This window comes from Thamnophis sirtalis, unplaced genomic scaffold, assembly GCF_051295495.1.
Source record: "Thamnophis sirtalis isolate CommonGarterSnake01/CBP01778 unplaced genomic scaffold, rThaSir2_p1.2 scaffold_1, whole genome shotgun sequence".
Classification (NCBI taxonomy): Eukaryota; Metazoa; Chordata; class Lepidosauria; order Squamata; family Natricidae; genus Thamnophis; species Thamnophis sirtalis.
This window is the reverse complement of record NW_028261381.1, coordinates 148450926-148997257: the sequence shown is the minus strand read 5'-3', so window position 1 is coordinate 148997257 and position 546332 is coordinate 148450926. Positions and strand designations below refer to the sequence as shown.

The following is a 546332-nucleotide window of genomic DNA, read 5'->3' as shown; positions in this document are numbered from 1 at the left end:
TCAGATTCCAAGTTATGCAAAATAACACAAAATAAATGTAAAATGTCAATGTGGGATTTAATTTCATCTAAAGATAGCGTAAAAAAATAATATACAGAATAGTAGAATATACTACAGTGCATGTTTTAAAACTTTGGAGACAATGATTTGTTCATTAAAATATATACCCAATGAAATGAACTCTTTCAGCAATTTTAATGCTAATTATAATAGTGCTAAACAACCTGAATAATAAATCCCATCCAAAATCGCAAGTTACTTGCAACAGTCATTCAGATCTTGCTATTTGTATTAATATTTTTTGTTTTGTTTTTTAAAAGCATGGCAATAAATGAGAATGTAACAACAAAGTAATTGTGCTTTCATTAAGATTAACTGCATTTTTAAGAATGTGAAAAAAAAACTTGTTTACCCAATTTCTTAACCTTTTTTTTTTTATGGTAGACATTAAACAAAAAAACTATACTACAGTGGTTTGGGGAGTTAGTAGGTACCTAATCGAAGTAATTCCTAGTGTCAGTATAGAATTGCAGAAGAAAATGTACCAGTACTCAGTCAGGACACTACTTTTTAAATTTTGATAGCGAAAAATAATTATTCACTAATTATAATTCAGACGCCTGTTTATGTTCACGTAACTAGATTTTTTTGGGGGGGGGGGTCTTTAATTAGTAAGTCCTGCTCAATAACAAACTGCCTTTAGCTCTCACGTCAGTTTTAAAAGTAGCCACAGGAATCTCATCAAAACCTGTACAATGGTGGACATAATATCCACCCATCCTGCTTTCCTTTGCCTCCTTGCCCGAGGCCCCTGAACCTTACCATGATGGTAGGAATAATGATGAAGGAGGGGGGGGGGAATCCATCTTCCCAGGATCATGAAAGACTAATTTAAATTCTCCGTGTCCAAACCGAATATTCTGGATTACATTTGCATCAACACATTATTGGAATGCAAATGCCACATGCCAAATCCCCAAATTTCATACAGGAAGATCACTTCTATTTTTGTGATTAATAAACATAAATACTATAAAAAGGCAAAGGATCCAGTGTTGTGGTCTCTTCTACAGATGAATAAGGCCAGAGAAAATGGAACATTCCTCCCCGCCCCCGCCCCCCAAAATGAATTTAGCAACATTTCAAAAATAACACAAAATATTTATGCCTTATTTGAAACTATAGCAGGAAAACAAAGCCAAGCGACTACAACTAGATATGTATACTGGAGAACAATATTTATTCTTTTTAATCTGAGAACCAGTATGTATGGTACAAGAGTAATTTACCGTATTTTTCGGAGTATAAGACGCACCTTAGTTTTTGGGGAGGAAAATAGGGGAGGGGGAATTATGCCTACCAGATATTCATCTGGCTAGTCCTTAGCCATGTTCAGCTTCAGCACATTCGTTTGCTCGCTGGTTTTGAGGTTGGGGATAGTGGGGGCTGTGCTTCTAAAGCACAGCTGCTTGTCGGAGGGAGCAGCAATTAGAAAATCAGGCAAAGCACGAGGAAACCAGCCCACGATTCTGTAGTAGAACCGAACAGTGCAAAGTGAGGGAGCGAAGCCATAGCCAAGTACCAGCGCTGAGGAGAAAGTGTGAGAAGAGAAAAAATTTTTTCCTTCTTCCGTAGATGTTCGAGTGGGTCGTCCCTCAGTATCCCACCTTTGTCACCAGTATTAAAGACTGGGTTGACAGATGAGGCGACAGACTGCTGAGGTGAACTAGAACAGCTGTTTATTGAACTGAACGCTAGCAAGATCAACTATGCACAAGTTCAGCACCCTGCCCTGCTTGACAGCTATTTATACGGGAGCTGTCAAGCAGAGCAGCCAATAGCACAACAGCAAAAAGTCCGCTTCCAGCCCGGCACATCTTAGCCAATAAGTGAGAGCAGGGCCAGATTTTCCTATAGGCTAACTAGGCTTCAGCCTAGGGCCTCAAGATCAAGAGGGGCCTACATTCAAATTGTTAGCAAAATTAAAATTACACTATTCTAAAAACAGTGAACACTAAAACACTGAACCAAAAATAAGGAGAAATTCTATGCATATGATTAATAAACAAACATAAAAATGTATTGGTTAAGATCGTTCCAGCGCCGCGGCAGTTGGGGAGCCCACCCACGTTCCCAGCACAGTAATGATGTATTTTATTGTCTCTCATGTAATTTACAAACTTAAAAATGGGAGGTGAAAGGGCCTCATAAGTAGAATAGCCTAGGGCCTCTTTTCATCTAAATCCGGCCCTGGGTGACAGCCCTTGGTTGCCAGGCTGTCAGTCGTAAGACTGGTCACAAGTTGAGGACATAACACCTTAGATCATGTTTGGGCTGAAAAGCAGCTTCAAAATACAGCTGATCCTCGGAGGGAGCTCCCGTGACTAAAGCAGGCAAAGCACGGAAGGGGTAAGACAAGGCAGCAGCTGTTCCGGGCATCCATTTTGGGCACCGTGCGTCAAGCATTTGGAGGCTGAAAACACAAGGCGCAGAGCCCAAAAACACAAGCCATTGTCAGTGGCCATCTCTGCAGCCAGGAAGAAGACACGCAGAGGCCAAGAGGTAGGGGCCGGTGAGTGGGCAGGGCTGCATTCGGAGTATAACATGCACCCAAATTTTCAGCCTCTTTTAGGAGGGAAAAATTGTGGCATACTCTGAAAAATACGGTAATTGTATACCTTCATAATGTCTCTTGTTCCTGGGCTCTTTTTTATTATAAATTATAGACTCTTGGAAAATCGCAATACACATACTCCTTCTGCAACCCAATATAGAGATATTAATTCCTAAGCGTTCAACCTGTTTAAGAATTCTGGAGATTTGCATTATTTGAATGTTCTGATGTACTATTATTATCAAAATACAAATTCCTGATTAATTTCCACCCTTTTTGATGAGGCTCAAGAAGAGCTGACTAGTAACACTTCTATGAAAAAAGAAACATTGCCTACAATAGGCTACGTACCATATACAGGTGACCATTAGAAATAACAGGGGTGAAAAAAGTAACTTATGACTGTTTCTCACACTTATGACCGTTGCAGCATCCCCACGGTTACGTGATCAAAATTCAGACACTTGGCAACTGACTCATATTTATGACAATTGCAGTGTCCTGCAGTCATGTCGTTGCATATTGCAAAGAGGCCCCAGGAAAACACAAAACAGACTTCTATAATAATCAATACCACCTTTTTCAAAGGCTTAATCGCCTTAATTTACACAATAGGATGTACCGTGAACATATAGTCTATAGAACATATAGAATATGTTCTTACAGATAAGAATATGATAGCAACAGCAATTTTTTGCCTTTAACATACAGGATCATTTGCCTATGTATATTCTCCATGTATACAATGTACTCAGTAGGCACTTTTGGGACAGCTGGGAATAAAGATAAGGTCTGTGCAGCATGACATATTCAAAAAGCAAAATGAGATTTGGAGGCCTGTTCAGAACAGTTCAAGACACTGTGTCTCATTGGGATCACGCAAAATACCTTTTGCAGATGCCATGTAATCCCAGGAAAAGGTGCAATTCATTTAATGGCTTTCCATCATGTGCTCCATGCTTGTCCCATATTAATAAAACATCCTTTGCCCTCTGAATCTGGACTGCTATGTAACCCTAGTAGAAGCATCCATAAATGCAGCTTACAAGTGCATGAGAAGTATGTAAACAACACATAAATTGGAGCACATCAATCCCCCTAATCCATTCATTATGCATTATACACAAAGAGTGTTTTAATTTTGCTGGTATAATACAAAGTCAGACATATGAGAGAACACACTCTTTTTCTACTCTTTCCCCTTCTGTTTACCTTTCTTCTATGTATCCTGCTGATCTCCAAAGATCTCTAGGACAACAAAGATCATGTCATGTGTCATTATGTCACAAGAAAAATAAAGCTTTTCCCTCACTAGTATTTGTTTAGACAGCATGTCACTGATCAGAAATAATAGGCTACATGACCTTAGATGTAATTAGTACCATAATACATTTGATTATTTTGTGGAGGAGTTTCCAAACAAAAAAAGGACAACAGAACCTTTCCCCACAATTTGATCATAACTGATCTAATAGCATGGGAAATACAATGCACAATGTACAAGTTTATATGTTTCTTATTAAAGCCACCATTGTTACAGATGACTTCATTTGAAATCAAGAAAAAATATGTTAAAAATATAATTTAACACTGCATTAATTTCAGATATAGTTAATGCCTAATTAAAAAAATAGGAGAATCAGGAAAATGTATTATTTCCAATAACGTAAGTATATTACACTTTAAAATATCCATTAAGAGTATTAGAATGTGAATTAAAGTGGGTAAGCCCCATTAAAGTTTTTATTTTACATAATAAAAATTATTTTTATTAATCACACTGCAGCCTACATTTTAAAATATTCACCTAATTTAGAATATGTTTATACTACTTTATAGTAGTTGTATATGTGTACCTCACAGTATGTGGTGCATTCCAACAGAAAGGCACAATTATCAAGCATAGAATACAGTACATGGAATAAGTGGTTTGTGGTCACAAATTAAAAATACGGAGTACAGAAAAGGCTCTAAAGCTATCAGGTGCTGTAAGCCAAGTTTCATTAAACTTTAGGTTTATTAGCATAGCGTCTTTTGTGTGTTTAAAAAATAGGTCCGTATATGAGAAGGAAAGAAAGCTTTTTCATTACAATATAGCCATTTGTGGCTAAGGGATATGACATGGCTTTAATTGACCATAGACAGAGCTTCTGGATCAGTTGTAAACATAACTGCTTTAACATATTTAAATAGAGAGAACATTTATAGTCTGATGCGTATTTATGCATACACACAAACCCATTTGCTATTTATAATGTTGTTACAATGGTAAGACTAGACATGGCATTTCTCAAGGACCTGAATCTATAAGGTTTTTAGCCAGTATCAAAGATTTGCCTGCCTGCCACATGTAATTTTTGCAGAAGCAATATCATAGCACTTCTCAAAAGGTTTACCATCTCTCGCATAGATCAACTGTCCATCACGGTTTCCATGTGAAGAAAACATTAACATGAGGACAGTCCAATTAGGCAAAATAAGCAAGGAACCAAGAAAGTCGTTGAGAATCCCACCGTTCCGTAAGTAATGTAGCGATAAGGCAGTTCAACTTCCATGTGCTGTCGGGCTTCTCGAACATCTGCACTAGAAATACCGGAGACTTTACAGGCCAGTGGGATGGTGATCTTCTTCATGATCATTCTGACCAGCAACAGAAAAACTAATCCAATCAATAATCGCAGTGCAGCCTTTCCAAAGAGATTTAAGGTGAGTGAGGGAACTAATGGAAGCATTTCTTGTGAAGGATCTGGCATTAGATTCAGCCCATAGGTAGCATAGGAGCCACAGGCAATTCCAGCACCGCTGCCCAAAATCTGAGCTGTATCTCCTCGGGATGTGCTCCACGTGTCTAGAGTGAAAGAAAACACCCCCAAGGCAAAGTGAAGACTGATAATGATTAGTGGAGCGTATTTGAAAGTTAAGTTGAAATTATCTACTAGATCCACAGTTGGAAGGAAGACGGCCAAGATGAGAAGAGCATAAAGAAAACCAGCAATAACATCCTGTTTCAAGAGATAGAAAAAACAATTAATTATAAGAATTATGACAGTTTTACTGAATATCAATTAGATATTTTCAAAATACATTTCCCAGCAAATTATTTAGAGAGTAAGTAAGTAAAATCTTTATTACAGTCAAAGACCAGCAATACACATTAGTTTTTACTCTATGTTAAAAAATGCTAACATTAAAATATAATTAAAAAGTATTGGCATTAAAAGTGGATAATAACATAATGGTCCAAAGATTGTTAAAGGTATGTCCAGATAATTGGTATAAGATAGTACTATACTTCTGTAGCCAATTTTTTTCTTATGGACATTGCAGCAGCACAGAACTTTGCCACTGCATACGTGGTAACCGGATTAGTGTCCTGGAGGAGAAAGCCTAGATAAAAATGGTCTGCCCTTCCTGGAAATCTCTCTAATAAGGGGAGAATATGTGCAGACCTACAAGCTCTATATAGCTCGCAGTGTAATAGAACATGTGAATTATCTTCCACTTCTCTTTTACCACATATACAAACGCGTTCTGCTATAGGTGTTCTCTTATACCTGCCCTGGAGGAGTGCTGGAGGAAGAATGTTAAATCTGGCTCTGAAGAAAGCTATTCTTTGTTTTGGGGAGATCAGGTCATTTAGATATCTTGCCAATTCCCACACACCCTGTTTAATTCTGTCCCTACTGTGGAGAGGCAACCTATTTAGTTCTTCTTGGAACTCCATGTCCCTCATTCTATTAATTACTACTTGCTTTGCTTGCTCAAAGCCTAGGGACATTAAGAATAATGGTGAGAACCCATAAGAGCCCAGCTTGTGATCAATTGCCTGTTTCCGGGAGGATGAGAAATTGCCAGTCAACACTAGTGGGGACAGTCCCTCTGGAAAAAAATGCATTTTAAGCCAATAAATGATCATCATCTTCCAGGCTTTTACCTGAATTTGAGGCATGCCTGTCTCAATTCTTAATTGGGCATTTGGAGTTCCATTGGGTGCGGCTAAGATGGCTCGCAGGAATTTAGTTTGTATGGTTTCTAGCGAGTCTCTCTTTGCAAGAATTCCTGACTGCGCCCCGTAAAGAATTTGTGTCAATGTTTTGGCCTCAAAATGTTTTAAGGCAGCAGGTACTAACTGACCTCCATCTGTATAAAAGAAATGTTTGATTGCATTTGAGGACCTAATGGCTACTTGCAATGTGTGATCCAGGTGTGCCTTCCATGTCCCTAGCGAGTGGAAAACCACACCAAGGTATCTAAATGTTCTAACCTGTTCCAAACTATATCCTTCTATTTGCCAGGAGTATTGGCTTGGTCTTTTAGCAAAAACTAAAATTTTTGATTTATTGAAGTTAAGGACCAGCTTGTTTTGCCTGCAATAGCCGAGTGTTACCCTAATTAATTATTTAGAGAAGATTGTGAAATTATACATTAAAAACAAAGATTAGATTAGAAATAGATCACAGTGTGCACTCATGTTTGTTATAGGAAAACATGTGTCTTTTCCAACGCAGAACAATTACAGTTAAGTATTCTTTTGGAGGAAGCAGTAAAGCAGTAATGCTATTTATTCAGATAAATGACGCGTTTGTGGAACAAGATTACAGTAGAGCTTCTATATCTCTGAAGGTAATTTCCTGCATAAAACTTAATCTCAACCATGCCATGTCTCTAGTTACTATGAGAAATCTCAAAATGTAAATACCTAGGCAGAAGTTTACTTCCCTAACCACAACATTAGTCAAAATCCAGAGTTTAGGGTGCAGCCCCTGAGTGAATAGCTGTTCATGACAGAAAGGGGGTTATATTTATTTGAGGAAAGAACAGCAAGGGCTCCAGGAGATCCAATGAGAACAAAAAAGCATTAAGAAGAAATTATTTCTCCAGAACTTTAGAAAGTTGCTGCAAAAGAATTAATAGATTAATTTAAAGACAAAAATGAGCTGGACAAACTGTATACATAAAATGAGTGACAGAACATTATGTCCAAAAATGACATCAAGATTTTTAAAAAATCTTAAAAAAAAAAGATGTAATTCTATTGACATTTTACATTTCTCTACTACAGGAAGTTCTCGACTTGCAATGAAGTTACAATGGACAACGCCCCCCCCCCCCCAAGCTGTTTATTCGGTTTCAGAGTTACAGCCACTGCAGTGCCCCTGTGGTCATGTGAATATATTTGAGTGCTTGGCAAGCCGCCTGCCCTTACAAGTTAGTTCAGGGACATTGTATCTCCCTCCATCCTGCCCCACTAAGTCTCTACAGGCCTTGGGCATGGTTCCCATGTAGCATTTATGTCTATGTGCATCTTTCTACTCTTCTCTAACTTTGCACTTGTGAATGTGTGTGCACTGGCAAGAAAAGTGCTATCAGCCTCTTCAAGATAATGCAGATCAAGAAATAGATTCTACAGAATAACGTACGCTATATAGGAAATCCTCAACTTACAACAGTTCATTTAGTGACTGTTTAAAGTTACATCATCATTGAAAAAGAGACATGACAATTTTTCACACCTATGAACGCTGCAGCATCCCCATGGTCACGTGATCAAAATTCAGATACTTGGAAACTCTTATTTATGACCTATTTATGGGATCATGGGATCACTTTTTATGACCTTCTGACAAGCAAAGTCAATGGGGAATGCTAATTCACTTAACAACTGTGCTACTAATTTAATAATTGCAGTGATTCACTTAACTGTGGCAAGAAAAGTCATAAAATGGGACAAAAGACACTTAACAAATGTCTCACTTAACAACATGAATTTTGGGCTCAACTGTGGTGGAAAGTGGAGGATCACCTGATTGAAATAGTTATAACAGAAATGGGTAATTCTCCCTGTGTCTTCCCTTTAATATCCTGGGGAACAATGCAGATTGAGGGAGGAAAGCAGTTTGAATCCTTTTCCAATAATTTTTTGCCTCTGGATTTAACACACATGTCCTCTGCACCTGATATTTCCCTATGACCCTATAATACGGGTCTCCAACCTTGGCGACTTTAAGACTTGTAGACTTCAACTCCCAGAATTCCTCAGCCAGCAAAATGTCTGGGGGTTGAAATCCACAAGTCTTAAAGTTGCCAAGGTTGGATGGAGACCCCTGACCTAGACTTATCCTTCCACCTCCCTGGCGCCCTAAAAGGGCCGGCTGCAGAGGCTCCCCTGAGTCACATGACCAGGAAGGACGAGTGTTTGAAATGAAGCAACCAATGATGCTACAGGCTGGTTTTTTCTTAGAGATACACTGCAGGAATCTTTCATGGATATTTCCCCCCTGCAGCTGCAGCCAAATCTAAACCATTTTTTATTATCATGCTTCATTTAACAACTTATTCTTCTCTGAACGGAAAGAAAATCACTTAGAAAATGGAGTGTGTGGGTGTACTGGGCTAGGAATATGATACCTTGAAATAAAGGCTGTATTTACAAAGGATAACCCAATGACATCCGAAATGACAGAAAGGATTAAACAACATGTTAACACATAAATTATCCCTGTGAGAAAGAGATGGGGTGACTATGACTACTATGACAGTTTAGATCTGCATCTCAAAAGGATCTAGAAAAGGAAACAAACTCCAGATTAAAAACTGCTATATAAATTATACAAAAATTATCCGGTGTTTGAGTGCATATGTATGTTATCCATGCCCACATATTAGGAAAAATGATTAAGTTTGTATTATATGTGCTTGTACTTTTGGCTGTTTTAAACTTCTTTAATTCAGGGAACCAAATAGGTTAGGTAGACTTCTGAAGTCAATGCAATCTCTTTCATTTTTCTGTGATAAAGTGAAGATTCGTTCAAGTTGAGCTCATACAGATAGTCCTCAACTTATAACAGTTTGTTTAGTTACCATTCAAAGTTACAATGTGACTTATGACCGTTTTTCACATTTATGACCATTGCAATGGTCAATGATACTTGGCAACAGATACTTGGCAACTGGCATGTATTTATGATAGTTGCAGTGCCTGGGGGTCACGTGATCCCTTTTGTGACCTTCTGACAAGCAAAACCAATGGGGAAGCCAGATTCACTTAACAACCGTGTTACTAATTTTAAACCTGCAGTGATTAGCTTTTCAACTGTAGCAAGAATGGGACAAAATTCACTTAACAAATGTGTCACTTAGCAACAGAAGTTTTGGGTTCAATTGTGGTTCTATGTCAAGGACTACCTGTGTACCATTTGTAGAAACAACACAGAAATATTTGCTTGGTAGCAACCTTCTTCCTCACTTCTCAATCTTGTCCCAATGCTGGTATATAACTATATAAATGCTAACCAGATCCAACCCTGTCTAGCCTTTTCAAGATCAGCCAAGGAAGTTGCTGCTACCTGATACAAAATCATTCTGGGTTCCATCAGAGGAATAAAGGGGAACCCAAACAGACATTGAAAAGAAGGCCAAAAGAGGAAGGAATATGTACTTCCGTGCTCCAGGCAACATAAATTGTTTGACTGGAGGGAAAATACTCTGCAGGAGTTTCCAGCCTAATTGTGGTCAGCATGATTATTTTCTGCCTATCCATTCTACCAATGGAGCATCAAGAAGCCTCCATCTGGAGTTTTGGATCTTCTGCCTTGAAATGTGGCTAGAGGGGAAAATGCTTCCTTCGCAGCAGAAGAGAGAGCCAGGACTGAGAAGGAATGCTTAGACTCTACAGCGGTATTTTTCAAAGTTTGTAATTTGAATTGGCTGGGGAATTCTGGGAGTTGAAGTCCACACATCTTAAAGTTGCCAAGTTTGAAAAAGACTACAATACATTTAGCTCCGCCTTCTAGTTGGATTAAACTAATCCCCAATTATTAAATGACCAAGTGTAGCCTAAATGTTGCTGTAAGAGATATGATCATCATTGTCTTTTACAGTAGAGCTTAAGCTAACATAATTTTTCAGAAAATATGCATTACAATATGACCATTATTTAATGTTAAGTTGTAGAATTTATGACTTTTTCTTACCAGAATTGTATGCATTCCCATATATACTCGACTGAAACAAACCAGAGAAGACCAGCAAATGGTGAGAATCAGGCCGTACATGAAAGGATACTAGGGAAAGAAAAACAAGACATACAGTTTTGAATCAAATAACTATATAATTTTCCAAGTTATTTGCAACTGAATTTTTACAATACATGGATGTCATCATTCAAAATAGTAACTTACAATACAAGCATAAAATACAATAATCATACACTTTTTTCACTTGTTTGTCCTTGATTTCAAATTTCAGCACATTCAATACACATTTTGGCAATTACATCATCACCATTTGTACATAATTCAGCTTCAAATTCTATCTTCCATGGTCTATCAAATCTCCAGCTATCAACCTTGATTTTTTTTCTCTTAACTCTGCGTACAAAAACTGCTGAAAACTAAATCCCTCTGTAACCATTGTTCCCTTGGTTTCATTTTATAATCTCAATCTCCGCTACTTTGATGTAGTTAGACAACAATCCAGCTTTGCAAAAACTTTGAAAAACTTTAAAGACTGCTCTTTTGGAATTGGTAAAGCTTTCTGCTTACGGAAAGAAACAGAACCAACTCTTGCATTTTATTCTTCTTTTACCAGAGAAGTGTTTCTCAGTTAAAGATAGATTTCTAACTGAAATCCAAATGTATTTGATCATTTCGTGATTTATTTTGTCTTAAAAGTCCTCTTTTATTATCATAAAGGTAAAAGTTCCCCTCGCACATATGTGCTAGTTGATCCAGACTCTAGGTGGTGGTGCTCATCTCCATTTCAAAGCCGAAGGCCTAGCGTTGTCTGAAGACGCTGTCCGAATATTTCTATTATCATAGGTTATCTGAGGGACTGTCTCTTGCTGGTCACATTTACCTGACCCATTAGAACATGGAGGCAGGGAATGTTGTGGGTCCATCCCTGAGGGAGATACATCTGGTGGGACCCAGAAGAAGGGCCTTCTCTGTGGTGGTCCCTCTCACTAGAACATCATTCCCTGAGATTAGAATTGCCCCCATTCTAATTCTCTTCCAGAAGGCACTGAAGACCTGGCTCTGCCAATGGGCCTGGGAAACCCAGTCCATTAAATGGCTCGTGTAATTTGCTGTTGCTGGGCCGGGAGGTGATATATGGTTTTATTATATTAATTTATTGGAGCCTCCAGCAGAACTCTATAAGCCTCCATAAGGCTATGCATGCATTTTTTTTGACAAAAATGGGCCCGTTTTTGCAAAAAAACAGGTAATTTTTTGTTCATTTTTGGTGCCCCCCCAGGAGCACTCTGCAACCATTCCTCCCCAAACTATTCATGGCTTTTTTTAAATAAAAAAAACGGGCCATTTTGGGGAGGTTTGCAGAGTGCAAAAACTTTATTTTTCCCTTTTGGAGAGCTCTTTAACTGATTGATGAGAATTACATTGATCAAGTCCTGTGCCAGCAGAAAGAAAGTCTTAGGTGCTGCAGATTGTCAGCGATTTTCTTCTCCAGCACATGGATAAACATCTGGAAACATCTACCTAGCTCCCTTCTCTCTCTACCTATCTACTGTATTTCTCTCCCCCCTCTATCTACCTACGTAACCAACCTTCTCTCTCTCTCTCTGCCTACCTATCTACTATATTTCTCTCTCTCTCTACCTCTCTCTCTCTCTATCCCACTATCTATCTACCAACCTACCTACTCTCTCTCTCCCTACCTATCTACTGTATTTCTCTATCTTTCTATATATCTCTCTCTATCCTACCTACACCCTCTCTCTACCTACCTACCTACACCCTCTCTCTACCTACCTATTGTATTTCTCTATCTCTCTATCTCTCTTTCTCTCTCTCTTTCTCTCTATCCCTTTATCTACCTATCTACCTACCTACTTACCCACCTACCTAATTATTCTCTCTCTGTCCCTACCTACCTACTGTATTTCTCTCTCTTTCTCTCCCTCTCTATCCCTCTAGCTACCTACCTACTTTTTTTAAAAAAATTGCCTCTTCAAAACCTTGGTGCATCTTATACTCTGGTGTGTTTTATACTCCAAAAAATATGGCATTTGGCTGGGATGTAATAAGACTCCTGCTCTGAGCAGGGAGTTGGATTGCAAGACCTCCAAGGACTCTCCCAGTCCTATGATTCAGAAAATAGAGAACAAGAGCCATACAATTCTGATATAGAGAATGATTACAAACATACATGGTATCATTTACAAAGTCCATCCCGTTTGTCTGCAGCTGAAATCATTTTAGGATTTGTTGGAACACTCCAACATCTCTTTAGGACTATTTTGCCTTACAATATTAACTTTACTCAAATATTAACCGACTGTCCTGCTTTCAAAATCTTGGATTTGTACCACATCTCTTCATAAGGAATAAGTAACTATGGCTTATAAGAAACCCAAGTACTAGAGCTAGTTAATACAGAACATGACATGACCTCTGAAGGACTTTTGCACAAAGAGAGCATATTTTCCTTCACCTAACACATAGTTAAATAATGGAACTCGTTATCATAAGACAATTAAAAAGATTCAATTCATGAAGGATAAGATAAGATTATCCGACTAGTGACTGCTCTCAATGCCAATTCCTGGAAAGCCAAAGATGTTGTTATGCTCATATTCTCCTTGTGAGCATCTGATAGACATCTGGTTTATCATTGAAAGACCTTTGGGCTGAGCCAATAATAATGTTCTTATTACCATTAGTGACATTCCAAGGGCAGACAGAAATGCCGGCTCAGTTAGAAAGCAATTACATATTGAGGATTTTCAGGCACACAGTATAGAAAATAGCAAGTGCTGGTAATAATAGTTCGTTTGGATACTGATCTGTCTCAGCTGCTGGTCCCTAATTTCCACCTATTAGATATTAAACTGCAAGTGTGTGTGTGTGTGTGTGTGTGTGTGTGTTATATTTGTGCTGATAAATAAATAAAGGGAGACTAGTATAGATCTATTTCAAGCTATTTAGCTCTCATCAGCTAGCCATACCCTTACTGGGATTCGAATTGGGATTGATGAGAGCTAAATAGCTTGAAATAGATCTATACTAGTCTCCCTTTATTTATTTATCAACACAAATATAACACAAATATAACAAAGGCAACAATATACATATATGTTGTTGTATTTGTGCTGATAAATAAATAAAGGGAGACTAGTATAGATCTATTTCAAGCTATTTAGCTCTCATCAGCTAGCCATACCCTTACTGGGATTCGAACCTGTGCTGTATTGCATCTTAGGCAGGTGTGTTAACCATTAAGCCACAGAGTTCGACTCCTTATCAGCTAAGCCAGGGTGATAGGTATCTATTTAGAGTTACAACCTCCGGTATGCCCAAATATAGGAGGAAGTTCACTACTTCCATTCTCTGTCCATCGGCTCGTCACAAGAGACCATCCAGACAGAAACCATCCAGACAGAATATGAATATATATGAATTTTTATTTTTTAAAAACAGACTTACACAAACAAAACATAAAACATAAAGGCATCTTCCAATTACATCCAGCGTGTCGATTGATTACAAAATTTTTGTGCATCCTCTCCATAGTCTTCACTTACAATTTATATAAAAGCTCATATTATCAAACTAATATATATGTATACATTATTATCATTATTAATCATTTATTTGTCTATAACTATTATTATTCCTTCATTTTATATGAGATATTCTAAGTTTTGAGTTGATTTATATTATAACAATTCATTACATCCTTCTAAATCCATCCAATAATAGTACATCTTTATATTATAAAGTGCAATTCTGTAATAACATATATATTGGCAATTTGTAGCTTTTCTATATAAACTATCCAATCCCCTAGCTAGTATTTTCTTTTATATCCTCTCATACTAATTTGTTCAGATTTTGGCACGGATTGCTTTCTTTTCTTCTTTGAAAAAGTCATATATACGTGTCACGACACAGGCAATTTTAAAAGAAAAAATTAAGGTAAGAGATAATGTGCACAAGTTAATCAAGGAGAGATTGTACCCAGTTTTAAAAATAACTGATCATACGATCATATAGAAGCATTGAGAAAAAATATCTTCTAGACCATATTATTTGTCAAGCAAAAATTATTGGTTTGTAAATTTAATATTTTGATTCTATCATGATTCTGAGCAGCATAAAATATCAATTTAAAATAATTATAAGCAAAAAAATCCAGAAAAATAACAGAGAATTCTGCCAAAACAATCAGTCCAAGATGTTCATTTAAATATAAATTCATTTTCAGAAGACTCTGAAAGTTGTATTTCCATAAAGAAACCAGTGCCCATATAGATTAAACTATATGCTACTTCAGCAAAAAAAATAAAAAATGAAAATCTAAGGCTTGGTTCATTTCCTACATCAAGCTTAACCACAATTCACTGAAGAACACACAATTGACTGAATTTACACAAGCCCCAAATCATGGTTTAGAACAAGTAAACATTAAGCCAAAACTAAACAAGCCACATTCTGGCTTATCTGTGTATTTTATAATACATATTGTTCACATATACCATTTCCCCGAAAATAAGACAGGGTCTTATTTTCTTTTGACCCCCCCCACAATTTTGCTTGGGCCTTATTATCTGGGGGGCTTATTGGTTTGGGGTTGCCAGGTGGCTGCTCTCTTGCGAGCGGGTGCCTGAAGATCCGGGCACAGCCTCAGGGGCAAACAGCTGTGTTGCACTGTCGGAGCAGTGCAACAAAGCCGCCATGAAGTGACCATGCTCATGAGCAGCGCCTGGCAATGGGCAGAGTGCCACTCACCAACCCAGTAATATCCCAAAGGCGCTAAGCCATGTGGCGCTCTTCCTGGCTGGAAAGAGAGGTTGCGTGAGCACTTGTTCTGGCTGCAGCTCGCATGCCTCCCTGCCTCACCATGCCCAACTCTGCCTGCAGGGCTGGGCCAGGGCACCGCCGCTGCTGCCGCCAACCTGCTACCGCCGCCATGCTCTGAGCATAACCGGCTTCCAAACTCCGGAGATCCGCTGCGGAGTCTTCCAGCAGCCGCTCTGGGACTACGCTCTATGGTTGTGGACTGGCTGCCGGAAAGCTTCCAACAGCCAGCCAATAACCATAAGAGCGTAGTCCCAGAGTGGCCACTGCCGAAAGACTCGGCAGCGGATCTCTGGAGTTGAGAAGCCAGTTATGCTTGGAGTATGGTGGCGGCGGCAGCGGGGCAGTGGTGATGGTGGCAGCGGGACGGCGGAGGTGCCCTGGCCCAGCCCTGCAGGGAAAGTTGGATATGGTGAGTCAGGCAGGCACGCGAGCTGGAGGCAGAACAAGTGCTTGCGCAACGTCTCTTTTCAGCCAGGTAGAGCGCCACGTAGCTTAGCACCTTTGGGATATTACTGGGTCAGTGAGTGGTGCTCTGTCTGGCTGGAAAGGGGCGTTGCTGTATGGCTTCTCATGAGAACAGCTGCCCGGCAACCCCACACTCCAGCTGGGCACAGCGCCGCCCACCAACCTAGCGATATCCCAAAGGCGTCAAGCAATGTGAGTGCCTTTGCCCCTCCCCCTGGCACTCTGCCTGGCTGGAGGGGGGGTTGTCCAGGGGGCTTATTATTGGGGAAGGGTGTATATTTTTGCCCACAGGAAAAATATGGCATGGTCTTATTATCAGGACATGTCGTAATTTCGGGGAAACACGGTAACATACAACTGTATGAACAAACTGCTCGTCCTACATATACATTCATATGATTAGACAAATAATATTGGACCGCCGTGAAATAAGTCTTGCTACAAAGCTCAAAGTCTACCGAGTTAGCAGTAGGGCTAACTACCCCGATATATGCCAGTGAGACTTAGACTGTATACAGGAGGCACACTAGGCAATTGAACCATTTCCACATGACCTGCCTCCGTAGAATTCTAAGGATCCAGTGCAGCAGTTGTATTCAGCAGGTTCCAACCAGTTCTGGAGAACTGGTAGCAGAAAGTTTTAGTAGTTCGGAGGAGGAGGGAATGGAAATTTTACAGTATCCTTCCCCTGCCATGCCCACCAAGCCATGCCACGCCCACCGAGCCACACCCACAGAACCGATAGTAAAAACAAATTGAATACCATCACTGATCGAGTGGCAGGACAAGGTGCCAGACACAGAAGTCCTCTCCAGAGCAGGCCTGCCATCAGTTCGCACCCTGCTGATGAAAGCCCAGACACACTGGAAAGGCCATGTTGCAAGGCTGCCAGACCATCACATCCCCAAACAGCTCCTCTAGAGTGAGCTGCCTCAAGGAAAGCGATCACATGGGGGACAAAGGAAGCAATACGAAGACATGTCGAAAGCCTCCTTCAAGTCCCTGGATATCAACACTCCCTCCTGGGAAATCCTGGCACAAGATCGATCAACATGGTGCACCAAGTCTACTTGACATCTGAGGGCAGAAGAACAACCATAGCACAAGAGAAGTGAGCACTCCCCAAAGCCGGAGCTGCAAATGCTGCAATAATGGTGCACACACATGTCTGCCCGACATGTGGCAGAACATTTCATGCTCGTATAGGCCTTACGAGCCACCTGCGGACACATCATGGACAGCCTATAACCTGTTAGATATCAATGTCCTCTTCGAACATGATGAACATCATAATTTGACAAATTGTCATCCTAGGTAATAGACCACATGTCATTCATTACACTTATATCAGCTATTTTCTTAAATTTTCTCCCTTTTAATTATTTTCTTTTTCATTTTTAATATTCATTCTGACAATATGCACCAAGTCAGCTACTGATTGTTTACTATGTTCATTATTTTCCCTATCAAACACAACTAGAATTTAGAATTTAGAATTTTAGAATTTTATTAGAATTTGTAGGCCGCCCTTTTCCCTGAGGGGACTCAGGGCGGCTCACACAAAAACTGGGAAAGGGGAATACAGACAGTAGGACAAAACATGTAATAAAATAGCAAACAACAAACACTCATCATTCGGGCGGGTAACTATCCTATCCCCAGGCCTGACGGGCGAGCCAGTTCTTCAAGGCTATGCGGAAGGCCTGGACGGTGGAGAGGGTACGAATCTCCACGGGGAGCTCGTTCCAAAGGGTCGGGGCTACTGCTGAGAAGGCCCTCCTCCTTGTAGTTGCCAGCCGACACATTAAAAACTACCTTAGTTTTTAATGTAACTTTCTCATCCAGACTCCTCATTTTGTCTGTGGTAGTGAAAGATACACACACACACAAACACACACATACACACACACACAGACAAATTGAGGTGCTCCTCAGACATATGAACTGCTTAAAGTGCCCTTAAGAAAACTCACAGCCAATTGAAGTGACCCTCTGTGTTGACAGGGAGAAAACAAAGTTAGGAGCCCAAGGTCCAGTAAACCAGAATGTTTCTATTCACTGACCATATCACAAAGATAGCTCAGCTAGCATGCTGACCTAGCAGGAAGGGATAAATGAATTTATCTAAAATATTCCTACGTCATGCTTAATTTCCACTGTTTCTGCCTTCTCCTTTGTCCTGCCTTTGAAATATTGTAAGTTCTGGTTCTGCTTTTGCTCATAGCCACTCAGCAAAGTATCAAAGCTGTCCTAGGAGGCTAATACATACATACATACATACATACATACATACATACATACATACATACATACATACATACATCCTATTGTTATATACAGACTTGTGAATTCTATAATGAAGGAATAAGTTTGTTGTATTCATCATGCATGTATGGAGAAGGCTAATGAAAAAACTCTATAAATTAGAGTACAGGTAGAACACAGAAGTAGTTTATTTCATTATCTGTATCTCTCACAACTAATCTCTATTATATTCAATGAGGCTTATTCCTGGGAACTTCTGCAAACAGCCAGTCTTAATTATGTGAAATGTTATTGGTATTTTTTAATGTAAGTATGACTGAAATCAGCAGCAAAACTTGCTGAGTCAAAAATATTTAAACAGAAGTTGTTGCTTGGTAACATTCAGAAATAAATACATAAAAAAGAGATTCCAGCTAGGATTTCATCATTGGCCAGACAGAGACATGACAACCATTATGTTTCTACAAATATTGGCTAATAGACCATTTAAAACTTTCACTATTTCAAAAAATCCATTTCTGTTTTTTTTCTTAATTAATTTTATCTTAGGAGTATCCTGGAGAAAAGCTTGGACAAAAAATCTTCTTCTAAATTATGCATATGTCAATACCTTTTAGAAAAAAAACCCAATACTTTCAGGAAACAATTAATTTCAAATGCTTATGGGGGCAGGGTTTGAAAAGAAACTCATTTCAAATGTGAAGTGTTTAATGCTTTAAATATATTAAACAAATGTTTATGAAGTAGCCATCAACAAAAACACCAACATATAATTAAAAAAAAGGAATAGACCTAGCTAGACAGGACTTCTATGGCAAGAGGTCCTATTTCATGACACCATCAATATCTTGCCTAGTTTAGTCAATGATTTATTACATTACATTTATTACATTTACAGTATAGCCTTCTGAAGCTCATGATAGGGTACATTTTTCACCTGAAGGTAGGCTGTGAGTTGGGCCAACAGAGAATGACTAGCCCAAGTTTTCTAGTGAGCATCCATAACTAATGATAGATTTTAGTTTTAATCATCATACCACATAAATCAATTAGAAAACAATCCAGTGAATCTTATTTTTCAGAGTATAAGACGCACCAAGGTTTTGAAGAGGCAATTTTTTTTAAAAAAGTAGGTAGGTAGAGTGATAGAGAGGGAAAGAAAGAGAGAGAAGGTAGATAGGGAGAGAGAGAGAGTAGTTAGGTAGGAAGGTAGATAAAGGGATAGAGAGAGCAAGAAATAGAGAGAGAGAGAGAGAGAGAGAGAGAGAGAGAGAAATACAATACATAGGCAGGGAGAGAGAGAGAGTAAGTTGGTAGGTAGAGGGATAGAGAGAAATAGAGAGAGAGAGAAAAATACAGTAGATAGGGAGGGAGGGAGTACATAGGTAGGTACGTAGGTAGAGGGGGAGAGAGAGAAATGCAGTAGATAGGCAGGGAGAAAGAGAGGGTAGGTAGGTAGATAGAGGGAGGGAGGGAGGGAGGGAGGGAGGGAGGGAGAGAGAGAGAGAGAGAGAGAGAGAGAGAGAGAGAGAGAGAGAGAGAGAGAGAGAGAGAGAGAGAGAAATACAGTAGGTAGGTAGGGAGTGAGAGTAGGTAGGTAGATGTTTCCAGGTGTATTTATCCATGTTCTGGAGAAGGAAATCGCAGACAATCTGCAGCACCTAAGACTTTGTTTCTGCCTGCACCGCACTTGTTCAATCTAATTCTCATCAATCAGTTAAAGAACTTTCCGAAAGGAAAAAAAAAATCTGCAAACCTCCCCAAAATGGCACATTTTTTGAGAAAACAGGCCCGCTTTTTTAAAAAAAGGTATGAATAGCCTTGGGTGGGCTTGCAGCGTGCTCCTGAGGGGATGGGGGGGGAGGCAAAAACGAGCAAAAACCAGGCCATTTTTCATGCTTTTTGTCAAAAAAATTGCATGCATAGCTTTATGAAGGCTTATCGAGTGCTCCTGGGGGCAGGGGGGGATTTCTGCGCTCCTCAGCCCCCAGCTCTCTGAAAGCTTCCATAAGGCTATGCACAGCCATTTTGGTGAAGAGGGCGGGGCTGTGGAAGGCAAAAAATGCTGCATTCAGTGTTTAAGACGCACCCAGATTTGCAGCCGCTTTTTTGAGGAAAAAGGTGTGCCTTATACTCCGAAAAATATGGTACTTTGCAAATATATGAATTGATTGATCAGTAAATGCATGAAACATTTTATTTAAAGCTAGTTACTTATGGCCTAAAGCCCATGTGTGTTTGTCTGTGTGTTGTTTCAAAGCCAAAGAGCCAGTGCTGCCCGAAGACGTCTCCATGGTCATGTGGCCGGCATGACTAAACACCAAAGACACACAAAACGCTGTTACCTTCCCACCAAAGATGGTCCCTATTTTCCTACTTGCATTTTTACATGCTTTTGAACTGCTAGGCTGGCAGAAATTGGGAGAAGTAACAGGAGCTCACTCCATTACGAGACGCTAGGCATTCGAACTGCTGAACTGCTGACTTTTCTGATCGACAAGCTCAGTATCTTAGCCACTGACTCACTGAGTAATAAATAAAACAGTTGTCAACAATGGAACTTGCATGAAATGAACTCTGTTACTGGATTAGGCTAACAGCCCATCTAGTTCAATGTTTTGCATCTCACAGCAATCAAACAAGCACTTTCAGGGAAGTAAATTCTTCTCGGCACATGTTATTCCCAGAGAGAAAGAGAAATATTTGTACTTACTAACTAAAACGCTCCAACTTAACTACAAGTTCTATATGTTTTATTTGAGTTGGCCAACTCTGTTTCCTTTTGGTTCCCTTCCTAATAATTCCAAAAGAATAATTCTCATAGCTTTTATATTATTTAATTTAAAATGTTCATCAATATTTTAAACTATGTATCAGAGATGAGGTTTCCATCTTAATATGACTTAAAATAATTTTGACTTGCTGATTAAATTGTACATGAAGCACTGAAGAGTTGCCTCTGGCGTTTATGCATTAGAAGTTTCTATAGATACTGCAACCTCAGCAACACTTCATTGTATTATCAAAATGCCTGATATTTTGTTCCTCAGTTAGGAGAATTTCAAATCTTTATAAGATACTCATATGTCCTATAACTCAGCTATTAGGACCCAGAAACAATATTTAAAATGAGCATATTCACATTCTTTGAAGAAGTCTCTTTAAATATTTTTGGAGAGTGGAAAAATGACATGTATGTGGATAGTTTAAATTAAGGAAGGCCAATGATCTCAAGGCTTCATATTTAAAATATATCAAACAACTACATAGTACTATTTATTCTCTCCCAATTGTAGTAATCTAGACATAGATTACAGTATTGTACAGTATTATAAATTTTTGGAACATAGTACAGTCCAACTGTATCTGAACAGGAAAAAAATGAGTTAACTTCAAAGGAATACCAGTGAATGGCTGATCCAATGAAGAAAGTAGGTATTTCTTATAATGAAGATAAATTAACTTCGTGTTTTACAAAGGAAAACTTCCTTAGTCTGTGCTGCATAATAAGGTGTTATTTACTCACTTATTACTAATTTTCCTGGTGTCTTAGATAACAAGGCGTGGCCAGTGATAAAATCATTGAGGGAATCTCAATCTCAAACTTTCTCACGTATGGGTATCTCTATGATGGAAGGAAAAATAGACTTGGTACTAATATCTTCCTCTCCCTGTAACTCCCTTGACCATTTGGAGCAGACTGATAGGAAGGAAATCTCTTCATTTTACTAGACTGGAAACTGCCTGCAAACCAAAAAATTCTTTCAAAGTATAGAAGGAAGGATTTCAATCTTAACCAATACAATCGTTTAGAATTTATGCAATGAAATATAAAAGTTAAACAGAACTTCACCAACAGAATCATGGATACAACTTTTATTAATCTAGTAGTATGCATGTTGTCATAATTATGTCAAAAGTATATGTAAAGTATTATGTCATAATTCCAATCCACCCAAATTCACTTCCAATTTAAGCAACTTCTACTGTAACGTTGTTTCCAGAGACATGCAATAGCTTTATGGAAGGAAAATATCAAAGACAACAGTAGAATGAATACTAAATCTTCTAGAGCAGGCTTGTCCAACCCATAGTCCACAAGCTGCAGGTAATTCTGGACAACTAGTAATGTGGCTCAACATGATAGTAAATTTATAATATTGTTATGTGATTTTTAACAATATTTTTCATGACTTAACTGGTAGAGTGAAGACTGCACAGGTCAGGGGTGTCAAATTCAAGGCCTACAGGCCAGATCTGTCCTGCAGGGTTACCCTGGAAACAGCATAGGACTGCCCCCCCCCTCCGTGCCTCTGCTAGAAAAAATGGAATCTATTTTCGGCTGCAATGGCCTCCTGCAGCCCTCCTGCATGCGCCCCTGCCCCGAGCTCCATTTTTGCTGGCAGAAGACTGTCACAGCCAAGGGCCCACTGGCAGAGGGTTGACATGAGTGATGTTGAGTTGACTACACCTCCCTTTGGCCACGCCCCCACACCACCTCCGGAGGTCAAAAACAACCCTGATGTAGCCCTCAATGAAACTGAGTTTAACAACTCTGGTGTAGGTGACCATGGAACATTGCATATGGGATTGTGCGGCACAGTGCTTGCTAACTTTGCCGCGCGAACTCATCACACAGTCTGATAAATCAAAACTGCACATTTCAGATGTTACATGGGCTTGTATGTCTAGGCAAGTAAAATGCAATGTTTACTAATAATACCTGTGTGATAAATATGATGCATGTTTGCCTGTGAAGTCAAGTGTTTATTATTATTATTAATCCAGCCAAAAATGCATTTTTTTTTGCTGGAAAGCAAATATGCAAGTTTTCTTATTTAATTTTGTACATGGGCTTGATGCATTGCTTTGTAAAATAATTTAATAAGTTAAATAAAAGCTTTTTAGCAGCTATGTTGGAGTAACTACAAAAATGAATGAAAAAGTTTTTTTGCTTATAATATTGATATATTTACATATACAGCATTGCTAATACTTGAAAAAATGGTTGCTTGTTTATTATTTTTTTACCTAAACATGGCTTCAACATCATGTCAAAAGAAAACAGAACTCCCCAAAAATTGTGAATGAAGGAAAAGTGTTCAAAGAAACATAGACAGATGAATACTTTTCTGTTGAGACAAATAATAAGGCAATATGCTTAATTTGTAGGGAAATCGTATCAGTTTTCAAAGATTACAACTTGAAAGGACATTATAGGCAAAAATATGTTGGGCCAAATTTGATGCGTATCAAGGATTGTTTCATAAAAACAAAATAGCAGAACTGAAAAAAGTCTGTCATCTCAACAATTTATTATTATTTTTAATCCAAGCAGACTATTATGCAACCTAATTATGTGGTAGCAAGTCTGATTGCAAAAAAATAAAAACTATTTGATGGTAAGTTTATTAAGCAATGTATGGAAAGTGTGGCACACTCTCCTGTTTTTTTTTTTAGTTGATTTTTCTAAAATCACTTGGTTTTGCCATACTATAGCCAGGCAAATTGATGAAACAGGAAAATCAATTAAAAGAGCTTTGAAGAGTAAAGCTGCTAATTTTAAATTTTATTCTTTGGCAATAGATTAAAGTACTGATGCTACAAATATGGCTCAACTTGCCATTTTTTATTAGGGGTGTTGATAATTGAGTACAATTTCACTGAAGAAATGGCTTCTTTTGTGCCATTCAAAGACATAACTAAATGTCTTGATTTGTATGAAGCAGTAAAAATGACATTAAAGCAATTTTCTTTACTAACATATCTGATATAGCTACTGAGCACCACAGGTATGGTTGGTAAAAAGAAAAAGAAACTTTTAAAACTGATAGAAGATGGTGCAACTGCCATCAGCAACTGATGTTTGATGAAATATCACTGCAGCATATCAAATAAAATTATGTGCAAAAGCTTTGAAAATGGATGTCATGCAAACTGTCATCAAAGTGTGAATTTGATAAGATCCAAGGGCCTGAATTACTGCCAATTCCAGGAGAACCTTAAAAGTATGGGCACTGGTTATGGGGATATAATTGACTGTTCTGAAGTAAGATAGCTAGGTTGGGGTAAAATATTTAAGTTTTTATAATTTGCAAAATAAAATCAAGTCATTTATGGAATCAAACTTTGTGTCAGAATTTGAAACTAAAAAATGGCTCATGGATATAGCATTTATGGTGGATTTGACCACTCGTTTAAATGATTTAAACATGTGTTTTTAAAGTGAAAATCAACTTGCTGTTACAAACAATAAGAGCATTCAAAATGAAAGTTAAATTATGGCTAGCTCAAGTTATGGCAAATAATTTTATACATTTTGATACATTGACAAAACACAATCCTGTGAAAAATATGCAGCCTTGCTTTCTGTTTTGATACAGGAATTTAATACTAGGTTTCAAGATTTTCAAAAAAAAAATCAATGTTTTTGATTTTGGGCCTTATATATATTAGAACATATATTAGTTTACTAGAATTCTTCTAAACTAAAGAAAATTATCTAAGATAGGAGAAATTCTGGAATGCTTTACTGATCTCTGTAAATTGTGACAAATATCTAAACCAATTAAGTAATGTAGAAATTACTTCAAAATTCCAACTAAGAGAACAGAAAATAAATCTACCGTATTTTTTATTTTCAAATTCAGGTGTGGCCTATATCACCTGGCTTCAAGGCTAATTTTCATGCTGCTAAGGCTGAGATTAAAATGTTCCAAAGTTCCTAGCTTTGCATTTACCTGGGAAGAGATACTTTTCATTTTAGAATGGATTAGAAAAGTAAAATTGGTGTTTCATATATTCAGGAAATTGTTTCACCAGCCACAAACAAACATGAAATATCTCAATATTAAACTAAACCGTGTCCTTACCTGCCACCGTCCGTAACTGAGTAGAAATAAGGAGACAGGAATGGCCGTGCCTGCCATGGCATGAGTTGAGGGCATGCTATATTCAGAATTGTAGAAAACCTCCAGCTTCACTACTGGGGGAGAAGCAGGCCTCGGCCAACGAATAACATCTTTGGTGCACTGGCCGAAATACATGATCCAAACCCAAATGATGATGAGTCTCCTGCCCAGCCAAGGATCCACATTCCAGACGCAGAAGGGGAAAAATATGATGTAGAAAAGTTCATTGCCCAGTTCTGTGCCAAAGCTGAAGAGGTAATAAAGGAAAAAATTATGGATTCTGAACTTCTGCAATATGGATTCTCCAGTTAGAGAGTTGCGGCGAGGATGGCTTTTTGAGGCCCATTTCTTCCGCTTCTCCAGGGATGCTGGCTGCGATTCCACTCCACAGGTGTCTTCAGAAACCATCCCATTCTTCAAACCATTTGAGTGGCTCTCGTCATGTTTCTCCTCCGCGTTGGAAGAGCCCGGGGACACGCATCGCCTGTCACTATCACCCTGGGTCTTGGCAGCGGCGCAATTCCCGTTGGCCAAGGGGTGCTCTGCGTCCACCGTCTGAGCAAAGGAGACAGACCTCCAGTCTGGAAGTGCTTCCACGCCACATAGTTTTTGGAAACGGGCAACTTTCTCGGCATCCTGCAGGTAACAAATCAGGCGATGGAGCAGAGACATACCAGTTCTTCTGTCAGAGGGCATCTCAAGGAAGTAAATCCGAAATCCAGGATGGGGGAAGAAAAAATACAAAACAAACCCAAAGCAGTGAAAGTGGAAGTAGTTCAGGGCAATTTTCTCTTTTCAGCACAGCGGAGGTGGTTGTTGTTGTTTTTTAAAGTGAGAAACGGCTTGCAAAAACCAAGTAGATGGCACAGGCACCGGACCTGTGGGCGCGCAGGGAGGGAGCTAGGGCAGGTATGACTTCATAAGGCACGCCGGGAAGGACAGCAACCTTGCTGGCTGGAAGAAGAGAAGAGGGAGGGGGGAGAAACAACGGGAGTTAGTATATGGGGCAGAGAGGAGGAGCTTCGGGATAGGGAGGAGAAAGCGAAGGGGAAGAAAATCACGAACTGAAGCTGAATCGCAGCCCAGAAAGACCCAGGAGAGGAGGAGGAGGCGGAGGGCGGGTTAAGTTAACCCGTTGGGACGCGAAGCTCCTGAGAACGGGTTCACCTCCAGCAAAGAGGGAAGCGGAGCTGACGGAGCGGGCAAAGAATAGCTCCGGATGGGAAATCACGATCCTCCGAAAAAAAGGCGGCGTCAATCGGGCGCCCAGTCAATCGACCCGGCGGCCGTCCCGCCTAACATCCCCACACAGCCTCTCCCTGCTCGTCGCTGCTCCGCGCAGCACCAATTCCATGTTAAGTCCCGCCTGCGCCTGTGGCTGCTGCTCTTACTGAGCTGGGGGAGCGCGCGCACGCGCAATTAATCCCTGTCCGAGGAATCCGCTGCGCGGGCGCGCGCACGCCAGACATAAACCGCAGGGCGTGCGCGAGCTTGCGGAGGGGGGGGAAAGATCGGGGGGATGGTGGCGCCCAGGTGTTCCGTCCTGTAAATATCCCACCTGATGACGCGTCTCTAAGGCGTCTAATAAAAACCCACCAAAGTTGATAATCACAATATTAAAGCGAATACACATCCCATAAATCACACGGTGCAGTTTACAACACCAGCCTATTTCTGGAGCTGACAACTGTGTGCTTCCTTTGGACGGTACAGATTGTGTATATATTATGGAACATTACGATTTACTATAATGTACTAGATATGAATTAGTACAAACCAAAGAACAAGAAGAAAACATAGTACAAAAAAGAAAGAAAAATAATAGAAAAGAAAGGGAAAAATGTAGTAAAGAAAAACAAATAAATCATAACAAGTATAAATTTAGCAATAGCACTTATATACTGCCCCATAGTGCTTTACAGCCCCATAGTGCTTTACTCTCTGGGTGGTTTGCAATATCAGGTTATTATCTCCAACTATCTAGGTCCTCATTTTGCCAACCTTGGAAGGATGGAAGGCTGAGTCAACCATGAGCTACACCAGGATCAAACTCCAGGCTGTGGGCAGAGTTTGTCTCAATATTGCACCTTAACCACTGTGCCACCAGGGTTCGTTTTAATAATTTACTGCTTCTTAAATTACAACAAATGATCTCTTCCACTTCTATTTTCTATAAACAACATTTTGAAAGCCAAACTTTAAAGTTCAGTCATGGTCATTAAGGGCTACCATAGACAATAACATACCTATTTTAACCTTGATCAAATAAACCAACTTTATATTCCTTCCTTTTACTTTTGACAATCCCAAAACTCGATTTCTTGTCATATTTTCTTTGTCTGTTCTCACAAAATTCTTCAAAACTTTAATAAGTATTTTTTAACTCTAATATAAGAAAGTTATCCTGCTCATTCTTCTTCCTTTTTTGGTTAAAATATCAGCCAGTTTCATTTGTAGATGCAGGGTAACTTCTTGTTCCAGATCATTATACTGTAATTTTTAAATTCACTTTCAAATCAGTCTCAGACCTATCTGGTAAAATTTTCTCCTCTTTAATATTTTCTAAACTCAATCTTTTTGTAATGGCATATGGTTCCAAAATTATCTGGTGGATCTTATTCATGACTATCCTTCAATACATTATTTAGCCTCATTCTGTATTAATAAGATTAAATCTTCTTCTCCTTAATTATAACCTTTAGTTTTTTCTGGTTCCTTCTAGTATCAAAGCATCAACATCTTACATGTCTAAAATATTTTAAGTATTCAAAACAGCAGCATGTTCCCACAGGAAGTATTCTTATAATTATTTTCAAAATCTTCTTTCAAAAATAAATAAATTTTAAATCCATTTTAGTCCATTTGTAACTTTCCAAAATTAATGTTTAAGTCACCTTTTTGCTGTTTATTCCACCAAACTATTTATAAGTCCTTAAATTTCTGTTTATTTTGATAAGAATTGAAGGAAGCCTGCCCAATGTAGTATAACATGATGCCCCGAAAAACAGCTAATAAGCAATTTCCCAAAAAATAATTAAGAAAGGAAGTATGTGAATTCCTGTATCTATAAAAGTGCCAATTATGGTTTGGACAAAGATGTCATCCCTTATTTCCTAGACCTCTAACCCACTGCCTGGTGGTCTCTTTATGAGGAACAACTGTCTGGAGCACATGTAGGCAATTCCAAGTTCTCTTTTCATCTGGAGAAGAATACCAAAGTTCTGGTCTATTTTCCAGCTGTTCATTCTGTCATGGTTGTCAACTCTGGTCTGACCAAAGCTGTTTTCAGGTTTGCAATTTCTTCTCCAGAAGTGATCGGCATCTCAGTAATGGGAAACTCATCAAATTTGCAGATGACACCAAGCTGGCAGGAATAGCCAACACTCCAGAAGATAGGCTAAAGATACAGAAGGCTCTTGACAAACTTGAACATTGGGCACTATCTAATAAAATGAAATTCAATGGTGAAAAGAGTAAGGTTCTACATTTAGGCAACAAAAACGAAATGTACAGGTACAGTATAGGTGGTACCTTGCTCAATAGTAGTAACTGAGAAGGATCTTGGGAGTCCTAGTGGACAACCATTTAAATATGAGCCAGCAGTGTGCAAAAGCCAACACAGTTCTAGGCTGCATAAATATAGGGATAGAATCAAGATCACGTGAAGTGCTCATACCACTTTATAATGCCTTGGTAAGGCCACACTTGGAATACTGCATTCAGTTTTGGTCACCATGATGTAGAAAAGATGTGGAGACTCTAGAAAGAGTGCAGAGAAGAGCAATAAAGATGATTAGGGGCAGTGACGTGTGGTGAGCTTTATGGCTGGTGAGGCAGCAATTTTTTTAGACTTGTGGATTTCAACTCCCAGAATTTCACAGCCAGGCATGCTCAGTTCTGATTTAAAGCGACAGCATTTTCCCCACTTGCAAAATAAGTTTTCCTTCATTCTTTTTCTTCTCCTTCCCGCTCCTTCCTCCCTCTCTCCCTCTCTCCCCCCTCTCTCAAACAGACACATGCACACAGAGAAGTTGGATCCCTCTCCCACTCACTCACTCTCAAACACAAACATAGAAGTTGGATTGGATACATTTTCCAATGGCTTGAAAGCAGCTCCTCTGCCATACCCCCATTCCCCTGCTGCCTTCCGATCCCAACCTTTGATTGCAGGTGGAGCCACGTTGCCTTTTCAAACTTGTAATCAGTGAAGCTGGGCTTATATACTTTTATCCAGCTGTGTGTGTGTGTGTGTGTGTGTGTGTGTGTGTGTGTGTGTGTTTGAAAAGGCAACGTGGCTCTGCATGCAATCAAATTTTTTGAATTCCTTCCCCCTCCCCACACACGCACCTTTTCCAGCTGTTTCAGAGAGGATTTCAACTCTGCTCTTGCCTGCCATCATGAAAATAAAAAAATTGTAAAAGGAGAAAGGCAAGAGCTCTGAGGTCAGACTGAGCTAGTTGTTCCCAGAGAACTCAAAAGCTTCTAAAAAATGCCATCTACAGGAGGTGAGAGAACCACATGCCTCCTTTGCATAAGGAATTTTTCGCCTTTTAACCCTTGCTTAACTCTGCTCAAGTGATCATAAAGATAGAGTAATGGAGGCACGTGGTTCTCTCGCCTCCTCCTGCAGTTAAGCACTAAGCAGAGTCATCCACTGTGACTCTGGCAGCAACTACCTCAGCCTTTTTCCTTTTATTTTTTTTTCTTTTCATGATGACAGTGGTGAGGCCTTGCCTCCCCTGCCTGCCCTGACTGCACGTCCCTGATTAGGGGACTGGAGACTAAAACTTCCTCCAGAAGTTTTGAATGCTCCAACACTGGAAGTTTTAAAGAAGCTATTGGATAACCATTTGTCTGAAGTGCTGTAGGGTTTCCTGCCTAAGCAGGGGGTTGGACTATTGGACTAAAACATATGAAGAACATTTGCAGGAACTGGGTATGTCTAGTTTAATAGAAAGAAGGACTGGGGGAGACATGATAGTAGTGTTCCAATATCTCAGGAATTGCCACAAAGAAGAGGGAGTCAAACTATTCTCCAAGGCACCTGAGGGTAGAACAGGAAGCAATGGGTGGAAACTAATTAAGGAGAGAAGCAACCTAGAACTGAGGAGAAATTTCAGGACAGTTAGAACAATTAATCAGTGGAACAGAAGTTGCCTCCAGAAGTTGTGAAAGCCCCAACACCGGAAGTCTTTAAGAAGATGTTGGATAGTTATTTGTCTGAAATGGTATAGGGTTTCCTGCCTAGACTAGAAGACCGCCAAGATCCCTTCCAACTCTGCTTTTGTATTAAGATCTAACTGCTGTTTTCTGTGATAAGCAATTGATAATTTAGTGGACATCAAAAACAAAAAGCAGGTGGATCATTGAACAAAGCAATCCAAGACCCCACATTAGGCACAAATGACCAAATTAAAATGATTCTGCTTTGGATATGTTATTTGAAGACCCAGATCTTTGGAGGAGGTTCTGATGCAGGGAAATTTGGAAGGAAAGATAAGAGGACCAGCATAACAAGGTAGACAGATTCAGTTGCACTGGTTATAGTGTTGGAAGACAGGAAATACCAGATTATGACCAAGCTATTCATGGAGAGAATCTACCCATATATTTTTAAGAGGCAACCTCAACGTGATGACATATAATTGATAAACCAAGTGCAATATGTTTGGAATATTGGTGGAACAGGTTTGATTTAATTATGAAGCTTTGTGCAGTGAGTAGGGGTTGATCTTCCATCTACACACAAAATCGTATTTCAACACGTCCTGATGAATTTGTAGCTCCAATTCATAAGAAAAGTTCTCTTGAAGCAGCAATTCAAGATGAGGTAGTGATTTAATTATGTTATTTATTCCCTCTCAGTGGAAAGGGCAGACATGATAAAAATGGGGCTAATCCCTAAACCTCTTGGCAGGGAACTCTACAGGGCGGGGCATAACCTTTTCCTAGGGGGTCACAGCAACACTTGTAATAACAACACAAATAATTCATACACCATTCGAAAGCCCATCAAAAACTGAGTTTATTGACACAATTTAATAGTCAGTATGACCACCATTAGCCCTTCGAACAGCATTCAAACGAGGTGGATAAGAACACAACAAATCTTCAAACAGTCATTATTTTGCAATTCTAGGGCGGGGCATAACCTTTTCCTAGGGGGTCACAGCAAGATCGACAGCAGTTTACAACTTCCGCGACACCTCATTTTAAAGCCCATAAAAAACTGAATTGAATGAGCTATTAAATGTTAAATTTGCTTTAAGAATGGCTGGAAAATTCGATTCGGAAGAACAAAGGATCATTGACAGAATAAAATGCATTGCCTTTCGAGAGGCACCTCGTTTGAATGCTGTTCGAAGGGCTAATGGTGGTCATACTGACTATTAAATCGTGTCAATAAACTCAGTTTTTGATGGGCTTTCGAATGGTGTATGAATTGTTTGTGTTGTTATTACAAGTGTTGCTGTGACCCCCTAGGAAAAGGTTATGCCCCGCCCTGTACAATGTGGAAACTGCTATCAAAAGACTCTCTCTTGTGGCCCACCAAGATAGGAAAAAAAAGATCTTTATCATTAATCCCTGAAATTTAGCAGTTTTAAGTTAACCAACAAATCAGGGATAACTAATCCACGGCAAATTATTTTGTCGTAAAATACTGCACCTCTGATTTGATGATGCTTTTAATTGCTACGATAGCAAATAATCTTGGACTCTTTTCGCATGGCAGGAGAGAAAGTTGAACATCTTTCATATGTGCTGCCTCCAACGTATTCTCAGCATCACCTGGCATGACAAAGTTCCAAATAGCGCAGTCTTGGAACATGCTGGAATTTCTAGAATGTATAGACTATTGAAACAGCAACGTCTACGCTGACTTGGGCATGTCGTGAGAATGGCTGATGATCGGATTAGTGCAGGGAAAGCGCCCCAGAGGGAGACCACAGCTGTGATATAAGGATATCTGCAAGAGGGATCTAAAAGCCTTGGGAATGGATATTAACAGCCAGGAAACCTTGACCTCTGAGTGTTCAGCTTGGAGGCTAAAGACGCAGCATGACCTTCTCCAATTTGAAGAGACACTTGTTCGGCAGGCTGAGGCAAAGAGGCAATCCTAGAGCCAGCGACATCTGGGGGCTGGGCAGTGTGGAAGGGATTGCCACTCCCAAATTGGCCTTTCTAGCCACTTTTTAGACGCTGCTTTAGGACCTCTTTCCAGAGCACGATACCGTAGTCTTTTGAAACTGAAGCATACCAATAAGCAAATAGAGCTGCAAAAAAGGACAGGATATATTAATGTCAACAAATGGAAAGTTATGGTTGAAAGATTTGTAGGAAGTTATTACTCAGCTCTCTCCCAGAAAAATGAAATATCCTAGGAAATATTGAAAAGGCAGAATATTACATTTCCCTGGATGTGAAAAGGGAGAAACATGTTTTAAAAACAGAGTAGCTCCCTGCAGCTTCCTGCCCACCCCCTTTGTCAATGGGCCATTAAGAAGTCCAAGCCAGTCCCTTTACATAATAAAGAGTTCTCCCCTTCAGCTCCAGGGTGATGGGATTAAGGCATAATTAGCCTTTATGCACTCACCACATGGCATCTGAGAACTCAACTAAACCTGGATTCAAAACATAGCCTAGAGAGTTGCCCCTGCATGGCCCCATGGGAGTCTGACAACCAATCAGAATACATTGCTTACACAGGAACAGGAAACAGATAGGTGGGGCCGAACAGATTATTAAAAACTCTGCAAGCCCCTTTTCTTCTCTTCTTCTTCTCCACCCAACAGTGATCACCTTTTCTGTTCAGGACTCAAGCCATGTGGTCCTGTCACCAGTAAACTATCTTTCCAAGCAGCGTCCATGTCTCCAGTGTCTTTTTCCCCACTTGGAGCGGAACCCAGAAGGAAATTTATCTCAACAGATCAAAGCCACATTTATGATCTTGTAGATTTGAGTAGACCGCCTCTTGCTGTATCATGCTGTGCTCTTTTCTGATTAGTCCCTTACTCTATCTGGCTGTAAGTAAGCTACTGGTACATGCCCCGACCAACAGCTCCTAAACTTTATCCCACTGCATTTCTGGATTTATGGACCTCAAATAAACAAATTGTACTGCTCCAGAACAAACTGCATAGACATAAATCGATAAGGTTCTGTTCTCTTTTGTCTCTTTCTGAAAATGTTTCCTTTCTAGTTTTCTCAAGAAAGCTTTAAGGGTTGAGATTGGAAAGTTTTGCAAGTAACAATGAGTAATAGGAACAAAGATTTTAAAAAATCCCTACCAGTCCAGTTCAGAGGTGGGTTCCTACCAGTTCGCACCTATTTGGTAGAACCGGTTTGTCAAATCTACCGAACCAGTTAGAAGAGGTTCCACCACTGGACCCGGAAAGCAGGCCACACCTACAGAAGAGGTTCCAAAAATTTTTGAAACCCACCACTGGTCCTTGGATATGATTATTCTACACTATCATGCTCATATTTATAAAACTCAGTGCCTCTGTGAAAGGTAAGGATGACTACTGCGTTTGTGGTGCAATCAGAACATTGTGTGTGTTGAAGTTGTTTTAACGCAAACCAAAGATGCCTTTTAAAAAACAAGTTTACATCCTATTCTTATGCATGCCAGTGCTGTGTGTGAGGTAATTTAAAGTGGTTCTGACAAGTGTCGTCGGCATCTTCATATCCGGTCACATGGGCGGCAAGCCACTCCCATCCAGTCACATGGGTGGCAAGCCACTCCCACAAAGGAGGCCACACACACAGAGTAGGTTCGAACAATTTTTGAAACCCACCACTGGTCCAGTTGCACAATCAGTGATTCTTTCATTGTTTTAATGCAGTGGTTCCCAAACTTGGCAACTTTAAGACTTGTGGACTTCAACTCCCAGAATTCTCCAGCCAGCAGAGCAAGTCTTAAAGTTGCCAAGTTTGGGAACCACTGTTTTAATGAAAGGTTTTGGATGGATGCATGGAGACCTCAGGAGAAAAGCTAAGGCATAAAAACACTGCAATCAGAAAACAGTTTAAGCACTGGATATGGTTTCACATAAAAAAATGAAACCTCTTTTTTTGGATGAATTATTATATGCAGTATGGAGATATATACTGTATATATTCAAAATATATATCACTAAAGTGATTGTGTATCAATTACTGGGCAATTTCTGCCTCTGGAGAGAAGCACCTATTATTCACTGTCTCCTACATGCTACCATATCCTTTATAATACAGAAATTTCAGGATTTCTTAACCAAAAGCTGCTTCGAGAACCTTGTTGAAGAGCAAATTACAATTAACAGCATATATGGAATGTTTTTGAATATTCACTAAAGTACCACATGTATCATATTAATTACAAAAATGCTGAAAATCCTGTAACATACTTTGAGCCTTTGAGATTATTGGAAAAGGAAAAAATAACACTAAGAAGCAGCCCAAAATCTCTCCAGAATTAATCCCTTTCAGACTGTGATTGATTTTGATTGAGAGACAAGATGAACGATTTGAGAGTCACCAGGAGCCTCTTCAGAAGCTAGTTTCTAATTGGAGAATGCTTTCATTCCCAATTCCTAATGCATATGAGTCATCTACTTCAAAGTTAAAGGATAAATGCAGCAGCCAATCAAAAAACAGTCCTTTTGTCAGCAGTAGCTATGTTTCCTTAGCCATCAGAATTAAGTTGTAACAGATTTTGCCAAAGTAGTAATCAACAGATCACATGTATTTTTCCAGGCCTGAAAATGATAAACAATAATGATCAAGCTTATGTTTTAAACTGACATAGAGGTACTACGTTTAGATAGCATCTCTCCCTCCCTCCCTCCCTCCCTCCCTCTCTGCAAACATTACAAGGTCTAGGAGTGTAAAAAGATATTTGCCACATCATGTTTGCTACTGGTCTAGTCAGTATCTTATAATTTGATTAAATAGGGCTCTCTGAAGCTTCAGTTACAACACAACATAGTTGCCATACAATTTCTTTCTCTCTTTTCTACCTCAGAGCCCACATATAGGTCAGGTTTGTGTATCCTGCTAAGCCAATATGTGATTATTTTGATTTTGGCTTATTGTCTAATATAAAAATAAGACATTTCAATTGAACTTAATGCCTGGTGAATACCTGGATATAGCAGTATCCGTAGCAAACAATGATGGCATGAAAGTGATAGCCACACTTGGAATACTGCATTCAGTTTTGGTCTCCACGATTGTAAAAAAGATGATGAGACTCTAGAAAAAGTGCAAATAAGAGCAACAAAGATGATTAGAGGACTGGAGACTAAAACATATGAAGAACGGTTGCAGGAACTGGGTTTGTCTAGTTTAATGAAAAGAAAGACTAGGCGAGACATGTTAGTAGTGTTCCAATATCTCAGAGGTTGCCACAAAGAAGAGGAAGTCAAACTTGTCCAAAGCATCTGAAGGCAGGACAAGAAGCAATGGGTGGAAACTAATCAAGGAGAGAAGCCTTAGTCCTTAGAACTAAGGAGAAATTTCCTGACAATTAGAACAATTAATCAGTGGAATACTTTGCCTCCAGAAGTTGGGAATGCTCCAACACTGGAAGTTTTTAAGAAGATGTTGGATAACCATTTGTCTGAAGTGGTGTAGGGTTTCCTGTCTAAGCAGGGGATTGGACTAGAAGACCTCCAAGGTCCCTTCCAACTCTGTTATTCTATTCTATTCTATTCTGTTCTATTCTGTTCTGTTCTAAATAAAAATCCACATGTAGTGATGCCATCACTCAAATGTCACTTTGATGAACTTTTGTCCTGTTGTCATGGCATTTTGTGTGGTAATGTTCCGCCAGGTCAGAAAAGATGAAAATACTCCCAGCCCTTTCCCCTAAATTTTGCCATCTGATGGGAACAAATAAATGGTCCCCTGCCCTATGGAACACTCTGCTAATGAGGTTTGGCAGGTTTCTGCCCTCTTAGACTTCCATAGAGCTATGAAGAATATCTGGCTTTCCCTTCAAGCACTGGGATAAGATTGGATAATTGTACATTAAAAGTATGACTTGGCGCCAGGCCCTTGTTGTGTTTCATGTTTAAATATTTTAGCTTGTTAGTTTTATAGTTTTAATAATTTTTATAGATTGTTTTAACTTTAGATTGAGAGCTGCCCAGTTTTAAGCTTGGATTGGAACATGATATACTGTAAATGCTTTTAAGGAAGCAAATAAATAAAGGATGTCGTCTCACACATGCTTGTTCTTCCTTGTCTAGTCTGGCAAATCCCGTGCACAGAAGTAGCCACTCAGTTTTTATGGTGATGGTAAACACATAGTTTGCCACTCCTTTCTTCAAATACTTTCTTGGCTGAGAGCCTTAGAATTTCCTAATAGTTCCTATTCAAATATTAACCCATTTAGCTTTTGAGTCCAGATAAGATTATCTAGGTGTTGCTAATATATAAATAACTTCTTATAATGTACAGGTAGTCCTTGACTTACAACAGTTTGTTTAGTGACCTTTTGAAGTTACAGTGGCAACGGGAAAAACAACTTATGACTATTTTTCGCACTTATGACCATTGTAGCATCTCCATGGTCACGTGATTTACATTCGGATACTTGGCAAGTGGTTCAGTTTTACGACACCTGCAGTGTCCCAGGATCATGTGATCCCCCTTTGCAACCTGACAAGCGAAGTCAACTGAACCACCATGTTATTAACTTAACATCTGCAATGATTCACTTAAGCGGTGTGGCAAGAAAGGTCATAAAATGGGACAAACTTTAAAAAAATTCTCACTTAACAACATAAATTTTGAGGTCAGTTGTGGTCTATCCATATTCAGCAAACCATGGCTTAATGGCAGGGGTGGGTTCCAGCTGCTGCTACTGCCAGTTCGCTCAGGGATGCACTACATGTACGTTCACATGTGCATTTGATGCCCTCTACGCATGCATGCACAGTACTAAAAAAAATGCTTCTGGGCATGCACAGAAGCAAAAAAGAACGGGGCTCTACCTACGGCACCGCTGAAAGAACCAGTTCGGGGCCTGGCAGGCTGAGTTACTACCTACCGAACTGGTCCGAACCGGTAGGAACCCACCTCTGCTTAATGAAATATGTGAAGGTTGATCAAATTATTATAACATTTAACACCAAACATCCCACAAGTTACCGTTGCTAATTGATTCTAGAAGCTCAGTCACTTTCAAATGTATTAGGTTCCATTCTTGGTTTCTAAAAATGCTCAGTTCCCTTGCCCAAGAGATTAGCCCAGTTGTCATACAGCGTCTATCATTCCTCACAGCTTTGTCTAATTGTTGCTAAAGGTGACATTCAAGGAACGTAAGCATCATGGCCTCAGTTAAAAACCCAGCCTAACACTTGCTGCTTTGTGCATATGACTTCCTCCTTTAGTCAAGGCAAATGTTCAGCATGACTTCCTGTCTGTGGCTTCTTTGCAAATACAAAACTACACTCCGGATATTTTTATCTCAAAAAGCATTTCCCTTTCTCTGATTTTTAAAATGATTTCATTGCTTTACAAATTCTTAAGTAGACTACCATGATTTTGATAGAAGAGAATACTTCTAACCCGGGGTTGAATTGTAAGGTCCTTGGTGCTATGCTCTGAGCTTGGTTGTTTTCTTGCTGACATTTCATTAGCAAACTAGGTAACGTCATCAGTGCTATTAAGATTTCAAAACTCATCTTGATACAGTTCTACTGTCATGCAAAGCCATGATTTACTATAGCCATGTTTTGTTAAATAAATTGCAGCATTTTGAGGAGGCAGGCCCTTCATTAACCTGAAGCCACATTGAGTTCATTGCTTCCCTCCCTCAAGGCAGATTCTCTCAGATACAAGTGGCTCAGTGGTGGGTTCTGGATACTGTCGCAACTGGTATGCTGCGACGGGGTCGGGCGTCCACCACGTGCATGCACGCTGCGCACGACCACTGTGCACACATGCGAATGACTGCCCTGCAATGCTCCAGCTGCTCAGAGGAGCGTCACGCAGGCGCTGTACACTCCATGTCCAAATGCCCCTGGTTGGCTCAAATAGGGGTAAGGAAAGCGGGCGGGTGGGTCTGCAGCACCATACCGGAACGGTGTCTGTGACTCACAGTATGCACCGGTACGCTGCTTAATTATTCCAACAAGTATCATCATAGCATGTTGCTATATGTGTATATGTTGTATGTGTGTTTATAGCCAGAAAGTCAGCAGAGTTCTTCTGGGTTCACAATGCAAACGTAATGCCATACATCAAGGCAGAGTTGTACATTTGAGACAAATATATGACAGGTAGTCCTCAACTAATAACAGTTCATTTAGTGACCATTCAAAGTTACAACGGCACAGCATCATGTGATCAAAATTCAGATGCTTGACAACTGACTCATATTTATGATGTTGCAGTGCGTGGGGGGGGGTCATGTCTTTTGCGATCTTCTGACAGGCCAAGTCAATGGCGAAGCCGGATTCATTTCATAACTGATTTTTATGATTTATGATTTTAAATCATAAATCATAAATCATAAAATCATTTCATAACTAACTTAACAACTGCAGTGATTCATTTTACAACTGGGGCAAGAAAAGTCATGAAATGGGGCAAAATTCACTTAGCAAATCTTTCATTTAGCAACAGAACTTTTGGGCTCAATTGTGATCATGTTGAGGACTACCTACATTAGATCATGGGGATTTGTGCACAACTAAGATGTAGTCAGGACAGAATGCAAGCATCTCTGCCTGTCTTGGCAGCACATATGAAAGGGATCCAAGCATTCTGCAAATTATTCATAGGCCAGCATGTGACACAGCTGCTAAAAAGGCCAACACAATCTTAGGATGCAATAGATTGATTGATTTGATTTTATTATATTTATATGCTGTCCTTTTCCCCCGAAGGGGACTCAGGGCGGCTCACAATTCAAATCAGGGAAGGGGGGTACAGACAAAAAATAAAAGATGAAACATAACAATACATAATTTAAAAACACACAACAGTCATACCATTCGAGACAGGGGCAACAGCTCTTTAGCCCCAGGCCTGTCGGAACAGCCATGTTTTAACGGCTTTGCGGAAGGCCTGGAGGGTGGTGAGGGTTTGAATCTCCACGGGGAGTTCATTCCAGAGGGTCGGAGCAGCCACAGAGAAGGCTCTCCTCCGGGTAGTCGCCAGTCGGCACTGGCCGGCGGATGGAATTCAGAGGAGGCCTAATCTGTGGGATCTAATCGGTCTAGTGGAGGTGATTGGCAGCAGGCGGTCTCTCAAGTACCCAGGTCCAATACCATGAAGGGCTTTATAAGTGACGACTAGCGCCTTGAAGTGTATCCGGAGACCAATAGGCAGCCAGTGCAGCTCGCGGAGGATAGGTGTTACGTGGGTGAACCGAGGTGCACCCACGATCGCTCGCGCAGCTGCATTCTGGACAAGCTGAAGTCTCCGAATGCTCTTCAAGGGCTGCCCCATGTAGAGCACGTTGCAGTAGTCCAGTCTAGAGGTCACAAGGGCACGAGTGACTGTTGTGAGGGCCTCCCGGTTCAGGTAGGGACGCAACTGGTGCACCAGGTGAACCTGGGCAAATGCCCCCCTGGTCACAGCCGACAAGTGGTGTTCAAAAGTCAGCTGTGGGTCCAGGAGGACTCCCAAATTGCGAACCCTGTCTGAGGGGCGTACTGTTTGACCCCCCAGCCTGAGAGATGGAAAACTTGGCCAATTAGTAGGAGGGAAACACACCAGCCACTCGGTCTTATCCGGATTGAGTACAATAGGAACATATACATCATTATTATGTGTAATTATTTCGCTCCCCTTCATTAACCTGAAGCCACAGTGACTTCACAGCCTCCCTCCCTCCCACAAGGCAGAATCTCTCAAATGCAAGTGGTTGCTAAGGGATGGAAATAGTATACTTTAAATACTCTAGAACCATTTATTCAATAGAATTGGCAGTGCTAGAGATGGACTAGTAGACAAGTAAAGAAAGAAATATTTTTTTCTCAATAGGGAAGAAAGCAGTAGTAGAAAGAAAGGTGGGTAGCTACTGGTTCGCACCAGTTCGGGTGAACCAATAGTGGAAATTGCAACTGGGTTGCCGAACCAGTAGGGACGGCAGGCTTGCCATGCTCCTAAACCGGTTCTCCGGCCGCCGTGGCATGTTTTTTTGGCATTTTTAATCTGCACAAATCTATTTATAGGCAATTGCGCATGCGCGCAGAGCACACATCAGGCATGCATGCAAATTGTGCATGCACCGAACGGCAATAATGCCAGCAGCAACCCACCCCTGAGTGGAAAGACACTGCAACAGGGCAAGGTGGTGAGAGACAGAGACCAGAAAGAGATGAAGGAGGAAGGGAAGGAGGAAGAGGAAGGAAAGAGAGAACCAGGTAGAGATACCTCCTCAGTTCTGGCAGCCCGTAGAATAAAACATTTCTAACCTTTGAAGTAGAAAATCATGTGACAGAAATCTATTGTACAAAGATTGCTGGAAATCAAAGATAGGAAATCAAAAAATTGAATTCCTTTTTTTTAAAAAAAATCTACATTTGATTCAATTATGATATGCTGCCTGATTGTGGCAATCAGTAGCTGAGTTTACACATTAAATGAAGGTATTTCTTTCAGCTGAATCGCATTCCCTTGCAATTAGAGTACCTTCAGTGAACTTTGGACATTCTGCATTCAGCTAGCAATTAAGGGTATGCAAACTGAACTTACCTTATTGGCACAAAAAAAGCCACATTATACTAATTGAACAAGGAAGTTATCTTGTGTGTAAGGTAAATCTGTTTATCTTTTTATCCAAACAGGCTGTAATCCAACTTGGACTTTTAAAGCAGATTGTCCTCCTGGGCAAGTTCTCCTGAATGACATTACAATGATATTTGGTTTGCTCCTAAGATTTCCAAATCTTCACTCTCCTCTGTATTCACTCTGAATTGTCACCGTCCACTTTGAACCATGTTGCCCAGAACTAGACATTGGTATTTCATATGGGATCTAAGCAGGGCATAAGGGAGTGAAACAATTACTTCCCATGATATTTATGCTCCTGAGATTGTGTTGTCTGTTTTAGCAGCTGTATCACATGCTGGCCTGTGAATAGTTTGTGATAATCAAAGAAACTTGGATCCCTTTCATATGTACTGCCAAGACAGGTAGGGATGCTTGCATTCCATCTTGAATACATCTAAGTTGTGCACAACCCCCCCTAATCTAATAATATACTTCTCTCAAATGTATAACTCTGCCTTGATGTATGGCATTATGTTTGCATTGCAAATTTTGCTGACTTTCTTGCTATAAGGACACACATACCGCAACATCAGTGGTGGGATTCACATTTTTTTACTACTGGTTCTGTGGGTGTGGCGTGGCTTGGTGGCCATGAAAGGGGAAGGATACTGTAAAATCTCCATGCCCTCCCTATTCCAGGGTTAGTTACTACAAAATCCCCATTTTCTCCCAATCAGCTGGGCAGGCAGAGGATAGATGGGGGTGGGGCTAGTCAGAGATGGTATTTACTGGTTCTCCGAATGACTCAAAATTTCAGCTACTGGTTCTGATGCTGAATACCATCTCTGAGCAACATGCTATGATGCTACTTGTTGGAACAATTAACACCCAAGCAATGTTTTCACAGACAAAAGGGTAGACTTTATCTGGCTTAAGGAATGCACCTACCAGAAAGAGAGAAATCCATCCACCCTAAGGGCAATCAACTTACAACTTGAAACCTTACCCTAGCAACCAAGGCTTTCGGAAGGTAGCCATTTTGGCCTGTGGCAAAGCTGACCTGTCCTTTTGCAACAAGCTATTAGGCAAAAAGATTGGGCAAATCGAGAGGAAAGAGAAAGAAAATAAGATTTCAAAGTGTGTGTGGGGGGGGGGGGAAGCTGTGTACCTTATTGATATATGAACTACTGGTTACTAAATTAACTCAATTGTTAGGATCATATAACACACTAGGCACATACTCTGGGTTCATACAGCATATTGAGCCACAAGTTAGCCAACCATATTTTAATCAAGGGCACTTTCATTCCATTTCAATTTGAAAGCAGTTCTGGACCTCTGTATTCCACAACATCAGCAGTGTTGGAGGGCTGACTTGATTTATTCCTTGCTCAGCTGTAGCAGAGTTGAAACTGCTGTGATGGCAGGGTTAGTCTGTCTTTCTTTGCACTGGCATTTCCCCATCAGAAGAAGCTCTTGCCTCATGCATCCTCCTGGCTCCTGACCTTAAGATCTTATCCACGAAGAGAAATATTCTTGCAGGCTTTGCAGTTCTCCTTCAGCATTAAGAATATTGATAGAAATTTGGTCTTTTCCTCAGGAACAATATGAGGATATCCGGCTAATTCCTTCTTTCCCTCCTTCCCTCCTTCCCTCCTTCCTTCCTTCCTTTGTTGTGGAGATGAAGGGAGATGATTTTTGCCATTGCAGCATCTGTAGACAACTCGAAGGTGTGGCACTGTTTTTTTTTCTTGTTCTCAGCATTTCAAGTCAGCAGAAGTGATCAAGGAATACTTTTAAATTCCATGTGAAAGTTTAGGAAGAGAAAGCAATGAGAGTGGGAAAGTGCTTCTAATGCATTATGTGAAGGAGAGAAGAGACAGTAGCAAACAAGAAGTAAGCTTGTCCATTTGGGTTATAGCTAAAGCTTTTGTTTGCTTCAAATTTCCCCAGCTTTAACAGAGATAATGTCTTAAGGGACACACTCCTCAATATTTAAAAAAAGAATAAGGTAAAGATTCCCCACAAACACATGTGCTAGTTGTTCCTGACTCTAGGGGGCAGTGCTCATCTCCGTTTCAAAGCCGAAGAGCCAGCGCTGTCCGAAGATGTCTCTGTGGTCATCTGGGCGGCATGACTGAACGTTAAAGGTGCACGGAATGGTTACCAAAGATGGTCCCTATTTTTTACTTACTTGCATTTTTTACGTGCTTTCGAACTGTTAGGTTGGCAGAAGCTGGAGAAGTAACGGGGGCTCACGCTGTTACACGGCACTGGGTTCACCGACAAATGCGCGCTCAACAAAAGCGCGACCAATGTAACCGCGGTGAGAAAACCGTGAGTTCAAAATTGCGCCAATGAATGAGCGCAGAAGTGTGCCAACAAAAGCGCACCTTCAACGAACAAGTAATAACCCTAACCCTAACCCTAACCCTAACCCTAACCCTAACCATGAACCTAACCCTAAACCTAACCCTAAACCTAACCCTGAACCTCACCCTAAACCCAACCCTAAACCCAACCCTAAACCTAACCCTTACCTTAACTTAAATCGCACTTCCCTTACTTTACCTTAAATCGCGCTTCCCTTACCTTACCTTATATCACGCTTCCATTACCTTACCTTAAATTGCGCTTTTGTGGGCGCGGTTTTGTCAGCGCGTTGTGGGCGCGTGTATGACGTTGCGGTTTTCTTGCCATGGTTTCGTCGGCGTGCTTTTGTCGTGTGCACATTTGGCAGGTCACGATGAACTGCCGACTTTTCTGGTAAACAAGGTCAGCATCTTAGCCACTGAGCCAGCGCGTCCCCTTTATTTAAAAAGAAAAACCATTCCTTATCTCTATGAATTTAAAAGAGAAGCTCAGCTGCCATCAAAAGTAGACACAGCCTGGATTTGATAAGATCAGAGAATCTTTATTCTCTCTCTCTCTCTCTCTCTCCCTCTCTCTCTCTCTCTCTCTCTCTCTCTCTCTCCCTCCCTCCCTCCCTCCCTCTTTTTACTGTGAGCACACTGGCACACTTTAAAAATGAAATGCTGTTGCCTGTTTTCAAAAGAAAGTATATATATATTTGCAGAATACTTTAAGAGGAAGTAAGTAAGAGGAACCCTAACCCTAACCCTAATGATTTATCTTCTAGGGTGAAGAAGACAAAGATTGCGGCGAGGGTTCTCTTGGATCATAGCCTAGTCTGGACGGAATTGGGAAAGGTAGTGCAGGCAAGAAAGTCTTGGAGGTTGAATGGGAGTTTATTTTGATATGAAAAGTATATTAATGATCGTAAAAAATTGCTATCTGAATACTTTGTTCTGAATATGAATAAGGGTATATTCAGGGAATTTGTAGGACATGTAAGTAAAGCATATATGAGAGGAGTACTGATGAATACAAATATATATATACACACACACACACACACACACACACACACACACACACACATATATATGGACATAAACAAGGGCAAAAACGATAAGAGTTGGAAGAGGATACCAAAAGAAAAATTTGAAATGTATCCAAATTGTGTTATAGAGGAAGGTGGCACAAAGGGGACAAAATTAAGGGTTTAGAAACAGACAGATACTTAGATAAAGAGATAAGGCCCCTAGTTAGAGAAGAGTACAGGCAAAAGCTGAATCAATAAATAACTTCTGGGGAAATCCTGCAGGTAATCAAACAATTAAGATTAGGAACAATGTAAACTGCTTAAAGTTTGTGTAATGGTAAGAAGCTGAGTTCAACGCAGAGATTTTGCTGACTTTTTTTCTTCTCTTTCTTTTTTCTTTTCCCTTTTTCTTTTTCTTTATTATTTTTTCCCTAACTTTCTTGGTTTTAATACATCTTAGACTGTGTTTGATAAAAAGCTATACCGTGTACGGGCTCTGGGAAGTCGGGAGGGGGGAAGGGAGGTGGGGTCATAGGGGGGAGGGGGGAGGGGGGAAATATAGTATGTGCCAGATTTTAAAGTAACATGATTGCACTTGTATACTGTTGCTTTTTTTAATTTTAGTATAAAAATAAGAAGCTGAGTATATCGATAGATAGTAGAAATACACCGAAGGGGGGAGTAGAGGGAAAGAAGAGGGAGGGGTAGAGAGGGTGGGAGAGCGGATCAGAAGGAGGGTGAGATGGAAGGGAGGGGGAGAAAGGAGTGATAGAGGAGGAGGGGAAGTAGGAGAGGGGAATGTTGGAAGGGAGAAAGGAAAGTTGGAGGGGGGAGAAAGAAAGGGTGTATGGAGGGTTGAAGTGGTATATTGGTTTTGTATTTTGGGGAGTACAAGGATGGCTGTGTTTATTGCCCAATGTTATATGGCCCCTATCATGCACAGTATATACGTGACTGTATGAAATGAAAATGAAGAAATGAAAATAAAACATTTGAATGATAAAAAAAAAAGAGGAAGAATTGTTATTTTTAGAATCCCAATAAGGAAGGAAATCAAAACGGTTAAAGTGATTTGGTCAGTCAACTGCTGTTTCTTTCCTTTTTATGTATATTTTAACAAATATTTTATGGCTTGTAAGGCTGATTGCAATGTGCATGGTAAAGTGCCTTAGCATTTCTAAAGCCCTTTTTAAAAATTTACATGCAAAGGAAAACATAAAAAAAACCATCACAGCTATTTTGAAATGTAACAAATACAATGAGTTCCTTTGTCTCACGTACACAATGATATCGGCTTTAATATCCTTCCTGGATTTTTACTAAAATGGGTCATAGAAACACAAATCCTTTACAAATCTAGGCTTACACTGACAAAGCAATGCAAGCAATGCTTCTAATGCAATCAGCTAAAAAGTTAAGGTTCCATTGCTACCTTAAATTTCCTCTCCTTGACAAGGGTAACTTTAAGTGAGGGGAAGGAAGCCTCAGAAATTAATGCTAGTATCCTTGTCAAAGTGCGCACCTTTGAGCTATCTAAGGGACAACTCTTAGAAGTAAAATGATCATGTAACTGTTCTTTGTTCAGAATGCCAATAGAAGTAAATTATTGCTTTTCTTTAGGATTTGGGGACAAATTAAGGTTGAATGATTCCAAGAACAGATTTTTCAGTCATGTGGAAAACATTGACACCCTAGTGGTTGGCTGGTTAAAATGTCGTATTGCAGGCAAACTCTGCCCATAGCCTGGAGTTTGATCAAGATGACTCAGCCTTCCATCCTTCTGACATCAGTAAAATGACCCAGCAGTGGTAGGTTCCAGCCGATATGCCCCGTTATGGGCGTACCGCAGTGGTGGGATTCAGCCAGTTTGCACCTATTCGGGAGAACCGGTTGTTAACTTTCTAAGCAGTTTGGAGAACCAGTTGTTGGAAGAAATCTTATTTTGTTGTTTTCCACTTTACAGGGCTAATCCTGTAAGGAAGGCAGGAAGGAAGCATTCTGGTGTTGTTTCTAGCCTAATCTTTATTGCCCTGCTTACAGAAACAGAGGCAGTTAACCCATATTACATTGTAACAGCTAAGGTGAAGCGCCCATCAACCTGAGTGACATTGAGTTGGCCACGCCCACACGGTTACATGACCACCAAGCCACAACTACCCAGCTGGCCATTAGGGCAGAGAACCGGTTGTTAAATTATTTGAATCCCACCACTGGCGTACCAGTGCCTGCTGGGAGCAGCAGGAACCATTCCAGGATGGTCCTTTGGAGGGCCCACCCGCCTGCCCACATTCTTCACCTGTATTTGACCCAACTGGGCCATTTGCATACACGTATGCAGCATATGGTGCCTGCGTGACACTCTGCCAAGCAACTGGAGTGTCGCAGGGCAGTGGGTGCGCATGTGTGCAGCGCGCATGCACGTGGTGGACGCCTGGCTCCATTGCAGCGTACCGGTTGCGATGGGATCCGGAACCCACCACTGGAACCCAGACTGTTGGGGGGCAATAGGCTGACATTGCCAAACACTCAGAGAGCGTTGTAAAGCATTATGGTGCACTATGTAAGTGCTATTGTTATTCTACCTCCATCCAGAATCTTAACACAGCAATACTGAAATCATAAATCAGTTTCGCTTGCTATTTGCAGAAAACCCTGGGGCTAGGTTTAGGTGTCTCCAGTTCAAAGGATGAAGATAGCAGTATTAATAAAGACTGATGTTGATGAAAAATTATACTGAACTAGCAGGATAAGTAATTAGTCAGAGTGAGCATAAAGTCAATGGGAAACTGGAAAAAGTCAGTCATGATTTTTATCTACAAGTAGTCCTCAACTTACAACAGTTTGTTTAGTGACTGTTTAAAGTTACAATGACATTGAAAAAAGTGACTTAAATCATCTTTCACACTTATGTTCCAGAATCTCCATGGCCACATGATCAAAATTCAGACGCTTGGCAACTGACTCATATTTATGATGGTTGCAGTGTCCTGGAGTCATGTGATCACCTTTTGTAACCTTCCAAGAAGTGAAGTCAATGGGGAAGCCAGATTAGCTTAACAACTGTGTAACTAACTTAACAACTGTAGTGATTCACTTAACAAATGTGTCAAAAAAAGGTCATAAAATGGGCCAAAATTCACTTAATTTATGTCTCACTTAGCAACAAAAATTTTGGGGTCAGTTGTGATCGTAAGTTGAGGACTATTTGTATTTATGTATATACATTCAATTTCTATAGCTGCCCAACTCAACCAAGTGACTCTGGATAGCCTACAATTCTAAAACATAAACCAATTAAAACATTAAAGCACTAAAAACTTCCTCAAAATAAATAAATGCAAAGAATAGCTGTGATGATTAATCAAATAGTAAAGATAAGAAATGTGCCCGTAACATATTCCAAGCCCAGTTATGTAACCATATATACTATTATATATTTTGTATATTATATAGTATTATATAATATATTATATACTGTTATGTAAGATATTAATTATACATAATTATGTATTAGATATTATATAAAACTAACCTATTTTACCACCCTGTAATATTATACAACATAACATGATATAATTATAATGGATATAATACATAATAATAGTAATAGAATTGTACCATGGGGCAATTGTAAAACAACTGGCATTGACAAAATCACCATTAGTCAATTGCAAATTTGCTCAGAAAAGCGTATATTCTGCGGTTATATTTTTTAGACCATCAAGCATCTACATCTATCTATACCAGGTTCTTGGGAAGGAAAAAAAAAGGACAAAACTGGGCAATAATGAAAACATCTCCATACTATCTTCACTTAAGTAATTGTTGAAAACAACAATTGACTTTAAGTGATGTAGTTGTAAAGCATGATGTCACACAACTGTGCTGATTCAGGACAGCAGTTGCAGCAGCTTTAGTTGCTGTTGTTAGGCAAATCCCATATGGCAACTGCATCCTCCATCACAAGGTCACCATTGATGACCTCCTTTTGCCAGTTGACTTTGTTGGAAGCCAGCAGCGAAAATTGCTAATGATGATCACATGACTGCAGAATCTCTGACCATTTGTAATGGCAAGCCATTGTTAACACCCAACTGTGAATGTGTGACCATGGAGGGAATGTGATAGCTGCAACTAAGAGAAATGGTCATAATTCACCTCATATGGCACCATTGTAACCTCTAATGGGTTGTTGGGTCATTGATATCAAGGCTATCTGTACTCAGAAGGGGCTTTAACTACTTAGTCAAAAGCCTGCGCAAAGAACCAGGTCTTCAAGGCTCTGATCTTGGGTGGGTCCTTCGATTAGCCAGGCCCTATGCTATGTAGGGCTTTAGAGACAACAAACCAACAACTTGTGCCCCAAAGCAAAAGGGCAACCAAAGTAACTCGTGGGGAGAGAGCTACATGGGCAAGTAAAGGCATGGTCATCACCACTGCATACTGGACAAACTGAAGCTTCTGGATGGTTTTCATAGGAAACCACACTCACTGCATATTGCAGCATTCAAGCTGTGAGGTGCTCAGGTTATGAGTGACTGTCTCAAGAGCCTCCTGTTTGATCACCCTAAACATAGTTGGCTATCTGTGAATGCAATAAAGGCAGAAAATAACACACACATTTTGCCATTGTTCTCGCCACAAGGCAGTCCCAAATATACTTAGTTTGATTACTACTATTTCAGAGAACCTCACCTCATTAGAACACATTTGCCATATCAAGGCTTCATTACCCTTAAATACCATTCAGAAATTACAAATGTTAGTGAATGTTTATAGGAATTTAGTCATTGAACTCCAACTTTTTGGCTTACTGGTAATCTAATTTTGAGAACATATTGTTCGTTTGCTGGGAAGCACTTATCGGAAACTTCCATGACCTCTCTTCTGTTATCTCCTCCTTTTTTTAAAAAAGAAGATGAACATCTTTCCATATAATGCTTTTGCTGGCCTTTGGGAAATTTAAAGGATTTATTGACTAATTTAAGCTATTGTGAATTTGTTTTGTTTTCTAGTGTTTTATTTATTTTAAAGTACATTATGTTGTAGTCTCATTTGTACTTCACAAAAGCAGTTTATTAATCTGCTGAGTTACTGTGAAGATTATTTAGACTTTCTTAAATGTTTCTCTGTAAGATAGTATAGTCTCTACTATACCTCAAAGTTAAACTGCAAAGCTATTTTTTTTACTGTCAAGAGTGTGCCTGAATTAACAAAAGGCAAAAAGAATTATGTTTTACTGTATTTGCAGGAGTTTGGGGAAATCACATGATAAGTTAAAGCTTACTTCCTTTGATAGCATTTTTCTGGCTGTCAACTCACTCATATATTGATGGCTGTTTCCTTGAGAGTCTTGTACAAATTTTAATTCCATTTCTCAGGTAAGTGGATCTTAGCTTACAATGATGTTTGAACCCCAACATTGCAGTTTGTGAACCATAGTTTATATTTTAACTACTTGGCATAAACCATGGTAAACTAAGGTAACCAGATTTTCAGATTGGTAAAGAGGGACTCCTTTGACCCGGGGGGGGGGGGGCTTGATTAAAATTTTTATATGGAGCAACAAAAATTTTCATACAACGCAAAAATAGTATTATAATATTTTTTTTATTTCAACATAACTACAATTTACAAATCTAAATTGTAACTGTTGCCAAACATCAAAATTTTGATCACGTGACCATGAGGATGCTGCAACGGTCGCTAAGTGTGAAAATGGTCGCTGAGTGTGAAAAATGGTCATCAGTTACTTTTTTCAATGCCATTGTAACTTTGGTCACTATACCACCTTTCTTGCCACAGTTCTTAAGTGAATAACTGCAGCTGATAAGTTAGTAACATAAGTGAATCTGGTTTCCCCATTTGACTTTGTCAAAAGATCACAAAAGGTGATTACATGACCCCAGGACACTGAAACCATCATAAATACGAATTTGTTGCCAAACATCAAAAGTTTATCAGAGACCTTTGTACAGCCATGCTGGTTTCTTTTGAGATCTCTTATTTTTCTTCTTCAGACGAATTGTGCTACACTGGGCTTTTATAATCTCACTTTTCAGTTTTTAAACCCTTCTTGGGTTGTTTTCCCCTTGAGGATTTTCATTCAGGGAATCCTTCCCAGGCTCTCTAAGTTTATTGAAATCATCTCTCTTAAAGTCCAAGACTCCAGTTTGACATTGTTCCCCTGCTTCTGCTTGCACAACGCTGAATTCCAATATTGCATGGTCACTCCCCCTTAAGGTTCCTATTGCTTCAATGCAGTCTTTCATTTTCTCTCTTTGAGAATTAAATCCAGTTTATGAGTGAGAACTAAATCCGAGAGCAGGTTAAGCAAATAGAACCAAACGCATACTGGATTAGTTTTTGTTCCTATGAATGGACCAATTGAATTTGATTTATTCACAGTATGGCAGCTGAAAGAATATGTTTGTGTAACCCTTCACCTCCAAACTATTTCCTCCCTCTGGTGACTTTCAAATACAGTCACAATAGCTAAACATTATGGGGAGCCCTAGTTGGGGCAAAATGACGGAAACTTTGCAGATTTATAACTCCTAAAACTCCTGTACTACTGAACAATGGTGATGATGTAGTGGTTGTGCAATGCATTTGTAATAATGGTTCAATACTAATAATGTGTCAGCAGAGGAATGTTCCTCAAAGCACTGAAGATTTGGCTTAGCTGCCATAAGAGTCTTTTCACATCATGAGTGCATGTTTCTCCAGGTTGGGAAGTCATTCATTTCACTCTAGTGGTAACCCTGGTGAAGATGTTATGCACAAATCATCTGGGATCATCTGGATCCTGAAGTGTCAGGATCCATAATTGCCTCCCTGCTTCAAGAAATGGCACTTTCTTTGCACTGTTGCCACTACTCAAAACAAACTTCTGAACTACTTGCAAGCCCTGGAGCAGTGATGGTGAACCTTTTCGGCACCGAGCACCCAAAATGGAATGCATATGCATGCGCGCCAGAGCTCTGGAAACCCGAAGAGTAGCTAGCCGGTGCACATGCGTGTGCTGGCCAGCTGGTTTTCGAGTTTCTGGCATGCAGCTGGTCTTTGCATGTGCCAGAACACTGGAAACCCAAAGATCAGCTGGCCGGTGAACAGATGCCTAGTTTTTGGACATTTATGGGGCCATTTTCAGGCTGTTTTTCAGTGCTCTGGTGACCGTGAAGACCAGCTGGTGATGGTGTGCATGCCCACAGAGAGGACTCTGCATGCCAACTCTGGCACATGTACCATAAGTTCGCCATCACAGCCCTAGAGGTTCCATTTGTTGGATTGGAACAGAGAAGACGAGATTCAAGGACATATTCCACTATCAAAACTCAATTTTGTGTAGCAGTAAAATTGGAAATGTGTACAAACAGTAGATACGTATATGTACAGTATGTATCCTTGAGTTCCTGGAAAAATATATAAACTTAAATGAAATGATACCCTGAATCTTATAATTTCCTTTCGCTTGGGTGAGGAAGGTAATACATAAGCAATTCCACACATTTCCCGTGTAAGTCTTATTTGTAACAACAAGATGTATGGAAGCTTTAAGTGTGATGGAATATTTACAATATCTGGCTGGTAATATGCCATGGGGTGGAATTCTACCAGTTCGGTAGCTCCGATGATCAGCTGGGAGCAAACTGGTTTGCTCCGATTATCAGGTAGGCCTGCCTGCCCCTGCACTTAACTGACCTATATCTTCTCAGCTGCAGGGCAGAGCAGATTGCCACGCCTCAACTGTGCTACTCCCCAGCAGTAACGCGGAAGGTAAGTTTTCTCAAAACTGCGCACACATGTGCAGCACACATTAGGTGCATGCACGCATGGTGTGCACAATCACCGAACTGATTGTTAAACTGGCAGGATCCTACCACTGAATATGCCTCCCATCTTGTGGTTCAAGGTTGCTTGTTTGGAAACATTAATTAGTCAATAATTTTTCAAATAAGATTCTGACTAATGTGGTGGAGTCATAGCAAAACATTTCTGAACAAAAAAAAAAAAACCTGTGTTGATAAATCTGGAGGATTCTGAACAGTGGTGGGATTCAGCCAGTTGCAGCTATTTGGGAGAACCGGTTGTTAACTTTCTAAGCAGTTTGGAGAACCGGTTGTTGAAAAAAAAACTCATTTTGTTTTTTTCCCCACTTTACAGGGCTAATCCTGTAAGGAAGGCAGGCAGGAAGGAAACATTCTGGTGGTGTTTCTAGCCTAATCTTTATTGCCCTGCTTACAGAAACTGCCTCTCTGGTTAACCTTTATGACATTGTAACAGCTAAGGTGAAGCGCCCTTCGACCTGAATGACATTGAGTTGGCCACGCCCATCCAGTCACATGACTGAGCCACGCCTGCCCAGCTGGTCATTAGGGCAGAGAACCGGTTGTTAAATTATTTGAATCCCACCACTGATTCTGAAGTACTAGTATTTAGTTTTAAGGAACTAGCTTGCCTGCAACTAAGAAAATCTGGAGAATCATGTACAGTATCTGACATCTGAAGTTCACCAGCAGAGCTGTACTGGATTGTAAGAGCAGAAAGATAAGAGTATCAGGTCACAAGGTTCAAGGCACATTAGTTAAGATAAATCCTGCAGTACAAGAGATGATCCTATTTGCATGCAGCTTTATTACCCAAGAGAGGGAATTTAGACTGACAGCCTACAGTTCAAAGATTACCCTGAACACAGAAAACTAAACAAGATGTTAAATTGGGCTTCTGATTTTCCTCCGGAATTTTTGAATGTTCCCATTCCTGAGTTAATGTTTCCCAGTTAAACCCAATGCTGCTATTTGTCCTGCAAATAAAAACTTACAAATATTTATTCTACCCATAATATGTTTTCCTCTATAAATCAGGTAGCAGCTGGGAAGGAGATCTTAATTTATAGTTGCATAACATGTAAAGCTGTAAAGTTCTAATAAATTCTGCCTGCATGCTGCCCTCCCTCCCTCTAAGCAGATTTTAAAGGAAGATTTGCAGTTTACTATGTTGTTGAGATCTGCCATGGACATCATTTGGGAGATCTGAAACTAACAGTGCCTCCAATGTTGTAGGTTACTCAATCCAGTTTCTAGACCTCAATTGGGGACGGCAAGACAGTGGCATGATCATGCTTGTTAACCAACTTTTTAACCAACCAAGTTTTTTTAAAATCAAAGATGCAGAGGGGAGGGAGGAAATACATTACTTCCATATTTCTTGCTTTCAGAATTTCCCCTTCTGGCTTAGTAAGCTCTACTGCTGTGATGGTGAACTTATGACACATGTGTCACAGATGACATACCATGTCATTTTTATCGACACACCAGTGTGTCCTATTTTTGCTCACTTTTCTGAGGCTGCAGAAACCGCATGAGAATGTGGTGTGCTCTTGCATATCCTCTTGGCCTTCTAAGATGTCACGTGAGAAGGGCTGTGCTCTCGCACAGAGATCCCCCAAGAGCCTTTTGGAGTCTTCAAAAATCACAAGAAAATGGGGATGTGATTTAACATATTTCTGGGAGGCTGCAGAGAGTCACGTGAGAACACAGCCCTTTCACATGACTTCCAGAGGGCTCGAGGCCATGCATGTTCTCATGTGGTTTCTGCAGCCTGAGAAAAAAGTAGAAAGTTCTCATGTGATTTTTGGAGGCTCTAAAGGCCTCCCGAGAATGTGGAGTGCTCTCAAAAGGCCTCTGGATCATCCAGAAGTTGCACAAGAAGGCCATGTTCTCGCCTGGCCTTTGTAGCTTCCAGAAAGCATATAAGAATGGGACGTGCTTTCCTGTTGTTTGTGGAGGCTGCAAAGCCATGCAAGAACATTCTCTGAAGTTTCCAAAGTGGAGGGCTTGGGTAGGAAATTAGCACCCAACCTTCCCTCTCCTAGAAAAATGAAATATTTTAGGAAATATTAAAAAGGCAGAATATGATAGTTCCCTAGGTGAGAAAAGGAGAAACATGTTTTTAAAGACAAAGCAGCTCCCTGCAGCTTCCTGCCCTCCCCCCACCCCTTCGTCATGGACCATTAAGGCCTGAGCTAGTTTATTCTACATAACAAAGGTAGGATTAGCCCTCTTCTTCTTCCAATACAATACAACAGCAGAGTTGGAAGGGACCTTGGAGGTCTTTTACTCCAACCCCCTGCCTAGGCAGGACAAATATTCCAGACAAATGGCTATCCAAACATCTTCTGAAAGACTTCCAGTGTTGGGGCATTCACAACTTCTGGAGACAAGCTGTTCCACTGATTAATTGTTCTAACTGTCAGGAAATTTCTCCTCAGTTCTAAGTTGCTTCTCTCCTTGATTAGTTTCCATCCATTGCTTCTTATTCTACCCTCAGGTGCCTTGGAGAATAGCTTGACTCCCTCTTCTTTGTGGCAACCCCTGAGATATTGGAACACTGCTATCATGTCTCCCCTAGCCCTTCCTTGCATTAAACTAGACATACCCAGTTCCTGCAACTGTTCTTCATATGTTTTAGCCTCCAGTCCCCTAATCATCTTTGTTGCTCTTTTCTGCACTCTTTCTAGAGTCTCCACATCTCTTCTACATCATGGCGACCAAAACTGAATGCAGCATTCCAAGTGTGGCCTTACCAAGGCATTATAGTAATATTCTTCACCCAACAACTTGAAGCATGTGATCACCTTTTTCTGCAGGACCTCAAACCATGTGGTCCTGTCCACCATTAATTAAACCATCTTTCCAAGCAGTCTCCATGTTTCCAGTGTCTTTTCCCCCACTTGGAACTGAACCCAGATGGATATTTCTTCCAACAACCTGACACTGCCTCAAATGGGATTTTTTTCCTGAAAGAGACCTGGGGCTCAAGTAGAATATTTATTTGACCTACCCTTTGTATAATTCCTATCTTCTTAAGTATCCTTAGTTTCTGTTGCTGTTTTGCAACACTTGGAGCTGTCTAGCACAGTGTCAGATTTCTTGCAAATTATTTGAATAATGGAAGGAGAGGAAAGCAAGCATGGGAAATGCTACTTGTTTTCTCTCCCACCAGTTTCCCTCTATTCTTCCTCACTCAGAAGTAGATACTTTCGATTTCAGTGTTATGTGTTAGAACACAGCAACAAAGAAGTCATTAATTGATGCCAATCAAATCAAATGCAATCTGTTCCATTTTTTCCCCAGTTCAATGGAAAATTACTGCCGTATTAAAAGTAGGGTCATTTTTACTGCACTATTTTAAGCCCAATAATAATCAGTGTGCATACTGTTTTCTCTGTTGTAAGTCACTGCTTTTTCTTTCACGCTTTCTCACTTTATACTTTTGCATAATTGCAGTTTTCCTCTGGTTTAATTAAAATGTTGCATGAAACCATTTTTAATAATGAAATTGGAGGAATAATGAATATCGATTTTTCTTTATTATTTTACATGTGTCTGAGTTTGTTTTATTCATATTTCCTTTTTTATAATTAATAGACTTTTTAATGTAATGCATAACACCACACATATCAGAATGTTTTTTTTAAAATAAATGGACAGGCAAAGAATTGTTTCTCTTTTGTCTAGGGGCAGGGGTTAACATGCCAACCAAGCCAAGTTTGGCATTTTCTGAATTTTTAACATGCGTAATCAAAAAGGTTTGACATCACTGCCCTATCCTGTTGAAGGCCTACCTGGAACATACATGCATTTGTTTATTGAAACCAAATATTGTTACAGTATTTCTATGCCTATTTTAACATTTTAAGGAACAGCCTGTCTGGTCTTTGTATGTGTTTAATATGCACCATATTTTTCAAAATGTAGTTTGCTTTGTCCTATTTCAATTGTTTTTTGAGATTTTGTTGCAAAGACTTTGGAAGCATAAATATTGTGTTGCAAGGCCCCCTGGTGGAATATGGAAGATTATGTATGTATATATGTACGTATATATGTATGCATGGCTTGATTTACACATTAGATTAAGCCAAGACTTCCCTATCTTTTTGGGTTTAGACACATTTGAAGTTTTGAGAGCATCAAAAAGTACTTGCCATGGAGTTTGGGGCTAATCATAAAATACTCATTTTTAAAAAAATGTATTTAATCTCTTTTCTATAGCTGCCTACCTCCTTTAGTGATTTTTGGTAGTATACATAAAAATAATAAAAACCAGTAAAACAATCCATTTAAAATAAAAACAACACAAAAACCAATAAAAAAGCAAAGTGGCAAAACAACAAGAGTGCATTCTATTAACTATCATAGAACCATCTAACAAGATCCATTCTACTGTGGATTTATACCAAGCTAACTGACAGAACGATGTTTAAGAGCCTTTCAGAAGGCCAATAGGGTTGCAGCCAACCTTACCTTGGGGGAGAAGGGAATGATTTTCCATAGAATGGTGGCTACATCATAAAAGGCCCAATTTCAGTCCTTGGCTGACAGGAACCACAAAATCACAATCTTCTGCTTCAAGGATGAAGTCACCATTGCCAGAATCCACCTCCAGAACCCATTTATGTGACAACAAACTAAACCTTAGACTCTTTGGGATACAAAAGCATCATTGGAAATACAAGCTTGTTTCAACATGATAGCTTTCCATCAGGGACGAAATCCACTTACCTTTGCTATGGGTTTGCTAGCAATATGAGCTCGCTTCGCTTGCACGTGCCACCTCCACTCATGCGCAGGAAATTCCGCGCATGTGCAGAGCATCAAAAACTGACATGACGAGATCCGGGTTTGTTTGTTTGTTTGTTTGTTTATTGGATTTATATGCTGCCCTTCTCCCAAAGGACTCAGGGAGGCGTACAACATTAAAAAAAACACATATTACAAAAGTTTTAAAAAAAATTAGATACTCTAAAATTAGAGTATCCAAAAACTGGTGGGCGGAGCCTGCTACTGAGTGTACCTGGAAGGTAAGCGAACAGCGAGGGCGGGAATCCGCTGTGCCATGTGATTTAGATTAGCTAGAAAGCAAGAAATTCTGCTTTCTAGCTAATATAAATCGTGCGTCACAGCTGATTGTTGGAAAAACTGGTTTGCCCAAACTGGTAGCATTTTTTTTACTACCGGTTTGGGCAAACAGGTAGCATTTTTACTACCAGTCCAAATCGGTAACATTTCACCCCTGCTTTCCATTCATCTTTTAAATCAAAGAATATTTTTTTAAAATAGTGGGGCAAATAGTGGGGTGAGCTCCAAGGACAGTATCAGCAGGGACACTGTCATCTTCTGCGGCCATACTTCTAGATAGGTATTTTCTTTCATCCTACTTGGGTACACCAGAGTCTAAATCTAGTCATTCAACTTTCTATATTGGCAACCTTTGGAGGCAGCAACCTGAGCACTTGTACTTAGTCATGTTCCCAGTTAAGAGTGGAAAAGAACTTTCCTGATTTGGAAGGAATGTTTTCATTGCTATATTTATCTGTATCTGCAGGCTTTAGCAAGAGAACAGAAGGCAGTGTTCAGGCTTCTCTGCATTGAGCAAAGGCATTGAATTGATAAACAAGGAGTACAAAGGACAGATTCAGGGGCTTGCATACATTTACCACACCATGATATAATTTGCACCATGATGTCATCTTGTAAGTGGAAAAAATTATTATTGTGGAAAAAAATTATTATTAAAATTATTAAAAATTATTATTGTGGAAAAAATAAAAAATAAAGTATACCAAGTGAAGAAAATAAAATTCCTTAACAGTGACTGCTGGATCAGAAGCCCATGCTTCAGCAAACAGTCTATTAATTTAAGCACTGATTTATCTTTTCTTTATTCTTGTTTTGTACATGACCCAGTTCTTTCTCTTTCGCATTTATATGACTGCGTAATGACTCCTCCAGATGCCTCTCCAGATGTCAGTTAAGAGGAGGATGAACCACTCCCGACACTTCAGGAGGGGAGTTGGTCAATGGAGCCAAGCAGCTGGCTGAGAGTGAGTTGGCTGAAGCACAGCTGCAGCAGGACAGTCCTGAGGCTTCAGGTGGGGAAAGGATGGAGCTGCAGCCAGTTAGCAATGAGGAGGAGGAACCGCCTTCTGCACTTGATCTGAGAACATGTAATGCAGAGAAAAGGCAGGCACAGTGAAGCCTGATTAATCAAGAGGAGGCAGACTTGGCCCTATTGATGGGCTGTTGACTATTTAGCACAGCAGAAAGATGGAGGGAACATGTTCATTCCCTAGCTGTATGTTTCCTGATCATTTTGATTCCAGTTTTAGATTGACCCCATGCCACGTGAACTCTGGACTTTTTTTGGCATCATGCACCCTCTTATATTGTGGATTTAATTTTGCCTAGTGAATTTATCTGGTTTGGAAAATTTGGCTAATCTAGTGAAGAGAAGGACCAGGGGAGACATGACAGCAGTGTTCCAATATTTGAGGGGCTGCCACAGAGAGGAAGGAGTCAAGCTATTTTCCAAAGCACCTGAAGATCAGACAAGGAATAATGGATGGAAACTGAACAAGGAGAGATTCAACCTAGAAATAAGGAGGAACTTTCTGACAGTGAGAACAATTAACCAATGGAACAGCTTGCCTTCGGAAGTTGTAAATGCTCCAACACTGGAAGCTTTCAAGAAAAGATTGGACTGCCATCTGTCAAAAATGATGTAGGGTCTGCTTGGGTGGGGGGGTTGGACTAGATGACCTGCAAGGTCTCTTCCAACTCTGTTAATTTCTATATCTATAAGTTGCATTGGTACTTTATAGCCTACAAGCTTGGAAACATTAACATTCAATAATACTATCTTTTTTGGTCATCTAATAATACAGTATGCTCAGAGACAGCAAGCTCTTGAGCAGATAGCATTTTCAAGTCCAGATTTATGACTTCAGTCAATTTTCAAGTGCCATGGACTCAGTCACCATTGCTCTGTGGACTGGTCTGCTTTGGGCTAGGCTTAATTGGGACAGTTAATGAAGGGAATTGCTGGGGAATATTAATAAATTCACTAACCCACTGCTGTCTTTGTTTGTGTGTGAGAGGGGGGGGGGAGGAAGGCAGGGAGAGAGAACAGACTGGTTCATTTAAATATAATGCTAGGCTTTTTAAAAAGCAATGCTGTCTTATATTTTTGTACAACATATCATGCATTTGTGCAATGCAGTTATGTTCAGGGTCATCTTGGGGGTAAAAAAAGTCAAGTTAGTTAATGACAGAAGTCTATCCCTTTGGACCCTGAATGCAATATTGACATGTGTACATATAAAGAGTGGGGCTTTGATTGTGCAGATGCTATCATCATCTTGACCTTTTGGATGTGAGCCTCTGTGGGGAACGAGGAGAGACGTGTGCTGCAACTCAAATTCTGCTCTTATGTATTTCTATGTGTTTCTAAGCATTTCTATGTATTTCTATGTGCTATTGTGATGGAAGTAAAAAAAAAGGGACATAGGTTGTGCTATGATATCCATCAAAACAGTATTTCTCAACCTTGGCAAATTTAAGATGTGTGGGTCTCAACTCCTGGAGGAATTCCAGCTGGAGAATTCTGGAAGTTAAAGTCTACACAGGTTGAGGAATACTGCACTAGAACATCAGTGGTGAAGATTTGTGGTGAGACCAACACCATCTGTTATGGTGAATGTGAGTAAGAGCAGCAAAGGAGGCTCACATGTACTGTAGATGTAGGAAACTGTAAAATTCAAGGAAAAAGTCTGATTTTGCAAACTTTAGAATTACCTCCTAGTAAAAGGTGTCAAACTTGCAGCATCACATTGCTGTCATATGCCGTTTTTTCCCCTTTGCAGAGCTGGAGTGGGTGTGGCCTGCACATGATGCATCCGCCCCAGTTTGACTTCCCTGTTAGTATGTTTTCTAATCATCAGTAGGCTGATGGTAAATATATCTTTCATCCCTGGGCTGGCCAAGTGAGGCTTTCAAGATTCTATCAAAGTACCTGAAAATTGCACGGATTTAGATGGGGAAAAACCATCTCCAATTCAATCCTATCAACACTGCCTGTGGGAGTTAGGACCACCCAGATATTTGAATATTCAATCTTTGACCACAGGTGGGATTCTGTTTCCCCTTTCAGTGGTGGTGAACAATCTTCCTGGACTCATAGTTCCTGCTTGATCAGCAGATGGCAGAAATGGCTATGAAGGGCTTTGTTTACCTTCATTGATTCTGTCCAGCAAGGTTGCCATTTTGAGTTCCTAATATCTATTGGGATCCTGAAAATATGCCTTCTCTGTAGCAGCATCTACTCTGTGGAATAAGGTTCCCCCCAGGATCCAGAGGTCTCCCAACCCTGCTGGTGTTTTGAAGGGCCTTGAAGCAGTGGTGAAATTCAAAATCTTTTACTACCGGTTCTGTGGGCATGGCTTGACGGGCGTGGCAGAGGAAGGATAGTGCAAAATCTCCATTCCCACCCCACGCCAGGGGAAGGATAGTGCAAAATCTCCATTCCCACCCCACTCTCTAGCCAGTCAGAGGAGGTATTTGCCGGTTCTCTGAACTACTCAAAATTTCTGCTACCAGTTCTCCAGAACATGTCAGAATCTGCTGAATCTCACCGCTGCCTTGAAGAAAAGAAAGTTGATTCTTTTTTTCCATTCTATTCGATTTTCTATTCTTTTTCTTTTGTGTGTGTGCCTGCTTGTATCCTTTTTTCAAAAAGTAATTTTACTTGTGAGCTGCCCAGAATTAATGGGAGTCAGATGGCATACAAATATTTTTAAAATCTGCATGAGAATAACAATAAAAATGCTGTCTCAGTGTGTTTCTTGCTGAAATAAATTTTCCCCCAAATACTGATTAATTCCAACACATTCTATCAAGCCTTTTACAGTAAGTGTAGTATAATTTAAATGCAATATAATATAATAAGTGTAAATAAAATACACTTTGTGTAATGTTTTAAAGATTACTCACTAGATGTCAGTATTGCTTCTGCAAATCTACAATTTAGTTGGAATCTGAATATAAAATTTAACTTTATCTATCAAATAATCTTTGAAGGAGTTATAAACAGAAGATGACTATATCCACATTTAATAACTCTTTTTATTTTAAAAAGCATGTTATGAGTCATGATTGGATTGTCTCAGTACTCAGGTTTGTTTAGAAATAAGCTAGATATGGCAACATTCGAGCTGGGGAATTCTGGGAGATGAAGTCTGCATACCTTAAAATTGTCAAATTTGGAAAACACTGATCTAACAGGCATTCCTCTGGGAAAAGAACATTGCAGAGAGAAACCTTAAGTTTAACAGTTAACAGTAACAGAGTTGGAAGATGACCTTGGAGGTCATCTAGTCCAACCCCTGCTCACGCAGGAGACCTATACTAGGGATTTGAACCACCAAACTGCTGACCTTTTTGATTGACAAGCTCGGTTTATTAGCCACTGAGCCAAGCATGATTAAGAGACTCAGAATAACCTTAATTATGCTAGGTATAAATTTAGCAGGAGTGCTGCTTTGACAGGGTTTCTGTCACATTATTGTACTAGCAATAAAATCACCTCCAGAAATATGTTTGTTGTTTCCTCAATTCGCCAGCCTCACCAGCCTGAGTACTGCCATTGTCCTCAGCTGTGTGCTTGGTACTTTCAATATTTTTTAATTAACAAGGTGGAAGTCCCACTGAGATTGGCTCATTACACCATCAATCTCAGGCAAAAGCTTGCCCTTCCTGTCACCCATAAAAGATGAAGGGCTCCTCTCACCCCCCTCCCCGCCTTTTCAGGAGAGTGAAGCATTTTGCAGGATTCCCTGGATGGCTCCTAGCATGGACGTCTTGCATTCTGGGGTCCACAATCTAAAGAGGCTTGTATCTTGAGGCCCTTGATCCGCTCTGAGCTTGGTTGTTGAGCCTGCAGGCATTTCATTAGTGCACTGATTATGTTATTTCGTTGGGTAATGAAATGTCCGCGGGAAAACAATCAAGCTCAGAGAGCATCAAGGATTCCAAGGACCCTGATTGTCGGGGGCAATAGGCTGACTCTGTAAACTGCTTATAGAGGCCTGTAAAGCACTGTGAAGTGGTATATAAGTCTAAATGATATTGCTATTCTACAGTTCAACCCTGAGCCACAAATGTTTTATCACAAGCTTGTATCTCCAGGCTTCCAATACTGAGAAGGATAATGGGTTCCATGCTTGCAATACTGAGAAGTTGGTATGCCACTATTTGGGAAACCCAACCCAGGTCGATAGACAGGAACCTTAAAATCTAGCTCCAATTGGGATTATGCTGGGTTAGCAGACATCCAGCAAAAGCAGTATGGGACCTCCTTTTTCCCCTCATAGCCTCTACCCAGCAAGCAGTGCCTGATATTCAAGTACTGTCCAGCTTTTTGGGTATCTAAGAAGGTATCTTTTCTGGAGCAGGTATCTTTTCTCCATTATACAAGACTTCCTCAATAAGTGCTAATCACAAATGGACAAGCTCTGCTCTGTGACCTTAATTAGTTGATTAGTACCCTGCAGCCAACTTTAGCTCCTGCCTAAAATTGACAAGACCTTAACCAATTACAAGCTGAATTGCCTCCTAACCAGCTCCAGCACATTTCTGTGCTGGAGGTGGTTCACCAATCTTTTTGATGCTGGAGAAAGTAATGTCGTATACATGTATATCTAAGTACATTCATTCTCTCTCTCTCTCTCTCTCTCTCTCTCTCTCTCTCTCTCTCTCTCTCTCTCTCTCTCTCTCTCTCTCTCTCTCTCTCTTCTCTCTCTCTCCCTCCCTCCCTCCCTCTCTCCCCCCCCTCTCTCAGTTTTCACTGTAATTTTGTAACAGATGTAAAGAAAATTAAATATTGTATCCTCCTTTCCCTCTGTCCATTTGTCGTCCTTTTCAATTATCCATGATTTTTTTTTGGTCTATTTTGAGGGTTTCTAGTAACCCTTGGATAAATGGATAAACAAAATCCTAGGAATAAGAACATTGAGAAAAGGAGGATATTTTCAAAAGGGTTTTGGGCACATTTATTATTATATTGTATGTTGTAGCTGTCTTAAGTATGTCTGAATAAAGCGATATAGCCATTCAAAATATGGCTTGCAGTAATTTGAAAGGAAAGAATGGCTTTATCTTTATTTTTTATTGATTCTATTGTAATTTATTTATCTGCTGTGAACCTTCAGAGTTATTAATAAATTCTGGCTGTTTGCCCAGTCAGCCAGATGTTTACACTGGATTTTTATCTGTATGTCGAGTTCTTCCCAAAGAAGAATGTTGCTTTTTTGTTGGTGTATAACAGGGGTGTCAAACTTGATTTCATTGAGAGATGCATCAGGGTTGTGTCTGACCTCAGAGGGCTGGGGTGGGCATGGCCAGCTTGATGTCATTCATGTCGGGGGTGCTCTGGCAGCCCGAGCACTCTGCCAGTGAAAACAGGCTCCTGAACTCTGTTTTTGGCTGTGACGGCCTCCTGCAACCCTCTGCCAGTGGAAACAGAGCTCGGGACGGCTTCCTGCGGCCCTCTCAAACTCCATTTTCGGCTGTGACAGCCTCCTGCAATCCTCTGCCAGCGAAAACTGAGTTCAAGCTTCATTTTCAGCTGCAACATCTTCCTGCAACCTTCTACTAGCAAAAACAGACCTCCGTTTTTGCTGACAGAGGCACCGCAGGCCAGTCCTTTGCTATTTCCAGGGAGGCCCTGTGGGCCAGATCTAAGCACCCTTTTAAGTTTTGACGGAGGGACGACACGAAGCCAGGTTTTAACTAACAGAACTGTTTATTCAGGTTGACGGCGATTCAAGGAACGAAAACTCGCGCCAAGGTATTTATATTCTTTTTTAACCAATCACTGGCCGGGGACGAGACAGCAACCGCTGACGTCAGTCCCTCGGCCAATCAACAGTAACATTACGTCGGCAACACCCTCTGGAGCTCTCAGCCAATCAGAGAGCCAGAGGGTGTTACTGACAGCAAGAATAATTAACTAATATTTAACACCCCTTTCCCCCAGTTCTGCGCATGCCCGCAATGGAGCATGCGTAGTCCTTAAGGTATGCTGGGCGGCGCCGGACCCGCCCAGATTTTCTCAGTTCAGGAGAAGTCGTCGGCGGAGGAGGACCTCCTCGTGGTAGCTCCTCCCCGAAGGGAGTGTAGCTCCGAGGCACGCCCTTTCGGGAAGGCCCAGAAGGCGGGCTCAACTGCAACGGTAGGTTTAGCCATGGGGGCGCGTCAATAGTCGTAGGGGGAATCCTCTGGGCAACGTCCTCGGATTGAGCTGTTGGGCTGGCGTCCCTTTGGGTGGCGCTTGGGTAAGCAGGGCCTGGTGTGGCGAAGGCCCTTGTTTGCGGACTGCCGGTTTGAGAACGCTGTTGTTGAAGCAGGAGGGGGCCTGGCGTGGCAAAGGCCCATGGATGTGGTCTCTCGGATTGAGGGCTTTGTGCTTGGTGTAGGTTGAGGCCTGGAGCGGCGAAGGCTTCACATTGCAACCCCGGTGCTGCGGTGTTGTCGCTCAGGGGTTCGCGGCCACCGGCCTGCGACGGGAGACGCCTCCTCAATTGATCCAGGTGGCGTCTCCATTGGGATCCATCAGCCAATTGGACCCTGAAAGAACAGGGGCCGGTCAGGGCAACGATAGCACCAGGCACCCATTTTGGTTCCCCCGTAAACGACCGGGCCCACACTGGATCCCCTAGCTTAAAGGACCGGGGAGGGAGGACCCCCAGATTGCTCGGCTGATCCCCTGAATAGAGCGGATGAAGCCTATCCAGGGGAGTCCGCAGGCGCCTGCCCATCAAGAGCTCCGCGGGGCTTTTGTTGGTAGTTGGGCAGGGGGTGGAATGTTGGCTTAGCAGATAAGCCGCCACCCTTGCCTGCCAGTCGCCCCGGTCCATGCGGCTCAGTGCCTCCTTAGCTGAGCGGACCGCCCGTTCTGCCCGGCCATTGCTGGCCGGGTGGTACGGGGCTATGGCCGCATGCCGGATCCCTTGCTCGGCCAAGAACTCCTGGAAAGCGGTGGATGTGAACTAGGGCCCGTTGTCCGAGACCACCACGTCCGGCAACCCATGGGTTGCGAACATTTTCCGCAGGGCCCTGACCGTACTCTCGGCTGTGGTAGAGCCCATGAGGACTAGCTCCACCCACCGAGAGTAGGCATCCACCACTACCAGGAAGTTCTGGCCGTGGAAGGGACCGGCGAAATCGATGTGGAGGCGAGACCATGGGCCTCTCGGAGCCTCCCACTCACGAGCAGGCCCGGCTGGGGGGTTGGGCCTGGATAATTGACAGGTCGTGCAGCGGCCTACATGGGCCGCTATCTCTGTGTCCAGCAAGGGCCACCAGACATAGCTACGGGCCAATGCCTTCATTCGTGCTATGCCCGGGTGGTCCTTGTGGAGCAGATCCAGAACTAGTGGCCGGAGTGCGGTGGGGATCAGCACCCGATCCCCCCAGATGAGACATCCCCCGTGGAGGGAGATCTCCGCCTGGCGATTTTTAAAGGGCTGGAAGCCCTCTGCCACTTTGTCTGTTGGCCATCCTCTTAGAACCCAGGAAGAGACCTGGGACAAGATTGGATCGGCCTTTGTGTGGGCCGCTACGTCCGCGGCAGAGAGTGGGAACCCGGAGGCGGCAATGGAGAGGACTGAGAGAGAGGGAACGGGGGCGGTGTCCGTCTCCGGGAGTGGGCAACGGCTGAGGGCATCTGCATGCCCTAGCTGTTTGCCCGGACGGTACAGCAACGTATAAGAATACGCTGCGAGGAACTCCGTCCAGCGAGTCATGCGGGGGGATAGAATGGAGGGGGTCGGCTTGTCCCCCGCCAAAAGCCCAAGGAGTGGCTTATGGTCGGTGACAAGGGTAAAGTGCCGACCGTAGAGGTAGTCGTGGAACCTCTTAATCCCGGACACTGCAGCCAGAGCCTCCTTGTCGATCTGACTGTAGTTGCGCTCCGCCGAGGAGAGTGTCCGGGAATAAAAGGCCACAGGGGCTTCTGAGCCATTAGGGAGGATATGGCTCAGGACAGCCCCTACTCCGAATGGGGAGGCGTCACACGCCAACGTCAGAGGCATCCCATCATGATATTGAATGAGGACTGCCGATGACGTCAGTGTCTCTTTGACAGCCGCGAACGCATGCGCTTCGCGGCTTCCCCAGCGCCAGGCCGCGGATCGGTCGAGCAACCGATGCAGCGGCTCGGCTAGTGACGCCTTGTGAGGAATAAAGGGGGCGTAAAAATTAAGCAGCCCTAGGAACGCCTGTAGCTCCGCCCTGGAGGTGGGAGCAGGGGCGTTCTTAATGGCGGCAATTTTGGATGGAGTAGGGTGAATGCCTTGGGCATCTATTAAGAAGCCCAAGAATTCTACCCTAGGGACAGCAAATGAGCATTTGCTGCTTTTTAATTTTAATCCCGCGCCCCTGAAACGACAGAGGACCTTCCTTAATACTTCGATGAGTTCTGAGCGGCTCGTTGCAGCGATCAGAACGTCATCGAAATATGGAACTACCCCCGGACGTCCATGGAGCAGGCGCTCCATGAGACTTTGGAAGATCCCCGGGGCCACGGATACGCCGAATTGTAGGCGGCGACAACGAAAAGCCCCACGATGGGTGACGATGGTCTGGGCAGCCGCCGCATCGTCATCCACCGGGAGCTGTTGATAGGCTTGCGCCATATCCAGTTTGGCGAATATGCAACCCTGCCCCAGGGAATGGAGCAGGTGTTGCACAACAGGGACTGGATAGGGGTTTGCCTGAAGGGCCAAGTTGATCGTCGACTTGTAGTCGGCGCAGATTCTCACCGAGCCATCCGGCTTGACCGGAAGAACTATGGGTGTCTCCCATGGAGCATGATCGACTGGCTCGATGACACCCTGCGCCAATAATTTGTCAAGTTCGGCGTCAACCTTGGCCCTTAAGGCAAAAGGCACCCTGCGGGCTTTCAGCCTAATGGGAGCAATCTGAGGATCTAAGCTAAGGGAGATGGGGGTTCCCTTATAACACCCAAGTTGTCCATCAAACACATCAGAGAACTCCTGTAGGACGTCCTCAATTGTTGAACTTTTTACTTGGTGTACCCCCCCAATGGACAATCCCAGTGCCTTAAACCAGTCAAGGCCAAGAAGAGCCGGCAAATCATTTTTTACAATGATGATTGGCAGCTCTCCCTCAAACTTGCCATACCTAACAGGAATAGGAAAGGATCCCAGAACAGGGATCAACTTTCCTTGGTAGTCCCTTAAGAGTACCCGGGATGGGGCTAACTTATTTTGGGAAACTGTAGGGCAGAGATGGGAGAACATGTCCCATGACAATAACGATCGGGAGGAGCCAGAGTCCACCTCCATCTGGCAAGGCTGACCTGCCAGGTGGACATTGGCTGTGATTTTGCGGTTGCCTGAGGAGGCCTGATTGATGGAAGTCTCCACTTCCTGCGGTTCGGAAACAGTGTGGCAGTCATCTCCTCTGCGAGCTGGTTTCGGTGGCTGCTGGCGGCGCTGCTGCGGCTTGGTTCTCTCATTAGCTTGGAAGAAGGCAGGGGCCGGCAAGGAGGCTCGGCACACTTGGGCGAGGTGCCCCTGCCTCTGACAGCGGCGGCAGATTGCGTTTTTGAATTGGCAGGTTTGGCGGTCGTGGCGGCCTCCGCAGCTAAGGCAAGGCACCCTTGAATTTCGCCATCAAGTTGTCCCAGCCTAATTTGTATGCGGGTCTGGGAGCAGCCATAGCTCTGGCTGAGGCAAACATCGAGGGTTCGCAGCATGATAAGAAGAAGCTGCACTTCTCCTCATCTGTTTGAGCCTGGTTTTTGGTAGCGATTAAATAAGTTTCAAACCGCTCCATGAATCCTTCCCAGGATTCGCCGGCGGAGCCGAAAGGAGCGAAAGGCGGCAATGTATTCATTTTAATTAAGAGTTCAGTAGGCTGACTGAAGAGCGGAATGACGGAGGTCGTGACAGGAAAAATTTTCCTCAGCGTTCGGTGCCGGCGCGGATAGCGACTTACAGCAGCTAGCTGAAATAACCTCTCTGTCTTCTAACCTAGGCTTGCGTGGAATCGCCGGATCCCATCCTCGTCGCCAGTTTTAAGTTTTGACGGAGGGACGACGCGAAGCCAGGTTTTAACTAACAGAACTGTTTATTCAGGTTGACGGCGATTCAAGGAACGAAAACTCGCGCCAAGGTATTTATATTCTTTTTTAACCAATCACTGGCCGGGGACGAGACAGCAACCGCTGACGTCAGTCCCTCGGCCAATCAACAGTAACATTACGTCGGCAACACCCTCTGGAGCTCTCAGCCAATCAGAGAGCCAGAGGGTGTTACTGACAGCAAGAATAATTAACTAATATTTAACACACCCCATGGGCGGGATCCAGCCCCCGGGACTTGAGTTTGACACCCCTGGTGTACAAGGTATCACCACAGGATGTAGGCTCTTCTTAGGATCAGGTCTCAATTTTCACAGAAGAGGATTTGGAATACAGAGAAATTAACAAATCTAAAGGCTGCAATGCAAAGTAGGCCTAAAGCAATACTGTGCCTCTAAGCTGTGGAAATTGAAGCTGCTAGAACACCGGCAGAAATCCATTATTATCAGCCTCCTCCAGTGGTGGGATACAACCGGTACGCCCCGGTACGGGTGTACCAGTGCCTGCTGGGAGCAACAGGCACCGTTCCGGTATGGCGCTCCAGAGGGCCTGTCCTTCTTATCTGTATTTGAGCCGATTGGGGCTTATGCGCATGGAGCGTACGGTGCCTGCGTGACGCTCTGCCGAGCAGCCTGGAGCGTTGTGGAGCCATCGTGGAGCATCGTGGGAGGTAAGTACGCATGCGCGTGCTCCGTGCGTGCATGTGGTGGATGCCCAGCCCCATTGCACTGTACCGGTTGCAACAGGATCTAGAACCCACCACTGGCCTCCTCAATTTTAATAAGAAATTAGTTGAGCAAAAGGAGAAATTGTATAAACAACATCTTAACTGTGTGGTTACAATTGATTCCCACAAGATGTAAATATAAAAAAGGAAAAGAAGATGCTGAGGTGTAATGGTTCTTCTAAAACTATAGTTCTGCCATACTTAGTCTGTCCAATATAAATCAATCTGGTCTTCTCCATGTAAGCCTCTTTTGTATAAAAGCTCCAACCCAAAATAGAGCATCATCTCCAAACAGTAACTCTTGATAGGGAAAGAAAGAATATTGCTGAAATAGTAACCCTTGCTACCAGGGATGTGCAGTCAGGGGAGGCAGGGCCTCACCTCTGTCATCATGAAAAGAAAAAAAATGTAAAAGGAAAAAGGCTGAGGTAGTTGCTGCCAGAGTCACAGTGGATGACTCTCCTTAGTGCTTAACTGTTTAAAAAAGCCTCTAAAAAAAGTGCCCTCTACATGAGGAGGAGGGAGAACTGTGGGCGGGCATCCCACGCCTATGGCGGACACAGCACCGGGGTGTCCAAACGCCCTGCCGTGGTGTCCGACATAGGGCAGCTTTTGCCCACTTGCCTCACCAGCCATAAACCTCACCGCACGTCACTGCTTGCTACGGTACTCAACCCCCAAAATACCTGTGAAAAAAAGGGGGGAAATGGAAATCCAGCTGATGCACTCCAAGTTACTCAGTTCCAAGATCTCTACTCTTTTAATTCTTACTGAAGGAAATGGGGAGAAGAAAGCTACTGGGAAAATAAATAACAAAATCAAAATTGGCATTTTCTTACATTCCTTCTAGGAGGCTGTTATTCCTGTGGGAATATTGAGCACTGGAAATGAGATTGTCCCAAAGACATCAATTACTTTCAAGCATGGATGAACAGCCCTAGAACAGGACAAATGTAAGTAATTGCATCTTAGCATATCTCTTTTCCCTCTACTGATTCATTTGTGCAGTGTAAAATACCTGAAAAACTGCTTTTTAAGCACAGAACCTTCTTTTTTCAGTGTCTAGTGATTGATTCATAGAGCATTCCTTTCTTTTCCTCTTTAGCACATATTGTACAAATTCATTTGTGCAGTGCAAAATATCTGGAAAAACTATGTGCTGCCTTTTAAGTATGTTAGCTCCCCTTTTCACTATCCAATCATTGATTCCCAAGATATCAATTCATTTTCCTCTTTAGTACATAACTGTAGAAATTTCTAATTAATCTATTTCATGCCTGTCTCTTTCTTTTTCTATCAAAGTAGTAAGCCTCACCCTTTTCTCCCAAATACCTCTCCCCTCTTAGCCTTTTGGGAAATGATGTGTTCTGCAAGCTGATAACTGCGATTTCCTTTACCTTGATAGTATCTATATTAATTTATTTTATATCCCGCCTTTACTGCAGAGGCTATATTTCTAATGATTAAGCCTATTCAAGAAGACAACCAGGAACATCTTAATTCCCTTAGATAGGAAACATAACATCTTAGAATATGTTTTGGTTTCACTTATTTATAACCAAAGAAGTACCCCAACAGTAAAAGATGCAGCATCTCAGTCCAGCCTGTAAAGATTTCTGTAGATGCCTCCAAACTTCTGCCTAAGAAAGCCCAATATTCTCTTAACCCAGGAGCAGAGGAGGGCAATGGCTGTGGTTACTCAGGACTCTACATTTAGGCAAGAAAAACAAAATGCACAGGTGCAGTATATGTGGTAGTAGTAAATGTGAGAAGGATCTTGGGTCCTAGTGGACAACTATTTAAATATGAGCCAGTAGTGTGCAGCAGTTGCCAAAAAAGCCAAGACAGTTCTAAACAGAGGGATAGAATCAAGATCACGTGAAGTGTTAATACCACTTTATAATGCCTTGGTAAGGCCACACTTGGAATGCTGCATTCAGTTTTGGTCGCCATGATGTAAAAAAAGATGTGGTGACTCTAGAAAGAGTGCAGAGAAGAGCAATAAAGATGATTAGGGGACTGGAGACTAAAACATTTGAAGAACGGTTGCAGGAACTGGATATGTCTAGTTAAATGAAAAGAAGAACTAGGGGAGACATGATAGCAGTCTTCCAATATCTCAGGAGTTGCCATAAAAAAGAGGGAGTCAAGCTATTCTCCAGAGCACCTGAGGGTAGAACAAGAAACTATGGGTGGAAACTAATCAAGGAGAGAAGCAACTTAGAACTGAGGAGAAATTTCCTGACAGTTAGAACAATTAATCAGTGGAACAGCTTGCTTCCAGAAGTTGTGAATGCTCCAACAGTGGAAGTTTTAAAGAAGACGTTGGATATCCATTTGTCTGAAGTGGTGTAGGGCTTCCTGCCTAAGCATGGGGTTGAACTAGAAGACCTTTAAGGTCCCTTCCAACTCTGTTATTCAATGATGAGAACCTGTATTACCACAATTTTTGATGCATATGTATGTATATATGTATGTATGTATGTATGTGTGTGTATATGTATGTACGTACACACACACACACAAACACACAACACACACACACACACACACACACACACACACACACACACACACACACACACACACACACACACACACATATATATATATATATATATATATATATATATATATGCTGGTTGTGTGTTGTGAAACAACAACGGACACACAGCCAGCATCAATCAGCACCAATCTACCAATCATGATACAACCACACAACCAATCATTCCACTTACTGAAACAAAGCCAGCACTCCACACACACCCCACCAAGATTTATAGAAAGATGTATGTATGTATGTATGTATGTATGTATGTATGTATGTATGTATGTATGTATATAAATTATTGCAAGACCTGCAGGATAATTTATGAGTGGCTAGTTTTCCTATTCTTCTTTTGAAGTCCTGGAATCTGCTCTCTTCTTCTTTCTCATATGATCCCTTTTAAAAAAAAATAGTGGTGGTCTTCTTCATCCTGCTGCTCTATCCATCATTGAACATGTTGCTAATAAAATCTTTTCAAATGCTCATACCTTAGATACATATTGGTAGAGTCTTCTTTCAGATGTATAGCCCATTTGGGAAGTCTTATGTTACAGAGCTGGACCCTGGTCTGAAGGAACCTAAGTTTCGTTCCAGAGCATCTGCCCAAAGAAGCAAAGCAACCTTGCCAGGTCCCAAATCATAGGACTGACCATATAAACATCTAACAAATGAAGAATGCTGTCCAGCTGAGATGGAAGGGACATTTAAAAATGCTGATCATCATCAACAGTGCTATGTATTGAAAAGATCATTCCTTCTTCATTGATGCTTATACTGCAAAGGTACAGTCCCATCAGCAGAGACGTCTCAAGATTGAATCAGATTGATTCTGAACACTGAATCAAGAGAGGTAGATTATTTCTTTTTCTTATTCCTTTGTTATTGTATTTTTTAAATTTATTATTGCTTGGACTTTAAAAAAATTTTTTAACAATGTTCTGGGTTGTGGAATTGTACACAGCCTTAATCAAACCTCAGGGCAATCTTTTAATAAAATATCACTCTGACTGCCAAAGCATGGCAATCTTAATTACTTAGTAAAAGTCTCTTCAATGCTATAATGCCCTCTAATTGAATATCGGTGCCCATCTTTCTCCTTCTGTCCTGGCCACTTTTTACAGAGGCCTGATTGAGACCGTCTTAACAAATTGCATTCCTGTTTGGTTTGATGGCAGCAGTGCCTCAGATAGAAAGTCCATACAGAGAGTAGTAAGGGCAGATGAGAAGATTATAGGAAGCTCACTTCCTGTCATTCAGGTTATTGCTTATAAGCGCTATGTGCTTAGAGCTCAAAGCATTGTAGAGATCCCACTTTACATTTCTGTTGCTCCCCTCTGGGAAGAGGTTTCAAAGTATTTTTAGTAGGACTACCAGATTCTGTAACAGCTTTGCCATCCCTCTGGTAAACTCTCAAGATTTGTTTCTCTCGCCATGTATATGTATACATCCAAACTAGATTGTGTTGTTCTCTGTGTCATATGATATATGTGAATATGTGCATAATTTTGTATTTAATTATTTTGTCATGTTTATGTTATGTATATTGGAGTTGGTGACCCTTTGAGAACTGTATGCAATGAAATTTCATTTTAATGCATGCCAATTAGTGTACATTTAAAGTGACAATAAAGTTGTTCTAAATATAAGTCTTTAACGTGTTTTTGTCTGTCCTAAAAAGCCTAATTTTCCTTTGTTTTTCCCTTTTCCTTGAACTTGGCTTCCTTTTCTTGTTATCAGTGCCTTCAATGTACCTATTGGGCCTCTACTACTCAAGGAAGAAGCATCCATCAAGACTGGATTACTGTAATGTGCTCTACATGGGGCTGCCCTTGAAGAGTGTTCGAAGACTTCAGTTGGTCCAGAATGCAGCCGCGAGAGCGATAGTGGGGGTACCTAGGTATACCCACATTACACCTATCCTCCACGAGCTACACTGGCTTCCCATTGGTTTCCGGACACGTTTCAAGGTGCTAATCGTTACTTTTAAAGCTCTACATGGTTTAGGACCTGGCTACCTGAGAGACCGCCTCCTGCCATTTACTTCCCAGAGACCTATAAAATCACACAGATTAGGCCTCCTCCGGATTCCATCTGCCGGTCAATGTCGGCTGGCGACTCCCCGGGGGAGGGCCTTCTCTGTAGCTGCTCCGGCCCTATGGAACGATCTCCCCGTGGAGATCCGGACCCTTACTAATATTCCGTCCTTCCACAAAGCAATTAAGACCTGACAATTCCGGCAGGCCTGGGGCTGTTGATTTATCCAGCCCCACTCTAAGCTATATGAATGTTGTGCAATTTTAATGTCTGTTCTTTTTAATTTTTATATGTCCCCCCTCCCTGTTTTATCTGTAAGCCGCCCTGAGTCTCTCGAGAGTGGGCGGCATACAAATCCTAATAAACCGTAAACCGTCTTGTGAAAATTTATGTTTTCTGCTTGAAAATGTACACATGACTTCCACTTTATTTTCTGGTTTGCACACACCATTTGTGTCTGTCAAAGAAATTTGGATACTGTGCTATTCTGAGAAAGAGAAGAATTTCTTTTCTTACTTTCTCAGGAGTAAATAAACTGCCCTCTCTTGAAGTTGTGTGCCCTGTGCTTTGAATTTGACCCCCCCACCCCAACAAGTACCTCTGGCTTATGGGACATCCATAATTCTGCTTCCAGAAAGACCCCCTGAAAAAATAATTGGAAGGAAATCTTCCTTTCATTGGCTGAATGCATCACTTGAACAATCAAGCTTTTATAGCAACTCTAGAGAAATGCATCCCACAAGCTCTGGGTAGATATATGCTGTTTTTCTATAACTACAAGAATTAAGAAATAGGTGAATTAAAGCATAGCTTTTTTTCTATGTTAGAACTTAGAAATGTTACAATTTATAGACAAACCTTTATTATTTGCTGTAGATTCAGGTTTATTTCAGAAGTGTTATTTCAGACCATGCTTATTTCAAAAGTGCGGTGGAATATCTATTGACTATGTTCATTTATTTACTTAATAGCGTATATCCAGTCTGATTGCTGAGCATTAGGCAATATCATTTCCCCAGGATTGTTATTAACAGTTTATTGTCTATAAATTATGGAGCAAGGAGGCAGATGAGATTACATACATGGGCTAAATTGTATGAAATAAGAATGAAAAGGCAATAAAAAAATGGATTGCTATTTTCTGTCCTGTACTTTTTTGAATTCAGAAAATGAAACCACACATTGTCAACTTTGCTGCTTGCAATAAGATGCTAAACATGCACACAGTGACATTTGATGTGTTCACAGGGCATTGTTTTTCTACAAACAGCTGTTACATCTTTCCTGGTATGATTCACCGAGACTGTGTTTTCAATAGCATTGAGCTGAAGATGATTAGTTCCTGGAATCAGACCCTCAATCGCTTGTGACCCACATATTTGGGATGACAATCTGTGTGCCAGGGATCAGCCCAGAGACTGGTGTCTCCTGTTTACAGTATATCCACCAGTTCTATATCCTTGCCTGTAGCACAGCTTATATTCATATTTTCCCTTGGGGAATGGCATTTTCATGTTGGCTTCTTCACTTAAAATGTTGTTTTAACATTAGAGCTACTGATGCATTCTGTGTCACTATAAAGTGATGGAATATTTTTATTTTTGTTTGACAAATTATAAACGACTCATCTCTCCTTTTTAAAGTACGCCTAGTTTTTCCAGTTTTTATCAAAAAGCACCAACATTCAAATGGACAATTACAATACTGAAAAAAGAAATGTAAATAATAATGTATTTTAAAATGAAAATTTAAAAGCGTGAGAACCTCCTTTTGGTAGCATGACTACATAGCATAAATGTTTGCAGAGCCTTTCCTACGATATAGACAGTGAGCTCTTCCTAAAATTATCAGTGCTGTGTCTAGGTTGCATGGGGCAGCTGTATCTAAATATATTTACTGGTCTCTTAAAAACAAAACAAATTTCTCTTGCTGTGCTTCTTTACTTGGCTCCCTATCTTTTGTAAAAAGAAATGATATGGAAAGAAAATCCACACTACCAGAACTATGAACAGCTGCAATATACTTCACAAGGAAGGGTGAAATTTAGGGGGGCAAATAAATCAGGAGGCAACCATATATAAGCCCAGTGGAACAGTCTACATGGGGTTCATCTATGTGAAATACTATGAATCAATGCAGAAGCAAGACAGAAACAAGTATGTGGAAAAGAAGAGGATTGACAAGCAACAGGGAGAAAGCAGAACTATTTAACTTATTTTTTTTGCATCTGTCTTTACACAAAGGGATAAAACAGTCCAACCTATCAAAAACAGCACCACAAAAATCAGATTAGGAATGCAAATTGAAATAGGGAAGAAAATGGTAAGTGAGCACCTGTCTACCTTAGATGAGTTCAAATCATCAGGACCGGACAGATTACACCCCAGGGTTCTGAAGGAACTGGCAGACGAGGTCTCAGAACCACTGAATTATATCTTTCAGAGATCCTGGAGCATCGGGGAACTGCCAGAGGACTGGAAAAGAGCTGATGTGGTTCCCATCTTCAAAAAAGGAAAAAAAAATAGATCCAGGAAACTATAGACCTATCAGCCTGACCTCAATATCAGGAAAGATTCTTGCAAAGATAATCAAGCAACGAATTAGCGAACACCTAGATGTAAACAAAGTAATAGCCAAAAGCCAACATGGGTTTGTCAAAAACAGATCATGCCAGACTAATCTTATTGCATTCTTTGACAAAGTGACAAAATTAGTGGACGGAATGCCGTCGATATAGTTTCCTTGGACTTCAGTAAGGCATTTGATAAGGTAGACCTACTACTAGATAAAGTAGAGGAATGTGGGTTGGACAGCATCACCACCAGATGGATTCGTAACTGGCTGACCAACCGCACTCAACATGGAACTACATGGAGGGAAGTATGCAGTGGAGTACCCCAAGGCTCTCTTTTAGGCCCAGTATTCTTCTCAACATCTTCATCAATGATTTGGATGAGGGAATAAATGGAGAACTCATCAACTTTGCAGAAGACACCAAGCTGGCAGGAATAGCCAACACTCCAGAAGATAGGCTTAAGATACAGAAGGATCTTGACAAACTTGAGCATTGGGCACTATCTAATAAAATGAAATTCAATGGTGAAAAGAGTAAGGTTCTACATTTAGGCAAGAAAAATGAAATGCACAGGTACAGTATAGGTGGTACCTTCCTCAATAGTAGTAACTGTGAGAGGGATCTTGGAGTCCTAGTGGACAACCATTTAAATATGAGCCAGCAGTGTGCAGCAGCTGCCAAAAAAGCCAACACAGTTCTAGGCTACATAAACAGAGGGATAGAATCAAGATCACAGGAAGTGTTAATGCCACTTTATAATGCCTTGGTAAGGCCACACTTGGAATACTGTGCTGTTATGGTCACCACGATGTAGAAAAGATGTGGAAACTCTATAAAGAGTGCAGAGAAGAGCAACAAAGATGATTAGGGAACTGGAGACTAAAACATTTAAAGAACAGTTGCAGGAACTGGGTGTGTCTAGTTTAATGAAAAGAAGGACTAGGGGAGACATGATAGCAGTGTTCCAATATCTCGGGGGCTGCCACAAAGAAGAGGGAGTCAAACTATTCTCCAAGGCACCTGAGGGTAGAACAAGAAGCAATGGGTGGAAACTAATCAAGGAGAGAAGCAACTTAGAACTGAGGAGAAATTTCCTGACAGTTAGAACAATTAATCAGTGGAACAGCTTGTTTCCAGAAGTTGTGAATGCTCCAACAGTGGAAGTTTTAAAGAAGATGTTGGATATCTATTTCTCTGAAGTGGTGTAGGGTTTCCTGCCTAAGCAGGGGGTTGGACTAGAAGACCTCCAAGGTCCCTTCCAACTCTGCTATTGTATTGGATTGAGCCTTTTCACAGCACCAGAAAATAAAAGACAGACATATCACCAAAATTAATTAAGAATTTTCAGCAGTAGTTTTATTCCCATGTTAATGTAACACCTGCAGAATCTGGAAATGCATCAAGAATGGAGATGTATAGGAAACTGGTCGTATTTGAGAACAAGGGTCAATGAAGAGTCCTTGAAGAAGAAAAAGAATCACTTGCTAAGAACGAAATATTGCCACCTGCTTGTTCTTTTCCAGGAACAAAAGTCAGGAATTGATATAATTTACTGAATATCTAACAGTGCAATTTTATAAAATTTTATTCTGAAGTCTGAACCATAGAATTCAGAGAATTTTTCCTTAAATGGGTGTGTATAGCACAAATGGAATATTCAAATTCAAAGCTAAAATCAATCCAATTTATGGCTATTACAATTTCTCTGACATAGTTTTTGCACTATAGGCTTTTTTGACCTGAAATCTTTTCCACCATTGAACCAAAATGAAATTTCAGTTGAAGTCCTGCCAATCAAGGAGCCACTCAAGGCATTTTACCAGAATAAAAGACTGATAACCTTTCACAAAAAAGATTAGGTTTTTACAGTTAAGAGATAATACAGATTAATTTTCGCTTAAGGTATTGAGTAAGCCAAGACAATTGAGGATTAATTAATAAATCATGGTTAAGCAAATCAAGGCTTAATGCACTATGGGAACTTCTCACTGTCTGAAGTTGGAGGTTTTTCCTGACTGTTGTAATGTGTATTTTATTCAGCTAAATCACAAATAAGAGGATGAACAAAAATGATAAAGTCAGAAGTGAGCAGAATTCTCCAGTAGATAGCCTCCCAGGAGTGTTTTGCTTTCCCACGAAGTGACAATATAAGGATGGGTGGTTGATTGCCAAAGTGAAACTCAAGTTCTGACCAACCTTACCCCAAATTGAAACATTTTTGGAGTAGTTATACAGGTTTGTGGGAGCAGAAGCAATTATGTAGAAAAGTGTAGAATGCCCAAGGTGATGAGAGAAAAACAATGGGTTATTTTATTCTGTTTATCACCCAGCGTTTCATTGGATAAATGGGCAGACTAGACAGATGCATTTGATGAATAAATAATAAATATGTATGGCTGGATGTCTCACCCAGCAATGAGGGTGACACATTTTGCACCAACTGCAGTTTCTGGATCTAGCATAAGAACAATCCCACATGGAATACATTACTGTACAGTAATTAAATATGAAACAGCCATGTGAACAACTGTAACTAGGTCATCCCTGTCCAGGCAAGGGCATAGTTAGTATACCAACTGAAGATATAGTATACTGTAGCTGCTAATAAAAGTAAAAACAAATAGAGTAATGTTACACTTACATTTAATTAGGGATTGAGGTACATAATCTGAGAAATTCAAATCTTGCTCAAAATGCCATTGATTCCATATAAACTTTTCCTTTAGGAGAAAGTAATCATGGTGGTGGACTGCTTCTCAGCATTTTTTCATCACTCACTCATAATATTGGTCCCATTTACAGCATTGCTATCATTTAGAGCAGTGTTTCTCAACCTTGGTCACCTGAAGATGCATGGACTTCAACTCCCAGAATTCTGGGAGTTGACATCCACAGATCTTCAGGTGACCAAGGTTGAGAAGCACTGATTTAGAGCATTGTGTATATTATTCTTTATATAAGCTAACTTTAAATGTAAGATGTTGCTGATCAGTTGTTCTACAAACACCATACTTGACCACTGCACTATTTTTATATGGGATCCTTCAGACTTAAAAGTTATGCCATTGACACTGGTTCACAGTGTATATTTAGATTCAATTCAAGGTGGATGACAGAATTACTGGTAGTCTAGAATTCAATGGACACGGTGGCTCAGTCGCTGAGCTTATCAATCAGAAAGGTCCGCAGTTTGAATCCCTAGTGCTAAATAACAGAGTGAGCTCCCATTACTTGTCCCAACTTCTGCCAACTTAGCAGTTCCAAAGCTTGTAAAAATGCAAGTAGAAAAATAGGGAACAGCTTTGGTGGGAAGGTAACAGCATTCTGTGGGGATTTGGCATTTAGACATGCCAGCTACATGACCACGGAGATGTCTTCGGATAGCGCTGGCTTTTGGGGCTTTGAAACGGAGATGAGCACCGCCCCCTTGAGTTGGGAATGACTAACACATATGTGCAAGGGGAACCTTTACCTTTACCTCAGAATTCATCTGACTAATGGCCCACACGTAATAAAACCCAATAAAACCTTCTGACAAGTTAGAATTATGATATTTAAAAGCAGGCCTCCTCTATGATGATCCCAAGCTCCAAAATGACTTCTCTTTATGTGTAAGAAACCACAGTCATCTAATTTCATTAAGGAAACAGCATGCTGGTGTCCCTCAAGTGCTGTCTTATTTATTTGGTTGATTTAGCACGGATGCAAGCAATATTTTGTGGCTGATAGATACATTAGGAAGCACTCTTGAGGAAAAAACTATGATAAAGATGTGACAATCACAAAACATCCATTTACTAGTGAGCAAAATAGTGAGGTTCCTCACTTCCTGTTCAGCTCCCAGCATTGGAAAAACTTGGACCCTTTCCAAGTCATTGATTCTGTGATCTCTGTTTTCTAGACAGGTTGACAGATTACTAATGAAGTGCTGGGCTGCCACAGCCAATTATGTTTATTTCCTGAGAATGCATTGCCTCTGTAGTCTATGTGCCATTCTTGGAAATGAAGACTATTTATTATTAGATATGACAGCCAGTCATTAGCTGGATGATTTTGAGCCAGTCACTGTCTCTTGGCTCTGGGAAGAAAGCAATGGCAAACCACATTCACAACGCTGCAAATAAACTGAGAGACTAATTCAGCCAGTCTGCAGGAGTCAATAGACTTGAAGATACAAAAAGAAAAAAAAGAGAAAAAAATAATTATAACCAGCCTTTCATTTAGAAGTTCAAAGCCTGGGTTGGCAGCTAACTTGCCAGTCACTGGTTTTATTTGAATCTTAAAACAAAAAGGAAAACATTACAACTAGGTGGAGAAAGAGACTGATAATTATCATAGAAAATAATCATAGGTACATTCATGCCTGCAATGCAAGTATATTCTTATATAATCCTTAATTTAAATTATCCTTGCTTGTTGCTATTTTAAAATGATGATCTCTTAATAAATTGTTTACATGTTGCATTTTATTATCATTATTATACAAAGAGGAGATAAATATTTTAAAGCAAGCAATTGACTATTTAATCACAGAACTGCCATAATTTGAAATCTCTCACTATACAGTCCTAAGAATGACTCTGATTGATCAAAATTCATTTTGTTATTTGTTATTCTTTTCAGCTTCAAGGGAATGCTGACTTTACATTTCTAAGCCAAGCCCTTGAATAGGAGAAATGTGTAGAAAACCCATTTATCCCAATTTTAGCATATACGCAACAAACCAGAACTGGAAAGGATTCCATGAAATGAAGCAGAGAGCAGCGAAAATGGAAAGTTCCAATTCAAGATCATCCTTAGCTCTGGGATTGACTAATTGCAGTCAGTTTAGACTGCAGCTTCCCTAACATACCATTGGCTTCTATTAAATGTAAAAAACACACACATTCCAAACCCTATCATCACATCAACATCACTTTGGAGTCAAAGTGCTCTTACATGGGTGGAGTGTTACAGACTGTACCATTTTGCCACTGATCAACACCCCAAGGCAATCATTTTTTGAGCATGCCCATTGCAGGCTTTCAAAATTCAAAATAAACTCTCTTAGTAAAAAAAAGGTGGGAATTCTGGATTAATTTCCTGGAAGTTGTTTATCGTTCTAGCCTGTTGGCAGTTGCTTCTGGCAGCTATTTCATTTGTCTCTATTTTACCTGAGGGAAGTTAATTTGCTCAGCTTTTAAAGCACTTAGCAAAGCTTGGGTGTTGATTTCATGAAAAAGATAGGATTTGTGCACACCCACGTGATTTTAAACCCAATTGATTCAGTAAACTGGACAGATCCTTATTCGACTCTCCCAAAGGTGCTTTTTCAAGAGGCAACTGGATTTTCTGGTTTTTCTTTGAAGACGTTTCACTTCTCATCCAAGAAGCCTCTGAAGAAGAGCTGAAGAAGTTTCTTGGATGAGAAGCGAAACGTCTTCAGAGAAAAAACCTCCCAGAAAGTCCGGTCGCCTCTTGAAAAACCACCTTTGGGACAACCACGATCTGGATGACTGAGAATCTCCATAGATCTTATTGGATTCTATGCACTCTAAGAGAATGAATTCTCCATAGTGAATTGAGCATGTAGGTCGACCCCGAGTTAATTTCTACACCCTGTGATGATCACACCTTCTGGCACGCTTCGCAGAAACTTGCTCCTACAGGGTTTGCCACTTGCTGAGAAGCAGAAGGACCCGGTTTAAACTCCAGGCAGGCTAGTCCCGTCAGGCAGCGCCTGTCTTGAGGAAAGTTCAGCGCTCCCACCATCTTCCTTCCTGATCCGAGGTTAACTTGACTAGCCCCCACATAACCTGGTTTCTCTTTGCCCGGGAAGTCCACGGGCTCCCACTCTTCTCCAGCCGCAGCAGGTGCCCTTCGCGTCTTTCCCGGCCAGCCGTTCCCTTCCCAGCCACGTGCTGTTTGTTTGTTTGCCTGGCCAAAGGGGGCGGTGGAAGCGAACTCGCGCTAGGCTGAGAGCGAAAAAGATCCTCCTCCTCCTCCTTATTCCTCCTCTCCCGGGGGCGGCCTGGCGGGCCGTCGGCCAAGGAGAGGGAGGGCGAGGCAGGGAGCCGCAATCTCCGCTTCCGACATCCGAAACGGTCACTGTAACGGCAGGAGCCGGAGACAGATACGCGCCGGGCCCGGCGGCTTTGGGGCGGAGTTTGCGCTCCCGAGGGAACGGCGAGGGCGTCGAAGACCAAAGCCCCATCCTGCGAGGAGGGAGACGGATCCAAGCGGGGCCGCCCAGAGACCTTTCCCCTCTCCGTCTTTTCCTAGCTCCCTCCCCTTTCCAAGCCCATCGTCCATCTCCCGTCCCCGTCCCCCTTCAGCTCATCTGGAGCGTCTGCAGATCGCAGCAGGCGCGCCGAAAAGTGAGTCTTTTCTCTTCGTGTTTTTCTCCAGGGAGAGTCAAAGAGAGCCGCCGCTGCCCCGCGCGGGGATGCCCATTCGTAGCTACGCCATCCGGCAGCATCGGGGGGCTTCTGAGGCGAGGGAAGCGCCGTTGCAGCTGCGGAATGCCCTTCCCGCGTAGACGGCTTGCAGTTGGGGGGGGGGGGGAAGCGAGGAGATCTTGCGCGCCCGCCAAGTTTCTGGTGCCAGGAGAAAGAACCGCTTGAAGCTTTAAAATAAAGGGCGGCGGGGGGGGGGAAGGTTTGTTGTTGGGGTTGCTGGTTTTATTATTGTTGCCGGTCGAGTTGTTCGTAGTTTGTTGAAGCATCCCTGAATGAGGAGGCGGAGAGAAAAAAAAATCCAGTCTTTTCCCACCTACGGGGTATGTTTTTGTGTGTGTGAATGTGTGTGTGTATGCGCGCGCGCCCCGGGCAGCAAAAGAGCCTCTGCTGTAAACTCTCCCGAGAGCGGCGCCAAACATGCCTGGGCGGGAAAGATTAGGTTGTAAAAGAAAGGGGCCATTTGCTCGAGTTGACAGGGGGAGGAAGAAACCGAGTCTTCCCGCGGCGTGCCTTTTTCTCTTGGAAACTTCCCTTCCTTTCCTCCGCCTGGCAGGGACCTGGGATGCCCTGGATCGGGTCCAAGGAGCGACCCGCCCTTTTTTTTTTTTAGCTTGAGTCCCCTTTCTCTCCCTCCTCCCGTCCTGACCGCCCCTCCCTCACTTCGCTGAGCTATTTCCTCGCGCCTGCATTTTATTGGCTGGTTGCTTTACCTGGCGGCCTTTGTTGTCTGAAGCCGCCTTTGTTCTCTCCAAGGTGTCAACTCCACTTTCTCTTCTCTCCCCCCCCTCCCCAACCTATTATTTAACTCGCTTCTCTGCTCCGATAGTGGAACACGGGGCATCTCTACTGATCACGCTTGCTCTGTACTGTTCTTCTAAGTTAAAAAAAAAAAAAGGAAACCAACGTAGTTTTGGACTGGTAGAGGAAAAATAACAAAGACATTTTGAAATTGGGAAAAAAACACCCATACAAATATAGTTGTTAGGGACAGTCAGCTATGGGGAGACTGTATGGTGGCCCAAGCTTCAAGGTGGTGGGGTAGTGGGGGAGGAGCAAAAGAAAGTATTTCTAATTTGTTTTGTTTTGAAATGATCAAAGTAGAGAAATCTTAGGAAAACAAGACAGAAGTGAATTCCATTAATGTTTATTAATAGATTTCTGTTCTATATTTCAAGCAGGATACTTTTTCTTGGCTGTTTACAAAATTCAGATAAAATCAGCAACATGTAATAAATATGAATATTCATAGCAAAAAAAATAGTGTACAAAGTAGGCAGAGGATGAAAGTTTGGCTTAAAGGCACATACAGATTATGGTAGTTCACTACTTGCTGCAAGGTGGAATTTAAGAAATCTCATATTGCTTAGATTTATGCAGATTAGAAATGAGTAAAGATGGTTTAGCATGTAAAAATATTTGGGGACCAAAAATGCAGTCTTGGGGCAAAGTGGATTGCAGATGAATTCTAATACAGGCAATCTTTTCATCAAACACTTCAAGAAACATAACTTCTGAGTGAATGGGATATATAATCTTTAATTATTTAAAACAGTGTCACATTAGATGTAATTTTTTGTGAGGAAGTAATGGAAACAATTAGGATGGAATTTGCTGTGAATGAAAATATAGGCAATGAAAAAATATGGTAGTACAAAGATACTTTATGGCAATTACTGTTACATGGACTGGAGGGAATACTTGTCAACCAAGAATACAATTTCACTGTAGCTGTGACTACAAATCAGATTATAAATGACAACAAATGTCCTTTCAAGATATCTTACAAAAATAAAATTATATGATGATAATAACACAGAACAAATCAATAGTTAATTTTATTGTCCATTGCTTCCAACTCTTCATGACCCCATTGCCATCATTTTGCCAGAATTGTCTGTCAGTAACTGCTTTTTTGAATTAACCCCTATTATGGCATTGGTATTAGTGTCAAACCATTTTGTCTTCTGTCAATCTTTCTTAAAATTGCCTTTAATTTTTCCAAACACCAGAACTGATTCAGTAGAAATCTTGAAATGGTTTTGTAAGACTTCAGTTAACAATGGTTAATGATGGAGCATGAGAAACGACAGGTAGTAATTCATGTTTGTTCTAGTTGAAACCTTACCTATATCCTGAGTGCCATAAATGCTCTCTTTTTCAACCTTATTCCTCCCTCACTCATAAATAGGAATCCTGCCCCACCATTTGGAGCTGTGGTAAGAAATACTGAAGAAAGTAGATGGGAACTTGTGTTTAGTCATGCTTAGAGTAAATCTCTTGAAATCAGTGGGCCTTAATACTGTGAATCATTCTCATCCTGCTCGAGATGTTGCTAAAATGTCAAGAGATGAAACAACTGATTATACTATAAGGCCATGTGAGATGGAACTCATATGGATGGGAACACTAAACCCAAAGAATCTGAAAGCTACTATTCAGAGAAGGTTGTTGTGAAGTATAGCAATTGTAGGGTTGAAAGTCCTTGTGAATAGGTGGCTTCATCGTTTCTTGTATCACCTTTTCATTACTTTGAGGAACTAGAATATTGATGTATCTGTTGCTTACATCAAGTCTACATTGGGACTAATGACAATAAGAGCTAACTTGGGTTGCCCTCAAACCAGAACTTATAATTGTAGGTTGTGAATTGTAGAGGGAATATTCTATTGACTTTCTCCAGAATTTGACTTGACTATATATGTAACATGAAACCATAAAAGTAGGTGAGACTTACAGGTGAATGAGAAATCTCAGAAAGAAAATGATACTGCCAAATCCTACAACTTATTTCTGACTTGGAACCATAATCTGGAAAGCTGTACAGTATTTACGGATTTGATAATGAAAGGATCTTTAAGTAGCAGTATAGTGCAGGGCTGTCAAACTCCCGGCTTGCAGGCTGGATGTGCCATGTGCTGACCATGCCCAAGTCTGCTTTAGCAAAGGGGGGAAAAGTCCAGATATGTCACATGATGCTACTGTGATGATGTGAGTTTGACACTCTGGTATAGTGCAACTGTAGTGCAACTGTTCAAGAAACAATTGGAAAAAGATGAGCTAATGATCTTAACATGCTTTTTCTTCCAGTAGCTGCTCCTTGTCTTTCAGAGTTGAAGGGGACAAAGTTTGCTAATGTTCATCCTCTCCCCCTCCCCTTGCCTGACCTACTCATATTTTGTATTCATAAAGTTGACAAACTTACTTGAATTGGCATATACCTCCATTTACCCTTGTACTTTAGGTGTAAAGGTCCTGCCTGAATGGAGAATGTTGGAACTGGGCTGCTTACCTAGACTTCTGCTGAACTAAAGAAGTAAACTTGGGGAGTTGGGGAAGAATAGAGAAAAATATGTTGATTTAACTTTTTTTAAAGGCAAATCCTAAATTTTCCCTTCCAGTTTGAATTATGAGAGTAACACTTAAATGCCAAAGACTGCATTTTTACATTCCCTGCTTCTGTATCTTTAAGAGCATCCTGACATGCATAAATTTAGCAGAGGAAATGTTTTGGTCATAGCAATTAAGTGATGGGGAAAACCTTCATATTGATGTACAGTTAAAGGTAGAAGATGAAAAGAGACTGTCAATTGTACACTGTTAAGCTTTTAATCAAAATATAACTGTACTCTATAATCAAACTTTGTAAACCTTTGTGCAACATACTTTTCTGTGATTGAAGCTAAGTATGAGCAAGCTTAGCCCAGCAGTTAAATTTCTATAGCCTGTTTTGATTTCCTCTTCACTTGATATACCAGCCATCCTTGGGGAGCTGAGTAACCGGCACTGTCATTAAAAGCCTAATAAGCAAACATGGTAACATGATATAGGCTGATCTATTTAGAATAAAGGACAGTGTTGTTTTTTTTACCCATTCCATATTTATCTTGAGAAATTTTGTATGGAAATTTTGTATGTATTCTATAGGAATATTGTGTATGAATTCTATAGGAAATGCAGGCAGGCTGCACTTGTAGCAAGATCAGTTTGCACTCAGTCCCACTTTTATATCGTACCTCTCCACTCAGTTTGGATAGTATGTGAAGCTGTGACTGTCCCAAGCAACTATACAATAAAACATGATTCTAAACTGTGGTTAAAGTGGTCACAAACTTTGGAAGAGATGAAATATAATTTAGCAGTAAATAGCACTTTATTTTCAGTCATGAAAAGCTTAAGCCGTTTTTTTTTTGTCATTCAGCTTTTTGAAAATATTGAACTGGGTTATGAGATTAGTTGTTCATTCCATTTATCATCAGGATTCATACTTAGCAATGGTGGCAGTAATGTCAGAGAAAAGGAAAACTATGAAATTCTTCAGAGGGCAAGAAATATATCAAGCAATTCTTTTTTTTTATTAGATGTGCCATTGTAGCAATAGCAATAGCACTTATACAGTGCTTTTACAGTCCTCTCTAAGTGGTTTACAGAGTCAGCCTATTTTCCCCAACAATCTGGCTCCTCATTTTACCTACCTTAGGAGGATGGAAGGCTGAGTCAATTTTGGGCCTGGTGAGATTTGAACTGCCAAATTGCAGGCAGCAGAAGTAGCCTGCAGTACTACACTCTAACCACTGTGGCACCTTGGCTCATTGTAGAAAATGAACTTATGAAAAACTACTTTTTAAAAACAAAAGATTAATTCTAACTTGAACTCTTCACATGTGGGTCTGATTGACAATATCTGAGGCTGTCCATTGGTTCAGCTAGCCACTATTAGGGCTGTGTGATAATTTAGAAAAGCTGCTTCAGAAGCCTCCGTCATTTAACAATCAGAGAAAGAAACTTAGGAAGGATCATCCTTTCCATCTGGGAAGTTTGCACCTTTAAACTTGCAAGATACTCTTTATATAACCTTATACCAGGGGTCAGCAACCCACGGCTCTGGAGCTACATGCGGTTCTTTCGCCCTCTGTTACGGCTCCCTGTTGGTTGATCCCACCAGCGGCTGGCCCCTCCACTCCCAGTCACTCCTCATCTGGCCTGAGAAGGTAAGGGTGATGGCGGGGGATGGAGACTTGCTCCATATTCCAGAGACGAAGCGAAACACCCCTGTGCGCCTTGGTGCGGCAACAGTATTCCATCTTCATTTGCACTCAAGGCAGCCCTCACCTCCAGCTGCTTTGGGCTTGGAACTGTTGCCACCTCCATGGCCTGCCTGCTGCTCTCCCAGTGCCTTGTGCAGCACAGTGATATTTAGCATGCTTCACAATAGGGGAGACAGGGGTTTCCTTCTCCTGGAGCCCATTATGACACAGAGCCATAATGCAACCCTGTCCTACTTGCCCCTGGCAACAGCAGTGGTGTCAGAGAGACAGAGAGAGACACAGAGAGAGAGACATAGAGAGAAACACACAAAGATATAGAGAGGGAGAGAGGGAGAAGAGGGAGAAGAGGGAGGGGGGTGAACAATACACCCAAGGCTGGGTGTGGCAAGAGGTGACTGGGAGGGGAGGCGTGAGGCGGGGCTGATCATGGCAAATAATTTAACAACCAGTTCTCTGCCCTAATGGGTAGGCATGGCTGGGGTCATGTGACTGGGTTGGAGTGAGTGATGTCGAGTTGGCCACACCCACCCAGTCACACCAGTTCTTAAATTATTGGCTCCCAGTGTTTTCTTTTCTGTGGGAAATGGGTCCAAATAGCTCTTTGCGTGTTTAAGGTTGCAGGTCCCTGCCTTATACAATAAAGTAGATTTAGCTTATCTAGATGTGTTTCCTGTCTGGTTTACTCAGGGCGACTGACAACAATTTTGTAAGTCTGAAGATACAAACTTCTCACTGCTACTTTGAATAGTCTCTTTATCATTAAGTCCTTGTAGCTCCTCTCTCTCTTGTATGATTGTTTCCTAAGCAGCAACTCTCTCCTTCATCCCCCAAAGTCATCCTCTTACTCTTTTACAGAAGCATCTTTGTAGAATAAGATCTGATGTGTTGTTTGTACACTCCATCTCTCTTTCATCACTTTCAGTCAGCATAGCTGGCAGTTGTATTGCCTGGGATGATAGGAACTGCAGTTGGATGGCACCAGGTATACCTGCCCCTTTTGACTCCAAATTAGAGTCCATCCCAATCTCTCTGGAGGTGTCAACGATTAGGAAATGGACCTTCCACATACACACACTATATCACTGAACTATATTCCTTCTAGAATGCAGATTCTCAGACTTTATTTTTATGACTGACCCAATATTTCCTGATATTATTTCACAAATGTACTTTTTTTCTACAAACCAAAGAGCATCCATAACTCATAATTTAAAAAACAGTTTTGACCTTTCTAGCCTGATAAATCTTGTCAAGTTTGTCATTCATTCACCTTCAGTATTTGAACGAGTATGGCAAATGATGGCTGGTGGTGTTATTTTCTTTTGAAATCATCCTTGATCTCCATCATCAAAAAAATTTAAATTGGTTGTAAAAGCCATGTTATACTACAAATAGCTTATATGAATAAGGCATTTAAATTCTCATTGGTCCATTAATCATCCTGAGAGTCTTCGCCTTCAGCAGAAAATTATCAGTCTGTGACAATGGATTTATTAAACATTCCCATGTCTTCCTTTCTCTACCCACAAGATCCATGGGGATTTACGGTACTGGGTGTAAGAGAAGAAGTCCTTGTGAAGAGTTACAATTTGAAATTCAATGGCCCATTTCAGCAGTCAGAAAGGAAACAAAACATAAATAGTTGCAAATGCATGTTACACTTTCATTATATTCCTTGTGATTTTCTCAAGATAGAATTCTACTAATGAAACAGCCAGGCCAAAGTGAACAATGTGTGTGAAACATTCTCAGTGAAATGATAACATGTGCATTTCTTTCTTTTTTTAAAAAAAAAAACCAAGGTAGCTTTTCCTTGTTTCTCATCTGCTTACCAAGTTAACAGTGCTTTAATTGGCAATCTCTCAATTGCTCCTGCCTTCCTCTTTTTGAACAAAAGAAGCCCAAAGAACTTTTGCTTCAGTATTTCTACGGCAGAAATGTTGGTACCCAGGGGAGGGATGCAAAGGGAAAAAATAAGAAGTAGGTCATCTATGCTGTAATGGTGCATCCCCAACAGATTTTTCTTGATTGGATTTGTTTTACTGTTGTTTTAATAACAACAGGACCTCTGTTTCTCCTCTCTGTCCTTCTGAATGAATCCTATTTTTCATATTTCCCTTGAATGTGCTTTTTTCTCCCGGTTTTTAAAGATTAATCAGTATTAAAAATTAATATGATATTTAATTAATATGATATTTAATTGTTTTTTGTTATTTTTATACTGGTTTCTGAATTCCTTTGGAAGCACAAGTGAATTTTATTGCTTTATTGGTTAAAAAAATCACCCCTCCAATTGCAAAATGAGTTGGCTGCACTCTGTTACTAGGTCTCCTGTGTGTTGGTACCACCTCTAGGAAAAAATCCTTAGTTCCTTCCTTCCTTCCCTCATTCCCCTTTATGTATTAGCATCATCAGAGCTTCATTTCATTTCATTTCAGAGCCGAGGTGGCGCAGTGGTTAGGGTGCAGTACTGCAGGCCACTTCAGCTGACTGTTATCTGCAGATCAGCGGTTCTAATCTCACCGGCTCAAGGTTGACTCAGCTTTCCATCCTTCCGAGGTGGGTGAAATGAGGACCCAGACTGTGGGGGTGATATGCTGACTCTGTAAACCGCTTAGAGAGGGCTGAAAGCCCTATGAAGCGGTATATAAGTCTAACTGCTATTGCTATTGCTATTATTTCCAAAGCTACCCAAGGCTCCCTTGCATTGCTCAGCAAGGGTAGCCTGTTTCACTTAATTTAGGAGCACAAATTACATACAATGTAATGCCTATCCTGGGGCCAGTGACACACCTGCATTTTCTTTCTTCTCTGTTCACACAACTATAGTGGATCCTGTTTTGGGAGGGGATCTATCAATTAGCACAGTGTTCCAAAACATTCCTCTGGATTTCCCATGTTTGGCATCCTGAGCTGATCAATCAGTTCCAGGCTTTATCGAAATGGATTAGAAGTATCACAGGAATATCTCTACCAATTCTAGCCCCAGGAACTTCTCTAGGAGGGTTGATCCCAAGATACTCTGCATTAAAAAAAATCATTAGGAATATATCTACTCAAGGTGTTACAGAAATATCTCTATTAGATTTCACCCCAGGGTAGCTTAAACTCATTACTCATTTAATTGTACATCCCAGAGCATCAGGCATGGCCAATGCACAAACATTTAAGCAAAGAATTTTTAATAAGAGACAGGTTGAATGGAAAACTCTTGTTCTGCCTTGACTGAATTAATCATATACATTAAGAACTGGGTGAGAAGAAGCTTTTTATAGCAGTTTATTGGTACCCAAATAAATCAAGCAAGCAAGCTGCCACTACCCCATACCAATAGGCCCTATTTTGCTTTGGGTTTGCCCTTTACAAAAGGCAGAGAACAGTCCTGCCACAAAGTTTTATAGTATTCAATCTGTTATCAGCTTTCCACAAGGTTTGTCTTTATAGACCTTTTAGGCCAGGGGTTCCCAAACCACGGCCAATGGACCAGTACTGCAAAACAAGCAAATCTCCATTTGCTGGATGCAGGTAGGACACAAGACCATCCCCCATCTGCTCCTCGGAAAAAAACTCTCTCTGCATGGAAGCAGTCCCAGGTGCCCAAAAGGTTGGGGACCACTGTTTTAGGCTACAGTTACTTTTAGTCCAAACCAGTATTTTCTGAAAGAATCCCTATTATAGCATAGCAATAACAATAGCACTTAGACTTATATACTGCTTCACAGTGCTTTACGGCCCTCTCTAGGCAGTTTACAGAGTCAGCCTATTGCCCCCAACAATTTGGTTCCTCATTTTACCCACCTCAGAAGGAGGGAAGGCTGAGTCAACCTTGAACCTGGTGAGATTTGAACTGCCAAATTGCAGGTAGCCGGCAGTCAGCAGAAGTAGCCTGCAGTACTGCACTCTAACCACTGGGCCACGGGGGCTCATACTGAAAAAGATTGTTTTGTTTTTTTTATTTTATATCCTTTTTTATTCCAATACTCAAAATATCTTACAGTAGTAAAAATACAGAGCGCAAACAATAAAACTAATGCAATTAAAATCAAACCAAATTTAAAGTCAGCACTCAAAATAATTAAAAGCATGGCATTTAATGGTGCACTGGTTAAGCTGCTGGCCAGGAAACCAGGAGACTCTGTGTTCTTGTCCTGCATAGGCATGGAAGCTGGCTGGATGACTTTGGGCCAGTCATGCATTTTCATTTCAACCCACCTCACAGCTTTGATGCTGTGGAGAAAATAGGAGAAAGAAGGAATATTGGTACTGTATATACTCGAGTATAAGCCTAGTTTTTCAGCCCACTTTTTGGGCTGAAAAAAGCCGCCTCGGCTTATACTCGAGTCAGTGAAAAATTTGCCCGAAATGGAGGAGAAAAAGGGGCGGGGCTATGCCGCTGGGTGACACTCGTGAATGGCCCAGTGCCCCTGTGAGTTTCCCCTCCCTCTGTGTCAGTTTGCCGCGCAGTGCGCACCGCACCATCCCCCCTCCTCACGTTCTAATGTACTGCAGGGCTGTCTTACGATTCCCCTTCCTCCCCCTCCTGCCGCTCTGCAACGATGTCCCACCTCCTCCTTGTTATGGCAAGCAGCCACATAGCGATGTCCCACCTCCTCTGGTACAGTGATCCAATGATAGGAATCACTGTGCCGTGTGTCATAGGAGGTGGGACATCGCTCCCGCGGCTGCACGGGACATCATCATCACAGCGGGACATCAGCATCATGAGGTGAGTGAAGTATTTCATTGAATACACCGCTAGTTTACTGTTTTTCTTTGAAATAAATATTCAAAAACATTATTGGTATCTATTTTTATTTTTGAAATTTACCGGTAGCTGCTGCATTTCCCACCCTAGGCTTATACTCGAGTCAATAACTTTTCCAGTTTTTTGTGGTAAAATTAGGTGCCTCGGCTTATATTCGGGTCGGCCTATACTCGAGTATATACGGTATGTTTGCTGCCTTGCGTTGTAAATGAAAAAGGCAATTTAAAAATCTTTTAAAAGATTTTAAAAATCTTTAAAAAAATTTAAATTGTCTTCCTCAATTCTAGGAGAATAGAAGATCTCTTGTTGTAAAAGTCATATATATTGGTATGTTTGCTGCCTTGAGTTGTATATGAAAAAAGGCAAGATAAAAATCTTTAAAACCCTTAAACAAAAAGATGCCGCATTTTCCTCAATTTTAGGAGAAAAGGAGATATCATCTGGGGGAGATCATTTGGTAGGCTGAAAGCTACATAGGAACCAGAGTCTTTCCAATATATTTGATAGCGGAAATTCTGGCAGTAGGACATCTTCGAAAAGGACTCTATTTGTTCTAAGTAACTGAGCAAGTTCATTGTAGGTGATCTTCAGACATTAAACACCAAAAATTGTGACCAGTAGGCAATTGTCAGACACTGCAGATTTTTTTTGGACTGGCATTATGTGAATCCTGTACCTTACACCAGGTTTTAAGTCTGGCTTCACAATATGCACCTGTTTCAATTTCCAAACACATTTTTAAGATCAGCTCTGGGGGAAGCTTGTTGATGACACTTCGATAACATTTTTAAATGCCTCAAATGATATCTCTGATTCCTTGGGAAGAGGTTTATAGCATTTCCTCACGTATTCTCTCTTTTATGGTCAAATACTTGTCGATCTGAATTTGAAAGGTAGCTTTCTGCCATTTCACAAGAGGTGTTCTGTACAGTAGCAATCTGCTAAATTGATGCTTTCCTTTAATAAATAGGTGCATAAAGAAAATATAATTCATGCTTTAGAAATAGCATTTGAAATAGTACATACCTTTAGTCTTAAATTCATCTTTGATAAGTTAAAACTATGCAACTAAGTAAAATATTAAAAAGTCCTAAGTTGTACTGCAACAAAGCATCCAACAGTACAGCTTCTCTTACTATATTTGTATGTTTATAAGTGTATGTACATTGTAGGGGCTTTTGTAGAGAACTCTAGATAATCTGTGACCCATTGGGATTTCAGTTCAGAGATATTGCCTTACCAAATTCCTCAATACCTTCAACAATAGTAGGGCTTCTAATGTATTGCCTTCACTGGAAAAGTTCTTAAAAATTCAGGAAGGTATTCGGAGATCTCTCTTCCTTGAAAACAGCCCTTGTTGAATTGCATATGTCAAGCATCAGGAGCTGTCCACAGGAAAAGTTTTATGGCATTTTATCTAATGCCATAAAATATGCACCTGGAGAATCAGTGTGGCCACAGCCTAAAATCTCTCGGGGATAATTATGGCTTTAGTTTAGCAAGATTCTGTCCAATAGGTGTAAGCAAATAAAGGACTGAAGTTGATTGGATTTTGCTGTGTTGTCTCTGGGCTTGAGCCTCACATAAAATTTTATAAAATTGTTATGTTACACCCAAACAAGATTTTTTTTAATAGTATGTAGATGTGCAATAAACCTCCATAGAAGGCATCAAACAGTTGGAAAACACACTTGTTTGATCCAGTGAGATAAGGACAGAGAAATAAACAGACAAACCATAAACACAATATTGTTATTGCTATTTTCCAGTTCTTGCTATGGGAATCTTTCAATGTGTTGGGCCTTTTCTTTTTTTCCTCTATGAGATTTCAGCTGTGGATCTATTTATATAATGATGGCAGGCTTCCAAGCCAAACATAATGGAATATGTGGCTCTCTTACTTTTGGGAATCAACATTTTGTTATTTTGATGTTTGATTTCTAAATTGATTTTTCCTTCCCTGGAATAATCTCAGTTAAGTTGCCCATCAAGAAAAATAGAAATATATTTGCCTCCCTCCTAAGCTCATTTTTTTCCTCTTATCAATAGAGAGGTTTTTTAAATTTTAGACTGGGCTAATACTAAATACTTTCCCAGATTATATTATCTGTGGTGCAATTACTTTTCTTTTCCTTGCAGGCACACTTTATGCAAATAGCTAATCAGGTCATGGTTGCTGTGTTCCTTCCAGACTATGGATGGAAAGTAATCAAGGAGAGAAGAAGCCTGGAATTAAGGAAAAATTTCCTAACAGTGAGAACAATTAACCAGTGGAACAGCTTGCCTTCAGAAATCACGGGTGCTTCATCACTTGAGGTTTTTAAAAAGAGACTGGACAGCCACTTGTCTGAAATGGTATATAGGGTGGCTGGACTAGATGACCGCCAAGATCCCTTCCAGCTCTATTTTATTCTAATTCTATTCTAGTGCAGGCAAAACACAGGCTCAAATCTTCATCCAACCATTAAGCTTACTAAGTTGATTGGGCTGGTCCTCCTCAGTCAGATTTATTGATTTATGTTTTAAATACCCCTTGGAATTTCTATTAATACACGGTGACCATGGGAAGGAAACAATAACAGCAAATGGTATCAGGAAGTATTTGTACAACTGATGCAATTTGTATTGTTTCCACAATGATACATGATGCTTATGGTACTGTTTTGAATCAAATATGTATATAGTGCTTATTTTCTTTTTTCTTAATATGAAATCAGCACTTATTGATTGGGTAAAGGGAAACATCTATCTTAGGGAGACAGAAAAACCAAAATGAAGTGGCTTTGGGGTTTTGGTTTTCAACACCTGGTGGTTTATCATCTTTGACTGTGATGTGTTTGGAGGTTCTCCTGAACTCATGGCTCTTGTTTGATGAGCAGGTGGCTAAGGGGTCCTTTGCACAGATTTGTCTTGTGCACCAATTACATGTTTTCCTGGGCGGGGAGGCCTCATGTCTTAGTCGCCTCTTAGCTGTGTTATTGCAAAGTGCTTTACATGGAGCTGCCCTTGAAGACCACTCAGAAGTCACAACTGATCCACAACTCTAAAGTTACAATAGCTCACACAATATTGGTTCTGCATAGGTTCATCCATATTATAATTTTGTTGCGTGAGCTGCATTGGTTTTATTTTATTTTATTTATAGGTTTCATGCTTGTGTCATCTGCTCAGAGTTATTTAAGATGGGTGGCCAGATAAATTGTTTAAATAAATAAATATTCACCACCATCATTTTTATAAGGCATGTTTCAGATATAAGCACATATTATTAAACCCTTGCATACACTGTTAGTAGTCCTACTATGTGTTTCTCTGTGGTTATTTGAAATGCTAGATGGGGGTGGGGGAGTTAGGCTTTACCATGTGATTTTGTTTTAGTGTGTCCATTAAACTCCAATATACAACTATCAGAATCACATGCTGTTGTTTTCCCTGAACTCTACTAATATGTAGCTAATATGCAACAAGGGATTTAAATGTATTTTCATTAAAATAACTCTTGCATGTAGACAATTATTGTGTTAAGAGGCACGGTTTTGATAATAATCTTTATTGTATGTGAGTGGTTCCACCTTCAGACATCCAGGCCTCCCTTCTCCGGGGACATAATGATGTGGTACAGTCCAGAAAAAAAATTGCTTCTCCTGCATGCAAAGATCAGTTTTAGGAGTGATAATGGAATTTTATGCAGGAATTTTATGTTCCTGATTCCTCCAGTATGTTAATAAAATAATCAAAGTTTCTGTTCAGTACTTAAAAAGGAAACTGAAAGCTAGTTACTGCTCTTATGTATTTCTCAAGGAAGTTTTCTCCCATCTGAACTTTGTTATAAATTAATAGTGTATTGCTGGAAGTATTCATTTGCTTATATAGCAAGCTCTGGCCATATAAGGGAATAAAGTGATTCAGAATTCTTGGCGAGTTCATAAATAAATACTCTCTGGAGAATCAAATGGAACAGACCTAACTGTGTGGAAATTACTGTGTTTCAATAGCATTAAAACAAACATAAGGTAAAACAATGTAATGTAGAGGATGGAGAACTAGCCTCCTGTTGAATCCAATCCAATCCAATTTAACCCAACAAACAAACTTCCATGTTCTGCTTCTTCAAGGGACACAATCCCAGATTATCAAGTTGCAAGTTGTTTCCTTATGGGGACTTTCCATTCTATCACAAAGAAATAATTATGAACATTTTTTTCACTAGATTTATTAGTCCCATCTCTCCCCCTTCCCCCCGCAAGTCTTTAGAACAAAGTATACACTAGATTTAGGTTAAATTTGCACATTGTTTTAAGTTTGGTCTTTTCATAGCACAAAAATAAACCATTAATTGACTGGCTTTACATAACACTTTAAGCCATAAACCAAACAAACCCCATTCTGGCTTACTATTATGACTGAACTGAATCCCAGAGACTTCACTTCTGTTGCACCAAATTACTGCTGACAGATCCCCCTTCCATGTATTCATCTTGCCTTTCTGTTTTTCCATTAGATCATGAAGCAAAGATTCAATCAGTTAAATGTTGATTGTCTGTGTTAGAGAGATTTGTTTTTAAAGTTTTAAACAAATAGAAGTGAAGAGGTGTTTTTCTCAGGACTGAGGAATTTTGATCCAAAACAGTATAGAATGACAACATTGCATGGACTGGACATCTGCTACACCTCAGTAGGAAATAATGTAAATTTACTGCCATTTTTGTGGTGAGTGGAGGGCAGATTTATTTGGCTCCTATACGTGTTCTCAGATTCTTTTTGTTTCTTTTTTAGATTTAGTTTGTTAGATTTAGTGTGTTTCTTTTTTAGAGCTTTCACTAGCTGATCGCACAGATCTATTGCAATCAAGTCCTTGAACTTTTCTTTCATTTAGATGATTTTGCATTGTCTACAGCAGCTTAATCTGGCTTTTTTTTTTAATTAAAAAGTGTTAGCATTCAAAAGTTAGGCAAGTTACCAAGTTCAGGGCTGAAACATGAACTCTGTTGCAAAAGAATTTGTATGGGTACACTGTGGTAGCTAAGATACAGATAGGACAAGAAAGACTTCTTGTGCCAGGCAACTTACTTTCATAGCTACCTTTTAATCTTTTGTTGGTTCAGCTACTTTTGTATCTAACCTGCTGTTCCCATTTTGAAAAAAAAGATTTATTAAGGGTGAAATGAAAGAAACTGCTGTCCTGGACACAATAACTGAAAGTGTCCCAGGAAGCTGTCAGTTTGGCTTTCTAATTTATCATCGCTCTTTCCAATCTATGCTTCACATTTTGGGGGGGGGGGATTTTTCAAGAAATATATCTTCCGTTTTTTGGCAATGACCTTTGCAGAAATGGAGGTGAGCCAAGAGTAGTACAACCTAGAAATCTAACAGATTTATGATTCAGAAAGGAGTAGTCCAGATCCAGATAATGTAAGCAAACACTGTTCTTAGCAAACAGAAGCAGGTAAATTGCCTTTTTAAAAAAAGACTAGAGGCTTTTTCAGAGGCATCAGTTTTACAAGAGAAATCTAGTCAAGTTGACTGCTGTTAATGTTGGTTTCTCTTCTAGGTTTCCATCTTCCAGTTTGAAATGAACTTACAGTGATTGCATGCCCATAAAAGCATGGAACCTCTTAAAACTTCATTGGTATCAGAAGAACAATCTTCTACAGAGATTGATGATCGTCATTATTCATTACAAGGTAAGCTTTGTACCACAAAGTATATTTATTGAAGTTTTTATGCAGGAGATGTTTACAGTCAAAGCCTCATTAGAAAACTATTTCAGATCACAGGATAGACTTAAAATAAAGTAAAATGAATAAGATTAATCTAACTTGGTGTCTTGCTTCTGATCATAATCAGCTGGATTCTTCCAGCAAAGAAATACGTTGTCATTTGAATACTGATGTTGTGCTAAGCTGTATTGCTGTTTGTTTGGTTTGAGATCAGAGCATAGACATTATTTTATTCAAAGCTAAGAGCTACTTGTTTCTCTTAAGGCATGCCAAGTGCATCATTTCAAAAACAGTGGCTAAAGTTATGTTAAATATTAAATGTAATATATTTGAAATGGAAATGAAGTGCTAATATATCAATATGTGTTGAATATTCTCTATGCTCCCTAATATTCTGTATTATACATTTTTAGAAATAAATTTCACAAAATTGTAAACGTGTGAATTTATACTCTGAACCTTCATTGAATAGCATTAGTATCAATTGTTTCCTCTTGTATAGAATGTATTGGTTGTTCTATTTCATTAGTTGAAAAACCTAATTTGCCTTTTGAAGAGGAATGATGTTGAAATGGAGTAAATTGGTGAAACTTTAAAAGAAGTGAACCAATTCCGGTCCATTTGAAGTGGTGTCTCTGATATATCCAAACAGGGGGGCGGGGCAAGAGGGAACCTTTTGCAGGACATGCCTAAACTTTAGAGAAGGATCTTTGCATAAGCCCAATAAAATTGGCAAAATGCTCTTTTCAAAGGTTTTTCACAACCCTAATAGAAATAATTTTGCTTTCATACTCTTGCTCTTGTGAAGATTCATCAAAAAAAAAAAAAAATTCCAATGTTCAGAAATCCTCAGCCCAAGTACTTTCCTGTTTTGTACTTCTTGAATGCATAGAGTGGAGGTGCTCAATATGAAAAAGCAGATTGGAAAATGGGATGTTTCTTTATTTAATTTTATTTTATTTCTGAATGACATTACAAGTAAACATTGTAACCTACTGAGCAGTATGCATACTGAAGGCAGAATGTCACCTACGGCTGAAAAAGATCTCTGACCATAAACCTGGGGAACCTTTGCAAACATTGCCGAGAATATACTATGCTATATGGATGAACAATCTATTCTATTGTAAATCAATTCCATGTTAACTTTAAGAATATGAGATGCAAGTTGGGTATTCCTTTAATCAAAATGCAATTTCATTCCTCCTGCCAAAATCATGGATTTAATATATGAACAAGATCATAACAGGTCGTGGTTACCTTTGTGTATAGTGTCTAAATATAGTTTCCTTAAAGATGATTTAGTGAATTAACTACGATTAATTGGCTTCATAACCAAAATGTATGTGATCAGGGTAAGATAATGATTAAATTTGTTATTTGTATTCAGTGATTAGTTCGGTTTGCTGAATTCTGTCTGTTTCTGAATTGCCAAAAGAAACTGGACTTACACTGGGCTAAAATGACTAGATAAGCAAGATATTTTGAACAGATTGACAGAAATATTATTTAAATCACTCAACATGGCAAATCATTATTTCCAATTTAGTCTTATGTGAAGCCAGTGTAGTGGTATGAAAACCATTTGATGAAGTTTATATGACATGAGGCTCATATGATATATTAAGACAACGAATTGTGCCTTTTGTTGTATTTAAGTTCAAAGACAATAAAGATTATACTTATACTTGATTGATCAACTATGGATAAAACAATGTATTAATCAGTGGTGGGTTCTGGATCCCATCGCAACTGGTATGTTGCGACAAGGCCAGGCATCCACCACTTGCAATGCTCCAGCTACTCGGCAGAATGTCACACAAGTGCCGTATGGTGCTCCCAGCAGGCACCGGTACGCCCGTATTGGGGCGTAGCGGCCGTAACCCACTACTGGTGTTAATCCAGTATACCATATTTTTGGAGTATAAGATGCACCAAGGTTTTGAAGAGGCAAATTTAAAAAAAAAAAGTTTTTGCACTCTGCAAACCTCCCCAAACCGGCCCGTTTTTCATGATAATGGGCCCATTTTTTTCCAAAAAAAGGGCATGAATAGCCTTTAGGAGACTTGTAGAGTGCTCCGGGGGAGGGGGGTAAAAACAAGCAAAAAATGGCCTGGTTTTTGCAAAAATGGGCCCATTTTTTTTTTTTTAAAGGGCATGGATAGCCTTTAGGAGGCTTAGAGTGCTCCTGGAAGCTAGAGGGGCAAAATTAAGCAAAAAATGGGCCATTTTTTGCCCAATTTTGCTCCCCAGCCCCCAGGAGCTCTCTGAAAGCCTCCTAAAAAGCTATGCACAGCCATTTTGGTGAAGGGGACAGGGTTTCGGGAGGCAAAAAATGCTGTATTCAGTGTATAAGATACACCCAGATTTTCAGCCTCTTTTTTGATGGAAAAGGGTGTTTTTTTATACTCCGAAAAATACGGTATATAAATACGCCTACTAAATTTACTCTTCTGAGCTTGTTTTTTTTAGTTCAAAAGCTAGGAATTAAATTTTTTATGCTAGTAATCGCAAAGGAGGGATAGAGCAATCTATAAAATCTTTGACAACTTGCTTGCTCACCTGCATGGAATTCTAGTTGCTTTTGGCTATTAGGAAAGTTGCAAGCCTGTATCTACATGCTAACAATGAAGAAAGAGTAACAGAGCAATTGTTTGTCATCTTGCTTAGTCACCTTCCTGGAATTGTGGTTGGTTAGGAAAGTGGATAAGCCCAAGCCTACTATAAGTGATCTAATAAATCAAAAGGTTTTTTTTGGTATATAACTTGACAGTATCTGTCTTCCTATACACACCTAACATTTGGAAGAGAAGGAAAGTGCAGTTCAAAGAAAAACTTTAATCCTAGTTATAGGATTATAGGTGCAGTGGTTAGAATGCGGTACTGCAGGCTGACTCTGCCCACTGTCAGGAATTTAATCCTGACTGGCTCAAGTTTGACTCAGCCTTCCATTCTTCTGAAGTCAGTAAAATGAGGACAATGTGCTGGCATTTGTAAACTGCTCAGAGGGTGCTGTGGAGTGGCATATAAGTCTAAGTGCTATTGAAGTTATTTGCTGTGGTACAGTAGCACCATCGTTTAATATTTTTCTTTAGAAAGGGAAATCAGTTCAGGTGTGTCTGCTACCACACCCTCCTCCTCCTCAAAAAAAAGTAAAGTCATAAATGCCAAGGATGAAGAAACAGTAAATAAATTCCATGATGACGTACAGCATTTTCCATTTGATTGAGGTACTACGCAACCACACTGGATTGAGAGAAATATTATCTGAAAGACAGATTGTGTGTTTTAATCTGCTTCTCCTTAGTCTGAAAAAGTTTGGATGTCCTTCCTGGAGTCAGAGAGCTAAAATGTGGAAGTCAACAGCCTCATTGATATAGGAAAATATGAGAGGCATCATGGGGAAAGTAAGCCAGGCTACACCTAAACATTATGGGTATGGATAGCCGTTTGTGCAGTGGGACTAAAAAAAGTGCTTTCTTCCTTCTTACATTACCCAGGGGACTTCTCAATTCACCTGGAACACTTTTGTGTAAGCTTGGGATAATACAGAGAGGAAGCGGAATCCGTTCTGCTATCTGGCAACAATGGTTACAATTTGTAGTTGCATGCTCTTGTTTGCAGTGTATGAAGGAATAAATTAATATTTCTGATGTTGTGCCACCTGTACAGTTACTTTATGGATAAGAAGCGATTTTACTTTATGCTGCTTCTTGAGCAATGATTTAGAGTAACCTTCAAATATCAATAATTAGTAAAGGCAACAATATTGCAGTACTTAAAAAACAAATAGAAAAGAAAGAACGTTCACCCATAGCATTCTCACAAGGAAGGCCTGGGTGGAAAAGTAAATCTTCAATAAAGGCATTGTGGGTAGTCCTTAACTTACAACAGTTTGTTTAGTGACCATTCAAAGTTACAATGGCACTTAAAAAGTGACTTATGACAGTATTTCACACTTACAATCACTGCAGCATTCCCAACATTACATGATCAAATTTCAGACACGTAGTGACTGGTGCATATTTATGATGGTTGCAATGTCCCGGAGTCATGTGATCACCTTTTGTGACCTTTGGGCAAGCAGAGCCGAGATGGCGCAGTGGTTAGGGTGCAGTACTGCAGCCACTTCAGCTGACTGCTAGTTCTGCAGCTCGGCGGTTCAAATCTCACCGGCTCAGGGTTGACTCAGCCTTCTATCCTTCCGAGGTGGGTAAAATGAGGACCCAGATTGTGGGGGCAATATGCCGACTCTGTAAACTGCTTAGAGAGGGCTGAAAGCCCTATGAAGCGGTATATAAGTCTAACTGCTATTGCTATTGCTATAGAGTCAATGCGGAAGTCTGATTCACTTAACAACTGTGTCACTAACTTAACAGAGTTAAGTGATTCACTTAATTCTGACAAGTAAGGTTGTAAAATGGATCAATATTCATTTAACAAATGACTCACTTAACAGCAGAAACTTTGGGCTCAATTGGTCGTAAGTCAAGGACTACCTGTACAGTAAGTTCTCATGGATTTCAGGGGAAAGAATATTCCAGAAAGCAGGTAACATTCTAGAAAGATTCCCTATCAGTAACCATAAGAGATCATTTTCAATCACAGCACACATAGAATAAGACCTCTTCTCATAAGCTTATTGATCATTCAGTTCTGCAATGGACAAAACAGTCTGGAAGTTAGACTACTACTACTTATTTTACACTTTATAAATCCAAAGAAGAGCTTTGAACCTGGGTTGGGAATTAATTGGCCACTAATGCAGTTGCTTGAACATAAGCAGTAACATCTGTGTCAATGATCCCCTTTTCAGCAAACGAATAATTGCATTCCGCATCAATTGCAGAATATATCATTCTACTGTAATCTCAGTGTATGGTTACTGGTGTATACCAGCCAAAGCTAGTAATAGGCAGCAGGCAGACTAAGGATAGACATTGTTTTTAGGATGCAACATTGCTTACAAGTTCACTGTCCATTGTTGAATCTGGATGATGGCATTTATCAGCAGTTCTGTTGACATGACTTTACCTTAAAGCAAATTAATTTTGCTTAGCATCTCTTAGACCTATGGACAGAAAGAAGAGCTCTTCAGAGATTTGGTGGCAAGGATTGTAAGTACTGATCTTTTCTCCATCACACCTGTTCTGGCCTCCAGTTCCCATGGATACTAAGCCTGAAAGTGCCAGGAAAGGGAATGAGGTATGCATCTGGGAGAGAAGGAAGAGGTGGGTGTGAACTCCCATTGAACAAGCCTGTGCAGGGTTTACATTCCATGCCTGCTGATCCAATTTGCACACCATCTGCCAAAGCACAATTCCCTTTCTTAACCTATTTAATTCTCATGCATAGGACCCAATTCAACAGACATTTGGACAAATCAATTTGTTGGGGCATAATCTCCTAATTCAATTTTCCTCATGCCACTGTAAACCTCCGAAACATCTTTTGTCTGCTTTTTATTCCCTTTTGTTGGGACACACCCCCACTTTACCATTTTTCTTATACCACTGTCAAGCCCAATGGAGTTTTTTGTCTGCTTTTTATTTCCCACCATTTCTATCCCTTCATTATCTTCATTATCTTTCCCCCACTCTTCTTTAAATTCCTGCTTTTCTGGGTCCAGAATTCTATTTATGCTTAATTTTAATGATTTTAATGGTCTGTGCATATTTTTTTATGATTTCACTTAGTTCTTCAAATTCCCAGCTTTCCATGTTGTCCAGTTCCAAAGTTACAGTTAGTTATATAATTCTTCTTACAGAGTTCTGGTCCACCTTAAATTTATCTACTTCAACTGCTATGGGGAAGAGTGACGGGAGCCACCTGGGTCTTTTCTTCTTCCTTAAATGTCCAGTTCTAAAATTGCAGTTAGTTATGCAGATTTATTTCGAGGTTCTGGACCTTAAATTTAGCTTATTCAGTTTATGTAAAACCAGAAGAGAAGCTGCAGCCATCTTGATCTCTTTGCCTCCTGCTTTTCCAAATTCTGATTTATGGCAGTTGGTTAATTAAAACTTCCCACACAGTCAAGATTAGGGTTATCAGTGAGAAGGTAGTGCTTTTTTCTTGATTTTTTCCCCCTACTTAGAGTTGGAAGAAGTTCAGATGAAACCCCTTGGAATGTTTGATTTCTATTTCCAAAACCAAATTTAGGGTTTATATTAAGTGGGTTTGTCACTTCTCTGCTTTCACTGTTTCTGTCTGAATTATTTCAAAGAAATAGCTTTTTGGGGGGCAGGAAGGGCTGGTGTTTCAATTCTCCATGTTCCTTTTCTTTCTTTCCTTTTGCCAAAATCCAGATCTGTCTATTAATATTACTTGTACTCTCAAGATTCTTTGCCTTTTCCAAGTTTTGATTTATGACTGTGGGTTAAATGAAGCTTTTTACTGGTCTTTCATCTCGTCTCCTGTATGCTTCCGCTCAGTGCTTTGGCTGGAAGCCAGCTTCTGTGCAGCCAAACTGCCGCCCCTGCTCCAATTCAGAGGACAAATCTCCAACCTGCGAGGGACCTGTTGTCTCCCTCTGGGTCTGATGAGATGCTGTCCCTTCTTCGCCTCCCCCTCCCCTCCAGAGAGGCTCTGATCCAAAAATGATCTTGGAACAGGTTTATCAGATAGAATTCATGTGAAGTTCTTGAGAACTCCCCCCCCTCCCACGTCTGTTCAGCTGGAGAATTTCGGGTCCCAGTCATTGTCTTCTTGTCAGGAAAAGTTCTAAGTTATGCAAAAGGCCCATATTCAATTCTCAGTGTTGACATATTACAGTTTCTTAGGAATAGATGATGGAGTAGTGTCTTCAAAGAACCATCTTAATTCAAATATCATTATATATAACCTCTGCAAATCTCATAATTAATTTTTAAAATTAACCATGAGATTTGCAGAGTTATATATAATACTGGGAAAGATGGACTGATGATACAGCTGAACCTAAATTCATACATTCAAATTAGAGTTACATTTTATTTTTAATAATGTATGTACACGGATTACCTTTTTATACGTCTGCTTTAAAATCTCGGTCCATGGCTGTTCGTTTAGTGTTCTTGGAATTTCAAATAATTCTTGAGTACTGAGTAAAACCCATCCCCTTTTTAAAAGCACAAAGGGATCCTTGTCTGCATCCTACTGATCTCAAGTTGTTCGCATATTCAGTGTAGCTTGCCTAATTATTACAATGTGCCATCATTTAGGGCAGTAATGGTGAACCTTTTAGGGCACTGAGTGCCCAAATTATGTGCACATGCATGCCCAAATGGAAGGATGTGCTCGCATGAATGTGCATATGCATAGACATGTGCGATTGTGCGCATGCATGGACATGCACACATGCACAGCAGAGAAGAGAGCTTCCAAATGAGGAAGGCAGTTGGGATGCAATGGGCTATAAGAGCTCTAGGCCAGTGGGGGCTAACCTTTTTGCTGCCAAGTGCCCAAAGCGTGTGTGTGCACGCAGGAATACATGTGAGAGAAATCCTAAAATACAATGGAAGAGCCCCCACCGCATATGCTTCCCTGTGCATGCATGTGCGCCCCATGCGTATATGCCTCCCCTAACCCATTTTTTGCTTCCAGGTTGGTTCAGGAGGTTTTCCAGGCCCAAAATGGGGCGTGGGAGGCGCACCCCAAAATGCAATGTGAGCGCTCCCCGCACATACGCCCTCCCCCATTCATGCACAAACATGTTCCCTGCATGCACCCCCCCACATGTGCTGCAGAGACCCAAAGACCAGCTGGCCGGGGGGAGGCGCGCACATTTGTGATGGAGCTGGTCTGGGGTGACGGCTGGGGTGCGCCCGCAGAGAGGACTCTGCATGCCACCTGTGGCACGTGTGCCATAGGTTTGCCATCATGGCTCTAGACATTAACAAAAGATACATAGTTGTTTAACTATGGGGAAAAAATCGCCTTCCTATGTAGTACTTTTAAAAAGGAAATGCACAGTTTCTAATCCAATATCTTGAGTAAAATGTATTGTAGGTCAGTCAGTTACTCTAAGCAAGCAACTGGAGCAAGATAAATCCAAGATAATTTACAGTCTTATTAAAATCCTCTGACACAAAGAGTCCATTCATCATTCCTTCAGAAGTGAAAAGTCTGTTTTAATGAACCACATGGTAGAAGAATGGGAGCTTTTGCAAAATTATTACATCCTGGAGTTGTCTGGTATGGAAAAAGAATAGCCTCCTGTTGGAAATAGATGAGGGGGAACCGTGGAGGGTGGAAGCAGCAGCTGCAGTGGGGACTGACATGCCATTGGGTACCCTAGATAGATAATTGCTGCCTGCAGAGTTGTAGTGGCAGGCTATATGGTCTTTTGACTTCCACAGACTTCATTGAATTGTGAACAATTTGACTGACTGAGGCTGCAAGGTTTTATGTACAACTTGTCTACGCTAATGCTTCTCGTTGATATCAATTGGATTAGCTTTGAATTTATATAAAAAGATAGCAGAATTGCATTGAATTGTGTTCGGGAAAAAATGCCACTGAACTGACTTGTGGCTAAAATGCTTTTACACTAGGCTTTTACTTGCTTTTTCTAAAAAAGAATTTCACAGGAGCCTGATAATGGCATGATATATATCATGATGTCATTGCACTAAATGCATAAAACACCTAATTTAGTTTATTTGCATAATGGGATCATGATATGCCCCGCTTCCCTAGATACCATTGCTAATTTCCTTGTCTTTCAAACAATAGGACTATAAAAGTAACCCATAATGAAATCTATTTTAACAGTAATGCAATAAAAACAATTTTCTGATTTTAAGTTTTTCTTTTCTTTTCTGCTCTAAAATCCAGAAAACCCAACAAAAAGGAAGCCATAATAGTAGCCAAGGTGGCTGCTCTAGTTTAAATGGGATAGTCTTCTGTCTCTTGCTCTGATGTTGATTCCTCAGCAGGTCAGAAAATATCTGTGCCTCTGTGTAAGGAAAAGCAGTCTGATTATTATTTCCTTGGTTTTAAGGATGGAAAAACTCTGGCACATTGAGTAGTGATTTGTTCTGATCTAGGCTTCCCAAGAGCATGAAGCAAACTCCTTGTCCTGACAAAAAACCCTTTTATTAATTTACTGTGAATTCTGCTCATTCACATCCATTTACAGTCATAGACCTTATCTGGTTTGGAAAGCTGACAGACTGATATCTGCAAAACTTGGCAAGGAGTCTCAGAGAGTCATGAAACATTAAGCAAAGTAATTGTAATCTGCCAATGCCACTCCCCTTTCGTTCCTCTTATTTCCTCTGGGAGGAGCCATTCATCATCCACCTATGGCCTTACTCCCAACTCGACTCCTGTTCTTTAGCTGTCCCCTTCGTCTGGCAACTCTGTGCATGCGTCCACTGGGGAGAGGCTCTAGCTGTTCGTCTGACTCACTGATATGTGCCTCTGAAGGCAGCTGATAACTGGCATACGGCTCTGGCCCCCTCTCTGCCTCTTACACAGAGCCCTCATCAGAGCCTTCCCCAGACTCCAGGACTGGCCCATGTTCTTCCCCAACCTCCTCACTGTCTGAATCTGGTGGGCCAAAAACATGCTTGTCATTTGAAGACTGCATCTGTGCCCTACAACATATACTGCATTAATCTTGTCTGCCTGCCTGTGTGTCTGTCTGTCTATCACATTTTAAAACCACCCATCTCCCATGCAGAGGGCCTCTCAGCAGTGAAATTGTTTTAGCACAGATAGTGAGAGTTTCCCCTCTCTAACTTGACCTGAGCCATTAAAGAAATCCAGCAAGACCTCCTAGGTTTGCCCCTGCATTGTCATCTTTGAAATTTGTTTGCTTTATTCTTCAGTTACATGAAAGTTTGCCCTTCTGTGAGAAAGTAGTTCAACCAAGTCATCCTTCTACTGTAAGATAATAAGCTCTTAGGCTCCTCTGTCAACATCCTGATCACTTCATTAACTTCCTTTGCTTTCCTTTGAGAAAAATACCTCTTTTTGTTGCAGCCATTGTCATTAAAGTATCCCCACACTTTCCTTAAGAAGGAAACCTTGCACTTGCTTTGAAAAGATAGCCTTTATTTTTCCTTTTTCCCCTCTTTTTGCTTGGATCAGATCAGAAATTGTTAATAGTTCTCTGATATGCTAAACTGTAACCAATTACTGGAGGTATATATGCCACCATGTTTAACTTTTACTGTTTCTGCTATTTAATACACTGAAAGCAGTTTCCAAAGTGCCAGTCAGATGTTATGCAAATAATGGCCTCAGCAGAAGTTAGGTACCCATCTCTCTGCAGCCCAACCATAGCAATCATGGAGGGTAATGCATATTCTCAGCAGCGTAAAATGTCTGTAGAAGCATGGCAGATCTCAATACATATGTGTCATTAACTGCTTGTTTGAGGAAGCATCATAAAGCATGTCAGTGGTCAAACCTATATTGGGTGAAGAGAGAAAACAATGCAACTTGAATCTAGCTCATCACTGTGGATGGGTAAGACAAAGCCAATATCAAGAGCCCATGGAATTGAAAAAGAATGTGTGGGACACTGTTAAGCCATTGGGGCAATTCTGCCATGTTTAGAGTAATGTAGGGTATCATTAAGCTCTGAATGTTATGATCAAAGGGATTCAGGCTTGCTCTCCTTGGCTGCTATCATCTTCCCACCATAAAAAACACAAAACACAGTTTGCAACTTGAGTCACATGATGGCTGGGTCATATATGAGCCATGGTGGCGCAATGGTTAGAGTGCAGAACTGCAGGCTACTTATGCTGCCTGCTGGCTGCTTGCAATTTGGCAGATCAAATTTCATCAGGCTCAAGGTTGACTCATCCTTCCATCCTTCCGAGGTGGGTAAAATGACGACCCAAATTGTTGGGGGCAATAGGCTGATTTTGTAAACCACTTAGAGAGGGCTGTAAAGCACTATGAAGTGGTATATAAGTCTAAGTACTATTGCTGTATCATGTTTATTGTTTTGGCAGTAATTTGTTGAATGTGATATAGTGTCTGGGTTTATCTATTGCAAGTCATAAACCATGCGTTTCTATCCTACTAAGAACTGGATTCCCACAATGTGCTAAACATGTACTCTATAGCCTATATACATATAATGGAATGTATGGGCCACCTTGGGGAACAAGGAAAAAAGATGTTCTTAGGAAACAACCAGACAAGAGAGGGAGAAGCCCCCAGTGGCTTAACAGTGAGGGAAAGACATTTAGGAAGAAGCCATCTTAATGACCCAAGCAGTTAAAAGTGACAAAGGGAAAATGGCAGCTTCAGATTTGCAAGACTAATGTAGCTTTACAATAAAATAGAATTAGTTCCTCTAGTCCTGTTTCCTCTCTGGTTTACTTGGGAGGACTGATACAGTGTTAGCACAAGGGGTACACAATGTTTAGAGCTTAAAATATTAGATTTTTGTTGAAAATGCCTATGCTAATGATTTAATCCTTCTTTTGAATGAGGAACAAGATAATCCTTCGTGACTCTTTGCATAACAAATACTGGCAAAATGCAAACTAAATGCAAACTTAATGATGCCCTGAGTCATCCTAGAGTTGTTGAAAAATATCTAGCTAGCAAAGCATTTTAAAAAAGTATTCAAAGCTAAAAAAAACCTTTCTTACTCATGAAGCAGTATGAGTATTTCTCATTGTAAACAAGGATCTTAATATAAATTTGTAATATATGGCATTTTTTCTAAGAGAATTATATTTTTGAAAGTAGAAAGTAGAAGTGTCTATGGATATTATCAGTTATCCAGGTCATGGTTGTCCTAAAAGTGCTTTTTCAAAAGGCAACTGGACTATTTTTTCCCCTTGAGGAAGAAGACATTTTGCTTCTCATCCAAGAAGCTTCATCAGCTGTGACTGGATGGTGGGGGTTTGAAGGATCGTCTTTCTTTGCAATCATCTAGTCACTAACACTGAGTTAGCACAGTCAGAACTGATGAAGCTTCTTGAATGAGAAGCAAAAGGTCTTCTTCCTCAAGAAAAAAACAATAGTCCAGGAATCAAGTATAAAGGCATCATTCAAGTGGAACATCATCATGCTCAAGTCATTTTGCCATCTTCATGGTTTGCTATAGATGCCACTGGCAGAAGGAACAGCAAAATTCTTCTTGGGGTAGCTTGCTTTAGTTTGCCAAAAAGGGTCTAATTTTAATGTTGCTATCACAAATTCAATTTTAATCAAGGAAAGAAGCTCAGTACAGCTTGATGCCACACCAGTTATTTAATTATTTTTGCATGTGAAAAGAAAAAGAAGTTGCCCCTTCTGTAACTTGCTTTTCTCTTGAGGAATTCAAATTGCAACCCTCTGCCCTTGAATTTGGGCAGCCATAATGGTGGGAATCTTCAGCCCCCAACTTCAGACCATATGTACCTCTCCTGCTTACTTGTGGTTCCTAGTATTCACTATCTAGAGATAGATCTCACTATCAAATTCCAAAGAAAATAATTATTACTACCAGTAGTAGGTGAGGTCTAAAGCTGACAAGAGTTCCTTAGAATCTTTCATGCTTTAAAGCAGTGTTTCTCAACGTTGGCAACTTGAAGATGTCCGGACTTCAACTCCCAGAATTCCCCAGCCAGCAAAAGCTGGCTGGGGAATTCTGGGAGTTGAAGTCCGGACATCTTCAAGTTGCCAACGTTGAGAAACACTGCTTTAAAGCAAGCAACAAATGCAAACATGGACTGGCACGAAGAGTTACTTGAACTTGGTGAACTATAATCAACCCTAATTCCAGCCTTAAGCTATTTTTGAGCATACTCATTGATGCAGTGGTGGGATGCAACCGGTTTAACAACTGGTTCGGTGAGTGCATGCATGCTTTGCATGCCTGTGCGCAGCATTCAAAAACCATCCATTTTAAGCTTAAAAACCTACTTTCTATGTTAGAGCCAATGAGTAAAACAGCTGATGCGTGGCAATCCACTGTGCCACATGAGTCAGCTGAACTAAAAAACCAGGGAAATATAGGACAGGAAAGAGTAGGGGTGGGTGGTGGGCAGGGCCAACTGCTCACTGGAACTACCAGTTTGCCCGAGCCAGTCTGAACTGGCTGAATCCCACCCCTGTACTTATGCCAAGTACTTTTCAATGTAACTATGCACTTGATTGCCTTCCTCTCATCTGGCTCAGCAGCAGTGTCACTCTTTGCTGTGTGGATGTGACTTTGATTGAAGGTTTAAATCAGGTGGGTTAGGTGCAGTGGGACTTAACATCATCTTCTCATTATTGTTTGGGCTTTCTGTGCTCCCTCAGCTGAGAATGACTTCTCTGCAAGGGGATGGTATCATCCAAATTCAGTGTCTCTAGCCAACAAATATAATATTGGGGAAAAATGCCTGTGAATGATGACAACATACTCTTCTAGATGTCTCTAGTTTTCCAGTCAAGGTTCTATGGATGCTAAATTCCAGGTTCTTTTTCTATGTCAGCTTCAGTTTACAGCATACACTTGCAAGTCAACAGGTGTTTTGTTTTCTCTGTAATCTTTAGAGCTCCAGAGCATATGTGCTCCAGAGCACATGTGCCTCACTGAGCACAAAGTCAAGGCACTTAGAAAGGGTATAACTCAATTTGATGCAAGGCTAAGACTGTTGTTTAAAAACAATGTACATGGGGAGAGCATCGTTAAGCCAAATATGAAGGAATCTCTCCCTTTCATTTTTCCACTGAACTTGTACACATGCCCCTGTGTATGAATTTGTGTATTTTTAGCTTGGTGAAGAATACGCAGAGGCAGTAGTCACTATCTCCATGCATTTGAAATATTGTCACATTTGTTATATGATACATTTGTTTTTTGGTCTGGAGAATGGGGTTGAAATCATACGGCCACTTAACAAGAAAAAGACACTGAATCTGTATTTGCTATTATAGCCCTAAATATGTCTTTGTGGGTGGGAGGTGATTTCAAGTCAGTTTTTTATTCTTGGAGATTGACAATATTTTGGAAGTGGTTTGCCATTGCCTTCTTCTTAGACTTAAGTGAGAGCAACTGGCTCAAGTTACACAACTGGCTTTGTGCCTTAAGGCAGGATTAGAACTCACAGTCTCCTGTCTGGTGCATTAACCATGACACCAAACTGGTTCTCTATTTAAATAGATAGTATGCTGTGACCAGATGATATGTATGCATGCTGTGCTTACTTTTCAAAGGCTTGAATGGAGAGATGCTATTTGAAGGCCCTTCTTTTTCTTGAGGTTTTTGGTTTTTAAGCTAAACCGCTTAGAGAGGGCTGGAAAGCACCGTGAAGCGGTATATACGTCTAAGTGCTATTGCTAACTGTGGATATTTCAATGAGACCTTTAAATAGGCTTTTCCAAACCTGGAGCTCAAATCCTTGGACAGCATCAGATTGGAGAAGGCTAAAATAGCATACAGCTTTTAAAAAATGGATTGAAGTTGATGTCAAAATAATGTATCTATTTTGTTTTCTCTGACAATTAGATTTTATGGATTGTTTCAAAATACATATAGAGCCATGGGGCATAGATCTGTACCATTGCAAACAATGCCTTCTCAAGAATTGTAATTATTGTCTAACTTCAAAGTCTGCATCTCTCATAGTATTTTTTATAGATTTGCATATTATTCAACACCTATGGGAGCACTTATTCCCCCCCCCCCTAAATTCCACAAATTATAATCTGGCTATCTAAAAGTGTTTTATACATCTTGTTTTCATTCATAAATAAAATAAGCATTAAGAGTTGTAAATATATTTATAACCTCAAGTTTAATTTATAAGTAATTTTATGTTTTTGATTTTATTTTACAAATTAGCTGAGCAAGAGGATATTCAAAAAAGAACTTTCACAAGCTGGGTGAACTCACAGCTAGAAAAGGTAATGAGATACTGGTTTATAGAATATCTTCTAAAATATATGTAAAATACAATAATGTTTTAGTCCCTTTTATCTTATTAAATATTTGAATCTCAGTAGGAAAATTAAATAGAAACAGAAAGTGTTTACAGCAAGTACCAAAGCTTGGTGAAATGTCTGAATTACTTGTAGGGCATAGAGCCTGGATGGAGAACCTATGGCACACGTGCCACAGGTGGCACGCGGAGCCATTTGTCAGGGCACGTGAGGCATTGCCCTGTCAGCTGGCCAGCATTTTTTCCAGAGGCTTTATAGGAGCCTGGGGAGAGTGAAAAGAGCTTCCCCCCTGGAGGCCCTCCGGAGGCTTCAGGAGCTTCCCTGAAGCCTCCTGAACAAAAAAACCCCCACCCCTAAGGGGAAACCGGAAGTTCAATCACTTCTGGTTTTCTCGTAGGGCCAGTTTAAGCCCTCTGGAGGCTTCAGGGAAGCCTCCTGTAGGTCCCTGAAGCCTCCAGAGGGCCTCCGGAGGGGGAGGCTGTTTTCACCCTTCCCAGGCTCTTATGGAGCCTGGGGAGGGCAAAAAAAGGATGCAAACATGGGTGGGAGCACCTCTCATGCGCGCATGTGCACTGTGGGGGTGTCGCATGTTGCATTATGGATGTGGCATGCCCATGCATGACCCCCCTGCATTCCCCCCTTATGGCACATGACCCAAAAAAGGTTCGCCATCGCTGGCATAGAGCATAGAACAATTTTTCCATGTGTGTAAAAAAAAAATAGTCAGGGCTAATAATTAAACCAACATTGTGGGTTTATTGGCTCACTTGGTCATATTTTACCAATTAAACAGCACTGGATTGAAACATGACTCAGCATGTTATAGGGTAGCTGCCCTAGGCGGCACCTCAGCTCAACAGATCCAAGAATGGGCAATCTGTTTTGGCCCATTTGGAACAGTGAACATTTTGCTTGCACTTTCACTAAATTGCTCACATGGTAGATATGTCTAGTCACAAAATGCCCAATGTTCAGGCTGGTTAATATTGATCCCAAACATTCCTTGTGGTCTCCCAGGATGATCCCTATTTCAGCAGTTTACAGTAGCTTTGTCTTTTAAAGGGCAGGGAAAGGACAAGCCCCCACAGTTTTATTTTCTAGGAATGTCTATTTACAAATTGGTTTAGAAATCTATAAATAAAGAGATGATGCTAGAGATTGATGCTTTGTTTTTAAAATTGGCAGATTCTTTTCTATTATTATAAGTACTACTAATAAAGCACACTTTCTTGTTTGCAAGATTTTGTGTTAGTATTATTACTAATACTAGTATTTAATTACTACTAATTAAAACATTTTTTTTAAAAGTACTAAAATCTCATGGAATAGGAAGCCTAGCAAGAAAGTGTCACTTAACCTATAATTGACAGTATGACAGTTGCTAGCGGGTATTTATGATGGCCCAGAGACTAACACACTGAGAACTGGTTGCTAAAATATTTGTACAAGAGCCCCTTCGGTCCAGGAGAAAGACCAAAATATACATTCAATTATGCATATCATCTTGTTGTAATGTATACTGAAACCACTATAGTCTAACCAAATATAAATAATTATTCTGCAGCATCCATCACCTTCTGTTATCTTGGACTTGTATTCAGACATTGGGAAGGGACATGTGCTTTTGGATCTGCTGGAGGTCCTTTCCGGACAACAATTGGTAAGAGTATTATGAATAACTCAACCCCAAGAATTCCTAGAAAGGCTTTGTACATGTAGTTCTTGTTTCTCAGAGTCAGTTAACCAAATAGCCCAGGTTTCTCAACTGAGGAAAGATAGATGCATTTCCTAAATCTTTTGTTTACTATTTATTTAATTTATATCCAGCCTCTTTTATTTTTTAATAAAAAACTGAAGGCAGCCTACATATCCAACACACATTCCTCCTCCTATTTCCCCCATGACAACAATCCTGCTCAGATGAGTTGGGCTGAGAGACAATCACCATTGACAGTCCTTCAGTCACCTAAGGTACCCAATTGGCTTTCATAGGACTTGTATTCAAAGTCTCCTGTTTTCTAACTCCATGCCTTAATCACTAGACCAAACTGGCTCCTGCAAAAATGTACCTCTACTCAACTAGTTGAAATATCTGAATCACAAAAGCAAACTACCCTGTTTCCCTGAAAATAAGACCTCCCCGAATAATAAGCCCAATCAGGCTTTTGAGCACATGCACTAAAATAAGCCTTCCCCCCAAAATAAACCTTCCCCGAAAATATTGCAACATAGCAGCGGCCATGAGGTAACCAAGTTCACCTCCTTCTGCACCTAAAAAAATAATAAGACCGCCCTGAAAATAAGGCCAAGCACTTATTTTGGGGGTCAAAAAAAAATAAGACCCTATCTTATTTTCGGGAAAACATGGTAGGTAAAATGGATAAAATACACTACTCCATTAAATACAGTTTCTTGTTTGCAAGATTTTGTGTTAGTATTATTTTTCAAAATGCAAATTATTTTGTGCCAAAGGGGTTTAGGTTGATAACTATCTCAGAACATGTGTTTGTTTTTCTTCATGTATCAATTTTCCTCTTTTTTCTATAACTCCTTGAAGAGGGTAAGCTCCTTGGGGCAGTGAATTTTACTTTCACTCTTTGTGAAGCATTACACATACATAGATATTCCTGCAATATTTACAAGGACAGTGGTGGCAGAATATAAGAGGACAGAATCAAAGTAGAAAATAACTTCAGATTACAGTCATCTTCAAATACAACCAATTATTACTACATCCTTGAATTGTCCTATTTTTTTATTTTATTGTCACTTTGCCTTGTAAGATTGCAGTCAAGAATATATATTTACAAATAGTGAAACATTGTCACTGCTAAGATTGATCAAACTCTTCTTTTTTGTTTCTTTATATTTTATAGCCACGTGAAAAGGGATCGAACACTTTCCAGCGCAGAAGCAACATTGAAAATGCCTTAACCTTCCTGAAGAATAGATCAGTTAGTATTCCAGCTTTGAAAGGAACCCTAGTTTACATAGTTGCTAAAGCATTAAATGGATTATTAAATGAAATGTTCAATGTTTATTTCCAGCAATTTCACTACAAAATTGTGAATAGTTACAGATGTCAGCTATATAAGAACATTTTCCTACATGTGAAGGACATCCAGATTGATTGCTAGGTCTCTGTGATATTTGCATATCTTGTAGTTTTATTGTATCTGCTTTTTGCAATAAGCACACATGGTAGTCCTTTTTTGGTGTCTGAATCACACTTGAGCAAGTTGTTGTTACTTTTAGTTGTTACTTTTTAAGGAAGAGAAGCAGATATTTGTGCCCATCAAGAGTTGGATTTGGGGCACTATGTTCTCATCTTAAAGCAAGCTTATTTTCTTTCTATAGTATTGCAGTTTATTCCACCTCCAACATTGGATCAAGATTGTTATTGTAAAAATCATACATTAAACATTGCAGGTTTGTAACACAAGCCATTCTTTCCTATAGGTGTCCTCCAAATGTCCTGAGATTGTAACCCCAAGAATTTTTCCTCTTTCAGTTGCCTGGGAACTTTGGGAAACAATCTCAGCACATCTGGAAGCTCTTAGTATCTTCCTGTTCATCCAAACAATAAATCCTCCTTTTTTTCCAGCTCAAACTTATAAACATCCATGTTGCTGATATCATAGAAGGAAAACCATCCATCGTGCTTGGTCTCCTATGGATCATTATATTGCATTTTCATGTATGTATTAATCAACATGAAGAGAAGTTTTTCAAATTTTTCAAAGTTCCAATTAGCAGTTGTCTCACAATTTCAGTACAGTACTGACTTTGCTTCTTCTACCACGGCTAAACTAAGAAACTATTTCAAACATATAACTTGTAATATAAAATTATTATAACATTTGCCATTGTATTATCTCTCCTTAAAATATGGTATTTTGGCTATAGTCAATAATTTTGGAAAGCTATTTATCCTATTTTAGCATGGCTGGTACAAATTTAAGTTCAAACATTATGTTATTTATGATTGTTGTTACTTGTTGGATGTTTTCCTCCATATAGTTGATAAGAAAAATATTGAATATTTAGTGGCATATTTTTTTTCAACTCAGATACATAATGCTGAGATAGAATAGCTCCTAGCAGGCTACTAACCTCAATGTATTGGGTTACTATACTTATTTAATGTGATAGAAAAGCCAAATCCTGCATGCATGAAAACTGTGTCTTGTCAAAATCATGGCTAACTAGATTTTTTTTTTTTGTAGACTTGTTTTCTGCATGGTTTTTCTGGTAGTTATATGAGGAACAGATCATATCAAAATCAGCCATTTGAATTAACTCTTTATTTTAGGTACAGTCAGACATTTTCAAATGTGTTTCTTTCTTTCTTTCTTTCTGATGCCCATGGATAGATTGAAGAATTAGCCAAAGAGCTTTCTTGTGGATACAACCATTCATCTGTGGACACTGTGGATTTATCACCAGCAACAAGCCCAACAGCTAGAACTAACGTCAAAGCAAAGGAACGATGGAAGATATCAGCGAAGAAGGCTGTCCTGCTGTGGGCTAAGGAGCAGTGTGACAAGTATGTCAGGATACGAAAATCAATCTGATACTTTAAAATCTGTTCTGTCCCATTTCCACATTTATTTACTTGTTTTAAACTCTCAGCTGCAGGGTAATTGCAGACAAATGCAGATCTGAGAAGCAGCTACATCTATATCAGCATATTAGTCTTAACTATGGACCAGGCCAGTTTGTGTCAGAACTCACAAAAATTATATTTTTCAAACACCTCTAAATGCGTAACAAAGTATTTAAAAGATGCACCTCAACAAGCACATTGAGATGTGTTTTCCAGCTGCTCTTTCTTCATGGGAAGCTGACAGTATGAAATATAACAGTACCCAAAGGTATTTAACACTTAAAACCATAGTGTAGGACTCAAAATTCTAAATCTATATTAAAAAGGTAGAGGAAAAGAGAGATGGATGGAAATAAGGAATAGCAACAGAGGAAGAGAAAGAGGTGTTTCTTTGTGTTGTGTATTATAAACTGATGTTGGACTGACATTAGAAAGCCGCAATATAGCACGCTCTAGTTCAAAGTTTGCAAGGAATACATGTACTTTACTACAGGTGACTTTAAAGAAAGATTATGTGAGGCTTTCCTAATTCCTTCCAGATATTTTAGACAACAACTCAATAACCTCTGCCCATTACAACTACCTTACTTGGAATTTATGGAGTCAGAATCTGAAAAATCTGCTGTACATTAGTTGAGGAAGACTGGACTGAATAAATTCATTATGAGTGCATAATATAAACAGAGAGTATGCAGCTTGACTTTATAATGAATGCAGGATGAGTTGAGGGGGGTAATTAGAGGTTCATGTTACAGCATTATAAACAAATCTTTTTGGAGAGGTAGGTGGCTGTCCTTCCCAAACTCTTGCATAGTAATCAAACTGGTAATAGCTGTTGAGACTCTGCCCAGGAGCTCAAAAGAGTTGGGTAAGTTATGCTGAAACAAATGGCAAGCTGATTTGCTATTTCCCTCTGTGCACATCTGAAACGCCTCCAAGTAAGTTCAGCAAATGATGTCTGTGTTTGATCAATGACCCATTTCGTCTCTCTGCAACCAGGAAACACCTATTAGTTTGCACCTAAATGCAACTTACTCTCTACCTGTGTGGAGCTTTCTAAGTTTCAAGTCTGTATTCTGCTTGTGATGGAAATTATGTACAGGATTGGGAGAGTTCTTATAACTGAATTTATGGGATTGCTGGGCTAAGTGGGCCTAAGAAGTGAAGGTAGTATTTGCTGAGTCTCTGTCTCTGTGAGTCTTCGTTGTGCAGACAGAACACAGAACTGATTTCCCATTTATCAAGTTGTTAGGTTACTCTTCTTTTATTTAATTTGCTTAGAGTTAATATATGTAATTAGACAAGAAATCTATCTGATACAAGTACATTCCTTCCTTGCTTATTTTCAGTTTAAGTTGTTTAGTCAGCACTCATCTGGCTGAACTACATAGAAAGAACAAATTTAAAGAACAAGTAGTGTGAAGTTTCTTTCAAAATATATTTGAATTATGTCAGCAATCAGTTTATTATGCCATGGAAAAGAACCACCCTTCCTCTAACTTTTAAATTATAATTTCCCAGAGAGTTTATATTGAAAGTCAGGGCAAGCTATACAACCCCCCCCCCCACATTTTTATTTTCTTCTCCAACACAATATTTCTCCCCTCTCTTTAATTTTGTGTGTTTTTAAATGCTTTTGATCATAGGCATGGGTCTATCAGCGTTGCAGATTTCAAATCCAGTTGGAGAAATGGATTGGCTTTCTTAGCCATCATTCATGCATTAAGGCCAGGCTTGGTTGATGTGGAGAAAGCAAAAGAGAGATCAAACAAGGAGAATCTGAGAGAGGCATTTCAAATAGCAGAGAAGGAACTCAGCATACCCCAGCTACTTCAACCTGAAGGTAACTCATAGATTTTACATGCACTTTAGCTTCAATCTTCTTCGTGTTGAGTTTTGAGCATCTCAATCATAGCAGTGCTTACTGTATTGTGCTGGTTTATTCTGCCAATTTTGGTATTGCCTTGCTTTCCCTTGCCTTAATAATATAATTAGATTATTATTAATAATGTTGGATTGGAACAGCTAAAATGATACAACTATTAAGGAAAATCAACATTATGCATATTAAAAGTGGCAGTGACAGAGACATAATCAAACATGTACTTTGCAATTTTATTTAATATCAAGCATACATTTCTATAATCCTTTTGATTGTTTTTAGAGTAAATTATAAATATATGAAAAGAGATGTGGTGGCTCAGTGGCTAAAACACTGAGCTTGTCAATCAGAAAGGTGGGCAGTTCAGCAGTTTGAATCCCTCGTAACAGAGCGAGATCCTGTTACTTGTCCCAGCTTCTGCCAACCTAGCAATTTGAAAGCATGTAAAAATACAAGTAGAAAAATAGGGACCACCTTTGGTGGGAAGGTAACCGTGTTCTGTGTGCCTTCAGCATTTAGTTATGTCAGCCACATGACTACAGAGATGTCTTTGGACAGTGCTGGCTCTTCAGCTTTGAAATGCACCGCCCCCTAGAGTCAGGAATGACTAGCACATATGTATGAAGGGAACCTTTACATATAAATATATGAAGTTATTTTAGGTAAAACCACAGATTCATTTGCCCCAGGATGGTCTAATTCTGGAGTTCTTAGTATAAGATACTTAAGAGGGCATGGGATGAAGGCGAATTCTGCAACCTTCTCAGCCATGTGGGTTCTTCACTGAGTTCTGTTGGATTGGATTTAGAGCTAGGTCTAATACTGTCTTTACAGACTTTCTCAGTGAATAATTTATCCCCACCCCCACCCCCACCCCCAAGAACCTTATTCAGGCTGATAGCTGTGTTTCCAAAAGTAGCAAGCTGGGCTACACTTAAAATGTTCAGAAACTTCTTCTTGGAGATTTTATACTACTTTCACATTGGGAAAGGGAGCTGGCATATTTTGTGTGGCAGAGATTTCATTCAATGATGGGAAAGACTATAGCATTTCATTCTTACTAGGGAACCAGAAGTATTTGCCCCATGATTTCCATCTCTATCTGCTATGTAAAAGGAAGAGCTGATAACATACATGTCTAAGTCTCAGTCATCCAGGTCATGGGGGGCCCAAAGGGTGCTTTTTCAAGAGGCAACTGGACTTTCTGGTGTTTTTTTTTTTTTGAAGAGATTTCGTTTCTCATACAAGAAGTTTTTGGAGCTGATAACATAGTTTCCCAGTAGGAAATATCAGGATGAATCCCTGTAATCTCTCAAATATTTCAAAGAAGATGGCTTACATATGAATTGCCAATACTGTTTCCCAAGGAAATAAGGCAGCAGATAGAAGCACTGTGGTGTTAAACTTGGAAGACCCTCCGTCACATTGAGTCTGTCTCCTACATCTGGACAAATTTGAGGAGGTAGAATAAAAATATTTTGCCTATCCTATTGTCAGGGTTCTAAATAGAATCCAAAAGTAAATCAGAGTACAAGGCAAAGTATTGCTCAAAGTTCCAATTTATTAGGAGAGCCATGTTGGTACATCTGGGAAAACCCGAATCTGAAAGTTTCCCGGTTTTCCCCACCTAGTTGAAAGTTCACGATCTTGCGGGGCCCCACACCCACAAGTCCATCACATGCTCCAATCTCCCACTGCCATGCTGGCAGTTCCACCCATCCAATTCCGGTCAGGTGCAGAGGTACAGAGACAAAGGATGACCTTGGCTTTCTAGATTTTTTTTTTTTTTTTGTGGCTACATAGAATGCGATTCCTTACAATCCCCTCTCCGATTTTCCCACAATAGAAAATACATAATAGAATAATAGAAAGTGTGTCAGGCCAAAGATCCAAAAGAAAAGATGGCTGTAGGCCTGACACATATAATAGTCAATATCCAATTGAACCTGTGGGAATGATTACAGTTAATTGCTATGTTGTCACATAACAATACTTTTTGTTCTATATCAGTCTAATTTATACATAATGTTAAACTAGAATGGATGGTTCATAATTCATGCTGATGAAATCCAGCAAAATTAATTTATGTGTGGTCCCGACAATTTTGAAACCCACCACTAATACAATTATGGGCAATGCAGATATAGTCAGTAATGTACATAGTGAATTGGTTTTCCGGACCGCAGTGCCCTGTATTATTAGAAGTTTGTACTTTGGAATATATTCAAAGCTCTTGGCATTCCACAGATGTTGACGTCACCAGTCCAGATGAAAAATCCATCATGACTTATGTGGCTCAGTTTCTCCAGTATTTTAAAAGTGTACCTGTGGCTGAAGATAGAATGCAGGTACAGTATGTGACATCTAAAGCTTTAGAGCCTGTTTATACTTTTTTTTTTTGCATCCAGCTTTTTTCAATTTTATCAATGAGTGTTCCTTGTAGAAAATCCATGCCATGATAAATTTTATTTTTCAGAATTTTATTAGACCTGCAACTAGTTTAGGTGGAACATTTACTGATAATTAATGCCGCTTAAGATTATGATCTTGTTACATATATAATACTAAATTATTTTTTAATTATTATTATTTTTAAAACATAAATATGCATTAATATGATAACGGTTTGGTTCATACATTACACTAAATTAATACAAAAAGTTCATATGATGGCTTAGGAGTCTGCGTGGTTAGGAACATTGATTAGAATGTAGCATTGCAGGCAAATTCTGCCCACAGTCTGGAGTTTGATCCTTATGGGGCTTGAGGTTCATTCAGTGTTCCATCCTTCTGATGAAGCCCAGATTGTTGGGGACAATATGCTGATTTTGCAAACCACCCATAGAAGTGCTCTGGGTGGTATATAAGTCTAAGTGCTATTGTTATAGTGCAATATGTGAATACAGTGAGATCGATATATTCTAGGCACTGTATCACATGTTAAACAGTAGTTTATTTTAACCATGTTTATTGGTTGAAGCATAGATACCTCAGTCGCAGATTATGCTGAATTATGCTGTAAACATTCAATGTTTGGGGTCAAACAACTTGCTGAGCCAAAACTAAACAAGTCATATAAACTAGAAACAAATATATTTCACAGATATATGTGAAATGTGCGGTTAAAATGCTGAGCTTGTCAATTAAAAAGGTTGGCAGTTCGGCGGTTTGAATCCCTAGCGCCATGTAATGGAGTGAGCTCCCATTACTTGTCCCAGCTTCTGCCAACCTAGCAGTTTGAAAGCATGTAAAAATGCAAGTAGAACAATAGGAATCACCTTTGGTAGGAAGGTAGCAGCATTCAGTGCACCTTCAGCATTTAGTCATGCCGGCCACATGAACATGGAGATGTCTTTGGACAGTACTGGCTCTTCGACTTTGAAATGAGATGAGCACTTCCCCCTAGAGTTGGGAATGACTCGCACATATGTGTCAGGGGAATCTTTACCTTTTACCTTATATTTCACATATATTTGCAAAACAATCTATAAAGGGCAAAAACTCTGGGAATAAGAGTAACAAAGCACTATTTTCTGTAACAATGCAAACTGGAATATCTGTACAAGTATATACATTTTTTCTTCTGTTTTCCAGGGAAAAATCAAAGAGACCTTGAGCTGGCTCAGTGCACAGGAATGCAAATTAACAAAGTTGCTGACTGAGCTAGAGAATGCATCTTTCTACAGGAAATTTGAAGTAAGTAACTTTGTAAAAGTATCCTTTGGAGGATATGTTATGTTATGTTACAAGAAATATGAAATAATAACAAGGGATCCCTGTTTTGTATCTTTTTATAAAATGAAGATTTTGGATTTTGCTTTCTGAGCTCTTTTTAGTCATGGTTGCAATTTATGATAGCAAACTGTGATTCAGGCCACATGAAGAATTCATCACCCTTAGCAATGGCCTGGCTTTGCATGCTTCCATTCCTTCTCTACTTTTTATGTCATAGGACCTAATCAAAATAAAATTTGATTAAGGATCATGTGTTTATGCATATGAAGCACAAAATTATTATTTAAAATGTTAATTTAAAGCATTAACAGCCTTGAGAGTATTACCCATAGTTACTCATTTATTTTAATAGGAACTTTTCAGAGTCATTAAAACTGGATACACCATATGAAGATAGGAACAATTTCTATTTTGTGCCAGTCTTATCTTTGAAGTGGAATGAAAAGCACATAGCTATTGATGAATAGATCATCTAGTGTTAATGTATTTATTTGCCTTTTAAACCCATACAAGTTCATCCTTACCACAGTAAATCCATGAATATGTTAGCTTCTACATGTCTGGTGGTATTGAAGAAGCTAATCAGAATTGCATAAAAATATTAAAATAGAATAAGCCATGGTATAAAGAATTTACTTGTTGCTCAGGAAGTTGATGATAAAGATTCAGACTACTGAGAAGAATCAAACTGAAATGTTGTTGCTTACTTTTCTGTTCCAATAATGACCAAGCAGAACAGATAAACATGGGCTGTGTTTATGCAATGTGATTTATCAGATTAGCTAAAAATCTATGGTCATTTGGTGACCATTCAAAGTTACAATGGCTCTGATAAAAGTGATTTATGACCATTTTTCATACTTATGACCATTGTGGCATCCCATGGTCATATGTTCAAAATTTGTATGCTTGGAAACTGGCATGTATTTATGATGGTGGCAGTGTCCCAGGATCACCTTTTGCAACCTTTCAACAAGCATAGTCAATGGGAAAATCAAACACATGTAAACTACTGCAGTGATTCACGATTCAAACGTAAAATGGAGCAAAACTCACTTAATAACTGTCTTCCTTAGTGATAGAAATTTTGTTCAAAGGATTGTGGTCGCATTGTCAAGGATTATCTGTAGTGGTATTAAAACAACTTGTGAGTGATTTTAAGCTTGATTAGTTTTTGTGGAATAAACTGTTTTTTGAATTGACTTCATTTTGCATATAATTCTAGTATGCAAATTATTACTTATTAAGTGTATAAGCTGACCAACTCCCAGTTGTAGAAAGTGTGTAAATGATGTAATCAGGTTAAGTGAATATTCTGTTGTTCACTTGAGCCTCCATTATTCAGAGATAAGCTACCTTTGTATCCAGTCTCATTTAAATATCATGTTCTATAACCATTGACAATCCTATCCTCTTAATTCTTAATTTCCCTAGTTCTTTTAAGTATCTGACATTGACTATATTGAGTGCACTTACCCTTTTAAATATCAATTTAAATCCTTAGGCAATGCTATCATTTACAGAAGCATTTAATGAAGAAAAAAAAGCCTTCATTCCCATTCTGGAATCTAAAAGAAAAGGGTCAGAGTTGAATGACGATTACTTGGAGATGAAGGAAGCATGGGACAACCTATCGCATCAGGTCATTTTGCAGGAATTTGCATTTACTATGTTGTTGTAAAAGGTTTCTTGTTCATGCATTTGAACATATGGCTTCCATGGGGACACATTTCCTGCTATGCAAATATGAAACAAAGATGGGAGCAATAGAATACTTTGCAAGCCATAGGGGTAACTTATACGCTCAAACAGAACAATGGTTCTAATATGCTGGTACATTTATATGACATAAAGTATGAATAGCTGAAGGAGAAATTTCTTAACAGTGAGAGCAATTAACCAGTTGGACAGCTTGTCTTCGGAAGTTGTGGGTGCTTCATCTCTGGAGGTTTTTAAGAAGAGACTGGATAGTCATTTGTCTGAAATGGTATAAGGTCTCCTGCTTGAGCAGGTGCTTGGATTAGAAGACCTCCAAGGTCCCTTCCAGCTCTATTCTGATTAAGCAATATGCTGGCATAATTTTGTAACAAAGTATGAATAGTTGAAGAACCAATATGAATGGCATTGCTCTGATTTATTTGTCTAGATGAATGAATGGAAAGCAAAGCTGGACAATACGTTACCTCCACCTCTGGATGCCACTGAGGCTTGGCTGAAAGAAACAGAGCAGCATCTGGCACACAATCTACCCGTTTCTCAAGATCCTTTGAAAGCAACAGCTGCCCTTGAAGAAAAATTAAGAGCTGTACAGGTTGGTTAAGCAAAGTAAAATATTTATTTTTAAAATGCATTTATTGATTACATTTATTTATGTTCCATCTCGTGGGCAGCTTACAACATAATAAACATTAAAAGCATCAAATATAAAAGGACAGAACAAACAAAATAAAATCATTAACACAAGATGGAAAGAGAGGGAGCTGGATATGGAGGGAGGGAGAGGGGAAGTGGGACTATCTTTTAATTAATCAACAATCACCTTCAGTATGAGTCTTTCCTATCGGGTCCCCAAGCCACCTGACAGAACCAGATTTTAAGGCTTTTACAAAAAGTCAGGTGGGTGGGAGACAATCTCACCTCAGGGGATAAGAAGAGAGGCTCTTTTCTTGTGGCGTGCCAGTGGAGCTGGTGGCAGACTCAGACAGTGAGGAAGTTGGGGAGGAACATGGGCCAGGGCCGTCCAACAGTTATCAGCTGCTTTCGGAGTTGTATATCAGTGGGCAGAAGAACAGCTGGAGCCAGTTCCCGATGTGCGCATGTGCAGAGCTGCCAGAAGGGAACAGTTAAGGAACAAAGGGCCAACTCGGGAGTAAAGGCACAGATGGACGTTGAATGGCCCCTCCCATAGGGAATAAAGAGGAGTGAAAGGGGAGGGGAGTTTGCAGGAGACAATTTGTTCAATTCATTAGGGTGAAGATCTGTTCCTGACTTCTTGCCAAGTAATTGCTGCTACAGTGTGGCATTTGGAAGATATTGGCCTGGCAACTCTCCAAACCTGATAAAAATCTGTAGTTGTGAAAACTCATGAAAGACAGTTTTCCGGGACTTTGCTGGAGTGGAATTCCCTTTAACCTATATAAAAAGGTTTTACCAGGACAAGGAGTCTGCTTCATGAGGCCTAGGTCAGAACATCTTCTGGACCCCACCAGCAAAATTCCTTTTCTAATATGTGTTAGTAAAATACATCATCCTTGTGTATACCTGCATTGCTTAAAGCAAGCATCATGGTATTTACTGTTGTTTGTAGCCCTGTAATACAATCAGAATTGCCTTTTCCCTATTATTTGGGGCACTGTGAACAATATTGATGAAAAAAGGACCACAAGTTTACGTTTGGTTCACTATATAATAGAACAAGAATCTAAACAATCAAGTAAATCCAACTTACACAAACCATTCTTGTAAGCTGCCCACATTTGCCCCAAAGAATGAGATGAGTGGAATATAAATTTAATAAATGAATAAGACAAATCAGCTAAATGTGGGTAACGTTTGTCTTCTACTGTAGTATATACAAGTTTAGGATGCATTGCACAACATTGATAGATTTGGAATTGCTTTTCAAATGATTAGTTGAAGTCACATATTGAGATAAGCTAAAACTCTTGACATTTCCCACATTCTTTATGTTGGATCAGGCTTTGTAAGACATTTAAACAATGACTTCATTCAGCCTTTTAGTGCTATTGAGTAGAAAATGTAAAGGACAACCAACTTCTCCTGTGTGCTGCTCCGGGAATCCAATCATGGGTTAACTTAGCCTTCTAGCCTTGAGACTGAGTATGCAAATATCAGAGTTACGCCTCCTCTGACTGGACTTCCGTTTCCTCTTCAGTTCTTATTACTCAGTCCAAGCCTACGAGACTTATTTTCAACGCTCTCTTGATTAATTGCTAATATTTCAAGGTTAAGGATGAATTTACTTGGTTTTCACTGTGGATTTCTTGCTGGATTGGAGGTAAAGCGGCAGATTGCTGCCAGCCGATTCCTCCCTCGCTATTTCCCTTAAAGGGATATCGGATCGCTACAGCTGGAGTGGGGCGTTCTCCGCCTGCCCTCCCTTAACATCAGCGCGCAAGGAAGCTGAGTCTCCCAGCGCTGCCCTCCACGCCGGATAGCACCCGCCCGCGAGCGCGGTCAGATCCGAGGCTTTGGCTTGTCGGAGCGGGTCTCCCCCCCTCCCCGCCTCCCTCCTTTGTGCCCTCGCTGGAGCGGCTGCCGGAGGATTACATGAATCGGCTGTTTGGGAATTTCCCCTGCGGTTCCTTTGAATTTCGCGCCTTTGATGCCGGTGACCTTATTTGGAAGCGCTTTTCACGCATGCGCTCTAACGCCTGGGATGAGAAGGCAGATTTTGCTCGCGCGCTTGAGTTTGCGCACTGCTTCCGCCCCTCCCTTTTCCCTCACTCGAGTTTGCTGACTCAGGGAGGAGGTCGCTTCTCTTAGTCTCTGCTTCCACGTGGCGTTCTTGGCGAGTGCTTTCAATTGCATTCCTTTGTTTCGCTGATTGAGCTCTTTCAAATTCATATCATGGCTGATCAATTGCAAGGTACTGTCCGGCCAGTTTCTGAGCCCCGCTCCCCTGGCGAGGGAGGGGCCAGCCCTGGGCCTAGTAGGGCCGCGACCAGGGCCTCTACTAGTAGGCCTCGAGCCTCATCTACTGTTCGGGATAAGTCGCACAAGCGCAAGGACAAGGCCAAAGTTCCCCCCAAGGCATCTGGGGCTCCCATTTCTTCCCCTCCGGTTCTGATTCAGCAGCCTGTGTCTCCGGTGAGGGTCGTTGAGCAGGGTTGGTCTCCTGATATTCAGCTTCCCCAGGGCCCTACTCCTGAGGTAGGGGCTTTCGGGCCTCGATCCCCCCCAATTATTTCGGAGGCTAGTGGGGCTTCTCTTCGTTCACTTCCACGCGCTGGGCCCTCTGCCACGTTCACCCCCACAGCTGCAGGCCTCAGGCCTCTGGAGGGCCAGGATTTGGGCCTTTCTGCTGAATTCTACAGCATGATCTCAGAGGCTATTTCCAGAGGGGTGGATGCGGAATTAGCGCGTAGATCCCAGGTCTCCAGGCCTACTCTGGCCTACTCAGGCCTGGCTTCCCAAGCAGTACAAGGGGATTCTTCCATTCTGCAAACTGATCCTCCTTCCCCTTTACACTCTGTGTTTAGCGCACAATCTCCCTTAGTGGAGGAAGGTGAAATCCAGGATAGGGAACTCTCTGGTGACGAGGGCCTTCCTGTGGACCAGCCTCCGCCCCCTGGGCTTTTCAGGCACACTCTTTTCAAATCCCTGCTATATAAGGCCAAGACTACCACCCACATGGGGGAGGCAATTTCTGCAGAAAGTGCTGCTGTGGGCCTGGATGCCACCGAGCGGCTCTTTGCTGAGCAGGTGGCTCTGCAAGATTTTATTCCATCTCCCAAGCTTTTTCTTGATTTAATCCAAAAGCAGTGGGATGAGCCGACCGCAGTTAAGCCCCCTGGGTCTGGTGATAGGAAGCTTTTCACATCTTCTCCAGAGTTGGAGGCCCTCCTGCAGTTTCCCACAGTGGATGCTCCCATCGCTGCTCTTGCTTCACCGGCGTTAATTCCTTCTGAAATTTCGGAAGGATTGAAGGCCGAGGACCGCAAGGCCGAATCGGTCCTTCGCAAGACTCAGGCAGCAGCGTGGGCCTTGCGATCAGCCACTGCAGCTTCCTTCTTTAATAGGACTTCTTTAGTTTGGCTGAGACAACTACAGGAAAGGCTGGATCCGGAGGAACTGCGCCTCCATCAGGATGTAACCAAACTGATAGCGGCCCTAGAGTTTTCTGCTGATGCCACCCTTAGCGCGGCAAAGTTTGCATCCCGAGCCGTGGTTTCCAATGTGGCTTCTCGCCGTTTGCTCTGGCTCCGCCACTGGCAAGCTGATATCAAATCCAAGTGGCGTCTAGCATCCACGCCCTTTAAGGGCGGGGCCTTGTTTGGTTCAGTGCTGGATCCCATTCTCATTGAGACTCGGGACAGACGTAGGGTGCTTCCCTCCACAAGTGCCCGTGTGGCCAGAAGGCCACAGCCTTATGGTAGACGGCAGCCCTTTCGGTCTGGGGACTCGGGGTTTACCTCTGCCCCCTATGTCCCCAATTATACCAGGGGGTTCTCCCAGGCACAGGACCGTGGCCAGGACCGAGCCGGGGCCAGAGACAGGGGGCGCCAGCAGAGTCAGGCGCAGAGTAGACGGTCATTCCGAGGAGCGGGCAACCGATCCTTTCGCAGATACCGCTGACTCGCAGGAGGTAGGGCCCATAGGAGGACGTCTCTTGGCCTTCGCCCACCGGTGGGCGGAGCTCACGTCAGACGCCTGGGCCCTTCAAGTAGTGAGTTTGGGTCTCACGCTGGAATTTCTATCCATCCCCCCGAGAAGGTTCATCAGGTGCCCTGTGCCCAGGTGCCCGTCAAAGCGGCGCCTTATGGACACCGAGATATCTCATCTTCTCACCATCAGGGCCATAGAGCAAGTTCCCAAAGGGCAGGGAGGCCTAGGGTTTTATTCCATCTTGTTCCTAGTACCAAAGAACTCCGGGGGATGGAGGGCAATCCTAGATTTGAAACAGCTCAATCAGTATATCAAATACCAAAAATTCAAAATGCACTCTCTAAAGAGCATATTGGCTTCCATCCGCCAAGGCGACATGATGACTTCCATAGACATCAAAGAAGCGTACCTCCATGTGCCCATTCATCCGGCACATCGGAAGTTCCTGCGGTTTCACTTCAACGGCCGTCATTATCAATACCGGGCCTTGCCATTCGGCCTCTCCTCGGCCCCGCGCACGTTCACCAAACTTCTGGCAGTATTGGCAGCCTCCCTTCGTTCAATTCCAATACGCATCAATTGTTATTTGGACGACGTGTTGGTGCTGTCGTCCTCTCGAGATCAGGCCCTCCGAGACCTACAGGTCACGATGGACGCATTGCGGGACCATGGATTTGTCCTCAATCTGCCCAAGAGCCACCTGCGCCCAACCACGTCCCTCCTTCATCTGGGAACCACCATCAACTCGATGTCGTGCGAGGTTTTCCTGTCCCCGGAAAGGAGGCAGAGCATATACCACCTGGCGCATCATGCGCTATCCCATCGGCGAGTACCGCTGCTGTCGCTGTCCAAACTGCTAGGGAAGATGATCTCCTGCATCAGCGTGGTGCCCTGGGCCAGGTTCCATGCGCGTCCTCTCCAGTGGTTCCTGCTGCCCTTCCAAAGAGCGCATACCAGTCATTCCCACATCAAGGTGCAGCTCCCGGGCAAGGCCAGGCGGTCCCTGCATTGGTGGATGTCGTCCAGGCTCCTCAGGGGATGTCCATTCAAGGAGCCGGACCGCGTTCAAGTTACAACGGACGCCAGCTTATTCGGATGGGGGGCCCATGCCCTGGACAAGGTGGCCCAAGGTCGATGGTCGGATCAGGAGCTGGCGAACAGCATAAACTGGCTGGAGTTGCGGGCCATCCGTCTGGCTCTCCTGGAGTTTCGGGACATTGTATCTCATCACCATGTGTTAATCTTGACCGACAATGTGGCCTCCAAGGCTCACATCAACCGCCAAGGGGGAACGCAGTCCAGAGCTCTGATGCTGGAAGCGGAAAGGTTGTTCCATTGGGCGGAGCCCAGACTCTCATCGATTCGGGCGGAGCACATCTCGGGTGAAGCCAACACTCAGGCGGACTGGCTGAGCAGAGCGACTGTGGATCAGGGGGAGTGGCAGCTCCACCCCATTCTCTTCCAGGAGCTCTCTCGCCGCTTCGGCCTGCCCGAGGTGGATCTGTTCGCTCACCCGCACAACGCACAACTTCCCCGGTTTTACTCCCGATACCAGACTCCGGGGGCGGAGGGAGTAGACGCTCTACGCAGCCGTTGGCCGGCCGGCCTTCTCTATGCCTTTCCTCCTCTCCCGATCCTTCCGTCGGTCATTCAGAAGATCTTGACAGAACAGGCGGAAGTGCTACTGGTCGCTCCAATGTGGCCCAGACGTCCCTGGTACGCAGACCTCATCCATCTGTCCGTTTCGCGTCCTTGGAGGATCCCGGACGACAAAATTCAGCTCCACCAAGGGGCTCTCCGGCACCCGGGCCCTCAGCTGTTGCAGTTAGCCGTGTGGCACGTGAGCGGGAGATGCTAGCGGCCCTCCACTATTCAGACGAAGTCATTTCTACAATTCAAGCGGCCCGTCGCCCGTCGACTACCCGTATTTACGAGGCTACCTGGCAGGCCTTCTGCCGCTGGTGCCGACGCACCGGGGTCGATCCCATCAAGGCCTCGGTGCCCCAGGTTCTGGATTTCTTGCAGTCCGGCCTCAACAAGGGGTTGGCACCAAACACGCTTCGCCGTCAGGTCACAGCCTTGTCGACGGTGGTCGGGGGTGGCCAAGGCCGCTCCCTATCCCAGCACTCGCGAGTTCGAACCTTCCTTAAGGGTGCTTCCAACTTACGACCGCCGACGGTACATCGTTATCCCACGTGGGATTTGACCTTGGTTCTCAGGGCCCTTACAGCTGCCCCCTTTGAGCCTCTACATTCCATCAGCCTCCGCTTGCTGACACTCAAGACGGCTTTCCTGGTGGCCATAACATCGGCCAGGAGGGTGTCGGAGCTAGCAGCCCTTTCGGTTCGTGCGGATCTTTGCATCTTCCACCCGAACAAGGTAGTGCTTCGTTTGGATCCGACCTTTCTTCCAAAGATAAACTCGTTGTTTCACAGAACTCAAGAACTTGTCCTGCCGGACTTTTGTCCTCACCCGTCTCATCCGCGGGAGCGTCAGTGGCACCATCTGGATGTTCGCAGGGCTCTTCGTCGCTATGTGAAGTGCACGGCGTCGTTCCGAAGATCGGAGGCCCTGTTCGTCTCCTTCCAGCCATCTTCAATGGGACAGAAGGTGTCCTCCCACACCATCGGCCGATGGTTGAAAGCTTGCATTGCGTTGGCGTATGACACCCACTCCAGACCGGTTCCAAGGCGAATCACTCCTCATTCCACCAGGAGTGCGGCCACCACAGCGGCCTGGGCGACGCAAGCGTCTGTGGAAGAGATTTGCAGGGCGGCCACTTGGGCATCCCCCTCGCCTTTTATTCGCCACTACAAGATTGATGTTTTCGCCTCGGCCGAGGCGTCCTTTGGGCGGAGAGTGTTGCAAAGGGTCCTTCCGTCTGCGGAGGAGCCTGACCAGCCTAGCTCCCGCCCTGGGAGTTCATTGCTTTGATATATCCCATGATTGGATTCCCGGAGCAGCACACAGGAGAATGACCGTTGTCTTACCTGAACGGTCCTTCTATGGGTGCTGCGAAGGGAATCCAAACCCGCCCGCAGCTTCGGCTGGTCAGGGCTCCGTTTTGATTGTGACTCTCTGACTTGTTACTGACTGGACTTGACTCTGTAGTGCCGGATGACTTGCGGCTTGTTTGAGGATTGACATAATGCTCCTTCGGTGGACTTCGTAAAGAACTGAAGAGGAAACGGAAGTCCAGTCAGAGGAGGCGTAACTCTGATATTTGCATACTCAGTCTCAAGGCTAGAAGGCTAAGTTAACCCATGATTGGATTCCCTTCGCAGCACCCATAGAAGGACCGTTCAGGTAAGACAACGGTCAATTGCTCTGAATATGATCTCTTTGGGCAAATATAAACCCAGGCATATTCACCAGGCATCATCAGTGGGCTCTGCTGGGTTTTGGTGGTTTTGGCAGATGCCCAGGAATTACAGCAGCTGATAATACAGTATATTCTGGGGTGCAGTTTTATAATATAAAACAAGGTAAAAAAACAACAACAACAATGCAATATTCAGCCATGTAATATTGTATAGTAACAATACTGTCCGCTCTTTAAGTAAAGAAAGATGCAATATTTCAGGAACTGTCTTTATAACCATTTTTATAAACTATTCCATAATTATTCAATGATACTTTTCTTTGAGAAATTTATTAACCTATAATTGCTGTTCTGTCCTGTTGCTAGAAAATTAAATGCACATATAGATGAATAAATGATGTATTAATTGTAAGACATTTGTGAATAGTGCTTCTGTTTTTAGAATTTGATGGAAAGTTTTCAACAACATTTGGAAACCCTTCAGTCCTTTGACAATAGAGATAATGCTGGAATGCTGGTAGTTCCACCTCAGAAGCTGGAAGAAATGAGAAAAAGGTTTGTGATGTCAAATTCCTCCTTCGATTTGCATGCTCCTTTTTTCTGCATTCAGCTAAACATAATTGTATTCTTATCACATTTAATAGCCTAATTGCAGACTTATGGTGAGCATCTCTGCTGCTCTTATTGACACACATACTGTATGCATTTCCCACAACCGATCCTCCAGATGTGATGTATTCACTAGTTTGGGTATTTATTCAATCCCAGGATTCAATTTTCCTTATAGGCAAGTTGTGTGGTCTTATTCTCCCCATGATCAACTCAAGCCTAGCTTGTGGTTTCTCTGAAAGCACTGCCTGGACTAACAAGCAAAATGTAGATGGGCCACAGGCCTGATTCAACACAGCTCTTCCTACATTCTTTGTTTCTGGAAATAATGCCAATTTCCTGACTTTTGTCATTTGTATTTTTGTATCCAGTTTATAAATGTATGAAGCTATTTAATTCTGAATCAGACTGTTGATCCATCTGGTTCAGTGTTGCTTCTGTTAATTGCCAGAGGTCTTTTAAAGTCCTCCAAGCACTGTTCCCTCTAAGGTGCGCGGCTGCGCGGCCGCGCACGTCGCTAGAAAACCCCGCGCAGCAGTTTCTATCTGCCGCGCAGAGTTTTCTGTAAAGGAAACGTGGGGAAGTCCTTTGCAGGCGGCTAGAACTGGCCGCCCGCAAAGGACCTCCCCAGACTTGTTTTGAAGAGCATGGCTCTTCAAGTCCATGTTCGGGGGATCCCTTGGAGAGGAGATTCCTTCCTGCGAGACCCCATCCAGAAAATGCGGGGAGCAGCAGCGGAGACCCGGGGCTGCTTCTGCTGCGACCGCTGGACTGTGGGGCTGGGAAGGGGGCGGGAGGAGCGGTGGGGCTGGCGGTGGCAGGCTGGTTGGCTGCCTTTCCACCGCCGCCCTCTCTGTGCGGCGGCTTTCGACCTGCTCCCCTGACTCGTATCTCCTCCTGTTTTCCCCCTCCCTCTTACATGCCCCCTTGGTACAGCAGGCTACTGCTGGCGAAAGGAGTGGGGCGGGCGACATTGCACAACTGGGTAAATTATAAACCACAGATTTTAATCCTATTTAATTTTTAATGGTATCAAATTTAGCTATAAAGTGGCCTTACGTACTTTTTTCCCCCTGGGCCTGCTAAATTCTGGTCCCTGGTGATACAATGAGTTAAATGCATTCTGGCCTGGATTTCCTATTGTGCAATTTGTGTCATGGACTTAATCATTTTAAATTCCATAAAATGCCAGTACACATTCTTTCTGCCAAGAGATCAGAAAAAACAATGCTCAAATCTTCTGATATTTAAATGATTTATAATGTTGTTTAGATATATAATTTGGATTACATTTGAAAGCTATGCATTGATTAAATACTACGGAATACAAGCAGTTCTTTCTTTTTTGGTTTTAGAAAAGGATAATTCCCTTTTTAACCAGGCTTTTTGAATTAGATTATGGTGATGGTGATCACCAGTTTTTAAGTAGATTTCAATTTTTTTTAAAAAAAATCTTTTAGCTGCTTTGAATACCTTGGAGATGAAAAGATGGGGTACAAACTTAAATAACAAAAAAATTGTACATTCATTTTGAAAAATAAATTCAATACTTGATTAATTTCATATCTTTATTTAAAATAGTTTTGGCATGGCATATGGTTTTATCAATTCAGTTGGAAATGATGTGGATGTTGTATCTGATTCTGAGGTATATATATTCTTAAGTAACATAACATATAGCATATTGTCCAAACTTGCTAGACTATTTAATTGATCTTACTACTTTAAAGGGGGAGAGTTTCATGATAAATTATTTTATTACATTTATGTTGCATTTATATATTATATTTATTACATTTATATTTCACATTATATATTTGTATTGTTATTTTACTGTTTATTGTCAATTTTGATAGATATTATATTGATATATCAATACTGATTTTAATCATACTAAATAACAATAACTGCTATTATTTATCAGCATTAAATATTTACAGTTTTTAATATTGAGTTAGTCGTATTTTAGAATAATAGGATTATCTTTTAATAGGATAATTGGCAAAATCTAATTCAAATGTGATGGGTTGCATTCCAAAGGAATGTGAGAGGACAGGTTGCCTGCAAAATGCCAGGACCCAGGACCCTGTTGGTGCCATGTCTCTCTCTAGCCAGTCTAACAATCTAAAAGCTGAGCAGAGAGCCTTTTTTTTTCAGGGTGAGCGGAAAAGTATAGTGTTTGAGTGGCACTTTTCATGCCTGGGATTCCTCAGGCTGAAACCTCGCTCGCAGTCGGCGCTTGACGCTTGGAAGGTTGCGCAAATGTCCAGCAGACGTGACAGCAGTTCAAACTGTTGCTCTCTTAGGTGCTCAGGCATGAAACTGTGCAGCTCAAACACTGTACTTTTCCGCTCACACTGAAAAAAAAAATAGAGGGAACATTGCCTCCAAGGCTTCATGTAAGTTATTAAAGTCTTGTCTGGGTCCTGTAGACTCTCCAGCAGTTGTAACACTTTTCTTCTGCTCTTCAGATGCATTTACTGTATTTTATCATTCTTGCGCAACCATGATCAGATTGCAGCATTTCCTGTTCCCAGTTCAACCTAACACATCAAATACAATAGAATAGAATTCTTTATTGGCCAAGTGTGATTGAACACACAAGGAATTTGTCTTTGGTGCATTTGCTCTCAGTGTACACAAAGAAAAAATAAAATATATTCCTTAAGAATCATAAAATACAACACTTAGTGATAGTCACAGGTTACTAACAAGCAATCAAATCATACTAGGAAACAAATAAAATAATATAAATTGTAAAAATACAAGCAACATGGTTATAAGTGGGAAGAGATAGGTACTAGGAAGGATGAGAAGAATAATAGTAATACAGTCTGAGTAAATAATTTGACACTGTTGTGAGAATTAGTTGTTAAGCAGAGTGATGGCATTCAGGAAAAAACTGTCCTTGTATCGTGTTCTGGTGTGCAGTGTCCTATAGTGTCGTTTTGAGGGTAGAAGTTGAAACGATTTACGTCCAGGATGTGAGGGGTCTGTAGATATTTTCACAGCCTGTAAATCTGTAAATTGGTTGGTAATAAAGACAGAACAACCTATTTAACCGGTAAAAAAGCTGTGCATTTTTCTAGAGCACAGCATGTTTTATAGAGTGCAGATCAGGTTCATTGGTTTTGTCTTATATTTTATAGACAAGATGTTGGGTTTATTTGCAGGTTCAGCAAAGTTCAACTTGAAAATTTCAGCATTATTGTGGAATACTACTGCTCATCCAGCTCAGCTATCTTCAACGAACTGACATCTAAGTTGAACATCTGGAACATCAAGTTTGGAACCAAGGAGACTGTGGAGTTATTGCTATTGGATTGGCATGTAAGCATTATGGTTGCTTCTTGGATAGCTATGCAGAAGAGACTATAGAGTTGAATCAAAGGCATCCATATAAATTCTGTACATACTATTTATTCATTTATTTATAAAATGTTTTTTTTATTTTTCCCTTCCAAATTCGTTCATAGACATATATTCTTATAATTGCTATTTAACATTTGTCTATTCATCATAGTCTCTATTTTTACACACACACACACACACACACACACACACACACACACACACACACACTACTGTGTGGGTCACTTTCTTGCAACCCCGTGCCTCCATCTTGTTTTGCAACAACCTTACTCCTTCCGTCTTCTCAACCTCCCTTCTCTACCTTCTTCCTTCCTTCTTTCTTCTTCCCCTCTCTTTCCCCTCTCCTCTTCCCTTCTCCTCTTTCTTATCCTCTCTCCCACTCTTAATTCCCCACCCTTACTTTCTCTGCTTTACCCTTTCTTCTTTTCCCTCCTCACCCCCTCTCCTTTCCGCCGTTGCCCTTGTTTATTTACTTTCTTTGATGGGTTCTCAGGGTGGCATTTCATCAATCCCAACTTCCTTTTCATACCAATAATTTTCTCTCTTTACATTTTATTTCTAATATTAGCTCCACTTGTATCATTTTTCCGCTTGTATATTTACATTTTAATATTTTCTTATTTCTTCTCCCCCTAATTTAATAATGTGCCATCTGAGATATTTATTTCATGTTTTGTTCCTTTCTCTTTCTATTTATATCTTTTTTCAAGCCAATCGTAAAATTGTCCCCATGTCCTATCTATCCATTTAAGTTTTAAGTTTTATTAAATAGTTTATCCTGCCTTTATTACTTTTATAATTAACTCAAGGCAGTGAACATAAATGATACTTCTTCCTCCTCCCCTATTTTTCTCTTAAAAAACAATCCTGTGAGGTGGGTTGGGCTGAGAGAATGAATGATTAGCTCAAAGTCACCCAGCTGGTTTTCATGCATAAGGCAGGACCACAACTCACAGTCTCCTGGTTTCTAGGCCAGCACTTTAACCACTATGCCCAACTGGCTGCTCTAAGCAAATAATTGTCATCCGAATATGGATTATGAATTTAGCATGTTAAAAGTGCCATATCTTAGCTTCAGTTGTAAATACATTATATATATATAAAGATAAAGGAGGAGACCCTGTGGCTTAGTGGCTAACACAGCTGCCTAATAAAGCTAGCCAAGGCTTTATCTAGGTATGACAAATTCCTTCTCAGCAAGGCATCCCTCAGCAGACCAAGAAGTTCAGATATATACATTCATTGCAGAGTATTAAGAACCCATTTGCACAAAGCAGTTCAGCATCTAGCAGTGTACAGGAATCCTGCCCTATAGCCGTATGAACTGGTCTCAGGTTGAAATACTGGGCTCCTTCCACCTGCCTTTTTAAGTCAACAGCTCTTGAGCTGCTTGCTTTTTGTCCTTGAAGGTTTCAACTACCTCTTTCCCATTTTAAAAACAGCTTTCTCGCATCAGAAATTCTCATTTTATCTGTCTTAATTCTTCTTCTACGAACATCCAGCAGATGTCAGTGTAAATCTACAAACATTTAATAAGAGGTCTGAGGAAAAAAAACCCACGATTTGTTCTTCCAAGTAGGAAGATTTGCCAAATGTTGTAAGGTCTAAACCTTGACAGTGTTGTTGGTGGTTTGAGAGGCAGAGAACACTATTCACTCTTGAACTGCCAGTATAAAGTCCTGTTGTTTTTAAAAGCTGTTTGTTTAAGCTTTGAATTAATTAATTTCAATTGAGATCATGTGTTCCAGGACTATCACATATTTCAAAGTTTGTGCCTCGGGCAAATTATGCTAGATGAGGGTTTTTGTCTGTGTGTGTGTGACTCTTTCATCATGTTACCCTCATAGACATTTTAATTTTTTATTTTTTTTCTCACCCTCCTCCGCCACAGCTGGTATTCCTTGCTTTTATCCCTTATTTTGTCTCCGTTTCATCTGATCCATATAAACACAGATAATCTGTAAATCTCAAATTGAATTACTTCTAATTCTCTACAGCGGCAAACATTTCTTAAACAAATGTGTCATTTTATTTTGGGGCAGAATTTTATTGAAGAAAAAGGTTTTCTTGGTCAACTAGACACTGCATTACAAGTATGTGAAGCACAGAAGAAAAAATGGATAAAGGCTCCTAATTTGGGTAAGAATTCATAAACATCACAGTGGTTCTGTCCAGGCTTCAACAACCCCTTGATTTTCAGTGCTTGGTCTGTAAGGATTATTGTTACAGAGCCAGAATCACACAATCCATGAATTACTATATTTTTTGGAGTACAAGACACACTTTTTCCCTTTAAAAAGAGGGTGAAAATCTGGGTGCATCTTATACACTGAATACAACATTTTTGGCCTACTGAAACCTCTCTCCCTTTGCAAAAATGGTGCAGAGGGTTTGGGAGGCTTGCACAGTGCTCCTGAGGGCTGTGTGTGTGTGTAAAAAAGAGCAAAAACTGGGCTGTTTTTGCCCCCTAGTGCCCAGGAACACTCTACAAGCCTCCCAAAGCCTCTGCATGCCTCTCCCTTTTTTTTTTTTGCAAAAAATTAGGCTTGCAGATTGCAAAAACATTTTTTAAAATTTACCTCTTCAAAATTATGGTGCATCTTATACTTCGGTGTGTCTTATAGTCCGAAAAATACAGTACTGCAATGCATTTAAAGAAACTTAAGATTTTAGGGCATATATATGTATTTTTAAAAAAGCAGGGGAAGGAACTGTCAGAGGACATCTTTTCCATCTTGAAAACAACCTTAAGAAAATTCAGTGTGTTCATTAGGTATGAAGTAGAGAATATTGGATAGAGACAGAGCAAAGGAAGTATAAAGAACTAATAGAATGGTTAGAATCTTGAACATTCAAGGACATGCATTTGTTACACTGTCATGAGATCTTTGGCATTGTCCTCACTAAGGTAAAGAAAAGTACAAATTTAGCTTTTGAAAAAGATGGCCCCCATCTTCTCCCAAGTGTTCTTGTTTTTAGTATAAAGTGATTTTTACTGTATTAGTAATAAGCTTTTCATGAAAGCTACCTGTGGAGCTCCAAAATAGATTAAGTATCTTCCTGAGAACAACGGACTGTACACCTTGCTTTGGAAATGGGAAGAATTCCTAAATTCTTAAGGATTTTCAGGAAAAATTACTAAATAATGCCACCATGATTTTGTCTGGTGTAAGATAGGGAAGAAAGAAACATCAGGAAGCTTCCTAAATGCCTGTTTCTTACCCTATGACTGATACCCTATGACCCATTAAGCTGTATTAGTAAGATTTCATTCATCTTTAAAGTAGCTATTTAGGACAGAACAAATATATTGTGTACCTATTATTCCCTTGTTAGTAGAGACGTAAGTGTTTTTCATCTTATGGGAGCCTACTAAAGAACAGTGGGCAAGATGAAGTGAGACAATTTCATTAAATGTAGGATGAAGGCTTGATCTTTATGGCAAATTTACTTAATTGCAGTTTGTTCATTCAATATGTATGTATGTATGTATGTGTATATATATATATGTATATGCATATGCATATGCATATGCATATATGTATATATGTTTGTGTTATGAATTATAATTGCATGTTAGATATAGCTTGAGTCTCATCCGAATGACAAATGTATTTACCTTGTACCAGTTGTTCTCTTTCAATATTGATTTTTGATCTGTAAAATCTGCTCATATCTCCTGGTTGTATAAAGTAAACGAGGAAGGTAGAAAGCCTTTGCATACCACTGTGGAAATGGTTAATGATGTTATTATTTAAAAATATTTTAGAAATTGATCCAGAAGAAACAGTCAAATTGTTTAAGATGATAGAAGTTCAGATTTCCAAATGCAGAGAGTACATTAACAGCGTGAACGACACCTTAAAAAAAGTTTTATCGTCTTGGGCCAACTATACGGAGAACATCCAGTTGCTAAAACTTTGGCTGGAAGAGACTCGAAAAGACCATCTTAAGAAGGTATGTTTATTTTTTTCCCAGTCATTGAAATTATTTTGAAAATTATGGATGCACCATAAACATCATATGGATTTTAATATGATCCTTTAGATCTCCCCAGAAACTTTGGCAGCCTGGAATTCACGGCATGGTTCCTTGAATGAAGCTGGAAACTTTTTGATTGAATCCAGCAATGCAGAAGTGGGATCAGCTGTTTCTGGAGAATTGAAAAAATTGAACAGAAAATGGGCTAAGCTTATAAAGAAGACAAAGTTTGTGAGTGGACATAAATATTTTCCTTTCCTAATTTGATCAAATCATACTTTACAGTGCAATGAAGTGTTACAATATTAGTACCTCGCTGTACTGTAAGGCTATAAATTAAAAGAAGGAATAAAAATTTTCATATCATCACTTTGGGTTTAAGCTCAATTGTCAGGGTTCCAAGTAACACCCCCAATGAAAGAAGACTCTGAGGCTTGAGGTTCCTCAAAGTTCCATTTTATTACAGGTGTCATATTGGCACATCTGGGAAAATCCAAATCTGAAAGCTTCCAGGTTTTCTCCACCCAAAAGAAAGTCCAAACACCTGTCCAGCACCCACGTGTCCAATTTATGGTCCAATCAAAGCACCACCCACACTGAAGATGCCTCCCAGTCACACCCCTCCAGGTGCAGTGTCCTTGTCTCTTGGAGAAAGGAATGTTATTATAACTATATATCTCCCCAGCTCCAAAAAATCCCCTCCTCCCAGTTTTCCAGAGATTATGGAATCTGGCAGTCTGAAGATCCAATGCCCAAGATGGCTTCCAGGCCTGACATCAATGCCAGTAGTTCAGTGTTCTGACCCCCCCCTCCAACCTGCAAATCACCCTGATACAGGCTTGGCTGTTTGCCACTCTTTAATCACGGCTTTATCAACTCCTTTGGCTGAAGGCCCAGACGCGACTCACATGCAAGACTATTTGAAAATCCAACAGGCACAGATACATGACAGACAGAGTATTCCAATACTGTTTCAAACGATTGTGTCTTGCAAATGACCCCTCCCCACTTCTATACTCTCTTGGGAGGGGCCAAGCCACAACCACCTGGGCTTAATTTTCATCTCTGAGTCTGGCTCCGCAGCTGCTGCTTCCATTTCTCTGTCCTTCTTTGTCTTGCATCAGGAATAAACTGCCTTGAATCCTCCCCACTGCTTCATGCCTCAGGTGCCTCCTGGTGGCCAACCAGCCTCTCTGGTCCCTGCTCTGAGTCTGAACCCTGCCCAGGGTCCTCCACATCTTCCCTGGTAGACTCATATGGTTCCTCGTATCCGAGTCCAACAGCAGCTCAACCGGATCCTGCTGGTCCACAACAGTTTAGTGTTAAATTTATAAAGCAATAGCACTTAGACTTATATATCATTCCACTATGTTTTATAGCCCTCTCTGAGCAGTTTACAGAGTCAGCATATTTTCCCCAACAATCTGGGTCCTCATTTTATTGACCTTGAAGAATGGAAGACTGAGTCAACTTTTGAGTAGCTCAGAATCGAACTCCTGGATGTGAGCAGTGAGTTAGTCTGCAGTACTGCATTCTAACCACTGTGCCACCACAGCTCCATATTATATACTTATGTATTAAATCTGCAGACTCATCCCTGTTTTTTCCCGAAAGGATTGAAAAAACGTCAAATGAAGTGATAAGCAACCTCCCCCAGATAGATGCTTTATGAGATGTGTTCAATTTTAATCCTATCATTCATAGTCAATTACATGTAATTTTAATACTAAGTATTAATTTTTTAATAACAATATTGCAATGAATATTGTTATTCCTTCTGTATTTATTTTTTCCCTTCTATCAAATTAAAATTAGAATTCAGTGATTGTAGGGACTAATCTCAAGGTTTTCTTAGACTGCAGTTATCAGTTTTACAGGAATGGGATTTGCATATTACCTATTAATTAAAGTCTTCAAAAGTCATGGATGGTTTTGTAATAAATTAATAACACAAGATATTTATTGTGGCATAAGCTTAATAGACCTACTTTCTCATATGCATGAAATATTCCTCATTAGTAGATTCTTTTTTTAAAAAAACATGGCAAAAAGACCTTGATATATGTTGATATTGCCACATTTATAAAACTCCAAATCTATACAAGAACAGTAACCATTCATAATAGTTGTTATTTTATGGCCTAATTGAGAAAATCAATTAAAAGCATCATGTTTGCAGATTCTTGGATGACTTTCATTAATGCAAACACATACATAGAATAAAGCATCAAAGTCCAAGTAGCAAACTTGAGGATTATAACAAATGTTGCTTGATGTTTGTAGGAAATGAAAATGTTGAGGATGCAAGAGGAAGAAATGATGTTGGTAACAGATAACAATGGAAATGTTGAGACTTCTAAGAAATTAAATCCAGATGTATTTAATAATCCAGTGGAACCTTCAAAGGAGTTTCCTAAAGTGTGCTTTGAAAAGTCAGAGGTAAAGAATCTGCTATTTTATATATAAATTGGAATTTTAATACTTATTTGCTGCATTCCAAACTAAATCTCTATTCTTGCCATTCAATATGGGTGATACAGTTTCTGTGCATTTGCAAGGAACTATGCAGGGAAGGGGGTAAATTGCAGTCATAATCTTGCTTCTAGATCTGCAGATGTGTTGGTTAGGACTACCCACCTAAAAGAGCCCATACTTGTATGGGCAGTTACCAGGGGTGAAATCAACTTACCGTTGCTATTGGTTTGCAAATGTGAGCGTGCTATGCGCATGCAAAGAGCGTCAAAAATGGGACATGATGACATCTGGGTGGGTGGGCGGAGCCTCCTGCCACCACCACTTCCGGTTCGCCTGAACCAGATAAACTGGCTGAATTGCACCACTGGCAGTTACTAATGCTCTTATGGGTCCAAGTCACGGTAACTGTTTGCAAATTACCAATAGCTGGGGAACAATGGTAGAAAGAAATTTATTATTATTATGGTTCATTGCAGTCAGCCAGATATGCAGATTGGGTTTGGCATATTTGACTACCTATCAAGTCCTTTCCAAGGACCTGGGATAGGCAGATCTGGATGATTGATGGTATTACGGATATCATCAGAGGATATAAGTTGTTCCCAGTAAAACTGACTTTTGCAATGAACGGATGGCAAATTTGTCGATGCCTATGATGTTCAAGTAGTGCTCCAGTTGTTTTGGGTTGCATCCAAGGCACCTATAACTATTGGTACTACCTTTGCTTGTGTGTGATCTTCTTGCAGCAACTTGGCAGGTTTCTTCAGCTTCTTTGCATAGGTGACATTTATTGTCTGTTGCTGTCTTCTCAATTCTGGCTTTGTATGCATTTGTTCTTAAGGCTTGGTCTTATCCAGAATTAGTCCCACGGTCTCCTCCTCCACCCCCCCCAGGAGACTCTGGTTTACCATTGTGAAAAACAGAATATTGAACTTTGGTCTAGCCCAATATGGCTTGGTTTGTGGTTTTGTAATATCTAAGAAGTATAGTGTGAGTCATATTGATCAATATTTGACTTCAGGTGCATTTATGTCAAAAACATTATGCTGCCAGGTGTGGCCACACAATTGAAGCTCCCACCTATTTTGTTTGTGTCACCCACATAAAAGGGACCAAGGCTTCAGTCTCATAGTTGCAGTTGCCACCTTGACTTTTAAACCTCCTCTGCAGAAGTTTCTGCTAAAGTTTCTAGGCTCTTGTCAGGTTATACCCAAAAACGACAGCAGAGCAATCCAGAGTTCAATTCTTTATTTGCTTACATACAATAGACAGAACACTTATATTTCCTGGCCTATTGCTTATCTCCTGGTAAGTCAGTTGCCCAGAATACAGACTTGCATAGACTTCTAATAGTATCTTATTGGAAAATGGAGCTTTCTTATTAGGCTAAGCCCAAGAACGACATGGAACAATCCAGCTAGAGTTCACGACTTTATTTGCTTACATGAAGTAGATGGAATCTTGCCAAACTAAATCCTTACTTCTCCTACCCTAACAGATATACCCTGGGAGATTTTAGGGAGCGCCTGTCCAAACTCTCTTACTTGTCTCCAATCCATGTCTGGGTTGGGCTGACTCTTTTCTCACCCCCCACACCTTCAGGAATATGTGCCCTCCTGCTGGGAAATTGCTGCCTCACTATAATCTATCACCCTAGCTTCCCTTCCATGGACACCATCTCTCACAGCTTTTTCCAACGTTTGCATAAAGTGTATGGATATTCATGGCTTAATTTTTTTAAAAAAAAATTCAACTGTAATCTCTCTTCCTGTAAATGAAGTCCATTATTTCATATTCTGCAGTGAGTGAGAGTGGAGTGAGAGAGAGAGATGTGGCCTTCACCTTATTCTGAGAGATATCATTTTAAGTATGTGAAGGGTGTCATAATATTCTTTCCCAGTTATCTTTTCTGAAGGATAAGCATACCCGGTTCTTTCAATCCCTCTTCAGAACAGTTTCTATTCTCCTACCATCTTCATTGCCCCTAGTTGAACATTTTCCAATTTTCTCTGAATCCTTCCTAAAGTGTAGTCGCTAGAACTTGACACAGTACTTGATGTGGAGGTCTGATCAAAGCAGAATATAATGGGATTATTTTACCATTTAGAAATAGTATTTCTGTGTATGAAACTTAAAATTGAATTTACCTTTTTTTTGCAGCCACATCTTGTGCTATGTTATCTATGTCTTATATTTATCATTTCCATTTTCTAGTTGTTAGGAGGATCAGATCCACAAAGGAAATGGTTTAATGCAGTCCTAGAAGAGAATGAATTACAGAAATGTACACAACCCTGAAATATATATACATCTTCCCATAATTGTTTGTATTTTGATAACGGTTATTGGAATTATTTCAGCTCTAGAAAAATATTTTTTAGTATGCAATTAATATAAGTTTACAGAAAGTTCAGACAGTAAGTTTTCCATCTTCCATCTAAAGTCTCTAACAATTGAGTAATAGGAAAAGATCACAGGTCTTTTGATGATGGCAGATAACATAGTAAGACTATGTGATGCTTTTTGCTATGATTTTTCTTTGTAGATTGTTCCTATTAGCCTTCAGACAGATCCATGTACACCAGATGAGTTCTTTTCAGAAGACGAGGACAAGCTAAACTTTGAAAAAGCTCACAAGGAACTTGAAACAATCGTTCTAAAAGCTGTGCATCTTGTAGACCAAAAGACAATTTCTGAAGAACCACATTCAAAATATGAAGTGAGTTAATCCATGATACCACTGCATAATTAGACACCCTAAAGGGCAGAGTACTGTGCTTGCAATAGATGAAAAACAAAAATGGTTACTATTTCAGCTTTAAAATACATGTTAAGGATGTCTCCAGGCAGAAGTAAAAAAAAGAAAGGTATGCTCTACCAGTGTTCCTTTTATGATAGCTTGAGCTCTGTCAACATTTTTAGAGGTTTAATGGTTCCTTTAAAGCATGTAAATGCTTAAGGCATCCATTTTACCTGTTAAAACCAACTCCCAGAACAAGCCTGGCCCTGTGTTTTTTTGGAATGAGGTCCTCAAAATGTTATGCAAGATGTGGTGCAGTATTAGAATTGATAGAAATTGTACATCTCTGACATAAATAATCTGGACTGTGAAAAACACCAAAGTGATGTCTCCAAATGAAGTCTGAAAGCACATTTTTCAGTTAACACATTTTATTAAAAGGCATAAGCCTTTGTGAGCTACAACTCCTGCATTGGTTGGAAAAGATATTACCAAACCCCTGATTTTTTGCTGCCATGGATTAACCACCTGCTAACAAAAACAGCAATCTTATGTTTATTAACAGTTACAATTTAGACACCACGGTTAATATTGATATAAAGTCTTTTCCTTTCCTGTAAAATTTTAAGTTGTCTAAATCATCATAGCGTTAATGACCTCTAGTTCATATGTATAGATACCGCTGTATTCAAATAATGTAATCTCACAGTTCAGTAAAACAATATTTCCCTTTTAAAAAAAGGAACAGCAGTGCCTGTCCCTGCCCTATTTTCCTCCTGCTTTTTATTGTAAAGTAATTGAAATATTGTAAAGTAAATGAAATAATTGATTCATTACTTATATCTTTTATGTACACTGAGAGCTTATGCCCGAAGACAAATTCCTTGTGTGTCCAATCACACTTGGCCAATAAAGAATTCAATTCAATTTTATTCAATTCAATTCAATTCTAATCTAATGTAATCCAATCTAACCTAATCAAAATATGATGGCATGTCCTCTAGAGATGCAGCTTCTTGGTAGGAAGCTGCAACTAATATTTGTAAACCAACAAATATACACGAGTGTTTAAATTAGGGATCCAGTAGGCCACACCTGCTGGTCTTATCTAGTGTGGGCTGTGGGGCTGAGATCAGCACAGGGTAGCATGGAAATACTTGTAATTTCCCTATGCAATGCCCCAAAGTTATATCAAAGATCTAATGGGAAGGGATAGTAACAGGGCTTCAAACTAATGAGACCAGAGAATCTAGGAAAGATACACAGACCACGTCTGTGATGGGCCCTATCTTCATGTTACGACTATAGAAGGTATTCAGTGCATTATGTCCTAGGGCAGGACTCACTGTTTCTCAACCTTAGCAACTTTAAAAGGTGTGGACTTCAACTCCCAGAATTCCCCAAGCCAGCATGAATGCACATTAGATGAGCTCTTCTTGTTCTGTTAAGTGGCTTCAAACATGTTATTTCAAAGGCTGTCCTTGTCCAGCAAACCTTGTTTTAATCTGCAATTCTACTGGAATGGGGAGGACCCCTATATCACCCTGGCATGCATCTACCTTGGGGCAAGGGGTTTGCTGTTTTGATTATCATTCCATAATTTTATGTCATTTTTTTCCCCAGGAGGCTTTTAGCATCTTGGATACTAACATTCTTAGCAAGTTTTTGAAAGCAGCAAAACAACTGAAAAGCATTTTATCAGCTCATGAAAAGGCACTGGTGGAGGAAAGGAGCAAAGATGTTTGTGAGAGATGGGAGGTGAGAAAATGTGCTTGGAAATAGATATTTTAATCAAGAAGAAGCCACTTGAGCATTTAATATTTACATGAAATGTTTGCAGGATTTTTTTTTTTTTGCTGTAGCATGAATGATATAATGGTGAGAATTATTAGCTTCATCCAAAGAGACCTAGGCTGAAGACATGGCTCAATAAATTAGTTCCAATAAGTAATGATGGACAAGTTTATTTTATGTGGTTACCAGAACTTTTTCCATATCTACAGCAACTGTATAGAGCAGTTGTCCCCAACTGTGGAGGCCTGGCTGAGAGCGGGGGGAAAAGGTGAACTGGGCGCATAACTGGCATGGTGGCAGCCCGACTTGCATGAATGCTTGCATGCATGCAGCTTGACTTGTAGTGCAAATGCCCACCAGCCTGCTGCTTGCACAAGTTGATTTGTATGCGCACACAAGCTGGTCAGCTAGTAATGCAGCCCAGTTCTGTATAGGCCATGGACTGGTAATGGCCTGAGGCCCAGCGGTTGGGTATCGTCTTTTCTTCACTACCAGTTTGGTAGCAAGAGCGCATGCAGGGCATGTCTGGGCATGCACAAAACCTTCTGCACATGTGCAGAAAGTCTGTGATGACGTCTGGGTGGGTGGGCAAAGCCTTGTGCTGCCGCCACTACTGGTTCACCCGAACTGGTGCAAACCGGCAGCATACCACCTCTGTTGAGGACTCCCGGTATAGAGGATGTGAGTCTATTGTATTAGGCTGTATTTTGTTGGTTGGTTAGGAGGAATCTAGATGCAAATTCTTGTGGCTCCATTACTACTACAACTTCTTCATTTGGGGGATTTTGGCTGGTATCAAGAATAATAATGCATTCTTTTTGCTGATCTTCCCTTCAATGCAAGGATTTTGATGTATATTGCCAGGAGATTCATTGAAAGTATATGCATGTTCATGCATCACGTAAAAATGGGCTGTTATATATGTTTGGCAGAAGTTTAAGACAGCCTTTTTATAGTGACTACATACAAATTTTAATTATTTATTAAATTTTTGTGCCAACCATCTCCCCTGCAAGATGACTCTGGATGGCTTACAGGTTATTAAAAAATTTACAATATTCCATGAGGGATTGTTCCCTTTGTGTTATGAGATAGACAGTGAGCTCTTAGGATCCAGTCTGGGTCACTCACTGGAACCAGAGGTTTAGTCTTCCAAGCTTCTGGACTCATGCTGGAGCCCATTCTCAGGGAACTTCTCTCTACCAGAATGAGCTCTCTCGGCTAATTTATTTTTCTGTTTTATATTTTCATCTGTATTTTTCATGTAATCATGTTTTAACTTGCTTCCATTTTCAACAAAAGTGTAAACAGAGTTGACATATTTAACAGTATATAAATATTGGATAAATATGGCATATGATATGGTTGTATTGGTAGTTTGCTATAGTTCTCGATGTGTTCTATTTGTTCACTTGGTTTTCATCATGGATTTTGTTATTAATCACTATAGACATCTGTAATGAAGAGAAGTGCCTTAATATACCAAACAAATACATAGAGGAGGATTTTGTGAACCTTTCTATATCCCCCCCCCCTCTCAGCTACATATCCTCTGGATGAACGTTAATCTTTTAATTACAACTTCATTCTTTTATGTTTATTTTACTGTTAATTGCTTTGAGTGGAAACTCAGGAAGATTGTAATGAACAGACACATAGTGTGCAGGGTTATTTTTGAAGCTAAAATGTTACTCTGATCTTAGAACAAGATTTGTATGTAAAATACTTCCCTTGCTGCTTAAAGTGAATATTTGGATTTGGCCATCTCTTTCGCAGGCTGCTCGGTGTGAAATCATGTCCTATATTCACCTGAAATTGAAAATTGAAAGGGAGAAGTTCAATAAGACTTTTTCAAATCTCAATAAGCAGATAAATAAAGAGAAGAAACTGCTCAATGCTGGGAAAACCAAAGGACTTATTGAGGAGCACGAGGTACCATATAAAACTGGCTTTCTCTTTTGTTTCTCAAACATTTTTATTTATTTTACAAGCCGCTGTGTAATGAGTCAGAATTACAGTTGTGGTTCTCCGATATCTCAATGACACGAGAGATTTCCTTTAACTCTGTTTCCTAACATCATTGTCACTGGGAGAGGCCAAGAACCCAAACTGGAATTGTTGTGCTGGAAAACTGTAAAATTGAGTGATGTTGTAATATAATGATGCAATGATGTCTTTAGTAACTTGGCTAGCTGCATAAAACTGAAATAATTATAACCTACTACTTCAGTAGAATCAATATACCTGAGCTGAAAGTTTGCATAATCGGCCTGTCTATAGTAAGTAAGGATATTTTTTAAAATCCAAAATGTTACCTGTGAGCTAAATTACTGGTGAACAGTAGCTGGGTAAGTATTCTGATCCTTTTAGTTCTTTCTCTACTATTTGGCTGTCCAGTGCTTTGGATTCCCCCCCCCCCTAAAAATGCCTTGGAGCATGTCTCTTTTTTGAAGTGTGGCAGACAGATATTCTATTTACTCCAAGGTGCTTTTCGATATTGAATTTGAAGCACCATATGGTCTGGTCATTTAATGGAGCAAAGAGCTCAACTTCACATCAACAGTGACAATTGAATATCTTAACAGGTCAGCCCTCTGGCTTCTGAATTTCAGCAGACATTTCTTATCCATAGTGTTACCGTAGCCACAATGCTTCAAGAATATGATTGATTAGGTTAGGTTTAAATGTGTTTTCGGGACTGCCATTAAGAGTTTTATGGGATGAGCGCAGGTGATTTCAATTGTTAGTCAATAAGGACTTGGAGTACTCAAGATGGGTGCATCTGCATTTCTGTATCCATTCAGGCCTTCTTTTCTCAGCAAGGTGGCCTGGGTGAGCTTAACACTTGCTTACAAGCTTTGAAAGCAATGAGTGATAAAATAACCAAAGTGGAAAAAGAGTCCAAAATAAAGCTGCCAATTGCCGAATATGAGCAAAAGAAAAAAGAACTTCAAAAATGCGCAGCCACCATTTACAACGAGCTGGTATCTAGGACTGGCGATGACCATTCACCTGAGAAAGGGTGGGTATTTTCAATAATGAGGGTAGAATCTGTGGCACGGGGGCACTTATAGTTGGTTTAGCATCAAATAAAATTGCTTTTGTGGGAGATTCTTAACTATTTCGCACCTTTGACTGTCCCTCATTTCATGGCTGGAATAATGGATTTCATTATGCTGTGAATTAAAACCAGACATTTTGCAAAAAGTTAGGGTGGTAGTGGTAAGCTATTTTGAGGAAGAAGCTTATAACTCACCATTATGTGCAAATTGGTCCTGAAATTAAAGTACTTTTTCTGAAAGGGGGATATGGGTGGGGAGATGGGGCAAGGGGGCAAAAAATGACTAAGAACAGCATTGGGGTGATTTTATGTCACCACTCCAACCATTTTTTACATGCATTGCAGTATCACATATGCCTCAAAAGTACAGAACTTATAGTAAAATGTTGCAATGTTGTTTTCATCATTACAATGAAAATAGCAAGTCCCCGCAGATGCTACTGTTTGTGACATATGAATAGAACATGTCGAATTTTAATTCCAAGGAAGAGCCTGGAGTGGAGATGAGAGGGAGAGAAGACAAGAAATGAAGTTTGGGAAACTTTGAATTATTCTCAGTAACATTAAGTAGAATTGGGGTGGTGCTTTTCTTTTTTGCAGTGTTAAGATGTATTTTTCATTGCTTTGCTCTGATGTTATTTCATTTTAAAATTCAGAGAGTTTACACCTGTGTTAGTCAATGAAGAGAGGGTATCATCTCAGAATCCTGAAGCTGAAAAGGTAAGACTCACATTTTAATGTTCATGTAGATCAGCCTTTCTTAATCCAAAACTGAGTTTGGGGAGTTGTGTTCTAACAGGTTGATGAAGACTGATGTATATAGATAAAGGTCTCTAGATCAATGCCTATTTGTTATTATGTGACAACCTGAAAAATAGTCTTGCACAGAGCCATATATTAGAAACCTGAAATTCATAAGATGCTGTAGAATTTGCCATTCTTTGCACAAGAATTTTCTCCTTTGGTGATTATAAAGACTGTTTAGCATAGCATAACATTCATGCTATTAATTCATTAATACCTTTGATACCAAGGCTTTTCATACAAATTGTTATCCTATAATAAGCCGCTGCCCTGCATCCTTCTCAGATACAAGCAATCAGTTGCATTGCTTCTACATCATCACCTACTGATTTTTACCTTGAGTTCTAATTCCTTTCTGGGTTTCCAGAATGGAACTGGTTAAGCCATTCTTCCTCAACCTTAGCCGCTTGAAGCCCACACATCTTCAAGTTGCCAAGGTTGAGAAATACTGGGCTTAGTAGTTGCAGGTCTCTTCTGGCTGAAAGAGCCAGAATTACCACACAATAAATCCATGAAAGTAATTTTCCTTGTAGCTTTATAACCTCCAGTCTTTTTAAGCGAAGTCTTTAATTTTGGGGGTGAGATTTCTTTTATATGGAAAATTAAAAAAGGTCTTGTTTCATTGAATCTACATAATTATTTTTATGATATTACATATTACAATTATTTAACTTTTTTGGTTATATTTTTAGGATTCAGAAGATGTTTCTTGTATACATTTGGAACCAGAAAAGGAGTTTCAAAACGGCAGACACCAGGCAGAAAAGTTGGAAAGTGATAGAGACTTGGCTTTAAAAAAATTAAAAGAAAGGTATATTTCAGTGTAAAATATTGAATGACAAGAAATAGGTATTTACCAGAAGTAATGAATTTGCAAACCTCTGAATCTTCAAACTAGTTTACCCTCTTTTAATATGTCAGATCCCAGTCCCAGAATTATTATAAAGAGTAACATAAAATGCATTTTCCTCATTTTTGTACTTTGGACTAGTCTGAATAATTATTTTAGATTTCGTAATCATTTGGTCTTGAAATAGCACTAGCACTTAGACTTATATATTGCTTCACAGTGCTTCACAGCCCTCTCTAAGTGGTTTACAGAGTCAGCATCTTGCCTCCAACAATCTGGGTCCTCATTTTACTGACCTTGGAAGGCTGAGTCAACCTTGAGCCTGGTGAGATTCGATCTGCCAAACTGCTGGCAGCCAGTGATCAGCAGAAGTAGCCTGCAGTACTGTACTTTAACCACTGCATCACTCTAATAGCCTAGGGCTGTTCCAATTGAGTGAAGTCCCTTGCTTTGTCTCCTTTTGGGAAACCTCCAGTGTTCCTTCCTTAGCCTCAGAAATCAGATCTCTCCTGGATGGATTTGCTTACTTGCATGTTGAACATTTAACTTAAGAACTTGCTTCTTTTTTGTGCATAGTTTTTATGGCCTTTGGTACCCGAAAATAAACTTAAACCTAAAAAAAAACCCCATTCATTTAGGATATGCAAGGAAGAAGATTATTATATAAATCAAGATGGCTGATAAAAGAAATGAGAAAGTAAAGCAATAGGAAACAAACAGTTGAATTGTTTCATGGAGATGAGGAGGAGAAGGCAGCATTAGAAGAAATCGGGATCTTGTTTTCATGTCCAACTTTGCATAATATTACTAATAATATCATGCTTTCTCTTAGCTATGACACAGCAAGACATAATCTGAAACTCCACCTAAAGAGCATCAGGGAGACAATAACTCCCTCTTTAACTGATGATGTGAGAAACATTTCTTCCCTTCAGAAGAAATTGCAAACACTGGAAGTAAGTGTTCAGATGCTTTCCTCGTTTGTTTATTAGGTCAGGGTTCCTCAGACATTTAGCAAAAGTGTCTATGTTTGGAATTTTGAGATAATATAATGGATGTGTTCATAAAATGGTTATTAGGTCAGGTGGAGCCAGTTACAAAATACCTGTAAACCACAGGACAAACCACAGCTTCTGATATAACTATACCATTTGAGTTTCTGACAATGACTTAGGGCAAGGGTGGTATACACTTACCTTCCCTACCAGTTCACAAATGTGAGCGTGCGCATGCACTTTTGGCGAAAAAAGGGCCTAAATGGGATGCCATAGAGCTGGGCGTGGGTGTGCCGAACCACCCACGATTTCTGCTACCGGTTTGGGTGATCTGATCCAAACTGGTAGAATACCACCTCTGATCTAGGGGCCACAGAGAGAGCCAGTAGCAATGTTAATATAAGATTCTGCTTGAGGCTGATGTTTTGGTTTATATCCTGTTAACTTCATACTAATTTTTTTTAAAAAAAGTTAAAAAATTAAATTGGTAAGGCAGAAGCTTGGCTGATGCCAAAGAATGTCACAATGCAATTCATTTGGCAGTAAAAAAACAAATGGATTCTAACTGGTCACCCATGGAACAGCTTGCAAAAGAATCATACTGCAGGACATGTTACATAAAACTTCTGGTTATGAAAGTAAAGATAATATTTTGCCATCCTTAACTGCTCCTTGGAATCTAGCAGTGGCTAACACAAGAGTTTGAATAATATATTATATAGGGTTATCTTTTCCATTTTAACAGGGTTAGCATTAGTAATTACTGATCATTCATTAGGTTCCTGTGCAGACAAATTGATGAATTATTTTAACAATTAAATTAATTATTAATTTAAATTGTTTAAATGTATTAATATTCTAATTGGAATGTATTATAACCAATAGATGAACTGGTTGTGCTTTGTCTCAGTTAACACGCTATGGTAAACTGTGGAAAAAGGCATAGTCGAACATTATTTCTGTTTTTGTGTTTATAAATTTGACAATGTTACTTAAAAAAATTATAGCACACCACTAATATTTATACATTTTGTTTCAGGCTTTAGATAGTAAAGGTGATTCTTCCTGGAAACCTTTTGATTCTGTGGCTTCACAGTTAGTGAAGTTCTCATGTGAGATGGACTTGGAGGATTTGCACAAAGAATGGGATGAGCTGCAGTTTGCTTTAGATAAAAGGTACAGTTGGCAAATTAAAATTTGAAGAAGCAGTGGGCTAATTGACTGGACATAAGGGAAGCACACATAGATTTTGTCTTCAAGAAAATCAGTGATGCCCTGTTCTGAACTAATCTGACTTATCAGATGGTGTGAGAGATGGAGAAAGTTAGTTCAGCTTGCAGATTGCCTCTTAAGTATTCAGCTGTTCATGTGAAGAGGGGATGGCTTGTACTCCTTATGGACTGAGACCACAGAAAGCGAGAAGAAGTTATAATGTGCAATCTGGATTGATTTCTAGGAAGGTCTCAATTTTTTTTAAAAGTCATACTTATCTAGCCTTGAAAGGGAACAACAAAGATTCCTAAAAAATGAAGATAACAAAAATGTGCTCAGGTTGCCCCATCATTATGAACTTCTAAGGGAAGTCGTAGTAACTGATATCAAACATTATATCTAATTAGATTTGTCAAGCATAACACATCCATGTGGATGGTCAGTTCTTTGAACAACTTCTGCAGGCAATGAAAGTGATCTTGGGAAGTTTTGCTCTTTTTTTAGACTTTTTTGTTATGCTCACATGGACTAGATATTTTAAACAAAATGGTGAGTTGGGGTGTTGATTATCTTATTCCTGTTAGTCAAAATTTTACAAAGCCTGACTGATCCTCCAAAGCTAAGACCTATTAACTTTGATGAAAAAGAAATCCTCGGGTGTATACCACATTCTATGTTAATTGAGTTGTGTCAAGAACTACTCTCTCTTTATATATTGTACAACATGTGGAGACATTTCCTTAAGCAATGTTCATTTTGTACTTGCTGTCCTACAGGATGGAATCTTTAAAGGCTGCTTTGGCCCTTGTTACGCCAATTGAAAATGAATGGGTCTTACTCTGCAAATCAGAAGAACAGCTTTGTAAAAGAGACATTCCACGCTATGTGATGAGTAAAACTGATCTTCTGTACAAGAAAGTGAAGGTTTGTACTGATTGTGTTGAAATTTTCTTGTGAATTCGAAGCACACCTATTCATCTTCAATAGGTTAGCACCAGATTCTTCTAGAGCATTATCTTTAGTCACAGAAATCCTAAGTGCAAAATTGCAAAAAGAAATTTTCAGAAAATAACTTGGAAGCAGGACTGCTGAAGCCTCTTTTCTCAGTTCAATTTCCCAATCTCAGCCATTTTTCTCTAAGGGAAAGTAGTAGAAAGGTTCTGAATCTTTCTTACTTTGTATTATACTATAATGTTTATCATGGCCAAAAGACCCAAAGACTTCTTTAAGTGCTTTCCTTCAAATCTGTTTATTCCCCTAGAAGAATAAATGGGTCTGCTCATCATTTTTCATCTATAAAAGTAGATATGATGCTTAGAAATATAAGAAACTAGAGTACTTTATCAGGTTGACCTGTTGGTCCATCAACATTGACCAGTAATAGCTTTTTAGACTATTAGGAAGGAGTTTTTCCAGCCTTCCGTAGAGAAGTCAGGTTTTCAACCTGTGCCTTTCTGAATAAAAGTATGCAGCCTAACATTTTTCTATAGAGCCACCTCTCATTTCTCAGATTTAGCATTGTAGTTAATAGTATGCATAAAATATAGTTTCCCAATCCTATCGTTCTTTCTTTCAGAAAATTCAGGCATCTATATCAAATTGTATTGAACAATGCAACAGCCAAGAACAAAAAAGCCCTGTAGGATGGACAATTGACCAAAGAGATCGGCAGGCCATTGGTTTAATGATCAGCGAGTATAAAATACGGTTAGAAAAACTGAGTCAAAAGATACAAGCCATTGAAACAGTTTTACAAGATTTTGAAAGTTTTCTGGCTTCCCTGAGATATAGTCAATGTTCTATGGATGCTTCTACATCGCTGAGCTGGTCTCCACAGTCAATGGAGGAGGTTTCTCACATGGAGAAAGAAGCCAAATCTCTAGATGAGAAATTTAAGCAGCTTCATATCTATTTGGTAGAGGCTGAAAGCGGTAAAAAGATGAGCTGTGAAGAGCTGGTAGCAGATTTACTTGTAAAAGAATGCCCCTCTATTGGTTCTGAAGCAACTCAGAATCAAAAGACTGAAGAATTTTCCTCAAGGAATAATGAGCTACTTAAAAATCTTCAAGATATATATGATTCAATCAGTGGGATAGGCTTGAGGGACCCAACAATTCCTGCTATTTCACAAAGGTAAAAAAAACTTTTTTTCACTAATTCTTAGATCTTATGGTTGAGAATTTTGGAAGTTGAAGCCCTTCTTCAAACTAGAAGCATTTTAAAATAATATAATGATAAAATACAACACAATAAATCTGAAAGGTCTATTTTTCAGGAGGCACTTGACTTTCTTGCTTTTCCTTGAAGATGTCACACTTCTCATCCAAGAAGCTTCTTCAGCTCTAACAAGGAATTCCAGTTGCCTCCTGAAAAAGCACTTTTGGGACAACCATTACCTGGATGACTGAGAATTTCCATAGACATAATAAATCAAAGTATTTTAAAATAAAGAATATCAGAATAGTCACAGTGAAATTATAAGGTATCAGTCTGTTTTTTACTCCTGATAATATAGGTTGAAGTTGCTTGATGAACTGTGGAAGAAGTTGGATCGCTGTGCTCCAGAAATGAAAGCCTTGAATGAGATTAGTCAATTTTCCCAGTTGCCAAAAGCCCAGGAGAATGAAGTCAGTCAGCAGTGGGGATTTACCCAGGGCCTATGGAAGAAGACTAAACTTGCCATTACTGAAAAGTAGGTCACAATTCTATATGTATATGTGCATCCAAGGAAGTCCTACTGGAATTCAATAAAACTTACTTCTCAATAGAGCTGTACCAGAGGTGATATTCAGCAGGTTCTGACCAGTTGTGGAGAGCCAGTAGTAGAAATTTTGAGACTCGGCAAATATCACCTCTGACTGGTCCCGCTCCCATCTATTCTCTGCCTCCTGAGCCCCAGCTGATCGGGAGGAAATGGCTATTTTGCAGTATCCTTCCCCTGGAGTGTGGAGAGAATGGAGATTTTATAGTATCCTTCTCCTGCCACACCCACCAAGCTACGCCCACAGACCCGGTAGTAAAATATTTTGAATCCCACCACTGGACTGTACTATATATACAGTTTATGGTATTCTGCTATATTTCATGCAGCTATAGACTGCGATTTACCCATCTTCACACATTGCAATAAATTAGAGATAAATGATCACTCATGCTGGACTCATAAATGATCACTCATAACTTCCTTTTGATATCTCCTTTAATTGGAAGTTAAAGAACTCATGAAAAAATTGTTTATGTTTATCAAAATTATTAAGTCTGTCAAACAAGTCAGTTATTGGAAGCCAAGAGCAAAATACATTTTCTGCCTGTGGTTGTGGGAAAAATCAACTTGGAACTTTTGGTTTGTTGTTGTTGTTAGTTGTGTCCAACCCATCGTGACCCCATGGACAACATTCCTCCAGGCCTTCCTGTCCTCTACCATGCTCTGGAGTCCATTTAAGTTCATACATACTGCTTCAGTGACTCCATCCAGCCACCTCATTCTCTATCGTTCCCTTCTTCTTTTGCCTTCAATCTTTCCCAGCATTAGGCTTTTCTCCAGTGAGTCCTTCCTTCTCATTACTTGGCCAAAGTATTTGAGCTTCATCTTCAGGATCTGGCCTTCTAAAGAGTAGTCGGGGTTGATCTCCTCTAGGAATGACTGGTTTGATCGCCTTGCAGTCCAAGGGACTCGCAGGAGTCTTCTCCAGCACCAGAGTTCAAAGGCCTCAATATGTGCTCAGCCTTTCTTATGGTCCAATTTTCACAGCCATACATTGCAACTGGGAAAACCACTGCCATAACTATTTGTACTTTTGTTGGCAGGGTGATGTCTCTGCTTTTGGTTTTAACTTTTTTATTTGTTTTTATTTATCTGCTTTTGGTTTTAACCAAAATTTTAACTTTTGGTTAAAATACTATAAAAAGAAAAATGTGCCTGGAAATTGCAAAAAGAAAATTTATTTGGCAAGAAAAATGTATACACAAGCAATATATTTAGCAAGTGATTTGACTTGTTCATAGAAAGCCAGAATTCTCATGAATCCTGGCTGGGTCAGTTCTCTTACTTGGAAATAAGATTTCAACTTTCAAATATTACAACTTTTGTGTGTGTTCATTTAACAACTGCCTTGCATAATGACCAAGTTGCTAGTCCCAATTGTGGGAGACATAGACACTTTTAGTCTCTTTTTCTCTTTACATGATCAGTTATCTTCATAATAAATAGATGCCAATTATAGGCATCTATCATAACTAGAACACCAGCTTAGGAGTGGGCGATGCAAAACTGGAAATAAGTTAAACTCCTCTCCTTATGTAGTATGATTCTAATTTTAATTTTCCTCTAAGATGGTATATGAAACTATGAAAGAATATTCCTGCATTTAATCCCTAGTTTACTCCTAAAGGCTACTAATTCTCTTCCACCTTTTTGTAAAAGCTTAGTTACTTTGAAATTGAATGGGCACACTGGATTCTTTGACGTGTTCATAATCATTCAAAAATAAGATTCTCTAATTTTAGGCAGATGTGTAAATGTCTTCAATTTTCTTTTGGCTTTGTTCCCTTCTATAGGCGTGACTACTGTAAAAGCACAATGGATCTCTTGAAGCAATATCAAAGCTGCAAAACCTATTTGACTAGCATTATTCTGAAGCAAGAGAATGCCCTATCACAGCAAGCCTCTTACATGGGAAAAGAAAACCTGCAGAAGATAATTGCTAAGGTGAAGTTTTAGGGAATTTTTGTACCGAGGAAACCACTTTCTCTGGTTCTTTGCAAATGAACAACACCCTGTAGCATTCAGTGGTGGATACGGGGCACAATGCATTGACAACTGGAAGGCTTTCATTTTAAACAAAGACCTAGCAATTATTCATAAGTATTTTTCCTCCTTTGCTGCTGATCACTGCATTAAAAGACAGCTGTAATGTTTTAAATATATCATCAGTTATATACTGCTTAGGTACAGTATATCATCAGTTGACACAAAGGTCTAATCCAGGGGTGTCAAACACAAGATTTTTGGGCCACATCTGGCCCATGCGGAGTTTAGATGGGGTGTAGGGCTTCCCTGGAAACAGCGAATGACTAGCCTGCAATGCCTCTGCCATTGAAAATAAAGCTCGCAAAGGCCATGTGTGGCCCTCCCGACCACCGTTTTCACTGACAGAGGGCTGCAACCAAACCAAACAAAAATGGAGCTTGCAAGGGCCATTTTATGCCCCACAAGCTCTATTTTGCTAGCAGAGGGTTGCAGGAGGCTGCCCCAGCTGAAAATGGAGCTCACGAGCCCATTTTCGCTGGCAGAGTGCTTGGGCCACCACAGGCTCCCCCGACACGAGTGAGGTCAAACTGGCTATGCCCACCCTAGCCTCGCCCACCCCAGCCCCTGAAGTCAAACGCAGCCCTGATGTGGTCCTCAATGAAATCGAGTTTGACCCCCCCGTCTAATCCCTAGTCATGAAATCCTATAAAGCCCTCAGTTCAGAGTATTATCCTCAATTTGAACAGCCAGTGTCTGGCTCAAGAACACTATGTTTTATGGGCAGAAACGGTGTCTTATTTTTTGGTTTGTTGCTGCCTATCCAGTACAGCTAATAACTTACAGATTCATAGTGAACAAAGATAAAATCCTAATAATCCTACTCTAGGAGTGTGTACAGCATGTTCTAGTGAAATGGGAATTATGAATCTGGGTAGATTATAGTCCAGAGATGCATTGCTTGGTGCCCTTTGGCTAATACCTATTAAGCACCAATTGCATTCCTCCCAGCCTGCCACAGATACAATCTGAAAACAAATTATCTCTGCTATGGAACACGGTCATCTTAGCAGAGATTCATTGGAGAAGCCCCACCTGTGTACCGTGTTGCCATCAACACTCCAAGGGGAGATAGGATACAAGGCTCCCAAGCCAACAAACTTTGGGCTTCTTCCAGGCTTCCTCCTTCAAGTGTTGAGATTTTTCAAATGTTACCATGTCTATAGGCAAAACTTCCTGTTGATTAAGATATAGATACATTTCATGTATCTTACTGTAGGATAGAGGAAGAAATACTCACAGGTACCCAACTTTCCATAAATTATGAAATATATCTCTGAAACAAGATCTTAATACAGGTAGCCCTCGGCTTACGACCTCAATTGAGCCCAAGCTTTCTGCTGCTAAGTGAGACTTTGTTAAGTGGATTTTGCCTCATTTTATGACTTTTCTTGCCACAGTTATTAAGTGAATCACCGTAGTTGTTCAGTTAGTAACACAGTTTTTAAGTGAATCTGGCTTCCCTATTGACTTTGCATGTCAGAAGGTTGCACATGACCCATGGTGATGCTTCAGTGGTCATAAGTGTGAAAAATGGTCATAAGTCACTCTTTTCAGGGCCGTTATAACTTCAAACAATCACTAAATGAACTGTTGTACATTGAGGACTACCTGTTTAGGATATTTGAATATGTCAATATTTCCATGCTTGAATGGGAAACAAAGTTTATCAATAGGCAACACTGTCAACATTAACAAAAAATATAAAGAAAAGAGGTGGATGATTCAGAATTTGATAATAGGTACTTGTTACTTTGCTTGCCTTAAAGATTTAAATTTACCTCAAAGAGGACTTGAAATGGGTCATTCCATTTCAGAAAAAACTTGACATCTCTTCTGTATCTTTGTTACTTAAATAAAGGCTTAAAAATTTCTCATTTCTGATCTTTTAGGATTCTCCCCAGCTTATGCATAATGTAATTACTAATAAGAGTCAGAATCCAAATGCTTATGTGTGATGTATCTTTCATTTCTTCCAAGATTGTTTTAATTGGATTCAACAATGCCATGAGCATTTTCTCACACATCAATTGCTATATTTCCAGTTTATTAATTCACAGGTGCAAAAAGAGGTTTTTTTTTAAGGGTATTGGCCTTTAAAACACAGGTCTGCCCTGTCATTCCTGATCTGGCTCAATTCTGCATTGGCATTTCTAAGGAAAGAAATTGATCTGAATTCTATCCCCCCCCTCCAAAGTATGCAGAGTTTCATGCTTATTTTTTCTGTTAGAAGAATAAGAGGACAAGTTGTCGATCATCTGTTGCTCCAAAACCTTTGCCCTCCTTTCTCATTGTCTAGCTGGATGTACTAAAAACAGAATATTGTCTGACAGGGAACAAAGCTGTCATTAACAAAAGCTTTATAATTGCCAAGTCGTAAAGGTCAGTGCTCCACTGCCTGTGTTTGTGTGTTTTGGGGGCATAAAAGAGCCACTTCAGAAGTCCCAAGTGGAAAATAAAAATGTTATTCTCATCTTTTCATAGGTCAACAAGGCAAAGGAGGAATTTAACAGTTGCTCTGAAGATGTTGATAGATTAAACCAAATGTGCAAAAATCTTCAGTCTCAAGTGAACAAAATGAAGAGTTTTGAGGAGCCCCCATTTGAGAATGAGGCTAATGCTATAGTGGACCGATGGCTGGATGTATGTTATATAAGCTAACTATAAGGATGTTCCAGATTATCGTTCATTGTAATAATTAATTTTGACTTCCAAGTATTATTCAAAGTAAATGAAATTAAATATAGCATGATGAGAAACCCAAAAGGAGGGAAATTTGAGTTATAATTGGAGCATGCTTAAAACAAAGTGGGACTCAAAGAAATGCAAATTCTTGTTGGAGATAATTCTCAAAGATGTAAACAAACAATCAATATTGTCTTGTGCTGTTTATATTGCTTAGCGCTCCCAGGAGTTTTTCCATGAGCGCAGATCTTAAGCATGTGTTACTTCAATGCTTTAAAAAGCCAGAGAAGGATATTGACTGCCTAATGAATATGCTCAGGCAGTTTCTAACTAAAACCAGTTAGAACACATTATTGGGAGAAGATTCCATCTAATAAACCAAGCCACCTTGCCAAACCTGTCTCTAGAGTCTGGAGAGCTATTGTGATCTTTGATATGATAATTGTTAAAACCATATTTGGCAAGAAACTGGCTGTATCCCATGGGAACATTGGATTACTTCCCTCCCCTTATTTCTTTATGTGTCTAGCTTCATTTTACCTTGCCTTTCTCTTCATGTTCTTGCTTGATTAGAACGTTTTATGTTCCGTTTCTTTCTCTTTTTTTGGAAAACATAATTCCCTCTTCCAGATCAATGAGCGGACTGAAAGCTATTGTGAAAACATGGAAAGAGCTCTGGCTTTATGGGACAGGCTTCTTAACATATCCAGTTTGATTGATGAATGGTCAGATACAGTTCAGAAGAACTTAGAAGATGGGAACGTGACTGAAAAGGAATTGGAAGAATTGGAGGTATGGTTGATGGGGATTATTTGTCATTCCGTAAGTGTGGGCAACTTTTTCTAAACTAAATGGAAGAACGGGACAATGCCCTCACGGTGTGACTCAAGATATAAAGTTCTGTTTTTTTCTTCCTCCTTGTTTTCTATAGTGCCATCCTTTCTGCTATTTTTTTCCATTTGCTTATTGATCACCACAAATACTGCCTCCAGGATGATTCATTCATTCATTCATTCATTCATTCATTCATTCATTCATTCATTCATTCATTCATTCATTCATTCATTCATTTATTATTTGTTAAATTTACAGGCAGCCCAATCCCGGAGAATATATACATCCCACTTGGCTTTCTTCTCTGTGCTTGAATGCAATGATAAGATTCATTCATAAAATTCCTTGCATTTCTTTATGAGATGCAGATATGAAAAAGATATGTTTGAAAAGCTATTTTTATCATGAAAAGGGAACTTTAATTCAAAATGATAGTAGGTGTTAACAACAAAATTTAACATGAGGTCTTCAAAACCCTTACCATTCTTATATTAAGATGCAGCCTGTTCTAAAAAAGGAATAGGAATCCAGTGCAAATAATTTTTCTGTCATGAGAAAGTTCTTTTATTTTCAGTCAAATCATTCCCTCATATTGCTCATTACCTACATTAGTGATGGTAGATCTGTGGTGGTAACTCTGTGACAGTTCAAATAACAGTCTTTCTCCATCGTACCTGAAGATGGCAGAAATTGATCTCGGAGCCTTTTGATATGCGAAGTGTGTAATCTATCACTGCAAAAAGCTTGAGACCAATAAATGAAGATTATATTAATATATGGAAACCCTGCTACATTATGTAACCAGATAAATATTACCAATATTATTTTGGCTTCCTTGCTACATGTACTTAAAGGCTTCCTTCAAAGCCTTTAACTACATGTAGCAAGGCCACAATCAGGGATTTTGAAAACTGTAGCCATCTAAAAGCCTTTACTTTGTCTATTTATTAGAACAGTACAAAAATCATGCAAAACATCATGGAAATATCATCACCACAAATATCTCAAAGTGCCTATCAACCACTCTAGTCCAAGCCAGGTTTTAAGGACTTATTTGAATAGGGTCAGAGTGTGGGGCCACACAAGTATGACCAAACTATGAGGGACTATCCTCAGAGCCTTGTTATACAAATAACAATATTTGTCAAGTTCTCTTCAGTCATTGCTTTACCTGTAATTCTTCAAAAATGCCAGGTGGGTATGTTTATAAGGTTGTCCAACTCAACACTGGGTGGTGTACAAAATAAAACCAAAAGTACTTAAAAACAAAAGCAAATTAATGGAAGGGGGACACATACTTTAATAGAAACACTGAACACCACTTGGGTATATCCTGGCCTGTTCCCGAGTCAGAGGAATAAACCCCAGGTTTTCAGAGATGATTTAAAGATTCAAAAGGTCAGGGCAGCCTAAATCTCCAGGGAGATGTTATTCCAAAGAGCAGATGCTATGCGAAAAATGCCTTCTAGTTCTTATCAAATTACATTGCTTAATGGAGTGTTTCTCAATCCCAGCAACTTTAAGACAGTTCCCAGAATTCCTTAGCTGGGCTCTATGGATTTTACAGAAGAGGCAGAAAAGATGGGAAAGAGGCAATCGCTCTGGTATTCAGGCTGTGTGCCTTGAAGGGCTTCCTAGGAGGTAATCATCAGTGATAGTCAGTCTAGTTTAGAGGTGTCAAACTCGATTTCATTGAGGATTGCATCAGGGGTGTGTTTGATCTTGGGAGGTCAGGCCGTGCACGTGGCCAGGGGGCGCGGCCAGCTCGACATAACTTGTTGAGGCTCCATTTTTGACCATGATGTCCTCATGCAGCTCTCTGCTGCTGAAAACGGTTTGTGTGGCCTCCCCGGCCTTCCATTTTAGCTGGCAGAGGGCTGCAGGAGGCCATTGCAGCCAGAAACATAGCCAAGATACGCCTTGCATGGTCTCCCTGAACTCTGTTTTTGCTGGCAGAGGCACCACGGGCAAGCCCTTTGCTGTTTCCAGGGCGGCCCCACAGACCAGATCTAAGCATCCCGCGGGGTGGATCTGACCCCAAGGCCTTGAGTTTGACACCCCTGGACTAGTTTAATAGCAGAGGTGCTACATGGGTATCCTGAGTTGTATTCATAACTGTTTATGCCATTGTATTTTGGCCCAGTTGTTGATTCTAACAACCTTCAAGGGCAGCGGATTATGGTTTCATTCAATAATAACTGGTAAAATAAAATTTACAATTGGATAGTTTGTACATAACCTGTTTTCTGTATCTTCTCAGGCTGATGTCCTATTCCAAGAAAAAAAGTTAGAGGAATTTGATACACAGGTGGATGAAATTCAGAATCTTCTTAACAGCACTGAACCCCCACTTGAACTACAGGTAAAAGAGGAGGATTAACAAAAATTATGATTGCAGTTGACATAATAGGCCTGCACATCTTTGTTGTCCCAAAAAGATTTTCTATGCCTTCGTATTGCCTTGCAATAATGAAAAAACAAATTGTAAAGATCTCTTTTGCCATCAGGTCTAGATGACTATAGGAATAAAACCTCAAGAAGGCCCCCTTCCTTGCTCTTTAACTTCAAGGGAGAAAGGTTGAGTTGGTCAGGAATTAGCTGGGCTCATATCCAGGCTAAAAATGCTCCCATCTAGTGGTTTTCTGGAGTTTTAAAGGTGAGAAGCAATAGCTCTAATTCAGCTATTTTCCCTTCCTAGTCATCTTAGTTGAGATTTAAAAGATTAGGACATAGGTTAATTCTGTGTAATTCTGAGAAACAGAAATCTCTGGAAACTTGCCTTGCCAGAAGTATCTGGCTATTACAATTAGGAAATTTTATAAGTGTGTTTGTGCCTCAGTATGTGCATCTGTGTGTGTATGTGTGGCATGCCTTCCTCGTAAGTATTTGAATATCTGTGTAGAAGGGGATATTTCTCATAATCCTCTCTTTGTTGCATGTCAGGAGAGGGTATAACACTAATAAAGATGCTTAGCACCTAAATTAGACATTTTGGGGAGGGAGGATTGCAACAAAACATTTGCACAACATTTACAACATCCTTGGCAGGCCATGAAATAAAGGAAATATTTTCAGTGATGTTCTCAAAAAAAAATGCTAGAAATATTCTGCCTAAGTTATGGGGAAATTATTTTAACAAGTAGTGCAAAGTAAAAAGGATTTCTCTGAAGAAAGAAATATTCTGTCCTGAATATATTGTTGCTTTTGGTTGACCTGTTGACCTTAATAATTTGTGATGCTGTCGATCAACATCTCCTTTGAATGCTAGGTTATGATAGAACATGGTTGCAAACACATTGTTATGAAAACAAACTTGGCAATTTTAATTAGAGCAGAGTTCCCTGAGGTGCCGGTGATCGACCCAGATTGGATCTGGCAATATTATCCAATATTTGCCTTCATTCGTTAATTAGAACTGATTTTCTTGATTTAAGCCTAGCTCAGTGACTAATACGCTGAGCTTGTCGATCAGAAAGGTTGGCAGTTTGGCAGTTTGAATCCCTAGCGCCATGTAACCGAGTGAGCTCCAGTTACTTGTCCCAGCTTCTGCCAACCTAGCAGTTCAAAATCATGTGAAAACGCAAGTAGAAAAATAAGAACCACCTTTGGTGGGGAAGTAACAGCGTCCCATGTGCCTTCAGCATTTAGTCATGCCGGCCACATGACCACGAGATGTCTTTGGACAGTGCTGGTTCTTTGGTTTTGAAATGGAAATGAGTACCACCCCCTAGAGTTAGCACGCATGTGTGTGCAAGGGGAATCTCTGAAACAAAACTCAGTAGATTATAAAATTTTGTGTTGGTGTGAAAGAAACTTAACACTGTAATGTTATCATGTAGACATTGTAAGGGAAAAACAGAAAACAATTTGAAAATGGAATGCCTTTTTCAGTAACAATTAGTTTCAACCTTTTAAATAAATCTTGGGTATACCTAAAATATGAGATGTATTTATCAATTCTTGCAAAAAAAGGAAATTGTAATTTAAGCAGAAGGCAGATACGTATAGCAATATTTCTCTCCAATTTCTACTAAAATAATCAACGAGAACTCCTAATTTGGCATCTGTTTTGCTCCGTTTCAGGTTATTAAATCTTCTCTTTTGAACAAAATGGAGTTAATAAGAAAGCATTTACCAAATAAGTCAGAACCCACCAAAGTCAATGGCAGTACAACAGAGCTGAAAGGAGACCTTGATCTTGCCAAGACTCAAATTGGAATGACAGAATCTCTTCTGGAAGCTTTATCTCCATCTGATCCTTTGGAGATTTTTACAAAATTGGAGGTACTTCAAACATACATAACACCATAAAGAAGCATCTTTAGTTTGCTTGGCAATGCAAATGACATTCTACCTACAGATAATATTTTGAACTGCTCTTATAACGACATAGACGGAATTTCAATGGTTGAACTTAAAGTGGGATCGGAAAATTGGGAGCTCCATCAATCTCTTCCATATGAATTCCCCATATTCCATTGTCCTGCTACCTTTCATAGTAGTTAAAATTATGTCAATGTCAGTCTCAATCATGATTAATATGAACCAGGATTCAGAGACTTGAGTTTGTACAAAATATTAAACCACAATCGATGGGCATATAAGTAAAAAAACCACAAGTGTACATAGGTTTAGCACAATCTAGTTATACGTGGGCAAGATTCACACATAAATGAGCCATAATGTGATTTTTGAATTATGTTACATCATAGTCAGATTGTTTTAACTTACTCAGCAAGTTTTAGTTTGAAATCTTGCTTAGCAGTATATGTGAACATAATATAGGTTATTAACTAGTTTCAAAAACTTATTAAAAACAAAATCCAATCACATTTACTTATGTCAGCATTGTCAAATTATTACATTTGGACATTGGTAATTGTATATTTATATGATTGCTATTATTTATGACTGTACAGAGTTTTAAATTCAGTAGGTGAAGGAATGATGCAGAGCCTGTGGGAATAAGCACATCATATCTTTTGTCATATCTTTAAATTCAAATGTGTCAGACATTGAGGAAAGAAAGACCATTAACTCCATTTGATTGAAATGATTGAAATTGAGATTGAGATTGAAACTAAAGTTTAGTGGTTGCAGTGAAAGTAAAGCTAGAACTGAATATTCCCATGCAAAGGTTTTACTCCCCCCCCCAGCCTTCCTTTGCCTTCTCCCCCTTGATCAATAGGATGTCTTTTGGGAAAAGCTTGGATGTTTGGCACTTCTCACTACAGTTTCCCATTCAGTTCCTAGGCCAGGTGTCCTTAGAGGCTGATTCATTCTGGTTCCCTTGCAATTTATGGCTGACTGGTTCATTCCCGCTTCCTGGTAATTTGTCACAGGATGCCATTTTTCCCCCTGTGCTTTGTATGATCCCAGGAAAAGATGCAACTTCTTTAAAAAGGTGCTAACAAATGTCATTTGAGCATTCTTAATGTTCCTGATTTCCTTGACTTTCTAGGACCTAGCTTACCAAAATTATTTCCAGATAGGTTTTCTGTCAACATGGCAATGATATTCCCTTTCTTATTTAGGAAATACATCAGAAGATTCTTCATCAAAAACAACACGTGAAATTGCTTCAGAAAGGGACAGGCTATCTGAACCCTGATGTTATTGAATTAAAGAAGCTGCTGACAAGTATCACTGACTTATTTAATTCAAAAAAACAAATATTTCAGGATCACTTTACAAATCTCTTGAACTGTGAGTGAAAAGTTATTTTTATTTTTCTTAAATTGCCAATTTCACGCAGTCCCTGTTTTCCTTAAAAGCAAATTTTAACTGAGGAAAATAGTCTGAATTTACAGTTGTTTTGTATAAAAGTGTTTTGAGCCACATAAAGGAACAGAATATAATACTTAAACTGTTTAGAAACATTCATGAAGTAATTACTTCAAATTTTTAATATACTTACAATATACTTAGTGTAGTAAGTGGATAGTAATATAAATTTGTAATTTAATTTTAAAGATATAATTATGTGCAGGGAAAACTGCCTCCTTTTTCAATTTGCTTTAAAATCTATACCTATGATTCTTTTTCAATGTTAAATAATTATTCAAGGATTTTAAATTGTTTTTCTGATTGATACTTAAATTTTTAAAGGCTTTTCCTCCAAGGCCCAAGAGAATCCCAGCAACGACAGAGCTAATTGGTTTGATTCAAATAATGAAGCCCTCTGTCTCTTCATCCTACTAATCTTTTTTTTTCTTCAAAATTTAAACTGCATCTTCCTGCAGACCAGTGTAAGAATTTTGATGATTGGTTCAGCAATGTCCAGATCTCTCTGGAAGAGTGTTTTGGCTCCTTTGAAACAAAAGAGATGGTGGAAAAGAAAATTCATCAACTAATGGTAAGGCGTAAGACTGCAAATTGCGTTGACTGCTTTCCTTCAGGATTCTTCAAATTTTAAATCAATTAGCCATGTTTTTCTCACATTAAAACTGAGGGTGTGTTTTAGCTTCACATATTCTGTATTGTGTGTTCTTTTAGAATACGAAAGAGCAGAACTAGTTAAATAGATTAAAGTTGTGCTATGTAAATTTCAGAGGATGGTAGAGGACAGGAAGGCCTGGAGGAACGTTGTCCGTGGAGTCTCAATGGGTCAGACACGACTTTGCAGCTAACAACAACAGCAAATGTAAACTTAGTGTGGGGATGGTTCATAGAATTTCTTTCTTGGTAAATGTACCTTGGGGAGCACAGTGTTAATGCCTGGCTGCAAGATCTGGGCTACAAGATCTGAATAACCATAAATGGCAACAAAAATATCTAGAAAAATTGAATTCTTTGCTACTATCTTGAGTTATCCAGATATCCGGCCCTTATCCTGATAAGGCTATGGTTCTAGAAATATTTAACTGGGGCTGCATGCACAGGGGGCCTCATGCATGTTGTATTTTTGGGGTTTCAGGTCCACACGTACATTTTGGGTACTCAGTCTGGAAAAGGTTAGCCATCACTGTCTTAGGTTTTAGGTTCAAGATGTTAGTTGAGCCTAGTTTGTTGAGACTTCTGCTATTTGAGGAATTGATTATTTTTACTTATTATCTTTTATTGCATTTTCTATTGTTTTATATTTGATTAAGATGGGTGACAATAAATATTGACATAGCAAACCAACTACAAGTTTATTGACTAACAGAACAATGATTCGATCAAGAATAGAACCTTTGTACAGGTAGTCCTCGACTTACACACTAGAGCCCAACATTTCTATTCCTAAGTGAAACATTTGTTAAGTGAGTTTGCCTTATTTTGCAACTTTTCTTGCCACAGTTGTTAAGTAAACCGCTGCAGTTGCTAACTTGGTAGCATGGTTGCTAAGTGAATCCCCATTGACTTTGCTTGTCCGAAGGTTGCAAAAGTGATCACATGAACCCAGGGCACCGCAACCAACATAAATATGAGTCAGTTGCCAAGTGCCCAAATTTTGATCAGGTGATTATGGTATGCTGCAATTGTCATAAGTGTGAAAAATGGTCATATGTCACTTTTTTCACTTCTCTTGTAACTTTGAATGGTCACTAAACAAACTGTTGTAAGTTGAGGACTATCTGTACTAGAGATTGTAATTTTGCTTCCTCCCCCCCCCCACCCCTCTTTCTATCTTCAATGAAAAAGGAAGTACTCATTTCAGTCTTGAAGTGTATCAAGATTGGAATAGTAAATCATGAAACAGAGGGATAAATTTCTTCTGTGAAGGATTCTTTTTTTATCAGAAGCATAGAATACTCCAATCATTTCCGGTATATGTGTGTCCAGGGCAGTGTTACCTATTGGGAGGAGGGAAGATCAGAGTAATGAATCATTCACAGCCACATGAAAGCATTGTCTGTGAATGGATGCTTTGAGATAGAAGCCTTTGATTAATTGATTACTCACCATTACATATTAATGGTTTCTTTTGACTATGCCAAGAAAAATGTGAGTGAGAATTGAATTCTATTGAAAAATTGTGCATCAATGTTGAATGAAAAATCAGTTTTGTAGGTGCTGATCTATTAATAATAGGTTATAATCTATTCAGAAATTGTCACTTATTGCAACAATCAAGGAGTGTGTTATGGATGGATGGATGGATGGATGGATAGCTAGACAGACAGATAGACAGACAGAGCAAACTATAAAACATATCAAACAATGACACCAGCAAAAAGATATTGCTGATCTTGGATAAATCTCTCATTATGAGTTTTTTCCCCCAGAGTTTCCTAAATTTTGAAGACAAAGGCAGTGATATTGATGAGGTGAAGACTGTTCTGAACCAGGTGAAAAACTATTTGCCCAAACAAAATGTCCATCAGTTGAGTAACTGGGTGAGGGACCAAGAAGTGGAATTGCAAAGAGTAATTTCCAAATGTCAGGCACGAAAAATTGAGCTTCACTACTTTCTTCAAGAGTTTGCTAGGTAAGAAGCCAAAATGAACTAGGCTTGCCTCATCTCTATTGTGATACAAAATGTTTAGATGGACTTTAAATCTAGTCCCCACAAAATAATTTTTGAGATTGATGTATTCCTCCTCCTCCTCCTACAGCACTAAATAAGTAAATAAGTATTAATAGGTAAACTTGCTGTTCTAGACTCAAAATTAATTTACTGTATAGCATTAAGTGGTACTGTTCATGGGTTGTTTTTTTTTACAGCTTAACAGGATTCTCTTTTAAGTATTTATTCTATTTCTTTGAAGGCTTGAAAAGGACTTTAAGAGTCTGCAGAAGTGGCTAAGAACTCAAGAAGAAAAATGGCAACAAGTTCAAAAAGAGAAGACAGAACTTGAACATTTTTATCAAAATCTACTCAAAAAAAGGTATTTTGTCTTAGCTATAGCAAGTCATTTAACTCTGTTCTTCTCTTGAGAGCTAGTTTTAGTGAAATACTCATGTTTCTACTGAAAATGTTTGTGTCTAAAAATATATTTTCAAAGATTTGGTATTCACAATTGAACACAAAATTATGTATGTTTCCCCACATAGGCAAAAGAGTAAATATAATGATTCTGAGTTCTAGTTATCAATCTCTACCTATTTAAAAATGACTATTGAATGCAGTTGGGAAAAAAGTTGGCATGGTTGCCTTATATGAAGGTTGATAATTGACCCAAGTTGCCCAGTTCTGACAACATTTAATGAATGATGATGTAGGTAAAGCCTGGGGAATAATGATGACAATTAAACTTCACATAATTGTTGTTCTTTTACAGGGAGCGGTTTGATTCTTTTGATTGCCGGGCAAATTATTTGAAAAACTCAGGATTTTTCATTGATGAAGCAGTTCTAGAATCTGCCCAGTTTGTCAGTAAATACAAGAGGTTGGTTAATCATGTACAGAAAACACTTGGAGTTTCTGAGATGTATTGTGTAGAAAGAAAGCACTTTGAAGAACTTGTCAGGAACATGTTTTGCTGGGTGGAAATTATAAAAAAGCCTGTCTTGGAGATGAGTGCTGAAGAATCTGAGATATCAGTGGAAGAAAGATTGCTCAAAATCCAGGTACTTGAACCTCTACATTTTATTAATAAAACAACCACCCAATACTTCTTTGTTTAGTCCTTTCTCATTTCAAAAACCTTTTTAAACAATGCTTGACACTTTTCTTGAATTTTAGTCTTAACCGTTCCGTTCTCTGTTTGCTGCTACTATTTATTTATTTGTCTAAAAAAACCCTCAATATAACATTGAATACATAAGCCAGATGGAAAGTCTGGAGAAAGCAGCAGTCAGTTAATCAATTAAAATATTCCAGAAAAGATCAACCACTTATTCTAACTGAGACCTGGGATAGAGACAGGTAGTAAAAGTCTGCTTAAAAAAGACCAGGTGGAGGTGGGCATATGAATTTCAGATTGAATTGTGTTCTGCAGGCTGCAGTAAGACAAAGAAGCCTACTTCCTTGTTTAATCGATGGAATCCACAGCATGCTAGGTATGTTAGAATCCATAGGACAGGTCAAACCCATGGATAAGAAGCCCTCAAATAATCAAAGTGTATATTTTTATAGGTATAATTAGAATAATTCAAGGTATACCCAAAATCATGAATTGCATCCTGAAGCATATTGACAACTAGTACAGCCACAAAGTAAAGTGTAACGTGAGCATATTTGGTGCATCAGATAAATTTGTGCAAAGGCTGCCTTGGGCTTAGTTGCCACCAGCTCCTGCATGCCAGTCCTAAAAGGGAAGTACAATTATATTCAGGACCAAAGATGAATCCAAGCTCAGAGAATCAAAATAGCCACAGACACTCAGTCTTGTCAAGCTTGAGCCAAAGCCTGTTCTTCTCCATTAAAGGCCAAACATTTTCCAGACATTGACAGAGGATCTTGATGGTCTCACCTGTCCAAGCCATAGTCAAAACGTGTAATTGGGTATCATCAGCATAGTAATAATACTGAATCTGCGACCAATGGATAACTTGTCCCTGCATCTTATGGGACAGCATTTTTGTTCAATATCTATTTTTCTCTGAGAGCTTGTCTTGGCAACAGTGTCAGTTAGTGGTCTTTCCCACATTTAGGACCCTTTATTCTGTCAGTTTTTCATTATGCTCAGTCCATGTTTTAGAACCCTTATCTTTTACTACCACAAATTAAATTAGTGAAATAGCAAAACAGTATTTTGGCAGTTCAGTATCAAAGCTGTAGAAGATGAACAGGGCAAGCACAATGGCGGGGTTGAACATGTCATCAGTAAGGAGTCATTGAGTCCTGCCAAGAGCCCCAAGTTGAGCCCCTTGTGAATTCTGTTGGCGCTTATCTGGCACCAATTTGGCTTGACTGTTAGTCGATCAAATTCTTGTGTATAGGTAGCATGTAATAAATAGTGCTTTGAATTCAGCCCATGTTCCTAATTACTAGTACTTGACAAAAGTACTTTGTAAATTTAATAAACACTCATTTTATTTATTTGACATTTCTTTGTATCCCACCATTATTATTTTTACAAATAATTCAAGGCAGCAGACATATCCTACTTATCTTCCATTCCAATTCTCTCCAATATTAGCAATGTCTTTCAATATTTAGAGAATTAACAAAAGAACTGGAAATATTTTATTAACTTTCATTGTGTGAGATTTAATTAGAATGACAATTAATTAATTTTTTTAAAAAGGGTTGTTTCTCTTGATAATTTTACTATGTTATTTGGCCTGGGTGCTAGGTCAAAACACTGAGTAAAATCAATTACCTTCATGTTATTTCTTACAATACAGGAGATTGCTTTGTTGAAGGTGGAAGGCAGTGCTAAATTGCAAACTATCATAACTGTTGGAAAACATTTGAAATGCGACGATAAGAGCAAGAACTTAGCTCTTGAGCAGATAGTTTCTGATGTCCAAAAGAACTGGGACTCCACTGTTCATCTGGTTATTGGCTGTCTGAGGTATGTAGCCTAGATTACACCATGAAAATGTCTACTGAGTTGAAAATGCAGAAGAGTCACTCTATAATAATATCATCCAGTATAAAACTCCTCCAAAAACTGTCCACTCAGATAATATTGACGAAACCGAAGATTGGAAAACTGAAGATTTTTTTCTGCAAGCTTATGACTAATCACTGTAGAAAAAAAAATTATAAATACACTTTTCTTTATTTATATTAAAATATAGGCCATTCCTTTACTTCATATGGGTTATTATTCAAGGCAAATAATGACAATTAAAATTTGAGAGTGGGCGGCATACAAATTAAATAAATAAATAAATAAATAAATAAAATTTAATTTTAAAAAGAACAAATTTAGTTACAAAAAGATTGGGTAAATAAGGCAGGGACTCCAGAAGTTGATGATTAAATATATTTTAAGGTTATAAGTATGATATATCTATTAATCTATTTAGCATTTTACCCTGTTCTTATGGCAAACATGAAAAAAGTTTGTCACTCTCTTCTCCTATATATTCGGCAGTCCGCTGTTAAACTGATATCATTTTTTCCCTGTCATAGGGATCAGGAACAACTCCAGCATCAAATGGAACAAGTGAAGCAGACAGAAGATGCCATCAAAGCGCTGTTTTATGAAGTGGAGAAGCAGAAACAAGGATTAAATGTTGATATTCATCCCAATTCACAGCAAGTGCAAAGTCAGTTAAACAATTATTCTGCACTTCTGAAAGAAATTGAAGGCCTAACACTTCTCTTAAATGAACTAACAAAGCAACGCAGTTCTTTGGAGACATGCACTAATAGCTTCAGTGCAGAATCATTGATGAGTTTACAGCATCTCTACAAATGTCTTCTTTGCCGATTACAGGTTGGCATCTTAGCAGATTACTGGTTTGGAAGATCCAAAATGAAACACTATTAGTGTATATCTTGCAATATAAATGTTCATTAGGCATGGGATTAGATTTGTTTCAAACAAAGAGATAGGATAGGTTGAAATGGGTCCTAGAGCATGCCGCTTCAATTACCAGCTGGGTAATTTAATTAATTAATTAATTAATTTGTAAACATTTAATTAATTATTGAATTCATAAGGCTGCCTAACTCTAACACAGTGGTTCTAGGCAGCTATATAAAGTTGTTTATTAAATAAATATATATTTCTTTATTTGTATATGGGTCCAGGAAGATAATATGGTATTCCTATGGAGAAGTCTAATAGTCTGCAGTACATACTTTATTATATTGGACAACTATCTATGCATGTTGGTTTTAATCTTGAGTTTCTCCTTAAATCACAGCATGCAACGAAGCTCTTGGAAGGCTGTGTTGAGGGGCACCAGCAGTGTGAAGAGTTGACTACACTTTTGATGACTTCTCTAGAGGAACTGCGGGAGCCTGTGGGTACAGAGCAAAATCAGGTCAGGAGGAATTTTGTTTCCAGTGAATTTGAAAAACCAATGAACTTGAAAGAGTAACAATGCAATAATAATGATAATATATTAAACTTGTATGCCTCTGAATATCAGGACTTGGAATGATTCACAGATAATCAAGGAACTTAAAACCCATAAAACCTAAAGCACAATGAAGGGAGGGGGGTCTCACTCTCCCTTGTCAAAGACCTTAATGAAGAACTAAATTCAATGAAATTGAGGCAACAGTGTTTCCATCCCAGAATAAAAATGATGGTTGACAAAACAAGAAAGAGAAATATTGAAAATTAGAATTTTACGAACAGCAACTTTTTTATTTAAGTCTGATTATTGGTGCAGAGTTTTTATCAATGTCAAATGAGATTGCTTTCAAGATTACCATATGAACAATTAAACTGAACAAGGCTAAAAAGAACTCTTGCTATGTACTCCACAGATGCTTTCTTATACAACTGAGTCATCTTACACAACTTACCTAGTAATCAGATAAGTCAGCTGGGAATCAAGTAACTAATTGATATTCCTTTTAAAGCAATTTAGTGTCAGCACTGCCTCATGTGACTCTGGTGGTGGGTTCTGGATCCCAGTGCAACTGGTATGGTACGGTACGGTGCAACGGGGCCTGGCATCTCCCACATGCACGCGCAAGCAGTGCGTACATGTGTCCTTACCTCTGTGATGCCTCCGCAACGCTCCAGCTGCTCAGCGGAGTGTCACGCAGGCGCCGTATACTCTGTGCACATGCGCAGAAGCTCCAAAGAGCTCAAATACAGACAAGGAGCTCTGGCGGGCGGGTAGGTCCTCCGGAGCACTGTACTGGAATGGTACCCGGTGCTCCCGGCAGGCACCAGTACGCCCGTACCGGGGCATACCACCTGCAACCCACCACTGAAACTCATTCATTTCATTGAACAAGGTAGATCTAAATGTGCATTCCCTTGGAAATTGGTGCTTTTTCTTTTACAGATAGTCCTCAACATACGACCACAATTTAGCCCCAAATTTATGTTGCTAAGGAAGACAGATATTTGAGTTTTGCCCCAGTTTACGACCTTTCTTGGTAGTGCTATTAGGTGAATCACTGCAGTTGTTAAGTTAGAAACACGGTTGTTAAATGAATCTGGTTTCCCCATTGACTTTGCTTGTCAGAAGGTTGCAAAAGGGGATCACATGATCCCAGGACAATACATGCCAGTTGTCAATTGTCCAAATGTTGATTGTGTGACTGTGGGGATGCTGCAATGCTAATAAATGTAAAAAAATGGTCATTAGTCACTTTTTTCAGTGATATTGTAACTTTGAATGGTCACTAAGTGAACTCTTGTAAGTCAAGGACTTTATGTATTTAAATGAATATGGATATCAGTTTCTGTGCAAATCAGAGAACAAGCATGACCCCTGACAAAGACATTGCCCTTTGTTTATTTTTCTTCATCAAGTATCTAATTCTTTATGAAAAATGTCACAAGTGTTTTATCCTAACTATTTTATTCTCTCCTATAGCATATTTATAATATTGCCAACTGCACAGATTCTCTTGTCATTATGATCTTCTTGCTCTTTTTCACTTAAGGTACAGTATAATATTCTTTGTCAAGTTGAAGACAGACTACAGGATGTTGTTGCTCTAATGGACTCCATCAGTTTGGAACAGACTTGTATGAAGGATGAGATAGATGCACCCCAAATTAAGCCGAAGCATCTTAAAACTAAATACAGACTTCAGCATGAGACTGAGGACATCCACACTGATATACTCAAACAGAAAAAAGAGATGGATAATGAAACAACAAACAGAGAGAAACTGGTAATTTCTAGCATCCCCTTTGCTCCCCAAGAGGTTGGTTTTGTGGGAAAAATTTGGTAATATTCTGGGATAAATGTTCAAAGAAGGTGGGGGGGGGGGTAGAAATCAAGAATTGTTTATTTTCTGAGATTTTTTAAATCATGTTATGTTACGTTATTTGGAGGGAGATCCTCCTGGCCACTGAACATGGGATTATATGAAAATATTGAATTTATTTTCACAAGCCCTTCTCTATATGTCTTCACCATGGAAGGCTAAGCAGGAATCAATCAGGTTTTTTTGGTAGCATTGTATATTTGAAAGAATTTGTTGCACAGTGAGACTCCCATGACTATAAGGTTTCCTGCAAATCTGTTATTCCTATTCTATTCTATTCCATTCCATTCCACTCTATTTAACAGATTTAACAGATAAACAGAGTTGGAAAGGACCTTGTAGGTCATCTAGTCCAACTCCATGCCCAAGCAGGAAACCCTACACCATTTCTGACAGAGGGCAGTCCAGTCTCTTCTTGAAAGTCTTAAGTGATGAAGCTCCCGCAACCTCCGAAGGCACCTCCTGTTCCATTGGTTGTAGAAGTATTGTAGAATACTGTAGAAATAAACTCTCTCAGCCCTCATTCCTCCTAGATTTCTCTTCTCTTCTCTTCTCTTCTCTTCTCTTCTCTTCTCTTCTCTTCTCTTCTCTTCTCTTCTCTTCTCTTCTCTTCTCTTCTCTTCTCTTCCCTTCCCTTCCCTTCCCTTCCCTTCCCTTCCCTTCCATTCCATTCCATTCCATTCTATTCCATTCCATTTTATTCTTTCAGTCCAGATTTATTACAACTGTTATTCAGACTATTTCTGGGTTCAAATAATTCAGTTATATCTAGTATTTGCTTCCTGCTAGTAGAATGGTCATTTATAATCCAGGAGAGAATTTCTGCTGCTAGAATAGATGAAAGGAGTTTTCCATTGTTTGTACCCAGAAGCTTCTCCCAACATTTGCTTTGGAGAAAAAGGCTGTTCCTTCCTCTACATGGATTTTAGAGAATGGGTTTTATGGAAGACAGAAGCAAAATTGTTAAGATTTAAATGATTTGAATATTTTTTTATTTTACAACAATAAACGTGCAGTGCAGTTTTTCTTATACTTGGCAGTTTGAAGATGTGTGGACTTCAACTCCCAGAAATCCCCAGCCAGCATTCTGAAGTCTACACATCTCCAAGACACTAAAGTTGGAAAACACTGGTATAAATATATAGTTGTAAACTGTCTAAAGTCATTCAAGTAGGTGACCTACAGATAATTATAGTAAATACATTGAGAGTGATAAATAAATAAAGACTGGCTCCAGTGTGTAAAGGACACACATCCTCTGTAAATTTTAGTGCTGATCAGAAGCCAGCTTTTGTTTAGAAGTTGGGAGTAGTATTAAAAGCAGTGTATGCTTAGGCATTCTCCTGTGCGCTGCTTGGAGAGTCCAAGCGTGGGTTAACACAGCCTATCTGCCCTAGGACTGAGTAGATTTTTCTTTGGTCACGCCTCCTTTGCCTCCTCAAGGCCAGTTTAAAAAACTCAGTCCACCCGATAGAACTAGTTTTGGGGAGCTATTCAGTCCTTGGATAGATAGACTGGACTCTCCAGACAGTTTATATTAGATAATAGTAGCTTTGGAATTTTCTTTTAAAATTGATTTACCTTCTAGTGTAGAGTTAGGTGTAGGGATTTCTGTTGCAAGAATCCTTTTGATTTTCAAGCTGCTGAGGTGATCATCAGGTTCTGACCGGCTGCTGGTCGCCCGCAGCAGTTTGAGTTGTGAAGACCACTTGTCCGGCAGGTGCCGGCGAGTGCCGGTGAGTGCGGGGACAGCAGCAGCATTTCTGTGTGTCCCTGGCCACCTGTCAGAGTGGAAGGCTTCAGAGAGCCCTATTTTCCACGGCGGCGTTTCCAGAGAGTGCTTTTGAAGCAATGAGTTCACATGCTTTCTAATGGCTGTTATTGCAGGCACCTGCAGGTTTTGGAGGGCTCTTTATTGAGCGCCGAAGCTGCGGTGGCCATTTTTGGAGCCCAAATTGGCAGTCAGTTGCCAGAGAGAGCTACGTCACACGCTTCACCACCTCAGCGCAGATCGCCACCGGGGATTATCTGGTCCTGTCTGGGGCGCTGGCAGGGCCTACCTTCCCTCCCAGAAGAATTCCTATCTCAGGAGGCGGCTTTGGAGTGGCCTGGTACTTTAATCAGCCTCCAGCTCCTAAGCGGAACTGCAGACACTCCGGAGCCGGCTGGTCAGTGTCTAGTGTCCTTCCCTACTGTAGCTTCAACCTCCATTCCAGCGATTCATCCTCAGAATGGCTGTTGAAAGTTTGGAGCCATGAGAGGAGCTGGCAGGGGCCTCTGTGAAGCACAGCAGGCCAGATCCCTCATACCAGGGGAGGAAGGGCACTGGGGGGAAATCATCCCATAGTTCCTCTGGGAGCAAGGGCCCCAAGAGCCAGGGTGATAAGAGGCAGGAGACCCCAAGGGAGAGATCCAGTAGGCACCAAGCGCCGCCTCTCCCTCAAGTCTGTGAGTCCCCCTCGGCCTCTCCTCCACCCAGATCTGAGAGAGGGGATTCTCCCTCTAACCAAAGGGATCAGTCGCCATCCCTAAGCAGCAGGGATTCTCAGTTTGGGTCCCCTGCAGCCTCCCTGGGCTACCCAGATTCCCCCAGCTCCTCAGTAAGGGAGGAGTTGGAGCCCTTTCATGGTTGTTTCCATGTGGAGGACTCCTCAGCCCCAGCTAGAGGGGAACGAGGCTTCACTTTCTCCAGGTCCAGACCTGCAGAAGACAAGGGCCCTGTTCTCTTGGCTGAGATGAGGGAAGCAATATCCCAGGACATTTCTCAGGGTGTGGTGGAAGCCATGCACCAAAAGGAGGCCAGGTGTGGCAGAGGTCTTAAGCCCGGCCACCACCACACTGAGGCCAGGGTCCACAGCCCCGATTCTCCGGGTACCTCTGTCACAACAGAGGTTTCTGTCTGGGAGGAGGAGGCTGCGGACGGGTTTGAATTGTTGGAGGACAAGGATATGCCCCCCAATAAACTGGCCTTCACAGGCCTTTTCAAGCCGTTTAAGGCCATTTTGCACAAGGCTGAGGCTTCTACGGAGCTCGGAGCCAAACCCAAAGATAAGGCTGTTCCTGCTTCCTCCCAAGATCCTAAGGAGGGAGTGTTAAAGGAGAATGCTCCAGACCCGGAGCTTATTCCAGTCCCTGACCTGTTCATGGACGTCCTGCAGTGCCAGTGGGCGCAGCCAGGGACGTTAGCCAATCCCAGTGGGAGTGACAAGTCCCTGTATTCCTTGGAATCTAAAACAGAAGATATCTTAAAGTTGCCAGAGGTGGACGCCCTGGTGGTGTCCTTGACCTACAACTCGGTCCTTCCGCCAGATCTTTTAGAAGATCTTAAGGCAGAGGACAAAAAGTCTGAAAAGGCCTGTCATAAGACGCACCAGACGGCTGCCTGGGCCATTAAATCATCCACCTCCGCCTCTTTCTTTACAAGGGCCTCCTTACTCTGGTTGCGTCAGCTGAGATCAAAACCTCCCTCAGAGGTCTCTCGATGGCGTCATGATCTCGATGAGATCATCACAGCTGTGGAGTATTCCATGGATGCTTCCTTGAACACGGCAAAGTTCGCTTTTAGGGCGTTGGCTTCCAATGTGACCTCACGTCGCCTGCTGTGGCTCCGACATTGGCAGGTGGACATGAAGGCCAAGTGGAAGCTGGCTTCAGCCGTGTTCAAAGGAGGTTCTCCTTTTTGGGGATCCCTTAGAGAAATTCTTGATAGAGACAAAGGATAAACGAAAGACTCTTCCCTCTACTTTTAAAAAGAGTGAGAAAAAGGGCTCTGGTTCCTTTTCCTATCAGAGGTCATACAACCAGCCTAGTGATAGGGGCCAGGACAGAAACAGCTTTGGGTCCCGGGGCAGACAGCAGAACCAGGGTTCCTTTCGGAAGCCATTTTGTGGTAGTTCCAACAACTGCCAGTTCAGGCACGGCAAGTGACCACCGGAGTGACCTTCCCATCAGGGGTCATCTGCAACTCTATGCAGACCGATGGGAGGAGATTACCATGGACACGTTGATCCTGAACACCATCAGGAGGGGGCTGACATTTGCATTCTTAATGTTCCCTCCCCTGGCCAGAAATCCTCTAAAAAGATCCCTCATGCAAGCAGAAATTGAACATCTGCTGCAAATAAATGCCATAGAACATGGACCAGGAATGGAAGGGATTTTATTCCATTCGCTTCCTGGTCCCCAAGAGCTCAGGAGGGTGGAGGGCCATCTTAGACTTGAAGTGCCTGAACCAACATCTGGCCTACAAATGCTTCAAGATGCAGTCCCTCCAATCCATCCTGGACTGCATAAGATGAGGGGACCTGCTCACATCCATCGATCTGAAAGAAGCTTATCTGCATATGCCCATACATGCATCGCACAGGAAGTTCCTGCGGTTTTACTACAATGGGAGGCACTATCAATACAGGGCCCTGCCCTTCAGCATCTCATCTGCCCCCAGAATGTTTACCAAGCTTCTTGCAGCGGTGGCGGCTCAACTTCGCACCTGCCCCCATACACCTGGAATGTTACCTAGACAACATCATCATTCATTCAATGATTCGTCACCAGGTGCTAAAAGATGTGCAAATCACCATATGCACCCTACAGAACCACAGGTTCTCGGTGAATCGGACAAAAAGCCACCTTGAACCGGTGACTCGCATCCAACACTTGGGCACCATAATAGACTCTGTTTCATGCCAGATGTTTCTCTCAACAGACCGACTTCGCAACCTCAAGAACAGAATTCGTCAATGCTGCCCGGCCAGCTCCTTGCCAATTGTCCAACTCTCGCAGCTTCTTGGCATCATGCTATCCTGTCTAAATGTGGTTCCCTGGGCTCACCTGCATGCCAGGGAACTGCAGTGGTTCTTATTGCTGATGCAGAGAGCAAAAGCCAGCAACTCCCCCAGGAAGATTCGACTCCTGTTGAAGGTGGTTCATTCCCAGAGGTGGTGGCAGTCGACAGCAGTGGAGAAGGGCTGCCTATTCAAAGAACCCGTCAGGATCGTGGTCACCTCAGATGCCAGTCTCTATGGCTGGGGGGCACATTGCCAGGGTCAATTGGCACAAGGCAGATGGTCATGGACAGAGGCAGTTCGAAGCATCAATTGGCTAGAGCTGAGAGCAGCCAGGCTCGCCCTTAGACAATTCTCAGCCCAACTCGTGGGTCGCCATGTTCTTTTACTCACAGACTACATTGCAACGAAGGCCCATGTGAATTGGCAGGGCGGCACCCACTCCAGGAGATTCATGGCAGAGGCGGAGGCCCTGGGCCGTTGGGCGGAGCAACATCTAACATCAATAAGAGCGGATCACATATCTGGCACCAGCAATGTAAGGGCAGACTGGCTGACCCGACAGACGATTGACAACTCAGAGTGGCGCCTACATCCACCTCTGTTCCAATAGATAGTGCGCCGTTTGGGCAGCCACAAGTCAATCTGTTTGCAACTGCACTCAACATGCAACTCCTGAGATTCTTCTCGCGCTACCACTTGCCACAGGCGGAGGGGACGGATGCGCTGAGGTCTAGGTGGCCCCCAGGTCTCCTGTATGCCTTTCCATCCCTGCTGCTCATCCTGCAGGTAATCAAAAAACTCCTGGCAGAGGGGTCGAAACTCATACTGGTAGCTCCGCATTGGCCCAGGAGGTCCTGGTACGTGGACCTGGTTGATCTATTCGTAAGGAAACTGTGGAGAATTCCTCAGGAACAACTTTCCCTCAGCCAGCGGGTCATCAGTCATCCAGAGCCCCAGTGGCTCCAACTAGCCATATGGCACTTGAAGGGGATCTCCTGAGGAAACAAAACCTATCTGACGAGGTCATCCAGACCATTCAAGCATCCAGGAGGCCATTCACTACACGCATCTACGATGTGACCTGAACCGTGTTCTCCACCTGGTGCAAGCGCCGTAGCATCCATACCCCAACTTCTGGACTTCCTTCAGGAAGGGTTGGACAAAGGCTTGGCGCCCAACACCCTCTGTCTCCAGGTTGCAGCCTTGTCCACTATTCTGGCTAGAGACTCTCATCAGTCCTTGATTCAACACCCTCAGATCAAGAGTTTCTTAAAGGGAGCAACCAATCTTCAACCTCAGACGATCCACAGGTACCTGTCTTGGAACTTACCATATGTTCTGCGAGCCCTAACTACCGCACCATTCGAACCATTGAGAACCGCTTCTCTTCATCGCTTGACTTTTAAGACTGCCTTTTTAGTAGCCATTATCTCTGCTAGGAGGGTGTCAGAGATTGCGGCATTCTCTGTCAGGGCGGAGCTGTGTATCGTCTATCATGATTGCGTTGTCCTTCATCTCGATCCCTCCTTTTTACCAAAGGTGAATTCTCACTTTCACAGATCTCAGGAGGTGATCCTCCTGAATTTTTGTCCCAGGCCTAACCACCCCAAGGAACACACCTGGCACAAGCTGGACGTTCGACGAGCAGTCCGCATATATATGAAAAGAACTAAGGACCTTACACATTCAGAGTCATTCTTTGTGTCTTTTCAACCTGGATCATTGGGCCGTAAGGTTTTGTCCTCAACCATTGGATGTTGGCTGCGGGCCTGCATAAAAATGGTTTATGAACATCAGGGCAGGACTGTGATGGGTCGTGTGATGGCACACTCCACAAGGAGTGCCGCCACCACAGCGGCCTGGGCGACCCAGGCGTCCATCATTGACATTTGCAGAGCTGCTACGTGGGCGTCCCCCACAGCTTTCATCAGAAATTATAAAATTGACACCTTTGCCTCAGCCGAAGCCTTCTTTGGAAGATGTGTTTTGCAGCAAGTTGCCTTGGCTCTGGATGCTCTGAACTCAACATCGACCCTCCCTGGGACACAATAGCTTGGGTATGTCCCACACTTGGACTCTCCAAGCAGTGCACAGGAGAATGACCGTTGGCTTACCTGAACGGTCATTCTCTGGGTGCTGCAGTAGAGTCCAAACCTGCCCAGGGTTTCTTGGAAGATCCAAGATTTGGAGTTATAATTAGATTACCTGATGGGCATCCTATAGCAGACAAGAGTTCATTTTTAAACTGACCTTGAGAAGGCAAAGGAGGTGTGACCAAAGAAAAATCTACTCAGTCCTAGGGCAGATAGGTTATGTTAACCCATACTTGGACTCTCCTGCAGTGCCCAGAGAATGACCGTTCAGATAAGCTAATGGTCATTTTCTTCTTGACATTGAGAAGAAATATGAAAAGAAATAAGGCATTGCTGAAATAAAACACAGGTGTGTAAATAGTTTTCAGTGAAATTATAATTAGCTAGCAAATGTTGGGATTAAGTGAGTCGCCTCTAGAAAATGGGCAGTATTGAAGTCTAATAATAAATAAATTAAATAAAAAAAGATGTAATTTACTGCTCTGAAACATCAGGAGTCAGAACTGGAAAGTTGCCAAATGTAATACAACATTCTTGCAGTCATGTTCTCTTTTTTTTCCATTTAAACATTTTATTAGATTATAGAATAAAATGCAAACTACAAAAGCAAATAGGAAGACATAGTGGGGGGAGCGAAGGGGAAAGAGAAGTGAGAAGGAATGGGTGGGAAGTGTTGATTTCTGACTCCCTCTGTTGCAGTAAAATAAAGCATTAATTTCAAACCACAACTTTTTACTTTTCTATAATAATAACTATATAAACAAATAAATGTAGTCGCTAAACCCATAATCAAAGTTTCATTTATTTTTCCCACCTCAAGCATTCATATTCTTTTGATAGGGTTTTGTACAATAAAACATTACTCAGAGATTAAAAGTTCTAGATCTTTCAAATTTGTATAGACATTCATTTAACAAAACAAGTGACAGTGGACAGCATACAACAGAGCTGTCATTCATAAATAATAACTATTAAAAATATTAAAAATGATAGAACACAATTTTATAAAAGAATAAAAGTATGTTAATAATAATGGAGCTGTCTTACTAGCATGCCAGTTCTCTGGGATTCCCAGGCCTTTATGGTGCATCCAGATCTTGAGGACCTTTGACTATTATTATCATGTCATATTCTGAATATGAATATAATATATAATATGGTTTAAATTCATATAATATGAATGTAAATATGGAGATAACATATAATAATTCTCCAACTTCTTCTGCAATCTTCACTTGACTTAATTATTTCATGTTTCTGTCTTTTGAAGGAAAATTCCTTCAGAGTGAAAAATCAGCTGGATAGAGAAGCTCCAGATTTCTTTCCAGAATGGTTGACACGTAAAGTGCAATTACCAAGCTCCTTAGCACTTGTATCTGAGGAGAGAGCAGCTGCAGTTACTGAGGTAATCTTTTACTCTCCCTGGCAATCTTACTTTCAAACATTTGATAGAATGGTTTTGAAAGGGCTTTTTTGTGTGTGCCATTTCCATAAAATAGTGGTTATGATATGGAATGATGAGGCGTGGATTAGTAAGGGATATGACTTTACAATCACCTGTATATTCCTGTTTCTTTCCTTATAAGTTTGCTGTTTCTCTATTTTGAAATAGAGAAATTTATTTATTCCCAGAATATTGCTGATAGGTAATCAGAGAGCAAGCATCATTAAAGAAAATGTGCAGCACTCAGACACAATTTAACTGTCCTGAATAACTCCTCTGAAAGTAATAGGTAGGATTTTCTAATTCAATGTCCTCCAACCACTTACCTGAACAAAAGTCTGTGGATAATCCTTTCCTGATATCAAATCCTGCACTCTTCCATAAAGTTCTGTAGGATATGGACCACTTGGTTTATTCTCCATAGCACCTTCATGTATTTAAGGACATCTATAAAAGGATGAGTCAATGTGCTTCAAGTCCTTTCTGAAAACATTAGCACATCTCTTCCATAGCAACAAATTTACTATTGCTCTGCTTTGGGAATTAACCTGCTGCTATCACCTTCTCCTCCCACTCTTCCAGCGGGGAGAAAAATGTCCAACAGCTCTTTAGATGAAATAAGATTGTAACCCTCCACTGCATTTTCTTTCCCAGCAGCAGGAGGGAGAGCAGGTAAACAAGTGACATATGGAGTGAGAGACAAACTCATATTCTGGGTTGGTGTCTCCAATGCTGTGATTATTGCCTCTTGCTGTTGCTGAGAAAGGAAGCCTCTCATAGCCATGATTGGTATTATGAGTTTATTATGCCAGCATTTTGTCATCTCCGTTGGCTCTTAGCCCCCTTTGTGGACTTAGTTCAAAGTATTGGCTTGATTTTCATAGTTCTTCATAGCTTTAGACCATTGTACTTGATGGATTCCTTGTCTCAATGTGTGCCTGTCTGTGCTTTTGAGATCATAATGAAAACCATTCATGTGGGCTTTCCTAGGACTACTATACCGCTAGTGCGTTTGGGCAGAGTATGTATGTTCCAGGTCTCTTCTATTAAATGTTGCTGTCTTATGGTATCTGGAAAGTGCGCCATCTCTGTGGCTGACCCTGTCCCTGGAACAAGCATCCTCTCAGAGATACAGATGGTGCCCACTTTCCTGGGTTCTGAAAAGCCCATGAAGGCTGGCTTTGATCCTAGACGGGGGTTAATATGCTGTTGGGTCTGTCTTGCTGAGGGATTATTTTTGTCTATGTTTCTAACTGTTTTAGTTAGTGTTAGATTTTCTACACCACCCAGAGTCTGCTGGAGTGATAAATTTAAACAAACAAACAAACAAACAAACAAACAAACAAACACGGGCTACAAAAACTGGATAACCAACAGAAGGCAACAAAGGGAAGCAGACAACTCTTAACACCAAGTTTTTGCAGTCTAGGTGTAGCTTGTATTCCCCACCAAATACTGTACAATGCCCTCTCCTATTTTGTTATGCTTTCGGCAACAAGTTAACGTCTTATCCATTGGAAGTTACAAAATTTTTGGTAGCAAGCCCATAGTCTTTAGATAAGGAGGAACCTGCAATTTTAATCAGGGAAGCCAAAGCAGAGTGAGAGTTTACAAATGCAAAGCTGTTCATAATCTTCGTGATTCTTCTGGCAGTGGTCAATCTATATAATCCATAATATATCCCATATAAATGGATGAAATAAGGAAGTTACAGGATGGTTGCAGCTGACAAGGCAGTAGAAAAATATTCAGAACTAAGATAAACAGATGCAAGAACCATCAGTATTGGAGAGTGACTTTGCTTATATCTGCCATACTGGATATTTTTCCTCAAGTTCAATTTGTGAAAAGTTGAACAGTCCTGCTCCTTCTCTGGTATCAAATCCATGGGGATGGTGTGTTAAAGGTGCTTCATACCATAGGGCCAATGTCACTTGTACATGTTGCAGACATCAGTTGTATTATACTCTCTGCTGCATTCTCTTTCTCTGCCCCTGTGATACCCAGTAGAGTGTTGAGAGCTGCCACAAGTCCTCTTCCTTCAACTATTGCTTCTTGCTCCAATGGAAGTGGGTGCAACCAGGACCAAAGGAACCTCATGGATTAATGGAATAAATGCAGCTATCTTTTATAGAGTTAGAGCATAGGAACTTAGATGCTCCCTAGTACAATGCCAGGGCACCAACATAACTAATTTACATTATCTATACAAATGTCTATGGAGATTCTCAGTCACCCAGATCACGGTTGTCCAAAAGGTGCTTTTTCAAGAGGCAACTGAACATTCTGGTTGTCCTTTGAAGACATTTCACTTCTCGTCCAAGAAGCTTCTTCAACTCTGACTGGATGGTGGGAAATAGAAGGATTTATACACCTTGCAGACAGATGGTTATTTGCATTCTTTTAATGAGTCGTTAAGATGATCTGGAGGTTTATCTGTGTCATCAGGATCACCTGAGTAGTGCAAATGAGTGTGAAGTTTTCTTGGAACTGTTGAAAGGGTTGTGTTGTAGACTGGAGATAGATGATGTCATATTCCTCCCTTTCTGTTGAGAGATGGCTGTTCAATATTGACATAGATGGCCTCTTTGACCCCTCTTTCAAACCAGCGGTCCTATTTGTCCAAAATGTGAACTTTGCTGTCTTCAAAAGAGTAACCTTTGTCTTTTAAATGAAGATGGACTGCTGAATGTTGTCCCGATACAAACTGTCAGGGATTGCCTGTGGTTTTAAGCATAGGTCTTTCCCAGTCCAATTAGAAGATCCCAGGGACTCAACATGTCCATTCTGTATGCCCATATTTTACATTTTATTACAAAACTAGCCCAGTGTTGCCATTTCTGATAGAAAATAGATTTCCAGACAAAGGTATTTTCTACATGATTGTGTTGAACAGTGTTGCCTTAGGTAACCTGGGGTCTCCTCATGAATACATTCTTCAACTGAAGCAAAAATACTTAAAAGCAGAGGAAGACAAGCCAATAGCCCCTTTGTAAGTCAAGCTGTTTTCTATCATAAATGGCAACATTGGACTAGTTTTGTAATAAAATGGACAAATAGGACCGCTGGTTTGAAAGAAGGGTCAAAGAGGCCATCTATGTCAAAACTGAACAGCCATCTCTCAACAGAAAGGGAGGAATATGACATCATCTATCTCCAGTCTACAACACAGCCCTTTCAACAGTTCCAAGAAAACTCCACACCCATTTGCACTGCTTCACAGTATAGAGAGTAAACAGACTGAATCTGGTTAGAAGGGACCCATCTCCTGTGAATTATAAGATTACAGCCATAGAAGGAGAAAACTTTTAGGCCAATTAACTTTGTCAGAGCTTTGAGCAACCTTCTCCATCCTCATAATATTGTTCCTGGGAGAGGCGTCTGTGCAGATGTGCTTTTCACTGACCTTTACCACCCCTTTATTCTATTATTCTTTCACTATCTTTCCATTAAGAAAGCAATTGACATTTCAGTACCTGCTGTCCCGAGAAGGTTATGATTTTTCTCTCTTTCCCCTCCTTTCTCCTCCATTCTACTTCTACTTAGCAGGAATTGAAAGGCAATTTGATGGAAGCCCACAATTTCCAAAGTTCAGCAAGCCAGTGTGCAAAGCAGCAGCAGAAATCAGAGCAAATACTGGCGGATGATTATCCCAATGAAACTCCGCAACAGCAGCATGGCTATCAAAAGAAATTGCAAGCAACATTTGCCTGGTCAGAAATGCCTCAAACCATTTTGCCATTAATGAATGGAAAGGTAATGGAGGCTGACCCTACTCCTTTGTCCATTATACATCCATCTCCGGAAAGCAAGGTAGTAATCTCTGTTGTTGCACAACTTCATTGAAGGACATGGTTAAGTGCTATTCTTGTGCACTGCTAGCTCTTCAGCCAGGATAGCCATTAATCCATAATTCAATCAATTTCACCCTTTCTCTTTTCAGTTTCCAATAGTGGAGAGGGTGGGCCATTGGCCCAGGAATACTGGTTCATGTGAAGCTGAGTAGGATAAACTTCTCTTTATTGTTAATTCCCTCTAAAATAAGATTTGGCTTTTGAAAGAATGCTTGTTTTTCTCAGTTTCACATGTGAATGTTCAGATCTTTATTTTTGAGAGAGACAGGGAGAGGGGGAGAGAGACAGAGAGATTTAAAAACCACAACTGAGAAAGAGAATCAGAAAAAAGAAAAAATGGGGGGGGGAAGCAACCAATAGGTGAATAGTAGAGAGATCTACAGCATTATAAAACCAAGTGATCGAGCAAAATATCAAAATAATATAATTTTTGTTCCACATATTTATGTATCTTACCAGATTTTAAAACATTCATTCTTTATCAAAATCAAATTAATATGCAGTTATCAAGTGAGAGTCAAGTTTAATAATATTTAACAAGAAAATGGTGCGTTGAAAGGGAAATTCAACTTTTAGACTTTGTTTTTCTATTTTCTAGTTTAAATGTTGCCACCAAACATGGAAAATTGTCTCAGGAGGTGATCCTGAGATTGTCTATTTTGGCCATTAATACTGGTGTAACATACCATTGATGAAGTATTTATTTATTTATTTATTTATTTAATTATTTAATTATTTAATTATTTAATTATTTAATTATTTAATTATTTAATTATTTAATTATTTAATTATTTAATTATTTAATTATTTAATTATTTAATTATTTAATTATTTAATTATTTAATTATTTAATTATTTAATTATTTAATTATTTAATTATTTAATTATTTAATTATTTAATTATTTAATTATTTAATTATTTAATTATTTAATTATTTAATTATTTAATTATTTGATGTAATCATCTCAAAATCTCAACCTTGGATAGTAAACACAAGAGTAAAAGCCAAAGGATCAAGTCCAAATATAATATCCACAAGCATATTACAGTATATGAATTTACTTGAAGAGTAATATTCACCATAAATTTAATATTTTTCTTCCATTGAAATTCCCATTATTGCACTGTTGCGTTTGCAAGCAATGGGAATTTCAAGTGAAGAAAAACAGTCCTTGTTTGCATTTGTTTCTCTCCAGCAAGGTACCGAGATTCCAGGTTCCAAAAATGAATCTTCTTTCTTTTTCTTGATTCTTGACCACTAAGGTGATCTGCTAAACACGGTTAGCTAGCCAGATGTTGTTGTGGGGTAGGAAATGTTTAGGGTACTTTTTATAACCCCTCCGTCATGCAAGGATGGGAAGTAATCATCTTAGCTAGAACAATGAATAAAGTGGACATGATGTAACTTAAATCAGGTGAACAAGCTCCCAGCAAGATATGTACCTGATACCTTTCTCTTCAATAAAAAAAATCTGGATTATAATGATATAGAAGTATTTCCATAGATTGCAAAATAATTTATGTCAAATCAATGCAGTTACCTGTTTGGATTTCCCAACAGGATTATCTTGAAGACCAAACAATTGTTGAGTATGCAGAGCTGGAACAAAAGATCAACAAAGTGAAAATTTGGACTGCAGAGTTAGATATTGTATTAATGAAAGATCAACTGAGAGAGATAGAGGTATGGAAACAATATGTTCATTGGCGTGGCTGTAAGCACTCTGTTAGTCCCTGCTATATTCTTATCCTCCCACTCGTCTGCTCAGGCACATGAGAATCTCATAGCTATTTCTGGGTAGTGCAATCTCATGACATTGGATATGTGAGCATTTCAACAACATGAAGGGAAGGGAATAATAACACAGATTGTTCCCACCAATTGGCATCCTTCTGTCTAAAATAACACAGGGGGGGGGGTTGTATGAGAGACCTCACCTCCAATGGGGCTTAAGTCTGTGAACTCATTTGAACTTTCCACATTTATGCATAAATATGACCCAAAACGTGGTCTGTTCTTCACACAAATCCTAAAAGTAGATAAAGAGAATGCAGTTAAACAAATGAATTGAAAACCTGTACTTGTTCCTTTATTTTTGAGAAAAATGATCCAAAGCTACATATTTATCTGTGGCAGGAGAAATGGGGTGTATGGGGTGTTGGGGTATTCCTCTTACTTTTAACAAGGGGTAGAAAATGTCATGAACAATATGAAGGAGCTCATTATAACAATTTCTTCCCTATTGTCCATGGCATTTTGCCCACGTCCCCTTCACCTTGGCAGCTTCACTGGCCTTAGTGCCCTAAATGTGGACTTTTGGGAAATATTTTGACCATTTGTAGTTAGAAATACAATGCGTAGTAAATAGGTATTTAATCTGATTCAGAAAGACATAAAGATGAAACAATTCCTTTAAAACAAACAAGACAAGACCCACCTCCCCTCTCCGATTTTCTGTCATAGGATTTGTGTCTGCAGCTAGAAAAGAAGAAAGCTCAAGCTTTGTCAGTGTGGCCAGAACACTCAGTGGTGGCAGAAGGAAGTCAGCCAAACCACAAGGACGCCCACAGGGTGACCTCTTCCAGTTGGGACAGACTCCTGCAAGAATTAATGACTGCTAAAGAGGCCAAGCAGAATCAGTTTAATTTAGTCAATCGCTACCATGAATGTCTTGCTACTGTTCAGTCTTCAATGAAACATTTATTAGCAGAAAAAGAAAACATATATACGTAAGTTCCTGGACCAGCTTTCTACATTTGTTGGATGTGATATAATTCACTTAATTTATTGTTAATGTGTACACCATAGAAAGGAAACTTTTATTTCATTTGTTTTGTAATTTGTTACATTCCCAAAGGCTTGGGACAGACATAGAATAATATGATTTATATACAACGCTAAGCCATAAATATTTGAACTTTCCTATTGTGGCTTAGTAAATCAACATAGGATATGAATTAATAATCATTGTATTTGCAACAATTATTGCTATGGTATTATTTATATATAATATCCCTTTGAATGGTTCCAGTTATATTTAAATGTTAAAAACATACATATTCTCCAGTGCGCTGCTTAGAGAATCCAATGGAATGGGTTAATTTTGGTCTGGTTGCCTAGAGACTGAATTGAATAAACTTGGCCATGCCTCCCTTTTTCACTTGGCTCATCAGTTTTTTCAATTCAGTTTGACTAAAGAGACATAATCACATTTTCTCCTGTAACTTTAAGGAGTTTTTTCCTTTGGATTTTCTTAGCAGTCACAGGTATTATTTTTCTTGTTTTACTGTATTGTAAATGTTTATGAATTTTGCGGGTGTGCTGGTTAGCCCGGTCCGTTGGCAAGAACTGCTGCCAAAGTTTTTCCCCTCTGGGGGAGGGTGTGCGCTGTTGGGCGCTTCTGCCTGATTGCTCAGGCTAGCCCGTGATTGTCTTGCTGCCTGGTTCCGAGGGCCATGAATTCGGTGTGCCGTTCTCGAGCGCCTCTTGCTGTACTTGAAGGCTTGGTGCACCATCCTCCCACTGCTAATGCTTTTTGCTGCTTCAGGCTTGCAGAGTCGCCATTTTGATTCCGGAATTCAAATTTTGCAGGTGCAGGCTGCGCCTGGAGCTGCTGAGTGCCGATTGGCTATATCCAAATTGGTGGACCATTGGTTTCGGTGCCAATTTAGCTCCTGAGCAACGTAGGCCATTTTAAAGTGCCAAGAGCCTCATTGCGAGCTGGCTTCCGAAGAGAGCAGCAGTGTGGTTTTGATATCACTGGCTTATCTCCGCAAGCGATCTCAGCTGAGTTTTTCTGTGGCACTTTGTCCTCTGGTGATTGCATATCACCTATTGACCAACCAGGATCGCTGGGTCCCCTGCAGGTTTGCCTTGTATTCCCCCAATAATTCACAGAGTGTGCAATTAAGGAAAATGGCAGACCAGGCTCCTATTCCAGCATTGGGGGAAGGGATTTCCCCTGAAAGCTCACCCTTGAGAGATTTCCCTCCCCCAGCAGGGTGGGGAGGACTACCACCAGGAGCACAGCCAATAGCCATTTCCTTATCAGCGGCTGCTGATAAGGATACCCGTCCGAACACCGGGCTTCCTCCAAAAAGGTCTCTAAAGCTTCTAAATCATCTAGGGCGCCTAATTCTCCTCTGCCCTTGCAACTGGAGGTACTGCCTCCTTTGTCCCTTCAAGGATCTCCTTTGGGCATGGCTAGGGATTGGTCCCAAGATAATATCCAGGTACAGGGCCTCTCTGAGGGAGGATGTATGCCTGGGACCTGGTTCCACGCCAAGTGTGTCAGTCCTCAGTATTACACAGGCCTCTCACCCCAGGCACTCCACACCTGCAGCCAGGCGTTCCCCGCCCAAGGCCACATTCACCCCCATGGCAGGAGGACTGTGTGGTGGACAATCAGGTTGTGGACCTCCCTAGAGAATTCAGGGATCTGATCTCTGCTGTTTTCTCACAGGGGGTTGACTCTGAACCGCAGGAGGTCCAGGCAGTTGAGGGCACCTTCACAGCCTGCTCCCAGTCCTGCAGGGGACCCCCTTCTCCTGCTTAATCTACCATAGCGATGAATCACCTCTGGGTGATGAGGAGCAGGGTGACCAAGAATTATCAGATGATGGGGTGCCCCCCCGGATGTCCCCACTGCCGGGGACATTTTCTGGCCTACTCTGTTCAAATCCCTGCTATTTAAAGCAAGGTCTACTGCTAACATTGGTGGCAAGAGCACCCCAGTAGAACCTTCACTGGGCCTAGATTCCACTGAACGTTTGTTCTCGGAACCAGTTCTAGAACAGGAGGTCATCCCGTCTCCCAAACTTTTTCTGGATGTCATCCAGAGACAGTGGTCCCAGCCTCCTGCAGTTCCACCACCGAGCAACAATGACAAGTGACTCTTTGGGCCCAGTCTGGATCTGGAGGGGCTCCTCCAAATACCATCCGTGGATCCACTGATCGCTGCTTTGATCTCCCCTGCCATTTTCCCGTCAGACTCATCTGAAGGGCTGAAGGCAGAGGACTGCAAGGCAAAATAAACCTTCTGCAAATCACACCAGGCGGCTCCCTGGGCGATTCGTGCAGCCACTGCTGCATCCTTTTTCAATAGGACTTCCTTGGTATGGCTCAGGCAATTGCAGTCCAGGCTAGACGCCTGAGGACATGCGCCTCCACCAAGACATTAACAAGTTGGTGGCAGCTCTGAAATTTTTGGCTGATGCTACCCTAGCAGCAGCTAAATTTGCTTCCAGAGCATTGGCTACTAATGTCACATCCTGCCTCCTCCTCTGGCTCCGCCATTGGCAGGCGGACATGCGCTCTAAGTGGCACCTGGCGGCAGCTCCATTTAAAAAAAGGAAACTTTTTGGCAAAGCTCTGGATTCCATTCTTATCGAAAATAAAGATAAAAAGAAAGTGCTTCCCTGCATGCAAAGACGGGCAGACCGTAGGTCTCAACCTTAGTCCTGCCGGCAGCCCTTTTGAGAGGATTGGAGTCCACTGGACCCCAGTACCAGAGACCCTATTACCAGGGATCAGACCGGCCCCAGGATTGTCCGGATTTAGGGATAGGGGCAGGCAACAGTAGCAGCCCCAGCAGCATCAGCAGTCCCAGCCCAGACATGGAGGCCGAGGCTCCGGCTACCGACTCTTCCATCAGTACCGCTGACTCCCAGGTTGCTATTCCCATTGGTGGTTGACTCACCATCAACTAATGGGAACAGTCAACCTGGGACACTTGGGTTCTCAAGACCGTGCTGATCGGCCTCACTCTAGACTTTCTGTCTACCTCCCTGAGACGATTCGTCTGGTGCTCCATCCCAAGGTGCTGGGTCATGAGGGCTCTCATGGACACCGAGATCCAGCCCTTTCTGGACATTTGTGCCATCGAACTGGTCCCCTCAGGTCAAGAGAGGAAGGGTTACTCTATCCTGTTCTTAGTGCCTAAGAACTCCGGGAGGTGGAGAGCGATCCTGGATCTCAAGAGGCTAAACGTATATCTGACATACAAGCGTTTCAAAATGCAGTCGCGGCAAACCATCTTGGGCTGCATTCGCCAGGGAGACTACCTAACATCGGTAGACATCAAGGAGGCATACCTTCATGTGCCCATTCGTCACTCACACAGGAAGTTCCTACGATTCTCTTACACAGGGCACCATTTTCAATACCAGGCCCTGCCATTCGGCCTCTCATCGGCCGAAGGACATTCATGAAGCTGTTGGCCACAGTGATGGCCCATATCAGTTCTCGTCCCATCAGACCTCAAGCCTATCTTGATGATGTCCTGATACATCTCCAAGGCAGGCCCACCACGACCTTTGAGCAACAATTAGGTTGCTGCAGCTTCACGGATTTATGGTAAATATGGAAAAAAAGCCAATTATTGCCAGCCACATCACTGTTACATCTAGGGGCTGTGATAGACACTGTTCAATGCCAGGTGTCCCTGTCTCACGATCGTTGCTCCAGCATCCGGGCCCTGGTAAACCAGGTTCTGACTCCGAGATCAGTGCATTTTTCCATCCTTTACACATTACTTGGGAAACTGATCTCTTGCATAGGGATCGTTCCCTGGGCCCAACTTCACACACCACAGCGCCAATGGTTCCTCCTGCCCCACCAGAGAAGGAACAAGGGAGTCTCAGACATCACGGTGCGGCTATCTGCCAAGATGATCCGCTCTCTCTACTGGTGGACCTCCTCAGCCTTGCTGAAAGGTTGTTTTTTCAGAGAACCGGATCGGATCACAATCATGATTGCTTCCAGCTTGTACAGTTGGGGGGCTCACACACACTCTTGTGTAGCCCAAGGACATTGAAGCCCCCAGGACTTAATGAACAACACCAATTGGCTAGAACTTTTGGCTGTCCCCCTGGCTGTTCGGGAGTTCACAGACCTGGTGGCGGGGTGGAACTTGTTGATCTTCATGGACAACGTGGCCACCAAAGCACACATCTATTGCCAGGGAGGCACGCATTCCAGGAGTCTGATGTTGGAGGCACAGGCACTCTTCTTGTGGGTGGAGTCTCACCTCCTTTCCATCAGGGCAGACCACATCTCTGGCTCCACGAATGTGCAAGCTGATTGGCTGAGTTGGATGACTGTGAACCAGGCGAAGTGGCGCCTCCATCTGGATCTCTTCTGTGATCTGTCCTGCAGGTTCAGGGTTCCGATAGTAGACCTGTTCGTGTCTCCAGCCAATTCACACCTACCTCGATTCTTCAGCAGGTTCCAGACACTTGGGGCAGAGGGGGTCGACGCTCTCTCTGCCCCTGGCCCTGGGGGCTGTTGTATGCAATTCCGCCTCTGCCACTCATCCCGAGGGTGATTCACAAGATTCTGTCAGAGCAGGAGGAGATGTTGATGGTCACCCCCCACTGGGGTGACCTAACCAGCCTATCTGTACACCCCCCCCAGAGGATCCCGGACGACAGGATAATCCTCACCAAGGGACCCTTCTTCACCCGGACCCTCAGTGGCTCCAGTTGGCTGTTTGGCCATTGAGGGAGACATGCTGAGATGCGACAATTTCTCTGCACGTGTCATTCGTACCATCCAAGTGGCTAGTCCATCCACTACGTTTGTGTACAATGCGACATGGTCAGCCTTCTGCAGGTGGTGTCATCCTCTGGGAATTGCCCCAAGATTGGCTTCACTTCTTCAAGTCCTGGACTTCCTTCAGGACGGCCTGGATAGGGGAGTGGCCCCTAATATCTTATGGAGACAGACAGCGGCACTTTCCACGGTTCTTCATGGTAGTGCGGACTGTTCCCTCGCACACCATCCCAGGGTTCACGCCTTTCTGAGGGGAGCTGCCAACCTCCGTACTCCGACAGTCCATCATTATCTGTCGTGGGAGCTGCCCATCATGCTTGAAGCCTTGACATCAGCTACCTTCGAGCCTATCCAATCCATCAGCCTTCAGTTACTGACCTTGAAAGTGGCCTTTCTCATGGCCATAACTTCGGCTCAGAGGGTCTCAGAGTTGGCGGCCCTTTCAGTCCGCAGTGACCTCTGCATTTTCCATCCCAACAGAGTGTTTCTCCAGCTGTACCCATCCTTCCCCCCAAAGGTCAACTCCTGGTTTCATAGAACCCAGGGGTTGGTGTTACCTGACTTTTGTCCCCATCCGATGCATCCCCGCGAGTGGAAATGGCACCCCCTCAAGGTACGTTGAGCCCTTCAATATTACATCAAGCACATGACGTCCTTCCGATGGTCAGAGGCCCTCTTTGTGGCCTTCCTTCTCAGTTCCATGGGACAAAGAGTCTCGTCCACCACTATTGGCAGGTGGTTGAAAGCCTGTATCACCAAGGTGTATGAGGTGCAGGGCCGTCTGTCGCCCCAGAACATCACAGCCCACTCAACGCACAGTGCAATAGCAATAGCAGTAGACTTATATACCGCTTCATAGGCCTTTCAGGCCTCTCTAAGCGGTTTACAGAGAGTCAGCATATTGCCCCCAACAATCTGGGTCCTCATTTTACCCACCTCGGAAGGATGGAAGGCTGAGTCAACCCTGAGCCGGTGAGATTTGAACCGCTGACCTGCTGATCTAGCAGTAGCCTGCAGTGCTGCATTTAACCACTGCGCCACCTTGGCTCTTTTGCTATTGCTAAGTCTACTGCTATTGCTAAGTCTACTGCTATTGCTATTGCTCCGACTCTGGCTCCCTGGACCGGTCATCTCCCCGATATGCTTAGGCATATCCCATTCCTTTGGATTCTCTAAGCAGCGCACTGGAGAAAGACCATTGTACTTACCTGAACGGTCGTTTTTGTTGCACTGCATGAGAATCCAACCCCGCCCAGTCACAGTTCGGCCCAGGATCATTGATGACAAGTGGGTATCACAGTTAGCAGGGCATCTCATGTGCTTTCATCTGTTGAAACGGCCATGCCTTCCATTGAAAAAACTGATGTCCCGAGTGAAAAAGGGAGGTGTGGCCAAGTTTATTTAATTCAGTCTCTAGGCAACCAGACCAAAATTAACCCATTCCTTTGGATTCTCAAGCAGCACACCAAGAACGACCATTTAGATAAGTGCAACGGTCTTTCATTGTTAGTAATTACATCCAATGTATGGCGGAGCTTCAGTGTAATTTAATATATATGAAATATAGTTCTATATACCTGATTAGTGAATGCATGTTGAGTAAATTGACTTTACCAAAAAAATTATAGCTATACCTGTTTTTCTATTGCAGAAGGGGACCTGTAGAAGACACAGTTCTTCTAGAGAATTTGAACAAATTGTTGGCTTCTCTACAAAAAGAAAATAGTCTTTTAGACAAGCTGAGATCTGAACAAGAAAATCTATCTAGACAACTATCCACTCTGGACAGAGAATTAGTACAAAGCCAGGTGAATCAAGCAGAGCAGTGGTGGAAACAAATGCGGGACTGTCTTCAAAAGAAACAGTTCTGTGTAGCGGCAGAAGTGGGCGAGTTTAAGCTTTTCATGGACAAAGCACAGGAACTCCAAATGTGTTTGCAACAGCAACATGATTTGCAAACAGGCCTGAGTGCTCCTGGTACAGAAGAGTGTCCCGGCCCTATCTCGATTCCTTTAGAACTGCGCATCCTTAAGCGAAACATTTCTTTGTTAAAAAGAAATGCAGATGTACAGATGAAAAGAATGTGGAGCAGTCCAGGAAAAATAGCCTTAGAGAACACAATAAATGATCTTCAGAGCCAGGTAGAAGAATTGGAGCAAATGACCCCTAAAGAGAATGTCCAGATAACTGGCGGTCATCCCCAGACCTATGAAATAACAAAAGAGATAGAAGATGCCATTTTGGGGAACAAAATTTTAATGCACCATCTTGATGAGAGGGCAGCACTCTTTCCAGATGATCTCCTCTCACAAATTAAACGTTGCAAGGCTGTAATCAGTGATGCTAAAGAAAAAGAGCCAACTTTTATAAGGCTAGCAGATGAAGCCCAGCATGTTGCTTCTCACATGCCATCCAAGGAGGATTCTGCACTTAGCATCCTTTCACATGAGTTGCAAACTGGTTACCAATTACTTATTTTGAAATCATCTCAAAAGTTACAGCAGCTGGAATCTCAGCTTGGAAAAAGAGAAAAACTTTTTGCAAATATAGAGAAATTTGAAGCACAACTTCAGAAGATTATGGCAGCATCCAGCTTAGATATTGATAAAACAAATATAAAGTCTGAGTTTGACCACATGCAGAATCTTTTAGAAGAGACTCCCAAGAAGATCCAAGAGATGGAAGCCCTTGTAGATGCAAACCGCAGAGATTCATCTGAAGGACTAAATGCTTTTGAGCAGCTGTTTTTAAATGATTGTTTGAGAAGTCTGAGAAGTAGAGCACAAAGGGTCCATAGGGTAATTCAAATTAAGGGTCGCTTAGTACAACACAAAATGGGTGCCTATAAAAAATTCTCAGAAGAGATACAAGCCTTACAGCAGGATCTTAGCAATCTTCATTTTGATGAGCTGGAACTAAATCCAGAAGAGTCACTGTCTAAGAATCAAATGATAAAAGATAAACTGAATATGTTTAAAGAGAGAACTTCCGCCACCCAGTCACATTTATCATACCTGGACCAATACCAGGAGATCTGGAAATGGCTGGATCCGAAGTGGGATACATCACCACTTGATGAACTGAAAGATCAGTTCTGCAAAGCAAAGGATAACCTTGACAAGAGAGGTCAATGTCTGAAGAATTTTTTTGCAGAATATGATAGGCATCAAATAGTCCTAAGTGAGATTGAGGCTATAGTATCTAGCATTCAGAAAGACTGTGGTGACTTGGAAGATCTTACCAGTTCTACTCCTGAAGTCAATCTGATATCAGGAAAAAAATTGATATGGAGAGTTGAACATGCCAAATATATAACTCAAGAAGCATTCAAGCTCTTCAAGAAAAATAAGTCATTTAGTGCCTCTCTCAAAAAGTCCAGCATGAAGCAGATAAAGACCTTAGAGACAAAAATAGATGGGCTGGAACAAATGATCTGTTCTATCATAGTAGCTAATCAAGAAATATGCAAGCACAAACAAGGTTTCCAGAAGAAGATGGGCCTCAGTTTAAGGACTTTAAAGCAAATTCAGTCTGAGCTCCAGCAGCCTGTCCTACTTGACTTGAAAATTCAAATGATTCCCTATGAAATGATGTATTGCAAAGTCCTTAAAGGTGCTATAGAGGCAGAAATTCATGCTGCAGAAGATATAATAACTAAAGAGAAATCATCTACAAAACAAACATTTCTTCATTCTGAGAGTTTAGATAAAGAAATAGAGGAATTCCAAAATCTGAAAATACAACTGAAAACAGACTTTGCTAAACACACAGTAAGTAGTCTTGGCAGTTTTGTTTCTTTGTAAACAACTTTGCAAACTTTGATTGCTTTCACATAAGAATTGACTTTGAAATACCATGGCTTCTTCATCTATATTTTACATGATATCCATGTAACAGATTATACACCTAGACCTTGTAATTCCCTCCCTCCCTCTCCTCCTCCCTCCCTCGATAGATTAATAATACCACAATTGAAATTTTGTAATACTACTACAATAAGGAGAAAGGTCTTGTAGCTTAATGTAATAAAATGTCCTGGGGAGTCCTTGGAATTCTCTGAGCTTGGCTGGGTTTTTTTTCCAGATGTTTCATTACCCAACTATATAACATCTCCAGTGCTGGGCATTGCATTGCAGAATATTGCACCATATATGTAGTGCAATAAAATGTCCATTATTAAAAGCATATATTTTTGACAGTGCTTGCATTTTTGATATGATTGTAGTGAGTAACCTGGTACTTCTCAATGCTCAGTACAGTAACAAAATATTCAGATATGTGACTGTTAATGGCTTGCCATCCAAAGGACTGATCCTGTCAGTTTATTGAGATGTTTGATGGATTTATAGAATTTGATAGCTGAAGGGACAAGTTCCTTTGCCATCTGGCCCTTGACTTTGGAATGTCCTTCTCACAGCCAGTCTCCAAAAAGTTTGAGACACGTGAACATTTTTATTTAGAATAATATATGATGGCTTTGAATGAATAAAAGCTTCTGGATGCTTCTTTGATAGTAGACATCTGGTTCAAATTTAAATACATTTTGATTAAAAAACAATTCAACTTGTTTTTTATATGAACTAAACTACCTTTCCCCAAATTGATATTTTTTGATATTTTTCTCCTGCCCAAATTTGTCAGCTTTCCATCACTCAAATAATTTCTGCATTTATTAAATGCCAATTTGAAGTGGCCAAAAATTAAAGTGGGTTAAAACATTTAAAAACAATATGGAATCTAATTAAAATATTTACAAACTAAATATAAATGTAATGATAATCATGCAATTTAAAAGCAAACAACAGCTGACCAGTGAAATATGCAGCAGAACGTTTTTTTTCCAAGGTTGTTTTCACGTTGAAAAATTGTTAAAGCAAAAGGTGGCCCTGGGCATCTGTAGGCTCTTTGACCATAAGTTAAAACAGGGGTGTCAAACTCGTTGGCCGCAGGCCGCATGCATCACATGCTGCCCCCCCATCCCTGTTTTAGCAAGGGAATAAAGTTGTGATACGTCACATGACAACAACGTGCTGTCGTAAGTTTGACACCCGAGTTAAAATGTCCACCGGGTAAGAGACATGGAGTTAGATCAGGGTTGCAATGTTTTTCCTTGGAACTGTAATTCAAGGAAACATTTGGGAGAAGAAAATTGTTTCTCGGCTTATATAATAATATTGCTGTTAATTATTTATCTGCACAGGAAGCTTTAGATGAAGCTTTTAAAATGGTGAAGCTTTACAATAAAGCTGTCGAAAAATCTGCAGATCTCCTCAGTCAGTGTGAAGCATTTCTTTCTACTCCACTCCTTGATTTACTTAAACTAGAAGAATCTCATCTTGACTTTGCCAAGAAACAAGAAGAATCCGAGTCTGCAAAGGCTGAAGTAGAAGCATTAACCGGTACTCTGAAAAAGTCAATTAAATCAAAAGCCAAACTGCAGGTGGAGAAAGTACTTGATGATCTAACTGCTAGGAATTTCACAATAAAAGAACAGACCCAAAAGAGAAAATCTTACATACAGAGGTAGGATGAACATTTTCATCATTTCAGGGATATACAAATCAGAGCACTGATCCATCTAGCTTGATATTGTTGGTGATTATTAGAGTGAATGATGAGAATAATTAGTCCAGGGTTTACCATCCTTACCTGGACATGCTAGAAATCAAAGTTTACCATGTTCTGCATGGAAGATGTGTGTTGGTCCTTTGAGCTACAACACTTTCCCCAATTTGTCTCATTTATGTTACAGCTTCCTTTTCCACTGAAATACTGAACATGTCTTGCATTGAAAACACAGATATGCAGTATAACAATGTTAGTTCTCAATGTACAATTTCTACATAGCAGTATCATCTCCTGCCACTGCCCCTTTCATTGCCTCCTATTTTTAAGTGTTATCTTCCCTTTCACCCAGAAGGTGATTGTCCGTTTGGTAGCTGTTTTCTGGACATTACCTCCTTATAAGCTTCTTGGTTAGGATGGTCAGGGGGAAGCAGGTAGAAAAGCTGGCTCAGAACAGTATCTAGGCTGCTTTAGCCTGAAATGCTACTTTCTAGGCAATAACATCTTTCATTCATGAATAACATATAGTATTGATTTTAAAATACACCATATTTTTTGGAGTATAACACACACTTCCCCCCTAAAAGAGGGTGAAAATTTGGGTGCATCTTATACATCAAATGTAGCCCACCCGCCAGCTCTCACCCTTCAGCCTCTGCATGTCCTCTCAAATGGAGCTTTTGTAGGCTGCAGACCATGCCGGTGGATGCAGAGGCAGAATGTTTTTAATTATTATTTTTCTCCCCAAAAACTAAGGTGTGTCTTATACTCCAGAGCATTTTAAAGTCTGAAAAATATGGTAGATTGATTTTTTAATATTATTGAAAACTTTGAGAGCTGCGACAAAGTGCTATAAAACATAGCACTCCTTAGTAAAATTCCTGATAGCCAACCAGCCAGTGGTTCTTTTGCTAAAGAATTAAAGACATGGGTACTCCAAAAAAGCAGGGGTTTACATCATTTTTATTACATTATATTTTGTAATGAGAAGTGAGATGAGATAAAATTAAGAAATCATGACTGAGCTATTAGCTTCAGGGCAAAAAGGAATTCATAGCTGGTCACAGTTTTACTGTGATGCTCACCTGCTCATGATTCAGTAAAACCCACCAGCTTAAAATGGTGTGTTTGGAAATTCTTGTGCATTCTTATGTAAAGTACTATGTAAAACGATTGGCAAGATCTGCCAATTTTTCTCCTTTGTACCAGTTTTATTTCTACCAATAGATGAAAGCTGACAATGCATAATTCTATTATTTTGATCAATTTAAATAGTTTTATTTAAATACTCTTGCATCTATAGGTATATGGAAAAATATCACAGTTTCAAAAACTCCAAAGAGAGGATATGTGTTGAGCTTAACAATGCAGAAAAAGTGCTTTGGAAGTGTTTATACTACATTCCAGTATCTTACAAAGAATCTTTAGAGCATTCAGAACAAAACAAGGTGAGGATTGCGTCATCGTCATATCATCATCATCATCATCATCATCATCATCATCATCATCATCATCATCATCATCATCATAATTTAATGTTTTATGTATTTTTATAGCTTGCACGTATTCAGAACCGTGTTTACAATAGAGAATTCAATGCACTTCATACAGGCTGTAACAATTACAGTAATTTATATTCCGAATAGTTATTAAAGTTAGTCTTCAAAGGTTAGCTGACATTATGATCAAAATGTGAGTAATGGATGCAAATCTGTATTAAACTTGAAACAGATGATTGCAAAGAAGCAGACTTTTTGGTAACTCCTTCCTTGCTGTGAAGTGTACAATTTTAGATATAGATTTGCTGCTTATTATGGGTACTTGAGATACTTTGGCTAGATTGTCACAATTTGTTTTTGTACTCTGCCTTTTTCCCAACTGGATGATTGCAACTCACTGTTTATATTTTACTCTTTCTCCTTTATAGATGCTGTTGTCCCAATTACTATCAACCAAAGAGGAGCTAATGAAGTTAAGGCGAGACTCACAGTCCTTAAGCTTGATGTGCAAAGAAAATGATGGCGTGTTGATTGTACCCATTGTATCAATGTTGTGGCTGAAGTGGCTCTGTTTGTTCAATATCGCAAAAGAACGGGAAGGCAAATGTGAAGAACAGAACCAAGAATGGAAATCTGTCAGTGAAGAAGTGAGTAATAGGGGAACACAAGACTGATGTTTTCAAGCTCAGTTGTATGTGGACTTGTTTGATTGTCTTAAGTACAGGCAGGTTTAAAAAAATAAAACTGTCCAGTTTGTCACATAAAAATGAATAGAGGGCAGAAGGGTAGTAATACAGATAATCCTCACTTAACAATGCAATTGGGACTGAAAACCTCATCATTGTTCCAGTTGCTGTCATTAAATAAATATTGTGCAATTGCAGCACTCTGCAGTCATGTGATTGCCATTTGCAACCTCCTGCTGGCTTCCCCATTGACATTGCTTGTTGAACTTGTAGTGAAAGTCACAGTTGGGGATCACATGACCACAAGATGCCACAAATATTGCAATGAGAGTTGATTGCAAGGATCCAGATCACAATTCACATGACAGCAGGGCCACTGTGAGGGCCACAAGTAGGAGGAATAATCGTAAGTCCCCTTAGACTTAGAGTTATATACTGCTCCATAGTGCTTTACAGCACTCTCTGAGCTGTTTACAAATGTCAGCATATTCCTCCAACAATCTGGGTCCTCATTTTACTAAGGATGAAAGCTGAGTCAACCTTGAGCCAGGCAAGATTGAACTCCTGGCTGTGGGCATAGTTAGCTTGCAACACTACATTCTAACCAGTGCATGAACATGGCTCCTTGTTGAGCACTGTTGTAAGTTTAAATGGTCATGAATAATTGATTGATGAACAAGGACTACCTATACACAAAATCATGCATGGTGTGGAGAAAATATCAAGGTTAATTTCTCTTACTGGAATCTGGGCGTTATCCAATGAAGCTGAATGGTTATAGGTTCAGTGGCTATAAGTAAATAATACACATTGTTGTTGGGGATTTGGAATCAAGTGGCTGAAATGCACAAGCATTTCATTTTGCAGCTTGTAGTTGCAGCTGCCATTTTTATGCTCTCATTTTAAACAAAAGGAATATATTAAAGCCCTTACTATTATATTTCTTACATAAAATGAATACATTGATAAGAACAATCCTGCAGATATTTATAAAAAATAAGTCCCCTGTATTAAGAGGAATTTATTTCCAGATAAGTGTGTATAGAAGTGCAACTTCTATCTACTTAGACGTCTTTTCCATGTATAAGCTCCCTCATCAATGTTTCTCTTATTTGTGTTTTGCTTATTTTCTCTCTAGTTGGAACGAGAAACAATCATTCTAGACAGTCTTCAAGAAGAGCTGCCTGAGAGCCTCCAAGACAAACAGCAAGCAACCAAAGAAGAACTGGAAGAATTTCTGGAATCCACAAACAATTATATAGAAAATGTGGATACTGAGAAATTGTTGCTACGCTTAATACTCTGCCGATTAAGGGACATTCTGAGTGTCCCTGGGAGTTTGTCTGGAAAGGAAAGCCTTCCTATTGTCTGCGAAATTCAAAACATGCAGCAACGAACAGAAGAGTAAGTGTAAAACAGACTATTGCTGAGTGAATTCACACATTTTGTACAAAGTTTAATTCTGATTTCAAAATGCATTCTAATGGTTTGTTTTTTTTACTAATTTGAAGTTTGAGCTCCAGATTATCTGGCAAATATACATAAATTCCAGACAGAGAGTGGTATTTGTAAACAAAACAAAACAAGGATTTACTTCTTTACCCAAGATCAATGCTGGAGAAATATTTTAATATCTGTTTACACCCAAGTTTTAAATGCATAGTTTTATTAACTATTGTATTGTTGTTTCATGTGATGCTAGTACTGATACTTTCTAAACCCCACCACTGCTTTGCATTTCACTTGAATTTTGTTTTTGCTTATTCTATTCAGGTTAATGAAAGGGAATTGATAGAAGTCTTAGAGTTGCTGTAATTTCTGGCCCCTTATTTGGACATAACAGGCCATTCATTCACTTATTAACTCATTTATTAAATTTGTACATCTCTTAATTCCTAACAACTCTGGGCTGTTCACAAGAAAATAGAAAAACTGTAACACAATAAAAATAATAATAAAAAATAAACAAAGGGAGCATGCAAACATAGAAAAACCTAAAAACGGGCTGCATCCTTCCTAGCTGAAAACCTGGGGGAAGATTCAGATCTTTAAGGACCTCCAAAACACCAGAACCTGCAATCTTCTTCTACTTCTTCTTAATAGTATTTCTAATGGAATTTCTTTAGGCTCTGTCAAAAGGCTGAAACAGAAAAAGAGGCTGTGCAGTCCGAGATGATATACCGGACCAAAAGCAGTGAAGAATTGAAAGCTATGAAGACTTCATTTCAGGACATCATATCCCAACTCCGTGACATAGATTTGGAAACCCCCAATGAAAAGGCATTGAAACTTGAGGTTGGTAAGAAGCTGCTTCTGTAGATAGTAGACTAATAAGTTTTAGATAAATGAAATACTTTGTGTCCAATTCTTGAGTTGCAAAGTGGTATATCATTGATCTCTGGTCCTTTCAATACTAAGTCATAATTATTAGAATTACGTTGTTCTTTTTTTTCCTTCTACATTTAACTGCTTAACAAACATGGTATCCAGATGCTGTCATCCATACACATCTAACCAGAAAAGGAATCCTGTAGAGTTTCTTTTCCATTGTATTTGGAAAGCTTTCATGTATGGCTTATTTAGATGACCAAATATGCCATAGATGAAAGAACATTGAAAAGGGTATTTAAAGAGTGAGAGAATGCTAGCTTTGGAACAGATTTTTGAAGGTGGTGTAATCTAAACCTTCACATAGTCCAGAAATCGATAAATGAATCTTTCCCGTTGGCTATTCAGCCAATCAATAGGCAATACTATTTACAGAGGTAATCTGTTCCACAAATACCTTTCCCTATTAAGAAACTTCTTCCAACATTTAACCAAATTTAGTTTCTTTGCCGTTCTTACACATACTCTTTATTTTCACATTTGTTCTCTTGCTGTGAAATAAGAAACAAAATCCAATATTTTGATATCTTGGAATTAAAACAAATAATTGTAAATGAAATGTATCTCTCAGCAAGAGATCCAAGTTATTTGGCATCAAAACATATTTCACGGTTATTCATGCCAGAGGATGTAGACCAGATTGAGTTTCTAGGCCGCAAATATTAACAACTGTCAAGTTTGTTTTATCCTGTGAAAATGATATCCTTCCTGCAGAACTGGAAGGAGCTGTTTTGTTTGGATATTTTCATTAAGATGACACCAAAACAAATGGCCCAGCAAATGTACTTTTGGTCACCTTTTGTTTTTAGGATTGTTTTTCTTTTGGTTCTGAATCTGAAAAGCTCTTTATGGAGCTTAAATCAAACAAGCATTGTGTCTCCATTAGCATTTCATCTGTCAATAAGCCCCGACAATACAATGAAAAATATTGGGTTTAGTGTAGTCTCAGTGAATTGAAAAGTATGATATAAAACAAAATAAGCATCCTTCAGGTTTTGCTCTGCAAAGCTTTCTCATGGAAAAAAATCTATTTGTACCTTAGATATAATGGGAGAAATTATTTTCCCCAACCAATCTTGTAGTACTTTCTAATTCTTTTTTCCTCTTAGGGGATTCAGAGAGTAGTTGACAGCAAGAAGCAAATCGTAGACAACTTACAAATCAAGTTCACTGAAATATATAGAATAGTTCCAGTTGGTATTGAAGAGCATTTGGAAGACTGCAAGAGAATGTTACATGACCTGGAAGAAAAGGTAGCACCATCCTACTTAATTGTAAAACTAGGGAAACTCTTGCTGAAAGTCCAGATTCATTCTAGTTAATTGTTTATTCTCCAGAAAATTATGTTTGGGGTTTTTGTTTCGCATGCTAACAAATTCCATTTAACTTTTATTGCTCACTATCCCTTTCACTAACCTGCTAGGCAGTATTTGAAGAAATCCTCAGATAATTCTGTAAACCATAAGATACTGGACTACTGCAACGTGCTCTACATGGGGCAGCCCTTGAAGAGCATTCAGCGACTTCAGCTTGTCCAGAATGCAGCCGCGCGAGCGATCGTGGGTGCGCCTCGGTACACCCACGTAACACCTATCCTCCGCGAGCTGCACTGGCTGCCTATTGGTCTCCGGATACGCTTCAAGGCGCTAGTCGTCACTTATAAAGCCCTTCATGGTATTGGACCTGGGTACTTGAGAGACCGCCTGCTGCCAATTACCTCCACTAGACCGATTAGATCCCACAGATTAGGCCTCCTCCGAATTCCATCCGCCGGTCAGTGTCGACTGGCGACTACTTCGAGGAGAGCCTTCTCTGTGGCTGCTCCGACCCTCTGGAACGAACTCCCCGTGGAGATTCGAACCCTCACCACCCTCCAGGCCTTCCGCAAAGCCCTTAAAACCTGGCTGTTCCGACAGGCCTGGGGCTAAAAAACTGTTGCCCCCGTCTCGAATTGATATGACTGTTGTGTTTTAATTATGTATTGTTGTTTATGTCATTTTAAATTCTTGTTTGTATCCCCCTTCCCTGGTTGAGTTGTGAGCCGCCCTGAGTCCCCTTCGGGGGAAAAGGGCAGCATATAAATAAAATCAACATCAACATCAACATCAACTGTGGTTGGTTTATTCCAGCACATTTGTAAATCCTGACTTTAGAAGGCTAGACTATCTTCCTAAATCAGGACTAAGCAGACAACTTACAAGCATTTTGAGATAAGAACCTTTATTGTGGATAGGAATGAAGTCAAATCAACCCCTATCAGTGAAAATAAGGTTCTCTTATACCCATAGACACACACATACTTTTTTTTCCCAATCTTTCTCATAAATTACACCCTCTTTTGCCTGGTATTGCTAGCCTTGACATAAGTGGTAGTTGAATGTGTAAATAACTACCAACTCTGGCCTGAGAACCATTGGCTCTTACACTTTTCGTACCACCAAATAATTTTATTACACCCTAGGGCAATGTACAGATCTAAGCTAGATGTTAAAAATTAAAATATAGAAAGGGTAATTAAAGTAGAGTGGGGAGTTATTCATAATCTGAAAGAACTAATAGTTAAGTTTTTAAGTTTATTTTCTGTTTTCCCCATCCAGAGATGAACTTTTCTTTCTTTTCTTTTTACTATGATAGGTCAGCACAGAATTCCTGAAAATTTCCCCTCACTACAGGACAGAGAAAAAAATAGAAGACATTAACAAAGGTTTGCAAGCTGTTGAAAGCATGTTACATCAAAAGAGCGAGAACATTGAAAAAGCAAAAGAGGTTCAGAAGGTAACATCAACTTCTTTGCTCCAGATGAAGCAATGAGCTTTCTTTCCCCAAATGACGTTGATTCTGTCCTCAGAGCTACTTGTTTAAACTAGACTTGTCTTAACCAGGTGTAAACATGGAAGTAGAGTGCTATTTTTTATAATAGAAAAATATATATGCCTATAGTAGGCAACAGCCATCTAGCTGAACCCTTGCTCATTCATTGTTTGCTTCTCTTTCTTGAAGAGAACCTGGGATTTGCTAGATCTTTGGCATTATAAAATGAATGAACTGGATTCAGAGGTTCAAGATATAGTGGAGCAAGATCCCCACCAGGCTCAAGAATTGATGGATCGATGGATGATACCTGTGCAGCAATACCAACATGTTTCGCAGCATGCTGAGCGTAGAACTTCAGACTTGAACAGGGTAAAAAGATGACTGAAAATATCATTTGTGTTTGAAATCTGGATGCTTCCAGTCAGACTGTATTGATCTCAGTTTTATCAATTGCACCACACAAACATATTTTAAGGATGCATCTGTCAGTGTGGCTGACAGGATGAATTTCTCCATGCATATAATTCCATAGGGCCTGACAGAGCTCCACAAAGTTGTGACTGCTTCGCTAAATTCTGAATATATGGCATTATCTACAAAACTATGGTAGTTACACAACTGAGATCCACTCTATTTCTTATTTCTTCCTTTAAAGAAAATAATCCTCATGCACCTGAAAATAATAACAAAAATAGACATCTTATACATAAAAAAGGCAGAAATGTCTGTTCCCTGAATAACTAGTTATTCTCTTTTATTTCCAGACTTTCTCCATATTTTTAATATACTGTATGCCTATTGTTTCTTATTTCTTATATTTTAAACCAGAAATTAAAAATTAATTTTTGAACTGCCGTGCTGTTTCCTGAGAATATTTAATTAACAATTTACAATGAGTATAATCCTATGACCATGATGAGGTGTGCATGCTAAGTGTGTGTGCAGGTGCTCATCTGGACCATGACCATGAAGAGGAGCTGCCCAGGGAGCATACATGCACCAGAAAAAGTACTTCCGGTTTCCGGCATGCACATGCCTGCCGGTCAGCAAGTCTTCAGCTGGCTGACATGCATGCTTGCGCCGGAAAATGGAAGACCAGCTCTTCTGGTTTCTGGCACTGCCGAACGCACAAAGGCCAGCTGATCGTTGCCTGCGCATGCACGGCAGAAATCCGGAAGAGGAAGGGGTGATGCCGCACATGCCAGGCAACATGGCTCCTCATGCCACTTTGGACACGTGCGTCATAGGTTCGCCATCACGGTCCTATGATATTTATCTACTGACAAAAAAGTCATTAGATAAACATTATTTTACACTCCCTCTTCCTGCACAAATTGCTGCAGAGGGACTGATGAGAAGGTTCTGTTGTATGAGTGGAAATCTGCTTGGGAATCTGAATGACCTGCCAATGTTTCAGATACCTGTATATTATTTTGTGTAAAATAATATGTGATATTTTATATTAAAGGCTGCTAGCAAGTTGGAAGAATGCGATGAGCTCTTGAAAAGCATTCAGGTTTGGCTTGAAAATACCAGCCGCCTATTAACAGAGGAAGTGAAAAGTGACTCTGCAAAAACTTTGAATAAACATACCAGTGCACTTGAGGTAAATTGATATGCAACTAAATGATGGGAGCAATTTATTGCTTCTCCTTGAGAGCACCTGTCAATATGTTGCTGCATTGACAATGACCAGTACAGGTACATCTGCTAGGCTAAGTAGTAGCATCCAGCTAGCCTGAACTTAGGAAGCTAAACAGGGTCAATTTAATTAGCGTTTTGGTGAGAGGCCACTAAGGAATAGCAAGACAGTAGGCTAAATAGGAAAAAATTTTAAAAAAATGGAAAAAGATTTAACGAGGGAAAGCCAATATGAGGGGAAATGTTTTACATATGCTGCTATCTTCAATATAAGGTGAGTGTGTACCTGTGCCTGTATAACATATAGAAATATAGATAGTACTGCAGATGACAGCATTTCTATGCATATAAGGTCAGAAGTAAACCTCATTGAATCCATAGGGGGTTTGGTTATATATATATATATATATATATATATATATATATATATATATATATATATATATATATATATATATATATATATATATATATATATAATTATTGATAAATTATTATCTTATTCAAGGTCTTATAGTTGGGAATATAGTATTATACTAATTGATACCAATTCATTTATGCACTAATTTTAAACTAATAAGCTAATTTCCATAGGTTGGAAATTAATTAAATAAGATTAATTAAGAAGAATTCAGAACCAAAATAAGCATCAAACCAGCAAGTATGGTTTGCTTGAAATACATAGGAAATAAGTACATAATTTGTAATTAAATGCCAGGGGAGTTCGGGCAGGAAATTACTTTAAATACCACCACCCAACTGGAAGTTTCCTGCATAAATTTATCAGGATGCCTCTATTTATGTCCATTTTTTTCTTGAATATTAATATATGTTTCACTATATATATATACATATATATATATATATATATATATATATATATATATATATATATATATATATATATATATATATATATATATATATATATATATATCAGTGATGGGCAACCTTTTTGGCGTGGTGTGTCAAAAATCGGCAAAAAATCGAGCATAACTCGCGTTGTGTGTCACTTCGGCAAAAACATAATTTTGCGCAATTTATAGTTGCTGCTAATGGCGCTCACAGTTCCCGTTGGCACTCCGCTGTTCCCTGCTGTGGTGCGGTCATAACCAACAGTCCCAGGAGTAGACTCTCTGTGCCGGCCTGACTGGAGAGAGGCATGCACTGTTCCCGCGCTCCTCTCCTGCGGGTCCTCCCTCGCCGCGCTGATGACGTGTGTGCGCACGGCACGCACGCCTTACCAGCAGCCCCTGCGCTCAGAAAGGGGCGGCGGCGATACAGTAAGTGAGTGTGGGCGGGGGAGATCACACATCCCGCCCCCCCCATTCCTCCAGCACAGATTCTTTCATCCTCGGCGGCCGTGCAGGAGCCGAGGATGAATCGCATGAAATCCTGTGCGTGTCACCCCAAATGGCTACGCGTGTCAGCACTGACACGCGTGTCATAGGTTCGCCATCACTGATATATATATATATATATATATATATATATATATATATATATATATATATATATATATATATATATATATATATATATATATATATATATATATATATATATATATATATATATATATATATATCCTGTTGTCAATGAATTACTGTCATTAAAACACATCTGAAATATTTGGAGGATAAGCTTTAGCCAAACTGTGCGCTTCCTTTATGCATTTTAATGTCTTCGGTTTTTAGAACAGAAAAATAATACTAACTTTTCTTCTCTAGATGGCATTGGAAGATTCAGAACAAAAGCAAAGTATTCTTAGTGCCATTTCCCCAGAACTGAAAGAATTGTCCCCTTTAATTGAAACTGACAGTACGGTGCAGGAATTGACAGAAGTAAATGAGCAAGTTAAAGCCTTACAGCAAAAGATAGTGGAAATTCTTCCATGTATCCAGCACTTGGCTGATGTAAGTGTGGATTATCTATCAATAAAATGATTTCTGTTTTATTTAGAAAGGTTCAGATACTGTTCTCGATGTTGATGATTTAGCCACCTGTTTGCATGACTTTTACTGGAATACAATATAGACAGGCCTTAATCAGACAATTTTGCTATAATGGGGCAAGAGAAAAACCAGAGAAGAATGAGATAAACTGGGGTAGTGGTAGGCAAGAAAGGTTGTGCATTTATTTCAGGTATATTATTGGGAGAGAAAACAGCATAGAATTATTTATATACGATATATACTGTATGTCAGAAACACTTGGGACCAAAGAATAATGAAATACCAGCAAAACAGCAAATAGAGGGTGAAGGTATACTTTTATAAGAGCAAAGCGGTAATTCATTCAGCATCAACTGGTTTGGCTTCATATAATTCTAGTTTGGACCAGAAGCAAATTTGATATTGTCCTTTTGGTTCTCATAACATCCAATATATTAAGACAGTTTTTCAGTATTAAAAAAAGAGAATCACAATGTTTGGCTGTAATGACACCTGATTTAATGAGGGAATTCAAGAACAATGGATACAACCAACTGGCTAATAAGGTATCACTCAAGGGGAGTGTGACTTTTGGGATATAAATAAAAATGTAGGCTTTCTATGTCTCTTGCATTTAAGAGACTTCAGCAGAGAATAAGTACTATGATTGCTTCTGAAAATGCAGGATGTTGAAGCTATTGAATCTGAAGTGAAAACAATGGAGAAGGATATAGAAAAAATAAAGACTATATTGTTCCCCTCTGAAGACACACTTGATTTTTCTCCTAAGGAGCATCTTAAACATTGCAAGGTAAGTACAAAAAAGGAACTGGAAAAATCGACATAGGAGCAATTGTAGTGTAATATATACTGTATAGTGCTGGATTAGAAGCCAGGTATTTCTAAATATTGCTATTCTTGAAGTATTCCCAAACTTTTGAAAATGTAATGATGGAGTTTTCTTTTTCCTTTTTTTGCTGCTCCTTTATGTCAGTGCTATAATATTTTTAAAAACTGCCTTTTAACTCTGAATGGCTCATCACCATAAATTTCTGCCATTAACCTTCCACCTGTAGCTGCCAAATAGCCCCCATCTGCCAAGTGAAAATAGTGGCTCATTAGGTGTTTAGTCAAGAATTGGGACAGTTCAGCAGGCCCAAAGCAAGATGTGCTTTAAGCCAAGACCCAAGTTAGAGATAGCAGCTTTATCTAGCCAGATATGGGGCTCTTTCATTTCAGCAGTCATTTACATTGTGGGCAAGATGGTTTAGTGTTACAGATTTTGAGCCAACAAATTCTCCTGAGAGGAAGAAGAAAGGATTCTGTTACTAATGTTCCTGGTTCAAAGCAACACATGAGGTCACCATTTCCATGACCAGGAAGTTATTTCTGAAATTAATTTTGGAGATGTATATAGTGGGGAGGAAAGTGAAAGATAAATACAAATGGGTGCAATTCTAGATTCCATCTGAGGCATTTTGAAAATCATGCTGTCCCAGATTTTTCTGAGATCAAATATGTGAAGTATTTTGAACATAAATATCTGAATTTCCCAAAGTGCTATAAGCCTGCTGAGTCTTACATATTTCTTTCCCTTCCTTGTTAATACATTCTATTTTAGGTTATATTGGCCCACATCTGCCCCATGAAGAAGGCTTTGGCTGAAATGCAATCCTATAAAGCAAAATTGAGATTGACTGACATGAGAATGCAACCTCTTTCAGTATTCCAAAGAACTAAACAGCTTTTGAAAGAGCTGAAGGTTCTAGAAAGACTCACAGAGAAACAGAACACTCTACTTGAGGTAAAAGCAAATTTGATTGAGTGGTTATTTGTGGATGTTCTTGGAAAATACCTTCTGATTTTTAATTATTATTTGTTTTCTGATTAAGATCATAACACATGGAGAAGCTAGTTCTTGAATCTTATGCATCTGGTTTGGTTGATTATTTAAGGCACAGGACACGGGAAATATCTTGCTTTTTTAATTAACTTGTAGGAACTCAGTCTCATCAACTGCAATAGTTAATCAATTATCATAAAGCACAAACCATAACATCCATGATCTGGAATGCTCTGAATATATTAAAGCAACTTAAAATTTATATCTGATTCCTTTTGCTCACATGCACCGCTATACAAATATTATCGACTGAGTAATCTAGTGATTAAAACCCAGTGATCTTTTAATGACACATGGATGGAAATCATTTTTTGCTTATTATTTATGCATTTGATTGAAATGAGCATATGTTAATATAATATTAACAATGTGCAAGCAGCCTGATTGTTTCTTTCTTACTGCAATTTAGTTAGACTATTCCCAAATAGTTCTCAGAAGCTTCCAAATGATGCAAAAATAAAGTAGAAATAATAATCAAACTCCAATAATAATAAACTTGAATGTATTTACATGCTGTCCCTACAAGCAGAGCAACATCTTTTTACTGCTTGTTTACTACTCAGCATTTTAGGAAAACAAATTTACTGCTTTAGGAAAACAAGGTTACTGTTTTCCTAAGACTGCTCTATGTACCACCCCAAAGTATGGCAAAATGTATCAGTTGTTTAATCAGGTGGTACAGTATTGTGTGAATTCAGCCAGACTGTTTCTTCTACCTAAATACAGGTAGTCCACATTTAGCAATGTGGACTGGCAACTTGGTCATTAAGTAAAGCAGTCACTAAGACAAACCATGGCTGTGTTTCTGACCTTACTTCAGCTTTGCTTTGCTTTGCTTTACAAACCTTCAAAGGTCATAAATATGAGGACTGGTCACAAAACTACATTTTTATTGTGGTCACAACTGCAAACAATCCCCCAAAAGGCAGTTGTTGAGTGAGGAATACCTTATTTTGCTCCATGTTCAAGATAGCAATAGCAAAAATGTGAGAGCAGAAAATTAGGAGTAGATAGCCAAAGAATGAAGAAAATATATTATCTATTAATTTTTATAAAGAAAAACAAATCCTCCTACAAATATCTACTATTTTTATCTTCTGAAAACCAGAGAAACACTATTGAAGTAGTTGGATTAAATGAATCAATGTTCCCACTCACTAGGAAAATATTTTCATATGTACAGTATATGTATATCCAATTGAAATTAGAATCTGAATGTGAGGATTAATACCTTATTAGAATATATGTTCCATTATCCACCTTGAAACAGCTCATAGTAATTGCTGGTATTTTATTTTAGCCAATTGTAAAAGAGATGGAAGAATTCGAGCAACAAATTGAATTCCTAAAGCAAAGCCAATTCCCAAAGAGTACTTTAGATGAATTGTCCACGGAAAATCTGTGGCCTGTTCAAGACTCCACTTTCCTCAAGGTGAGCTTTATAACTTACATCGCATGCCATGGTTTATTTACAATAGACAACTATTATGAAATAGAGGGGGATATCTTTTGTGTGTGTGTGTATATTGAATCATGTTCTTGCTTCCCTAGAACCGTGGGTACAGGATCCAAAATCTCTTCTACATTTGTTCTGAATTTGATTTCCTAGCATGGCACAAGAATAACAATATTAATTATATAAATAATAATCTTTAAATTATTTTTTAATTTAAAAACTAGGAAAATTTGGATTATATAAATTGCCCAGAGTCAGTTGGAGTGGGCGGCTATAATAAATTCCCATGAAATATTTAAATTTAAATGCAATAACTATAATTTATCACTGAGAGCCAGTTTGTTGTAGTGGTTAAGGTGCTGGCCTAGGAACCAGGAGACAGTGAGTTTTAGTCGTGTCTTCCTATTTTAGGTATGAAGCCAGTTACATGACTTTGGGTCAGTCATTCTCTCAGCTAAACTCACCACACAGGTTTGTTGTTATGGGGAAAATGCAAGGAGCATTATGTGTGTTCATTGCATGAAAACTCCCTTTTTATGACCCTAATCTCTTAATTCAAAGTAAAATCAGGGAGACTGGATGGAGCTGAGCATTTACTGGCTGGGTGCCCTTCCTAATGCCATTCAGAGCTCACAGAAGATTTGTGAGCATGTGTGTTCTAGGAGAGAAATATCTGCCACTACCTAGGATTGAATTCTCAACCTTCTGAGTGGCTAAAATTCAATGCTGCTCATGTTCAGTACATTGAATTACTTATAAAGTAATAAAGGCAGAAGAAAAATCTAATAAATAATTACAGGTAGTCCTTAATTTATAACCATTCATCTAGTGACTGTTCTAAGTTACAATGGCACAACATAGTGACTTATGATCAATTTTCACACTTATGACTTGCAGATCCCCATGGCCACATGATCAAAATTTGGACACTTAGCAACTGACATGTATTTATGACAGTTGCCATGGCCATGCCTGGGGTCATGTGATCACCTTTCATGGCCTTCTGAAAAGAAAAGTCAATGGGGAAACCAGATTCACTTAACAACCGTGTTACTAACTTAACAACTGCAGTGATTCGCTTAACAACAGTGGCAAAGAAGGTCATAGAATGGGCCAAATTCACTTAAAGGCTGTTGGCTTAGCAATGGAAATTTTCGCCTCAATAGTGGCTGTAAACTCAAGTACTACCTATAAATGTATTTCTGTACTTCTCTTTCATGGCTCTGTTATTTTTGCAAAGTGGGATTCTAAGTAGTGTACTACTCAGAATATAATTATAGCATTTTTTCTGAACATGATGACATATCCCTGATTCAATATACAGACAGGTAGTGAAGAGCATGCTTGTTTATACATGCACAGGGATGATGTAGCTTGGCCCCACTGCTTCACTCGAGGGATAAGACTTAAGTCCTGCACTCGCAGTCCTTACTATTGCAGCTTGCCACATTCTGGGCTTGGGTTTCCATGTGCTGTCACCACATCACTCTTCTCGGAAATATTTCTTCTCTTCATATTTTCTCAGGAGGAAATAAGCCCAAATTCCTTCTTTCTATCTTCTTGTCTTTTTGTAGGTAGCAGAGTGACTAAGTTGTGTGGCAGGCTAAATTCCTTGCCAGAATGTCTACAGAGTTCAGAAGAAGGTATTATTATGTAATGTAAAGTTAAGGAGCTGAAAGTGGAGGAAAAATTGGAGAAAGGAAGTTTCATACATTTTCTGGACTTTGACTCTCAGATTGACTCCCAGGCAGGAATATTCCATACAAGTAGAACAATGTATAATATAAAGAAATGGGATAGATCATCGACATACATTTTTAAAAGCTCTTATGTCATAACTCTGTCTGAGTTTCATTAAATGGCTGCTTCCTCCAGTTTTTAACTGATAGTGCCATATTAGGAGGCCAGGTGTCTTATTGTGATGAAAGACAAAAGAGAAAAGCAAAGTGGAGCTGCCTCCACCCCTTTTTAAAAGTTTACTTGAGAGAGGGGAAACCTTCCTGATTTTTATTGATCATTGACTTTCTTGGAGTTTTCTGACCTCAGTGTCTACATTGGCAAGGTAAAATTTGATCGGTTAACTTTTTCTGGTCCCGTTGTGATGTTTGTTTCCCCCTTCACTACAAAATGCTAGGTGTTAATGTAATTTTTACTATTCTGTTTATCAAAATACAAATCCTATTACTAGTCTCCTTGATTTCTTATCTATTACTTTCATTTAGAGCTTAAAATCATACATTGCTCCTGTCTGGGGAGATAAAGTTGGACAAGAAACCATACTTGTATCCTCCTGTTTGAATAGACTCTTATTGTTTGTTTCACTTATTTAGTCGCAAGTGAATTTATGCATCCATAATGTCATGCTTTCTTTTTTATGCCTAACCTTTATGGAAAATACATGCTTGTGATTTGCCATAGTATATTCAATGGTTGTTTCAGAATGCTCTTCTAGGTTAGTCATATGAATTAGCTGGCGCCGCCCAAAGTGCTAATTGCTTTAAGATTTTCTTAGCTTGTCAGAGCTTAATTATATTGAGACTGAAAGTATAAACAAAAAGGTGGCTCCAGAAGAGGTGAAAATTTTCTAATCAGAGAAGTCAACTATAGAGAATGTAATGCAAAAATAAATAAAAAATCTGCCAGGTAGCCTTGCGCACTCAGTCACTTTTTTAAAAAAAAGCTAAGAAAAGTGGAATAGATCATTTTTGCTGTGATGGGGCTCAAACTGCTGAAACAGAATATAGAGTTTGGAAAAATAGGAATCCACCAAAACTTATGTTTGGATGAAACCCATAAATATGTTAAATTAAGCCTTTCTGAAGTTTGGGGAGTGCTTACAGAATTGATTAAAAATTTCTACAACTCAAGACGCCCCAGCTCTCAGAAATTCAATTCAGAGTAGCCATTGCTGCAAATTTGGGGAACTGAATTCCTCTTACCTGGAGTGTCCATTTTAGGAAATAACATGGGACTTTTCTAAATAGACCTGATCTTTGCACAATTCTAATATACTCATTCACGTAGGACAGCCATTTGGAACCATACTATTGGAACCCTGCTAAGCTAAACAGATATGAAATTATTATTTAGATTGATTATAGCTGCCCCACTGAATGTCTTACAACATCCAAAACACAATTAAAACATAACAGAGTATAATATCTTAGAGAAAAGCAACCATAATAACCAAAAATATGCAAGGGGCTCCACTAATATGCCAGCCCCAGGCCTGAGAACAGAGACAGATCGTAAGAGCTTTGCAGAATCCTAAATGAGTGAATACCATACATATCTCTTGGAGGATGCTATTCCTCCAAGAAGATATGAGGACCATCACCTTGAAGACTGTCCACCTAAAATTGCTTGGAGTTCTTCCCAGATGGATCCAATTTTACTGCAGGGGTAGAGGAGATGCATGGAGAGGACCCTTGCCAGGTTATCTGGGAATGGTTTGAGCCTGTTGGACCTGAAGAAGTGGACAAGATCCTTAAGACTGTGAGATCAGACACCTGCTTTTTAGATCCATGCCTCTGCTGGACTGTGATGCTGGTCACAATGACTTCCCATGAGATGGGCAGCCATGTAAAATTAATACATGAATAATTAAATTACATCATCAATCTGGGGGGGGGCAAACAATCACAGCCGTAATTACTGAGTCTTATAAGGATTGAGCTGAAGTTTGTTCATCCATATTCTTCACTTAACAGTCTCCAGATACTGAGTTAGTATGGTGACAGTTTCATTTGCATAGCCCACAGTTGAGATGCATATTTGTCTGTCGTCATGTAATAATGAAACCAACCCCAAGTAACAGATGAACTCACTTCATGAGTTAGCTTCATGTAGATGTTAACCAGTAGTATGGGGAAGTGTTGTATCATGTGACACCCTACACATAACCTCAACCAGCAACTTCATGTTGATATTAAACAATAATGGGGGAGAGTGTTGTTGTTGGATTCCTAAAGTGATATGGTAAAGGTTCCCCTGGCACATATGTGCTAGTCGTTCCTGACTCTAGGGGGCAGTGCTCATCTCCGTTTCAAAGTCAAAGAGCCAGTGCTGTCCAAAGACGTCTCTTGTCATGTGTCTGGCATGACTAAATGCCAAAGGCGCATGGAACGCTGTTACCTTCCCACCAAAGTGGTTCCTATTTTTTCTGCTTGCACTTTTACATGCTTTTGAACTGCTAGGTTGGTAGAAGCTGGAACAAGTAATGCGAGCTAACTCTGTTGCGCGGCGCTAGGGATTCGAACCACTGAACTGCCAACCTTTCTGATCGGCAAGCTCAGTGTTTCAGCCACTGAGCCACCACACCCCTAAAGTGATACTGCCATTCAATTCGGGAGTTGAGGGGAGACCCATGAATGTATCCTCTTCCTATTACCTTTGACACCTGCTATTTTATTACCTTTATCCTGGCCATGAGATATTCACAAGCCTGATCTCTTCCCTCCTGTCAACTCTGATTGGAAATGACCACAGAAGAAGGAGGTGATCCACTGCAATATAGTGCCCCACATTCTTGACACCCATGGGTAATGGTTTCAGAAGCCACTGAAAGATCAAGGAGCACAAGGATGGATGTACCATTCCCCATGTGAATCTGCCAACAGTAACTGATAAGCCAACTAAGATTATCTTCATGCTTTACCTTGGTCCAAAATCTTACTGAATCAGGTCTAGATAATTCTTTTCCTTCAAGAGCCTATGTATATACCTGTCATTTGATCAATTTCTCCACAACAATTTCCACAAAGGGAAAACTGGGAACTAAATGATAATTAACCAGGATAGAGGATTCCAGCAATGATCCTTTGAGAAGGAGATGCATCATTGTCTTCTTCAAGGCCAGAGGGACCCCATTTCCTGCTCCTTTGAAGATCCCATCTTCCAATTGCCCCCCAAGCTACCCCCAAGGAGCCAAGGTTTGGCAAACAAGTTGCTGAGCTGGCAGTTGTGGGACTAGGTCTACTTCCTCAGGAGTCACAAGAGTCAATGTAGATAATTGAACAAGACTATGCCTCAGGCAACTCACTTGGGACTGCTAAGTTGAATGCCAACTTCAAGCAAATCCAAGTATCTTTATTCATTAAATAGCATGACTCACAACCCTGTAGATGGTCCTGTTATTTCATACTGACATGTGTAAGAAATGGAAATAATACATTGAAATGAAAAAGAATAGCCCAAACATTTTGAAGCTGAGAGATAGAAACACCAAATTACAACTAGTTCATGTGACCTATGTGCTAAATCTATATCCTGCCAATCCATTAAAATTGTGCTCATTGGGAATTCTTTTCACCCTCAAATTACACTGACACTAGCAAATCTTCCTGTAATATGGATAGCATACAGCCCTAATTAAAGTGGATAATTTAATTACTCCTTTGTTAAGTTGAAGGATATCCACCTTATACAAACAATCTTTGGCAAGGTTGCCAGCACAGAGAAGGAGTGGAAGGGTTACCTGTATTGTATTAGGATATATTTTTGTGGTCTTGTATGAAAACAATTAACTTTTGCTAATTTTCCAGTTTTCCCCACTTGAAATAGGAAAAATGTTATGAGAAAAGAAAAAGCTCTTCTAGAGAGGCAGGAAGTGATGCTTCTGTCTTAATTAACCTACTTTGCATAGTATTATGAGTAAACTCCATGCTATCTGTCACACAAGAACTCCTGACCACTTGCCCTTCAGGAATTCAGCTCCCAAATTCAGGCAGACAGCTATGAACGTTCAGAGTGCTGTTCAGTTTCCAAATGTTCCTCTAAGCTATGGCTGGCTTCATACAGCTCCAGCAGGCTTTACGTTTTGTATTGGGTCGCTTGGCTTGGTTTTCAGCTCTGCTAAGGAAATGCTTTAGTGCAAAAAAGGCACCCAAAGACAATCATGTAAATCATGCTACAGTAAGACGCCTCAAGCTGTTCACAATTTTCCTTCATGTTCCCATTTTTATGAGATACGTCATGTCTCAATATTATTGTTCCGTAGGATGAGGAGGTGGAAAGAGTAAAGCAACAGATTGCCCTATTATGCCAACAGAAAGAGGATATTCTAACAGCTATGAAGAATGCCTTGGTGGAACTTCATCAGAATCAAGAACCACCAGAAGCTGAGGACAGTGACGTAGAATCACCAGAGGAAAATGGAAGTGCTGTTGAGTTGCAGGTAAGCTCCTTCAAATGGTTTCATAGAAATATGATATGTATGTACCATATTTTTCAGAGTATAAGACAGACCAAGGTTTTGAAGAGGCAATTTTTTTTAAAAAGTAGGTAGATAGATAGAGGGATAGAAAAGGAGAGAAAGAGAAATACAGCAGGTAAGTAGGGAGAGAGAGAGTAGTTAGGTAGGTAGGTAGATAAAAGGATAGAGAGAGAGAGAAATAGAGAGAGAGTATGTATGTAGATAGGTAAGTAGGTAGGGGGATAGAGAGAAATAGAAAGAGAGAGAGAAATATAAAGGTAGGGAGAGAGAGAGTAGGTAGGTAGAGAAAAGGAGAGAGAGAGAGAGAGAGAGAGAGAGAGAGAGAGAGAAGTACAGTAGGTAAAGAGGGAGAGATAGAGAGCGTGTGTGTAGGTAGGTGGGTAGAGGGATAGAGAGAGAGAGAGTCATAGAGATGGAGAGAAATACAGTAGATAGGCAGGTCTTTCTGCTGGCACAGCACTTGGTCAATGCAATTCTCATCAATCAGTTAAAGAGCTTTCCAAAAATGGGCCTGTTTTTTTTTCAAAAAAAGGCATGAATAGCATTGGGGAGCTTGCAGAGTGCTCCTGGGGGGATAGAGGGGCCAAAAATGAGCAAAAAATGGCCCATTTTTCACGAAAACAGGTCTGTTTTTGTCAAAAAAAATTGCATGCATAGCCTTATGGAGGCTTATAGAGTGCTGCTGGGGGCTGGTGAGGCAAAAAACGGTCCATTTTTTGCTCATTTCTGCCCTCCCCAGCCCCCACGAGCTCTCTAAAAGCCTCCATAAGGGTATGCATGGCCATTTTGGTGAAGGGGCGGGGTTTCGGGAGGCAAAAAGTCCTGTATTCGGTGTATAACATGCACTCAGATTTTCAGCCTCTTTTTTGAGGAAAAAGGTGTGTCTTATACTCCAAAAAATATGGAATGTATGAGTGTGTGCGTGCGTGCGTGCGTGTGTCTATTCGTGTGCGTGTGTGTGTGTGTGTGTGTGTGTGTGCACACATATGTATGTAGTGTAGAATATTTTTAGCTAGGGGTAATAATGTCCAAAGATACAGGGTGGACACAAAAAACGGTATCCTTTTGTTGATTTTATCCTCAGAAGGTGTGGCAGAAGTTCCTGTCTGTCACGATGTCGTTTCATTGTGCGTTTTCTTTTGTATATACTACATCATTGTCTGAAAGATAGGGATAAATGTATCATCAACACTGTTTCTTGCTGTGGAAAATCAGAAAGAAAAACCCCTAGACATCGGTATTCAGCATTTAGAAGTACATTAATTTTGAATTTAAAAATTATATTCTAATGAACAGTTTCAAAATTATTTTCAGTTTGTTAGAAAATGAAGGCTTTTTTAAAAACTGTAACTCAAAAGAAATGAAAATCTTACTTTACGCAGTGATACTGCCCAAAATCAGTATATATGTATTAGGAGAGATTATAGGGCCCAGATTTTTCAATTGTAAATCAATATATATATCTTCATGTAACAAAGATAACTTTTTTCAGCCACTCCCCATTTGATGTTCTATGACCATTCACAGTTCAGCCTCACTTTTTGTGAAATTTTGCCTATTGCAGAGGCCAACATTAGGCTGCTATCTGCTAGCAGAGTATATGGACAGCTTTTAATCTAGCCAGAAACCATTCACTGCATACTGCTTTATTTTTAATCACTGAAATGAACAAACTAATTAGAAATATTCATAATCATTCATAGGTTGTTTTAGCCAATCCATATTTAAGGACTGAAGTAATAGTTGTTTGGGTTTTCTTTTCTTTTCTTTTTTTTGCAATTATTCAAGTCATTGAAAACTTGATTGGCAATAAGATGATTCAAAATATTAATATCTACATTAACTCATAAACTATAAAATACGTATATGGGGCTGGGTGCATGTATCTGTGAGATGTTATTTCCAAACTGGGATTATTCCAGAGTGTAAATATATTGTGAAAATAGTACTTCAGAATTTTTATTTCATCTCAGCATCTTCCAAATATGTCTTGCAACTTTCTATGCTAGAAATAGGACTACATTTAAATTTTTGAAAAGGAACCAAGCCAGAATATGAGACAGATTATATAATAGTTGTTGTTTTTTTAAAAGAATTCTGTAAAGAAAAGATCAGAATATATATCAAATGACAGTGCTGAAAATCAGAAAAATTAATCCATCATCATTATATAAAAGCTATAACTTAATACTTGGGAGAAGAAAGGTAACTTTCTAATAAAATATGTATTAATAATTCAATATCAGACAATAATTTGAATGCCTTTAAGGCAGTGGCATAGGGATTTTTATAAATTGATATTTTAGCTTTATAGTAGGAATACATTGCCATTACATTTACATTTTGTCAGAAATGCAGTGTGATTTTAAACCATCAGTTTATATCATTGTTATTCTGAGATAACCAATATGAAACATATATATCTACAGATAAATATATATATTCTGGAATAATTATTTCATATTATTTTAAAGAAACTGAAACACCATGTAAACTTATATTTGTTATAGATCTCCATAGATAACACTAAATATTATTAAGACATACATGAGACTAACTTAGCTAATTAAATAACTTAAGAGAAACCTTGCAGGAGTGAATTCCTTCCCTGGGGAGTGGGATTGAAATAGATGACATGCATGGTCCCATCCAACCCTTCCATCCTGTGTTTTTGTCACAATAAAATAGATGCTAAATAAAACGTAGAACAACTTAATATAGCTATAAAACAAACAAGTGCAGGGATATGAAAAATGTGTTGTAACCGAAGGACTAAAAACATTGCACAATAAACAGATTCCTATTACATTATATGAGATATTGTCTACAAAACTACTTAATTTGATTATTTCTTACTATTTCTGAGAAGCATGCATTATTACCTCTCGGGTGGAACATATTTAAGGGCTGCCATAATAACTGGGGGTTTCTTTCTCTGCATGCTACAGTCCAAAAAGCGAGGCTCCCTGGCTTTTCTACCTTCCTTGGTTGAGGAAGCAGAAGACAGTTCATTCCACAATGAAGTAAGTACACCTTGGAGTATAATGGAGCTAGGTCTTTTTAGAGAAATAGAAGGAGGCAGTGAAAGTGAGCAAGTTAGTCATGGCAAAGTTATACTGATAACTTTAGGAAGGATTTGAGTGGCTCCCATCCGTATGTCATTAGGAAATTATTGAGGATCTGTTTTTCTCCCAGACTCTGATGACAGGATGATTGTGGATCATCTTTTTGTTTTACTCTTATTTTATTTTGATCTGATCTGTTTTGGCTTTGTTTTTGGCATTTTGCTCTTCGGGTCGGTTATATGAGTTACGTGTTTTTAGTCATGAGCTGCCCAGAGTTGTCTAAGAGGTGAGCAGCCTATAAATTATTTAATCAAAATAAATGAAATCATCCCATGCAAGACTGAACCTAAGATAGTTTGCAAAAAAGCTTTCAGTAATAGCAAAAAACTCCTGCTTTATTTTCCAACTTTCCATAATATTTGTGGAAAGATGTAAATTGTTTGCCCATCGTCTTCACTTTGACAAATGCATTCAAATCTATTCTGTTTTTAGTGGATGCAAAGGGTGCATCTACCATCAGTGAGGAAGGGAGTTTTAATTTGAGGTTGCAGTGTGATCTGTATCTCATTGCAAAAATGCAATATTGCAGGCTAACTCATTGCTCACTGCGAGGAGTTCAATTCTGACTGGCTCAAGGTTGACTCAGCCTTCTATCCTTCTGAGGTCGGTAAAATGAGGACCCAGATTGTTGGGGGCAATAAGCTGACTCTGTAAACCGCTTAGAGAGGGCTGTAAAGCGCTGTGAAGCAGTATGTAAGTCTATAACTCTTGCTATTGTATCTCTTCTGCAAGTACCTCATATTGCTTTTGAAACAAAATGTGACTGAAATGTTCGATAGGAATCTTCAGTTAAAATCTCCATTGCCACAGAGTGTCTTTTGTATCTAACTCAAAGAAGCAGGCTGCATGAAGCTTTAGAGAAGCCATCTAAAATAAAATCTAGTACCAACTATTTTTGGTGTCTGAACATTAATTTTATATTCAGAATATTTTCCATAATTGTGAATTGTTTTCATTAACTATTTTATTTCCCAGGGGTGTTTTATCCGAACAAGAAGGAATTCATAGGCAAAAATTACATTTTTGCTGACTTTAAATAGGGACAAAAAATGTAATGACAATTCACAATATGGACAATCCATGAACGATATTGCTGCAGTTTTTCTCATCCCTATGAGCTTAAAAATGATCCAGAATCCTTTTTTAGGATTATTCGGTGGTTTTGTTTCCGGCTTTTGCAGTGACATTGGTAGCTGAACATCGAACTTTGAGTGGCTGCAGCTTTCAAGCTAGATACATGGCTGTCAAACTCACCACGTCACGTTGCCGTCACGTGATGTTTCATGACATTTTTCCCATTTGCAGAGCTTGGGTGGGTGTGGCCTGCATGTGATGCAACCAGCCCACCGGCCATCAGTTTGACACCCTTGAGTTAGAATATTACCAGTGGGAAACTTCATAGAAAAAGGAAAAAGCTCTCACTTTCTTTACAGGAGATGGATACAAAGGACATGTCCAGTGGAGATCCTCCCACCAAGGTTGGTGTCATAGTTATTAAACAGTTTAAAAATTAAATTGTTCTTTGAAAATATAATGATTTGCTACTTAATCTTGGAAAACCAAAATGATAAGAAGCAAATATATTGCCCAGCTATTGATATGCATGTTTAATTACATTGTAAGTAAAATCATAAAGAGTTTTTCACAATTTGGAGCTTTCTAGATGTGTTGACTTAAAGCTATGATCCTCTTTTCTTAAGAAAACTTAGGTTAATTATAATTCCTACACAATAATTCAGAGCATTTATATTCAGATCCTTTGTATATTGGTATAATATAATCTGACCCAATAGTACATTCTGGACTAACTAAAACAATGTAATTTATTTTCTTGAGCTATAACAACAACAACAACAACAACAACAACAATTGCAGCTTCCTGCAATAACACCAGTGGAACTGCAAAAAACTGTGCTACTAGGAACATCATATATTTTAAGAAAATACTTGGTTGATACCTAAGACGCTGGCAGCAACCCATATTAACCATTAGCACCAGTCAATGGTATTTGTGACATATCTTTAAATGTTCAGTTGACTGAGTTTCATGTTTAATGAATAAAAGAAATAATAATAGGATTCAGTAGGTAGATAAAAATGCCAAAATCAATCTGAAAATCTGGTTGATTGGGCGATGAACCAAAATAATTACTGTCATTTAAAACCTTACGGTTTTAAAATACTACCAAAAGCCCATGGTCCTGTATTATTAAAAGCATTATAAAATAGAATTATATCATACACAATAGCACTAATTAAAACAAATAGTAGAGGATAAATAAGGGTAAAGTCTAAAGGGACTAAAATAGTTTTTTTAAAAAAAAGCCTGAGTAAAATATCTAGCACTTGAGAAAAAGACTGTGTCCGATGGGGGGAACTTATCTAGGGAGGGAGCCGCAAGGTGTGCCCTTACTAAGAAAGCCTAACTCTAATGAGTGCCAGAGCCCCTCATCTGGCAAGAGAATCTGAAGAAGCACCCCAGGCAGGACTTAAGGTTCAAAGAAGGTTGTATATCCACTTTTCCAGCTACAAATATTTCAGCCGTTGCACCCATGAAACACAAGACACTATTACTGACTTGATAAAATGCCAAAATGCTTTTTTTTAAAGGGGAGAGTAGAATGAAGAGGGGATTAAGCATGCTTGCTCATCACAAAATGCTAAAGGAATCTTGAGGGCAGGAAGGATGGAATGACATTGCTCAAATCTTTGTTGACAAACCTCATTTGACAACCTTCCCTTTTGTGGAGAAGGAAAACTTCCCTTCTCTGCTAGGTTTTTATTTTATTGTTTTTAAGACAATAAAGACCTTTAGAGTAAAGACCTTTTTGAGACCAAAGTTCAAAAGCAATAAGTAAATATTTACTCCGGGGCCTATGCTCCAGCTTTGAAATGCAGTGCTTGGAATCTTATCTGGCAAGCACTACAAAAACACCTTTCCGTAGGTCCTGTGGGATAGCATTTAATAATAAGCTATGAATCAGCCGACTTCCTGTTTCGTCAGCTCTACCTGTGGAAATGCAAATGAGTTGCTAAGAAGCCTGTTGTGCCGGATCACATGTTGTTGCTGGTGGCCGAGATTACTTTTTCTTTCTTTCTATCTATCTATCTTTCCTTTTAAAAAATGTATATCTACCTATTTTTTTTAAAATCCCATTTGGCAAAGTGTGAGAATTCATGCCTGCTTTGGGTCTCAAATATCCTGGAGAATTCGGCTGTTCTTTCTTTCAGGGCAAACCTTCCAGCCAACTCACCAACCCTCCCGAGTGCTTATGGAGATCACTGAGCAACACAAAGGCAACCGAGGACACGGTTAAGTCTGACTCCGAGCCGGCTCAGGTCCTCCATGTGTGCCAGGCTCAGATTGCTGAGTTGGAGCTGTGGCTCGATCAAGTGAAAGAGTCTCTAGGATCAGAAGCCCAGATCTGTCAAATGCAGCAGTCGGTGGAGCAGCATCTAGCTGCATGCCAGGTAAGAGGAAGAACTGGCTAAATGTCACCACTGCTTTCCTGTAAACCGTTGGCTTTATTTTAAGTCACTCTACACAGTACCTAATGTCTCCACTGCTTTTACTCCTAGTGCTCTTTGAAATGCCCCTTTAGTTAGATGGGTTAATTTTAAGGGGTGTAGCTAGAGTGATTTCCCAATGCTCTTGATTCAACCAATCTCTGCTAACTTGGACAAGCACTACAAGATAAACAATCTTAATCCTATCTCCACCTCATTCGTAAACAGGAATGGGCAGAATACAGACTGGGGTCTATTAGCCTGATACTTTATACCTGATCAACAAGTGTTTCCAGTTCCCAATTATTTAGCAGTAGCAGCAACAATATATTTCCCATCTAAAAGGAGCTAGGAGGTAATTAAGTTTTGGAATAATCAGGACTGCGAACTCAGTTCGGTGCTGATTATGAAAACTAACTCCTACACAAATATTCTGAAGGCAGTGTGATAACGTTTTGAAAAAAACAACACATTTTGACTGCTGCCTCTATTATCTCTCAGTGCTAAAACTCCAATACCATGCAGATACAATAAGAGGTTTTGTCCTAATTACAAAATGCTGACCTTGTCCCCTAATTTTGAGTCCTCAATGCAATGTCTACTTGTCAATAATTCAGCAAGGTGGAATTCCAGTTAACACTCTTAAAAAGCACTGCCAAGATTCTAGTCAGCATTGCCATAAAAATGAATTTTAAACTTCATGGATGGTGCCCAATGAAATATAATGGCCTTAATCAAGTTTCTGGCCCTTATTGTGACGAATTTCAAAGAACTAGGTAGAAGGGTATTTGTGCTTAGCTTCTTTTTGTTCAAGATTTTTTTAAAGCACAAAATGAAAGTATAACTTCATTAAGAAATTAAATGAAAATGTCAAACATTGTTACTTCTTTTGTGGGGTTAATGGATGCTGGATTTCCAAGAAATACTAGTTATGAGGATTTTTGTGGATTTTTTAAAGTACAGTTTAAGAAGATGATTAAAAGTATGGCTAAACCTTTGGTGAGGCTTTTGTACTAAGCCTCACCAAAGTGACTTTTGAAATAGATGGGAACTGGAACAAGAACACTTAAACTTTATCATTCATGATATTTGGGAGAGTAGTGATAAAGAATTTGAATTCCAATGTTTTTGTATGGACCCCAGAATAACCTGCACAGGGCTCTTTATCTCATTTTTTATTTGATAAGAAAAATCTGTTGTATGTCTTGTGATGAGTAAGATGCAGTATGGCAAAACCCCACTAAAAGGGAACACTTCTTGCTATAGCCTACCTTCTAAAGATACTCAGTGAAATAATAAAGTCTATTAAAAAAAAGCTAATAATTATGAGCCTGTACTCAATTCATCTCTGCCATTGAAACCTGCTTTTAGATATTCCAAATTATTACAGATTCAGAGACGCTCTCATGCTCCTGAGTCTCTTGCCCCCATGGCTGATCATTGGGCTGACCATGTCAAAAGAAAGTAATGTTTTTCTCTATTGCTTGGTGATTTTCAAAACGTTATCCACGGATCATGAATATTGCCGCTGCCCTTATTTTCCCTCACATTGTGCTTTCCACAGATCTTTGGCTTCAAGGCTTCTTGGTGTCCCATTAGACCATCTGGACATTTTCCAGTGTGTCCTTAACATGGACATTCTTTTCCTGTTAGCCAACCCACTGTGGCCACTCTGGTACCGTTTTTCTCTTTCACACGTGTCCCTATTGTCAACCTTTCAGAAAGCAAGTTTATGAAATGAGGTTAGGGTGATGCTACTTTATGAAGAAGAAACAACTACCACCCAGAAAGTAACAATACAATCAAACAAAGCAGTGAAAATGTTTCAAGTCCATTAATCAGAATGTGTTTTTAGGCTTGGGTCCTGCTCATTTTCAACACAACTCCTCTAGATAGTATTTGCCATGGGCAATGTTTCTCAACCTTAGCAACTTTGGGATATCTGGATTTCAACTCCTGGAATTCACCAGCCAGCCAATCTACCTGGGGAATTCTGGGAGTTGAAGTCCACACATCTTAAATTTGCCAAGGTTGCGAAATACTGGCCTGGAGAATGTGTATGCTGAAAGTCTTCCAGGTGAAGCAGAAGGATGGTGGGAAGGATCAGAGGAGAACATTCTCCCCCAAGGAACCCCTTGAATGAAACATCTGGGTTGAGTAGCAAGATTGGTCCTTTCCTAGTGATTATAGATCACTAGGGCTGCGGTGGTTCAGTGGTTAGAGTGCAGTACTGCAGGCTACTTCTGCTGATCACTGGCAGTCAGCAGTTTGGCAAATCGAATCTCACCAGGCTCAAGGTTGACTCAGCCTTCTATCCATCTGAAGTGGGTAAAATGAGGACCCAGAATATTGGGGGCAATATGCTTACCCTGTAAACCACTTAGAGCTGTAAAGCACTGTGAAGGGATATATACAGTAAGTCTAAGTGATATTGTTATTGCTATATTTCAGAAACTTAAGACCAGGCTTTTCTAAAGAGTTGTTGGAGGTTGAAGGAACAGAATGAAATGTGGGAATGCTTGTCATGGATAGAAAGGGTGTGCTCGGGGTTCACTATGATATTGTAATATGTTCTACCGTGTTACTTGTTGGATCTTTATTGGCTCTTTGGCTTTTTAAGCTGATAAAAATCAACCAGATTAATGCAGTGTAACAGCTGCAATGATTAATAAATATGTGGAAGGGGAAAGTCAGAAGTGGAAGGAAATCATCTCAGGTGAACATTTGCAGAAGAATTATAGGGTGAAATTGGCACACCAATATCACTATATGAGGCCACCCTTTTAGATTTCTGGGACCTGTGGCTCTTTTCCCTTTCTACTAGAAAAAATGAGATCCAGAATATATGTAATAAACACGACAGTTCCTCTGAATGCATGCTTAGCTGAGAATTTTGTGACAAGTACAAGAAATGCATAAATTTCTATTCTTGCCTCCTTCATTCCCCCATATCCTCAGAATCCTGAGGTGTGGGCAGGAAAGAGGGTCACTTTTAGATGGGCCTTTCCAGGCGTTGGAGCTGTCAGCCTTTAAGCTTTAGGAAGTTCAATAAATAAATGTTTTGTGAATGATTAACTGCTTGGCTTCCTCAGGTGATGTTAACAGAAATTGAACAGAAAGTCGTGTGGCTATTGGAGGAGTGCAAAAGCACGTCCACTACCAATAGCTCAGGCCTCGAACAAGAAACAGAGAACCTTTCCTTGAACCTTAAAAACGTGAAGTGCAAGTTGGAAAAAGTCCAGCGCATGCTCCAAGGGAAATACACAGAAGAGCAGGTAAACTGAAACGTCAAGAAACTTAAAGAGTCATTATTATGCTGCCTGACTGCCAACAACTCTTATTGCATTTAGTTAAAGTAGACTTCCTCAACCTGATGCCCTTCATTTATGTGGATTTCAGACTCCTAGAATTCTCAGCATGGGGGAATTCTGGTAATTGAAGCCCACTTATCTGGCAAGCATGCAGCTTGGAGATAACTGGTGGAAAGGGTGTGTATATGTGTATATCCTGCATATTAATTATAATTACATGTAATTCCAGCCTTCTGAAACCAGGGGTCTTTTGTATGCATCTATTCTGGGATCACAATTCTCTGAATTTCCAACACATTTGCAGAGCCCTAGGTTGGGGAAGAGCTACCCTGTGGGAATGTATGTGTGACAATGGCTTGCGTCTTCAGTTCTACTTAATGTTATGTGTATTGATCAGAAAATCATGCATTATTATTTTGCTAAAAAGTGTAGGTCTGCCCTGTAGGTTTGTAGATGGGGGAAACATAACAGTTCCCTTTCTTGAACAACCTCAGGCACATCAATAACAAAATAGCTCATTACCAGTACAATCCCTTCCTGTAATGGGCTTCTTTCTCTGTACTTTGCTTCTAGCATGTAGCAGCCAAAGGTCATAGTTCAGTACAGAGATGGGTTAGACAGCATTCACATGGTTTGCAATGGTGCTAATGATTGCAACATTGTGTAGTTCAGTTATGTATTTGTTTTAACAATTTTAAACAGCAGTTCATCTTAAACCATGATTCTAGGTGGTGAACAGTTATAAAATCAATTAAAACCAGTATACACATTACTCGCAAACACTCACACACACATTCATTCATTCATTCATTTTCTCCAGATGTTGTTCCCCCCTCCCCCAGATCTGCAGACATTTTCCCTTTTCTGCTAATGGCACTGTTTTGTCAACATAAGAATCTACATTCACATAATTATTTTGCTAACCATTAAGAAAAACCACAATAATCCCAGCTGTTTACAAGCAGCTTCAAACTGGTTTATATGTGCGATATGGATATAATCTGACTGCAAAAAAGCTTTTTTTTTAATAAGGAACAAAAACACTGAGTCAGAGAGAGTACAAATGGAACATTAGGTCTCTGCCATTGGGTCTACATCCCTGGTTCCTTATGATTGTGTGTTCATAAGTGCCCATAATTGGATTTAGTCCTCTGCAAAAATAAAAAATCCTTGTGCTTAGAGATGACATGGCCTTGGTGATAATGTATTTGGGGTAAGAATAGCAACAATTATTAAAACTACTTTGAAAACCATTTTTGAAAGGCTGCATGAAAGTGCTCCAGGATTGCTTCATGCAGAGTCTCCTTTGCTCCTGGGGGGGGGGGGATGGGAAAAGAGAAGGAGAGAATTTGGTTGCAGCAGGAGGAATGAATAAATGAGCATCATGGACTGTGATAGTAAAACTGAAGTATCTTCACATGGCCTCCAAGCCACCTCAGAAGAAGAAAGTTGATAATGATGAATAAAAATATTATTTCACTTCTCTGTCATCACTGTAGGATGCCAGAGAGTTACAGATTTGATTTAAAATGGTTCCCTAAGCAGATATCTGTGTACACAATAAGGTCAGGCTCAAGCATAGTGTACAGTGGTGGGCATGTCTGGCAGGAAGAAAGTCCCAAATTCAATTCATGTATTTCCAGCTTGAAACTCTTGAGAAGTCCTGTCAGTCACTGTCAACAGCATTGGACTCGGTAGATCAGTACTCTGACTCAATATATGGCAGCTTCCTGCAATTCTAACATACTGTGTTCAACCAGATTTGGTGGATAACATGAATACAAGGATAGGAATTTAAAGGAGAGAAGCCGTGGGTAGTAAGCAGCATGAAGTCCTTCCCTCAGTAGTTGCTTTTTGCCTGTTATCCTTTCCCTACTATCCATCTGTCTATCTTGGCCAGCCTGCTTGTCTTTCTGAGAGGAAAGTGACAGGAGTAGGAAGGCTACAGGGAGAAGCAGCAAGATGAGGAATGATTAAGAACCTCCTGCTTCTCTCCTCTTATTCTTTTAGCAAAGGAAAGTGTTTCCTAGTCCTTTGCAATCATTCTCTTTCTGTGCACATTTTCATTGGATAAAGGTTCTTACATGTGTATTTTTAGTGATGCTTCTACTTTATTTTTATTTTTAAAGGTAGCATAAGAAAATATAAATTGCATGCATGTTCTGTCTATATTTATAATAAAATATCATTGCAGGTTTGTTCTAAAATGTAGTACTCTTTCTTTTTGAAGGTGAGCACTAATGAAGAGGCCTCGGTCAACTTCCCACAGCCACTTCATTTGGATTCCTCTAGTTCATTTCCACATGGGATCTCAGAGAGACCAAATGGTTTTCAGCATAAACAGGTATATTTTTTCTTTCACTTACTTATTAATTAAATTACATACCATTCATCTCACTGCCCAAGGCTTTTCTTCTTATTTGTTTTTGTTGTTGTTGTTGTTTATGAGAATTTATATGGCTGCCAATTAACTCTCATTGACTGGGCAGCTTGCAAAAAAAAACAAACAATATGCAAACAGAAAAAAACAATGACACCCCCCCCCCCTCAGCCCCCTGGTAACAAATCAGATAGCCCACTTGATGGGCTCTAGGTTTCCAAGGCCCATTGGCAAAAGCAGGTCTTAGGGCTTTGCAAAAGAGTGTCAAAGTGGAGGCTAGTCTAATCTCCTCTGGGATGATGTTCCAAAGAGAAGGAGCCACCATTGAGAAGGCCCTTCTTCTGGGTCCTGCCAGATGTATCTCCTTAGGAGAAGGAATCCACAATATTCCCTTCAGATAACCTGTTCCCAAGCTATGGAGGTCTTTAACAGTAACCACCAGGATCTTGAATTGTACTCAGAAGCAAATCAACAGCCAATGCAGCTCCTACAGGAGGGGAAATACATGTGCATATCTAGGCCTGTACAGAACCATGTGGGGTGCTGCATTTTGAGCCAATTGGAGCTTCCAAATACTTTTCAAGGGCAGCCCCATGTAGAGTGCATTGAAGAACGGGAGGGGATTAGGACATGTCTGACTGTGAGCAGGGATTGTTGGACCAGAAAACTGCATAACTTGTGCACAACCCACTGATGCATAAAGAGCCTCCTGGCCTCAACTGCCACTTGAGCAGAGTAATGAGTCCAGGAGAACCCCCTGATTATGCACTGGGTCTTTCTGGGCCAGTGCCACCCATCCAAGACCAGAGAGGGCAATTCTCCATGGACCAAAGGACAAATTGCATAATGCGGTGGGATTGGTCGCCTGGGCCAACTGCTTTCCTTAGTTCTTCTGGGATGAAATAAAGAAAGCCTCTTGCAGTTCCCTCTTCTGAATGTTGAACTGAGAAAAGTAATTAATAATAAACAAATATCTGAATTTGTGGGTTCCCAATTTGATTCCTACTGCATTTTATAATGAAACAGTATAAGGCATTTGGTTGGCAAACTCCTATTTCTTACATTTCAATTTTCCTAACTTTGTTTTTATTTCTCTTGAAGGAATTGCTGCTAAAACTGTCTGAGCAAGACAATCTCATTGACTTCCTAGAAGTGTACATGGAGAAAATTCAGCCTCAACCTAAATCTAACACAGTTCTGGAATTGCAAACAAGGTACAGTTGGTAACCTCTACTCTCTTTGGGGAGTTTTCGCAAAAACTAAACATGATTGGACCTTGTTAATATTTGAATAGGGGACCATTAGAATCTCAAGTCTGCACACAAGATTAAAAAATGTAAAAATATATTGCAAGAAGACAGTGGTTCAGTTCTTTCCATGCTATTGCCAAGAAAATGTAATGGTCATGTCATGTAATCACCATAGGCAAATTCAACTCAAGAGAACCAAATATAATATAATGCAGAATGGCTTGAAAGGGTAGTTAGTGGGAACTTCTTGTCCTTATTTTTATCTTTTCATCACTACAAAGATAGGCGACCAACTATCCTCCAGATATTAGGATTTCAATTACCATTAGACCTAACCAACATGGCCATTGATAAAGGATTGTGAGAATTTTACTCCAAAATGTCTGAAAGAGCCAAAGTTGTCTATACTACATTTAATGAACTTATAGTAGAATCATAATGGCTTATGCTCAAAGCAGCATCTGCTACTTTCTTTTTTCCAATTGTAGTAATAAACCGAGAACCCATGTGATAGCATAATGTGATGTAACACAGTCTTGGCATATTGCTAGGAAAATGGAGAGAACCTGAAGATGCAGTTTTCAGTGGCAATCATATATGCCCCATTTCTTCATTTCATCTCTATATCTGTATTAGAAGCTGGATGCCGATATAGTTAAGTCTTTGATGTGATCCAGGATTTATGTTCTGCACATTCTTATATTAACCAATGTCTCCTTTTTGTTGCCTTTGCTTCACTCCCTTCGTTTACTCCTAATGGGAATATGATGCTAATCCAGCAATGAGACAGTCAGCTCAGGAAACGAGCCTCTTGGTTTGACTCCAAAGGACCAAACGGGTGATAAGTGGCAATATTTACAAGAAGAACTGCTGCTCAAGAAGAATGCTCCTCATTGTCAATTGGATGAACTTCAGGTTAGTATATCACTTTTATTCTTACTAACTTTTAGGTCTCTCATAAGAAGCATCGCACAAGCACTATCAGATGTTAAAAGCAAATCTGAGGGAGCCATGCAGGTGTTCTCCCATATGGCAACAATATGTGTGGCAACCATAATCCATCAATGTACCACAGCATACTTTTTATGAATGCAACAAATGCCAGAGTTTCCATTGTCAGAAGATTTAAAACCTGCTGCTTGAGTGGATCCACCATTCCAGAATACGACAATGATCTAGCTTTAAATTATACTTGTTTTTTTTAAATAATATCATACAGTAGTCTTGACTTATGACCACAGTTGAGACCACAATTTCTGTTTCTAAGCACTTCTGATTGTTAAGTGAATCATTCTTGATTTTGTGATTTGTTTTGCAATGATTATTAAAAGAACAACTGCAGCTGTTAAATGAATCACATGGTTGCTAAGCAAATCCAGCTTTCCCCATTGATTTTGCTTGTTGGAAGCCAGCTGGGAAAGTTACAAATGGTGATCACCTGACCCCTGGATGCTGCAACTAAATATATGACAAGGGTCCAAAATCTGATCATGTGAGGAAAAGTCATACGTCATATACAGTATGTTAGGTCAGATCATACATCACTTTTTAAAGTGCCATTATGACTTCAAACAGTTGCTAAATAAATGGTTAAAAGTTGAGGACTATCTGGGGGAAGGGGGTTGCCTGAATGTCACCATGAATTTAACCTGGAGCACTTGTCTAAACATGTTTTGTTTTTTCCAAATATTAGATCTCTACCAAAATAAATATTCTGTCCCTTGGTGCTACATCGAGTGTGAGAACTCCGACCGTTGAGGAGCTAAAAACATACACAGCACAGCTTGGCAATCTAAGCCAGGAAGCTTCTACTCAGGTATAGGACTAAAGGCATTTCTCTGAGTTATATAAGTAGCCACCAGGGTGGTGGCTGTCATGAAATATCTACTCTCAATTCAGGTAAAAGTAAAGGTTTCCCTTGTCCAGTCACGTCCAATTCTAGGAGACAGTACTCATCTCTATTTCTTAGCCAAGGGAGCCACTACCTATAAAATGACTGTATCATAAAGCAATTTGGAATAAGTGTTACATCTAATGCCCAATATAGAGGGCCTTTCTTTAAATTTTCACATTTTTGATTATCAGTTAGTGTAGGCAGCATTCAGATAGAAGGACAAATGAACTGACTTACTATAAGCTGTTTTCTTCATAGATAAAAATAACAAGCCACAGATATATCTACTGCAACGCCAGCATGAATATATTTACACTGGTTCATATGCTGCTTCCAAATAAATAGGAAAATCATGAGAGGGAATTGAAAATACGTATCTTCCCATTTTGTAGGAAAATGAAACAGGAGAAAATGCATTAAGTTTGGATGGGAAACTCTTAGAGTTGTTTCTGGCAATCAGCCACTGCCTGAACAACATGGAGCAGATGTTGGGCACCTGTGTACTCTCCAGTGAAGAAGCTCCTGTACAGCAAGTGCTTTATGAGGTCAGTACAAATGGAAGAATCTATGTCACGGGTGTCAAACTCGTGGCGTCATGTTGCCATCACGTTCATGTTTCGTGGTGTTTTTTCTCTTTGCGGAGCAGGGGTGGGCGTGGCCTCCACGTAAACCATGTGGCCTGTGCGCCACAAGTTTGACACCCCTGATCTATGACTTCATGAGATCCAAAGCAGTATGTTTTATACTGCTTTGTATAATTTTTGCATAATTCCAAAAAACATTCACTATAATGGCACTAGAAAATGCTAGCTTTTCTTAAGAATAGGGTTGTCCAAACTTCAGAACTTTAAGATTTGTGGACTTCAACTTCCAGAATTCTCCAGCCAGCATTGTTGGTTAGGAAATTCTGGGAGTTGAAGCCCAAGATTTTAAAACTGCCCAGTTTGGACACACCAATTTAAAAGAAAGAAATGCTCATTTTTAGCCACTAAAATTGTACAGGTATGTTTTAAAAATTGGGGAACATCTCAAAAAGTCTCAGAAGTTTAAAATGGGGATCAGTTTTAATTTTAATACCATCTGATCACATTTGTACTTAACTAAACTAACAGGATTGGATTGAAATATAGTTACTCTTCCAAATATGCACTTCTTTGAATTTGTTGATACAATTCTTGGCTCATGAAGTAGTGGGTGAGGAGCAGCATTTTTATCCTGGTTTCCTCCATTGCCATCTGCTCATATTTACTCCCAAGTATTGGAGTGAATGTCAGGAAATGTAATTTCCTTCCAAGGAAAAGTGGACTATTTTGGTGAGACAGTCACTGACACTTTGGGGGGGGGGGTCTATTCTGCTGCTTTCATGGGACTATGGGGAATATATAAGTAACACAATTGTATTATCAGAAGACATCAAATTCTTCATGTTTTGGCTGGTTGTGATAAGGTTTTCAATTTTATAATAAATTAAGCTAGCAAAGGTTTAATGCATATGGTTTAGGACTTTTATAACCCTGAAGATCAGTTAATTGACCTAGATCAGAGGTTCCCAATGTGCGGCCCAGGCCCCACAGTGGGGCAATTTTATTTTTAATAGGGACAATTTGAACCTCGTTTAAATCAAGTTAATGGCCTTTTAGGCTTTCTCTGTGTGAGTAGAACTCACTTTTTGAGTAAAATAAGAATTATAGGTCAGGATTTTAGAGATGCTTAGGTGGGGCATGGCCAAAAAAAGTTGGGAACCACTGACCTAGATTGTCTACCCCAGCTTCACAACATTCAAAATTATTGTAGTATCTGAACTACAATATGTATACAATTTTAGTTCCATGTTCCTCCTTGTTTTCAAAGGACAAAAAAGTAGGAGAAATCAGGATATTGTACTGAGATAAACACCCAAAAAATGACTATCGTATTTTTCAGAGTGTAAGACGCACCTTTTTTTCCTCAAAAAAGAGGCTGAAAATCTGGGTCCGTCTTATATACTGAATACAGCATTTTTTTGCCTCTCAAAACCCCACCCTCTTCACAAAAATGCCCATGCATAGTTTGTAGGAGACTTTCAGAGAGCTCCTGGGGGCTGGGGAGGGCAGAAATGAGTAAAAAAGGGCCATTTTTTCCTCAATTTTGCCGCCCCAGCCCTCAGGAGCACTCTAAAAGCTTCCTAAAGGCTATCCATGCCTTTTTTTTGCTCATTTTTGCCCACCCCCCCTACAAGCCTCCTAAGGGTTACCCATGCTCTTTTTTTGGGGAAAAAAACCGGGCCCATTTTCATGAAAAATGGGCCATTTTTGGGAGGTTTGCAGAGTGCAAAAACTTTTTTTAAAATTTGCCTCTTTAAAACCTTGGTACGTCTTATACTCCGAAAAATACGGTAGTTGTTTTTTTTTCCTATTTCAAGCAGAAAATGCTCAAGCTAATATAATTTACAAACAAAAAAAAACAAGTATAGAAAGTTAAAAACAAATTAACCCTTAAACTGATAATAATATTTTAGTGTCTTGAAATCCTAGTGAAAGAAATGTATCATTCTAAATGGTAAGGAAATAGGTTAAACACAATTTTGGAAGGAATGTGTTCCATAGCTAAGGAGCAATGTAGGAGAAGGGCATTTTCTGTTTCAGAAAAATGAGTCTCTATTGAGACTATTAAGGTATATTCAAAAGGGCTTTTCTTGTGTATCTTAACAACCATACAGTTTATAACAATTGTTCTTTTAGATATTGAACCCCTCAATTATTGAGAGCTTTAATGTAAATACCACTACCTTAAATTGTACCTGGTAAACAGCTGGAAATCAGTGCAGATCTTTCAGTATAGACATTATATAATCCCTGTAGCCTATTTGCAACTTCAAGAACATGTCAAAGATGTCCAAGGAGAACATCCTGGAGATGCTGAAAGATACAGTATACGAATGCCCAGATCTCATGTGGATATTGAAACAAATGGATGTTGATGGATTCTACAAAAGCCATTTTTACTTGCCTATCTCACCTACAATCTGTTTCAGACTCTCTCTGCAGAACTACAGAAACTTCACACAGATATTGGAGATAAGAAAGATGATCTTCTGAAGGCCATCACCTCTGCCGGTGGGAATTCTGAAAGATTCTCCCAGTGTTTTAGCAACTTGCAGGCATGGCTCCAATTGACACAAACAGCTGCTGCCTCTAGAAGCGAGTCTATGAAAACGGAAATGGACCATTACATCAATTATCAGGTATTGCAGAATTAAGTTTTCATTTCAACCTTTAAAACCTATTAAAATGACTGCTCGCCAAAAAGACAGGCTTCATCCTTTTTCAGTTGAAATGCTAAGTGATCTCATATCAATTCACATGTGATCAAATTTACATAAAGCTCTGCTGGAAGAAATATCCCTATGATTCCGTTCCAAGTGGGGAGAAACACACTGGAAACATGGAGGCTGATTGGAAAGATGGTATATTGATGAACAGGACCACATGGGTTTGAGGTCCTGGGCAGCTGACCAAATGGAGTGGAGAATGAAGGTTATTTATATCCTCTCTTGGGACTTGCCCTTGAGCTTCCTGTTCCTGTGCAAGAAATGTATTCTATTGGTTGCTGTCGGACACCAATGAGGCTATGCAGGGGTCATAGCTGATTTTGTAGGTTATCTGAGTCAAGCTTGGTTGAAGCTTGGGCTGATGTAATGAAGGTGCTTAGTTGTGCAGTTCCTATTGTGGCTGAATGGCTTTGCCCTGAAGGATAATTCCATCATTCTGGAGCTGAAGGTCTTTTGTTTTATAGATAAGGTGGCCCAGTCCTTCTCAATGGGCACCAAATATCTGCTGGGGACAGGGAGCTAAAGCTCTGAATTTCTGTCTTTAGAAACAGGCTTCTCCTTCTGGGAAAATATGATATTCTGCCTTTTTAATATTTCCTAAAATATTTCATTCTTCTAAGAGGGGTGGATGCTAACTTTCTACAACTCTAATCTCTTGTGCCTAATTATTACCTAGAGTTTTGCAACTAGACAGAGTACTCCTATTTTACAGTCATAAGCATTATCTTTTTTATTGTATTCTTGCATGGACATCCTAAAAGAGCACAATTTCCTACATAGTCATTCGGGTATAAGCTTACATAAAACCTCTACACACAAAAAAGCTTATCTGAGATAAGATCCATGCTTGCAAACGTAATGCAAACTCTATCACCTTTACAGATGATTTAATCTTTGATCTCCATAATGAGAAGCAATTTATGATTACAAAACGACTACACTGAGAGTGTAATTCTAATACATTCCATTTATAAAAGGACTCTTTTTCTCCCCCTCTCCAAACCTATACACATAAAGAATGATACTGATTAAACAAGTCATTTGAATTGCAGTTTCATTATCCCTTAATTTTGCATAATGCATTTCTGGATTTATGTTGTATTTTTTTTTGTTCCTTGTCACAGAATGAAATCAGGCACTTGTATGATGCATTGATTGAGAAAAAATCCTCATTGCAACAGTTTTTCAGTGAAATGAGTGGGCATAATATTTCTAAGCAATTCCAGGTAATTAAAAAAAGACATGAAAATCAGGAGTAATTAGGCACCCAGCATTTTAGCTAAATTCTTTTATTTTGCTTTTAATTTCCAAAAAATCAAATATTGTTTCTCACTGTGAATTATTTGTATATTTATTTATTACTAAATGTTTGTCTTACTTCTGTCAGTAATCTTTAATGGTGCTAATTAATGTTATTTACAACTAACTGATTTGCTAGTTTATAACACATTTCTACTATGCTTATGGCATTGCTGAAAACATCTAATAGGATTTTAAATATTCTATTAAGTAATGCATGCCATATTAACTTGGTACTTGGCTTTTTAAGTATTTAAATTTTGATTTAAGATGCTATATCTGTAAAAAAATGTTGACTGAATGCTAAAACTCTGAGCCCTAAAAAGTTGTCTATTGTCCTGTGTTACTGCCAGTGCCTATGGTATTCTTTAATGAAGGTATAATTGCTTGTTTAACTTTCTCAATATTAATGTACGCTAACACATGGAATCAAATCATGCATATAATATCCTCTCTCTTGAGAATCTCCAGTAAAATATATCTAAAACTCAATCTTACATTATTATTTTCTGTCTACCTCCCATCTATGTTATTTACTACATCTGGTGAAATACAGAAACATTATTATCAGATTATAGGCAACTTGTATTTCACGTTACGGAAGAAAAAAAGGAATCTGTCAACTTTTTTCCTATTTTGTAAAATCTAGTTTGCCTTAAATTTTCATTAGAACAATAAAAAGGTCTCAAGTTTTTAAGCTGCAATTGACAGCTTCTGATAAGCAGCCAGTGGTGGGATACTACTGGTACGCTCCAGTACAGGCATACCGGTGCCTGCTGGGAGCACCAGGCACCATTCCGGTACAGTGCTCCGGAGGGCCCACCTGCCCACCGCCCTCTTTACTTGTATTTGAGCCAATTGGGGCTTACACACACAGAGCGTACAGCGCCTGCACGACACTCCAACAAGCAGTTGAAGCATCATGGAGTGGGTGGTAAATATGCATCCGTGGGCTGTGTGCGGGCTGCATGCATGCATGTGGTGGACGCCCGGCCTCGTTGCACCGTACTGGTTGCAATGGGATCCAGAACTCACCACTGTAAGCAGCCCACAATTCTCTCTTTAGAATGAAGCCCTTTCTGAGCACCTTTTCAATATTTCCCATGCAGGTCTTTTGAAGATCAAATGACTAGTATCAATAAGATTATAGTCAGACAAAACTATTAAGAAATTAGAAGGATGATAGAAGCATTCTTGGAGGTCGTGCAAAGCTTGCAGAAGTGCAAAAAAAAACAACCCTGGGGGAATAACCCTAAGTTGCCATTAATTCATCCCCGCCTCACACACACACAAAATTCACAGAAAATGAAGTACATCCGTTGTTCACAAAATGCTGTGATTGTTTGGAAGAATGGGCTTGACTATTTTTGAAGAGAGCCCAATTAGCTAGAATGTCAAATAACTGAATTCCAAAAACACTTATTTGCAGATCTCATTTGTAAATCATTGTTATAATGTTCCTGAGATAAACAAATCCTCAGTCCAATTATGCCAATTTGTTTGGAGTGTCCTTTTTTTTAAGTTACACCAGTCCCTTTTTCTACTTAACGAGTGGTAGTTGTCTGCTATTTGATAGATATAATTCAGAAAATTGTCAGATCTTTCCTCTGCCGCAGAAATATCACTGCTATTAAAAAGACTAGCCTAATTCTGAATCATTTCATATCTCATTCAGCAGATGGATATCTTTGAATTGGAATTGCAAAATTTCGAGGCACAGGCAGCTAAACTAAGAGATCGTGGAGAAAGAGTTCATTTGCCAGTTGCTGTAACCCACGATGTGAATAAACTAGAGGTAAACATGCTGAATAACAAATGGACACAAGAGCTGAACAAAATAAAATGCAATTGATCCGAGCATGTTGAGGTTGAGGTTAATTGGGAGGAAAGGCAAGGGCACAAAATAGAATTGCTAGAAATGAGGGTGAGAAAAGACATGATGGTCAAATATAGGTAGTCCTCAACTTGTGACCACAACTGAGTCCAACGTTTATGTTGCTAAGGGAGAAATTTGTTATGTTAGTTTTGCCCCATTTTATTACTTTTCTTGCCACATTTATTATGTGAATTGCCGCAGTGGTTAAATTAGTTACACTGTTGTTAAGTGAATCTGGCTTTCCTATTGACTTTGCTTGTCAGAAGTGGTCACATGACCCCAGGATACTGCAACCGTCATATATATGAACCAGTTATCAAGCATCTGAACATAAATCACATGACCATGGGGATGCTGCAATGGTCATAAGTGTGAAAAACAATCGCAAGTCCCTTTTTTCAATGCGGTTGTAACTTTGAACAGTCACTAAATGAACTGTTGTAAGTCAAGGACTACCTATACAGAGTATAGCAATAGCACTTAGACCTATATACCGCTTCACAGTGCTTTACAGCCCTCTCTAAGCGGTTTTACAGAGTCAGCCTATGGCCCCCAACAATCTGGGTCCTCATTTTACCTACTCAGAAGGACGGAAGGATGAGTCAACCTTGAACCTGGTGAGATTCGATCTGCAAAACTGCTTGCAGCCGGTGATCAACAGAAGTAGCCTGAAGTCCTGCACTCTAACAACTGCGCCACTGCGGCTCTATAGAACTGGGGTTGGCAACTTCCTTTTACATAGTGTCCAGAGACCATGCCACTGCCACCAGTTCCAAAGAACTGCCTCCATTATGGCGGCTGATGAAGCCCTCCCCAAAACGTTCACCCAAAGAGATAGCATGTGCTTTCTCTCTCTTTCATGTGCTAGCTAAGCATATATTTTGAGGAGAACTTGGACTAAATGTCCCAGAGGTTGCTGCCACTGAACTAGAATGTGAAATATGGCAATTTTTCCTAGAAAGCAAATAACTAAAAAATCTATTTAAATTCTGGAGGTAATCTAATCATTGATGGCTTTAGAGCCGCATCATGAGTTTGGTGAGACCCAGATGGACACTGTAATTTGATGGGGAAAATATAGTATAGAAACATCCTGAACTGCATCCAGAGAAGAATGGATTTGGAAATTCAATGCTTGGCTTAGCCAATTAAAATTTGTAGATTTGTAATGTATATTTGTCAAAATATGCAGTTAAACTCTGATTGTTGGTCAACCTTGTAATGTAAAAAACACACATTCTAGAGGGTAATAATGTTAATACTTTGTGGTATCATGAAGGTTATTGACTTTGAGATACCACTAGTATCTCTGTATTACAACCGCCTCATAAATTATTATAACCAGAATTTCCTTTAATTTCTAGGAGGTGTTGGATGACCTCTGGGAGTTCCTAAGAGTCAAACAGAAGGAACTAAGTTCTTCATTGATTAAGGAACATCAGTGTGAAACTTTGTTACAAGGTTTTGTGGAGCTCATAGATCTTGGGGAAAAGAAACTTGTTTCAAAGCTGAAAATTACTAGTCGGTCTGATTTAGAATTACATTTGGAAAACCATAAGGTATAAACATCTGCTTAAATTAGACTTAAAGATTTTTTTCCATGCCAAGAAATCACTGATGGATTTATATTATATGTTCACACACAATGAATAAACCACATGTTGGATTAATGTGATTTTATTTCTTTAAAACAGTTATATTATAGTCATCCACCTTATAGCAAATTCTGGTTGATTCCCAATCATCTCATCCTGCTAAGACTGTAACAGAATTCCCACCATACATCGAACCACAAACTATAGGTTTAGCCTACTCTAGCCTTGCATAAAGTAGGGATGCAGTGGCTCAATGGCTAAGATGCTGAACTTGTCGAATAGAAAGGTTGGCAGTTCAGTGGGTCAAATCCCTAGCGCTGTGTAACAGAGTGAGCTCCCGTTACTTGTCCCAGCTTCTGCAAACCTAGCAGTTCAAAAGCACGTAAAAATGCAAGTTAAAAAAAATAGAAACCACCTTTGGTGGGAAGGTAACAGCGTTCCATGTGCCTTTGGCATTTAGTCATTCCGGCCACATGACCCCAGACGTCGTTGGACAGTGCTATCTCTTCAGCTTTGAAATGGAGATGAGCACCGGCCCCTAGAGTTGGGAACAACTAGGACATATGTGCGAGGGGAACTTTTACCTTTTCCTTTTAGCCTTGTATGAACCCAGCCAGTGAAATCATGGCAACACTGAGATTCATTGTTTAATTTTATCATATGTTCAGGCATGAATGCATAGATTCATTCATTGGTTAGAAGGAAATGGCCTTACTCCAGAACTCCAAGCAATAATTATCTTAATAAGTGCATTACATTAGCTTTTGCAATATTACCATTGAATGAAAAATAATAACTTGCATTTAACCGGCAAAAAAAGATCTCTTCCTGGAGGAGGGTTGCTAGTTTCTCTTGAGGTGAATGGGGAAACTAAACTGGCACTGCTTAGATGACGTTGCTTGGGGAGAAAAACAGGGAATATTCATTTGTTTTATGTTTATTTTTCATTTAGAGTTTTTAATGTAATCTCATCACAAATGAGTAGAGGTAATTTTATAGGGAGAGGAGGAGTTGTTGCTATTATGTGTAATCATAACATCTATCCTGGGCTATAATTATTTTACTGAAAATAAAATATAGCCTTGGTAATGAAGATGAAAATTTATAGACTGCCCAGGAGAACATTTGAATAAAAAACAAGTTTTTTGTGAATGTAAACTTAGGGGAAATAGTTACCTCTATTTGGCATCAAATTAAGAAGGCTGTAATTGTTTGCATGTTGCATATGGAAATACATCTTATTTAAAATATTACGAAAAGTATAGTTTGATTACTTGACTGAATAATTACTGATAGGAAAGAAACGTTCCACACTTCATTTCGGATTCAGTCGGATAAAGAAATAAAGTCTTTAAACAGATGAGAACTTGCTTTGTTCCAAGCCAGATTATGATTTAAATTCAACTATGTTACCAGAATAACATTATCAGTTCTACCATAAGGTCCAGTTCTTCTACCAATTCTTCCATTCTTATCCAGATGTTCTGCACCAATTTACCCATCAGTTTCTGGGTCTATTTTCTTCCCTTGATTTTTGGGTATATACCAATGACTAGGATAAGGGAAGCAAGGTGTATGAAGCAGGAAGCAGCCATATAAAGATGACTAATAAAATAAATAAACATAATTTTAGCACTGATTCAAATCTCATAAATTTGATTGGGAAATGGAATCTAAAAAGATCCCTTTTAAGGAAATATCATAGGTTTTTCCACTTTCCTGGGATTTGCATCTGCAAGCCCAGAAATTTTCTACTTGTTTAGCAAATGACCAACAACTTACCTATTCTTGTAATGTTTAACATATGAAAAATATTGGTATTCTTGGTTGAGATGTAACAAATACCATTGTTTACCATTTTGCCATTTTTAAAGCTGTTAAAATATAGATCTCTATGTATTTGTTATATTTGCTGTTGGTAAACGTTTGAAGGCATGAAGGAGGATGGGTTTTTTTTGTTTTATTGAAACATCCAGAGCAGGCGCATGTAGCAGAAACATTTTAACTTTATTTATGCTCTTAAAAGAGAAGTGTGTTCTTTTTGAATAATTATTTTGCGAATATAATTATCTGTACTTATGTTCCTTTTCTTTTTTGAACATAGAGCTTTTTCTGTAAACTGAACGGCCATATGCTTCTTGTACAAAAAGTGGCAGCTTCAATATTACAAAACAGGGAGAAATACTGGAAGGATATGGTAGAGAAGATCAAATCATTGGAAGAACAGGCTATTCAACAAGGAACCCATTGGGAAAAGGTTTTACAGGTCAGAGAGTAAAATAAAACAATGTGAAATAGGTTCAGACCAGTCTGTTGCACTCAGCTTCTAACCCAGAAGTTGAGTGAGAGTACATTTATTTAATTTTAATTAATTGTACATACATTTGGAATTTATCCAAACTCAAAACTGGCTTGATACTGCTACAGCACACAACTTTAGATTGATTTAGCTGGGGTTTCTTTATATCTCAATAAATGATAAAATTAAAATATTTTTGTGCTTGCATACCCATTAAATAATGTACCATGGTGAGATTCAAGATCATATTTGTATTGGAAGAATAAAATGCATTTGTTTATGTTGGATACAACAGCCTTCCCAATTTGGTACCTTTATGATGTATCAGGCCATAACTCCCATCGCCACCAGTATAGACTTACATGTTTGGAAGAAACCGATAAAAGAAAATCATTTTATACAACCAGTTTACTACTGGTTTCGGGAGCTACTAACAAGTTCTTCATCTTACAGGACTGGATAGCATTTGATGAGAACTACGTTTCATTCTGCCAAAAGCTGGAGGCTCTTTCACCCACAGTGCCTTTTGTGGCTTTAGTGGAAGAGACAGAAGAAAGAGTAATGGAAAGGACTCAGCTCCTCCAGGTATTGACTTAACCCTAGGTTGTGTAACTTCCATTGTAACTATGGTCATTATTGAACAAAACACTGTATAAAAGCTAATATTTGAATAATGTTTCTTCTATTTGTAATTAAGAATTGAAGGTTAAACACGTCTTTAGAAACTTTACTTTGACATTTCATGTAGTTCCATTTAAGAAGGTCATTGACAAGCTGGAATATGTCTTGTGGACAGCATCAAGATGATTAGGGGCTGGAAGGAATAGTTAGATATGTTTGGCCTGAAGAGGATAAGACTTTTGGGAGACATATTAGTTGTCTTCTAATTTCTGAAGTGCTGTCATGTGACAAATGGTACAGAGTTGTTAACAAAGACAAGACAAAAGGAGTTTAAGCAAAAACAAAGTAGAATTTAGTTGGACATCAGAACAAATTTTGTGACACAGAGAACGATTCAACAGTGGAATATAGTGGCATAGGAAGTTATAGTTTCTGGTGGAGGTTTTTAAACTGAGTCTGGATGGCCAGACATCAAGGTTGATATAATAATGTAATTCTGCACTGGGCCATAGGGTGGAATAGCAGATCTCCAAAGTCACTTTCAACTCTTACATTCTGTGATCCACAGGAAAAATGACAATCTTCCCATCAGTTAGACATTGTGTCAGAAGATGGTAGATGTAAAACAATTATCTTGAGAGAAAGAAACAAGCCAGCAACATATACAGTTTCCTCTTAAGAAAGTGAAAAAAATCTAAATAGAATAAAATAAAGAAATAGAGATGGGAGAAATCATATTTTTCCCAATTAATGCTCATTGAAAAAACTAATTGCAATTATAAAATATGTTGATTGCCCAATTAATGAACACTAATGATAAATAGATTTGCCTTTTTGTGTGAGATTAAAAATAATGTGATCTGTTACTTTTCATTTATATTTTTATATAATTTATGTAATTTCTTTGTTGTTTCTCAGGAAATCCAAAAGAACATTGAAGGGGAACAGGCTAGATATTATCAAATAGTGAAAGAAGGAAAGAATTTGACAGAACTTCTGAGCTGCCCAGAATTGCAATCCAAGATTGAGAAGCTAGAACACCAGTGGGCATCTTTTTCCCAAAGAGTTGACCATGAACTACAAAGACTTGAGACATTGCACAAACTCTTGTCCAGGTAGGAGTTATGTTTGCTTACTTTTGAAGGTCAGCTTTCCCTCACCTGGTACCCTCAAGAGACATAGTTCACATAATTCCCTAGGCAATCATGTTCAAAATATGAAAATGACAAGTTGGGAAAGTAGACCAGTTCTAAAAAGCCCCCACCCACATAATAATTAGCAAAACATGAAATAAATGCTAAATATAAAATGGCTACCAAGTACCTAATAACATCGAGACTCCTACTTAGTTGGCCCCTAATTTGGGGGGGAAGAGCTTTCTAAAGGTGAGATGAATTAAGGCTTGTCATATATCAGGGTGAGATCAATTTGGGCTTATCATATATCGGAGGGGAGATCACTCCAGAGTGTTAGATCAGCGGTAGAAATGACGAAGAGGCGTCTGAGGTAACCTTGAACCGTTTATTCGAGCAAGAACGTAACGAACATCAACTGTGAGTAGACCGGCACCTCTCCTTCGTCTGACAGCCTTTTATACTCGGCTGTCAGATAGTTTAGCCAATGGACTCGCGTATGACAGCCCGGCAACCGGCAGGCGCGTCTGATTGGCTAAGACGCGCCTGGCTGCCGCCGAGCTGTCATTCGTAAGTCTGAGGACTTACGAGGCTACAACACAGAGAACAAGAGCAACCACAGAAAAGGGACAGTTCCTAAGTTCCATAGGATGACAACATTGAAAAGAAAGAACATGGAGCAGGCCCTACCTGTGGGAATATGTTCTTGGCAGAAGGCAATCCTTCAAGTAATCTAATCCTATGCCATGTGAAGCTTTATAAGTAATAAGCAGTAACAAATCATACCCAGAAGCCTATCAGAAGACAATGCAGCTTGTCTTCTGTTATATGGACTTAAAGAGGAAACCACTCATAACTAGTCGTGCTGTTGCATTCTGGGTGAATTGAAGCTTTCAGATTGCAATAGCTCAGTCAGAAGGATATCAAGAAGAATAACCCTAACCAGGATTGGGTACAACTGGCACACAAGAATATCTGAACATCTGTTAACAGATAGCATATGGGAAAAACAGCAAGAGGAGAAATAACTGAGGTTATCTAAAGAGAGAGAGAGAGAGTAGACATTTTATATTTTCATTGCTCTCCTGTAGGACTAGCAAACCTATACTCCTCCAGATATAGACCCAAAATTCCATCTGCCAGGATGCTCATTAATAATCTGTTGATTATTAATTGCCTTATAAGCCTGCTACCAGTCAGAAACATGGTGTTTTCAGGGATCTGTAGTGACTTATTGATTCTAGTTCCTGATTTGTTTTCTTTTGTTTTTCCTAAAGTTACAACAAAGACTCAAAGGAGCTCAATGTCTGGTTGAAATCTGCTCAGCAAAATGTGAACTATTGGAAGGAGCAGTCTCTCAATGCATCTCAGGACCAGAATACTGTCAGGAACCATATTCAGAGTTTGCTTGTAAGTTAGATAGTGTTTATGTAGCAGAGACTGATATAAAAATACAAGGACACTCTTGCCATCTAATCTAATTGCCTCCAATACAGGCCTACCATCTCTCTAAAGAGCTCAATGCCTATTAGTCAAATATGTTTTTTAAACTTTTATTGCTAAGAACCATGAATAACCATACAATATTCTCAATGTATTTATCTAATGCTATTTTGTGAAGTCATCTTCAAGCCATTAGACTTCCTTTTCTAATCTATCTCACAGGATAAAGCTTGGTTCACTGCATGACACTCATGCAAAAAGGCTAGATTTGCACACTAATGTGATTTGTTTAGCTTGATTAGTTAAGGCTGGGTGAATAACTGTTGCATTTTATGGTAATAAATCACAGTTCAAAATCATGGTTTGTTACTGACTGTAGTTGTGACGTGACATGATTTTGGTATGCAGAGATGTAGGAATTATTTATAATTTTCTGGATTATTCCTGATTTGGTATGACAGTTTGTCTCATGCAAAGCTCTAACTAAACCACAAAGATGCAAGGCAAATAAGAGAAAATAAAGGGAAATTGTTTCAAGTCACTCATAATTGTTTACAAGATTGACAGTTCAAAAAATTGAGCTTCAAACAAACATAAAACAAGCTAAGAAGGAAAGCCGATATAGAAAGCTGTAAAAATATTGCATATTGTTATGTATGTTCTGTGTTTTGTTTTGTCTTATTGTGTTTTTTTTCTTTGCTGTGTCTTTCCTATTGTTTTTAAAGATTAAAACATTTAGTAAAAATTATTAAAACAAACAAACAAACAAACATTGACTTAATGTGATATTTGAATGTAGCCTCAAAGCCCTATTTACTGAGTCAATCCTTCTATAGTTTTCTCCAGACCCACCCACCCCCACCTTTACAGATAGCAGCTGGATTCTCTTTTATGTAGCTGGTTGTGTCATTCACAACCAACGTACGGGAGTAAATTATAATCAATCCAGACAAGAATCATTTCTGAATTTAATGTCTAAGTATAATTATTCTTGGAAGATAACAGGTAGAACCAATAGTTATTTTATATAATATTGCAAAAAACAATTTCTCCTCTCATCTTTCATAGCTGTTACATTTTTATATTTTAGCCCTCATTCTTGCAATTATCTTTGACTTTGTCATCTGAATGACTTTCTCATCTCGCTTCCACTTGGTCCCTACTATCATTAGTCACCTATCTATCCAGAGGGCAGACAAAAATATAATATGTAAAAGGCAAATGTCAATACAGAAAGTTTGAACCTGTGTCTAATTGACCTAAGTGTACTTTTCCATCTAAACCTTCAGTACTGTTTTTGGGTGCTCTAAAATGTAAAATATAAAGAGTAAACCATGTTGAGCAAAAGTTTGGACTTTGGCCTCCTCAGTCTATTCCCAGCTCTTTCCAGAATACCTAACTAGTGCTTGGATTATTCTTTAAAAAAGTGAAAAAAAAGAGAACAATATTTTATCTCAGTTTAAAATGGTATCATAATTTAATATAATTAACATGCTTTTTAATGCAACATTTTCATGCATACCATTTTTTTTATTTTGTATGTTTCTTCAGGAATTCTCTAAAGAAGTCGATGATAAATCTTCTTTGAAATCTTCTGTCATAAGTACTGGAAATCAGCTCTTGCTTATTAAGGAATCTGATGATGCAAAGTTCCGCTCAGCTTTGGCAGACTATGAGCAGAGATGGAACGACCTGGTTGTTCAATTACCAGGCATCCAAGAGAAGTTTCACCAGGTAAAAAGCAAAGCTACTAGGCACAAACAACTTGGAGGACTGCCATAGTTATTAATTGCATACTGCAGAACATTACATAGATCTGCCCTTTCTCTGTTTAAATTTTATTTATCTCTTTTTATCTATGATGAATCCATCATTCTGAAGTATTAAATACTACCTGAAAATAAGACAGGGTCTTTTGACTCCTGAAATAAGCGCTTGGCTTTATTTTTGGGCAGGTCTTATTATTTTTGAGGTCAAGAGACAGCAAGTGTGGTCACCTCATGGCTGCTGCTGTGTTGCAATATTTTGGGGGATGGCTTATTTTAGCGCATGTATTCAAAAGCCCAATTGGCCTTATTTTCTAGGGAGGTCTTATTTTCAAGGAAACCATTCTTGCTTGTGATATTGATCACAAGCATTTGTATAAAACTCAAGGATGTTGATTCACAATTGTCCATTAAAACGTTTGACTGAATTTGTTCAATATTGTTCTTTATCTTTGACTTGTAAAATAGCAAATGTCTCAGCACTTTAAAACGTATCAAACAATCCTTAACCCCTTCAATAACCATTTCAGAGATATTTCCTTACCAGATTTCTCGAAGTCTCCAATAACAATAGACTGCCTTCACTGGAAAAGTTCTTAAAAATTCAGGAAAATATTTAGAGATGTATCTGTCTTGAAAATAGCCCATGTTGAATGGTATTGCAAAGTCAAACATCAGCAACCGAACAGTGGGAAATGTTTTATGACACTTTGCATTGTGTCCTAAAGTGTTTTATGGTAATTTTAGGTCATAAAATATTTTACAAAATTTGCCCGATTTCAATTTCATGAGAGTCACAGGTTCTGGGTTTTAGACCCATTATGTAAGTTAGTCCATGACCCTTATTTCAAAAATTGTTGCCCTACTGTGCACTGTTTTGCCCAGTTAAAGATTACAGACAGGAGAGTGTAGCATATGATTCCTGTATAGTTGTTGGAGAAGTAGGTAAGATGATGACATGTGCATCATGATTTTCTCATGTGAATGAGAAAGCTATTGGAATCTATTACCAAGTAGCTTTTATTTGCCTTTTAGAACTTCCTACTTCTTCCACAGTTATGAAAAATGGTCATTACAAAATCACCAAAAATGCATAGCACAGTTCGTCATGTGTTTTCCAAGTAACAAATGAAAAAGATTCCATAGGAAAATACTTCTAACTTGAATATTCTGTCTTTACCTTTAAATATCTTAGAAAATACATTAGATTTTGTTTCTTAAAAAAATAAGTATAATGGTATAATTTTCTAACAGCTCCAGATGGCAAAATTGTCATCTTATGAAGCCATCACAGAACTGAATGCCTGGATGAATTGCATAGATCAGCAAAGAAGAGATGAGGTTGCAATTAATTTGCAAAGTTCTGCCAGCTTGAAAGACCTTCTTAGGAGGTACAAGGTAAGTGAGACCGTATAAGTTCTAGAAATGGTTTCATTTCCTTTGGCCAAAAAATAAAATAATATAAATCCAAATAAGGAATCATCCTATGTGGTCTGTTTAAGTCAACTGAGATCAAAAGAAAGGGAACTAGAATAATATTCTCTATATCCTTAGGAAGTGAGTGCATATTTTTACATCATCGATTTCGTCCGCCAGCTAGCTAGCTAGCTAGCTAGCTAGCTGCCTGCCTGCCTGCCTGCCATCTATCTATCTATCTATCTATCTATCTATCTATCTATCTATCTATCTATCTATCTATCTATCTATCTGTCAGCTATCATTCATCCATCCATCCTAATGTTCTCTGCTACTTCTTATTTCCCCTCTACCTATCATCCTACCCCACTGGGTAGCCAGACAGCAATTAGCAGGTGTCTGTCAAATTTATCTGTATGAGTTTGTGAGAAGGTGAGATATTAATACTCGTATGTCAAATATTTATTAATTCCCAAGATAAATTGATATATACAGTAGGTAAAATCAGGCTTCCAAATATCTGGAATCTCTATGCAATGTTTTCTTCTAGAGTTTTCTTTCCACTTCTAGAGATCTATTATAGAGTTAATCTGTGGTAAGATAGGGGCCAATACAGCTGTCAAAATGTGGTCAGGTTTTTTTTTCCCCACAGAAGGCTTTACAGCCTTTCATTTTGTTTATATGACCAAATGTTTTCCCCCCCTTTGGAGAATTTCTGTATTTAATTCATTAATATTATCATGCAAATAAAGCTAGACAGGTAGTGCTAATACTGTCACACAAGTATTTGTCAATGTCTTTAAATGATATCATTCTTTTATGGATCACACATAGGAGAAAAATGAGTTGGGGGGAAAAAGAGGCAAACTTAAACCTACTTATAAGATCTTTATAGGAATCTTGTCTCTCAAGGAGGAGACTGCAGCCAGCAATATATTGGCAGCAATATAGAAGCCATTTGCCTTTCCTTCTCCCAAGATGTTTTTTCAACTGAACTCACAATCTCTTCCCAATTTGATGACTTCACAGGTGTATTGTACTACAACTTCCATCGCCCCAACTAAAATGATCATTATAGGCTGTTACACTTTTTAAGTGCCCATGATCATTATGCTCTTTAACTATGAACAAGGGACTTGGCCATACAATTAGGAGTTATTATAGCACTGAGCATCTATCCTGTTGTCTCTTACAGCAGAATCGGTTATAAAGGAACAAAATTGTATTTGCTGCATAGAAAACATGTTTCTTTTGACAGAGTTGTATTTTACGTTTCTAGGATTATGTGATGGAAATGAACTTTAAACAATGGATAGTTGATTATGTGAACCAGTCACTACTACAGTTGACACCTTGCGATGTTGAAAGCAAGCGTTACGAGAGGACGTCATTTGCAGAATGTCTCGGGGAATTGAATATGAATTGGCACCATTTGCAAGGGACTCTGAATGAAAAGGTTTGAATGCCCTTTAAAACCTTTTGCAGAGAATGTGAGTCAACCAGATGCACCTAGTGGAAGATCAGCCATCCACCACAGCTTCACTGCTTTGTTCTCTTGTACTGCAGAGAACTCTTAAGAATGGCAGTTGTGGTCTACCTGGAAAGGCTGCAGTTGGAAAAATCAGGCAGAGAGGTCCATGCAAGTTGTCTCCACCCAATTTGTGATTTGCCTACATTCACTGCTGCTCGCCGGACAGAATCCTATCACGGTGGCATTCCTGTCCCATCGGCAAGGTCTGATGCTGTTCAGATCTACATCAAGGATTAGAAATGAACAAGTATTCCCCAGGCAGCTCTAAAGCCAGCAGGAACAAAAGCAAATATGGATTTAGTTCTCATCTACCTACCTTAGGGATGCAGTGGCTCAGTGGCTAAGATATTGAGCTTGTTGATTAGAAAGATTGGCAGTTCAGCAGTTCAAATCCCTAGCTCCGCATAATGGAGTGAGTGCCCGTTACTTGTCCCAGTTTCTGCCAACCTAGAAGTCTGAAAGCAAATAAAAGTAGAAAAACAGGAACCACCTTTGGTAGGAAGGTAATAGCGTTCCATGTGCCTTTAGTCATGCTGGCCACATGACCATGGAGATGTCTTCGGACAGAGCTGGCCCTTCAGCTTTGAAATGGAGATGAGCACTGCCCCCTAGAGTCAGGAACAACTAGCACATATATGCAAGGGGAACCTTTACCTTATCTTCCCTAATCCATAGATTTTAGTAAGCCTACATTATACCCATGTTGGTTTATGCTGTCCAACTGTCACAGCAGCCAGCCAAGGGATAGGAATAATACAATGACAACACAATCATTTCCAATTAAGTACAGTAATTTAAAGTTACTATTTGGAGGTGGTCTAAGGCGTTCTTCTGTTATATCTGAGTCCAGAAACTCTGCTACAATAATAAATTAAAATATAAGGCACTTTGTAGAAAATATTCTTTCCACTGTTCTTATTGCCATAAACTAAAATTTTCAAAACATTCCTAAATTGTGCAAATAATTACAAATTGTCCTCTATTCAGATAAAGGAGTTGGAGCACATTTTGGAATCTGTTGTTAAAAATGAAAACAAAGTACAATCTTTGGGCAGCTGGCTAGAAGCACAAAGCAGAAGGCTAAAACATTTGAAGAGTCCAGCAAGTTCTATTCTTGCACAGGGCACATTAAAAGACTGCAAGGTAAATGTTCATTATTTATATGTATATGTATATGTATATTATCTCATTACATTTGAAATGTCAAGTTCATTTTGTTGATGACCTTCAACATTTTAATCCTATCTTTCTTCCTATATGTTCAGGACAATATATGTGAATTTATTCTTGAAATTCAAAAATAACACAGTAATTGTTGACAACCGGTATGATGAATCAAATCCATTCAAATTTGACCTAATAAAAACAGATCGCAATGGGGAAAAAGGGAAATCAACTAGGATATCTGCTTGTATAGATGGTCCCTCAGAGAGTCAGTTTGGTGAAGAAAAAGCCTAAAAAATAATTGATCCCAGAACTGCTTTTCAAAAGGGTCTGTCCTGTTTTACTCCCTGATGTAGCTGTAAATGCCCTCCTGGATGGCATGTGCCTAGGAGAAAATATGGGAAATGGACTTTTTTCCTCCTGGGGCTCTCAGTTTCCAGTAGAATTAACTGGGCTCTTTTTTTTGACTCAGATGGAACTGGAGGACAGATGGATCTATAGAATTTCTTGTTTCACATGTTCTTTAAGCTCCTGAATTGAGTTACCATATTTTTCGGAGAATAAGATGCACCGGAGTATAAGACGCACCTTAGTTTTTGAGGAGGAAAATAAGGGGGGGGGGAATTCTGCCTACCAGGTGTTCATCTGGCTAGCATCCTTAGTCTGGTCAGCTTCAGCAGATAGGTTTGCTGGTTTTGAGTGCACACACGCTTTTTATCCCCTGATTGGGGATAAAAAGCAGCTTTTAAAGCACAGCTGATTGTCAGTGAAACTGATTGTCAATGAGAAAAGCAAGGGAAGCGTGGAAGATCGCTTCACTCGCTAGCACCTTGTTAGGGCTGAAAAACAGCTTCTAAAGCACAGCTGATCATTGGAGGGAGAAAAGCATTGGAGGGAGAAAAGCAAGCAAAGCACAGAAGATTGCTTCACTTGCTAGCACCTCTTTAGGGCTGAAAAAAAGCTTCGAAAAATCTACATTCAGAATATAAGACGCACCCAAATTTTCAGCCTCTTGTAGGGGGGGGAGTGTGTCTTATACTCCAAAAAATATGGTATATAGGTTTGTAGAATGACTAGTATGCTGCCAATACATTACTTTGTTTATCTTACTTCTGAGAATGTAAGGATACAAAAAGAGTCCCACTGAATCAGACCAAAACCAGTTTTGTGTTTCACACTCTGGCCAATCAGATGTATATACAATTCCCAATTTCCCAGGACTATTGCATGTAATGGATATATTCTAGAATCTTCAAGAATAGTAACTATTGATAGCCATACCCGTAATGAATTGGTTTTATCCTCATTTAGATTGATGGCTGTCACATCGTTCTAGCCCAATAGCTTAACTAGTATATTACATTGGCCTTCTCTGAACAGCACTGAACAATAACTGGCTCATTGATGAAACCACTGAGATTTTCTCATAGCAAAACCTGGAGCAAAATTCCTTTGACCCTAATATATCTAGAGGATACCATGTTGAGGAAGATTGTGTTATTCTCAAAATAATAGTGGCAAATCATATTTGCTGTGTCCTTCTTGACTCCTTCCTCTCACAAGGTGCAACGTTTATTTTTTGCTTTATTGCTATGGTTACCCCATTCCTCTACTATAGTCAAACTGAAAAGTAACAGTAATTTTGCTATTTATTCTCTGCAATGTTTTATTGAGCTCTGGAGCATCTTCATTTTTCTAGCTGAGAGATGCAGATTCATTCCAACTAGCCAGTAAGAGGCTTTGTAAATAAATAAGGGACAGATTGAAACTCTCTTAGTGAGCAGGTACACACACCAGGGGATAGAAGAAGGGAAATCAAGAAGTTAAATAAAACCAGGAAGAATTTTTCAAGATTTTAAAAGAAAACTTTAAAAATGAACAAGAGATATTTCCCCTCATCCAATCTTAGCCACATTTATAAATAAGCATACAGTATATATCACAGTTTATAGTAAAAAAAGATCATGGTCTACGTAAATTACTTAATTTGGGTTTTGTACTTAATTTACATAAAAATACTGTTGTTTCTCATTAGGGGGGAAAGGTATCATGCCAACATACTTCTAATATTATTCTTTGCTAATAAAATTATGCACGTAGCTTCTCTAACTTAGATTTCCTAATTCCAGATGAACTCAGAAGGTATCTAAACTTTGTGGATGCTTGGCTGTTCTTTCCTGATTGTTGTTGTCTTTCCTTCTTACATTTATAGTCCACCTTACATGCAAATAGAAAAAGGCAGTATTTGTATTTTCACCTATTTTGCCTTCATCACTACTCCTGTGTTATCAGTTAGGCTAAGAAAGAGTGACCGGACCTGGTTCAGGAGTAAGCAACTCTTTCAGAGAACAATTATCAAAAGCATAATGGTAAAGATAGTGGATTGGAACTTAGAAGACTCATCTTCAAGTCATAGAAAGCCAGTCTGGAGTGGTAGATTAGGTTTTACACTATAGAAGGGTGGAGCCTTATACACACCACCTTGAATGCTTCAATTACACAGGTTTGTTATTCTCTGCAAAAATTGGAGGAAGTACTATGTGTAATCCCATAAAAGAGAGCTGGTTCTTGTTTAATAGACATTTTTACTAAGGATTTTTTTCCAAGGATGTGGGATTTAAGATAGATTTGTACACAGTGGCGCAGTGGTTAGAATGCAAGCTACTTCTGACTGCTGGCCTCTTGCAATTTGGCAGTTCAAATCTAACAAGGCTCAAGGTTGACTCAGCCTTCTATTTTTCTGAGGTTGGTAAAATAAGGACCCAGATTGTTGGGGGCAATATGCTGACTCTCTAAACCAATTAGAGAGGGCTGTGAAGCACTGTGAAGCGGTATATAAGTGCTATTGCTATTGCTGCACCCATATTGAATTTCTCAGGGCGGGAAACAGAATAATAAAAGCAAACTGAAGTGACAAGAGAAAATATTCTAGGACATATTGAGAGACTATATAGTAAACCCCCCCAGGTTATGATGACATCCACCTGAGAATTTAAAAGAGTTCAAATGTAAAATTACTGATCTAGCCAAAATATGCAACTTGTCTCTCAAATCAGTCTCAGTGACAGAAGACTGAAAGATAGCTAAAGTGATACCTATTTTTAAAAAAGGACTTAGGCGAATTCTTATCAATTATAGACTAGTCAACATCATGTCTATTCCAGGAAAATTTGTAGAAATGGTTGTCACAGGAAAAAAAAAGACTAAATATGTAGCAGAACAAGTCTTGCTGAAGAAAAATCAACATACTGTAGATTCCATAAAGTGTCACTTGCTGGTGAGATGGGCGGAATATGCCTTTAATAAATAGATAAAAGTAAATTGTCTCTCAGCTCTCTTAGAGTGTTTTAAAATGCTAACAGGCATGTAGATGAAAGTGAACCTGCTGACTTTGTGCATTTTGATTTTCAAAAAACCTTTAACCAAGTTTCCCATCAAAGGCTCCTAAGAAATTTAGTGGCATGATTGCTTGTCCTTTTATGAATTGCTAACAGAATTCAAAATGTAAAAATAAATGGGCAACTCTGTCAATCTAAGTACTTATCTGCCATAATTCCCTTAAGGCAACTTTCCCCAACATTTCTGGCTTTGTGGACCAGTGGGGGAGGGGGGGAATGGTTCCGTGTGAGTGGCAATACACGTGTGCTTTCTCCTCCCCCCTCTCCCCACTTCCACAGCCCAGTTTCAAATGGGCCTCAGCCTGGTACTGGATCACTATGGTTTGGGAATCTCCAAACCAAGATTCCCACCTTAAAGATCTGTAATGACACCAGTCATGCAAGTTTGAATATAATAATAAAATACTTGGAATAAAAACTGAGCGTGATTGTGGAGATATGTATAAGGAACTCATTACACTGAATTAGTAGTTACCTAAGTGGCAGTTACGTTGCACTTTGCAGCTAAACTTCACCTTTTCCTGGCTTTTGTATATGCTGAGCTGTCTATATCTGATCTGGGAAAATATTGGGGTCAAAGATCAATAAGATTTTTGAATCAGTGTTCAGTGTGGAAAAGGGAAATTCCATGTTAAGGATCATTAAGAAAAGATTGAAAATAAAATTGGTAATCCTGACATTCCTTTACTCAAATCCACAGCCTGTCTCCCTCTGGAACACTGGATGCATTTGGAAAGAATATAACATAATTGGAAAAAAGTACAGAAAAGGACAACCAAAATTATTGATGGTCTGTCTAATGACAAAAGACTGCCTAGAACTCTTCAGTTTAGATAAAAAGGAGCTGTGATGGGTAGTATAGGATCAAGGTGGACAAAGCCTAAAGAAAATGGATAAGTGAACAAAACTTGTCTTTTTCTCAAAGCAGTGAGACCGGGAGTATCCACTGAAACAGATTGGAAAAGGTTTAGAATGGGGAAAAGAGAGGTTCTCCTGTGTGCTGCTCCGGGAATCCAATCATGGGTTAACTTAGCCTTCTAGCCTTGAGACTGAGTATGCAAATATCAAAGTTACGCCTCCTCTGACTGGACTTCCGCTTCCTCCCCAGTCCTTATTACTCAGTCAAGCCTACGAGACTTATTTTCAACGCTCTCTTGATTAATTGCTAATATTTCTAGGTTAAGGATGAAATTACTTGGTTTTTCACTGTGGATTTCTTGCTGGATTGGAGGTAAAGCGGCAGATTGCTGTCAGCAGATTCCTCCCTCGCTATTTCCCTTAAAGGGATATCGGATCGCTGCAGCTGGAGTGGGGCTTCTCCGCCTGCCCTCCCTTATCATCAGCGCGCAAGGAAGCTGAGTCTCCCAGCGCTGCCACCCCTGCCGGATAGCACCCGCCCGCGGGCGCGGTCAGATCCGAGGCTTTGGCTTGTCGGAGCGGGTCTTCCCCCCCTTCCCCGCCTCCCTCCTTTGTGCCCTCGCTGGAGCGGCTGCCGGAGGATTACACGGATCGGCTGTTGGGAATTTCCCTTGCGGTTCCTTTGAATTTCGCGCCTTTGAAGCCGGTGACCTTATTTGGAAGCGCTTTTCACGCATGCGCTCTAACGCCTGGGATGAGAAGGCAGATTTTGTTCGCGCGCTTGAGTCTGCGCACTGCTTCCGCCCCTCCCTTTTCCCTCACTCGAGTTTGCTGACTCAGGGAGGAGGTCGCTTCTCTTAGTCTCTGCTTCCACGTGGCGTTCTTGGCGAAGTGCTTTCAATTGCATTCCTTTGTCTCGCTGATTGAGCTCTTTCAAACTCATATCATGGCTGATCAATTGCAAGGTACTGTCCGGCCAGTTTCTGAGCCCCGTTCCCCTGGCGAGGGAGGGGCCAGCCCTGGGCCCAGCAGGGCCGCGACCAGGGCCTCTACTAGTAGGCCTCGAGCCTCATCTACTGTTCGGGATAAGTCGCACAAGCGCAAGGACAAGGCCAAAGTTCCCCCCAAGGCATCTGGGGCTCCCATTTCTTCCCCTCCGGTTTTGGTTCAGCAGCCTGTGTCTCCGGTGAGGGTTGTTGAGCAGGGTTGGTCTCCTGATATTCAGCTTCCCCAGGGCCCTATTCCCGAGGTAGGGGCTTTCGGGCCTCGTTCTCCCCCAATTATTTCGGAGGCTAGTGGGGCTTCTCTTCGTTCACCTCCACGCGCTGGGCCCTCTGCCACATTCACCCCCACAGCTGCAGGCCTCAGGCCTCTGGAGGGCCAGGATTTGGGCCTTTCCGCTGAATTCTACAGCATGATCTCAGAGGCTATTTCCAGAGGGGTGGATGCGGAATTAGCGCGTAGATCCCAGGTCTCCAGGCCTACTCTGGCCTACTCAGGCCTGGCTCCCCAAGCAGTACAAGGGGATTCTTCCATTCTGCAAACTGATCCTCCTTCCCCTTTACACTCTGTGTTTAGCGCACAATCTCCCTTAGTGGAAGAAGGTGAAATCCAGGATAGGGAACTCTCTGGCGACGAGGGCCTTCCTGTGGACCAGCCTCCGCCCCCTGGGCTTTTCAGGCACACTCTTTTCAAATCCCTGCTATATAAGGCCAAGACTACCACCCACATGGGGGAGGCAATTTCTGCAGAAAGTGCTGCTGTGGGCCTGGATGCCACCGAGCGGCTCTTTGCTGAGCAGGTGGCTCTGCAGGATTTTATCCCATCTCCCAAGCTTTTTCTTGATTTAATCCAAAAGCAGTGGGATGAGCCGACCGCGGTTAAGCCCCCTGGGTCTGGTGATAGGAAGCTTTTCACATCTTCCCCAGAGTTGGAGGCCCTCCTGCAGTTTCCCACAGTGGATGCTCCCATAGCGGCTCTTGCTTCACCGGCATTAATTCCTTCTGAAATTTCGGAAGGATTGAAGGCCGAGGACCGCAAGGCCGAATCGGTCCTTCGCAAGACTCATCAGGCAGCAGCGTGGGCCTTGCGATCAGCCACTGCAGCTTCCTTCTTTAATAGGACTTCTTTAGTTTGGCTGAGACAGCTACAGGACAGGCTGGATCCGGAGGAACTGCGCCTCCATCAGGATGTCACCAAACTGATAGCGGCCCTAGAGTTTTCTGCTGATGCCACCCTTAGCGCGGCAAAGTTTGCTTCCCGAGCCGTGGCTTCCAATGTGGCCTCTCGCCGTTTGCTCTGGCTCCGCCACTGGCAAGCTGATATCAAATCCAAGTGGCGTCTAGCATCCACGCCCTTTAAGGGCGGGGCCTTGTTTGGTTCAGTGCTGGATCCAATTCTCATTGAGACTCGGGACAGACGTAGGGTGCTTCCCTCCACAAGTGCCCGTGTGGCCAGAAGGCCACAGCCTTATGGTAGACGGCAGCCCTTTCGGTCTGGGGACTCGGGGTTTACCTCTGCCCCCTATGTCCCCAACTATACCAGGGGGTTCTCCCAGGCACAGGACCGTGGCCAGGACCGAGCCGGGGCCAGAGACAGGGGGCGCCAGCAGAGTCAGGCGCAGAGTAGACGGTCATTCCGAGGAGCGGGCAACCGATCCTTTCGCAGATACCGCTGACTCGCAGGAGGTAGGGCCCATAGGAGGACGTCTCTTGGCCTTCGCCCACCGGTGGGCGGAGCTCACGTCAGACGCCTGGGCCCTTCAAGTAGTGAGTTTGGGTCTCACGCTAGAATTTCTATCCATCCCCCCGAGGAGGTTCATCAGGTGCCCTGTGCCCAGGTGCCCGTCAAAGCGGCGCCTTATGGACACCGAGATATCTCATCTTCTCACCATCAGGGCCATAGAGCAAGTTCCCAAAGGGCAGGGAGGCCTAGGGTTTTATTCCATCTTGTTCCTAGTACCAAAGAACTCCGGGGGATGGAGGGCAATCCTAGATTTGAAACAGCTCAATCAGTATATCAAATACCAAAAATTCAAAATGCACTCTCTAAAGAGCATATTGGCTTCCATCCGCCAAGGCGACATGATGACTTCCATAGACATCAAAGAAGCGTACCTCCATGTGCCCATTCATCCGGCACATCGGAAGTTCCTGCGGTTTCACTTCAACGGCCGTCATTATCAATACCGGGCCTTGCCATTCGGCCTCTCCTCGGCCCCGCGCACGTTCACCAAGCTTCTGGCAGTATTGGCAGCCTCCCTTCGCTCAATTCCAATACGCATCAATTGTTATTTGGACGACGTGTTGGTGCTGTCGTCCTCTCGAGATCAGGCCCTCCGAGACCTACAGGTCACGATGGACGCATTGCGGGACCATGGCTTTGTCCTCAATCTGCCCAAGAGCCACCTGCGCCCAACCACGTCCCTCCTTCATCTGGGAACCACCATCAACTCGATGTCGTGCGAGGTTTTCCTGTCCCCGGAAAGGAGGCAGAGCATATACCGCCTAGCGCATCATGCGCTATCCCATCGGCGAGTACCGCTGCTGTCGCTTTCCAAACTGCTAGGGAAGATGATCTCCTGCATCAGCGTGGTGCCCTGGGCCAGGTTCCATGCGCGTCCTCTCCAGTGGTTCCTGCTGCCCTTCCAAAGAGCGCATACCAGTCATTCCCACATCAAGGTGCAGCTCCCGGGCAAGGCCAGGCGGTCCCTGCATTGGTGGATGTCGTCCAGGCTCCTCAGGGGATGTCCATTCAGGGAGCCGGACCGCGTTCAAGTTACAACGGACGCCAGCTTATTCGGATGGGGGGCCCATGCCCTGGACAAGGTGGCCCAAGGTCGATGGTCGGATCAGGAGCTGACGAACAGCATAAACTGGCTGGAGTTGCGGGCCATCCGTCTGGCTCTCCTGGAATTTCGGGACATTGTATCTCATCACCATGTGTTAATCCTGACCGACAATGTGGCCTCCAAGGCTCACATCAACCGCCAAGGGGGAACGCAGTCCAGAGCTCTGATGCTGGAAGCGGAAAGGTTGTTCCATTGGGCGGAGCCCAGACTCTCATCGATTCGGGCGGAGCACATCTCGGGCGAAGCCAACACTCAGGCGGACTGGCTGAGCAGAGCGACTGTGGATCAGGGGGAGTGGCAGCTCCACCCCATTCTCTTCCAGGAGCTCTCTCGCCGCTTCGGCCTGCCCGAGGTGGATCTGTTCGCTCACCCGCGCAACGCACAACTTCCCCGGTTTTACTCCCGATACCAGGCTCCGGGGGCGGAGGGGGTAGACGCTCTACGCAGCCGTTGGCCGGCCGGCCTTCTCTATGCCTTTCCTCCTCTCCCGATCCTTCCGTCGGTCATTCAGAAGATATTGACAGAACAGGCGGAAGTGCTGCTGGTCGCTCCAATGTGGCCCAGACGTCCCTGGTACGCAGACCTCGTCCATCTGTCCGTTTCGCGTCCTTGGAGGATCCCGGACGACAAGATTCAGCTCCACCAAGGGGCTCTCCGGCACCCGGGCCCTCAGCTGTTGCAGTTAGCCGTGTGGCACGTGAGCGGGAGATGCTAGCGGCCCTCCACTATTCAGACGAAGTCATCTCTACAATTCAAGCGGCCCGTCGCCCGTCGACTACCCGTATTTACGAAGCTACCTGGCAGGCCTTCTGCCGCTGGTGCCGACGCACCGGGGTCGATCCCATCAAGGCCTCGGTGCCCCAGGTTCTGGATTTCTTGCAGTCCGGCCTCAACAAGGGGTTGGCACCAAACACACTTCGCCGTCAGGTCACAGCCTTGTCAACGGTGGTCGGGGGTGGCCAAGGCCGCTCCTTATCCCAGCACTTGCGAGTTCGAACCTTCCTTAAGGGTGCTTCCAACTTACGACCGCCGACGGTACATCGTTATCCCACGTGGGATTTGACCTTGGTTCTCAGGGCCCTTACAGCTGCCCCCTTTGAGCCTCTACACTCCATCAGCCTCCGCTTGCTGACACTCAAGACGGCTTTCCTGGTGGCCATAACATCGGCCAGGAGGGTGTCGGAGCTAGCAGCCCTTTCGGTTCGTGCGGATCTTTGCATCTTCCACCCGAACAAGGTAGTGCTTCGTTTGGATCCGACCTTTCTTCCAAAGATAAATTCATTGTTTCACAGAACTCAAGAACTTGTCCTGCCGGACTTTTGTCCTCACCCGTCTCATCCGCGGGAACGTCAGTGGCACCATCTGGATGTGCGCAGGGCTCTTCGTCGCTATGTGAAGCGCACGGCGTCGTTCCGAAGATCGGAGGCCCTGTTCGTCTCCTTCCAGCCATCTTCAATGGGACAGAAGGTGTCCTCCCACACCATCGGCCGATGGTTGAAAGCTTGCATTGCGTTGGCGTATGACACCCACTCCAGACCGGTTCCAAGGCGAATCACTCCTCATTCCACCAGGAGTGCGGCCACCACAGCGGCCTGGGCGACGCAAGCGTCCGTGGAAGAGATTTGCAGGGCGGCCACTTGGGCATCCCCCTCGCCTTTTATTCGCCACTACAAGATTGATGTCTTCGCCTCGGCCGAGGCGTCCTTTGGGCGGAGAGTGTTGCAAAGGGTCCTTCCGTCTGCGGAGGAGCCTGACCAGCCTAGCTCCCGCCCTGGGAGTTCATTGCTTTGATATATCCCATGATTGGATTCCCGGAGCAGCACACAGGAGAATGACCGTTGTCTTACCTGAACGGTCCTTCTATGGGTGCTGCGAAGGGAATCCAAACCCGCCCGCGGCTTCGGCTGGTCAGGGCTCCATTTGACTGTGACTAGTTACTGACTGGACTTGACTCCGTAGTGCCGGATGACTTGCGGCTTGTTGAGGATTGACATAATGCTTCTTCGGTGGACTTCGTAATAAGAACTGGGGAGGAAGCGGAAGTCCAGTCAGAGGAGGCGTAACTTTGATATTTGCATACTCAGTCTCAAGGCTAGAAGGCTAAGTTAACCCATGATTGGATTCCCTTCGCAGCACCCATAGAAGGACCGTTCAGGTAAGACAACGGTCAACTTATTGATTATTATTAACCTGTATGGTTACATGATATTGAACCTGTATATTACATAGTTTTAAGGGTGGATTAGATACATACCTACCTACATACATACCTACATACCTACATACATCTATATCTACTGTATATCTCCCCCTCCCCCCCCCTCTCTCCCAGTTGGGCTAGCTTATGTTGTTCTTATGTTATTTAACAAAAACTTCTGTTCTATTTAATTTAAAATGTTACTTTGGGTTGATCTTTAGAAAATATGCCCCATGTTCTAATGTTAAATGTTGATTTTCCCCCTTCCTAAATTGTACTCAAAGAATAATGTCTTTCCTCTTATGTCTATTTATCAGGTGATCGAAAATCAGCTTGCTGTAAAGTCTAAGGAAGTGGATCTACTTAAAAACAACCTCACAGCTTTAAAGGATTGTGCTGATGCTGCCAAGAAAGTAGGGTTCACAACCACCGATTTGGCTGAAATGAGAACTAGCATTATCAATCAGGTTAATATCTTTATTTTTGGCTATGTATAAAGAATTAGCGACTTGTTAAATGTTATCCAGTGGTTTCTTTCCCAGCTAGGATTTGAAACCATTCTATACAAAGATAGGGTCTTTGAAGACAACATGAGATATCTATATTCTGAAAATATGTATAAAGAAAAGAAAAAACAAATGAGTACAAAATATAGTTTGGTCAGAAGAAGCTCAGGTTTTCATGTGCATTTCAAGCTTCTGAATAGTTGAATAATATGAATAGTTCTGTTGCATGTCTGCAATCATTTGGATTCAAAAGTATTGTCTAATCTTTCTTAATTTTATCACTTCCACTTATATCTTATAATTGAAATGCTGTCATCTACTTAAACTTCTATTTAAGAACAAGTTAATGTATAAATGTTCATAGATGATTGTAGATGCTGTTATGAGCCATGGTGGCACAGTGGTTAGAGTGCAGTACTGCAGGCTACTTCTGCTGACTGCTGGCTAACTGAAATTTGGCATTTCAAATCTCACCAGGCTCAAGGTTGACTCAGCCTTCCATCCTTCTGAGGTGGGTAAAATGAGGACCCAAATTGTTGGAGGCAATATTCTGACTCTGTGAACTGCTTAGAGAGGGCTTGTAAAGCACTGTGAAGCGGTATATAAGTCTAAGTGCTATTGCTATAGTGGGTCTGGACAGAAAAAGGATATTTCCATTGCTAATAATTAAAAGCAGTTTTCCTACCCACTCACATGTCCAGAATTGAAAGGATCTTCTTTTATGATTGTTAGAAATTAAAACTATGATATTTTCTGTGAAATATATGTGTCATCCTACTAGATCTGACAAATTTAAATTAATGAAGAAGTCAACTTAGATGACTTTAGTGACCAGACAGAAATCAAACAACAATAAATGGGAGCCAGGGAAGCTCCATTTGCTCCTTAGAAACTAGGACTTAAATATATTTTCTCTAATAGAGAAAAAACATCAATTATTTTTATTGTGATCAAAGACCAACAGTACAATCTAATACTGAAGTTAATGATACGTCATCATTATGAATAGCTGCTACTGATTGTTTATCCACCTGATTGTTTTGGCATTTCTTAGTTAATGGTTATCTCCACCTCTTAAGGTAATGAATTCCACAAGATTATTATGAGTTGTCTGAAAAAATACTTGAGCTTCCTATTAATCCATTGGATGACCTGAGATTCCAGCAGAACTAGAAGACTGAAGGAGTAAACGCTATGCTTACCTTCTATATAACATATCTGATAGGCCAATCATAGGCCAATAAGTAAATTAAAAAAAATTCTGTGGCTGTTGGATATTTTTGACAGATGGCTAAATTTATAAGTTTTGACACATCCTAAAAGTCAGTCTTTAGTGAGATCTCAGTTACAAGAGAACATAATCCACTACTGACCTTCTATAACTGGAAAAGTCAAAAGATGGCAGATTTTGTCTAGCACATAATGAAATGTGAAATGCATTATGAAATGAGGCTATTTGCACATCTAGTAAAATATTGTCTATTCTGATTGACATTAGCAGCTCAGAATATCATCTTTTACCTTTCCAATTTGAAACCTTAACTATTAATGTTTTGGGGCTATCCTGGCAAAAGTGAAATAGGAAACCCAGATTTTATCTCCCAATTCAGCCATTAATTAATTATGTTTGGTACAATAACTACCAAAGTTCCATAGATGCTGCTTAACTGCAGACAGTTTATAACAAATATTTGAAATAATAGCAACCCAAAACGGTTTAATAGCAATTTTCAGCTTTCATGGAACAAAAACTTACCGCTGAGTTGTCTGTTCCTTCTGCAGTTGAAAACTCTGCAAGCATTTCTGAATTTGTGAGTTTTCCTGCTGAGATGTCAGCATTCAAGACAGTGAAACCAGTGCTTTTATTCCTGTTCGTCTTCCTCTAACTAAGCATGCTGGAATGAACTCTACAAGCACAACAGGACTTTGTCCTCAAATTAAATTGATAATGAAAATTATTCTAATACTGCAGTCTCTTACACAGATTGGTGATTTTTTTTCCCTTTGAACATTTGAAGCATGTACTAGTATTCCTGAAATCATTTATATATTACATTATTAAATAAAGAGGGTTTTTTTATCCAGCATGTATTAGAAAGAAAATGATGTAATAGAAAATCAACAGGGGGTGTCTCTTGAGCAGTTTTCAAATGTCCTAGTAAGTAATCTCATGTACATCCTTTTAAAGCACAGGCTTGTATGTTTGCAGGTTGCCCAGCTGAAGTCTTCTACAGAGTCTGCTTTAGAATGCTGGAAGAGTTATGATGAAGCCTGGGACGATATCAGGCTGTTGCTTGCAAATACTGTGTATTGCCTGGAGCATAGCAAGAACCCTTTCATTACAATGAAGTCACTGAAAAAGCAAGTGGAAGATCTCCAGGTATGCTTCACAAAGACCAATGTGCTGAACTCCATGGTTCCATAATATTCCTTCTTAAAAATAAGGAGCTTCTCTAGATATTCATGCCAAATGAGTATGTGGCGGTGTTGTACGATTGAATCATAACAGATATCCTGGGCCCATATGCTGTTCCTCCCACATACTGTATTTCTCCAGTTTGAAATGAAGTAGCAGAATGATTTATGCAAGACCTAAAAACCAGAGAATGAACATCAAGAACGAACCCTGATGCTTGATCCTACTTGGGGTAGAAAGCATAAGTCATGATTTTACAGATGAAATAAACCAGCAAATTGCAATTTCCTCCAACTTGGAAAAAGAGAAAATGATGTGCAATGAGCAAAATGAGAGGGAGCATGAACCAGCATCCTTTTGGGCAGGGGTCTCCAACCTTGGCAACTTTAAGCCTGGCTGGGGAATTCTGAGAGTTGAATTCCACCAGGCTTAAAGTTGCCAAGTTGGAGACCCCTGCTTTAGGGTTTATCTGTAGAGAGCTCTGGAGAATTAATCTGTAATGAGAATTGAACTTCATTAGTTTCAGGACTCTCACTTTGGGAGTAGCACATATTCTTTGTACAAAGTTGGTGAGTACATTTCTAAGCCCCAAAGGACCAGGGGGTGAAAGATGTTTCTGCTTTCTAAGCATCCTGAAAAGGAGTCTGGAAGACAACTCACCCACACCCACATACCTTTTACCAATCTAGAAAAGCATGCTCACCAATGGCAACCTTGTCACAGCCCACATTCTGCTAAATTGGTGAAAATATGCTGTCTTGGAAAGATGGATGTAAGGTAGTGTACCAATAACCATCTCCTCAAGCATTATCACATTTGTAACTAATTAAGTGGCATTTCTTTCCACAGTCTCTTCAAGATAAAACTGAGGGAAACAAAGAAATCTGGGCTAGACTCCAGACTGCTGTTGATAACCTGAAGAAAGTGTGTGATCCCTCATTCTCAGAGATTATTGAACAAAAACACGAAGAGGCACGCACAAGGTACAATACTTTTTCCCCCCCTTTCACTATTTAGAAGTCCAACTTCAAAAAATTATTTCTGACGAATACAATTGCAGTTATTGCCACCAGACATAAGATACTGCTTAAGTTATGTAGGAGATCAATAGAATAGTTTTAATTTGGTCATCCTTATCTTTTAGGGACAAATTGATTGTATGAATCACTTTAGTTTGCTCTGCACACTGGATACTGTTGTGCTGATTGCCGCTGTTTATCTAAATTTTTGGAATGGTTTTTGCAATTATAGCCTTCCTAGGCAGAAAAATAAGAAAATGTTTTTTTTTAAAGGATCTGGTGGTACCTTAAACTAAGGATTCAGTCTACCACCATTGCTTTAATTTCAAGCAGGAGATACGAAAAGGATTGTATTGTGAAAGTTTTCTTAAAGGCCCTCATGCTCTTCAAACTTTGTGTGCATGAAGCATCAATAAGTTTACAAAAGGATTTTCAGACTCTCCAATCTCACTCATTTTCTGTGGCACAAGAAATTCAGTCCATTCATATCATACCACTCCCAGTATCTGGCATGCACTTAGTTGCTTGCTCCCAGTTCCAACCAATACTTTGAATTGTACCCAGAAATAAATTTGATGCTCTGAGTAGAGATAAATGACAATGAAACTACTCGGAGTTCAAGCAATAGCGGAACAGTCACATTGCTCTTAGCCTTGCCAGAAGTTTATGCCAAAACACAACCAGTGTGTTTTCAGTCCCATAGCCAGGCTTAAAGCCAGACTGAAAATGCCCCCGATAATCCTTTTTCTTCAGGGTTCTATGCAACAATAGCTCTACCAACTTCTCAACAATCTGCTTCAAGAAGAGAAGGTTTCAGACAGGTTGTGTATTGTTCAGGTAAGGAGAAGGCGCACCACTGTCTCCTTCAAGATGGGCAGTACCAACCCTTTCTTGAGGCAAGTTGTTTGTGAGCTGAGAATTGAGAACACCCTCTTTGGAACTATCATTTGGCTCAGGAGGCAGGAGCTATAACCATGTTGGTTGGATTTCCTCTACAATATTACTCACGTGGGAAGAAATCCTGTGCTTGTTCCATCATTGCCTCCAATTTGACCGGAAACATCATATGAGAAATGGGAAGGCATTGGAGGGTGGAAAAAGGTATCTTCCTTGGAAATGAAGTTTCCCTCTGAAAGACATTCTTACTGCAAAGAATCCTTAGAGGCTTATTGGAGTTTAAGTAGAAATATTTTCAGCCTCCAGAACAAATTGCTTAATTCGATTGTTACAAATAAATCAGTGGATTTTGTTTTCTCATGTTGTTTTTTTTTAAAAATAATGCTGAGTAATTTGCTGGGTCTTGTATTCCATTTTTATATCTTTTATAGGTGGATATTGACAAACAAAAATATTGAAGAGAAGCTACAGAAAGCTCATGCGCATTTGCACTTGTGGGAATTCTATACAGAGGTTTCAGCCAAACTAAACAAATATGAAGAACAGTATGATTCCCAGTTGATGCCTGATACACTTTCAAGCTGCACAATGGATTTTCTTAAGGAGAAGGCAGAGAATATAAAAGTAAGGATGGAAAAATGTAAGAAGAAGCCAATGTTTCTTTTTTCCTGACTTGAAAAAGAGCCAAGCAAGGTTGCTACCCTCACATAAGGGCAGGAACGGCAGTGTCTGCTTTTGTTGGAGGAGTGAGTAGCAGGGAAGGGGACTCTTTTTCCCTTCCTCTGCTGCCTCCTCCTTATGTCCCTCCCAAGTATGAGTCCCTTGCTGCCAGCCCACCACAGACATCATGTGATCACCATTGTCATCTCTATAACTTTTGCAGCAGTGCTCTCCAACATGCATGGTGGTAAAGGCAGAGATTGCTGTAGTGGGAAATGGCATAGGTTGTCAGTAGGAATATCTTACTTGTAGATATCTCCCATCAGGTTAATCTTTTACTGGAACCAAAAAAGAGAAAACCTTGGCTCTGTTCTTTCCAGAAGCCACAGGAGGCATCCAGCCCTGCTCTGTAGTGGGCCAGTTGGACTCCTAGAGCTCATTGACCTCACCCAGGTTCCTCTTCCATGAAAATCAAAAGTTTGCATAGGGAAGGGCTTGTACTTTTCCACTGAAAATCTGCTTTCCTGCCAGATCTGTTTGATTCGGTTTCATGCTGCTTCAGCAGCACAATGATCTCAAGTTGATGTTCAGATGTAAATTATAATTGGAAGGCTATCTTAAGGCTAAAGTAAGGGAATTTCTAATCCATCACTTTATATTTCAAAGTGACCAGCTAGTTGCATTTGTAAAGCTAACTGGCTTAGAGGATTTTCCCAGCATATACCAAAACTTGACTGTCCATAGATACCAAATATCTCAATTTGGAATTGATTGGAGTGTTGTTTGTTGCTTTGTTTCAACAACAAAACAACTTGGCCAAAATAGTATTTGATCAAAATTCAAACTTCCATTTGTCCTGTAGACTTCCCTAATGCAATTTAAATTTTTATATGAAGAATTGTGGCCATGAAGATCACAAACTTAACTTATTAAACACAACTTATTATCCTTTTCGGGTCCTATTTTAGACTTCTGTTACTAACTTAGCAAAACTGTAATTTCACTTTTGGGATGCAAAATAGCACTCACCGTCCACCAATGCTCCTCTCAATCAAATACTGATGATATTAAAGGTTGGTGAAGGAAACAAAGTCCATTTTTTATTATTAAAAATATTCACTATAATTTATCTCTACAAAGGTGATTCAAAGAACATTAAAGCACAACAACAGAACCACTGTGTTTTAAATGTCTTGGATCCAATCCTTGAGTCAGCTCATGTTGGTAAAGACTTTTGCCAGATGAATAATTATTCCAATTCACCCTGTGTGTATCAGGGTTATCTGTACTTTCCAAAGAACACATGCTTTCAAAAAAGAAGTGTAAACTATAGGTGGGGGAAAGCAAAAATCAATTATCTTTTCCCACAAAGATGTGGATGGGGAGTAAGAATTCCCAAATCCCTGATAGAGAATAAATCTGAATCTACCATTTATTCCAAGGAATTCAATTTCTTGCCAGAGTATCTAGGGCTTGTGGTCCTAGTCATGATTCCAAGCCAAAAACATTTCAGCTGGTTCTGAGTGCTTACCTTTATTACAACTTTCTTCTATGCCGAGATCTTTGACCTTAGAACTAAAAAAAAGGCGTGTACAGTAGTATTTGCAGGATCAGAGCCAGCCCACCTGCATTTTATATCAATTTAACAGATCTATACTGTAGGGGAAAATATTTCAGAATTTTCCCCAGTAATACAGTAAAAAGTAGAAACACAGCAGTAGAAATGCTTCTGCCGGGTGATAATAATATAGAAGCAGCTTTCTACAATATAATTCCATGACTTTGGACAACAGTTTTTTTTTTTTAAAAAAAGATAATTTTGTCAAACAAGAAGCAATTGGTAAAGCCATCTGGTGTTAATAGTCGTCCGTCCGCCCTACAACCTAACAAAAAATAGCAGTGGAGAGCTAAACAATTCTTCTTTTATAAAGAGTAATTCTAAAGAACCCTAATGGATGGGGATGATTCTTTTTTTTTTTCATTTTCTTTTCAGTTGTGAATGACTATTAAGAATCTGTCGGACCACTTGTTGTGCTTTTAAGCCTAATCTTCTTTTTCCCCATGCTAACAGTTTTAGCTGAGGTTGAGGATTTAGGGTAAAGTTCTCTGCATTTTTGCAAATGGTTAGAAAAGTGTGCGTGGCCTTAATAAATTGCTCAGGAAGCCTAATGTGAAGAAATTAAAATGGACCCCTTCAGAGCAAGGAACTCATTTAGCCTGAAAAGCAGCAGTGAGAAGGGGAAAAAGGCTTAGGAAGCCAGACAAGCATCAATCCTATTGGCAAAATTTGTCGTTAATGGTAGTAAATTAGCATTTTCTACTTATTTGATGCCCATTAACTACAAAGCTGTGATTCTCATTCTCAAAAGCATGATTTTTAGGTAGCTGGTGTTAAATCGAAATGGTATTAAATTATATACTTTGGATGAGGTGCTCCTCAATTGCATTTCCCCCTCCCTTTCCATAAAATAGACCTACCAAGCTACAGTTTTCTTAACTTTCTTTGTATTGCTCAGTCAGAAAGTTAAAGGGAATTAAGCCACCCCAAAAATGTTCAGGATCGAAGCTCTGGGGCCTCATCAGTCTGGTTAATCTAGGTTTTATGTGAAGACCATCTTATTGTCTTTCAGAAGATATAGTGGTTTTGTTCAAATATACCCTCTACCAAAATTTAGGTGCTTATGACTGGAGAGCATGGTTTTCGGTGCCATGGCTAGTTTGCAAATGGTGGCTGTCATAATTTATTGTCTGAATGGTGTTTTAAGGTACTGTGAGCAAATTCATGAATCAGATAAGTAAGAAGCAGCAAAGGTAATAGGACTTCTTGAGTTCTGGGACCTGATTCCACCAATTCAATACCTACAAAGATAACCATGCCAAACTCTCTGCATGTATCAGTGGTGGGATATGACCGGTATGCCCCGGTATGGGTGTACCGGTGCCTGATGGAAGCACCAGGTACCATTCCAGTACAGTGCTCCGGAGGGCCCACCTGCCCTCCTTATCTGTATTTGAGCCGATGGGGCTTATGCACATGCACACAGAGCATATGGAGCCTGTGTGATGCTCCGCCGAGCAGCTGGAGTGTCACGGGCTGTAAGTACACATGCGCGCACTGTGTGCATGCTGCGCGCATGCATGTGGTGGATGCCTGGCCCTGATGCACTGTACCGGTTGCAATGGGATCCAGAACCCACCACTGGCATGTATATACCTCAAATCAGTTGTACTTTATTGAGGTATCTTCTAGTTTGGTTAGCTTGTTGTAATCTCCTCATTACAAGGATATCATATCTAGAAGACGCAAGATAGGAATAAGGTTGGACTGATGTATTTCCCTAATCTGATTTTCTAAGCTCAGACCTTTTCCACTTTTAAAAATTTACATGTGAAGTTGCATAACATTCTCCACACCTCTATTCTATAGACCTACCCAGTTCAATGTGTCTTATTCCTCAATTAGCACATTCTAGAGCAGGGCTGTCAAACTTGTGACCCTTAGGCCAGATGCATCACATGCTGGCCACACCCCCACCCAGTTTAGCGAAGGGGGTAAGTCCTGATATTTCATGTGACAGTGCCATGACAACGCAAGTTTGACACCCCTGCTCTAGAGTATAGTTGAAAAGTTTGTTCTTTTGTGCTTTCCAGTTTAAGTTTATAAAGATTGTTTATATTTGCTATTACTATTGTTATTGTAACATTGTTTTGAATTATAAGATCCTAGGTTAAAGTGGGGCACATTTTTTTCAGCTACATGTAACAGTTTTAGCACTGGATTTATAGCAAGGAACACTGCCCCAGTGGAAGCTGAGATCTAATTTGGGATACCTGTGTAATATTCACAAAGTGCACCTCAGCTGCATTGTATGAACATTCTCGATTTCTTTAGTTCCAATAGCAGTGAAAAATCAGGGCTTGAAAATGAGCATAGACAAAAGACAGTAAGAGTTAGATGAATAGTTTGCTCTTCTAGTATTTCCTTGTAATCCGGCATTTAGAATCTTAGTTTTGGGGTCTTGCATTGCTTCCCTTAAGGCAAAATTCCTTTATTTTTAGAAACTGCAACTTGGCCTTCAAGACATCAAAGAATATTATCTTCAAGCTTCTGAATCAGGGGATAGTATAACTCAGTTGGCTGAACCAGAAACACAGAGACTTCTTCAACAGAAAGCCCAGCCACTTCAAAGGATCTCCTCTCTGGAAAAGATGCTACAGATGAAAGCAGATGTTTATCAAGTACTGCTAATTGTTTGACATAAGCATTTTCAAAAGACAGTGGGAAGTTGTATAGTTTTCTTGAATGCTGTATTTAGAAAATATCTTTCATTTATATATCTGGGTTCCCCACACATTGGGTATAATGGGCCACTCTGGATTTTTGAGAAGGTATTTTGAGCTTTCGCTGCTCATTTATATTTTTTCAAAAAGCCATGCTTTGGAGAGAAATATGAAAGCTGGTGTTTGATATATAGCAAGCTAACTACTAATAATGCTTGGTTTTTTTTTTAAGTTAGTGGGTCAGGAAACAGATACATAGGGAAGATCTGTGGGCATGCTGACATCTTGTTGGAGACAGCAACTTAATTGTCAGAGCAATAGACAATTCAAGGTTGTATATGATGCAACGTTTGGCCTTTTCAATTTTTGTTTACATTTTTAAGTGTTAAATCTCTGGTTTATGGCCTCAGCCCAATTTATTTCTGTTACTTGCCATTTTTTTCCAGGTATAAACTATATTTTTGAAACTATATGCTAAATCAGATAAAATACCAGTTTTTCGCAATTTTTCTTCCCTCAGTATGGTCTTTTACAACTGGAGAATTTTGGGAATTCCTTGGAAAAACTGGAAAATCATGTTAAAGATTCCACAGAAATACTGGACAATTTATGTGAAAACAATACAAATTTGGAGGTCTTCATGGTAAGCTTGTATTTAGAGTAGTATACAAACAATTAAGACAATTAAGGCAATGAAGTATTTCCTGTGTGTTTTGAACTCTAACTCCCATCCACCCAAGGCAGCATGATATAATCAGAAGGTACTTTGGGAGTATGAATATATGAAAGGCATCAGGTTGCAAAACTTTTGAAAGGCACCAATATTCAAGCAAAATGCATTCCTTTTCTTAGTACACAGCCTTCAGTTTCCTTAGCTTTTTCCCCATTCCATTCCCACTCCCAATTGCAACCATATCATTTGTACCTAAATGTGTATTTGTTTCCATGCCTAGATTGGATTGTGCATATTTCACTCTTTAGCTGCACATGGAACATGCCAAACTAGGTGTCCCAGCCATGAAATGATTGAATGTGACACATTTTTACATCTTTACCCAGAAGTCTTTCTGAATTGTTACCTGACAGAGAACAGGATAACTTCACATGCCTATAGTTCCTCATGAGGCATGTTTTCACATGCGCTGTAACTCTGAAAAGGAGTTTACAAAGAAGAGATCCTGCCTGGGAAATGTAATTCAGCAGTCCTGATGTACAAAACTCAATTGTGGCCAGTTGTATTAACTCAATTAACCAAATTAGCTTAAAACAGGGCAACCTGTGACCACCATTCTGAACTATTCTGAAGGAAAGCAAGATATAAATTAGTCTAACAATTGTAATTATATTATTATAATATAACTCTACATTGTGTAGGAATAGTCAGATAGTAGATTTTGGTGTTGAGCAAGGATTTCTGACTTTTGACCTTTTGAAAATAAGTTTTGGATTTCTTTATTTTGTGTGAAAATAGTGCATATTCTGTTGAAATGTTCAAATTCCTGGTTTTCGTTCAGAATTATTTCGTTCCAAATGTATAGCGTTGCTCCTGGTACTATTTAATGAACTTCCAGTAAATAATGAATGTTTATTAGTTCCAAAAAACTGGAAGGGGGGGAGGAGGAGCTCTTGGCCCCCCCATTATATTTACCCTTCTCTGATATTGCAAACTAGTCTGAAAACTTGCCCCATTAATCAATAATTATTAGGGTAATTTCTATGGTATGCAACATTGTATAGAGAGATCTGGAGATCTTTGCTCCTCTTCATACACCAAAGAAGTGATTTGCTCTTTTGGGTAACATTTGCAAGAAATCAAACCAACATGATTTTCTAGTATTTAATTTGTTTGTTCTTTTCAGAGCCAGTTACTGAGTCTCACATCTTTGTCTCCTGAAATGGAGAGATTGAATGAAGTCAGCTTTAAATTGCCACTCTGTGACTTCACTGTAAAGAGATTACAAAACCTTAATCGGCAGTGGACTCAGAAAACCGCTCTAGTTCTGGAGCAATGCAGGTAAAGAGGACTTTTTTCATATTATGATGTAACTTCATCATAGTAGTTTATGTCACTTTATTTGCACCCAAATTGTTTAAAGTCTTGAAAGCTCTGTGACTAAACTATATTGTATATACTGTATGATGTTTTCCTCCAAAGCTATTTTCTATAAGCAGCCTTATTCATTTTTTAGTTTTGGTTATAGTCTAGTAATCTTTCCATGTAGCACTCATGGAATAGTTCCATGAGATAGGATTTTTGGAATCTGCTTTTGAATGTATGAACTGCAGCCCAGTGAGTTGAAAGAAATTTTTAATAATATGCAAGTGCTAGAAAGCACGTAAGACAGCATAAAAAATGAAGGCATTCAAGTTATAAAAAGAGTTTATCAGAGAGTGGGATATTTAATCTGCATCCAAAACTGAGCAACCAGATTCTCCTTCCAAGCTCCCATGCTAAAAGGTAGCAGACTAGACCTTTTCCTTGCTGTGTGTCTCCCACCTTCATGTATTTAGGGAAGCCCAAGCTGTGAAAGTTACACGTAGCTGTCATGATTAACAACCATTGATAAGCCTCATTGTCCATGATGTTAACTAAATTTCTTTAAACTCACCTAAGTCAGGTGTTTTCAGTTAGTTGCCATGGACACTAATCTTTTGAAAAACTCTTCTAACTTCTACTTTTGACCCCCTTTTTTTTTTACAGATTTTGTTTAATTTTAAAACAAAATTAATGGGAAGCTTGCATGTTGCATGCAGAAAATTCTGGACAGAATCTATAAGCCAAATAAATAAATAAAATTCTTAACTCTCAGTCTTTGTTTATGAATGTACATGTGTACATCCCAAAACAAAAGCAAGGTGGAATTTAATAATTATCGAGACCTACAGAGTATAGCACAGAAAAGCAGTTCACTAATTTGCCTTTTAATAACCTATTCTTATGACTGGTCATATCCTTTATAATTGCCATTTTGGTTATAGATCCCTTTCCTCCTTCATAATAGCTATTTCCTTAAAGTGACCATTATATACTATCAATGTTTTAACCCTCAAATATGAGGAACCTCTGATTTAAACTGCAGCCTCCAAGCTGTTCTTCCTCAGTGGTTGCTTTAAGTTTCAGATTAGATTTGCCGCCTTAATCCTCAGGCAATTGTTCACTACTTTGTACCCTGTAAATACGGTGGGCTACAACTGATGGCTGGAAATGAAGAGAATTAGAACCTATGTCTTTGGGAAAGTACCAAGTAAAGGAAGGCTACGGTAGAGATAGGTCTACAGGATCATGGATCATATATTTGAAATACAACAAGTACACACCTCTTGAAACCTATAAGATAGTCATACCTAATTTAACCCCCAACTAAGTCTGTGGTGAAGTCATTTCATTTCTTTTTTTAATTGCAGTAAACTGCAGAGGCATCAATCTGATGACAAGAAATTTCTTCAGAAATGTCAGAATTGGGTGCAGTTTCTAGAGAAAATGAAAGAGAGCCTGAAAGAGAACTTGGCGGATACACTTGAGAAGCTGCAAGAACAGCAGAAAGAATATGAGGTGATGTTTCCAGATGTTTGGCCTTGATCCAAAGAATTAGGTGTTTGGTATTTTCAGTATCAGGCCTGAAGGCATATTATTGCCACTGCTGATATTCTTTCAGTTCATTGAACTATAACAATGATTAAATGTTATTCATTACTTACAGATATTACAAACAGAGATTTCCATTAATCAGCAAATTTTCAGTTGTCTTGGGTCAAAAGCTCTGAATATGTTGGAATTGGGAGAAGCAGAAAACAGGTAAAATACATGAGTTGATGGTGTACACCCTAGTTTTTATGGCATTCAGTAGAAATGATGTGAACTCAAGTGTCAATCATTTTTGGGAAATTAAAGCTGTCATTATAGATAGTTCTCAACATATGACCAGTTGCTCAGCAATCACTCAAATTTTTATCATGGACTTCCCAGGAGCTATTTAGGATCTAGATTTGAAGTTCCAATTCCCCCCCCCCGGGCCAGTCACATGATCGCATTTGGTGCACTTGGCCGCTAGTCCATACTTACAACTGTTTAGAAAGTCCTGCAGTCCTGCGGTTGCAATTTACAACTTCTGTTGCCAGAAACCCGTATTTGCTTCCAGTTTCTGTCAGTGCCCATTGCCCAATGGACTCACTTATTAAGCACATTTGCTTAATGATCACAGTGATTCACTTAACAATCATCACAAAAAAGATCATAAATCGGGACAGTCATATGGTGATCCACTTAATGACTGGCATGACTTATGAGTGTAATTCCAGGCTCAATTAGGAGGGCTATCTGTATAAATTAATAGATTTGGAACAATTGGGAAAGCCAAAGACCTGATCTTAGACTTAAGTAATACCCAGTGCAGCTAACACCCATGGTGGAACACAGGACTGCAGAACAATACCCAGCACCTTCTGTTCATCAGTGTTGTTCTGCACTATTCTATATAACAACTTCTATTGTTTCACATCTGTAATTTCCTATGCTTGCTTATCTGGATGCCAGACCCACTGAATTTAAACTTTTAGGACGAATGTCTCCACTTCTGCATATGCTGCATATTCATATTAAACTTACCGTATTTTTCAGAGTATAAGACAGATCTTTTCCCCTCAAAAAAGGGGGTGAAAATCTGGGTACATCTTATACACTGAATACAGCATTTTTGGCCTCCCAAAACCCTGCCCCCTTCACCAAAATGGCCGTGTACAGCCTTAGGAGGCTTATAAAGAGGGGGCTGGGGGCTGGGGAGGGCAAAAATGAGCAAAAAACAGGCCATTCTTTGCTCGTTCCCCCCCCCCAGGCCCCAGGAGCACTTTATACATCTCCTACAGGCTATGCATGCCCTTTTTTTGACAAAAAAATGGACCAATTTTCATGAAAAATGAGCTCTTTTGGTGAGGTCTGCAGAGTGCAAAACTTTTTGGTGTGTCTTATGTTTTGAAAAATACGGTAATCAACCTTTTCCAAAATAGTTCATTTCCGACTGTAAGAGCTACAATGCCCAGAATTTCCAAATAGCTGACAGACCCTTCCTTTCTGATATTAAATCAGATAAATCAGTATAATAAATACAAATAAATCAGTATAATTGTTACTTAGCTTTCAACAGCTCTTCCTTATCGTAATGAGGTATGAAAGTCAGCTTTTTTATGGGTCACAAATTTCATAAACTCCAGTTTACATATGGGAGCTCAAATCCAAAACATCTGGAGAAAACTTGGCTGCCTATGCCTGAAGTTTTATATTTAAAAATAACACTATCTCCATTCCTGCTGACAAATCATGAAGTCAGTTCAGTTTATTTACAGTCCAAGACCAATAACCAAAAATACATAATTTTGTGTGTGTCTGCATATGTGGGTGAAAACACAAGCCTGAAACTGCTCATGATAAGAGCATAAGACAGCTTCTATAAACCAGAGGTGTTGATAAAAAGTTTGCAACCTTCTTCTGAAAATTAGTTGTAAAGAAGCCGTTTGGTTACCTCATGGCCATAAAAGAACCAGGTTTTCTAAGAATGAGTAGCATAAGTTTTATTTGCTGTTGTGTTTAAGGGGGGCATTTTAATGACACACTTTTATAGTTTCAACCTCCATATCCATGCATACAAAAGTTCAGTGTTCAGCAAACTGAAGCGGATTTGGCACTCTTAGGTGGCCACATCCTATGTGATGGTGAATCTATGGCATGCATGCCTCAGGTGGCATGCAGAGCCCTCTCTGCGGGCACGTGAGCCATCGCCCAGCTCAGCTCCACCACGCATGCATTCTGCATCCCAATGGCCAGCTGATTTTAGAGTCTCTGCCATGCATGCGGGAGGAGTGCACACGTGCATGGGGTGGTGGGGGGTACTGCACACACATGCATGGAGGGAGCGGGGGAGGGTGCAGGGGGTGTACTCCATTTTTGGTTTCAGGAAGCTTCAGGGAGGCCTGCTAGGACCAAATCAGGCTCAGGGGGATTGCACAGAAGCATGGGGGAGCATGGGAGTTAGTGTGCCTGGGGGTGGCGGGGGGAGCATGGGGGTCATGAACGTATACCGTGTGTGTGAGTACACACGTGTGCACTGCCACATTCACATGCATGATTTTGGCACGTGAGGAAAAAAAAAGGTTAGCCATCACTGACCTATAGTGATATAGGATATCTGCTAAATAGCACCCTGGATCCAAAGCCATATGTCTACAGTGTGATGGTAGCATATGATACTGTATTAACATATCACTCTGGTTATTTTAGAACTGAGTTTATCTCCAGGCTCACTCTGCTGAAGGATCAGTGGCAGAGTGCAGTGCGGATGGCTCATCGGAAGAAGAGTGACATTGACAGCCTTGTAAAGCAGTGGCAAAAATTCACAACCTTACTGCAAGATCTCACAAAATTCCTCATGGACACGAACAGCTACATAGCTGCCGTGAAGAGCCAGGAGAAGTATCCCTTGGATCAAATTAGGAACCTGAATCACAAGTTGAAGGTTAGGCCTCACACTAACTATAATCCATAGAAATCAACAATGGACCGCAATAGCGCATTTCTGGAAAATAAAAATGGGGTAAACCTGGATAGATGTTTATTTATTAAATGTATACGCTGCCCACCTCACAATCTGAGGCAACTCTGGTTGGCTTATAATGTAATAAAATAGAGATATTAAAACAATGTAGAAGCAGATTAAAATGACAAAAGATTAAATACAGACTAAAAGACTACAGATTTGGACCAGAGCAGGTAGTAGAAGTACGTTCTCTGTCACTGCAGCAACCACCTCCAGTCTACAGCTTCTCCATCAGGCCAACTGGCAAAACCAGGTTTTAAGGCCATTACTGAAAGTCAGCAGGGTAGAAGTAGATCTCACCTCCAGTGGCAAGATATTCCAAAGAGTGGAGGCTGTAGCAAAAAAGGCTCTTCTCCTGGACCTCACCAGCTGAAACTTCTTGGCTGATGGGGTCCACAGTAGGTCCCTCCTGCCAGAATGAGTGGAGTGGGCCAATTCCATCATGGTGAGATGTTTCTTCAGGTAATCAGGACACAAGTCATACAGGTGATGACCATTTTGAATTCAACCTGGAAGCAAATTGGTAGCTCCAGTAACAGTAGAGTTACATTTACTACCCTAGAGGTCTCCAGAACTGTCTATGCTGCTGCATTCTGGACCAACGATAGCTTCTGAATACTCTTCAAGGATAACCCCATGTAGAGAGCATTGTAATATTCCAAACAAGACATGATCAGAGCATGAGTGACTATACGCGGGGCCTCATGATCCAGAAATTGCATTTCATCCTCATATACATCACTTGCATTTCTTTCTGGTATAAATTAGATTAATAATAATTACAACTTAATGTTGAATTATTATAATTATTTATAATTCCAAATGTTGGAATTATTATTTTTACTGAACTGTCCCTAGAAATTTTTATTTTAACATTGTTGACTGTAGAATGGGCCTGTTTATAGATACATTGTTTTTAAAATAAATTGATTATTTTCTTTTGGGGTTTTAAGCTGCTTCAGTACAATTTTCTCACTTAAAATGGTATAGTAGTTTAAAAAATGTATTTCTTTTTTTTAAATGAAATTGGTGCTTTCCTGAAGCATGCTAGTCATTGCATATATTGAATCTCTTGTCCCCAGGAGCATACATTTTGGGGGCAATACATCTTTAGGCATGGGTTTGAAGACTTGGCTATACCAGTAGAAGAAACTTACATTAGCAGCTGTCATCTCAGCTTCTTTCTCCCTCCTGTGGAATTGTGATAATAATAGATTTCTGGGAGGATCAGTATGTCTTTCATTCAGGCATAATGCTAACCAGAGGTGGCTAAACTTTTTTTTTTTTGGCCAAGGACTGCATTTTAAAAATATTTTTAATTACTTTCACTTCCCAGGACCACAACAGACGTGCCAGTAGTGCTAGAAAATCTATAGTAATATAGAAATGCATATTTCCTACTAAAATTATTCAAGTAATTCTGAAGGAGGTTTTGTTTTCAAATAATTGTGTAGATATTCTTTTGCATCTATTCATGTGTCCTTTCAATACTCTACCTGATGATCTTTTAACCCTAACAAAAATATTATATTTGATGTAATGATAACAGTTTGGGGTTTATTTGTTTTCTTGGTAGTATAAGGAAATACTTCAAAAGAGGTGGCAAACCAGATATTCTTTAATCTTGGATATTGGGGAAAATTTACTTGGCATGGTTGCCCCTGAAGCAAAGGCTGCCATGCAGCTGGAGATGAATAAGTTGCGAACTAATTGGGACAACACACAACTTCAGCTGGAGAAGATTACCAAGCAATTTCAGGGCACCATACAGGTATCTTGCATAAACCAGCTATCTTTATTGTATAATAAATCAATTGGGTCTAGAGTTCATCTTTTTGTGTGAATTTGCAATTTGGGAAAGGTTTTTTTGTTTATTTACTTACTGCAGTTCATATACCAGAAAATCCAGAAAATCTCAATCTCTTTTGCTGCTTAATTCTTGGATTTACTGCTGCTAGAGACTTTTTTGAATATATAGAAAATGCTTTAATATTGAATTGTGTTCTGTAGCTTCTTATAAATTTGCTATTATAGTTGTTATTTGGGGAGTATTTTTCTATAAGATAGGGAGGTAAGTTAGTAGATTTGTTGAGGATATTATTATTATTTATTTAAATGTGACTTTTATTCTGTATAATTTGTGTCTAGGATTTTGCTGTTCTGTTTTAATTTATAACTGCAGTACAGTAAATGCTTAATTAGTTATTCTTTCAAAGATCATCTATGATTGCAGAAAAATACTACTAGACTAGTAACCCAGAGCATTGCTATTGTGTCTAGCTAATGCTAGTCTGGTTGTTTAAATATAATTTGCTTTTGAGGCAAGAAGAAGTTCTGCATCCAAATTGCTCTTGTTGTTTTGCTCATTCTTGAGATCATAGAACTGAAAGGAACCATTGGAGCCCGTGAGTTTGCCACTTGCTGTACATAGATACCCAAATAAAAGCATTTGGATATCTAGCATGTACTTGCACATATCCAACAAAAGGCAGTTGCATAGCTCTCTTGATCATTAGTTCTACCATAAAATTCTCTTTCATTATGAAGATTTTTCTAGCAGAAATCTCAAAGAATAGCACATTTGCAAATCCATGCAAAAATTATGAGAAGGTCAGAATGCATGCATTAGCTATAGGCAAATAATAAAAGGCAAAGAATCTTTGTGGATACCCTGTTTCCCAGAAAATAAGACCTCCACAGATCATAAGCCCAATTGGGCTTTTGAGTGCATACGCTAAAATAAGCTTTTCCTTGCAACACAGCAGCAGCCATGAAGCAACCACACTCGCCACCTCCTGCAGCTCAAAATAATAAGACTCCCCAAAAATAAGGCCAAGCACTTATTTCGGGGATCAAAAGAAAATAAGATCTTGTCTTATTTTTGGGGGAAACACAGTACTATTTTTCTTCCTCTGTGTTATAAGGAGAATCCAAAATGTATTGGAGGTTATCTGATAGCAGCAAAGCTCCTACCTATTAAACAATATTTATTGCTCATCACGAACTCATTTTTCTTCTTTGAAATTTCAGACCTGGGAGAACTGTGAAAGGCAAGTGAAGGACTTGGGCCATGTTTTACTAGAGCTCAAAGGAAGCATAAACAAACCTCTTCCTATAGAACATGATGCATTGCCAGCAACCTTGGAACAAATAAAGGTATTTCTATGAAAGCCAAGCTCTTGAACAGTTTGAGGAACACCCATTTTAATATTTTTCACTGATCTAATTCAAGATATACCTGCACAACAATTCTTGATGTTCTAAAACAAGTTCTAAATTGGATTAGAATCCTGGAATAGTGCAAATGAAACTGTTCTGAAATTAATGGGGGAGTAACAGAGACTTTATCTCCAAATTGAGGAGAAAATACAGTTCTTCAGGTCAGAAACAATGATATATTGAACAAAGAAGTTGGTTGTCTTGCTCCACTGAGATTTCTGGACCCTGCTTACCTGCAATCACTATTATTAATTGAAAAATAATGAATGTGACATAGCATTTTTTTAAAATTTCACAAGAAACCTTCAGAGTTGCTATTCAGTAAAATGGTGCATGTTGTTCATTTTGGTGTTAGTGAATTATGTGAAATGAGACTCAGTCAGCAGCAGTGCAAAAGTAATTGTGCAACTATCTAGGTAGCTAGATTTGTTTGGAAGTTAATCCCTATGAATTCAACTGACTGTATTTCAAATTATTTTACCCTGGCTTTCTTTGACTTAAGTCACTTTTAGTTGAAAATAAGCATTATCCATTCCAGTGAATGTTGTTTCAAATAAACACCCCCCCTCCCTGAGTTTTTAAATTATAGAAAAGTAACTTTTTAAAATTTCTTCTGGAAAATAATAGTGTCATAGATGTCATGCTAATCTTAAGTAATTCTTTATAACACTATACATTTTTAAAAGTTTGAGGCATTCAGGAACTCTTTGTGGGCTTAATATTTGAAAACGACCCATTTCCTCTTCTCTCTGGTTGCCTTAATTTTAAGCAGCAACCAACAACAACAAAACAAAGGCAAGATCCCAACACAAAAGGCCCTGCTCTCTCTCGCTCTCATATGGAAATTGCTATCCTCCTTTCCCTTCCCTCTTGTACAGACCAATCGTAAGATTAACCAAAAGGTTTGCAGAAAAGAGAATCTCAGGCAGGCAGGCAGGCAGGCACAAATGCTCACTCCCACCCACCCCCTTTCCCACCCTCCAGGAACTGGTTCTGAAAGGGCTGTTGATTTCCCCTTGGTGTTTCCATGCAGGTACTGGAGAAATCACTCACCAACTGGAGCCAAAATGCAAAAGAACTTGATGCACAAAAGGTGAAACTGGCTCAATTTATCCTCCCAGAAGATGTGATGCTATTGAGAGACCAAATTGAACGTTTGCACAGCCAGTGGGAAGAACTCTGCCTCGGAGTAAGTAGTTTATTTGGATGTTTGAGATGGGGCATTGCAAGGGAAAGTGAATATTACTCTCCAGTTTTGTGTAAAGGAACACAAGATAAGCTTGCAGGATTTAAAGCCCTATGGTTTTCTAAACAATACTGTAAGCAAATGTAGCCTTTTTGTGGCTGTGAACAAAAAAAACAACCCCACCCTGCTACTTTCTCCATTTGTGGCCACAGTGTTCCCCCAAGTTCTGAAAGTTTTGAGCAACAAGGAGCTTTAGAGAAAATTAAAGATATGGTGTTCTAGAAGTAGATCAGTGACACGGACTATCTTTCAAAGTGATCTGAAATGGCCCATAAGAGAAGGGCCAAATAGATGGTTATTCCTTATATTTTTCACTGCATAGTTTTCTACATTTTTTAAAGGTGCCTCTCTTTGAAATTCCTCAAACCTGAATTTGTTCTGCGTGTTGTAGATGGAGGTTTCAAACCCTGGGAATGATCACACATTTTCTTCCATTACCTCTTACTCTTACATCTTATGTGCCCCACAGCTGTGCATTACATTTCTTGAAGGTCAGGAATGCAATCCGACACAGTAATCTTAAGAAATCAACCCCAAATTCTAATCTGAGGCTGTGAGATCCCATTGATTGAGTTCCCTCCTCAGCAATGTCTATTTGCTGCTAATATTACTATTTTGTTGTCTTATTGCTTTTTAACATTTTAAAAACTTGAAATAAACTGGTGCATTTAAATTGCAGTAGGCCTTACTTTGAATAAGTATGCTGGATTTAACTGCATGGCTACAATCATAATACATGTTTAACTAGTATCAGTTAATTCTTTCTAGGTTCCTTTCTCATACCCAAACCCAACATGAACAATTAACTAGCTTTAATGTTTAAATTTTAACCATTTTGAATCTAACCTTATTTGTTGATATTTATCCTGCTTTACTATTTTTTTGTTTTGGATTCTAGACACTTTGCCCACTATACAAGAAATGGGTTCAGAAGTGAGAAATTATTATTAAGGCCAGATAAGGTCTGATTTTGCAGTTGTAAAACTAAACAATGCCATGATTTGGGTTCATGTTATCCAACACATAGTTTTGCTTAATGTGACTTTTCAAATCATGGGTCTGATTTATAGTTAAGGAGGAAAGATTTTATAATCAGTAACCATGGGATGATACGATTTAGTTTATCTTAATCCTAATCCAGCATGACATTAAACTCTACATGTTGTATAAAGCCATCTGCCAATAGTTAACCCTCTCATCTATGGGATATGGGTAGCTTGCTGATCATACTTAGAACTAATTATAGCTTAGCCTGCTGCATGAATATTCAGTGAATTAATGGCAAAAGTCTGATTCCCAAGTTTATATTGTGATGGGTCTGTTATTCAGAAAACTAAGACATGATTAAAGAGAAAAAAACTGCATCAATCCCTCATCTTAAGTTAACTTTAGCCACACCATGCTTTAGGTGCAAAAAATGGATAATTAGCAGGCCCCATTTTCTTTCCTACCGATATCCCTAACCCTAAAATGAAATCTCGAACAAAAGCATATTGTTTGAAAACAATTAATGGAAAAGCCCAACCCCTGGCTATGTTAAAAGCGAGGCAGTGCAGCTGCCCAAAAGCCCCTCAGAATTAACCAGCCAGATGCTCCTGCTGAAAGAAAGATGAAAACAAACAGCAGATGGACTGTCTGGAGCAAAGAGGCGGGGAATATCAAGGGCAGGGTTTTGGCATACCAACACAGTAGGGAGCAGTACAGAAAAGTGTATAGGTTGCTCCAGACAAAAGACAATTTAAAATGGATGCAAATTTTCCATATGCTTGTTAACTTATAGAGATGCAAATACCAAATCTGTTACTCCAGAAATATAGTGCCCTTCAATTTATCCAGAAAGCTTAAAGGAAGGTAACTTTATCTGTTAATGACAATAATCATTGTTGTTTCTATCATTATTTTATATAGTATTATTCATATTGATTATATTTTATTTTGTACTCAATATTTTAAATTGATTTACATTGCTGAGTTATTGGGCACTTTAGAAAGATAAAGATACAGGCAGTCCTTGACAGTTTGTTTAGTGACCCTTCAAAGTTATAATGGCACTGAAAAAACGACTTATGACCATTTTTCATACTTACGACTGTTTCAGTATCCCTGTGGTCATGTGTTCAAAATCCAGACACTTGGCAACTGACTCATATTTATGATGGTTGCAGTGTCCTGGGATCATGTGATTACCTTTTGGGCCCTTCTGACAAGCAAACTCAAAGGGGAAGCCAAATTTACCTACGCATAGGCATAGTGCTCAATTTTGCCACTTTAATGGACTGACAAGTGAGATGATCTGATATTTTCTGGATAGGCTTTACATTTCTTTGTTATATCAAAGATGTTTCCATCACTATCCAAAAATGGGGAAAATATCATTTGTAAGTGAAGTAATTGTTTGAGAGCATTATTGGATTCTGCAGTGAAATCTGTAGGGGAAAATATTCTTTTTATCTGCTCATGGATTGCATCAGTAAACTTTGGCTCCCCCAGAAATTTAATAAAGATTAAATTTAATTAATTAAATTTAATTAATGTCATCTATATCTTCCTCCATAGGTTTCTCTGCACAAGCAAGATATTGAGGAACGACTCAATTCCTGGATTGTGTTCAATGAAAAAAATAAGGAACTGTGTACTTGGCTGATGCAGATGGAAGAAAAAGTCCCTCAGTCAGCAGATATCAGTATTGAAGACATGATAGAGAAGCTGCAAAAGGTGAATAAACTTTATTGATGTAAACAGAAGTTTATTCTTGCTTAGGCATGCTTGCCATAATGAAGTTTTAGGATAAATCAATAAGAACTAACTTAAAACATTGTGACTTGATCTTCTCCTTTTCTCATAACTGCAAAATGAATAAATCCTTAGTCTTCTGTGGTGATTGTTTTTTGGTTATTTAAATTGATGCTTAACCTTTATTTTAAAAAAGCTTACAAATTATTATAATATGAGAGTCCCAGATCTTAAGTGTACAATTGAAAAGTTGTGATACACAAGGAAAAAGGGAGATGGAGGAAAAAGATAAAATGTAAACTTAAGTATTTTTTCTTCAACTTTCTTCAATTTTGTGTAACAGTCATCTGGGAGAAATTAATGAAAGGGCCAGCTGTTTGTTTACAGTAGCTAGAAGGCCAAAGGCAGTTTATCAACAGAGGTGATATAATGGTTAGACTTCTTTCATTTTTCTGTGCTTAGTAGGCTGATGGTAGAACTAATATTTAAAGGCAATTCTCAAAGTCTGTTTGGCCTTCTTTTAATATTTAAAACAGTGTTTCTCAACCTTGGCTACTTGAAGATGTCTAGACTTCAAGTTGCCAAGGTTGAGAAACACTGATTTAAGACAATGCCTTATTTGATACAAGCTGAGCTCCTGGTCAAGGATCTATCTGTGTAATTTCCTTGGCAAAAGTTTGAAAGTTACTTACAGTTGACTTCTTCCAGGATATTTTTTCAACTTCCTCATCTGTCTAGCAGCTTTATGATTCCAGGGGTTCATTCAGACAGCCTCTTTACCACTGCTCCAAGGGAGCTCACTTAACTTTTGCAGAGGACACAGCCCCACAGAGTTTCCTCCATTTTTCCATCCGGCTGCTGAGACAGGCTGAAAACAGGGGTGGGGATTGTGTCCTGTGGGACTTCAGTTGCTAAGGAGAGCCCCTTCCAGTCCAGTTCTGTATCCCTAGGATCATTTCTGCTTTAGTTGCCAGAGAGAAAGAATCTTATCCTTCAGCTATTCTTTACGGGGTTCAGAAGACTAAATGTGAATCTTCTGCCAACAAAGAAACATGATGAGACTTTTCTTCTATTAAGATTTGGTTCAAGGATAATGACTTGCTTGTCCAGGACCAGGTTGGAAAAGGATCTAGGACTGTTCAACCTCACCCCTCCATCCCTGTGGTAGCTCCTTCTCAGCCGATTAACTCCTCCTTCCCATTTAACTAGCGGAATGTTTTGCTAGATTAGGTTAATAGTAATCATAACCTTTTTAATGAATACTTTATTTTTATCCAATGAAAGGGAAGCATTAATAAAGTAGAAGAAGGAAAATGCAATCCAGGTTTTCTGGCTGAGGCTTAGAGATAAAATAAGAGGGAGCTGGTTACAGTATTTTTAACACAACCAACTATTCTGGTTGTTGTTTTTACTGTGAAAATATTAGATAAACTTCTTTCTATAGAAATCTAACTTTTGTTTCTGCCTTTTCCATTTCATGCAAAATATGTTACTTTAAAAGTTTAAAATTCTCTTGTTTAGGATTACATGGAGGAAATCAATTTGTTTAATGAAAGTCAACTAGTTCACTTCAAGCAAATGGGCAATCAACTGATCAAGTCTAGCAACCAAAGTAGAGGGGCTGAAATTGAAGAGAAACTCAACAAAATTAATGACCGCTGGCAACACCTCCTTGATATCATTGGAGGAAGGTTAGTCTGTGTTCATTAGTTGGCATATAAGCATAGTAGAATTATAAAAGAAATAACAACTTGAGTAGAAGTTTGTCTGAAATGGCATAGAATGTCCTGCTTGAGCAAGGAGTTGGACTAGAAGACCTCAAACTTCCCTTCCAACTCTATTATTCTGTTAGATTGATTTATGCATTACATTTTAGAATAGAATAGAATACAAACAGAGTTGGAAGGGGACCTTGATGGTCTTCTAGTCCAACCCCCTGCTTAGGCAGGAAAAACTACATCACTTCAGACAAATGGTTATCCAACATCTTCTTAAAAACTTCCAGTATTGGAGCATTCGCAACTTCTGGATGCAAGTTGTTTCATCGCTTAATTGTTCTAACTGTCAGGAAATTTCTCCTTAGTTCTAAGTTGCTTCTCTCCGTGATTAGTTTCCACCCATGGCTTCTTGTCTTACACTCAGGTGCTTTGGAGAATAGCTTGACTCCCTCTTCTTTATGGTCAATATTTTACTCAATATGGTTCTACAATGTAACGTGTGATGGTAATTCATCTTTTTTTTTAGTATGTGCTACCCCAACATACGATTTAGAAATATATGATTGGTTGGTTAACTGCTTCTTTATGTTAAACATATGTTAAGTGACAAACTGATGAACACATCATATTTCCTTCAGAATTATGTCTGTAGACTGGCAGTTGCTGTCCAACATTATAGCAGTTGTATTTCCCAAGAAGTTATATGCCTCTGAAGCATACAAGAATTAGTTTTCCATTTCTGCAATAAGACTCAGATATTTGGATTATATAGTAATGTTGGTACCATCTAATAATAATATAAAGTTTGAAGAGTTTTCAGAAATTTAGTAAAGAGACAAAGGATGAAGAAAATAATGAGACCTATGTTTCAGCCTCAGCCCGCCCTTGGAAAGATTAAGACTTATTTAGCTGAACTAAGACATTGCATTTCCCCTATAAAATATCATTGATTTATGCATTGGAAAAAGCATAGTATCATAAAGATCTCTATTTCATTATTAGTGAGGAAGATTGGAGAAATCAGTTATTTTTGGCATTGGATAGGCAGATAAGAATAGCATTCAAATATGGCTTCACTAATCCTGTATTACAGAAGGAAACTTATTTATTGTAAAAGATGGAGGAAGTGAACCTGTGGTGGATTAAGGTGCATTCTATTTTGCCATTAATTAATGTCAGGAAACTATTCCATTTGCACGGATTTATACATCCATCAAATCCAAACAATTTGTGCATATTTAGATGATATAATGAGCTACCACAATCCTTTTCCCCCCAGAAGCAGGCAATCCTACCCTATGACTGTTTCCTAGAACAGCACAGCCAAGGTGTGCTGCTTTTTTAAAAAGCTTGCCACAATGTCTTCAGGATTTTACCCAGCCCAAGTAATACAAGAGCTTCCCAAAATCATAAATCAATAAATGTGTGTGTGTATGCGCACACGTGTGTATATGCATGTGTTATTTACACCTATGCTATGGAAATTCTCAGTCATCCAAGTCATGGTTTTCCCAAATAGGCTTTTTCAAAAGGCAATTGGACTTTGTTTTTCCTTGAGAACATTTTACTTTTCATTCCAGGAAATATTGGTTCAGTTCAGTTCCGTTCAGCTGGAGAAACATCTTTGAGGAAAAACAAAATCCAGTTACCTTTTGAAAAGGCACTTTGGGGATTTACACCTGTGCTCTTCTTTGGGCGAGGAAGAGGGAAAGAATTAACCAAGAATCCAAATTTCTAGTATATCTCATCCAAATATGTCTCTCTTTAAAATAGTATTGCCAAAATTTCACTAAAGAGTGGGTTATAAGATCTATTTTGGGCAAATAATTTTTGATTTTAAATCAATTATAACATGTGTACGCCATACACATCTGGGGAGCATTTTAACAGCAACAAAAACAACTTAGAAACCACTGGTCAAAACAGATCATTGTAGTAAAGATGTGGCTTCACCTTAAAGCAGTGTTTCTCAACCTTGGCAACTTGAAATGTCTGGACTTCAACTCCCAGAATTCCCCATGCTGGCTGGGGAATTCTGGGAGTTGAAGTCCAGACATCTTCAAGTTGCCACGGTTGAGAAACACTGCCTTAAAGCAATAAATAGCTGGAAACATATGGGCAAATTAGACAAGCTTTTCACATGGTTCTTGATGTGCTTCTTCTCCTTTGCTTTGTCATAAGGCTCTAGCTGCATGGGGCCTTGTCATGTTTCCACAGTGACCAAGCACACTCGGCCCTCTGCCATACACAAAAGCTTGCTTTGTGCAGAGAAGCAGCTGGAAAAGGATGTGTATTTAACCAGGAGCAGTTTGGGGAACTTAGTGTATTTTGAAACATACAACAAGAACAAATTAATAACATAGAGACATTTGTTTTAATTTTGATACATGTGTATTTTGTAGAACTTCTTGAGCTGTTTCATGTAGCAACATTGGAGATACTTTGAGACATGGGAAGAAGCCTTAAAAATTAAAAAGCACAATGTGTTCCTCGTTTGGAAGTTGCATTCCCACCCCTCAAAAATATATATATATATATTTCTGTATTATTTAGATCAAAGTGAAGCTTTCCTCTATCAGGGTGCTGAAATGAAATAATAAACGTGGTCCTAATACGTATATAAGAGATGTAAATTTAATTCTCTATCTCTGATAGGACTTTAAAATGCTTTTACTGCTCTGCATTAATTTGCTAATTCTTTTGTCTTTCATTCCTCTTTCTTTGATTCCCCCACTTATGACATTTAGAAGTTCTTGGAGCAGAGAAGTATTTTACGTGTTTGTAATACTGTGTGAAGTATATTATGTGAAGTATATTATATACAGATATTGCTTTATAAAGATACATAGGATATAATGAACCAAATGCCGAATGAGAAGTATTCATTATTCCTGATATTACATTAAATCAAGGACTATATCATGGAAGCATTTTTGCAATTCACACCACTTTATACAACCATTGTGTGTGGTAACATAAATACACAAATGATATAAATTAAGTCATTTGCATAATGATGTAAATTGATGCAAATGATATGTAATGACGTCATTACCCAAACGAATTAAGTCATGGTGGAATTTGGTTCCTTTCCATGTGATCTGTTGCCTCAAGGTCTCTATATTCCTGGTCTTATTTTATAGAACGTTTTTGCTAATAAAAGCAGTTGAAATTCTGTATAAACTGCAGGTGTGCCATTCATTCTAAAAGACAAATTCAAGAATAAATTCTCAAAATAAGATACATGCTGCCAATATATTTTTAGTCAGGAAATTGTAGTTGTGTAATTCTGTCATTGCACAAAGCTTTATGGAATTTTATAGACATTATTAACAAGCTTCTTTGGCTGGTTTGCCATGTAGCAAATCAACGAACTGATTTGTGACACTGTTGAGGGCAGATCTTTTCCATAAAGCAAACCTAACCATCCTAAAAAGGGATGTGCAATACACTGTGTTTCAATGACACAATATTTTGTGTAATTCGAGAATGTAGGATTTGTCCTCCAGATCATATCGGTCCACGCATTCCAGGGATGGCCTCTCAGTTTTTCAGAGCTTAATGCTCTGAACACGAAGCATCTTTTTCTTATGAAAAAGTCTTGTCCAAGAGACGTCTTGTCCCAGTCAGTCTCACACAGCTGTGAGGAATGAAAGTCCAGTCGATGAGTGCCTGTCTGTTCCTCAACAGGTTTGCTTAAAGCAAATTAACAAATAGGCAACAGTATGTTGATTAACATAAGGATGTCTCCTTTTTGGATGGAATGTTTTGGACTATTAGAAACAATATCATGCTGCGTCCTTGCTTTCTTAAATTATGTTGGCTTTTTCCCTTCTCTTTTGTTGTTTATAGGTTATCAGAAATAATAATAATACTTGGAAATGCCTCAAAATAAAATTATCATAGAAATATATAAATTAAACTAAGTTGTATTTTATGATATCCCTCTCATTAGTCTCTTTTAAAATACTAAATTTAAATATAGAGTTTTAACAGCCTCCCACAACATGCTTTCATTTTTTCATCAAAGAAAAAAATAAAAATGATAGATATTAAGAAAATAAATTATGAGTCATGTTTTGCATCACTCGGTTTACCTTTTTGAGCAGAGAAGCAAATCTCATGCCGCAGGCCACACGCAGCCTATTAGCACACCTCCTGCATCCACCAGAATCTTCCAGATTAGGACAAATTAAAAATAACTTTTTTTTAAAAAAAAACTTAAAACTCTGCCATGATATGCTACGGGCAGTGGTGGGATTCAGCCAGTTTGCACCATTTTGGGAGAACTGTTTGTTAACTTACTGAGCAGTTTGGTGAACTGGCTGTTGGAAGAAATCATTAGGGCAGAGAACCGGTTGTTAATTATTTGAATCCAACTACTGACTATGGGGTATAGAGATAAAGTGGTTATTCAGATTTGCAAAGCTCTCCCCCACAATGGGCCGATATCTATCCTTGAGGATTCATACTCAGTCAATGCAAGTAGTCCTCAATTTAAAATTATAACCACAGTCATTGCAGTGGTAAGTCAAGGCATCACATGACTGGATTTGAAATTACAAACCTTTTAATGATGGTCATTAAGCAAACAAGGCATTTGTTAATCCATTGTCCCCAATTGCCAAAAACTGGAAGTAAACACTGTCCGACCCACACCCCAAAAATGTTGCAAATCATGGTCACCTGAATGCAGGATGCTGCAAATGGCCATAAAAGGGAGCTGGTTGCCAAGTACCCAAAATATGATCATGTGAATAGGTTGTAAGTAGCTCTGGGTAGGTTCATTGTAACTTCAAATGATAGTTAAGCAACCATAAGTAACTCTTATTATCAGCACTGCGGTATCATCTATACAGTAACGTATATGATTGCTTTCCAAAGTAGCATAATTCTCTTTCATCAGAGGCTATTTGGAGAAAGGGAAATACTTCCTTTCATATTTACAAAGTAGCATTTACTGTAATTAGCAGTTTACCTGGTTCCCTTCGACAACTAAGTAACATCTGTAGCTGTACATTATCTATCAATAGAGACCTTCAGATCATCTCAGGGATACTAACAAAAGTACCTTTTTGGTGGGGACATCCGGATTCCATTGTTTCCTACATCCCTCTTTCTCAGAAGTGGGTTGCAAATCGTGGTGCTCCTGGTTCGCTCATGCTTGCTCATTTGCTTGCGCATGTGCAGAAGCATCTGGGCGGGTAGGCGGAGCCTCCTGCCGCCGCCGCTACTGGTTTGCCAGTATCCGGGCCAAACCTGGAGCACCTCTGCTCTTCCTGTGCCTTGAGAAGTCCATTTGCACCTATATTATACTATTTTCAATGCAGAGCTGAGTAAAAACCACTTTTCTTTCATCTTAATTTCAATATCCTCATCAATCTTAAAATCTCATTTTGTGTAAAATTATTTACACAATTATTGTACTTGTAATAATGTTGTTTTTCTTCAGTTGTGTTTCTTTTGATTTTATGCAGTTGCTGGTTTTGTTTCCTATGATTCTCATCTTCTCTTTTACCACTTGTAATGTTTTTAAATGTTTTCTTGTACAGCATCCAGACAACGCTTCAAGTAAAATAAATAAATAAACTTAATGTCAAAATCTAATATGCTCCACCCTCATATTTGGTGTCTATGACAGGGAATGGAGCAATATACAGTATGATCATGTGACATTGTAGTCTAGGACCCATAAATTATGCTACATAATAGAGTGGGAAGGGAAGGAGTGTAGCAGATGTTTGCCATTTGAGTAACATTTTCACACTGAGCATTATGGTCCTGCAAGCAAATCACCAGAAAGTAAAAAATGGAATTATTTTTTTTCTCAAGAGAAATAGCTGGTTTCTTTTCTTTCTTTTTTATTTTTTGCACTTTAGCTTTTTCAAGCCAGAGTCTGGTTTGAATCTGGTATTGTTGACCGATACCAAATCAGAAAAAGAAAAATAGCATTTGTTTTCTAGCAGCATTGTTCATCATGGGTGTGTATATGGTCATGTATGTATCACACTCTCTCTAGTTAGGGCTCAAAGGAGGAAAAGAGGAAGGCCTGAGATGACTCCCCCCCCATCCCCCACCCCACTCCTCAACTCTTTTCTTTCCTTCTATGTGGGAGAGATGTTAAGGCAGTGATATTAAATAGGGCATCCAAGGAGGAGGGGTTTCCTTTTCCTCCAGTGCTCGGCTCAGTCAGATGCTGTCCCTGCAGCTTTGGACTGATAAGCTAAGGAATGCTTTTCCCTTATAAACAGTAAGTGCATTTCTGGTTGTCAAGGGTCTGGCGAGAATAAAATTGTACGGTGCGGTAGGAGCCTTGTCTGTGTGCTGCAGCAGTCTTGGGGGATGGGCCCAGCGCTTGTCAGAATGGATGGCGATGTGTGTGTGTGTGGTCCGTAGAGGGAGGATTGGACAAAAGGTGGGGGGGAGGAGGAGAATTGTAAAGCCAATAAGTAACATTCAGGGGCTTCTCCCTCTTTGTTGAAATCAACGCTTTGCTTTCCTCATCATTGTCGAAAGAGATTAGTACCTGCCCGTTATGAGTAAATGAATTGACAGCATGACAGGTCTGCATCCCCCCCCCCCACTCCCACCCGGCCACCCTGAGTGCTGGCTCTGTCCATGAAATCCGGCATGAGTTGAATCCATTTGCATAAAGGCTTGTAGTTGTATGTTGCTCATGATGACTCTGGGAAAACATGGGAAATCTTTCTCCTATTTGGAATATTTATTTATTTCATTTTTTTAAAAATCCTGCCATATACTAGTTTGGCCTTCATCAGATTGGCATCAGATGCTTTGTAATGTTCCCTTGATCTTGTTTTGTATTTTCTCCAATAGCATCACTGGGAAAAAAATGACTTAGGACCCTTTTTGACACTTATGACCTCTGCAGCATCCCCATGGTCATGTGATATACAACCAGATGCTTAACAATCAGTTCATATTTATGAGCATTGCTGTGTCCCAGGGTCATGTGATCACATTTTGCAATCTTCTGATAAGTAAAGTAAATGGGGAAGCCAGATTCACTTAACAATGTGTTACCAACTTAACAATTTCAGTGAGTCACTTAACAAATGTGGCAAGAAAAGTCATAAAATGGGGCAAAACTCAGTTAACTGCAGTGGCATAGTGGTTAGAGTGCAGTACTGCAGGCTACTTCTGCTGACTGCCGGCTGCCTGCAATTTGGCAGTAGAAATCTCACCAGGCTCAAGGTTGACTCAGCCTTCTATCCTTCCGAGGTGGGTAAAATGAGGACCCAAATTGTTGGGGAAAATATACTGACTCTGTAAACTGCTTACGGAGGGCTGTAAAAGCACTGTAAAGCAGAATATAAGTCTAAGTGCTATTGCTAGTGCTATTAACAAATTTCTCACTTAGCAACATAAATGTTGGACTCAATTGTGGTCGTAAGTCGAGGACTATCTATACTCTCTAATTGCTCAGGAGACTTTATCAAATTCAAGTAACATATCAACCCCACTATTCAGAAGGATATTTAGATTGAAATATAAGCATGCATTTTTCCTTGACTGTTAAAACCATATCATTAAAATAAAAAGGTTTTAAAAGCAAAATTCATTCTGTCATGAGCATTCAAGTTGCCTGGTAGAAGTTTTTTGTTTCTCTGGCATTCTCTGTATCTGTCCAGAACCTTCTCAAAAAAATTCCCAATCACTTGGAACAGATTTTGAAAGATACATATAACTGATATAGGGGAGGAAAATAATATTGGAAATATCACTTTTAACAGGTTTAGGGAAATTGGTAAAGTTGCAGAAAAGAACAAGATGATGATCGGGAGACTAATAGGTTGCTCCAACAGCTTAATTATTTAGGGATATCAAGATATGTGATCAGTATCCAGGATCCTATTTCACCCTAGAATTTTCCTGCAAATTGAAGAGTTTTCATCTCACATTGGAGGCAAAGTGGCTGTTTCTGTTAGATGTAAGACAGTACTTCTGAGATAAACACTTCCATGCTAGTGACAGATGATTTAGAAATCAATATATTTGTACAAAATAACTGGTTTTGAACCATATAGGTTGAACCAATCTTTGCTCTAAAAGAGTGTCAGCAGTCAAGTAGTAATTTGATTGTATGGTTACATCTCCCAACCTGATTGGATTGAATTTAAGCTTTCTCCAAATGTTGGTTGGGACGACTGGAGTAATACTCCAAAATAGCTTGAAGGTAGCAGCTTAGGGTAGGTTGCGGCTTTGAATACAAAGTTTGATGTCTATGAAGTTTAATTAAATGAAAAGTGACATGCCACAACTATGCACATATATACAGACACCCTTTCTTACATGCTTCATGCTTTTCTTGATTATCCTTTCCTCATTTCAGAGTGAAGAAGTTGAAAGATACCTTTGCTTTCATACAACAGCTGGACAAAAACATGAGTCATCTTCATACATGGCTGGCACGCATTGAATTTGAGCTTTCTAAACCTATTGTTTATGACATCTGTGATGATCAAGAAATACAGAGGAGACTCGCAGAGCAGCAGGTAGGGTTGAAAAAAAGTAGAACTGAAAGAGTTGGGCCAATGTTTAACTCAATGAGCGTTCCTGAGATCATTCCTTTCTTTATATTTCAATGTTAGATATTCCTCTTCCCAAGTCTTTGGTATTGTTTTTATTATTTGAATTTCATGCATCATCTTCAATAATGGTTCTACTCAATTTTCTTCTACATTGTTATACTATAGAGCAGGGCTGTCAAACTCCTGGGCCATGGGCCGGATGTGTCATGTGTTCGCCATGCCCATGCCCGGTTTAGTGAAGGGGGCGAAGTCCCGATACATCACATGATGCCGCTGTGATGACATGAGTTTGACATCCCTGCTAGAGTGTCATCAGCTCACCTGGGCCTGGTGCTTTATTCATTTTTTATTTCTTGTTTAATCTCTAAAATTGTTATTAATTTCCATAAGATTTCTCTATATTCTTATGTAAAATTTTAGGCTTTGAATTTTAAATATATATTTCTAAGTTTCCTTCATCAATTATTTTTTAATCTAGAATGCAATTCCTTAAATTTTTTGGCACATTCCTTTTTTTTATTCTTGTATAAACTGTAATAATTTTTCTTTCTCTGTTGTTCCAAACATCCTTCTTTCTCTTTTCTAATTTGATAACCCCGTTTCCCCAACTTGTTTGCATTTACAACATAATTTAGTTGGGCATAATTTATATTCTGCTGAAGTTCTACCATTTCCAATAAATCTAACTTTTTATTTAACTTTCTTAATACTTGTCAGTCTGGACTGGTTTTACAAAGCTTTACTAATTCCTTTATTTTCTCTTCAAATTGTGATTTCCATCTATTATGAAAGATTGCATTTTCCAGCTGTGGTGGTCTTTGATTCATCTCTCCTGCCAAAATAATATTTCCAATTATTTATAGCTTCGTTAGCAGCTCAGATTGAGGCACTGGCTTTAGTTGTAGTGAAGTGATATATTTTAGCACCAGGAATTGCCTGCAGACTCAGTATACACCCCAATGTAGACACATACACCAAAATACGGAAACTCAGGAGGGATAGTCTCTATCAGTATATCTAACACAGAATACTAAAGTAGAATCACTAAATTTTAGACACAGTTTATTGAAGAACAAAGGCAGAACAAACAACTAGGAATGCTGCTGGTTTCATGAGCTGCTTGTAAACTTTAGAGGCATGTTTGTCTACTGTACCTAGCACAATGTTCAGTTTGAACATTCTATTAGTTTCATGTAGCAGATCTTTTCATGTAGTTCATAAAACCCATCACTTTACTTGGAATGCCTATTAATAATTTTAAAGTGTCCAAGATTTGCAGTTTTCATTGAATGCTTTAGGTGTCTGAATCATGAATTGCTGTGGTCAGTACCTACCTTGTCTCTATAATATATAGTCAGAAAGAGAGAAAAGGAGAATCCATTGAGAAGTTTTTTTGAACATTAAATGAAAGAAAACTTTGTAGGAATATTTATATTCATGCAATTTGCAGTTTTTTCAATGGATCTTGACCAGCAGAATACCTGGATACATTGTGTTGCATTGGCTATGCCCTCTGCAATTCTAATTTAATTGATAGAATAATGGCTTCAAAGGAAAACCTTACAATCTAGGATAGATGGAGTTCTTACTATGTGAATACAAGCAATTGCAAATCATTTATATATTGTTGTCAAGAAAATTTTATAGGTGGATACATGAATTTACCAAGTGTTCAAGGAGACTAGTTTTTTAAAGATATGCAGGTAAAGAGGATTGATAGTAACAGGTAATACTGAGACTATGAAACTTTTAAGGCATAGGAAGAATAACATTTCCAGAAAGAACTCAATATTTGAAAAAGAATGTCTCTGGTGTCCGTTCAAATAGATTATTTGTATATCAGTGCTTTTAACTACCAAAATGCAAAGGGGGAAGTGCAGTAGCAAAATTTCACTATTCATAGGATGATATAGTTTAATATTTAAATATGCTATGTTTTAATAGAAGTTAAAATTTGTTTAGCTAAAACCGTGAAGCTATGCGTCACAGTCAAGTTTTTTCAAGCTTATCAGTGGAGGAATTACATGTTTAAATGTTCCTCCATAATAATCCTCCCAAAATGTAACATTAAGGAGGAAACATAGAACGGTTGCCCCTATTGGGTTATATGTGAAGCTTCTTATTTGAAGAGTGTATGTACCAATTTGATTTATTACCAACAATCTGTTATATTTAATCACATGGCTAATATATAACAATCATTAGGAAGGTCTTTGGGGATATGGAATGTCTGATCTTTCATGTGACATATCAGTGGCTTCTTCTGTTGTGTTGTATGAAACTACTATAACTGGAGATGACCTTTTGCTCATGGTTGTAGGACCTGCAACGGGATATTGAACAGCACACAGCAGGTGTGGAATCTGTCTTCAATATATGTGAGATCTTACTGCATGATTCTGATGCCTGTGCCAATGAGACCGAATGTGATTCAATCCAGCAGACAACAAGGAGCTTAGAACGGCGGTGGAGAAACATCTGTGCCATGTCTATAGAGAGGCGGATGAAGTGAGCCATTATTACTCTTCTTTCTAAAAAACAAACCAACCCTAAAACATGTTAGGTTTTTAAACAATGTCTATAAAAAGCCCAAATAATCTATTCTTCAAAGAAAGAACAGATAAGTAATTTACTGTGTAGGAAATATTAGCTTAGTGCTACAGTTTATGTTCATTGGTCTCTGCTTCATTCTCCATATAAAAAGAAATAATGTGAAAATCTCTACTCCTAAACTAAAAACTACAACATCTAAGGAGATAGTAGAATACATTTATTGTCTGGGATGAGAGAATGTAAATGTCAATGGTTTATTCATTTCTTTGCTCCTACTTGTGGTAACTAAAGCTAGAATAAATTATTTAAAACATTTTAAAATGCCTACAGTTGATATTATTCCAAAATGACAAATTTAATATTAGATTAATTTACATACTTTACCTAGGCTACAAGGTACAGATTTTCCAGGCACAGAACATGTTGTTCTCATCCAGGCTTCCTTAAAAAGGAAGTCTGGATTTATTTACATGACTGTGAGTTCCTTTCATTCACAGTCAGCAAGGCTTTCAGCGGAATGTTTATCAACACGAACCTTATCTCATTTGGAGAGCTGCCAAATAACTAGTTTCCAAATGCAGGGCAAGGCAAAACTTGGCACAGAGTCTCTTATAGTCACAAACAGAAATTTTCATTCTTGAAACGACCGAATGAATCAATTGTTTCCTGCAAAAGCCCTCTTTTGTTTCCTATGGGAGGGGCCAATCACCTCCAAGGAGTGGCTTTACTCCTAAATCGACCCTGCTTTCTTAGTTATTCCTGTCTTTTGGCAGCTCTGCACATGTGCTCATTGGGAACAGGCTCCAGCTGTTTCTCTGCCTCACTGCTGTCTAACTCCCTCTTTGCCTCCAACGCAGAGCCCTCATCTGAGCTTTTCCTCAGCCTCCAGGATTGGCCCCTGTTCCTCCCCAACCTCCTCACTGTCCAGCTTTGCTGGCTGCCAGCGGGGCACAACACATGTACCATATTATATATTTGGTATATGCATTTTTCTGCCTTTGAAGTGTTGGTATATGTCTCTGAGAAAATGCCAGAATGCAAACCAAGAGATCATAGTTAAGACTGAATACTATGTATACCTGATTGTATATCAGTCTACAAACCTGACACTCCAAGTCTTGGGATTTGGGATTAAAAGAAGAAATAGTCAACTGAGTTATGAGCAAATAGAATGGAATTCATACATCTGCGTGCATTCTATAAAATGTGAAACAACTCTTTAAAATTATATTTTTGAATCATTTTAATTTAGTACTTCAAGTTAAGGTCACATATATCTTTTTCCATCCAGGAGGAAATACATTTTAGTTAAAATTTAGTTTGAATGTTTTTCGTTCAGAATATTTCTGAATGCTAATAGAATATATCCAGGTCAAGATATCCAAGTCTCTGAGCTTGATTGCTTGATGCCAATTTCGTAATATCAGCAATGCCAATGCTAGGAGCATTTCTGAATACACTTTTTTAGTTGAGTTGAGTATAGTTTATTGAATTGGATTTGGATTGGATTATGGGATTGGGTTGGCTTGGGTTCAGTTTAGATTGAAACATAAATGAATTTGGATGCAGGACATGTATGGCAGAAAGGATTCATATTTGCAAATAAACTGTTGCTGCCTGTTTCTGCAATAGGATTGAGGCAACGTGGCGACTATGGCAAAAGTTTTTGGAAGATTACTCTCGTTTTGAAGTTTGGCTGAAAACAGCAGAGAAAACTGCAGCTTATCCTAACTCTTCAGAGATTTTGTATGTAACGGCCAAGGAAGAGTTGAAAAAATTTGAAGTAAGAACTCCTTTTGTAGTTTTTCCGTCTTTGTGTACAGATGTAATTGGGTAAATTTACCAAATTGTGGATATCAAACATATCCTATATTTTAATTCTTCACTTTTCTTGGGTAGCAACTTTCCTTATTATTTTGAACGCATTAATTTTAAACCATTTGGAAAATATATATATATAAAATACATTATTTTTCCTCAGGCATTTCAGCGGCAAATTCATGAGCGATTAACCCAGCTAGAATTAATCAATAAGCAATATCGGCGGTTGGCCCGTGAGAATCGCACTGATTCAGCTAACAAGCTCAAGCAGATGGTTTATGAGGGTAATCACCGATGGGACAATCTTCAGAAACGTGTCACAGCAATTCTCAGGAGACTTAAGGTAGTTGCAAACAGGTTTGGAGACAAATGTCTCTGGAGATACTCAGTCATCCAGGTGATGGTTGTTCCAAAGGTGCTTTTTTCAAGAGGCAACTGGACTTCCTGCAAAACATCTTCAAAGGAAAACCAGAAAGTCCAGTTTCCTCTTGAAAAAAGCACCTTTGGGCTCAGAGACAAAGCAGTTATTAGAGGTCTAGATAATGTGTCCTTAAGGGAACAAGAGGTTGAATTCTGTAGTGCGGAATTGGCAACTTTAAGATACAACTCCCCGAATTGGATTTTAAAGCATCTTAAAGTTACCAAGGTTGAGAAACACTGCTGTTGTGGAACCATCACCTACACATTCTGACTTCCCAGGTGAAATTATTTCAGTTCTATACTTAGTCCAGGGGTGAGCAACCCACGGCTCTGGAGCCGCATGTGGCTCTTTCATCCCTCTGCTGTGGCTCCCTGTCACTCAAAGTTTGTGTCACAACCAGCAATGTGCGACTCCCACCAGGACGTGATTTCTTGAACTTTTCGACCCCCAATAGGCCAACCATGGATAAATCCAAGAAAAGAAAAGTTTCAGAAGAAAACAGAACCTTTAATTCAAATACATATGCCAGTTTTGTGGGCACTCAGGAAATAGTCAGGCACAGAAAGGGTTTTGTGGCTCCCAGTGTTTCCTTTTCTGTGGGAAATGGGACTAAATGGCTCTTGAGTGTTTAAGGTTGCTGACTCCTGACTCAAATTTGCAGAATTAGGGAATTGTAGTATCTGAGAGCAAATTAGTGTAGGGTTGTGGTTAATGTAGCAATACCACTACATAGTACTTTATAGCACTATCTGAGTGATTTACAACATCAGCATATTGCCCCCAACAATCGAGGTATTCATGGTATTGACCTTGAAGGGATGGAAAGTTGAGTCAAGCTTGAGCTGGTCAGAACTGAACTCCAGGCTGTGGGCAGAGTTAGCCTGCAATACGCATTCTAACCACAGTGCTATGAGATCTCTTATAATTTCTATGCAGGCATCATATATTAGAAAAAAATCAAAATGTCTTGGGTTCAAATCCATACTTTGCTATGGAGCTTGTTGAATTATTTTAGTCAGTTAATGTGCTGTGCTTGTTAAATAATGAAAAAGAAACCAGTTTCTACCAAACTTTGACAGTTATAAACTAAAGGTGGTAACCTGATCCCTTCCAAATGTTTTCGATGACATTAAGGACATTCTATAGTCCTTAATCATTGGCCTTGCTGATTGGGTCTGATGGGAACTGAAGTGCAAAATATTGGTTATGCAGTATGTTATCTAACTTTGTTAGATTATTATTATTGTTATTGTTAACTTATTTGAATGAAGCTAATGATGCTAATATTTCCAATGCTTATAGAGAAGTTAACATTTATGGGCATTTATAAGCTTTAATAAAAGACTTAGAAAGATTCATAGGCAATTGAATAATTCTGGGATTCAACAACTATAAACCAATCACAGAAGTGACTGCATCAATTTTCCAACCCTTCTAATGAGACCTTGTTTAATATACCTTAAACTAGACCAGGGGTGTCAAACTCATGTTGTCACATCGTTACATGATGTATCACAACTTTTTTTCCCTTTGCTGAACTGGGCATGGGTGTGGCCAGCTCATGATCCATCTGGCCCATGGGCAGCGATTTTGACAGCCCTGAACTAGAGAGGTTTTTTTTTTCTTATTATACTATTCTTTTAGCTCTTGTTTTATGTAGAGGCATTAGAGATTCACACTACAACCTCCTGCATGCACAAGCTTGGTTTCAGTCCAAAATTTAAATCAAGAGGAGAACTAAATGTGATTAGAATGTCAAACTATGAAGCGTGAGATTCAGCTTCAAATCCTTTTTTTAGTCATTAAATTCATTAGGCCAGCCATATGCAAGTATTCAAGCTTAACTGTCTTGTAGGATAGTTATGAGGCCCTAAACACTTTGGTAGGGAAGAAAGCTAAATCTAATCATTACATTTATATAACTGACTAACAACACTTGAGTGACCTTAATCAGAAAGATTACCAGATATGCTCTGTGAAATTTACAGCTTGAGATACAGGATAGAATGAGTGGATTTTTATTTTTACTTCATTGGTTCCTAATACCATAGCACAGTGATAGTGAAACTCTTCGGCACCAAGTGCCCAAACCGAAACGTGCACGTGCACATGCATGCACGCACACTGGAGCTCCAGTGCACATATGTACACCAGAAACCAGAAAAGCAACTGGTGATGGTGCATGTGCCCACAGAGAGGTCTCTGTGTGCCACCTCTGGCATGCGTGCCATAGGTTCGCCATCACGATCATAGCACATCAACACACTTTAAGATGTTAATAAATAGAAGATTTTTAAGGACACTGTGTCATGACAACTATTGCTTTGAGTATCTCTATTATTTTATTGCCTTTAGCACTTTACCAGTCAATGGGAGGAATTTATGGGAACAAAGGACAACATCATCCTGGTGTGGTTAACAGAAATGGATCTTCAGCTGACAAATGTGGAACATTTCTCAAAGAGTGATTTCGATGACAAAATGCGGCAGCTTAATGTAAATATTGACTTTTTTAAAAAAAAGTTTCATAACAGATATGGGGAGATGGGTTTCAGATGTCCAACTGATTATCTGAACCTGGTGCTTGTTTTTGGTACCTGTATATCTATTAAGTTCATTTAAATAAAGTCCCATAAATTTAGAGAACACTATTTAAACTCCCGTTTCTTGTCCCAGCTTCTGCCAACCTAGCAGTTCGAAAGCATGTAAAAATGCAGGTACAAAAATAGGGACCACCTTTGGTGGGAAGGTAAGAGCATTCTGTGCACCTTTGGCATTTAGTCATGCCAGCCACATAACCACAGAGATGTCTTCGAACAGTGCTGGCTCTTCAGCTTTGAAACAGAGTTGAGCACCACCCCCTAGAATTGGGAATGACTAGCACATATCTTTACCTTTATTTAAGCTGTTTGCTTTCTAAATAAAACAAATGTACATTTAGGATATCTGTAATAATAAGTTTGAGGTCTCTCTTATATCTAGAGTTGATCAATCCTTTCTCTCCGCTATTCTTGACCAGTCCAGCTTAATTCTTTCTTGGTTACTGGTTACTGTACCATATGAGACTAGGAAATCCATGTTTGATATTTGCAAGACCATTTTTGTATCACAGTTTTTTTAAAAAACCAGTTAGCTTCAATTGTATTACATCTATAGGGCAAATTTTCTTTGTCCAGCTGTTGTACCTACCATCAACAAAAATCCTAGGTAATTATAGCTTTCACCTTTGATTTTGGCATTCATGATGAAATACCATTGGCTTAAGAAATTAAATGACCTAGGCACTTCAATTTGTTTATTTGTATACTGCAGGTGATTCCCCCAATAATTTCACCCAATTGAAGGACATCGAAAGGGCTGAAAAGGAGAAATGATTTATTTTATTCAATTTAATTTGGCCGCCCGCTCCAGAAGATTCTGGGTGGTTACAAAATCCATATAAAGAGTAAAACAGTTAAAATCCACAAAAACAGGGAGGGTGGACTAAAACAACTAGAGCAAACAATACACAGAAACAATATGATAGGAGTTCAACCAATAGATTACACCAATATTAATCTCAATATAGGAACATAATACAAAAAACAAAGATTTTTTTAATATGTGCAACCCTTCATCAGCTGTAACTTCAATATAGATTTCATTGGAGAGATTCAATTGGAGATATACATATTTCTATGTGCACAAAGATCTATTTAAATTATTGGGGAAGGATATTTGTATAGAAATGTGTATAGGGACCCTACCAGAGTCAGAGGATATTCTGCTTTAGCATTTGGCCCATTGAACACAAACCAGAAATAGCTCATTGGAAGCAGCCCCAAATTCCAAGAGCTCTGCAGTTCCTAGAAAGCAAAGCTTTGCTCTTGTGTACCTCTGTTAAGTAAGGGAGCATACATATTCCTTATGCATTCGGCTTTCACATGTCTCTTAGCCTTTGTTTTGGGATTCAGGAGACTAGCTTGCCACCACATCTTCTTTCTCTCACAACCAGAAAGATCTATACAGGGGTCCCGAAACTTGGCAACTTTAAGATTTGTGGATGTCAACTCCCAGAATTCTGGGAGTTGAAGTCCACAAGTCTTAAAGTTGCCAAGTTTGAAGACCTCTGATGCTAGAAAGTAATTTGTATCCCATATTTGGTGAGAGCAACTCAGAAGAAGTTTATCATTCCTTGCTAATAGCTTGCAAATCTCATTGATTCTACTATGATGGCACTTCTTCATGCTAAGTTGAAATGTTTCTGTGACATAAAGCCAGATCAACTAAAAAACAAACTGGCAAATTGATCAATAAACTAATATTTCTGTATTCAAGGTTAGAAAAAAGCTACCTAATAACTTTAGAAAAGGCAGAACGTTTCTTGAAGAGTGGACTGATAGTTTTATTTGCTTTATCTGAGTTAACTTCACCAAACATTTCATGCTGATGTCAAGGTTCCAAATAGCATCCAAAAGTAAATCCGAGTCCAAGGCAAAGTATTGCTCAACGTTCCAATTTAATAAGAGAGCCATGTTGGCACATCTGGGAAAACTCGAATCTGAAAGCTTCCTGGTTTTCCCCACCTAGTTGAAAGTTCAAGATCTTGCCCCCACACCTACAAGTCCATTACATGGTCCAATTTTCCACTGCCATGCTGGCAGTTCCAACCATCCAATTCCAGTCAGGTGCAGAGGTGCAAAAACAAAGGATGACCTTGGCTTTCTAGAAAGAATTTTGTTATGGCTACCTCAAATCTCACTTCTACAATCCCCCCTCCCATTTTCCCACAATAGAAAATGCATAGTAGAATAATAGAAAGTGTGACAGGCCAAAGATCCAAAAGAAAAGATGGCTGCAGACAGCTGAAATATTCTGTGCTGCTTATATATTCCCATCCTCCCTTTATGAGATTGATTGATCTGAATTGCACTAATTTAAGTAATCTGTACAGTAACACTTAGGAAGCATAATTATCTGTCTTTTAAACAGGGTTTCCAGAGGGAAATAATGCTAAATACCAGTAAGATTGAACAGTTGATTGCTTCTGGATTACATCTGATTAAAAAAAGTGAACCAGAGGATGCCATTATACTTGAAGAGGAACTAGAAGAATTTTGTAATTATTGCCAGGAAGTGTTTGGCCGAGTAGCCCGATTCCATCAAAGACTGACATCCTGGCATCCAGTAAGAACGAATGAAGTTGTATCTTTGTGAAATCCATGTTGTTTCTTTGCTAATAGATTCATTTTCAAAAGCTATGTAGATAAAGAATAAAAGGCATGGTAGATGTATTCTCCAAACTTCCAATAATTAAAACACTGGGTTTTTTTCCAAGTTAAGGAAGGGGTTGTTATTATTATATCCAAGGGACCCGGTGGCTCAGTGGCTAAGACACTGAGCTGTCAATTGAAAGATTTGAATCCCTAGTATCCCTAGTAACAGAGTGAGCTCCCGTTACTTGTCCCAGCTTCTGCCAACCTATCAGTTCCAAAGCATGTAAAAATGCAAGTAGAAAAAATAGCAACCACCTTTGGTGAGAAGGTACCAGCATTCCGTGAACCATCAACGTTTAGTCATGCCAGCCACATGACCATGGAGACGTCTTCAGACATCGCTGGCTCTCCAGCTTTGAAACAGAGAGGGGCACCGCCCCCTCAAGTCGAGAACAACTAGCACATATGTGTGAGGGGAACCTTTACTTTTTATTATTATATCCAAAGTGTTTTTTCTTTGATTCCAGGGCACCTGGAAACAAAGCAGATAGGGTTTATGATTAATTATGATTAATGATTCGATGTAACTCATCTGGGAGACCTGTCTATATGCTCTGAGTTCTAAAGAGAAGGAATATATATATAGTTCTTTGTAAAGAGAAAGAATATGTCAATATGTTATAAATACATACCTATTTCCCTGGCTCAGCTGATAAGGAGGAGAACCTTGTGGCTTAATGGTTAACACATCTGCCTAAGATGCAATACAGCACAAGTTCTAATCCCAGTAAGGGTATGGCTAGCTGATGAGAGCTAAATAGCTTGAAATAGATCTATACTAGTCTCCCTTTATTTATTTATCAGCACAAATACAACACAAATGTAACAAAGGCAACAGTAAAAATATTGGGTTTCTGTCTGTCTTGTGACAAGCCGATAGACAGAGAATGGAAGCAGTAAACTTCCTCCCATATTTGGGTATACCAGGGGTTGTGACTCTAAATACATACATACATACACACACACACACACACACCACACCACACACACACACACACACACACACACACACACACACACACACACACACACACACACACACACACACACACACACACACATATATATATATATATATATATATATATATATATATATATATATGCATTTATGTATGTGGGTGGATGGGTGTGTATGTGTGTGACAAATAAAACACAACTTTAGAAGATGGAATAAGAAAACTTAGTTCTCATTAAAGGACGGGTTATTTCTTTTCTAAGGTTTTCAGTAGTTCCTGATCTGTCTCCAAATGGCATATGATTGAATGCTTCAATCACAATTGAAATAAAGCTGTAGCATGATCACCTGACCCCCAAGGTATTAAAGATCATGCAGAAGGCAACCCTTGTCACAGCTGGCTGGGGAATTCTGGGAATTGAAGTCCATCCATCTTCAAGTTGCCAAGGTTGAGAAACACAGATTTAGAAGAAAGAAGGGAGTGGGTAACTAAGAATCTGTTATAGTTGGGCAGCTAAAAAATTAAAATAAATAATCCTACTTTGGAGGATTCCCATTTTTTCTCAAACATTGAGATTACAGAGTAGTTCTATAAGTAATTCATGTTAATAACTTGAGTTCAATATCAGTATTTCTGTTGTCTCGTTGAGGGACTGGAAGATGAAAAAGAGTCTTCAGAGAATGAAGCTGATTCAGACCATGCAAGAGGGATGCAAACTGATCCTTGGCCAAAGAAGACAGTTCAGGAGGGGCCACCATCACAGCAGTCTCTCTGTCACCTCATACCTACGTCAGGTGGTCCCGAGAGGTCAGGCTGTGAGACGCCTGTCAGCGTTGATTCCATTCCACTGGAGTGGGACCACACCGGAGATGTGGGAGGCTCTTCCTCCCCTGAGGATGAGGAAGAAGATTCATTCTTCAGCGCACTCTCAGGTAAATTCCAACCCACCATCATATCCAGAAACGTTAGTACTCACAAATACACAAACAGTTACACAATGCAAATACACAAAAGCAATTACCCAGCTTTTAATTTTGAACCCACGGTAATTGAGCTTTGGTGTGCTCCAAATTCAGTCATACCCATTTTATATATTACAGAGAACGAGATGGAAATTTAAAATGGAAGCTATTGAGACCTAAAAATTAAAAATGAATTTGTTTAGGCCGCCTTAGAATGCAACATTGCAATTCAAAATATAATTCCAATAATTTACCCTATGAAAGCCGGTGCAAAAACTGAAATGCAGTCATTTGTCAGTATTCATCCCCTAAAGTTTACACCATAATACTGTTCTCCAATGAAAAAGCTATACATATCTGGATATTAGGGGGGAATATGAATAAAAAGATAGATTGAACATACAGAAATGCATTATAACACATAAATTGCCTACAAAATCACTCAGAAGAACAAAAATTCATATATGAGGGGGGAAAGGGGGATAGAATTAGGATAAGAGTGAAAAAATTAAGAATGGAGAAATGAACATATTTATTGACCATATCTGAATGGAAAAAGTTCACTCTATAACTGTGGACAGTGCAATATTTTTGACGGAGAAGAGAGGTTCTCAGCTTGGCAGTATACTATATCTGACATATTTTTATTTGTGACTCTGGAGAACTACTGTTAGTCATATTGTACTGTGCTTCATAATATTGACAAATAGACCTGCTATAAAATAATGTGCTTATGTTGGTAAAGCATCATTGCATGCTGAAAACTACCACACCAAGTGAAAAATTTAGTATAGTCCTTCCTGATATGCTAGTTACTTAAAGCAGGGAACTTGTTATGCTGATAAACATGTAGGGGGGAAATGAACCTTTTCTCTATCTCAATACCTTTTTGTTCAATTTGTTCTTATTTATTTTCTTTGTTAATCTACACACTGCCCTCTTACTATCAGTGACTTGGAGTAGTTTACAAATTACATTCAGAAAAGCTTTAAATGTGTAGATGGGAAAGCAAGAAGTAATTGGGAGAAAAAAAACAATGCTGTGAACACACACACACAAACACACACACGTAGAGGTTCTAATTTCCTATTTCCCATATGGACTTCCCAGGTACAAAATCAAGTGGAAAATACTGTGATTTGGGTAGGATACACTGTATATATGTACTACTTAAGGAGAAAGTGATCCTTCTCCCTTAATGTATTTGCAGTTGCCGCATATGCTTTTAAAAAATATTTCAGAAGGCATTTTTAAAATATGAATGTGGCTTTCCCTGATCAGAGCTTGGCTGCAATCATTGTTTGAAAGCCTTGTATTTGTGGTCTTTCTGATGTCAGTAAACATTGCAGGAAACAGAAACCATAAACCTAATAAAGAAGAAACCATTGAGGGCCTTTGCCCATTTATTTATCGCTTTTATCTATATACATAGTGGCCTTTTCTTCTTTTGCCTTTTCTTCTTAGAACTATTAGGAAAATTAACAATTTTTTTTAAAAAAAATAGCAAAAAGAGATGAGCGGTGGGTATTTTTATAAGGCCATGTAACTAAATAGTTGCTGCCTTTATACTTCAGGGCATTTTGACCACTAGTTTTATTTGGAAAAAGAATGCTAAATTAACAGTTATTTAATAGGATCCATCTGGGGCTGCTGTAATGCTACATTCTTGTATGGTGGGAAAGGAAGAGTGAACAGACTCTTTTGCAAAGCAAATGGTGACGTTATTCTTTTTTCAGATGTAGAAATCACTGAACATCCTGAGGCATATCTTAAAATGACCACAAAAGCTTTGAAAGCAGCTTCTGGTAGGCACCTGCTACTGCATGTGTCTCAACATGACAGTTTCCCTGTGCCGCACGCTGTGCTCTTCACACCTTCCTCATGTACAGGTTTCTGATTCCCTAGCTTGTATCAACACCATGCACCAATTGGCTCATGGTGGGTTCTCTTTTTTTGTTTTGTTTATTTGACGCTACACCATCCCCACATGTCTCTACCTAAGTTAAGATAATGCATTTTTAGTTCTCCATACCAATACAAAAGCATCAAGGCCTTCCTTGCTTGTTCCTCACAACGTGGCATGCATCAACAGTTTTGACCGGGAGAACATAGCTTTGCTTTAAAGCTCCCTTTGCCATTCAGTTTAGGGTCTGACAGGACAATCTGGATCCTTCTTTATATTTGTAGCCCAAAATGAATGAGCATGCATTACTCTTTAGAAAAACTAAGGTTCAGACCTTCTTGAATGGAACCCGATACAAATGCTAAAATCTTCGTTGACCAATCATATTCTCAGCCCAAGAAGCTGAATATGTATTGAAATTTTCAGACGGAAAAATTGAGTGGCATTTCTCTAAAAGTCTAATGGTAAAAAAAATATAATACACTAAGTAATTACCATTAGCTGACCTATAATGCAATCCCCAAAGCTGCCTCCTGAAATAAGCTACCTCATTCTGCTTACTGCTGGGGCTATACATCAAGCCCAGAAGTGCTTTTCAACCTTTCCCAATCTCTTCTTTTTTGATGGTGGTAAGAACTTATATTTTCTTTGGGCATTTTCAGGAAAAATATATATCCTCATAACTGCATGGCTCTCATTTCACTGCCCATGAAACACTGCTGAAACATGTTTGCAAACAAGCATGCTTTGCAAAACAAATGGCAATATTATCCTTTTTTTTTTGTCATGCCATCCCTCCTTCTCTGTAAATGCTTTTAATTGTTGTTGTTTTTTGCCCCTTCACCCTTACATCTAATTTTCTGTGGCTTTCTTTTACCATGTCGCACAACAGGGAAATCTTTTGAAACTCACTTATGGCATCCCTCAGAGCACCCAGTTTGCCGAAAGCATTCATACAACCAGGAAGAGATGGTTAGAAGTGTCTTATCAAGCAATGAAGATTCCAGCACATCCTACAAACCAGGCAATGTAAGTCCAAGATGCCTATGGAGCATGAAAAAACAGGGTTAAATTAGCTGGCAACAGACAGGCTACCTAAATGTTACACACGTATAAGATAGTGGAGCTTTTTCAAGACAAGACAATTTGGAGAGTGGGATATCACATTATATTCCATTTATAAATTTCTCAATAAAGAATAGATGGCTGTGCATCTGTGCTATAAATGTGAGAAGATGATATATTGCCAGAAGGCTTATTTATTTTCTATTCTGTGTATTTCAGGTGAAACCACTGAACACTAGAAGTATGGATGACATAAAAGACATTTCCAGGACCTTGCCTACTAAAGATTCTCAAGATAGCCAGGACTTCATTAGTGTTTCAGCCATAGAGAAACAGCCAGGTATGTTAGTCATGGTTCCTGTTAATTTTTAAAATATATTTGTTTACCTGTGAAGGTAACGATTATTTAGGATTTAATTTTTCTCCATGTAATAGCATCATTGAAATTAAATTTCTTGTAACTGAAAAATGGGGAATAAATTAAAAATATATATAAATTTAAGATCTTTAAATCTCAACAAAGAGAGGAAAGGAAAGGAAAAGAGGCAACAGTAATATGAGTAGATGCTATTACAAGATTAATTTAAAATACAATAATCAGAATATCTAATATACAACAGAAAGATGATCAAAGAAATTAGTGAGCTGAAATTAAGATTAGAAAAGCAAGGGAATTTGACAGGGGGAAAAATCAAGCAGTGATCAGACCAAAAGACCTCCCAAAACTTTGAGATGTTCAACATGCTAAGACATTGTTACAGAAGGTCTACAATAAATGGATTTCCCAAGTAACAAAAATTTCATAATCTAAGCTTTACAAAGGAGGAAGGTCTATTTATATGTTCTTATTCCTTCTCCTGCGGATTTGGTAAGATAGTGCCTTGAGTAAGTAGTTGGGAAGGAGCACATAAAATAAACTCATTGTTATGGTCCCAAAAGTGTCTCTGCCTTTATTTCTGGCATAATGTTGAGACATAGAAGAATTAGGCTGACAGAATCCAGAGGTGATATAATAAATTTCTAATTTAGAATAATCCTTCCTCTAAATACACTTTTTGGAAGTTAAGCTATAAAAAGCAGTTTTGCAAGTTTTCTCTTTGTAAAAAAGGTAAAGGTTCCCCTTGCACACATGTGTTAGTTGTTCCTGACTCTAGGGTGCGGTGCTCATCTCCGTTTCAAAGCCGAAGAGCCAGTGCTGTCCAAAGACGTCTCCGTGGTCATGTGGCCAGCATGACTAAATGCCGAAGGGGCACAGAACGCTCTTACCTTCCCACCAAAGTGATCCCTATTTTTCTACTTGCATTTTTACATGCTTTCGAACTGCTAGGTTGGCAGAAGCTGGGACAAGTAACGGGAGCTCACTCCATTACGTAGCGTTGGGGATTCGAACTGCCACACTGCCGGCCTTTCTGATTGACAAGCTCAGTGTCTTAACCACTGAACCACCCTGTCTCTCTTTTCTCTTTGTAAAAAAATTTAATTCATGGGAAAAGTCAAAAATAAGATACACCACACTCATGTTCTGAAGGGGTATGACCTTCTCTACCATTTAACAATTCTGCCATCACCTCCTCTCAATTTACCGCACTGTGCACCGCAAATGAGTTGTGAAAATAATACAATTACAAAGAACCCTCTATAGAAGATGTATTTACTGTAGTACTAGTAGAGGCACAGCCCTTAAAATGCTATCCTGGAATTAACTTGATCTGACCCAAAGTTGTTTTTTTTTTTAACTGAATAATCTTGTATTAAACGGCAGGGACTATTGAGAGATGGGAACTCCTTCAAGTTCAAGACCTAAGCCACAAGCTGAGAATGAAGCAAACGTGGCAGCAGTGGCAACAGCTGAACGCTGACCTTACCAACATTGATATTTGGCTGGATAAAATGGAAGAGGAAATGGAGGTGTTGCAGCAGGAAGAACCACAACCGGTCAACAGTATTCAGGCCATAGAGCAGAGAGTCAAGAAACTGAAGGTGATAATAATAATAAAAAAAGCTGAAAAAGAAAAATAATCTCTGTGATCAACACATGCTGTGTATCGCTGATACAGACAGATTGCCTCCTAGCCTTGCAATCTTTTTTCACAAGAGTGGATATTCGGATGTTGCTTGGTACTTCTTTCGCTTTGCCTAGCATAGGTAATCCTTGATATACGACCACAATTGAGCCCCAAGATAGGTAGTCTTCGACTTACGACCACAGTTGAATCCAAAATTTCCATTGCTAAGCAAGACAGTTAAGTGAATTTTGGCCTGGTTTTTTTCCCTCCTTTTCTTGCCACAGTTGTTAAGTTGGCAACACACTTGTTAAATGGCATTTGGCTTCCCTGTTGATCTTGTTTGTTTGTTTGTTTGTTTGTTTGTTTGTTGGATTTATATGCTGCCCTTCTCCCAAGGACTCAGGGCAGCGTACAACATTAAAAAAACACATATTACAAAAGTTAAAAAAAATTAGATAGAGTATCCAAAAAACAAACCCAATTAAGATTAACAATAACATTTAATATTCGATTCTAGTTCTTAATAAGCTCTTTATCTCTTAAGTGCTGACATCTGCTGAGGGCTATTAAGAAAAGTGGGGGTTGCTTTCTGTCTCCAAGAGCATGTTTCTCCATCCGTCAGAAGGTCGCAAAAGGTGATCATATGACCCCCGGGACACTGCAACTGTCATGAGTACATGCCAGTTGCAAAGCACCTAAATGTTGATCACGTGACCATGGGGATACTGCAATGGTCGTATGAAAAACGGTCATAAGTCACTTTTTTTCAATGTCATTGTAACTTCAAACGCTCACTAAATGAATGGTTGTAAGTTAAGGACTACCTGCAGCCCCATGAAAGCGCTGTCTGTGTGTGTGCATGCAAACAATGCCAGTGGCAAATTGTCTCTTTCACATCCTTTGTGCAGTCTTTGTCCCTGGCTCTTGCATTTTCTCCATTCTATACCATGCTGAAGATGGTAGAATTCTTTTGGGTCAGAAATCCACTGGAAAACCATTTGATACGAAAAGGACATCCTGAAGTTCAGTCATTCAAAAGCTCTCGTAGTATAGCAATAGATTCCAATGAAATGAGTGGATCCAATTTTCATATGTTGTGTTTGGAAAGCACCAGTGGTGGGTTTCAAATTTTTTTAGAACCTCTTCTGTAGGTGTGGCCTGCTTTGTGGGAGTGGCTTGCTGGCCATGTGACCAGGTAGGAGTGGCCAACTTGTAAAATGTGGTGAAACTCACTTAACAACACTCTTGCTTAGCAACCAAAATGTTGGCTCAGAAACTCTGGCATTTGAAGCATGCAAGTCTTAAAGCTGTCAAGTTACAAGACCCTTGCACCCCTAACCCTTTAGGAAAAAAAACCCCAGGAGTGTTCAGACTTGACAGCTTTAAGACTTGTGGACTTCAACTCCTGAATTCCTCCTCTCGCTCTTCATCTTGATGATGTGCGGACGGGCGGGGGGAGGGAGCTGGAACCGGTTCTAAATGGCACTGTAGATTTGTGGAACCTCTTTTATAGAAGAGGTTGGAACTGGCAGGAACCCACCCCTGGAAAGCACTTGTGCTTTTGACTAAATACAGGACCTTATCATAATCACGATGTCCTGTACTAACAAAAATAAAATCAGCTTCACTAGTTTGAGTGTAGTTTGTCAGCTTTCCTTTCCAATTTGTAGAATACCCTGTAGAATACTAATAATCTATTTGCAGAACACACTGATAGACAGTGGGGTGAGGGAAGAAATATCCATCTAGCTTAGTTCCAAGCTGGGGAAAAATCACTGGAGAAAAAATAGAGACTGGAGGCTGATTGGAAAGTGGGTTTAATGATGAACAGAACCACCAAGCACATGGTTCTGGGCAGCTGACCACATGGAGTTGAGAGTTGAGGGGTTTTTATGCCTTCTCTTGAGCTTTGCAGTTGAGCTTCCTGTTCCTGTGCTAGAACATGTATTTTGTTGGCCTGTTGTCAGACTCCCATGGGGCCATGTAGGGGTTATGTAGGGGTCATAACTGGCCCTATAAGCATGGTACAAATCCTAGGTGTTTGTCTCAGCTAAGTTTGGTTGAAGTTTGTTCTGCTGAGAGATGATGCAATGAGGAAGCTTGTATTTTGAAAGGGCGTTGGGCCATTCCTATTATGGATTTGCCCGTGTTGGATCTTGAGTGAGGGTATTTCCTTATGAATAGAGCTATCTAGTTCTTAATAAGCTCTTTATCTCTTAAGTGCTGACATCTGCTGAGGGCTATTAAGAAAGGTCTCCAAGAGAATGTTTCTCCATTCCTCCTTTAGGGAAATATAATATTCTACCTTTTTAATATTTCCTAAAACATTTCATTCTTCTAGGAGAGGGTTGGGTGCTAACTTTCTACAGTGGTTTAGCTAAGATGGTGGTCTGGGTCAATCAGAGTCTAATCTTAGTCGTTGGAAAATCACTAGGTGTCTGGGCCAATCACCTCTCAGCCCAGCCTCCATCACTGGATTGCTATGGTGGAGAAAGCGGTGAAGGAGTTAGTCTGTGAACATTACACTGAGCTCCTGCAATAAAGGTATATACGTACATCTAATAAATAGAATGATTTTTTCCCAACCTTATTTTGGTGCTGCTGCTTAAAATCACAGTTGTTGCTTACTTTTTTTTTTTTTTACAAAGAACTCAATTTTGTTTGTTTTTTCTCTTATCAGGATATGTTTAAAGCCTATAATAACTACAAGGCCCTTGTACTGTCTGTTAATCTGACCAGCAAAGATTTCAAGCAAACAGATAGCACTGGATGCAAGGAACTTCAGAACAGACTTCGACGGGTAAATTTACGATGGGATAAGGCAAATATTTCACTGGAAAACTGGAAGAAGGATTTACAAAAAGCTCTGATTCATTGCCAGGTAAATATTACAATAGCACATTGTGTTTGTACCTTATTATTAACAAGTTGAAATTACTAGGTTAGCAAATGCCTATGTACAGGCAGCCTCTATGTTTGCTCAGTGACCATTTAAAATTATGATGAACAAATAGTGGTTACAGCCAGTCCTTGGCGTTCTGGCCATCCCAGCAAACCATTCCCCCCCATAGTCACATGATCGCAATCTAGGCACTTAGCAACCCATTCACACTGAAAGTCTGTTGCAGCGCCCTGCAGCACCATTTGCAACCTTCCCTGCCAGCTTCCCCAGAAAGTCAATGTGGAAACCAGAAGGGAAAATCACAAATCACTGGGGTAATCCTCTCCCATCTTTGTACTCTATCCCACAGCCCCGTTTTGTGCATCCAAACTGTGCCTTCCATGCATTCCCTCACATCGCCTGCTTCCCAATCCACATTACATTCCTTTGCGCTGCATGTACTTTCCTCAACCCACACCATGCATCTTTCACACCCTCCCCAACCCACACTGCACCTTCGCTGCACACCTCCTCGCTTTGTCCACCCCACCTACCCCTCATCCAGCTCTAGCTACTTACCTAAGAATTTCCTGCCCTCGTGACTTTGGCTGTGGGAGGTTGGCAGGAAGTTGCCTCATCTAATAACATGGGATTTGTTTAACGATGGCAATTGGAACTTCACAGTGATGGGTTTCAAAGATTTTTAGAACCTCTTCTGTAGGTGTGGCCTGCCTTGTGGGAGTGGCTTGCTAACCATGTGACCGGGTGGGAGTTGCTTGCCAGCCATGTGACTGAGTGGGAGTGGCTTGGCAGTCATGTGAGTGGGTGGGGGTGGCCAACTTGTAAAATGTGGTGAAACTCACTTAACAATGCTCTTGCTTAGCAACCAAAATGTTGGCTCAGAAACTCTGGCATTTGAAGCAAGCAAGTCTTAAAGCTGTCAAGTTACAAGACCCTTGCACTTCTAACCCTTTAGGGAAAAAACCCCAGGGATGTTCAAATGTGACAGCTTTAAGACTTGTGGACTTCAACTCCCAGAATTCCTCCTCCAGTCTTGTTGGCTCAGGAACTCTGGCATTGAAGTGTGCAAGTCTTAAAGCTGTCAGGTTACAAGACCCTTGCACCCCTAACCCTTTAGAAAAAGAACCCCAGGGGTGTTCAAACTTGACAGCTTTAAGACTTCAATTCCCAGAATTCCTCCTCTCGCTCTTCATCTTGATGATGTGCGGACGGGTGGGGGGAGGGAGCTGGAATCGATTCTCAATGGCACTGTAGATTTGTGGAACCTCTTCTATAGAAGAGGTTAGAACTGTCAGGAGCCCACCCCTGGAACTGCGGGAATTTGCCCTTGCTAAGCAGTACAGTTGGATTTTACAATTGCATTGTTCAATGATGAAAATTCCAGTCCCAATTATAAGTTGCGGGCTACTTGTAGTTTTAATGAATCAGCTGCCATAAAGTTACATCTTGAGGTTACTGTCTCTTTTTATATGATTATTTTCTGAAAAAAACGAGCACTTGTTTCTGCAGGATTTTCATGAACAGAATCAGAAACTGCTGCTGTGGCTGGCTGCTGCGGAGACACGGAGGCACCAAGCACAAGTTAAGGAGCCAAATGCTGATCCTCATAGAATACAGGAAAGTCGAAAGGAATTAATGGTAAATTTGGAGTGCATCTCTATTATATTCAGCATTATGCACTGGGCTGCCCTTTGAACAATGGGGCTTGCTCTACTCCCTACTACAGAGCTCATTAATCTTTTCCATAAATTTTATCAAATCACCAAATCAGATTTGAAAATGTACAGTGGGAAGCAGACTCTAGATCAGGGGTGTCGATTTCATTGAGGGCCACATCAGGGTTGTGTTTGACCTCAGGTGGGCAGTGTATATGTGGCCAAGGTGGGCATGACCAGCTCTGCATCACTCATGTCAGGGGCACTTGTGGTGGCCAGGTGCTAAAGCAGAACTTCCCTCAGACCCTCCCTTACTCTCATTATAATCTCCTTCCTTCCTTCCTTTCATTCATTCCTTCATTCCTTCCTTTTCTTCTTTTTCCTTCCCTCTTCATTCTCATTTCTTCTTACTTCCCCTCTTTCCTTAATTTTCCTTCTTTGCTCTCTTCCCATCTTTCCTTTTTCTTTCCCCTTTTCCTTTCCTGACCCTTCTTGCATGCTCAAATGCAAAAGGGGAAACATTTCTCCTTTTGTTTTATTTTTAGTTTGTTTCGATAGTTCTCTGCCAGTGAAAATGGAGGGCGTCTTTACTGGCAGAGAGATGCAGGAGGTTGTCATGTCCAAAAAATGGGACACACAGCCCTTCTGAGCTCCCATTTTCACTGACAGTGGCACCAGGGCATTTGCTGTTCCAGGGCACCCCTTGGGCCAGATCTAAGCCTTGAGTTTGACACCCCTGCTCTAGATAAACCCAGAAACATATACCATTCACCCATCATGTAATTTATTGTGATTTTGTGTTAGCAAAATATGAACCTAGTGGTTCTGATTTATAAATAATTATGTTTTAAGGCATTTTCCCTTATTTTGCCCCTTTTTTTTGCTTCATGCTACTTACCTTTTGAAGTGCCCATGGCATGTTATACAAACCTATCATTATATCCTAGATCAGGGGTAGTCAACCTTTTTATACCTACCGCCCACTTTTGTATCTCTGTTAGTAGTAAAATTTTCTAACCGCCCACCGATTCCACAGTAATGGTGACTTATAAAGTAGGGAAGTCAATTAAATTTAAAAAAGGAAAGTGCTTCACTATCGGACAAAATCCCTACCGCCCACCATGAAAGCTGGAACGCCCACAAATGGGCGGTAGGGACCAGGTTCACTACCACTGTCCTAGATCATTCATTCTCGATTTAGAATTATATATAAACAAGGGATCCAACCAACCATGGTTATTGCAACCCATGATTTGAACCTATTTCAAATGAAGGGGTCCAAGCATGGTTGACTCACATGTATTTGATAGGATGTTGGAATGCCAAGCATCTAGTTTTGGCTTTGGGGCATTGGAGTTTTGTTTGTTGTCCTAATATATGTTTAATTCACATGAAGCAGGGTTCATTGGAAAGTATTGTTATATTGTTTGCATGTATAAAGTCCAGATGTTCAGCTGTATCTGTAATCCAAGACTCTCTTGGGAATACTACAATCAGCCAGAGTGAAGTGAGTGGATGAAATAGTGGATGATTCTCTAGGCGGCGGCTTCCTGTGGTTGTTAATGTTTCCTCTTATATATTTTAAGCAACTGGAAAAAGAGCTTCTGGAACGGCAACTTCAAGTAAATACTCTGCAAGAAATTGCTGCATTTTTGCTTGTCAAATCTGACGGAGAAAAATATATTGAGGCTAATGAGAAGGTCCATGTTATTGGGAAGAAGCTTAAACGGCTTCTTGAAGGAGTTTCATGTGACTTAAAGGTCTCACAAGGAAGTCAGGTATGTTGGACTGCATGTTCCAAATCTGATTACTACAACTCTAACTTTGGAGAAATAACAGAGGTAAGGCTTTCTTCTTGTCGTTCCTCTAGGACGTAAGTGCATTTCAGGTGAATGGGGAAGAACTGGATTCTGGAACCTATCATCAATTATCAGAGAAATCTCCTGTTTCTAAAAATAAGGCAAGTTGTTTGGTGGTTATTTTGTGAAAGACATTTCCTCCTTAATTTGTTTCTTTTTCTCTGTCATCATTCAGTCTTGATAGGTAGTCCTTGACTTACAAACATTCATTTAGTGACAGATCAAAGTTATAGCAGCATTGAAAAAAGTGACTTGTGATGGTTTTTCACACGGCCGCTGCAGCATCCCCATGGTCATGTGATCAAAATTCAGATGCTTTGCAACTGGCCTGTACTTATGACAGTTGCAGTATCCCAGGGTCATGTGATCACCTTTTGCGATTTGACAAGCAAAATCAATGGGGAAACCAGATTTCACTTAACAAGCGAGTTACTAACTTAACAACTGCAATGATTCTTGCCAACAACTGTGGCAAGAAAAGTAAAGAAAAATGTGGCAAAATTCACTAAACAAATGTCTTGCTTAGCATTGGAAATGTTGGATCAATTGTGGCTGTAACTCGAGGACTATCTGCATATGCTTTCGGGTACTGACTCTCATGGTTTTTCCCACCCAATCAAGTAAATGCCATTGTTTGTGTACATATTAAGGGATACTGTATCTATATTAGTATATTCTTGGGACCCCATGATAACTGGCAATATAGAGGCCATGGCAGAGGGGATGCATTGTACAGCCAAAATACTGATGGACTGACTGTATTTATATGCAATTTAAATGTGTGTGCCTTTTGTACGTGCTATTGCTTTGGAGTTTTAATTTTTTAAGGCCAGCAGTAGTAATCACATTTTAAATACCTACAGGTTGATGAAAAGAAGATCCTGCAGAGAAATACCAGCAGCAATGTTAGGTAATGCTTTTCAGTAAACAGTTTCTTCTGTGAACTAAAAATTAGTATCAAAATCTTCCAATAGATTTAGAGTCCAGTAAGAAACATTGATTATTTGAATGCAAATTTCCTTAGCTGTAGGAGATGCTGAACAACTTAGGGTCATGTAGAAGGAAGGAGAAGTGATGTAATCCTTTGTGCCAGACTCCCTCCCCCCCTCCCCCGAAAACCCCCCAAAGTCCCCAATGGATGAATGAATATTTGTATTTCCCTTAAAAAAGAAATTCATTTGAGTTTGAATTGAATTCATTGGATTCTCCTTCAGTGGCATAAATGGTGTCAGAAATATGGAAGGGAGTGAAAGAGTCAGTCTTCTCTTCCTCTCCATGGTCCAAAGAAGGATATTTGCATGACCACAATGTCATGTTGAATTCAATTATTAAACACTAACTGTATGATTGCTAGTGTTTAAAAATTCATAGTTTTCACAATGTATGACTTGTGAAATATTTATGACACTTCATATTGAAAACCATGGGAATTTGGTGTAGAATTATAAGCATTAATAGTTCAAGCCACAAAAAAATTCATGCTGAAGCAATTCTTAACAATACTTTTTTTTACAATAATTCAATCCAAAAATTGTTTTTGACCATAACATTTGCTATGCCAAGGCTTGAAGAGGTGTTGGCAGTCAAAAAAGGCAATATAGGGCTAGTTGGAATCATAACCTTTCTTGGTACAAGAGAGTTTGTAAATTGTGGATTCTTTGGTGGTCGCTGAACTTGATTACCAACTAGGTAACATCATCAGTGCTAGAAGGGAGAGAGGTCTGCTCTCTGTTTATATACAAGTGGCTTGCCCTGTTTATAGGTTGTCCTCTGTTTGCAGGATGGAAGAGAACGAAGAGACCAATTCATTTGCACCCAAGAAGTATGCTTTCTTCTGTCGTGTCCTACGAGCAGCATTACCTTTACAATTGTTCCTCCTCCTCTTGTTGTTTTTGGCTACCTTGATCCCTGTCTCAGAAGAAGACTACAGCTGCACTCAAACCAATAATTTTGCTCGTTCTTTCTACCCGATGCTACGATATATTAATGGACCTCCACCAACTTAAAGACATTCAATTTTTTAATTAATATCTTCTATGGAGTCTTCTTTTTATGCTGCTAGAGTTTATCCAGAATTTCAGTTTCTTGGTAACTTCAACCAGGGCTTAACAAGCACTGATGAGTAACACTGACAATATTATGTGGAGATCTCTATTGCACTCAACGGGAACCAAACCAAGAGGCTTCAGCTCATCTTCTAAGAACATGCTATTGCTTCTCATCACCGAGATAAAAATCAGTTAGCAATTTCAGGACTTGGATTGGGTGGGTAAGAGCTGTTACTTAGAGCTTTGTACAGGAAAGCTATTTCTATATATTTTCAAACTATAAGCAATGTACTTTCTACTTTTTGCACAGTGTGAGATCAATCAGTGATCTTCATGCCAGAAAGAATCGGTGAACACAGAATTTACAAGACTGTGTCTTGTTAGCATTAAAATAATTCCTCAAATCAAAGATAAATGCATAATCCCCTAGAAAGATCTACTGCATAAGCCCAATAGTAACAGGTAGGAGCTAGAGTTGCACAACAGCATGGCTGCACTATTCTGTCTTTCCCCTTTGTTTTGGTGAGTCTTGCAGAGAACTTCCTGGTGGAGTGAACCCATCATTTTTAATGTTAAAAGAAATGAGAACTCCTTTTTCAGGTGGTACTTTGCATGCAGGGAGATCTCTTTCTGTATTTTGCTATTTTAGTGGAAAGATAACTTCGATTTTTAAAATATTTGTTATACTTTAGAATTTTAGGAATCTTACCTATTCAAGTTCATGAATATGTATGTTTCCAAGACAGATTTTTATAGTACTTAGATTTGTCTACTTTGTCTGATGTCTCCTTTTGTACGGTTTTTATAAAAAGAAATGAAAATGCTATATGTAGGTAGCCTTTATTGTTTTTTTAGATTTTTTTAAAAAGAAAAAAATAGTGTTGATTATCTCACATACAAACAAATACATTTTGTAGAGATGCGGCTTTTTAATCAAATCATTTATGTTCAATTTTCTTTGAATAACGTACAGTAAGTCAGAAATGATTTATGGAAGGGCAAAATCATCCCTATGGCCAAGACAGCTGTATACTCTATATGTGCACAGAGAATATGGGGCCTTTGTCTTCTTTCTCTCTTGGTTCTAAGAATTAGCATATGACATTCCTGGACAATTCTGATAATGAATTGCAGGAAATTGCCGATCTAAATTAATGGGAGTCTAGTAGCACTTTTTCTGACTTACAAAATAAGCTTATGGGAGCCTATTTATGTTAGCCGAAAAGGTGTGACCAAGCTTCTGATTTTTTGACTACCATAGATTAACACAACTCTCCTTCTCTAATGTCTCCAATTGGGAAATTACAGGGAATTAACATAAATAAAAATAAAATCCATGCTGGATCTTGAATGGGAGAGGAGGAGAGAGAACTAAATGGATAAAGGAGAGGCTTGTCTTATGGAGACCTACAATGTGCCTTCCATACATAGACAACTCCTATTAGCTTTAACTGACACGCAACATCTCTTGTTGTCAAATGTATCAATGACTACCAAAGGGATTTTTGAATTGAGGAGGTATCAAGAGAGGGCCATTGTTTTCTTGCCACTGCTTCAGGGCTTTCTGCAAATCTCAGCTCAGTCTTTTTTGAAAATAGAATGCTGGGTTAGATGCCTTCCTAACTTTCAAGCGGGTGCTGCCTCATCAGTGAGAGTAATCACATTTAAAATGAAATGGAATTCATCCGATGGTAAAAAAAAATGATTTTATTTAAATCCAAATTACACTGCTTCCGTGTACAATCCAATCATGTTTTCCTTATTAAAATTCTGCTAATGTTTGTAGTAATTCAGCCTTTGTCTCAGTACTTTATAAAATTATGTTTTCAGAGACAGATTATAGCAAATGCTTGGTCTGTCAGTTCCTAAATTAGATGCTAACTGTTCCTATCTCACTACTAGAACGCACGACCTCGTATTGTCTTACTGTAATTACGGGCTGACCTTACATTGCCATAACAATGGAATCCAGAGACAAGGCAACGTGACATATTTATGGTCTTATATGTGCCTCTTTCTTCTACACAAAACAGATAACCGATCTCAGATATTAAAAAAAAAGCTTGCACAGGTGATGAGTCTTTAGCCCACCAGATGATACTTGGCCATGACGGTCAACGTTTCTGAGCATTGCCAAGGCTGATTGGTAGTTACAGGGCTTAAGATTTTCGCATCAGGAAGCTCCTCAAGGAAGTTTTCATATCTTTAACAAAATAAATTTAAAAATTTGCCACAATTTTGGGGGGGGGGGAAGCCTAAAAGGTAATAGCCAAAAAAGTAGACTAAGACTGTCGCTCTATTGTAGTTTGCCTTAGATCAGGGGTGGGGAACTATGACTCTTTTACAATCTGTAACTTCAACTCCCAAAATTCCTGAGCCAGCATGGAGTTGAAGTTCACAGACTGCAAAGGGGCCATAGTTCCCTACCCTATTTAGATTATAGTAAGCAGCCCTACCGAAAATTAATGTTTGGTTAAGCACTATCCCATTAAAATATATTATTCTTTTTATACTTCCCTTCCAAAGAAGTAACAAATATGATAATTCAAGGCACAGTTAGATGAATTGTCTCTTTCCTGTCTACGTGGCTATTTTTCTCCCACTCATATCGACACAATATAAGATGATGCACAACAACAAAAAGTATTAATTTATAAAAGTCAGTTGCTAATCCACATGATCCTGGAGCAGGTCATAAAGAGATCAATCTGTAACTACCTTGAAAATAATATGGCAATTACCGGATGTCAGCAGAGATTTTTCAAGAACATGTTTTGCCAGAGCAATCTTATCTTATTATTTGATCGGATAACTTACTTAATAAATTGTGGGGTAGCTGTAGATTTCAGTTTGACATTTGATAAAATGCCTGCATTCTGAACAATAAGCTTGTTAAGTTGGTGTGACAAATGACTACGTAGCTGGCTGGGAAATCAGAGTTAATCAGAATCTTCTCGTCTTATAAATGTGATATCAGGTGTGTCTATAAGCTGGTTCTAAAAAGACAACAAGGTGGGTGCAACTACATGATCAAAGCCTGTTTTTTTACTTGCCAATGACCTAGGACTTGGAATATATGGTCACATCTGCCATCTTGACTTTTGTTACCCCCCCTCCCCCCCCCGGCCAACTCCCAGCTCCTGCAAGGATGAGTTAAGGAAAGATAGTTCTCTTCACAAAGTCCTGTAAGATTCAGCCTGTGGTTTGTTTGTTTTTTCTACAGAGGAAAAAGCCAGTTCTTCTCCATGTTCATATGCACCATCCATATATGTGACTGCCTATAACTACAATAAAATAATGGATTAACAGATAGATGGGGGTGGGTGGTGTAGAGAGTCAGTGTTTTACTCCTGCTGACTGCCTGGATGGGCTTCTGCAGTTTTTTTTTGGAAGCGTCATTTGATTTTGCCATTGCCTTCTTGCTAGGGCTGAGAGAGAGGGTGATAACCCCAAGTTCAGCCAGTTGATTTTGTGCCTAAGGTGGAACTAAAGCTCACAGTCTCCTGATTTCTAGCCTGGTGCTTTAACCACCACACTAGACACTCTTAAGAAAGAAAATAAATAGGAATTTTCCCCTTTTATTGCCAGTGCCTTGACTTCCTCATTGGACTTATGCTTCCTCAGATGGATGTTTGCCCAGTCACGTTTTTCATTAGCATGTGAAATGGTATTAACCTGGTTGGTTTAAAAAAAACTGCAAACAAACTAGCAAAATAGTGCAAAATTCAGCTCAGTTGCAGAAACCATTTGCTTCATTTATTCTTTCACCTTTGTGCAGGAAATACAAGAAAACTATATTATCCGTACAGTATTTATGCAGCAATGCCAAGATTGTTTATAAACATGTTCAATCTGTGTTTGTGTGTGAGAGAGAAAGATTAGAGTGATAATATTAAAAGAGAAAATTAGATGTTCAATTAAGGAGCAAAGTCCAGCAGATGGCTAAGTACCAACCCAGATCTCTCTCCCCACCCCCAGCTAATGCACAATTAATGTATGTGAGTTGTTTTAGAGGGTCTAACAAATCTTGAAAAATGTATCAACTACAATTTGATGAGGGAGGGACCATAGAAGAAAAGTGCCTGTTTCAGATGCATTTCAGAGCATCTGAACTTCAAGTGAATGACAGTGACAATCCTTTCCTTCCTTCATTTATCCCAATGCTGCTGGTGCCAAGACATAATTAGTAATCTATGTTCATGGTTAAAGCTTATTTATCTTATTTTTCTACAGCAGAGTCTAGATTATTCTAATGGTGGTTCTTCCTCCTTGGTTCTAATGAGGATTCCCTAAATCAAGATAGTTCACCACCTTTCTCCCCCCACCCCCATTTTTTTTTCATTTTTCTTTTGTGCTACTCAGAAGCCCAACATGATTAGCCAATGTTTTAGCAATTCTCCATCCAAGGATTCATGAGATCTCAATGATGGCTGGGGTCTGGCTTTCCGTTTTGTACCAACACAACCTCATCACCAGGTTCTCTCCAGGAGAACCAGTACCACACCAACTCACTGTGAATTGTAGCCAGTATCATGCCAACTCACTGTAAATTGTAGAAATCTCTTCACTGTCTAATGGCCCACTGTCTGTCATCTGGAGAGTTAATTGGTCCAGGAGATACTATAGAATCCTGCAGGGTCAGGTGTCCATTACCTCCCACCCTCATTTCCTGGGATAACAATAGCCTCCAAGATCAGCTGGCTCTGCTAGGAAGTTTCCCTCCAGCATGCCGCGTCCTAGAAACTAATAGGGAAAGTTCTGGCATTCCAAATGAAGCTGCTATCTACTTAGACTGGCTCAGGAATTCTGAGAATTGAAGTCCACAAGTCATAAAAGGCCATAGTTCCTCACCTCTGACTTAGACCAAACCTCTCAGTGCCTGGATTTAACAAGAGGTCCCTGAAGTTCAAATGCCACAATGCTTATTACTAATTCAAGTCCCATACATTCAGACCTTCATCAAAACCAGGGTATTCATGAATGCTTGAGCCCACTTCATGAGTATATTTCTGCCTAGCTGACTTGCTGATCTAAACCCCATTGACTGATTAATAGATGAAGGATGTCCAGACCATGAAGTAGCCCTTTGAGAACCTTAGTTCTGCTGAATAAGATCCTACATTTTTCAATTATCAAGCAGCTTATGACATACCTAGCATCCTCGACATTGAAAGAGGCCCCATCTCCCTGAAAGGAAGGGAAAGTTTCAATTTGGCCATTGCATGTGTGATGTATGCCTGGTATGTAATGATGAGGAATTAGTTCACAACTTTATTCTATTGTCTAACTCCAAAATGGCAGAACACTATGTGAAAGTTTAGCATCACTATCACTTCAATTGAGTACCTCAATTACTAGTCAATCCTATATTCAATGGGTGTTCTGGAGAATTTTTTTTAACATAATGCCACATTTATTTAATGATTAGCTCTCAAACCAGAAGAAAAAGGCCACTTGAAACAGTCATTAACCACTTGACTGAAGAACTAATTTCACACTTTATGCTAGAAATTATGGACGAGGATTGCCACATAAATATTTCAATTCTCAGTGGGATAAACACAAGTTGATCCACAATGGCATTTTATCTGATGGAAACAATCTAAGTATTCTACCAAAATGTACCTGGAAGGAATCAATTCTAAACATCAGGAGAGAGCAGATCCTTAGCACAGAAGTAATACTGAGTGCTTGAACTGTAACTTAAACTGGAGGTGTTTTTTCAATACTTCTATCTCATGTAAGGTATCATGCTGCAAAAATTACAGCATTGAACATTACAAATATTTTCAGATATTACATACAGGTGAAACTCGAAAAATTAGAATATCGTGCAAAAGTTCATTTATTTCAGTAATGCAACTTAAAAGGTGAAACTACTATATGAGATAAGACTCATTACATGCAAAGCAAGATAGTTCAAGCCGTGATTTGTCATAATTGTGATGATTATGGCGTACCGCTCATGAAAACCCCAAATCCACCATCTCAGAAAATTAGAATATTACATGCAATCAATAAAACAAGGATTGTACATAGAACAATATTGGACCTCTGAAAAGTATAAGCATGCATATGTACTCAGTACTTGGTTTGGGCCTCTTTTGCAGCAATTACTGCTTCAATGCGGTGTGGCATGGAAGCTATCAGCCTGTGGCACTGCTGAGGTGTTGCTTTTCATGTAATGAGTCTTATCTCATATAGTAGTTTCACCTTTTAAGTTGCATTACTGAAATAAATGAACTTTTGCATGGTATTCTAATTTTTCGAGTTTCACCTGTTTGCAAGCAGGTGAGCTTGGCAGGAATAATACTTGGTTTAAGCCATTATTTCTCAACTTCAGCCATTTTAAGATGAATGGATTTCAACTCCAGAATCTCCCAATCAACAATGGCTTAAGAATCAATGTCTTAAGGCATCAGCAAGCACATTTGGGACAATGGGGGACAGGACTTATTGTTATTAGTTTTGTTTTCACCTCCAAAGGCCAGATGGTTCTGATACAGTGATGTCACTAGAGTAGCTTAGAATGGCATTTGATCTAACTGGGAGGAGTGAGGAGCTTTGAGATGCACTTTAAATATAATACGTTCACTTGTTGTTTCTTAATAAATAAAAGAATTTATGCAATGCAACTTTAGTAACAGACTTGCCATCACCAAGAATAACAGAAAAGGAGTGACTCACCCAGGTGTAAAGCTGCCTGTTGAATTCCTGTCTGTGCTGAGGCCTTTTTTTTAAATTGAGATTTCCCCCTTTGAATTTTTTTCTCACCAGAATGGCAAACATTAAAGGTCAACCATCATAACACAGTGAAATAATGAGTCTAAACGATAAACTAAGATGAATGAAAAAGACCAGGACCTTATAGAATACCTTTTTTTATTTATCACTTACATCGTACAAACACATTACTTTGGGGTTGGGGGGGGGGGACAAGCTCTACATTTGTAGAAAGCAGCTGGAAAAAAGTGTTAGATTTCACACCTTACCCCAAATTTGGCTTATGTTCACAAAATACTTGGAAAGGCACCAAAAATAATTCCAGAAACATTTCAGTTTTCAAGCCGCTAACAATGAAAGTACACATTCATATTTAACTTATGGTTTACAAAACACCATAGGCAAGGAATGCTATGCAGGCATGTGGCAGAAGCCACAGAATGCAAAAATCTTTAAACTCCGTTTTGTGCAAACAAGGCTCAGCCATTCAAAGGACCTTATTTTCTAAATAACTGTGACAAGCATTGCAGTGGGAAAAGAGCAGTGAAACAATGCAGATCCACAATGAAATACTTGCCGAAACAGCAAGGTGTGGAAATAGCCAACTGCTCATCATGAAATTAAGGAAATCATCTTGTATTTTGATCAACCAGTAGATTAAGCAGAGGCTCCGGATTGGACCTTATTCCTTCTTCCCAAGGCCAATTTTCAACCATTATTCAAAATGTATGCAATTTGGGACTTTGGTGTCTGTTATTCTTATGCACAAAGACATCATCTGAAGAGCCTTTGTTAGTTAAGAGTGTCAACGCATTGACTGGGTTAGGATTAGGGTTAAATCATTGAGTTGATCTTTCCAGCCCCTAAATCTTTCTGTGCATCCTTTCAAGTCAACCCAATAGGTCCAAAATCATAATTTAATAGGGTGACAGATGGGTGGGATCCTACTGGTTTAACAACCAGTTCGCTGAGCACACACTGCACAGTTTATAGAGAAATCACCTTCAGCATTACTGCTGGGGAGGAAAAAAGCTGATAGGCTCTGCTGCGCCTATCAGCTGGGCTTCAGAAAAGGGAATATAGGTCAGTATAGTGCAGGAGCGGGCAGGTAGGCTCAGCTGAAAGTCAGAGTGAACCAGTTCACTCCCAGCTGATAGTCAGAGCTACCGGTTCACCCGAACTGGTAGAATCCCATCCCTGGTGGCAGAATATTTTTTTTCCACAGGTACAACCATGAGGCTCTTTTAAAAATTATTTCAAAGCTGCACAAGGTTAAACAATGTTTGCACCTGCCCAAAGAAATAAAGTATATTTTGAGAATGCATTTCTGTCACTTTTTTGAATACCTTTACTCTTTCCATCTACCTTTCTTCAGTTAGGTTTATTTCAACTTTATCCTGTTGATTTAAAGGGGAATATATAAGGGATTAAGGTTTAAGAGGAAATAATTGCCTCTGAATGTGTTTGGAAGGCCAATAATTTCAGAAAAGCTGGACTTTTTTATTTATAGAGTTATAATAATGTAATAGGCATTGTGTTTCTATATTAGAAGTCACGGAGGTTTGTTCAGTGACAATTATCACACTCAAGTTGCCTGTTGCAGATTTCTTATGCAAATGTCAATCAAATATATGTACATAAGATACATCAAATGCTTTCATATGTGCTCGCAGGAATTGCTGAAATCAATGTTTGCAAACAATGAACTAATATTCTCTATATCCCATTCAAGCCAATCAAATATAGCAATGTAAATCTTGTAGAATATCTATTGGATCACTGTCATCATAAAGGATTGGCTGGCCAATTAAAATATATATTTTTTTAAACATAAAAATGGAGATGATGTTGGTAGAGAAAATACATGAAGGTCTGCAATGATATAAAATGGCCATGTCAAATGTGAGTCTGATAGTTGTGACATTAATGCATTGGGAACATTCTGTATCTGCACATGGTTTTAAAGGCAACATTAACTCTTTAATAAGACTCTTTAATAAGACATGTACCTGGCATGCAGAAAACTTCCATTTGGTCCATGCCTCTCCAGACAGTTCTTCTGTCTTCTGAGACCCCCAAGGATAGTGCAGAAATTATTGTACTAAATGGATTAAAACCTTGGAACATGCATTCCCCAAAGTTAACATACACTCTACTATTTTTGCATTGTTGAAGAATTACATTTTCTGCACAGCCTTCACACAACCTCTATTCTATCTTGTCCTTTTGTCCCTGAAGCTGAACAATCTTGAATAGGAAGTGAAATGTTGTCAAAGAAAAAAACCAAGAAAATCCAGTTGACTTTGGGGGGGAAAGCCCCTTTGGGACAACCATGATTGAGAAGCTCCATAGATGTCTTGTCCTCTTCATTCTATTCTTTACAAAGCCTTAGTCAACTTACAGACAGTTGGGCTAAAAAATGCCTGGCTGCCTTTTTTTGCATTTCTCTGTTAAATTCCTTCAATCTACTTCATGTTTAACAGATGATTTTTTAAAAATATTATCATATTTTCCTATTACATTAAAAAAAACAATTTTAACATAAACTGCGATAAACTTACATGTCCTCCAAACGTTCCTGAGATAAATTTCAGAAGTATTTCTTTACAATACCTTCACAGATACATCTACACACAAGAAATTGATCAATGGGTGACTGCAAAAACAAATGGCAATGTGTAAATGTGCTACCACAGATCAAACACTAGATACATCAGTAATAACCAAACACAGTACTCTCTAAGAACAAATCTCATAATTGCTCAGTGGTGTCAAATAAAACATTTGGTGTCTATATAATTGTTCCTATAAGAGAAACAAAGTAAAACGAAGAGAAAGACACTATATGGTGAAGTGTAATGAATAGAGGAAGCGATGGGGAAAATGAGAAGGAAAATTACAAAGACCAAGAGAACATGGGGAATCCGATTTCCTTAATAGTTCCTCTCCATTTTACTTAACTGTTTATCACATGGTAAAGCTAGAAAAAAAAAATCAATCAAACTGCCCATCTCCCTCACATAATTATTCTGTCAATTTTTTTTCTGGTTGCAACTTTTCTTTTGTTCCATTCTTAATTAAGTGGAAGAGTTACACATTATTTGGATCCTTTTTTCTTTAAGGAACACATATTTATACATATTTGCCTAGCATCCATACTTTTTGAAAACAAGTTCCCCCTAGGAAAAAAAAATGCATTTTGAGAGTTTAATAAATACATTTTGGGCTATAATTTTCCAAAAGTACATATTCTTGTTGTGATGTTGCTTTGAACTGTGAGCTGTATAACAACATTCTAAAAATAATTCTAACTTCAGCAGCTTCAAAAATTTTGAATTGCTCACATTCAGTGTTTCTTAATTAACCCATCTATTTGGTCTAAGTCAGGGGTGTCAAACTCACATCGTCATGGCAGCATCACAAGATGTATTAGGACTTTTCCCCCTTCACTAAACTGGACATGGGTGTGGCCAGCATGTGACGCATCTGGTCTGCAGGCTGGGAGTTTAACAGCCCTGGTCCAGTGGTGGGATTCAAAAAAAATTACTATCGGTTCTTTGGTGTGGTTTGGTGGGCATGTCATGACTTGGTGGGCATAGCAGGGGAAGGTTACTGCAAAATCCCCATTCCCTCCCGATCAGCTGGGACTCGGGAGGCAGATAATAGATGGGGGTGGGGCCAGTCAGGGGTGGTATTTACCGATTCTCCAAACTCAGAATTTCTGCTACCAGTTCTTCAGAACTGGTCAGAACCTGCTGAATACCACCTCTGCCCTAAGTGAAGATCTATAAGAATGACACAATTGAAGGTATAGAACAACTCCTTTTCATGAAAGTAAGGAGCAAAGCTCAAGCTTTTCAGGTGAAAATTAAACTGTTTCCTTTAATAAGGGAACAAAGAAATGTTTCTTTAGGGCGATGAAAACATATAGCAAAAAAAAAAAAAAATCCAGTAAAGTACTTTGTACAGAGAAAAAAGAGGCTTAGCTAGAATAATCCAGAAATGTAGCCATGTTTCACTGTTGCAAAAACTTCAAAGGAGTCTGATGCCACCTTTGCAGATCGACAGATTTGTTATGGAATCAGCCTCAATGGACAAAGAACTCTATTTTGCAAGGCTGGTTGTGGGTTCTCCTATACTTCTTTTACTCTAGTTGGTTTTTATGTTTTTTTTTTCTCAAGATAAATATGGAAGTAGGAAACAGAGACCACTGGGGAATCAAACTGAATGGCCAAGCTCACCCCCACTCGAGAGCCAGAAAAACAATCCAAAACTCTGTTCTTAAATTCTGCCATTCCTATATGTAGCTGATGTTATCACATGTGCAGCTGGGTGCTGTAGTGAAAGATGTATGAAGTTTAATTCAGGAAAAAAAATGCATTTATCAAACATTGGGGAAACTATGATGTTGTACTTTCTGCTGCACTGTATAAACCCCAAACACTGAATTTTGTTATTGTTTCCATAAGTGCACAGAAAAGTTTCATCCAAAACACCTATTCCCTACTTTAGGTTTTCTAGAGCAGTGTTTCTAAAATTTGGTAGCTTTAAGATGTATGGACTTCTACTTCCAGAATTCTTCAGACAGCATAGGGGCTACTCTGGGAGTTGAGATCCATACATCATAAAGTTGCCAAGGTTGAGAAACACTTTTCTAGAGCAAAAAAAAAAATTCCTATTTTAGTCCCAACCTCCCTGCTATGCCAGCTGAAGAGATGGGAGAAATGCTCTGAACCAAATCTGAAGTGATTGAACACTGGAATCCTGAGAACTTCCATTGTCCTACTCTAGATTTCAACTCTATGCTTTGTTTCATACAGAAAAGAGCAGAGTGAAGGTACTTGTTCAAAATGAAAGTGCAAAAGTCTGTTGATGCGTCAAATCCAGGGGTGGGTTTCTCGCCCCGTTCCAACCGGTTCAGTTGGAACGGGGCCGGCGGCATCCTCGTGCATGCGTGCAGTGCACTCATGCGTACTAGCGTCTGTGCGATGCTCCAGCTGTTCCTGGAGGATCGTGCAGGCGCTGTATGCGTCCTGCGCATGTGTGGAAGTGCAGAACTAGTCAAAACTGGGTAAGAAACGTGGGCGGGCGGGTGGACCCTTCGGCGTTCCCGGAAGTTACTTACTTCCGGGTTCACTGACCAACCGGTTCGCGGGGACCGCTGCGAACCGCCTGAAACCCACCCCTGGTCAAATCGCACCAGGCAGCTGAGCATATCTACATTATTTTATATGCATAGAACTGAATTTGATGTTTCCATAGATTGGTTGTTCTCAGCTTTTATTTTTCATGCTAATCACTAGCATGATCAGTGAGAATCAGATGCTGTGGTTAAGTCACCAGGCTAGAAACTAGGAGATTGTGAGTTGTAGTCTTGGCTTAGGCACAAAGCCAGGTGACCAGTCACTCTCAGCCCTAGCAAGAAGCAGTAAACCACTTCTGAAAAACTTTGCCAAAAAGCTGCAGTGACTTGTCCTGGCAGCCACCAGAAGTCAACACTGTCTCACAAACAACTCCCCATAATAAATAAATAAAAAGCTACATTGAAATCAAAAGCTGTTAAAGAACCATTGAATAAGCCCAAGATCAGCAACATGGCAGCTTCAAGCAGCATCCACAATCTTCTCAAGTGTCCCTAAGACACCCCCCTCCCAATTAATTCTTATTATTCATAATTTTAAATATTTATTTGCTTAAAACTCCAAGATTTGGCAGTCTCATACGATTGTTGTAATTACTTGTATATCATGCCTTACACATGGACTATCTGCAGAACCTTTATCAAATCCCAGTGGTTCCTGGCAGCTGTGGCCACACAGATTCCTGTTGGGAATGAAGAATTAAGGGGGGGGGGAAATGCCTTATCAATGGATATTCCCCACCAAAAGAAAAAAGAAAACTTCTAATCAGTGTTGTCCAATTGAAATCAGGCAGCTTTTCCATGACTTTCCTATTAATGGATAGTTGTTAATTTTTCTCTCTCTGAAGCAGAGGGTTCTCAAATGAACAGTCAAAAAGTAACATAAACAATTAAAATGTGATTTAAACCATTTGAACTAATTATTGACTGTTTCAGACAAAACAGGTCTGATTACAGAGAAAGGTCTGGATTCCTTTCCTAAAAGCTGAAGGAGGAAGAAGTCGAACATGAGACAGCATTCCAACGGTTGGGAGAAACAGCAAGGAAGCCTTTTCTCATGTATCCAACCTTGGAATGGAGGGGCATCTTTAAGAGGGTGTCACCTGCTGAATTTTAATATGACTGACTATAATTAATTTAAAGGATTCATCATGATTGTTTTTTAATTATTCTCAGTACTAATGGTTGTTTAAGTATAAAATATAATGTGGATATTTTAGATGTTGCCTATATTTTACAAACCGCCTTAGAATATATTATATGTAGAAAGAATGAATGAATAGATTTTCATGGCCAGTCAGGATGAAACTGAGATGTTTGATAGCAATAGCACTTAGACTTATATACCACTTTATAGCGCTTTTACAGCCCCCTCTAAGCGGTTTACAGAGTCAGCCAATTGCCCCCAACAATCTGGGTCCTCATTTTACCCACCTCGGAAGGATAGAAGGTTGAGCCAACCTTGAGCCTGGTGAGATTCAATCTGCCAAACTGCTGGCAGCTGGTGATCAGCAGAAGCAGCCTGCAGTACTGCATTCTAACCACTGCACCACCGTATCTTATATCCAAAGACGTTTAAGACTTTAAAACTAAAAAGAAACAATTAATAGTACCCCAAATAGAACTGACAATAAGCAGGGGTGTAAGGTCTTCTCAATATCGTGCCTAACTTAGTAGCTTAGTAGTAGTAGTAGTAGTTATGAACATCTACCAATGAGAGGTCAAGGGACATGATCCATGTAAAGATGTCATGATGTAAATAGTTGCCTTAAATGAATGTAGCTACCTAAAGGCAAAATGTGTGTTTCAATATTTTATGTTGTGGCTTACTGTTACTGATCTTGGTTGCCCTGTTTTGTATCAGTTGAAGTTTCTGGACAGTTCTTAAAGAGACCCCAACATGAAGGGCAGTGCAGTCAGGCACAGTTCACGGTTTCCTGGTCTGGTTCAGGGATACTAAACCTTGCCTCTTTAAGGGTGTTTCCTAGGCTAACTTCTTTATCCCAGATGCTTGCATATAAAACATATGACGCAGATCATTCTGCAAGGTTTAGAATAATGTATGCATTTAGATATTCACACAGAACAATAATGCACACACAATTCCTTCACTGTCCTTAATGATGCCACCAGCTCTGACTAGGTTTTATATATTTGTGTAGAGCTGCTTCCTACAATGAGAAGCTGGTAGGGATACATGAATGTGATTGACAGGGCTGATGGGTTGGCACATGGACATGCATAAGGTGGTTGATCAGACACATTCTATTTGGTCCCCCATTTCCTATTTTGTACTTCCAGGTTTGTCTGTAAACACCTCAATCTCATATAAAATAACCATAATTATTTTTGATCTTCAGTACTTCAAATATTACATCACTATTCACAAATGCTGAATATTCATTGCAATAATTCCTTCACAACAATAGCAGTATATTGTACACATTTCTAAGAGGAAATAAAGCCACAGGTACTTCAACATAGAACTCAAATGCATGGCAAACGCTTCGAAAGCAGTCAAGACCAACTGGGGCTTTAAAACGCTTCCAGTTCATTTCATCAGAATGAATCTAGAAACAAGCTCTCCAAACCAAGGCTTTGCAATTAAATATGAAGACCTTTTCATTATTCCCCTTGGCTAACGTATCTAAAGTACATTTGCACAATGGGAAAACATATTAAATGTCCGTTGCAATTAACAAGCTGAACGCCATGCATTTTTAATGCAAGCAGTTTTTCCTGTTTGCTCTAATGTGCAGCTTGATGCCTCGATGAACAGTGTCATATCAAACTATTCAGTTTCTTATCAGAAGTTGCCTCTCTTTCTGCCCTGACAGATATTCATTGTGAGATCTTGGGTTTTTTGAGTTATCCAGCTCTCCTTTTAAAAAAAAGAAAAGAAAAGAAAAGAAGCTTATATTGGCATCTACCTAGGATACCATGAAGCTTAAGGCTGTTTTGGCAGTTAGACAGTCTCCTCTATGATAGAAGGCACTCCAGAAATGCAACGTTTGATAAAACCACAAATCATCAGCTGGTGGTTCAGTTCCAACCACATGGGGCTTTTCTAAAACTGTCTAAGTTGACAGACAACATTCAGTCTGAAAAAGATTAACAAATGGTCCAGTAAAAATTGTAAAGATGCTGTAGTTTTCTTAACAGCAAATATCCAAAGTTTTGATCTGGATATTTCTTTCATTCTTTTGTTTTTCCTTTGGGTATTTCCTGGATTTGGACTTCTTTGGAATCACTGCTGGACTCCATTTGTGGTCTCTGTTGATTCCAATGGGCTATTCTCAAGATTGGAGACAGGTGTTTTCTTGTGACTGCGGACAGTGTGAGCATTGAGCATCTCCAGCAACAAATCGTAGACTGGTACTACATTCTTGCACTTCATACTAAGAAGATGCTCCATCCCTTTGTTACTGTAAAGAAAACATTGTGATCAGAAAGAAGTGCTGAGATTTAAAATACAGAGGTGCTCTAAGACAAGAGCTACAAGATTTTTAAATAATTCACACAATGTTGCATAACAGAATATAGGGATTGGAAATGTTTTTTTTTTTGACCAGCTAGCCCATGGGTGTCAAACTGTCATGTGATGTTTTGTGACGTTTTCCCCCTTCACAGAGCTAGGGTGGGCTTGGCCTGCGCATGACACATCCGGCCCATGGGCTGCCAGTTTGACACCCCTGATCTAGGCCAATTCCTTGCTCAAAGCAGGAATTCTACAATGGCATCCTCAATAGAGGACCACTTCACTTGAATAATACCAGCAAAGGAGAAACCTGTGAGATCTTGCCAGTAATGCAAAACAAAAATGGATTTAGAATATTAAAATTAATAAAAAGTAAACATTAATATTAAAACTTTAAAAACTAAATCAGAAAACATAAAGTTGAAATTGTTGAAATACTTCACGAGTGCATTCAGGAACACAGTAAATATTATTAAAGATTAGACTATCATTGGTCTTCTAAAAAAAATTATTAGGGCACTCGCAGGAATTTTACTGCAGGTTTCACCTTCTATAGCATTGAAAACTCCTTCTGGGGAGAAGACAGTAATATCCATCACAAACAATTTTATCTCATGAATTATTTTGAAGCTAACTTCTAGCTGACTTGAAAAACTAAAAGTGGGCAAGAAAGACTATGATTCAATTATCCTTTTTCTGGGTGGCCAATATAAAAGTTCAAAAACAGAATTCAAGCAGGAGTTTCTGGTGTTCTCAAAATTGTGGCTCTGGGCAGCACACTTAATATATAATCCCAACCAAACATACATGATAAGAAAATACAGAAATTAACGGCAGCTGAGAACAAACCCAACTCTCATCTTAAAGAAGACAAACTCACAGTGACAGTCTTACCTAACCTCCTGGCCACAACCCTGAAGTTCAATCAGTTTGCCTCTACTCCTTTTCTAGACTTTAGGAGAAACCCTCCCATACTACCACCTCTTACAATACTAGACAACACACTATCAACAGTCGAGACCTTCAAATTTCTAGGTTCTATCATATCTCAAGACCTAAAATGGACACCTAGCATCAAAAACATCGTCAAAAAAGCACATCAAAGAATGTTTTTTCTGCCCCAACTCAGGAAACTCAAACTGCCCAAGGAGCTGCTGATTCAGTTCTACAGAGAAATTATTGAGTCTGCCATCTACACCTCTATAACTGTCTAATTTGGCTCTGCAACCCAACAAGACAGCCACAGACTTTAAAGGATAATCAGAACTGCAGAAAAAACAATTACTGGCAACCTGCCTTCCATTGAGGACCTGTACACTGCATGAGTCAAAAAGCGGGCTGTGAAAATATTTACAGACCCCTCAGATCCTGGACATAAATTGTTTCAACTCCTGCCCCCAAAACAAATAGAGCACTGAACATCAAGACAACTAGACACAAGAACAATTTTTTCCCAAACACCATCACTCTGCTAAACAAATAATTCCTTCACCCCTGTCAAACTATTCACTAAGGCTTCATTATTATTACTATTAGTCTTCTCATCATTCCTATCACCCATCTCCTCCCACTTATGACTTCATGACTGTAGCTTTGTCGCTTATATCCTTACGATTTATATTGATATTGATTGTTTCCTGATTGCTTATTTGTACCCTATGACTATCGTTAAGTGTTGTACCTTATTTTTTTTATGTACACTGACAGCATATGCACTAAAGACAAATTCCTTGTGTGCCCAATCACACTTGGCCAATAAAGAATTCTATTCTATTCTATTTTAGTGTACTTAGATTGCAACAGATATTGAGGAAGAATCTGCTTGTATCGCAGAGCTGGGAGGCAGGGGGAAGCAAGATCAAAGCCAAAATAAAAACAGACCTCCCCCAAGCCCTCACATTATCTGGTTCTGGTTTCAGAGAAGACAGAATCGATCCAGAATGTGACCAGTTCAGTCCTTAAAATGAAGAATATCACAAGGATAGGCAAGCAGGGAGCTGATTTGGAATAGCACATAGAGGGCTGATGGGAAAACTTTTCATTTTCTATAAATCACTGGGTGTGTAGTTTCAAATTTGAAAACCAATGACTGGATAAAGCAAGACTTGATTTGGAGGTGAATAAGCAGGAAAATTAGATGAAGCTCAGATACATTATGGACCCACTGGAAACCCTGGATCTAATTGCTATTTACCCAGTAAAGTAAGTGGAAGAAAAGCATTTAAAATGCAAATTATCATTCTGGCTAATGTAGCTTGTTGGTAGAAGAAGGTCTGCTGCTGGTCAGTTACCAGTCTGAAACAATGTTTTTCTCAGTTTCTGAGCAGACAAAAATTGGGTTAATGGAAAAGTTTCTTTCAAAAAGCAAAATAAGCCAAAAGCCAGCTTGTGCTATTTCTTACATTCACTGATGGTAAAGTCAATAGTCATTAAGCCAATTCCACGTAATGACTCAACCTTTTCAATAAATTTTCCAGTGCCAGGTCAATGTATTAACACAACCACTGAGCAGTCTTTCATTGCCATCACAAAGTAAACAACTTACATGGAAGAACTAGGTAGAAGAGTTTGAAAAGAAAAAAAAAAAAGAGCCAGGTAATCTAATCAAAATTAATCGGCTCTTTCACCAAGAAAAAAATGAGGATTATTAATGGCACTGTCATTCGGCTATTTTGAGAGACTGAGGCTGAAACAAGTTGTGTTAGTTCTGATAAACAACACAAATAAGATTTGCTTGCTGAGGAAGTCTGGAAATTGAAGTCCCCACAACTTAAAAATCACTAAGGTCAAGAAGCATAATAATAATGATGATAAGCCTAATCAGGCTTTTGAGTGCATGTGCTAAAATAAGCCCTCCCCCAAAATATTGCAACACAGCAGCAGTCATGAGGTGAACACGCTCGCCGCCTCCTGCACCTCAAAAATAATAAGACTTACCTAAAAATAAGGCCAAGCGCTTATTTTGGGGATAAAAAGAAAATAAGACCCTGTCTTATTTTCAAGGAAACACGGTAAACTGAAACTAAAGTTCTGTGTCCTAACTCACTATTTTGAAGTAAACAAAGGATGATTTTTCACTTAAGCTGACTATCTTCTTAACCTTCTCTGGGGAGTCTTCAGAGTGAAGCACTGAAAAAGTGGGCACTCCAAAATAGTCACACACTGTTCTAGGCCTTACTGAGCTAAGTAGTAGGTGAAGCCAATCTGGGTTTGGGCTAAGGGGAATGGGGGAAGCAGGGTCCAACCCTTCTCTGTTACCGTTTGCAATCAGATCCACTGAGAAGCAACATTATTCTTTTGAAGGCAGAGCTATCTCTGCTTCTCTGTATTTCTTCTATTAGGATGGATTTCTTCTCTTGGTGGCAGTGACTGACTTATGGAACTATATCACCAAAGAGATGCTCCTAGCAACCATCTGTCATCAATGTTGATTTTTGATCTTTTCAAGGCTCATATGTCTGCCAACCCGAACTACAAGTAGTCCTTGACTTATGACCACAATGAGTCCAAAATTTATGTTGTTAAATGAGACATTTGTTAGGTGCATTTGCTCCACTTTATGACCTTTCCTGCCTCAGTTGTTAAGTGAATCACTGCAGTTGATAAGATAGTAACCCAGTTATTAAGTGAATCTGGCTTCCCCATTCACTTTGCTTGTCAGAAGATCCCAAAAGGTGATCACATGATCATGGGAAGGCTGCAAGAGTTGTAAGAAACAGTCATAGCAGCACTTTTTTCAGTTCTGTTGTGACTTTGAACAGTCACTAAATGAACTGTTGCAACTTGAGGACTACCTGGGTAGAATCCAAAGAGCCCATCCTCTTTGCCAGGGCCAGTTCTGCGCGTCCAAGGACAGCAATAGAACCTACATGCCTTTTTAAAAAAGATTTAGATGTTCATTAAACTGATACTTCCAAGGGCTACAGTCCAAGCCAACTCTAGCCAGTCAAACTGGGCTAATTCTGGCTTCCTTATTGTTTGTCTTTTCTTTAACCTGGGTGGAGCCGGAATATCTGTTCAAATAGATCAGTGGTGGGATTCAAGGGGTGAAACAACTGGTTTGCTGAGCTTGTGCAAAGCGCACACAATGCGTTTGAAAACTTACCTTCTACTGCAGCCCTGGTGCAAAACAGCTGAGGCATGGCAACCCACTCTGCCATACCTATCAGCCAGAAAAGGGAATATAGTGCAGGGGTGGGTGGGCTCACCTGATCGTCAGGGTAAACCAGTTCACTCTCAGCTGATGGTCAGAGCTACCAGTTTGCCCAAACCGGTCCAAACCAGCTGACTCCCACCCCATCATCAAATAGATGATGTTCAAGGAGAGGATCAGCTTCTGACAGGCCTTCAAAGAGAAAGTTGTTCTTTTAAAGAATGGCCTAGGAATGGCAAGCTAATAAAAGCCAGGGATTTGATTCACCAAGATTGCTTATTTGCTTAAATGTATTAGCCACCTAATTCCAATGGATGGTGTCTCCCAAAACATTGGAATCCATTCTGCTCTGTACAATGTGTGCAAGACTAATTTTTATTGAAGTTCCACTGTGTATCCACTGCTATCACAGTCGGTGAAATATACAATTTAGAGGTAACAAACACTTCAATAATATAAACTTGCAATGCAATATGCTAACTCAAATGTTGTTATAAAAATCTTTCTGGGCACAGGGATGTGAAAAGGTCTAAACATTTTCATAATTGAACAATATAATATTTTTGTACAATAAGGTGCATTTTTCTTACAAGTACTGCTACAACATTTAATTATCAGCTTTCGAAGCTGGCTGTATTCCAGCAACTTGAACTTGGCCTTGTGTTTTTAAGCAAAAATTCTGAATGAAGGTTTCTTTGGGAAAAGATAACTATTATCATATAATAGAAAGCATTGCTTTCCATGAATTTAGCATTATACCTATAAAATCTTTGGTACAACTATTTTTAACAGCTTAAAACTGATTAAGTAAAAATGTACTGCTCAGCCCAGCACTCTTAAAACTGCCTAATACATTTAATCCATAGAATTAATGGACATTTACATTAGTTTTAATTTTGACTGATTTCTTAAAAATAAATTTCTTCTTTTTTATTTATATACACGAGTAGTAGTCAACCTGGTCCCTATCACCCATTAGTGGGCATTCCAGCTTTCATGGTGGGCGGTAGGGGTTTGCTGTAACTCTGCTTTATAAATTTTATAAAGTTATTTCCCTACTTTATAAATCAGCATTACTGGGGAACCGTTGGGTGGTTAGAAAAATTTACTACTAACAGAGATACAAAAGTGGGCAGTAGGTATAAAAAGGTTGACCACCCCTGATATACACCCTCCAAATTATGTTTTAATTTAACAATATTTCATTCAATTTGTCCTTTAAATGTACAGAATTACAATTCCTCTATGTAGGATGATAACAACATGTCTGGATGTTCCGTCATTAAAAAATAAAATTCCACAGATAATGTATTAGATTAGATAGAAATTGCGGCAAATTTTTATCATTTAATCTGCTATAGGCAAAAATTACAAGTTGCCAGAAGACATCTCGAACACCATCTAGAATGGTCTTACCTTGCATGCCGAACATGAGAAAGTAACATCAACAAATTTGCCAAGCGAGTTGTTTGTTGGGGTAAAGGGACCCCACTCTTTGCAATGACCCACACCAACGCATCTGTCACTGAGTTTAGCAGATGGTTCAGTTTTTTGTTGCTCTCAGGTTCTTCTGTAGCAGATGACATTGGATACATGCCTACACAAGAGTACCAAAAATCAATGTTATTAGGAATCCACCTTCCCTTTCGATGATTAAATATGCTTTAAACATTAATGCTCTTGGGGGTAGCTTTCCAAGATTTAAGGTAGGAAATGTAAGTTTTCAACTCAGCCTGAAAATTCTGGGAAACAAACCTAGAAATCTTTACATACAGAGCAACTACTCTAGAACTAAGCTATAGCCTTGCTTTCTGATATAATAATAATAATAATAATAATAATAATAATAATAATAATAATAATAATAATAACAACAACAACAACAACAACAACAACAACTTTGAATTGTGAGCCGCCTGAGTCCCCTTAGGGAAAAGGGCGGCATACAAATAAAGACAAAAGTAAAAAAAAAGTAAACAACAACAACAACAGCAGCAGCAGCAACAACAACAACAACAATCGTGGTTGATACATAGGATCCTAACAGCAACCTATATCAACCATTAGCACCAGTTCATGGTATTTGTGACACATTTTTAAATGTTCAGTTAACTGAGTTTCATATTTAATGAATAAAGTAAATAATATAACAGTGATACCCATTGTCATCAGGGCACTTGGTACCATGTCCAAGATTTGTATAAAACACATCAAGAAACTGTAGCTTCCTGCAATAACATCAGCGGAACTGCAAAAAAACTGCACCATTCGGAGCATCATACATCTTAAGAAGGTACTTGGTTGATACCTAGGACAATGGCAGCAACCCGTATCAACTATTAGCACCAGTCAATGGTATTTTTTGGTGCATTTTTGAATGTTCAGTTGATTGAGTTTCATGTTTAATTAATAAATATATAATAATATGGAGAGAACAGAATAGAAGAGAAAGAACTGGAGAAGATAATAAAATACAAAGACCTGCAAATAGAAATAGAATGACTATAGCAAGATAACAAATGCAGTAAAGGTAAAGGTTCCTCTCGCTAGTCGTTCCGGACTCTAGGGGATGGTACTCATTTCCATTTCAAAGCCAAAGAGCTTTGAAGATGTCTTTGTGGTCATGTGGCCAGCATGACTAAACGCCGATGGTGCACTGAACGCTGTTACCTTCCCACCAAAGGTGGTTCCTAATTTTTCTACTTGCATTTTTACATGCTTTCAAACTGCTAGGTTGGCAGAAGCTGGGACAAGTAACAGGAGCTCACTCCATTACATGGCACTAGGGATTCAAACCGCCAAACTGTCGACCTTTCTAATCAACAAGTTCAGCTTCTTAGCCACTGAGCCATGGTGTCCCTCAACAAATGTAGTAGCATAGTATTAATTAATAGTAACAGGCTCCTTGAGTGAATTCCCAAAACAACTTGAACACCACTTAAACACCATCGGCCTTGATAAATTCAATTGCAACTATCAATTGCAAAAGGCAGCTTTATAGGGAGCAGCTTCCATCCTGCAATGCTACTTTTAACACCGTCAAACATCCACATATCCTAGGTCCTTGGGAAGGACTCTATAGGCTGACAAAATTGCCAAAACCAATCTGAACATGTGGCTGACTACTCAATGGACCATAATGATAATAAAGTAATTGACAAACATTATAAGACTTTTTTTAGCAAAGATATAGCAATAGAATTTGGTCTAGAGAAATGTGCTACATTTCTAGCAATAAATTGGGGTAAAAATACAGATAGTAATGAAACTGACATGCCAAATAGCCAAACCATCAGAAGCCATCAGGATGAAGTCTAATAGTTTTCTACAGCTGGATAACATCAAACACGGTCAAGTTAAAAACAAGATTAGTAAAAAAATATATCCAAAGAGTAAGAAAATTGCTAGACAAAACCGAATGGAGGAAACACTATTAAAGCTATCAATACTTGGACAGACTTGTGATATAATACAATGCTTGAATTATTAACTGGACATGAGCCAAACTGACAGTCTGGACTGAAAAACAAGAAAATTGGTGACTATTCACTATGCATTATATCCTCATAGTGATATTGATAGATTAGACCTGCCCCACAAAAATTAAGGCAAACTAACTGTTGAAGAAAAAAAAGTGTGCATTGGCTGATTATGTAAAAGACAGCCAAGAACAAACAACAATGCAAGTTAAAAATCAGAACTTATTAAATGTTCAGGGAACCAAAAATGAATATCAAAATAATATAATAACAAAAATAGAATGCTGACAAGGAAAAGCATTGCAAAGGTCAATGGCTACAACAGGTTTAGGGGGAAATGGATAAAAATGAAGTCTGGCAATGGCTTGTAACTAAAAAAAATTAAAAACTGAAGGGTTGATTTTAGCTGTGCAAGAACAAGCTATTTGAGCTAATGCAATCAAGGCCAGAATTGAAAAATCATCAAATGATTCAAAATGCAGATTGTGCAAAGAAGCAGAAGAAATAGTAGATCATATTTTCAGCTCATGAAAGAAGTTCACAGAAACTGATTATAAACAATGACATAACACAGTCACCAAAATGATTTACTAGGACATCTGTAAAATTATCATGTGCAAGTAATGAAAAACTGGTGGGAACATATAGTTTAAAAAGTAGAGAACATTATTAAACATTGCTGAGAACAGACGCCATATTAGCCTTGAATGAAAAAAATAATAATTTAATGTCTATTCTGAGGCAGTAGCTGTGAAGATGAACTTTCTCATTTGCAAATAATCTTTCTCAAAAATCCACAAAAAACGTGGTGAGGGTGTGGAAGTGGAAAAGAGTAGCAGGAGGGGAAAGTGTTTGTGTTTAACCCACGTTTCCAACCTTATTGCAGTTACAAAGTATATGAAAATTGCAAACACGATTACTGGATCTTATCAAGTACTAAATGTACCTGAACAAAGTTTTCCTAATAAGTAGGAACAGTTCCCTCCCATAGTTTTCCTCAAATATCCTCTTGGCCCATAATACTACACAACTGAGACCAAAGAAGTAGCTGAAAGGTGATGTGAAATGTTATGTACAGAGCTCCTAATTATTTTTTGTCTCTGCACTGTGAGCTATACCTGTGAAAGTAAGCCATAACTTAGTTCAGGAAAATCTCAAGTTAGGAGGCAGGAGTTCTGATATTCCTAATTGTCTACTAAATTCAAAGTACACAGTTTGCATTATAACACAAAATGCATCGTTTGCAACATAATTCCATAAATGCGATTTGTGTTATTTTGTAAAAATGTCATTATGCAAAAAACATTATTTGCCATCACTTAATTTAGCTATCTAATGTAGATAGGTGCAACATTATCTACACGGGGGATGGGGGGATGACTGGACAGAAATCTAATCCACTGCATGTGAAGTCCACTAAATAGGGGTCCATTAAATCAGAGATAAAATTTACAGACTCTTCCAAATCTCCCTGCTCATTCCAGCCAGACCAATTTGTTTCTGGTTAGCTGGCAACCCTAGTTATATGAACGTGCATGAGTTGGAAAGGCTGTTTTTTGATGGGCTGATAGCTGAGAGGGTTGCCCTTTCCAGGGTGAAAAGTGAGACCCAATGAGAAGAAAGAAACAGGCAACAGAATGACCTGAGTCACTGCAATTTATAGGTATCACTTTTGGAGTCGGCTCTACAGGGCTTAGAATGGGAGGGCAGCAGATTGGCAGTTTTCCAGGCAAGTAAAATGAAGTGTTAAATGTTTGGCGTGTTTAGTAGCTGTGAGGTCAGTTAGACCTACACTGGCACTTCAGACACTGTGATGTAAAGGTGGAGAAGTTAAGCTATTCAAAGCTATTCAAAAAAAAGAGTTTGCACACTGCTATGCATTTGCAAGGCAAGTTTGTATTCTTCTGTCTTTATTTCACATACATACAGATCAGTGGTGGGATTCAAATAATTTAACAACCAGTTCTCTGCCCTAATGACCAGCTGGGTAGGAATGGCTTGGTGGTCATGTAACTGGGTGGGGCATGGCCAATTCAACATCACTCAGATTGATGGGCACTTTGCCTTAGCTGTTACAATGTAGCAAGGGTTAACCGGAGAGGCAGTTTCTGTAAGCAGGGCTATAAAGCTTAGGCTAGAAACAACAGAATGTTTCCTTCATGCCTTCCTTACAGGATTAGCCCCCTAAAGTGGAAAAAAACAAAAGGAGATTTCTTCCAACAACCGGTTCTCTGAACTGCTTAGAAAGTTAACAACCAGTTCTCCCGAATAGGTGTGAACTGGCTGAATCCCACCATAATACAGATATAGCAAATCCAGAAGCTATTTATGTTACCAATTGAATTGCTCCATTCAGATTGGTTTAATGCTGATGCCCAAATATCTATAAAGAGGTTTATAGTTCAGTTGGGGGAAATGTACTACCTATATCATCTATCTCTATCTCTATCTCTATATCTCTATCTCTATCTCTATCTCTATCTCTATCTCTATCTCTATCTCTATCTCTATCTCTATCTCTATATCTATATCTATATCTATATCATCTATCTATATCTATATCTATATCTATATCTATATCTATATCTATATCTATATCTATATCTATATCTATATCTATATCTATATCTATATCTATATCTATATCTATATCTATATCTATATCTATATCTATATCTATATCTATATCTATATCTATATCTATATCTATATCTATATCTATATCTATATCTATATCTATATCTATATCTATATCTATATCTATATCTATATCTATATCTATCTATCTATCATCATCTATCTTCAATAGATAGAGTATATATTCAATATATAGATAGTAGGGGTTTGCATAAATGCACCAGCATGCCTAACATCCCTGTCCTACTGTCCCCATTTATTTGTATCCATTTCCTGTGTTCTTATTCATGTTTATTCTTATTCCTGTTATCTTGTACATGAGTGACAAACTAACTAAATAAATAAATAGATATCTTTTATCTATCTATCTATACTTGCACACACTTACACACACATCTACACATTAATTGCTAAGAGACTTCTTAGAGTTTTAATTGTTACAGACTTGGAAACTTAAAGAATGCCCACCTCAGTGACTATCAGGAATGGGATTCTAATCTCAGGTTGCTAAAACAAACAAAAAGTATAATGAGATATCTCTAAGACTAATAAATCCCTCTCCCTCTCACACACACGCGCACACACACATACACATATCACACAACTATTTATGCAAAGGTATCTCAATATTCCACTGACTTTTTAGGGGGTCATATTTATCTAGGAAGTTAAAGGGTAATATTCCAAGGATTTTTTCTATTGGATTTAATATATTTTTAGAATTGTGTGGATGCTATTATGAGAGTGTGTTGTGCATACAATGGCATCTGCAGGCACTGTAAATGACACTGTGCTCAGTCTAGCCAAAAGTCTAGCTGTTTATTTCATGCTAAGAATTAGCAGGATATCACACTTCCAAAGTCCACCAAATTGTTGCTGAATGTCGGCAGTATGTTCTGGGAGACACTGAATCTTTCAAAAAGCTGGTCGTTGGCCACATGTGGCTCCCAAAATACAATCACCTATTTCTCATTTGCAGTTGTATAGGTTTAGGGGAGAGTAGGAAGAGGGTAGGAAGGAGATCCTTAAGCTATTTACACACTTGTTTATTCTTGGTAACAAGATTGGAGAGAAGACATTATCTATTGCTTTTTTAAAAAAAATCCAGTAGAAAAAAATAATCATGAAATATCTATCAAGTAGAAATTCTTAATGTGATATACCTGCTTACCAATAGGCTAAGGTGTACATTTCAGAATGCATGAATATTAAGATGTCGTTATTTTAAACAATTCAATACATATTAATATAATAATTCTATAATTGTATACATCAGGGGTGGGTTTCTCGCTCCGTTCCAACCGAACTGGTTGTGATGCTCCAGCTGCTCCTGGAGGATTGTGCAGGCGCTGTATGCATCCTGCACATGCGTGGAAGCGCAGAACTCGTCAAAACCGGGTAAGGAACGCGGGCGGGCGGGTGGGCCCTTCGCCGTTCCCAGAAATTACTTACTTCTGGATTCGCCAACCAACCGATTCGCGGGGACCGCCGCGAACCAGTTGAAACCCACCCCTGGTATACATTCAAGTCACATTTATGTTGTATTGATTTCTGATCAGTTATTTTCTCTTGTAAAGAACAGTAGACCATTTTTAATAAAACATATTTGATTTATGAGTCACAATGTGTTGTACTACTCTCATTGATAAAAAAATCTAGAAGTTATCATAAGACCAGACGATCATACTGTTAAAGAACACAGAAATCATAAATATTTTATGCAATTATTAGTATTTATTACATGGAAGATTCCAATTACTTGGAAGAAAAAAAGACAAGATTAAAAAGTAAATTGTTCTGTAGCTAATCAATGCAATACAATAGTAGAGTTGGAAGGGACCTTGGAGGTCTTCTAGTCCAACCCCCTGCCTAGGCAGGAAACCCTATACCATTTCAGACAAATGGCTATCCAACATCATCTTAAAGACTTCCAGTGTTGGGGCATTCACAACTTCTGGAGGCAAGATGTTCCACTGATTAATTGTTCTAACTGTCAGGAAATTTCTCCTCAGTTCTAAGTTGCTTATTTCCTTGATTAGTTTCCACCCGTTGCTTCCTGTTCTACCCTCAGGTGCCTTGGATAATAGTTTGACTCCCTCTTCTTTGTGGCAACCCCCTGAGATATTGGAACGCTGCTATCATGTCTCCCATAGTCCTTCTTTTCATTAAACTAGACATACCCAGTTCCTCCAACCGTTCTTCACATGTTTTAGTCTCCAGTCCCCTAATCATCTTTGTTGCTCTTCTCTGCACTTTTTCTCAATCATCACTCAATCAATCATACAACTAACCAACCAACCACATTTTACAGCCTGGCATCCTTTTCAGGATACTGGGCTGTGACTTTAAGTCACACAATTCCTACTATGGTAATCAGTGTAACCAAATATATTGATTACTATGATAAGCAGTATAACCAAAGGTGCTTTTACATCTGTACCATTACATCTTTCTTTAAAGATGTTTCGCTTCTTATCCAAGAAGATTCTTCGGCTTTTATGAATAGGAATTTTGCCTTATTTCTTAATTTCCAACTCTAGTTCATTCAGACCAGTTCAGGGACCTCTTGGAACAGAGTTTTGGTAGTTTGCTGATATGCCATCAAGGTCCATCCCCTCCCACCTTGGCTTCTCTGCATTTGTTAACAGTTTCAAAAAAATATTTAACTAATCTTGCAGCTGCCCCATTAGAAGATATATTTTATAAACTGACCCTCCAATACATATTTTTATTCATTTACATTTCATGTTTCTAGACTATCCATCTCCCTCAAGGATTATATGGATTGTGCATATACAGGGAGAAGGAATGTTAGAAATGGTCATGCTTCTATTCTCTGTGAAGAATGATAGAAGAGCTATTGTTGGAAACGCAGAGCAGTGGCAGGTGGGTAGAGTAATAAGTACAGTGGTTAAGTAGAAGAAATGAGCATTGATTGGTTGCTTTACACCAACACCCATCTTATTTCCTTTTTTTTTAATGGAATCCTTGGAAAACCCAGTTCATCTTGCAAAATATTGTGTGCAATTGGAGAGACAACAGGGAAGCAAACAATCATGAGATAAAAGCCAGGAAGACAAGCAAGCATGAAATCAGCATAGCAGGATTTATTTGCAGTTCATAAATGGCAACACACAGTATGGAAAGGCTTTAAGAATGTGCAACTCTGCTTCCTCTGCAGTTTATATTCATTTTGTCACTCTTTATTTCCTTGTCAATGTAGTTGGTTATTCAATCTTTTCTTTGACCATTACATTGTTCCACATTGAAGTGTCCAAGAGAAAATGCCTTAGAACAAAACAATCATTTACAACAACCTAAAAACACCAATGGTGATTATTTTCAGTTAAATTAGCTTAGCTAATTAGCTAAATTAACTACCGGTAAGTGGTTGTTAAGAAAATGGCTCTTCTCTGAAAATGCCAATACTCTATGTAAGTTTGAAATAGAAAAACAGTGGCTCACATGAATTCAGGATAATGCCATAATTAAATTATAAAAGTAAACCAAAACAAATACCATATTCACAATCCAGACAACATGTAAAAGGTTTTGAAATTCACCTGCTTTCGATGAGAGCTATCTAAAGGTTCCTAAAATAAAATAAAAATAAATCTGACTGCAAATATGTTTTCAAAGCTTTTAGAAGCATTTCCACCAGATAGGCAATTGAGTTTATTATGATGATTAGTCTCTCAAGCACAACTCTAACCATCACTGATCCATGTGTTTGTTGGGTTTGTAAAGAAGGCCCCTTCTCTCCAATACAACTGATAGTGATAAGCGTCCTCTATTGCTTTTGATAAGGGCAGAGACACAGCTTATATGAACATGCATACATATGTGTGTGCATGTATTACAACAGGAGCCATCAATTTGAAAGGGAGACATTTTTTAATGTAAGAAGTAACATTCCTCTGCTCACAACAGAATACCCTATGCTACCAGGCTTGAAATGTTGGGCTTGGAAAACCTAGAGCTACACTGCCTACTGACCTAAATGTAGTTCACAAAATTATTCGCTACAACATCCTATCTGTCAATGACCATTTCAGCTTCAACCACAATAATACACAAGCAAACAATAGGTACAAACTCAAGGTAAACTGCTCCCCAAACTCAATTGTAGAAAATATGACTTCAGCAACAGTGGTTAATGCCTGGAACGCACTGACTCTGTTGTTACATCCCCAACCCCCCATAATTTTAACCTTAAACTATTTACTGTTGACCTCACCCCATTCCTAAGAGGTCTGTAAGGGGTGTGCATAAGCACTCCAGTGCACCTAATGTCCCTGTCCTACTGTACCCATTTATTTGTACCCATTTACTGTGTTCATACTTATCTTTATACTTATACCTGCTATCTTTTCCATGTTTTACAAACTAAATAAATAAAATAAAATAAATAAACTTGCTCAATATCATCAAAAGATCCTGTATTTGGGGGTCAATCAAAGGAATAGCCCCCAGAGGGGGGGTGGAGAAACACTGATCTGGAATATACAAACTTAATTCCATAGAAACAACTAGGAAAACAATTGGACACAGGCACACAATCATGCAGAATGGAACAATATACTGACCTAGGTCTTACGTATAAAACCATTATAATATAAGGAAGGGGAAAGCACTTTGGGTGTTTTTATTTCATTCACCTTAACAGTTCTTGCATTCTTTGAAATTTTTCCCACCACAACCCAACTTTTTGTCTCAATAATAAGCACAGCTTGACATGACTGAAACTTCTACTCACTGGAATTGAGAAGAATCATTGCCTTGACACAGATATATTCTTTGTGCTGCAATTTCAGCTCTCGAAGCCTTGAAGTTGTTGCCAAGAGCATGTCAAAGATTTCCAAAATTCCTTCTACACATTTTCCCTCATCCCTAATTTGAAAATAGTCAGAGGATTACTTGACATACAAAGCATGCTTTCCATCAAAATACTGCATTTTATTCCAACATATAGTCATATTTTGCCTCTACTAAGTGGTTCATATTTTAAGTACACTGTGCATATTTTAAGCATTAAATGTTCAACACAATCTTTGTTCATTTTATAAAAGGTGAAATCATACCTTCATTACAAGCTAACTCATGATCATATCCTTTTAACTTTCTTCTTTCAGCAATTTCTCTTTCTTTCTTGTTGCTCTGATGCTTAAAACGTCCTCCTAAAATAACTATATTTATTTCAACCTAACATCCCACACATATTTCTAGAATGACCAAAAATTCCAGCCTTGTTTTGACTAGTGAAATCACAATTGTACCTCTCTACAGTTTCTTGCTATCCAAAAAAGCAGTAGTTAAAAAATGGTTTGTGGCTATAAAAAAAGATTGTCCAGCCTAGCGCTAGATTGCCACAAAGTACTTTCTATAGCCTTTCCAGTTAACTCCAACTGAGCACTTGTTCAGGAATTGGTGAAGCTTTTTTTAATATCATTGCCAGTAAATCTGCAGGAGGGGATGAACAGACCTGAACTGAATGTTAATCATGATAGTTCATGCAGGAGAAAATATTCGGGCCTTTCTGAATAGAGTAAAAGATTGTGTTTGCTTGTTAATGCATTTTCATTCAAATCTTAACTTCCAAACATACATGCGAGTAAAACAATACTTATTTCTTACCTGTCAAGCACAAGATCTGGTGCAAATATGAGCTTTCCTGGGTGATCAATGGATCTCCACATTAGACCCACCATTAATACTTCCAACCAACAGCTTTCCAAAAGCCTTACTTGATCATATAGACTCAGCTCTATGAAGCCTTTAAAAGAAGGGGGAAAGGAAAGAAGGCATACTTACATCATGAATACCCAAATATATACACCTTTCCTGGCTTCCAGAACAATATAAATTCTTTAAAATTCAAAGTCATTTTCTTGAAATTAGGAAATCCATGACCTAAATTCTTAGAAGTTTGTCAACTGTTGATTCCAAGTGGTAGACCCTTCCTTCCTTCATCCACTATTTATATTGGGTGGCAAAACATATATCCCTTTATAAATGGGATTTATTCATAAATAAATACATCCTGGATGGTTATTGCAAAGGATTCTACCAGACATGTTAAGATTTTGTAAAAACAATAACCTGAAGAACAAAACAGCAAGGATAAACCAACCAGAACTACAATCATCCTGTGCCCAAGGCCTGAAAGGACCACCAAGTCTTTAACAATTTCCTAAATGACATAATTGTACACCAGAGGGTTATAGTTCCAGACAATATGGGTCACGGATCCCAAGAGGCAACATTGTTTAATTGATGGAACATATTTAACATCACTTGTTTTTTATTAAGTCAATCCTCTATATACCTTAAATGCTATGGTATTGATGGGGACAATGCAAGATTTAAATCACAAAACTGTATTTGACCCTACATTTATGACTTGAACAGGGATTTCACTGTTTTGCCTACACTTCTCATTTCTTCTCCTATAACTGAGGACTCAATATTTCATGTTTTTTAGAATCCACATGAATCAGATTAATCAGCCTTTGGGGGAATCTTCAACATTCTCTTCTGCATTTCATTTGTAATTTTGTATGCTCTTCCCGTAATGGAGTGAGCTCCCGTTACTTGTCCCAGCTTCTGCCAACCTAGCAGTTCAAAAGCATGTAAAAATGCAAGTAGAAAAATAGGAACCACCATTGCTGGGAAGGTAAGAGCATTCTGTGAGCCTTCGGCATTTAGTCATGCCAACCACATGACCACAGAGATGTCTTTGGACAGTGCTGGCTCTTCAGTTTTGAAACGGAGATGAGCACTGCCCCCTAGAGTTGGGAACGACTAGCATATATGTGCGAGGGAATCTTTACCTTTACCCTATGCGCTTCCCATTTTACTTCCAGACTAATATACACGTAGCTACCTGATATCTATTATTCACTTAGATAAATGATGAGTGATAAAGAAACCAACTGCTTATCTAAAAGTTCTTTTTTAGGAACATGAAGAGTGAATGCATGTAAAAAATTTAATGGTAGACTATTTTTATACTTTTGACATAGGGTTAAATCAATCTGCAGACAATAACAAAGTCTCCCTTTTGCACGATACCACACATTTTTAGGTTATGAAGAAAGACAAAAATAATAGAAGGAAATACATACAAAAATAAACTACATTTCTGCAGAGTAAGAAAATATCTTTCCCAAATCTCAGCAGAGCAGCACCAAGCTTTGTTAGCTATTTGTTTGTTTGTTTATTAAATTTATATGTCACCCATCTTTCTGTCCAATGTGATTCTTTAAGCCTTTACCATGCATTGCCAAACCTTCATCTGTTACACTGAGGGGTGGGTTGCTGCAGGTTCTCACCAGTTCAGGAGAACCTCTAGCTAAGAATCTGCCCAGTTCAGAGAATCTGCAAATCTCACCCCCTTTTAGGTTTCTTATTCTTAAACTAATTTGTGCTTTTTCTTGCCAATTGTTGTAAGTTAGTTCAAAGTCTTCCAAAACCTTTTGGCGCAGCCCTCAAAATTTCTCAAGACTTGCCACCAAATTATAAATGCTTTTGAGATAAAATATTAAAACTCCTAAATAGTAAAACTCCTAAAAACTCCTAAAACAACTATAAACATAAGTTGAGTTTATTACTTTTATTTTATTTTATTTAAATCCAACACCTTTATCTTGACATCATTGGTGGGATTCAAATTTTTTTACTACTGGTTCTGTGGCCATGGCTTGGTGGGCGTGGCAGGGGAAGGATACTATAAAATCTCCATTCCCTCCCCACTCCAGGGGAAGGTTACTGCAAAATCCCCATTTCCTCTGGATCAGCTGGGGTTCAGGAGGCAGAGAATAGATGAAGACAGGGCCAGTCAAAAGTGGTATTTACCGGTTCTCCAAACTCCTCAAAATTTCCACTACTGGTTCTCCAGAACTGGTCAGAACCTGCTGAATACCACCTCTGCTTGATATTGTATTCAAAGAGGAAATGCATTCTGTAGTCCTAAAAAGGTTATTCATCTCTATTTTGTAAGTGGGATATTGTGTGAACATTTATCCAGATTCCAGACTAAAAAGTTTATGTTAATATCTGCAGTATCAATTTTTTGATCACACTTCTATTCTGCCTTCCAACTTTCTCACACCACAGATGCATCCTACAATATAAATACATAATGCCAATTTGATTATACAGATTGAATTTAGCTAGTATTTCTCCTGATAGTCAGATTAATATGGAAAATAGGCCACTTGTAAAGACACAAAAGACACTGTGGTGGTGCAGTGGTTAGAATGCTGTACTGCAGGCTACTTCTGCTAACTGCCTGCATTTTGGCAGTTCAAATCTCACCGGGCTCAAGGTTGACTAGCCTTCCATCCTTCTGAGGTGGATAAAATAAGGACCCAAATTATTGGGGAAATATGCTGACTCTATAAACCGCTTAGAGAGGGCTGTAAAGCACTGTGAAGCAGTATATAAGTCTAAGTGCTATTGCTATATTGATGAAAACAAATGCTTGTAAAAAAAAAGAGGTTTATAGGCTTAGTCATGGCTGTGGTAGATCTATCAAAATCAGTAGAACTTCAGTTAGTCATGATTACATTAAGCCACATTTATTTCAAAGTGCTCTTCTAAATATGAATATATTTGGATCAAAGTTAGAGGAGGTTTTTTTTCAAAGTGGGAGGAAAAAATAACAACTGCATTTACTACAAAAATGGACTGAATTGGAGGGGCAGCAGAATTACACACATTCTATCTCCATCACTGTGAGTGACAAAATAAGCAGGGAAAGTAATCAAAAGTGAAAATGGATTCATTTCCCAGCTGAGTGCAAATGTCTAGAATTCTCCAATGATCAAAGTAAAATTACTATCATCAGGACCCTCATTTAGGATATCAATACCTCCAAATTTCATTTAAGACTTTTAATGAAAAGCAATAGGCAATTGGCTTTTGTATTGTTTTTGTGCAAACTAAGTCATTCCTTTTTAACTTCCTCACATATATATGTTTTGTTTTTCAGCTGCAAAATCTGTTAAACTTTTAAACTTTTTTATTTAAAAAATATTTAGGAAAGTTTTTAGATATTTTTTTAAAACTGTGCTCAGATTGTTGAAATCAAAATCTATGTATGTAAAGGTCATCAATGTTAGGCATTATTGTAGTAATGTCTGAAGCACTATTTTCTTTGTATCCTAGTTGTAAAGTTGTGTGGCTGTGGTGCCATGCTGAACTGATTATGGTTGAATGTTAGGAGAATCTTCTGACAATAAAAAAAGTTTGTCAGTAGAACCAAAATACAGTTGTTTTAATTGTCTTCATATTGCCTGTCCTTTTAATCATATGGTTGGTTTTTTGTTGACTCCTGCCCATTCTGTATTAGGATTGGAGTAGATTATACTTAAATATCATCAAATATATGTAGAAAACAATACAGATAGTCCCGCAGTTATGACTGCAACTGAGCCCAAAATTTCAGTTGTTCAGTGATACATTTGTTAAGTGAGCTTTGCCCCATTTTATGACCTTTCTTGCCACAGTTCTTAAGTGAATCATTGCACTTGATAAATTAGTACCCCGATTGTTAAGTGAAACTGGCTTCCCCATTGACTTTCCTTGTCTGAAGGTTTCAAAAAGTGATAACATAACAGTGGTGCAATTCAGCAGGTTCTATCTGGTTTGGGTGAAAGGATAGCGGTGATGGCAGGAGGCCCTGCCTACCTGCCCAGATATCATCACGTCCCGTTTTGATGCTCTGCGCATGCGCAAAAGGTCCTGCTCATAGGCGAATGAGGCACATGCGAGCGAAACCAGCACGCACGTACGCCCACAGTTGTGACGGTTAGTGAAGGTAGGTTGATTTCACCCCTGTCACATTGTTGGGACACAATAATGCTCACAAACATAAACCAATTATTAAGCATCTGAGTTTTGATCACATGATCAGGGAGTTGCTGCAAAAGTTGTAACTGTGAGAAATGGTGGTAAGTCACTTTTTTCAGTCACTTATTTCAGTGCCGTTGTAACCTTGAGCAGTCACTAAATGAACTCTTGTAAGTGGAGGACTCCCTGTACATGTAGAAACTTTATAGCCACCTGTCAGGATGCTTTAATGGGAACTTTTTTTTCTGAGAAGGTTGGACTTGATGGCCAAAAAGGCCTTAACTTTTGATTTGATTGATTTACCAGTTGATTTACCAACTGTTCTTTGGTAGAGCTTTTATTTATTCGGTCTGGACTACAGCAGTTCTAGTTATTGACTTCATTACTTTAATGTTAAATTAAACCTTTCTCACAACATTACAGTCAAAATGGTCCAACCTGTATATAAACAGGAGCCATCTGCAGAGTTAAGGTACATGCAGTATTAGCAAATTGAATGAGAATAAGTCTTAAAGAAAAAGAATATGACTTCCACTAAGATAAATGTCTTGTTAACAATTGCTGGTAAATAATAAACTCTTCTTCATCTGTCAATACATAAAGGACTTCAGATGTATGTATCAGTGGTGGGTTTCAATTTATTTCACTACTGGTTCGCTTGTGCATGCGCTCGCATGCACAACGCTTCTGCTCATGTGCAGAAGCATCCAGGTGGGTGGGCAGAGCCTTCCACCACTGCCACTACCAGTTCACCCAATCTGGGGAGAACTGGCAGAAACCCACCTATGGTATGTATCCATATATGATGCCAGCAATAACTAGCATGCAGTTTGTATTTATTAACCAAAGATCTCACGACTTAAAAGTTGTATCTAAATTGGGGGCTTTTTTGTTTCTTCCCCCATCCCTTACTTCTAATGTTGTTACAACAAAAAGGAGTCAAACTATCTTATTTTTAAGGTATTATTTAGCTATAGCTTTTTTTTGTCTCCCAGAGCTGGGATTTCTTCTACTTTAAAAATGTAAAAAACAAACCTCACCAAATTAGCTAACCAGGGCTTTTAAGCAAAGTAAAAGCAGCATCAGTCATAATGGATCAATTGAAAGTAATATTCTTTACAGAGGAGAAGAAAACCTTAAGCGTTGGACTAAGTAGAGGGTCAAAAAACAAGGAGGAAAAATCACATAGATACAAATGATAGAAAAAGCCACTTGTTATCTAGGTAATTTCCTGACTCACACTGGGAAGTCACAACTGTCTAAAGACAGCAATTGAGAAATCCAAGTTTTTAATACAAATGAGTAAAACCTTTTCCAAAACAGGAACCTGGGTTCTAAGTGAAATGCTAAAATTAAAACCAAACCTCAGGGGACCCCAAGTTGTCTACTTGGAACAACAAGAGTCAAATATATCACTGGGTCTTATTCAACAAAATCCAATCCGGTGGTGACAAAAGTAAGATTTTAGACTTAGGCAAGAAGAACCAAATGCACAGGTATAGAATAGTTGGTACCTGGCTCAAGAGTAGCATCTGTTAGAGGGATCTAGGCATCCTAGTGGACAACCATGTATGTATGCTGCAGCTTCCAAAAAAGCCAATGCATCAACAGAGGAATTTAAAGCACTGGGAGCATAAGCAGTATTTCTCTGGTTTACTTGTCAAAAGATACAGCCAGGAAAAGTGAGGAAAATATTTGAAATGAAGGAGTAGATCCGATTATTGACCCAAGCATTCTGACTAGTCCGCATATCTTAAAGTTACTAAGATTGAGAAATACTGCTTTATAAAACAAAATCAGGAGGATCTTGACAAACTGATACTTTGGGCAAAGCCTAGCAAGATTAAATTTCCACAATGATGAATGCAAAATCCTCTATTTGCATTGGGAAAAATCAGAGGTACAATACCTCGGATACAATACAAAAAGTATCTGGGTGACTCATAAGATGGATATTACTCACAATGTGATGCAGTTGCAAAAAAAGCAAATGCAGTTCTATATTGTATTAGCACAAATATAATGTTGAATCAAAAGAAGCTCTTGTTCCTCTCTATTCTGCTTTAATTAGGCTGCAGCTAGACTATTGCATTCAATGCTGGGTGGGCATTGAATGCAATGCCCAGCATTGAATGCACTTTAGGAAGGATAGTGGCAATCACATCATTCCCAGAAGGAGGAACAAATGATAAGGATCCTAGAAAGAAAACCCTCATGCAAATGGAGTCCATACACAGGTGTTTGCCCACTGCTCACGCAAGTGGGGATGCACACATGCTCACCCATCAATTTTGCAGCCTGGTTCTGAACGGTTCAAGGCCCAGTAGTGGGCCTCAGCCTGGGGATTGGGGACCCCAGATATAGAACATGGTCCAGAATTTTTCAGAGTTGGTCCAGAAGACAGAACAAGGCAAGAAACCATGGGTTTCAATTACAAGACAATAAATTTGGTTGAACTTGAGGGCGAAAAGCTGAATAGTAAAAGCTGTCTTGGAAATTGGTCACTCACCTGAGGTGGGAATGTTTAAATATGCTGGACAGCCTTGTCGGGGATATTGTAGTAGCATAGGTATATACTGGGCTGGGGATTAGACTACCATAGATGATCTCTTTGATCCTGTGAAACCTTATATTCTATGTTTTTACTTTTGCTCCAAACAATAGCCTTACCGAAGTTGTATTACCAAATAATAATGTGATCATTGACATGTTTTTCTTGTTGTAGTTTTGTTTAAAAAATATTTATACTTTTTATACATACTTATGTTTCAAATGTCATTTAGCATAAGCTCCACTCTAAACACAGGAGTTTTCAAATTCCTTACCAGGGATTTTTTTCGCCCAACCAATCATATGGACCAATTCTTTGTCTGCAAGTTTCGTCAAGGACATCATCATGGAAGCTTCTGTAAATGGCCTGTTGGGGCGACTCACCAACACATTTGGTGGTTCAGCTTCAAGTAATATGGAGACAAACTGTTCTGGGCTTATTGCATTGCCCAGGGCTTCTTTTGCTTGGATGATACTTTCGTTATTCTTTTTCCCTTTGCCTACACAATGCACCAAATCTTCTGGATTGCGATGACGGCGAACGATACGATACCCACAACGCTCTCTTCTTGAACCTGAAATTTTGAAAAAAATTGACCTAATTTAGTCTTCCAGTAACTCATTCATTAGATTAATTATATATGGGTACCTAAATGGTATAAGAAGAGTTGATTGCCAATTTTCCAAAAGTCTACCAAATCCATGTTGGAAAATTCTGGTGAGCAATTTCCAGTTTAGTTTGCATACACCCAATCCCTATACCCAGATCAGAGCAAGTATGTGTGACATTCAGTTCAACTAGCAAAACTATAGCAAACATTCACTATTTTGCTTACGGTTGTAATGTTCTTATTGTTTATATCATTTTAGAATTGTAAGCTGCCCAGAGTCATTTGGTTGAGTTGAGCAGCTATAGAAATTGAATGAATGAATGAATAATAATTGGGAAATTGAAATGGGAAATAAAACATCGAGCGATCCTCTATTCTGCATCATGAAGTAAACAAGTTAGTGATGGGCATGATGTGTCCATCAATCTAAATAAAGCAACATTTTAACATCAAATATTTTTTTAAAAAAATCAGCTTCCAAGAACTTGTAGTAGCATAGTAGTTAAAAATAAAAACAGTAAAAAATAAAACAGATGTTAATCTTATCGGGGGCTTATGTTGCTTCTTGTTTGGTGGGGAGGCTTTGGAAGCTATTGAAAGAGGACTTGGGGGCCAAATCTGGCTCATCCAGGTCCTTATTGTAGACTCTGATTTTCTGATATGATACATTTATCAGAAAAGAGCCCTGGCGACAAGAGAGGAGATGATTGGAAATCAGGATCCCAGGTAGATGGTAGGAAGCCAAGCAATTAATTTGGCTCTAAATCAACTTTATTTTCTGAATTCTGGACAAATATAACATCCACATAAAAAAAGGTCTGTATGATGCAGAAAGATGCTGCAAATTTGCTAGAATGAAGGCACAATGTAAGCCTAGTTCATCGTAATGAAATCTTGATTTAGTTACACTGTGTCCAGAGAACAAAGTGCTCAATTTCCCAGTTCCATGTCATTCTTCTATAATCAGTATGCCCTAGTCTAGTATAGCAGATCCCACAAAAGGATCATCCTATACATAGACTTCATCTCTTCCCCAGCAGATGATCAACAACTGCATTATTAAAACTTTTCTATTATCTAATTTTCTCTTTTTTCTTGATCCTGAAACTTGTTAACTAGATATACAATTCTATTATCTGTATCTGTGGGTTTGTAGGTTTCCCCCCTCCCTTCTCTCTCTCTCTCTCTCTCTCTCTCTTTCTTTCTCTCTCTCTCTCTATCTATCTATCTCTCTATCTCTATCTCTCTCTCTCTATCACACACACACACACACACAGAAATTGGATCTGATTCTCCAAATACCTGCTTGTATGTTTCTACTGCCATTTATATGTTCAATCCAAAAAGTTGCCAACTGCCAAAGTTTCCATGGCTTAATCAAGCTAAATTTACAGATACCACCACAGTTTCTGTCTTGGCATTTAAAGCTATCCATAAATACAATGGAAATGGAATCAGCTCAAACATAGTTTATCAACCTTTCTAAGAACAGTGACTCACTTCACAAACTACTGTCTGGTGTAGCCAGAAAACTAGCTGCTGATATGACTATGGACAGCAAACAAATATTTCCTGGCATCCACGTGGAACTCAGCAGGAGTTTCTATCCAAGACATTTAATCTGATTCAAACAGCGTGTAGTCATAGACCATTCCTCATATCTTCCTCAGCCTTGTTTGGCACTACATCCATGAGGCAGCTCTTTGTGAAGCCAAGGTAGACTGGAGATGGGGTGTATTTTAGGTATTTTAGGTATTTATTAATACTTATAGGCCGCCCTTTTCCCTGAGGGGACTCAGGACGGCTTACATAAAATAAGGGGAAGGGATATACAAACAATAACACATACAATACATGAAGTAAAATATTAAGCAACATTCATTCATCATTCGGGTGGGGGCAATTATCTTTGTCCCCAGGCCTGATGGGCTAGCCAGGTCTTGAGGGCTGTGCGGAAGGTCTGGACGGTGGTGAGAGTACGAATCTCCACGGGGAGATCGTTCCAAAGGGTCGGAGCTACTACTGAGAAGGCTCTCCTCCTTGTAGTTGCCAGTCGGCACTGACTGGCAGATGGAACTCGGAGGAGGCCTAATCTATGTGATCTAATTGGTCGCAGGGAGGTAATTGGCAGGAGGCGGTCTCTCAAGTACGCAGACCCACTACCATGAAGGGCTTTATGAGTGACAAGTAGCACCTTGAAGCGCACCCGGAGATCAACAGGTAGCCAGCACAGCTCGCGGAGGATAGGTGTTATGTGGGTGAACCGAGGTGCACCCACAATCACTCGCACGGCTGCGTTCTGGACTAGCTGAAGTTGCCGGATGCTCTTCAAGGGCAGCCCCATGTAGAGCACATTGCAGTATTCCAGCCTAGAGGTCACAAGGGCCCGAGTGACTGTTGTGAGAGCCTCCCGGTTCAGGTAGGGTCGCAACTGGCGCACCAGGCGAACCTGGGCAAATGCCCCCCTGGTCACAGCCGTCAGATGATGGTCGAAAGTCAGCTGTGGGTGAGGGTATTAAATGGAAGCTGAAGGGGAATTTCAAACACAACAGCCCTACATTTTTAAGATTCACAGTTAGGGACATGGTTGCTGCTGTGCACACTGGAAAAGATAGGAAAGGCAGTTTTAAAGGCAGAGAAATACGAGCATCATAGTCTATGCTTCTATCCATCACTTGCCTATGGTCCACCATCTTCTGCCCTGCAACTATCTATCACAGCACTTAGAACTGCTACTAAAAGTAAGTTTAAATACCCTCCCTGGCCACTATTTCTCTTCTGCACGTGGAGGAGCATGTGCTACTCTCTTCAAAAGACAATCGGGACTCAGGAATGTATAAAGTATAAATATTTCTGTAAGCAGAACAATAATTGCTTTGCTGATTTACTCCTCAGACAAGCATTGGAGGAAAGAAAGCTACTCCTACTGCAAAGTTGATCCAAGTTGACTTGGATCAGTCTGTGATTCAAATCAACTAATGAAGTAGGAAAGATACATGAAGATCCTAGTTTGAAATAACTAGACTCTTTCTAGAAAAATGGCCCTGCTAGAGAATCCTTATGGACTGGACAAGAAGCAATGTTTCCATACCAGTCAAAAGTTGCCAAGACTTGTCAAATTGATCTCATTTCCCCAAATTCTATGTGAACACACAGCCATAGAATACCTAGTAGACTGTGTCAGGTTGCATCTTCAAGGAAATCTGTGTCAGGATAAGGAGGTGAACTTTTGAATGGCTCTGGGTATGCATATGTTTGTAAGAGAATGGCTTGTACATAGCACATGCATATGTCTTGTATCAGTAATCTGACTGGAACAAAGTATAAAGAGGAAAGAACACAGAATAGATATAGTCACATAAACTTATTTTGTGCGTGCCTTTGTGTCAGTTTTTGACCCCCAACGACTGCCCAGACTAATCCCTGCAAGTGTCTTTATGTCAGTTTTTGTGGCAAGGTTTTGGGAACATCGCTTGTTATTAAGAGCCGTGATGGCACAGTGTGTAGAATGCAGTATTGCAGCTTGACTCTGCTTGCTGCTAGGAGTTCAATCCTGACCGGCTCAAGGTTGACTCAGTCTTCCATCATTCCAAGGCCAGTAAAATCAAGATTCAGATTGTTGAGGGCAATATTCTGACTCTGTAAACTGCTTAGAGAGTGCTGTAAAGCACTATGAAGCAGTATATAAGTCTATGTGCTATAGCTATTCTGTGTGCTGTTGCTCTTGTCTCTTTCCTGGGGCTGAGGGGAAGTGATTGGCATAAAGCCACCTGTCTATTTCCATGCCTAAGGCAGGTCTAGAACTCACCACCTCCCAGTCGATGCCTTAACCATATATATGGATGTATGAGCCAGTTTGGTGTAATGGTTACACCAAATAATATATTCCACAATTATGAAATAAAACTAGTTTCAGTATGTTAACTTCATGCTAAATGTGTACAAAGCTTTTCTGCCCAAAAGTAAATGTAAATGTGGAACTTGTACAGTCTGACCCAAGGGATCAGCTTAACTTCTGAAATGCAAAAAACAACCTGAGCCATGCTGACCCCAACATTCTTATCCCCTCTGCCAACTAGAGCAGAGGTAGCAGAGTTGACCTTTATTTGCTAAGAGATGACAGAGACAGGAGGGAACATCTGCCCATTCCCAGTTACAGGGGGATCAATTGGGATGCTGGGCCACAATTTGGATTTAATGGTGATTCTGGACAGCCAACATGCTTCTTTATATTTTAGTCTTTTCCCAGTACTGGGCCTCTCCTGCAGTACTGGTTTACAGTCCTTAGCTATTCCAGACAGCATAGACCATAGTATCCAGATATTAAGGAAATTATCGTCTGATGCTTCTTGAGGGTATCAGTTTGGCAAAGGCTATTGTGTATGATTCTCCAGATTGTTTAAATGTTCTTTTCTCTTTCATCATACCTTGCCATTTTAAATTTTACAAAGCCGGGGGGGGGGGAGTCTCTTAGTCCAAATCCAACAGAAAACCTAGGAAACCGCACACCCTCAAATAGAAAGAATAATGCAGAAATTATTACTCAGAAATACCAATCAAGCACACCATTACTGAAATCTTATCTACTTAGAAACCGAGAACACTGTGTTTCTGAGAATGGAGGAATTTGCCAATTTTTATTTTTCTTGTTCCAGCCTTGAATTAATTTCATTCCATATCCAGATCAATATGTGCGTGTTGAGGAAATTCACAGGGATTTTTCTGTAAACTGTTCTCTAATACTTCCACTTGTGTATCAGTTTTTTTTACTTGAAAAATATAAAATAATATTGGGGGAAAGGCAAATTTCCACACAGTTCTGCAGTCTGGTTTGCATACAAATTCATGAAAACAGAATTCAGAAGAATGGTTTGCCCACTATGCACTGTCACCATCATGACAAAGATGACACTTCTTATAGATGTTTGCATACCTCAGCCCATATTCCTTCTCTTTCTGGAACATAAACAAAACACATGTCCCATAATTATTAGCTTCAGACTTCCTTCTAGAACAATAATATCCAGAATAATACCTCTTTTAAACTGAAAATGAAAATTAGTAAGATCCTAAGAGCTGCAATAGACAAATATATCACCTTCAGTCCAAACCCTAATTCACACTCACCAAAAGATATTAATGACTAGCAATTTTATTAATCTCTTTTTCATGTATATAATCAAAATATAAGATTTTTTTTAAAAACACTGTTGGTTCTCTGTCCCAAAGGTGTTTTTTTCAGGAGGAAATTGGACTTTCTTGTTTTTTCTTTTGCAGATTGCTAGCTGTCTGCAAGGGATATAAATCTGTCCATTTCCCACTATCCTGTCAGAGCTGAAGAAGCTTCTTGGTTGAGAAGCAAAACATCCTCAAAAGAAAAAAACAAGGAAGTCCAGTTGCCTCCTGAAAAAGCACCTATGGGGAAACCATGACCTGGATAACTGAGAATCTCTACAGACTGTTGGTTCGCTGGAATTATTTTTTCTTTTCATAAATTCTAAACCTAGGTAGTATTTATTTAGCTAAAGAAAGTTGTGGTTGAAACATTCACATGATGACAACATGCAAAAAAAGAAAACCTTTGGCAGTATGTATAAATTGGTTGCTTATTAAATAATTCATAGAACTGAAACTATTTTCCTCTGGAATATAATATGCTGCCAAACCATGATGTGTATTAAATAATATTCCTGCCATTTTGAGAGTCAAATTTCATTTTTAACAATGAAATGCAGTCATGATGAAGAAATGGACACATACCTACACATGTAGATACTAACATATATAAGAAATCAGTGCCTAGTTCATTTGCGCATACTGTATTGCCATCTTCATCAATAAAATAAAACAGAAACACACATTGCGTTGTGCAGAGTGAGCACCAGAAATGATTTCACCAAATTACTGGTGTGTCTTTTCCACTGTCCTAGTAGGTGAATGATTCTTGGGGTCCTTTTATTGTATTTTATTTAATCCAGGCTTCTGCAAATGTTGCCTTCCATATGAAACCAGCTGGCTAATCCTGATTATACTCAATGGAGATTAATTATGAAAAGTGAAGTTTCTCAAATACTAATAGCACAAGATTGGGGGAGGCAGTTGAAAACTGTGTAAAGAGTGAAAATGGGGAGGAAAGCAAATTGACAGGAAGAAAAAGAAATAATCCCAGTCCAACAATAAAACTAAAAAAAGACTTATTTGGATTTAAAATGATTCTTAAACCTAGCGGAGAAACAAGCACACATCCATCTCAAATTAAAGCAACTTTCCATCTCCCCACAGCTTTTCTCTACCTAATCTAGATGCCTTGAAAATGGATATTATATAGGCAAAAAAAGAGGAAGTACCTCCTCTCTTCCTGAATAAATGGTTCTGCCCATCCCAGCTCATTCTGGTGTCAATATCAGAAAGTTGACAAAAGAGATTCAGCAACTGAAGTGCTGGGACTGTGCATCCTCTCAGCCCTTCCAACGATGCAAAAGGAGCACCCAGCCAGCATTGAAAAAAGTAAGACAAGTTGTGGGCAAAAAACACCCGGAGTTTCTGGGAGGACAGATTTGATAGGATGTGTGCCTCAGTTTCTCAAGACCTCTAAATAAATGTATTGTCTCTTCCTTATACCTTATTCTTGAATCTGAGGCACTGGGTTTATTTTCTTTTCTTTGTATTGATTTTGTTCCTCTCCTACCCATATTCAAAATTGTGGATTATTGTCCCACTTTTAATTTTCAGGAATGCACCAGTGTGACAAAAGTTCTCAAGATGAAACTACTTCCTTATTATTTTCCCCAAACTATTCTCAATACAAAACCAAATCACAGAATTTACCCCAATAAAAACATATGTACTTTAGATGATAGCCCGCTCTATCGTCCATTTTGGAGCAGACATTGCAATTTATTACTGCATTTATATCAACAGAAGGATTCCTGGTAGTAACTTTACACCCCCTACACAAGGGGCCATAGGACTGAAAACACATAATCAAAGCATGTATAATTCTGGTGCTCTTAATACGTCCACTGATTCAAGCATTAACCGCCGGAACATATAATCATTTTAGCTGTTGATAGAATATAATTCAGATCTATGAGCAAAGTCATCTCCCAAACCTTAGAGACAGCAATGCAGAGTTGGTTGATGATTGATTTCTTCCATTATGCAAAATCAAGTTTGCTTAACTATGTTTACTGAATAAAGCCCACTTGACTGAGTGGCTATATCTTACTCAATCAGAAAGCATGGTTCCAAACTACAACGACTGCATTCATTTATGGAAGACAAAACCAAATGAATCACATTATCAGAGGTGGGTTGCAAATCCCAGCGTTACCGGTTCGCTCATGCTCACATGTGTGCTTGCGTCCAGGCAGGTGGGTGGAGCCTCCTGCCACTGCCACTACCGGTTCATCCAATCCAGGCCGAACTAGGAGCAACCCACTTCTGCACATTATGGTTATGCAGCAAGATATGTGAACTTAACCTGTATCCTGCATTGTCCTTCTCACTTTCTGGAAAAATGGAACTAGGTCCTGTGAGAAGATTCTTCCCCAGTGCCCCTCTCCAAATTGTCTCACTATCATTCACGATCACAACATTAAATTATGTTTCACGATCACAACATTAGATTGTTGAGGGTTTTTTTTTTCTAACAAGACTCAGGTAAGCCGCAAAAATTTAACAAGCTCCCACCAGTATATTTCTGGAGAAAACAAATAACTGACTACTTAAAAACAATAAATCCTTTGCTCCATATTAAATTTTAGACAGTCTCACCACCACCACAAAAGGCTCAAGGGTTTCAGACTGAGATCCATAACCAGTTTGGCTCATTACCTTTGCAGAAACACAGACAAGGATTTATCAAAGAAAGTAACTAAGCTTCTCATTTCCCTTTTGAAAGCGATAATATTTTTGTGCCAGTCCCATTTGCCATTTTTCACACAACGCTCAAGCCACTGTCATTGGCAGAACCATGGACCTTCTGCCACAGTCCTTTGGCACGCTAGCATTCCACAGCCAATTTCCATTTTCAAGAGCGTAAGGATAATTTCAGCCAGTACAGGGCATATTGGTGATTTGCAACTATTAAGCCTTAAAAGAATACTGTGCATTAGATCTATTAAAGCTTCAATGGAAGCAATCACTGGTCCTGTTTCGCCTGTTCTCAAATCTAAAATTATTCATACCATTTTCTGTTTAAATATTTGATCATAGGTTCTCAGACTATTATATTATTTTTTTCCTTATTACTGACGAGAAAAAAGCAGTGAGAAGTTCTAGGGACATATTACAGAGCTATATTTTCAGATGGATTAATGAACACCACTTTTAAAAAAAATATTACTTTTAGGTATAAACATGCAAGAAAAATACAATATAAGAGTTACTTCATGTTGAGATGGACAGAAAATAAATTTAATAAAGAATAATAAATAAAGAATAAGCAAATAGGCACCAATTGCAGACAGTAAAACTGCTGGAGAATTCTGGTAGCTGAAGTCCACATGTCTTAAAATTTCCAAGGCTGGGAAACCTGATCCAAAGTATGGGATCTTGCAGATTATCAAGAGTCTAGTCCCCCTTACATGTCTAGCCTCTCTTATCTGTCTATCTCCTAATTGTCCACTTCCTAATTCACTTTGGGACAACATTGTGTTCTACATTTTTGCAAATAGAAGAGGATCACCTTCTTAAGTCAGAGGAGATATGTAATTCAAAGATGAACAAGTTTCTTGTTCCCTCAACAATCCTAATACTTGTATTCATATCTAGCCTTTTCTCTAAAGAAGGGTACCTCCTTTTTATTTTATTTATTTATTTGTCCAAGAAAATTTTGAACAAAGAAAACAAGAAAATCAAAATGTGACAAGGATGACAGGCACACTGGCACATTCTCTCTCTCTCTCTCTCTCTCTCTCTCTCTCTCTCTCTCTCTCTCTCTCTCTCTCTCTCTCTCCCTCCCTCCCTCCCTCCCTCCCTCCCTCCCTCCCTCCCTCCCCCCCTCTCACTCACACACACACACACACATACACACACACAAACCACCCTTAGGGACCTCTTAAATATGGAGTGAGGTCCACAGAAGTTAAAATTAAAACTATGAAAGTTTTCCTGTTTTATACTTAACATTTAACTAGATAAAGATAACATTTAAGCTGATAGTAAAGCTTGGATAACATTGCACAGTAATTTCATGACTTGGTCATCATAAATTTCATCATTCCAATTTCATATGCTGGAAGAATTGAAATTGTGCAGAGATCAGCCTTCTCCACGTGGGCCAGCTGAGGATGATAGAAATTGTATTCTAACACATCAGTTGAGCTAATATCCAACTTTCAACTTTCTCTCCATCTTCCATCTCATGCAGGTACTGTTATTTCTCAGTTTTATTATGATTCATGTTTTCCCAAAAGGAACTGCACAGTGTTGTAGAGCTTCTATTTGGTTATTTATAGTTTACTTTGGTTGACTATGGAAAATTTGATATCTCTATAATTTGCAAGATCTCAGAATGAACAGTGAAATTTTAAACTTATTCAATATAATTTTCTTCTTGGTAAATCACTCACTTTATATTTGTTCAACAATGATCAATGCTCAGCCATTGGCTAAATACACAGTCATAAATGTCACATATGGGTTGGTGAATTCCTGTATTGTTTTGATTGAAAGTGTAATGTCACCTAACCAAACCATGTTGAATAAGTATGAGATTCTTACCTTCATAATTGTGAGGGCAGAAAATAGTTCTTACTTCACACCCCAGCTCAGTGTATTGTTAATGCTGATTTATTTTAAATTAACAGATGCATGTTGAACAATAGAAGGTTTTCCTTTTAAGTGATCAGGGTGAGCATTTGGTCCCTTCTGCTGTTGAGATATGCTTATTTTTATCTAAAGAACCTGAAATTAAAGCTTACGTACTACTGTACAGTTGTCCTGTAAATAATCTGCATGGTTAAGATGAGATAATTTAGCTTTTATTTGTATGTATGTATGTATGTATGTATGTATGTATGTATGTATGTATATTCCATTTTCCTCTCCCAGAATCAAGAGATAATGGTTGAACTTATAGGCAAGACTCCTAATAAGTAAGTCGCTGTTTTCTTCATGGAAAACAAATTAAAAGATTGAAAAATTCATCTGCAGTGCACAATGTTAATAATATTTAACTTTTAATCTTACTCGGAAGGTTAGGAAACCATTCTTGTATTTTGAAAAAATACAAACCTTCTCTCTCAAATGATTTATTGTAGACATACAGTATATAAATAAAATAGAAATGAATGAATGTATACTGTATGATCAAAAATGCATATTACAACCAGAATATTTAAAACTTGAGAGATTAATAAAATAAAGTATCAAGAACTGTTTTGATCTGAGTTTAGGTATATTAATTTAATACTTATTCTTCAAAACCTACCAGGGTTTTGCAAGAAACGTCTGGGCAGGTGGGTGGAGCCTCCTGCTGCCGCCACTACTGGGCAAACCGGGAGCAACCCACCTCTGGCTGGTGAATATAGTAGTTAATAGAGTAATTAAACAAAATGAAAATTATGCAAATTTATTGTACCCTTGGCTTGGTTAGCAATAGCAATAGCAGTTAGACTTATATACCGCTTCATAGGGCTTTCAGCCCTCTCTAAGCGGTTTACAGAGTCAGCATATTGCCCCCAACAACAATCCGGGTCCTCATTTTACCCACCTTGGAAGGCTGAGTCAACCCTGAGCCGGTGAGATTTGAACAGCCGAACTGCAGAACTGCAGTCAGCTGAAGTAGCCTGCAGTGCTGCATTTAACCACTGCGCCACCTCGGCTCGGTTACTTGTGCTTGGATTGTTTGTTTGTTTGTTTGTCTATTAACTAAAGAATAAGCATTGGAAAATGCCTTGTCATTCATCACTTAAGTTCTTCATCACTTTATTATCGTTCCAAATATCTATTTATACATTTTTCAATATTTCAAAATTGGGTTTTCACACAAACTTTTTGTGTTAAGTAATAGCAGATCATTGGCTGCTATTGATGCCCTGACCAGAATGTAATCATAAAACATAATTCACAATTGCAAGGAAAAGAAGCAACCATATTTTTAAAAATCATTTAAAAGTTATACTATCTACATGCATATTCTGGAAAGATACAACATGCCCAATCTTATTGCTTTAGGGAGGAATCCTTGGGATATGCTCCTCCTCTCCACCAGCCAAGGAACTCATAGTTCCTAAGTACGTACATTCTGTACACATTTATATATTGGCAACTTCATTATTGTGCCAGGTCATCTGTGACAGTATCAAGTAGCTTCTGGAGAAAAATATAGGACAGGATAGGAACAACATACTATTACTAAAACAGTTGGGGAAGTGCTTCCTAGAAACTATTTAAAGACTCTATTCCCTACAAAGATTTAGCTTGGATACAGAAAATGTAGAAGCGTCAATTCCCCGAAAATACTGTATATGCAGACTCCACTACCAACACCTGGGAAGCATGGCTGTCTCTACAAATCCTGGAAGAAACAGCTGTAAATACATTTAATCAAAATTGTTGACAAGCAGACCTATAGTAGTGCTTTATTAATGGGCCTAATCATTTAATGCTGGTATGCTTTAAAACTCTCTGTAGCAGTCCTTAATGCTCAGCAATAAAATGCTCATTGATGCAGAAGTATTGTTGGATGTTTGGAGATGAAGCTTGTGTGTTAGGCCACTACTGTTCTAATGGGAAAGTAGAAATGAAATCCATGCTATATGGTAGATGCCATAATTTCAAATGAAAATCATCAGGACCCTGGATTAAGTGTATTGTTTTGGGGGTACTGTTGATATGTTTCTTTTTGTTTTGTAACTTTTATTGGCACCTGTATTTACATGCATTGCTAAGCTAAACCTTTTTCATTGATTTTTTTTTCTCGGACTGAATTTTTCACTAAATTTTCTTAGTAATCATGGAACTATGAAGTTAATACTGTAAACTGTTTTCAGAGGCTTCACAGAACCAGAACATAAAATAGAGATCAGAAAGTAAGAAAAGTATTGCTTCATTACATGCCTCATGTGCACATTACAAGTCTCTGAAAAAGTCAGCAGCTAAGGTAAGATGTGTATCAAATCAGGCTTATTACATCAGTTAAAAATTTCACAGATCATAAATTACCATTCACTCTCTACAAACTTCACTTAGATGTTAATTCAGTACAGTAATAAAAATGTGCCCAAGCCACAATCTAGGCAAAAATACTAGCAGGAATAACACAATTTATTGATAGTTGACAAATCAAGGAGTCCTTTTAAGTCTGCACAGTCAGTTATCTCCAAGGGACAAGTGGTTCTTCATGTGGGCAGAAGGCAAAAAGCAATATCACAGTAAATTCATGTCAGTTGGGTACTTACACGAATTCAAATAGCTCAAAAAGGGACACTCAACCCATAGATTATTGCAATATTATTGCATATTTCTGAATGGACTTGTTGAAAAACAGCAGAGAAGAAATCATAAGAATTTGAAACTCAGTATCATCTTCAATTAGCTTCTTTAAAGTCTCACAGGAAACAAGTTTATGGAAGAATTCATGCCTCTGTCATAGCCTAATCTCACTTAATATTTTCCTAGATGTTTTGTTGCAATTAGAACTTCCTGTCTAAATGGTGAACAGCTACATTCTCAGGCAATTCTGGAACCTGGAATCTCACACATCTGGAGGAAAGAAGTTGGGGAAGTTGTTCTAATTGGGAAGTTAGTACAGTAGCTTAAAGTATTGATAAAATTTTGCTAGGATGAGTTCGTCACCAAGTTATTTCTCTTATTCGAAGTAGGATGAATCTGAGCTTCAGTAACCAAACAAAACTTCAGGTCCACCTACTACTGACATTAATGGAATTTACACATGGATAACTGAGGTTCTGAATGACAGTGTGCATCTGCTTTGGAATTCAAGCATCATTTTATATGAGAAACCCTATAAGAGAAAATGCCCAAAGGAGCAAAGAACTTACCACATTTCATCATCCCTACTTCGTAACATTTCCGGAGCCGGCAGGCCTGGCAACTTTTGCGTCGGTTTTTATCTATTGTACATTGGTTTGTCGCCGGACAAATATAATCATTGTGCCCTGGAGGGAGAGATAAAAGAAGGTTACATTTTAAAAAAATTACTGTGATAAAGTCTTAGGTTTCATCCTTGCTTTTGAGAAAAGGTATTTTATTTCTTGAGTTAACTACTAACTGGTTAGATTGTCCTTGTAGAACCCTTAGAAAACAGCCATGTGAAAGGCTTCCAATCCCAAAAGAAGGCTGAGTCCTGCAGGCTAAGATGACTGCGTACTGAACAGAGGAAGAATGACCCAGAAGAGTCACCTGTGTCCTTGAGCTAACAAAGAGCATCTTAGCAACACAGAGCATGGAAAAATATATTCTCTGTATCCTCATTCAGTGTAGATTCATGTTTCATTAGGGCTGTGTGTTCCTTAGGGCTGCCTCCTTGCATTACTTTGCTTAAGCAGAGCACTTAGGATTGAAGCTTACAAATTGAGAAGATCCAGAATGAACATGTCCTCCAACAAACAAGCAGCCAGGGAAAGAAGGATCTTCCTTAGATGCAGGGGTGCTTAAGGAAAAGAATAGAATAATAGAAGTCTTATACACCTTTGAGAACTGATTTCAAAGGCTAGCCGATAGAGAAATACAGCTGTCGGGAAATACATGCTGTTGTCAGGCATGTAAAGGGGCTAAAGAGCAAGACAATCCTGTACGCTTCAGTTCCTAAAATGAAAGCAGCAGATGCATTTTGAAAGACCTTTTAGTAGTAACAGGCAAGCATTGTGGCAAGCATGTCATAGAAAAGAACTGTGATCAGCAAAAGAGGCTTTTGTTTTATTTTTGCAAACTACATGAGAGAATTAAAATATTTCCTTTCATTTTGGTAGGTTTCTTATCCTTGGACTAGAATTAACCTCTCTACAAAGATTCAGTAGAGACCAAGGAGAGTCTGGAAAGACAGTTATTTCCTTCTGTGGAGAAGCAGAGAAATGCCAATTTGTGGGAAAAGTTCATATATTCCCACCATTTCATAGTGAGAATTCCTCAAAGCAGATGGTTTTTCTTAAATTTATTTGACAAGCAGGCTCCTTTTTAAAGGGGAAGTTGATAATACAAATTCTAGCTGAATGATAGTGAAAGCAAATCATAGCTGTTCAAAAATGAAGGCAAATGAAGGCAAGTTTTCTTAGTGACATTTTATCTCAACCTTTGTCTGGAGGTTATACTGTATATGATGTTTGAGGTTCAATGCCTGGACTTAGACCATGATGTTCTGAGTGAAATGTTTGATAAAACATCAAGGTCAACAGGAGGCTATGGCCAAGTTTTGCTCACCTAGATTAGCTTAAGAATGATTGTGAATATGAGGAAAAGGAAAAATATCATGTAAAAATAAGTTTTACCATTCTACCTCTCCTATCTTCTTAAGGATTACAATAAAAATCTTCAGTTTATGTTAAGAATAAAGAGAGCTTCTTATATTAGATTTTTATTATAGACTTTGGCTACAAGAATAAGAACTTAACATGCATTAAAGACCTAGATGTGCATTACAAAAATGATTCTATATCTCTTCTTATACTGTAGATGTGTCTTCCATTACTGAATCTCAGTGTCCTAATAAAATATAGATCTATTTAACAATTAACCAGTGGAATGGCTTGTCTTCAGAAGTTGTGGCTGCTCCATCACTGGAGACTTTTCAGAAGAGACTGGACCGCCACTTGTCTGACATGGTATAGGATTGGTATAGACTAGAAGACCTCCAAGGTCCCTTCCAACTGTGTTTTTCTATTATAATTTTATTTCATCTGTTTTCCTCACCTTCAGGTTTATAAGCTCTAACAAGCACACATATAAAAGTCCAAAGTGATAGAGACAGATTTGATGGTTACTTGGAGGGAAACAAGGGTGGAAAGAGAAGAATACAACTGCAAATCACTCCTTCTCCTTGAAAACCACTCGCCCATTTCAAATCTGCTTCCAAAATGGCCTCTTGTGAGGAAATGCAATAGTTTTCTCACATTATTCAGAGATGTCATTCCAATTAAAAGGAAGCTTGGGCTCTATCAACTTTATCGTGTTTGTGCATTTAATGAAGGGGCTGGTTTATACATCGATGCTGATACCAAAAAGGACACAAACCCCAACCCAATTTATTATTTGTAGAAAAATCTGTTTTGTAAAACTGCTGAACCTTTTTTGGAAAACACAGTCTGCGTAGAACAGATGTGATCTCAGTGTTTGGCAGTGAAGGTTGATTATAATCAAAGTTCCCCTGGAAAAAAGATAAAAAATGTTGCTGTGCCAGGTCTCCAACATATGTCATGGCCTTCAAAAGGTTATCTTGTCCAGTTCTAAAGTGTAGTTTACCAAATCATATGCCAGGTAAACACTTTTGCTTTTTTCAATTACCTTAATTTGTTGCATCCAACGTCATACTGTTCCTACAGATCTGAGACTTAACATTCCTAACTGCAGTTACCCTGGAGTAAGTCCTATTGAAACAATGATATTTTCTTAATTGGAGACATAGATATTAGAATAAATATGGGGAAGGAATTTGTCCTGGGATTGAAAGTACATAAATATTTTTGAAGTGAGCAAAAAACTGAGAAAATGTACATAGAATCAAACTGTGAGATTTTTCATAATTGCCACTGAAAGTAGGTCTTTGATTTTTAATCAGTAGATTCCATCCACTAGCTGATATACTAAAGGGAAGAAATGAATCCAGTTTTAATGGTAAATCTAAAAATGAAGACTTCCTGGTACTTTTACATATTTTGAGTCTACTGTTTTACTATAATTGGGAATGAAAATGAAATCTTAATTGGAATGCACAAGAAAATGCTCTTTGATCACTTTTTTGATGATGTTCCATTCCATGTTCATTTTTTAAATTTATTAAGCTTATAGGCCACCTATCTCACCAAAACAACTCTAGGCAGCTTACAATCATTCAATAAAAATGCCATATAAAACATTAAATAATAAATAGAGATCTTAAATTTAAAATTTAAGTAGTTAGCCGTGCTTCAGTGATTAAAAAACAGAAACTCTATAAGATGTTATTAATAACAAGAAGAAACACAGTGATGGGTAATTAATGCTAAATTATTAGTAACTATACATAATAATTCAGTTTATCATGCACATTACTAAATCTCTTCTAAAGCCTCTCTTAAATGCTGCAACAATCATGCAGATGGTATAATATTTTAGTTGTTTGCTTGGCTGGTGTTAGGGAGTTTCAGCTTGTGTACTGTCCCTTAATTTCAGGTGCAAGATTTCCAACATATTGAGAAAGAAATACCCAAAATTGTAAAATAAAATCCAAACTAAATTTCACACTTTGTTTTGGAAGGGGAAAAAGGAGAGAAACTCCTCCTAAAATAGGGGGGGTTAAAAATCCAGTTCTGCAGTATGTGTAGTTATAGCATAGCCCTCTTCGAAATATTGTGCTAATGTAATTAAGACTGGGGTCTCAAGGAGGTCTGCGGGAGGATTAAGTCAAAAATTTCAAATGTTATTTGTAACTACGTAATTGAAGTGCTGCCTCTTTTTTGATTGCATCATGATCCGCATATGAAAGGGGAGGGGTCTGGATGCTGTCTGTCATCTTGACTCCATTGCCTCTCCTCTACACACCTTCCTGGTTGCTCTGTGCAATTTATCTTCATATTCTTACAAAAATCATTGCATTCAAATGAATTGCTTTCCTGGGGATTTCCTGTTTTCCCTACCTTGGATGCTTCTTTTGAAGAAAGCTTTACAGCCTTCACATGACCAAACCCCATAATGATATCCAGATGCATAATCGCTACATACAGCACAGAAATGTGCATCTCTTTTTGAACCAGGGCTGTTTGTGGTGGGACTGGTACAGTCACTGCTGCTGTTTTTTCTTTTCAAGGTGTCTCTGGTGGCAGAAAAGGAGAAAATCTGTCATCAAATCATACAAAAGAATGTGTATTTTGCCTCAACAATGTTCTTTTTTATTTAAATCATCCACATGAAGTTTTGCAGAGTGTGAATTGCAGGAAAAGAAAGCTTGAAATTACAGAAACTTGCATGGATTAGAGTCATAAAAAATATAATACTTATTCTTCAGTACGCGCCACAATTTTGCAAGCTATTAGAGTATGTAATATATTAAACGGGAGTATTTGACAAGCATTAGGTATGTGAAGTCAGATGTTGTGCTAGATTACAACTATCACATTCTCTTCCCAATCACACTAAGCAGTTTATCTTGGTCTGATGAATATAATAATTAGCACGGTGATTAAGCAGAATGAAGATTGCGCAATGAGAAGTTTATCATTCACATGCAAAGTTACTTGTGCTATATTGTTTGGCCAAGTGAAGCAATTTCTTAGACAGGAAAAATCAATACCACAAAGAGTATTAATTGCAAAGCATTTGTATTAGTTGTTTTATTCATTCATTCATTCACTTTCATTATTTGATTTCTTATTCTATTTTTATTGCCAGGGACAGGAACAGGTGCTTCTGTGATAAAAAAAATTATGTCTGGTCTTGAACAGTATACATTTTATATTGGGATGAAGGGAGGTGATTCCATTTGTTGTCCTTGCTAGAGATCTCTGGTTGTCGCCTGGACACATTCCTCCAAAAAATGTGCAAGAAGTAAGCTTTGATCCACCAAATCAGAAATTTGATAAATACAAGAACTTTTTAAAAGACTAATACACACATTTTGTTCCTTTTTGAGGCCTGAAACATTGCTTTAGCTGCACAGCCATCCATGGGGAAAAAGAAAGTGTGTGTGTGTGTGTGTGTGTGCACACACACAAACACACAGAAAAGAGGATTTCACTTGTAATCAAAGTCTTCAAATGTTTCAATCACACGGTGAATCTTCCCTCTCAGTGTTTCTCAAACTTGGCAACTTTAAAACATGTGAATTTCACCTTCCCCATGCTGGCTGAGAAATTCTGGGAATTGAAGTCCACACATCTTAAAATTGCTAAGTTTGAAAAACATGGCTCTAGCTAGCCAGACTTTAATTCATTCACACATATATCCCAGAATTTCCATGCTTACATTTACACTTCATAGTACATATGTATTACAGTCTTTATTTCAGAGACAAATCAGGTGTCCTCTATTCTTTCTTGAGTAAAAGGAGATTTGATAGCCTTCTACCTTTCTTGTCAGTGATGAATGACAATGTGCAAATCCAAAAGGATTTGAAGAGCAGATGAGCAGAAGAGAAGCCACTACATTCAGAAGGCCGCATATAAGCATCCAGATAAATGTAGGTTTCTGAATTGTAGCAAATGTCTCTGGGTTTCAGAAAGGAGAAGCTTAAGAGAGCATGTATCCTTAAAAAAAATTATCTTCCAACTGAAGCAGAGTTTTATATTTCACATTTGAAAACAAAATCCTTCGTTAGGAAAAAAAAAATAAAAAATAAAAATAAAATGCCCTATGCTCACTTAATCAAGTAAAGGGAGGGGCCAGCTCCATGTAGTTCATATTCTTCCCATCTTTGAACTTTTAATTTAAGTTACAATTCATGAATTTTCAATACCACAATCATTGTTTCCATGGCAATAAATTGATGTCATGAACACAGCATTAAGACGGCACCACAAAAATGAAACAGAAGGGGAAGTGCAACTGTGAAAGAGAATGTGTTCAAAGGCAGAGCATTTTGAAGATGAGAAATCACTCATTACACTTACCCTTCAGAAGGAATGGAGGATTTCATTGCACAATAAAATATATTCTCTGGCTTGTCAAGGAACTAAAAGAGCGTCCCGTGCAGCTTTCTCCAACCTGTTCCTTCCAGATGTGTTAGTTACTATCTCCCATGATATCTGGGGATGACAGCAATAAGACATCTGGAGGACAGCTTGTTGCAGCTGACTGAGACAGACCTGAAACTGTCTGAAGTCCAAACTAGTCCCATCAACAGCACAAAATTTCTACTCTTACTTCATTTTTATCCTATCCCTTTTCAATAAAGAATCCCCAAATCTGTATGCAGATTCTCAATCATCCAGGTCATGGCTGTCCCAAGATGCTTTTCAAAAAGCAAGAAAGCCTAATTGCTCTCTGAAAAACACCTTTGGGAGTCCCAAAAGCAATACATGGTGTTCTTATCCGTTATTTTATAGCTGGCCTCAGTCTTGCATGATAGTGAGAGAGAGTATTTAGTCCAAAGTTCTTGGACTAAATACTTTTTCTTTTCAGGAATGGTCAAAACCATTTTGCTAGCTGAGGCAAACGGTAAACTGATGTCCTTCACCCATCTCATGCTGCTAAGGTGACTGGACTACCAGTCTTATTTTAATCCACATGATGTGCTGGTTTCCTCTCCATATCCAAAGTTAGGCCAGCTAAGAAGGACAGAACATGTTCAGAGTACATACAATATTATCTTCTAATAAAGCAGGTTGACACAAAGAAAGTTCAGAAGGAAGAAGTCAGTCTTCCTCCAGGCAGGGGTGGAGGTGTTTCAATATGCCTAATAATAGACCAGCTTGGCTCCTCATCCTATCTTCATTCAGGTATTTCACCATTTCCTAATTGTTACACAAGGAATCTTCCCATAGTCATTTTATTAGTAAACTGTTCTTGAACAAATAGACTGTATGTTACTTGAAGAAGAAATTCCATATTATCCAGAAAACTTATCATCCTTTGTCCAGTGACTTTAGTTTCTTTCATAGCCACTAACCTAATTAAATTTCTATACTTGACAAGATTTCTACCCCAGAGTTCTCTAAAACCATTTTGATTTCTATGAAAACAAACTTATTTCCAAGCACAGAGTTATACAATAAAGCTGAATGATGGGAAATTCACAATAGATAGGAATTCTTAACATGCCTCTGATTATAGGGGTGGTTTGAAATCAAATTCTGAGTGCTTCCAGAGTTGTTGGAAAATTCCCCTTTAAGCTTAAAACACCTGTTTCAATCTGAAGTAAAGCTATTACAAAGTTGAAACATGTCCAGAATGGCTAGAACACAAAGTTTGGGCATTTAAAACTTCTAACTTCAAAATGCAAAATTAATACAAAATGCTTGGTGCATCTCTAGTAAATTAGATGGAGATTTTTATCATGGGATTAGACAAATTAATGAAGGATAGAAAACCATCAGTGACTACTAGCCCTGATAGTTATATATTTTCTCCAGCATCAGCCCTATGCATGCCAATTTCTGAGGAAAAGAGAAAGGTACAGTGTTCACGTCTTATTTATATACTTTCCCTAGTCTCCAAGTTGACCACTGTAGGATCAAAATGCAGGATTTATTTGAGGTTCCTCTACTCCAATTATACTGAGAGTCTGTCATATGCTAATTCCACCCAATACATATGGGAGAAAACAAATGGTCCAGAAAAATAATTCTTCAAGTACAGGATAAGAAAGTAAATTATTTAATAAATATAGCTCCTTTTTTCCTAAAAGGAAAAAAAAACAGCCTTGAAATGAGAAATAATCAAATTGAACTCTATTGCTAGCATACATCACAAATACTATGTAGATACAATTTTGCATTATCAAAAACTCAGTAGTATTTTTAAAAATAGTCCTCTTCTGAATATATTTATTGCCCTTTCCCAAGATTTCTGTTCTCTTACATCATCCCCTAAATGTCAAGCCAAATGTCTGAAAGTTCAAGTTTCATCTCAGCTCTGACTTCCAATATTTAAACCTGTGACTGAACTGAGTTCCTATAGTCTCATTTAAATAAGATTGACTTAAGAACATGGATAAATATTAAGAAGTTCTATTTTTTAAATTATTTCAAAGCAGAGAGGCAAAATAGATATCCATGAGGTATCTCTGATTGGCTTTCCCAACTTTGAAGGCAAATTGAAGGTAGAGGAAAGAATAATTTGATCAGGAAATAATTCGTGCTATTTTCCTCATTAAAATCCGTGGGCCTTTCAAGCTGCTATCAAACAGATACCAAGGAAAGGAAAAGGCTTATCATCTTTTAGAAATAACTCTGTTTCTTCACCCCATGATCTATATTTAACTACAATTATTCAGATCTTTTGCCTAGGCATTTTGGACCCGGTTTCTACACTGGACTGAATATTTAGCACTAGACAAATAACATTTTTTTTAAAAATTACCTGTGAATAGGCAAGACATGATCCACAGGTCGGGCTTCACACCAAGGGCTTTTTGGTTGCTCCGCGTATAAAACTGATGATTGGCAGTGCACTGTCAGAGGAGAGATGTGGCCAGAATTGGACCACATCATGCTCGGACTCGCCGTCTGCCTTAAAGTGGCATTTTCTGAATCGCTGAAATTGGCCGGAATGTTATAATTCATCATCGAAGGGCTGTAGAAAGCCATGGCTGAGTAGTCGGGTCTGTTCTCCATGTAACAGGATGGAATGTAGATCGGGCTGTGTTCCACAGTCAGAGCAGCCTGGCTGCAGCTGAAAGGGATGGGGGAGCTCTGTTCAGAGATGGCGCTTTTGGCTTCTTTTTTACTACATCCGAGATCTTGAATTGGTGGCAAATGAGAACATTCCTTGTGAGACGATGCACAGAGGGACATGCTGGAGTGAGATGGATGCCAAATGTCGCTTTCTTAATCAGTCATCCCCCAACATTTAATCTGGAAAACAGCAATGCTAAAGATACATAAAATACATTTTTAAAAAGAAACACCCCTGCTTCCTCACTCTCATTTCCTGGCCGTGCACATCTGGGGCAACGATATGAACAGCAAGCAGTTTATCACAGTGGTCTCCAACTTTGGCAACTTTAAGACCTGTGGACTTCAACTCCTAGAGTTCCTCAGCCAGCTTTGCTGGCTGAGGAACTCTGGGAGTTGAAGTCCACAGGTCTTAAAGTTGCCAAGGTTGGAGACCACTGGTTTATCAGACCAATGAATACAGAAACAGTCCTAATCAAACATAAACATGGTGATCCTATGAGAACCAAGAGTTCTGCTGCGTGTGGATGGGAAAGGTGAAATCTTGAAATCTCCCATTCATCTAAAGCAGAGGTGGGTGACTTGAGGCTCCAGAACCAGGTTTTAAAGGGTCTTTAAAGGCAAAGCTTAGACAAAACTCAGCAGTATGGTTTCCCCCTAATTTGAGGCAAGAAGCACACAAAAACGACAGCATCAATAGCAATATTAGATTCAAGAAAGAAATACAGCCCAGGACTTTCCAGCCCAAAACTCATTAACGAAAAATAAGAAAACTTTTGCTCTGCCTACATGTCTGCATGATATGACCCAGCTGAATTTAGATCATGGCTTCACCAACTGTTGACTTTTGCCCTTCTAAAAGGAAGTGAGACTTCCAGACTTCCAATGGTTGTTCATCTCCAATCAAAATAATCTAGTAATAGTGACTAATACTGTTAATCTGAGGAAGGGGACAAGTTTCACTGTGAGCACTGAAACATGTCAGTGCAGATATTATGCCACAAAGAAATGATATATGTTCATCCAAGATTCATCCTACCATTGGTAGAACCATGCTGCAAATTTCCAGGGCAGAAATACCCTACCATGGTCATTCCAGGCGCAAAAAACTGAGGGTTGCATGATTGCAATGCTTGTCCAACCCTTAATCCTTTTTCTACCTGAGGTGAAGGGCAAGCTGCCATTTTCACTTCACATACAAGTTACAAAAGTCAACCCAACTGGCAGTTAAATTATACTCTAATGCCAAAAATGGGACAGTGGCCGTGATTACACTTGAAAGTAGTAGGTTACTACAGTTGAAACAGAGCATATAATCCCCACAGCAATCCCTAACAGCACCTATAGCTTTTGCTTGTGTTACTTACTAGAACTGGTCAGAAAGTATAATTTCCCTGTATTTTTTAAGTATTGATCACAGTTCAAAACAATCATTAACTCCTGCTTTCAAAGCTCCAGACTATATAATGTCATCATCAACAACTTATTTTTGCTCATGGGATTACAAGTAACAAGAGGTCTGACAATAAGGCCATGATGGCACCAAGTGGGTGGGCCAAAATGTTTTACCCCATTTTAAACTTGCTTTCTGGTGAGGTTCTGTTAATATATTGGGTGGGGGGAGGTGCATTTTAAAATCACAAGGCCTGCTAATTTATTGCTATACTTCCTTGGCATGCTGACTAGGGACCTGGGGGAAGGGAACTGCAAAGGAACCCAGCAGGTTGCAGCACTTGATGTGGGTTCTACAGTAAGCAGTGATTGGTTCCGGATCCCGCTGTAACCAGTACGGTGCAACGGGGCCCAGCGTCCACCACATGAACGCGCACAGCACATGCACAATGCGAGCATGCAGCCTTACCTCCTGCAATGCCTCTGTGATGCTCCAGGTGCTTGATGGAGCATTGCGCAGGCACTGTACGCTCTGTGCATATGTGCGGAAGCACCAAAGAGCTCAAATACAGGTAAGGAGAGTGGGCAGGCGGGTGGGCCCTCCAGAGCACCATACCAGAACGGTACCCGGTGCTCCTGGCAGGCACCGGTATGCCCGTGCCAGGGTGTACTGCCTGCAACCCACCAACGGTTCTAAAGGAATATATTATCATAGAAGACAATAAATGTAGTTCAGGGCTACACATACGAAAGACAGAGTCTACCACAGAATATCTTCTGCCTACTACAACATCTTCTGGGTTTTTCCTCCAGTAGATATGAGGGTTACCAGCAGTGGTGGGTTCCTACCGGTACGGTTCAGCCAAACCAGTAGCTTGGCAACATGGGTCACTGGAACTGGCAGTGACTCAGGCCTGCCACACCAAACCAGTTCTCCCAGTGGCACCATAGGTGGTACCATCTTGTTTTTGGCTTCTGCGCATGCACAAAGCAATTTTTATTGTACTGTGCATGTACACACCGCATGCATCAAGCCCGTGCATGCAGCACATCATGAGCGAACCAACAATAGTGGCTGCCGGACCCCACCACTGGTTACCAGAAAGTGTTTACTTTATATGTGTATTGGTTATTTGCACTGTATATAAATAAGTATGCCACCTTGTTATTCTTCAAAGAGGTGTAGTAAATTATATAAATAGAATAGTTTTTATATAATTTGGAGGCTGCCTTGAGACCACCACTTCTGAAGTTCAGAATACAAATCTTCTATCTGAAGTTTGGAATACAAATCTTCTATTGATCAAGGATCAGAAACTAAACTGGGACCCTAATTGAAACTAACTGTCAGACCTGCCTCAATTTTTTCTCCCAGGGAAGTAAAACTCTTGACTCCATTTGGTTGAAGTGAAAAAGCAATTTTATTAAGAGATGTCTGTTGCAGTAAAGTCAAGCGTCATCTAAAGGTTCCATACACCAATACAGAATTAACCCCTGGTTTCTCCTAGCCCTCCCCCCATGGTCCATCAGTGTGTACCCAATCTGACACTGCCAAGAAGTTTTGGAAAACACTGAGGTGTTTGGGCTGGTGAAATTCCACTCTCCTTGATCAGCATGCCAGCATGAACCGGATTCCAAAACACTCTGTTTTTCCTCAACTGTCTGTCCTCCTCCCAATTTCCCATCATAAAGGTATGCAACTTTATTGCCCCTTTGTTCCCCCCTCCCTTCCCCAATTGATGGCAGAATGCCAGCAAGACGCCAAGCTGAAGGTGGTAGACCTGACACTAACACTGGCTTCTTCTCATTCCCACCACTATCACCAACACCCCATTCTATTGTTTAAAAATATTTCAATTCTTACTCTGTCCATCAATATTTGACTTTTTAAATGGCTTTGAGCCCCTTTCCTGCTTATCTCTTGGAGTCAATCCTAGAGGCACAGAGAAGGAAGATAATGCAGTACGTTGCTCAGCCAGAAGTGGAAAGGAGTAAGGGTCATGCCATTAACTGAGATATTCAGGATGGAAGGGAGAATAGAAGTGGCCAGGACTCAGAGTAAACAAGAACTATGGAGATAACGTGCCAACTTACAATATTTAAAGCTTCCTAGTCCCTCAGTCGAAAAGTTAAATGAAATATGTGATAGAGGCTTTGAGTAGCATAGATAATAGTATTTATCCTGCAACATCCTCAGTCATTGAAGCCTACAAAATTCCTTCATGGCAAAGGGCCAGATCTGTAGGACCACATCTCCAGTCATCTCTGCTTATCCACTAATTGTAGCCATATGGATATCTTCCAGATTCCTTCTAGTAAGTCATGACATCTAATGATACCCAGGAAATATGCCTTCTATATCCGGGCACTGATCCTATGGAACAGTATCAGCACAATTCCTGAGATTTGGATGACCCTGACCTTCCTGGCTTTTTGTAAAGCACTGAAGAGCTGGCCCTTCCCCTGGATTGAGTCAAAGTGTTTAGTTAGCCTGTCTGGATATGGGTGTATGTTTTTGAGTTGCTCTGAGTTTGTGGTCTTTTAAATTGTTTTTTAATTGTTGCTTATTTTATTATTGTTAGCCCATCAACATTGTGTGTCAAGTAGATGGCCATCTGTGACAATGTGCCATGGAGAGCCTACAGCCTCCACAAACTAGGAATTGGCTTCAGTCTAAATAATTAGGACAGCTAAAAGAGCGTCCATCTCATAGTTGCTAAAGACAGACTGTCTTGTTGGTACAAAATAATAAAACTCCACTTTGCTAGGAGAAAACACTATTGCAGGCAGCAGAGGCTTATCCTTTTATGTCACCAGTCTTAACATCTCATCTGATCATTCCAACATTAGAGGTGAAACTGTTTCCTTCAGTTTTGAATTCTATCCGTTATTCTGGCAATCTGTTGATTCATAAACATTTGTTGCCAGCATATTTCCCCAATTTTCATTTCATCGTCACTTCTATAAGAGGATGTTGCCTCAGCAGGGAGCTAAATCCAATTGACACTTTAAACAGGCTGGAAAGACCAGAGAGATGATGAGCTCTAAGATGCTGAATGGACTGTTATAAGCCCTTAACCTCATTTTTGCAGTCTTAAACTTTTGCAGAGCTGGGGAGACAGATTGTGGATCCATTGAGGCAGAACAGGCTTCTGTTGCCTTCTGCTGGAAAAGCTCTGAATAAAGCACTGACTACCCAACACTAAGATCATATGCACTAGGGTTTCCTCAACCTTGTGAGCTTTAAGGGGAAATCTGGGTTAAAGTCCACAAATCCTAACATTCTCTGGGATTGGTTGAACATACTTGGAGGGCAATTAGTTAGAAAGGTTAGCCTATACAAGTCTCTTGTAAAACGTGTTAATTTCTGGACTAGAATTTCCAGATTGAGGTTTTTATGCATTGTGAGTACCATAGAAGGTTTTACTTCCTAAACAGAGGGAAAAAATAGAGATATGCAGGTAAACATATCATAGAAATTTCCCAGGTGGTTTTGTAGAATCTAGCCTTTGGTTATTTTCTTTCTAGCTGATTAATTTTTAAATCAATACAGGGGAACCAAGAAATAACAGAATAACCCTTAAACGCAGAGAAATCTCTCCCCATTCCTATTTTCCATTATTTTCCAGGGAAAACACCAAAGCAACACATTTGGTTGACTTGCAACAAATATTTGGTTCTCTTTGTCCAGCAAAAAACATATTCAGTTTTCCTAATAACTTTGGCCTGACATGCCAAAGGAACTAATTACTTTGCAATTTCGTAATATCAAAGACATTGATTTTCTTAGTCAATCAAAAAGAAGAAGCCAACATGTTCTAGTGCAAGGGGCTCTGGAAACTCTAGCATGTGAACTTTTACAGATTACCCTTGTGTTTGCAGAACAACTAGGGCTCCGAATCTTATTTGGCTATCCTATTAGGATAGCCAAAATAAAGTGCCCATAAGCTTAATACACATAATGTTAAATGAGCCGAGGTGGCGCAGCGGTTAAATGCAGCACTGCAGGCTACTTCAGCTGACTGCAGTTCTGCAGTTCGGCTGTTCAAATCTCACCGGCTCAGAGTTGACTCAGCCTTCCATCCTTCCGAGGTGGGTAAAATGAGGACCCGGATTATTGTTGGGGGCAATATGCTGACTCTGTAAACCGCTTAGAGAGGGCTGAAAGCCCTATGAAGCGGTATATAAGTCTAACTGCTATTGCTATTGCTATAAAAAAGTGACCTAGTAGGATATCTAGCAAAAATGTTTTGCTATTATACAAAGGATCATCTAGATGTCTTACTCAAGTAATTTCAATATCAGTTTAGTTTGGAGGTTTGGTTTAGTTTAGTATAGTTTAGTTTAGTTTACTTTGAGATCATTATGGCTGAAGATTTAATCAAGTATTAAAATTGTTTTAATATTATAATATTGTTTCAGCTAAGTTTAGTTCCCAAATGAGGAAAGAAGTACTGTGCACTTATATGTTGGATTTTTCATGGTCAGATTGTAATTGTTCTCAGAAAGGATATGTCTTTTTTCCCCAACTCTACCTCAGATTTATCCCCAGCTTGATTATTGTTTATTATCTCAAATCTCAGCTAATCAGATAGATAAATGTAATATGGTGCTCTATTGTAACATCTGATCATGCTCCAGTAACACTATCATTTGTTGTAAGAAAAAGTTCTCCTGATTTTTTTCAGGATGGTATTTTAAAATAGTATTATTAAATAATGACTCACTTTTTATAAAAGAGAGTCATTCTTTTTATAAAAGAGAGTCTTCTGGCTATGAGTCCAAAAGACTTTGAAAAATGAACCTGTTTTGCACAGGGAGCCCAATTCTGTAAGAGATGGAATATCCCCAGAATTAGCGGGGGATCAAGATTGACCCTGAGCTTGTTCGTATCATCCAACCCTCAGCCGTCTCCAGTTAGGATTACTGTAGCCCAGAGTGAACATTATTTCTAATGTTGGCAATGTTGCTATAAATAGATGATTTAAATTCAAATTCAAATATCTTTATTTTGGTCTTTGCTCAGTCTATAATAGATGATTTAATCCCTATTAAGATAAATGTTGTAGAGATGAATATTACTAATATATGTCCTTAGAAACTTCAAGGTATTTCAAGTGTTTAATTTCTCCTTGTCATCTCTTAAGAACAAATCCCACCCGTAAGGAAAGTCTGTAGAATTAGTTCTTTTGAAGGAACAATTGGAAGAATTTGTCAATTCAGTTTCTACAAATTTAAAAAAGAATTTTGTAAGGCCAACTGTGCCAACCTCTGGTCAAATCATTGCAATTTGTCCAGGACACATAGTATAATTAATCAGCCATTGGGGTACATTTGAGAGAAAATACTGATGTTTCTCCATCTTTCTTGAATCATCCTACGAAAAGATATTTGTTGATCAAGTTGGCAGAACTATAATTCCACTACAGCTGAAGGACTCTAGATAGCAGGAAGCTGTTCAAAAACATAAACCTGGATTGTTCCCAAAATCAGATTCCCGTTAAAAGAGTTTAGCTTACCTAGACAGCATCTTCTGAGAATAAAATACATCTTAAAAGAGGTTTCTAAAACAAAAGAAAATACAATGGTTAATCAACTCATGTGCCTGTAAATTAAGTCTAATTGTATGTTTGTACCACAATGCTTTCCCCCCATTTATCTGTCTTCATTTCTTTCCCCAGCATTTCTCTATATGCCATATTCCATCTTGCATGTTTCTTTGTTTTTCAGTTAAGCACACAGTGGCCTAATCCAGATTAATCACAAAACAGCAAAATTCCACTTTGATTTGAGTCTACAAACAGCAGATAATGATCTTAAACATGCAATGAGATATACCTTTAATAAAATAAATAGTACAAAAGTACATGTTTGGTCTTAATTCAGCTGGACCTCCTATTGATTAATTGATCATGTGCTATCAAGTCAGTGTCACCTTTTAGTGACTTCATAGATTGACCTTTTCCAGAATAATAGATGTTCTCATTGTAGCCCTTCAAATTTAATTTTTTCCAACAATGCACCCACTGCTATTACCAAATCCATGCACTATAGTCTTGGTTCTCATCTACTTTTTCTATAGAATTCTCAAGAGAGTTAGATCTTCATACAAAGTATCCAAAATATGATAATTTGAGCCTAGTTATGGATGCCTCAAATGAGAAGTATGGATTGATTTATTGTATAATCCATTTGTTTGTTTTCAAGATTATCCATGATATTTTCAAGAGTCTTCTCCAGCACCTGAATATGTTTTCCAAAGCTTCATAAGTAACCTACTATGTACTAATGTGCAGCATAATTCCTGACTGCTGGCTTTTAAGCTGATCTTAAAAGCCAGACTGAATTGTAGTCCTGTCTTAGGCATGAAGCCAGCTGGGTGACTTTGAGTAAATCATCCCATCTTTACACAAAGGGAAAAAATAGCCCAGCCTACCAAAAATAGCACTATAAAAGTCAGATTAGGAACACAAGTTGAAATAGGGAAGAAAATGGTAAGTGAGCACCTGTCTATCCTAGACGAGTTCAAATCACCAGGACCGGATGGATTACACCCCAGGATTCTGAAGGAACTGGCAGAAGAGCTCTCAGAAACACTGAACTATATCTTTCAGAGATCCTGGAGCACCGGGGAACTGCCAGAGGACTGGAAAAGAGCTGATGTGGTTCCCATCTTCAAAAAAGGAAAAAAAATAGATCCAGGAAACTATAGACCTGTCAGCCTGACCTCAATACCAGGAAAGATTCTGGAAAAGATAATCAAGCAATGAATTAGCGAACACCTAGAAGTAAACAAAGTAATAGCCAAAAGCCAATATGGATTTGTCAAAAACAGGTCATGCCAGACTAATTTTATTGCATTCTTTGACAAAGTGACAAAATTAGTAAACCAGAGGAATGCCGTCGATATAGTTTACTTGGACTTCAGTAAGGCATTTAATAAGGTTGACCATAACCTACTACTAGATAAAGTAGAAGAATGTGGGTTAGACAGCATCACCACCAGATGGATTTGTAACTGGCTGACCAACCACACTCAACATGTAGTCCTCAATGGAACTACATCTACATGGAGAGAGGTATGCAGTGGAGTACCCCAAAGCTCTGTTTTAGGCCCAGTACTCATCAATATCTTTCTCAATGATCTGGATGAGGGGATAAATGGGGAATTCATCAAATTTTCAGATGACACCAAGATGGCAGGAATAGCCAACACTACGGAAGATAGGCTAAAGATACAGAAGGCTCTTGACAAACTTGAACATTGGGCACTAACAAAATAAAATTCAATGGTGAAAAAAGTAAGACATTTAGGCAAGAAAAACAAAATGCACAGGTACAGTATAGGTGGTACCTTGCTCAATAGTAGTAACTGTGAGAGGGATCTTGGAATCCTAGTGGACAGCCATGTAATATGAGCCAGCAGTGTGCAGCAGCTGCCAAAAAAGCCAACACAGTTCTAGGCTGCATAAACAGAGGGATAGAATCAAGATCATGTTAAGTGTTAATACCACTTTATAATGCCTTGGTAAGGCCACACTTGGAATACTGCATACAGTTTTGGTCGCCATGATGTAAAAAAGATGTGGAGACTCTAGAAAGAGTGCAGAGAAGAGCAACAAAGATGATTAGGGGACTGGAGGCTAAAGCATATGAGGAACAGTAGCAGGAACCGGATATGTCTAGTTTAATGAAAAGAAGGACTAGGGGAGACATGATAGCAGTGTTCCAATATCTCCGGAGTTGCCACAAAGAAGAGGGAATCAAACTATTCTCCAAAGCACCTGAGGGCAGAACAAGAAGCAATGGGTGGAAACTAATCGAGAGAAGCAACTTAGAACTGTTACATTACATTTGCAGCACATGCATTGTTGCAATTCATTCCTTTCCTTAATCTCAGAATAAAACAGCTCAACAATGTTTAATTCAGTTTAATTAATTTTTCATATCAGCCATATTAGCCACATAAGTCCAAAAATTGCAATATATAAAATGAATAGTGACAAAAGTGGATGTTACAGATTATAGAACAACTATGTTTAATTGTAATGTAATTATAGCAATTGTGTATGATATAAATTTACAAGATGAAATTCATATGATTTAGACAATATTACAGCATAAATTTCTGATTGAGTTGGATAATGTTTCTCAGCTTTTACTGACAAATAAAAAACAATATTTTAATTTCTTAACAACAATACTTAATGTTATCAGCTTTATTGATTTACTGATTTGTTATACTTGATATAGTTTTATTATAATTTAAAATTCCCCATTAATTTGAATATATTGTTTCTGTTTATATGGAAATACAGTCAATCCAACTATGAAACGAGAAAAATAATTTTAAATGAAATAGTAAAATAGAATATAGGCTCAGGCTAAACAAAGATATTTTTCAATTGCCTAAATAAGCATTCGTTGATACTTTAAAAAGATAAGCCTTGTTAAAAATTCATATATAAATACAGTTGGATGCAAAAGAAAAGAAGCTGCTAAGAAAAAGAGAGCAAAATCTGTTTAACAGCTAAGAAACAGCAATGAAGGAAAACATCTGGCTGTTTCAGTCAGTTTTTTTAAAAAACAGTTAATTAAAATATCCAAATAAATAGGAACTTGTATGTAGAATGAACATGAAAGCAAACATTAAGGGAGAAATTATCTAAGCAAGATTTTTAGATATAGAATCCATACATTAAGAGAGTTGATGAATATGCTGAATATTATAAGTTGCATTTTAGAGAGCTGCAATAGAAAGAAAAGCCATCAAAATCGGAGTAGATTTTGTCAATTTAATGTGGAGTGGTGTCACCTTTACACTGCAGTTGCTATAAGACACAATATACAGTGTTTGCTAGGCTTCCAATCATTGAAGAGATTTTTTAGTAAGAGAGTAAGATTGCCAGAGGAAGACAGAAAAATATCCGTTCCATGAGCTTGCCCGATACTCGGAGAGCATTTGATTTCGCTCTTTTTGAAAAAAGAAAATGCAATTAATCATATTACTTTTTAAATATGTAACTTATATAATAAAACTGATACTGAATAATAAAACTGTGCCATGGCTAAAATTATATTGACTTCAGTTTTTCTCATAAGAAAAGTAAGGTAAAGGGATGAATTTAATTAAAATAAAAGAACAATAATATCCAATATAAGATTTCATGTAATATCTCCACAAACTTTGAAAGTGGGTTTTTACATGATTTTCATGGTGCTATTCTGTGTTTCTAATTATTCTATTTTGTTCTCCCATTGCCAAGATATGAACTATTTTCAGATCAAATACAGAATCGATGCAGATGTCATGGTCAGAGAGATTGACAGACAAATAATTAAACTGGGATAAATACAAAATACATCCATACACAAACAGGAAATTGATGGTATCTGAATGAATGATCTGGAAAATCTATTTTAAGGCCTCTTACTTTCATAATAATATATTGGTTGTTCCTAAATGAGATAAAAAAATGTTTTAAAAAAACAAGTGATGAAAAATTACATTTGTTACAGTAAGATTGAATCAAGACATTGAGATTTTGCAGATGTTTCACAGATCGTGTGAACACCTTGTAAATCCAAAGCAGCATGAAGGAACATTTGTTTAGTTGCTACTTGTTAGCATTTCAACTAAGCCAAAGCACGTAAAATTGATGTATAATTCACATTTTCTTCCTGATATTTCCTGCTTTTCTTCTGTTGCCTTTGGGTGTAAAATAATTTTATAAAGTCATCATGTTATTTATTTATTTTTATTTATATACTATTCCATGTCCCGAGCCGCAAGTAATTCACAGAAAAAAGACAATATCTATCTCATCAAACTTTCATCAATAAAACAATCTGCATAAAATAATGTAGAACTGTCTGGGGGCCTTATGGTTGGAGAGGGGTACTTTGTGCCAGCAGAATACACCAACAATGGAGATCTCGGTGATACCAATGCACCGAGTGTCAATTTTGTGGTTCTACTGATCCTTAAAGCACGTTTTGATTATTATCTATTCACAAGGAGTTTTTTGCCTTAACACTAACATGTTAAAAACTGCAAAGTAGTGCAAAGAGACAGGAATTCATGACTGATATTATAAGGCAGTGTTATATGAGAAGAAATGTTGACATTAACTTCAAAATATGTTCTTTAAAGGAGATTTGTTTTAAAAGAAACTAACATTGCCAAAATAGATCGATGCCCAAAATGCATCCCATCTGGCATGGATATCTGGGATCTCCACAGACATTTATAGTATTGATCCCCAAAGTCCTTTGCCAATCATCAGAAGTCATTTTTAAGAATAAAAAATGCATTATTTCCCACTGGTTATATTTTCTCCCTCTGTTTTGGTTCATCAGAAAGATGCATTTTCACAAAACTGTGAATTTAAGATGGCCCACATAGTGAAACATTTAAAAAGTAGACAAAAAGGAAAATGATGAACAGAAACAAAACTTGTGTGCGTGGTCCACCAATCCAATACTTCAATTCCATGAACGTGTGCACAGTTACACAGTGTAGGGCTATATGTATGTGAATATACAATATATAAGTGCAAGAAGTCACTAACTGATAAGCTAGCACTGCCTCAATTCAAAACTACTAAGTAAATTGCTTGCAAAATTAATCAATTCCCTCATCTATACATATCTACTAGTCTCTCACACACAAATAACTTTTCCACAAAGAAGCACACACACCACCCTACTTCAACAGAAACAGCAAAACAGAAAGGGAAAAAAAATACCCTAAGATGCCCCAGATGCGGGCAGAGAAACTGGACAATAATTTCACTACATTTCTTCCAGGAGAATAAAAAATCCACAATCCTTCCTTAGGGAAAGATTTCATCATCTATATTTGTCTGTTTGTGGTTTTCTTTTTTTAGCAGGCTGCTTCAACTCTTCTTCTCTGCACCAGTTAAACAGCCTCTTTGGAGTCCCTTCGGAACTCCTGAAGTTGTCAAAAGGCCTATGAATCCCTTCTTGACCTGTCTCTGCTCATTATCCTCTCCTGCAGAACAGGTGTAAAGTTGAATACGTGCGATATGTAGTGAGGAAAAGCTCACTATCTCTCATGGACACTTGCCAAAACAGGAGAGAGCTGTTCTCACCCACTCTCCCTATGCCTCCGTTGACATGCCTGAAGGAAGAAATGGATATTGGCTCCTAAAAGTGGTGGTTAATAGAAAAAGTTTACACTTTCCAATCATTGATTGTGCTGAATTGTCACCATCACAGATATCACAAATTTAAGGAGAGTGAAGCTTTCATCTTGGATTCAAAATAAAGCACATTTTAAAGTAAAGGTTTGACATCTGAAAGTGAGCTATGATTTGTATGGGTGAACATATGCATACCTATTATACTTGTCTTCTGTCATCAAAACCCTCATTGCTGCCACCTGTAGACATACCTTAGATTTGCATACTTGTCTTGACCAGTTCACTGGTTTAATGAAATATTGAAGAAGCAATTGAGCTTCTGGATATTATACCACATAATGCTGCAGTCATAGCCCAATTTGGTTATTAGCGTTCAATCAACTTCATTAGCACCCACAGGCTCTATGAAGTACTAAAATGTCCAGTAGATATATTTTTGTGCCTACAACTATCCCCAAACACTTAACAACACAGGCCCTGGTCACATGGAAGCCAGAAAGAAATTGATTCTGTTTTGGATATTGTTGATATCTGAGAATAAGAGGTCATTGAAGTGATATCACCAGGAGAAGCAAGCAAGAATATCTCAAGCACTAAAATATTCTCTAAATCTTTAATGTCTGAATATGACTCCTGCATTATATGAGTAAGGAATTCCCCGAGAACCTTTTGAAACAGGTATTGAATAGATTAGTATAATCTGATTTAAGCTAGCTTTGTTTTAGAAAGATGTAATACAGGTAGTTCTTGTTATTTGTGATACACCTAGTCCTAGATTTATGACCACAATTGAGCCCAAAAATTCTGTTGCTAAGCAAGTCAATTGTTAAGTGAGTTTTGCCCCATTTTATGATTTTTCTTTCCACAGTTATTAAGTGAATCACTGGAATAACAATTATTAATAACAGCTATTAAGTGAATCTGACTTTACCATTGATTTTGCTTGTCAGAAGGTCCCAAAATATTATCATATAACCTCAAGAGACTGCAATCATCATAAATAAATTGCAGCTGCCAAGCATCTAAGTTTTGATCATGTGATTAGGGAGATGCTGCAGTTATTGTAAATTCAAAGTTATAAAGGCAGTGTAAGTGTGAAAAACAGTCATAAGTTACTTTTTTCAGTGCCTTTTTCAGTAACTTTGAATGATCACTAAAGGAATGGTTGTAAGTCGAGGACAACCTGTTGTTATATTCTGTGAAAATGCTACAAATACAAATATCAAATTAGTGAAAGTTGGGACTATCCCAATGGTTTGTCATTCCACCTGTCCACAAAAATGCATGACAGAACCACAAGTACTAATTTTGAGGTTGCAAAAACATGTTTGTGAATAAACAAATCCACAAATACAGAATAGCAATAGCACTTAGACATATTCCACTTCACACTGCTTTACAGCCTTTTCTAAGCAATTTACAGAGTCAGCCTATTGCCTCAAACAATCTGGGTCCTCATTTTACCAACCTCGGAAGGATGGAAGGCTGAGTCAACCTTTCATCCAGAATCAAACTCCTGGAGTGAGCAGTGAGTTAGCCTGCAATACTGGATTCTAACCACTGCACCACCACGGCTCTAGAACCAGTGAATAATAAGTATTACTTGGATAAATGTTGATATAAGTGAACAGTTTCCAAACTCTTGGAAAAAAATAAGGTATGACATAAATTAAGAACATAAACCATAACTTCGGTGTGGATGAAGTCTTTGACATATTGTGGCTTTATAGATGCCTCAGTTGTAGTTCAGTTTACTACTGCCACTTGCACAGCTGTATCATTTGATATGATTGACACATCTCTTCCTAAATTAAACAAAACTGAGGAGGGGCACCCCATGCTAACCTTCTCTCAACCCAACAACCATAGGATGTGTTACACCTACAATGCCTCACAATTCTCAGCCAGCTAAGAAATCCTGGAACTTGAGGTCAAATAAGTCATCCAAGCCACAGAAAAAAAGGGACAATATATTTTTTACCATGTGATGACACATTCATTCATATATATTTAATTTAGTAACATTTCTAAAAGAATTCCTAAGCTCCTCAACCTTCTGCTGAAGGAAACAAACTGATTGGACAAGCAGAAGTAATTAGTAAGCCCAAATAGTCATTGCTTCTTTTGCTTGCCTATTGAGGAGAAGTTGGAATACAAATGCTGGAAGGAAGTCTACAATAAGGAAGTTCCCAAAATAGCATTTATCCCATGGGGACAAGAACTGTTCTAAACTTCCAGGTGGCTACTAACTTGCTATATGCAAAACATAACAATTTTTGTAATGCAAAAAAATCTGGTAGATGGTTAGCATATCACTGGCCTGTATGTATCCGAATTTACAAACTAAATGCTGGAGATATGATTGTGCTGATGCTACTTACTTTCATATATGGTGGACTTGTAAAATGGTTAAAGCATTTTGGATAAAAATATGGTGGATTATGCCAAATGTTCTTTAAAAAAGGATAAAGTTTACCCCTCAGTTATTTTTGTTAGGTATAATTACTGATTGTACAGTTGTAGAGATTAACCTGATTTTGCATTTAATAACCGCAGCTAGACTGCTGGTGGCGCAATACTGGAAGAAGGAAGACTTGCCTACTATTCAAGAATGGACATTGAAAGTAACAAACCTAGCTGAGATGGCTAAAGTATCTGCATATCTGAAGGACCATTCAAACGAGAGATATAAACTGGAGTGGAGAAGATGGATTGACTATACTCAAAATAAATATGGGACTAAGAAATTTCAGATAGCCTATGACTAAAGAAACAAGGAATGATATAATTTGTTTAGAGCTAGCCTAGCAAGGAGGAGTTAAAGCTCAAATGAAAGATGATATTAACTTTTTTTAAAGTTTATTTTAGAATGTTTTTGTTAAAGATTTATACCCTGTATTGGTTCTGGGGAGTCGGGGGGGAGGTTGGGGGGGCGGGGTTGGGGGAGGAGGGTGGGGGGAGGGAAGTAAATATTTTTTAAAGTTTTTTTTTTCAAAATTCTCATTAAAAAAAAAGAACTGTTCTAAACTTTACCACTTTGGAGGATGGTGGGGAGATATGCAAGCAATCAAAGGCCAAGGATAATAGTCAGCCTTCCTTTTTCTGACCTGTCCTTTGAGCACACTCCTTGTAAAGTGGAATATGGATCTGGTGCCACCTAGTGAGAAGGTGCACTTGCTCTCTTGGGCAGTGCAGAAAATGTTGGTCATGGGAGGAACTTGTTTCTCAGGATTATCTCTCTCTGGATAAAAGCAGTGTACAGCAGATTAAGGACACCCTCCTTGTTGGCCCCTCCAGGGAGAAAAGGTTAACAAGAGAAAGCAGCGTCAGGAGGATCTGACTTCGCAACGACACGACGTGCGATCTTGGAGCTCCAAGATCGCAGTCGATACTTTTGCCACTGGACAGTCCTTTTGGACCTAAACCGTCCCAAAGAGACGATGACAGGGAAGAGTACATCCTGCTGATCTCAGGGACCAGGAGAATCCAGGAGAATCTCTTTTTGCCAGCGACAGAAGCGCAGCCATTGAAGCTGCTGAAGTTGGGACATCGCCGGAATGGGAGGAAAATGGAAAGAGAAAGTGTGTCCATCTGGTGAGGAAATCTTATTATTATAAAAGAGACTACCCCAAAAAAATTAAAGCTAAATTAAATTTGAAAATAGAAGAGAATGTGGCAAAATTAAGCTACATTAGACAGTGGTTCCATTCTTTTTTAAAAAAAATATTTTATGGATGGAACTTTTGCAAATGTGTCCTATTCTTTAAATTGAATGGATTAGTTTTTCTTCTATTACTTTTTATATTCTTTTTTTATACCTATGAATTAAAATATTTTTCCTTATTTTTATAATGCTGGATTGGATGGGGTTTTTTTTGCTCCATTTAAGAATTTTGTTTTCTTTAAGCCTGGAATATAAAGAAGATATAAAAGGAATACAGAGAGGGCTGTAATAACAGAGGGGAAGGAAGTATCACTGCCACTTGGAGGCTGGTGGCTTGGAAGGCTTGGAAATATTGTCTTTTCTTTTTTCTCTTTGATCATTTGATTTTGCATTTCAAGGTTCCTCAGCTTGTTTACAGAGAGTGATAGTGAGAAGAGCATGGGTTGTTTATACATGTGCTCTTTGGGAGCTTTATTGGCAGCTGGAGTGGAGTGAAAACAAAGCCTTGTCTTGAAAGATTATAAATGAACTTGCTTTAAAGTTAATAAAAAGTTTTGAATGCCAGAGTGGCAGTGTTTACAAGTTGGAAGAATGGCGCAACATGAAAAAGAAACCTTAACATTGCAAAAGATTATGTTTGAAATTCAAAAATTATTAGAATTAACAGAGAAAATTGAGAAGAGATTGGAGAACATAGATTGTAGAACAGTAAAATTTGATGGAAAAATGGAGGATGTTCATCAAATGAAGAAAGTGGAGATCAGAGTTCTAAAAACTGAAGGAAAAAATAAACAAAGGACAAGAAAATTGTTGATACTGACAGTGAAATGAGCGTGGTTGGAAATGGAAAGAGTGGTATATGGAAAGGGGAGATAGATGGATTGGAGCTCTACCCCAGATTTCAAGGTATAGAAGAAGAAAAGAGAGAAGAATTGATGGAACTAAGGAGATAATTTTTGTCAGAAGCACTCGTGATAACCAAAGATAAGCTGATCGAAGAAGCAGATGGAGGGTTTCCAGCTTATACAAGATATGCAATAAGCAATAAGTTGTGAAGAGAAATCCATACAAAACTTACTAAGGAAATAACCAGAATACTAATACCACAAATGGCAAAAGACATAAGACTGCACTATTACTGGAAAGACACAGGTAGATGTAATGAAAGCTTATAATAAAAAATTAAATCAAATTTAGTTAAATTTAGGGCATTATGTATAAAATGAAGTGATAATGGATATAGTTAAATAATTGATCGATAATGATAATAATGCATATATATGCATTGGTTTGATAAGAGGAAATTTGATATAAATTGCAAATGGTGACTACAAAAGGAGGTTTAGAAACTCTGTTATTAAATATAACCAGTTTTTATTTAGAACATGTTATAAAGATGTAATGTTACTGGATGATATTGGAAAGAGCTAATGGAATGCCATTATGTAGTTTTACTTTAAATCTGGAATATTTTATATAAAAGGACGTAAAAACAATTATAGTCAAATGAAGGTTGAGGTATGATGATAGTAATATATATAAATATATTTGATTTAAAATATATTATTTGATATGAATTGTAGGTGATGACTGTGGAAGGAATGCACGGAAGTTTTTGTAACCAATTGACACACTTTCTACAATTTGTAATGGAAGATGGTTTTGTGGGTTTTTTGTGGGTTTTGTCTGTTTGTGTTTATTCAAAAATAGAAAAAATCTTTATTTAAAAAAACAAGAGGAAGCAGCATCAGCATTCGCATCAGCACCTTCAAAGGCAGTTGCTATCTCCATGTTGAGGATGTTCGTCTACTGATACCAAAGATTAGGCCAAGTGCTGGATGCCTCTATCTAGGTCTATTCACCTGGACTCCCCCCTCTGCAGTGCTCTCTTTGCTGAAGTACGTGTTTTCTCTTGGGACAACAAAGCAAGGATTAGCGCACCCAGGCACAGAGCAAGGAACCAAATGATAGTCTGTTCATTCATTGCCTCTCATTGGATGACTTGAAGGAGCAAGATAAGGAGCCATCAAACAGTGGTTGCTTCTGAGAGGAACAGGCTGTTCTTCTACTTGCTCATTAACTGTGCATTCTCTCAATGAGTAGTAGGGTTGACTGGCGATTTGGGACCAATTAAGGCTACTCAACTCTCTTGTGGCAGATGGCAACTGAGTCACCTGTGGGCTCCTCTTCAGCTTTCATTAACTGTGGCACAACATGCCCAGGAACCATTTTTGTATGACACTGCATACTCTTAACTCCAACCCACAGCTTGGGGCGGGGGGCGGGGGGGGGGGGAGAAGAGAAAATATAACAATCAAAATATTAACAAATAATAATAATGTCCTTTTTATTTTCTTTCTTTCTAGGATTTATTTATCATCTCAGTCCAATTTGAACTCTAGGCAAGATATATAATCCAGTAATCAGAACACTATAATAAAAATTAATGGTAATAATACAACACAGAGAAGTCCCCCGGATTGGACACGTCTGTCAAAAAGAAGAAAGTACAAAAGGAAGAATAGTAAGCAAAATAATTTATTTGCTTCTTTATTTGCCCATCCTTGATGGTGCCAATAGGAGCTGAGATCTGTCCAACTCCTATTGGCCAATTTAAGCTGTTGTGGGCACATCCCTTCCCTTTCCCTTTGGCACTTTGGCGTGGTTTGGGGGAGAAACTAGATGCCTAGTTTCCAAAGATTTTATCCACATAATGCTGACCTGTGCTTTCCAAACAGATATCAATCTTATGCAAGGTCCTTATCTAAAAAAATCCTACACTTCTGTTCAGCACTGACCTGACTGGTAATCATAGGTGCAGATCACCTCCCACAGCTGTGATCTTTAGCAACTTGGCAGACAGTTAAATGCACCACTTCAATCCACCTATATTCCAATAGCTCTGCCCCACCATACATTAAGGAGAGCAACCGATGGTTGTTTTTTTCCCACTTGCAGATAAGTCTTGGTTAGATGGGAAACATGGCCAGGAGAATGACTCATCATTTCCCTTAATACGTTCGCAGAGTACCATGGGCTGACTTCATTACAAAGTAGTGCAGGCTTAACCATTAGGGCATCACAATTATTCCAAGCATCAAGGATATATAGATTGTACTTAATTCAGTTTCCTGATTTTTATCTCATGAAGGGTCTTCTCCACAGCTCAGTTACAATACCAAGAGTTGCAACTTTTATGCAGAAAATTAAACTGGCACAGATTTTGCTGTCCCCATTGCCAATTCTGAAAGGATCTATTCTGGTTTGGTTCTGGACGCTGATGTACTCATTCCTCCTGCAGAGGAGACTGCTGTCCCCTCTCCACAGGGTTTCTTTTCAACATGCCCCATGACTAGAGATCAACTGCTGAAGCTGGGAAATGTAGCAGGAGAAGGAGGAGAGGAGACTTTGGGCCAAGCTACCTCTGGCCCAAAGACCCAGATCAAGTCAAATTTGCAGCTGATCACTGGTGGCAGCAGAACTGCACAGTGGAATTGAGTATTGAGTGGAATTGAGTATATGATCTCTCCTTCCCTCCCTCCCTGGTATTTCATGGCATAACCCCTCACCAGCTGTCAGGGATTTAACACTAACTCCACAAATGTTGATACAACTGGGTATCAACGTGGATGGGGCGTGTGCAAGCAGAGTGAATGTGCGTGCACACACTCATATTTGTGAACCAGTAGGGAAGGGAAGGGTGTACCATTCCTGCCTTGAATGGTAGTGCCCGAAGACCAGAGCTAAATGTAGCTAATGGGTGCTGGACGGGTCTCATTGCCTTGTATCACCTGAAGCACCACTAACAAAACGACTGATGAGTCTAACCTCCTCAGACTATACTTACAGCAAAACTGCCACAGCCTGTCAGATGCTTTAGGAAGAAATCACTAATACAGAGTAATCATGAGTGACAACAAACTAGGGAAAGACCTTACACCATTCCCTACACCAAAGATAGGTCATCTTTTAGAGGCTTGCATGGCACATTGAACAGTTCTTAAGAAGCTGAGCACTAGATGAAGCAATACAATTATACATAAATAGGGAAGTCGATGGCACACATGTAGATGGGGTTAGGGTTTTTTCCTTAATTTTTTTTTGCGGGGGGAAGTATTTATGTGTCACTTTATATTAGAAAATTATTTCAGTCTTGGAAGGTTTGCATTCATTTTTGCACCTTTTCCATTTTAAAACATGGGAAATTCATATCCAAACTATTACCATAATTAAACTTGCTCTGTTTCACTGAAATAATGTAACCTTCAGTATCTAATGTCCTCAATTAAGTGTTGGCTACATCTTCTGGAAACTAGAAATATAGTTAGTCATAACAAAACTGGGGAGCAGGTTAGGAAAGACTAAGGCAAAATATAATTTAGGAATTGGGAAAATGAAAGCAAACATCCCAATAAATATGGGAGATGCATTTGTTATCCTACCCGAATTACTGTTACACAGTACACACCCATACCTACACCCAATGCCCTTCATTGTCTAAATGTATTTGTTGTAAACAGACTTAGCCATTTTGAAGTACAGGGAAGTACAGAAATGTTTTAGTCATACAAAGAAGCTGGCATAATTTGGCATCTTAACTTGCATACTGAAAACCTACAAATACGTATTTCTGTGCAGTGTTACTGCATTGTCCAGTTCATGTTTACCCAAAATCAAGAAAGCTATCTAAGAATTGAAAGATACAGATGACAATTGTGTTTGCAAAACAAAATTTGAACCTGCATTTGTGTGTATTCTAAGGAGACCAATTGTTCTGGCTCACCCAAACCTTTTTTAGGGGGTGGGGGGATAGCTGAATTGCTACCCAACTCTTTGCCATTTATCATTTCTAATGCTATAATTTGTGCTTCAAAATATGTGAGCGAGCACCCAGTCAGCATTACAATTTTTTAAAAAAAGGCTTAAGCCTGTAATTATTTTTAATTTGGCATATGCTTTATGAATATGAAACTATGGATATACCTTATGAAGTTACATGTATACAATCAGCCAACAAAACTCTGAAGTTTATTGCTTTCTATATAATTTCTGCTTTGAATAGGATTGCATATGTGATCTTCTGTGTTTCTTCTTTGCCCCACTGGGCAAAAGTGAACCAAGCAACAGTCTGAATGTCTGTCATTACTGAGAAACAAATAAGTAAATACTGTGCATATTTTCCATGGGACAGGGTGAGGGGTGGGGGTGGAATGTTGCTTGAGAAAGACTTGAAGAGGATCCAGAATGAAATCTATGACGCTCTGGGGCAGTGTTCCCAAGACAGATCATATGTAGCTATCTTAAGTTGAGCTATTGCTCACTCTAGCCAAAACCTCTATATTCTGATTAGTAGTGGCTCTCCTGGATCTCAAAGGAGATTCAATTTCGGAATTGAAACTGAGACTCCCTTTACAATGGGGATATAATGAATTAGACCCCTACTTATGAAATGATTAATATATCAGAAATACTGAGGCCAAGTTTCCTTTAGCATACAGAAAATTGGATTAAAAACCACAGGTTCAAGAGGCCCTTCCAGCCAGCACAAAAGCACATCATTCAGGCTTTGGGTCCATCTGTTCGGAGTGTTACCTGCCTTGACAACACAATAAAGTGAGTTACAAACCTAAGAAATAACCAAAGATCCCGTTTTAGATATGTTAAGTTTTATGCCAGAAATTCACTTCTCGTGCTAGAATTTTAAATGAGCTATCTCAGGATAAAATCATTCTTCTCAGCACAAAAAAAACTTTTCCATTGTACTGCTCAAATAGCTACAGTAACTCTATACATTTGGACATTAGACATGGGAGTTTCCTGCCCCAAATACATATTTATCAAACATATTTCTATTCAAAATTGCATACTTTGAAGTTGGTTGTTTTTCCCCCCAGTGGAATGATAATGATACTTATTTGTCATATTAATATATAGGTGAAACAAACATTGCAATTGTATACATGTCTCCTTTTTTCAAAGTACTGCCACCCAAATGAACCTGGGATTACAGCTAAAAGTAATAATGGCTGGAATGACCAAGAGATAACAATCCATTTCTATATATGCTGGGAGATCTGTTCTTATATAAACACCCCACTTCAGGAAATTAGAAATTTATGGCTTTTTTTAATGGTGAAATACAAAAAAGCCCCTATATTGCCATCAAAGAAAAAAGATAAACCATGTTTATACAGAGTAGGAGGGGAGCCTAAGTTTATTACAGTGGCTCTCGCTCAACCCTAGGAAGAAAGCAGTGCAACCCACTTCCAAAAATGTTGCCAAGAAATCTGCATGTGACAGAAAGCAAGTTCGAAATTAAGGTAGCATATCCAAAACTAATGAGGAATGCTGGAATCAAAAATCAATTAATTAATTATAAATGCTATTTTATTAAGCTCTTCTATAATATTCCAGAAAGAATGGGTCATAAACACAAAGAAAGAAAATATTCCCCTAAGAGCTCTAGGGCAATAGATTTTATCTGACATTTCAACTGACAGCCCAGTAGGTCTATTTACAACATCACTCAAACCCCATATTTACTGCAATAACTATGAGGTCTTATCCAAAGAAACTTTACTGATATACAGAAAACCTATTGGCACAATTAAGCTTATTTGCTGGGGACTATAGTTTCTTTGTAATTTTCAGTGAAGTACTGACACAAAATTTTGAGCACTTGTGCTACTACTAGATTTTCTTCTCAAGCTTTGGAGTTGGAGAAAGAGGAAAACTTAACACACAAACAGCTCACATCATAAACTTCTACAGCCAGGGAGACCTTTAAATAAATAGATCTGTTTATGTCATTCTCAAGCTGTGGAAAAAAACATCTCAAGCTTGGCAAACTGTCTTTTTTCTAGTATTATTCTCAAACGTATAATGTGCCCCTCTTTTGCACACTGATTTTATGATTAGGTATAGTATTCCTGTATTATTTACCCATATACATGCACACAGAGATGAAATATATAAATACCAGTACATACCTGAGTGCCTTGGAATGAACTGTGCTTGACTTTGTAATCATTGATGAACATTAAGTAAATGTTGAGCAAGGTTTCACTTCCAGCATTTTTGTTGTGGCTGTTTTGTTATCTTCCCTTAATTTCACCAATGCAACAGCTGTATTCGGGAGCAACTCCTTCAATATATCACAGGGCAACCAAGAACCCAAATGCCCGTCTTTATGAAGCAATATCTTGCCAGCTTTGGAGCACAAGATCACACATGTATGCTCAGTGTTTTCTTTCTCTGGGAAAAGCAAGAGCTCTCGGTTTAAGTTCCTCCTCCTTCCTGACATAACAAATTTCAGAAGCTTGTTAGTCACTGCCTGTTCCAGCGCTCACACTAGTAAGCATTTGTTGCAAACTAATGTATTCTCGTCAGAGAAGAGGATTATCTATTAACTGACAACAAAGACCTAATTATCGTAGGATGCATTTGAATCACACTTTCCTACTGTCTCCGTTTACATAGGTAGATACCTGCTCTTGATAAAACCCTCTCTGTCCCTTGATTTGCAGTATAGAGAGAAACTGAAAGGGAGCTTAGATTTTAGATATTATTGTGTGTACACAGATTGTAGTGGAATTCTTCTAGTTTGAGCTCCCCTGGGAGTTTACATCTTGGAAATGGAATTGGGATTATCTCAGTTGAGATGTCTTCTTCTCCATTGATTATTGGGAAGTGTGCTTGAGCTGCACCTATTATATGCCTTAAAAACAACTACAGCTATTCCCCCTTCCAGTAAACTGGACTTGTTTTAAGAAAAAAAAATATTTTTCTCTTTCTTTTTGTAAGGAAGACCTGTCTCTCTATATCACCGGTTTTGTAGAGGTTCATCTGGACATTTGTATTAAAGCAACTCTATTGGGAAAATTGGTAAGATTAGTGATATTATATGATAGTTCACGTGGGGGGAAAGAGCTTGTTGGAGTCATTTTATTACATCATAGTGTGAAAAAGCAAATATGTTTGTTGTTTTTATATTCTACCCTTTTGTAATAAATAGCATAGACAGGCATGATGTAAAAAGAGAAGAAAATGCCTTATTATAATTGCATATAGTAGTTAAATGCCTTAATATAGTAGTCTATATAGTAAGTAGAGAAAATGTAGAGTGATGTGTAATTAAAGGATAGAGCACTAAAACAGTAATATTCAGGTAAGGATTAAAGAGTCATAAATATATCAGAGATATTTCCCTGGACTCGACGATATGGCAATGCCTGTTATGTGACACATTTGTCCATTGTGCTTCCCTGATACAAATTCAATTGCAATGGCTAACATCCTTAAAATGGCTAAGATCCATTTTAAGATCCTATAATGTTACAAATCCAAAATAGAAAACAAAATGAAAAGGATAAGAATAAATTATTTTTAAAAAACCCCAAAAGTATATGTATAAAATATAAATTTATACAAATGAGGTTTCAATTATTCTCCCTTTTTTACTTGGACCTGCCATATTTTAATGGATTGTGAAGATAGACCTCCTAACCAGATAGAGTGGACTGTGCATCTCCAAAAAGCCAAAAGAAGGGTATGTTTTTTAAATGCTCCTATATATAAAATTGTGAGAGTATCCCCTGCAAGTTATATATATATATATATATATATATATATATATATATATATATATATATATATATATATATATATATATATATATATATATATATATATATATATATATATATATATATATATATATATATATATATATATATATATATATATATATATAACTTATAGGAAATTTCATTCACGTTTAGTTGAATCCAGTGGACTATTCTGCTTTTTGCTTTTAAAATTTTAGGCAGCAGCAAGCACAGGGAATATTGATAAGCAGATTCATCCCAGAGGAGAAATACCAAAAGAAGAAAACAGGAATCCTTCAAAAGTAGGAACTGCCATCTATAGGCAGATCCTAGACAGTCCACATTACCATTTCATTATTTTGCTATCAATGTATTCTTCTACATATATAAACCTACTGGGTTTATCTACGGTAATTGGTACTACCCTTGTATTTATTGGTGTAATTTCTAATCTTAAACAACATTAGAATTGTTAAATTTAAATAAATGCAGAATTCATTGGGCTTTATAACACTCTTTTTTGGTATCATCCTTTGCTAGTTTATAAGCTATATCCAAAAGCACACTGTGTATATGTTCTACACAAAACTCAGGCCAGTTATTTTTACACTATGGGGTTATGCCCAATCAATTCAAATCGTTAAGAGAAAATTAAGGAAGACTTAATTTTTTTCTCTAAGTCAACTCTAAACAGGTGACTTTCAAATTTAGTGATTCTCTTCCCACCCTCAACTTTCTAATGCAGAATAATGTCTTTTTTTGTGACTCTACCCATGTTCTCACAATTCTTCTTACTTAATCTGACACAGTTTCATCACACTGAATTTCAGCTAACAGACATGCTGCCTGAAACCCTACGTTTACTGCATCTATGAGAAACAACTTACTTTCTGTCCATTTAATTTTCAAAAAGGCCATGTATGGGTCCTCTTATTTAATTAAACATTTAAACTCTGTTTTTTTCTGTCTTACTGAGAAAACTGGGCTGGGTAGCGACCCCCTGAAAGTCAAGAAAACCCATTAAAAATCTGAAGAAAGCAAGCAAAACTTACATGCAGAATCAATCACAAATCAAAATAGACAAGCAGCAACAACATGCATTGTCAGCCACTAATAAAGAATTCAAAACAGTTGATGTATTTAGTCATTTTGTTCACTGAAATGGTGAGACACATAGCAAGTCATCAGCCAATTATCTTCCTTTAGCTCCTTTCTAATATGTGTAATTAAAGCTTAGTGTGCTAACTTCCCCGTGCATGGTTGCAGATACAATAGGTTCATCATCCATTCTCCCTCAAACACACTGTTCAGTGAGCTAGTTGTTCTCCAAAAGAGGAGTCATCTAAATTATTGACATGAATGACCTATATAGCTTCAGAGTTCTTTCTAGGAACTTTCAAATTACTTATTTCATTTTTGCCATTATTTAACTGGGAATGATATATCTCAGTGATGGCTAACCTTTTCTGGACCGAGTGCCCAAAGCATATGTGTGCCCCCAAACTCCCAAAATGCAATGCACATGCTGCCCCCCACATGCGCCCTGCCCCCTGCCCCCTGTGCATGTGCACATGACCCCCCATGCATGTGCACATGACCCCCCCATGCATGGCCCAACCCCCCGCATGCACACACCCTGCACATGCCCCACCCCGTGCATGCGCAACCCCGCATGTGCCCCGCCCCATGCATTTGGATGCACCCCTCCAACACATGCTCTGACCACGGTACATGTGCTGCAGAGATCTGAAGACCAGCTGGCCAGCGGCATGCACACATGCACAGCAGAGCTGAACTGGGGCGATTGTTCATGTGCCCACAGAGAGGGCGCTGCATGCCACTTCTGGCACGCGTGCCATAGGTTCGCCATCACGGATATATCTGTTCTATTTAAGCACAAGCCTTCAAACCAGAGATCTTATCTATATCCTTTGACTCTAGCTATGCCCCAGGCTCCACTGGTTTCTCCCTACCAGTAAAAGACCAGGATTCTTAATCTGAGTTTTATCACTGGGATTGAAGCCAGCTTTTCTGGAGCGGAAGGGGGGGTGATAGAAGCGGAGCGGATCCTCTTGCTGCTGCGATCCGCTCCGCTTCTATCGCCCCCCCTCCACTCCAGAGAAGCCGGCTGCTAGCGAGTCTCCACGAGCCCCGCTTCCCTCGCTGGACTTTCCGGCAATAGATGACAGCATTCCGCTCCCGCCGCTTTCTCCCAGAGCTCCGGCAGGCCTTGTGGAGTGCCAAAAAGGGGAAGGGGCTTCTTGGAACACCCCCCCACACCCCTATTCGCCGTTTCCTCCTGGGGCTGCTGGCTGGGAGACCGCGGCTCTCACTCCAGCCTGCTATGGGGGGGGAGCCGCTTTCTTTCTTTTTGTCTCACCAGGCAGAAGCTTCACCGCACGTCACTGGCATGAACATACATTTGTGTTAGTTTAAAAGGCTTTAACTCACCAAAAACAACTACGAGAAATAAGATAATTAAGCCTTCTGAATCATGTTGCATACAAAATCAATATTAATCCAGAATCTGTAAGACAAGGGTATTGCTTAAAATACAGAAAATAAATGCTACGTTGCCACTGTACAGACACGAGGACAAAGCATTTGAAAGAAAAATCATAATCATCTCCTACTGTGGACACTTTTTTCATTCATCTGACCTAATATCATGCAGCTTTTCAAAGCTCAGCTCTGTCTGCCACTGATAAATCTACAATCCCCTCAGCAGCAATTTAGTGGAGCTCAGAAATTGTAAAAATAATAAGAATAATAAAGAAAATAATAGGGGCCTGATAAGAACAAATTAGACTCTCTCAGAGTCTAAGAGAGAGCATCTCAGATTTTGATTGATATTCAAAAAGGAAGAGCATCTTTGGGTTTAGCAATAATCATTGCCGGGATTAATATCAGCCTGAAGGCACCTGTCCTCTCTCAAGCCATCCCCTGGCCTTTCTCAGGAACTAGTACAAGCTTAGGTGAAACCTGGCTCCAAAAGAGTAACAGTGAGAGAGACCTTGGAGTCCTAGTGAACAATCACTTAAACGTGAACCAGGTGTGTGCAGCAGCAGCAGCCAAAAAAAGGATAATACAATCCTTGGTTGCATAAACAGAGGCATGGAATCAAAATCATTAGTACCATTTTATAAAGCTTTAGTAAGACCACATCTGGAATACTGCGTCCAGTTTTGGTCACTACCAGAGGTGGGTTCCTACCAGTTCGCACCTATTCGGTAGAACCGGTTTGTCAAATCTACCGAATCGGTTAGAAGAGTGGACCTGGAAAGCAGGCCACACCTACAGAAGAGGTTCCAAAAATTTTTGAAACCCTCCACTGGTCACCACATTACAAAATTGAGACTTTGGAAAAAGGCGAAAGAAGACCAACTAAAATGATTCTCTGTAGCTGCTCCGACCCTATGGAACAATCTACCCCCAGAAATTCGGATTCTTCCCACTCTCATGGCCTTCTGAAAGGCTACCAAAACCTGGCAATTCCGGCGGGCCTGGGGCTGTTGACCTCATGAATGAGGTCCAGCCCCACCTAGATTGAGTGCATGAAGTGATCTTTTAATCTGTTCTTTAAATTCTTTATTTTTAAAAAAATGTATTTCTGTAAGCCGCCCTGAGTCCTTCGGGATTGGGCGGCCTATAAATTTATTAAATACTTAAAAACTTAAATGATTAAGGACCTGGAGGCAAAAATATATGAAGAATGGTTATAGGAATTGAGTATGGCCAGTCGAGAGAAAAGAAGGATTAGTGGGGGTGACATGATAGCAGTGTTCTAATATTTGATGGGCTGCTAAAGTGAAGAGGAGGTCAAATTATTTTCCAAAGCACCAAAAGGCAAGACAAGAAACAATGGATGAAAACTAATCAAGGAGAGAAGCAACCTGGAATTAAGGAGAAACTTCCTAATAGAACAATTAACTGGTGGAACAGCTTGCCTTCAGAAGCTGTAGATACTTTATTACTGGAGGTTTTTAAGTAAAGACTGGACAGCCACCTGTCTGAAATGGCATGGGATCTCCTGAGCAGGGAGTTGGACTAGAAGATCTCAAAGGTCCCTTCCAGCTCTATTCTGGTTGATTGATATTTCAGTCTTTCCCAGGCTTTGGGAACCTTGTTGCCCTACCCTTCAGAATAGGGATAGGATCAAGGACTGTGGCTAGTCTTTCTCCTGGGACCTTCTAAGACAGTGGGTCTCAACCTTCCTAATGCCGCAACCCTTTATTACAGTTCCTCGTGTTGTGGTGACCCCCAACAATAAAATTATTTTATGTTTTCCATATTTTTTTCAAAAATATGTGTTTTCCAATGGTCTTAGGCGATCCCTGTGAAAGGGCATGACCCATCAAACGCGCGCCTGACAAAACTGCAGCAAGAAACCTGTGACGTCGAAAGCGCTCCCACAAAAGAGTGCCGACAAAATCGTGCCCACAAAAGCGTGATTAGGGTTAAGGTAAGGGTTAGGGTTAGGGTTAGGGTTAGGGTTAAGTTTAGGGTTAGTGTTAAATATTCATGAGCCATGTAAATAGGCTCAGTTGGTTAACTTAAGTTTCAGCACCTTTTGGAGGTCAGCAACAGCCTCCTCCGTCCTGATTGGACAGGACGCGGAGGAGGCTGTTGCCGGCCGAACGTTAGCTCGGATTGGACCCGGGACTTGACAGCTGTTGCTGCCCAAGTCCCGGGCTCCTATTGGCTGCCTTGTTTATATAAATAGCTTGGCGCGCACCGCGCTCCCTTGAATCGCTGTCATACTTTACCAGTTAATAAAGAAGTAGTTGTTGTTCACCCTGTGGTCGCATCCCTCCTTTCAGTCCTCAAAACTGGCGACGAGGGTGGGATCTGCGATTCCACGACGCTAGGGTGAAAAGAGAGAGACAAGCAGTTAGCTGCCGCCGTGTAGACCGGCAACGAATACTGCCTGGAAGAAGGAAAAATTTTTTTTTGTGTCTTCTCATCGTCTCTCCCTTCACCACTGTCAACATGACGTCTGCGCTGCCTCCATTTGCCCCCTTTGGTTCTGCCGGAGAATCCTGGGAGGGTTTTATGGAGAGGTTTGAGTGTTATTTAATAGCTTCAAAAAATCAAGCTCAGACCGAGGAAGAAAAGTGCAGTTTCTTCCTCTCCTGCTGCGAACCGTCAATGTTCGCGTCTGCTAGAGCCCTGGCCGCCCCAAGGCCAGCGTACAAGCTGGGGTGGGACGAGCTAATGGCTAGACTAAAAAATCATTACGCTCCCACCCCATCTGTCATCGCACGCCGTTTTGCTTTCCGCCGGCGGGTCCAGAAACTGAACGAATCTATAAGTCAATTTTTGGAGGCTTTGCGCATGGTGGCCGCGCAGTGTGAGTTTTAGAATTTGGAAGAGAACTTAGTGGAACAATTTGTGTGCGGGGTCCGCGATGTCAACCTGCGGAGCCGCATGTTCCGGAACCACCGCATCACCCTGCTTCAGGCTGTGGAGACTGCCAGGGCAGCAGAGCTATCAGAGCAGTCCACGGCCGACATTGAGCGGCTACAGCTATCTGCGCCTGAACGCCCACCTCCAGAACCTTCAACTCAAGCCCATATGGTTGAGGACGAGATGCCTTTTGAAGACCCAGAGGAAGATGTGGTGGCACAAATGAGGACTCAGCCTAAGCGGAAGCCCAAACCACAGCCAGCGGCGCAACCGGCGTCTATGGTGCCCTGCCGGGGATGCGGAGGCCGTCACAAACGCCCGGCCTGCCCATTCCTCAATGCCATTTGCCTCAGATGCAAAGGGGAAGGCCACCTGGCAAAAGTCTGCAGGGCCCTACTGCCGGCACCATCGTTCCTGCAATCTTCAAGCCGATCCCAGGCGCAGCCGCGCCGCCAGCAGCCGCGGCCCGCGCGGCGGGCTGAAGGTTGCTATTCCACCTGTCAACCTAGTAATTCTGACAGTGCGGCGAACCAAGCCGCTGCGGGAGCCCGGAAGGTCTCAGCCTCCGTCCAGCTGGAAGGTCAGCCTTGCCGGATGGAGGTGGACTCTGGCTCTTCACGGTCCCTCCTGCCCTGGTCCCTCTTCTCTAGACTCTGTCCTAAAGTTCCCCAGAGCCACTTAGTGCCGTCTGAGGTTTCCCTGAGGGATTATCAAGGGAGGTTGATTCCCACTTTGGGATCCTTCCCTATCTCGGTGCGCTACGGGCCATTCCAGGGGAAACTGCCCATTCTAATCATTAGGGACGACCTGCCGGCCCTTTTGGGCCTGGATTGGTTTCCAGCCCTGGGATTGTCTATAGGTGGGGTTCACCGGGTTGTCCCCTCTTCCATCGAAGACATATTAAAGGAGTTTGCCGACGTCTTCGATGGCCAGCTGGGTTGTTATAAGGGCACCCCCATCTCTTTAAGTTTAGATCCTCAGGTTGCTCCCATTAGGCTGAAAGCCCGTAGGGTGCCTTTTGCCTTAAGGGCCAAGGTTGACGTCGAACTGGATAAGGGTTGCACATTCGCCAAACTGGATATGGCGCAGGCCTATCAACAGCTCCCGGTGGATGACGATGCGGCGGCTGCCCAAACCATCATCACCCATCGTGGGGCTTTCCGTTGTCGCCGCCTTCAATTCGGCGTTTCCGTGGCCCCGGGGATCTTCCAGAGCCTCATGGAGCGGCTGCTCCATGGGCTACCGGGCGTTGTTCCGTATTTCGATGATGTTCTGTTCGCTGCTTCCAGCCGCTCAGAACTCATCGAAGTACTCCAGAAGGTCCTCAGTCGTTTCAGGGGCGCGGGCCTAAAACTTAAACGCAGCAAATGCTCATTTGCTGTCCCTAAGGTGGAATTCTTGGGCTTCATGATTGACGCCCAAGGCATCCACCCCATGCCTTCAAAGGTTGCAGCCATTAGGAACGCCCCGGCACCCACCTCCAAGGCGGAGCTGCAGGCGTTCCTAGGGCTCCTGAATTTCTACGCCCCCTTCATACCGCACAAGGCGTCACTAGCCGAGCCGCTGCATCGGTTGCTCGACCGATCCGCAGCCTGGCGCTGGGGGAGCCGCGAAGCGCATGCGTTCGCGGCTGTCAAAGAGACTCTGACGTCAGCGGCAGTCCTGATTCAGTACAATGACAGGATGCCACTGACGTTAGCGTGTGACACCTCCCCCTATGGAGTCAGGGCAGTCCTGAGCCATGTCCTCCCGAATGGCTCGGAGGCCCCTGTGGCCTATTATTCCCGGACACTCTCCTCGGTGGAGCGCAATTACAGCCAGATCGACAAGGAGGCGCTGGCTGCAGTGTCCAGGATTAAGAGGTTCCATGACTACCTCTATGGTCGGCCTTTCACTCTTGTCACCGACCACAAGCCACTCCTTGGGCTTCTGGCAGGCGACAAGCCGACCCCCCCCATCCTCTCCCCCCGCATGACAAGATGGACGGAGTTCCTCGCGGCGTACTCGTACACACTGCAGTACCGTCCGGGCAAGCAGCTAGGGCACGCTGATGCCCTAAGCCGCTGCCCCTTGCCGGAGACCGATACCGCCACGGTGCCCAGTCTCTCCATCCTTTCCATCGCGTCTTCCGGTTTTCCCATTTCTGCCGCGGACGTCGCGGCCTGCACTAAGGCCGATCCAATCCTCTCCCAGGTCGCTTCCTGGGTCTTGAGGGGATGGCCCATGGATAAGGTGGCAGAGGGCTTCTGGCCCTTCAAATCTCGACAAGCGGAGCTCTCCCTCCACGGGGGGTGCCTCGTTTGGGGGGATCGAGTCCTATCCCTGCTCCATAAGGATCACCCTGGCATAGCGCGAATGAAGGCATTAGCCCGTAGCTATGTCTGGTGGCCCTTGTTGGATTCAGAGATAGCGGCCTATGTAGGCCGCTGCACCCTGTGTCAACAGTCAAGGCCAAATCCCCCCGCCGGGCCTGCTCGCGAGTGGGAGGCTCCGAGAGGCCCATGGTCACGCCTCCACCTGGATTTCGCTGGTCCCTTCCACGGCCAGAATTTCTTGATTGTGGTAGACGCCTACTCCCGCTGGGTGGAGCTGGTCCTGATGGGCTCCACCACGGCTGAGAGTACGGTCCGGGCCTTGAGGAGGCTATTCACAACACATGGGTTGCCGGACCTAGTAGTTTCGGACAATGGGCCCCAATTCATGTCCACCACATTTCAAGAATTTCTGGCTGAGCAAGGGATCCGGCATGCGCCCATAGCCCCGTACCACCCGGCCAGCAATGGCCGGGCGGAGCGGGCGGTCTGCTCAGCAAAGGAGGCCCTGGGCCGCATGGACCGGGGCGACTGGCAGGAGAAAGTGGCGGCTTACCTGCTAAGCCAACATTCCACTCCCTGCCCTACAACCAACCGAAGCCCCTCGGAGCTCTTGATGGGCCGGCGTCTGCGGACTCCCCTGGACCGGCTACACCCGTTGTATTCAGGGGATCAGCCGAGCAACCTGGGGGTTATCCCTCCCCGTTCGTTTAAACTGGGTGACACAGTATGGGCCTGCGCATTTTCTGGGCCTACGCAATGGGTTCCGGCCACCGTAACCGCCCTGACAGGCCCCTGTTCTTTTAGGGTCGGATTGGCTGATGGATCCCAATGGAGGCGCCACCTGGATCAACTAAGGAGGCGCCTCCCGCCACCAGCCGGCAGCCCGGACCTAGCTGGAGTCAACACCGCCCTTCCGGGGTTGCAGTTTGAGGCCTTTGCCACACCAGGCCTCTCCTATCAGCCACAAGAAGCTCAATCCGGAGAGTCGAATCCGTGGGCCTTCACCACACCAGGCCCAGCCTACCCGAGCGCCCCCTGCAGGGGGCTCCAACAGAAAGCTCAAGCCGCCGCAGAACAGGCCCCACCTTTAGCTTCATCTTTCCCCAGTGACACTCCTCCCAGACCTAACTCTATTGCTCAGGACACGCCACCACGTCCCAGCTTACCAGTGCCGTTGAGCCTGCCTTCTGGGCCTTGTCGAGAAGGCGTGCCTTGGAGCTACACCCAATTCCGGGAGGAGCTACGACAAGGAGGTCCACCTCCGCCGACGACTCCTGTGGAACTGCGAAGGTCGGGGCGGGTCCGGCACCGCCCCGCCTATTTACAGGACTACGCATGCTCCACCCGGGGAGCATGCGCGGAACAGGGGGGAAGGGGTGTTAAATATTCATGAGCCATGTAAATAGGCTCAGTTGGTTAACTTAAGTTTCAGCACCTTTTGGAGGTCAGCAACAGCCTCCTCCGTCCTGATTGGACAGGACGCGGAGGAGGCTGTTGCCGGCCGAACGTTAGCTCGGATTGGACCTGGGACATGACAGCTGTTGCTGCCCAAGTCCCGGGCTCCTATTGGCTGCCTTGTTTATATAAATAGCTTGGCACGCACCGCGCTCCCTTGAATCGCTGTCATACTTTACCAGTTAATAAAGAAGTAGTTGTTGTTCACCCTGTGGTCGCGTCCCTCCTTTCAGTCCTCAAAAGTTAGGGTTAGGGTTAGGGTTAGGGTTATTACATTGTTTTCATTGTTTTTTGATGGCGCGCTTTTGTTGGCGTGCATTTGTCGGCACGCTTCTGTGCGCTTCTGCGTGCATTTGTCGGCGCAATTTCGACATCGCGGTTTTCTCGCCGCACTTTTGTCAAGCGTGCATTTGTCGGTGAACCGTGAAAGGGTCGTTAGACCCCCAAAGGGGTTACGACCCACAGGTTGAGAACCACTGTTCTAAGACCTTCCGAAAATATCTAGAAGGCTTGAAAGCTTACAAAAATCTCCCAAGAAGAAACTGAACATCTAGGCATTCTGAATATCTGCCTATGATCCTCCATCCTTCAGCAATTAATTTATGACAATAAAATAGCAAGGAGAATGAAGTGTGCAGCTGTGTTCAGAAATCAACATGATGACAGTTTGTCCCGGCTTGGTATGCATTTGGTGTTTGCTTAATAGTTATATTAAATAAATAAAAACCAAGTATAATGTATTAATATATCTTTGCATGTTTATATATGTGTAATATTAATACATTGTATCAATATTATAAGGATAAATAAAGGCTCTCTTTTTCATAAATACAAGATACATATTAGTGCTTATTTATATGTAATAGATAAGTGCCAGTAGAAATCTATATTTGAATATACAATATATTATAATTATATTCTGATTGCTCAATAGTTGTATTAAATATAAAGAAATATTAAATATTGTATGTGTGTGTGTCCGTGTGTGCATGTGCCTTTCAAATTCAATATATAGTTGATATATTGTGAAGTAAGACAAATCCCAAAGTCTATTTGACAGCATTTGGCCCAACTCCCAATAACCAAGAAGATGATTGAGCAAAACATTGGAGCCTATTATGTTGGGAAAAGGAGGAAACAGACGATAGATACCATCCTGCTACAGTGTTTGATTAAGTCCTACTCATAAACTTATTTCCAGGATTACTGGCATAAATTGTTGTCATTAGTTGCAAAGTCATGTTCGACCCATCATGACCCCACGGACAACGTTCCTCCAGGCCTTCCTGTCCTCTACCATCCTCTGGAGTCCATTTAAGCTCATGCCTCCTGCTTCAGTGGCTCCATCCAGCCACCTCATTCTATGTTAGTCCCTTTCTTCTTTTGCCCTCAATCTTTCCCAGTATTAGGCTCTTCTCCAGTGAGTCCTTTCTTCTCATTAGGTGGCCAAAGTATTTGAGTTTCATCTTCAGGGTCTGGCCTTCTAAAGAGCAGTCAGGGTTGATCTCCTCTAGGACTGACTTGTTTGTTCACCTTGCATCCAAGGGATAGGTACCTTTTATAAATGAACTTTTTTTTTAGTTTGCTTAACCTCTTTTTTTTTTTTTGCTGACATCCATCTCTATTTTTAAAATATGTCTTAAGTTTATATTCAACCCTTACAAAGATTGGTGTAGTGATAGGCTCAGTTGATTGGGGTTCTTTCCTCTACACAATCTGTTCCTTCATCTGAAAAGAAAAGAAGGGAATAAAGCCATCCTATGGGATTGTTACTTGTTTTTTTCATAATTGAAATTGGATACTACTAAGCTCTTGAATACACTACTTGGCTTGAGTACAAACTGAGCCCAATCCTAAACCTAATTCAGATATTCAATTTTTTAAAATAAATTTCAGAAAAAGAATTCAGCATTGCTCTGTGAATCTTCCTATGAATTTCATTCTTCTTGATCTGACTTCTCAGATGATTTTTTGGACTTTCTTTTTTGTTTGTCCCCATTTTGTTGGACCCCCAAATCCCCCTCACTCTTAAAAATTTACCACACTAGTGAGGTCGCTCTAGTTGCAAAGCAACCGCTAAAGCAGGCATTCATAAAGATAAAATAAAGTGAATCCTAGCAAAACAAGCAGCTGCTGAAATAAAATGAACAGTGCAGCCTGGCAGGAATGCAAGACTGTAAAAAGCTTCAGTACATTTTTAAGATGAAAAAGCCTAAAAAGCTTAAGTGACTAAACATGGCTTCCCCTGGCTTCCCTCTCTCTCTGCTATAAAGGGAGCATTCCATTATGGACTGTTGGTCCAGGTAAGATCTGGGCTAATGTAAAGTAGTCTTTGCTAGGGAAGATTTTTGTGCCAATGCTGGCACAAAATAACAAACTCCCTTGGTTTGTCATTTGTATTTCCATTTTAAGTATTTATTTTTCAATTATTAATTAATTGTAATTATGAAAATATCAGCTGCTTTCTATTGTATATACAGTGTAACATCTTTTTCATCTCATTCTTATAGGCCCGTGGTGGCAAATCTATGGCATGTGTGCCACAGGTGGCATGCAGAGCCCTCTCTGTGGCACGCAAGCCATCGCACCAGCTCAGCGCCGCAGCAAATGCATGTGTGCCTCCCACCAGCCAACTGCACATGCACAGGGAAGCGGGGTCCACGCACGGGGGCATGCACATATACACGGGGGTTGCACACAGGGGTCACATGCACATGCACAAGGGTCATATGCGCAAACATGGGGTGTGCAGGTGTGTGTGCGTGCATGCTCAGCAGCAGGGCACACACAGAGGGGTCACACGTGCATGCTGGGGGGCATGGGGCAGCGCATGCACATTGCATTATGGATGTGCGCACATGCCCTTTTGGCACTCCATGCTGAAAAGGTTAGCCATCACTGTTATAGGCTGTCATTTTTAATTCTACTTTCAGCTCAGTCTTATTTGCTGAAACTTGTCCGTCTTCCATAACATCTCTTAAACACAGACTATCTATAGAATCAGACGCTCTTAAAAGTAACTAAATATTTTGAACCACATAATGAGTCCATTGTTCACAAATAACCTTCAATATGCCCATTGTTAAAATATTTTGCTCCATTCTTTATTAGTAAATCAAAAGTAAATGTTCTCCGTTAATTTTAATTTTTAGTTCCTTCTAGTTCCCTCTAGTGTCCAATCTTCAAAATTCCTTCCTATGATGTTTTGCTGACAGAATGGAATTATTTCTAAAATAATTCAATCCTTCCTTTATGGGAAGGATTCTTATAATTAATTCCAAAACGTTATTTCAAAGTCCTTTGGACCTTTAGTTGTTTTTTAACTTTCCAAAATGAAAATTTTAAACACCCTTTTATTATTTATTCAAAAAAGCTCTTAAAATTGTATTTAGAGCTTCTTTCATTAAGAATTAAAAAAATCAACTGTGTTTTCAGACTTCTTGATCCAAAGATGCCTAATAGCTGAAAAGCAATCAATGAACAATGTCTGAAAGTGATTAGAAAAGAAAGGTTTAGAAATGCAAATCCAGGGTCCTTCTGAAGGCACCAACTGTGGTTTAACAAAATGGCTATTCTCTCATCTCTCAGTCCCTTATTTCCCATTGCCTGAGAAATTACAAAGAGCTGAACTTCCAAGGTCTTCATTCTATTATAACTGTCAGCTAGACTTTTGTTGAGTCATCTTCAGTTCATTTCTTCTTCATAGCTACACAAAAACCTGCTGATGATTTGAAAACAAACAAGGACATATACATATACGTGTACATGTACACAGTTATACATATATACATACACACACACACACACACACACACTATAGGAAGATGAAGCCAATAAAATCAGACTTGAAGTAACCAACGTCCTCTGCTCCAGTAATCCACCCAGAAGCAATTTACAGAAAGAAAAACAAAAAATACTCACCAACTTGAGGAAAGACAACAACATAATCATTCTCCCAGCAGACAAAGGCCATGCCACAGTGGTGATGAACACGTCTGACTACCAAGCCAAACTATCCAACCTACTCCAAGACTCTGCTTACAAACCTCTAAACACAGACCCCACCACCTACCTGGAAAAAACCACCAAATCCAAAATAAAAGCCTCTCCCATCAGTGAAGAGATCCAGCAAAGAATCATCCCCAGAGAGAAATCTTCCAGATGCCCCAAACTCTATGGCCTCCCCAAGATACACAAAGAAGGAACACCACTCAGACCCATAGTCAGCTCCATAGGCTCACCTCCACAGAATCTTTCCAAATTCCTCACCAAACAACTCCAACCCTACACAGAATTCATCACCTCAAACGTACAAAACTCACTCCACTTCATAGAAACAATAAAGAAACCCAGAGACCTCTCATGAACTTCAATGTCATATCCCTCTTCACCCTAGTGCCTATAAAAGAAGCCTTGACAGCTATGCAGAACAAACACAACCCCCCTAAACACATCCTGGACCTGACCAACCACTGCCTCACCAACACATACTTCATCCATAATGGACAAAGATACAAACAGATAGAAGGAGCACCCATGGGATCACCCCTCTCACTTGACATTGCAAACTTATACATGAAACATTTTGAAACTAACCCCTTAGATAAATCTGAACCCAAACCCAAACTCTGGCTTAGATATGTTGGTGACACTTTCGTGATTAGACCACATGGGAAAGAAAAACTGGACAACTTCCTCACACATCTAAACATCTTACACCCCAAAATATAATTCACTATGGAAATAGAAGCAAACAACCAACTTCCATTTCTGGATGTCCTAATCTACAAAAAACCCAATGGCCCCCTAGGACACACCATCTACTGGAAAAAAACACACACCAACTGCTACTTAAACACACAATTCCATCACCACCCTGCACAGTTCAACTCTGTAGCCAAGATCCAGAACCAAACGCCTAGCCGACAAAGACCACCTAAAAACTGAATTACACACTCTCACAAATGTATTAATCTACAACAGATTCCAAAGAAAAACAATTACCAACCTAATCCAAGGGGAGACTCCCCCCAAGAACTGAGACACAGAACAGGACAACAGCAAACCAGAAGTCACCATTCCCAAACTTACAGGTTCCCCATAGGTCCATTTTTTGCCCGCCAGAGCCTTCAGAGAAGCTCCTGAAGCCTCCGAAGGACCTCTGCGGGGCGGGAGGGATTGTTTTTGCCCTTCCCAGGCTCCTAGAAAGCCTCTGGAGCCTGGAGAGGGCGAAAAAACTGTGCCAAAAGCAAGGGGTGTTGGCTGCACATGCATGTGCATGAGGGGGTCACATGCATAGCATTATGTGTGTGGCACACCAATTCATGACACCCCCTCTGCGCTCCTCCCGCTTTTGGCATGGGAGCCAAAAAAGGTTAGCCATCACTGCTCTAGAACAATGTTTCTCAATCTTGGCAACTTGAAAATGTCTGGACTTCAACTCCTAGAACTTAGCTGGGAAATTCTGGGAGCTGAAGTCCAGACATCTTCAAGTTGCCACGGTTGAGAAACACTGCTGTAGAATATCTTGTATCCTATGTTACAGGGGGGAAAACTGATGAGCTGATTGAATCTTCATATATTATCTTTGAGGAATCTTGGAAAGGTGCAAATGTTTTTCAAAAAGCAAGGTAAGGAAGGGCTAAGAACTATGTATCAATCTGACATTTACAGGATTTCTAGAGTAGATCATAATGAGATTAATCTGTAAGTACTTGGAAAACAATTAAGCAATTATCAGAAATCAGCATGAATTTGTCAGGAACAAGGCTTGCCAAACTGGGCTTATCTCTATTCTTTTTTTTAATTGGATAACTTCCTTATTAGATATGTCCCAGTAGTGGGATCCAATTTTTTTTTACTACCAGTTCTGTGGTTTGGTGGATGTGGCATGGTGGGCGTGGCAGGGGAAGAATACTGCAAAATCCCCATTTCCTCCCCACTCCTCGGGGAAGGATATACTGTAAAATCTCCATTCCACGCGACTCCAGGGCAAGGATACTGTAAAATCCACATTCCTTTCCCACCCCACTAACCTGCTTTCCAGTTCTGTTCCCCTGTGCATGGCAACAGAAGAAGACCCAGCCAATCAGTTGGGACTCTGATCAGCTGGGACTTGGGAGGCAGCGAATAGGTGGGGGTGGAGCCAGCCATCTATTTTTTGCCAGTTCTCTGAACTACTCAAAATTTCTGCTACTGGTTCGCCAGAACAGGTCAGAACCAGCTCAATATCACCTCTGTCTCAAATCGGTATATTTTAATATTACACAATAATGCAATGGGCGTGATTCCTCTTCCTTCCTCCTCCCTTAGCCTATAGCTGCAACTATCATATCAAAAACTGAAACTGAGGCTGAATTAGGGAGAACAACTTCTCAGATAGGTCACAAATTCAGTCTTCACAATCTCCTGTGAATTGGAAAAGGTAACCTTCAACACCTGAGAGACCGCCTCCTGCCAGTCACCTCCCAAAGACCTATTAGATCCCACAGACTAGGCCTCCTCAGGATTCCATCTGCCGGCCAATGTAGGCTGGCGACTCCCCGGGGAAGGGCCTTCTCTGTGGCTGCTCCGGCCCTATGGAACGATCTCCCAGTTGAGATCCGGACCCTTACTACCCTTCCGGCCTTCCGCAAAGCAACTAAGACCTGGCTGTTCCCGCAGGCCTGGGGCTGTTGAATTATCCAGCCCCATCCAATGTTATGACTGTTGCTGAATTTTTAATTGTTGTTTTTATTTTTGTACCCCCTTCCCTTCTTACTGTTAGCCGCCCTGAGTCTCCCGGGAGTAGGGCGGCATACAAGCTAAATAAACCTAACCTAAATAAATAAATAAACCTAACAGCCTTTATCAGTCAGGGTTGGCAGTATAGACAGGAACTATCAAAGGTCTGATCTGGTCATCTTTCATTTCATTTCTGTAGAGCTACATACAGTATAATAAAGATATACGCACCCCAAAATTGTTGGTGATGTCCATTTTGCTGTAAAAGTTCAGGGTGAGCGAACCCTAACCCTAAGTGGATTTTTCCCACAATGGGATTTTCCCATGTATTTTACCAGGAAAAGAGGATAAAGCAGGCAGGAAAAGTCTTTGCGCTCCAACGCATACCAACACACCCCAAAATTGTTGGCGATGTCCATTTTGCTGTAAAAGTTCAGGGTGAGCGAACCCTAACCCTAAGTGGGTTTTTCCCCCAATGGGATTTTCACGTGTATTTTACCAGGAAACGAGGATAAAGCAGGCAGGAAAAGACTTTGCGTTCCAACGCATACCGACACACCCCAAAATTGTTGGCGATGTCGATTTTGCTGTAAATGTTCAGGGGGAGCGAAACCCTAACCCTAAGTGAGTTTTTCCCCCAATGGGATTTTCCCATGTATTTTACCAGGAAACGAGGATAAAACAGGCAGGAAAAGTCTTTGCGCTCCAAAGCATACCGACACACCCCAAAATTGTTGGCAATGTCCATTTTGCTGTAAAAGTTCAGGGGGAGCGAACCGTAACCCTAAGTGGGTTTTTCCCCCAATGGGATTTTCACATGTATTTAACCAGGAAACGAGGATAAAGCAGGCAGGAAAAGTAAGCACCCTCCTAAGCATTCCGACGCACCCCGAAATTGTTGGCGATGTCCATTTTGCTGTAAAAGTTCAGGGGGAGTGAACCCTAACCCTAAGTGGGTTTTTCCCCCAATGGGATTTTCCCATGTATTTTACCAGGAAACGAGGATAAAGCAGGCTGGAAAAGTAAGCACCCTCCTAAGCATACCGAGGCACCCCAAAATTGTTGGCGATGTCCATTTTGCTGTAAAAGTTCAGAGGGAGGGAACCCTAACCCTAAGTGGGTTTTTCCCACAATGGGATTTTCCCATGTATTTTACCAGGAAACGAGGATAAAGGAGGCAGGAAAATTCTTTGCGCTCCAAAGCATACCGACACCCCAAAATTGTTGGCGATGTCCATTTTGCTGTAAAATTCAGGGGGAGTGAATCCTAACCCTAAGTGGGTTTTTCCCCCAATGGTATTTTACAATGTATTTTACCAGGAAACGAGGATAAAGCAGGCAGGAAAAGTCTTTGCGCTCCAAAGCATACCGATGCACTCCAAAATTGTTGGCGATGTCCATTTTGCTGTACAAGTTCAGGGGGAGTGAACCCTAACCCTAAGTGGGTTTTTCCGCCAATGGGATTTTCCCATGTATTTTACCAGGAAACGAGGATAAAGCAGGCAGGAAAAGTAAACACCCTCCTAAGCATACCGAAATGCTCCAAATTTGTTGGCGATATCCATTTTGCTGTACAAGTTCAGAGGGAGCGAACCCTAACCCTAAGTGGATTTTCCCACAATGGGATTTTCCCATGTATTTTACCAGGAAATGAGGATAAAGCAGGCCGGAAAAATATTTGCGCTCCAACGCATACCGACACACCCCAAAATTCTTGGCAATGTCCATTTTGCTGTAAAAGTTCAGGGGGAGCGAACCCTAACCCTAAGTGGGTTTTTCCCCCAATGGGATTTTCCCATGTATTTTACCAGGAAACGAGGATAAAGCAGGCAGGAAAAGTAAGCGCCCTCCTAAGCATACCGACGCACCCCAAAATTGTTGGCGATGTCCATTTTGCTGTAAAAGTTCAGAGGGAGGGAACCCTAACCCTAAGTGGGTTTTTCCCAAAATGGGATTTTCCCATGTATTTTACCAGGAAACGAAGATAAAGCAGGCAGGAAAAGTCTTTGCGCTCCAACAAATACCGAAATGCTCCAAATTTGTTGGCGATATCCATTTTGCTGTGCAAGTTCAGAGGGAGCGAACCCTAACCCTAAGTGGATTTTCCCACAATGGGATTTTCCCATGTATTTTACCAGGAAACAAGCATAAAGCAGGCCGGAAAAGTATTTGCGCTCCAACGCATACCGACACACCCCAAAATTGTTGGCAATGTCCATTTTGCTGTACAAGTTCAGGGGGAGTGAACCCTAACCCTAAGTGGGTTTTTCCCCCAATGGGATTTTGCCATGTATTTTACCAGGAAACGAGGATAAAGCAGGCAGGAAAAGTGTTTGCGCTCCAACGCATACCGACTCACCCCAAAATTGTTGGCGATGTCCATTTTGCTGTAAAAGTTCAGGGTGAGCGAACCCTAACCCTAAGTGGTTTTTTCCCCCAATGGGATTTCCCCATGTATTTTACCAGGAAACGAGGATAAAGCAGGCAGGAAAAGTAAGTGCCCTCCTAAGCAAACCGACGCACCCCATAATTGTTGGCGATGTCCATTTTGCTGTAAAATTCAGGGGGAGTGAATCCTAACCCTAAGTGGGTTTTTCCCCCAATGCTATTTTACAATGTATTTTACCAGGAAACGAGGATAAAGCAGGCAGGAAAAGTCTTTGCGCTCCAAAGCATACCGATGCACCCCAAAATTGTTGGCGATGTCCATTTTGCTGTACAAGTTCAGGGGGAGTGAACCCTAACCCTAAGTGGGTTTTTCCGCCAATGGGATTTTCCCATGTATTTTACCAGGAAACGAGGATAAAGCAGGCAGGAAAAGTAAGAACCCTCCTAAGCATACCGAAATGCTCCAAATTTGTTGGCGATATCCATTTTGCTGTACAAGTTCAGAGGGAGCGAACCCTAACCCTAAGTGGATTTTCCCACAATGGGATTTTCCCATGTATTTTACCAGGAAACGAGGATAAAGCAGGCCGGAAAAGTATTTGCACTCCAACGCATACCGACACACCCCAAAATTGTTGGCAATGTCCATTTTGCTGTAAAGGTTCAGGGGGAGCGAACCCTAACCCTAAGTGGGTTTTTCCCCCAATGGGATTTTCCCATGTATTTTACCAGGAAACGAGGATAAAGCAGGCCGGAAAAGTATTTGCGCTCCAACGCATACCGACACACCCCAAAATTGTTGGCGATGTCAATTTTGCTGTAAAGGTTCAGGGGGAGCGAAACCTAACCCTAAGTGGGTTTTTCCCCCAATGGGATTTTCCCATGTATTTTACCAGGAAACGAGCATAAAGCAGGCCGGAAAAGTATTTGCGCTCCAACGCATACCGACACACCCCAAAATTGTTGGCAATGTCCATTTTGCTGTAAAAGTTCAGGGGGAGCGAACCCTAACCCTAAGTAGGTTTTTCCCCCAATGGGATTTTCCCATGAATTTTACGAGGAAACGAGGATAAAGCAGGCAGGAAAAGTAAGCGCCCTCCTAAGCATACCGACGCACCCCAAAATTGTTGGCGATGTCCATTTTGCTGTAAAAGTTCAGGGGGAGCGAACCCTAACCCTAAGTGGGTTTTTACCCCAATGGGATTTTCCCATGTATTTTACCAAGAAAAGAGGATAAAGCAGGCAGGAAAAGTAAGCGCCCTCCTAAGCATACCGACGCACCCCAAAATTGTTGGCGATGTCCATTTTGCTGTAAAGGTTCAGGGGGGGCGAACCCTAACCCTAAGTGGGTTTTTCCCCCAATGGTATTTTACAACGTATTTTACCAGGAAACGAGGATAAAGCAGACAGGAAAAGTCTTTGCGCTCCAAAGCATACCGATGCACCCCAAAATTGTTGGCGATGTCCATTTTGCTGTACAAGTTCAGGGGGAGCGAACCCTAACCCTAATTGGGTTTTTACCCCAATGGAATTTTACCATGTATTTTACCTGTAAATGAGGATAAAGCAGGCTGGAAAAGTCTGTGCGCTCCAAAGCATACCGACACACCCCAAAATTGTTGGCAATGTCCATTTTGCTGTAAAAGTTCAGGGTGAGCGAACCCTAACGCTAAGTGGGTTTTTCCCACAATGGGATTTTCCCATGTATTTTACCAGGAAAGGAGGATAAAGCAGGCAGGAAAAGACTATGCGTTCCAACGCATACCGACACACCCCAAAATTGTTGGCGATGTCCATTTTGCTGTAAAAGTTCACGGGGAGCGAACCCTAACCCTAAGTGGTTTTTTCCCCCAATGGGATTTCCCCATGTATTTTACCAGGAAACGAGGATAAAGCAGGCAGGAAAAGTAAGCGCCCTCCTAAGCATACCAACGCACCCCAAAATTTTTGGCGATGTCCATTTTGCTGTAAAATTCAGGGGGAGTGAATCCTAACCCTAAGTGGGTTTTTTCCCCAATGGTATTTTACAATGTATTTTACCAGGAAACGAGGATAAAGCAGACAGGAAAAGTCTTTGCGCTCCAAAGCATACCGATGCACCCCAAAATTGTTGGCGATGTCCATTTTGCTGTACAAGTTCAGGGGGAGTGAACCCTAACCCTAAGTGGGTTTTTCCGCCAATGGGATTTTCCCATGTATTTTACCAGGAAACGAGGATAAAGCAGGCAGGAAAAGTAAGCACCCTCCTAAGCATACCGAAATGCTCCAAATTTGTTGGCGATATCCATTTTGCTGTACAAGTTCAGAGGGAGCGAACCCTAACCCTAAGTGGATTTTCCCACAATGGGATTTTCCCATGTATTTTACCAGGAAATGAGGATAAAGCAGGCCGGAAAAATATTTGCGCTCCAACGCATACCGACACACCCCAAAATTGTTGGCAATGTCCATTTTGCTGTAAAAGTTCAGGGGGAGCGAACCCTAACCCTAAGTGGGTTTTTCCCCCAATGGGATTTTCACATTTATTTTAACAGGAAAAGAGGATAAAGCAGGCAGGAAAAGACTTTGCGCTCCAACTCATACCGACACACCCCAAAATTGTTGCCGATGTCCATTTTGCTGTAAATGTTCAGGGGGAGCGATCCGTAACCCTAAGTGGGTTTTTCCCCCAATGGGATTTTCCCATGTATTTTACCAGGAAACGAGGATAAAGCAGGCAGGAAAAGTAAGCGCCCTCCTAAGCATACCGACGCACCCCAAAATTGTTGGCGATGTCCATTTTGCTATAAAAGTTCAGAGGGGGGCGAACCCTAACCCTAAGTGGGTTTTTCCGCCAATGGGATTTTCCCATGTATTTTACCAGGAAACGAGGATAAAGCAGGCAGGAAAAGTAAGCACCCTCCTAAGCATACCGAAATGCTCCAAATTTGTTGGCGATATCCATTTTGCTGTACAAGTTCAGAGGGAGCGAACCCTAACCCTAAGTGGATTTTCCCACAATGGGATTTTCCCATGTATTTTACCAGGAAATGAGGATAAAGCAGGCCGGAAAAATATTTGCGCTCCAACGCATACCGACACACCCCAAAATTGTTGGCAATGTCCATTTTGCTGTAAAAGTTCAGGGGGAGGGAACCCTAACCCTAAGTGGGTTTTTCCCACAATGGGATTTTCCCATGTATTTTACCAGGAAACGAGGATAAAGCAGGCAGGAAAAGTAAGCGCCCTCCTAAGCTTACCGACGCACCCCAAAATTGTTGGCGATGTCCATTTTGCTGTAAAAGTTCAGAGGGAGGGAACCCTAACCCTAAGTGGGTTTTTCCCACAATGGGATTTTCCCATGTATTTTACCCGGAAACGAAGATAAAGCAGGCAGGAAAATCTTTGCGCTCCATCAAATACCGACACACCCCAAAATTGTTGGCGATGTCCATTTTGCTGTAAAAGTTCAGGGGGAGCGAACCCTAACCCTAATTGGGTTTTTACCCCAATAGAATTTTCCAATGTATTTTACCAGTAAATGAGGATAAAGCAGGCTGGAAAAGTCTTTGCGCTCCAAAGCATACCGACACACCCCAAAATGGTTGGCGATGTCCATTTTTCTGTATAAGTTCAGGGGGAGTGAACCCTAACCCTAAGTGGGTTTTTCCCCCAATGGGATTTTGCCATGTATTTTACCAGGAAACGAGGATAAAGCAGGCAGGAAAAGTGTTTGCGCTCCAACGCATACCGACACACCCCAAAATTTTTGGCGATGTCCATTTTGCTGTAAAAGTTCAGGGGGAGCGAACCCTAACCCTAAGTGGTTTTTTCCCCCAATGGGATTTCCCCATGTATTTTACCAGGAAACGAGGATAAAGCAGGCAGAAAAGTAAGCGCCCTCCTAAGAATACCAACGCACCCCAAAATTGTTGGCGGTCCATTTTGCTGTAAAATTCAGGGGGAGTGAATCCTAACCCTAAGTGGGTTTTTCCCCCAATGGTATTTTACAATGTATTTTACCAGGAAACGAGGATAAAGCAGGCAGGAAAAGTCTTGCGCTCCAAAGCATACCGACGCACCCCAAAATTGTTGGCGATGTCCATTTTGCTGTACAAGTTCAGGGGGAGTGAACCCTAACCCTAAGTGGGTTTTTCCGCCAATGGGATTTTCCCATGTATTTTACCAGGAAACGAGGATAAAGCAGGCAGGAAAAGACTTTGCGCTCCAACGCATACCGACACACCCCAAAATTGTTGGAGATGTCAATTTTGCTGTAAAAGTTCAGGGGGAGCGAACCCTAACCCTAAGTGGGTTTTTCCCCCAATGGGATTTTCCCATGTATTTTACCAGGAAACGAGGATAAAGCAGGCCGGAAAAGTATTTGCGCTCCAACGCATACCGACACACCCCAAAATTGTTGGCAATGTCCATTTTGCTGTAAAAGTTCAGGGGGAGCGAACCCTAACCCTAAGTAGGTTTTTCCCCCAAAGGGATTTTCCCATGAATTTTACGAGGAAACGAAGATAAAGCAGGCAGGAAAAGTCTTTGCGCTCCAACGCATACCGACACACCCCAAAATTGTTGGCGATGTCCATTTTGCTGTAAAAGTTCAGGGGGAGCAAACCCTAACCCTAAGTGGGTTTTTCCCCCAATGGGATTTTCCCATGTATTTTACCAGGAAAAGAGGATAAAGCAGGCAGGAAAAGTAAGCGCCCTCCTAAGCATACCGACGCACCCCAAAATTGTTGGCAATGTCCATTTTGCTGTAAAAGTTCAGAGGGAGGGAACCCTAACCCTAAGTGGGTTTTTCCCCCAATGGGATTTTCCCATGTATTTTACCAGGAAACGAGGATAAAGCAGGCCGGAAAAGTCTTTGCGCTCCAACGCATACCGGCACACCCCAAAATTGTTGGCAATGTCCATTTTGCTCTAAAAGTTCAGGGGGAGCGAACCCTAACGCTAAGTGGGTTTTTCCCACAATTGGATTTTCCCATGTATTTTACCAGGAAAGGAGGATAAAGCAGGCAGGAAAAGACTTTGCGCTCCAACGCATACCGACACACCCCAAAATTGTTGGCGATGTCCATTTTGCTGTAAAAGTTCAGGGGGAGCAAACCCTAACCCTAAGTGGGTTTTTCCCCCAATGGGATTTTCCCATGTATTTTACCAGGAAACGAGGATAAAGCAGGCAGGAAAAGACTTTGCGCTCCAACGCATACCGACACACCCCAAAATTGTTGGCGATGTCCATTTTGCTGTAAAAGTTCAGGGGGAGCAAACCCTAACCCTAAGTGGGTTTTTCCCCCAATGGGATTTTCCCATGTATTTTACCAGGAAACGAGGATAAAGCAGGCAGGAAAAGACTTTGCGCTCCAACGCATACCGACACACCCCAAAATTGTTGGCGATGTCCATTTTGCTGTAAAAGTTCAGGGGGAGCGAACCCTAACCCTAATTGGGTTTTTACCCCAATGGAATTTTATTTTACCTGTAAATGACGATAAAGCAGGCTGGAAAAGTCTTTGCGCTCCAAAGCATACCGACACACCCCAAAATTGTTGGCAATGTCCATTTTGCTGTAAAAGTTCAGGGTGAGCGAACCCTAACGCTAAGTGGGTTTTTCCCACAATGGGATTTTCCCATGTATTTTACCAGGAAAGGAGGATAAAGCAGGCAGGAAAAGACTTTGCGTTCCAACGCATACCGACACACCCCAAAATTGTTGGCGATGTCCATTTTGCTGTAAAAGTTCACGGGGAGCGAACCCTAACCCTAAGTGGTTTTTCCCCCCAATGGGATTTCCCCATGTATTTTACCAGGAAACGAGGATAAAGCAGGCAGGAAAAGTAAGCCCTCCTAAGCATACCAACGCACCCCAAAATTGTTGGCGATGTCCATTTTGCTGTAAAATTCAGGGGGAGTGAATCCTAACCCTAAGTGGGTTTTTCCCCCAATGGGATTTCCCCATGTATTTTACCAGGAAATGAGGATAAAGCAGGCCGGAAAAATATTTGCGCTCCAACGCATACCGACACACCCCAAAATTGTTGGCAATGTCCATTTTGCTGTAAAAGTTCAGGGGGAGCGAACCCTAACCCTAAGTGGGTTTTTCCCCCAATGGGATTTTCACATGTATTTTACCAGGAAACGAGGATAAAGCAGGCAGGAAAAGACTTTGCGCTCCAACTCATACCGACACACCCCAAAATTTTTGGCGATGTCCATTTTGCTGTAAAAGTTCAGGGGGAGCGAACCCTAACCCTAAGTGGTTTTTTCCCCCAATGGGATTTCCCCATGTATATTACCAGGAAACGAGGATAAAGCAGGCAGAAAAGTAAGCGCCCTCCTAAGCATACCGACGCACCCCAAAATTGTTGGCGATGTCCATTTTGCTGTAAAATTCAGGGGGAGTGAATCCTAACCCTAAGTGGGTTTTTCCCCCAATGGGATTTTCACATGTATTTTACCAGGAAACGAGGATAAAGCAGGCAGGAAAAGACTTTGCGCTCCAACTCATACCGACACACCCCAAAATTGTTGCCGATGTCCATTTTACTGTAAAAGTTCAGAGGGAGGGAACCCTAACCCTAAGTGGGTTTTTCCCACAATGGGATTTTAGAATTTTTTTTAGAATTTTTTTTAGAATTTTTTAGAATTTTATTAGAGTTTGTAGGCCGCCCTTTTCCCTGAGGGGACTCAGGGCGGCTCACACAAAAACTGGGAAAGGGGAATACAGACAGTAGGACAAAACATGTAATAAAATAGCAAGCAACAAACACTCATCATTCGGGCGGGTAACTATCCTATCCCCAGGCCTGACGGGCGAGCCAGTTCTTCAAGGCTATGCGGAAGGCCTGGACGGTGGAGAGGGTACGAATCTCCACGGGGAGCTCGTTCCAAAGGGTCGGGGCTACTGCTGAGAAGGCCCTCCTCCTTGTAGTTGCCAGCCGACACTGGCTGGCCGATGGAATACGGAGGAGGCCTAATCTATGAGATCTTATCGGTCGTAGGGATGTAATTGGCAGAAGGCGGTCTCTCAAGTATCCAGATCCACTGCCATGTAGGGCTTTATGGGTGATTAATAGCACCTTGAAGCGCATCCGGAGATCAACAGGTAGCCAGCGCAGCTCGCGGAGGATAGGTGTTATGCGGGTGAATCGGGGTGCACCCGCAATCACTCGCGCGGCTGCATTCTGCACTAGCTGAAGTCGCCGGATGCTCCTCAAGGGCAGCCCCATGTAGAGCACATTGCAGTATTCCAGCCTAGAGGTCACAAGGGCCCGAGTGACTGTTGTGAGAGCCTCCCGATTCAGGTAGGGTCGCAACTGGCGCACCAGGCGAACCTGGGCGAATGCCCCCCTGGTCACAGCCGTTAAGTGGTGGTCAAATGACAGCTGTGGATCCAGGAGGACTCCCATGTATTTTACCAGGAAACGAGGATAAAGCAGGCAGGAAAAGTAAGCGCCCTCCTAAGCTTACCGACGCACCCCAAAATTGTTGGCGATGTCCATTTTGCTGTAAAAGTTCAGAGGGAGGGAACCCTAACCCTAAGTGGGTTTTTCCCACAATGTGATTTTCCCATGTATTTTACCCGGAAACGAAGATAAAGCAGGCAGGAAAATCTTTGCGCTCCATCAAATACCGACACAACCCAAAATTGTTGGCGATGTCCATTTTGCTGTAAAAGTTCAGGGGGAGCGAACCCTAACCCTAATTGGGTTTTTACCCCAATGGAATTTTGCCATGTATTTTACCAGGAAACGAGGATAAAGCAGGCAGGAAAAGTGTTTGTGCTCCAACGCATACCGACACACCCCAAAATTTTTGGCGATGTCCATTTTGCTGTAAAAGTTCAGGGGGAGCGAACCCTAACCCTAAGTGGTTTTTTCCCCCAATGGGATTTCCCCATGTATTTTACCAGGAAACGAGGATAAAGCAAGCAGAAAAGTAAGCGCCCTCCTAAGCATACCGACGCAACCCAAAATTGTTGGCGATGTCCATTTTGCTGTAAAATTCAAGGGGAGTGAATCCTAACCCTAAGTGGGTTTTCCCCCCAATGGTATTTTACAATGTATTTTACCAGGAAACGAGGATAAAGCAGGCAGGAAAAGTCTTGCGCTCCAAAGCATACCGACGCACCCCAAAATTGTTGGCGATGTCCATTTTGCTGTAAATGTTCAGGGGGAGCGATCCGTAACCCTAAGTGGGTTTTTCCCCCAATGGGATTTTCCCATGTATTTTACCAGGAAACGAGGATAAAGCAGGCAGGAAAAGTAAGCGCCCTCCTAAGCTTACCGACGCACCCCAAAATTGTTGGCGATGTCCATTTTGCTGTAAAAGTTCAGGGGGAGCGAACCCTAACCCTAATTGGGTTTTTACCCCAATGGAATTTTGCCATGTATTTTACCAGGAAACGAGGATAAAGCAGGCAGGAAAAGTAAGCGCCCTCCTAAGCTTACCGACGCACCCCAAAATTGTTGGCGATGTCCATTTTGCTGCAAAAGTTCAGAGGGAGGGAACCCTAACCCTAAGTGGGTTTTTCCCACAATGTGATTTTCCCATGTATTTTACCCGGAAACGAAGATAAAGCAGGCAGGAAAATCTTTGCGCTCCATCAAATACCGACACACCCCAAAATTGTTGGCGATGTCCATTTTGCTGTAAAAGTTCAGGGGGAGCGAACCCTAACCCTAATTGGGTTTTTACCCCAATGGAATTTTGCCATGTATTTTACCAGGAAACGAGGATAAAGCAGGCAGGAAAAGTGTTTGTGCTCCAACGCATACCGACACACCCCAAAATTTTTGGCGATGTCCATTTTGCTGTAAAAGTTCAGGGGGAGCGAACCCTAACCCTAAGTGGTTTTTTCCCCCAATGGGATTTCCCCATGTATTTTACCAGGAAACGAGGATAAAGCAAGCAGAAAAGGAAGCGCCCTCCTAAGCATACCGACGCAACCCAAAATTGTTGGCGATGTCCATTTTGCTGTAAAATTCAGGGGGAGTGAATCCTAACCCTAAGTGGGTTTTTCCCCCAATGCTGTTTTACAATGTATTTTACCAGGAAACGAGGATAAAGCAGGTAGGAAAAGTCTTTGCGCTCCAAAGCATACCGATGCACCCCAAAATTGTTGGCGATGTCCATTTTGCTGTACAAGTTCAGGGTGAGTGAACCCTAACCCTAAGTCGGTTTTTCCCCCAATGGGATTTTCCCATGTATTTTATCAGGAAAGGAGGATAAAGCAGGCAAGAAAAGACTTTGCGTTCCAACGCATACCGACACACCCCAAAATTGTTGGCGATGTCCATTTTGCTGTAAAAGTTCAGGGGGAGCAAACCCTAACACTAAGTGGGTTTTTCCCCCAATGGGATTTTCCCATGTATTTTACCAGGAAACGAGGATTAAGCAGGCAGGAAAAGTATTTGCGCTCCAACGCATACCGACACACCCCAAAATTGTTGGCAATGTCCATTTTGCTGTAAAAGTTCAGGGGGAGCAAACCCTAACCCTAAGTGGGTTTTTCCCCCAATGGGATTTTCCCATGTATTTTACCAGGAAACGAGGATAAAGCAGGCAGGAAAAGACTTTGCATACCGACACACCCCAAAATTGTTGGCGATGTCCTTTTTGCTGTAAAAGTTCAGGGGGAGGGAACCCTAACCCTAAGTGGGTTTTTCCCCCAATGGGATTTTCCCATGAATTTTACGAGGAAACGAGGATAAAGCAGGCAGGAAAAGTAAGCGCTCTCCCAAGCATACCGACACACCCCAAAATTGTTGGCGATGTCCATTTTGCTGTAAAAGTTCAGGGGGAGCGAACCCTAACCCTAAGTGGGTTTTCCCCCCAATGGGATTTTCCCATGTATTTTACCAGGAAACGAGGATAAAGCAGGTAGGAAAAGACTTTGCACTCCAACGCATACCGACACACCCCAAAATTGTTGGCGATGTCCATTTTGCTGTAAAAGTTCAGGGGGAGCGAACCCTAACCCTAAGTGGGTTTTCCCCCCAATGGGATTTTCCCATGTATTTTACCAGGAAACGAGGATAAAGCAGGCAGGAAAAGTAAGCGCCCTCCTAAGCATACCGACGCACCCCAAAATTGTTGGCGATGTCCATTTTGCTGTAAAATTCAGGGGGAGTGAATCCTAACCCTAAGTGGGTATTTCCCCCAATGCTATTTTACAATGTATTTTACCAGGAAACGAGGATAAAGCAGGCAGGAAAAGTCTTTGCGCTCCAAAGCATACCGATGCACCCCAAAATTGTTGGCAATGTCCATTTTGCTGTAAAAGTTCAGGGGGAGCGAACCCTAACCCTAAGTGGGTTTTTCCCCCAATGGGATTTTCCCATGTATTTTACCAGGAAACGAGGATAAAGCAGGCAGGAAAAGACTTTGCGCTCCAACGCATACCGACACACCCCACAATTGTTGGCAATGTCCATTTTGCTGTAAAAGTTCAGCGGGAGCGAACCCTAACCCTAAGTGGGTTTTTTCCCCAATGGGATTTTCCCATGAATTTTACCAGGAAACGAGGATAAAGCAGGCAGGAAAAGTAAGCGCCCTCCTAAGCATACCGACGCACCCCAAAATTGTTGGCGATGTCCATTTTGCTGTAAAAGTTCAGAGGGAGGGAACCCTAACCCTAAGTGGGTTTTTCCCCCAATGGGATTTTCCCATGTATTTTACCAGGAAACGAGGATAAAGCAGGCCGGAAAAGTATTTGCGCTCCAACGCATACCGGCACACCCCAAAATTGTTGGCAATGTCCATTTTGCTCTAAAAGTTCAGGGGGAGCAAACCCTAACCCTAAGTGGGTTTTTCCCCCAATGGGATTTTCCCATGTATTTTACCAGGAAACGAGGATAAAGCAGGCAGGAAAAGACTTTGCGCTCCAACGCATACCGACACACCCCAAAATTGTTGGCGATGTCCATTTTGCTGTAAAAGTTCAGGGGGAGCGAACCCTAACCCTAAGTGGGTTTTCCCCCCAATGGGATTTTCCCATGTATTTTACCAGGAAACGAGGATAAAGCAGGCAGGAAAAGACTTTGCGCTCCAACGCATACTGACACACCCCAAAATTGTTGGCGATGTCCATTTTGCTGTAAAAGTTCAGGGGGAGCAAACCCTAACCCTAAGTGGGTTTTTCCCCCAATGGGATTTTCCCATGTATTTTACCAGGAAACGAGGATAAAGCAGGCAGGAAAAGACTTTGCGCTCCAACGCGTACCGACACACCCCAAAATTGTTGGCGATGTCCATTTTGCTGTAAAATTCAGGGGGAGTGAATCCTAACCCTAAGTGGGTTTTTCCCCCAATGCTGTTTTACAATGTATTTTACCAGGAAACGAGGATAAAGCAGGCAGGAAAAGTCTTTGCGCTCCAAAGCATACCGATGCACCCCAAAATTGTTGGCGATGTCCATTTTGCTGTACAAGTTCAGGGTGAGTGAACCCTAACCCTAAGTGGGTTTTTCCGCCAATGGGATTTTCCCATGTATTTTACCAGGAAACGAGGATAAAGCAAGCAGGAAAAGTAAGCACCCTCCTAAGCATACCAAAATGCTCCAAATTTGTTGGCGATATCCATTTTGCTGTACAAGTTCAGAGGGAGCGAACCCTAACCCTAAGTGGATTTTCCCACAATGGGATTTTAACATGTATTTTACCAGGAAATGAGGATAAAGCAGGCCGGAAAAATATTTGCGCTCCAACGCATACCGACACACCCCAAAATTGTTGGCCATGTCCATTTTGCTGTAAAAGTTCAGGGGGAGCGATCCGTAACCCTAAGTGGGTTTTCCCCCCAATGGGATTTTCCCATGTATTTTACCAGGAAACGAGGATAAAGCAGGCAGGAAAAGTAAGCGCCCTCCTAAGCATACCGACGCACCCCAAAATTGTTGGCGATGTCCATTTTGCTGTAAAAGTTCAGGGTGAGCGAACCCTAACCCTAAGTGGGTTTTTCCCACAATGGGATTTTCCCATGTATTTTATCAGGAAAGGAGGATAAAGCAGGCAAGAAAAGACTTTGCGTTCCAACGCATACCGACACACCCCAAAATTGTTGGCGATGTCCATTTTGCTGTAAAAGTTAAGGGGGAGCAAACACTAACACTAAGTGGGTTTTTCCCCCAATGGGATTTTCCCATGTATTTTACCAGGAAACGAGGATTAAGCAGGCAGGAAAAGTATTTGCGCTCCAACGCATACCGACACACCCCAAAATTGTTGGCAATGTCCATTTTGCTGTAAAAGTTCAGGGGGAGCAAACCCTAACCCTAAGTGGGTTTTTCCCCCAATGGGATTTTCCCATGTATTTTACCAGGAAACGAGGATAAAGCAGGCAGGAAAAGACTTTGCATACCGACACACCCCAAAATTGTTGGCGATGTCCATTTTGCTGTAAAAGTTCAGGGGGAGCGAACCCTAACCCTAAGTGGGTTTTTCCCCCAATGGGATTTTCCCATGAATTTTACGAGGAAACGAGGATAAAGCAGGCAGGAAAAGTAAGCGCCCTCCCAAGCATACCGACACACCCCAAAATTGTTGGCGATGTCCATTTTGCTGTAAAAGTTCAGGGGGAGCGAACCCTAACCCTATGTGGGTTTTCCCCCCAATGGGATTTTCCCATGTATTTTACCAGGAAACGAGGATAAAGCAGGCAGGAAAAGACTTTGCGCTCCAACGCATACCGACACACCCCAAAATTGTTGGTGATGTCCATTTTGCTTTAAAAGTTCAGGGGGAGCAAACCCTAACCCTAAGTGGGTTTTTCCCCCAATGGGATTTTCCCATGAATTTTACGAGGAAACGAGGATAAAGCAGGCAGGAAAAGTAAGCGCTCTCCCAAGCATACCGACACACCCCAAAATTGTTGGCGATGTCCATTTTGCTGTAAAAGTTCAGGGGGAGCGAACCCTAACCCTAAGTGGGTTTTCCCCCCAATGGGATTTTCCCATGTATTTTACCAGGAAACGAGGATAAAGCAGGTAGGAAAAGACTTTGCACTCCAACGCATACTGACACACCCCAAAATTGTTGGCGATGTCCATTTTGCTGTAAAAGTTCAGGGGGAGCGAACCCTAACCCTAAGTGGGTTTTCCCCCCAATGGGATTTTCCCATGTATTTTACCAGGAAACGAGGATAAAGCAGGCAGGAAAAGTAAGCGCCCTCCTAAGCATACCGACGCACCCCAAAATTGTTGGCGATGTCCATTTTGCTGTAAAATTCAGGGGGAGTGAATCCTAACCCTAAGTGGGTATTTCCCCCAATGCTATTTTACAATGTATTTTACCAGGAAACGAGGATAAAGCAGGCAGGAAAAGTCTTTGCGCTCCAAAGCATACCGATGCACCCCAAAATTGTTGGCAATGTCCATTTTGCTGTAAAAGTTCAGGGGGAGCGAACCCTAACCCTAAGTGGGTTTTTCCCCCAATGGGATTTTCCCATGTATTTTACCAGGAAACGAGGATAAAGCAGGCAGGAAAAGACTTTGCGCTCCAACGCATACCGACACACCCCACAATTGTTGGCAATGTCCATTTTGCTGTAAAAGTTCAGCGGGAGCGAACCCTAACCCTAAGTGGGTTTTTTCCCCAATGGGATTTTCCCATGAATTTTACCAGGAAACGAGGATAAAGCAGGCAGGAAAAGTAAGCGCCCTCCTAAGCATACCGACGCACCCCAAAATTGTTGGCGATGTCCATTTTGCTGTAAAAGTTCAGAGGGAGGGAACCCTAACCCTAAGTGGGTTTTTCCCCCAATGGGATTTTCCCATGTATTTTACCAGGAAACGAGGATAAAGCAGGCCGGAAAAGTCTTTGCGCTCCAACGCATACCGACACACCCCAAAATTGTTGGCAATGTCCATTTTGCTGTAAAAGTTCAGGGGGAGCAAACCCTAACCCTAAGTGGGTTTTTCCCCCAATGGGATTTTCCCATGTATTTTACCAGGAAACGAGGATAAAGCAGGCAGGAAAAGACTTTGCGCTCCAACGCAAACCGACACACCCCAAAATTGTTGGCGATGTCCATTTTGCTGTAAAAGTTCAGGGGGAGCGAACCCTAACCCTAAGTTGGTTTTTCCCCCAATGGGATTTTCCCATGTATTTTACCAGGAAACGAGGATAAAGCAGGCAGGAAAAGTAAGCGCCCTCCCAAGCATACCGACACACCCCAAAATTGTTGGCAATGTCCCTTTTGCTGTAAAAGTTCAGGGGGAGCGAACCCTAACCCTAAGTGGGTTTTCCCCCCAATGCGATTTTCCCATGTATTTTACCAGGAAACGAGGATAAAGCAGGCAGGAAAAGACTTTGCGCTCCAACGCATACCGACACACCCCAAAATTGTTGGCGATGTCCATTTTGCTGTAAAAGTTCAGGGGGAGCAAACCCTAACCGTAAGTGGGTTTTTCCCCCAATGGGATTTTCCCATGTATTTTACCAGGAAACGAGGATAAAGCAGGCAGGAAAAGTAAGCGCCCTCCTAAGCATACCGACGCACCCCAAAATTGTTGGCGATGTCCATTTTGCTGTAAAATTCAGGGGGAGTGAATCCTAACCCTAAGTGGGTTTTTCCCCCAATGCTATTTTACAATGTATTTTACCAGGAAACGAGGATAAAGCAGGCAGGAAAAGACTTTGCGCTCCAACGCATACCGACACACCCCAAAATTGTTGGCGATGTCCATTTTGCTGTAAAAGTTCAGGGGGAGCGAACCCTAACCCTAAGTGGGTTTTCCCCCCAATGGGATTTTCCCATGTATTTTACCAGGAAACGAGGATAAAGCAGGCAGGAAAAGTAAGCGCCCTCCTAAGCATACCGACGCACCCCAAAATTGTTGGCGATGTCCATTTTGCTGTAAAATTCAGGGGGGGTGAATCCTAACCCTAAGTGGGTTTTTCCCCCAATGCTATTTTACAATGTATTTTACCAGGAAACGAGGATAAAGCAGGCAGGAAAAGTCTTTGCGCTCCAAAGCATACCGATGCACCCCAAAATTGTTGGCAATGTCCATTTTGCTGTAAAAGTTCAGGGGGAGCGAACCCTAACCCTAAGTGGGTTTTTCCCCCAATGGGATTTTCCCATGTATTTTACCAGGAAACGAGGATAAAGCAGGCAGGAAAAGACTTTGCGCTCCAACGCATACTGACACACCCCAAAATTGTTGGCGATGTCCATTTTGCTGTAAAAGTTCAGGGGGAGCGAACCCTAACCCTAAGTTGTTTTTTCCCCCAATGGGATTTTCCCATGTATTTTACCAGGAAACGAGGATAAAGCAGGCAGGAAAAGTAAGCGCCCTCCCAAGCATACCGACACACCCCAAAATTGTTGGCAATGTCCATTTTGCTGTAAAAGTTCAGGGGGAGCGAACCCTAACCCTAAGTGGGTTTTCCCCCCAATGGGATTTTCCCATGTATTTTACCAGGAAACGAGGATAAAGCAGGCAGGAAAAGACTTTGCGCTCCAACGCATACCGACACACCCCAAAATTGTTGGCGATGTCCATTTTGCTGTAAAAGTTCAGGGGGAGCAAACCCTAACCCTAAGTGGGTTTTTCCCCCAATGGGATTTTCCCATGTATTTTACCAGGAAACGAGGATAAAGCAGGCAGGAAAAGTAAGCGCCCTCCTAAGCATACCGACGCACCCCAAAATTGTTGGCGATGTCCATTTTGCTGTAAAATTCAGGGGGGGGTGAATCCTAACCCTAAGTGGGTTTTTCCCCCAATGCTATTTTACAATGTATTTTACCAGGAAACGAGGATAAAGCAGGCAGGAAAAGTCTTTGCGCTCCAAAGCATACCGATGCACCCCAAAATTGTTGGCAATGTCCATTTTGCTGTAAAAGTTCAGGGGGAGCGAACCCTAACCCTAAGTGGGTTTTTCCCCCAATGGGATTTTCCCATGTATTTTACCAGGAAACGAGGATAAAGCAGGCAGGAAAAGACTTTGCGCTCCAACGCATACCGACACACCCCAAAATTGTTGGCGATGTCCATTTTGCTGTAGAAGTTCAGGGGGAGCGAACCCTAACCCTAAGTGGGTTTTTTCCCAAATGGGATTTTCCCATGAATTTTACCAGGAAACGAGGATAAAGCAGGCAGGAAAAGTAAGCGCCCTCCTAAGCATACCGACGCACCCCAAAATTGTTGGCGATGTCCATTTTGCTGTAAAAGTTCAGGGGGAGCGAACCCTAACCCTAAGTGGGTTTTTCCCCCAATGGGATTTTCCCATGAATTTTACCAGGAAACAAGGATAAAGCAGGCAGGAAAAGTAAGCGCCCTCCTAAGCATACCGATGCACCCCAAAATTGTTGGCGATGTCCATTTTGCTATAAAAGTTCAGAGGGGGGCGAACCCTAACCCTAAGTGGGTTTTTCCCCCAATGGGATTTTGCCATGTATTTTACCAGGAAACGAGGATAAAGCAGGCAGGAAAAGTCTTTGCGCTCCAAAGCATACCGATGCACCCCAAAATTGTTGGTGATGTCCATTTTGCTGTACAAGTTCAGGGGGAGTGAACCCTAACCCTAAGTGGGTTTTTCCGCCAATGGGATTTTCCCATGTATTTTACCAGGAAACGAGGATAAAGCAGGCAGGAAAAGTAAGCACCCTCCTAAGCATACCGACGCACCCCAAAATTGTTGGTGATGTCCATTTTGCTGTAAAAGTTCAGGGGGAGCAAACCCTAACCCTAAGTGGGTTTTTCCCCCAATGGGATTTTCCCATGTATTTTACCAGGAAAAGAGGATAAAGCAGGCAGGAAAAGTAAGCGCCCTCCTAAGCATACCGACGCAACCCAAAATTGTTGGCGATGTCCATTTTGCTGTAAAATTCAGGGGGAGTGAATCCTAACCCTAAGTGGGTTTTTCCCCCAATGCTATTTTACAATGTATTTTACCAGGAAACGAGGATAAAGCAGTCAGGAAAAGACTTTGCGCTCCAACGCATACCGACACACCCCAAAATTGTTGGCGATGTCCATTTTGCTGTAAAAGTTCAGGGGGAGCGAACCCTAACCCTAAGTTGGTTTTTCCCCCAATGGGATTTTCCCATGAATTTTACCAGGAAACAAGGATAAAGCAGGCAGGAAAAGTAAGCGCCCTCCTAAGCATACCGACGCACCCCAAAATTGTTGGCGATGTCCATTTTGCTATAAAAGTTCAGAGGGGGGCGAACCCTAACCCTAAGTGGGTTTTTCCCCCAATTGGATTTTGCCATGTATTTTACCAGGAAACGAGGATAAAGCAGGCAGGAAAAGTCTTTGCGCTCCAACGCATACCGACACACCCCAAAATTGTTGGCAATGTCCATTTTGCTGTAAAAGTTCAGGGGGAGCAAACCCTAACCCTAAGTGGGTTTTTCCCCCAATGGGATTTTCCCATGTATTTTACCAGGAAACGAGGATAAAGCAGGCAGGAAAAGACTTTGCGCTCCAACGCATACCGACACACCCCAAAATTGTTGGCGATGTCCATTTTGCTGTAAAAGTTCAGGGGGAGTGAACCCTAACCCTAAGTGGGTTTTTCCCCCAATGGGATTTTCCCATGTATTTTACCAGGAAACGAGGATAAAGCAGGCAGGAAAAGTAAGCGCCCTCCCAAGCATACCGACACACCCCAAAATTGTTGGCAATGTCCATTTTGCTGTAAAAGTTCAGGGGGAGCGAACCCTAACCCTAAGTGGGTTTTCCCCCCAATGGGATTTTCCCATGTATTTTACCAGGAAACGAGGATAAAGCAGGCAGGAAAAGACTTTGCGCTCCAACGCATACCGACACACCCCAAAATTGTTGGCGATGTCCATTTTGCTGTAAAAGTTCAGGGGGAGCAAACCCTAACACTAAGTGGGTTTTTCCCCCAATGGGATTTTCCCATGTATTTTACCAGGAAACGAGGATAAAGCAGGCAGGAAAAGACTTTGCGCTCCAACGCATACCGACACACCCCAAAATTGTTGGCGATGTCCATTTTGCTGTAAAAGTTCAGGGGGAGCGAACCCTAACCCTAAGTGGGTTTTCCCCCCAATGGGATTTTCCCATGTATTTTACCAGGAAACGAGGATAAAGCAGGCAGGAAAAGTAAGCGCCCTCCTAAGCATACCGACGCACCCCAAAATTGTTGGCGATGTCCATTTTGCTGTAAAATTCAGGGGGAGTGAATCCTAACCCTAAGTGGGTTTTTCCCCCAATGCTATTTTACAATGTATTTTACCAGGAAACGAGGATAAAGCAGGCAGGAAAAGTCTTTGCGCTCCAAAGCATACCGATGCACCCCAAAATTGTTGGCGATGTCCATTTTGCTGTACAAGTTCAGGGTGAGTGAACCCTAACCCTAAGTGGGTTTTTCCGCCAATGGGATTTTCCCATGTATTTTACCAGGAAACGAGGGTAAAGCAAGCAGGAAAAGTAAGCACCCTCCTAAGCATACCAAAATGCTCCAAATTTGTTGGCGATATCCCTTTTGCTGTACAAGTTCAGAGGGAGCGAACCCTAACCCTAAGTGGATTTTCCCACAATGGGATTTTCCCATGTATTTTACCAGGAAACGAGGATAAAGCAGGCCGGAAAAGTATTTGCGCTCCAACGCATACCGGCACACCCCAAAATTGTTGGCAATGTCCATTTTGCTGTAAAAGTTCAGGGGGAGCAAACCCTAACCCTAAGTGGGTTTTTCCCCCAATGGGATTTTCCCATGTATTTTACCAGGAAACGAGGATAAAGCAGGCAGTAAAAGACTTTGCGCTCCAACGCATACCGACACACCCCAAAATTGTTGGCGATGTCCATTTTGCTGTAAAAGTTCAGGGGGAGCGAACCCTAACCCTAAGTGGGTTTTTCCCCCAATGGGATTTTCCCATGAATTTTACCAGGAAACAAGGATAAAGCAGGCAGGAAAAGTAAGCGCCCTCCTAAGCATACCGACGCACCCCAAAATTGTTGGCGATGTCCATTTTGCTATAAAAGTTCAGAGGGGGGCGAACCCTAACCCTAAGTTGGTTTTTCCCCCAATGGGATTTTGCCATGTATTTTACCAGGAAACGAGGATAAAGCAGGCAGGAAAAGTCTTTGCGCTCCAAAGCATACCGATGCACCCCAAAATTGTTGGTGATGTCCATTTTGCTGTACAAGTTCAGGGGGAGTGAACCCTAACCCTAAGTGGGTTTTTCCGCCAATGGGATTTTCCCATGTATTTTACCAGGAAACGAGGATAAAGCAGGCAGGAAAAGTAAGCACCCTCCTAAGCATACCGACGCACCCCAAAATTGTTGGTGATGTCCATTTTGCTGTAAAAGTTCAGGGGGAGCAAACCCTAACCCTAAGTGGGTTTTTCCCCCAATGGGATTTTCCCATGTATTTTACCAGGAAAAGAGGATAAAGCAGGCAGGAAAAGTAAGCGCCCTCCTAAGCATACCGACGCACCCCAAAATTGTTGGCGATGTCCATTTTGCTGTAAAATTCAGGGGGAGTGAATCCTAACCCTAAGTGGGTTTTTCCCCCAATGCTATTTTACAATGTATTTTACCAGGAAACGAGGATAAAGCAGTCAGGAAAAGACTTTGCGCTCCAACGCATACCGACACACCCCAAAATTGTTGGCGATGTCCATTTTGCTGTAAAAGTTCAGGGGGAGCGAACCCTAACCCTAAGTTGGTTTTTCCCCCAATGGGATTTTCCCATGAATTTTACCAGGAAACAAGGATAAAGCAGGCAGGAAAAGTAAGCGCCCTCCTAAGCATACCGACGCACCCCAAAATTGTTGGCGATGTCCATTTTGCTATAAAAGTTCAGAGGGGGGCGAACCCTAACCCTAAGTGGGTTTTTCCCCCAATTGGATTTTGCCATGTATTTTACCAGGAAACGAGGATAAAGCAGGCAGGAAAAGTCTTTGCGCTCCAACGCATACCGACACACCCCAAAATTGTTGGCAATGTCCATTTTGCTGTAAAAGTTCAGGGGGAGCAAACCCTAACCCTAAGTGGGTTTTTCCCCCAATGGGATTTTCCCATGTATTTTACCAGGAAACGAGGATAAAGCAGGCAGGAAAAGACTTTGCGCTCCAACGCATACCGACACACCCCAAAATTGTTGGCGATGTCCATTTTGCTGTAAAAGTTCAGGGGGAGTGAACCCTAACCCTAAGTGGGTTTTTCCCCCAATGGGATTTTCCCATGAATTTTACGAGGAAACGAGGATAAAGCAGGCAGGAAAAGTAAGCGCCCTCCTAAGCATACCGACGCACCCCAAAATTGTTGGCGATGTCCATTTTGCTATAAAAGTTCAGAGGGGGGCGAACCCTAACCCTAAGTGGGTTTTTCCGCCAATGGGATTTTCCCATGTATTTTACCAGGAAACGAGGATAAAGCAAGCAGGAAAAGTAAGCGCCCTCCTAAGCATACCAAAATGCTCCAAATTTGTTGGCGATATCCATTTTGCTGTACAAGGTCAGAGGGAGCGAACCCTAACCCTAAGTGGATTTTCCCACAATGGGATTTTCCCATGTATTTTACCAGGAAATGAGGATAAAGCAGGCCGGAAAAATATTTGCGCTCCAACGCATACCAACACACCCCAAAATTGTTGGCCATGTCCATTTTGCTGTAAAAGTTCAGGGGGAGCGATCCGTAACCCTAAGTGGGTTTTTCCCCCAATGGGATTTTCCCATGTATTTTACCAGGAAACGAGGATAAAGCAGGCAGGAAAAGTCTTTGCGCTCCAAAGCATACCGATGCACCCCAAAATTGTTGGCGATGTCCATATTGCTGTAAAAGTTCAGGGGGAGCGAACCCTAACCCTAAGTGGGTTTTTCCCCCAATGGGATTTTCCCATGTATTTTACCAGGAAACGAGGATAAAGCAGGCAGGAAAAGACTTTGCGCTCCAACGCATACCGACACACCCCAAAATTGTTGGCGATGTCCATTTTGCTGTAAAAGTTCAGGGGGAGCGAACCCTAACCCTAAGTGGGTTTTCCCCCCAATGGGATTTTCCCATGTATTTTACCAGGAAACGAGGATAAAGCAGGCAGGAAAAGTAAGCGCCCTCCCAAGCATACCGACACACCCCAAAATTGTTGGCAATGTCCATTTTGCTGTAAAAGTTCAGGGGGAGCGAACCCTAACCCTAAGTGGGTTTTCCCCCCAATGGGATTTTCCCATGTATTTTACCAGGAAACGAGGATAAAGCAGGCAGGAAAAGACTTTGCGCTCCAACGCATACCGACACACCCCAAAATTGTTGGCGATGTCCATTTTGCTGTAAAAGTTCAGGGGGAGCAAACCCTAACACTAAGTGGGTTTTTCCCCCAATGGGATTTTCCCATGTATTTTACCAGGAAACGAGGATAAAGCAGGCAGGAAAAGACTTTGCGCTCCAACGCATACCGACACACCCCAAAATTGTTGGCGATGTCCATTTTGCTGTAAAAGTTCAGGGGGAGCGAACCCTAACCCTAAGTGGGTTTTCCCCCCAATGGGATTTTCCCATGTATTTTACCAGGAAACGAGGATAAAGCAGGCAGGAAAAGTAAGCGCCCTCCTAAGCATACCGACGCACCCCAAAATTGTTGGCGATGTCCATTTTGCTGTAAAATTCAGGGGGAGTGAATCCTAACCCTAAGTGGGTTTTTCCCCCAATGCTATTTTACAATGTATTTTACCAGGAAACGAGGATAAAGCAGGCAGGAAAAGTCTTTGCGCTCCAAAGCATACCGATGCACCCCAAAATTGTTGGCGATGTCCATTTTGCTGTACAAGTTCAGGGTGAGTGAACCCTAACCCTAAGTGGGTTTTTCCGCCAATGGGATTTTCCCATGTATTTTACCAGGAAACGAGGGTAAAGCAAGCAGGAAAAGTAAGCACCCTCCTAAGCATACCAAAATGCTCCAAATTTGTTGGCGATATCCCTTTTGCTGTACAAGTTCAGAGGGAGCGAACCCTAACCCTAAGTGGATTTTCCCACAATGGGATTTTCCCATGTATTTTACCAGGAAACGAGGATAAAGCAGGCCGGAAAAGTATTTGCGCTCCAACGCATACCGGCACACCCCAAAATTGTTGGCAATGTCCATTTTGCTATAAAAGTTCAGGGGGAGCAAACCCTAACCCTAAGTGGGTTTTTCCCCCAATGGGATTTTCCCATGTATTTTACCAGGAAACGAGGATAAAGCAGGCAGTAAAAGACTTTGCGCTCCAACGCATACCGACACACCCCAAAATTGTTGGCGATGTCCATTTTGCTGTAAAAGTTCAGGGGGAGCGAACCCTAACCCTAAGTGGGTTTTTCCCCCAATGGGATTTTCCCATGAATTTTACCAGGAAACAAGGATAAAGCAGGCAGGAAAAGTAAGCGCCCTCCTAAGCATACCGACGCACCCCAAAATTGTTGGCGATGTCCATTTTGCTATAAAAGTTCAGAGGGGGGCGAACCCTAACCCTAAGTTGGTTTTTCCCCCAATGGGATTTTGCCATGTATTTTACCAGGAAACGAGGATAAAGCAGGCAGGAAAAGTCTTTGCGCTCCAAAGCATACCGATGCACCCCAAAATTGTTGGTGATGTCCATTTTGCTGTACAAGTTCAGGGGGAGTGAACCCTAACCCTAAGTGGGTTTTTCCGCCAATGGGATTTTCCCATGTATTTTACCAGGAAACGAGGATAAAGCAGGCAGGAAAAGTAAGCACCCTCCTAAGCATACCGACGCACCCCAAAATTGTTGGTGATGTCCATTTTGCTGTAAAAGTTCAGGGGGAGCAAACCCTAACCCTAAGTGGGTTTTTCCCCCAATGGGATTTTCCCATGTATTTTACCAGGAAAAGAGGATAAAGCAGGCAGGAAAAGTAAGCGCCCTCCTAAGCATACCGACGCACCCCAAAATTGTTGGCGATGTCCATTTTGCTGTAAAATTCAGGGGGAGTGAATCCTAACCCTAAGTGGGTTTTTCCCCCAATGCTATTTTACAATGTATTTTACCAGGAAACGAGGATAAAGCAGTCAGGAAAAGACTTTGCGCTCCAACGCATACCGACACACCCCAAAATTGTTGGCGATGTCCATTTTGCTGTAAAAGTTCAGGGGGAGCGAACCCTAACCCTAAGTTGGTTTTTCCCCCAATGGGATTTTCCCATGAATTTTACCAGGAAACAAGGATAAAGCAGGCAGGAAAAGTAAGCGCCCTCCTAAGCATACCGACGCACCCCAAAATTGTTGGCGATGTCCATTTTGCTATAAAAGTTCAGAGGGGGGCGAACCCTAACCCTAAGTGGGTTTTTCCCCCAATTGGATTTTGCCATGTATTTTACCAGGAAACGAGGATAAAGCAGGCAGGAAAAGTCTTTGCGCTCCAACGCATACCGACACACCCCAAAATTGTTGGCAATGTCCATTTTGCTGTAAAAGTTCAGGGGGAGCAAACCCTAACCCTAAGTGGGTTTTTCCCCCAATGGGATTTTCCCATGTATTTTACCAGGAAACGAGGATAAAGCAGGCAGGAAAAGACTTTGCGCTCCAACGCATACCGACACACCCCAAAATTGTTGGCGATGTCCATTTTGCTGTAAAAGTTCAGGGGGAGTGAACCCTAACCCTAAGTGGGTTTTTCCCCCAATGGGATTTTCCCATGAATTTTACGAGGAAACGAGGATAAAGCAGGCAGGAAAAGTAAGCGCCCTCCTAAGCATACCGACGCACCCCAAAATTGTTGGCGATGTCCATTTTGCTATAAAAGTTCAGAGGGGGGCGAACCCTAACCCTAAGTGGGTTTTTCCGCCAATGGGATTTTCCCATGTATTTTACCAGGAAACGAGGATAAAGCAAGCAGGAAAAGTAAGCGCCCTCCTAAGCATACCAAAATGCTCCAAATTTGTTGGCGATATCCATTTTGCTGTACAAGGTCAGAGGGAGCGAACCCTAACCCTAAGTGGATTTTCCCACAATGGGATTTTCCCATGTATTTTACCAGGAAATGAGGATAAAGCAGGCCGGAAAAATATTTGCGCTCCAACGCATACCAACACACCCCAAAATTGTTGGCCATGTCCATTTTGCTGTAAAAGTTCAGGGGGAGCGATCCGTAACCCTAAGTGGGTTTTTCCCCCAATGGGATTTTCCCATGTATTTTACCAGGAAACGAGGATAAAGCAGGCAGGAAAAGTCTTTGCGCTCCAAAGCATACCGATGCACCCCAAAATTGTTGGCGATGTCCATATTGCTGTAAAAGTTCAGGGGGAGCGAACCCTAACCCTAAGTGGGTTTTTCCCCCAATGGGATTTTCCCATGTATTTTACCAGGAAACGAGGATAAAGCAGGCAGGAAAAGACTTTGCGCTCCAACGCATACCGACACACCCCAAAATTGTTGGCGATGTCCATTTTGCTGTAAAAGTTCAGGGGGAGCGAACCCTAACCCTAAGTGGGTTTTTCCCCCAATGGGATTTTCCCATGAATTTTACGAGGAAACGAGGATAAAGCAGGCAGGAAAAGTAAGCGCCCTCCTAAGCATACCGATGCACCCCAAAATTGTTGGCGATGTCCATTTTGCTGTAAAAGTTCAGAGGGAGGGAACCCTAACCCTAAGTGGGTTTTTCCCACAATGGGATTTTCCCATGTATTTTACCAGGAAACGAAGATAAAGCAGGCAGGAAAAGTCTTTGGGCTCCAACGCATACCGACACACCCCAAAATTGTTGGCGATGTCCATTTTGCTGTAAAAGTTCAGGGGGAGCGAACCCTAACCCTAAGTTGGTTTTTCCCCCAATGGGATTTTTCCATGTATTTTACCAGGAAACGAGGATAAAGCAGGCAGGAAAAGTAAGCGCCCTCCCAAGCATACCGACACACCCCAAAATTGTTGGCAATGTCCATTTTGCTGTAAAAGTTCAGGGGGGGCGACCCCTAACCCTAAGTGGGTTTTTCCCCCAATGGGATTTTCCCATGTATTTTACCAGGAAACGAGGATAAAGCAGGCAGGAAAAGTCTTTGCGCTCCAAAGCATACCGACACACCCCAAAATTGTTGGCGATGTCCATTTTGCTGTAAAAGTTCAGGGGGAGCGAACCCTAACCCTAAGTGGGTTTTTCCCCCAATGGGATTTTCCCATGTATTTTACCAGGAAACGAGGATAAAGCAGGCCGGAAAAGTATTTGCGCTCCAACGCATACCGACACACCCCAAAATTGTTGGCAATGTCCATTTTGCTGTAAAAGTTCAGGGGGAGCGAACCCTAACCCTAAGTGGGTTTTTCCCCCTATGGGATTTTCCCATGTATTTTACCAGGAAACGAGGATAAAGCAGGCAGGAAAAGACTTTGCGCTCCAACGCATACCGACACACCCCAAAATTGTTGGCGATGTCCATTTTGCTGTAAAAGTTCAGGGGGAGCGAACCCTAACCCTAAGTGGGTTTTTCCGCCAATGGGATTTTCCCATGTATTTTACCAGGAAACGAGGATAAAGCAGGCCGGAAAAATATTTGCGCTCCAACGCATACCGACACACCCCAAAATTGTTGGCGATGTCCATTTTGCTGTAAAAGTTCAGGGGGAGCGAACCCTAACCCTAAGTGGGTTTTTCCCCCAATGGGATTTTCCCATTTATTTTACCAGGAAACGAGGATAAAGCAGGCAGGAAAAGACTTTGCGCTCCAACGCATACCGACACACCCCAAAATTGTTGGCGATGTCCATTTTGCTGTAAAAGTTCAGGGGGAGCGAACCCTAACCCTAAGTGGGTTTTTACCCCAATGGGATTTTCCCATGTATTTTACCAAGAAACGAGGATAAAGCAGGCAGGAAAAGTAAGCGCCCTCCTAAGCATACCAACGCACCCCAAAATTGTTGGCGATGTCCATATTGCTGTAAAAGTTCAGGGGGGGCGACCCCTAACCCTAAGTGGGTTTTTCCCCCAATGGGATTTTCCCATGTATTTTACCAGGAAACGAGGATAAAGCAGGCCGGAAAAATATTTGCGCTCCAACGCATACCGACACACCCCAAAATTGTTGGCCATGTCCATATTGCTGTAAAAGTTCAGGGGGAGCGATCCGTAACCCTAAGTGGGTTTTTCCCCCAATGGGATTTTCCCATGTATTTTACCAGGAAACGAGGATAAAGCAGGCAGGAAAAGTCTTTGCGCTCCAAAGCATACCGATGCACCCCAAAATTGTTGGCGATGTCCATTTTGCTGTAAAAGTTCAGGGGGAGCGAACCCTAACCCTAAGTGGGTTTTTCCCCCAATGGGATTTTCCCATTTATTTTACCAGGAAACGAGGATAAAGCAGGCAGGAAAAGACTTTGCGCTCCAACGCATACCGACACACCCCAAAATTGTTGGCGATGTCCATTTTGCTGTAAAAGTTCAGGGGGAGCGAACCCTAACCCTAAGTGGGTTTTTCCCCCAATGGGATTTTCCCATGAATTTTACGAGGAAACGAGGATTAAGCAGGCAGGAAAAGTAAGCGCCCTCCTAAGCATACCGATGCACCCCAAAATTGTTGGCGATGTCCATTTTGCTGTAAAAGTTCAGAGGGAGGGAACCCTAACCCTAAGTGGGTTTTTCCCACAATGGGATTTTCCCATGTATTTTACCAGGAAACGAAGATAAAGCAGGCAGGAAAAGTCTTTGGGCTCCAACGCATACCGACACACCCCAAAATTGTTGGCGATGTCCATTTTGCTGTAAAAGTTCAGGGGGAGCGAACCCTAACCCTAAGTGGGTTTTTACCCCAATGGGATTTTCCCATGTATTTTACCAAGAAACGAGGATAAAGCAGGCAGGAAAAGTAAGCGCCCTCCTAAGCATACCAACGCACCCCAAAATTGTTGGCGATGTCCATATTGCTGTAAAAGTTCAGGGGGGGCGACCCCTAACCCTAAGTGGGTTTTTCCCCCAATGGGATTTTCCCATGTATTTTACCAGGAAACGAGGATAAAGCAGGCAGGAAAAGTCTTTGCGCTCCAAAGCATACCGACACACCCCAAAATTGTTGGCGATGTCCATTTTGCTGTAAAAGTTCAGGGGGAGCGAACCCTAACCCTAAGTGGGTTTTTCCCCCAATGGGATTTTCCCATGTATTTTACCAGGAAACGAGGATAAAGCAGGCCGGAAAAGTATTTGCGCTCCAACGCATACCGACACACCCCAAAATTGTTGGCAATGTCCATTTTGCTGTAAAAGTTCAGGGGGAGCGAACCCTAACCCTAAGTGGGTTTTTCCCCCAATGGGATTTTCCCATGAATTTTACCAGGAAACGAGGATAAAGCAGGCAGGAAAAGTAAGCGCCCTCCTAAGCATACCGACGCACCCCAAAATTGTTGGCGATGTCCATTTTGCTGTAAAAGTTCAGAGGGAGGGAACCCTAACCCTAAGTGGGTTTTTCCCACAATGGGATTTTCCCATGTATTTTACCAGGAAACGAGGATAAAGCAGGCCGGAAAAGTATTTGCGCTCCAACGCATACCGACACACCCCAAAATTGTTGGCAATGTCCATTTTGCTGTAAAAGTTCAGGGGGAGCGAACCCTAACCCTAAGTGGGTTTTTCCCCCAATGGGATTTTCCCATGTATTTTACCAGGAAACGAGGATAAAGCAGGCAGGAAAAGACTTTGCGCTCCAACGCATACCGACACACCCCAAAATTGTTGGCGATGTCCATTTTGCTGTAAAAGTTCAGGGGGAGCGAACCCTAACCCTAAGTGGGTTTTTCCCCCAATGGGATTTTCCCATGTATTTTACCAGGAAACGAGGATAAAGCAGGCCGGAAAAGTATTTGCGCTCCAACGCATACCGACACACCCCAAAATTGTTGGCAATGTCCATTTTGCTGTAAAAGTTCAGGGGGAGCGAACCCTAACCCTAAGTGGGTTTTTCCCCCAATGGGATTTTCCCATGTATTTTACCAGGAAACGAGGATAAAGCAGGCAGGAAAAGACTTTGCGCTCCAACGCATACCGACACACCCCAAAATTGTTGGCGATGTCCATTTTGCTGTAAAAGTTCAGGGGGAGCGAACCCTAACCCTAAGTGGGTTTTTCCCCCAATGGGATTTTCCCATGTATTTTACCAGGAAACGAGGATAAAGCAGGCCGGAAAAGTATTTGCGCTCCAACGCATACCGACACACCCCAAAATTGTTGGCAATGTCCGTTTTGCTGTAAAAGTTCAGGGGGAGCGAACCCTAACCCTAAGTGGGTTTTTCCCCCAATGGGATTTTCCCATGTATTTTACCAGGAAACGAGGATAAAGCAGGCAGGAAAAGACTTTGCGCTCCAACGCATACCGACACACCCCAAAATTGTTGGCGATGTCCATTTTGTGGAAAAGTTCAGGGGGAGCGAACCCTAACCCTAAGTGGGTTTTTCCCCCAATGGGATTTTGCCATGTATTTTACCAGGAAACGAGGATAAAGCAGGCAGGAAAAGTCTTTGCGCTCCAAAGCATACCGACACACCCCAAAATTGTTGGCAATGTCCATTTTGCTGTAAAAGTTCAGGGGGAGCGAACCCTAACCCTAAGTGGGTTTTACCCACAATGGGATTTTCCCATGTATTTTACCAGGAAACGAGGATAAAGCAGGCAGGAAAAGACTTTGCGCTCCAACGCATACCGACACACCCCAAAATTGTTGGCGATGTCCATTTTGCTGTAAAAGTTCAGGGGGATCGAACCCTAACCCTAAGTGGGTTTTTCCCCCAATGGGATTTTCCCATGTTTTTTACCAGGAAACGAGGATAAAGCAGGCAGGAAAAGACTTTGCGCTCCAACGCATACCGACACACCCCAAAATTGTTGGCGATGTCCATTTTGCTGTAAAAGTTCAGGGGGAGCGAACCCTAACCCTAAGTGGGTTTTTTCCCCAATGGCATTTTCCCATGAATTTTACCAGGAAACGAGGAGAAAGCAGGCAGGAAAAGTAAGCGCCCTCCTAAGCATACCGACGCACCCCAAAATTGTTGGCGATGTCCATTTTGCTGTAAAAGTTCAGGGGGAGCGAACCCTAACCCTAAGTGGGTTTTTCCCCCAATGGGATTTTCCCATGTATTTTACCAGGAAACGAGGATAAAGCAGGCAGGAAAAGACTTTGCGCTCCAACGCATACCGACACACCCCAAAATTGTTGGCGATGTCCATTTTGCTGTAAAAGTTCAGGGGGAGCGAACCCTAACCCTAAGTGGGTTTTTCCCCCAATGGCATTTTCCCATGAATTTTACCAGGAAACGAGGATAAAGCAGGCAGGAAAAGTATTTGCGCTCCAACGCATACCGACACACCCCAAAATTGTTGGCAATGTCCATTTTGCTGTAAAAGTTCAGGGGGAGCGAACCCTAACCCTAAGTGGGTTTTTCCCCCAATGGGATTTTCCCATGTATTTTACCAGGAAACGAGGATAAAGCAGGCAGGAAAAGACTTTGCGCTCCAACGCATACCGACACACCCCAAAATTGTTGGCCATGTCCATATTGCTGTAAAAGTTCAGGGGGAGCGATCCGTAACCCTAAGTGGGTTTTTCCCCCAATGGGATTTTCCCATGTATTTTACCAGGAAACGAGGATAAAGCAGGCAGGAAAAGTCTTTGCGCTCCAAAGCATACCGATGCACCCCAAAATTGTTGGCGATGTCCATTTTGCTGTAAAAGTTCAGGGGGAGCGAACCCTAACCCTAAGTGGGTTTTTCCCCCAATGGGATTTTCCCATTTATTTTACCAGGAAACGAGGATAAAGCAGGCAGGAAAAGACTTTGCGCTCCAACGCATACCGACACACCCCAAAATTGTTGGCGATGTCCATTTTGCTGTAAAAGTTCAGGGGGAGCGAACCCTAACCCTAAGTGGGTTTTTCCCCCAATGGGATTTTCCCATGAATTTTACGAGGAAACGAGGATAAAGCAGGCAGGAAAAGTAAGCGCCCTCCTAAGCGTACCGACACACCCCAAAATTGTTGGCGATGTCCATTTTGCTGTAAAATTCAGGGGGAGTGAATCCTAACCCTAAGTGGGTTTTTCCCCCAATGCTGTTTTACAATGTATTTTACCAGGAAACGAGGATAAAGCAGGCAGGAAAAGTCTTTGGGCTCCAACGCATACCGACACACCCCAAAATTGTTGGCGATGTCCATTTTGCTGTAAAAGTTCAGGGGGAGCAAACCCTAACCCTAAGTGGGTTTTTTCCCCAATGGGATTTTCCCATGAATTTTACCAGAAAACGAGGATAAAGCAGGCAGGAAACGTAAGCGCCCTCCTAAGCATACCGACGCACCCCATAATTGTTGGCGATGTCCATTTTGCTGTAAAAGTTCAGGGGGGGCGAACCCTAACCCTAAGTGGGTTTTTCCCCCAATGGGATTTTGCCATGTATTTTACCAGGAAACGAGGATAAAGCAGGCCGGAAAAGTATTTGCGCTCCAACGCATACCGACACACCCCAAAATTGTTGGCAATGTCCATTTTGCTGTAAAAGTTCAGGGGGAGCGAACCCTAACCCTAAGTGGGTTTTTCCCCCAATGGGATTTTCCCATGTATTTTACCAGGAAACGAGGATAAAGCAGGCAGGAAAAGACTTTGCGCTCCAACGCATACCGACACACCCCAAAATTGTGGGCGATGTCCATTTTGCTGTAAAAGTTCAGGGGGAGCGAACCCTAACCCTAAGTGGGTTTTTCCCCCAATGGGATTTTCCCATGAATTTTACCAGGAAACGAGGATAAAGCAGGCAGGAAAAGTAAGCGCCCTCCTAAGCATACCGACGCACCCCAAAATTGTTGGCGATGTCCATTTTGCTGTAAAAGTTCAGAGGGAGGGAACCCTAACCCTAAGTGGGTTTTTCCCACAATGGGATTTTCCCATGTATTTTACCAGGAAACGAAGATAAAGCAGGCAGGAAAAGTCTTTGGGCTCCAACGCATACCGACACACCCCAAAATTGTTGGCGATGTCCATTTTGCTGTAAAAATTCAGGGGGGGCGAACCCTAACCCTAAGTGGGTTTTTACCCCAATGGGATTTTCCCATGTATTTTACCAAGAAACGAGGATAAAGCAGGCAGGAAAAGTAAGCGCCCTCCTAAGCATACCGACGCAACCCAAAATTGTTGGCGATGTCCATTTTGCTGTAAAAGTTCAGGGGGGGCGAACCCTAACCCTAAGTGGGTTTTTCCCCCAATGGGATTTTCCCATGTATTTTACCAGGAAACGAGGATAAAGCAGGCCGGAAAAGTATTTGCGCTCCAACGCATACCGACACACCCCAAAATTGTTGGCAATGTCCATTTTGCTGTAAAAGTTCAGGGGGAGCGAACCCTAACCCTAAGTGGGTTTTTCCCCCAATGGGATTTTCCCATGTATTTTACCAGGAAACGAGGATAAAGCAGGCAGGAAAAGACTTTGCGCTCCAACGCATACCGACACACCCCAAAATGGTTGGCGATGTCCATTTTGCTGTAAAAGTTCAGGGGGAGCGAACCCTAACCCTAAGTGGGTTTTTCCCCCAATGGGATTTTCCCATGTATTTTACCAGGAAACGAGGATAAAGCAGGCCGGAAAAGTATTTGCGCTCCAACGCATACCGACACACCCCAAAATTGTTGGCAATGTCCATTTTGCTGTAAAAGTTCAGGGGGAGCGAACCCTAACCCTAAGTGGGTTTTTCCCCCAATGGGATTTTCCCATGTATTTTACCAGGAAACGAGGATAAAGCAGGCAGGAAAAGACTTTGCGCTCCAACGCATACCGACACACCCCAAAATTGTTGGCGATGTCCATTTTGCTGTAGAAGTTCAGGGGGAGCGAACCCTAAACCTAAGTGGGTTTTTTCCCCAAAGGGATTTTCCCATGAATTTTACCAGGAAACGAGGATAAAGCAGGCAGGAAAAGTAAGCGCCCTCCTAAGCATACCGACGCACCCCAAAATTGTTGGCGATGTCCATTTTGCTGTAAACGTTCAGAGGGAGGGAACCCTAACCCTAAGTGGGTTTTATCCCCAATGGGATTTTCCCATGTATTTTACCAGGAAACGAGGATAAAGCAGGCAGGAAAAGACTTTGCGCTCCAACGCATACCGACACACCCCAAAATTGTTGGCAATGTCCATTTTGCTGTAAAAGTTCACGGGGAGCGAACCCTAACCCTAAGTGGGTTTTTCCCCCAATGGGATTTTGCCATGTATTTTACCAGGAAACGAGGATAAAGCAGGCAGGAAAAGACTTTGCGCTCCAACGCATACCGACACACCCCAAAATTGTTGGCGATGTCCATTTTGCTGTAAAAGTTCAGGGGGAGCGAACCCTAACCCTAAGTGGGTTTTTCCCCCAATGGGATTTTCCCATGAATTTTACCAGGAAACGAGGATAAAGCAGGCAGGAAAAGTAAGCGCCCTCCTAAGCATACCGACGCACCCCAAAATTGTTGGCGATGTCCATTTTGCTGTAAAAGTTCAGAGGGAGGGAACCCTAACCCTAAGTGGGTTTTTCCCACAATGGGATTTTCCCATGTATTTTACCAGGAAACGAAGATAAAGCAGGCAGGAAAAGTCTTTGGGCTCCAACGCATACCGACACACCCCAAAATTGTTGGCGATGTCCATTTTGCTGTAAAAATTCAGGGGGGGCGAACCCTAACCCTAAGTGGGTTTTTACCCCAATGGGATTTTCCCATGTATTTTACCAAGAAACGAGGATAAAGCAGGCAGGAAAAGTAAGCGCCCTCCTAAGCATACCGACGCAACCCAAAATTGTTGGCGATGTCCATTTTGCTGTAAAAGTTCAGGGGGGGCGAACCCTAACCCTAAGTGGGTTTTTCCCCCAATGGGATTTTCCCATGTATTTTACCAGGAAACGAGGATAAAGCAGGCAGGAAAAGACTTTGCGCTCCAACGCATACCGACACACCCCAAAATGGTTGGCGATGTCCATTTTGCTGTAAAAGTTCAGGGGGAGCGAACCCTAACCCTAAGTGGGTTTTTCCCCCAATGGGATTTTCCCATGTATTTTACCAGGAAACGAGGATAAAGCAGGCCGGAAAAGTATTTGCGCTCCAACGCATACCGACACACCCCAAAATTGTTGGCAATGTCCATTTTGCTGTAAAAGTTCAGGGGGAGCGAACCCTAACCCTAAGTGGGTTTTTCCCCCAATGGGATTTTTCCCATGTATTTTACCAGGAAACGAGGATAAAGCAGGCAGGAAAAGACTTTGCGCTCCAACGCATACCGACACACCCCAAAATTGTTGGCGATGTCCATTTTGCTGTAGAAGTTCAGGGGGGAGCGAACCCTAAACCTAAGTGGGTTTTTTCCCCAAAGGGATTTTCCCATGAATTTTACCAGGAAACGAGGATAAAGCAGGCAGGAAAAGTAAGCGCCCTCCTAAGCATACCGACGCACCCCAAAATTGTTGGCGATGTCCATTTTGCTGTAAACGTTCAGAGGGAGGGAACCCTAACCCTAAGTGGGTTTTATCCCCAATGGGATTTTCCCATGTATTTTACCAGGAAACGAGGATAAAGCAGGCAGGAAAAGACTTTGCGCTCCAACGCATACCGACACACCCCAAAATTGTTGGCAATGTCCATTTTGCTGTAAAAGTTCACGGGGAGCGAACCCTAACCCTAAGTGGGTTTTTCCCCCAATGGGATTTTGCCATGTATTTTACCAGGAAACGAGGATAAAGCAGGCAGGAAAAGACTTTGCGCTCCAACGCATACCGACACACCCCAAAATTGTTGGCGATGTCCATTTTGCTGTAAAAGTTCAGGGGGAGCGAACCCTAACCCTAAGTGGGTTTTTCCCCCAATGGGATTTTCCCATGAATTTTACCAGGAAACGAGGATAAAGCAGGCAGGAAAAGTAAGCGCCCTCCTAAGCATACCGACGCACCCCAAAATTGTTGGCGATGTCCATTTTGCTGTAAAAGTTCAGAGGGAGGGAACCCTAACCCTAAGTGGGTTTTTCCCACAATGGGATTTTCCCATGTATTTTACCAGGAAACGAAGATAAAGCAGGCAGGAAAAGTCTTTGGGCTCCAACGCATACCGACACACCCCAAAATTGTTGGCGATGTCCATTTTGCTGTAAAAATTCAGGGGGGCGAACCCTAAACCCTAAGTGGGTTTTTACCCCAATGGGATTTTCCATGTATTTTACCAAGAAACGAGGATAAAGCAGGCAGGAAAAGTAAGCGCCCTCCTAAGCATACCGACGCAACCCAAAATTGTTGGCGATGTCCATTTTGCTGTAAAAGTTCAGGGGGGGCGAACCCTAACCCTAAGTGGGTTTTTCCCCCAATGGGATTTTCCCATGTATTTTACCAGGAAACGAGGATAAAGCAGGCCGGAAAAGTATTTGCGCTCCAACGCATACCGACACACCCCAAAATTGTTGGCAATGTCCATTTTGCTGTAAAAGTTCAGGGGGAGCGAACCCTAACCCTAAGTGGGTTTTTCCCCCAATGGGATTTTCCCATGTATTTTACCAGGAAACGAGGATAAAGCAGGCAGGAAAAGACTTTGCCCTCCAACGCATACCGACACACCCCAAAATTGTTGGCGATGTCCATTTTGCTGTAAAAGTTCAGGGGGAGCGAACCCTAACCCTAAGTGGGTTTTTCCCCCAAAGGGATTTTCCCATGTATTTTACCAGGAAACGAGGATAAAGCAGGCCGGAAAAGTATTTGCGCTCCAACGCATACCGACACACCCCAAAATTGTTGGCAATGTCCATTTTGCTGTAAAAGTTCAGGGGGAGCGAACCCTAACCCTAAGTGGGTTTTTCCCCCAATGGGATTTTCCCATGTATTTTACCAGGAAACGAGGATAAAGCAGGCAGGAAAAGACTTTGCGCTCCAACGCATACCGACACACCCCAAAATTGTTGGCGATGTCCATTTTGTGGAAAAGTTCAGGGGGAGCGAACCCTAACCCTAAGTGGTTTTTCCCCCAATGGGATTTTGCCATGTATTTTACCAGGAAACGAGGATAAAGCAGGCAGGAAAAGTCTTTGCGCTCCAAAGCATACCGACACACCCCAAAATTGTTGGCAATGTCCATTTTGCTGTAAAAGTTCAGGGGAGCGAACCCTAACCCTAAGTGGGTTTTACCCACAATGGGATTTTCCCATGTATTTTACCAGGAAACGAGGATAAAGCAGGCAGGAAAAGACTTTGCGCTCCAACGCATACCGACACACCCCAAAATTGTTGGCGATGTCCATTTTGCTGTAAAAGTTCAGGGGGATCGAACCCTAACCCTAAGTGGGTTTTTCCCCCAATGGGATTTTCCCATGTATTTTACCAGGAAACGAGGATACAGCTGGCAGGAAAAAGACTTTGCGCTCCAACGCATACCGACACACCCCAAAATTGTTGGCGATGTCCATTTTGCTGTAAAAGTTCAGGGGGAGCGAACCCTAACCCTAAGTGGGTTTTTCCCCCAATGGGATTTTCCCATGTATTTTACCAGGAAACGAGGATAAAGCAGGCAGGAAAAGACTTTGCGCTCCAACGCATACCGACACACCCCAAAATTGTTGGCGATGTCCATTTTGTGGAAAAGTTCAGGGGGAGCGAACCCTAACCCTAAGTGGGTTTTTCCCCCAATGGGATTTTGCCATGTATTTTACCAGGAAACGAGGATAAAGCAGGCAGGAAAAGTCTTTGCGCTCCAAAGCATACCGACACACCCCAAAATTGTTGGCAATGTCCATTTTGCTCTAAAAGTTCAGGGGGAGCGAACCCTAACCCTAAGTGGGTTTTACCCACAATGGGATTTTCCCATGTATTTTACCAGGAAACGAGGATAAAGCAGGCAGGAAAAGACTTTGCGCTCCAACGCATACCGACACACCCCAAAATTGTTGGCGATGTCCATTTTGCTGTAAAAGTTCAGGGGGATCGAACCCTAACCCTAAGTGGGTTTTTCCCCCAATGGGATTTTCCCATGTATTTTACCAGGAAACGAGGATAAAGCTGGCAGGAAAAAGACTTTGCGCTCCAACGCATACCGACACACCCCAAAATTGTTGGCGATGTCCATTTTGCTGTAAAAGTTCAGGGGGAGCGAACCCTAACCCTAAGTGGGTTTTTTCCCCAATGGCATTTTCCCATGAATTTTACCAGGAAACGAGGATAAAGCAGGCAGGAAAAGTAAGCGCCCTCCTAAGCATACCGACGCACCCCACCAAAATTGTTGGCGATGTCCATTGTGCTGTAAAAGTTCAGGAGGAGCGAACCCTAACCCTAAGTGGGTTTTTCCCCCAATGGGATTTTCCCATGTATTTTACCAGGAAACGAGGATAAAGCAGGCAGGAAAAGACTTTGCGCTCCAACGCATACCGACACACCCCAAAATTGTTGGCGATGTCCATTTTGCTGTAAAAGTTCAGGGGGAGCGAACCCTAACCCTAAGTGGGTTTTTTCCCCAATGGCATTTTCCCATGAATTTTACCAGGAAATGAGGATAAAGCAGGCAGGAAAAGTAAGCGCCCTCCTAAGCATACCGACGCACCCCAAAATTGTTGGCGATGTCCATTTTGCTGTAAAAGTTCAGAGGGAGGGAACCCTAACCCTAAGTTGGTTTTTCCCCCAATGGGATTTTCCCATGTATTTTGCCAGGAAACGAGGATAAAGCAGGCCGGAAAAGTATTTGCGCTCCAACGCATACCGACACACCCCAAAATTGTTGGCAATGTCCATTTTGCTGTAAAAGTTCAGGGGGAGCGAACCCTAACCCTAAGTGGGTTTTTCCCCCAATGGGATTTTCCCATGTATTTTACCAGGAAACGAGGATAAAGCAGGCAGGAAAAGACTTTGCGCTCCAACGCATACCGACACACCCCAAAATTGTTGGCGATGTCCATTTTGCTGTAAAAGTTCAGGGGGAGCGAACCCTAACCCTAAGTGGGTTTTTCCCCCAATGGCATTTTCCCATGAATTTTACCAGGAAACGAGGATAAAGCAGGCAGGAAAAGTAAGCGCCCTCCTAAGCATACCGACGCACCCCAAAATTGTTGGCGATGTCCATTTTGCTGTAAAAGTTCAGAGGGAGGGAACCCTAACCCTAAGTGGGTTTTTCCCACAATGGGATTTTCCCATGTATTTTACCAGGAAACGAAGATAAAGCAGGCAGGAAAAGTCTTTGGGCTCCAACGCATACCGACACACCCCAAAATTGTTGGCGATGTCCATTTTGCTGTAAAAATTCAGGGGGGGCGAACCCTAACCCTAAGTGGGTTTTTACCCCAATGGGATTTTCCCATGTATTTTACCAAGAAACGAGGATAAAGCAGGCAGGAAAAGTAAGCGCCCTCCTAAGCATACCGACGCAACCCAAAATTGTTGGCGATGTCCATTTTGCTGTAAAAGTTCAGGGGGGGCGAACCCTAACCCTAAGTGGGTTTTTCCCCCAATGGGATTTTCCCATGTATTTTACCAGGAAACGAGGATAAAGCAGGCCGGAAAAGTATTTGCGCTCCAACGCATACCGACACACCCCAAAATTGTTGGCAATGTCCATTTTGCTGTAAAAGTTCAGGGGGAGCGAACCCTAACCCTAAGTGGGTTTTTCCCCCAATGGGATTTTCCCATGTATTTTACCAGGAAACGAGGATAAAGCAGGCAGGAAAAGACTTTGCGCTCCAACGCATACCGACACACCCCAAAATTGTTGGCGATGTCCATTTTGCTGTAAAAGTTCAGGGGGAGCGAACCCTAACCCTAAGTGGGTTTTTCCCCCAATGGGATTTTCCCATGTATTTTACCAGGAAACGAGGATAAAGCAGGCCGGAAAAGTATTTGCGCTCCAACGCATACCGACACACCCCAAAATTGTTGGCAATGTCCATTTTGCTGTAAAAGTTCAGGGGAGCGAACCCTAACCCTAAGTGGGTTTTTCCCCCAATGGGATTTTCCCATATATTTTACCAGGAAACGAGGATAAAGCAGGCAGGAAAAGTAAGCGCCCTCCTAAGCATACCGACGCACCCCAAAATTGTTGGCGATGTCCATTTTGCTGTAAAAGTTCAGAGGGAGGGAACCCTAACCCTAAGTGGGTTTTTCCCACAATGGGATTTTCCCATGTATTTTACCAGGAAACGAAGATAAAGCAGGCAGGAAAAGTCTTTGGGCTCCAACGCATACCGACACACCCCAAAATTGTTGGCGATGTCCATTTTGCTGTAAAAATTCAGGGGGGCGAACCCTAACCCTAAGTGGGTTTTTACCCCAATGGGATTTTCCCATGTATTTTACCAAGAAACGAGGATAAAGCAGGCAGGAAAAGTAAGCGCCCTCCTAAGCATACCGACGCAACCCAAAATTGTTGGCGATGTCCATTTTGCTGTAAAAGTTCAGGGGGGTCGAACCCTAACCCTAAGTGGGTTTTTCCCCCAATGGGATTTTCCCATGTATTTTACCAGGAAACGAGGATAAAGCAGGCCGGAAAAGTATTTGCGCTCCAACGCATACCGACACACCCCAAAATTGTTGGCAATGTCCATTTTGCTGTAAAAGTTCAGGGGGAGCGAACCCTAACCCTAAGTGGGTTTTTCCCCCAATGGGATTTTCCCATGTATTTTACCAGGAAACGAGGATAAAGCAGGCAGGAAAAGACTTTGCGCTCCAACGCATACCGACACACCCCAAAATTGTTGGCGATGTCCATTTTGCTGTAAAAGTTCAGGGGGAGCGAACCCTAACCATAAGTGGGTTTTTTCCCCAATGGCATTTTCCCATGAATTTTACCAGGAAACGAGGATAAAGCAGGCAGGAAAAGTAAGCGCCCTCCTAAGCATACCGACGCACCCCAAAATTGTTGGCGATGTCCATTGTGCTGTAAAAGTTCAGGAGGAGCGAACCCTAACCCTAAGTGGGTTTTTCCCCCAATGGGATTTTCCCATGTATTTTACCAGGAAACGAGGATAAAGCAGGCAGGAAAAGACTTTGCGCTCCAACGCATACCGACACACCCCAAAATTGTTGGCGATGTCCATTTTGCTGTAAAAGTTCAGGGGGAGCGAACCCTAACCCTAAGTGGGTTTTTTCCCCAATGGCATTTTCCCATGAATTTTACCAGGAAATGAGGATAAAGCAGGCAGGAAAAGTAAGCGCCCTCCTAAGCATACCGACGCACCCCAAAATTGTTGGCGATGTCCATTTTGCTGTAAAAGTTCAGAGGGAGGGAACCCTAACCCTAAGTTGGTTTTTCCCCCAATGGGATTTTCCCATGTATTTTGCCAGGAAACGAGGATAAAGCAGGCCGGAAAAGTATTTGCGCTCCAACGCATACCGACACACCCCAAAATTGTTGGCAATGTCCATTTTGCTGTAAAAGTTCAGGGGGAGCGAACCCTAACCCTAAGTGGGTTTTTCCCCCAATGGGATTTTCCCATGTATTTTACCAGGAAACGAGGATAAAGCAGGCAGGAAAAGACTTTGCGCTCCAACGCATACCGACACACCCCAAAATTGTTGGCGATGTCCATTTTGCTGTAAAAGTTCAGGGGGAGCGAACCCTAACCCTAAGTGGGTTTTTCCCCCAATGGCATTTTCCCATGAATTTTACCAGGAAACGAGGATAAAGCAGGCAGGAAAAGTAAGCGCCCTCCTAAGCATACCGACGCACCCCAAAATTGTTGGCGATGTCCATTTTGCTGTAAAAGTTCAGAGGGAGGGAACCCTAAGTGGGTTTTTCCCACAATGGGATTTTCCCATGTATTTTACCAGGAAACGAAGATAAAGCAGGCAGGAAAAGTCTTTGGGCTCCAACGCATACCGACACACCCCAAAATTGTTGGCGATGTCCATTTTGCTGTAAAAATTCAGGGGGGGCGAACCCTAACCCTAAGTGGGTTTTTACCCCAATGGGATTTTCCCATGTATTTTACCAAGGAAACGAGGATAAAGCAGGCAGGAAAAGACTAAGCGCCCTCCTAAGCATACCGACGCAACCCAAAATTGTTGGCGATGTCCATTTTGCTGTAAAAGTTCAGGGGGGGCGAACCCTAACCCTAAGTGGGTTTTTCCCCCAATGGGATTTTCCCATGTATTTTACCAGGAAACGAGGATAAAGCAGGCCGGAAAAGTATTTGCGCTCCAACGCATACCGACACACCCCAAAATTGTTGGCAATGTCCATTTTGCTGTAAAAGTTCAGGGGGAGCGAACCCTAACCCTAAGTGGGTTTTTCCCCCAATGGGATTTTCCCATGTATTTTACCAGGAAACGAGGATAAAGCAGGCAGGAAAAGACTTTGCGCCCTCCAACGCATACCGACACACCCCAAAATTGTTGGCGATGTCCATTTTGCTGTAAAAGTTCAGGGGGAGCGAACCCTAACCCTAAGTGGGTTTTTCCCCCAATGGGATTTTCCCATGTATTTTACCAGGAAACGAGGATAAAGCAGGCCGGGAAAAGTATTTGCGCTCCAACGCATACCGACACACCCCAAAATTGTTGGCAATGTCCATTTTGCTGTAAAAGTTCAGGGGGAGCGAACCCTAACCCTAAGTGGGTTTTTCCCCCAATGGGATTTTCCCATATATTTTACCAGGAAACGAGGATAAAGCAGGCAGGAAAAGTAAGCGCCCTCCTAAGCATACCGACGCACCCCAAAATTGTTGGCGATGTCCATTTTGCTGTAAAAGTTCAGAGGGAGGGAACCCTAACCCTAAGTGGGTTTTTCCCACAATGGGATTTTCCCATGTATTTTACCAGGAAACGAAGATAAAGCAGGCAGGAAAAGTCTTTGGGCTCCAACGCATACCGACACACCCCAAAATTGTTGGCGATGTCCATTTTGCTGTAAAAATTCAGGGGGGCGAACCCTAACCCTAAGTGGGTTTTTACCCCAATGGGATTTTCCCATGTATTTTACCAAGAAACGAGGATAAAGCAGGCAGGAAAAGTAAGCGCCCTCCTAAGCATACCGACGCAACCCAAAATTGTTGGCGATGTCCATTTTGCTGTAAAAGTTCAGGGGGGTCGAACCCTAACCCTAAGTGGGTTTTTCCCCCAATGGGATTTTCCCATGTATTTTACCAGGAAACGAGGATAAAGCAGGCCGGAAAAGTATTTGCGCTCCAACGCATACCGACACACCCCAAAATTGTTGGCAATGTCCATTTTGCTGTAAAAGTTCAGGGGGAGCGAACCCTAACCCTAAGTGGGTTTTTCCCCCAATGGGATTTTCCCATGTATTTTACCAGGAAACGAGGATAAAGCAGGCAGGAAAAGACTTTGCGCTCCAACGCATACCGACACACCCCAAAATTGTTGGCGATGTCCATTTTGCTGTAAAAGTTCAGGGGGAGCGAACCCTAACCCTAAGTGGGTTTTTCCCCCAATGGGATTTTCCCATGTATTTTACCAGGAAACGAGGATAAAGCAGGCCGGAAAAGTATTTGCGCTCCAACGCATACCGACACACCCCAAAATTGTTGGCAATGTCCATTTTGCTGTAAAAGTTCAGGGGGAGCGAACCCTAACCCTAAGTGGGTTTTTCCCCCAATGGGATTTTCCCATGTATTTTACCAGGAAACGAGGATAAAGCAGGCAGGAAAAGACTTTGCGCTCCAACGCATACCGACACACCCCAAAATTGTTGGCGATGTCCATTTTGTGGAAAAGTTCAGGGGGAGCGAACCCTAACCCTAAGTGGGTTTTTCCCCCAATGGGATTTTGCCATGTATTTTACCAGGAAACGAGGATAAAGCAGGCAGGAAAAGTCTTTGCGCTCCAAAGCATACCGACACACCCCAAAATTGTTGGCAATGTCCATTTTGCTGTAAAAGTTCAGGGGGAGCGAACCCTAACCCTAAGTGGGTTTTACCCACAATGGGATTTTCCCATGTATTTTACCAGGAAACGAGGATAAAGCAGGCAGGAAAAGACTTTGCGCTCCAACGCATACCGACACACCCCAAAATTGTTGGCGATGTCCATTTTGCTGTAAAAGTTCAGGGGGATCGAACCCTAACCCTAAGTGGGTTTTTCCCCCAATGGGATTTTCCCATGTATTTTACCAAGAAACGAGGATAAAGCAGGCAGGAAAAGTAAGCGCCCTCCTAAGCATACCGACGCAACCCAAAATTGTTGGCGATGTCCATTTTGCTGTAAAAGTTCAGGGGGGACGAACCCTAACCCTAAGTGGGTTTTTCCCCCAATGGGATTTTCCCATGTATTTTACCAGGAAACGAGGATAAAGCAGGCCGGAAAAGTATTTGCGCTCCAACGCATACCGACACACCCCAAAATTGTTGGCAATGTCCATTTTGCTGTAAAAGTTCAGGGGGAGCGAACCCTAACCCTAAGTGGGTTTTTCCCCCAATGGGATTTTCCCATGTATTTTACCAGGAAACGAGGATAAAGCAGGCAGGAAAAGACTTTGCGCTCCAACGCATACCGACACACCCCAAAATTGTTGGCGATGTCCATTTTGCTGTAAAAGTTCAGGGGGAGCGAACCCTAACCCTAAGTGGGTTTTTCCCCCAATGGGATTTTCCCATGTATTTTACCAGGAAACGAGGATAAAGCAGGCCGGAAAAGTATTTGCGCTCCAACGCATACCGACACACCCCAAAATTGTTGGCAATGTCCATTTTGCTGTAAAAGTTCAGGGGGAGCGAACCCTAACCCTAAGTGGGTTTTTCCCCCAATGGGATTTTCCCATGTATTTTACCAGGAAACGAGGATAAAGCAGGCAACAAAAGACTTTGCGCTCCAACGCATACCGACACACCCCAAAATTGTTGGCGATGTCCATTTTGTGGAAAAGTTCAGGGGGAGCGAACCCTAACCCTAAGTGGGTTTTTCCCCCAATGGGATTTTGCCTTGTATTTTACCAGGAAACGAAGATAAAGCAGGCAGGAAAAGTCTTTGCGCTCCAAAGCATACCGACACACCCCAAAATTGTTGGCAATGTCCATTTTGCTGTAAAAGTTCAGGGGGAGCGAACCCTAACCCTAAGTGGGTTTTACCCACAATGGGATTTTCCCATGTATTTTACCAGGAAACGAGGATAAAGCAGGCAGGAAAAGTCTTTGCGCTCCAAAGCATACCGACACACCCCAAAATTGTTGGCAATGTCCATTTTGCTGTAAAAGTTCAGGGGGAGCGAACCCTAACCCTAAGTGGGTTTTACCCACAATGGGATTTTCCCATGTATTTTACCAGGAAACGAGGATAAAGCAGGCAGGAAAAGACTTTGCGCTCCAACGCATACCGACACACCCCAAAATTGTTGGCGATGTCCATTTTGCTGTAAAAGTTCAGGGGGAGCGAACCCTAACCATAAGTGGGTTTTTTCCCCAATGGCATTTTCCCATGAATTTTACCAGGAAACGAGGATAAAGCAGGCAGGAAAAGTAAGCGCCCTCCTAAGCATACCGACGCACCCCAAAATTGTTGGCGATGTCCATTGTGCTGTAAAAGTTCAGGAGGAGCGAACCCTAACCCTAAGTGGGTTTTTCCCCCAATGGGATTTTCCCATGTATTTTACCAGGAAACGAGGATAAAGCAGGCAGGAAAAGACTTTGCGCTCCAACGCATACCGACACACCCCAAAATTGTTGACGATGTCCATTTTGCTGTAAAAGTTCAGGGGGAGCGAACCCTAACCCTAAGTGGGTTTTTTCCCCAATGGCATTTTCCCATGAATTTTACCAGGAAACGAGGATAAAGCAGGCAGGAAAAGTAAGCGCCCTCCTAAGCATACCGACGCACCCCAAAATTGTTGGCGATGTCCATTTTGCTGTAAAAGTTCAGAGGGAGGGAACCCTAACCCTAAGTTGGTTTTTCCCCCAATGGGATTTTCCCATGTATTTTGCCAGGAAACGAGGATAAAGCAGGCCGGAAAAGTATTTGCGCTCCAACGCATACCGACACACCCCAAAATTGTTGGCAATGTCCATTTTGCTGTAAAAGTTCAGGGGGAGCGAACCCTAACCCTAAGTGGGTTTTTCCCCCAATGGGATTTTCCCATGTATTTTACCAGGAAACGAGGATAAAGCAGGCAGGAAAAGACTTTGCGCTCCAACGCATACCGACACACCCCAAAATTGTTGGCAATGTCCATTTTGCTGTAAAAGTTCAGGGGGAGCGAACCCTAACCCTAAGTGGGTTTTTCCCCCAATGGGATTTTCCCATGTATTTTACCAGGAAACGAGGATAAAGCAGGCAGGAAAAGACTTTGCGCTCCAACGCATACCGACACACCCCAAAATTGTTGGCGATGTCCATTTTGCTGTAAAAGTTCAGGGGGAGCGAACCCTAACCCTAAGTGGGTTTTTCCCCCAATGGGATTTTCCCATGTATTTTACCAGGAAACGAGGATAAAGCAGGCCGGAAAAGTATTTGCGCTCCAACGCATACCGACACACCCCAAAATTGTTGGCAATGTCCATTTTGCTGTAAAAGTTCAGGGGGAGCGAACCCTAACCCTAAGTGGGTTTTTCCCCCAATGGGATTTTCCCATGTATTTTACCAGGAAACGAGGATAAAGCAGGCAACAAAAGACTTTGCGCTCCAACGCATACCGACACACCCCAAAATTGTTGGCGATGTCCATTTTGTGGAAAAGTTCAGGGGGAGCGAACCCTAACCCTAAGTGGGTTTTTCCCCCAATGGGATTTTGCCTTGTATTTTACCAGGAAACGAAGATAAAGCAGGCAGGAAAAGTCTTTGCGCTCCAAAGCATACCGACACACCCCAAAATTGTTGGCAATGTCCATTTTGCTGTAAAAGTTCAGGGGGAGCGAACCCTAACCCTAAGTGGGTTTTACCCACAATGGGATTTTCCCATGTATTTTACCAGGAAACGAGGATAAAGCAGGCAGGAAAAGTCTTTGCGCTCCAAAGCATACCGACACACCCCAAAATTGTTGGCAATGTCCATTTTGCTGTAAAAGTTCAGGGGGAGCGAACCCTAACCCTAAGTGGGTTTTACCCACAATGGGATTTTCCCATGTATTTTACCAGGAAACGAGGATAAAGCAGGCAGGAAAAGACTTTGCGCTCCAACGCATACCGACACACCCCAAAATTGTTGGCGATGTCCATTTTGCTGTAAAAGTTCAGGGGGAGCGAACCCTAACCATAAGTGGGTTTTTTCCCCAATGGCATTTTCCCATGAATTTTACCAGGAAACGAGGATAAAGCAGGCAGGAAAAGTAAGCGCCCTCCTAAGCATACCGACGCACCCCAAAATTGTTGGCGATGTCCATTGTGCTGTAAAAGTTCAGGAGGAGCGAACCCTAACCCTAAGTGGGTTTTTCCCCCAATGGGATTTTCCCATGTATTTTACCAGGAAACGAGGATAAAGCAGGCAGGAAAAGACTTTGCGCTCCAACGCATACCGACACACCCCAAAATTGTTGGCGATGTCCATTTTGCTGTAAAAGTTCAGGGGGAGCGAACCCTAACCCTAAGTGGGTTTTTTCCCCAATGGCATTTTCCCATGAATTTTACCAGGAAACGAGGATAAAGCAGGCAGGAAAAGTAAGCGCCCTCCTAAGCATACCGACGCACCCCAAAATTGTTGGCGATGTCCATTTTGCTGTAAAAGTTCAGAGGGAGGGAACCCTAACCCTAAGTTGGTTTTTCCCCCAATGGGATTTTCCCATGTATTTTGCCAGGAAACGAGGATAAAGCAGGCCGGAAAAGTATTTGCGCTCCAACGCATACCGACACACCCCAAAATTGTTGGCAATGTCCATTTTGCTGTAAAAGTTCAGGGGGAGCGAACCCTAACCCTAAGTGGGTTTTTCCCCCAATGGGATTTTCCCATGTATTTTACCAGGAAACGAGGATAAAGCAGGCAGGAAAAGACTTTGCGCTCCAACGCATACCGACACACCCCAAAATTGTTGGCGATGTCCATTTTGCTGTAAAAGTTCAGGGGGAGCGAACCCTAACCCTAAGTGGGTTTTTCCCCCAATGGCATTTTCCCATGAATTTTACCAGGAAACGAGGATAAAGCAGGCAGGAAAAGTAAGCGCCCTCCTAAGCATACCGACGCACCCCAAAATTGTTGGCGATGTCCATTTTGCTGTAAAAGTTCAGAGGGAGGGAACCCTAACCCTAAGTGGGTTTTTCCCACAATGGGATTTTCCCATGTATTTTACCAGGAAACGAAGATAAAGCAGGCAGGAAAAGTCTTTGGGCTCCAACGCATACCGACACACCCCAAAATTGTTGGCGATGTCCATTTTGCTGTAAAAATTCAGGGGGGGCGAACCCTAACCCTAAGTGGGTTTTTACCCCAATGGGATTTTCCCATGTATTTTACCAAGAAACGAGGATAAAGCAGGCAGGAAAAGTAAGCGCCCTCCTAAGCATACCGACGCAACCCAAAATTGTTGGCGATGTCCATTTTGCTGTAAAAGTTCAGGGGGGGCGAACCCTAACCCTAAGTGGGTTTTTCCCCCAATGGGATTTTCCCATGTATTTTACCAGGAAACGAGGATAAAGCAGGCCGGAAAAGTATTTGCGCTCCAACGCATACCGACACACCCCAAAATTGTTGGCAATGTCCATTTTGCTGTAAAAGTTCAGGGGGAGCGAACCCTAACCCTAAGTGGGTTTTTCCCCCAATGGGATTTTCCCATGTATTTTACCAGGAAACGAGGATAAAGCAGGCAGGAAAAGACTTTGCGCTCCAACGCATACCGACACACCCCAAAATTGTTGGTGATGTCCATTTTGCTGTAAAAGTTCAGGGGGAGCGAACCCTAACCCTAAGTGGGTTTTTCCCCCAATGGGATTTTCCCATGTATTTTACCAGGAAACGAGGATAAAGCAGGCCGGAAAAGTATTTGCGCTCCAACGCATACCGACACACCCCAAAATTGTTGGCAATGTCCATTTTGCTGTAAAAGTTCAGGGGGAGCGAACCCTAACCCTAAGTGGGTTTTTCCCCCAATGGGATTTTCCCATATATTTTACCAGGAAACGAGGATAAAGCAGGCAGGAAAAGTAAGCGCCCTCCTAAGCATACCGACGCACCCCAAAATTGTTGGCGATGTCCATTTTGCTGTAAAAGTTCAGAGGGAGGGAACCCTAACCCTAAGTGGGTTTTTCCCACAATGGGATTTTCCCATGTATTTTACCAGGAAACGAAGATAAAGCAGGCAGGAAAAGTCTTTGGGCTCCAACGCATACCGACACACCCCAAAATTGTTGGCGATGTCCATTTTGCTGTAAAAATTCAGGGGGGCGAACCCTAACCCTAAGTGGGTTTTTACCCCAATGGGATTTTCCCATGTATTTTACCAAGAAACGAGGATAAAGCAGGCAGGAAAAGTAAGCGCCCTCCTAAGCATACCGACGCAACCCAAAATTGTTGGCGATGTCCATTTTGCTGTAAAAGTTCAGGGGGGGCGAACCCTAACCCTAAGTGGGTTTTTCCCCCAATGGGATTTTCCCATGTATTTTACCAGGAAACGAGGATAAAGCAGGCCGGAAAAGTATTTGCGCTCCAACGCATACCGACACACCCCAAAATTGTTGGCAATGTCCATTTTGCTGTAAAAGTTCAGGGGGAGCGAACCCTAACCCTAAGTGGGTTTTTCCCCCAATGGGATTTTCCCATGTATTTTACCAGGAAACGAGGATAAAGCAGGCAGGAAAAGACTTTGCGCTCCAACGCATACCGACACACCCCAAAATTGTTGGCGATGTCCATTTTGCTGTAAAAGTTCAGGGGGAGCGAACCCTAACCCTAAGTGGGTTTTTCCCCCAATGGGATTTTCCCATGTATTTTACCAGGAAACGAGGATAAAGCAGGCCGGAAAAGTATTTGCGCTCCAACGCATACCGACACACCCCAAAATTGTTGGCAATGTCCATTTTGCTGTAAAAGTTCAGGGGGAGCGAACCCTAACCCTAAGTGGGTTTTTCCCCCAATGGGATTTTCCCATGTATTTTACCAGGAAACGAGGATAAAGCAGGCAGGAAAAGACTTTGCGCTCCAACGCATACCGACACACCCCAAAATTGTTGGCGATGTCCATTTTGTGGAAAAGTTCAGGGGGAGCGAACCCTAACCCTAAGTGGGTTTTTCCCCCAATGGGATTTTGCCATGTATTTTACCAGGAAACGAGGATAAAGCAGGCAGGAAAAGTCTTTGCGCTCCAAAGCATACCGACACACCCCAAAATTGTTGGCAATGTCCATTTTGCTGTAAAAGTTCAGGGGGAGCGAACCCTAACCCTAAGTGGGTTTTACCCACAATGGGATTTTCCCATGTATTTTACCAGGAAACGAGGATAAAGCAGGCAGGAAAAGACTTTGCGCTCCAACGCATACCGACACACCCCAAAATTGTTGGCGATGTCCATTTTGCTGTAAAAGTTCAGGGGGATCGAACCCTAACCCTAAGTGGGTTTTTCCCCCAATGGGATTTTCCCATGTATTTTACCAAGAAACGAGGATAAAGCAGGCAGGAAAAGTAAGCGCCCTCCTAAGCATACCGACGCAACCCAAAATTGTTGGCGATGTCCATTTTGCTGTAAAAGTTCAGGGGGGACGAACCCTAACCCTAAGTGGGTTTTTCCCCCAATGGGATTTTCCCATGTATTTTACCAGGAAACGAGGATAAAGCAGGCCGGAAAAGTATTTGCGCTCCAACGCATACCGACACACCCCAAAATTGTTGGCAATGTCCATTTTGCTGTAAAAGTTCAGGGGGAGCGAACCCTAACCCTAAGTGGGTTTTTCCCCCAATGGGATTTTCCCATGTATTTTACCAGGAAACGAGGATAAAGCAGGCAACAAAAGACTTTGCGCTCCAACGCATACCGACACACCCCAAAATTGTTGGCGATGTCCATTTTGTGGAAAAGTTCAGGGGGAGCGAACCCTAACCCTAAGTGGGTTTTTCCCCCAATGGGATTTTGCCTTGTATTTTACCAGGAAACGAAGATAAAGCAGGCAGGAAAAGTCTTTGCGGTCCAAAGCATACCGACACACCCCAAAATTGTTGGCAATGTCCATTTTGCTGTAAAAGTTCAGGGGGAGCGAACCCTAACCCTAAGTGGGTTTTACCCACAATGGGATTTTCCCATGTATTTTACCAGGAAACGAGGATAAAGCAGGCAGGAAAAGTCTTTGCGCTCCAAAGCATACCGACACACCCCAAAATTGTTGGCAATGTCCATTTTGCTGTAAAAGTTCAGGGGGAGCGAACCCTAACCCTAAGTGGGTTTTACCCACAATGGGATTTTCCCATGTATTTTACCAGGAAACGAGGATAAAGCAGGCAGGAAAAGACTTTGCGCTCCAACGCATACCGACACACCCCAAAATTGTTGGCGATGTCCATTTTGCTGTAAAAGTTCAGGGGGAGCGAACCCTAACCATAAGTGGGTTTTTTCCCCAATGGCATTTTCCCATGAATTTTACCAGGAAACGAGGATAAAGCAGGCAGGAAAAGTAAGCGCCCTCCTAAGCATACCGACGCACCCCAAAATTGTTGGCGATGTCCATTGTGCTGTAAAAGTTCAGGAGGAGCGAACCCTAACCCTAAGTGGGTTTTTCCCCCAATGGGATTTTCCCATGTATTTTACCAGGAAACGAGGATAAAGCAGGCAGGAAAAGACTTTGCGCTCCAACGCATACCGACACACCCCAAAATTGTTGGCGATGTCCATTTTGCTGTAAAAGTTCAGGGGGAGCGAACCCTAACCCTAAGTGGGTTTTTTCCCCAATGGCATTTTCCCATGAATTTTACCAGGAAACGAGGATAAAGCAGGCAGGAAAAGTAAGCGCCCTCCTAAGCATACCGACGCACCCCAAAATTGTTGGCGATGTCCATTTTGCTGTAAAAGTTCAGAGGGAGGGAACCCTAACCCTAAGTTGGTTTTTCCCCCAATGGGATTTTCCCATGTATTTTGCCAGGAAACGAGGATAAAGCAGGCCGGAAAAGTATTTGCGCTCCAACGCATACCGACACACCCCAAAATTGTTGGCAATGTCCATTTTGCTGTAAAAGTTCAGGGGGAGCGAACCCTAACCCTAAGTGGGTTTTTCCCCCAATGGGATTTTCCCATGTATTTTACCAGGAAACGAGGATAAAGCAGGCAGGAAAAGACTTTGCGCTCCAACGCATACCGACACACCCCAAAATTGTTGGCGATGTCCATTTTGCTGTAAAAGTTCAGGGGGAGCGAACCCTAACCCTAAGTGGGTTTTTCCCCCAATGGGATTTTCCCATGTATTTTACCAGGAAACGAGGATAAAGCAGGCCGGAAAAGTATTTGCGCTCCAACGCATACCGACACACCCCAAAATTGTTGGCAATGTCCATTTTGCTGTAAAAGTTCAGGGGGAGCGAACCCTAACCCTAAGTGGGTTTTTCCCCCAATGGGATTTTCCCATGTATTTTACCAGGAAACGAGGATAAAGCAGGCAACAAAATACTTTGCGCTCCAACGCATACCGACACATCCCAAAATTGTTGGCGATGTCCATTTTGTGGAAAAGTTCAGGGGGAGCGAACCCTAACCCTAAGTGGGTTTTTCCCCCAATGGGATTTTGCCTTGTATTTTACCAGGAAACGAAGATAAAGCAGGCAGGAAAAGTCTTTGCGCTCCAAAGCATACCGACACACCCCAAAATTGTTGGCAATGTCCATTTTGCTGTAAAAGTTCAGGGGGAGCGAACCCTAACCCTAAGTGGGTTTTACCCACAATGGGATTTTCCCATGTATTTTACCAGGAAACGAGGATAAAGCAGGCAGGAAAAGTCTTTGCGCTCCAAAGCATACCGACACACCCCAAAATTGTTGGCAATGTCCATTTTGCTGTAAAAGTTCAGGGGGAGCGAACCCTAACCCTAAGTGGGTTTTACCCACAATGGGATTTTCCCATGTATTTTACCAGGAAACGAGGATAAAGCAGGCAGGAAAAGACTTTGCGCTCCAACGCATACCGACACACCCCAAAATTGTTGGCGATGTCCATTTTGCTGTAAAAGTTCAGGGGGAGCGAACCCTAACCATAAGTGGGTTTTTTCCCCAATGGCATTTTCCCATGAATTTTACCAGGAAACGAGGATAAAGCAGGCAGGAAAAGTAAGCGCCCTCCTAAGCATACCGACGCACCCCAAAATTGTTGGCGATGTCCATTGTGCTGTAAAAGTTCAGGAGGAGCGAACCCTAACCCTAAGTGGGTTTTTCCCCCAATGGGATTTTCCCATGTATTTTACCAGGAAACGAGGATAAAGCAGGCAGGAAAAGACTTTGCGCTCCAACGCATACCGACACACCCCAAAATTGTTGGCGATGTCCATTTTGCTGTAAAAGTTCAGGGGGAGCGAACCCTAACCCTAAGTGGGTTTTTTCCCCAATGGCATTTTCCCATGAATTTTACCAGGAAACGAGGATAAAGCAGGCAGGAAAAGTAAGCGCCCTCCTAAGCATACCGACGCACCCCAAAATTGTTGGCGATGTCCATTTTGCTGTAAAAGTTCAGAGGGAGGGAACCCTAACCCTAAGTTGGTTTTTCCCCCAATGGGATTTTCCCATGTATTTTGCCAGGAAACGAGGATAAAGCAGGCCGGAAAAGTATTTGCGCTCCAACGCATACCGACACACCCCAAAATTGTTGGCAATGTCCATTTTGCTGTAAAAGTTCAGGGGGAGCGAACCCTAACCCTAAGTGGGTTTTTCCCCCAATGGGATTTTCCCATGTATTTTACCAGGAAACGAGGATAAAGCAGGCAGGAAAAGACTTTGCGCTCCAACGCATACCGACACACCCCAAAATTGTTGGCGATGTCCATTTTGCTGTAAAAGTTCAGGGGGAGCGAACCCTAACCCTAAGTGGGTTTTTCCCCCAATGGCATTTTCCCATGAATTTTACCAGGAAACGAGGATAAAGCAGGCAGGAAAAGTAAGCGCCCTCCTAAGCATACCGACGCACCCCAAAATTGTTGGCGATGTCCATTTTGCTGTAAAAGTTCAGGGGGAGCGAACCCTAACCATAAGTGGGTTTTTTCCCCAATGGCATTTTCCCATGAATTTTACCAGGAAACGAGGATAAAGCAGGCAGGAAAAGTAAGCGCCCTCCTAAGCATACCGACGCACCCCAAAATTGTTGGCGATGTCCATTGTGCTGTAAAAGTTCAGGAGGAGCGAACCCTAACCCTAAGTGGGTTTTTCCCCCAATGGGATTTTCCCATGTATTTTACCAGGAAACGAGGATAAAGCAGGCAGGAAAAGACTTTGCGCTCCAACGCATACCGACACACCCCAAAATTGTTGGCGATGTCCATTTTGCTGTAAAAGTTCAGGGGGAGCGAACCCTAACCCTAAGTGGGTTTTTTCCCCAATGGCATTTTCCCATGAATTTTACCAGGAAACGAGGATAAAGCAGGCAGGAAAAGTAAGCGCCCTCCTAAGCATACCGACGCACCCCAAAATTGTTGGCGATGTCCATTTTGCTGTAAAAGTTCAGAGGGAGGGAACCCTAACCCTAAGTTGGTTTTTCCCCCAATGGGATTTTCCCATGTATTTTGCCAGGAAACGAGGATAAAGCAGGCCGGAAAAGTATTTGCGCTCCAACGCATACCGACACACCCCAAAATTGTTGGCAATGTCCATTTTGCTGTAAAAGTTCAGGGGGAGCGAACCCTAACCCTAAGTGGGTTTTTCCCCCAATGGGATTTTCCCATGTATTTTACCAGGAAACGAGGATAAAGCAGGCAGGAAAAGACTTTGCGCTCCAACGCATACCGACACACCCCAAAATTGTTGGCGATGTCCATTTTGCTGTAAAAGTTCAGGGGGAGCGAACCCTAACCCTAAGTGGGTTTTTCCCCCAATGGCATTTTCCCATGAATTTTACCAGGAAACGAGGATAAAGCAGGCAGGAAAAGTAAGCGCCCTCCTAAGCATACCGACGCACCCCAAAATTGTTGGCGATGTCCATTTTGCTGTAAAAGTTCAGAGGGAGGGAACCCTAACCCTAAGTGGGTTTTTCCCACAATGGGATTTTCCCATGTATTTTACCAGGAAACGAAGATAAAGCAGGCAGGAAAAGTCTTTGGGCTCCAACGCATACCGACACACCCCAAAATTGTTGGCGATGTCCATTTTGCTGTAAAAATTCAGGGGGGGCGAACCCTAACCCTAAGTGGGTTTTTACCCCAATGGGATTTTCCCATGTATTTTACCAAGAAACGAGGATAAAGCAGGCAGGAAAAGTAAGCGCCCTCCTAAGCATACCGACGCAACCCAAAATTGTTGGCGATGTCCATTTTGCTGTAAAAGTTCAGGGGGGGCGAACCCTAACCCTAAGTGGGTTTTTCCCCCAATGGGATTTTCCCATGTATTTTACCAGGAAACGAGGATAAAGCAGGCCGGAAAAGTATTTGCGCTCCAACGCATACCGACACACCCCAAAATTGTTGGCAATGTCCATTTTGCTGTAAAAGTTCAGGGGGAGCGAACCCTAACCCTAAGTGGGTTTTTCCCCCAATGGGATTTTCCCATGTATTTTACCAGGAAACGAGGATAAAGCAGGCAGGAAAAGACTTTGCGCTCCAACGCATACCGACACACCCCAAAATTGTTGGCGATGTCCATTTTGCTGTAAAAGTTCAGGGGGAGCGAACCCTAACCCTAAGTGGGTTTTTCCCCCAATGGGATTTTCCCATGTATTTTACCAGGAAACGAGGATAAAGCAGGCCGGAAAAGTATTTGCGCTCCAACGCATACCGACACACCCCAAAATTGTTGGCAATGTCCATTTTGCTGTAAAAGTTCAGGGGGAGCGAACCCTAACCCTAAGTGGGTTTTTCCCCCAATGGGATTTTCCCATATATTTTACCAGGAAACGAGGATAAAGCAGGCAGGAAAAGTAAGCGCCCTCCTAAGCATACCGACGCACCCCAAAATTGTTGGCGATGTCCATTTTGCTGTAAAAGTTCAGAGGGAGGGAACCCTAACCCTAAGTGGGTTTTTCCCACAATGGGATTTTCCCATGTATTTTACCAGGAAACGAAGATAAAGCAGGCAGGAAAAGTCTTTGGGCTCCAACGCATACCGACACACCCCAAAATTGTTGGCGATGTCCATTTTGCTGTAAAAGTTCAGGGGGAGCGAACCCTAACCCTAAGTGGGTTTTTCCCCCAATGGGATTTTCCCATGTATTTTACCAGGAAACGAGGATAAAGCAGGCAGGAAAAGACTTTGCCCTCCAACGCATACCGACACACCCCAAAATTGTTGGCGATGTCCATTTTGCTGTAAAAGTTCAGGGGGAGCGAACCCTAACCCTAAGTGGGTTTTTCCCCCAATGGGATTTTCCCATGTATTTTACCAGGAAACGAGGATAAAGCAGGCCGGAAAAGTATTTGCGCTCCAACGCATACCGACACACCCCAAAATTGTTGGCAATGTCCATTTTGCTGTAAAAGTTCAGGGGGAGCGAACCCTAACCCTAAGTGGGTTTTTCCCCCAATGGGATTTTCCCATATATTTTACCAGGAAACGAGGATAAAGCAGGCAGGAAAAGACTTTGCGCTCCAACGCATACTGACACACCCCAAAATTGTTGGCGATGTCCATTTTGTGGAAAAGTTCAGGGGGAGCGAACCCTAACCCTAAGTGGGTTTTTCCCCCAATGGGATTTTCCCATGTATTTTACCAGGAAACGAGGATAAAGCAGGCCGGAAAAGTATTTGCGCTCCAACGCATACCGACACACCCCAAAATTGTTGGCAATGTCCATTTTGCTGTAAAAGTTCAGGGGGAGCGAACCCTAACCCTAAGTGGGTTTTTCCCCCAATGGGATTTTCCCATATATTTTACCAGGAAACGAGGATAAAGCAGGCAGGAAAAGTAAGCGCCCTCCTAAGCATACCGACGCACCCCAAAATTGTTGGCGATGTCCATTTTGCTGTAAAAGTTCAGAGGGAGGGAACCCTAACCCTAAGTGGGTTTTTCCCACAATGGGATTTTCCCATGTATTTTACCAGGAAACGAAGATAAAGCAGGCAGGAAAAGTCTTTGGGCTCCAACGCATACCGACACACCCCAAAATTGTTGGCGATGTCCATTTTGCTGTAAAAATTCAGGGGGGGCGAACCCTAACCCTAAGTGGGTTTTTACCCCAATGGGATTTTCCCATGTATTTTACCAAGAAACGAGGATAAAGCAGGCAGGAAAAGTAAGCGCCCTCCTAAGCATACCGACGCAACCCAAAATTGTTGGCGATGTCCATTTTGCTGTAAAAGTTCAGGGGGGGCGAACCCTAACCCTAAATGGGTTTTTCCCCCAATGGGATTTTCCCATGTATTTTACCAGGAAACGAGGATAAAGCAGGCCGGAAAAGTATTTGCGCTCCAACGCATACCGACACACCCCAAAATTGTTGGCAATGTCCATTTTGCTGTAAAAGTTCAGGGGGAGCGAACCCTAACCCTAAGTGGGTTTTTCCCCCAATGGGATTTTCCCATGTATTTTACCAGGAAACGAGGATAAAGCAGGCAGGAAAAGACTTTGCGCTCCAACGCATACCGACACACCCCAAAATTGTTGGCGATGTCCATTTTGCTGTAAAAGTTCAGGGGGAGCGAACCCTAACCCTAAGTGGGTTTTTCCCCCAATGGGATTTTCCCATGTATTTTACCAGGAAACGAGGATAAAGCAGGCCGGAAAAGTATTTGCGCTCCAACGCATACCGACACACCCCAAAATTGTTGGCAATGTCCATTTTGCTGTAAAAGTTCAGGGGGAGCGAACCCTAACCCTAAGTGGGTTTTTCCCCCAATGGGATTTTCCCATATATTTTACCAGGAAACGAGGATAAAGCAGGCAGGAAAAGACTTTGCGCTCCAACGCATACCGACACACCCCAAAATTGTTGGCGATGTCCATTTTGTGGAAAAGTTCAGGGGGAGCGAACCCTAACCCTAAGTGGGTTTTTCCCCCAATGGGATTTTGCCATGTATTTTACCAGGAAACGAGGATAAAGCAGGCAGGAAAAGTCTTTGCGCTCCAAAGCATACCGACACACCCCAAAATTGTTGGCAATGTCCATTTTGCTGTAAAAGTTCAGGGGGAGCGAACCCTAACCCTAAGTGGGTTTTTCCCCCAATGGGATTTTCCCATGTATTTTACCAGGAAACGAGGATAAAGCAGGCAGGAAAAGACTTTGCGCTCCAACGCATACCGACACACCCCAAAATTGTTGGCGATGTCCATTTTGCTGTAAAAGTTCAGGGGGAGCGAACCCTAACCCTAAGTGGGTTTTTCCCCCAATGGGATTTTCCCATGTATTTTACCAGGAAACGAGGATAAAGCAGGCCGGAAAAGTATTTGCGCTCCAACGCATACCGACACACCCCAAAATTGTTGGCAATGTCCATTTTGCTGTAAAAGTTCAGGGGGAGCGAACCCTAACCCTAAGTGGGTTTTTCCCCCAATGGGATTTTCCCATATATTTTACCAGGAAACGAGGATAAAGCAGGCAGGAAAAGACTTTGCGCTCCAACGCATACCGACACACCCCAAAATTGTTGGCGATGTCCATTTTGTGGAAAGGTTCAGGGGGAGCGAACCCTAACCCTAAGTGGGTTTTTCCCCCAATGGGATTTTGCCATGTATTTTATCAGGAAACGAGGATAAAGCAGGCAGGAAAACTCTTTGCGCTCCAAAGCATACCGACACACCCCAAAATTGTTGGCAATGTCCATTTTGCTGTAAAAGTTCAGGGGGAGCGAACCCTAACCCTAAGTGGGTTTTACCCACAATGGGATTTTCCCATGTATTTTACCAGGAAACGAGGATAAAGCAGGCAGGAAAAGACTTTGCCCTCCAACGCATACCGACACACCCCAAAATTGTTGGCGATGTCCATTTTGCTGTAAAAGTTCAGGGGGATCGAACCCTAACCCTAAGTGGGTTTTTCCCCCAATGGGATTTTCCCATGTATTTTGCCAGGAAACGAGGATAAAGCAGGCCGGAAAAGTATTTGCGCTCCAACGCATACCGACACACCCCAAAATTGTTGGCGATGTCCATTTTGCTGTAAAAGTTCAGGGGGAGCGAACCCTAACCCTAAGTGGGTTTTTCCCCCAATGGGATTTTCCCATGTATTTTACCAGGAAACGAGGATAAAGCAGGCAGGAAAAGACTTTGCGCTCCAACGCATACCGACACACCCCAAAATTGTTGGCGATGTCCATTTTGCTGTAAAAGTTCAGGGGGAGCGAACCCTAACCCTAAGTGGGTTTTTCCCCCAATGGGATTTTGCCATGTATTTTACCAGGAAACGAGGATAAAGCAGGCAGGAAAAGTATTTGCGTTCCAAAGCCTACCGACACACCCCAAAATTGTTGGCAATGTCCATTTTGCTGTAAAAGTTCAGGGGGAGCAAACCCTAACCCTAAGTGGGTTTTTCCCCCAATGGGATTTTCCCATGTATTTTACCAGGAAACGAGGATAAAGCAGGCAGGAAAAGACTTTGCGCTCCAACGCATACCGACACACCCCAAAATTGTTGGCGATGTCCATTTTGCTGTAAAAGTTCAGGGGGAGCGAACCCTAACCCTAAGTGGGTTTTTCCCCCAATGGGATTTTCCCATATATTTTACCAGGAAACGAGGATAAAGCAGGCAGGAAAAGTAAACGCCCTCCTAAGCATACCGACGCACCCCAAAATTGTTGGCGATGTCCATTTTGCTGTAAAAGTTCAGAGGGAGGGAACCCTAACCCTAAGTGGGTTTTTCCCACAATGGGATTTTCCCATGTATTTTACCAGGAAACGAAGATAAACCAGGCAGGAAAAGTCTTTGGGCTCCAACGCATACCGACACACCCCAAAATTGTTGGCAATGTCCATTTTGCTGTAAAAGTTCAGGGGGAGCGAACCCTAACCCTAAGTGGGTTTTTACCCCAATGGGATTTTCCCATGTATTTTACCAAGAAACGAGGATAAAGCAGGCAGGAAAAGTAAGCGCCCTCCTAAGCATACCGACGCACCCCAAAATTGTTGGCGATGTCCATTTTGCTGTAAAAGTTCAGGGGGGGCGAACCCTAACCCTAAGTGGGTTTTTCCCCCAATGGGATTTTGCCATGTATTTTACCAGGAAACGAGGATAAAGCAGGCCGGAAAAGTATTTGCGCTCCAACGCATACCGACACACCCCAAAATTGTTGGCGATGTCAATTTTGCTGTAAACGTTCAGGGGGATCGAACCCTAACCCTAAGTGGGTTTTTCCCCCAATGGGATTTTGCCATGTATTTTACCAGGAAACGAGGATAAAGCAGGCCGGAAAAGACTTTGCGCTCCAACGCATACCGACACACCCCAAAATTGTTGGCGATGTCCATTTTGTGGAAAAGTTCAGGGGGAGCGAACCCTAACCCTAAGTGGGTTTTTCCCCCAATGGGATTTTGCCATGTATTTTACCAGGAAACGAGGATAAAGCAGGCAGGAAAAGTCTTTGGGCTCCAAAGCATACCGACACACCCCAAAATTGTTGGCAATGTCCATTTTGCTGTAAAAGTTCAGGGGGAGCGAACCCTAACCCTAAGTGGGTTTTACCCACAATGGGATTTATCCATGTATTTTACCAGGAAACGAGGATTAAGCAGGCAGGAAAAGTCTTTGCGCTCCAAAGCATAGCGATGCACCCCAAAATTGTTGGCGATGTCCATTTTGCTGTAAAAGTTCAGGGGGAGCGAACCCTAACCCTAAGTGGGTTTTTTCCCCAATGGGATTTTCCCATGAATTTTACCAGAAAACGAGGATAAAGCAGGCAGGAAAAGTAAGCGCCCTCCTAAGCATACCGACGCACCCCCAAATTGTTGGTGATGTCCTTTGTGCTGTAAAAGTTCAGGGGGAGCGAACCCTAACCCTAAGTGGGTTTTTCCCCCAATGGGATTTTCCCATGTATTTTACCAGGAAACGAGGATAAAGCAGGCAGGAAAAGACTTTGCGCTCCAACGCATACCGACACACCCCAAAATTGTTGGCGATGTCCATTTTGCTGTAAAAGTTCAGAGGGAGGGAACCCTAACCCTAAGTGGGTTTTTCCCACAATGGGATTTTCCCATGTATTTTACCAGGAAACGAAGATAAAGCAGGCAGGAAAAGTCTTTGGGCTCCAACGCATACCGACACACCCCAAAATTGTTGGCGATGTCCATTTTGCTGTAAAAGTTCAGGGGGAGCGAACCCTAACCCTAAGTGGGTTTTTCCCCCAATGGGATTTTCCCATGTATTTTACCAGGAAACGAGGATAAAGCAGGCAGAAAAAGACTTTGCGCTCCAACGCATACCGACACACCCCAAAATTGTTGGCAATGTCCATTTTGCTGTAAAAGTTCAGGGGGAGCGAACCCTAACCCTAAGTGGGTTTTTCCCCCAATGGGATTTTCCCATGAATTTTACCAGGAAACGAGGATAAAGCAGGCAGGAAAAGTAAGCGCCCTCCTAAGCATACCGACGCACCCCAAAATTGTTGGCGATGTCCATTTTGCTGTAAAAGTTCAGAGGGAGGGAACCCTAACCCTAAGTGGGTTTTTCCCACAATGGGATTTTCCCATGTATTTTACCAGGAAACGAAGATAAAGCAGGCAGGAAAAGTCTTTGGGCTCCAACGCATACCGACACACCCCAAAATTGTTGGCGATGTCCATTTTGCTGTAAAAATTCAGGGGGGGCGAACCCTAACCCTAAGTGGGTTTTTACCCCAATGGGATTTTCCCATGTATTTTACCAAGAAACGAGGATAAAGCAGGCAGGAAAAGACTTTGCGCTCCAACGCATACCGACACACCCCAAAATTGTTGGCAATGTCCATTTTGCTGTAAAAGTTCAGGGGGAGCGAACCCTAACCCTAAGTGGGTTTTTCCCCCAATGGGATTTTCCCATGAATTTTACCAGGAAACGAGGATAAAGCAGGCAGGAAAAGTAAGCGCCCTCCTAAGCATACCGACGCACCCCAAAATTGTTGGCGATGTCCATTTTGCTGTAAAAGTTCAGAGGGAGGGAACCCTAACCCTAAGTGGGTTTTTCCCACAATGGGATTTTCCCATGTATTTTACCAGGAAACGAAGATAAAGCAGGCAGGAAAAGTCTTTGGGCTCCAACGCATACCGACACACCCCAAAATTGTTGGCGATGTCCATTTTGCTGTAAAAATTCAGGGGGGGCGAACCCTAACCCTAAGTGGGTTTTTCCCACAATGGGATTTTCCCATGTATTTTACGAGGAAACGAAGATAAAGCAGGCAGGAAAAGTCTTTGGGCTCCAACGCATACCGACGCAACCCAAAATTGTTGGCGATGTCCATTTTGCTGTAAAAGTTCAGGGGGGGCGAACCCTAACCCTAAGTGGGTTTTTCCCCCAATGGGATTTTGCCATGTATTTTACCAGGAAACGAGGATAAAGCAGGCAGGAAAAGTCTTTGCGCTCCAAAGCATACCGACACACCCCAAAATTGTTGGCGATGTCCATTTTGCTGTAAAAGTTCAGGGGGAGCGAACCCTAACCCTAAGTGGGTTTTTCCCTCAATGGGATTTTCCCATGTATTTTACCAGGAAACGAGGATAAAGCAGGCCGGAAAAGTATTTGCGCTCCAACGCATACCGACACACCCCAAAATTGTTGGCAATGTCCATTTTGCTGTAAAAGTTCAGGGGGAGCGAACCCTAACCCTAAGTGGGTTTTTCCCCCAATGGGATTTTCCCATGTATTTTACCAGGAAACGAGGATAAAGCAGGCAGGAAAAGACTTTGCGCTCCAACGCATACCGACACACCCCAAAATTGTTGGCGATGTCCATTTTGCTGTAAAAGTTCAGGGGGAGCGAACCCTAACCCTAAGTGGGTTTTTCCCCCAATGGGATTTTCCCATGTATTTTACCAGGAAACGAGGATAAAGCAGGCAGGAAAAGACTTTGCGCTCCAACGCATACCGACACACCCCAAAATTGTTGGCGATGTCCATTTTGTGGAAAAGTTCAGGGGGAGCGAACCCTAACCCTAAGTGGGTTTTTCCCCCAATGGGATTTTGCCATGTATTTTACCAGGAAACGAGGATAAAGCAGGCAGGAAAAGTCTTTGCGCTCCAAAGCATACCGACACACCCCAAAATTGTTGGCAATGTCCATTTTGCTGTAAAAGTTCAGGGGGAGCGAACCCTAACCCTAAGTGGGTTTTACCCACAATGGGATTTTCCCATGTATTTTACCAGGAAACGAGGATAAAGCAGGCAGCAAAAGACTTTGCGCTCCAACACATACCGACACACCCCAAAATTGTTGGCGATGTCCATTTTGCTGTAAAAGTTCAGGGGGATCGAACCCTAACCCTAAGTGGGTTTTTCCCCCAATGGGATTTTCCCATGTATTTTACCAGGAAACGAGGATAAAGCAGGCAGGAAAAGACTTTGCGCTCCAACGCATACCGACACACCCCAAAATTGTTGGCGATGTCCATTTTGCTGTAAAAGTTCAGGGGGAGCGAACCCTAACCCTAAGTGGGTTTTTTCCCCAATGGCATTTTCCCATGAATTTTACCAGGAAACGAGGATAAAGCAGGCAGGAAAAGTAAGCGCCCTCCTAAGCATACCGACGCACCCCAAAATTGTTGGCGATGTCCATTGTGCTGTAAAAGTTCAGGGGGAGCGAACCCTAACCCTAAGTGGGTTTTTCCCCCAATGGGATTTTCCCATGTATTTTACCAGGAAACGAGGATAAAGCAGGCAGGAAAAGACTTTGCGCTCCAACGCATACCGACACACCCCAAAATTGTTGGCGATGTCCATTTTGCTGTAAAAGTTCAGAGGGAGGGAACCCTAACCCTAAGTGGGTTTTTCCCCCAATGGGATTTTGCCATGTATTTTACCAGGAAACGAGGATAAAGCAGGCAGGAAAAGTATTTGCGCTCCAAAGCATACCGACACACCCCAAAATTGTTGGCAATGTCCATTTTGCTGTAAAAGTTCAGGGGGAGCGAACCCTAACCCTAAGTGGATTTTACCCACAATGGGATTTTCCCATGTATTTTACCAGGAAACGAGGATAAAGCAGGCAGGAAAAGACTTTGCGCTCCAACGCATACCGACACACCCCAAAATTGTTGGCGATGTCCATTTTGCTGTAAAAGTTCAGGGGAATCGAACCCTAACCCTAAGTGGGTTTTTCCCCCAATGGGATTTTCCCATGTATTTTACCAGGAAACGAGGATAAAGCAGGCAGGAAAAGACTTTGCGCTCCAACGCATACCGACACACCCCAAAATTGTTGGCGATGTCCATTTTGCTGTAAAAGTTCAGGGGGAGCGAATCCTAACCCTAAGTGGGTTTTTTCCCCAATGGCATTTTCCCATGAATTTTACCAGGAAACGAGGATAAAGCAGGCCGGAAAAGTAAGCGCCCTCCTAAGCATACCGACGCACCCCAAAATTGTTGGCGATGTCCATTGTGCTGTAAAAGTTCAGGGGGAGCGAACCCTAACCCTAAGTGGGTTTTTCCCCCAATGGGATTTTCCCATGTATTTTACCAGGAAACGAGGATAAAGCAGGCAGGAAAAGACTTTGCGCTCCAACGCATACCGACACACCCCAAAATTGTTGGCGATGTCCATTTTGCTGTAAAAGTTCAGGGGGAGCGAACCCTAACCCTAAGTGGGTTTTTTCCCCAATGGCATTTTCCCATGAATTTTACCAGGAAACGAGGATAAAGCAGGCAGGAAAAGTAAGCGCCCTCCTAAGCATACCGACGCACCCCAAAATTGTTGGCGATGTCCATTGTGCTGTAAAAGTTCAGGGGGAGCGAACCCTAACCCTAAGTGGGTTTTTCCCCCAATGGGATTTTCCCATGTATTTTACCAGGAAACGAGGATAAAGCAGGCAGGAAAAGACTTTGCGCTCCAACGCATACCGACACACCCCAAAATTGTTGGCGATGTCCATTTTGCTGTAAAAGTTCAGGGGGAGCGAACCCTAACCCTAAGTGGGTTTTTTCTCCAATGGCATTTTCCCATGAATTTTACCAGGAAACGAGGATAAAGCAGGCAGGAAAAGTAAGCGCCCTCCTAAGCATACCGACGCACCCCAAAATTGTTGGCGATGTCCATTTTGCTGTAAAAGTTCAGAGGGAGGGAACCCTAACCCTAAGTGGGTTTTTCCCCCAATGGGATTTTCCCATGTATTTTGCCAGGAAACGAGGATAAAGCAGGCCGGAAAAGACTTTGCGCTCCAACGCATACCGACACACCCCAAAATTGTTGGCGATGTCCATTTTGCTGTAAAAGTTCAGGGGGAGCGAACCCTAACCCTAAGTGGGTTTTTTCCCCAATGGCATTTTCCCATGTATTTTACCAGGAAACGAGGATAAAGCAGGCAGGAAAAGACTTTGCGCTCCAACGCATACCGACACACCCCAAAATTGTTGGCGATGTCCATTTTGCTGTAAAAGTTCAGGGGGAGCGAACCCTAACCCTAAGTGGGTTTTTTCCCCAATGGCATTTTCCCATGAATTTTACCAGGAAACGAGGATAAAGCAGGCAGGAAAAGTAAGCGCCCTCCTAAGCATACCGACGCACCCCAAAATTGTTGGCGATGTCCATTTTGCTGTAAAAGTTCAGAGGGAGGGAACCCTAACCCTAAGTGGGTTTTTCCCCCAATGGGATTTTCCCATGTATTTTGCCAGGAAACGAGGATAAAGCAGGCCGGAAAAGTATTTGCGCTCCAACGCATACCGACACACCCCAAAATTGTTGGCAATGTCCATTTTGCTGTAAAAGTTCAGGGGGAGCGAACCCTAACCCTAAGTGGGTTTTTCCCCCAATGGGATTTTCCCATGTATTTTACCAGGAAACGAGGATAAAGCAGGCAGGAAAAGACTTTGCGCTCCAACGCATACCGACACACCCCAAAATTGTTGGCGATGTCCATTTTGCTGTAAAAGTTCAGGGGGAGCGAACCCTAACCCTAAGTGGGTTTTTCCCCCAATGGGATTTTGCCATGTATTTTACCAGGAAACGAGGATAAATCAGGCAGGAAAAGTATTTGCGTTCCAACGCATACCGACACACCCCAAAATTGTTGGCAATGTCCATTTTGCTGTAAAAGTTCAGGGGGAGCGAATCCTAACCCTAAGTGGGTTGTTTCCCCAATGGCATTTTCCCATGAATTTTACCAGGAAACGAGGATAAAGCAGGCCGGAAAAGTAAGCGCCCTCCTAAGCATAACGACGCACCCCAAAATTGTTGGCGATGTCCATTGTGCTGTAAAAGTTCAGGGGGAGCGAACCCTAACCCTAAGTGGGTTTTTCCCCCAATGGGATTTTCCCATGTATTTTACCAGGAAACGAGGATAAAGCAGGCAGGAAAAGACTTTGCGCTCCAACGCATACCGACACACCCCAAAATTGTTGGCGATGTCCATTTTGCTGTAAAAGTTCAGGGGGAGCGTACCCTAACCCTAAGTGGGTTTTTTCCACAATGGCATTTTCCCATGAATTTTACCAGGAAACGAGGATAAAGCAGGCAGGAAAAGTAAGCGCCCTCCTAAGCATACCGACGCACCCCAAAATTGTTGGCGATGTCCATTGTGCTGTAAAAGTTCAGGGGGAGCGAACCCTAACCCTAAGTGGGTTTTTCCCCCAATGGGATTTTCCCATGTATTTTACCAGGAAACGAGGATAAAGCAGGCAGGAAAAGACTTTGCGCTCCAACGCATACCGACACACCCCAAAATTGTTGGCGATGTCCATTTTGCTGTAAAAGTTCAGGGGGAGCGAACCCTAACCCTAAGTGGGTTTTTTCTCCAATGGCATTTTCCCATGAATTTTACCAGGAAACGAGGATAAAGCAGGCAGGAAAAGTAAGCGCCCTCCTAAGCATACCGACGCACCCCAAAATTGTTGGCGATGTCCATTTTGCTGTAAAAGTTCAGAGGGAGGGAACCCTAACCCTAAGTGGGTTTTTCCCCCAATGGGATTTTCCCATGTATTTTGCCAGGAAACGAGGATAAAGCAGGCCGGAAAAGACTTTGCGCTCCAACGCATACCGACACACCCCAAAATTGTTGGCGATGTCCATTTTGCTGTAAAAGTTCAGGGGGAGCGAACCCTAACCCTAAGTGGGTTTTTTCCCCAATGGCATTTTCCCATGTATTTTACCAGGAAACGAGGATAAAGCAGGCAGGAAAAGACTTTGAGCTCCAACGCATACCGACACACCCCAAAATTGTTGGCGATGTCCATTTTGCTGTAAAAGTTCAGGGGGAGCGAACCCTAACCCTAAGTGGGTTTTTTCCCCAATGGCATTTTCCCATGAATTTTACCAGGAAACGAGGATAAAGCAGGCAGGAAAAGTAAGCGCCCTCCTAAGCATACCGACGCACCCCAAAATTGTTGGCGATGTCCATTTTGCTGTAAAAGTTCAGAGGGAGGGAACCCTAACCCTAAGTGGGTTTTTCCCCCAATGGGATTTTCCCATGTATTTTGCCAGGAAACGAGGATAAAGCAGGCCGGAAAAGTATTTGCGCTCCAACGCATACCGACACACCCCAAAATTGTTGGCAATGTCCATTTTGCTGTAAAAGTTCAGGGGGAGCGAACCCTAACCCTAAGTGGGTTTTTCCCCCAATGGGATTTTCCCATGTATTTTACCAGGAAACGAGGATAAAGCAGGCAGGAAAAGACTTTGCGCTCCAACGCATACCGACACACCCCAAAATTGTTGGCGATGTCCATTTTGCTGTAAAAGTTCAGGGGGAGCGAACCCTAACCCTAAGTGGGTTTTTCCCCCAATGGGATTTTGCCATGTATTTTACCAGGAAACGAGGATAAATCAGGCAGGAAAAGTATTTGCGTTCCAACGCATACCGACACACCCCAAAATTGTTGGCAATGTCCATTTTGCTGTAAAAGTTCAGGGGGAGCAAACCCTAACCCTAAGTGGGTTTTTCCCCCAATGGGATTTTCCCATGTATTTTACCAGGAAACGAGGATAAAGCAGGCAGGAAAAGACTTTGCGCTCCAACGCATACCGACACACCCCAAAATTGTTGGCGATGTCCATTTTGCTGTAAAAGTTCAGGGGGAGCGAACCCTAACCCTAAGTGGGTTTTTCCCCCAATGGGATTTTCCCATGAATTTTACCAGGAAACGAGGATAAAGCAGGCAGGAAAAGTAAGCGCCCTCCTAAGCATACCGACGCACCCCAAAATTGTTGGCGATGTCCATTTTGCTGTAAAAGTTCAGAGGGAGGGAACCCTAACCCTAAGTGGGTTTTTCCCACAATGGGATTTTCCCATGTATTTTACCAGGAAACGAGGATAAAGCAGGCAGGAAAAGTTGTTGCGCTCCAAAGCATACCGACACACCCCAAAATTGTTCGCGATGTCCATTTTGCTGTAAAAGTTCAGGGGGAGCGAACCCTAACCCTAAGTGGGTTTTTACCCCAATGGGATTTTCCCATGTATTTTACCAGGAAACGAGGATAAAGCAGGCAGGAAAAGTAAGCGCCCTCCTAAGCATACCGACGCACCCCAAAATTGTTGGCGATGTCCATTTTGCTGTAAAAGTTCAGGGGGGGGCGAACCCTAACCCTAAGTGGGTTTTTCCCCCAATGGGATTTTGCCATGTATTTTACCAGGAAACGAGGATAAAGCAGGCAGGAAAAGTCGTTGCGCTCCAAAGCATACCGACACACCCCAAAATTGTTCGCGATGTCCATTTTGCTGTAAAAGTTCAGGGGGAGCGAACCCTAACCCTAAGTGGGTTTTTCCCCCAAAGGGATTTTCCCATGTATTTTACCAGGAAACGAGGATAAAGCAGGCCGGAAAAGTATTTGCGCTCCAACGCATACCGACACACCCCAAAATTGTTGGCAATGTCCATTTTGCTGTAAAAGTTCAGGGGGAGCGAACCCTAACCCTAAGTGGGTTTTTCCCCCAATGGGATTTTCCCATGTATTTTGCCAGGAAACGAGGATAAAGCAGGCCGGAAAAGTATTTGCGCTCCAACGCATACCGACACACCCCAAAATTGTTGGCAATGTCCATTTTGCTGTAAAAGTTCAGGGGGAGCGAACCCTAACCCTAAGTGGGTTTTTCCCCCAATGGGATTTTCCCATGTATTTTACCAGGAAACGAGGAAAAAGCAGGCAGGAAAAGTAAGCGCCCTCCTAAGCATACCAACGCACCCCAAAATTGTTGGCGATGTCCATTTTGCTGTAAAAGTTCAGGGGGGGCGAACCCTAACCCTAAGTGGGTTTTTCCCCCAATGGGATTTTCCCATGTATTTTGCCAGTAAACGAGGATAAAGCAGGCCGGAAAAGTATTTGCGCTCCAATGCATACCGACACACCCCAAAATTGTTGGCGATGTCCATTTTGCTGTAAAAGTTCAGGGGGAGCGAACCCTAACCCTAAGTGGGTTTTTCCCCCAATGGGATTTTCCCATGTATTTTACCAGGAAACGAGGATAAAGCAGGCAGGAAAAGACTTTGCGCTCCAACGCATACCGACACACCCCAAAATTGTTGGCGATGTCCATTTTGCTGTAAAAGTTCAGGGGGAGCGAACCCTAACCCTAAGTGGGTTTTTCCCCCAATGGGATTTTCCCATGTATTTTACCAGGAAACGAGGATAAAGCAGGCAGGAAAAGACTTTGCGCTCCAACGCATACCGACACACCCCAAAATTGTTGGCGATGTCCATTTTGCTGTAAAAGTTCAGGGGGAGCGAACCCTAACCCTAAGTGGGTTTTTACCCCAATGGGATTTTCCCATGTATTTTACCAAGAAACGAGGATAAAGCAGGCAGGAAAAGTAAGCGCCCTCCTAAGCATACCGACGCACCCCAAAATTGTTGGCGATGTCCATTTTGCTGTAAAAGTTCAGGGGGGGCGAACCCTTACCCTAAGTGGGTTTTTCCCCCAATGGGATTTTGCCATGTATTTTACCAGGAAACGAGGATAAAGCAGGCAGGAAAAGTCGTTGCGCTCCAAAGCATACCGACACACCCCAAAATTGTTGGCGATGTCCATTTTGCTGTAAAAGTTCAGGGGGAGTGAACCCTAACCCTAAGTGGGTTTTTCCCCCAATGGGATTTTCCCATGTATTTTGCCAGGAAACGAGGATAAAGCAGGCCGGAAAAGTATTTGCGCTCCAACGCATACCGACACACCCCAAAATTGTTGGCAATGTCCATTTTGCTGTAAAAGTTCAGGGGGAGCGAACCCTAACCCTAAGTGGGTTTTTCCCCCAATGGGATTTTCCCTTGTATTTTACCAGGAAACGAGGATAAAGCAGGCAGGAAAAGACTTTGCGCTCCAACGCATACCGACACACCTCAAAATTGTTGGCGATGTCCATTTTGCTGTAAAAGTTCAGGGGGAGCGAACCCTAACCCTAAGTGGGTTTTTCCCCCAATGGGATTTTGCCATGTATTTTACCAGGAAACGAGGATAAAGCAGGCAGGAAAAGTATTTGCGTTCCAACGCATACCGACACACCCCAAAATTGTTGGCAATGTCCATTTTGCTGTAAAAGTTCAGGGGGAGCAAACCCTAACCCTAAGTGGGTTTTTCCCCCAATGGGATTTTCCCATGTATTTTACCAGGAAACGAGGATAAAGCAGGCAGGAAAAGACTTTGCGCTCCAACGCATACCGACACACCTCAAAATTGTTGGCGATGTCCATTTTGCTGTAAAAGTTCAGGGGGAGCGAACCCTAACCCTAAGTGGGTTTTTCCCCCAATGGGATTTTGCCATGTATTTTACCAGGAAACGAGGATAAAGCAGGCAGGAAAAGTATTTGCGTTCCAACGCATACCGACACACCCCAAAATTGTTGGCAATGTCCATTTTGCTGTAAAAGTTCAGGGGGGGCGAACCCTAACCCTAAGTGGGTTTTTCCCCCAATGGGATTTTGCCATGTATTTTACCAGGAAACGAGGATAAAGCAGGCAGGAAAAGTCGTTGCGCTCCAAAGCATACCGACACACCCCAAAATTGTTGGCGATGTCCATTTTGCTGTAAAAGTTCAGGGGGAGTGAACCCTAACCCTAAGTGGGTTTTTCCCCCAATGGGATTTTCCCATGTATTTTGCCAGGAAACGAGGATAAAGCAGGCCGGAAAAGACTTTGCGCTCCAACGCATACCGACACACCCCAAAATTGTTGGCGATGTCCATTTTGCTGTAAAAGTTCAGGGGGAGCGAACCCTAACCCTAAGTGGGTTTTTCCCCCAATGGGATTTTGCCATGTATTTTACCAGGAAACGAGGATAAAGCAGGCAGGAAAAGTATTTGCGCTCCAACGCATACCGACACACCCCAAAATTGTTGGCAATGTCCATTTTGCTGTAAAAGTTCAGGGGGAGCAAACCCTAACCCTAAGTGGGTTTTTCCCCCAATGGGATTTTCCCATGTATTTTACCAGGAAACGAGGATAAAGCAGGCAGGAAAAGTAAGCGCCCTCCTAAGCATACCGACGCACCCCAAAATTGTTGGCGATGTCCATTTTGCTGTAAAAGTTCAGGGGGGGCGAACCCTAACCCTAAGTGGGTTTTTCCCCCAATGGGATTTTGCCATGTATTTTACCAGGAAACGAGGATAAAGCAGGCAGGAAAAGTCGTTGCGCTCCAAAGCATACCGACACACCCCAAAATTGTTCGCGATGTCCATTTTGCTGTAAAAGTTCAGGGGGAGCGAACCCTAACCCTAAGTGGGTTTTTCCCCCAAAGGGATTTTCCCATGTATTTTACCAGGAAACGAGGATAAAGCAGGCCGGAAAAGTATTTGCGCTCCAACGCATACCGACACACCCCAAAATTGTTGGCAATGTCCATTTTGCTGTAAAAGTTCAGGGGGAGCGAACCCTAACCCTAAGTGGGTTTTTCCCCCAATGGGATTTTCCCATGAATTTTACCAGGAAACGAGGATAAAGCAGGCAGGAAAAGTAAGCGCCCTCCTAAGCATACCGACGCACCCCAAAATTGTTGGCGATGTCCATTTTGCTGTAAAAGTTCAGAGGGAGGGAACCCTAACCCTAAGTGGGTTTTTCCCCCAATGGGATTTTCCCATGTATTTTACCAGGAAACGAAGATAAACCAGGCAGGAAAAGTCTTTGGGCTCCAACGCATACCGACACACCCCAAAATTGTTGGCGATGTCCATTTTGCTGTAAAAGTTCAGGGGGAGCGAACCCTAACCCTAAGTGGGTTTTTACCCCAATGGGATTTTCCCATGTATTTTACCAAGAAACGAGGATAAAGCAGGCAGGAAAAGTAAGCGCCCTCCTAAGCATACCGACGCACCCCAAAATTGTTGGCGATGTCCATTTTGCTGTAAAAGTTCAGGGGGGGCGAACCCTTACCCTAAGTGGGTTTTTCCCCCAATGGGATTTTGCCATGTATTTTACCAGGAAACGAGGATAAAGCAGGCAGGAAAAGTCGTTGCGCTCCAAAGCATACCGACACACCCCAAAATTGTTGGCGATGTCCATTTTGCTGTAAAAGTTCAGGGGGAGTGAACCCTAACCCTAAGTGGGTTTTTCCCCCAATGGGATTTTCCCATGTATTTTGCCAGGAAACGAGGATAAAGCAGGCCGGAAAAGTATTTGCGCTCCAACGCATACCGACACACCCCAAAATTGTTGGCAATGTCCATTTTGCTGTAAAAGTTCAGGGGGAGCGAACCCTAACCCTAAGTGGGTTTTTCCCCCAATGGGATTTTCCCATGTATTTTACCAGGAAACGAGGATAAAGCAGGCAGGAAAAGACTTTGCGCTCCAACGCATACCGACACACCTCAAAATTGTTGGCGATGTCCATTTTGCTGTAAAAGTTCAGGGGGAGCGAACCCTAACCCTAAGTGGGTTTTTCCCCCAATGGGATTTTGCCATGTATTTTACCAGGAAACGAGGATAAAGCAGGCAGGAAAAGTATTTGCGTTCCAACGCATACCGACACACCCCAAAATTGTTGGCGATGTCCATTTTGCTGTAAAAGTTCAGAGGGAGGGAACCCTAACCCTAAGTGGGTTTTTCCCACAATGGGATTTTCCCATGTATTTTACCAGGAAACGAAGATAAAGCAGGCAGGAAAAGTCTTTGGGCTCCAACGCATACCGACACACCCCAAAATTGTTGGCGATGTCCATTTTGCTGTAAAAGTTCAGGGGGAGCGAACCCTAACCCTAAGTGGGTTTTTACCCCAATGGGATTTTCCCATGTATTTTACCAAGAAACGAGGATAAAGCAGGCAGGAAAAGTAAGCGCCCTCCTAAGCATACCAACGCACCCCAAAATTGTTGGCGATGTCCATTTTGCTGTAAAAGTTCAGGGGGGGCGAACCCTAACCCTAAGTGGGTTTTTCCCCCAATGGGATTTTCCCATGTATTTTACCAGGAAACGAGGATAAAGCAGGCAGGAAAAGTCTTTGCGCTCCAACGCATACCGACACACCCCAAAATTGTTGGCGATGTCCATTTTGCTGTAAAAGTTCAGGGGGAGCGAACCCTAACCCTAAGTGGGTTTTTCCCCCAATGGGATTTTGCCATGTATTTTACCAGGAAACGAGGATAAAGCAGGCAGGAAAAGTATTTGCGTTCCAACGCATACCGACACACCCCAAAATTGTTGGCAATGTCCATTTTGCTGTAAAAGTTCAGGGGGAGCAAACCCTAACCCTAAGTGGGTTTTTCCCCCAATGGGATTTTCCCATGTATTTTACCAGGAAACGAGGATGAAGCAGGCAGGAAAAGACTTTGCGCTCCAACGCATACCGACACACCCCAAAATTGTTGGCGATGTCCATTTTGCTGTAAAAGTTCAGGGGGAGCGAACCCTAACCCTAAGTGGGTTTTTCCCACAATGGGATTTTCCCATGTATTTTACCAGGAAACGAGGATAAAGCAGGCAGGAAAAGACTTTGCGCTCCAACGCATACCGACACACCCCAAAATTGTTGGCGATGTCCATTTTGCTGTAAAAGTTCAGGGGGAGCGAACCCTAACCCTAAGTGGGTTTTTCCCCCAATGGGATTTTCCCATGAATTTTACCAGGAAACGAGGATAAAGCAGGCAGGAAAAGTAAGCGCCCTCCTAAGCATACCGACGCACCCCAAAATTGTTGGCGATGTCCATTTTGCTGTAAAAGTTCAGAGGGAGGGAACCCTAACCCTAAGTGGGTTTTTCCCACAATGGGATTTTCCCATGTATTTTACCAGGAAACGAAGATAAACCAGGCAGGAAAAGTCTTTGGGCTCCAACGCATACCGACACACCCCAAAATTGTTGGCGATGTCCATTTTGCTGTAAAAGTTCAGGGGGAGCGAACCCTAACCCTAAGTGGGTTTTTACCCCAATGGGATTTTCCCATGTATTTTACCAAGAAACGAGGATAAAGCAGGCAGGAAAAGTAAGCGCCCTCCTAAGCATACCGACGCACCCCAAAATTGTTGGCGATGTCCATTTTGCTGTAAAAGTTCAGGGGTGCGAACCCTAACCCTAAGTGGGTTTTTCCCCCAATGGGATTTTGCCATGTATTTTACCAGGAAACGAGGATAAAGCAGGCAGGAAAAGTCGTTTCGCTCCAAAGCATACCGACACACCCCAAAATTGTTGGCGATGTCCATTTTGCTGTAAAAGTTCAGGGGGAGCGGACCCTAACCCTAAGTGGGTTTTTCCCCCAATGGGATTTTCCCATGTATTTTGCCAGGAAACGAGGATAAAGCAGGCCGGAAAAGTATTTGCACTCCAACGCATACCGACACACCCCAAAATTGTTGGCAATGTCCATTTTGCTGTAAAAGTTCAGGGGGAGCGAACCCTAACCCTAAGTGGGTTTTTCCCCCAATGGGATTTTCCCATGTATTTTACCAGGAAACGAGGATAAAGCAGGCAGGAAAAGACTTTGCGCTCCAACGCATACCGACACACCCCAAAATTGTTGGCGATGTCCATTTTGCTGTAAAAGTTCAGGGGGAGCGAACCCTAACCCTACGTGGGTTTTTCCCCCAATGGGATTTTGCCATGTATTTTACCAGGAAACGAGGATAAAGCAGGCAGGAAAAGTAAGCGCCCTCCTAAGCATACCGACGCACCCCAAAATTGTTGGCGATGTCCATTTTGCTGTAAAAGTTCAGGGGGAGCGAACCCTAACCCTAAGTGGGTTTTTCCCCCATTGGGATTTTCCCATGTATTTTACCAGGAAATGAGGATAAAGCAGGCAGGAAAAGTAAGCGCCCTCCTAAGCATACTGACGCACCCCAAAATTGTTGGCTACGTCCATTTTGCTGTAAAAGTTCAGAGGGAGGGAACCCTAACCCTAAGTGGGTTTTTCCCCCAATGGGATTTTGCCATGTATTTTACCAGGAAACGAGGATAAAGCAGGTCGGAAAAGTATTTGCGCTCCAACGCATACCGACACACCCCAAAATTGTTGGCAATGTCCATTTTGCTGTAAAAGTTCAGGGGGAGCAAACCCTAACCCTAAGTGGGTTTTTACCCCAATGGGATTTTCCCATGTATTTTACCAAGAAACGAGGATAAAGCAGGGAGGAAAAGTAAGTGCCCTCCTAAGCATACCGATGCACCCCAAAATTGTTGGCGATGTCCATTTTGCTGTAAAAGTTCAGGGGGGGCGAACCCCTAACCCTAAGTGGATTTTTTCCCACAATGGGATTTTCCCATGTATTTTACCAGGAAACGAAGATAAAGCAGGCAGGAAAATTCTTTGTACTCCAACGCATACCGACACACCCCAAAATTGTTGGCAATGTCCATTTTGCTGTAAAAAGTTCAGGGGGAGTGAACCCTAACCCTAAGTGGGTTTTTCCCCCAATGGGATTTTGCCATGTATTTTACCAGGAAACGAGGATAAAGCAGGCAGGAAAAGTCTTTGCGCTCCAAAGCATACCGACACACCCCAAAATTGTTGGCGATGTCCATTTTGCTGTAAAAGTTCAGGGGGAGCGAACCCTAACCCTAAGTGGGTTTTTCCCACAATGGGATTTTCCCATGTATTTTACCAGGAAACGAGGATTAAGCAGGCAGGAAAAGTCTTTGCGCTCCAAAGCATAGCGATGCACCCCAAAATTGTTGGCGATGTCCATTTTGCTGTAAAAGTTCAGGGGGAGCGAACCCTAACCCTAAGTGAGTTTTTTCCCCAATGGGATTTTCCCATGAATTTTACCAGGAAACGAGGATAAAGCAGGCAGGAAAAGTAGGCGCCCTCCTAAGCATACCGACGCACCCCAAAATTGTTGGCGATGTCCATTTTGCTGTAAAAGTTCAGGGGGAGCGAACCCTAACCCTAAGTGGGTTTTTCCCCAAAGGGATTTTCCCATGTATTTTACCAGGAACGAGGATAAAGCAGGCAGGAAAAGTAAGCGCCCTCCTAAGCATACCGACGCACCCCAAAATTGTTGGCGATGTCCATTTTGCTGTAAAAGTTCAGAGGGAGGGAACCCTAACCCTAAGTGGGTTTTTCCCCCAATGGGATTTTCCCATGTATTTTACCAGGAAACGAGGATAAAGCAAGTCGGAAAAGTATTTGCGCTCCAACGCATACCGACACACCCCAAAATGTTGGCGATGTCCATTTTGCTGTAAAAGTTCAGGGGGAGCAAACCCTAACCTTAAGTGGGTTTTTCCCCCAATGGGATTTTCCCATGTATTTTACCAGGAAACGAGGATAAAGCAGGCCGGAAAAGTATTTGCGCTCCAATGCATACCGACACACCCCAAAATTGTTGGCAATGTCCATTTTGCTGTAAAAGTTCAGGGGGAGCGAACCCTATCCCTAAGTGGGTTTTCCCCAATGGGATTTTCCCATGTATTTTACCAGGAAACGAGGATAAAGCAGGCAGGAAAAGTAAGCGCCCTCCTAAGCATACCGACGCACCCCAAAATTGTTGGCGATGTCCATTTTGCTCTAAAAGTTTCAGAGGGAGGGAACCCTAACCCTAAGTGGGTTTTTTCCCCCAATGGGATTTTCCCATGTATTTTACCAGGAAACGAGGATAAAGCAGGCCGGAAAAGTAATTTGCGCTCCAATGCATACCGACACACCCCAAAATTGTTGGCAATGTCCATTTTGCTGTAAAAGTTCAGGGGGAGCAAACCCTAACCGTAAGTGGGTTTTACCCACAATGGGATTTTCCCATGTATTTTACCAGGAAACGAGGATTAAGCAGGCAGGAAAAGTCTTTGCGCTCCAAAGCATAGCGATGCACCCCAAAATTGTTGGCGATGTCCATTTTGCTGTAAAAGTTCAGGGGGAGCGACCCTATCCCTAAGTGGGTTTTTCCCACAATGGGATTTTCCCATGTATTTTACCAGGCAACGAGGATAAAGCAGGCAGGAAAAGTCTTTGCGCTCCAAAGCATACCGATGCACCCCAAAATTGTTGGCGATGTCCATTTTGCTGTACAAGTTCAGGGGGAGTGAACCCTAACCCTAAGTGGGTTTTTCCCCCAAAGGGATTTTGCCATGTATTTTACCAGGAAACGAGGATAAAGCAGGCAGGAAAAGTCTTTGCGCTCCAAAGCATACCGACACACCCAAAAATTGTTGGCAATGTCCATTTTGCTGTAAAAGTTCAGAGGGAGGGAACCCTAACCCTAAGTGGGTTTTTCCCACAATGGGATTTTCCCATGTATTTTACCAGGAAACGAAGATAAAAGCAGGCAGGAAAAGTCTTTGGGCTCCAACGCATACCGACACACCCCAAAATTGTTGGCAATGTCCATTTTGCTGTAAAGTCAGGGGGAGCGAACCCTAACCCTAAGTGGGTTTTTTTCCCCAATGGGATTTTCCCATGAATTTTACCAGGAAACGAGGATAAAGCAGGCAGGAAAAGTAAGCGCCCTCCTAAGCATAGCGATGCACCCCAAAATTGTTGGCGATGTCCATTTTGCTGTAAAAGTTCAGGGGGAGCGAACCCTAACCCTAAGTGGGTTTTTCCCCCAATGGGATTTTCCCATGTATTTTACCAGGAAACGAGGATAAAAGCAGGCAGGAAAAGTAAGCGCCCTCCTAAGCATACCGACGCACCCCAAAATTGTTGGCGATGTCCATTTTGCTGTAAAAGTTCAGAGGGAGGGAACCCTAACCCTAAGTGGGTTTTTCCCCCAATGGGATTTTCCCATGTATTTTACCAGGAAAACGAGGATAAAGCAAGTCGGAAAAGTATTTGCGCTCCAACGCATACCGACACACCCCAAAATTGTTGGCGATGTCCATTTTGCTGTAAAAGTTCAGGGGGAGCAAACCCTAACCTTAAGTGGGTTTTTCCCCCATGGGATTTTCCATGTATTTTACCAGGAAACGAGGATAAAGCAGGCCGGAAAAGTATTTGCGCTCCAATGCATACCGACACACCCCAAAATTGTTGGCAATGTCCATTTTGCTGTAAAAGTTCAGGGGAGCGAACCCTATCCCTAAGTGGGTTTTTTCCCCAATGGGATTTTCCCATGTATTTTACCAGGAAAACGAGGATAAAGCAGGCAGGAAAAGTAAGCGCCCTCCTAAGCATACCGACGCACCCCAAAATTGTTGGCGATGTCCATTTTGCTCTAAAAGTCAGAGGGAGGGAACCCTAACCCTAAGTGGGTTTTTCCCCCAATGGGATTTTCCCATGTATTTTACCAGGAAACGAGGATAAAGCAGGCCGGAAAAGTATTTGCGCTCCAATGCATACCGACACACCCCAAAATTGTTGGCAATGTCCATTTTGCTGTAAAAGTTCAGGGGGAGCAAACCCTAACCGTAAGTGGGTTTTACCCACAATGGGATTTTCCCATGTATTTTACCAGGAAACGAGGATTAAGCAGGCAGGAAAAGTCTTTGCGCTCCAAAGCATAGCGATGCACCCCAAAATTGTTGGCGATGTCCATTTTGCTGTAAAAGTTCAGGGGGAGCGAACCCTATCCCTAAGTGGGTTTTTCCCACAATGGGATTTTCCCATGTATTTTACCAGGCAACGAGGATAAAGCAGGCAGGAAAAGTCTTTGCGCTCCAAAGCATACCGATGCACCCCAAAATTGTTGGCGATGTCCATTTTGCTGTACAAGTTCAGGGGGAGTGAACCCTAACCCTAAGTGGGTTTTTCCCCCAAAGGGATTTTGCCATGTATTTTACCAGGAAACGAGGATAAAGCAGGCAGGAAAAGTCTTTGCGCTCCAAAGCATACCGACACACCCAAAAATTGTTGGCAATGTCCATTTTGCTGTAAAAGTTCAGAGGGAGGGAACCCTAACCCTAAGTGGGTTTTTCCCACAATGGGATTTTCCCATGTATTTTACCAGGAAACGAAGATAAAGCAGGCAGGAAAAGTCTTTGGGCTCCAACGCATACCGACACACCCCAAAATTGTTGGCAATGTCCATTTTGCTGTAAAAGTTCAGGGGGAGCGAACCCTAACCCTAAGTGGGTTTTTCCCCAATGGGATTTTCCCATGAATTTTACCAGGAAACGAGGATAAAGCAGGCAGGAAAAGTAAGCGCCCTCCTAAGCATAGCGATGCAACCCCAAAATTGTTGGCGATGTCCATTTTGCTGTAAAAGTTCAGGGGGAGCGAACCCTAACCCTAAGTGGGTTTTTCCCCCAATGGGATTTTCCCATGTATTTTACCAGGAAACGAGGATAAAGCAGGCAGGAAAAGTAAGCGCCCTCCTAAGCATACCGACGCACCCCAAAATTGTTGGCGATGTCCATTTTGCTCTAAAAGTTCAGAGGGAGGGAACCCTAACCCTAAGTGGGTTTTTCCCCCAATGGGATTTTCCCATGTATTTTACCAGGAAACGAGGATAAAGCAGGCCGGAAAAGTATTTGCGCTCCAATGCATACCGACACACCCCAAAATTGTTGGCAATGTCCATTTTGCTGTAAAAGTTCAGGGGAAGCAAACCCTAACCCTAAGTGGGTTTTTACCCCAAAGGGATTTTCCCATGTATTTTACCAAGAAACGAGGATAAAGCAGGCAGGAAAAGTAAGCGCCCTCCTAAGCATACCGATGCACCCCAAAATTGTTGGCGATGTCCATTTTGCTGTAAAAGTTCAGGGGGGGGCGAACCCTAACCCTAAGTGGATTTTTCCCCACAATGGGATTTTCCCATGTATTTTACCAGGAAACGAAGATAAAGCAGGCAGGAAAATTCTTTGTACTCCAACGCATACCGACACACCCCAAAATTGTTGGCAATGTCCATTTTGCTGTAAAAGTTCAGAGGGAACAAACCCTAACCCTAAGTGGGTTTTTCCCACAATGGGATTTTCCCATGTATTTTACCAGGCAACGAGGATAAAGCAGGCAGGAAAAGTCTTTGCGCTCCAAAGCATAGCGATGCACCCCAAAATTGTTGGCGATGTCCATTTTGCTGTAAAAGTTCAGGGGGAGCGAACCCTAACCCTAAGTGAGTTTTTTCCCCAATGGGATTTTCCCATGAATTTTACCAGGAAACGAGGATAAAGCAGGCAGGAAAAGTAGGCGCCCTCCTAAGCATACCGACGCACCCCAAAATTGTTGGCGATGTCCATTTTGCTGTAAAAGTTCAGGGGAGCGAACCCTAACCCTAAGTGGGTTTTTCCCCCAAAGGGATTTTCCCATGTATTTTACCAGGAAACGAGGATAAAGCAGGCAGGAAAAGTAAGCGCCCTCCTAAGCATACCGACGCACCCCAAAATTCTTGGCGATGTCCATTTTGCTGTAAAAGTTCAGAGGGAGGGAACCCTAACCCTAAGTGGGTTTTTCCCCCAATGGGATTTTCCCATGTATTTTACCAGGAAACGAGGATAAGCAGATCGGAAAAGTATTTGCGCTCCAACGCATACCGACACACCCCAATATTGTTGGCGATTTCCATTTGCTGTAAAAGTTCAGGGGGAGCAAACCCTAACCCTAAGTGGGTTTTTCCCCCAATGGGATTTTCCCATGTATTTTACCAGGAAACGAGGATAAAGCAGGCCGGAAAAGTATTTGCGCTCCAATGCATACCGACACACCCCAAAATTGTTGGCAATGTCCATTTTGCTGTAAAAGTTCAGGGGGAGCGAACCCTATCCCTAAGTGGGTTTTTCCCCCAATGGGATTTTCCCATGAATTTTACCAGGAAACGAGGATAAAGCAGGCAGGAAAAGTAAGCGCCCTCCTAAGCATAGCGATGCACCCCAAAATTGTTGGCGATGTCCATTTTGCTGTAAAAGTTCAGGGGGAGCGAACCCTAACATTAAGTGGGTTTTTCCCCCAATGGGATTTTCCCATGTATTTTACCAGGAAACGAGGATAAAGCAGGCAGGAAAAGTAAGCGCCCTCCTAAGCATACCGACGCACCCCAAAATTGTTGGCGATGTCCATTTTGCTCTAAAAGTTCAGAGGGAGGGAACCCTAACCCTAAGTGGGTTTTTCCCCCAATGGGATTTTCCCATGTATTTTACCAGGAAACGAGGATAAAGCAGGCCGGAAAAGTATTTGCGCTCCAATGCATACCGACACACCCCAAAATTGTTGGCAATGTCCATTTTGCTGTAAAAGTTCAGGGGAAGCAAACCCTAACCCTAAGTGGGTTTTTACCCCAAAGGGATTTTCCCATGTATTTTACCAAGAAACGAGGATAAAGCAGGCAGGAAAAGTAAGCACCCTCCTAAGCATACCGACGCACCCCAAAATTGTTGGCGATGTCCATTTTTCTGTAAAAGTTCAGAGGGGGCGAACCCTAACCCTAAGTGGGTTTTTCCCACAATGGGATTTTCACATGTATTTTACCAGGAAACGAAGATAAAGCAGGCCGGAAAAGTATTTGCGCTCCAATGCATACCGACACACCCCAAAATTGTTGGCAATGTCCATTTTGCTGTAAAATTCAGGGGGAGCAAACCCTAACCGTAAGTGGGTTTTACCCACAATGGGATTTTCCCATGTATTTTACCAGGAAACGAGGATTAAGCAGGCAGGAAAAGTCTTTGCGCTCCAAAGCATAGCGATGCACCCCAAAATTGTTGGCGATGTCCATTTTGCTGTAAAAGTTCAGGGGGAGCGAACCCTATCCCTAAGTGGGTTTTTCCCACAATGGGATTTTCCCATGTATTTTACCAGGCAACGAGGATAAAGCAGGCAGGAAAAGTCTTTGCGCTCCAAAGCATACCGATGCACCCCAAAATTGTTGGCGATGTCCATTTTGCTGTACAAGTTCAGGGGGAGTGACCCCTAACCCTAAGTGGGTTTTTCCCCCAATGGGATTTTGCCATGTATTTTACCAGGAAACGAGGATAAAGCAGGCAGGAAAAGTCTTTGCGCTCCAAAGCATACCGACACACCCCAAAATTGTTGGCAATGTCCATTTTGCTGTAAAGGTTCAGAGGGAGGGAACCCTAACCCTAAGTGGGTTTTTCCCACAATGGGATTTTCCCATGTATTTTACCAGGAAACGAAGATAAAGCAGGCAGGAAAAGTCTTTGGGCTCCAACGCATACCGACACACCCCAAAATTGTTGGCAATGTCCATTTTGCTGTAAAAGTTCAGGGGGAGCGAACCCTAACCCTAAGTGGGTTTTTCCCACAATGGGATTTTCCCATGTATTTTACCAGGAAACGAGGATAAAGCAGGCAGGAAAAGTAAGCGCCCTCCTAAGCATACCGACGCACCCCAAAATTGTTAGCGATGTCCATTTTGCTGTAAAAGTTCAGAGGGAGGGAACCCTAACCCTAAGTGGGTTTTTCCCCCAATGGGATTTTCCCATGTATTTTACCAGGAAACGAGGATAAAGCAGGCCGGAAAAGTATTTGCGCTCCAACGCATACCGACACACCCCAAAATTGTTGGCAATGTCCATTTTGCTGTAAAAGTTCAGAGGGAACAAACCCTAACCTTAAGTGGGTTTTTCCCCCAATGGGATTTTGCCATGTATTTTACCAGGAAACGAGGATAAAGCAGGCCGGAAAAGTATTTGCGCTCCAATGCATACCGACACACCCCAAAATTGTTGGCAATGTCCATTTTGCTGTAAAAGTTCAGGGGAAGCAAACCCTAACCCTAAGTGGGTTTTTACCCCAAAGGAATTTTCCCATGTATTTTACCAAGAAACGAGGATAAAGCAGGCAGGAAAAGTAAGCGCCCTCCTAAGCATACCGACGCACCCCAAAATTGTTGGCGATGTCCATTTTTTTGTAAAAGTTCAGAGGGGGCGAACCCTAACCCTAAGTGGGTTTTTCCCACAATGGGATTTTCCCATGTATTTTACCAGGAAACGAAGATAAAGCAGGCAGGAAAATTCTTTGTGCTCCAACGCATACCGACACACCCCAAAATTGTTGGCAATGTCCATTTTGCTGTAAAAGTTCAGAGGGAACAAACCCTAACCTTAAGTGGGTTTTTCCCACAATGGGATTTTCCCATGTATTTTACCAGGCAACGAGGATAAAGCAGGCAGGAAAAGTCTTTGCGCTCCAAAGCATACCGATGCACCCCAAAATTGTTGGCGATGTCCATTTTGCTGTACAGGTTCAGGGGGAGTGAACCCTAACCCTAAGTGGGTTTTTCCCCCAATGGGATTTTGCCATGTATTTTACCAGGAAACGAGGATAAAGCAGGCAGGAAAAGTCTTTGCGCTCCAAAGCATACCGACACACCCCAAAATTGTTGGCAATGTCCATTTTGCTGTAAAAGTTCAGGGGGAGCGAACCCTAACCCTAAGTGGGTTTTACCCACAATGGGATTTTCCCATGTATTTTACCAGGAAACGAGGATTAAGCAGGCAGGAAAAGTCTTTGCGCTCCAAAGCATAGCGATGCACCCCAAAATTGTTGGCGATGTCCATTGTGCTGTAAAAGTTCAGGGGGAGCGAACCCTAACCCTAAGTGGGTTTTTCCCCCAATGGGATTTTCCCATGTATTTTACCAGGAAACGAGGATAAAGCAGGCAGGAAAAGTAAGCGCCCTCCTAAGCATACCAACGCACCCCAAAATTGTTGGCAATGTCCATTTTGCTGTAAAAGTTCAGGGGGAGCGAACCCTAACCCTAAGTGGGTTTTTCCCCCAATGGGATTTTCCCATGTATTTTACCAGGAAATGAGGATAAAGCAGGCAGGAAAAGTAAGCGCCCTCCTAAGCATACCGACGCACCCCAAAATTGTTGGCGATGTCCATTTTGCTGTAAAAGTTCAGAGGGAGGGAACCCTAACACTAAGTGGGTTTTTCCCCCAATGGGATTTTTCCACGTATTTAACCAGGAAACGAGGATAAAGCAGGTCGGAAAAGTATTTGCGCTCCAACGCATACCGACACACCCCAAAATTGTTGGCTATGTCCATTTTGCTGTAAAAGTTCAGGGGGAGCAAACCCTAACCCTAAGTAGGTTTTTACCCCAATGGGATTTTCCCATGTATTTTACCAAGAAACGAGGATAAAGCAGGCAGGAAAAGTAAGCGCCCTCCTAAGCATACCGACGCACCCCAAAATTGTTGGCAATGTCCATTTTGCTGTAAAAGTTCAGGGGGGGCGAACCCTAACCCTAAGTGGATTTTTCCCACAATGGGATTTTCCCATGTATTTTACCAGGAAACGAAGATAAAGCAGGCAGGAAAATTCTTTGTACTCCAACGCATACCGACACACCCCAAAATTGTTGGCAATGTCCATTTTGCTGTAAAAGTTCAGAGGGAACAAACCCTAACCCTAAGTGGGTTTTTCCCACAATGGGATTTTCCCATGTATTTTACCAGGCAACGAGGATAAAGCAGGCAGGAAAAGTATTTGCGCTCCAATGCATACCGACACACCCCAAAATTGTTGGCAATGTCCATTTTGCTGTAAAATTCAGGGGGAGCAAACCCTAACCGTAAGTGGGTTTTACCCACAATGGGATTTTCCCATGTATTTTACCAGGAAACGAGGATTAAGCAGGCAGGAAAAGTCTTTGCGCTCCAAAGCATAGCGATGCACCCCAAAATTGTTGGCGATGTCCATTTTGCTGTAAAAGTTCAGGGGGAGCGAACCCTATCCCTAAGTGGGTTTTTCCCACAATGGGATTTTCCCATGTATTTTACCAGGCAACGAGGATAAAGCAGGCAGGAAAAGTCTTTGCGCTCCAAAGCATACCGATGCACCCCAAAATTGTTGGCGATGTCCATTTTGCTGTAAAAGTTCAGGGGGAGCGAACCCTATCCCTAAGTGGGTTTTTCCCACAATGGGATTTTCCCATGTATTTTACCAGGCAACGAGGATAAAGCAGGCAGGAAAAGTCTTTGCGCTCCAAAGCATACCGATGCACCCCAAAATTGTTGGCGATGTCCATTTTGCTGTACAAGTTCAGGGGGAGCGAACCCTAACCCTAAGTGGGTTTTTCCCACAATGGGATTTTCCCATGTATTTTACCAGGAAACGAAGATAAAGCAGGCAGGAAAAGTCTTTGGGCTCCAACGCATACCGACACACCCCAAAATTGTTGGCAATGTCCATTTTGCTGTAAAAGTTCAGGGGGAGCGAACCCTAACCCTAAGTGGGTTTTTCCCACAATGGGATTTTCCCATGTATTTTACCAGGAAACGAGGATAAAGCAGGCAGGAAAAGTAAGCGCCCTCCTAAGCATACCGACGCACCCCAAAATTGTTAGCGATGTCCATTTTGCTGTAAAAGTTCAGAGGGAGGGAACCCTAACCCTAAGTGGGTTTTTCCCCCAATGGGATTTTCCCATGTATTTTACCAGGAAACGAGGATAAAGCAGGCCGGAAAAGTATTTGCGCTCCAACGCATACCGACACACCCCAAAATTGTTGGCAATGTCCATTTTGCTGTAAAAGTTCAGAGGGAACAAACCCTAACCTTAAGTGGGTTTTTCCCACAATGGGATTTTGCCATGTATTTTACCAGGAAACGAGGATAAAGCAGGCCGGAAAAGTATTTGCGCTCCAATGCATACCGACACACCCCAAAATTGTTGGCAATGTCCATTTTGCTGTAAAAGTTCAGGGGAAGCAAACCCTAACCCTAAGTGGGTTTTTACCCCAAAGGAATTTTCCCATGTATTTTACCAAGAAACGAGGATAAAGCAGGCAGGAAAAGTAAGCGCCCTCCTAAGCATACCGACGCACCCCAAAATTGTTGGCGATGTCCATTTTTTTGTAAAAGTTCAGAGGGGGCGAACCCTAACCCTAAGTGGGTTTTTCCCACAATGGGATTTTCCCATGTATTTTACCAGGAAACGAAGATAAAGCAGGCAGGAAAATTCTTTGTGCTCCAACGCATACCGACACACCCCAAAATTGTTGGCAATGTCCATTTTGCTGTAAAAGTTCAGAGGGAACAAACCCTAACCTTAAGTGGGTTTTTCCCACAATGGGATTTTCCCATGTATTTTACCAGGCAACGAGGATAAAGCAGGCAGGAAAAGTCTTTGCGCTCCAAAGCATACCGATGCACCCCAAAATTGTTGGCGATGTCCATTTTGCTGTACAGGTTCAGGGGGAGTGAACCCTAACCCTAAGTGGGTTTTTCCCCCAATGGGATTTTGCCATGTATTTTACCAGGAAACGAGGATAAAGCAGGCAGGAAAAGTCTTTGCGCTCCAAAGCATACCGACACACCCCAAAATTGTTGGCAATGTCCATTTTGCTGTAAAAGTTCAGGGGGAGCGAACCCTAACCCTAAGTGGGTTTTACCCACAATGGGATTTTCCCATGTATTTTACCAGGAAACGAGGATTAAGCAGGCAGGAAAAGTCTTTGCGCTCCAAAGCATAGCGATGCACCCCAAAATTGTTGGCGATGTCCATTGTGCTGTAAAAGTTCAGGGGGAGCGAACCCTAACCCTAAGTGGGTTTTTCCCCCAATGGGATTTTCCCATGTATTTTACCAGGAAACGAGGATAAAGCAGGCAGGAAAAGTAAGCGCCCTCCTAAGCATACCAACGCACCCCAAAATTGTTGGCAATGTCCATTTTGCTGTAAAAGTTCAGGGGGAGCGAACCCTAACCCTAAGTGGGTTTTTCCCCCAATGGGATTTTCCCATGTATTTTACCAGGAAATGAGGATAAAGCAGGCAGGAAAAGTAAGCGCCCTCCTAAGCATACCGACGCACCCCAAAATTGTTGGCGATGTCCATTTTGCTGTAAAAGTTCAGAGGGAGGGAACCCTAACACTAAGTGGGTTTTTCCCCCAATGGGATTTTTCCACGTATTTAACCAGGAAACGAGGATAAAGCAGGTCGGAAAAGTATTTGCGCTCCAACGCATACCGACACACCCCAAAATTGTTGGCTATGTCCATTTTGCTGTAAAAGTTCAGGGGGAGCAAACCCTAACCCTAAGTAGGTTTTTACCCCAATGGGATTTTCCCATGTATTTTACCAAGAAACGAGGATAAAGCAGGCAGGAAAAGTAAGCGCCCTCCTAAGCATACCGACGCACCCCAAAATTGTTGGCAATGTCCATTTTGCTGTAAAAGTTCAGGGGGGGCGAACCCTAACCCTAAGTGGATTTTTCCCACAATGGGATTTTCCCATGTATTTTACCAGGAAACGAAGATAAAGCAGGCAGGAAAATTCTTTGTACTCCAACGCATACCGACACACCCCAAAATTGTTGGCAATGTCCATTTTGCTGTAAAAGTTCAGAGGGAACAAACCCTAACCCTAAGTGGGTTTTTCCCACAATGGGATTTTCCCATGTATTTTACCAGGCAACGAGGATAAAGCAGGCAGGAAAAGTCTTTGCGCTCCAAAGCATACCGACGCACCCCAAAATTGTTGGCGATGTCCATTTTGCTGTACAAGTTCAGGGGGAGTGAACCCTAACCCTAAGTGGGTTTTTCCCCCAATGGGATTTTGCCATGTATTTTACCAGGAAACGAGGATAAAGCAGGCAGGAAAAGTCTTTGCGCTCCAATGCATACCGACACACCCCAAAATTGTTGGCAATGTCCATTTTGCTGTAAAAGTTCAGGGGGAGCGAACCCTAACCCTAAGTGGGTTTTTTTCCCAATGGGATTTTCCCATGAATTTTACCAGGAAACGAGGATAAAGCAGGCAGGAAAAGTCTTTGCGCTCCAAAGCATACCGACACACCCCAAAATTGTTGGCGATGTCCATTTTGCTGTAAAAGTTCAGGGGGAGCGAACCCTAACCCTAAGTGGATTTTTCCCACAATGGGATTTTCCCATGTATTTTACCAGGAAACGAGGATTAAGCAGGCAGGAAAAGTCTTTGCGCTCCAAAGCATAGCGATGCACCCCAAAATTGTTGGAGATGTCCATTTTGCTGTAAAAGTTCAGGGGGAGCGAACCCTAACCCTAAGTGGGTTTTTCCCCCAATGGGATTTTGCCATGTATTTTACCAGGAAACGAGGATAAAGCAGGTCGGAAAAGTATTTGCGCTCCAACGCATACCGACACACCCCAAAATTGTTGGCAATGTCCATTTTGCTGTAAAAGTTCAGGGGGAGCAAACCCTAACCCTAAGTGGGTTTTTACCCCAATGGGATTTTCCCATGTATTTTACCAAGAAACGAGGATAAAGCAGGCAGGAAAAGTAAGCGCCCTCCTAAGCATACCGACCCACCCCAAAATTGTTGGCAATGTCCATTTTGCTGTAAAAGTTCAGGGGGAGCGAACCCTAACCCTAAGTGGGTTTTTCCCACAATGGGATTTTCCCATGTATTTTACCAGGCAACGAGGATAAAGCAGGCAGGAAAAGTCTTTGCGCTCCAAAGCATACCCACACACCCCAAAATTGTTGGCAATGTCCATTTTGCTGTAAAAGTTCAGGGGGAGCGAACCCTAACCCTAAGTGGGTTTTACCCACAATGGGATTTTCCCATGTATTTTACCAGGAAACGAGGATAAAGCAGGCAGGAAAAGACTTTGCGCTCCAACGCATACCGACACACCCCAAAATTGTTGGCGATGTCCATTTTGCTGTAAAAGTTCAGGGGGAGCGAACCCTAACCCTAAGTGGGTTTTTTCCCAATGGGATTTTCCCATGAATTTTTCCAGGAAACGAGGATAAAGCAGGCAGGAAAAGTAAGCGCCCTCCTAAGCATACTGACGCACCCCAAAATTGTTAGCGATGTCCATTTTGCTGTAAAAGTTCAGGGGGAGCAAACCCTAACCCTAAGTGGGTTTTTACCCCAATGGGATTTTCCCATGTATTTTACCAAGAAACGAGGATAAAGCAGGCAGGAAAAGTAAGCGCCCTCCTAAGCATACCGACGCACCCCAAAATTGTTGGCGATGTCCATTTTGCTGTAAAAGTTCAGGGGGGGGCGAACCCTAACCCTAAGTGGGTTTTTCCCACAATGGTATTTTCCCATGTATTTTTCCAGGCAACGAGGATAAAGCAGGCAGGATAAGTCTTTGCGCTCCAAAGCATACCGACACACCCCAAAATTGTTGGCGATGTCCATTTTGCTGTAAAAGTTCAGGGGGAGCGAACCCTAACCCTAAGTGGATTTTTCCCACAATGGGATTTTCCCATGTATTTTACCAGGAAACGAGGATTAAGCAGGCAGGAAAAGTCTTTGCGCTCCAAAGCATAGCGATGCACCCCAAAATTGTTGGCGATGTCCATTTTGCTGTAAAAGTTCAGGGGGAGCGAACCCTAACCCTAAGTGGGTTTTTCCCCCAGTGGGATTTTGCCATGTATTTTACCAGGAAACGAGGATAAAGCAGGTCGGAAAAGTATTTGCGCTCCAACGCATACCGACACACCCCAAAATTGTTGGCAATGTCCATTTTGCTGTAAAAGTTCAGGGGGAGCAAACCCTAACCCTAAGTGGGTTTTTACCCCAATGGGATTTTCCCATGTATTTTACCAAGAAACGAGGATAAAGCAGGCAGGAAAAGTAAGCGCCCTCCTAAGCATACCGACCCACCCCAAAATTGTTGGCAATGTCCATTTTGCTGTAAAAGTTCAGGGGGAGCGAACCCTAACCCTAAGTGGGTTTTTCCCACAATGGGATTTTCCCATGTATTTTACCAGGCAACGAGGATAAAGCAGGCAGGAAAAGTCTTTGCACTCCAAAGCATACCGATGCACCCCAAAATTGTTGGCGATGTCCATTTTGCTGTACAAGTTCAGAGGGAGTGAACCCTAACCCTAAGTGGGTTTTTCCCCCAATGGGATTTTCCCATGTATTTTACCAGGCAACGAGGATAAAGCAGGCAGGAAAAGTCTTTGCGCTCCAAAGCATACCGATGCACCCCAAAATTGTTGGCGATGTCCATTTTGCTGTACAGGTTCAGGGGGAGTGAACCCTAACCCTAAGTGGGTTTTTCCCCCAATGGGATTTTGCCATGTATTTTACCAGGAAACGAGGATAAAGCAGGCAGGAAAAGTCTTTGCGCTCCAAAGCATACCGACACACCCCAAAATTGTTGGCAATGTCCATTTTGCTGTAAAAGTTCAGGGGGAGCGAACCCTAACCCTAAGTGGGTTTTACCCACAATGGGATTTTCCCATGTATTTTACCAGGAAACGAGGATAAAGCAGGCAGGAAAAGACTTTGCGCTCCAACGCATACCGACACACCCCAAAATTGTTGGCGATGTCCATTTTGCTGTAAAAGTTCAGGGGGAGCGAACCCTAACCCTAAGTGGGTTTTTTCCCAATGGGATTTTCCCATGAATTTTTCCAGGAAACGAGGATAAAGCAGGCAGGAAAAGTAAGCGCCCTCCTAAGCATACTGACGCACCCCAAAATTGTTAGCGATGTCCATTTTGCTGTAAAAGTTCAGGGGGAGCAAACCCTAACCCTAAGTGGGTTTTTACCCCAATGGGATTTTCCCATGTATTTTACCAAGAAACGAGGATAAAGCAGGCAGGAAAAGTAAGCGCCCTCCTAAGCATACCGACGCACCCCAAAATTGTTGGCGATGTCCATTTTGCTGTAAAAGTTCAGGGGGGGGCGAACCCTAACCCTAAGTGGGTTTTTCCCACAATGGTATTTTCCCATGTATTTTTCCAGGCAACGAGGATAAAGCAGGCAGGATAAGTCTTTGCGCTCCAAAGCATACCGACACACCCCAAAATTGTTGGCGATGTCCATTTTGCTGTAAAAGTTCAGGGGGAGCGAACCCTAACCCTAAGTGGATTTTTCCCACAATGGGATTTTCCCATGTATTTTACCAGGAAACGAGGATTAAGCAGGCAGGAAAAGTCTTTGCGCTCCAAAGCATAGCGATGCACCCCAAAATTGTTGGCGATGTCCATTTTGCTGTAAAAGTTCAGGGGGAGCGAACCCTAACCCTAAGTGGGTTTTTCCCCCAGTGGGATTTTGCCATGTATTTTACCAGGAAACGAGGATAAAGCAGGTCGGAAAAGTATTTGCGCTCCAACGCATACCGACACACCCCAAAATTGTTGGCAATGTCCATTTTGCTGTAAAAGTTCAGGGGGAGCAAACCCTAACCCTAAGTGGGTTTTTACCCCAATGGGATTTTCCCATGTATTTTACCAAGAAACGAGGATAAAGCAGGCAGGAAAAGTAAGCGCCCTCCTAAGCATACCGACCCACCCCAAAATTGTTGGCAATGTCCATTTTGCTGTAAAAGTTCAGGGGGAGCGAACCCTAACCCTAAGTGGGTTTTTCCCACAATGGGATTTTCCCATGTATTTTACCAGGCAACGAGGATAAAGCAGGCAGGAAAAGTCTTTGCACTCCAAAGCATACCGATGCACCCCAAAATTGTTGGCGATGTCCATTTTGCTGTACAAGTTCAGAGGGAGTGAACCCTAACCCTAAGTGGGTTTTTCCCCCAATGGGATTTTCCCATGTATTTTACCAGGCAACGAGGATAAAGCAGGCAGGAAAAGTCTTTGCGCTCCAAAGCATACCGATGCACCCCAAAATTGTTGGCGATGTCCATTTTGCTGTACAGGTTCAGGGGGAGTGAACCCTAACCCTAAGTGGGTTTTTCCCCCAATGGGATTTTGCCATGTATTTTACCAGGAAACGAGGATAAAGCAGGCAGGAAAAGTCTTTGCGCTCCAAAGCATACCGACACACCCCAAAATTGTTGGCAATGTCCATTTTGCTGTAAAAGTTCAGGGGGAGCGAACCCTAACCCTAAGTGGGTTTTACCCACAATGGGATTTTGCCATGTATTTTACCAGGAAACGAGGATTAAGCAGGCAGGAAAAGTCTTTGCGCTCCAAAGCATAGCGATGCACCCCAAAATTGTTGGCGATGTCCATTGTGCTGTAAAAGTTCAGGGGGAGCGAACCCTAACCCTAAGTGGGTTTTTCCCCCAATGGGATTTTCCCATGTATTTTACCAGGAAACGAGGATAAAGCAGGCAGGAAAAGTAAGCGCCCTCCTAAGCATACCAACGCACCCCAAAATTGTTGGCGATGTCCATTTTGCTGTAAAAGTTCAGGGGGAGCGAACCCTAACCCTAAGTGGGTTTTTCCCCCAATGGGATTTTCCCATGAATTTTACCAGGAAACGAGGATAAAGCAGGCAGGAAAAGTCTTTGCGCTCCAAAGCATACCGACACACCCCAAAATTGTTGGCGATGTCCATTTTGCTGTAAAAGTTCAGGGGGAGCGAACCCTAACCCTAAGTGGATTTTTCCCACAATGGGATTTTCCCATGTATTTTACCAGGAAACGAGGATTAAGCAGGCAGGAAAAGTCTTTGCGCTCCAAAGCATAGCGATGCACCCCAAAATTGTTGGCGATGTCCATTTTGCTGTAAAAGTTCAGGGGGAGCGAACCCTAACCCTAAGTGGGTTTTTCCCCCAGTGGGATTTTGCCATGTATTTTACCAGGAAACGAGGATAAAGCAGGTCGGAAAAGTATTTGCGCTCCAACGCATACCGACACACCCCAAAATTGTTGGCAATGTCCATTTTTCTGTAAAAGTTCAGGGGGAGCAAACCCTAACCCTAAGTGGGTTTTTACCCCAATGGGATTTTCCCATGTATTTTACCAAGAAACGAGGATAAAGCAGGCAGGAAAAGTAAGCGCCCTCCTAAGCATACCGACCCACCCCAAAATTGTTGGCAATGTCCATTTTGCTGTAAAAGTTCAGGGGGAGCGAACCCTAACCCTAAGTGGGTTTTTCCCACAATGGGATTTTCCCATGAATTTTACCAGAAAACGAGGATAAAGCAGGCAGGAAAAGTCTTTGCGCTCCAAAGCATACCGATGCACCCCAAAATTGTTGGCGATGTTCATTTTGCTGTACAAGTTCAGGGGGAGTGAACCCTAACCCTAAGTGGGTTTTTCCGCCAATGGGATTTTCCCATGTATTTTACCAGGCAACGAGGATAAAGCAGGCAGGAAAAGTCTTTGCGCTCCAAAGCATACCCACACACCCCAAAATTGTTGGCAATGTCCATTTTGCTGTAAAAGTTCAGGGGGAGCGAACCCTAACCCTAAGTGGGTTTTACCCACAATGGGATTTTCCCATGTATTTTACCAGGAAACGAGGATAAAGCAGGCAGGAAAAGACTTTGCACTCCAACGCATACCGACACACCCCAAAATTGTTGGCGATGTCCATTTTGCTGTAAAATTTCAGGGGGAGCGAACCCTAACCCTAAGTGGGTTTTTTCCCAATGGGATTTTCCCATGAATTTTTCCAGGAAACGAGGATAAAGCAGGCAGGAAAAGTAAGCGCCCTCCTAAGCATACCGACGCACCCCAAAATTGTTGGCGATGTCCATTTTGCTGTAAAAGTTCAGGGGGAGCGAACCCTAACCCTAAGTGGGTTTTTCCCACAATGGGATTTTCCCATGTATTTTACCAGGAAACGAGGATAAAGCAGGCAGGAAAAGTAAGCGCCCTCCTAAGCATACTGACGCACCCCAAAATTGTTAGCGATGTCCATTTTGCTGTAAAAGTTCAGAGGGAGGGAACCCTAACCCTAAGTGGGTTTTTCCCCCAATGGGATTTTCCCATGTATTTTACCAGGAAACGAGGATAAAGCAGGCCGGAAAAGTATTTTGCGCTCCAACGCATACCGACACACCCCAAAATTGTTGGCAATGTCCATTTTGCTGTAAAAGTTCAGAGGGAACAAACCCTAACCTTAAGTGGGTTTTTCCCACAATGGGATTTTGCCATGTATTTTACCAGGAAACGAGGATAAAGCAGGCCGGAAAAGTATTTGCGCTCCAATGCATACCGACGCACCCCAAAATTGTTGGCGATGTCCATTTTGCTGTAAAAGTTCAGGGGGAGCGAACCCTAACCCTAAGTGGGTTTTTACCCCAAAGGGATTTTCCCATGTATTTTACCAAGAAACGAGGATAAAGCAGGCAGGAAAAGTAAGCGCCCTCCTAAGCATACCGACGCACCCCAAAATTGTTGGCGATGTCCATTTTTCTGTAAAAGTTCAGAGGGGGCGAACCCTAACCCTAAGTGGGTTTTTCCCACAATGGGATTTTCCCATGTATTTTACCAGGAAACGAAGATAAAGCAGGCAGGAAAATTCTTTGTGCTCCAACGCATACCGACACACCCCAAAATTGTTGGCAATGTCCATTTTGCTGTAAAAGTTCAGAGGGAACAAACCCTAACCCTAAGTGGGTTTTTCCCACAATGGGATTTTCCCATGTATTTTACCAGGCAACGAGGATAAAGCAGGCAGGAAAAGTCTTTGCGCTCCAAAGCATACCGATGCACCCCAAAATTGTTGGCGATGTCCATTTTGCTGTACAGGTTCAGGGGGAGTGAACCCTAACCCTAAGTGGGTTTTTCCCCCAATGGGATTTTGCCATGTATTTTACCAGGAAACGAGGATAAAGCAGGCAGGAAAAGTCTTTGCGCTCCAAAGCATACCGACACACCCCAAAATTGTTGGCAATGTCCATTTTGCTGTAAAAGTTCAGGGGGAGCGAACCCTAACCCTAAGTGGGTTTTACCCACAATGGGATTTTCCCATGTATTTTACCAGGAAACGAGGATTAAGCAGGCAGGAAAAGTCTTTGCGCTCCAAAGCATAGCGATGCACCCCAAAATTGTTGGCGATGTCCATTGTGCTGTAAAAGTTCAGGGGGAGCGAACCCTAACCCTAAGTGGGTTTTTCCCCCAATGGGATTTTCCCATGTATTTTACCAGGAAACGAGGATAAAGCAGGCAGGAAAAGTAAGCGCCCTCCTAAGCATACCAACGCACCCCAAAATTGTTGGCGATGTCCATTTTGCTGTAAAAGTTCAGGGGGAGCGAACCCTAACCCTAAGTGGGTTTTTCCCCCAATGGGATTTTCCCATGTATTTTACCAGGAAATGAGGATAAAGCAGGCAGGAAAAGTAAGCGCCCTCCTAAGCATACCGACGCACCCCAAAATTGTTGGCGATGTCCATTTTGCTGTAAAAGTTCAGAGGGAGGGAACCCTAACACTAAGTGGGTTTTTCCCCCAATGGGATTTTTCCATGTATTTTACCAGGAAACGAGGATAAAGCAGGTCGGAAAAGTATTTGCGCTCCAACGCATACCGACACACCCCAAAATTGTTGGCTATGTCCATTTTGCTGTAAAAGTTCAGGGGGAGCGAACCCTAACCCTAAGTGGATTTTTCCCACAATGGGATTTTCCCATGTATTTTACCAGGAAACGAGGATTAAGCAGGCAGGAAAAGTCTTTGCGCTCCAAAGCATAGCGATGCACCCCAAAATTGTTGGCGATGTCCATTTTGCTGTAAAAGTTCAGGGGGAGCGAACCCTAACCCTAAGTGGGTTTTTCCCCCAATGGGATTTTGCCATGTATTTTACCAGGAAACGAGGATAAAGCAGGTCGGAAAAGTATTTGCGCTCCAACGCATACCGACACACCCCAAAATTGTTGGCAATGTCCATTTTGCTGTAAAAGTTCAGGGGGAGCGAACCCTAACCCTAAGTGGGTTTTTACCCCAATGGGATTTTCCCATGTATTTTACCAAGAAACGAGGATAAAGCAGGAAGGAAAAGTAAGCGCCCTCCTAAGCATACCGACGCACCCCAAAATTGTTGGCGATGTCCATTTTGCTGTAAAAGTTCAGGGGGGGGCGAACCCTAACCCTAAGTGGGTTTTTCCCACAATGGTATTTTCCCATGTATTTTTCCAGGCAACGAGGATAAAGCAGGCAGGATAAGTCTTTGCGCTCCAAAGCATACCGATGCACCCCAAAATTGTTGGCGATGTCCATTTTGCTGTAAAAGTTCAGGGGGAGCGAACCCTAACCCTAAGTGGGTTTTTCCCACAATGGGATTTTCCCATGTATTTTACCAGGAAACGAGGATAAAGCAGGCCGGAAAAGTATTTGCGCTCCAACGCATACCGACACACCCCAAAATTGTTGGCAATGTCCATTTTTCTGTAAAAGTTCAGAGGGAACAAACCCTAACCTTAAGTGGGTTTTTCCCACAATGGGATTTTGCCATGTATTTTACCAGGAAACGAGGATAAAGCAGGCCGGAAAAGTATTTGCGCTCCAATGCATACCGACGCACCCCAAAATTGTTGGCGATGTCCATTTTGCTGTAAAAGTTCAGGGGGAGCGAACCCTAACCCTAAGTGGGTTTTTACCCCAAAGGGATTTTCCCATGTATTTTACCAAGAAACGAGGATAAAGCAGGCAGGAAAAGTAAGCGCCCTCCTAAGCATACCGACGCACCCCAAAATTGTTGGCGATGTCCATTTTTCTGTAAAAGTTCAGAGGGGGCGAACCCTAACCCTAAGTGGGTTTTTCCCACAATGGGATTTTCCCATGTATTTTACCAGGAAACGAAGATAAAGCAGGCAGGAAAATTCTTTGTGCTCCAACGCATACCGACACACCCCAAAATTGTTGGCAATGTCCATTTTGCTGTAAAAGTTCAGAGGGAACAAACCCTAACCCTAAGTGGGTTTTTCCCACAATGGGATTTTCCCATGTATTTTACCAGGCAACGAGGATAAAGCAGGCAGGAAAATTCTTTGTGCTCCAACGCATACCGACACACCCCAAAATTGTTGGCAATGTCCATTTTGCTGTAAAAGTTCAGAGGGAACAAACCCTAACCCTAAGTGGGTTTTTCCCCCAATGGGATTTTCCCATGTATTTTACCAGGAAATGAGGATAAAGCAGGCAGGAAAAGTAAGCGCCCTCCTAAGCATACCGACGCACCCCAAAATTGTTGGCGATGTCCATTTTGCTGTAAAAGTTCAGAGGGAGGGAACCCTAACACTAAGTGGGTTTTTCCCCCAATGGGATTTTTCCATGTATTTTACCAGGAAACGAGGATAAAGCAGGTCGGAAAAGTATTTGCGCTCCAACGCATACCGACACACCCCAAAATTGTTGGCTATGTCCATTTTGCTGTAAAAGTTCAGGGGGAGCGAACCCTAACCCTAAGTGGATTTTTCCCACAATGGGATTTTCCCATGTATTTTACCAGGAAACGAGGATTAAGCAGGCAGGAAAAGTCTTTGCGCTCCAAAGCATAGCGATGCACCCCAAAATTGTTGGCGATGTCCATTTTGCTGTAAAAGTTCAGGGGGAGCGAACCCTAACCCTAAGTGGGTTTTTCCCCCAATGGGATTTTGCCATGTATTTTACCAGGAAACGAGGATAAAGCAGGTCGGAAAAGTATTTGCGCTCCAACGCATACCGACACACCCCAAAATTGTTGGCAATGTCCATTTTGCTGTAAAAGTTCAGGGGGAGCAAACCCTAACCCTAAGTGGGTTTTTACCCCAATGGGATTTTCCCATGTATTTTACCAAGAAACGAGGATAAAGCAGGCAGGAAAAGTAAGCGCCCTCCTAAGCATACCGACGCACCCCAAAATTGTTGGCGATGTCCATTTTGCTGTAAAAGTTCAGGGGGGGGCGAACCCTAACCCTAAGTGGGTTTTTCCCACAATGGTATTTTCCCATGTATTTTTCCAGGCAACGAGGATAAAGCAGGCAGGATAAGTCTTTGCGCTCCAAAGCATACCGATGCACCCCAAAATTGTTGGCGATGTCCATTTTGCTGTAAAAGTTCAGGGGGAGCGAACCCTAACCCTAAGTGGGTTTTTCCCACAATGGGATTTTCCCATGTATTTTACCAGGAAACGAGGATAAAGTAGGCAGGAAAAGTCTTTGCGCTCCAAAGCATACCGACACACCCCAAAATTGTTGGCAATGTCCATTTTGCTGTAAAAGTTCAGGGGGAGCGAACCCTAACCCTAAGTGGGTTTTTCCCACAATGGGATTTTCCCATGTATTTTACCAGGCAACGAGGATAAAGCAGGCAGGAAAAGTCTTTGCACTCCAAAGCATACCGATGCACCCCAAAATTGTTGGCGATGTCCATTTTGCTGTACAAGTTCAGAGGGAGTGAACCCTAACCCTAAGTGGGTTTTTCCCCCAATGGGATTTTCCCATGTATTTTACCAGGCAACGAGGATAAAGCAGGCAGGAAAAGTCTTTGCGCTCCAAAGCATACCGATGCACCCCAAAATTGTTGGCGATGTCCATTTTGCTGTACAGGTTCAGGGGGAGTGAACCCTAACCCTAAGTGGGTTTTTCCCCCAATGGGATTTTGCCATGTATTTTACCAGGAAACGAGGATAAAGCAGGCAGGAAAAGTCTTTGCGCTCCAAAGCATACCGACACACCCCAAAATTGTTGGCAATGTCCATTTTGCTGTAAAAGTTCAGGGGGAGCGAACCCTAACCCTAAGTGGGTTTTACCCACAATGGGATTTTGCCATGTATTTTACCAGGAAACGAGGATTAAGCAGGCAGGAAAAGTCTTTGCGCTCCAAAGCATAGCGATGCACCCCAAAATTGTTGGCGATGTCCATTGTGCTGTAAAAGTTCAGGGGGAGCGAACCCTAACCCTAAGTGGGTTTTTCCCCCAATGGGATTTTCCCATGTATTTTACCAGGAAACGAGGATAAAGCAGGCAGGAAAAGTAAGCGCCCTCCTAAGCATACCAACGCACCCCAAAATTGTTGCCGATGTCCATTTTGCTGTAAAAGTTCAGGGGGAGCGAACCCTAACCCTAAGTGGGTTTTTCCCCCAATGGGATTTTCCCATGAATTTTACCAGGAAACGAGGATAAAGCAGGCAGGAAAAGTCTTTGCGCTCCAAAGCATACCGACACACCCCAAAATTGTTGGCGATGTCCATTTTGCTGTAAAAGTTCAGGGGGAGCGAACCCTAACCCTAAGTGGATTTTTCCCACAATGGGATTTTCCCATGTATTTTACCAGGAAACGAGGATTAAGCAGGCAGGAAAAGTCTTTGCGCTCCAAAGCATAGCGATGCACCCCAAAATTGTTGGCGATGTCCATTTTGCTGTAAAAGTTCAGGGGGAGCGAACCCTAACCCTAAGTGGGTTTTTCCCCCAGTGGGATTTTGCCATGTATTTTACCAGGAAACGAGGATAAAGCAGGTCGGAAAAGTATTTGCGCTCCAACGCATACCGACACACCCCAAAATTGTTGGCAATGTCCATTTTGCTGTAAAAGTTCAGGGGGAGCAAACCCTAACCCTAAGTGGGTTTTTACCCCAATGGGATTTTCCCATGTATTTTACCAAGAAACGAGGATAAAGCAGGCAGGAAAAGTAAGCGCCCTCCTAAGCATACCGACCCACCCCAAAATTGTTGGCAATGTCCATTTTGCTGTAAAAGTTCAGGGGGAGCGAACCCTAACCCTAAGTGGGTTTTTCCCACAATGGGATTTTCCCATGTATTTTACCAGGCAACGAGGATAAAGCAGGCAGGAAAAGTCTTTGCACTCCAAAGCATACCGATGCACCCCAAAATTGTTGGCGATGTCCATTTTGCTGTACAAGTTCAGAGGGAGTGAACCCTAACCCTAAGTGGGTTTTTCCCCCAATGGGATTTTCCCATGTATTTTACCAGGCAACGAGGATAAAGCAGGCAGGAAAAGTCTTTGCGCTCCAAAGCATACCGATGCACCCCAAAATTGTTGGCGATGTCCATTTTGCTGTACAGGTTCAGGGGGAGTGAACCCTAACCCTAAGTGGGTTTTTCCCCCAATGGGATTTTGCCATGTATTTTACCAGGAAACGAGGATAAAGCAGGCAGGAAAAGTCTTTGCGCTCCAAAGCATACCGACACACCCCAAAATTGTTGGCAATGTCCATTTTGCTGTAAAAGTTCAGGGGGAGCGAACCCTAACCCTAAGTGGGTTTTACCCACAATGGGATTTTGCCATGTATTTTACCAGGAAACGAGGATTAAGCAGGCAGGAAAAGTCTTTGCGCTCCAAAGCATAGCGATGCACCCCAAAATTGTTGGCGATGTCCATTGTGCTGTAAAAGTTCAGGGGGAGCGAACCCTAACCCTAAGTGGGTTTTTCCCCCAATGGGATTTTCCCATGTATTTTACCAGGAAACGAGGATAAAGCAGGCAGGAAAAGTAAGCGCCCTCCTAAGCATACCAACGCACCCCAAAATTGTTGGCGATGTCCATTTTGCTGTAAAAGTTCAGGGGGAGCGAACCCTAACCCTAAGTGGGTTTTTCCCCCAATGGGATTTTCCCATGAATTTTACCAGGAAACGAGGATAAAGCAGGCAGGAAAAGTCTTTGCGCTCCAAAGCATACCGACACACCCCAAAATTGTTGGCGATGTCCATTTTGCTGTAAAAGTTCAGGGGGAGCGAACCCTAACCCTAAGTGGATTTTTCCCACAATGGGATTTTCCCATGTATTTTACCAGGAAACGAGGATTAAGCAGGCAGGAAAAGTCTTTGCGCTCCAAAGCATAGCGATGCACCCCAAAATTGTTGGCGATGTCCATTTTGCTGTAAAAGTTCAGGGGGAGCGAACCCTAACCCTAAGTGGGTTTTTCCCCCAGTGGGATTTTGCCATGTATTTTACCAGGAAACGAGGATAAAGCAGGTCGGAAAAGTATTTGCGCTCCAACGCATACCGACACACCCCAAATTGTTGGCAATGTCCATTTTGCTGTAAAAGTTCAGGGGGAGCAAACCCTAACCCTAAGTGGGTTTTTACCCCAATGGGATTTTCCCATGTATTTTACCAAGAAACGAGGATAAAGCAGGCAGGAAAAGTAAGCGCCCTCCTAAGCATACCGACCCACCCCAAAATTGTTGGCAATGTCCATTTTGCTGTAAAAGTTCAGGGGGAGCGAACCCTAACCCTAAGTGGGTTTTTCCCACAATGGGATTTTCCCATGAATTTTACCAGAAAACGAGGATAAAGCAGGCAGGAAAAGTCTTTGCGCTCCAAAGCATACCGATGCACCCCAAAATTGTTGGCGATGTTCATTTTGCTGTACAAGTTCAGGGGGAGTGAACCCTAACCCTAAGTGGGTTTTTCCGCCAATGGGATTTTCCCATGTATTTTACCAGGCAACGAGGATAAAGCAGGCAGGAAAAGTCTTTGCGCTCCAAAGCATACCCACACACCCCAAAATTGTTGGCAATGTCCATTTTGCTGTAAAAGTTCAGGGGGAGCGAACCCTAACCCTAAGTGGGTTTTACCCACAATGGGATTTTCCCATGTATTTTACCAGGAAACGAGGATAAAGCAGGCAGGAAAAGACTTTGCGCTCCAACGCATACCGACACACCCCAAAATTGTTGGCGATGTCCATTTTGCTGTAAAAGTTCAGGGGAGCGAACCCTAACCCTAAGTGGGTTTTTTCCCAATGGGATTTTCCCATGAATTTTTCCAGGAAACGAGGATAAAGCAGGCAGGAAAAGTAAGCGCCCTCCTAAGCATACCGACGCACCCCAAAATTGTTGGCGATGTCCATTTTGCTGTAAAAGTTCAGGGGGAGCGAACCCTAACCCTAAGTGGGTTTTCCCACAATGGATTTTCCCATGTATTTTACCAGGAAACGAGGATAAAGCAGGCAGGAAAAGTAAGCGCCCTCCTAAGCATACTGACGCACCCCAAAATTGTTAGCGATGTCCATTTTGCTGTAAAAGTTCAGAGGGAGGGAACCCTAACCCTAAGTGGGTTTTTCCCCCAATGGGATTTTCCCATGTATTTACCAGGAAACGAGGATAAAGCAGGCCGGAAAAGTATTTTGCGCTCCAACGCATACCGACACACCCCAAAATTGTTGGCAATGTCCATTTTGCTGTAAAAGTTCAGAGGGAACAAACCCTAACCTTAAGTGGGTTTTTCCCACAATGGGATTTTGCCATGTATTTTACCAGGAAACGAGGATAAAGCAGGCCGGAAAAGTATTTGCGCTCCAATGCATACCGACGCACCCCAAAATTGTTGGCGATGTCCATTTTGCTGTAAAAGTTCAGGGGGAGCGAACCCTAACCCTAAGTGGGTTTTTACCCCAAAGGGATTTTCCCATGTATTTTACCAAGAAACGAGGATAAAGCAGGCAGGAAAAGTAAGCGCCCTCCTAAGCATACCGACGCACCCCAAAATTGTTGGCGATGTCCATTTTTCTGTAAAAGTTCAGAGGGGGCGAACCCTAACCCTAAGTGGGTTTTTCCCACAATGGGATTTTCCCATGTATTTTACCAGGAAACGAAGATAAAGCAGGCAGGAAAATTCTTTGTGCTCCAACGCATACCGACACACCCCAAAATTGTTGGCAATGTCCATTTTGCTGTAAAATTTCATTGGGAACAAACCCTAACCCTAAGTGGGTTTTTCCCACAATGGGATTTTCCCATGTATTTTACCAGGAAACGAGGATAAAGCAGGCAGGAAAAGTAAGCGCCCTCCTAAGCATACTGACGCACCCAAAATTGTTAGCGATGTCCATTTTGCTGTAAAAGTTCAGAGGGAGGGAACCCTAACCCTAAGTGGGTTTTTCCCCCAATGGGATTTTCCCATGTATTTTACCAGGAAACGAGGATAAAGCAGGCCGGAAAAGTATTTTGCGCTCCAACGCATACCGACACACCCCAAAATTGTTGGCAATGTCCATTTTGCTGTAAAAGTTCAGAGGGAACAAACCCTAACCTTAAGTGGGTTTTTCCCACAATGGGATTTTGCCATGTATTTTACCAGGAAACGAGGATAAAGCAGGCCGGAAAAGTATTTGCGCTCCAATGCATACCGACGCACCCCAAAATTGTTGGCGATGTCCATTTTGCTGTAAAAGTTCAGGGGGAGCGAACCCTAACCCTAAGTGGGTTTTTACCCCAAAGGGATTTTCCCATGTATTTTACCAAGAAACGAGGATAAAGCAGGCAGGAAAAGTAAGCGCCCTCCTAAGCATACCGACGCACCCCAAAATTGTTGGCGATGTCCATTTTTCTGTAAAAGTTCAGAGGGGGCGAACCCTAACCCTAAGTGGGTTTTTCCCACAATGGGATTTTCCCATGTATTTTACCAGGAAACGAAGATAAAGCAGGCAGGAAAATTCTTTGTGCTCCAACGCATACCGACACACCCCAAAATTGTTGGCAATGTCCATTTTGCTGTAAAAGTTCAGAGGGAACAAACCCTAACCCTAAGTGGGTTTTTCCCCACAATGGGATTTTCCCATGTATTTTACCAGGCAACGAGGATAAAGCAGGCAGGAAAAGTCTTTGCGCTCCAAAGCATACCGATGCACCCCAAATTGTTGGCGATGTCCATTTTGCTGTACAGGTTCAGGGGGAGTGAACCCTAACCCTAAGTGGGTTTTTCCCCCAATGGGATTTTGCCATGTATTTTACCAGGAAACGAGGATAAAGCAGGCAGGAAAAGTCTTTGCGCTCCAAAGCATACCGACACACCCCAAAATTGTTGGCAATGTCCATTTTGCTGTAAAAGTTCAGGGGGAGCGAACCCTAACCCTAAGTGGGTTTTACCCACAATGGGATTTTCCCATGTATTTTACCAGGAAACGAGGATAAAGCAGGCAGGAAAAGTCTTTGCGCTCCAAAGCATACCGATGCACCCCAAAATTGTTGGCGATGTCCATTTTGCTGTAAAAGTTCAGGGGAGCGAACCCTAACCCTAAGTGGGTTTTACCCACAATGGGATTTTCCCATGTATTTTACCAGGAAACGAGGATTAAGCAGGCAGGAAAAGTCTTTGCGCTCCAAAGCATACCGACACACCCCAAAATTGTTGGCAATGTCCATTGTGCTGTAAAAGTTCAGGGGGAGCGAACCCTAACCCTAAGTGGGTTTTTCCCCCAATGGGATTTTCCCATGTATTTTACCAGGAAACGAGGATAAAGCAGGCAGGAAAAGTAAGCGCCCTCCTAAGCATACCAACGCACCCCAAAATTGTTGGCGATGTCCATTTTGCTGTAAAAGTTCAGGGGGAGCGAACCCTAACCCTAAGTGGGTTTTTCCCCCAATGGGATTTTCCCATGTATTTTACCAGGAAATGAGGATAAAGCAGGCAGGAAAAGTAAGCGCCCTCCTAAGCATACCGACGCACCCCAAAATTGTTGGCGATGTCCATTTTGCTGTAAAAGTTCAGAGGGAGGGAACCCTAACACTAAGTGGGTTTTTCCCCCAATGGGATTTTTCCATGTATTTTACCAGGAAACGAGGATAAAGCAGGTCGGAAAAGTATTTGCGCTCCAACGCATACCGACACACCCCAAAATTGTTGGCTATGTCCATTTTGCTGTAAAAGTTCAGGGGGAGCGAACCCTAACCCTAAGTGGATTTTTCCCACAATCGGATTTTCCCATGTATTTTACCAGGAAACGAGGATTAAGCAGGCAGGAAAAGTCTTTGCGCTCCAAAGCATAGCGATGCACCCCAAAATTGTTGGCGATGTCCATTTTGCTGTAAAAGTTCAGGGGGAGCGAACCCTAACCCTAAGTGGGTTTTTCCCCCAATGGGATTTTGCCATGTATTTTACCAGGAAACGAGGATAAAGCAGGTCGGAAAAGTATTTGCGCTCCAACGCATACCGACACACCCCAAAATTGTTGGCAATGTCCATTTTGCTGTAAAAGTTCAGGGGGAGCAAACCCTAACCCTAAGTGGGTTTTTACCCCAATGGGATTTTCCCATGTATTTTACCAAGAAACGAGGATAAAGCAGGAAGGAAAAGTAAGCGCCCTCCTAAGCATACCGACGCACCCCAAAATTGTTGGCGATGTCCATTTTGCTGTAAAAGTTCAGGGGGGGGCGAACCCTAACCCTAAGTGGGTTTTTCCCACAATGGTATTTTCCCATGTATTTTTCCAGGCAACGAGGATAAAGCAGGCAGGATAAGTCTTTGCGCTCCAAAGCATACCGATGCACCCCAAAATTGTTGGCGATGTCCATTTTGCTGTAAAAGTTCAGGGGGAGCGAACCCTAACCCTAAGTGGGTTTTTCCCACAATGGGATTTTCCCATGTATTTTACCAGGAAACGAGGATAAAGTAGGCAGGAAAAGTCTTTGCGCTCCAAAGCATACCGACACACCCCAAAATTGTTGGCAATGTCCATTTTGCTGTAAAAGTTCAGGGGGAGCGAACCCTAACCCTAAGTGGGTTTTTCCCACAATGGGATTTTCCCATGTATTTTACCAGGCAACGAGGATAAAGCAGGCAGGAAAAGTCTTTGCACTCCAAAGCATACCGATGCACCCCAAAATTGTTGGCGATGTCCATTTTGCTGTACAAGTTCAGAGGGAGTGAACCCTAACCCTAAGTGGGTTTTTCCCCCAATGGGATTTTCCCATGTATTTTACCAGGCAACGAGGATAAAGCAGGCAGGAAAAGTATTTTGCGCTCCAAAGCATACCGATGCACCCCAAAATTGTTGGCGATGTCCATTTTGCTGTACAGGTTCAGGGGGAGTGAACCCTAACCCTAAGTGGGTTTTTCCCCCAATGGGATTTTGCCATGTATTTTACCAGGAAACGAGGATAAAGCAGGCAGGAAAAGTCTTTGCGCTCCAAAGCATACCGACACACCCCAAAATTGTTGGCAATGTCCATTTTGCTGTAAAAGTTCAGGGGGAGCGAACCCTAACCCTAAGTGGGTTTTACCCACAATGGGATTTTCCCATGTATTTTACCAGGAAACGAGGATTAAGCAGGCAGGAAAAGTCTTTGCGCTCCAAAGCATAGCGATGCACCCCAAAATTGTTGGCGATGTCCATTGTGCTGTAAAAGTTCAGGGGGAGCGAACCCTAACCCTAAGTGGGTTTTTCCCCCAATGGGATTTTCCCATGTATTTTACCAGGAAACGAGGATAAAGCAGGCAGGAAAAGTAAGCGCCCTCCTAAGCATACCAACGCACCCCAAAATTGTTGGCGATGTCCATTTTGCTGTAAAAGTTCAGGGGAGCGAACCCTAATCCTAAGTGGGTTTTTCCCCCAATGGGATTTTCCCATGTATTTTACCAGGAAATGAGGATAAAGCAGGCAGGAAAAGTAAGCGCCCTCCTAAGCATACCGACGCACCCCAAAATTGTTGGCGATGTCCATTTTGCTGTAAAAGTTCAGAGGGAGGGAACCCTAACACTAAGTGGGTTTTTCCTCCAATGGGATTTTTCCATGTATTTTACCAGGAAACGAGGATAAAGCAGGTCGGAAAAGTATTTGCGCTCCAACGCATACCGACACACCCCAAAATTGTTGGCTATGTCCATTTTGCTGTAAAAGTTCCGGGGGAGCGAACCCTAACCCTAAGTGGATTTTTCCCACAATGGGATTTTCCCATGTATTTTACCAGGAAACGAGGATTAAGCAGGCAGGAAAAGTCTTTGCGCTCCAAAGCATAGCGATGCACCCCAAAATTGTTGGCGATGTCCATTTTGCTGTAAAAGTTCAGGGGGAGCGAACCCTAACCCTAAGTGGGTTTTTCCCCCAATGGGATTTTGCCATGTATTTTACCAGGAAACGAGGATAAAGCAGGTCGGAAAAGTATTTGCGCTCCAACGCATACCGACACACCCCAAAATTGTTGGCAATGTCCATTTTGCTGTAAAAGTTCAGGGGGAGCAAACCCTAACCCTAAGTGGGTTTTTACCCCAATGGGATTTTCCCATGTATTTTACCAAGAAACGAGGATAAAGCAGGCAGGAAAAGTAAGCGCCCTCCTAAGCATACCGACGCACCCCAAAATTGTTGGCGATGTCCATTTTGCTGTAAAAGTTCAGGGGGGGGCGAACCCTAACCCTAAGTGGGTTTTTCCCACAATGGTATTTTCCCATGTATTTTTCCAGGCAACGAGGATAAAGCAGGCAGGATAAGTCTTTGCGCTCCAAAGCATACCGATGCACCCCAAAATTGTTGGCGATGTCCATTTTGCTGTAAAAGTTCAGGGGGAGCGAACCCTAACCCTAAGTGGGTTTTTCCCACAATGGGATTTTCCCATGTATTTTACCAGGAAACGAGGATAAAGTAGGCAGGAAAAGTCTTTGCGCTCCAAAGCATACCGACACACCCCAAAATTGTTGGCAATGTCCATTTTGCTGTAAAAGTTCAGGGGGAGCGAACCCTAACCCTAAGTGGGTTTTTCCCACAATGGGATTTTCCCATGTATTTTACCAGGCAACGAGGATAAAGCAGGCAGGATAAGTCTTTGCGCTCCAAAGCATACCGATGCACCCCAAAATTGTTGGCGATGTCCATTTTGCTGTACAAGTTCAGAGGGAGTGAACCCTAACCCTAAGTGGGTTTTTCCCCCAATGGGATTTTCCCATGTATTTTACCAGGCAACGAGGATAAAGCAGGCAGGAAAAGTCTTTGCGCTCCAAAGCATACCGACACACCCCAAAATTGTTGGCGATGTCCATTTTGCTGTAAAAGTTCAGGGGGAGCGAACCCTAACCCTAAGTGGGTTTTACCCACAATGGGATTTTCCCATGTATTTTACCAGGAAACGAGGATTAAGCAGGCAGGAAAAGTCTTTGCGCTCCAAAGCATAGCGACGCACCCCAAAATTGTTGGCAATGTCTATTTTGCTGTAAAAGTTCAGAGGGAACAAACCCTAACCCTAAGTGGGTTTTTCCCACAATGGGATTTTCCCATGTATTTTACCAGGCAACGAGGATAAAGCAGGCAGGAAAAGTCTTTGCGCTCCACAGCATACCGATGCACCCCAAAATTGTTGGCGATGTTCATTTTGCTGTACAAGTTCAGGGGGAGTGAACCCTAACCCTAAGTGGGTTTTTCCGCCAATGGGATTTTCCCATGTATTTTACCAGGCAACGAGGATAAAGCAGGCAGGAAAAGTCTTTGCGCTCCAAAGCATACCCACACACCCCAAAATTGTTGGCAATGTCCATTTTGCTGTAAAAGTTCAGGGGGAGCGAACCCTAACCCTAAGTGGGTTTTACCCACAATGGGATTTTCCCATGTATTTTACCAGGAAACGCGGATTAAGCAGGCAGGAAAAGTCTTTGCGCTCCAAAGCATAGCGATGCACCCCAAAATTGTTGGCGATGTCCATTTTGCTGTAAAAGTTCAGGGGGAGCGAACCCTAACCCTAAGTGGGTTTTACCCACAATGGGATTTTCCCATGTATTTTACCAGGAAACGAGGATTAAGCAGGCAGGAAAAGTCTTTGCCCTCCAAAGCATAGCGATGCACCCCAAAATTGTTGGTGATGTCCATTTTGCTGTAAAAGTTCAGGGGGAGCGAACCCTAACCCTAAGTGGGTTTTTCCCACAATGGGATTTTCCCATGTATTTTGTTTGGTTCAACCTTCGGTCCAATGAGAATTTTCCTCCCTATTTCTTTTCCCTTTCAAATTATTGAGACATTCTTCATTTTTGTAGAGCAAATTAAGCAATATGCTGCCATATGTTTGCTCATCTTCAGATATAGTAATAATATTTGAGAAGTCAATTTTTTTCTTCCAAATTGCCTCAAGTCGACACCCAGCTCACCACTGAGTACTGCTGAGAAAAGATAGACTCTGAATAGTTCTTTCCATCTGATTTAAAGTTCATACTTGCCCCAACTCCAGCCTGGAATTAAAATTATACAACAAGCATGAAGTGTTAATAAGTATAGTGTATATATATATTTAAAAGCAATCCACTGATTCCTCCCAGCCCAATACTTGATTGAACTTCTTCGTTCAGTATATAGGTAGTTATTTAGGACTAAATTCTTCAGCTATAGTTTTGTGTCATTCAGATTAGAAATGTTCAGAAGGGAGATCCTGAAGAGTATATAAAGAAGTAATCCTGAATTACACAAAGTGGATGAGGTGCTTATAAGGCATCCAGACCTATCAAAAAATTAGCTTTCTTTCTTGTTCAGTACCAATACTTGGAATAAACGCAGCTTTGGAGTGGTTCGCTATGAGAAAATTTAGGACTGATGAGAGATTACATGTTTTCTTTGCCTAGATTGCTAAGAACTTGAGTTGCTCAGAAGAACCCACTTTGTTTGTTTCAACATCTCTGCATTTTCATCTTTCAGAAAATGGTTCTCATGGCATAAAACTTTCATGAACAGGACCAGAAATCACAAGTATTCCGTTCAGGGCCTCTTCAAATATTACCCATTTAAAGACCTGCTCTTACTTGTCTATGATACCTCTTTTCTGCTTATGAGCTTCATAACCTGTGCAACCTGGCAGCTGCCGGTCCTGAATTTATTATAACTTTCTAGGAGTATGATCTTTTCTTCCCATGTTGTCAGATCTTTGAGGTTGTCCAGAACAGGAAAGAGTTATCACATAATATTGCCTTTATAATGTGCCATATAAATGATGTTAGAATATAAAATAATCTTACTTTGAAAAGAAAAATTGGGATTCCCCTTAAGGACTACTGAAAAGTCATCTTGCATGCCTAGATAGTTTTACAGCCAAATCACAGTTAATTAGTACTATCTAAGTGTGAAGCAGTCATAGCCTTCAGTAATATCCATCAGGAGTTTGTGGTTTCAGGTTGTGAATTAAGTAACTTGTTACTTTTGCACCATTAAATTTGGCTGTGTGAGAAACTTTGTTGTATTCTAACTCTTTGCATGGATTGTGATCCTTTTTCTCTGATTGACTGTCTTTCTTATTTATCTTACCCTTGACTAAAATAAGAAAACATCATAAATACTGTTTTTAAATCATTTGAGATTCACCAGATGGATAGACTTGGGGAGAGGTTATTCCATAAACAGAAGCCATATCCAAGAAATATTGCTTTGAGCTCAGTCCAGCTAACCTCCTCAAATTGGAAGGTGGCAAATTTCTATCAAATATATATCTATATATCAGAGGTGATATTCAGCAGGTTCTGACCAATTATAGAGAACCGGCAGCAGAAATTTTGCGTAGTTCTGAGAACCTGTAAATACACTTCTGACTGGCTCTGCCCCCATCTATTCTCTGCCTTCCAAGTCCCAACTGATCAGAAGGAATGGGGATTTTGCAGTATCCTTCCCCTGCTATGCCGACCAAGCCATGCCATGGCCAACAAGCCACACCCACAGAACCAGTAGTAAAAAATGTTGAAGATTAGTATAGATCTATTTCAAGCCATTTAGCTCTCATCATCTAGTCATATCTGTTGAATACTAGCGCGGGAAATACAAGCGCGGGAATAAAGGACTCCCTTCTGATTGGTTCCCGGGCGGAGCCGGTTCAATCCTCGCCCTGATTGGTCGAGCTACTCGACGCCCCATTGGCTCCTCGTTCAAACCCAGAGGTATAAATGTTTGGCGCGAACCACGCCACGTTGAATCGTAGTCACTCTGTTCTCAATAAAGGTTGCTGTTTTGCATACCCGTTTGTCGCGTCCTTTCCCTTCGCTCCAAGATGCAAAACGGGCGACGAGGATGGGATTCCGATTCCCGCGACCACGGAGAAGAACAAGCCAGCTGCCACCGCGTCTGAACCAGCACGAACGCTATCCTCAGGCTGAGAACTCCGGCAGCGAACGCAAAATTCTCTCCGCCCTCTTCCTCCCCCTCTCTGGCCCCACACCACGATGGCATCAGCGCTTCCTCCTTTCGCGCCATTCGGATCCGCCGGAGAATCATGGGACGGCTTCATGGAGCGCTTCGAGTGCTACTTAATCGCATCGAAGAACCAGGCACAGACCGACGAGGAGAAATGCAGCTTCTTCTTGTCCTGCTGTGAGCCTTCCATGTTCGCCTCTGCGAGAGCCCTGGCCGCCCCGAGGCCAGCCTACAAACTTGGGTGGGACGAGCTGATGTCCAGGCTGAGGAACCACTACGCTCCCTCACCCTCTCTGATCGCACGCCGCTTCACCTTCCGCCGCCGAGTGCAGAAGCCCAACGAATCCATCAGCCAGTTTCTAGAGGTTTTGCGCACAGTGGCCGCCCAGTGCGATTTTGCAGACCTGGAGGAGAACCTCGTGGAGCAGTTTGTATGCGGGGTCCGCGACGTGCATTTGCGCAGCCGCATGCTCCGGAACCACAAAATCACCTTGGTGCAAGCCGTGGAGACCGCGCGAGCAGCGGAGCTCTCCGAACAATCCACGGCCGACATCGAACGCCTCCAGCTGAAAACCCCCGCGCAAACCGCCGCGGGGCCTTCCACCCAGACGAACCTCGTCGACGACCTCTCTCCTGCTGAAGACGAGGAGGAGGAAACCGTCGGACAAATGAGGACGCAGCCGAAGCGGAGGCCACACCAGCAACCACCGACGCCCGCTCAGCCAGTCTCAAACGCACCTTGCCGCGGATGCGGCGGCCGCCACAGCCGCGCATCCTGCCCGTTCCGTTCCGCCGTCTGCCGCCGCTGCCGAGGAGAAGGACACCTCGCCAGGGTCTGCCGGGCTCTCGTGCCAGCCCCATCGTTCATGCAGCCCAGCGACCAGCGCCAGGCACCGCAACGCCGCCAACAGCCACGTCCTGCGAGGCGAGCTGAGGACTGCCACTCAACCTACCAGCCCTCCAGCGCCGACTGCGTGGTCTACCAGGCTTCCCACGTTCCCGCCGGCGATCGCAAAATCAGCACCGCCGTCCGACTCGAAGGTCAGCTTTGTCGAATGGAGGTGGACTCCGGGTCTTCCCGTTCTCTCCTATCTTGGGCCCTGTTTTCCCGCCTTTGTCCCGGGGTTCCCCAGAGCCATTTGCGCCCCGTCGGGGTCTCCCTCCTAGACTACCAGGGAAATGGGATTCCCACGGCAGGAATATTCCACATCCAGGTGGAATACGGAGACTTTAAGGGGAAACTCCCAGTTCTAATCGTCAGGAACGATCTGCCCGCTCTCCTCGGGTTGGATTGGTTTCCCGCTTTGGGCCTCACCATAGAGGGGGTGCACAGGGTAGTCCCCCTCACCGTAGATAGCGTTCTAGATGAGTTCGCAGATGTGTTCGATGGGAAACTGGGCTGTTATAAGGGCACCCCCATTTCCCTCTGCCTCGATCCCCAGGTCGCTCCCATTAGGCTGAAGGCACGCAGGGTCCCCTTCGCATTGAGAGCAAAGGTAGACGCTGAACTTGATAAGCTTATAGAGCAGGGGGTAATCGAGCCCGTAGATCACGCCCGTTGGGAAACCCCCATAGTCCTCCCGGTCAAACCCGACGGATCGGTGAGAATATGTGCCGACTATAAGTCGACCATCAATTTGGCCCTGCAGGCAAATCCATATCCGGTTCCCGTAGTGCAACACCTACTCCACTCCTTAGGGCAAGGCCGCATTTTCGCCAAGCTAGATATGGCACAGGCCTACCAGCAGCTTCCCGTAGACGACGATGCGGCTACAGCCCAGACCATCGTCACCCACCGCGGGGCCTTCCGTTGCCGCCGCCTCCAATTCGGCGTTTCGGTTGCCCCGGGGATTTTTCAGAGCCTCATGGAGCGGTTGCTCCACGGGCTCCCAGGCGTCGTTCCCTACTTCGACGACGTCCTGGTCGCAGCCCCCAGCCACTCGGAACTCCTGAAAATACTGCGGGAGGTTCTCACACGTTTTAGGGAGGCAGGACTGAAACTAAAGCGCAGCAAATGCGAAATTGCTGTTCCCAAAGTAGAATTCTTGGGGTTCCTCATCGATGCCCAAGGCATCCACCCCACTCCTTCCAAAGTCGCCGCCATCAAAAACGCACCTTCACCCACCTCTAGGGCGGAATTGCAGGCGTTCCTGGGGCTTTTAAACTTCTACGCCCCTTTTATTCCCCACAAGGCGTCGCTAGCTGAGCCGCTACACCGACTGCTTGACCGGTCAGTGGCCTGGCAATGGGGTAGCCGTGAAGCGCACGCGTTCGCGGCTATAAAAGACATTTTGACCTCGTCGGCAGTCCTAATCCAATATAGCGATAGGATGCCCCTAGTCCTGACTTGCGACGCCTCTCCCTATGGCATAGGGGCGGTCCTGAGCCATGCCCTCCCGAACGGCTCAGAGGCCCCCATAGCTTTCTATTCCCGGACACTCTCCTCCACGGAGCGGAACTACAGCCAAATCGATAAAGAAGCCCTGGCTGCAGTGTCCGGCATTAAGCGGTTCCATGACTACCTCTATGGTAGGAATTTCACCCTTGTCACGGATCACAAGCCGCTCCTGGGGCTACTGGCAGGCGACAAGCCAACCCCCCCCATTTTGTCTCCCCGCATGACACGCTGGACGGAGTTCCTAACGGCGTATTCGTATACGCTGTTATACCGTCCGGGTAAGCAGCTAGGGCACGCAGACGCCCTGAGCCGTTGCCCTTTGCCAGAGTCGGACACAGCCCACGTGCCCGCTCTCTCTATTTTGTCCATCGCCGAATCCGACCTCCCCGTCTCTGCCGCGGACGTCGCAGCTTGCACAAAGGCTGACCCCGTCCTATCCCAAGTAGCTTCATGGGTTTTGAGGGGTTGGCCCGCGGAAAAGGTAGCGGAAGGATTCCGACCATTTAAAGCACGACAAGCCGAACTCGCCCTTCACGGGGGTTGTCTTGTCTGGGGGGATAGGGTAGTGATCCCCACAGCCCTGCGGGCACGAATCCTGCCCGCACTCCACAAAAACCACCCAGGCATAGCGCGAATGAAAGCCTTAGCCCATAGCTATGTGTGGTGGCCCTTGCTAGATTCGGAAATTGCAGACTACGTAGGCCGATGCAGGATCTGCCAAAACTCTAGGCCAAATCCCCCCACAGCCGCCCCTCATGAGTGGGAAATCCCTAGAGGCCCATGGTCCCGTTTACACATTGACTTTGCCGGCCCCTTCCACGGCCGAAACTTCATGATAGTAGTCGATGCTTACTCCAAGTGGGTGGAGCTGGTAATCATGACCTCCACCACAGCAGAGAGTACAGTGAGGGCCCTTCGTAAGATGTTCGCCACCCATGGGTTACCGGATGTGATAGTCTCAGATAATGGGCCCCAGTTTACCTCCACCACGTTCCAAGAATTCCTGGCCGAACAAGGAATCAGACACGCAGCCACAGCCCCTTATCACCCAGCTAGTAACGGCCGGGCGGAGCGCGCAGTTCGCTCAGCCAAAGAAGCTTTGGGCCGCATGGACCAGGGCGACTGGCAAGAAAGAGTGGCGGCTTACCTCTTGAGCCAGCACTCCATACCCTGCCCAACGACTAATAAAAGCCCCGCGGAGCTCTTGATGGGTAGGAGATTGCGAACCCCCCTAGACAGGCTCCATCCACTTTACGCAGGGGATCTGCCGAGCAACCTGGGGGCCCTCCCTTCCCACGCGTTTAAGTTAGGGGATCCTGTATGGGCCCGCTCCTTTTCTGGGGATCCACGGTGGGTTCCTGCAACCATCACAGCTCTGACGGGCCCCTGTTCCTTCAGGGTCGGCCTGGCCGACGGAACACAATGGAGGCGCCACGTGGACCAGTTAAGGCGACGCCTCCCCGCGGAAACAGACGGCCCGAGCCTCTCAGACACCCGCTCTCAGCATGAGCCACCCTCGATGACCTTCCTCCCAACGGACCGCCTCCACCCGGGGAACGGGGGACAAGCCGATGCGAACCTTTCGGACAAACGCGCCTCACCCGGCTACTCCCTTCCTCGAAGCCCTTATCGAGACTCTGAACCTACACCCCAACCAGACTGCACGGGGCCACTGTCGGACACTCCTGTTGCCACGGAGACGCCACCCCGGACAAATGGACATCGGGCATGGGGCCCGGGGCCAGCGCCATCTCACGGGGCCACGTCGCAGATTCACCGCCCCGCCACGGACACACCTCCGCCGGCGGTTCCCCCCCCGACGACAACCGCCGGGGAGCCACGAAGGTCGGGACGAGAACGTCACCGTCCCACCTACTTACAAGACTATGTTTGCCCTTCCTAAGGGAACTCTTTGACTAGGGGGGGAGGGGTGTTGAATACTAGCGCGGGAAATACAAGCGCGGGAATAAAGGACTCCCTTCTGATTGGTTCCCGGGCGGAGCCGGTTCAATCCTCGCCCTGATTGGTCGAGCTACTCGACGCCCCATTGGCTCCTCGTTCAAACCCGGAGGTATAAATGTTTGGCGCGAACCACGCCACGTTGAATCGTAGTCACTCTGTTCTCAATAAAGGTTGCTGTTTTGCATACCCGTTTGTCGCGTCCTTTCCCTTCGCTCCAAGATGCAAAAATATCCTTGCTGTGATTCGAACTTGGGCTGTTTCATATATGTGCCTTGACAAAACATCTAATCATTCCCCTGGCTCAGTTGATAAGGGAGGAGAGCTTGTGGCTTAGAGGTTATTATAACTGCCTAACATGTAAAATAGCCCAAGTTCAAATCCCAGTAAGGTATGGCTAGTGGATGAGAGCTAAATAGCTTGAAATAGATCTATACTAGTCTCCCTTCATTTATTTATCAGCAAAAAAAATTCAATACAAAATGGTTTCGGCCTGGAAGGCTCCTGGGGTAGAGCTGAAAGGCAAAAGGGAAGCACTATGTTCCCTCCCATATTTGGGGAATACCAGGTGCCTTGACAAAACATCGTATGTATGTATGTATGTATGTATGTATGTATGTATGTATGTATGTATGTATGTATGTGTTCTGACCCCCCTCATCCCACACCAATACACACTCCGAGCCAAAGATAAGTTATGGCATTTAATTAACAGACAGATAGGTCCTTGGCAGCAAACCGGCACAGACAAGCTTGGGCAGCAATCCAGCACAGATAAGGCTTGGCAGCAATCCAGCCTGCCAAGCTCACAATAATGCTCTCCAACATTAGTTCCTGCGTTAACTTCTGCAAGAGAGGCATGTGCAGAAGCAGTCCTTTTATAGTCTGGAGAGGAGCCTAATGACCACCAGCTGAGTGCAATAACCTCCTGTACTTGCGCAACTGTTCCTGACGCCTATTAGCTCTTCGGTGCTGGGCATCCAGGAACAACTCACTGCTGACCTCAGGTTCACACTCCCTTGTCTCTTCCCCACTGGTCCAAGGCTCAGGCACCTCCTTGTGGCCAACCAGCCTCTCTGCGCCCTGCTTGGAGTCAGAACCCTGTCCAGGGTCCTCCACATCCTCCAGAGCCGACTCATAGGGGCCCTCACTGTCGGAGTCTGGTGGCAGCTCCAATGGCTCCTGCTGGGCCACAACAGTATGTATGTATGTAGGTGGCGCAGTGGTTAAATGCAGCACTGCAGGCTACTGCTAGATCAGCAGGTCAGCGGTTCAAAGCTCACCAGCTCAGGGTTGACTCAGCCTTCCATTCTTCCGAGGTGGGTAAAATGAGGACCCAGATTGTTGGGGCAATATGCTGACTCTCTGTAAACCGCTTAGAGAGGCCTGAAAGGCCTATGAAGCGGTATATAAGTCTACTGCTATTGCTATATGTATGTATGTATGTATGTATGTATGTATGTATGTATGTATGTATGTATGTATGTATGTATCAACCTCCATCAGAGAAAGTAATCCTGAATATACTTGAGAATCAGGTCACAAAGGGTTAAAACCAGCACCCTCTGGAACTGACTAGGGTCAGATTGGTTTGGCTTTGGGACTAACTTACTCATTACTATATTGCTTCTCCAATTGTGAATATTGTAATGATTTTTCATTCGTGTTTAGTTTATATGCCTATGCTTCTGTTGCTTCCCTTCCTTCATCTTCAAGACACCACACATACCAAGAGCCTAGGTTATTTGCAGGACTGCTTCTCTGCTGTTATTTTTACCCATCCCAGAAGGCTTAACAGTAGAGTCCTTTCAATTAAAGAATATCGTCTAATGGGACCTAGAAAGCATGCTTTTTCTGTCACAGTGCATTTCCTCCAAAAGACTATACTGCCAAGATTAGATCATTGGCACCTTCTCTTTCATAAAGCAATGAAGACCAGGGCCTGAGGTTTAGGGGATTAGATAATCCATTGAGAGGTTTCTATTGATTGTTCTGTTTGGGCTTATCTTCAGCAACCCTTGTAGGTTTTTATTCCTTGTTAATATTTGTCTTACTTTTTTGTATGTTGTTGCAAGATGGGCAGCTATAT

General features: G+C 41.2%; 4 protein-coding genes across 4 annotated transcripts; 2 read left to right on the top strand and 2 right to left on the bottom strand.

Annotated features, from left to right (window-relative positions):
* Positions 1–4323: 4323 nt before the first annotated feature.
* On the bottom strand, positions 4324–26462 carry SGPP1 (sphingosine-1-phosphate phosphatase 1). The gene is made up of 4 exons (XM_087727390.1): positions 26244–26462; positions 25038–26030; positions 10588–10677; positions 4324–5616 (listed from the first exon to the last, which is right to left on the bottom strand). The coding sequence occupies exons 2-4, from the start codon at positions 25770–25772 to the stop codon at positions 5062–5064; spliced, it is 1380 nt and encodes a 459-aa protein (XP_087583516.1). The 5' UTR covers positions 25773–26030; positions 26244–26462; the 3' UTR covers positions 4324–5061.
* A 55636-nt stretch (positions 26463–82098) lies between these two features.
* Positions 82099–329822, top strand: SYNE2 (spectrin repeat containing nuclear envelope protein 2). Its single transcript, XM_087727378.1, has 115 exons — positions 82099–82421; positions 97864–97996; positions 112797–112858; positions 114459–114554; positions 115771–115848; positions 116499–116591; positions 117268–117440; positions 119147–119343; positions 121630–121730; positions 122977–123078; positions 124622–124759; positions 125264–125428; positions 133230–133342; positions 136570–136726; positions 138811–138907; positions 140538–140725; positions 140816–140980; positions 143033–143188; positions 145770–145943; positions 147588–147722; positions 149535–149690; positions 150563–150780; positions 151476–151539; positions 152316–152434; positions 153306–153429; positions 154508–154644; positions 155457–155604; positions 156257–156813; positions 157196–157372; positions 159238–159388; positions 161972–162130; positions 162803–162964; positions 165267–165368; positions 167090–167290; positions 168541–168712; positions 169249–169361; positions 171217–171419; positions 171700–171819; positions 172213–172501; positions 174224–174393; positions 174960–175266; positions 175700–175819; positions 177408–177674; positions 185888–186022; positions 189611–189874; positions 191478–191600; positions 192381–192646; positions 199120–201238; positions 202669–202991; positions 204337–204481; positions 204961–205179; positions 206357–206622; positions 207345–207513; positions 208716–208859; positions 210241–210381; positions 210607–210789; positions 211889–212026; positions 213792–213977; positions 214681–214806; positions 215617–215799; positions 217199–217330; positions 223353–223529; positions 226517–226591; positions 228127–228171; positions 229925–230164; positions 233293–233475; positions 235742–235855; positions 236993–237105; positions 237921–238056; positions 238835–238957; positions 239428–239580; positions 242049–242258; positions 243470–243571; positions 245320–245439; positions 246885–247079; positions 249220–249381; positions 249868–249999; positions 250954–251150; positions 252446–252578; positions 254163–254345; positions 255632–255775; positions 257073–257249; positions 258312–258467; positions 269109–269258; positions 271507–271677; positions 272563–272696; positions 274061–274253; positions 278349–278528; positions 279091–279213; positions 280430–280584; positions 281976–282123; positions 282272–282366; positions 284842–285076; positions 286734–286928; positions 288188–288313; positions 289410–289565; positions 292179–292337; positions 293877–294046; positions 302427–302589; positions 304946–305133; positions 306811–306961; positions 307160–307342; positions 309776–309916; positions 312392–312586; positions 314283–314565; positions 316332–316400; positions 317391–317527; positions 317783–317903; positions 319326–319543; positions 322250–322450; positions 323981–324109; positions 325713–325904; positions 325997–326086; positions 326849–326895; positions 327766–329822. Exons 2-115 carry the CDS (start codon positions 97918–97920, stop codon positions 327989–327991), a joined length of 20361 nt encoding a protein of 6786 aa, XP_087583504.1. The 5' UTR covers positions 82099–82421; positions 97864–97917; the 3' UTR covers positions 327992–329822.
* Positions 329823–341731: 11909 nt separating this feature from the next.
* On the bottom strand, positions 341732–411442 carry ESR2 (estrogen receptor 2). The gene is made up of 10 exons (XM_087727370.1): positions 411358–411442; positions 395059–395103; positions 387834–388327; positions 383456–383631; positions 379667–379783; positions 366321–366620; positions 359278–359416; positions 358400–358533; positions 348944–349124; positions 341732–343321 (listed from the first exon to the last, which is right to left on the bottom strand). The coding sequence occupies exons 3-10, from the start codon at positions 388265–388267 to the stop codon at positions 343144–343146; spliced, it is 1659 nt and encodes a 552-aa protein (XP_087583496.1). The 5' UTR covers positions 388268–388327; positions 395059–395103; positions 411358–411442; the 3' UTR covers positions 341732–343143.
* A 128469-nt stretch (positions 411443–539911) lies between these two features.
* Positions 539912–543807, top strand: LOC148049771 (uncharacterized). Its single transcript, XM_087728376.1, has 2 exons — positions 539912–540927; positions 543683–543807. Exons 1-2 carry the CDS (start codon positions 539916–539918, stop codon positions 543730–543732), a joined length of 1062 nt encoding a protein of 353 aa, XP_087584502.1. The 5' UTR covers positions 539912–539915; the 3' UTR covers positions 543733–543807.
* Positions 543808–546332: the final 2525 nt, after the last annotated feature.

Bases quoted from the DNA above. Each gene is read 5' to 3' on its own strand.
- SGPP1 (XM_087727390.1), bottom strand. From the start codon at position 25,772: ATGCCCTCTGACAGAAGAACTGGTATGTCTCTGCTCCATCGCCTGATT. The intron at 10,678-25,037 runs GTAAGGACACGG...TTCTTTCCCTAG, and splicing joins TCAGTTACGGACGGTGGCAG to TATCCTTTCATGTACGGCCT. The intron at 5,617-10,587 runs GTAAGAAAAAGT...CTCTTGAAACAG, and splicing joins TGGGAATGCATACAATTCTG to GATGTTATTGCTGGTTTTCT.
- SYNE2 (XM_087727378.1), top strand. From the start codon at position 97,918: ATGGAACCTCTTAAAACTTCATTGGTATCAGAAGAACAATCTTCTACA. The intron at 140,981-143,032 runs GTGAGTGGACAT...TGATGTTTGTAG, and splicing joins TTATAAAGAAGACAAAGTTT to GAAATGAAAATGTTGAGGAT. The intron at 206,623-207,344 runs GTAAGTGTAAAA...GAATTTCTTTAG, and splicing joins ATGCAGCAACGAACAGAAGA to GCTCTGTCAAAAGGCTGAAA.
- ESR2 (XM_087727370.1), bottom strand. From the start codon at position 388,267: ATGTCCCTCTGTGCATCGTCTCACAAGGAATGTTCTCATTTGCCACCA. The intron at 366,621-379,666 runs GTAAGTTCTTTG...TCAAAATTTCAG, and splicing joins AGTAGGGATGATGAAATGTG to GTTCAAGAAGAGAGCGTTGT. The intron at 359,417-366,320 runs GTAAGGAATTTG...CTTCTTTTAAAG, and splicing joins TTGGGCGAAAAAAATCCCTG to GCTTCATAGAGCTGAGTCTA.
- LOC148049771 (XM_087728376.1), top strand. From the start codon at position 539,916: ATGGCATCAGCGCTTCCTCCTTTCGCGCCATTCGGATCCGCCGGAGAA. The intron at 540,928-543,682 runs GTCAGCTTTGTC...CTGTTCCTTCAG, and splicing joins CACCGCCGTCCGACTCGAAG to GGTCGGCCTGGCCGACGGAA.